This window comes from Anguilla anguilla, chromosome 13 (assembly GCF_013347855.1).
Source record: "Anguilla anguilla isolate fAngAng1 chromosome 13, fAngAng1.pri, whole genome shotgun sequence".
NCBI lineage: Eukaryota > Metazoa > Chordata > Actinopteri > Anguilliformes > Anguillidae > Anguilla > Anguilla anguilla.
In genome coordinates this window covers 10,121,308-10,698,023 of record NC_049213.1, presented here as the reverse complement: position 1 = coordinate 10,698,023, position 576,716 = coordinate 10,121,308, and the positions used below count along the sequence as shown (strand labels likewise).

At 45.0% G+C, this 576,716-nt stretch overlaps 23 protein-coding genes, 2 long non-coding RNA genes and 1 other non-coding gene across 55 annotated transcripts in view; 9 read left to right on the top strand and 17 right to left on the bottom strand.

Moving 5' to 3' along the window:
• The window catches only part of mmp24 (matrix metallopeptidase 24), a 25,295-nt gene extending 8,412 nt beyond the window's left edge, over nt 1–16,883 (top strand). The window contains exons 2-9 of one of the 2 annotated variants that reach the window (XM_035388737.1): nt 4,815–4,963; nt 6,050–6,166; nt 8,284–8,615; nt 10,032–10,193; nt 10,706–10,923; nt 11,345–11,483; nt 13,869–14,135; nt 16,446–16,883. In XM_035388737.1, the coding sequence (XP_035244628.1) occupies nt 4,815–4,963; nt 6,050–6,166; nt 8,284–8,615; nt 10,032–10,193; nt 10,706–10,923; nt 11,345–11,483; nt 13,869–14,135; nt 16,446–16,783 (1,722 nt within the window). In that variant the 3' untranslated portion in view covers nt 16,784–16,883. The remainder of the gene's footprint in view (nt 1–4,814; nt 4,964–6,049; nt 6,167–8,283; nt 8,616–10,031; nt 10,194–10,705; nt 10,924–11,344; nt 11,484–13,868; nt 14,136–16,445) is intronic. The other variant, XM_035388738.1, reaches the window with a different exon arrangement.
• Nucleotides 16,884–22,459: 5,576 nt separating this feature from the next.
• On the bottom strand, nt 22,460–27,370 carry LOC118211491. Its single transcript, XR_004762014.1, has 2 exons — nt 26,787–27,370; nt 22,460–25,129 (listed from the first exon to the last, which is right to left on the bottom strand). It is a non-coding gene; the product is annotated as an uncharacterized LOC118211491 (long non-coding RNA).
• A 49-nt stretch (nt 27,371–27,419) lies between these two features.
• Nucleotides 27,420–34,182, top strand: eif6 (eukaryotic translation initiation factor 6). Of its 2 annotated transcripts, none has more exons than XM_035388735.1 (7): nt 27,420–27,562; nt 28,047–28,162; nt 28,529–28,614; nt 30,307–30,482; nt 31,305–31,481; nt 33,117–33,298; nt 33,810–34,182. In XM_035388735.1, exons 2-7 carry the CDS (start codon nt 28,056–28,058, stop codon nt 33,817–33,819), a joined length of 738 nt encoding a protein of 245 aa, XP_035244626.1. In that variant the 5' UTR covers nt 27,420–27,562; nt 28,047–28,055; the 3' UTR covers nt 33,820–34,182. The 2 variants fall into 2 exon arrangements, with proteins under 2 accessions (XP_035244626.1, XP_035244625.1); XM_035388734.1 differs by having other exon boundaries at nt 27,458–27,562; nt 28,027–28,162.
• A 1,315-nt stretch (nt 34,183–35,497) lies between these two features.
• Nucleotides 35,498–48,667, bottom strand: map1lc3a (microtubule-associated protein 1 light chain 3 alpha). Its single transcript, XM_035388736.1, has 4 exons — nt 48,460–48,667; nt 44,833–44,888; nt 42,347–42,453; nt 35,498–37,485 (listed from the first exon to the last, which is right to left on the bottom strand). The coding sequence occupies exons 1-4, from the start codon at nt 48,497–48,499 to the stop codon at nt 37,323–37,325; spliced, it is 366 nt and encodes a 121-aa protein (XP_035244627.1). The 5' UTR covers nt 48,500–48,667; the 3' UTR covers nt 35,498–37,322.
• Nucleotides 48,668–49,108: 441 nt separating this feature from the next.
• Nucleotides 49,109–49,181, top strand: trnam-cau. Its single transcript has one exon. It is a non-coding gene; the product is annotated as a tRNA-Met (tRNA).
• Nucleotides 49,182–53,749: 4,568 nt separating this feature from the next.
• dynlrb1 (dynein, light chain, roadblock-type 1) lies at nt 53,750–55,981 on the bottom strand. Its single transcript, XM_035386964.1, has 4 exons — nt 55,834–55,981; nt 55,302–55,377; nt 54,867–55,034; nt 53,750–54,247 (listed from the first exon to the last, which is right to left on the bottom strand). Exons 1-4 carry the CDS (start codon nt 55,834–55,836, stop codon nt 54,204–54,206), a joined length of 291 nt encoding a protein of 96 aa, XP_035242855.1. The 5' UTR covers nt 55,837–55,981; the 3' UTR covers nt 53,750–54,203.
• A 16,264-nt stretch (nt 55,982–72,245) lies between these two features.
• st3gal8 (ST3 beta-galactoside alpha-2,3-sialyltransferase 8) lies at nt 72,246–92,573 on the top strand. 2 transcript variants are annotated; one of them, XM_035388658.1, is made up of 7 exons: nt 72,246–72,347; nt 83,797–84,745; nt 87,773–87,966; nt 88,270–88,449; nt 88,708–88,753; nt 89,172–89,291; nt 90,693–92,573. In XM_035388658.1, exons 2-7 carry the CDS (start codon nt 84,413–84,415, stop codon nt 90,861–90,863), a joined length of 1,044 nt encoding a protein of 347 aa, XP_035244549.1. In that variant the 5' UTR covers nt 72,246–72,347; nt 83,797–84,412; the 3' UTR covers nt 90,864–92,573. The 2 variants fall into 2 exon arrangements, with proteins under 2 accessions (XP_035244549.1, XP_035244548.1); XM_035388657.1 differs by lacking the exon at nt 72,246–72,347 and adding an exon at nt 75,795–75,977.
• A 1,773-nt stretch (nt 92,574–94,346) lies between these two features.
• On the bottom strand, nt 94,347–156,261 carry unm_sa1614 (un-named sa1614). 4 transcript variants are annotated; one of them, XM_035388653.1, is made up of 29 exons: nt 155,929–156,261; nt 130,693–130,765; nt 129,763–129,908; nt 127,586–127,660; nt 127,079–127,128; nt 125,701–125,830; nt 124,849–124,934; nt 122,744–122,819; nt 121,073–121,159; nt 119,995–120,003; nt 119,163–119,263; nt 118,615–118,684; nt 117,689–117,776; nt 116,670–116,718; nt 115,025–115,188; nt 112,712–112,845; nt 111,961–112,052; nt 107,101–107,317; nt 106,516–106,601; nt 104,828–104,943; nt 102,620–102,687; nt 102,089–102,196; nt 101,406–101,664; nt 100,890–101,066; nt 100,722–100,785; nt 100,329–100,390; nt 99,808–99,986; nt 98,753–98,875; nt 94,347–96,579 (listed from the first exon to the last, which is right to left on the bottom strand). In XM_035388653.1, exons 1-29 carry the CDS (start codon nt 156,052–156,054, stop codon nt 96,505–96,507), a joined length of 3,090 nt encoding a protein of 1,029 aa, XP_035244544.1. In that variant the 5' UTR covers nt 156,055–156,261; the 3' UTR covers nt 94,347–96,504. The 4 variants fall into 4 exon arrangements, with proteins under 4 accessions (XP_035244544.1, XP_035244546.1, XP_035244545.1 ...); XM_035388655.1 differs by having other exon boundaries at nt 107,131–107,317; nt 155,929–156,260; XM_035388654.1 differs by lacking the exon at nt 119,995–120,003 and having other exon boundaries at nt 155,929–156,260.
• Nucleotides 156,262–160,307: 4,046 nt separating this feature from the next.
• Nucleotides 160,308–209,834, bottom strand: fer1l4 (fer-1 like family member 4). Its single transcript, XM_035388659.1, has 46 exons — nt 209,559–209,834; nt 207,395–207,450; nt 204,730–204,818; nt 198,705–198,804; nt 198,344–198,438; nt 197,439–197,480; nt 196,671–196,841; nt 196,030–196,090; nt 195,686–195,817; nt 195,514–195,576; nt 194,836–194,920; nt 194,341–194,503; nt 193,511–193,694; nt 191,272–191,458; nt 190,503–190,775; nt 189,021–189,121; nt 188,737–188,845; nt 187,999–188,191; nt 187,546–187,666; nt 187,136–187,236; nt 186,304–186,391; nt 185,705–185,821; nt 184,962–185,114; nt 184,542–184,725; nt 183,274–183,398; nt 182,955–183,089; nt 182,186–182,359; nt 180,071–180,181; nt 179,556–179,717; nt 179,118–179,289; nt 176,504–176,613; nt 171,091–171,207; nt 170,764–170,803; nt 170,249–170,340; nt 170,019–170,153; nt 169,579–169,695; nt 169,303–169,430; nt 168,618–168,788; nt 167,843–167,997; nt 165,292–165,473; nt 165,101–165,186; nt 164,214–164,312; nt 163,662–163,903; nt 163,229–163,530; nt 163,003–163,103; nt 160,308–161,225 (listed from the first exon to the last, which is right to left on the bottom strand). The coding sequence occupies exons 1-46, from the start codon at nt 209,635–209,637 to the stop codon at nt 161,045–161,047; spliced, it is 6,084 nt and encodes a 2,027-aa protein (XP_035244550.1). The 5' UTR covers nt 209,638–209,834; the 3' UTR covers nt 160,308–161,044.
• Nucleotides 209,835–210,862: 1,028 nt separating this feature from the next.
• cpne1 (copine I) lies at nt 210,863–237,485 on the bottom strand. Of its 4 annotated transcripts, none has more exons than XM_035389401.1 (17): nt 237,337–237,485; nt 234,420–234,504; nt 220,790–220,921; nt 220,382–220,561; nt 219,922–219,996; nt 218,558–218,629; nt 218,224–218,307; nt 217,764–217,853; nt 217,427–217,522; nt 216,320–216,406; nt 215,587–215,646; nt 215,038–215,171; nt 214,804–214,858; nt 214,662–214,713; nt 214,221–214,354; nt 213,595–213,831; nt 210,863–213,175 (listed from the first exon to the last, which is right to left on the bottom strand). In XM_035389401.1, exons 1-17 carry the CDS (start codon nt 237,450–237,452, stop codon nt 213,059–213,061), a joined length of 1,806 nt encoding a protein of 601 aa, XP_035245292.1. In that variant the 5' UTR covers nt 237,453–237,485; the 3' UTR covers nt 210,863–213,058. The 4 variants fall into 4 exon arrangements, with proteins under 4 accessions (XP_035245292.1, XP_035245291.1, XP_035245293.1 ...); XM_035389400.1 differs by lacking the exon at nt 217,427–217,522 and adding an exon at nt 217,243–217,341; XM_035389402.1 differs by lacking the exons at nt 217,427–217,522; nt 234,420–234,504 and adding an exon at nt 217,243–217,341 and having other exon boundaries at nt 237,337–237,474.
• Nucleotides 227,563–237,438, bottom strand: rbm12 (RNA binding motif protein 12). Of its 2 annotated transcripts, XM_035389398.1 has the most exons (3): nt 237,337–237,393; nt 234,420–234,504; nt 227,563–231,398 (listed from the first exon to the last, which is right to left on the bottom strand). In XM_035389398.1, the coding sequence occupies exon 3, from the start codon at nt 231,373–231,375 to the stop codon at nt 228,700–228,702; it is 2,676 nt and encodes an 891-aa protein (XP_035245289.1). In that variant the 5' UTR covers nt 231,376–231,398; nt 234,420–234,504; nt 237,337–237,393; the 3' UTR covers nt 227,563–228,699. The 2 variants fall into 2 exon arrangements, with proteins under 2 accessions (XP_035245289.1, XP_035245290.1); XM_035389399.1 differs by lacking the exon at nt 234,420–234,504 and having other exon boundaries at nt 237,337–237,438.
• Nucleotides 237,486–238,816: 1,331 nt separating the features above from the next.
• Nucleotides 238,817–246,998, bottom strand: nfs1 (NFS1 cysteine desulfurase). The gene is made up of 13 exons (XM_035388649.1): nt 246,482–246,998; nt 245,647–245,723; nt 244,883–244,999; nt 244,672–244,755; nt 244,316–244,468; nt 243,813–243,906; nt 243,166–243,300; nt 242,662–242,819; nt 241,534–241,639; nt 241,289–241,370; nt 240,588–240,671; nt 240,306–240,395; nt 238,817–239,994 (listed from the first exon to the last, which is right to left on the bottom strand). Exons 1-13 carry the CDS (start codon nt 246,597–246,599, stop codon nt 239,931–239,933), a joined length of 1,362 nt encoding a protein of 453 aa, XP_035244540.1. The 5' UTR covers nt 246,600–246,998; the 3' UTR covers nt 238,817–239,930.
• A 39-nt stretch (nt 246,999–247,037) lies between these two features.
• Nucleotides 247,038–250,760, top strand: si:ch211-15p9.2 (uncharacterized protein LOC562650 homolog). Its single transcript, XM_035388648.1, has 2 exons — nt 247,038–247,962; nt 248,922–250,760. The coding sequence occupies exon 2, from the start codon at nt 248,964–248,966 to the stop codon at nt 250,557–250,559; it is 1,596 nt and encodes a 531-aa protein (XP_035244539.1). The 5' UTR covers nt 247,038–247,962; nt 248,922–248,963; the 3' UTR covers nt 250,560–250,760.
• Nucleotides 250,761–252,416: 1,656 nt separating this feature from the next.
• On the bottom strand, nt 252,417–265,272 carry rbm39a (RNA binding motif protein 39a). 5 transcript variants are annotated; one of them, XM_035387588.1, is made up of 18 exons: nt 264,941–265,272; nt 263,653–263,715; nt 263,401–263,464; nt 261,995–262,044; nt 261,174–261,365; nt 260,060–260,125; nt 259,898–259,951; nt 259,074–259,191; nt 257,621–257,773; nt 257,399–257,536; nt 257,216–257,281; nt 256,918–257,122; nt 255,884–255,970; nt 254,927–254,959; nt 254,391–254,520; nt 253,942–254,047; nt 253,381–253,459; nt 252,417–253,242 (listed from the first exon to the last, which is right to left on the bottom strand). In XM_035387588.1, the coding sequence occupies exons 3-18, from the start codon at nt 263,431–263,433 to the stop codon at nt 253,142–253,144; spliced, it is 1,611 nt and encodes a 536-aa protein (XP_035243479.1). In that variant the 5' UTR covers nt 263,434–263,464; nt 263,653–263,715; nt 264,941–265,272; the 3' UTR covers nt 252,417–253,141. The 5 variants fall into 5 exon arrangements, with proteins under 5 accessions (XP_035243479.1, XP_035243477.1, XP_035243478.1 ...); XM_035387586.1 differs by lacking the exon at nt 263,401–263,464; XM_035387587.1 differs by lacking the exon at nt 263,401–263,464 and having other exon boundaries at nt 254,391–254,517.
• Nucleotides 265,273–275,116: 9,844 nt separating this feature from the next.
• Nucleotides 275,117–278,993, bottom strand: LOC118211733. Its single transcript, XR_004762074.1, has 3 exons — nt 278,623–278,993; nt 277,065–277,225; nt 275,117–275,422 (listed from the first exon to the last, which is right to left on the bottom strand). It is a non-coding gene; the product is annotated as an uncharacterized LOC118211733 (long non-coding RNA).
• Nucleotides 278,994–279,848: 855 nt separating this feature from the next.
• rem1 (RAS (RAD and GEM)-like GTP-binding 1) lies at nt 279,849–292,868 on the bottom strand. Of its 4 annotated transcripts, none has more exons than XM_035389510.1 (5): nt 292,609–292,868; nt 291,456–291,585; nt 285,982–286,064; nt 284,443–284,710; nt 279,849–281,902 (listed from the first exon to the last, which is right to left on the bottom strand). In XM_035389510.1, exons 2-5 carry the CDS (start codon nt 291,583–291,585, stop codon nt 281,625–281,627), a joined length of 759 nt encoding a protein of 252 aa, XP_035245401.1. In that variant the 5' UTR covers nt 292,609–292,868; the 3' UTR covers nt 279,849–281,624. The 4 variants fall into 4 exon arrangements, with proteins under 4 accessions (XP_035245401.1, XP_035245398.1, XP_035245400.1 ...); XM_035389507.1 differs by having other exon boundaries at nt 291,255–291,585; nt 292,609–292,855; XM_035389509.1 differs by having other exon boundaries at nt 284,443–284,650; nt 291,255–291,585; nt 292,609–292,845.
• Nucleotides 292,869–293,856: 988 nt separating this feature from the next.
• Nucleotides 293,857–304,354, bottom strand: c13h20orf96 (chromosome 13 C20orf96 homolog). 2 transcript variants are annotated; one of them, XM_035386874.1, is made up of 11 exons: nt 304,177–304,354; nt 303,390–303,454; nt 303,054–303,246; nt 302,833–302,960; nt 302,512–302,670; nt 302,152–302,251; nt 300,056–300,213; nt 299,838–299,939; nt 298,196–298,282; nt 297,986–298,104; nt 293,857–294,110 (listed from the first exon to the last, which is right to left on the bottom strand). In XM_035386874.1, the coding sequence occupies exons 2-11, from the start codon at nt 303,444–303,446 to the stop codon at nt 294,050–294,052; spliced, it is 1,164 nt and encodes a 387-aa protein (XP_035242765.1). In that variant the 5' UTR covers nt 303,447–303,454; nt 304,177–304,354; the 3' UTR covers nt 293,857–294,049. The 2 variants fall into 2 exon arrangements, with proteins under 2 accessions (XP_035242765.1, XP_035242766.1); XM_035386875.1 differs by lacking the exon at nt 304,177–304,354 and having other exon boundaries at nt 303,054–303,253.
• Nucleotides 304,355–304,805: 451 nt separating this feature from the next.
• pnp4a (purine nucleoside phosphorylase 4a) lies at nt 304,806–412,606 on the bottom strand. Of its 4 annotated transcripts, XM_035388828.1 has the most exons (9): nt 316,145–316,474; nt 315,430–315,591; nt 314,808–315,241; nt 312,218–312,377; nt 311,001–311,164; nt 310,411–310,514; nt 308,806–308,981; nt 307,214–307,404; nt 306,263–306,480 (listed from the first exon to the last, which is right to left on the bottom strand). In XM_035388828.1, the coding sequence occupies exons 4-9, from the start codon at nt 312,238–312,240 to the stop codon at nt 306,263–306,265; spliced, it is 876 nt and encodes a 291-aa protein (XP_035244719.1). In that variant the 5' UTR covers nt 312,241–312,377; nt 314,808–315,241; nt 315,430–315,591; nt 316,145–316,474. The 4 variants fall into 4 exon arrangements, with proteins under 4 accessions (XP_035244717.1, XP_035244719.1, XP_035244718.1 ...); XM_035388827.1 differs by lacking the exons at nt 314,808–315,241; nt 316,145–316,474 and adding an exon at nt 314,710–314,776 and having other exon boundaries at nt 315,430–315,604; XM_035388826.1 differs by lacking the exons at nt 312,218–312,377; nt 314,808–315,241; nt 315,430–315,591; nt 316,145–316,474 and adding exons at nt 407,225–407,354; nt 412,470–412,606 and having other exon boundaries at nt 304,806–306,480.
• sox12 (SRY-box transcription factor 12) lies at nt 385,399–388,415 on the top strand. Its single transcript, XM_035388825.1, has 2 exons — nt 385,399–385,892; nt 386,224–388,415. Exon 2 carries the CDS (start codon nt 386,338–386,340, stop codon nt 387,466–387,468), a length of 1,131 nt encoding a protein of 376 aa, XP_035244716.1. The 5' UTR covers nt 385,399–385,892; nt 386,224–386,337; the 3' UTR covers nt 387,469–388,415.
• A 10,403-nt stretch (nt 412,607–423,009) lies between the features above and the next one.
• LOC118211376 (neurensin-1-like) lies at nt 423,010–427,832 on the top strand. Its single transcript, XM_035388541.1, has 3 exons — nt 423,010–423,040; nt 426,864–427,102; nt 427,461–427,832. The coding sequence occupies exons 1-3, from the start codon at nt 423,016–423,018 to the stop codon at nt 427,830–427,832; spliced, it is 636 nt and encodes a 211-aa protein (XP_035244432.1). The 5' UTR covers nt 423,010–423,015.
• Nucleotides 427,833–472,272: 44,440 nt separating this feature from the next.
• On the top strand, nt 472,273–479,464 carry trib3 (tribbles pseudokinase 3). The gene is made up of 4 exons (XM_035388166.1): nt 472,273–473,798; nt 475,109–475,402; nt 476,718–477,010; nt 477,427–479,464. Exons 2-4 carry the CDS (start codon nt 475,109–475,111, stop codon nt 477,893–477,895), a joined length of 1,056 nt encoding a protein of 351 aa, XP_035244057.1. The 5' UTR covers nt 472,273–473,798; the 3' UTR covers nt 477,896–479,464.
• A 2,032-nt stretch (nt 479,465–481,496) lies between these two features.
• Nucleotides 481,497–490,734, bottom strand: maf1a (MAF1 homolog, negative regulator of RNA polymerase III a). The gene is made up of 7 exons (XM_035388167.1): nt 489,366–490,734; nt 488,899–489,027; nt 488,407–488,578; nt 487,668–487,789; nt 486,395–486,514; nt 485,740–485,832; nt 481,497–485,332 (listed from the first exon to the last, which is right to left on the bottom strand). The coding sequence occupies exons 1-7, from the start codon at nt 489,446–489,448 to the stop codon at nt 485,311–485,313; spliced, it is 741 nt and encodes a 246-aa protein (XP_035244058.1). The 5' UTR covers nt 489,449–490,734; the 3' UTR covers nt 481,497–485,310.
• A 1,323-nt stretch (nt 490,735–492,057) lies between these two features.
• On the top strand, nt 492,058–503,665 carry rbck1 (RanBP-type and C3HC4-type zinc finger containing 1). The gene is made up of 13 exons (XM_035388164.1): nt 492,058–492,249; nt 492,985–493,030; nt 493,665–493,809; nt 493,898–493,994; nt 494,431–494,629; nt 495,596–495,729; nt 496,486–496,659; nt 496,819–496,979; nt 497,254–497,365; nt 498,548–498,727; nt 498,861–498,959; nt 499,730–499,873; nt 502,220–503,665. The coding sequence occupies exons 2-13, from the start codon at nt 492,988–492,990 to the stop codon at nt 502,295–502,297; spliced, it is 1,566 nt and encodes a 521-aa protein (XP_035244055.1). The 5' UTR covers nt 492,058–492,249; nt 492,985–492,987; the 3' UTR covers nt 502,298–503,665.
• An 887-nt stretch (nt 503,666–504,552) lies between these two features.
• Nucleotides 504,553–515,154, bottom strand: tbc1d20 (TBC1 domain family, member 20). The gene is made up of 8 exons (XM_035388165.1): nt 514,646–515,154; nt 512,964–513,149; nt 512,138–512,218; nt 510,735–510,921; nt 509,430–509,531; nt 508,685–508,826; nt 507,516–507,700; nt 504,553–507,107 (listed from the first exon to the last, which is right to left on the bottom strand). Exons 1-8 carry the CDS (start codon nt 514,707–514,709, stop codon nt 506,825–506,827), a joined length of 1,230 nt encoding a protein of 409 aa, XP_035244056.1. The 5' UTR covers nt 514,710–515,154; the 3' UTR covers nt 504,553–506,824.
• A 5,376-nt stretch (nt 515,155–520,530) lies between these two features.
• On the bottom strand, nt 520,531–557,842 carry elmo2 (engulfment and cell motility 2). 4 transcript variants are annotated; one of them, XM_035389250.1, is made up of 23 exons: nt 557,685–557,842; nt 555,027–555,104; nt 547,335–547,432; nt 541,840–541,880; nt 539,883–539,955; nt 539,202–539,252; nt 537,939–538,108; nt 536,668–536,767; nt 535,286–535,437; nt 533,053–533,131; nt 531,600–531,635; nt 529,166–529,216; nt 528,490–528,612; nt 528,263–528,382; nt 527,605–527,709; nt 527,296–527,404; nt 525,381–525,517; nt 523,384–523,547; nt 521,725–521,837; nt 521,421–521,528; nt 521,250–521,332; nt 521,018–521,095; nt 520,531–520,774 (listed from the first exon to the last, which is right to left on the bottom strand). In XM_035389250.1, the coding sequence occupies exons 3-23, from the start codon at nt 547,410–547,412 to the stop codon at nt 520,574–520,576; spliced, it is 2,172 nt and encodes a 723-aa protein (XP_035245141.1). In that variant the 5' UTR covers nt 547,413–547,432; nt 555,027–555,104; nt 557,685–557,842; the 3' UTR covers nt 520,531–520,573. The 4 variants fall into 4 exon arrangements, with proteins under 4 accessions (XP_035245141.1, XP_035245142.1, XP_035245143.1 ...); XM_035389251.1 differs by having other exon boundaries at nt 535,292–535,437; XM_035389252.1 differs by lacking the exon at nt 531,600–531,635.
• Nucleotides 557,843–559,058: 1,216 nt separating this feature from the next.
• On the bottom strand, nt 559,059–575,878 carry arfgap1 (ADP-ribosylation factor GTPase activating protein 1). 6 transcript variants are annotated; one of them, XM_035388058.1, is made up of 15 exons: nt 575,662–575,878; nt 574,744–574,809; nt 574,283–574,392; nt 573,859–574,030; nt 573,623–573,723; nt 572,910–572,999; nt 569,057–569,168; nt 568,859–568,915; nt 567,921–567,953; nt 566,982–567,011; nt 565,317–565,373; nt 564,686–564,745; nt 564,116–564,192; nt 562,828–563,134; nt 559,059–562,770 (listed from the first exon to the last, which is right to left on the bottom strand). In XM_035388058.1, the coding sequence occupies exons 2-15, from the start codon at nt 574,801–574,803 to the stop codon at nt 562,708–562,710; spliced, it is 1,329 nt and encodes a 442-aa protein (XP_035243949.1). In that variant the 5' UTR covers nt 574,804–574,809; nt 575,662–575,878; the 3' UTR covers nt 559,059–562,707. The 6 variants fall into 6 exon arrangements, with proteins under 6 accessions (XP_035243949.1, XP_035243947.1, XP_035243946.1 ...); XM_035388056.1 differs by having other exon boundaries at nt 559,059–563,134; nt 574,744–574,806; nt 575,660–575,877; XM_035388055.1 differs by having other exon boundaries at nt 559,059–563,134; nt 575,662–575,877.
• Nucleotides 575,879–576,716: the final 838 nt, after the last annotated feature.

The following is a 576,716-nucleotide window of genomic DNA, read 5'->3' as shown; positions in this document are numbered from 1 at the left end:
ACAGTTAAGACGCCCACGTGGCCCCTACATTTTTATAGTGTGCGATAGTGATGACTAAATCAAGATACAAACTGCTGGGGGGAACGGGAAGAGTTGGTTATAACTGTATGACAGTAGCCATCAGTGCAATCTGCTATAGTAAACTAGTATTCCAAAAACATGACTAACATTGCCAAAACATATACAGCTACAACATAAACACACATATTCTTTTAATGGTTCCTTATTACCATTAATGTGCATGTTTAACACAAGGACCAGCAAAACAAATCAGGAGTGTCCATACTCCTTACAAAGCAAATGGACATTTTAAGGAATCAGTTTGTTTTATTTTTATTAGGTGCCATTGTTGGATTACAATAGTCTCAGAGCGTATCTTAGATGTCAATGAAATAATATTAGGAGCACCATTACATTTTGCCAACCCAAATTGAAATGGCTTCTTGAACATTTGTAATGCATTCCCTGAAGTTGTCATAGATGTAAAGGCGGTTATTAAGAGATTTGGTTGCCCCTTAATACACAGTAAATTATGAGAAGCATTAGACTTCAGATTTAATGAGCTGCATAATGGATATCCAGGCAGGCTCACTTCCTCGCTGTGGTGCATTGTTTGCCGAGAACTAATTTAAGGACAGCTGACATAGTTGCCGTGACCAAAAGTATTATTCGTCCTGAATACGTCTCTTCCAGAGAGCTCGCTGAGAGAAGCATAAAGGAGGAAATGACACCGCTGCTCCAGATGACTGCGAAACAATGCCCTGTGTAATATCAAAGACCCCGCCGCAATTCCACTTGCGCCATTAGTTTACTTGGCCATTACTGGCTGTATTACTGTGATGGAGATCTGGGAGTGTGTTTGTTTTCCTCCTGCTTTACTTTTCTTTTTTTAATTCATGGCTTTAGATATTGGCTTTCAGATATTATTCTCCTGTGCAGGCTAGGGGTTCAATAGGGCCAAAAAAAACCAGGGTCACTTGTACTATTGTACTTGCTATTGTTGTTGATGATGATGATGAGGATGATAATAATAATAATAATAATAATAATCCCATGCTGATATCCTGGCTGGGGTTGTTGGATGCTGATATCCTGGATGGTGTCATTGGATGCTGATATCCTGGCTGGTGTTGTTGGATGCTGATTATCCTGGTTGTGTAGCCTGGTTCTAAGTCTTTGCAGTAAAGCTGTAGATCAGCCTCCTTTGTTTGCTCGAGATCTCTCTCCTACTCTTTTAGCTTCCCCTCCCCCCTCATCCCTGCTTCTCTTTCTCTCTGTCTCTGTCTCTCTATCTCTCGCTTACTGTCTGCTCTGTTTCCTCTGCTCACCATCCAGCCACCCCCCCCCCATCCCTGAAAGACTGTGTGAGGTAGTTTTGTTGGCATGGAGAGGCCATGTGCTTACATCACACTCTCTCTCATCGACCACCTCGCCATGGCCCGTCATCTCGCTGTGGAACCGGAGACGCCAGACGCGTGGTCGCGATGCGCTGCCGATCGATGTCCGCCATTTCTGTATTGGTCACCTTTTTCAAAGATGGCTCCCTGATTATCTTTGTTTGCAAGGTTAGAGGTCTTATGCAGCCTGGGTAATCTGTGAAGATGCCTTTGTACGATTATTTCTCCAAAGAAAGAAAGAGGGGAAAAACAGGATGGCAAAAAAGAAGAGACAAAAGATGACACGTCAAGTGAAGAGCATCCTGCTGCCTTTGCTTGTGATGCATCAGCAGTCGTGCATTCTGTCCCGCATGCTGCATGCGTTTGACCTGTGTGTCACTGCGCAGGAAGACTGCGCAACTGTAGCGATTTGGTGTAATTTGTTTTGTTTTTTTTACTCGATGCGATATAATACAAAAAAGATTTCACAGTAGAGATAATAATGCGGCCATTAAATGTTTGTGAAGTTTTTCATTTGCAGTTTGTTTATGGAATGTATTTTGAGCAGGTTCAGAAACATCTGAAGTGTCGTTTAGACTACCCACAGTTGCTCACGCACGAAGATGAATAAGGTGATGAAAAGATCTCTCAGACAGGAAGTATGTTTCGCTGGTGGCGAACAAGAGGGAGGTCCCACCTGCTGGGAATTTAATTAGTGACATGTGAGGGGCTCCCCTGGGGGGTCTTGCATCAGTCCACATATGTCTGCAGGCACAGGATACGAGATGCAATGTAAAGGGCAATATATGTCACCCCTGGGTAAAATCTGCCTCGCGTTAAATGAGTATAACCACATCATAATAACCTTTAACAGATCTGTGTTTATAGGATAAAATGAATAAAAAGGATTTGTGTTATATAGAATGGCCATGCTCTGTGGACGATATTTGTACTGAATTTGTATTTCATCCATGTTTTCTGTAGCCCATATGACTGACATAATGCACTGGTTTCTATTTTAGTTGAGGCCTATTGCATGTTCTGCAAAAGTGCAGCTCAGATCCAATAGGAATTGAGGAGCAGGCTTGCCTGATCCATATTCTACACTCAGCCATGTCCTCCCTCCGTACTCTTATTCTCCCTGGTGCTTGTTTAAGATGCATCGGATTTTGGCAGCATTGGGTAATATGCTGCAAAAAAAATAAATAAAAATGTTGTGCTCTGGAGTCTCCAGCTGTTGCAAACACGCAGAACTTAATCAAGAGCTGCCACGAGGAAAGCAGAAAAACAAAACAGATTGTGCTCATCGCCTAAATGATATTGCCAGTGCTAATGTTGTGTAACTTTAACTGGCTGGTTCTGTTGGCAATTGTCAGTACAAGTTGACAGTTGCCAGTATATAGCAGGGAGAGAGAGAGAGAGATAGCGCTTTTGGATGGAGTTCATTGATCACGGAAAGAGCACTCTACAATTCTTAAACTGGTATTTAAATTGCTGAGAAGTTAACGCGTCGTTTTATGTAAGAGTTCTGTAGAAAACTCTGCATTGGCAAAGACATATTTTTTGCACAAAACACATATTTTCATTTGGCTCCACCCTTCTGCTCTGTATTGACTGCAGGGTTATGAATGGTGGCAGCAACAATTTTCCTCATTCAAATGCATTCTCCACCAGTGGCCAAAGTGACAGTTTATTAGACCTAGATTCCCATTCTCTGCTTTTGCTGTGCTAATCACAGCATAACCAAAATTAACTGCTGACATACAAAGACATAAATTTTCAGTTATGAGATTAAATCAATGACAATATGCTAAGAAATGCCATTCGAGTGATTTCTTAAATGTAATGTGTAAATCATAAAAGCACTGTTTGTGTGTATGTGCACACTTGTGTACCTGTGTGCATGTATGCATGTTTGTGTGGTATTCTTGTTTTGATAATACACTTGGAAGAGTTAGAAGAGCACAGGTTTGAGTCAGAGACACACTGAAAGGACGACTGTTTTGCCCGAATGGCGGTCCCTCACGCTGACCCTGTTCCGAGTGGGTGGAGGGCTCTGCCTCAGTAAGACCAGTCACGAGGGAGGAGTCAGTAGGGTCCTACTGTTCCTCTTACCCGTGTGAGCAGGGGTTCACAGCTGCTTTCTGTCACTTGGTTCTTGCTTGATTCTGCTGGTGTCCTCCACTTTAATGATGCTGTAGTAATTGTGGCAGAAAGGCGCTGGTGAATTATTTAATGTGAGCGGTTTTCCCCGGAGCTGCTAGCAGCTGCTAGCGGAGCTGTGCGGCAGGAGCTATGGAAGCTCAAAAATAAAAGATTTTTTATTTTTTGTTTTTTTTTAAAGAAAATTGTGAGTGTGCAGTTTGCACGGAAAATATTAACATATGTAGCAATTCGGCTGTTAATCCATGTGTGTGTGTGTGTGTGTGTGTGTGAGCGTGTGTGTGGTTTTTATCCTATTCCATATTTAAATGTTGTTTTCAGATGTAGAAGCACAGCAGAAATTTATGTAACCATCCCTCAGTCTGCAGCCAGCTACAGTTCCTCTCTCCCTCTTTGAGGTGGCGGGAAGGATCTGTCGATGTGATTCTTGCTTTAAACCTTTCGGTTACCCACTGTGACTCATTTTGTTGGTCTCGGATTACAATGTACAGCACAGCCTACATATTTACTTTCTGTTACATTTTTTCTCTACAAGTACAGTGCTTTTTTATTATGTTAGTGCTGTCATCATACATAATGAATAATATCATCATGCGTCAGTTTATAAATATTTAGGTGTTCTCAGAAATGCAGCTCGTACACATTTTAGTTCCCAGGGTGTTGTCTCGTACTTCATGTGATGTGCGATGTAGGCTGTTGCGAGCTGTGTGAGTGTTCTACTGGTGCTTCAGCGGCAACTGTGGTTGAACCCTAGTCTTCAGTAAGAAAACAAACAACGGCTCTCACTTAAAATAATTAGGGAAAACGAGGGCAATGGGAATAACAATGAGAGAGTGAAGATACATGAACCCTATAAAGGGTATAGGTACAGTGAGCTGTCACTCATAGATTGGTTCCAACTACACAACTTATTGGCCGATACTGTTGAGCATAAGATTGCTCCACCATGGTTTTATGAGACCTCACGTAACTGGCTGCAGAGGGCCTTTGTCTAAGATCAACACCAAAAAAAAGTCTTCATTGTATCCTAAATTAGCATAATTTCAAGAGGTCTAAGTGGAAACCTTCCAGCTAATCAACCAATCAATCAACAAACCAACCAATGAACCATTCACCCAACCAACTAACTAATCAACCAGTCAACCAATCAATCAAGCAACTAGTCAACCAATTAATCAATCAATCAACCCACTGTGTTTCAAATGTGGTATGAAGTTGTCCAACTGGATTCCTTAGTATTACCGTGTGATTGCATTCTTTTTTCATTTCTTTCAGACCTGGCTGAAGAACTATGGCTACCTGCTCCCGCACGACATCCGGACCTCGGACCTGCGGTCGGAGAAAGCCATGCAGTCTGCGGTCGCTGCCATGCAGCGCTTCTACGGGATCCCGGTCACGGGCGTACTGGACCAGACCACCATCGAGTAAGTGTCTGTGAACCGGGCGACGCTCCGCACCCCTAAACCATAATTTAAGGCACAACAGAGGTGCGCTGCTCGGAACGTTCTAATCTGTCTTGCCCGTCGTATTGGACTGAAGTTTTTATCTCTGCTCTGCAGTTGCATGTTTGTGTAATGCTGTGTGGTGCGGCGCACGTGGTGTTGCAGATAAGGCATTAAGAATCGCTATTGAATCAGCTCAGAGAACTGAGCCGGGCACAGACTAAAGGCCACTTTCTAATGGAATATCAATCTCCAATCTGCAGAAGGTGCAAAATTCTGAACCATGTCCCTTATTATAAGCGTAAATGGAATGCATTTCAAATGGAATTTTTTGTGCACATTATTTATTGATTGAAAAGGTCTTGTCTGGGACATTGTAGTAATGTTTAAGAATAAACAAAAGTATATAATTCGATTTTCTTATAATTATTGAAAACTAGCCAGTTACCTTGCTTATGTTTCCTTGGTACATTACAATGAATAAATGGTTCTTCATTTTGAAGAAACTGGTATTAATTAGCTGGCTACAAGGTCACCTCTTTGCTTCCTGCCATCTGTACTTTGAACTTAAATTTTAGAACCACCTCTCCAAGACTGGGGAGATATGATCTGATAAAGAATCTAGGAACAATTTACCCCTTGTGCTAAAACAATAGTTCTGAACAGCCGAATAAGTGACATTGTGAGGATACAGAAGTAGCCAGTTTGTTTTATTTATGTAAAACTAGCTTCCTCCTTGCCAACTATGCCTGTCACTTGTAAGAGACAGTGGGTGGCATGCATTTGTGTTTGGTTGTTTATATGGACAATTTTTGACGTTTTCAGTTTTGGTAAATTTGTGTTAGTAACGCTCAGCATTACTGAGTGTTACTAACACACTCAGTAACGCTCTCTGCAGTGTACAACGCTCTCAGTAACGCTCTCTGCTCTGTGTACAACACTCTCAGTAATACCCTCTGCTCTGTGTACAACACACTCAGTAACGCTCTCTGCTCTGTGTACAACACTCTCAGTAACGCTCTCTGCTCTGTGTGTAACACTCTCAGTAATGCCTTCTCTGGCCTCCAGGTGGATGCGGAAACCACGCTGTGGGGTCCCTGATCACCCCCGGATCAGCCGCCGGAGGCGAAACAAACGCTATGCTCTGACAGGCCAGAAATGGAGACAGAAACACATCACATACAGGTACAGCTTTCTCACCTGTACTCCATGTGAGCGTGGGACAAAGAATCTATGCTGGTGGATTGTACTTTGAGCAGGTGTCCTTCCTTTTCTTTTTCTTTTTCCAACCAGATTAAAAATAAGAGATTTATGAAGTTGCAACAAATGTTCACGTCCAATCTAAAGACGAGGTTCAACTACCTTAAAACAAGAACCAGAACCAGAGATGAAATGCCAGACCTAGATGCAGGACTCAGATGCCCACTTCCAACTGTTACAAACTTCTTCTCAGGTTGCCCAAAACCAACTGCTAACTAAAGGAAAGCCACATATTTTATGTAGACACACACACACACACACACAAACAGACCCTCACTCACACACAGGCACACACATTCACACCTCCAATGGCCACTTCCCCCCAGTTCCTACTCTATCTTCTACTCTACTCTATCTATCTCCAGGCTATGCTGGCCGAGCGCTTTGAAGCTTCCTACGGCTGTGAATGGCCAAATGGTGAATTAGATGTCTGACACTATGAAATGATGCGTACCAAATATGCAGTGGGATTAAACAATGACTGGTGAGCTGATGTAATGTGATTATGTACTTTTTGTGGGTGGATTCATTTGTGCTGCCCTGGGTCGCTGTGCTGTTATGAATCAGTGGCTTGCACGGGGGTGGAGCTCCTAAGCAGTTGAAGTTCCTGCTGCAGCTCTTTCTCTCCTAAGCAGGTGGAGCTTGTGCTGTTGCTCCTTCTATCCTGAGCGGGTGGAGCTCATGCTGTAGTTTTTTCTCTCTAGAGCGGGTGGAGCTTGTGTTGTAGCTCTTTCTCTCCTGAGCGGGTGGAGCTCGTGCTGTAGTTTTTTCTCTCCAGAGCGGGTGGAGCTTGTGTTGTAGCTCTTTCTCTCCTGAGCGGGTGGAGCTCCTGCTGTAGCTCTTTCCATCCTGAGCGGGTAGAGCTCGTGCTGTAGCTCTTTCTCTCCAGATCTGGTGGAGCTCCTGCTGTTGCTCCTTCTATCCAGAGCGGGTGGTACTTGTGCTGTAGCTCTTTCTCTCCAGAGTGGGTGGAGCTTGTGCTGTAGCTCTTTCTCTCCAGAGCGGGTGGAGCTCGTGCTGTAGCTCTTTCTCTCCAGAGCGAGTGGAGCTCCTGCTGTAGCCCTGTCATCTCCCTGGCTCTCTGCCACCTTTTTGAGTGTTCTGCTTTTTTCCCCCCACCATGCATATTAAATTTGCGGCCTCTGAGTATATTGTGCGACGCTGTGCTTATGCAATCCAGCGCTTCTTACTGAAATGCTTCCTCCAGAGAGCAAACGGGCAGGTAGCAGAGGTACAGCACAGTGCTTATTCTGTGTTTCTCTGACAAAGTGGGATTCTGTACCTTTAAGTGCCCCCTCCCTCCCCCCCCCAGCAGAAGCTCTATTTTTAGAGTCTGTCTGGGCTACTGAATGTGATTTTGTCTTTGAGGACTGTCAGTGAGCATCAGAGCCAGGCCTGCTGAAGCAGACTGTGAATCAGTCATTTTGCATGAGCCACCTCCTGTCTGCCTCGTTCCACTGTGCTGTACAGCTGTACTGGGTTTTCACATTTTGGGAAATATTTCATGAATGTATTTACTGCGGATACTAATCGATTTAAACAAGCTTGTATCCCCTCGCTCCTCGAATTTGAATGTGAGTTTTAGCCTATGCACAAGGTGGTTTCTCAATATTTGGTTTCAGTCATACCTCCTAAAATAATCTCATACATATGTACATTTTAACATTAAAAGTAAAAAAAAAAAGTGATGTAGTGGTCTCAACTCCAGACACTTATCTCTAGGGCAAGACTCCTGCAATCTGATTGGTCTAGCAAGATTTGCCCAGCAGTACGTTACAGGTTGGTGGGTGATTTGGATGGAATCATCATCCCAAATTTGAGCCCCACCCATAAGAGGTCCTGATTCATCCCCAGAACTAACTGAGCAGCGGGTTATTAATGAAGCGCTTCCCTAGAAGAGGCTTACCTCACATCGTAATGCCAACCTAGTCAGAACTCACGGAGCAGTGGAGTTGTGAGACTGACAGGCGAGGCTGCTACCTTGGTAATGACACCATTCAGGTGAAATGTGACAGCTCTCCTGTCCTCCCTTGCCTCCACAGCATACACAACTTCACTCCCAAAGTGGGGGAGAAGGACACGCAGAGGGCCATCCGCCAGGCCTTCGATGTGTGGCAGACCGTCACGCCGCTCACCTTTGAGGAGATCCCTTACTCGGAGATCAAGAGCGAGAGGAAGGAGGCCGACATCATGATCTTCTTCGCCTCTGGTTTCCACGGCGACAGCTCTCCCTTTGACGGTGAAGGAGGCTTCCTGGCCCACGCCTATTTCCCGGGCCCCGGAATCGGAGGGGACACGCACTTCGACTCGGACGAGCCTTGGACACTCGGCAACGCCAATCACGATGGTAGGAAATCAGCCAAAATGAGACTAGGTGATCATTGCTCACGATGTTCCTGACAATTCTGGGTTATTTAATGCTGTCCTCTTGTCTACATTTTTGCTTTACTTTTTAAAGTAGACATTAATAAAACAGACAAAAGAAAAATGATTGGTAAAACTGAGGGAGATATAAGATGAACCAAAAGAGTAAGATTATTCAAAGTCACCAGTGAAGGTCAGTAACTAAAAGGTCTGAGAAGTACCACACTGAAGAAACTCACTGATTTCTAATGCCATTCATTTGTCTTCCATTATCAGTGCTTTAATGAAATGCCATAAATGTCTCTACAAATAAGATGTGAAATAATTTATCTTCCATTATACTATAGATGCTTATGTTCTACCTTTCTAAAATTTCACTAAAGTTTCTCACAATTATATCATAACTGAGCAAAGAATTGACTATTTTAAGATATTTTTCTGAATACGGAAAAAAGGAGTATAACAACTGCAATCAATGAGAAAAATATATTAAATATATTAAATTAATTCTGAGGAAGGCTTTTTTGAAAGAATTAGTGATGACTTTATTTCATTGTTATTTCTGCTTCTTGGCTGGAGATGTTAAATATAAATTGGGCATAGGGAGATCCATTATAACAGGCTTTTTTAAGGAGGAATCTTAGATAAATTGAAAACCCTTGCACTGTTTTTTTTTTTAGTCAGTATAAATGTAATCCCTATTTTAATTTAATATTATTTGTGTTCCATTGCTACTTCAGAGATGTTAGCAGACTGTACAGTAGCTTTGGGAACATGCAATTCAATGAAAAGAACACAGACAAAGGAAGGCAGAGAAGAACACCCTGCACTTTTGGCTGGATGTAGAAAAGAACACGACAACGGCTTTAACTTGTCAGTATGTTTTACTGTAACTGAAATGTCAGATGTGACTTGTGTGGAAAAAACCCTTCTGTGTATTTAGACTGCAGTACTGTACACTGTTTGCAGAATGGATTGAACGATGAAACATTGCTGTATAAATGTTTCTCCTGCATCACGACACACTGGCTACCCAGTGCATCCTGAAAGCTGGGTCAGCATGTGCATTCTCTACATGCTGCAGGACGGTGCAACATGGCTTTACCTGTGCTATGCAGTATTTGGATAGTGACATCAAAGGAGCTGGGCATATGGGGCACCCTGTAAATAGAAAATGCTTAGCGTGTGCAGTGAAAGGCAAGCGATTTGCCGACACAGCAACACATCCCATGGTGTCCCATGATGCACCTCTGTCCCATGATGCACTGATCATATTCCATGATAGATTTTAAACATTTGTCTTTCGAACATTGTCTAAAACTGGTACCAGGGCTTGAAGGACACCGCTGACGAGCTGCAATTACTGGTCACTGTTCTTCTTCTGTGCTGTGGCACAGGAAGTGACCTGTTCCTCTATGTTCCACAGGAAATGACTTGTTCCTGGTGGCGGTTCATGAGCTGGGCCACGCCCTGGGGCTAGAACACTCCAATGACCCCAGTGCCATCATGGCCCCTTTCTACCAGTACATGGAGACACACAACTTCAAGCTACCCCTTGACGATCTTCAGGGCATACAAAAAATATATGGTATGTGGACCTTGTCACATCTCATATTTCAAAATGCCCTTCAATGTGCAGATTCTATGTGTAATCATCTTCATTTGGAAATATTACATGAACATTTGAAAATGTATTTGTATGCAGTCCAGAGCACAGAAGCCTTGAGCTCTCTTCAATTTGCAGGCTGGGTTTAAGCCCCAGAAGAGCCAATGTGATAACAGTGTGCTGATTAGGCAAAGAGTGCTTGAGGAGGTAAAAGCCCTCTATGTCTCAGGCTGTGTGTCATGTGGGATATGAGAATGAAACTCCCATAAATGACAATGGTTCCCTTCCAAACACCCTTCAAAGAAAGTTCTTTCCGAACGTCTTCCAGTGAGGGTGGCTCTCCGCCATATGCCTCCCAATGACAGCGATGCTCTATCCAATGCCAATGGTTATATACCAAGCACCTCCCAGTGAGAATGGCCCTGAACCCAGTGCCTCCCAGTGAGAATGTTTCCATTTCAAAACACCTCCCAACGACTGTGGTTCTATTCCAGGCATCCCCACCGCCATGTTGGAGCCCACCAGGCCCCTACCCACACTCCCCGCCCGCCGGACCCACTCCACCTCCGAGCGGAAACACGACCGGCAGTCCCGACCACCACGTCCACCCTCCGGGGACAAGCCGTCCTCTCCCGGTACTGGAAAACCCAACATCTGTGACGGAAACTTCAACACTGTGGCCTTCTTCAGACGTGAGATGTTCGTTTTCAAGGTAAGATCCATTTCTTCAGTTTCAGGTTCACCTCTATTATTATCTGACCTCTGCGTGCTGGTTTTACTAGCAACACCTAACTGAACCATGACTCAAACTGTCTGATGGATAGATTACAAAAGACATGTAGCACTGGCTATTTTATTATATAGTCTTCTTTTCCATATTCAAACGTAAATATTGACAGAGCTGAACATTGTGAATCTTTTTTTCCCAATGTCATCACAGATGTTCTTCAGATTGTTTTATAATGGAGAACGTTCTGTTTGTAATATTATCTGGATTGCGCATAGAGATGTACCGTGTACTATGTAATTGTCTAGTTTGCAGTCAGTAGGGATTTTGTAGGAAGTGTCCTAGTTTTTCTGCATGCACCAGATAATGAGTCCTGATTGATGTACTTTGTACTGTTTTCTTTCAGGACCGTTGGTTCTGGAGACTGCGCAACAACAAGGTGCAGGAGGGTTACCCGATGCAAATCGAGCAGTTCTGGAAAGGCCTTCCCCCTCGGATTGATGCGGCTTACGAAAGATCGGATGGAAAGTTTGTCTTCTTTAAAGGTATTTTCCCTTTCTTTCCCATTGCTATCCCTGCTCCAAGACATGAAAAAGATCAGTCTGCTGAATAGCACAGTGAAATTGTGTGTGTATGTGTGTGTGTGTGTGTGTGTGTGTGGATGCCAGTGTATATGTGGTCGCAGTTTATACACTGTCCTTTCTGGGCTCTCTCTGCTCTGACTCAGAGCGCATGGTGAGATTACTTTGGAGGCTGTCGCAAAGCGTTCAGCAGTCCACAGCAGTAGCAGAGCAATCACCCACGTGTCATAGCACAGCCGTGGTGCAGACTGTTGACTGGTCGGCAAGATAACCAGCCTTTTTGAGAGGATTGGGGGATTCACAGAGGAGATAGCTTTGCAGAGACGCCTCCGTGAGGCTAAAGTGCCATCACACAGGGGACATTTTCTACATCCGGAAGCACAGTTAGCATGCCCAGGCCAGAAAATGAAAGTTTTAAAATATTATTACAGTTTTAGTCTGTTTTTGATAGGACCAGACAGATTTTGTGTGCATTGAAGGATATTTAATATTCCTACAAGCTTTTGACGACCTGCTAGCTTAACAATGTCTGCTATAGGCGCATCGACAAATTTAATATAATAAAATGAAAGACTCCATTAAGTGAACTATCCCTCTAAGCTCATTCCACACTCCTGTACCAAAGCTACTATTGCTCCTGCATGTGGAAAATTATCTATCTAATGTGCCTCTTCATCCTGGAGAAGTTCTGCCTCCTGTCACTTAAAGTATTCGCAGGACCCTGATAGGGATGTGGAGAGGCTGCACACCACTCTGTCGGGAGCTTTAATAGGAAGCCCACTACCGTGCGTTTGAGGCTGCAGTTGCCTGCATGTGACCATGGTGCCACAGCATTTGTATATAAGGGATTTGCGGTGTGACTAGCGCTTACTGCCTGTGTAGGACCCTGTGCTTGGATGTCTGGACAGCTTGCCAATGACCATGCATTTGGAGCTTTAACTGTCTGCTCCTGATGGCAGAGGCTATTCATAAAGGTTTGAGGAAGGTTTTCCACAACGAAAAAAAGGCTGACTGTCAGCACCCAGAAAACAAGCTCTGATCAGATAGGCTAGCTGTCGTTTCTAGCTGAAGGTCGGCCAGCATTTTGGCGATCGGCACTGGAGTGGTCCACTATCGTCCACTGACTGTTCGTCAGTCATTTTGTATCCTTTTAACGGCTGATCTGCATCTAATCTGCCTGCTCTTCACCGACAGCTAGAGGAGCGCTTCAGGTTGGTTTCGCAAACCACTGATAGCCCAACGGCTGTGCTCCACTGTTACCTATTCTTGAAAATACTACATTCTTTGATTCTTAAATGTTGGTTACCACAATTTTTCAAGCATAATCAATGTTTTTCTTCTGGCAATTCAACACTTTATCATTGCACAGCATTAAGAGCATACATAAACAAGAGCATGACATGCTAGTCATTTGTTTTAGGCAGGTGGAGTTTATTTTGAATTAATTGGGTAGGCTAAGCCTTTACTTCTTTGTAACTAGGTACCGTTCCATTTTTCTTGAGATGAGTGAGCTTTACTATTAATACTGAGATGTTCCACAATTATGGCAGCTTTATGTAAATATTTGTAAACTGTCTTTTTTTACTGCCATATTTGTTTGTTGTTAAATGTGTTCTATTAGGATAACTGCAACTAAATGAATTGAACACAGTAGCCCACCACTATGAGCACTGACAGACAGCTGAATAGGAACCCCCAAACACACTGGTGGCCAAATAATAAGCATATGCAAAGCAGTCTGTTTAAATTACGAATGTGTACAGGTAATAATTACATTAGCAGATGTCTTCTGTTTATACAAATCCAGTCCAAATGGTGTCAACGAGGTTGATGACAGCAAACGCGTCATTTATGTGCAGTAATTTACATGGGGGTGTTGCCATTGGGTTTTTTTTTTTATCTGCTTGCTGTTTTACTGAGAAGAACAAAAGAACAATAAGCTGACACCATCACAGTGAACATTCAACCGTTACCTTTATGACTTGGTAGGCTACACTGCGCTAGTATGGTGACCTTGACAGATGCAGAGCTATTATCATCAGTGTTTATGAATAGCCGTGTGTTTGGCAGTGTAGTAGCACGTGCACACGGCCCTGCGTTTGGTGCTGTAACAGCCTGCACGTGAATGAGCATTTGGATGCTAACAGCCCGCCCAGGACCATGTGCTCTGTGACAGAAAAGAATCGAAAAAGCCAGATTGCTACTTCCTCAAAAAAAAAAGGTGTTCTGCCCACGTTGCAATACCATTACCCCTGATTGGCTAACTTCTGCAAGGTCCTCATCAATCATTTACAAGGGATATTTTATTCACCGGTATGGATGCTTTATATATAGTTTCTGTATTATCAGGTGATAAGTACTGGGTATTCAAGGAGGTTACCGCTGAGCCAGGATACCCACACAGCCTGGTGGACTTGGGGAACTGCCTGCCGCGTGACGGCATTGACACTGCCTTGCGCTGGGAGCCAGTGGGCAAGACCTACTTCTTCAAAGGGGACCAGTACTGGCGCTACAACGAGGAGAAAAGGGCCGCTGACCCCGGGTACCCCAAACCCATCACCGTCTGGAAGGGCATTCCTGAGGCCCCGCAAGGCGCATTCGTCAGCAGGGAAGGCTGTGAGTATCTGATCACATAACCAACGTGGGTGGGTTGGATAGGGTTAGGAAATAGGCACATTCCTGTGGGTAGTTGCAAAGCATTATCATTTTCACCGTCAACATTCTATCAACGTATCAACATGATCCTGTGATTAAATGCACATGCAGTGTCCATCCATCCATTATCTAACCTTATTCCTGGTCAGGGTCACAGGGCAGCTGGAGCCTATCCCAGCATCCATGAACTCACAGGGAAGGAGCTGAATTGTGAAAGCACTAGATGGTACATTTTCTATTGTCATATCACACGGTATATAAGAGAGAGTTATGGCAGTGTTTCTCAGGCAACTGTTTGTTCTGTGATTAGTGGTGAGCATTGGGATTAGACAGCTGTTTGTGTTGTGATTAGTGGTAGAAGTTGGGTTTAAATAGCTGTTTATGTTGTGATTAGTGGTGGAAGTATAGTTTATGTTTTCACTTTTATTAGTGGTAGATGTAAACACCCTTTTGTTCTGTGATAACTGGATGGGTTTAAGCAGTTGTTTGCATTGTGATTAGTGGTGGAAGATGGTATTAGATGGTCATTTGTGCCAAGATTAGTGCTAGAGGTTTAGTTTCAACAGCTGATAATGCTGTGATTAGTGGCCGCAGTAAGGCATAGACGGCTGTTCATACTGTGATTAGTGTTAGGTTAGGTTTAGGCAGCCATTTTCTCTGTGGTAAAAGATGGGTTTTGAAGTGATGTTTGTACTGCAAGTAGTTGTTGAAGATTAGTTTAAACAAGTCTTTGTGCTGTGATTATCGGTAGACGACGGGTCTAAATAGTTGTCTGCGTTGTGTGTAACAGACAGGTTTTAAAGGCAGTGTAGTATAATGGGTAAGGATTTGGTCTTGTGACCTGAAGTTCATAGGTTCGACTCCCAGGTAGAACACTGCCATTATACCATTGTGCAAGGTACTTAACCTGCAATGCTTCCCACTGTATAATTGGATACAATGTAAATGCTATGTAAAAAGTTGTGTAAGTTGCTCTGGATAAGAGCATCTGCTAAGTGCCTGTAATGTAATGTAATGTTAAAGGCTGTTTGTGCTGTTATTAGCAGTAGATTTTTGGTTTAGATGGCAGTCAGGTCTAAGTAGCTGTATGGAGTTACGTTGCTTCAGGGGTTAATACACCCCGAGCAAGGCAGGGCTCATTTTTGCTGTTGAGGCAAAAATCAGAGATGCGCCAGAGGCCTCGAGAGGGTTCTAGTGGAGCGAACGATCATCACTTCTGCGAGTCATGTCACAACCTCCTGCACTACAGCTCGCAGAGGAGCTGAGAACATGAGAACATGAGAGGGAGAATCAAACGGCGGGTCGTACGGCCCATTTCTCTCAGCTGTTTGCCTGTAGCTCATCATTTCCATCCGTCAGGCAGTTTCTGCCGGAGTCTCCGAGGCTCAGCCTCAGCGGCGATGCCCGACCAGTCATCAGTCACAGTCTCTGAGCCTCCTGTAAGCTGCACTGTGCTCAACTGGCATAACCAGCCTTCAGTGTTTAATCATAAGCATGGAATGGCTGCCCTATATACACTTACATGCTTACTTACTTGCTCATACTTACACTATAAGACCAAAAGTATCTGGACGCCCCTTAGTCTAAGGCTGTATTTCATGGTTTGGGCTAGGCCCCTTAGTTCCAGTGAAGGCAAATCTTAACGCTACAGCATACAATCGCATTCTAGATGATTCTGTGCATCCACTACGGTTAGGGGAAGGCCGTTTCCTGTTTCAGTGTGATAATGCTCCCAGGCACACAGTGAGACCCATATAGAAAAGGTTTTGTTGAGAACTATGTAGAAAAACTTGACTGGCCTGCACAGAGCCCTGACCTAACCCCATCCAACACCTTTGGGATCACTTGGAAAGCCAACTGCGAGCCTGGCCTAGCTGCCCAATTAGTGCCCGACCTCACTAATGCTCTTCTGGCCGAATGGAAGCAAAGTCCTGCAGCAATGCTCCAACACCTAGTATACAGCCTTCCCAGCAGAGTGAAGGTTGTTACCGCAGCAAAGGGTGGATTAACTCCACATTAATGCCCATAATTTTGGATGAGATGTTGGATGTCAGGTGTCCACATACTTTTGGCCGAGTAGTTTACATGAACAACATGTTCTAGATCAGGAATGTGTAATCTTATTTGAAAAGGGCCAGTATGGGTGCAGGTTTATGTTTTAGCCCATCACTAAGACTCTACTCGATGATTTGACACCCCTGTTCTAGATAATCAACCTCAGTTCTGCCATCAAACACATTCTAATACCTTAACCTGTCTTTCCTCCCCTAGTCTATACCTATTTCTACAAAGGCAAGGATTATTGGAAGTTTGATAATCAGAAGCTGAACGTGGAGCCTGGATACCCCAAGTCCATCTTGAAGGACTGGATGGGCTGTGACCAATCGGAGATGGAGAAGAACAAAGACCGGCAGTTGCCCCACGATGACGTAGACATCATGGTGACCATCAACGACGTGCCCAGCACCGTCAACGCCATTGCCGTGGTGATCCCCTGCATCCTCTCTCTCTGCATCCTGGTCCTAGTCTACACCATCTTTCAGTTCAAGAACAAAGGCGTGCAGCAGAACGTCACCTACTACAAACACCCCGTACAGGAGTGGGTATGACAGGCTTGGTCAAGCTGCCGCCTGCAGATATTGTCCAGAGGGCTACAAAAAAAAAAAAACAGTTGGAGCACCGTGTGACCAGTGCCTGCCTTGCACAACCGTGGCGTGGCGGGGTGGAGTTATTCAGACCCCGCCCACTTCATAAGACCCTGACGATCGTCGAGAAGTTTGTATGTTATTTAGCATGAGCCGAAGCACAAACCGGCTGGGAGCCCCCGGACTTGCGGAAAGCGGGGCGCCTCCCTACCCCCCTCCCCCCACCCACCTCCCACGGCCACTCTTATCAGGCTGTTTCACCGCATTTGTTCTTACACCCCCGACCCCCCAGGACTGCCCCCGGCCCTCTCCACTTCGGGGGTCCAGGGAGCCTCACCACAGCGCTTACAGCCAGATACCAGCAAACCTGCGTCTCCTCTTCCCACAACAACTTGTACATGAAGTTCAAATTACATTGAGTAAAACAATGAGGTGAGAGGGTGGAGGGGGAGTACAAAGCGAAACTAACAACAGATGTAGGTAGAACAGCCATAGAAGAGAACACTAAGGATTTTTTCTTTTCTTCCTGTGGATCATTTCATCATTTCAGTTTATGAAATGTCCATGAATCAGTTGAAGGAAGTAGGCAGTCTTTGTGCGTAAATGGACGTTTTATACTCCCCAACTATTTCTGTGCTGAGTTCGGTCAACGCCGAGGCTGGTTTTACGACAGTCCTCCTGTGGGCCAGCCATCACGGTGGCTGCTTCCAAGCACAGACTTTCGGCCTTTTCAACTGAATGAAGAGAGGGGGGGGGGGGGGGGGGGGGGGGAGTTGTCCAACTGACATGTCTTGCATTAAAAGAGGTTGGTAGTATTAATAATAGTATGACTTGCTAAAGTCCTGTGGCTGTTCACAATTTTTTTTCCCATGACTCCGTGTGACAGACGTGCAGCGAGTACCTTGGTGGCTTACGAAGGCCTGGAATGATGTAACGAGTAAAGATGGGGCCAGATGACCTGCTGTTTTTAAGCAGCCTTAGTCTCTCCCACACTTCTCTCTCACTCTTTCTCTGCTCCTCTCTGTCTATCTATTTATCTTAATATATATATATAGATAGATGGATGTTTTCTTAAATGTTATCATTGTGTTGGTGTTACTGAACCATACCATATTAGGACTGATGCATCACTAAGCATACTGTATTAGTGATTTCAGTAACTGATCTGCCTGTGGGAAAGTCATAGAGGCAGGGGTGGGTTTGCTTGGTGTACCACAGGACTGAAGCCAATTTAATATTCCTGTCCCTACGGAAAATGGCTAAGAGGGTCTAGCGTCTGTACTTTATTGTTAAACTCCTCCAAAACATTATTACATTTTGCTTTACGTCATCGCACCAATATGCACACTGCTTATGGTTCATGCATTGCCTCAGCTGTCAGCCATTTTAATTTTCACTAAATGTATTTGAAGTCACTGTTGAGATTAAAGGTATTACTTGATGACACTGTTTCTGTCAGGTCAGACTTAACTTTGACCCCAATGGGGTCTGTTCTGTGGAGTGGTCAGTCTCATTGGCTGCTCACAGCTGTTCTGCTCAGTTCACAGACAGCATGTACTTCATTTGCTGTTCGCCTCGGCAGAATGGGGGCACCTATCCGACCACTCTTCACGTCACCTCCATTATATCAGCTGCCTCTGTTGAAAATTGACGTAGGCGTGTCCTTGATGAGTAACCGTTATATGATTCATGCAGAGTTTTGACAACAGGTGTCAGTGTGCACAGGGAGTGGCCTAACAATTAAGCTTTTTGAAATTTTTCAGCAATTGGATGGTAGTTCAACAAAAAATAATTTCTCTTTTGTTTTGTGGTGTACTGCTTACATTTGCTTTAAAGAAACACATTACAAGCTTGTTATGAAAAGTGCTGACAGACATTTGCATTCCGTTTGTCTGCAATACTGCTACAGTTAGCCACTGTGGGACTTATATCATTAATGTATGCCTCATTGACTGATATGAGTGCACACTTTCAATTTCACTATATGGACAGGTAGTAATGAGACTAATGGCCAAAATGTATGATTTGTACAAAGCTTACAGCATAGCTGAGATAATTATGATACTGCCAAAATTAGACTGTTAAACTATTGGACATACAATAGTTGGACACAAAATAGTCATCTGGGAATTATTTTATTTTTTTTATTTAACAGCTATTCAGATTTAGAATTATGCTTTAAAAGAAAGTAAATTAGTTGTTATAGTCATTAGGTTCACCTGCCAGATCTTGAAAAAACCATGTAATGGAGTCAACTTTTTGTCACTTATATTTCACTATATTGCCTATTTCATAGATAGGCTGCAACTGAACCAACTGAAGTATGTCTGGGCTGGACAGGGTCGTTAGAAGGACAGCTTTGGGTTGTTTGGAAACAGCCAAGGAACTAAAGACAATTACAGGAATAACAACTGCCCTTGTGATTCAATATTGAATTCACCAATATGTACAGTCTTCATATCTTTTCATCTCTTAAGCCTGGATCATTATTTGTGGCACCATTATGCCAGATCTAAGCTAAGAGGAAATCTTTTACTTTGTAATACTTTTTTTTGTCTACACTGGTGAAAGAGGGCGGTATATTCTTTGGCTAGTTATCTGGGTGACCTTCTCTTGCTCTGTATGGGTGTGGTCCCCACCCCTGAGAGCATAGGTTTCCTTTATTTCTGGAAGTTTACAGGTCAGTTTCTCATTTGTCTACATTTAGGCTTTCCTCGAGAATGTACTATAGGAATCACAACCTTCAGAAAGGTTTGTCCAGTACAGCCCTTCCTCAATCTCTGCTCTTTGTATTTACTTACACAATGTTATCAGATGCACACGTGCTTGTAGCACCCATCAAACTTCTGACCTGAGCAACGTTTGTTGCTTCCCAGTCCTTCTTACTTGAATCTTTCAATATCTTGGGCTGGTGTTGCTTGGCCTGATAATGACTGGTTATAGTTGCAGAACAGAGGTGTTCATTTGTGAAATTTTGCCAGTTGCCAGTAGGTAAAATGACATGCTCAAGTCAAAACCACTTCTTGGGATCCTCAGCCAATGGTACTTACCAGGAATAGGTGTTGACTTCCTCTGAAGACTTGGGTCTGCATTACTGAGTTTCTTGAAGTCCTTGTGAATCTAGTCTTACTATGTGACAGTGTGAGGGTTTTTTGGTTCAGCTATGACGATGGTTAAAATGGAAGTACCAGATGGTTGTGATCTCCATCCAGATTCATTCACTGCTTCCATTCTTCACCCCAATGATTTATTCAGTCTATTTACTCATTCATTCTCCAAAGTTGTTGATTTCTTTCGTGGTAACCAAACACTGTTGTCAAGAACACTGCAGAAGGCCTAAAGTGACGTCATCACACTGTATTGTGATAATCAAACTGACAGTATTAAGTGTGAAAGAACTTATATAGAACCTTTATTTGGATCAGCCTTTTCTTTTAGACATACATCTTTACGAGAAACATACTAAAGATTCCAAACTAATATTCTCTAACTGACGCTATTATGGGTCATTTCTCAAGGTATTTGCGGGTGTATCCAGAGTAGAATCCTTTAGTTCTACATCCCGAGAGGTTCTGGCTCTTCTTTTAGCCTGTGGGCTCTGTGAGGGACTAACCACTTTTAGTTTGTGCTGGTTGCCTGCAATCCAACACACTTTAAAATTGATGTTCCTGCTGTGTCTGGCCTGGTTTTCACAGAACCTGCTTGACCATCTCAGAATTCACAGTAGTTATTTTCTGATGTGCCATTTTGATTTTGTAACCAGTCTGGGAACAGAACAGTGCACTCGCTTAGAATATTTTTCAGCATCGCATTCTCTTGAGGAATTGCTCGTCTTCCAGAAAAGATTCAACATCCTGAAGTACCCTCTGAAGTAGACTGTACTGGCTGTGCTGGTGTCTGCCTTAAAAGCTTTTGCTGGTACTACATTAAGACTTGGTGCCTTGTCTGGAAATTTGCAGTGGCCTGCTCGATTTCTATCTCTTTCAGTTGATCGACATGAACAATGCACTTTTAGCTTGTTAATGATCAGAGGTAATACACAAGTCTCTTCCAGGGAGACCCACTGTCTATGCTTTTTTATGCGTAGTATTTTATCATTTTAAGATATCAGCTAATACTTTGTTTTTTGAGCAGCCCAGCTGCAGGCCAAGACATAGCACAGTATCAGAGCAGATTGTTGGCATTTAGTCTGAATAAGCAGTACTCGTTTATTTATTCTTTTTTTTTTTTTTTTGGGGGGGGGGGGGTGGGCTGGGGGGTAAAATGGCTTGGCAGTCTTGCACAGGCTGCAATGAACACTGAAAAGCTTTGGTCTGTTTAGGAGCCTTTATGCACTCCATCCATTGCCATTCTTCTACCTTCTCTGTTAGTCTGTGTGCCACTAAAAGTTTATTTAATACCTTTTTTAAGATCATGACCATTCACCATATTGCAGCTTTTCGGTTTTGGTCTTTTCCTACTATGAGCTTCAAAGCACTGGTCTACAAAGCTACATTGCAAAATGCCGGTTCCACATCAGCCTCGTATGTCTTGAGGGACACTTACTCCAGGCTGTACCTCGCCGTAGCTCTATGTTGGTTCAGCTACGTCAATCGCTACGTTTTTGTTCAATGTGACCTTCTTTATTGCCTGTTGAGCTGGTATGTATGGTCTACGGTCATTTTTCTGCTCCCTGTAATACACTGTATGCTTTTATTCTCATTGGAATAGCAACACAACACGGAAAGAGCAAGGCAATGCCATGCCACTGCAGTATCTAAACAAAGACCAGTTCTCAGCTTGACACTTATAGGTTTAGATAAATCTGAACTTGCTTCACATTACATAAACTTTTGAAAAAGGGTGAAACAATTGGTTTTCCTTTCTTGTGCTTTGGATTTTAGCACAGAGATAGAGATTCCAGTGTGCTCAGATGCACTTACATTCTGGTATTAGCCTTTTGCATTAGTCATACCTCAGCACTTCCTTGGAATCAGTAATAAATATCTGATTGTTAGATCCTGAGGTGGGAGCAAATTTAATCCCATTTGTTTTTCTTTCAGTTGTGAAAAGGAATGCTCATATTGAAAGCTGGAATACCTTCTTTGTGTCTGTGTACAGGACATTTACTCTATTTCTCCATTTTATGGTAATGCTGTTTAATACACTCCAAAGGAAGTGTGAAATAGAAAATGCTGATTTATATTACCTAAGTCCATGTAATTAAATATTAAATAGGTGAATCCGCGCTACTGTGTCAAATGGTGTGATGCACCGAGAAACCCAGATAATGGTGTATTAGATATGGTGATCTGAGATTTGTTTTTTGTGAGATTGATCATTGTAGCCATGATTTAAGATTAAGATTAGATCACAAAATATTTTACATATGGAGGCAAAATGTTTCAGCTTAATGCTTGGTGCACCTGTTCCTACCTTTTGTCTGATTGCCAGTCAAACCGGTTTATACTAAATGAAAAAGATGTTCCTAATCTTGCTGTATAAATAACTTAGAGCTTCCCTCAGAAATGCCTCTTTGTGAATACCTTTGTGGTTTTAGACAACAGAAAATCGCCTTTAAATTGCCTGTTGTTGCCTTTTTGTTTCTATTGCAACTTTTCTTTTGAAAAACTGGACAAACAAGAGAGAACATATCAAAGATAGTCCAGACTTTGAAAGTAATATGATGTATTTAACATTTTGAATACTGAAGATCAAGTAAGATTTTAACTGATATAGCTTTAAGAGAGATCCATCTTTTTTATGCCAGAGGATTTTTGAGAAAACCCTTTTAAAAGGAGCTATGCTAAAAATCTGATGTTGAGCTTTCTTAATGATTTTGCTATGGATTCAGTGTTGTTCATTTTACAAGTACATGTACTTAAAAGCGTATTACAATTTCTGTTTGATTTTAATTATGTATATACGCCCCCCCCCCCCCCCCCCTTTTGCCGTCTGGCGATGAATACCACTGAATGCAGCACATTTCTAAAATGCAAACTCCAACATCTGTCACTCTGCCAATTTCATTACATTTCCTCTGATCATAAAACTAAGCAAATCTAATACATCAACACACTGTAAGCAAATCTCAACATGTAAAATATCACAAAGAAAAAAAGTGAACAGAGAACAAAGAAATAAATAATTTTTAGACATATCCATTAGCCCCAAATATTGAAATGTATGGAGAATAAAATTGAGGATTTCGTACACAGTGAGAATAAAGGATTCTGGGTCTTATTTTCTAGCATTAATAAAACAGGCTTATCCACAGTTCAAGGTTAATATATCATTCGCCATGATAAATATCATGTAAATAAAAATAGAAAACACATTCAGTGATGTTTTTTTTTTCTTTTCCTTCAGGGTTTTCATTTCACTGCTATTTTTAAACCACCTTTGTTAAAAAAATATATAAAAACTCAAAAATGGTCCATGGTTTTCTGTTTTAAACTGTTATTCAAGCTTTATAAAAATGTAACTTTTTAATTATAATTATTAACCATACTTATTGGATAAAGGTATTGCTTTTTACTTTTCTCTTTTGTTTAACAGTTCTACACTGTGTATCTAACAATATCACCATGTTGTATTTAAAAAAAGAAATGTCAATAAAAAGAAGAAATAAAAATTGCATTCTTGTTTACTTATATTACGGCAACATAATGTTGGTATCGATTTTCATTATGAATGTATAGCAGTGACATTAAGTCACATGGTAACACTAGCATCAGATTATAGATAGCACATTTATACCGAGTCTCAGCCAAACCTGCGCTATTACACAAGTTTGTACAAAATGGTGTTATGGGCTAACACCGTGAATTTGACCAACACAGAAAGTGTGCAAAGATTTTAAATTTGGTTTAGATGAAAATGAATTTAGCTAGTGGATGAAGAAATTCCCTGGCCACAGAGAATTTTTACCCACCACTATAATATCAAAAAAGAAAATCTGCGCTATTTTCCCATCGAGTTGGACCCTATCATTTTTTACACAACAGTTTCCAATTAAACTCAATGACAGGCCACTAAAAAAGGACAATGGCATTATCTCAAAGGGACAATAAGGGATACTATTGAGATAGTTATGTTGGCCAGGGACTGACTGTAGTTTGTAAGTGCTTTTCCTGACACTAGCATCCAATGAACACTGCCACAAATAAAGTAACAGGGTAATTACCACCTTGTGCAGGCCATTATTTCATTCTTTCATCTTTATGGCTTGAGCCCCTCCTGCAGTAGCTCCATAGGTAAAGAGCTTGCCCTTTGATGGCTAAACTAAAAATGCCAACCTATGGCCACAGAAACAGAGAGATTGGAGTGCATAGGCCCTAAGGACCTGTCCACACGTATACAGATTTTTCTGAAAACGTAGTTTTTTCCCCCTCCGTTAAAAAAAAAAATCCTATCCACACGACCGGCGTTTTAAAAGACATCTCCGCCCACAGGAGAACACTAAACGATTGCCGCATGCGCAATACACCAATTGCCATGGTAACTGATGCGCGAGTTGACGTCATGACGTCAGCGTTTTCATAAAGCTCCGTTTTTCTTGTCCACAGGAAGACAGATAAATCTGAGTTTTGAAAAATCTCCACCCTGGAAGGCGTTTTCAAAAAGCTTCGTTTTCAGTGACCTAAAATGCCGTTTTCGTGTGGACGGGAGGCCAAAACGGAGGGAAAAAACTATGTTTTCAGAAAAATCCGTATACGTGTGGACAGGGCCTAAGTCTGAGTCATTTGATGACACTGTCAAGGGCAACATTGACTATTAACCAATAGTTTTTAACGCTGTGTCATCGAGTTTGGAATGCTAAATGGAAACTGGTGTACTCAAAAAAAGAAAAACAAAAGTCATGGATAAATTTAATTGAGCCCTGGCTAAATAAAAGTTGTCAAAATCACCTTTTAATCCTGTCTGCCTTACCTGTTTCTGGTTGCATTTCAAGCCTCGTGCTATATTTTTTGTCACACCTTTAAGAACATAGCTCATTTAAAAGAAGAGGGATATGACAAATGCGAATGCACTGAGCACTTATATGCAGGAAGAAGCATTAATCTGATATTATTACGCGCATTTCACCGAAATGAATACTTCGGTGGCGCAGGGCTGGGCGACCCCAGTGTTAGTACCAGTTTGTGCAGGAGATCATGAAGCACATGTTGTCCACGGTCCTGCCGCCCATGCGACACTGTGGGACGTCCCCCACGGGCTCCGAGGGACGTTCCGCCGCCGCGGGGAGCTCTTCGCTCGGCCGAGCGGGCGGACCCTCCTCTTTCTCCTCTTCCTTCACCGGATCGTCCAAACTCTGCCCTCCTCCCATCTCTGGAGAGAGAACAAAAATAATGTGTAAATCAATTCATTGAGAGTAACGTTGCGGGGTGCCACAGTGGTACTGTCTCACCCAGAAGAAGGGATGCGCAACACTGTGTGCCTTCAGATTTGACGAAAACCGTATAATAAACAGCACGTCCGCCCCTGTAAGGGGAAACAAAAATGCCATCTGTTTACAGGAGAGTGGTGCTACGCATGACAGAATGCTGCACGATAAGCTCTCTGCACAGGTGGACAATGAGCACACAATATTGGCAATAACTACCTGCAACTTGCAACAATGCGTTTCAGCCATTGCTGTCTTCTCTGGGCAATGGTAAGGTAAGACCTCAAGTAAGATATCCAAATTTGTCAATAAATAAAAGTAAATGTATAGGAGGTTTGAGCCAGTCATAAGGGTTAGGCTATGTAATGAGGAATGCTAGCCGACCAGTGGCATTTGACTAAAATGAACATAATCGAGGCATAGCAAAACAAACAAAGCGTCGCTGATTGTAATGCATAAGCTCAACACCTTAACCAACAACACAGTGAGAGCCGCCCAAAACACTTAAGTGCTGTTCATAAGGTCTTGGCACTCTGTATTTCAGTTTCAAATCTGCATGGCATCCTGCAAGGATTGTCTGTTCGGTAGTGCTGATTACAAGCACTTCATGACTTCATACCCCACCCCCACTCCCTAGAGTGTCAACCAACTACATAATAAGACAGACTGTGAAGTGTCCTTGCTAGATGTAATCACTCCAAACTGCTGTTTGATTATTGCAGTGCATTAATCTCTATGGACATCACTTGTACTGCTGAGGATTTGGTCCACAATATAGCACACGGTGAACTTAAATGCATCGCCCTAAGGAATCACACATGCACCGCGCAGTTTCCAGCCTGCTTTGACCATGCTTATACCCACAGGATTATTCCCAATACTATTTAACCTCCTCCATAAAGAACATCTGTACTATACCATGGGTATGCAGAACGTTTCTAATCTCCATGTCTGTTTTCATACGTGTACATATACACGTACACATTCGTTTGCACAACTTTCTGCTATTTTTATTGCAATTAAAGGGTAACAAAAAGCAGCTCGCTTCAGTATACTAAGCAAAAATGACTCTTCGCCGTTAATTGATTTGAAATGACTTCCCTCGCCACATATTTTTGAAAGCTACAGGACTCATTAGACTGCCGTCTGGTGGAGAAAGAGAGGCTTTGTCCAGAGGAACACAAAATCTTAGCTAAAAATGCTTTACACACTAATCAACTAAAAAACTATAAAAAGCACTGCAAGGTGTACAATAACGAAAGAATACTAGCGTCCAAGTTGGATATTTAAAACTAGACGAGAAAGGAGTGATTGTTACTTATGTCCAAAAACAGGCGACCCTGGTAGTTAGCTGAGAGCTAACCAGTCTGCTATAGAGGCTCAAAACAAGTGATCTGCCAGGTTAGCTTGCTCCTTAGCAAGCCAGCTAAGAACGTCTATATCCATGTTGGGGTTACGTCTGAAATCTGTTCACGATTTATTTAATGAAGCTACATGGCTATCCCATCATCATACAATAAAAGTATATTTACGAAGCTTAGGCGTAATTAGCTCATTATTTTACCCCCACTCCAACGTCAGCCCACGAAATACGTCTCTTACTTTTCAACGTGGCTGGTGGTGTATCTAGGCAGAAACCGCTGCCTCTGCCTCCGCCGTACCCCAGCGCTTCTGCAGCAGTGACGTAAATACCTACAGCTAATGAACTTGTCAACAAACTGTACGTCACTCCGAGCAGCAACTTGGTTGGTTCTCAAAACCTTTATGCTGGGGTCCATGCTCCCAGTTGCTATGCAGGTTGCTGCCAGGACAAAACTGTCAATAGAAGCATGCATCCGCATATAGGAATTGCAGGTTACTTCCCTCGATGGCGTCTGTTCACACTGCGTCGTTCATCTTTCTTTCTTTCTTTTAAAAGATACGCCCATTTCAATTAACACGTACGCGGTTAATTGACGCCGTGTCATTTTATGTAGCTCACTACTTCTTAATGGTGTTGAGTAAAAATAGCTCAGATTGCCTGTTTTGTTGGCTGTAGTTGTACTAAAACATTTCACGTGATGCTCTTATAATTAAACGTCAACTTCGATACTCATCTGCAAAAGACAGAACCTTGTTTTTCCAAACCAAACAAAATAACATTTGTATCTTAAACAATTGGCACAACTAATTCCTACTACAAACGTTGGTGTAAAAAGATTTCTGAATTATGATTATTCAAATGGCCTACTTTCGTAGAATAGCTGGGCAGAAGAAGCCGTCCCTTTCACTCGTTCAAAACGACGTTTTAACGTCATTACGTCGACGTTGGTGCGGAAGTCGACACGTGGGAAAAGAAGTCCACACATTCTGGTTGGAAGGCCAAACCATCGGCTAAGGTAAAGTCCACACTGTTACAAAATTATTGGTGAATAAGCTATACTTAACATGATACCTAATTTCACGACGCGCACATTTATTGTAGCTTTACTGTTTTTACCGAACTTCTGTCTTTATCGTCCTCATCGCTTTAACTTCTACCAGTATCTCCTTGATAGCTGGCTAGCTAAATCATGTAACAGTTCCCCACGTTGGTATTACAAAATGTAGCTGGATTACCATTTTAGTTTGTGTTTCGCGTTCACTGTTGTGGGAATATATTACTGTTGACACACTGCATAGCTTCCCAGAAAGTACTGTTAAAAAATAAAGACTGGTTATCGTAATTTACACTCGAACGTTTTCTATTTGATTTGAAAGCATTAGTATAGCACTGCATTTGGCAATTCGCTTGTACCTCAGAGTTTTGCGAGTTATACAACGTGAGTGCAATTTGTGATTTAAATATGTGTTTCTTATGCAGTTCCTGATTTACATCTACAGTAACCAGCCATGGCAGTCCGCGCATCCTTTGAAAAGAACAACGAAATCGGCTGCTTCGCCAAACTTACGAACACATACTGCCTTGTAGCCATTGGTGGTTCAGAGAACTTTTACAGGTCAGTGGTCCAGGGGAAGCCTTGGGTTGATGGCGGGTCGAATTTTCTTTTGCTGCTGGTTGGGCTTTGACGATATAATACATTTGGGTATCTTAACTATTTTTTCTAGCATTACATGTAAGACTATTAGTAGGTTCTGATCTATTTAAAATGTTTAACTAATTTACAATTATGGTCGGTAAATTATTTTGCCTAATTCCGCAATACTGGTACTGAAATTATTGCACTACACATCACGTAATTCACATCTGCACATAATGGCCTTGTTCCCCACTCCTCCATCTTCAGTTGTAACAAATCGAACACTAGGCAGTATGATTGAATGGCTGCTGATGTGGCCCTGCTATATTTTCTTATTTCTTGCAGTGTCTTTGAAGGAGAATTGTCAGAAACTATACCTGTTGTACACGCCTCCATAGCAGGATGTCGTATAATTGGAAGGATGTGTGTGGGTGAGTATCTAATCCTATAAAGGATGTTAATTGAAATAATCAGATAGCCGGGAGTCGGGACACTTATTGCACTTAACAATGACCAGGGAATTATTTGTGCTAGTATGGATAGCTGGATTAGAGGATAAATCGAGGATGGTGCTCATGGAAATGCAGGGATACAACTGTGGGACTCAGTCTGGGAATAGGGCCTGCTGCCTTGGTAAAATTGAACCACCTCTCGACTCTCTAATTCTGTTGGTCATTGGTAAACCAGCATAAGCCACAGATCTCTGGCCAGATCACTTTAGGATGAATTCTTGCACTCGGACAGAGTGAATGCAACTTAAAGGTATAGTCCAACTTTTTGGGAATTAGCTTTTTGGCAATCTTACCCGTAGTTAGACAATAAGATTGATACCAATTTCATCCCTGTACATCCAGTACAAAAAATATTAGACGATATCTATGAGCTGTATGCTAACTGTGCTATCATTGTGAGGAAACTGAAAAAAATGACACCATAACGTTGCCCTCGACCTCACCCTCGACAGAATACTTTTATTTGTCTCAAACTATGGGAGGAGATATGCAATTAGTCTAAAGCATTTATTGGGCATTATGTCATGACAGCACGAAGGACCTGGGTCCAATAGATTTGAGCTTGGTAATAAATTGAATGTCATATTGATGGAAATGAGACTGATATAACCCGATATTGCAGTGAAATAGATTTCTCGTGCTGTTGCTTAATGCATACCATAATAACCCCATACAATGCAATCTGAAGCTATTCATGGATTTACCTTTACAGTCATATTAAAGTCCATAGGTTTTGTAAACTTTTGAACTCTGAAAAGGTAGTTTAAATGCTTTGTGAAGCAATCAGTTTTGCTTTCTTATCTCCTTGTCTTCAGAGCACACTGAGAGGTGCCTTTTCAGATTGTTCCCAGGATATATTATATTTTATTTAGTAAACAATACATATAATCACAGATGTCGTGGGTCACCAGCATTGTTATAGTTTGATTAAATGAATCAAAACCAGTGACTCATTTAATATTGTACATGCAGTTGATACTTGTAGAAGTGTACAGTGCCTGGTGGCTACATTTTTTTTTTTTATTGTCAAGAATGAAAATGTTGCTTTTCTTTTAAACTGCATCCTAAAATGCTTGTTTTGCTGAAGTCCATTTGGATGTTGCCAGAGTAATCGGCATAGGCCTGGTGTTTGTCATTGCTGAGGGCACTCCGTCAGATGAGTCATTGGCGTTTCGGAATGCATTGTGCTGTTCTATTGACAAGACTATTAAACATGCCTGAACTTGTCACAGGTGAATATGAAAAGTGTGTGTATGCAGGCATATATTTATGATCTATATATATATATATACAAACACATACACACACACAAATGCATGTGTGTGTATTTATACATACGGACACATGCATATATCCAAATATTGATATTTTTTTCAGGCTTCAGATATAGCCAGTATCTTATTTTGACCAATATTTAATTTTTTTTGTATTTTTATTTCCAAGTTGTGTATTGTCCTTTTCAATTAAATATATATAAAAATAGACTACCTCGGTAATGAATGAAAGCGTAAAAGATGAAAACCGAACATCTCTGCTTTTAGAAAAACGGCTCTGCCGGTTGTGTTGCGGTCTTGTGTCTCCACCTGGCTGTAACCGTCTGTTCCTGCCTAGGAAACCGACACGGTCTGCTAGTGCCCAACAACGCCACGGACCAGGAGCTGCAGCACCTGCGGAACTGCCTGCCGGACAGCGTGAAGATCCAGCGGGTGGAGGAGAGGCTGTCGGCTCTGGGGAACGTCATCGCCTGTAACGATTACGTGGCGCTGGTGCACCCCGACCTGGACAGGGTGAGAGAGAGCGGCGGGCTGGCCAATAAGAGAAGAGCCTGTGTGCTGGAGGAACGCTCCTTTTCTGTGGCTTCTGTCTTGCCTTCTGACGGTCGGCCATGATGGACTGGCTTTGACCTGCCGGACTGAAATGTGTCTGGAAGCATAGGGACTACCTACTGTAATCAGATTATTTAAGGCCAAATACTTTTTGGGAATATTTTATTAATGTTTCTGATCTGATGTGCACAAGGCAATGTAGATGGCAAGTAAACCACAGGTGATAACAAACATCTTCATAGTACTTAGCATAAATTATATATATTGACAAATGGATTATAGGCAATTTCAGGATGTGTGTTGATGTAACTAGAATTTTCTTGGGTGGCTTTATTTTAATGACTTGCTGTATTAAGTGTGCTTATTTTTCCCACTTATCGCTAATTTCCCATGTCCTGCCCATGAGGGGATATTTAACCCTTAAGGTGTACGATCACAAATGTGTAATCAGAATGTTCTCAACGGAACATTCTAATGCTGATGTAACAGTTACTACTGGTAATGGAAAGCAATGGATTTCTAGAACACTGACTTAGAATAAATAAATAAATAAAAAAACATTTTGGGGAAAAAAGCTGCTTGTCAAAGAGTTAAGATATAGTTCCGTACACCCTGTAATGTTTAGAGCTTTTCTGCCTGGTTTTTTTTTTCGAGTCTGACACAGTGAGGTGAGGTTGGGAGAGCCAGTGTGTTATCCCAGGCTTGTAAAAATCTGTGGCAAAGCATCACCGGTGTGTTTTAATTGGTTGGTCTCGCACTGATCACACTTCCACGCCCTGGCAGGAGACAGAGGAGATCCTGGCCGACAGTCTGAAGGTGGAGGTGTTCCGGCAGACGGTAGCAGAGCAGGTGCTGGTGGGGAGCTACTGCACCTTCAGCAATCAGGGTGGGCTCGTGCACCCAAAGACCTCAATAGAAGACCAAGACGAACTGTCCTCTCTCCTCCAAGTGCCCCTAGTGGTGAGTTCTGTTATGACACCTGGCTCTTAATTGGCTTGCTGCAATGAAGGGCCTTAGTTTCATTTTTTTAGCTTGCCATAGTGTAAATAACACTTTTTGTTAGCATGTGGGGTTAGGGGTTGGGGGGCTTAACAGCATATCATTAAAATTTTTGAAAAAGTATTAAATCGGTTTGTCAAAATTAAAGGCCTTAAATGGTATTAAATATTCTGAAATATGATTTCCAGAGGTCTTAAGTGACTTCATTTTCATTTAAACAAAATTAGCCTAAATAGTTGTGTTAATTCAGAAAAACAGAATTACATTTTTCTCCGTAACATTGTGGAATTAATCTGACAACAATTTCGCCAAATGTTGCTTGACAAAAATGATGTATTTTTCATTGAAAAGTGTCGCACACCTCAAGAATTTTATATCCCGGACATAAAATGGCCGACTTTCTAAAATATTTGAAATGAGTGCCTTCATCCAGGATTTCACGCTGCTTAACTAGGGCACAGCTATTGTGCTTGGTTTTCCTTCAATGATTTCTGGGACGGACCACATTCTTTTTCCCCCATTCACGTTTTTTAAAAACAAAAATGGATCTAAAATGTATTCCTTCTCCATAATTTCCATATTTTCACATATGTAAACAAATGGTAAGGAGTCTCATTACCATAGAATAAATATAACCCTCCCAGCAGGCAGGATTAAATGGCAACAGTCGTGTGACACTTTCATTTTTGTCAAGCAAAACTTTTTGAAAATGTCGTGACTCGTGCGATGTGATTAAGTATAAATTAGCCTTATTGTTCCTGATGGGAACAGAAATCAACACAATGTTCCTGGCAGTGACACATGCAGCTACTTGTTGCTTACTGTCAGTGCACACAATACGTCGTTGACACTTTTGATATAATTATGTCCTGAAAATTGATGTGTCTTTTTGCCTCATATAGTCAATATTCATTGGATAATTTTACTGTTATTTTTGAAGGGAAATTGGTCTTAAATTTCCCTCAGTGGCATTAAAAACGTCTTGAGTCTTAATTTAATTTACTGATACCTGGAGAGATACCCTGGTCTCTGGGTTGCCAGGAGACTCATACACAGCTGAATGCTGGCATGGCAACTAAGTATGAATGAAAAGATTTACATTTGGCTCCCAAGTACTAATATTTAGTCACCTGCATGTCGGCTCATTGCTGGTAATTTTCCTCCAGGTGTTCTATTTTTGTCAAGCCGTGTTTTTTCCTGTGCATGCATGGAAACGAGTTATTCTTACAAGAGACTCGGGTGAGGCGTTCTCCCTGCTGAAATAGAGGCAGGCCTGCAAATGTTCCTTCCCTCAGCATCAAGATGCTTTATAATGATGTCCACACCATATTTTATACATGTTAAAAATGGCATTTTGCAAGGATTTTCTTTCTGATGGAAAAATTGAGGCAAAGACACATTGGTCATTCAGGTACCGTGTCAGCAATCGGGTATTTCTGCAGATTCAGGCAACGCTATCTCTGAACACTGCATTGAAAGTGCGTTCAGATGTTCTGTCCATGTTAATTTCTGAAGTTAGCCGCTGTTATGAAATAATAGCTTTTTCAGTAATAAGGAAGGCATCGTTAAGTTTGGGTGTTGTTTGTCCCTCCCCAGGCAGGAACGGTAAATCGGGGGAGCGAGGTCATCGCGGCGGGGATGGTGGTGAACGACTGGTGTGCGTTCTGCGGCCTGGACACCACCAGCACGGAGCTGTCGGTAATCGAAAGCGTGTTCCGACTGAGCGAAGCCCAGCCCAGCACCATCGCCACCACCATGAGAGACTCGCTCATCGATAGGTGACTGACTAACCCCCACCCCGTCCCTGAGCCCCATGCTCGGGAAACGCATACGTCCGTCCAGTGCAGAGCATGTCTGTACACGGCACGATACGTATGCAAGCACGCAGGTTTTGTTCTTGAGTGCGGTTAGATTGTTTTAGATTATTATCATATGAGCCGCAATTTGAATGCAAACACTGACTGACTGACCATGTTGGTCACCAGTCCACACCCTGAGCCGACCAGATTAGATTCATTGGCCAGCGACCATGCTCCAAAGATAGATGGTTAAGGAAACAGAAATGATTTCCATGAAAATTAAAATTAATGAATTGCAGAAGCTAGCCTCAATGTAGTGCTTCTTAGTTCCTAGTTCTTTCTGTACAGCTTTGTAAGACTCTTTCTTGGGTAGATCGTTGAGGAATGCATGAGTACGGGAATAACGGGAATCCAGAGGACAATCACTCACCGTTTTCAGCTTCATTTTTAACGTCAGTTTTAATCACTTGTTTCCTGTCTTGTTTTTCAGCCTCACCTAAGAGACCTGCCGGTGTTGCCGGATATGCGCTGTTGGGAGTCCCGAGCGATGTGTACATCTGACACATTTAACACACCGGACAACATCCTTTTAAAGGATGTTTAACCCCTGTCTGGTTTTTTTTTTTCAGCAACAACCATGTATAACGATTAAATGAGATGCGATTGTGTAACTGGCAGTGTAAATGAACAAGTCTGCTAAAGTTTTTGTATAAAAACTTTCCATTACCGCTGGGTGCCAGTCACTTTTAATGACATAACTTTCTCAGTTATGCATAAGAGGGTCTAACTCTTAAGGAGTGTGAAGAATGTTTATTTTATTGTTGTCGATTGCTTAAGGAGTAGAATAAAGTTAGTAGAACAAAGCCTTGCATTGTGAGAGTGCCATTTTATTTTCCTCCACCCATTGGTTAATTTTTCTTGTAATCTTCGTAATAATAAAACCAAAATTCAAGAAGGCTGTGCCTGGAAAAAGAACCTGTCCCTCTGTGCCATACATTCAAGAAAGAACCTTTTTAACCATTTGAAAAGTTTCCAAAATTTTAAGTCTGTGTTCTACAACTCCATTACTTTCAATTGCCATTAATGATTGTTACAGTAGCATTAGAATGTTCAGTGAAGAACATTCAAGTAACACATTTGTGATCTTACACCTTAAAGGGTTGTCAAGATTCCCTTCAAGGTCACAAAGCCACTCCCTGAAGGCCCCATAAAACTGTACAGTAGGCCGTATATCAGATGTTACGTAAAGGCCATAAACCAACATAAAGCGACCTTCATATGCGCAAAATAAACATTCCGGGGTCAGCTCCAATCGAAACTACAGATTCCGATACGGCATCGGTTTACAACAGCACAGTATGTACAAAATGCACAAATGACCCAAGACCCAAATTTAAGCAATTCTGATTTTTATCAAGAAATTCTACCTCCGTCAAACTTCAAAGGAGCATGGAAAACCTGCATTAGCCTATTTTACCCCTATTGTCACTGTAAACATGCAACCATTTTGAACAGACCGTATGTAGCGTAAGTGTACACGTCTTAACACAGTGCCCACTGTTGAGTATAATAGTCTGTGACCAGTATGCAATTATATATGAATTGCTACCAGTTTGTCTTCTGTCATATCATGTTTTTGGGTTAAGGGTTGCAATGTCCAATGGTCAGGTTCACCAGATACCTTCAGTAAGTCTGTAATGACCTCTACTGGCCAAATCAGGCAATGTGACATTCCGTTGTGTCCCTCGTGCACATTTAATGCCTTCTAAACATCTGCGTTGTGAATCGCTGCGAGGTCAACACTGAATTTTCGAAGGCAAGCAGGTCAGGTGCATCGAGAAGGTTATGCGGTGGCACAGATTCAGGCTACCTCAAACGACCGTAGAGACGAACCCAGATGAACCTGTTTCCAGCCATATGAAACAAAGGGACATCTGCCCCAGCAGAGCAGTTTCACGAAAACAGTGGCTGTGTCCTGACTTGGCACCGCCCTGTGACACGTTTCCCTTCGCGATCAAACACTTTAAATTAATCTGCCGTGTCAAAGGAACACAGGCGTTCTTCACGAAGTAGCGACTGCTCCAGACAAAAATAAGAGAACAGGTAAAAGCATCAACAAAACATGGTTACTGACCAATACATGTGGGTGAAATTTCCAAGTCAACCAGTCTCGTTTTCAACACGCTTACATGTATTTTATTTGTTTTTTGGTTTTAGGAAAATGGGGAAAACGAATCTAAAAAGACATATTTCACCATTTTATTTTTAAATAATTAAAACTGAATAAATCCGTAGCATAAATCAAAGCATGCACTGTATGTACTGCAGTACAAACCCATTCATTCAAAAGTTCAAACACCAAAGGCATACAAACATAGTATAGTTTTTAAGACACTGAATATAATACACAATTACAGAATTATATATATTATGTATATAATGAGAACAGTACTTAGTTCCTAAATGTTTTATCTTATTTCAAGTGCAAAAAAGCTAATTATTCCTTGATGAGAGCAGTTAAGGTTTTACACGATGAATGAAACAATGCCACAGTTAAGATTTGGCCTCTATCCTAGTTTAGTGTTCTTTTGCTCCAGAGAGCCCCGATTCCCCGTTCTACCGCAGAGCAAAGTTACAATGTGTGGGTGACCTCTGCACCCCAGTTTCTTCATTTATCTGATTGTGAAAACTACCAAAATCCTTTGATTCCCATTGCTGCAATGGAGGACACCACCCAAGGGGAACATGGGAGTATCTGGTGTTTTGATACTACTTTGACTTTCTAAAATGGAAAAGGCCAGTGAGTGACCCAGTTTGGGCTGGTGGACGCGGGATCTGCAGGGTCGAAATGAACGCGTTGTGCAAATGCTTATTGTAGACTCCCGCTGTACCTGAATGCAAGCAAGTGGAGTCCTTTGAGCCCAGAGAGGGAGAAGCACATCTTTACTGTCCTTCACAGGAGCGTTACTGCTTCACCAGGGTGTTGCGCACTGTGCTTCACAGGAGAGGTACTGCTGTACAGGGGTGTTACACACTGTGGGTTATGCACGGACATTACTGCTTCTCAGGGGTGTTACACACTGTGGGTTATGCAGGGACATTACTGCTTCTCAGGGGTGTTACACACTGCTCATGACACAGGGACGTTACTGCTTCACAGGGGTGTTACACAGGGGCATTACTGCTTCACAGGGGTGTTACACACTGTGCATTACATGGGGCATCGCTGCTGTACAGGGGTGTTACTGTGCTTGACGGGGGCGTGACGCACTGTACTTCACAGGAGGCAAAGGGCCAATCATAAAGAACCCCAAACGGCCCGTGGGGGCCGCTGAGGCCCGGAACCGTTACTCGTCATAATAATCATCCCAAATGATTTAGCAGTTTCTCTGCGGGGGCTAAAGTACCGGGCTTCCATGCGCTGTAGTGGGAGTTCACAGAGCTCGCAGCCTTTGATTTGTGCCCTTTTAACTGGGAGCAACGTCAGCAGGCGCACCCGAGGCCGTGCACTGCTCCTCGAGTACTGGCTGCTGACAGGGGACTGCTGGCATCTAAAGCACAGAAGGCTAAAAAAGAAAACATGTAAGAGAGTCTCTAACTATTCTAATATTTTTTGATTTTTTTTGCCCTATTTACAATGAAATTAAGAGTGTTGCTTCTCTCTCCCTTGACTACAAGATCCAGATATATAGTGTATGCATCTGGGTGTGTGTGTGTGTGTGTTTATGTGTATGTTTATAAAAAATATCTAAAATTAAGCAAACTTAACTAAATAAAAACATACACCACTTCTTTGTAGGGGTTTGGGGGAGTTGGGGTCATGAAGAGACACAGCTACAGTGTTTCCCGTTTGCACCCCCCCAGGGAAAATAGAGCACCCCAGAGAGAGAGAGGGGGGGGTGGGGGAGGTTAGACCCTGGTGTTTCCCCATACACATCTCTCTCAGCCCTTCTGTTTCTTTCCCACCCTCCCTCCCTCCCTCCCTCCATCCTCGGACCCCTCCCTAGCAGCCGAAGGTCTCCTGGGAGGCGTAGACCATGTAGAGGAAGCCGTCCTCGTCGCGCTCCTGCTCGTAGATCTCGGAGATGGACGTGGACACGCTGACCATGCTGTGCTGGTTCACCAGCAGGAAGAAGGCCTGAGTGGGGTTCAGCTGGAGGCGGCGCCTGGGGGGGGGGGGAGACCGGGGAGGTTACTCCCAAACTGGAGGACCACAACACTGTTATGCTGTCAACCACAGGGTACTCTGATAGAAATATATAGTAAATATACTGCAATATACTGTAAATATGTGATGAACATAGTTCACGGTATTGAATTTAAATACATGCAATAACTGAAAATGACAATAATTAGCATGTTTGCCCTTTAAATGTTAAATTGTGTGTTCTTGATCTTGATAGTACATTTTATTTTAGTACATTTCAGTGCAGTCCATTTCCGAAAAGGTACAAATAACACCCAAACATAACAGGCTATTCTCATACTTTGTATTAAACACTTTTTACGTGGGAATGGTCACCCATGGTCAGTCTGTACGATGGTCTCACTGCACTGTAAAATCCTGTCCTTACATCACCTAGGTTACAGCAAAACATGGTTCATTCCAGGAACATGAAGAGCGACAAACGGTATTTTTTCACATGCACAATTCGTAGCTTATTTAAAACAAACCAGTAAACAAGCTATAAATAAGGACACAGTAGAGCTGCAAGTCAGCGGCTGTGGCCGGCAGGGGCTGAAGAATTCAGGGCGCAGATCAAATATGCTGAGCGTCCCACTTCGGAGAAATCAGATCCGCACGAGGGAACCGGAGAGGCCCTTTAGGGCCAAGTGGGCTTTCACGGTCATCTGGAGATGTGACAAAGCCAAAACAAGGGCGGGGCCAAGGCTCGACCTATTGACCAATCGCTGGATCGGCTCATCAACGTACTTAATCAAGATGCGTCAGTGACGCTTATGTCTGTTCACACCACAAGGCCCGGAAAATTTCATACAGTGAGAAATCATACCATGAGTAGTGATGAATTGTGCCACACAAGGTGCACTGACATTTTTTTACATACTGCCATCCTTCAAATGATCCATACTTAAAAATTATCTATTTAGTTTAGACCTAAGTTTGAGAAAGTTTGCATGTTCTCACAACTCATTGTTTGTAAGACAGTATAGCAAGGGTTTTCATAATTCCTGGATATAGACACCAGCTCAGGACATTTGATCATGAATTGCTTTGAGCCGTACCTGAAATGACATGAGGCACAAGCACATAGCTCTCCAGAGTTTCTCTGCAGGCTGCTGAATTAGCAACCCCAGCCATAACCCAAACTCACAGTTCCACTCGTTTGCAGTGCAGTCAGCTTGAGCCTATTAAACGGCCTGTACTTGGCACTGAGCTGTTCCCTGCAGTTCCCTGCAAAGGTTGCAGCATCATCTAAATACAACCACAGAGTCCAGGTCCTCCTGCAATATGTATACAGTCAGACTGCAAGACCTTTCAAACACCATCACTTCCTCTGATGCGCAAATTTAAATAACACGTTTCACTTAACACGCTTTTAAAGCTCGCATGAGTTAAACGTACTCCATGCTGGAGTACCATACTACCTTGAACAACAGACATTAATTTTAAAAAAATCCATACAGTCCATGTGCTCTCATTTGGAGGGTGGAGATGAGCAGTAGTACAGGAAAACAAACTGGCTTCATACTAAACAGAGAGTAAACATCCTTCTGGGGCCTGGGCTTTCGAATGAGACCTTAAACCGAGGTGCTGACTCACTGTGGCTATTAAAGATCCCATGACATCACAAAGTGTAGTGCTTCGAGTGAAAAATGCGCTATACAAATGCAAGGCATTATTATTATTATTATTATTATTATTATTATTAGTGTAATTATTATTATTGTTAACAATTAGTATAATAATAATAACAATAACAATAATAATATACTGTGGAAATGCATTTGCCTGAGGGAAATCAAGACCAAATTTAATGATAAATCTAGTTTACCCACTAGAGCGGGAAAATGACTTCAAAAAATAGTTATTCTTTTCAATTTGGTTCATCCAGATCCTCAATTGGCCTATCTGAATACAAATGTATTCATTCAATCGACCATATTACCACTACACTCATCCAATCTGGCCACCAGGGTATCCTGCAGTTCTCATTGTCTCAAATAAGTGGTCTGATGCAAAATGGCTGCCTTGCATCGCCATGGTAGCCACTGTGCGCTTGTGATGGACTGAGCAGATATGAACCACTGCTGCCCTTCTTATTGTGCAATACAAATTTCTTCCACTCACCAGGTTCTTAAGCTATTCGTGGCTTGCTGACAACATGAACATGTGAAGGGGCTGTGTGACTCTACAAACCCGGTTATACTCTCATATTCAGACCTATTCCTGCTGCTTATAGTTGCCTGTATTTTACCATATATCGTCAAAGCCAGGAGACTTACTGTAGCAGCTATAAATACTGGAGGGTGAGGATCTATTTAAAGCAAAGCAACATGGGACAGTGCTTTCAACATTAAGTCCCTCTTTACAAGAGGGTCATTACAAGCACTGGTCAAAATCAGAATGTGCTCAAAAATGGACAAAACAGCATTTAGAAGAGGTTGAATTCTCGTTAGTCAGAAATGTATTATTGGTTAGTTCACTGCTGGACCATAACAAAATGTTTGTGAATGAGGGAAAATGTAAGTTTTAACTCCACAGTGAATCTGACAGGCTGAGCTGAAGGGAAACTGGTACAGTGAGCCTGACGTGCCTCACGGTCGCGGTCTTCTCTTTAAACGGGCCTGTGTTTTTATATGAGGGTGAAGTGCGGTCAGTCCCTAACAGCCCGTCCCGGACAGAGCCCCCTCTGACGGCCGTTAAAAACAGGGCACGACCCGAGAGGAGCTCGGCAGCTGCCCGTGATAACGAGCTTTACAACGAGGTTTATAACGAGGAGTCTGAATGCCTTTCCAGTTGTCAGATCCAGCCTGCGGAGCGGACCTAATCCCTACATCCCCACCCCCCTCACCCCCCTCCCCCAAACCCCCAGACAGAGTCAGCCGCCAGAGATGGCAGCGTGAGGCTTCGGGCTGTTGTCTCAACCTAAAATGGGAGGAGCTATCTCGTGCTCACTGCTGTGAACCAATCTTTGTGTTCTGCTGTGGAGAGACCAAGTTGTAGACTGGGTTCAACATGTCGGTGACTGACATGTTGCCATAGCTCCACCCATTATCGGGTTCTCAAAACTCCCCTCTCCCGTCAGACATTGTTGACAAATTTCCTGCCTGCTTAAATAACCTTTTTTATATTTAATTGCCGTATTGGTAAACATTTAACACACTGCAACACTACTACCCTGTAGTAAAGTAACATGTACTGAATCATAATACTGACACCAGTTGTTTGTTTTTTTTCTTAAGCTGTTGCAAAATGGTTACCTGAATATAATGATTTGCCTCAACTTCAATGGAGAACAAGTCATTGCCTGTGTGTGTTTGTAAGATTATTCTTAGCAAGTTTTCCACTACTACGTATGGTATGCTGACTTAAAATGAAATTCATTTACGCCACATGCATCCCAGTATTATACTGTAGTTTAAACGTGCAGTATGTACCTTTGGATAAATGAGCAAGAGAGAGCTACATTTTGAAAAAACATGGCAAAAATGAAAAAAATTATTGGCAAAAATTATTGAGTTTCATACAGTATTACTAGCTAGGTAGTGGTAGAAGTTAGCATTAGCTGGCTGCAGTAACAAAGCTTAAAAAGGCAAGGAAGTTCGCAATACTGCAAAACCAAACTTTAATTTGAATCAAATATTTTCGTTACGGCACACTTTACCCATAAGGTTTGTTGATGTAGCAGCTGCCAGAAGTTACCTAGCTAGACGCTACCTAGCTACTTGGCTACTTATTCCTTTGCATCAGATATATGTCAATTGTTTTCTACTAGCTAGCTAGATTAAGCACTATCAACACAGCATCTCTGCTCTGCTCTTATCTGTGTAGCCCCACCTTGCCCGCCCTGGCAATGCTGTGAACGCAAAACAGGACTGACAAGGCAGGTAGGGAAGAGTTGTGCTGATTGGTTGTTAAGATTCAGATTCCGTGAAATTTGGAGTGGCTGATTTTAGTGCCTCGGGCAGTCAGAGAGACCAAGGTTTTTTCTCAGAGCTTTTAATTTGTTGATATAACACAACATAACATAACATAGCATAACATAATGACGAGAACAGGCCATTCAGCCCAACAATGCTCGCCATTTTCTTGACTAAATTAGTATCTGTTGGGATGTGAAGGAAATTGAACCAAATTTGAACAAAAGTGTTCGAAAACCAAACTTACATACTGTACCTCTAAGATTCTGCATATTTACTTGTCTCTTCATAGAAAAGCAGAGACCAATAGTGATATTGCACCATTTGTTGCATGACAAGTAAGGAGTCATTTTAAGCTTTCACGGTATGGGTCTAAGGTGAGGAAATGGTCATATAAGCCCCTTTCACACATCTTAACTGCATCTCAACTGTGCTGTGTTGGTAAGATACACATCTCTGCCAGCAGTACAGCGGAATTCAGCAAAGTAACTAGCAGTTTCATAATGTCCTGCACTGCTTCAGGTAGACATCCTGCCTTGCCTAATCGATCCGGATGGTCGTGTCATATGTGAACAGGCTCAACACAGTATTTTTTGTGTAGGAGACCTATGTGAGAATGGGGAAAAAACCATGACCTAACCTGGATAATTGAGCCCAGCAACATTGTGGATCCCATGTGTGAAAGAGGCTATCGATGCAGCAGCTGAAACCCAGGCCAGCAGCACTCCCTTACTAACACACAGAGTCCTGTATTGTATGACCACTGAACTGGCACATGAAGTAGTGTTATTATAATCAAGGTTAAACCTAGGTTAAGCCCTAACCTGGCCTGTTACAGGGGACCACAGTAGGGCCAGATGATCTCAAGTACTGCAACCATTGCCTGCTCAGAGTTCCAGAAACACGCTCTGGTCTTAGTCTTACCTGATGATCTTCACCAGTTCACTCATGTTGACATGGTCCGGGACCAGGAACTTGGTCTTGTCCAGCACAGGAAGCTGTTTCTCTCCCTTGTACCTCTCGATGATCACCTGTGACGTGTTACCAAAGGGATATTTATGTCAACTGGATTCAACTGTAACTCACTGTGGCTGGCCTACTCATTTCTGATATTGGTTTGTGCTTTCAACTATTGAAAGGTATTTTCTTATGCGAGTCTTTCATCTCGAATAAGAATGTCTGGTCAAGTTCTTAAAGAGCAGAGCCCTCTGACCTCTCCTTTAAATTGTCACAAACCTCCATTTTAAATGACCCCCAAAAATCACCAAAACCTGATTGCAGCCAATGAGAACTAGGCACAAGCTTCTGACAACTAATATTTTTGTGTATCTGAAAATAACATTTTAACTGACATATTTCAACATTAAAATTCTGTAGTTTATATTTCTGGATCCCTGTGCTGCCTTTAGCCTGTACTTTCCACTTCTGGGATTTTGTATATGCCGTACTTCCTGTATCTGGGACTGTATATCCCGTACTTCCTGTATATGAAACTCTGTATATCCTGTACTTCTTGTATCTGGGACTTTGTATATCCTGCACTTCCTGTATCTGGGACTTTGTATATCCTGCACTTCCTTTTTCTGGGACTTTGTATATGCTGTACTTCCTGTATCTGGGACTTTGTATATCCTGCACTTCCTTTTTCTGGGACTTTGTATATGCTGTACTTCCTGTATTTGGGACTTCGTACATCCTCTACTTCCTTTTTCTGGGACTTTGTATATCCTGTACTTTAAGTATCTGGAACTCTGTATGTCCCGTACTTCCTGTATCTGGGACTTTGTATGTCCTCCGGATCTCCACAGATGAGTCAGTACAGTGAGGCTTCACAGTCTGTACTGCACATAGTGTAATTTAAACTTCCGCTTGACAGACAAATAAACAGTAAGCACGCCTGGACTTTAAAAATGAACGACTTTTCACCATTCTGCTCAGCAGGCCTTTCTGGTTCTCCACAGTACACAAATTCCAGGCATACTTTTGCCTTTCCTACAGTGGAAATTCATTTATTCACACTTACAGTAAACATTTACAATTTGAATATGCAGTAGAAATTCAGTGTATATATATATATACACACACACACACACACGCCCACACCACATATATGGACACACGGTTTTGGTAAATGATAAGTGATTAAATAAATGTGGGCTTTTATGAAATACAAGCATATTTCCACCTTGTTTAACATTTGACTAGGTAGAGGTATTTGGAAAACACAAAAAATATAGAAACTAAATTCAAATTTATAAAAACCTTCGGCCTAAATAATACAAAAACACCGCAATATATTCTGTAATACGAGTAATCTCAATAATGAGACCCAAAAAGAGTATCAGATGACAGTCCTATTATGTACAGCTTCTTTCCTTATGTACAAGCTTTTTCACATTAAGACGTCACTGCTCAAATATGTCTGTCTGCTAATGACCTCATTCAACAACAACTGCGATCGCAGACCGCAGAAACGACTTCAATCAACAAACCGACCCTAGGGGCTTAACACTGTCACAGCAGGCTTTCATACTGACATACGGACAGCAAGACAGACAGAAGGGCCGAGGGTGACGGATGAGCACGCTGAGAATTTTTGGAAATTTTCGGTAACCTGGCGGCCCTCTCTTCCTGTTATGAACGGGGAACATTCAGCCCCACCCAAAGCTCAAGGCCTTCCTTTCATGAGCACAGAGGTGCCTGACAGCAGAAGGCCTCTCAGCTCCACTGCTGTAGAGTGACACCCCCTGTAATTACAGGCCCATGTCTCTTCCAGCGAACCAAACCGAGAATACACCTCTCAGAACGAGAAAGAGCACACGAGAACAAAGCTAAGGCTCATTTATCGTCACAGTAGCACGCCTACTGAAAGCCAACATTTTGGTTTTCCGCAGAAGTTGATTATCTTTGATTAAGCTCGTTAGCTTGATTTGGCCTGTCAAAGGAGACTTCTGGAACACTTTTACGAACACAGTGCTTTTTCCGTTACTATTTAAATACATAAGCGTAGTGTTGTTTCACTTATTAAGGAGAACGGTACATTGTTTTGTGCGCGTTCACGGTCGCTGATAGCAGGCCTGCAGAAGGACTTGAGACTGCAGCCGGATCAGTGGGTCCTGACATTAGCCTTAATCACTTTACTCTGGGCTCAAATACAGCCTTCCAGGGCTTTCCAACAGCTCAGCGCTGAACAGGCTCAATGTTAACCCAGTCCCTCGCAGACGAGAGCGCGCACACAAGTTCATTCTATCACAATCACACACTCTGCCGGGGAGTGGCCCTGTCCTGCGATGAAATGCACTGACTCATAATCCCGTGACAAAGTGTTCCCGCGGATATTCCGTGATAAGATGTTTGTTGATATCCCGTGATGGTGATATTACTGATATCTTGTGACAGCGAGTTCTTACCGGGATTTTGTTGGGGTGCTGGTCGCGAATCTGCTGTACCTCTTTGCAGCGATCGGCTGGAATGGACAGATAAGTAAAAAAGCACGTTAATTTCTTGAGCCATGACACCCGCTTGTAATCTTAGAAACAAAGAATTTTCACAGTACACCAAAACTCTAATGTTTTCTAATCACATTTTGAAGAAGTGAAGCTACTTGGCAACGTGTGAGTAAATGTCTCTACACAGTGATATGCAAAATATCCCATTTTGCTTTTTTAAAAAATTGAGACTATGTTTGTACATACAGAAATATGGTGGAACTTAGTGCAGTAACACTAGAAGGATTTTCAACATCAAAAATCAAACAGGGCCAAACAGCTGCCCTGCACAGTTATTTGAATTCTGTAACAACAACAGCCCTTCGCCCATCGCCCCCGCCCCCACCCCCTTCCCCCAATTCCCCACCTCCTTCTCAATTCAAGCCAATCCCAGCCGAGTCTGTGTTCTTTAGTTACTTAAGCGGTCAGCTGACTGACAGCATGATCATGGTCACCCACCAAAACAAACAGTACGCAGCGAGAGCCAGGAGGACAGGAGTGGAGAGCGAAAGAAAGAGAGAAAGAAAGGAGAGGATATATAGGAGAGAGCGGGGGGAAAGAGTATTATTCAAGGCATGCATAACAAGAGCTGCATATATATATACAGCAAAAGTATTTATTTAAAAAAACTGCTGCTGTTTTATGTTTTTTTATAAAACATAAAACAGCAGCAATACTTTACATGGAGATCAAACTCCTTTAAATTATAGGAAATTAAAACTATTAACCTATACTATATATAATATATCATATACTGCTCTGTAGTTAATTATTTAATATATTTAACACACAAACAGCTTTATGAGCATATTCAAAAATAATGAAAGTTTATGAGAACATTGAATCTGTGATTCTGCCTGGTAGATATAGATTATTTTAATTTTGAAAGGTACATGCCAGATTGACCTGGTTCTCCAATCAATGCCTGTGACAGTGAACGGGCAGGATGTCCTATTCTGTACAGCAAGTCGCTGATAACAAAGGACATTCACTGCAGTAACAAATGCTACATCACAAAAAAAGGAGTACGGGACAATTAGCCTAATAAGTGAGCAAATTAGTTAAAGTAGATAATAACCATTTAAATAAGGTCTGGGACACTAAATGCTGAAGAAAGATAATCAGGTATTGCATGTGAACAGTCTAGCGACTGGAAGAGTGTAAACAAAGAGCGTAAGATGGCAATGTTATCAATGGGGGCAAACAAGGCCTGGTTTCGAGATGTTTTTCTTCAGTAGAGAGTTACCAAAAATGCAGACACATTTTTAGTTGGCCTTGCAGGATTTTGAAATGAACTTGATATTCATATGACAGAATATGCCTTGCCTTAAATTCAGCAAACAAACAAGCCTTCTCTCACAGAGAAAGAAGTCCTCTCTCACAAGGGACGTGTAATAACTCTGATGACTCTACAGCTGGTTCATGTGAAGCGTCAAATAAAAACCCAATTTAATGCATACGCAGTCCTTTGGAGGAAATAAATATTAAAGGTATGTTTTTCTTTGAAGAAAAGAAGAATCACCTGTGTTATTCAGAATATAAAGGGCCAGCGAGTACCAGAAAGGCTGATTCTCAAATTTGCCCAAATCCTCTAAATCGTACAAGATACGGAACTTCTTGTGCTGCTGGGAGTCCGTTCGCACTCTTTCACGTCAAGAGAACAGACTGATTGAGATACACACGCAGGACAAAGAAGAGATGACCTGAACATTAGACTCTTGTCTTAGAAAGGAGAGTCAAAAGTCATGACAGGCTGAAATTAAAGAGCAGGCTGGTTAGCTCAACGGGAAGAAAGAGTAGCGTTCAATCAACAAGAAGGGTCATTGACTCTGTGCACACTATCGCTGTTAAAACAGAAGGAAAAGATCAATACAAATCTCATGTGTCAATATGTCTGCCAGTGCCAATGCCTCCACGCTCCAACAGAATTCTGCCTCTTTCAACACGTTGCATTATTACACATTATAACTCATTATAATGCAGCACAGTAGCTCTGGTTGTCCCATCCTCACTATTACATTGTATCCCCGTTAAGCAATGTATGTGATTAGTGCCATCGCACAGTACTACTAGGACTAATCCCAAATCAGAAGAGTCATTATTTTCACATATCCCCGGGCAACATGGACCCTGGTTAAGAGCTGAGAGCTAAGAAGCAATGCAATATGCAGGTGTTCTTGCATTAGGGACAGGTGTACACTCACTAGCAGGGAGGCAGGCACTTAGACTGACCTATTTTTCCTTATTTTGGATTTTAAGAGCACATGGAATTGTGAGCTAGAATAACAGTCCCTTTTGTTCTATTTGCTTATTGGTTTATACGCTTTAAGCCGGGAAACATTTTTTCTTCACAAAGGCATTAGCTGTGCCACAGACCGGGTTAGTATTTTGAATGCTTGCGTTTTCTTCCACGCATGTATTTTGTTTGTAATACAGGTTGCTCACCCCTTTTCTACAAAGCCTATGGCTCTGTAAAACCTGCAAAGTAACCTTTGCCTCTGCCATTTTTATTGTAGGTCAGATATGTTTATCTGTTACTTTATAACTGTGCCCACACTGAGATTGCCCAACAGCCTGCACCTGTGTTATGACAACAGCCTGTGTCTGTGTTTAGGCAACAGCTTGTGCCCACACTGAGAATTCCCAACAGCCTGTGCCCACACTAAGAATGCCCAACAGCCTGTGCCTGTGTTATGACAACAGCCTGTGTCCGTGTTTAGTTAACAGCCTGTGCCCACACGGAGAATGCCCAACAGCCTGTGCCCATACTGAGAATGCCCAACAGCCTGTGGCAGCACAGACAATGCCCGGTGCTGAGGCAAAGTCTGCCATGCTATGGCGCATTTCATTAACCTTACCCTGTGTGACTCTGCAATATTTTTGTGCTTTATCACAAACAGTAACTTGAGAATTGGAGCAGCCCTACGGGGAAATAATCCTCACATTCTTAATCATATTACCGTTTTCAAAAAAATATAGGTCAATAATTAGCTACATTTCAACCTGTTAAGACTTATGCAATGGTCCATGGCTCCTCCCTATCCCCACCCATCGGTATACTGAAATACACGCTAAAAATTACAGCATAACTTAACCTACGCCTGTAACAGATAGGGTTTCCGAATGTTGAAATTATGTTCCTACATAACGCGCCATTATTATACAAGGGGACAAGCTTCATTACCTTGCAGTTTCCTTGGTATCATTTCCGTCATTTATTGTTTATATAAACTCACTAACGATAGATTATATTTGGTAATATTTGTAGCGCATACTATAAGCACTCACAAACAGAAACCTTACAACAAAAGGCCTCCCAGTCGTTATTTGTGCGAGGTAAACACACTAAATTATCGGAAACAGCACATCGAATCCGCGATCGCTGGATCGTTTCAAAGACTGTTTCGTGCTGGATCTAATTTATTTTTCCGATTGCCACTTTTGACAGCTTGTATAAGTAATAACAGAAAGTCTTAACGATTTACATACAGCCAGCATTAGCCAGATAGCTGGCTCCTAATGGAATCGACGGCAACTGTTAATACTTACCAAATGTCCTTCTTTGTTTGAAAGGTCTGTCGGAAGGCATCACTGTTGACAGTGTTCGACACTGTAGATAAAGTTAATTTAGTTCTTTTTTTACTTGTGTGTCTATTTATTTCCTTGCGAAATCAAGGCTGTCACAAATATTGCGATGCTGCTTTTGCTGTCTGGTTGGTCTCGCTGTACCAAAACAGCTTTCAGGACAATAAACCAAGACTGTGACGTCACTCTCAAGATTTAAAGGGACCGTAGAACCTGCTGCAGCGGTCGGAGCAGAGACAGTGAAAAAATGTAAATTTTTTAATTCCCAAAAATTCATTTCACAACCTCAGGAGTAAAATATAAAATCTACCAAAAATTATTTCAGAGATCATATCCTTCCGTATATTCCTTTGATTTCCCATGAAGGTAACACAATGTACGTATGTATGTATGTATTATGAGATAGATTGACAGCAGTATGCCATTTACTGAACAGATGTTTTTAAAAAATGATTCAGTAACACAGATTCCAAGACAATTTTCCCTATGGGGTCAATAAAGTATATACTTATCCCCATATCAATCCATCTATATCATACACTTAGAAACAGTCAGTGTCACACAGGCCTGCAGTCAGGTTTTTTAGTGGGCACTAGGACCCTAGAACTCATCTGCCTCGTTGGCGCAGTAGGCAGCGCGTCAGTCTCATAATCTGAAGGTCGTGAGTTCGAGCCTCACACGGGGCAGCAATACTTTTTGATCTTTAACAAAAACATCAAATAAAGGTTCTATGGCACCAATGAGTGTCTGCAATTCTTCATAGTGAGATTCAATCAGAGACTGTAAAAAATATCCAATCAATCACATCCCTGTCCGCTACCAAGAAATAAAGCACATGGTCAATCAAGGCATGTATTGCTACTGAAAACTGGCCACTACCTGAGATCAATAATGTCACCTTTATGCATAATTACTCAGTCATACAGATTGTTATGAACATCACAAACATATAGACACAGAAGGCAGTATACATAACAACTCCATGCAGCCCCCAGCTCGGCAATGTCCAAGTCCCCTCCATATTTCACTTCCCACAAAACACCGCTGGAACGGTGAAAAGAAAGAGGAGACGGGCAGTGGCAGCAGCAACAACAGCAGCCACATGAATCACCACCCCAAAGTACATCAGCACTAAATGGTCAGGCACATTTACTCTATGGGTACTATGGGTCAAAGATCTGGTTTGAACCCTGGTGGGAATAGATGGTTTGCAATAGAAGCGCTTCCATAATTGAAAATGCAGTGATCACATGATTGTATTTGTTTTCATTGTTCCTGTTCATTACATACATTTCACATTTTAGTTCCATTTAATCTTGTCTTTTATTTATTACTGTGTTCTGTTAAATTCTTATTTTTTGTTCATTTGTGAAGGAATTTGGACTGCCAGCACTGCACAAAAGACGCCATTCTATCTGTTTTATTCAATTTTTAAGAAAAACTATTTCCATAATGGCAAGGATGTGTTTCAGAATGCAAACTATTAAAAACTTCACAAGACACCAGATTTGTGGTTTACTATTAGTTCTTAATGTTCTGGAAACGTATTGTAGACCACGAAGGTATCACTATTTGATGTTTCCTAACAATGCAATAATTTTTAAAAACCCACAATAATTCATGAGCAATAGCTGGCTATAAACGGCATCAAGTGTTAGATGCTTCCATTTTCCAAGTGCGTTGCTTTTGTTTACATAATATAACTAAATAAAAAATACAGTCTGACGAGGATCTCTGATCTAATATGACGTTACGATTATAAAGTATTTAAAAAATAGCACGAGAAAACTGTTACATAATGATACTTTAAATGCAGATTAACACCTTAAAAACACAAGCTAATAGAGGATTCGCCAACAGTGAAGGGGACGCAGCATTACATCGGCATTACACGGTGAAATTTTCGTGCAAAAAGCATGTGAAAAACTGCATGGAACTGAAACTGGATCAAACTACCTTGCGCAGATAAAACTTACCACTAGAGAGAGCCACTCCAACGCTAATTTACAACGTTCAGAGGCAGTGTAAATAGAAAAACGTCTCGCTAGAGGGAGCCAACCCATTGCTATTACCGTGTTGATAAAAAAAAACTAGTTTTTAAAATAAAAGTATCTAAATAGCACTTAATGCCAACTAAGGCTTAATATGCCTGCTGATGATTTAACAATGTATTAATTAGCCTAATTTATGGATGTATTTTTACAAACAATAGGGTACACTACAGTACTGCACACTGGAACTTCTTGAGATTTTCACACAGTTTTATATTCAAGAATCACCAGCATTTATATTCCAGAAAGAATATTCTATGAATGGATGATGACCACTTTGATTAGACAATTTCTTCCCTGTTAATCTTCCTGCAGCTATTATCTCATGACAAAAAACAATTGGACCTTGCCTCTGGTAGAAATTGCCATTGTGCAGACTGTAGCGAATATCCTGAAGAAATACAAAGAAAGAAATACAAAGACCGTAACCTAAAGCTTGTTTTAAATTTAGGAACTAGTATTTTTGTCATGTGAGCTTATCTTTGACACACTGCTTGCTTCATTCCCCACTGAAGTACCTCTCTCCTTGTTTCTGGGGTGCAGAACAACTAACATGACTTTACAATGACACATTAATGAATGCAAATGTGAGGGAATTTTAAACTGTACACATATTTAGAAATGTTAATGTTGCATTCTTTGTTATAATTATTGTTGTTATTTAAAGGTATTAAGCACTCAAATGTATTTCAAATACTTCCTCAGTGTGTATTTGAAAACACTTTGCACTTCTGCATGGAGATAATGTCAAGGAAATGATAACATTTAATATATTTTGAATTTTTAAAGCTAATGTAACACTGTAATTTTCCTATAGGATCAATCAAGTTTCTATCAATCATTATGCTTTTGAGGTTTAAACTCTGTATTATCATGCAAAAAAAAAGAGAGAAGAGATGGAAGAGAGAGATCCCCTGTCTAAACTCGGCTACATGGTACAGAAGGGGCCTATTTACCGAGTTTCGCTATTCCCAAACTCAGCCAGTTTTGCCACTTGTTGTAAAGAATTTCTTGTCTTCTTCTCCTGACTCGGCATTTCCACCCTTTGGCCTAGACTCTCCAGACAGAAAAAAGTGTCGCTGCCCTAACAGACTTAAATAAACTTAACCAAGCATCGTTTTATCTTCTGAAATAATGCCTTGCTGAGGTTTTGTTCCCTGCTATATAGCATAATTACCATAGTCGTTGACTTTCGATGAAGCCTAAACTGAAATTTAACAATCCGATTTTCGGATTGTATGTGTCCTTGGCCTACACGAATATGAAATCCCCAGATGAACTAATTATATTATATTATTGTATTTTAATGTACAATTTGCAAAAGATACCCTGGTCAGTTTAGTCTTCATAAAGACAATTTGTTATTCAACGACGCCCATTGCAAATGATGTTCCGCGCGACATTCAGAATTCGGAGGGCTAGTGCTGAAAACCGAAACCCATATTCTGACTTTTCTTTAGTTACCTCTTCGACGTCGACTATTTGTTTTATCGACCGCCAAAAATCTCCAGCTGAAATAAAATTGCGATTCGGCACCGTTCTGCTTTGCTAACCAGTTATAAAAATAAAATAAAATAAAATAAAAAACAGTGGCTCGGTGCTCCAGATTTTTCTCCTTTCCTCGAAACTAAGTAGCTAGGCCGAGATAACTCAATTTTGCGTTCCTTTTGAAGAGAATAGAGCAACTCCTTGGAAAGAACGTAAACTACAGGTCTGCACCTCACTTCTCCCCTGCAGAATAACTTCCGTTTGTATGACATTATAAATGCTATTAATCAATAGAACATTTTTTTTCAAACTCTTTTCTGATACCCAAAATGCACGAAGAAATGCTTGGTAGTGCAAATCAGAGCTCGTGTCTCTACCAATAATTCGAATGAAGACCAATCTAGGCCCAAATCGCTACCAAGAATGATGTGGACAATTCAGGGCCAGTGTGGCTACCCCAGGAAATAGCCCCAAGAGGCTCATAGTTTGCAAAATAATCACACGATTGAAAGCAAGAGAATTGAATGTTTTTCACCTACTGTGCTCCCAACACAGGCAGAAGCATTCGAATGGTTCGAGAGACACATTTGGTCATTGCAAATTCTTGTCTGATCCCGGAAAGAGATTACTGCCCACGTGCAGTATACGGTTCCTAAATTTCATACTGGCTCAATTAACTTAAGTTTTTCCTGAAATACTTTCATCCGTGCATTATGATCACCATGTTTCATCAATCTCCCCCTCCACAAAAAGGAGTTCGGCAAAGAATATGGCCAACATGATCCAGGCAATCCTGCCTCTAATGAGGCACTAAAGTTCTGGCGGTGTTCTTATCACACAGACTCGTTAGGGAGTCTGGATTAGCATTGCCTCAAATGGCTGAAGTCTGTGTGCATACGCCATTTAGGCATGCCTGATGTCAGCTGGAACCGATAATGCTTGGTCAGAACATTTGTGCGTTCCCTGTGGACATCCATTAGTTTGCCTAAGAGGAGAGCTGTCATTAAAACAAATGAGCGGAACAATGGTAATGGTAATGGAGGTATGGAGAAGCAGAAGCAGGGTTTATGAATATTGCAGAGCTGCCCAGGCAGTGAAAAATCTGTTTTAGTGTACAAAGCTGTAGTACAAATATCATATCTCTGCCATTATATCTTTATACACCAAAACCTTTGTCATATTTTTTGAAATGTTGATCTATTCTTTTATTGTGGATCATTGTCATCTGTTACTGTACAACTTTTGTATGCACTTATAACCAGGTCCTTGTGAAGGAGATTCTATATATCAATGGGACTTTGTGGTTGAAGAAATAGGCTCAATGGAGTAGAGTAAAGTGTCACATCTGCATTGTCTGACACCACACACTCCTAGAGCCCAGGGTAATGGCTGGCATGAGGTGGTAAATTACCAATCAATATAATGCATATGGTTATAAGTTATGTACAATACATGGTTCAATATAACGCATATGGTCAAAACTATGTACAGTATATGGTTCAATATTGTGCATATTGTTTAAAATGATACTTGTTATCATTGGAGGAAAAAATGTAATTCCAATTAAATTCAAATTCAGTTTAATTCCATTTTAGACTCAAGCGATAGCAGAGGTGTTTGTCGTGAGAAACGCTACTCAAAACTACCCAGAAACACCAAGTAGTAGAAGAACATAAACTAGGTGAAGAGTAAAGGAAAAGAAATCCAGACGATACTTAAAGCAAATACACAAGGACAAGTGCACATTTATTTGCGTTTTTTTCTGGGACACTGTTTCTTAGCCTAACTGACTTGTTCTGGTGGCTAAACGCACATAACTATTATAATAATACTAACAATATTATAATAATAGTCACAACTATTACAGTTATTCCACAATACAGGTGAAGAGACCCACCATCTGTCCTCCTGAAAAGCCTTGGCCTTCAAATTAGAGGTGGCACTGGAATGATCAGTGTTACGCTATGTATGATAGCTTCATGCCGTTACTTGTTTTTGGACGTCAGCACCCCAACTCCTGCTGTTTGACCCACCATAAAAGGACCTTCAAGTCTTTCCTTGTTACTCTTGTTACGGTGCTTTTGTAACACTTTGTACATTTGTGTTCACCCACAATTTGGCCATTAAATAAAATACTTAAAGCAAAATAAATTTAAAAGAAACATCTTCTTAGTCTGTTGGGTTCTGAATCACAATGAGGAAATAGTCCTTATCTGTTGATAGAAAGAAAAAAAGAAACATTTTTAATTCAATATGAACTCATTTTTAACTTGGTTGCTTTACAGAATGTTTCAATTCTGTTTATTTCCAAACTGAATACCGTCTGGCGCTGAACATTTACATGGACATATTTTTCCTTAAGCCCTGGCCTTGAATAAAATGGTATAAGGTTTGTATTGAATCTGGATAACAAAAGTCATTTTATTTAAGTTGGTCTCCTACCCAGCTGGAAGCACACAAAAGTAGGTCATTTAATCAGTCAAGACTGCACATCAACATCAGCATTTGCACAACTTTCCTTGGTCAGAACCCACTGCGTGAGCTAATGCATTTCCTGTAGCTGGCACCTTATTAAAATACAGACCAACACATGTTGCAATATAGAATTAAAATATTTTTGATGAGTCATGCATTGCCGTCCATACACCCTGTGCAGCATTTCATTTCGCTGGTCTGAATGGTAATGTAAAAAGGTAGACAGTAACTGATTCTTTCCCCAAAGTGTTTCATAGTCCACTTTAACCCCAGTCCCAACCTACGTTCTGCAACCCCCCGCACTAGATAACGTGCTAAAAGCTATCTTCACATCTCATTCTGCATAGACCGTTTTACCTGGAGCGATCATGATCTCATTCTTCTTGGAACGGATCCTGAGAAAGGTGAGGTCGTTCTGAGGGTCGATGTCCCTCACGGTGCTCCGTGCCTTCATTACAAGCTGGTGAATAAGCCCGGCGTACTGTACCGTGCTGGAATTGTCCAGGGTAGTCTTAATGGGTATGCCTGATCAGAGCGGGGCACAGGCAGGACACATGCATAACCATGGAGCCCAAGTCAGTTTGCTGCATACAGTTTACCTTTCCGGCAGTCAATGAGCAACACAGATTGACCTGGAATGCTTATATTGTGGGTTCGGATTAGCTCCAGTGGTGCACGTTCAATGATAGGAGACGAGCTTCACAATTGAGAATCGCCATAGAGAGTTAACAAAAATAGATCGCGATACAGTGATAAAGGCCATTTCTCCAGTGAGTGGTAACGACAATTTACCTTCTGCGTTCACGATGATAATCCCCTGTACGCCTTTCTGAGTCTGGATTCTTTTCAGTGTTTCTTCCACCTCGGCCTAAAAAAGACACATTTCAACTATCAACAATTAGTCTTGCGCCGGCTAGCCATTATAGTTGGCAACTGCAGTCAATTTAGCAACCCAATGATGGTAGACAGCCAGCTAGCTAAACACTGTGCCATTCAATGGTAATGCAGCTGGCTTAGCTAGACAGGTAGCTAGCTAACAGCTAGCGAACGATCTGGATAAAAGAGACAGTTAACCGCACGCAACGTGGTAGCGATGGCTATTTGTGAAGTGAAAAACACAATTGTTTTTCTAACTAGCTGGCGACACAGTTTAACGCTTAGCGTCAGCTAGCAGACTAGCAACCAAAACCAACGCCCCGAAAACATCAGTATAAAAGGCACTACAGCTAGCTAGCCTTAGTCAGCGGTCATGTTACGAATAAACACGAATAAAATAACAAAACGGAGATGTGTTTTTCGTCAAAACTGTCTGAAATATACTTGCCATTTTAGAAATCAAAGGCTGAATTTGTTGTAACCACAGATCCTGGAATCGTAGTAGCGTCACAACAATGTACACCCGGTCATGCGCACATCTATACGTACGTCATCAACCAAGTGTGCGGTCCTTTCTGTTCTGTTTGTAGATTTCTTTTGTCTGCACTTAACCAGCAGAGATACTTTGATAAAACTGTCTGACTTAACTGAAATATTATTTTAATGATTTTGTAACGCTGTCGTTGCAGCTAATATGCGCACACCAACCCGCATCGTGTCTTAACAGAAGTTCATTTGAAATGTCCCATGCTTAATAAAAGTTGTCAATAACTGCAGCAGTTTAGACTGTTTAATGAGTCATGGCGTCTTACCAAGCCGTAATTTGTTACCGTTTATAGTCCTAAAACCTGGAAGTGAGTTTGCATTTTTGAGCAATGGGTTTCCTCGGCCGATTCCCAATGCTATTTTCCAATAGGGAACTCCATTTCTGTGGATAATAAGGCCTGTGGCTAACGTAATCCTAAATGAGTTCTACGAGATAAATCCATTAATATCTCAACCGTGAATTTCCAAACTGCTCTCTGCTGTAAACAAGCGTGTTGCTATATTGAAACTACAACAAAGGTCGCATACTGGCAACCCAACCGACACTCAAGTTTCCAAACTAGCCGGCCAGCACGTGACAACCGTTGTAGTTTCAATATTGCAACATATTATCAATCTGCCGAGGGAACCCACTTAACTTTATACAGTTCATTGAAGGGAACCCGTGGCGGAAGAAAATTCCGGGTTGGTTTACAAACAGAGGTCAACACTGTAACACTCTATTCGATAAATGTCCTTCACGCTCTTTGTGCATGCTGAACTTCAGTCATATTTAATAATATGAACGCTGAATAATATTTAAGAAAACATGAAAGCATGCATAAACTGTGACGCATCGGAAGTAAGGCTGTACTGTGTGTCTGTGTTGTGAGGGCTAAACCAAAAACCACAGAATTGTGGCTATAACTATACTGTTCTTATAAAGTTCTGTGGACAATACATTGCAGCCCTCCACGAAAGCAAACGGTAAATATCAGACTTTCGAAGGCATAAAAAAAACTTCCCCAATGGTATTTTGAAACTCAATTAACGATCATTATGAAAAGCAGATCATTATGCACAGCACATTATTGATTCACCTCAGTCTTTAATTTAATCAGTAAAATGATTTACATTTTTAGAGCAGGGGTTCTCAAACTCGGACCTGGAGACCTGGGAAAAAAGAAAACCAGGGATGGAGTTGGATTTGAGGGACAGATTTGAGTATACATGTGTTCATCAACCTTATTTGAACGAGAGATTGGTTGTAACAAAAACCAGCAGGCACAAGGGACCCCAAGCCCCAGTTTGAGAACCACTGCTATAAAGGACAGCATGGTACGCAATTTAAGAAATTAAATCTCTTTTCGTACACAGCCTACCCCATGCCTACAATAAACATTGGGTTTTGGTGTGATGGCTGCTCAAGCATCAGAAGCATGTTTAAAAAAAAATAAAATAAAATAAAAAAGACCTACACAGAGGCTTCACTAACAAACGGTTTCCTAAAACATTTATTTTCATTCTTGTGCATGTTGACTGTTTGAGGTCTATGGAATTCAATTGAACCTGGCACTATATCTCAGTAAAGTCTTTGCTGGCGTTAATTGAATTGAATTGAACAGCAAACAGAATAGGTTCATGCACACAGTGCCTGGAATGCTCAATTATTTCTGCATTAGCTACGTTTTGCTGCTGAATTATTCATTTGTTTACTGTAACCCATTAACATGGTTTGGCTAATCCTACCATTAGCAGTTGAAATTTTACTCTGAAAATGTATAATTTGCCAGTGTTCGTCTCCATCCTCTTCATTATTAGGCAACATAACGTTTTATACATATATGCCCATATTAATGGCAGCACTGGGAAAGAGTTATTATTTGATAGCTTAAAAATGTTGCAAGAATCACATGTTACAACATTTCACTATTCACTAACATTTTATGCTTCTTTTTTTGAATGTGTTATTAATTGTCTATTGTATAAATTGTGTGTTGTAAGTTGACATGCAAATGGATCCTTTGCAGAGGGTAAGTTCACTTGCTCTTTTAAAAGATCTCCAGCTCCAGCTCTAGATGTTATTTAAAAGAAAATCCTTGATAAGGGTGTGAATGCAGTCAATGGAGTTACTCTTAGTCTGCTATATTTGGTTCTAGTTAGCTAACTTGCTAATGTCAATTGACCATTACTTATCAGTAAACATAGTGTATATATATGTTTGGGCAGTCTATTCAAGAGTAAATGAATGGAAGATCATTTAAATCATGATTGCATAGTTTACATTGTACATGACTGGAAGATGAATGTCTCCAGAAACCGCTCAATCATTAGCCTGTCAGCTGGTTAGGCATTGCATTCTATCACTTCCACAGCAGCCAAGAATCGTCTAGTTGTCAATACACACTGGGTTGTTATGGACAGGTTGCACAATGGGTGTGACCTATTTGTATAGGCAAGTAGCTGACCACGCAGTCGTTTGTGTGGAGGAAGATAATACCAACACCACACAGCCATGAATAGGACAGCATGCTCAAACAGGTCGTGCAAGCTCTACTTGTGGTTCAGTTTCCATTATCATATCATGCCCAAGGGATTCTCGGGTTGTTACTGGAACTTATTGATGGGGGAAACTTTTCTGACAATGAGTTGGCAGTTTTTTCCCAACCTCAGGGCTATCCATTAAGGAATAACAGCACAATCAGTGTCTTTATGACTCTCTATGGAAACATTTTTATGCATAGGACAAAGTGTGTGCTTTCAGAGGTATCATGAGTGATCATTTGGAGCCCTATACATGTGGCTTTTATGTGTAGGGCTTATTGGAAAATAGGAAATATAAAAATTGGAGAAGACTGAACCCAAACTCCCAATAAACTAGTGAGTGAGGTCAAAAAATAAATAAAACTCCCCAGTAGGAAGAACAACACTCAAACAGCATAGCATTTATGGTAACTGGTGCAGTTCTACATTTGAAGGAGTGGCTACGTGGATGAGATTTCACAAAACAGCAGCGCAAATGGTCAGAAACATCAGTTGCAACAATATTTGTCTTTAAAAAAAATTATTTTTCACAATTGTCCTGACGAAGGCGGCACAGTGGTGCAGTGGGTCACCACACAGCAAGAAGGTCTGGGGTTCGAATCACGGCCTGGGCCTTTCTGTGTGGAGTTTGCATGTTCTCCCCGTGTCCGAGTGGGTTTCCTCCGGGTACTCTGATTTCCACCCAGGAAGGCTAATTGGAGACTCTAAATTGCCCGTAGGTATGAGCACGTGAGTGAATGATGCGTGTGCCCTGAGATAGATTGGCGACCTGTCTAGGGTGTATTCCTGCCTCTCGCTAAATGCGTACTGGGATAGGCTCTAGCACCCCCTGGACCCTGATCAGGAATAAGCGGGTATAGATAATGGACGGATGTCCTGACTAATGTTGCTGTCACTGCCTCCTACGGGACAGTGCTGGGTCTATTTTATCATCTCTTAACCCTCCTGTTATGTTGCGGGTCAAATTGACCCTTTTTAAAGTTTGAAAATCTAGGAAAAATACTTAAAATTATTTTTTCAGTATGAAACTTCTTCTACTGGCCTTAATTAGTGTAATCAACATTCTAAATGAAAATGGTTCATTTCATGTATTTGCAAAACCCCCCTGTATGTTTATATCACCCGGGAACATTTTTGCTGTACCTAAAAAATGAACAGAACAGGAGGGTTAAGTCTGTATTTTACTACTGGTTATACTCAAATCCAGGGATGTAGGAGTGAGTTTGACACTGGGGTACACACCTTTGCTACCCAGCCCCTACCCTGCCCACGCACACTATAAATATTATAGTTAGTGGAAAAGTAAATTGGTTCCACCAGTGCCAGCTATGGGTATTAAAGATGAAGACACATGCTAGCCTCATAAATTCTCACCTGGCTTTGTTGTTTCTCTATTCTGTATGTATTCAAGATATTTCCTAGTCAGTAACAGGCTAACAGCAGACACCCTCAGGAGGGCACAAGAATGAAAGTATCATGTCTAATCAACTTAATTATACTGTATGCAACCCTCTAATATTGAAATGTCTGAATTAAATACATCACAAATGTTCTTTTTTTAAGAATCATAACTAAATGCATACGTAACAAATGTGTAATAAATGTGTCTTACGCTCAGTGTAGAGTGTAGATGTGGCATACCAACTGAACAAGATTGAAGAAGAGCTACTCTCCACCTAGACGCCTCCTCCTGTCCACCTCTCAACCCATCCAATCCCTCTACCGATATGGAATCTGCAAACTCCCTCCCAAAATCTCGCGGTGCACAGTTTGAATGTAGAATGTGTAGTGTAGTGTAGTGTAGTGAATGTAGTGATTTTTAAAGTCTGATACTGTAGCCATTTGATCATCTGATTGCAACCTATTGAGCCTAGTGACTGCACAATTTGAATTGGGTGATTTTTGAAAGATTGGGCTCCATTAAAAGGAATAATATTTGCTGTATTGGTTGGATTCATTGACTGACATGCCTTTCAAAATAAAAGTACATGGCAATGTTTTTTTCCGGTACAATTATTGGGGAGGGGACAAGTTTAACTGTTTCCAATATTTGGGTCCCCCCCCCAATCCCCCTTGTGTCCTTGCTCAAATCTCACATACTGTGCTTTGCTTGACCATCAGTAAACCCTCACTACGTCACTTGGGCAGCGGGGAAACATGCAATCTAGGTAAAAGTTGGCAGGTTAACTTAAGCAGACTCTCATAGGTGGTTAGGTTTGATGTAGCCACCGTCTTTCGTAAAGAAATTGTGTAGCTATAGCGCATTTTCTGCTGGCATCTTTTTACTGAATGTTTGCTATATTGTGGTGTACATCTTACCCACCAGTTTATTTCATGCACTGCTACAGCCTGTGTAGCTCAAGGATGTAGGCACATAAGCTCATTTGTTTGTGCCTGCAAGTGTTTCTGCACACAGGAAACCTCTGCATCTTTTTGCTTGCACAGGAAACCTCTGCATCTTTGTTCTCACAGTGTGAAATACAAAAAAATAATGCATAGCTTTTATCGCATTAGATTACTGCCATTTGGCAGATGCTCTTAGCCAGAGCAACGTACAGCTTGAAGACAAGTGCATACATCTGGGTGGGTTAAGAGCAACACTAATCCGATAGGGGGGAGGTTAATACGCACATGTGAAAACCTACAATAGTCTGTAAACTAGTTAGGCCTGTTAGGGAAAATACAATGTCACCTCAGCCCTCATATGTTAATCAAATGAAGACACTTTCTGCTTGGTTCATGAGTATACTGTCCAAGCTGGATGAGCTAGTGTGTATTATAGAGTATCCTTATGACACTCCATGGGTGGAGCCCCATTCATATGAGATATGAATCTGGGTGGATAGCATTATGTTACAAGCCTACTAAATGGTTTCAACTGACCTTATTTCTAAATGACCCACTTTCTGAATTAGGCAATACTTTGAGGTATTCCCCCCTGAAATTCTGTAATGTTAATCCCCTTTAATTCTGCATAAAATTAAACCCCTTTACTGTGAAACTTCAATGATTATTTACTTAATATAATAATCTGTTAGTTAAGAATTTCCACTGTAAAGTACATTGTTTTGTTTTTTTTGTTGTTGTTGTTTTTTTTGACCTGCCCTAAATAACTTTTGCAATTTGATATTGCATGATATTGTTTGGTATTCTTGTCTGAACGCCTTTTCATGATATTATCTGGTGAGCATTTCTAAACTCCTCCAGCGTTTTTTCAGGGAAAATGTGTGCCATCTATTTTTGCGATTGGAACTGCAAATGTAAAGTACAGAAAGGCCTCTTAATAAAGGACCTGATGATCAATTTTGCACTGTGTTTAACTGATGGAAGTAACCCATGTTTTGTAAGCCATGCCATTTGCCCAAGTTCTGTGCAGACAGGAAGCACATGAGGGCCCAGCCTAAGCAGAAAAAGTGCCACGCAACGTAAGTTTCTCAAACAGTTTATGGAGCTTGGTTTTACCATCCTGTGTGAGGTACAAAAAAGCTCGGCAGCTGTGTTTAAGCTGCTCTTTCTCGTATTTCTGGCGCCAAGGTCAGCTTGTTACGCACCAGTTAAGACTCAAATGCTGGTCTGGAGAACACAGGCAAGTACAAAAACAAATAAAGTCTTACTGCCTCTAAGTTCTCTGAATCCTCAAGGAAAGTCCCGTCTGGATTACAGGCATCCAAGGAAATCCACCCACTTGGCTGCGTGAGTTGGCCACGTTATGATTCAGTCTGGAATTGTCCCCCCAGTTCTTCGTGCAATAAGTTAGGCAGCCCTCAGTAAAGACCCTTTAAATCCTGAGCCAATCAAAGAGGAGGGCGTAACTTCCAGATTATTTCTGTTTTCGTGCAAAGCAAACACTGTAACAGAAAGAGGATCACTTATACAGGCAGTGCTCGCAGCATTCAGCAATCATGACGAATGGAGATAATCAACTATTCTAAAAAAAAAAAAAAGAAAAGATGAAAAATTGCATAAAGCGTTTGCCTTGTTGTTGTTGGGCAACACTTGTTGTTATTGTTCACTTGGGATACTTGTTCATCTACGTCTTATATTCCTTGTTTATTTTGTTCCGCAGAGGGCTTATGGTCAGGTATTAGGCGTGGACTCACAGAAGAAAGTGTTGGTCGTGTCTGCCACCACAACTAAGATTCAGCGGCGTTGCCTCGTCAGGGGCCTCCATGTTTGCGCTGAGAAGTCTCGACGCCTCAGAAACACCTCATTGCCTGACTTTGGCGTGTTTCATTTCCGTATATTTGTTCTTTTCCGTTGCATTACATGTTCAGTGAAAAGCCAGAGGACTTTCTTGTCGTTTTGGTAGTTGTAGTGATGTCAGCCTTCTACTTTCTCCTATCCATGTTTATCCCTTCATTTTTTAACGTCAACGCTGACCGAAATGACATTGTTTGCTACATGGCTTAGTCTGCAGCATCTGTGTAATTAGGCAGAAGTCAACATTAACTCCATTTACTCCTTTCTCTGTCTGCCGCCTCAATACTTTTCCGTGCTTTCCCAGCTCCCGCCTGCATAATGTCCTTAATGTAAACGGCAACCTGCTAAATGTTGGGTCGTTAGGGCAAATACCATGTCATTTGAGTAAATGCCCTGTTGTTAGGGTGAATATCCAGTGAGATGAGATGGGGGTAACAGGGCTCAACCCTGGAGTCTGTAGTAAAGGTTTGATTAGTCCTCTGTGGTACAGACCTGCATTTTTATATTTACCAAAAGTAGGTAAATCCTACTTTTGAATGTACTATTGGCACTATCATTCTGGTTTCTTTTTTTGAATAAAGATTGTTTTGGTTATTGGTGATGCCAAATGCGACAAAGTTTTGATAGCATTATCAACACATGGTTTTCTTTACCTAGATTTAGTTGTTTCAGTAAATTTGGTAGTTTGTTGTCTTCAGCTAGCTGTATGAGCCAGCATCTTTAGATCTTCTCCTTACTGCGTTTAAATCTGAGTGAATGCATTGGTTTCTTTTAAATAAGGGAATAAATTACAGACAAGTATTCAATCTATGTTATGATTTAGCCTCCAGGATATATAAAATGTCCCGTTATTTAAAAAATAAGATTCAATTCAATTTTATTTGTATAGCACTCTTTAAAGAGATGCTGCCACAAAGACAGGAAATAAAAAAATTAGGCAAAACTGAGCCTGAAACCACAAAAATCCAGAAAATGACGCAAAAAAACACCCACATCTGGGTCCTCCCGGGAAGAAATCCCGGGAGGACCCAGATACAGAGGGGAGCCCACCTCCGCTGGCTAGTTAATAGTTAATAGCTGGGTAGCTGCCAATTGTTAATAGTTAAAGATAAGTTAAACTGTAACATACAGGAAATGGGGAAACTTTCAGAGCAAATAGACAGAGTGGTTTGGCTGAAGAACCAAAGAACCAACCCAAGAAATGTATTTCAGATTCACGTCCCCTATGGGTGTGCATTGCAAAATATTAACAGAGAAAATATTGTATTCATTCATATTCCAAGTGTATTATTTGGCACCATATGCATTCTTGAATTATCCATAGCATTAAAAAACGTTTGAAAACAATCAAATCCGTAAAGTAACCGTGAACCAAGCACATTCATACTGGAAAAGGCTTCTCTGCAGACTGCTTTGCACCCCTACTACAGCACAACCTGACCTCAGCATTGACAGTAACATGTCTTCCCCTTTACGTTACAGGCATTTAGCAGACGCTCTTATCCAGAGCGACTTACACAACTTTTTACATAACATTTCCAGTTATACAGCTGGATACATACTGTAGGTTAAGTACCTTGCTCAAGGGTACGAATAGAACCTGTGACCTTTAGATTTCAAGATCAACGCCTTACCCTTACCCCTTTACTACACTGTCGCCCCTTTACTACGCTAGATCACCACAAACTGTGTTAAGCAGCACATTCAGGGAGAAGGGGGAGTACTTATACAATGGGTTCTCTCACACGCATAGACACAAACAGGCCATCTCATCTGAAATTAATACAAATAAGTTCAACCAGTTTCTTTCTAACTTCTGTTTGCATTCCGGGTGAAAATTGGCCAGTTACATCACACGTCACAAGTCAGCCGTCATCTGGAACCTTCTATAGCGGTGGTATTGCCATTGCCATTATGAGGTACAGTTTTGGACCTGGTCCATAGCCTAACCTTACACATTATGAGCTTAAATAAAACAGATCCCAGATCAGCTCTAAAATGCATTAGGAATATTGGCCCAGATGTCAAATGATTGATGAAATTAGAGTGACAGAAACAGAGGAAGGTGGGAAACCTTTGATCTACAACACATTTTTACTGGCATCAGGACATCAATATGCAATGTGAGTGTGTGCATCATGGCAGTTTTAGTGCCAGTTTGCGATTTGCGCATTTGTGTGTTGTGGAGATGCATATGCTTCTTCCATGGTTTAATGGAAAGGTCTCATATTGGGTAGCCCATTTGAGTTTACCGATAAGGCTTGGCTTGTGTTGTTCGGATATGAATGTTGCTGTATTCTTTCTTTGTAAATTCAGTCTGAAGTAGTATGAAGTCCAGTGAAGCCTTATTCAAAACGTCACAGAAGCACTGGTACAGAATTTGGGTTTGGTGCAACCCAATGCAGCAACCTCCTTGGTTCTCCATATTCCCTATAACTATCCAGCATATGAACTGTCCCAATATCTCATCTCCTTTTTGGAAAGATGCTGACAGTGATGGGCAGGAAATTTATCAGTGTCCAAACGTGAAACTGACGCCCCCTCTCTTGGTAGATGGATGTTTCCATAGTCTTGAAGACTAAAGATGAGAATATTTTCTTGTAATCTTGCTGAAAGTCATGGGTGTGTACAGCGTTGGAGCAGCAATAAACATGACTGGAGTTTATGGCATGATTGCTACACTCCGCCAATGATAAACTTCACATGAAAGCTTAGCAATAACAAAACAAAATGTTTTTTTTTTTTTGTTAAAATCTGGCTCCTGATCTCATTGTTAAAATAATGTTTACTTGATTAGTAAAGCCCAGCATCTTTATTATTGTTTAAATATTTGATGCAAATTGTGCAGAGGTATTTCTTACACATTAGACACAATAAGAAAAAAGGGGTTAACTGGTCGCTAGTGATACTTCACCTAAATTGGCAACGTGTTAACAATGAAACCGCTTTAAGGCCACTATCAGCTCTCTGCCATGGCTATTTGTGGAACAGCAGCTGGCCGTGGGATATGACATCATTGTAGTCTGAGGAAAGACTGATGCCTCTCTGTGGTTCCAGACAAAGTGGGGCTAAAAACGCTTTTGTTATCAGTGGATGGATGAGCCATGTGCTGTATTATCTGTGCTTGAAATACATTCCACAATTACACCTATTCAGTGCTGTTGGGGCCTCCTTGCCACTTCCTTCTTTGGTGCCAGGTGACTCACATTTATATATAAATCGCACAGACATTGGCAACTACGACTGGATAAAGGTCGATAACCACTGCTTGCTCTGTGATTGGACAGTTTCAGCCATCTGTTCACTTTCTCAAAATTCATAACTTTTTACAACTAACCTCTGAATATTATTGACTACTTGCTAGTTGGCTAAATCATGTTCTCCAAAATGCTTAACAATATATTAACATATTTCTACAGTGAGCGTCATAATTTTTGGGACAAAGAAATATTTTTTCTTGATTTGGATTTGGCTCTGTATTCCACAATTTTGGGCTATAATCTAACAATCCACCGGTGGTTACAGTTTCTCAGCTTTAATTAAAGGGTCTTATATTGGTGTTTGTCAACATGAGTTGTGCCAGTGACAGTCAAAGAAGCCATTATGAGGCAGAGAAATAGGGGGAAAAAACTGGCCACAGGCACAAACCTTAGGCTCACGAAAATCATTAAGAAGAAAGAGCACTAGTGAGCTCAGTAGTCGCTAAATGCTTGGTAGGCCAAGGAAGACCTCTGCAGTTGATGATTAAAGAATGCGCACCATAACAAAGAAAAGCACTTGTCTGACACATCGGAAACACTCTTCAGGAAGCAGGTGTGGATGTGTCAGTGACTCCTGTCCACAGAAGACTTCACAAACAGAACTACAGAGGCTACACTGCAAGATATAAATCACTATTTAACTGCAAAATAGGAAGAAGTACCTAAAAGAGCCTGGAAAATGGTCTTGTGGACAGATGAGACCAAGATTAACTTGCATCAGAGCGATGGCAAGAGCAAAGTGTGGAGGCCAAAAGGAACTGCCCAAGTGGCAGTGTGGGTCACAGACTTCAAACAGTAATTGCATGCAGAAGATAGAAGTGACAAAGCACTAAACATGACCACTTGAATTTATATAACATTAATGTACCAAACATTATGGTGCCTGAAATGGGGGGGGGGGGGGGGGGGGGGGGCGCTATGTGTAAAAAGTAATTTGTAAGCTGTAATTTCTACATGGTGGAATGAACCAGAGTTTATAAAAATATTCTCAAATAAAAGCTGAGAATGTGCATTTTACTACATATAAATTGTTTGATTAAAAATCTAAAATTGTGGAGAACATAGACAAATCAAGAAAAGTTATGTCTTTGTCCCAGACATTATGGAGTTCATTGAACCTAAGGGAGTTTGTTTACCAGTAAATGCATAGATTTCAGATGCACAGCATCACAATTGAGAAGTCTGGTGTCAAAACTACATGTTATGGGGATGCTGTGGGTGGATCCCCATTCTGTTCTAGTACTGTTGTAGCGTGTGGTCAGGCACCATCATCTGTGGTTGTGTCAGTACCAGCTGTGGCCAGTAGTAGGCCCACACATGGTGGCCAGTAATTGGCATGGGAAGAGAAGCGGTTTGTCAGTGTGTCCTTATCAAATGTCTGTGTCTTATCATTATTATTATTATTTAAAAGGCACGTCCTGGACAAACAGTCTTTGACCCGATTCTGATGTCTCATGTTCTTTTATTGAACATATTGTAGAGCCACGGCACCATACCTGGGTTTGGCCTGCATTGAAGCACTGCCATTTTACATAGCTTTAGTTACTGCCCCTCAGCCCGGTCCCTGTAGATATAAAAATAACCGTACGAAGGCAAAGAAACTGGGAGGAATTCATCTGTGCGATGCCATAAAATGTCACATGTGACAGTAAAAGTTTATTGTTTGTCCTGGGGTTTGTCTTCATTAAGTAAGCTATTTCATACGTGAGGATTTCATTATCGGTTCATAAAGTTTCCAGATGATTCTATTCTGGTTTCTCAGTTCTGTGGACATGAATTATGGCATAGAATTAATGGAGTTTTGTGGAGATGATTTATCAAGCGGTTGTATCCAGACATGTGCAAGCGCAGCTGCTGGTGATTCATATTAGAACACACTGTGTCTCTTTATGCGGCTGGTTTTACCACCTGATGCCAAAACCTTGTTGACACATGTTCGCTTGCCTTGGATCATTTACAGCACTCATTTTGTACTTATTTTATGCCACAATATGGTGATAATGGCTGCAAGGCTGAAATAGAATATGATAATAATCTACTGTAATTACCTGTGCTGACCTAATCTATAGGGTGCCCTTTGCACATACTGCAATTGCATTCATGGAAAGATTCAAAACTACAGATGCTGTCCACACATTGAGAACTAATCTCAGTAAATGTGTTCATAGAAAAAGAAGGACAATGATTCAATCATCAAGGAGGATGTTTGTCATGTAACCACAGCTGTGGTTACGTGGAACCATGTTTCCTGGTTCTGCAGTTTGACATAAGATGCATTTGTATGTGTGTGTGTGTGTGTGGTATGAGATGGAAATGTTCCCAGCATCGGAGCTGAGTGGCATAGTTAAAGGGAGTCAGAGGGAGCTGGAATGTACCCTCTGTGTGTGAAACTGGTCTTTGTGTTTGAGCCAAACCCCTATGGACACTATGAAAATTGATTAAAGATTCATTGCTCCTTTTACCAATGCTGGGGACTACCAAAACACTCAGCCTCATTGTGACTGTGTGGTAGGACTCTTTCAGCTCAATGAGGAAGATGTGAAGGGTGGGAGGGGTGAAGGGTTTCATGTGACCAGCAAAAAGTATGTTAGCCAACAGGCTTTGTTCTTACACAGCAGTATTCTGGGTAAAATCAGCTTTTGATAGTCTTATTTAACTACTTTAAGCTCTCAGAGATTTGACTTCACTGTCAGAATCGATTTAACGCTAAACTGAGTTGCTGTGAGTGAGAAACAAACTGAGAGGATGTCAGGTCTTTTCTAGAGATTTCATTCCTTGTTTTGCCACCCGATGTTTGATTTCAGAGGATTTGGGTCTGTAGAAAAAAGTCAGACAATCAGTTGCTTCTCATTTTGATCCTGCTTCTCCCACCCCTGCTGTTTTTCAGCCTGAGATAAAAGCCCTGCCAGGAGCACTGACCCTGTAAACTGCTGTTATGATGACGACGAATTTGAGAACGTTTTTTGGAATTGGTTTATAGTATGAATTCTTATGTTTCTGGGGAGTATTTTAGGCTGCAAATGACTTTTATGAAAGGTGCTATATGAAAGAGATTTTATTATTATTATTATTATTATTATTATTATTGTTGTCGTTGTTGTTGTTGTTGTTGTTGTTGTTGTTGTTATTGTTGTTGTTGTTATTATTACTATTACTTGCAGTAGTACAGCTTGCATGATTGAGAATATTTATGCATTTTTCAAATGCATTTTTCTGAATGTCATAACAAGGCGTTGCTAGTGTGTAGATGACTTGCTGGCAGAGTTGCTGGCAAAGTGATAAGCCCACAGGGTTAATTATGCGCCTGTCTCATGACTGGGTCATCCCAGAAAGGCAGTTATCACAACAGACTCACATACTGTACAAATAAGCCATCCATAACTACCTATTGCTGATTGGAGGCTTTCCACAGCTTTCCCAGAATTCACCACTAACAAACTGCTTCAGCGGAATTCTTCCCAACCGAGGATTCTAAATCACAGGACCTTCATATATACAACCTCATGGTTACCTTCTGCTAATAATAGTGCAGAGGCAGTGAAAATGACTGGGATCGGGTGCTTTGTAATGATTTTAGCCGTGTTGCTACTGCGCTGTGATTGACTTGCATTCTATTCCGAGAAGCAGAACGGACTTTTATTGTGGAATATTTTTTCTGTGAATTCATCTGTCTGGTTCCGGAGGCCAGGTCTCCCGGATACACAAACGTCAACATCAGGTGGTCTGCACATGTTTGTTGCAGATTCACCTCTTCATACCTGTTTTTCTGTCCCAAAGGTCCAAATACTTTCTTTGTAACAGTAGCTTATAATTATGAAAAAAATATCAAAAAGACCGTAACGATCAGATTTACTGTAAATAGTGATTTCTTAGGGTCACAACACCGGGTTTGATGGACACAGGGTTCTTTCACAAAGTGAGCAAAATCTTCCAAGAGCTTGTGAAGGTCACAGTCTTGATCCTGAGTGTAATGCATATCGGTCAGCTGAGGTTGCTGTGAATTTGGAGATGGAGAATGAATGGCTGAGCATGTCATGTACATTAGTCCTGCAGTGGATGGCGATCTTATCCTTTGGGAGAATTTGATTAGCCCCTGGGCAGGAGCAGCGACCCAGCTGAGTCTGTTAACTGGGCTTGGCCCAGTGTGTTTGCAAAGGCAATGAATTTATCCTTTCTCAGACCACATCTGTTCCTAAGGAGAATAGTATTATGATAGAATACCTATTTTATAATTGAAATATACTGTATGCCAAATGTTTTCAGACACGGAACGGAAGAATCAGCTGTGTGTGTCATTACCAGAGATTCAGCTGAGGTATGAAGCTGTGTGAGTTATTACCAGAAATTCACCTGAGGTATGAAGCTGTGTGAGTTATTACCAGAGATTCAGCTCAGGTATGAAGCTGTGTGAGTGAAGGCCTATCTGACAGGACAGTCACGTGCCTCTGATTGCAGTCATTTCCCAGGGCAGGGTCAGACCGGACGTGCAGTGTAAGGCCCCCATTTTGTTCACTGAGTCTTATGGGGGTGGGGGGGGGGGGGGGTGGGTGCGTCCCCCTGGCTTGGCTCGAGCCTGGACCGTTTGGGCATAGACTCGCCGCAAATCCCAAGGGGCGATGCTTAGGTGGCCGGCGTCAGCCCAAAAACGAGGCTTGCGCTCAGCAGGGCCACCCCAACCGCGGTCCTTAGTAAACAGCTCTTGGAAGGCTTTTTTCATTTTTATTCCGGTACGTATTCCCTGAAATGTCACGTGACAAAACCAATAACTGAGTCCCACCCGTGAACTTTGGTAATTAAAGTATTAAATGAATGTGCAATAAGTTTGTGACGCGTGCTAACGTAAGCTGAGTTAAGTCAGCTGACCTGTTCTTGTAGCCAGAGTTACACAGACTGCAGAAATGTCCGTATTTTCCCAGGCTAAACTATTTCCAGGTTTGCAACTGTTTTACAAATCTGTACTTTGCAATGCTCTGTATTGTCTTTGACAGCATGAATGTAAAAGGGCACGAATGACCAGAAAACATGTAGTAATGTGGGCAAGTAAGATCATTGGAGCAGATCAGACAGGTGAGGCAATAACTTTATCAGAGACAATAACCGTGATCAAAGCAACCGTGCTTCTTGAGAACAGGAGCTATCTGCTCCAGTCCGATGCAGTCGTTGAGCCAAGCCATAAGCTGATTTTATCACTAAAGGCACGAGACAGAGTGGGGTTTTATTAGGTTTTTAGGGATTGGGCAAAAAAAAAATTAAGACAATGTTTAAAAGGACATTTCTGTGTATTTCAATCACTGAACTTTTTGCCATTTATGTGCTTGATGTGCAATGTTTGTGGAATTGCTATCTTTATGTGGCGTGATATGAAACCTGAACAAATTTCCCCATGAGGGATTATTATTATTATTGTTATTATTATTTTTATTTATTTCTCATTTTTTTATTTTTATATTACTGTATAATCACCATGATTAACTGGCTAATCAACAACTGAGCTAACAAGTATGATTGCTGATCCAGCTCAGATGACAGGCACACCAACACACAAACAAACACAGACCACACAGCAACTGGTGTGGGCGACACAACACAGCCCCATCAGGTGCTACAAGACAGCGGAAGATGGAAAAGTCAGGGACGGTAGCCTGCATTTATTGGTAACTAATTACCAGCAAGCAGCCTCTCAGACAGCACACAGCTCATATCCAGGACAAGACTGAGGGGGGATGGGCCAAGGGGTGGGGACCTTTCCCTTGCATAAAGGAAGTAAGTTCAGCCCTAATGATGCACAGGACTGTACACTGGCATAATTTACAATATGGACTACGTGTAGCATGGTATGTTCTCTGTTCCATCAAGTGTTAAAAGTAGATCTACTGTACTGAGCATTTTTAATGAGCAGCTCTTGGCAGTCTTTTTCATTTTATTCCAGTATGTCTTCCCTGAAATGTCATATGACAAAACCAATAACTGGGTCCCACCCATGGACTATGATAAACTATCATGTCAATATTATGCTTGTGGTATTTACTGATATATAGTAACGGATCAATTGTACTTTTGAAATGAATCATAGTCACATATAAAAAATAATGTACACAGAACTGATGGGAACTCTGTATTGACTCACTGTATCAACTGTAAGCCTATTTACATCCGTTATTTTGGAAACGACATTTCCAAATTCCTAAAGCAAGTTTCAGCAAGGCTCAAGTAGATGAAAAACTGAAGAAAAGAAAGAACAGTAATTCTGTGCTCCACCTCTTACTCCAAACCCCCCCCCTCACTTACACTGACATGCCCCCTCACGTCATAATCTAAACCATCTTGTGCAGATTACTTTGTGCAGCACAGCAGCCCAGAGAGGAGGGCATGTACATGCTGAAGGCAGAACCTGCCATCGGAGGATCCCTTCTGCTTCTCAGCCGACAACAAGGTGTGGGCAAATTCCCTTCTCTTTGTTTTTGTTTTTTGTCTGTATGTCCTTTAATTTAATTAATCTCTTTCTCTCCCTCTCTCTGTCTCTCTCTCTCACCCCTTTCTCTCTCTCCCCCCTCTCTCCCTCTCCCCCCTTTCTCTCTCTCTCCCTCTCTCTTTCTCCCCCCTCTCTCCCTCTCCCACCTTTCTCTCTCTCCCCCTCTCCCCCCTTCTCTCTCTCTCCCCCCTCTCTCTCTCTTTCTTTGGCTGAGACTTTTGCTGAGATTTCATTCTTGAGCAGGGAGGGGAGAGTAGTCTTTTGTTGTTGTTTTCTTTTTGGCCTTGACCTAAACTTATGTCAACTGATGCTGGTTCACCCAAGATCTCCACACATTGTGTATATCTGCTTGAAACATTACATGTACAATTAACTTAGTCTTACATTATTTACATGATATATTCTACTATGACAACAGGTAGTGTAGTTTAAAAAAAATACACATAGCCCTTTCACCAAAAGTTAGGAACAAAGGGTTTAAGCTTTGACATGTTGTACTGTAAGTAGTCTTCACGTCAGAGACACTAATCCTCAATCCATAAAAGTCAAACTCGTTGATACATCTGTGTATAATAGGTACCTAGTTATTCAGAGAGAAACTGTTTGATATATATAAAATACAATTTTTAATAGCTGGAGGCAAATCACCAATATAATTTTCATGATCTTTCACTTCTTCAGTACACTCTGCTTCCATTTGTAACACTTCATGTTTCCTATAAGAAAACAAATAGCTTTGTTTCTCCTGTTATTCTTCAGTTGATAAAAAAGTGCGTAAAATTCATTTTATGCTATCTAAAGTTGTCCACAGTTTGTACAACTGACTTAGCTATTTTCAATTTTTGATACGTTGAACAAGAATATGAATATTCAGGCAGGACTGCAATGAAAATTGAGAACTCGTTTGATCTCTTTGCCTAGATAAGGGTATTTCCTGCTTCTTTTGAGAGTGACGCCGAGGTGAGGAATGTGTGTGTAAAAGAGATGAGAACCTATGTTGCTTTTGGGAAAGCTTGTAGACCTTGCATCGTTGTTCCCAAAAATGATGCTTTGGTTTGGTGCCCGCTAAGAAATGGCATGGAATATTCTGGTTCCGCGTAGTACCCCATCTAATTTCAGGTCAGTGTGGGTCTACATTCCAAACATGATGTGTCAAGAAAAAGTTATGCGCTAAAACTGGAATGAAAAGCTTGAAAAGAATGTTAAAGACCAAGCCAAGCTGTTTATTATCTTCCTGGCCTGGCCTAATTTTTCTTTTTTACTTATTAAAATTGTCTTGGATTACAAAATATTATTTATTTTTGTATTATTGAATGCCCCGTGTAGTGTAGGTTTCACAGTAGACTACAAGGTTCTTGAGATTCATGCCTCACGTCCCCTACAAGGGACAAAAATGAATTACCAGGTCTTAGGAGGATTAGTGTTATTTTTGTTTGATGGTTCTGTTTACATGAATATATATTATGGACCAACCAGTTTGCTCTAAAATAGACTTAAAGTATCTTTCATCCAATGACTCTGTGTTAACCTAATTCATTTAGAGTAAATTCAGAACGTAAAACACTGGAAATGATAAGAGCTTTTTCGCTATAAGTGGATGACTGTCTGGTTTAGCATAAACAAACCAGAAGCAGGAAGGCAGCCAAACCAGATACATCAGAATCATTAGATTCTGGTGATCTTTCCTTTCCTATGCGTGCCTCGCCAGCCCCAGACCACAGAGAGCTGTCCAGAGCGTAATGTTCTTTCACTGACATACCACAGAATCCAGCAACACGATACTGCTCCAAAGAGGACTTACTATCCAATCTTTCTGAATTTAAAACAAGCTGAAAAAGGTCAACAAAAAAAAACTAACAATTTTGACAAAATGCACAGAAGATGTTAAATGATTTGAACACGTTCAAATAAATGGGTTTTCTTTGGCAGCATTGGCATTATTTCACTTGAACACAATACGTAGCCTGAGGACATGAGGGATGGGGAGGAGACAGCAGGATGGGTTTATTTGGAGTTTTCCATGCAACATTTCAGCGTCAGCTTTGGAGAGGCTCGGCCATCTAGTAGGGAATCACATTTCAAGGTACTGAGCAAGCATTCATTCAAAATAGGTAAAGATTAGCTAGAGCTTCTGTGCCTGAGGTAGAATTTTCTTTTTTTCATTTCCTGAAGGAAGTGGGTTAAGACAGAACTGAAACACAGTAAATATGGCCGACCGAAGTGACAGCTCTCTGGCTTTCTTTGTACGTGATTATCAAGAAGACAAATGCTTCATGACACAGCTCATGCATTTATTTCAGAAGAAACTTTTGTTTGCAATCAATTTAAAGCAAGATTAATGAAACAGTAAATGTTTTTCATTAGACAAATCCTACTGATGGTCTGGCTTTATTTAGAATTTATTTATCTAGATTCCACCTTCAGGAGCACAGGTTCTTGCCATCGTTTAGTGGTTGTTGACATTTTCTGTAAATCTGTAATAATGGGTAAGGAACTGGTCTTGTAACTTAAAGGTTGCAGGTTTGATACCTGGGTATTGCCATTGCACCCTTGAGCAAGGTACTTACGTGTAACCTGCATTGCTTCAGTATATATCCAGCTGTATAACTGGATACAATGTAAATGCTATGTATAAAGTAGTGAAAGTCGCTCTGGATAAGAACGTCTGCTAAATGCTTGTAATGTAATGTAATGTAAAAAGAGTTACAGTACGGCTAGTAATCAGAATAAATTTTATAACCTTCAATGAACATTTTTGCAAGACAGATTATTTGTAGTTTGTGAAATAAATAAATAAATACCAAGATGCCTAATTCTTTCTGGTGTGGAATTGTTCAAGTCATAAAAGGTCATACCGCAGGATTACCGTACAGAAAAGGACCATACTGAATTTCACTGCCGCGCCCGTTTTATTACTTCACTCCCGTTGACTTTAAACCGCCTCTCTGTGCTTAAATCTGGATCGAAATGGTGTATTAACTTTCTAGAATAAACTAGAACAAGAATAAACTTTCGCATCCACATACAGATATATAAGGATTTCGCTTCTTTAACTGCATATTTTTATAGTTTAGTTATGATAAAGGGATTAAAAACGATGGAAGCCTTAAAATTGATATTTGCAGTAATTTTGCGTTGTGTTATTTTAAAATGGCTTTATTAAGCAGGAAACAGCTGCACATCCTTGCAACGAATGGCATGCAAATAAATAAGTGAACCGTTCGTGACGAGTCTAGGTACATCTTTAAATACGTGTTTGCATTGTGTCAGAAATTAACAGACCTGAAACCAGCGAACACAAGGGAAAGGCCTTTAAAAAACAGGATACAGTAGGCTAATATTCAAATATTTAAGATGTAACGTTTACGCTTCCGGATATGTGGGCTTTCTGGCGGACACAAGGTATCTAATAAATATTTCGTTTGAATTGTACACTGGGGATTGTGCTCTTACGAGTCAGGCACACTATCAACAGACACTCAAGCCAGCATAAACGAGGAACACTCCTCCCCGACAGCATTCGCCTTACCATGCAGCACTAACTGTTCGACAACTCACGCTGCTGAAACGACGTCGTCTGATTTCCGAGATGTAAGTAGCCTACGGATACATGCTTTACAAATGTTATTAGTCAATTAGTTAGTTAAAATTGCCGAAAATGTTGGAAATCTAAATCGAAAAACGCCCAAGTTTTAACGTTGGGCTCAGTAAAATCCTTGCTCCGACCACCACGGCGTATTACGAGACTTTATTAAAGAGTTGTTTTTTATCCATAAGTAGTCTCTAACAGAGTCGCACTATGAACAAAATATGTAAATGTTTGACGGGAGAGCAGGAAAATCAATGCGTTATGCCCACTAACTTTCAGGAAACTTCCATTTCGTAAGTCATCTGGTTACTACATGACCAATTTTAGCCTGTAAGCATTTCTTTCTAAACTTACAGGCGCTGTGAATGTAGCCTATACGATTTTGTTTGAACGCAGTTTAACTTTTCTGAACTTTGTGGAATTATGTAGCCTACCGCTGTAATACGACTAACGGCCGCGCGCGTTCTATTTCTGTATGAGGCTTGTTGCTCCTATTTAAACATCTTGTAGGGTAGCGTGCATCTCGGGGTAAGCGAGATAGTCTAGAGGAACAGCTCACAGGGAGTGCCATGATTAGCTTCGCTGCTTATGAATCAACTCTGTCATTCTGGGTTTTGTTGTCGGTGTTATTGCGAAAAAATGGCCACCACAATTGCGAGATGAGATCTTTAAGGCAGTCTGTTTCTGTGGATTCACATTTTATGTGGGCTGTCAGACAAGTCCTCGTTGCAATTTCAGCTATGAGGAACTGCGACAGATGTGCATTCAACCTATACACTAGGCTAGTGTGTGCAATTAAGCCACAGTTAAGATCTTCTGTCAACTAAGACTATTTATTAGCCAATCCTATTAGCTTGACATTTAATTCTTATGTTTGTAGATGTCTTCGAGGTCTGCTTTTACCTGCCACAGAGCTGGCCAGCTTAACTGCCTTAGCTGGTACTTTGGTGTATGCTGTCAGCATGGGAAACAAGTCCCAAACCAACTTTGCTGAGAAACAAAGATCAGTTGGCTTATTTTAATAAGGCACTAGACTTCGCTTGTAGTCACTCATAGCCAAAAAATGATTTACATTTTTCATTTACATGTGTTCTAGGGCAAATGTCTATTTAAGAATATATTTGTAGGTGGTGGCGAGGTTGTGCATGTCTGTACTAGTTAGCTCAGCAAGAAACTATTTCTTTAGATTCCAAGCTCTGTGGGACTGTATAACAAGTGACCATATGTGAGTTTCGAAAGGTTTTTTGTTGTTTAAGATCCTCCCACACATATTTATGAATTCATACAAACAATTTATCAAAGCTTCCATAGGCCTACTAATTGTTCATGTTAAAAGAGTAATTTTTAAAAATCATATTGATGCCTTAATTGTGTGCAGAAGTACTGTCTCCCCCAAAGGTGGTAGGTGCAACGATCAGTGGCTGGGTTGCTATATAACGAGCAGTAACTTTCAGCAAACATTAGCTCTGGTTAATAAATTCTTCAGAACGTTGTAGCATGATGATAAGGGCTTTGGTGGCCTTCAGTGGATTTTAACATTATACACAAGTTGATTTTATATGCCCTGGGCAATCCAGCAGTTACAACCAGAATGTTCATCAATGTATTAATAGTTTAAGTAGAATATATTTTTAGAGTAGGGGTATAGGTACGTGATGTGTGATTTTTAATGAAATTAGTTATGCTTTTTCCCATTTCAGTGCTGATAAGATGTTAAAGCCTGTCTGCACTGATATGTGCTTTTTATTCTCGTTGTTCATGTATAGTTTAAATTTATATGCTTTAGTCAGAGACGGCTTATCCTTTCTTTGTAAACGAAAAATATTTTGTTATGTTTGAAAGACATTTTTAGCCACCAGGGAGAGATCAACCAGAAAATGTTCTATATTTCCACCATTGAAGGATTGTTCTCTGCCAATAAACTGTTATTTTAGATTTGACAATATTATTGGTGTTTAACACAACGAGCATCTTGGTTGTTTCCACATGCTTAATTATTTGAAATTCAGTAATTAGATGCATTTGTATCGGACAGAAATTGGTCTCTTCCTGCTCAGGCTGCATTAAACTGGCTCACTTATGGAGTTTGAACATTATGGAATTACAGTGATGGAACCTTCAGCTCAACAATAGCAGGGACAGAACCTAGCATGGCGTGGTAATAATAAATCTGACGAGAAAACTTCACCAAGCGTCTTCTGTCTTTGAACATAACAAACAGAAACTTCACTCAGCTCCCGTTAAATTTCAAAAGTCCCGTTTCCATTTATGAGTCATTCCATGAGAAATGGTCTAGGGCATCAGGCCGGTTCCTGAGAATCCCGTAATTGTTATTACACACATTCCTTACCTATCTGTAAAGACTCAAACTGCAGCTAGAGCTCTGAATTCCAAATAGTTATTGAGGAATGTGATGAGTGTGCTTTTTACTTTTTCATTTGAACATTGTTGTTGCTCTAATTGTCATTCCTATTACCTTCATATTTGGGGACAAAGTTATAGCCTACTCACCCTGGTTGAATTTTGATGGAGAGACAATTATTTTTGTGTTCCGTCTTGTCTGTTTTGTGCTCTAGCGCACAGAGTTTTCCAGTTTTAACTTAATGGAAATATTCTGCGGCATTCTTGTGTACCAGTGTTGAGCACTCGTACAGAATTAAACCTGCAAACTTGCTTAACTGACACGTACCTGATGGCCCTGAAATGCAGGCTAATTCGCGAGTCAAAAGCGCGCATTAATGACTTCAGCATCTTATTCCTCTAGAATGTCTTTGCGATAGCTGAAGACGGGAGTTTGCTGCTTTCTTACGGAGGGGGAGCAGGTTTCAGCAGCTGGTTCACATTCAGCGGACCTGTCAGGCATCTGGGGGGAGGGTGGTGGATTGGAGATCACAGTTGGGGGCGGGTGGGCGGGCGGGAGGTCAGGGGAGTTGGGTGGGTGGCTTGGGGGCTGGGCAGGAACGACATGTTTTCCTTTCGTTTGTTGGGGGTCTGTTGCGTGTGGCTGTGGCTCTGTCTCCGGGGGCCCTTGCGTCCTGCTGCTCTCGAACGCTGGGAGGGAGAGCACGCGGGCGCGGACACGCTGGAGCGGGGCTCCGCCACGCCGCCTCCCGCTCGCTGGAGCGGGCCGCGGGGGGCGCTCACGCCTTTTCTTTCCCCCCCCATGGAAAAAAGAACGAGCCGCGTATTGTTCTGTCCAGAGTTTATCCTCTTAATCCGCCACATTAGGCTTTACTCCCAAGTTCCGTCAGTCTTTGTGCTGCCGCCCTCAGTGTCTCTCCTGAAAACGTTTTGTTGTTGGGTGGATGGGATGGGGGGGGCGGGGGAGGGCCTTGGTGGTGGTTATCTTACTGGCGGACGGCATACGTTTCACTGCGATAATTCTTGAAGGACCGCTTGGTGCTGCGCACGAGTAGTCTCGTCCCAAGCAAACGGCGACGCCAGCCCTTCATGCTGCTCGGGACAAAGATGGGTGAAATTCAGAAACGACGGTAAGTCCAGGTCTTTGCGCAGCTGTGCGCACGCTCCACTTACCGGGCGCTGAAGCACCAGTTGCCGCCTCCAAGCACCGGATGTTCGGGCCGTCGAAGCCACGCTCTTTATTAGCAGCACCGCTGCTACCGCGAGCATCTCTCTATCGCTGCTGCTTTCGTCCGAGCATTGCAACAAACAAGGAAATTACTGCGGACAAGGAGGTGGATAAAATGGTTGCTGTTGTAACCGCAAGAAAGGTTTCATCTCGTTGCTTTTATGAATGTGAATGCGGTCAGTTTTAGAACGTTGCAAACCGTGGATTTTGCGATGAGCTGGCAGTCCCAGCTTGCAGCGTCGCAGGTCTTTGGTCTGAACTAGTCTTTAAATTGCGTGGAATGTGAAGCAGTCAGGGAATTAAAAACGGTACAGTTTCAGCCATCTACCTCGCTCTGGTGTGACATCAAAGCTGCGAACAGCAACAATCATCTCCTGGACGGGTTTACGATGATATAGTCTCATTTTGTGAACAAAAATGAAGCATCGCGTAGTTCTGGCAGGCCACGAGAGTCAAGCGCTCCGGCTGAATCAGCTGATGGCTCAGCTGAGTGATGTTCGCCTATCAGTACATTCACTTAACAGGGTGGTCTACTTAAACAGCCTCCCTCTACTCATTCGGCTGCTCCTCCTGCATGCAAGCTGCTGCACGTTGCTTTGTAAATCCCCCCCACCACCCCAGCTCCATCCCTATGCATCAAGAATTTGCATTTCTCCATCCCTATGCGTTAAGAACATGCTTTGCTGCTGGATCTGTTCTGTGTGTACCCCTCTAGGGGGGTTTGGCTGCTGGCCTTATCCACGCGGGCTGCGTGGTTTGGCGGGAGAGCTCCAGAACAGAGCCATACCGCCAAACATAGCGGTATTGCCTTTATTGTCAATAAAGATCTACTTTGATGACAGTGGTCCTGACAGAATGAACAATAGGAGAGCTACAGATTATTCTCTGGAAAACCGAAAATTCTATGCCGCAGTTAAGAGAACTTTTGCCACACGTAGGTGTTTTCATTTCGAGCCTCATTTGCGGGGTGAGGGGCAGAGACGGCTCGGCGATGAGTGGCCGATGCTTGCTGAAATAAACAACTGCATGCAGAGAAACTTATTGGGCGGGGGCAAATATATTTGGCTGCCTAAGTAAAGTAAATGTGTGGGAAACACGGCACCCACTGAGGAAATATTGAATTTGTGGCTAGAACACTATTAGTGAAGGTTGTCAATTGATAAAACAAACATTACTTGCTCCTACGTAATTTGATCAGGCACACTGTTTGTGGGGAATACACCTGTGACACTGCTCGCATCTGATAGGGAAGTGGAACGGAAAAATGGGCTGTGCGTGCTTAACCCACTTATAATGAAAAGGGTGTGTGTGGGTGTGAGTGTGTGCCCGTGTGCCCGTGTGTGTATGTGTGTATATGTGTGTGTCTGTGTGTATCTGTGTTTGTAGGTGTGTGTGCGTGCACGTGTGTGTGTGTGTGTGTATCTGTGTGTGTGTCTGTGTGTATCTGTGTGTGTGTGTATATGCGTGTGTGTGTGTATCTGTGCGTGTGTGGCTGTGTGCATAGCTTCTGGTGTCTGGTTTCTGTAACGTGAGACAGAGAAGTGCTGCAGGCGTTGCGTTTGCCCTCTGCTGAGCTACAGCTGCCATCTCCCAGCGCCAGGGCCAGCGCCACAGTGCCCGAACCTGCCATTCAGAGGCGTGCTGGCGCTGTGTCAGTCTGCCCAGGCGCTCTGCAGGCCCGGCCCGCTGATTTAGGATACTGTGAATTGATCTGGCTGTGTGGGGGGGGGGGGGGGGGGGGGGGGGGGGGGGTGCTGACGGAGTACAGAGCGCTGAGCACGGTCGGCGTCACAGCTGCGTTCAGATGGCGGCCCGACCAGCGACTGGCACGAGCGCCTGACCGTCAGCCAAAGCCTGGGAGCTCTCCCCGTTTGACCCTCACCCCCCCCCCCCCCCACCACACCACACCACACCAGCACCCTCGCTACCCCACCTCCTTCTGCACCCCACCCCCCACCACACCAGCACCCTCTCTACCCCACCTCCTTCTGCACCCCACCCCCCACCACACCAGCATCCTCTCTGCCCCCCACCTCCACCACCCCCTTCCCTCCTCTCTGCCTCCTCTTACCTCCTCTCCAGCCCCCCTCCCTCCTCCAGCTGCAGGCTGTGTGCTCTGTTTGCTGCTGCAGTCTGCCCCTCATCTCAGGGAAGAGAGGCCAGGGGCTGCGGCTACTCTGGCTGCCTCTCGGTTTCACTCTCTCTCTTTTTCTCTCCCCCTCCCTCTGTCCATCTCTCTCTCTCTCACTCTTTCCCTCTTATTCTCTCTCCCTCCCTCCCTCCCTCCCTCCCTCTCTGTTGCTCTCTCGCTCGCTCCCCCGTTCCCCACACTCTTCCGTTTGCCAGTGAGCACGCGGTCCCTAACCCGGTCTCCCTCCAGAAGCAGCAGCTGGCCGCTAGCGCTGTTAGCGCCGTTAGCACTGTTAGCGGCGTTAGCGCCGCACACAGCCAGCGAGCCCGCGGCTCTCCTGCCTGCTGCCCGAGAGCGCCCGGGGTTATTGATTTAAGCCCGGGCCGGGAGCAGAGGGAACGGGGCACGCTCACATCCGTCAGTCTGGGACCGCTATAGAGCAGCTTCCCGGCCGCCAGGCTCGGGGGACGCTCCCACGCGGTCTGCGTGAATGCAGGCTCCGCCCCCCCCTCACCGCCTCCTACCGCGCATGACGCAAACCCCCCCCAAACCGGGGATTCCAGGGAGCCCGCGAGCCAACAGTTGCTCCAGTTTTTCTCCTCCGCCACGGATTACCGCCGGTGAAGACGGACACCCCCCCCCCCTCCCTCCGCACGCTGGGTAACAGCGACATCATTTCCTCTCTTTCCTGTTGCAGCGGCTCTGTGAGTTATTGGACAGGCAAGTTCTTAAATGAGGGAAACTAGCTTTGAAGCAAGTCAAAGGGTGTAATGATGTTGCCTGCATTATTAATAAACGTGATATTTATACCCGTTTGTCAGAAACGCCGTTTCGGTATGCAGTACACTTCAACCAGGAAGCGTTTGCACTTCAACTGTAACAACTTCGATACCCAGTGATTGACGTTTCATCAGCACTGTGAGCAGGTGATAAGTTTCTTGCAAGATGGAAGAATCTAGTGGGCGAAGCTCTTACTTAAGGTAGGCGGATGCAGTAAAACGGACAGGAGGCTGGGGTGTGCGATTTTTGGGGAACTGGGGTCCCCAGCAGCTGTTGTGGACGTCGCTCTGTCTCTCTCTCCGGCTGGGTGTTTGAACGGCCCAAGAGCAGCGACACACAACGTCTCTGCCTTGCAGAATGACTCAGGCGCCGGAGAGCCACACGACTTCCTCTGTCTGGAGCCTGGATGCGTATTTATTTACCGTCTGTGCAGAGTAATGATTATGCCTGCGTGTTTTTCCCTGAATCCCATAAAAGGCAGGCAGTGTGCCAGCACGAGATGGTAATAAGTCATCCTGTTTTCTTTTTTTTTGCCGTTACTCCTACTCCTCTTTCCTGAGGAGTGAGGGTGGAGTAAGGCTGGTGTAAGTGAGGGTGAAGGACAGCTGGAGTAAGTGAGAGTGGATTAAGGCTGGAGTAAGTGAGAGTGGAGTAAGGTGGAGTAAGTTTGGAGTGCGTAAGGGTGGAGTAAGTTTGAAGTGAGTGAGGGTGGAGTAAGGTTGTGGAGTAAGTGAAGGTGAATTAAGATAGGAGTAAGTGAGGGTGGAGTAAGGCTGGAGTAAGTGAGAGTGGGGTAAGGTTGTGGAGTAAGTTTGGAGTGCGTAAGGGTGGAGTAAGTTTGAAGTGAGTGAGGGTGGAGTAGGGTTGTGGAGTAAGTGAAGGTGAATTAAGATAGGAGTAAGTGAGGGTGGAGTAAGGTTGTGGAGTAAGTGAAGGTGAATTAAGATAGGAGTAAGTGAGGGTGTAGTAGGGTTGGAGTAAGTGAGGGTGGAGTAAGGCTGGAGTAAGTGAGAGTGGAGTAAGGTTGTGGAGTAAGTTTGGAGTGCGTAAGGGTGGAGTAAGTTTGAAGTGAGTGAGGGTGGAGTAAGGTTGTGGAGTAAGTGAAGGTGAATTAAGATAGGAGTAAGTGAGGGTGTAGTAGGGTTGGAGTAAGTGAGGGTGGAGTAAGGCTGGAGTAAGTGAAGGTGAATTAAGATAGGAGTGAGAGGGTGTAGTAGGGCTGGAGTAAGTGAGAAGTGAATTCACTGAGCAGTTGAGCTGTCTGATCGGCTCACAGCAGGACACCGCAGTGATGTGCTTTTTTGTGTGCGTTCCTCTTCAGGAGGGAGGGAGCTGTACGGAGCGGCGTCATGCAGAGTCGGAGAGGCGAGGAGGTCTAGCGCGTGAACCCGGCAGCCACCAGGAAGCCGAGAGCCAGGGAGACCGGTTTAGCGCCTTTTCGTTTCCCGGACAACTGTCGCGAGCGCGCCGATGCGACGCGCAGGCGGGGTCTGTGACCGCGACCCTTTCGCCCCCCCTCGGTCCCGCGACCGCACCGTCCCCGCGGGCCTCCGTGCCCGAATAGGACACCGCCACGCCAGGACCACGTTCGCAACCACGGCCTCTTACGCTCAGACCACCGTCCTTCACGCTCAAACCACGGTCTTTTACACTCAAACCAAACTCAGGTAGCTGTCGTCTTTTTACCACATATTTATTTATTTTTTAAACTTTGAGGTAACTTTGAGCTTGCGGACGTCGGTAAATCCGGGACTGTTTTAAAAAAATAAACAAGCTCCCCGGGTGCTTTCCTCTCATAATCCCATCTAACGGCGACAGGAGGGGACCTGCCGTCGAAGAAGCGTCCAGGAGCCCGGCCGCGTTCTCCCCGGTAGCACCCGCTATTTCCCCGTTAGCGACCGCGTTCTCCCCGTCAGCGGCCCACGTTCCACCCAGGCATGCAGTGCAAGCGGAAGGTGTGCCTGTGCGCGCTGCTCTGCGGGATCCTGTTCGTCACCATCGCCACGCACACGCTCCAGCGGGGCAACCTCCTCCCCCTGGCCGTGGCCGCGCTGCGCCCCTTCGCCGCCACGGCGCCCGCCGGGACTCTGGGGCGCCCGCCCCCGACCGAGGCCGCCCGGCCCGAGGAGGGCGTGGCCTGCGGCTGCCCGTCGTGCGTGGCCGACGCCGGCCGGTCCGAGTGGTTCGACCGGCGCTACGACCCCCAGCAGCAGCCCGTCCTCACTGCCCAAAACGCCAGCCTCCCCCCGCTCACCCTCAAGTGGTGGCTGGTGAGTGTCCTACCACTGCCTCTGTACGGCCTCTGCTTACACACTGACTGCTTCCACACTGACACTGACTCCACACACACTCCACACAGACACTGACTCTACACTGACTCCATACTGATACTGATTCCACACTGACTCCACACTGACACTGACTCTACTCAGACTCCACACTGAAACTGACTCCACACCGACACTGACTGCTTCCACACTGACACTGACTCCACACAGACTCCACACAGACACTGACTCTACACTGATTCCAAACTGACTCCATACTGATACTGATTCCACAATGACTCCACTCAGACTCCACACAGACACTCACTCTACACTGATTCCAAACTGACTCCACACTGACGCTGATTCCACACAGACTCCACACTGGCACTGACTCCACAATGAATTCACACTGACTCTGACTCCACAGTTGGGATGGGCATTGGAATGATTTATCGTGCTTCAGTTCCTGAGGGAATTTTGACTGAGCACTCAAGCACTCATTTGTGTTTGGAATGTTGCCAGTAAGGGTGTGGAGAGACAACACTATCAGTGTCTGGGGGGGGGGGGGGCGGGGGAGGGGCTGATGGCATCCGTTGACTGGGGGATGTGTCTGCTCGTCTTGCACTGGAGTTATTTAAAGCTGCAGTACATAACTTCCTTAAGAAAGATATTATTGGACGGTCATGCTTAATCAGTATCAATCATAGAAAGAGCTGCTATGAGAGATATCCAGCACCATGCATTGTGTTTACACACTCAAATTCAGCTTTCTGGAACCAGAGTTTGTGTCAAAACAAAGTGCTTTACAACGTGAACCAGTGTGTCTTTCTCTGGGCTGGGCCATTGGGTGTAATGACTTTCAAAATGTTTCCACAACACGACCGTCGAGAAATCTCGCCTACTTCAGCTTTAATTGCACACTTTATTTTGTGTAATATAGTACAGTTGTTTCATTTCCAGTTATTCCTCTCTTCTCTGCTGATGTTTACAAATATTGCTGGTCGACTTTGGGAGGAAAAGGGAGAAATGAGCAGAGGGCCTGTGCATTAGCCTAGGCTACCATGGTCCTGGAGTCCATGGTCTCTGGTTTTCAGAAGAATAACCAGAGCCTGAAACAGCGGATTTTTTTCCAGAACATGGTCACTTGTGCTCATTAAGCCTAATAATTAATCCAGCTATGCAGTCACAGGTTTGGATGGAACAGAAACCAGGAACATCTCTGGCATCCAGGTCCTGACATAAGACACCATTGTCAGGAAACAAACGTCGGGTAGAACCTTCAAGCCCAGCAGTTCCCAAGCCTTTTCACCGAAGACCCCTTAAAATCAACCCCCCACCTGGGTGAAGCCCTCCTCCCAGCTAACTCAATAAAGTGGTTAATGTTTGACGCCGTTATCCACCACGCTTGGGCTGCATGCACACTAATGGGTGAAGGTTTGCCTAAATTAGCATTTTACGTTTGTGTCCAGATCAGACGTGGACACAAATCTTAGGCGAGTACTTGTGTCAGGTACTCCATTTGTTACAAAACGCATATGCAATAAATTGCATTGAATTCTGACAAACGGCCTACAATTGAATGGGACGTAACTTGAGTGCCATTACCTGTATCGTTGACAACAACAACCAAAAATCTACTTCTTTGGTGTTGCAGCTGATGCTGGTATGCAAACTGTGAATCAAGGATTTTAGAAGATGAAGATGCAATGTACAAATAAATGATGGAACTAAAGCCATTCGTTCACTTTTTTAGAGTACTGTATGGTGCTTGAACAGTTCTGTTCTGTTGAGTACTCCAGCGCTCGCACCCATCCCTGGCCCTCGCCGCCCCCACCTTCTACGGCGACTCTGGGCAGGCTTTGAGCTGCAGAGCCGACGAGCCCTCGCCTCGATGACATCAGCAGGTCGCATGGGGAGCGCGCAGCTGCTAGCCGTGCTGACGTCTCTGACACGCCGTCTTCGTTTTTCTTCTCGTCGCTTCTTGGAAGGTGGAAAGTTATTGAATTTTTCGTCAATCATTTTTCGTGAATGCGTCAACAGATCCAGCTGATTGTGTGAAGAGTGAAATTCTCAAATTTGGCTGCTCTGAAGCAGAACAGGAAGTGAAAAACAGGTCGCAGTAGCGGGGGAAAAGCTGCACGTACTTCCCCACATCCTATTTGTCAGCTTTAGCAAATGAGCAAAAACTTACCCGTGTCCTATTTAGGGGCTTTAGCGAATCCTACAAAATTGAAAAAATTACCTATAAAAATGACCTTTGTATATGAAACTGAGGAAACAAAGTGTTTTATAAACAGTTCTCATTTGCTGTTGTTTTTCAGTAAAATCCCTTTCCCCCTACCCTTAATGCCTGGAGGGGAGAGAGGTGCTCTGCAGACACCATCGAAGCCCCGTATCTCTGAGGACAAACATCTGGAAAAATTGCCGTTGCGTTTGGGGGGAAAAAAAGGGCCTCCCTTATCACACTCGTAAGCCAAAGGCTGTAAAACCGCATGAGTTAAAGCTGTTGTACCGAGTCACCGATTCCATGACTGCTGACTGTCAATGCAATTACATTCAAAAAAACAGAAGGGAAAAACCTCCCTAGGGTGTGGATGTGGAAATTTAGGTACAGTAAGCTTCTCTCCAGCAGAGAAGTTTTAATTTAACCGAATTAGAGTCTTTGGGCTTTGGACGGTAATGAAGTTTTGGAAGGCAACCATGGTATAAGCTTGACTTGACTTGTAACAGACACCCAGCTTGTCACTAAATACAAAGGTACACATACTTTATAGCAGAGCCTTTGTTGGGGAGTCCGAGAGTTCGTAAAAAGATAAAAACGAATGCCAGCCGGGTCGTAAAGAGGGCGGATGTCTGTCCCAAGGCCGGCTTGGCCCCGGAGACCCTGGAATGAGGTTTTGTTTTGGCTGCGGCTCTACCGGGAAGCGCGAGAGGCCCTTGCGTGCCGGGCCAGTGGCCCCCTCTGGAGAGAGAGGAGCTCCACGCCTGGGTCTCTGGCCTGAGCGGCGGGTCCACTCTGTGTTCCAGGGTCTCCAGCGGTCTGCGGGGGAGCCGAAGACGGAGGAGGTGATCCAGAAAATGTTCCAGGTCATCTCCAGCCCCTTGCCAGACTGGAAGCCCCAGAAGACTCGGTGCAGGAAGTGTGCCGTGGTGGGAAACTCAGGGAACCTGCTGGGCTCGAAGCATGGCCCGCTGATCGACTCCCACACCAGTGTGATTAGGTATGTGTGACCATGACCAATCAGGGCACAGGTCAGTGTTATTAACCAATCAGGGCATTGGTCAGTATTATTAACCAATCAGGGCACAGGTCAGTGTTATTAACCAATCAGGGCACTGGTCAGTATTATTAACCCATCAGGGCACAGGTCAGTATTATTAACCAATCAGGGCATAGGTCAGTGTTATTAACCAATCAGGGCACTGGTCAGTATTATTAACCAATCAGGGCACTTGTCAGTGTTATTAACCAAGCACGGCATAGATCAGTGTGGTTAACCCACAAGCTGCGCCCTCTCTTGAAGGATGAACAAAGCCACTACCTCGGGGTTCGAGGAGGACGTGGGGAACAGGACCACGCACCACCTGATTTACCCAGAGAGCGCGGTGGACCTGCGGCCTGGCGTGCACCTCGTCCTCCTGCCCTTCAAACTGCGGGACCTGCAGTGGGTGGCCAGCGCCCTGACCACCGGGGAGATAAAGACGTGAGTCTGAAACCCCCCCCCCATCCCCCCCGCCGTACTGAGATCTGCATGCTTCTCTGTGCTTCTGCACACTTACTCGAGCTGACATACTTTCACATTCTCGCATACTTTCACACTCGTTCACGCTTTCACGTTGATGCACTTTCTCAGAAGCGCCCACCTTCTCATTCTCCTGCGTTCCCATGCGTTCACTTGCCTTACTCTGGACTGTGACCCTGTGACCCGTAACGTACAGTAATCTCCTTCTCTTCTCACCAGAACGTACATGAGAGTGAAAGAGCGCATCCAGGCCGATAAAGACAAGGTAACATCAATGCGTAATTCATTCATTTAGAATAGTAACCAATCCTATGCCTGGAATACTGTCGAGGCGTAGGATTGGTTAACAACCGAATGAAAAGTTTCAGTTTCAGTTTCATATCTTTTGATGGTAAATGGTAAACGGACTGCATTTATATAGCGCTTTTATCCAAAGCGCTTTACAGTTGATGTCTCTCATTCACCCATTCGCACACACACTCACACACCAACGGTGAAAGGCTGCCATGCAAGGTACCAGTCAGCTCGTTGGGACCTATTAATGGTTAGGTGTCTCAGGCTCAGGGACACTTCAACACTCCCAGGGCGGGGGATCGAACCGGCAACCCTCCGGACAACCGCTCTTACCTCCTGAGCTATGTTTCCCTGGCCGCACACTGACGCTCTGATACCGACTCCCGCAGGTGATCGTGGTGAACCCGACCTTCTTCAAATACACCCACGACAGGTGGACGGAGCGCCACGGCAGGTACCCGTCCACCGGAATGCTGGCCATCGTCTTCTCCCTGCACGTCTGCGACGAGGTGGGTGGTCACGTTACGTTACGTTACGTTACATTTATTTGGCAGACGCTTTTATCCAAAGCGACGTACAAAAAGTGCATTTCATGGTCATGGACAACTACTAAAACACAGGTTCAGTAAGGTACAATACTTATTTTGTACAGATATTTCTAGCCAAAAGCACAGTTTAGTTCACACAGTGAACACTATTCAGACCTAACCTCTGCAAAGCCAACTAGGCAGAAGAATAAGCTACAGTATTAGGACAAATACAAATTACCAAAAAGTGCTGGGATGGGGCAACATGTAACAAGTGTCATGAAAAAGGGGAGGGGGGGGGTATTTAGAGTGAGATATACAGCGTGGTGGTGGTTAGTCTAGGTATAGTCTGAAGAGATGAGTCTTCAGGCCACGGCGGAAGATGGGTAGTGAGGAGGAGGTTCGGAGAGGGACGGGGAGTTCGTTCCACCGCTGGGTCACGTGACCGCGCGAGCACGCGTCCGCCGTGTCTGTGAGAACACGGTGCGGACGGCTCGTGTTCACCACGGGCGGCGCTGGCAGCGTCTTATCCCAGAGTGCACTTCCAGCAGCTTCAGGGCGTGCCATGCACTGTGGTGGCTGATGGCAGATGACCTCACTTTGTGGGGACTTACCCAGTCCTCCTCCTCCTCTGAGGGCGTGACCTCACGCCTCACAGGATATTGTATCAGCTGCCCACAGAAATGCTAGGCATGAATCATATTTATTATTATATAGTTTAAAAGAAAATATTGGTCATGTTAAATTCCAATCAATACTTTGTCATTCTTTGTTTAAAAAAATGCATTGTTAGCTGTGAATGTCTGCACTTTCCTGATTCTGTGCTACAAACATCACATTTGAGCCAAGAACAGTTTTATTTTTCCTCTGGACTGAATTCTTTTAAAAAAATTAAGTGAGTGCCCAGCTTGGCAGCAGCTGAAGTTGGAAAAATATGATACTCGCTAAAATGTGTTCCTTTAAAATTGACGTTAAAGTGTGTGTGTGTGTGTGTGTGTGTGTGGACACGTATTACTATCTTTGTGAGAACCAAATGTTCCCACAAGGATAGAAAGATGAGGAAAATTACGCAAGGTGGGGACCTTTGGTTCTCACAAAGATAGTAACACGTGTCCACACACGCACACACGCACCTTTAGCTGGTCCCCACAAGTTCAAAAGGCGGCTTTAGGGTTAGGACTTAGGGTTAGGGTTCCAATTAGGTTAAGGTTAGGCATGTAGTGGTTGGGGTTAGGGTTAGGGTTAGGGTTAGAGGTTATGGAATGAGTGTAGTCAATGGGAAGTGAATTGTGTTACAGTGAATCTGGGCCTATATTAATGGGGGGGTGGGGTGCGGAGGGAAACGTATTTGCGGTAACGGCGGTGCTGTTGTTCCCTCCCCAGGTGTCTGTGTTTGGCTACGGGGCAGACCACCTGGGGAACTGGCACCACTACTGGGAGAACAACAAGCTGGCCGGGGCGTTCCGCAAGACCGGCGTGCACAACGGCGATTTCGAGATGCAGGTCATCGAGAAGCTGGCCGCCGCCGGCAAAATCAAGCTGCACAAAAGATGAGAGGAGGCGGAGCCTTAGCCGGACCGCACCTAACCGCACGCAGCCGGAAGCCATACCGCCGCCGGGCGCTAAAAACAAACAGACCAAAGAGCCCTGTACGGCCAGGAGCACCGCAGAGTCTCGCAGAACCAAACAAACAAACAAACAAACAAACCGCAAAACGCTGTCCTAAGACCAAACCAATCGCTCGTGTCTCCGTTTATACTTGAGTTTTTTGTTTATTAAAAAGCCTGTGTTTTAACGGCGTGTCTCACAGACGGTTCGGGGTGCTGTCGCCACCCTGCGCCGGGGCGTACGGGCCGCTCACGCGCGGGCGTACGGGGACCGGAGCGCGAGCGGGAAGTTTTATTTCTGCCCCAGTGCTTTATCCTGAACCACCGCGCCTTATCCACAGCCATCCTGCAGGAATTCAGGAGCCTCGGGGGGGGGGTGACCGAAAACGAGGCCGCGAGAGCAGCTCCGCCCACTCCTGAGGGGTTGGAGGCGGGGTTTGGAAGCTCGCGACCACACGCATGTCCTGCAGCAGCTCGCACACGCATGTGCTGTGAAGCTGCGGTCACTTTAAGAGGGTCGCGGAAAACCGAGCACTTTTTAAAAATGTTTTTTTTTTCTCCAGAAAGTGGAGAATTTAATCGCTATGGACTGATCTTTTTTCTTTGCTAAAACTCTGCCTTCTACTGCTTTGGTCAGAGGTGCGCATGACAAATCACTAAATCGCCACGACGACTGGGGCGGTCCGCCTGTGGCCACGTTACCTGGTGCCTTGTGCTGGATGCTTCTCTCGACAGACTGAATGTTGTACTCAATGCATGATTGGACGGGTGGGCGGCACTGAGCAGCCAATCAGGAGGTACCATCATGCAGTGCAGGGGGCCGGTTGTGAAGCCCCTCAATGAGATCTGTTTCAACAAAGATATTACATGTACTGACCAGGGAATATTTGTTTTAAATCCCGAGATGGTTTACCCACTATATGTGAATCATCTAATAGCTTTTACCTCCTATTTTTCCTGCAAGTCAAAGTTTTTTTTAATATTCCTTTAGTTAAGGGTGATTTAAGTGACCTAAATAGAGTATCTTTGTTGACACTGATCCAGAGTTGACTGCATGGTATAATTATGTTCGGAAATTCAGTTTCCATTCGAACTTTTAAGAGGATCTGCTTTCGGAGCACGAAAACCAGATGAGAGAGGAACTGAATTCTGAAACGCTTCTTCAGAGAAATGTGTGATTTGAGCAAACCCCATATCTTTGGGGTTAGTGATGACTTGAATTCAAATCTGTCCTGTATGTGTGGGAATGAGGGATTTTTAAAAAATGTAACCAGTGTATAAAGCATGTGCGTGCATGTGTGTGTGTGTGTGTGTGTGTGTGAGAGAGAGAGAATTGCAACTGTTTCCATTAGCCTTAAACTGGAGACCTATGGGGAACATGCTCTCCCTGCCTGTGCCCTGTCCTGTCCACTCCAGGAACAATTTTCCATAAAACAAATACAGCCATTCATTATATGCAGTGAATAAAAGGAAATTTTAATTGGGTGACTGGGCTTCCATATGAACTGCATACGCTGCATTAGGTCATAGGCCCGTATTGCAGAACCATCTCTTATGCAAGTCTGTAGGAGGTAACACAACGCCTGTTTCCATCTGGCTTTAACGGGGACATCTGTTCATCTCTTTTGTTTTGGAAATAAACGCATGTAACAAGTTCCTCTTGGTTTTTGCATTCTGACGTGATTGCGGGGAGAAATAATTGGAGTGTTAATTAATGGATAAGGTACATTAATTGATAAATTAGCAGGTATTTTAATTACCCCTTGCAGGCTAAACCCCTGGAGCACTGCAGTCCTCCCCCCCCTTCCCCCCCCCCACACACACGCACATTTAGGTTATTTTGACCACTATTTTGCCACGCTGGCTCTTTTCTAAAGCCACAGTGCCATTAGGCAAGACTAAAATGGTGATTTGTTCTAACCTGGGGATTTCACGCTCAGCTCCTGGAAGACTGCTGCGTCCGTTGGTTTTTGAATTAATTAAGCACTTACATGCATAAACGCAAGTCACTGATTGACAAGCGAGGATTAAGTAAATATGTTCATTTTCTTCCAGCAGGCAATGCCCTTGTTGAAATGTTCGGCACTCTGAACTCTGAACGCAAGTGGCACTGCGTGCTAGGAGGCAAGGAAAGGAAGCAAGGAGTTAAAAAAATAAGTGACTGGAACACACCCCAGGACTTTGCAACCCCTGGTCTGAACAGTCACATGCAACTCCAGGTGTAAGAGGGGACATTGTCATGGAGTGTGTTTAACATGCTGGGTTATCAGTAGGTCAGAAATGCAAGTTACCAATTAAAGGTGTGAGCACGAAGCCAAATCCAGTCCTGGTAATTAACCGAGTAAGTAGTGCTACTGATTGGCTAGACTGATTCTGTCTTGTCACCTGATTCGCACATAAAGGCAGGTTTGAAGTGATGGTATGTAATGAACTGTTATGAATTTTCAGAGCTCATATCTTGGGACAGAACAGAAAACTGGTAGTGTGACACTTCACTGTATAATAATTAGATAAAGGGAACCTCCTTTGGAAAAAAAAACTAACTAAAAATACGGAAATGGTAACACAGCATTTGGATCCTGTTTTTTTGGATCCTACTACTTTTTTTTTTTTTTTTTACAAAAAGCTGGCAGCTGGTTCTCTTATTTTGGCCCAAGTTTTTAACGGTCACCGATTTTATTTGAAACCAAGACATTCAGTCAAATGCAGATAAGTGACTGCAAATCAGGGCCCAGGAAGGGCCACACCCAAGACCAGCCAGTGGCCCTTGGGAAGGGCAGCATTCGGAGTCTGAGCCAACAGACCCACAGTGCATTGCTCTGTAAGTACTTGGAAGCCAGAAATTATCGCACCCTATTACGTGCTTTTGGAGGAGAGCATATTCTTGTCTGGACTGAATTCAAGTTTAACTGAGCGTTATATTTTTTTATAACACCGATAGTGGAAGTTGCAGCAGTATCTGCTGATATAGGCTATGCGTGACTGGATAAATCTGGAATAAGACTGAAAAAAAACAGTGAATAGCAAAAAAGTAAGCAATTTTGACAGGGGAACCAAATGAGATTCTTCCTATTAATTTTGAATGAGTTTTCTTTTTTTAACCCAGCGAAGGTTCCCTTTATGTAGCTACAGTAGAGCAGACAGGCATCTGAATGGCACGCCTATGGGGCTGCTTCATGAAATGGGGAATATCTCATGACGGACAATAAATTAAGATACCACCGTTTCCTCAGTGTAGTATAATCTAATCTGATGTAACATTAAAACAACCCTTTCAGTATCAAATTCTTTGGAGCACTGGAATTGTTCCAGTCAACTCCCTCGTTGTAGTAATAACACTACTAAACAGCATTATGGTACGCATCGTCATATCACAGGTTTTGAGAAGGGGGTCGAAGACACGAATGTAACAAAACCGAGATGCCTTCATGTTGCGTTCATATCACTTTAATATGTATAACAACATTCATAATAATAATAATAATAATATAAACAAACATACATTGGGAAGTTCCATGTTTTACAGCCAGCCCATATAAAACAAAATAAAATATTAATCATTTAAGAAAATAAAAGAATTCAATCTAAAAAGGAAAATTGGATGACAGACACAATACAGTACTTTTAATCAAATACCAGATACCATAAATAAAAAGTAAAAAAAATACTTGAGGCTATTCAAAACTGTTTACTGAAATGCATTATACATTAAATATTGAAATAAAAGATTACACTCTCCCTATCAGTCAATTTAAAAAAATACCAATGATATAACAATTATTAATTTTTTATATAGGCCTACTCTTTAGTTATTACAGCTGTAGATCCTGAACAGGAAACAGGCCAGAAAAAAACTGTTGTTTTGTGCAATTCTGTAGAAAAATAAAGTAATTGCTTGTAATTAATTGTGGCTTATGAATAGGAATAGTGTGACATGATCCATCCTCGAATGACTGATTAAATACAGGACAGTGTGTCTCAATTAGATTTCAAGTATTCTTTCATCCTTGACCATTATGTGTGTTGAAACCTAGACCCCAGGGATGCACACTAATAACACTGAAGCACAGGTACACGCGGTCTCTCCCGGGGACACACAGTGAACACAGCCCATATTAGCTTACCATGCCAAAGCTGGTCCTTTGTTCAGACACAGTTTCCATGTATGAAATCGCGCAGTCTCAAATGTCCTTTTCTTCACATGCCAGTGGTCACGTGTCCAGAAACGTTAATCTGACATTCTCCATGCACCTTGGGCAGGGGAGCACATGTAGAACACAGAACCCGCCCTCCCTTGTGTGTGTGTGTGTGTGTGTGTGTGCATGTGTGTGTACGCACGTGTGCGTGTATGCATGTGTGCATACAAACACGGTTACGTTGTAGTTCTCTGTGCAAATCGCTGTAAACAGGCCTCCTTCCCTGTCGTTGTGAAACAGACTTCCCGTGATAAAGGGCCTGAGGGTATTGTCAACAGTTTTTTGACCTTGTGTTTCGAAACGAAGCCGGGTGCAGTTCTGCTATTGGTCGTGGTTTCCTCGCATGTGAGCATGACAGCTGTGGCAAGCGAGAGACTGAACCCTCTCTGCTTTCATTAGACAAACAATACGAAACACCAACCACCAACCAAAACACCGTATGAGTGTCAGACTGACAGTGCATTGACATTTTTTCAACACACACACACACACACACACACACAAACAAGAACACGCACACACTTGCACCCTGTACCCTGTCTTTTGGATCATTTGTTACTTTACCAACCTAACCCTCTTAGACGGAGGGGCTTTACACATCCTATTTTCAGAAGTCTGTGCTGGTTACAGAAGCACTGTCATCAGCATTGCACTTCCTCCAAGAAGAGCTACACTCAAATAAATATGTCACTCATTGTTCTTTCAGTCTACCAAAAGTACCAGAACATACGTTTTATATAGGACCATAACATACAATACATTTGTTTTATTTTTTTCATTAAAATTATCCATTAACTCATTTCGGAAAATCCATCCCACCATAAGACCAATAAAACAAATGATGTTTCCAGGAAATTATTCCCATTCACCGTGTGACAAGGAATGTGGCACTGAACAGCATAGTTGATTCTGGCAGGTCCTCATTTTCAGGTGTTGTTTAAAAATTTCTTTTTTAAATACCTCTGTTTGACTGTAGAAGGTAAGTGATAAAGAAATGCCCGAAGCCTTCCTAAGATTGGTTTGGGCTGATTTCAGTAAACTGAAACCAGATTTCGAAGGATGTGAAAAATCTATAAGAGAACCTACGGATCTGAGACGCCGCCCGAAGTCGAGGGTTCGAGGGGCAGCGCCGGCCCTGAGGACGTGGCGGAGCCCCGGGGGTACGAGCGGCTTTTACGTGAGGCACCGCGTGCCTTTTGATCTCTACTGTCAGGATCTGATGAATTATTCACAGCGCACAAATGGAACGAGCGAGGTTACGCAACCTCTCTCTCTCTCTCTCTCTCTCTCTCAGGCAGAGAGTTAAACACTAACTTAATGGTGGGGGAGAGGGGAAATGCTCTTCCCCGCCTGCCCGCCCGCCCGCCCGCCCGTCCGCTCCTCCGCTGGGCCTTATTCGGACAGGATGTGAACGAAGGAGGCGGGGAAGAGGCCCTTCTTGTGCGGCTGCCCCTCGACGTACCCGTGCTGCAACGACAAGAGAGAGAGAGAGAGAGGGCAGAGGGACTTACTCAATTTGGAGTAAGAAGAGAATAGAAAGGGCTACGGAACGTACTCCCAGGAGTTACGAATCCCTACTCCATCCGAGGGCTTCCCTCCCCCCCCCCCAGAATGAAAACAGATGGTGCGGTTAAAACAGACGGGCGTACGGAGAAGGGCTGAGAAATTTGTGGCACAGAATGAGGTCATCAAAAAAGGAATGCAAAAGAGCGCTCGCTACCTTGATAGAATTTGCACATGTACAGCAGAACTTTGTCGGAACTGAAATTATATTTGCAAGAGCGTTGGCAAAGTCACCAGTTTCCTCCTCATCTCACTCCTTCACTCACACGCACATGCATGCATGCACGCACACACACACAGGCGCGCGCACACACACACACTCACACGGCACGCACAGAGACTTACACAAACGCTTATAAGCGAGTCTGAATTCACTCATGTCAGCAACATACAGCCAGCTGTTTTTGAAGCACATCTGAGATCATTTTTTTTGGACAGGAACAGTGCAGGAAATTGCAGAGGGCAAGCCTCACCTGGAGGCCATAACTTGTCGAGCAGCTGGAGCTCTGCAGATCACTGATTCACATACGACCTGCGCGCAGACCCACCAGCACCACACTTGCATTTCCAGAATAATTTAACATTTGTTGAAGATGTTGAATAACGTACTGTACAGTAGTTACCAGTAGTTGCTAAGCAGATGTTTAACAACGTGCTGTACAGTGGTTATCAAGCAGATGTTTAATAACGTGCTGTACAGTAGTTATCAAGCAGATGTTTAATAATGTGCTGTACTGTAGTTATCAAGCAGATGTTTAATAATGTGCTGTACAGTAGTTATCAAGCAGATGTTTAATAATGTGCTGTACTGTAGTTATCAAGCAGATGTTTAATAATGTGCTGTACAGTAGTTATCAAGCAGATGTTTAATAATGTGCTGTACTGTAGTTATCAAGCAGATGTTTAATAATGTGCTGTACAGTAGTTATCAAGCAGATGTTTAATAATGTGGTGTACTGTAGTTATCCAGCAGATGTTTAATAATGTGCTGTACAGTAGTTATCTAGCAGATGTTTAATAATGTGCTGTACAGTAGTTATCAAGCAGATGTTTAATAATGTGCTGTACAGTAGTTATCAAGCAGATGTTTAATAACGTGCTGTACAGTAGATATCAAGCAGATGTTTAATAACATGCTGTACAGTAGTTATCAAGCAGATGTTTAATAATGTGCTGTACAGTAGATATCAAGCAGATGTTTAATAACATGCTGTACAGTAGTCATCAGGGAAAGGATGGGTGTGCATAGCAGGAAAAAGGCTAAAATGATAATTCGGCCTGGATGAGAGGGTGACCGGCACAAAGAACATGACTCGCCTGCCATTTCACCAGATCTCACCCTTCAGAAAACACAAAAACCACCGCCCACAATATTCACTACTGGTCATGTGACCAATTTATTCAGTCCGTGGAATTACAGACTTACTGTACAGTTCACTTCATCTACGTGAAGCACTTTGAGTTGAAACTCTTGAAAAGCGCCGTCTAAACAGATGGATAATCTCACGTTACAAACTGCCATGCGATGTTAGCAGTTGAGCTAACTGGCATCTCCACTGACTCAGCCACGCTGAGGATACTGAGACACGCCCGTAAGCCGGAGGAAATGAATAAAACATGGAGGCCGCAGCAGAACAGTCCGACGCGGGGACGAGGAAAACAAGGAAGTCGCGTGTACGCGCGCCGCCAGCGGCCCGGACGCCCTGACCCCGAGCGACGCACGCAACGTATCCTTCAGAACCTCGCGTGCCAAGCGCAACCAGATAGCGCCAGCCGCGCGGCCTTCATAAACAACTGCCCAGCGAGTACTGTCCCCGGGGGCCTCAGTCTAACAAACCGGGAAATTACATACTTCCTGTCTGCTAAAGTCTGTGGCCCAAACAAAGCTCCTAAAAAAAAAAGTGTAGGGTGGGCGTTCCTCTTCCGGCGAGTCGAACGCGGAGGCGGAGCTGCGGGCGATTTTTGGAGGAGGAGGGCGTGACTGGCCCCTATTGTCTTCAGCCTCCGGATGTTTGGTGGGACCACGGCGGCCCAGTTAGCGCACGCTATTTACGTGGCGAAACGCCAGGATACCTACCCACCAATCGGCGTCGTCCTCTCCCAGCACCACCAGCACCTCCCCCTCGTTGAAGGTCAGCTCGTCGTGGTGGTCGGCCACGCAGTCGTAAACCGCCCTGACGCGACGCACCATCGGCCTCGACTGAAAGACACACATGCAGAGACACAGGCCCCACCGCCGTGTAAATACACGCAGAGACACACGCCCCACCGCCACGTAAATACACGCAGAGACACACGCCCCACCGCCACGTAAATACACGCAGAGACACACGCCCCACCACCACGTAAACACACGCAGAGACACAGGCCCCACCACCACGTAAACACACGCAGAGACACAGGCCCCACCACCACGTAAATACACGCAGAGACACACGCCCCACCACCACGTAAATACATGCAGCAATAGAGAGCAGGACAGAAATAGAAGCCTGTCACAGCCAGTGGTGGTTTTGGCTGTGCCACTGTAGGACTCAGTGTTTAGAGTAAGCCCCCCCCCCCCCCCCCCCCCCCCCCCCCCCGTCAAAGGAAAGGTAGCTGGACAGACCGTCCAACACATCCAGCCCATAGATGGCACTAAAATGCCAAACGCGTTACTCAGTCATGGAGTAATAGCAGGTCACGATGGGACAGTGAGACAAACGCTAACATAGTCATGAATAAACCTGAACTCCATCCTCTCTGCAGTGCGGAGCATCTGCAGACAGGAAAATCCAGGCCTGAGGCAAGCTCCAAGTAGCCAAACTATGTGGCAAGACCTGGGGTAATATCAGTCATAATCAGTCAGGTGTATTATTACACCATATGTACATAAATATCCCTTATTGTATTACTGCATTAATATGATGAGAATATATTGTAAGAATATTACAAGTGAGCCTCTCATATGTTACTGTACTGTTATTTTATATAAGTCTCTAGTGAGTATCCTGATGGAATTTGAACTAATAAGCTCAGTGTATATTATATAATATTATATTTATTATATTAGTAAAGGTGTCTATTTGTCCCTGTAGCAGTTTTGTGTGGTTTTGGATAAACCCCTCCCCCTTGCCTTTGCCCTCCCCTTACCACTCCTTTCCTGGGCAGGGGGTGTGGGGTCCCGCCCTGGGTACTGGTGGAGCTCCCGTTGGACTCCAGACTGAGGGAGCGGGAGAAGGTGGGGGAGCTGAGCGAGGGGTGTCGGCCGCTGGGCTGGGGGATCTGGTACACAAACTGGGAGGAGTTGCTCTCTCCATCTGCCCTGAACCCTGGAGCACACATGGGGGAAGATGACCTTTTTCTGGCTCAGGCTAAACCTGAACCTGTAAGAAATTCACTGAAAATGAACTCTTCCCAATACGTAACATGCAACTGTAATATACCGTACCCTATGTTTCACTACAATATAGTGTACTACACCATATACTATATCACAGTATAATATACTATACTATGTATTACACAACTATAATATACTGTGGTATATATAGCACAATATTACCCTTTATTACTGTATTACACAATATATTACACCAAGCAGTATATCACACTACACTGTAATATTTCATGCTATTCAGTTGGGCTGAGAAGTATTGAGCTGGGGCGGCTACCTCGCTCTGGCAGCTCAGAAAGGGAGTTGAGAGCAGTCACAGTGTATTTCGGTGACCCTGAGCTGTAAAAAAACAGGAAGTGGTTTGATATCCATTAGTCTGGCTGGCAGAAAAATAACCCGCAATTAGAAACTTTTACGTTCCCAGATTGCACGGACTACAAATCATGCATTACATTACTGCTTTCTCATAAGGACAAAGAGATCATTAGTGCAGGTTGAAATGAGATCTTAACTTCTTACAGGCTTTCATAAAAAAAAGAGCTTTCTTTTTCCTGATCGCTTAAAGATTAAACCGACAGTCGGCATTCACAGCCGTCCCACCAGGGGGCAGTAAGCGCATTCGCGTTTCCCTGCAGACCGCGGGGTTGTGCGTGTGCGCGTGCGCACTCACACAGGCTTCTGAAAGGGTGAATCCGGACCGCCGTAAATCCTCGCGTTGCCAGGTACCGCGTAATCTAAACACACAGGTGAGAGGGGTCGTCAGCGCACGGCCCGGAGGACCCTCTGACACACACACACGCACACACCCCCCCCCCCCCACGCGGCAGGGCGCCCTTACCCATGCCAGCGTGGCGCGGAACGTGGGGGCTCTGGGGCACGTGGGGCATGGGCTCCGAGTAGGTGCGTTTGTGGCGTATGTTGAGGGGCGGAGGGGGGGTCCGTTTCTTGCTCGTCGCGCTGTCCCCCCACCCCTCTGGAGGGCTGACCGGGGGAGGAGGCGGGGGGACATTGGGCACTGAAACACACAGAGGCAAAGACATGAAATGGAGATGAGTGTGCTGAGTAAGGGTATAGTACAGCATGCAGGTTAAGGGAATAGTACAGAATGCTGGGTAAGGGTATAGTACGAATTCTGGGTAATGGTATAGTACAGCCTGCTGGTTAAGGGTATAGTACAGTCAGCTGGGTAATGGTATAGTACAGCCTGCTGGTTAAGGGTATAGTACAGTCAGCTGGTTAAGGGTATAGTATGCTGGGTAAGGGTATGGTACAGTATGCTGTGTAAGGGTATAGGTATAGTATAGTGAGTAGGCATGCAGTAGAGCATGCTGGGTAATGACAGGGCGGGGCTCACCTTTGACCCTGGGAGGCAGAGGGGGTGCAGGGGAGGAGGGGGGCGGTGGCGGTGGACTGTCCAGGCTGCGCGTCTGCGTGTGGGGGATGGCGTACACGTCGCGCTTGTGATCCCGAGCCAGAGCCAACCGGCGGCCCACACTGAATAGAGCTCCGCCCCCTCCTCCTCCTCCCCCTCCTCGATCAGGCCCAGCGGCGCGGGTCGAGGCATGATACAGACTGAAAGGCCGGGAGGTGCGCTCTTTCTTTACTGGACCCATCTGCACAAACACAACCCACAGCCTTTACAGTACAAACACAGCCTCAAGATTACAGTACAAACACAACCCACAGCCTTTACAGTACAAACACAGCCCACAGCCTTTACAGTACAAACACAGCCCACGGCCTTTACAGTACAAACACAGCCTCAAGATTACAGTACAAACACAGCCTCAAGATTACAGTACAAACACAGCCTTAACATTCCACTATAAGCACAGCCTTAACATTACAAACACAACACAGTTTACACTGTTACAAACACAGCATTGACAGAAAAAAAACAGAAATGAAAGCGCTTCCATTGAAACCATCTCCCAGCACACAAGCACAGACTTTACATTCAATTGCATCCACTGAGCTCACAGAGCCGCTAGGGCAGTGCAGTCTGCCCTGCGCCGCCAGCTCCACCTGCTCTCTCACCTTGTCATCCAGGTCATCATCGCTCTCATACAGGTCGTCCTGCCGGAGCTGCCACTCGTACTCCACGTGCACGTGCATGTTGAACTGGTTATTCTGGGCCTGCTTAATCTGAGGGACCAGAGGGAGACCATCAGTGCATCCAAAGCCACACACTGAAACCCTAAAACCACCATAGAATATCACACTGAAACCCCTAAACCACCACGAAACAACACCCTAAACCACAGGACGAACAATAATAAATACAATACCATTTTAAATATGAATCGGTACACACTGGCATTATAAACTGAAAGAAAAATCATGCAACTATTTTACGGGAACTCCAGCTGAGGCTCAGACAGGCCTTTTCATGACATTCAAGGCTTGTGCTTACACTCAGCATTGATGCTCATACTGTCACTCAGTCAGAAGCAATTACGGCAGCCAGTTAGCGACCTGTCTGCAGCGCACACTGCTCTGACGCACGTCCCCACGGCGCCCGGTGACAACACAAAATGGCCACGATGGAAAAGTCGAGGAGTTACTCACCAGCTCCTCACAGTGCGTGTGCTTTAGCCTCCGAGCGATTTCCAGCGCGGCCTCCCCCGTCTCGTTCTCTGCGAAACAAACGGCCTGTCTTCAGCGCGCTCGCATTTTTACGAGCGCCGTCGTTTTAAAAAGCCGGAGTACAACGGCGCCGAATCGCTCGTGGTGTGATTCACACAGCGGTGCTTCCGTGGGCAGCGCTAACAGAGCCACCGAACCCGTTTGAAACACGGAACCCATCGCTCCAAAATTTTAACTGAAATTCACTGAGTGGCTCTGCAGGGAAGGGAACCATGCATCAGATTAAACACCACAGAGCAAAGTGATTCGGTGGAACTGGGATTTCATGCTGCCATGATCCGTGTGTGTTTTTATGTTTATGTGTTTCTGTCTGTGCATTGTATGTATATGTATGTGCTTGAGCATGCATGTTCACACATACAGCATACAGGCATTTGCATGGGAGAGTATAAGTTTGAGTGAGTGAGAGAGTTGCTAGGTGTGTGTGTGTGTGTGTGTGTGCGCGCGTGCATGCATGTATGCATATATGTGAGTTTCTGTATGTGCATGGGATTGTATGCATGTGCATATGTATGAGCATGCACGTTTATACAAATACTTACCTTTGTATGAGACTGTGCACATCTGAGTGAGTGTGTGTGTGTGTATGCGTTTCTGTAGCTGCATGAGATTATAAGTATGTGTATGTGCGTAAGCATTCATCTTTATACATATACTTGCATTTGCAAGTACATGTTTAAGCGAGTGAGAGCTGGTGTGAGCCCTAGCTGTGTGTGTGTGTGTGTGTGTGTGTGTGTGTGAGTCTGTGCTTGCATGTGTGTGTGTGTGTGCGCGCGAGAGAGTCTGTGTTTGCATGTGTGTGTTTGCATGTGTGTGCATGTACATATGTGTGTATGTGTGAGAGAGAGCCTGTGTTTGCATGTGTGTGTGAGTGTGTGTACATCTGAGAGAGAGAGCCTGTGTTTGCATGTGTGTGTGTGTGTGTGTGTGTTTGCATGCGTATGTTTGCATGCGTGTGTGCATGTACATATGTGTGTGTGTGTGAGAGAGAGCCTGTGTTTGCATGTGTGTGTGAGTGTGTGTGTGTGTGTGTGAGAGAGAGCCTGTGTTTGCATGTGTGTGTGTGTGTGTGTGTGTTTGTGTGTGTGTGCGCGCGAGAGAGCCTGTGTTTGCATGTGTGTGTGTGTGTGTGTGTGCACGCATGGTGTGGAGGGGGATTGTGAAACATATATGCTCTCAGAAGATGCAGAGGGAGGAGAGGAATGTATGGCATTTGTCAGATAAGTTTCCCAAACTAAAATGAACGCTAACGGAAACACTGCGGCTGCTTTAACAATCTTTATCGCTCCTCGCACTCTCTGTTTACTCGAGAGGAAGAACTCATGCAGCAGAACCAGCAATCGTCGTTTGCTTCGCGCTGGAGATTAGACCGAACATCAGGGACGAGCGAGCGAGCTGCCAATCATTGCTGGACACGGCTGGTGCGTGCAGTCAAAGGAAAATTAATCGACTGCTCCTCAGACATAATCCTGTAATTACACTCTCCGCACAGAACAGAGAGAAACTACAGCACCGCAACACCACGCACAATTGAGCTATTATTGATCCACAATAGCAGGACTGAGAAAAGCACAGAAAATATTTTACTAATCTGACCATAACTATTTATTTATATTTAAATAAACACTTTTTCTCCTGTGTTACATTTCAGCTGAAACCCTGCATAGCTCCAGGGTAGCTTTCAGGCCAGGTTTATTTCATGCTGCAGACGGCAGCAGCTATGCACTGTGGCTAAAAGACAAGGGAATCGGGTCTGCATCCGTCACGGTTAACTGGAATTGCTTCAGTAACAACCCCCCAGAGTAAATGCACACTGTATATGACCTAATAGTATAAATGCACACTGTAGAGTAATGATCTAATGGTATAAATTCCCACTGCACTGTTATAATCCAGTAGTATACGTTTAAACAGTAATGATTCAATGGTATTATTGAACACTGTAAGCCCGTGAAAGCAGTGACCCTGAACAAGGGCATCAGTAAATAAGTGAAGTCATTTATGCAGGGTGCCGTGGGAACACTGAGTGTGTGTGTGCGTGTGTGTGTGTGCGTGTGCGTGCGCGTGTGCGCGTGTGTGTGTACGTGTGCGCGTGTGCGCGTGCGTGTGCGTGTGCGCGCGCATGCTCACTGATGTGCGTGTTGGCCTTGGCCCGCAGCAGCAGTTTAAGGCACTCTGTTTTGTTGTGGAGGCAGCAGTAGTGCAGAGCAGTGTTCCCCCGGACCGTCTGTGCATCCAGGTGGTTACTGGGACAACAGAGAAAAGGAAACATGAATTAACATTTGATGGGATTTTTTTTTTTTTTTAAACTGTCTCAATATAGGCAAACATTCCACACAGACGTCCTCTGCATTCATTATGTCCTGTGAACGTCTGGTGGGTTAAGGAGACAGAGAAACTCCCTCTAACTTAATCCCTGGGACGATCTGAGACAAAAGAAGTCCCCTACAGGCCCTAAACTGCTTCAGAGAGGACATGAGTTGCTCAATACAAGGTGGACCATGTATATACATGTATAGCATAGCTTGGATAAATGCTTGATTCTGATTGGCTAGTAAGTGTGCATATACACCATGCATACCACATCCTTCTCACTTTGAAAACAACTTATGCCCAGACACACCGGCTGTGTACACAAGGATCAGTGTCTTACTTCTCAGCCTACAGTATATAGACACATACGCACGTGTATGTGTGAGTATTATTCATTCTTATTCATACATCCTCTTTTGTGTGGCTCATGCGTGAGACAACGTATTTGTTATAGCATTAGCTTACAACTTTTTTTTTTTTGTATGAACATTGGCAGTGTTCTGGGATGACATCAGTGACAAAGAGGTACAGAATGTTAAATGTACAGTTCGCTCAAAGGATTTTGAAAAAAAGTATTATTTCAGTTTTAGAGCATGTTTTCAATTGGCCCAGACAGTTTCTGTGTGGAATGAAGGATATTTCAGAAACAGAAATGTCTGATGACCTGCTGACTTTATACTGGCTGCCATAGAGGGTTCCGTGAATTTGTTAAGCCTTGTGAAGTTTGAAGCAAAATACACTTCATTACATTACATTACATTACACTTCAAGTCACTCAAAAGCAGAATGAACAGTGATGTCACGCTTCCGGTTAAAAGAAACATACATTAAGGCTGAAATGACATCAAAGAGCTGCAGGAGGTGAGCTGGCCCTTTAATGGCTGCTCTCAGGGCCGTTCCTCTCCTCTCCCACAGCCTCTCATCACACCAGGCCCCCAGCAGCTCACGCTGTGGGGCGGAAGCCATTTGGCTGCTTCTGGTAAACGTGTCTCCCCTACAGCTCCTCCAGCTGTCTTTGCACTGCAGACGGGAGTGGCCATGCATTTCCTGTCTCACACCCTCACTTCCTGTCTCACATCCCCCCCCCCCCCCCACACATTCTTTCCTGCCAGTTCATTTGTGTCTAACACAGCACTCAGCAGCGCTCATACTGGCTCACATTAGCAACAGTGATGTATGAATCACTGGAAAACATCAGGTATTGATAACATGCCCTTCTATGAAATAATGCACCAACAGGATACAGTGAACCATTGACACTGGGATAAAATACTTTGGCTAAATAAATCAATGCCTAAAAAACAGAAATTGTATAATGAACTCACCACATAAGTGTAAATAAAAGTTATGAACAAACAGTACTGTGAAAGTTTTATTCATGTTTTCGGTGGGAACAGCAGAAGTTTACACTCATGGATAACAGATTCCCAGTAAACTGATTCAATATTGCATTATTACATACACTGTGATCAGTAAAACAATTACTGCTCCATTCAGTTCCTCACCAGTTGTGCACCAGGAAGTCCACCATGTGCAGCGAGGTCCGATCGGCCAATAGGACAGCCAGATGGAGTGCAGTCTCGCCTTTCTCCTACAGAAACGGTCCATCAGAGCAAACAGGGTCACTCTCAGAAAACAAGAACAACTCAGCACGCTGCATTTATAGTGTTGACAGGTGATGGAAAGCGACTGTTTAACTGCACAAGTGGGTGTAGAAAGTGTATGGCACTATACCCGCATAGGCGAGTGTTGGATGGGGACGGCTGTGTACCTGTACTGGGTTGGGCACTGGCTATTTACCTGGACAGACAAGTAATGGGAGGATGTGGCTCTGTAGTGGTCTGTCTTGGAAGGGTGTAAGAGTGAACCTGCACAGGTAGGTGTCAGAAGGGTGTGGCTCTGTACCTGCACAGGTAGGTGTCAGAAGGGTGTGGCTCTGTACCTGCACAGGTAGGTGTCAGAAGGGCGTGGCAGTGAACCTGCACAGGTAGGTGTCAGAAGGGTGTGGCTCTGTGCCTGCACAGGTAGGTGTTAGAAGGGTGTGGCAATGTACCTGCACAGTTATGTGTTAAAAGGGCGTGGCAGTGTACCTGCACAGGTAGATGGGCGTGGCTCTCTACCTGCACAGGGTTGGGCAGTGGCTGGCCCAGGTCCGTCCTCTCGGCGTAGAGCTGCAGCAGGGCGAAGATGTCCCGGCTGCGCACAGCCTGCTGCAGACTGCGCCGCAGGCTGCCCGGGGAGCCGCCACTGCGCTGCACAAACTGGTACTCCATGTACTTACACAGGATGAAGTCCTTCCGCTCTGACCTGCAGGGGGCGATGGAGGCAGGACCGACCGGGGCGCCGCGGTCAATATTCAACATTATAGCCACAAACCAGACAGCTGAACAGTAAAACATTACATTACAGGCATTTAGCAGACGCTCTTATCCAGAGGGACTTACACAACTCTTACACAGCATTTACATTGCATCCATTTATACAGCTGGATATATACTGAAGCAATGCAGGTTAAGTACCTTGCTCAAGAGTACAACGGCAGTGTCCCAACCCAGGAATCGAACCTGTGACCTTTAGGTCCTTTACAAGACCAGTTCCTTACCCATTATACTGAACTGCTGCCCCAGCAGTGTAAAACCTCACTGTGAATATGCAACATTACGACCTAATTGTGCATATAATACATTACAACCTCACTGTGAATATGCAACATTACGACCTAATTGTGCATATAATACATTACAACCTCACTGTGAATATGCAACATTACGACCTAATTGTGCATATAATACATTACAACCTCACTGGGAATATTCAATATTATAACCTCACGGCAATTCAACAGCATCACTACCTCGCTGTGAATATTCTCCATTACAGCTGCACTGTGAATTGGGATGGCGGGTACGCCATCCCGCCAAGTTACGCCTTGGCCGGGCGGCACACCCCATATACACTCACAACCTGGTGGTGAACATACACATTACACACTCACTGTGCGTATAAAACGCCACACAGCAAACTAACTGCAGTGCGTCTGGTGCACAAAGTCACTCAGGTGCTGTGAAGTGCAGACAGAGGCCGTTCAGTGTAACCTCTACATATAAACACCTCCACACTGTCAGGTCAGTTCAGCCTCTTCCAGGCTGACAGAGGGGGAGCTGGCTCTCTGTCCACATCGTTAAGAGAAGCAGCAGCCGCCTTCCCCTCCCTACAGTCCCCAGGGAGTCAGGCACAAGCTCATTAAGGGTCAGACTGTGGCTCCAGAAGTGAAAAGGGTGTAATGATGACATTTGGCCTATTCCCTGTACTAAAGAACAGGCAGACTGGGGAACGCGGGAGGCTAACTCAACCCCAAGGTGAGAATGTGATATATGTTCACCCCTAGTGTCATGTGATTGGAGTCACGTCTACGCCCCAGAGAGAGAGAATGTCATTCGCTGACAGCTATGACTCCTGGCCCAATGGCTAGTCGGAAGGATGGTAAATACTCTTTATATATACAGGGATATTTGTCACTGTCATCATTATATGTTGTGTCACAATGTGCATTCATGCAATGTGTGCATATGAGACAGTACATCATGTACTACACACACACACAGGCACACACAGTTCTGTGCAAAAGTCATAGGTCACTCAAGAAAGTTATGCCAGAAGCCATTTATGTGGGCAAGCAAAACACTATATAAAATTACAATAAATATAAACTTATGAAATAAAAAAAGGTTTGGTTTTGGCTTGGTTTTGTTACATTCCACCACTAGCACACCTGGTTAAGCTCATCAATACCTCATTAAGTAAACCAGTTGAGCTGGTGTGCTGGCAGTGAAATTTAACAAATACATAGAATAGCTGGGGTCCCTGGAGAAGAAGTTTGAGAAAACAATTTGATGGACATGAAATTATAGTTTTACATCAACAAGGCAATTCTCAGTGAACAATAGCCCACCCAACCAGATTTTAGGCATTGCAGGCATTTAGAAGGTGCTCTTATCCAGAGCGACTTAAAAAAAAAAAAAAAGTTGTGTTTTTTTTTTACATAGCATTTACATTGCATTACAAATGCATTCCATTTATACAGCTGAAGCAAATTAAGCAGGTTAAGTACCTTGCTCAAGGGGAATCAAACCTGTGACCTTTAGGTTCCAAGACTGGCTCCTTACCCATTATACTACACTGCCACCTAGGTGTGCTGTTCAAACAGGGTGAGTTGAAGACAAAAAACGCACTGGAAGACGGAATTTGGTCAGAATCGATGGAATTATGAATGGCGAGTAATATAAACAGATCTTGATTTGCTGTGCTGCACCTTCAGCAAAACAGCTGACTGGCAAAAACGTCATCTTTCAGCGCAATAAGGACCCCAAACACTCTGCAAACACGATTAAGGCGAACTTGGAGCGGAAGTCTGCAAGAGGACCACACACAGCCTCCTCAGAGCCACGGTCTCAACATAATTAAACGGTTTGGGATCTTTTAGACAGAAAAAAAAGAACAAAAAGCAGGCAAAGCCAAAAGAACAGTTATAGAAAATTCTGCAAGAAGCTCGGACAAATTTACTGCGGGAGTCCTCAAACAAATTATGCAACAGCTGCTCCTTTACATTGCATTAAAGTATATGTGTTTACTTCAATGTTATAAACTGTTTTTCTAACAAATAAGCACTTATTGCTCAAATAAATGGCTGTAACTAGAGTTTTTCCGAGCGGCCTACAACTTTTGCACATTACTGTATATACACACACATACACATTTAGAGCACATAGGCACACATACACATTTAGAGCACATACCCGCGGACACACACATACACATTTACAGCACATAGACACACACACACACATTTACAGCACATACCCACAGACACACACATTTACAGCACATACCCACAGACACACACATTTACAGCACATACCCACAGACACACACATTTACAGCACATACCCACAGACACACACATTTACAGCACACACACATTTACAGCACATAGACATGAAATTTTTGGTTCTAAAAGGTGTGTCAGAAGAGGACTTGTCGAGAAGTACGCCGATGCCTGTTTGATGCTGAAAGGCAAAGTGAGACAACTGCAACAGAAACAGCTTTGCTGCCATGGATACGGACAGGACTGGCCTTTTGTGTGGGGTGTGTGTCTTTCCGGGAGCAGGACTGACAGGAGGAGCCCCACACTCACCGCTACGCTCGCGCTGTCATTATACCCCCCCCGCGACCCCGCAACCTGAACCCACTCTCAGAGGGAGGGTCCTGTCAGTCTGCAGGCCGCTGCAACAATGGCTCTCATTTCACAACAAGTGCTTGGAGAGCGGAGATAAAATAAATCAATACGGCACCATTTCAGATGCCCTTTGGAGAAAGGCGGTCAGAATATGGTAATGAAGGCAGAGCATGTAAGGTGTGTGTGTGTGTGTGTGTTGTGTGTGTGTGTGTGTGTGTGAGTGTGTGCGTGTGCTTGTGCGTGTCTGTGTGTTTGTCTTGAGTGTTTTTGAGCCTGTATACGAGAGTGCACACAAGCCAGCCAGAGTGGTGGAGTCTCTCCTAATGGAGAGAGGGGGGATTATGGGATTGTGGAGGAGAGAAAGGAATTGTGGAGGAGAGAAGAATTCTGGATGAGAGAGAGAGAAAGTCGAATTAGAAAATAACTTGGCAGTGTGACAGGATTCTGTGATATTTTTGGATGAGACTGTCTGTAATATATCATATATTGCATATTATATTACAGACAGTCTTATGCAAAAATATCAAGGAATCCTGGCACACTGCCACACACTGCAAAGTTATTTTCTAATTCCAATATCTCTCTTCCTATGGTTTAATTTCAATATTCTTTTCTTTAAAGGGAATGTAAATGAAATATTTTGTTCCTGAACTTGATCCAAATAAGGCTATCAAGTTTCTCTAAATATTTAATTGCATTCATTGGGCACACACACATACCCAAATGAACGCAATTAAATATTTTAAGAAACTTGATGGCCTTATTTGGATCGAGTTCAGGAACAAAGTATTTCATTTACATTCTCTTTAGAGAAAAGAATATTGAAATTATACCAATGCCTGTATTTATTTTAGCGCTGTGGTCTTCAGAGAGGTTTTATATTTTATTACTTCATTTCAGTTGGGTCAGATAGTATTTGTGAAAATGAAAACTTATAGACCTGATATTGTTAGAATTTCGATATTATAAGCCGCCCCAGTACTGCTTGAATTAAACTATGCACTAGTTTCACCACACCAGATGCATTATAAAAGCTGTTCTGAAGTTTCCTAAAATAATCTCTAAAAGATCTGGTTGAGTCAATAATGATGGATCTTTCCATTTCCTAGGAAAACCAGCGGCAGAAGGTGAATTTAAATATTACTTATTCAAAATTCAAAATTCAAATAAAAGGACTGGCTGAGTGGACTGTTTAAACAGGTGTCTTCATAGTACTGCTGAACAAACCTGAACTCAAAGTTGCAACGATTTAAGCAAACCCATGAATATTAATGATGCTCAATTTAACGGCCAATCCATGCACCAGGCCTGACCAGGCATTCAAATTTAGCTCATCCTTGATTCATGAGATTTGAAATTATAATATAAATATGCCTTTGTATAAACAGACAGCTAGAAAAAGAAATGGCATTACACCCAAATTCAAGGGTAACAGCAATTCATGTTTGTCCAGAACGGCACATCACAATGTATTTATAATATTTCAATATGTGAAAGAAAGTAGATCATATCTAGTCTCTTATCAACATTGGTATTTAAAATTGTGAATTAACACATATATTTAATGAGGAATCTTTAGTTATTTGCCAATATCAGTCTGCAGGCTGCAGGGACTGCACTCAGAAGAGCTGGCAAAGCTGTCCATTACCCACTTTTAAACAGGAGACCCCAGGTGTGCACATTCGTACAGGTGAAACGATCCCCGCTCACTTACATGTCACTTTCTGCCGAAGGCTTCAGGGACGGGCTGAGGAGGTTCGCTTCCATTATTTCATTAAAACCCGAGTTCCCCACATTCTTAGCCAGCTGGAGAGAGAGCGAAAGAGAGAGAGAGAGAGAGATGAGGTGTAGTGGATCGATCCATCCTCAGACCTTTCCACTTACCACACTACATTAACATAAATCACAAAGGAGACAATCAGAAGGCCCGAAAGAGCAGAATTTCTTTATAAAACATGATGAAAAACATCTACATTCTGTTTTCAACAAGACTGACATCATTGCCTCAACAAGATCAACATCAACAAAATGGTAAAGTTTCAAATTTGTCCGCAAGGTATTCCATGTACTGTATAAGGAGCAGCCTAACTAAAAGGAAACGTTCGAAGAACTGTTCTCATCTTTGGAACCTTGAATAGAATTATATTCTGTGATGTGAAACTATGTCCATTAGTGAGTGGTATGTAACATACTCAAGTAGAAAGGCTCTGACCTATGATAACCTTGAATAAAAATATGAACCAGTGCATTTGCTGCCTCATTGTCAAAGAGGGTCATTCTAATAACTGATATAAAGAGCAGTGATGGATACAGGAACCAGAACTGGTGACAGATCTTAAAGCGGCACAGTATAATGTGTCCAGAGTATGGAGAGGTGATGCTGGACTATTTAAATAATATCATGATAATCTAAAAAAGGCAGAAACACAGCATCCACCAGTTTCCCGGAATTAAGAGAGACTCACCAGCAGCTCGGAGGTGCCCAGCTTGTCCAGGGACAGGGACTGGATGCGCGAGTGGTGCACCCCCATCTCCCGGTGGATCCCCGAGCACTCGATGCACGTCAGGATGCCCAGGTTAGTGGAGATCCAGGTGGGGTCTGAGGAAGTCACATAAACCCAGGAGATAAAGCAAAGAAACTGATCCTGCCTCTGCTGACACTGACCCTGATCCTAGTAACACTGATCCTGGGCTGACTAACATCAATCCCTGGGCTGGCTTACATTAATCCCAGGGCCTGCTAACATTAACCCCTGGGCCTGCTAACATTAACCCCTGGGCCTGCTAACATTAACCCCTGGGCCTGCTAACATTAACCCCTGGGCCTGCTAACATTAACCCCTGGGCCTGCTAACATTAACCCCTGGGCCTGCTAACATTAATCTCAGGGCCTGCCAACATTAATCCCTGAGTTTGCTAACATCAATCCTGTCCTGGCTAAAATTGATTCTGGTATAGTTTACACTAATCCTGGAACTGCTATATGTAATCATGGACCTGTTAACACAGATCGTGGGCCTGATATGAGAGCTATCTACTGTAACTCCATTAATCCATTTCACCCAGGAAATAATTAAAATGATTACACTCATGTTATTCAGAGGAATAAAATATGCTGAAGAAAGCCTCTAATTGAGGTTGAAAGAGCACTCCTGTGCCATTCAAAATTATACGTTGCACTGAAGGAAATTCTCCTGGACATATAACGACCCAGTAATATACAAGTGCAGCAATGCCGACTGTTCATAATCCTCCGCAGAGCATATGAGCTGTTTTCAAACTCCACAGCCTTTTCAAAAACGAAGGCCTCGACCGTTTTGCGCCTGACTTGTTCCGCTCTCAACTGCCGAAAGCCGCGGCCGCTCGGGACCCGGAGCGCGATCGGACACGAAAGCCCGATTGCGTATTAATGGAGGAGGAAGCCAGCCGTGTCCCGCTGTGAAGCAGGCCGCTAGCCCCTCAGACGCAGAGGGATAATCCCTCAACGCGGGCCGTTAACGTGGACCGTGGAACGGAGTTTCACTTTTTTTTAAAGGGATTTAAGATGATGCTACACATGACGATACCATACATGGTATTTAGCACGCGTTACACTGGCTGTGAATGTTTTGTGTGGCTGAGCCTGAAAGCCAGGGCTGCCGGGTGGCTCACGGGGTTAATGCGGCGCTGCGCTGCCAGGCCGGGATGCGTACGGAATGCAGACCGTCGCCGCGGGCGACGCACGATCGGCTCTAGCGTCGCCCAGGGACGGGGGAGATTTTCGGCTGGCTGCGATTACATCATCGCGTCAGGCACCGGCAACCCTGGCTGGCAGACAGGGCTCCCTGAGGTTTGGCTTTTGGAACTCATAACGCACGCTCGTCTGTGTGGCGGCGGCGGCTAACATCGCGCACTCCTGAGGAGAACGCGTGCTTGTCTGCTGCTTCCCGAATGGACAATGCAGCCTGCAAGGAGTATTGCAGCATGAGCACGACTGGGCATTCAGAGTTGGGGAGTAAAGAAATATGGAATAAAGGGTCACTATATATATTTTTACATTTCAATTCCCATCAGAGGACCAACACTGGAAATTAGCTTTAGCTGTGCACAATTAACTGGACGCTGCCCCAATCAACTGTTTGTTCCTTGTACTTATCCCCTTTAAATAAATAAATGAATGATAAATAAATAATAAAAATATTAGTTTCAGGAAAACACTCCTGCGTATTAACACACGGACAGAGCATCGGTGCCCCCTACATGGCTACAGTACATTATCATGTTACCTGAGAAAGAGTCATTTTAACAGCAGTACTCTTTCATCCTCGTGTTTTTATTATTTAACACGACACAGAGAGGTGTGGTGATATCAGGGTCACACAGAGAGGTGTGGTGATATCAGGGTCACACAGAAAGGTGTGGTGATATCAGGGTCACACAGAGGGTTATGTTGATATTGGGGTCACACAGAGAGGTGTGGTGATATCGGGGTCACACAGAGAGGTGGGGTGATATCGGGGTCACACAGAGGGTTATGTTGATATCGGGGTCACACAGAGAGGTGTGGTGATATCAGGGTCACACAGGGAGGTGTGGTGATATCAGGGTCAGACTGAGAGGTGTGGTGATATCAGGGTCACACAGAGAGGTGTGGTGATATCAGGGTCACACAGAGGGTTATGTTGATATTGGGGTCACACAGAGGGTTATGTTGATATCGGGGTCACACAGAGGGTTATGTTGATATCGGGGTCACACAGAGGGTTATGTTGATATCGGGGTCACACACACTGTCTCACCTGGTGCACCGCAGTCACAGCACACCTGGTTGCCGGGCATGCGGCGGATGTCGTCGGTGACGGCCTTGGTGAGGTCCTCCACACTGCTCTCCCCGCTCGGCCTGCGCTCGTCCAGAGCCACGTTCAGCGCTTCCTGTTTACTGTTCGTCAGCACTGAGATCCACCTGGAACAGCACACACACACACACACACACACACACTGTTAGTTAGCACTGAGATCCACCCGAAACAGCACACACACACACACACACACACTGTTAGTTAGCACTGAGATCCACCTGAAACAGCGCACACACACACACACACACTGTTAGTCAGCACTGAGATCCACCTGGAACAGCACACACACACACACACACACACTGTTAGTCAGCACTGAGATCCACCTGAAACAGCACACACACACACACACACACACTGTTAGTCAGCACTGAGATCCACCTGAAACAGCACACACACACACACACACACACACACACACACACACACACACAGTTAGTTAGCACTGAGATCCACCCGAAACAGCACACACACACACTGTTAGTCAGCACTGAGATCCACCTGAAACAGCACACACACACACACACACACACACACACACACACACACACACACACCCTAAGCTCCATCTCAGACAGCACACCCAAAGTCTTGACCCATTTTGCCTCCCTGTTCTGTCACCCGGTAATAACAGTTCAGGGTTACATAAATACCTGTAATGTTTACAGTAGGTAAATATGCCCTTTTTTGTCCAGCTTCTTTCTGTCTAGATTTGAGTGTATTCTCTGCAGCTATCAATCCACCTTTCCCTTCTTCACCTCTGACATTTATGCACAGAAAAATGAGAAGCTTTGAAATTTTGTTGACCCAGTGCTCAGCTCTGATGTGTGTGTGTGTGTGTTTGTGTGTGTGTGTACGTGTATGGCGATGGAGGAAAGTGACTCTAAGGCTCTTTAAATTAACCATATAAGGATGCCTTACTATGCAGGGCTGAGATCTGCCAGCAAGAAGAATGTGAACTTCCTGTAATTTACTGTAAGTGTATGGGATCTGTGTCCGCGCTGCCAGATGTTTCAGAGCCTGGATCACAACCCCGATCCTGAAGGGGCTTTTTGGGCTGGGAGGTTTGAATGGTTTAATAACCCAGTGAATACCAGAGCAATCTGCTCCTCTTATCTCCAGCTGACTATCACATGACACCAGCTGGGACATCAGAGCCCTGGGCTGGCCGGGCTACGCAGCTCAGTGTTTCCACAGCAACGGGGCCACACACGCCTACAAATGTGCTGCCCGACGGCGGTAAAAGACACGTGATCATGTGACCAGCACAACATGGAAAATGATGCGAGCTGAGAACAGGATGTTCAGCGTTACAATGAAGTTACTGTACTGCTGAAGTTACTCAACTAACTACTGTGAGGGGAAATCATGAACTAAGAACATAATCGTCCTCATAAGATGGCTAGGCCTCAGACCAAAATATTTTTTAGTCACAGAATTAGCCTAATATAACGCTGCTGCATGACTTCTATAAATTATTTAGCATACATGTTCAATGTTTCACCCTGCTAGTGAAACAGGCAGGCAGTTTGAGCAGTTTGAGCAGCACCAACACACATGAGGAAATGCACAAACGTGTACTCACGCAACACATTCAGGCTCATCGTCAGCAAGAAAGTGGTAAGTGCGATTATCTGTGCGAGACAAAGAAAGAGAGTCAAGAATTACATTATGAAAGCCATTAACACATCTGCACCGCCTACCTCCCTCCCCCTCCAGGGGGCGCCCTTAAGTAAGAGTACACTAAACGTCTCCAAAGGGACTGATCGCTCTTTGGTGCAACAGCAGTGGTTTCCAGACGTGTTCTAGGAGATCAGGGTTAAAATGAAAGCCTGCAGGACGGTAAATCTCCAGGGACAAAGTTGGGAACCACTGCACTACAGTAAGAGGCAGACCTGGGTCAAATACCTATTTGTTTTGGATTCAGATACTTTTCTACGCTTTACTCATCTTGTCTGGTGCATTGGAACCAATGAAATACTCTCAAAAAGTGCAAACCTGACCTTCTGGTCATACTGGCAGGCTCAATTACGCCAGGCAAGATCAGTAGAGCACAGAAAAGCATCTGAATCCAAAACCAATACGTATTTGACCCAGGTCTGGTAAGAGGTTACAGTAAGAGGTTAACAGGGCAGCGTCAGCCCCGTAATTCAAGGCTCGGCGAAATCTCCGCGGGACGAACACGAACAGCGGCGTTCCGCCCCAGTGACCGCGATGGCGGCGTCGGGGAGAACGAGGCTGTGGACGGGAGCCAGAGTCAGCAGCGGGTTCAGCCGCGCGGGGGGGGGCGTTCAGCTCGCTGCTGCAGGCCTCAGCGCTCTGCTGAGCAATGAGAGTCTAAAACCCAAGGAGGCGAGCATGGGACGGCAGAACTAATGAGAAGAGCACTTTCTTAATTAAAAACAAACAGCTTAAAAGCTCTCCCCCAAGATTCAAATTGACGGAGCTTTAAAAACATATTTACAGTTAAGCTCGTCAGAGTGACTCAGTTTCCTCAGGGGTATTAATGGAGTGGATATCCCTTTCAAAACATAATCGCTTATCATCCAAAACAGTTAGTTTTTTTCTGTGTGAGTGAGGAGGGGGGGGGGGGTGATGACCCACGAGAGATGAGGTCGAAGCACTTCCTGTCCTCCAGGCTGGGCTTGACTTGGCACGTGAGGAGGTTGAGTTTGGCCGGGGGTTTGTTGGGCTGAAACGCACGAAGAAACGCCAAATCAGTCACAAAGCGTTCCACCCGAAAGGCTACCCCTGACATGCTAGCGCAGTTCTTTTCATTTTTTTTTACATGCGCTTAACCAGCAAATATAAACAACACTTGTTCATATCACTGTGTGATGTAACCATTTATTCATCTTTACTCCTGCATTCTGCATTTCATGCCATCTGGGCTTCTTGTCATAATGTACTGCTCTGTGCCAGTGTGCGGTTTGCACGATTATGATTACATTATGTTGTATGCATTCCATATCTGCACCAATCATCTTGCTTCCGCACAACCTGACTGCCCTATGGGGGATGAGCAATATTCTATTAAATATTAACTGTAGAGCTCCACCAGAGCTACATTTACAACGCCATAATCTCACGGCACCTCAATTAATACCTGTAATACCAGAATAATTAAAATGATAAGAGCACAGTTTGGCATCTGGAACATGCTCTACGGAGAGATAGTGTGCTGGTCGATAGCTCGTCTGTAGCAATGGAGAGATTTAGCCCTTTTTTTATACAGTAGCACTGCAGATTCATCACCGAATATATGTGTGTGTGCATGTGGCCATGTCTGTGGTGTATGTGTTTGTGTGTGTGTTTGTGGTGCGTGTGTGTGTGTGTGTGTGCTTGTGTGAGTGAGAGAGTGAGAGACAGGAAGCGTGTGTGTGCGTGCGTGTGTGTGTGTTTGTGTGTGTGTGGAGACAGAGTGTGTGTGTGTGTGTTTGTGTGTGTGGAGACAGAGTGTGTGTGTGTGTTTGTGTGCGTGCATCTCATCTTGTTAACACAAGCAGTGGGTCTCTGTTGGGTGTGCTCACAGTTCCGTGTGCGATAGTTAAGTAGCAGTTCTGCACGGCGCATTTCCTCTTCTGCCACATCTTCCTCAGCCTGCAGATGAACAGAGACACAGAAGAGTTCCTGTTAGAATCATGGCCTAACACCAGGGATTACAGCATCACTTTACTATCACCTCAGATAAGAGCATCTCTACTAAACATTTACTAACACCAGGGATAAGAGTATCTCTATCCATGCCCTTTCGTACCACCAGGCATAACAGCGTCTCTACAGACCCTTTATCACAGCCACGTGGGATAACAGCATCGCTGCAAACCAGGTTTAGCATTCATAAGAGGCCAGCACACAGGGGTGACTTCCACAGCACCGAGGCATAAATTCAGCTTAGCTTGTGTTTGGAGTTTGCAGTGTTTTTTTCACAATATTCAGTATTTCCTGAATGAGTGAAATCTCTCCTGGCCACTGCAGCTTTGATACATGGAACTGCCCGACACCTCCAGGCAGCCCGACAGGGGTTGAACATAACAACCTCGATAAAGACAGGCCGGGGAATAAAAGACTCCATTACCCATCACTCCTCTTGTAGAGGAAGCCGGATTTCTCCGTGCCGTACTGTTTGTTTCCTTGAAGCTGGTGCATGCTGTAGACCGTCTGCCTGCTCAGGGAGTCCTGCAGTGAACATGAGGAAGTAGGAATGATGGGATTGCACAGCGATATCAATTATAACAGACACACACTCAACAGCTTGCTGAACACTGAACACAGGACAGCAATAACACACTGACTACCACACTTAATTACTTTAATAATACACAACATAACAATATCACCGATAATAATAGCACAGATACACAAATAACACACTGGTAATGACGCACACATTCTCTTCACAGCAACGATACACTGTCAGCCTGTGGTGCAAAAAAAAACAGTTTCCTGGACCATGAAGACAAACCATGCAGAGCCAGAAGCCAACGGAAAGCAGAATTACAGCCTCACGAGCGTGCGGCAGACCGGAGAGTGAACAAGGCCAGACACGGTGATATAAATGATTCACAGACGCACTGGAACACGAGTGATTCACAATGGAATGGAAGCACCGGCAGAGGAGGGCACTCTGTCAGCTTAATTTGCGCCTCCCGGCCCCCAGGGGGAGCAATTGCGCTGCTTCCCCTCCAGAGAAGCATTAGAGAGAAACATTGACAACACAGCTCCTAACAAGGGGGACGCATGCTCGAGACAAGGAACTGTACGAGAAATATATGACCGCGTGCCGTCAGTCTGGATGGGTGCACAGTAAATTACAACAGGCAATTGGCAATGTTCTGTCATGAAGTATGAGGCATGCATTCAGCACATGACGTTACAGTCAGAGCTAGCAGAAACAGAGTTCAACTCACTCTCCTGGACTGCACCATTTGCAGCAATGAGATACAAAATTCACATCATGTCAATTCTTCAAAAATAACCTCTCAATTACAGAAATTATGCATCCATTGCAATACCAAAAGAGCACATTAAATCTAAAAGCGGTTTAGATAAACAGCACTTTTATCTTGTTCCCAAATCACGAATCAAAAGGGCTCGTTCACAAATCAGACGCAAGCACACAATGCTTCTCTCCTGTGCAAGGTGCAATTTCAAAAGGCTTTACAATCCTCCCTGTCCAACTCTTTCATTATAAATTACATTAGCACCATTTCCCACAAGCGAGATTCCTGCATTGTTTGACAAACATGAACACGGCTGGAAACAGTACACGGCATACACCAACACCTGCCTGAACACCTGCGGGAGACCCAGTCTGTGTAAAAGGCAGTTATCTTATTCAGCCTGGATACACTTGCTGATGGATGCATCTGCCTGGGGAATGCTAGAGATCAGGATCTTATACACACTCATATTACTGCCATGCCGGCCGACTGAAAACCCTCCCTGGGTTCGATACCAGACCACCATGCAGTTCTTCTGTATTCATTCTAGCATCATTATATCCCACTATCAATACATACCACATACAGTATTTACATATTCACCACTGGCCTCGAATACTGTTTGAGAGTGTGGTCTTACGTCTCTACCTGGAGAATGTGGTCTTACCTCTTTACCTGGAGAGTGTGGTCTTACCTCTCTGCCTGGAGAGTGTGGCCTTACCTCTTTACCTGGAGAGTGTGGTCTTACCTGTTTACCTGGAGAGTGTGGTCTTACCTTTGCACCTGGTGTGCGTGGTCTTACCTCTTTGCCAGGAGAGTGTGGTCTTACCTCTTTACCTGGAGAGTGTGGTCTTACCTGTTCACCTGGAGAGTGTGGTCTTACCTTTGCACCTGGGGTGCGTGGTCTTACCTCTCTACCTGGAGAGTGTGGTCTTACCTCTTTACCTGGAGAGTGTGGTCTTACCTGTTCACCTGGAGAGTGTGGTCTTACCTTTGCACCTGGGGTGCGTGGTCTTACCTCTCTACCTGGAGTCTGCGGTCTTACCTCTTTGAGCTCGGGCTGCAGTGATGGTCTGAGCTGGTCCCGCAGGGCACAGAGCTGTTTCTTCTCCTCGTCCTGTGTGTGTTTGATCTGCGCAGAGACGGAGCGCGCTCACTAACAGGCGCTCCAGACCGCTGTTCTCCCCATCCCACGCAAGCCTCCCTCCCCGCTTCCGCACTGCTTTACTAGCCTGACTGTTATTCTCAGGGATGCCTGTCCACAACCAGGGTACGGGCAGGCATACATCTCTCATGGGGAACCTGGGCTAATAATACAGGCTCGTGAATCTGGCCATTTCCTATGTATTTTACTCAATTATAGAATGTTCTAGAAATCCCCATTAGGCTCTATGAACAGCTGATGTCTGCAGAGATCGTGCATGAGAAATAAAAGCATTTTCATAGCCTTTTCAGCATGTAGGACATTACATTACATTACAGGCATTTAGCAGACGCTCTTATCCAGAGCGACTTACACAACTTTTACATAGCATTTTACATTGTATCCATTTATACAGCTGGATATATACTGAAGCAATTTCGGTTAAGTACCTTGCTCAAGGGTACAACGGCAGTGTCCTACCGGGGAATCGAACCTGCGACCTTTCGGTTACAAGCCCAGTTCCTTACCCACTGTGCTACACTCCGACATCCTGCTAGGTTATTAATAAATGTATGTATGAATTTCCTTAGAACACTCTTTTGCAGATATGTATCACATCATGTTTTTTCAAACAGGAAAACAGAACATGCTCAAGAAAGAGGAATAAAAACAAAAAACAAACTAGTTTCTAAGGAGCAGAAAAAATAAAAGCCAAAACAAGACTTCTTTTAGTTCCAAGGAATTTTTACAGAAAGACCTCCTAATTTATTTTAAAACCATGTGGTTGAAAATGGGGGGGGGGGGGGGGGGGGGTGTATGTCATGGTTCAATAAAATCAGTTACAGGAAGTATGAGTGCACAGGAAAAACTTAAAGTTCTGTTCCTGAGTGTCCACTGGGAGCTTGTGGAAGCCATTTTGAAGTCTTGTTGGCTCCTGAGCGGACAGTCTACGCAACGTGTGTGTGTGTGTGTGTGTGTGTGTGTGGTGTCTGTTGTGAGAGTCCAGAATTCAGAGTTATATAGATGTGATTGTGAGGCTAATGCTGGATAGCGGAGTGAGCTGTTAGTGAGGTTAGTGTTGTTTGTATACAGTAATGCTACGTTACTGAGGTTAGTGTTGTTTGTATACAGTAATGCTATGTTAGTGAGGTTAGTGTTGTTTGTATACAGTAATGCTACGTTAGTGAGGTGAGGGTTGTTTGTATACAGTAATGCTACGTTAGTGAGGTGAGTGTTGTTTGTATACAGTAATGCTACGTTACTGAGGTGAGGGTTGTTTGTATACAGTAATGCTACGTTAGTGAGGTGAGTGTTGTTTGTATACAGTAATGCTACGTTACTGAGGTGAGGGTTGTTTGTATACAGTAATGCTACATTAGTGAGGTGAGGGTTGTTTGTATACAGTAATGCTACGTTAGTGAGGTGAGGGTTGTTTGTATACAGTAGGCTAATGCTACGTTAGTGAGGTGAGTGTTGTTTGTATACAGTAATGCTACGTTACTGAGGTGAGGGTTGTTTGTATACAGTAATGCTACGTTAGTGAGGTGAGGGTTGGTAATTACGCACACTCACTTTGTTTAGCTCTCCCGTGAGCGCGTCGATGTACTGCTTCAGCTTCTCAGTGGTGGCCAGACACTCCTGGAAGAAACTGCCAACAAGGACAGATTTAATTGCCCAGCTGCAGCAGAGCACTGCCCTTTTACTGATTCTCATCACACACACACGCACACATGCGCACGCGCACGCACGCACACACGCGCGCACACACACACACACACACACACACACAAACGCGCATGCATGCACACACACATGCAAACACACACACACAAGCACACACACGCACAAATAGCCTGCCAGTAACCCCAGAGGGCCTGCCCTTTCTGTAGCAGTGAGAATTAGTCACTGTGACACCGTGCTACTCTCTTCTCTCACAAATCCCTGCCCACACAGACTGCAGACCCTAATTTCGAGAGGTTGTCTGTTCCATTTTATTGAACGTCCACAGTTTTCAGGCACAACGCGTATTTGCCCCAGAGTGCAGTTTAAATACTGCATCACACTGTCTTTCAGACATGGGGGGGCAGGAGGGGGCGCATATGGAACAGTGACAGCACCAGCACACATCTGTGAACACGGCTGTGCTCCACCATGGCTCATCCCCAACCCCACCCCGCCCCCAAAAATAATGGCTCTCTACACCCCTCACAGCAGAGGCTGGGCAGCACGTGACCACTGGGTCCCCCCCCCACCCCCATCCCAAACAATCACACTCTCCCTAAACAGTGTGAGTGTGTGGGCACAAAACCCCTACAGCAAAATAACACCATGCTGTACTAACCATTTCCCCTCTCGAAGATCTGACAACACAAAACTGCACCTGTTAACACAGGACTGAAATTGGCTGAAGGTCTTTAATTGCTGAATAATTGGTAGTGAATCATCACCCTCACACTTCCCAATGCACTAAACAATAGTTCTAGTTCTACCTGAGGGGGTTTTAAAGGCAATTTTGGCAGGCATTAAGACGAAATTAATTTTAAATGTCCACCCAATAGGGTTTGTCATGCAGGTGTTGTACAGCACATTAGCACACCGGTGACTGGCAAGCTGCTTAACTTCCATTCTGGATGAGTTCATATTTTGCCAGATTTGCTACATTAGTGCTGAAAATTATGACAGAATTTTGGGAAGATAGCAGCTCTTATTTTGCCCCCCGTCCAGTCTGCAGCAATCATTTTTTCATTCTCACCATCCTGGCGAGACTTATTTACGCCTCAGGTATGACTTTTATGGGGGGTCTGCAGGTAGACTGACGCAACTAAAATGGCGACATTAACGAGTGGTAAAAATCACACAATACTTGCTGCTCATTGCACGCACAGAGAACACACTGAGGTGGAGTTCATCTGCACCGTCTTAATCATTTATAATAGCCTCGCTGTTTTAGAATGGTCTTGATATATTAGTTGCAGTATATTAAAGAATATTACAGGACATTTTTGGCATGAATATTCATTGACGTGATAACAACGCAGCAATATAAACTGAACTTAACCTAAGCAAATTAGGTCTCAAACCAAGATATCAATTCCAGATAGCATTTCCATTTATACACCAAGCGTATATTTTAACGATTCCCCCTGGTGCTGTCGAATGTGGAGCGCTTCAAGAAAATCCATTAATCTTCAATTGTGCTCCGCAAAAGTCTATCCCTGAATTTGCACAATGTGCGCACATATCGCACAATATCCAGCACTGACATTTGCATTTTCAGCGTTGTGCGATGAAGAGTCGATTAATCACGGTGGAAGAGAAAGGCACAGGGTGATACCCTTCAGGAAATGGAATATATTTGATAACATTCCACAATATATTAGCGCTTCTAAAAATGATTGCTGCTTTAACATATTGAAAAATATGACATAGCAGTGAAATATAGCAGTGGTTATCATATTTCCCAAAAATTCCACAGATTCACAGAATGCAGTATATTCTGTGGTTTGCGTAAGTGTAACGAATGCTCAAACGTATGGGATTGTGGGATCTGAAGATTCCCTATTTTGTTTTACGTGTGGGGCGCCCTCTAGAGGAGAGACTGGATTCTCTGCTTCAGTGAACGCTCACCTTGGGGGTTGTGCTACGTGTAACAAGGGGAAGGAGGCGAGAAGCCTTACTTGCACTGGGAGTAATAGTGCTTGATGAGATTCTGCAGAAGGTCGACCCCTTTCTTGGTCTTGATCTCGTTCACTTTGATGAGGTACTGCGAAGGGAAGGGAGAGGAGAATTAGGGGTTCGGTGCGAACGTCGCTCCAGCAGATCATACAGGCGCAGGACCCCCAGAACTCTCCCCCCGAACGCCATCCACTGGGGATATAATAACGATCGTTCCCTGCCTTAAATCGAAAACAAAATAATGAATTTATCACGCGTGCTAAAGAATTAACTAGGCCCCTCTGTGAGTTCAGATGTGCTGACTACGTCTGTTCTCAAAATCAATCATTCCTATGTTATTCTGAATCTAAACACACACATACACATACACATACACACACACACACACACACACACAAATGCAAGCATTAACACTTCATCTATAGACTCACTCCAATCCAAACCTGTCTGTCAATAGCCGAGAGATCACATGATCCAGATGAGATACAGTAGGGCTTATTAATGTGCAATGGATCAATCACATTCTAAAGGTTCCAATCAAACTGTGAGAATACACCAAAGTTGAAATGCTTAACTTTATCCAACGAAATTGTTATTGTGTGTGTGTGTGTGTGTTTATGTGTACGTATGTGTGCATGCATGTGTGTACATGCGTGTATGTATGTGTGTGCTTGCCTGTGTGTATGTGCATACGTCTGTATATGAGTGCATGTGCATGTGTATGTGCATGTGTGCATATGCATGCGTGTGTACATTTGTGCGTGCATGAGTGTGCATGCTTGCCTGTGCGTATGTGATGCATCTGTATGTGTGTGTGTGTGTGTGTGTACATTTGTGCGTGTGCGATCTCTCACCTCGCACATCTGCAGCTGGAACATTCTGCGCTCCTTCTCCAGCTCCTCGGCGATCTCCCCCCCGCTCACCTCGGTCCGCACCATGCCGTACTGCCGAGCCAGCTCCCTCTTCTCCTTCTCGATCTTAGTGCTGCGCCCGCCACACACAGACTCAACACTCTGCCGTACACAGCGCACCCGAGACAACACTGCCATGTACTCAACCTCGCAATGACCTCCAGCGTGAAAACGGCAACCCTCTCAAGCAACACGTGCCCGTGACACGCGACCGTAACCTTCCGACGGATATCCAATCACTGATGGTAGGATACGGTTATGGAAGGAGATTTGGAATAGTGGCTAAGGATCAGCATCTGCGGTAAGCGGAGGTAAGTGGAGCTATTCTTCTGTTCCCTTAGCCTGAGCTTCTAAAGTCAATATTCTGCAGTTCACACACACTGTAATTTGTGCCTACAGAGGAAATGAACATGAACCTGCGTGGATGTCACACGGAACAATGAAGAACTTTCTACGGTATCACTTCTACAGCGCGCATTGTTTTATGTCACTTCGCAGTTCCTTTTCAGTAACGGCTCGGGACTGATTCTGGGTCACGAGCTTTTTGTTATTTAGTTCAGGCAGAGGGTGAGGGGAAGCTCCGAAAATGTCATCAGTCAGCGTGCGTCACAGCCAAAGGGTGATAACGAAACTGTGCTAATTCCCAGTGACCTGCAGTTCAGACCAATCGTCTGGGGTTCTGGATATTAACTTTGGGAATTACATAAGCTTTTTCATTAGTTGCCGCTGATATCAGACACAGACAGATCCACTCCAGGCTCAAACTGAAGGCGTTTCAGAGTCAGTCAACGGGCAAGCCGCAATACCAGGCCTGGCCTGGTGGGGGCAGGCACGCGTAAAAACCCCAGTGCAATGTGGAAAAGCCATTTAGCTGGAAAAGGCTGCACTGGGCTCTGGTGTCTACACACAACAACTTCCTGTTAACCAACACCTGGTAATTTATCCGTCCTGGAGGGGCAGCTGAAGAATGCGTTTCCTTTCCTTACAACTTGCCTCCAGTCTCATACAACTCTCTCTCTCTCCCCCCTTGCCCAATTAAACTATCCCTGCTGGCAATGTCCTGTGTGTTCGTTAGGATTACCTCTGCTTTTCTCTCCATTTAAACTTTTGAAGGAAAAACAATGTTTCCTTGTTATTATACAAAGCTGCAGCTAAGAGAAATTCAAGAGTTTAATCACAGCACTGCCTCAAATATTTCAGTTAAATTCTGTTGACTGAACAGACAAAGCTGTTGGTATTAAGTGCAGTTGGTGTTAAAGTGCCATGTAGCTTGAGTTCAGTGATGTTGTGCTGATTTTCAGTTATGCTCAGTGGCACTCACAATTTATTTTCATAGTCCCTCCAAGCTCTGTCAAACGGCTTTTTCAAGTCCTAGAAAAGAAAGATGAACACAATCGTTCTGAGGAGTTGCATTTAAAGTGCACTGGCTGTGACACCATTGTCTCCTTGTATCTCTGAAAGCAGTTATATTTATAGTAGAGCGTATCTTCGGAGTTCACTCTATTTGTTTTATGTATGACCATCTGAGAGTATGAAACTTTTTCGTATTTATATTCATATAGGTACTGCATGATTTAAATACATTATAACCAGTCTTATAGTCAGAGCATGTCCTAATACACATAGTAGTGCAGGTAACAAAGATTTTTGTGGAAATTGGCTATAAAAGAATACAAAGATTCATGTTCTGGAAAGTGACATTTAAAAAGGAACTGTAATTATGAAGAGAAGCTCTTTAGTCAATAGAAAAAGACAAACTTAATCTAATTTGTTATAGAAAGTTTTTTTTTTTTTTTAACTCTTCTTCAACTTTGACCTTTGAACTCACCCCCTTGACTTCCTTCAGGTCCCCTTTCACCAGTGAATCCAGGAAGAAGTTGATGTTGTGCAGCATGCTCTTTAACTTCAGGAAAGAAGCGTAAACACAATTGCAAAATGTCAATTTCACTAACACCATTTACGCAACACCCATTTCACTTGTACTTGTATTCAAGCATTTTCTGTGCGGAAGTGTCCATATTTTTTTATTTTGTCCCCATTTGAAATGCCCAATTTTACAGATGCGCATACTGCAGATACGGATAGCTACCAATGTGTGTAGCTACAGATGCACATAGCCAGTGGCGTAGGTTTCGTTTGAACATTGGGAGGGGGGCGCATTAAGCGGGGGGGTCTGGCGGTCCTCCCCTAAAAAATTTTGAGCGTCAAACACTTCCATTCTGGTGAATTTTTATGCACCAATTTGTGCCTTTTCTGCATCAATTTAATAGTAAAAGCCCTCTGCTTCTTTCATGTTTTTATTGGGGGGGGGGGGGGCATGCACGTGTTCTAAATATTGAGGGGGACGTATCCCCTGCGTCCCCCCTGAAATCTACGCCTATTCACATAGCTACCGATGTGCGTAGCTACAGGCGTTCGGCAAAAAGACAATATGCGCTCCTGCAGCACCCCATCGAGGCCCCGAAAACACACACATTTATGCGCTCTCACAATTATTACAATGAAACATAAAGTGAAATATGAAAATGCGTACATACAGAAACACCCTCCTAAAACATTAGTTAAACATAGGGTAGATTACATTCAATACACACATTCTACGCTGTGTGACGTTGTCGTGTACATTCTGTCGCTGCCAAAAAGACACGTATTGATCACTTCTCCCATGAAATGTCAAAATGTCAGCATTCAGAAGCACGTATTTCTTATTCATTGCATGTCAAACCGCAGGCAACATGATTTATTCAAACCACAATCAACCACAGCAGTCATACTGTTACACCATTGGGCCCAGCTGTTCACAAGCAGCTCCAGAGTCAGGGGGATGGGGTGGAACTGAAGTATAACACTCATAACACAAGAGAAAATGTCCCATATCTAACCAAGAATCTAAAGGAAATACCCTCCATTGTCAAACACACCATGAGGAAATAACTACTAATACGCTATATGACCAATAGTTTCCGAACACCCCTTAGTCTGGGGCTGTTTTTCATTGGGCTAGGCCCCTTAGTTCCAGTGGAAGCTATTCTTAATGCTACAGCATATAATCACATTCTAGATGATTCTGTGCTTCTCCAAAATTTTGGGGAAGGCCCTTTCCTGTTTCAACATGACAATGCCCCAGGGCACACAGTGAGGTCGATATAGAAATGGTTTTGTCGAAAATGGTGTGAAAGAACTCGACTGGCCTGCACAAAGCCCTGACCTCAACCCCATCCAGCACCTTCGGGTTCAGTTGGAAAACCAACTGTGAGCCAGGCCTTATAATAATGTCTATGAAACACCATCTAGAGGAAATGTCTACTAATGTCTTCAACAGCCAGTCCATTGGGAATAACCACTCATGTGTAACACTCAATCTAGAGGGAATCTACTGACATTTTTAACAAGCAATCGAGAAGGAATATCTACTAACACCCTGAATAGTTGACTTAAGCTTTTGTTCCTGACACACAAAAATACTGACACAAAGAGACACAAACAGAGACACTGGCACTGTCCCAGAAAGATAGAGACATAGAACCAGAGAAATAAAGACACAGACAGAGAAAAACAGCCACAGACATAGAGACACAGAGACAGACACAGAAAAACAGATGAGATGCAGACACAGAAACAGAGTCACAGACACAAATGGAGATGCAGACAGCCAGGCACAGAGACTGAGACACAGACAGATAGACAGACACAGAGACAGAGTCACAGACAGACAGAGAGACAGAGACACAGACAGAGAGACAAAGACACAGACAGACAGAGTCAGAGACACAGACAGATAGACAGAGACAGAGACACAGACAGAGAGACAGAGACAGAGACACAGACAGAGAGACAAAGACACAGACAGACAGAGTCAGAGACACAGACAGATAGACAGAGACAGAGACACAGACAGATAGACAGAGACAGAAACACAGACAGATAGACAGAGACACAGACACAGACAGATAGACAGACAGAGACAGAGTCACATCACCCAGCAGCCCGCTCCTCCTCCCTCACCAGGTTTTTCATGGGCGTCAGCAGCTCCTTGGAGAATTCCGCAAACTTATTGAAGGCAGAGGCCACTTCCTGTTCGCCGTTGCTGTGGAAGTTGAGGGCCAGCTTCTCCATGGAGCTGATGTAGAACTCCAGATGGGAGATATGGTCTGCGAGACGGAGAGAATCTGCGCGTCAGCCGTGGAGACCAAAAGCACAAACACAGCAGACCCAGCAGAACACCACACCACTCATTCAGCCCCCGCTCATTCACACTGAATAATTAGTAATACTCTTACTGCTATGAACAAGCACATTTCAATTCATCATTGTTCATAGTATTCATAATAATCTGTGCTAGTTTAAGTGAAAACATAGGGGCATACTGAAAGCTAATGCTAATGTGTTGCCTAAAATATCCAGGTTTTACAATGCTCTCCAAAAGTAAGAGAACACACTGACGATGCGGGGACTCAACACAAGGACAGCCATTTCTGTACAATGGTAAAACATGCATGTATGTAAACGGCAAGAAATAAAAGCTGACTGTCATTGCTTTTAATTGCTTTGAACTTTAGTCTCATACTCATCTTTGATCTCAACTCCGAATGCCTTAAGTATACAGCAAAAAAAAAAAATTTCACGGCACCATTCCCATACTTTGGGAGGTAACACATCTTTATATTGTCATGTGGTCTGACGGCAACTATATGAATCTGCAGCATCATTTAATTACTTTGAAAAAAAATATCACTTGAAAGAAAGATAAAAATCTCATTCAGACTCAACCACAGAAATAGCCTGTCCAATGACTGCAGCTACAACCTCTTCCTGCTAGCTACTGGAAAATCCCCGGTGGGCCTCAGTAGTGGTGCGGTGGGTAATGGGTGTGATTAATGGTGTCTGGGTGGGGTGGCCCTTTTCAAAGCGCTGTCACGGAAACGGCGGTTTCACCTTGGCCCGAGGCGTGCTTGGCTTTGGCGGCTTTCTTCATTTTCTGCAGCACCATCCTGTCGCAGTCCAGGGCCTTCAACCACACACACACGCGCACACACATGCGCACACACACGCGCACACACACGAAAAAACCCCACAAAAAGCAATACATTAGCATAATCATAAAAGCATATGATAGGATAATTGCAAGATAACAGCACGTGAAAACAACATAATAGCACAGGATAGCACACTAAGAACAGCAATAGCATAATTACGTCAATTTACGCAAGACATTTGGGTTATTTCCTGAATACAAAGCAAAGAAAAATTCACCAGCTCAAAAAAACTGCAGGTGTGCCACAGATGTGCTGGTGTTACAAGAGCAAGCTTAGCGAAGACACCGTCTCATACCTTTCCAATTCCATTTCATTTACAGGCCTTACACAATTTCCATTCATTTACAGGCCTTACACAATTTCCATTCATTTACAGGCCTTATAGAATTTCCATAACCATGTCTCAGCCAATGCTCGGCCGACGCCACTCAGATCCTCATCTTAAATTGCTTTTTCACACTCCGGAGTTCTGTCACAGATGGACATCCTTCCTTATTAAACAGTGTGAACAGGACTTGTCTTCCTAAGAGCAGGCGTGCTTCTTACATACGCGTGCAGCGTTTTCCTTCACAAAGCATTAATAATGTTGACCGTGGGCTACACGACATGGACGACCGACGGCTTCCCCACTGCGTCTGCACCGCTGAGTTTCACACGATTTGGGGGCAGACCGCGCGTTCGCCTGCACTCTCCCCTCAGCCGTGGAGACCGCGGCACCAGAAGAAAACTGAAAAATACGGCCGTTCTTAAAAAAGGGGAAGGATCTCTGCACTCACGCACAACAAAACCTACCAGTGGTGAGCTGCGTGAGGGTGCAGACCAAGAACAAATAAAATGTGAAAAATAAACAAAAAAAAAGGGAGAGCCTTTCTGACAAATTGATCTATTTCTGTGACCAGGAGAAGTTTGTTAATTTCTATAGTGACGACCAGGGGGAATTAAAATTTTCCTTTTTCTGTTTTTAAGGTAAAGATCAGGCACCATCTTCATAAAATCTCTCAGAGTAGAAGAGGTGGTATAGGATCAATTGTCCCGGCAGGAGGGACAAGGAAGCTGGTTGTCATTGAGATCAAGATTGATGGAGCCAATCGCAGGCAAATCCTTGAGGAGAACCTATTTCAGCCCACAGCCGGACCGTATCCATTATGAGCTGAAAGGTCAGATGCATCCCAGGCCAGCTCACCTCCTCTAAAATCCTTTCTTAATATGGACCCAGGAGAAATGAGCTCATTTCTGTGGTGAAGACTGCTAAATTAGCTCATTTCTGCAGCGGAAACTGCGAGAAATGTGTTTATTTTTGGGTTAAAGACCCATAAAAAATGTATTCGTTTTTTTGACGCCTCAGTAGAGAGACGGGCCTTCACACGCAGAGCGCAGACGCAGCAGCTGTGACCCCACGACCCCGGGAGCCCCTCTGAGCTGGGGTGTGCGAGGACCCACGGCGCATCGAAACCCAGCGATGGAATGAGCTTCCCCACCGCCCCCCCCACCCCCCGCTGGGGGATCCACAAGCTCAGTCAGGGCCATGAAATAAACAAGAAATGCAGTAAAATTACAGGAAGTTCTTTTTCAAGTTCAAGTATTTTTCTTACTGGCAGTGAGCCAACCAGATCTCAGCCCTGCGCAGTAAGGCATCCTTATATGGTTAATTTAAAGAGCCTAACAGTCACTTTCCTCCATCGCCATGCACACATACATGCTCACACACACGCACACATACACAGATACACACACACATGCACACACATACATGTACACACACACACATACACATACATGCTCTCACACACACACACACACGCGCACACACACATACATGCACATGCATACACATACAGTACACACACACACACACGCATACACATACAGTACACACACACGCATACACATATAGTACTCACACACACACGCATACACATATAGTACACACACATACACACACAAGCACACATACATGCTCACACACATGCTCACACACACGCTCACACACACATACACGCACATGCATACACATACAGTACACACACACACAATCACACATACACAGATACATGCACACACACACAGTACACACACACACACACACATACTGTATACACACACAGGACAAAAGCAGCAACCGTCAGATGACAAAACTGAAATATCCTCTTTCCTAAGAAGCTGGCAATGATTGCAAATGCAGTCTTGTATATAGTAACAATGGCATGTGGTTTCTGGATGTCTGTTATGTGCAAATACCCAGCCTGGTGCCAGCATTGCACAAAACTCCACTATGATGCCAAAAAGCAAAGAAAAACAGATACTGTACATCTCTCTCACATATCAATTGAAAGCACCACACTGTGCCCTACAGCTCTCATAGTGCCACACTGTGCCCTACAGCCCTCAGTGTCACACTGTGCCCTACAGCCCTCATAGTGCCACCCTGTGCCCTACAGCCCTCAGTGTCACACTGTGCCCTACTGCCCTCATAGTGCCACAATGTGCCCTACATACCTCAGTGCCACCCTGTGCCCTACAGCCCTCATAGTGCCACACTGTGCCCTACAGCCCTCATAGTGCCACACTGTGCCCTACAGCCCTCACAGTGCCACACTGTGCCCTACAGCCCTCAGAGTGCCACCCTGTGCCCTACAGACCTCATAGTGCCACACTATGCCCTACAGCCCTCATAGTGCCACACTGTGCCCTACAGTCCTAATAGTGCCACACTGTGCCCTACAGCCCTCATAGGGCCACACTGTGCCCTACAGACCTCATAGTGCCACACTGTGCCCTACAGCCCTCATAGTGCCACACTGTGCCCTACAGCCCTCATAGTGCCACACTGTGCCCTACAGCCCTCATAGTGCCACACTGTGCCCTACAGCCCTCATAGTGCCACAATGTGCCCTACAGACCTCAGTGCCACCCTGTGCCCTACAGCCCTCATAGTGCCACACTGTGCCCTACAGCCCTCATAGTGCCACACTGTGCCCTACAGCCCTCATAGTGCCACACTGTGCCCTACAGCCCTCATAGTGCCACAATGTGCCCTACAGACCTCAGTGCCACCCTGTGCCCTACAGCCCTCATAGTGCCACACTGTGCCCTACAGCCCTCATAGTGCCACACTGTGCCCTACAGCCCAGTACAGCTCTCACAATGTATACCAACAATATTAATTGTGTAAGACATGTAAATCCCACACACTGGCCTGGAGTTGCAAGGGCAGAATAAATGTAAAGGTTGTGAGTGGCTATGTGATCTAAGACATTTGAGCCAGACAAAATGCTGCATTTTCATAATTTTTAATCAAATGAACAAATAAGACAAACTGTTATTCAGCAGTTCAATGGCAGAACCCATGGAATAGCTCTGTTACACCAGCTGAAGTTCCCCTCAGCAAGATAAAGTGAACATCTGTCTCCTGCTGCTCTACTTCCTGACCTCTGATCCAGCTGGGAAAACACACACACACACACACACACACACACACACACACACACACATAAACCCCCAAGCAATGCACTCATGCACACGTATACACAGGGAAAATTCCACAATAAATAGAACGCTATTGCATTGACACTGGTGTGGAGACTGAGAATACACATATGCATTATGTCATCTTGATATATGTTTTGATTGAAAAAGCCAGTCAGCACAGTGCTGTAGATGCAGTAAATGTGCTCCTGTACAGATAAGCGCAGTAGAGCGCAGGGTGTGTGCAGTAATGCCTCTGTTATTCTTGTTGCTCATGGGCCGCAGCAGGTCAGCTTACAGACAGAGCAGGTTTGAGCGCTGCCTGCCGCTAATGGCCTGAGCAAGCCAGCTCAGCGTGAGGAGCGTGAGGCGGGCACACGAGGGCAGCAGCCCCAGGGCTGCAAAACCGCGGGGGTCCCCCAGGGAGGACGTCCTCGCCAGCCCAACTTTACCCAGACTGCTCCTGACCCCAATTCAACCCTGTTACCCCACAGAGCAAAGGCCGCCGTCTCCTGATGACTGACAGCCACAGGACGCAATGACGGAAGTGTGTGTGTGTGTGTGTGTGTGTGTGTGGGCATGTATTACTATCTTTGTGAGAACCATATGTCCCTGCAAGGATAGAAAGATGAGGAAAATTACACAAGGTGGGGACCTTTTGCAGGTCCCCACAAGTTCAAGAGTCTGTTTTAGGGTTAGGACTTAGGGTAAGGGTTACAATTAGGTTAAGGTTAGGGTTAAGGTTAGGGTTGAAGTGGTTGGGGTTAGGGTTAGGATTAAAGGTTACGGAATGAATGTAAGTCAATGGGAAGCCCTCACAAGTATAGCAATACAAACATGTATGTGTGTGTGTGTGTGTGTGTGTGTGTGTGCGTGGGATGGGGGGGGGGGTATGAAATGGCATCTTACAATGTAACGGTCTGATGTCACAAAACAGTGAATTACAGATTAAGCAAAGATTAGGGTGCACTATGATGAGAGGTCACAGACACACTTTACCATCAAAACCTTGATGCGATGCACATTTACAGCACGGACACTGAAAAATGAAGCCTGTGTCCTATTGGTTGAGGCTTGACACGTCAGCCAATTAGATCTGTTCGATGCTGAAGTGAGCACGCATTGAGCTCGGAGTAAAGAGACTATCAGACCAGGAGAGCCTTTACCTTTGTGACAGTTCTACCTAAATATTTGAAGTGAACGTTGCATGGAAGTGACAGACATCGATGCTAATGCAGCATACGCAAGCCACAACAAGCTAGCCAATTGGGCAGCGAGAACTAAAGACTGCCCTCTTAAGAAGCCCTTTGGCTCTCATTGGTTCTTATCAACCAGCCACCAGCTTTTGAGGAACTGCACAGAACCGTGACCTTTTAGGAGTATATGTGTTTGAATTTGATATGAGAAGGGGATTTGGCTGCAGTGGTGGTGTTCGCTGGTGTCTGAAGCACTGAATCGTTTCTCTACGCTGAAGATGGCTCGATGATGGATAAAAGACACACTCGGCCCAGCTGCCATCTGATACAACACAGGAAAAAAAAACCAGGAAGTAATCGTGCCATGAGGCAGAAATAACATTATAAGACTTACTTCCATTAAAAAAACATCAGTCACTGTATGTCGTCCTACATCATAATGACATTAAGTGCATTTTTTTCCCCAAACGTCTAATTGCCTGCTTCCTGTCTGCAAAGTAGCTGAAAAATCCTAGTGCTAAAATAATGGATATATTTACATTCCTGTTCGCACTGTAGAAACAACATGGTTTAGAACAGGGAAATTTCATTTTGACCTGTGACGACTACACATAGGTTTTTGCAGTTTTATACAATATATATAGCGGATGGACAAATAAACAAAACCACTTAACTGTGAGTATCAAGTAACTAATAGGGCCAACTTTTGTCTTCAAAACCGCTTCAATCCTAATGTTCCTAAAACTACCCTTAAATTTGTTTAGCAGCACTGTTCTATATATATATATATATATATATATATATATATATATATACATACACATTGTTTTCTTAAGTTTTTTTATGCACACATTAAAGTGCAAAGGCACACACACCATAGTAGTTCTGAAACCGGGAAAGTTGTCAACAGCGTTTTCTTCAGCGAGGAGCGATTTCACAGTTATTTCACGGTCCGTGTGCCAAGCGGAGGAAGCGGTCCTCACAATTACAGTTCCCAGATCTGACCTCTCTCTGGCGTTCATTTAAGCGAGAGGTGCAATTCAACACTGGTTACAGCGGAGATGGGGCCCTGATAAAGGCGTCATGAATCTGCCCGAGCCAGGCCTCCCCAGGCAGGCCCGCGTTTATAACTCAGGGCTCCGGCTGACGGGCGCTGATAAGACGCCCGTGCCCGTTTCGTCTGCAGAAGAGGGGGCTTTACCGTACGGACTGCGGGACGGCTGCTCCGCTCGGTTAAGGATGTGAAATAGGCTACGGGCCGAGGCAAACTTAAAGAGATCCTTTTTTTCCCTCCATCGGCTATTTCTGCACTCCCTGATGCCGGCTTTCCTCTATTTTTAAAGTTTTATCTTCTGACTGAGCGAGAAATTAAATCGCATCACTTTTTACAAAGTTACCCTGTTCTGCTGTCCTGTTTCCTTTTTTTCTCTGCTCCACTGTGACGGTTTTGCAGCAAGGTCATTCAGCAGGCTGTGAGCTGTGTCTGTGAGCCATATACTACAGACTGTGAGCTGTGTCTGTGGGCCTTATACTACAGGCTGTAAGTTGTGTCTGTGAGCCTTATAGTACAGACTGTGAGCTGTGTCTGTGAGTCTTATACAACAAGCTGAGAGTTGTGTCTGTGAGCATTGTCATGTACGCTGTGAGTTTTTCCTGTGACCACAGCGCACTCCAAGTACAGTAACAGTGCTCTGTAAACTCCCAACCACAACAATTCCATCGACCACAACAGCAGCCTATACAGACACATATTCAAACAGCAGTAATTAACAGCGATTGTGATTTTCCGTTGGCTAGCCTCCCAAGGCCTCTCATTAAGGAGATATTAACATTCGCTGCAGAGTGCGTCTCTCAGACGGTCCTGATGAAGCACGCTAATGGAGTGCATTAATTTCAATGCGCCCTGGAGCGGTTCGACCCCACGCGTGTAAACACCACACGATCTTACACTGCACTGCAGTCATTCTCAAGAGGCTAGGAGCAGCCAGCCATACACGGACCATGTTATTGACCATTTCATTTCAGTCCAGCAGCATCCACAGTGAATAGACTTGTAGGCGTTCAGCTAATTGCCAAGAGAATATTTGGCCGCCAACAAATCGTTGGCCCTTTTTTCTTAAAACAGAATTAACACTCTTGCACTGATGCATAAATTCATTTGATGAAGGGCGCATACACATCAGCACTAAGTAGCGATGTCACTGTGCTCCTGTACAAATGCTTTCCATTCAATGCTTTCCACTTTGTTTTCGGCACGAACGCATTGGTACCTGCCACCTGTGGGAATTAGTGTTTTAAACCCACTCAAAGCCCTCCTGTGCCACTGCGTGTTTCAGAAAGTCAACTGTGGGTGTGTGCTCTTTTCTGATCGGTTCCTGATCCACTGACACAAAGTGCGCAGACTTGTGCTACATTTTTTACATGCGCTGGCATTGCATAAGGCTTTCTTCTGTGATCTGTACACCTACGACTACGTGGGTTTTCTTCACTGTGGCTACAGAGTATAGATCTGAGCCATTCCCTTTGTCAGCCTGAGCCCTAAATAGTTTTCAAGACCCACCAGCGCCCGCCAGCCCCGCCCAAGCTGCTTTCCAGTATATCTTCTTACTTCGACTACAAACCCCAGAACACTATTATAAAGCCAGGTACATCAGAAACTTCTGGAAGTATCAAAATGATCCTTCATCAAAACTCAAATCGGAAACATAAACTAAAACTCAAATCATATTTTTAATACTCCAAATGATCTGCCCCTTTAACAACATAGTTGAATGTGTTGTTCTCCCTTGGGCTCCAAACCTCTGGGAGAAATGTAGGCCAGTAGGCTGGGTTAAAATAAAACTTAACTCCCGCACTCTGTCTTGCTATCATTAATTGATTCAGGATGTAAATGTTGAAAGAAAGTGTTGTCTCACTGCAAAAGAAGGCTTGCAAATCAAATGCAGAATGGCACACAGGCCTAGATTATTTTTACCCTTTCCCCATTTTAATTCACATGTCCGATCACTATAAACCTGTTCAATTACTGCATCTGGTCCCCCAACCCCCAACCCAATCATTTATTTGAACCACCGACCACCACAATTGTGGCAATTCACCAAATGAAAACCAGAGTTAGCATTTTAAGCTTTTTTGGAACATCAAACATGCGGGAAGCACCCTCCTCATATAATCAGGCTACACCACAAGAGGTAAAAGAAAATCCTTCACAAAAGGTCAAGTCCACAGTCAAAGTCAAATCTGTAAATCTTCTGTGAAGTGCGGGCACAGTCAATTATGTCAAATCTTATTTGCACTGTAAATTACATATTTGATCTTTGAAATCTTCATATGGCTTTTTGGATCAATAGAAAAGCAAATCAACAATTATCACCACTTTGATCTGTTGTTTTTTTTTTCCAGTTGTCCAAGCTGCGCTTGGCGTTGTGTGATAAGGACCTCTGACCACAAACTTGGTAAAGCTGCCAACTTTATGTTTTCTGTGAGTCCTGCAGGAAACTATGAATGTGCTGTGTATCTGTGTATGGATATGGTGCTTATGGTGCAGTAAAAAGGGGCTCATATACACACACCTGTGACTAATGGCCATGGAACAGCAGGAACAGATAACACTCCTAATGCACAGCTGTTTAAGCCAGTCCTGGTTTTGCTCAAAGCAGGTTAGTGCACCGTGGAGTGAAATCACACTCTGCTGGTGCGCTAACCTGCTCATCATAAGACCCAGACCAGAGGACTGTGCTAACCTGCTTATTGTATACCTGTACTTTAGGACTACAACTGTTTACAGTTTGATTAATCTGGCCTTAGCCTGTCCCTGTAATATTCGACAGTTTGATTAAGCTAGCCTTAGTCCCTCAGTGTCTGTCTAGTCTAGAGTTTTATTGAGCTAGCCTGAGTCTGTCAGTGCTTCTGCAATAATCTATAGTTCGTCTAGGGTGTGATTAAGCAGGGCTGTGCCCAAGAACACCGCACTGATACCGATATCACAGGTCTGTGGATCTGCCTCCCATCAGCAGCGCAGTACCCAGAAGCCCAAAGCCGGAGAGAAGGGGCTTCCTGCGCTCATCACAGAGGCCTGCCCTCGGAAAGCAGCCGCCAAGACGTTTCCTTGACGATCCCCCCCCCCCCCCCCCACCCCAAACCCTCCCTCCAAGCGTAATCCCTCCCCACCTGGGGCGGACGGCCTAATGAGAGGCTTTGTGCGCAGGTGGGGACCTGAACGCGCTTCACGCGCGGCTCACAGGCGCGCACTTCAAAGGGCCTCACAGAGAGGCGGGATCGCCGCACCCGGGCCCCTCCCCGCCACCCCCCCTCGCACGCGGAAGGAGGGCGCGTGGCGACCGTCCGGCACTCCGCCCCAAAATACCGCCTTTCCTTCCTCTTCAGGGCCCGGCTGTCACGCAGCCACTTCCTTAGGCAATCTGCGTTTCTATGGAAACTTCTTCATGTTTCTCCTGCCAACGTCTCAATTTACTCGTCTCTCCGACACAGACTATTTAGCGACTTCCGACGACTGGCAGAACAAAGGCACATCAGGGGGTGGCAATCGAGACGTGTTAACCGCGTCATGGCAACGGCGCGAGGGCAGCAGAAACTAATGTTGCAACTATTAAACAATCAAGTGGAACTTCTGTAATACAGTCATGAGATGCATAAAATTTCACAATATGCTAAAACACTAAAAAAAAGGGTCAGTTTTGTACAAGACTGAGGTACTGCACTAATCCATTGTTATGCATTTCAATTCAGCAATATCTAGGGGACTGTTGGCAAGAGGCACGTCTACATGACCCGCAAGAAGAAAAAACTCCCCGCAAGCCCCATCAAAGCTCTCTGCGACGCAAATAGCTTTTTGGGAATTCCAGTTACGTACGCTACACGGGGACCCCTAATAGTTCGCGTCCTCCTCTGGAGCTCGTTTTCCATCGCCGGGGCGGCGCGGGATTGGGCGGTGGGCGGCAGAATCGCGAATCCGTTCGCGGCGGGTCTCTGATAAACGCCCTGGGCTGAGCCCGTGACACGGCCGCACGGTGGGAGCGGGACAGAACGGAAAAAACCACGTCTCTTCCTGCTCTGGGTTTGCATTGCCTGGCAGGGAAACCTCTCATCCAACAGCAACCTTTAAGTTCCCGAATGCACAAACGGTGCTGGACGTTATCATCATGAATGGTGGACACCTGACCTCAAGGAAACAGAGGTGCTCAGAGCTTGTTCTGTGCACTCAATGGCCAAACTTCTTTTTCAAAAAAGCCTACAACAGTCAGACTGTGCCATTTTACACCACATTAACAAATCTCACGGGTAGGCAAGTAATACAGTATAGCTGCTTAAATGTCAGCACAATTCCCAACTTTATGCATAGTACAGGCAGCAAATAAGGATGGTCTCTCCTAAAAATAAGACCGGCACTAAAAAGGATAATCTCTCTCCTATTTGCCAGACAGTAAATAATGGTGTCTGTTTATTATAAGACAGGCACTAAGAAGGATGGTGTCTCTCCCTCTCTCTAATTTGCCAGGCAATAAATAAGAATGGGCTCTCTTATAAATGGGACAAACGCTAAAAATGCTAGACAGCTGCATGTTTCTGAAGCAGCGGCCAGAAGTGCTCCTTGGTACAGAAACAGGACATTTTCCATTAAAGCTCCCATGACGACCTAGCACACACTGGAATACACAAATAAGCCATCACAGCATCAGTACTGAGGCTGCTCGACCGAGAAATCTATTCATTGTTGAATCAACATGAATGAATTAATGAAGGAATGAATTCCAATGTAATATATGTCGGGTAGGGCTGCCCAACTCTGTTCCTGGAGATCAACTGTCCCGTAGGTGTTGCATTCCAACCCTAATTTGGCGCACCTAATTCTACTAATTAGCAGCTCAACGAGATCTTTATCTGTTGGAATGAGGAGTGCTTTGTTAGGGTTGAAATGAGGCGCCTACAGAAGGGAAGACCTTCAGGAGGAGGGCTGGGCAGCCCTGGTGCAGAGGGATAAAAGAAACTGCGTGGGAAAAAGCAGTGTCATTTCCGGCATAAGCTGGATCTTTCTGTGCACACGCAGGAATTGGCAGCTTTCACCACCAAAACCAATAAGGAGTAAGAGGGGGAGGGGAGTGGACTCTCTCTCTCTCTCGCTCGCTCTCTGCTCCACTGCAGCCACATAGAGAAATGTGATCATGTTAAATCCATTCTGCCTTAACTGGTGGAACCATTCAGCGTCAACCATTGTAACTGTGCCTGCCGCATCCACACTGAATACAAAGCACCACAATGCATCTACAGAGAGAGAGAGCACTATAACACATCTACACTGAGCACTATAAAACATCAGCACAGAGAGAGCACTATAACACATCAGCACAGAGTACAACACATCTACACAGAGATCACTATAACACATCTACGCTGAGAGCACTATAACACATCTACACAGAGAGCACTATAACACATCAGCACAGAGTACAACACATCTACACAGAGAGCACTATAACACATCAGCACAGAGTACAACACATCTACACTGAGAGCACTATAACACATCTACACTGAGAGCACTACAACACATCTACAGAGAGAGCACTATAACACATCTACACTGAGCACTACAACACATCTACACAGAGAGAGCACTATAACACATCTACACTGAGCACTACATGACATCTACACAGAGAGAGCACTATAACACATCTACACTGAGCACTACATGACATCTACACAGAGCACTGAAACACATTAGCACAGAGCACTACAACACATTATACACTGAGCACTACAACACATCTACACCGAACACAACACATTAGCACAGAGCACGACAACACATTAGCACAGAGCACTACAACACATCAGCACAGAGCAATACAACACATCAGCACAGAGCACTACAACACATAAGCGCAGAGCACTACCACAACACATCTGCGCTGAGTGCTACAGAATATCTACACAGAGCACTACAACACATCTAGACTGATCACTACAACACATCTACACCGAACACTACAACACATCTGCACAGGGCAGTCAGATTTATATTTGAAATTCAATTATCCCTTGAGTAGGACATAAAAACTATTCTTCAAATAGTTAAAATTAACATTCATATATATAATTCTTTATCATATGCGCCTGCTAACCTGTTCAGCATTTCAAAATGTTATCTCTTGCATCAGAATAACCCTTTTTTCCACTGATGCATAGCCAATCCAGTCTTGCACTTATGAATATTACCATAGCTGATTAATGCTCTGCAGCAGAGAATGATTATGATGTACAGAAAGCAAGAAACTAGAATGTTCCCTTGTGGAAAACCACTGCTCAGCTAGCACAGAAATACCAGAGTATTCCAAGCACTTTTTAAATCTGAAAAGGGTCGTTCTAATACAACCTAAAATAGGTATTTTTAACTTTACAATCACAATATGGCCCATTTCTTCCCAGTCTGTTCATACAAAATAAGAATGTTGGTATCATTTTAAAATAAGTGGATTGGACTGTGGATACATGATCTAGACTGTCATTATGCTGTGACGAGTAGTTTAGCCTTATGTTTACTTTAGGTAGGCTAGTTGTTACCAACAATATTATTGTCGGTTTAGCTTGAAAATTCAAGCAGTCCCGAGATTACAACAGGCCTCGTGGTCTTCTGGACATCGTCTGTGAAAGTGCCGCTCAGTGTTTGTTACGGCCTACAGCTGAGCGAGCAGGCCCCTTATCTGGCCTGCCCGACGGAGGGACTTCCGCTCCGCACACAGGCCTCTGGGTAAAGCCTGCAGGCGGACCCGCATCACGCTCCCACAGCAGCAGCTGAGTTCATTTCCATTTGTTTGGCGGTTTGTTCCGCGGGGCCGCGTTCCTGCCTGACAGGCGAATTCCACCGAGCGCGCAGGCCGCGTGTTCGGGGGGCGGGGGGAGCACGCACTCAGCTGAAAGCGCTGAGCCTCTTTTTGTTGGTTAACTGCTGCCTCAGAGCCCCCCCCGCTAAACGCTGCTGTTACTGAAACTCAGCACTCAGGCCCCAACCCACATTACAGCCTCCCCCCCGGGCAGGGACGCTCAGATATGGCCCTCGAGTCCTGTAGAGCCACCGCTTTCCGTTTCTACCGGATATTTAAATGATTGATCGATGTCACTGATTGGCCAGGGATTCCGCTCACCTGGCGTCTTAGGTTTAAATCAGTATCTGATTGGGGGGAAGAATGAAAGCCAGCAGGCTAACAGGCCCCAGGGGCCAGATTTTCTCTGCTGGTAGGACTCTGGAGAAGGAAGCACAACACATGACGGAAACTACAGCTCTGCTCTGGTTTGAGTCTCAGGGGGAGCCCAATCACTGGAGCCCCTGTGTAGCGCCATCAGTCAGGCTGCGTCCGCAAACCGTGGGCCTGAGGCCGCTCTGTCCGTCCGTGTGTTCGTCTGGTTTCAGTTGTAGCGTGATAATTTCAACGCGTTTGTCACTTCAGTGCCCCTCTGTAGTGGTTTCAGTGTGTTTATGTATTTGAAATATGCATTTCAAATACTATCAGTATTTTGTCATTTGCATTCTATGAGCTTAGAATTTTTAAAAAAAGAAAAATTGTATCATAGGACTTCAGAAAGAGATTCAAAATACATCCTGTTCTCGATCCTGCCCTATTTATTCATTTAAATGAAGCATTTGTGGTCTGCTCCTCCTCTGTTCACTTCATCTGTGTACTTGTTGTAATCTGGATATTTGATTTGTTTATCCACTTGTGATTTAGCCTATTATTCACCATCCAGAAGGCAGCCTTGCATTCGTACTAGTTGGATATGATAACGAGTATTCATCTAGGATCAATCCTGATAGCGAGCGAGGGTGGAATTAACTCATAGCTCATAGATAAATCATAGCTACGCTGACTAACAAGTCAACAGTTGCCGGGCTTTTTCTTGCCAAACTCCACAGGCAAAAGCAATGGAAGATACTTCACAATTTATTAACTAACCCAATCTTATTAAACCAAAGATAAAAATTTCATATATTATCATTTATATAAATTTCATATATCTACAATGTTTAACATTACATTTTCACTGGTTACTGCTAGCTATGGAAGCCACACGATAACTAGGCCTAAAACATGAGGATAACCAAGTTTCTAGTTCAGCTTTAATTAAATATTCAAACAGAAATTCAGGAAAATTGTTGGGTAGCCAAATTGGTGCCCCTCAGTACAACAGGGGGTCAGAGGTAGTGGGGAGGCCCATTGTTCCCCGGTCTCCATTTCTGGCACCTTTTGGTATGTTGAGATTATGACCAAAGCTCTTGTGTGGCTATTTCAGTGTGCTACAATCAAAGCTCTTGGGTAGTAATTTCAGTAGACGGCCATTTCAGCACTGTGGTGTTGTGATTTCAGCACTCGCGTTATGATGTCAGTGACTTAAGAGCTCCGATGCTGGACTCACAGGAGCACTGACGCCTGTGTTCATATTCGCTCTGGTACGGTACAGTGACCTAAATTTAGGGCACATTTTTAGTCTTCAAATCCCTGTTTTATAACTGCTGCAGTGCAGGGGGTGGACAAAGCGAGCCTCGGGCGGAGCGCTACTGTACCCACTGAGGTTTGACGGTCGCCCCGGCCTCATTCCTAAATTCATATCCTTCACTTAGGCTTCAAGCTAATACCGCTAACACCGTATGCATTAGATGCACCTGGTGGCAAACGGCTATTATGCACTGCTGCTTTGTCAAACTACATGCAGCATCAGATTACTTTTGTCAGTTTGCTTACATCATAAATATTTACAGTACATTTGAAATGGGGGCACATGTATTTCATAATGTGCAGTTATGTGCTGCATTGTGCAGTTATTTGCAGCAGTACAGCCCATCTTGAACATTGGCTAGGATACTTAACAGAAATGTTTATTTATTTTTAAGGTAGATTCCAAGTATGAAAGTGGAGGAAGAACACACGGTTTGAGGAAGAACATAAGCAAAAACTTACTACGGATGCTATGAAACAAACAAAAGAGGAAGGAGAGTATTGTGCAAGTATTTTATTCTTTTTAGAACAAAGGAGCATGTCTATTGTTCCTATTTTAACAGGTCCATTTCTAGTTTATCAAACCATTTCAGAGGAACATGCCTGACGTATCCAAAATGTTTCCTGTGTATAGGCAACCATGCAAAATAATTTCCCCCCATATTTCCATGGCAATCATCTCAGGGGCCCGAAGCATTAAGGAGTGGGGGGGGGGGGGGGGGGGGGGGGTTTGAGAGGTGGATGGAGGTTTGAAACTCTCTTTTGGCCTCTATACAGTGACAGGGCCCCTGAAAGCTCCCCCCCCACCCTATGGATGGATCTGTAAGCAACTCCACCTTCTTTCACTGTGGTGCACCTTGACACAAAATGTGCTGAGTGATATTCTTAATGGTTCAAAATGATCTTGTCGTGCAGAGAGAGGTGCGCAAATATGTACAAACCCAGCCTAGCCTCAGCCCAGGGGGACGCTGCCAGTGGCTGAAACCGGAAGAACGGGAGTGGGCGGTTCTCCCATGATCCGAGCAAACTTTCCCATGGAAGGAGCGGAGCGGAGCAGAGGGGGGAAGAACAGCCACCCCCGATCCGCAGCTGACTGGGGATGCGCGTTCCCATCCCCACATATGTCTTTGGGCTGTACGGAAAACGGCTTTTTGAAAAAAAGTACATCATGCGTATTTTCTGTCACGACAGGCAGGTGTATATGCGAGTCACGGCAACTTAATGAGAGGGGAGGGAGTCCCAGTGCTGGTGTCAGTGATCTAACAAGGCTGAAAAATACCAAATAAACCTCCAGTTATAATGCGTCCAAATGCGATTCATCAGACTCCCAGTGAAAAATGCCCACACAGCCATGCAGCTGACAAACTGCACTTGAATCGTTATTACCGAACATCCCCTTTTTCAACATTTACCTCTTTCCCAACACCAGTGCGGTCTCATTGCATACACTGCCTTGACACATATAACAGTGTCGCACACTAAACAAATACATATACATCTTAAAATGTATTTGGATCACGATTTCGCAATCACTGTGAAATGGAGCCGCAGAGAACCTATTGGTTAAAATCGTGTTTTTGTGATTTGATCCTGCCTCAGCAGTCCGTCAATGGAGCAAACAAGGTACAAAAGGGATTAGAGCTGATTTAAGCAGCTATGGACTGGATTACAGGGCCAAAAAAACAACGTGCGTGCAGGGAATGTTCTGGTCGGCCCCGGCAACAAAAGGGAACGAATGTGCGGACGGACAGAGAACGTGTGCGGTAAAGTGCACAGTCAGCTTTCTATCACCTGAGAGCACCTGAGTAGTGAAGTGCTTTGCAGAGCCCTGCCTGAGTGCTTGTGTGGGGTAAGATTTGCAGGTCTATATCACCGGAGTACACCTGTGCTGTAAAGCACCCTGAAGGTCAATATCACAAGAATACATCTCTGTATGTACAAGTACAATCTCTACAAGTGCGCTGTAGATGTACATCACCTGAGCACACCTGTGTAGTAAAGCACCCTGCAGGTCTTTATCTCACAAGTACACCTGCCCCTGCCCAATGAAACCCTCTGCAGGCCTCTACCTGGGCGGGGCCCTGCCCCTGCCCAATGAAACCCTCTGCAGGCCTCTACCTGGGCGGGGCCCTGCCCCTGCCCAATGAAACCCTCTGCAGGCCTCTACCTGGGCGGGGCCCTGTTCCTGCCCAATGAAACCCTCTGCAGGCCTCTACCTGGGCGGGGCCCTGCCCCTGCCCAATGAAACCCTCTGCAGGCCTCTACCTGGGCGGGGCCCTGCCCCTGCCCAATGAAACCCTCTGCAGGCCTCTACCTGGGCGGGGCCCTGCCCCTGCCCAATGAAACCCTCTGCAGGCCTCTACCTGGGCGGGGCCCTGTTCCTGCCCAATGAAACCCTCTGCAGGCCTCTACCTGGGCGGGGCCCTGTTCCTGCCCAATGAAACCCTCTGCAGGCCTCTACCTGGGCGGGGCCCTGCCCCTGCCCAATGAAACCCTCTGCAGGCCTCTACCTGGGCGGGGCCCTGCCCCTGCCCAATGAAACCCTCTGCAGGCCTCTACCTGGGCGGGGCCCTGCCCCTGCCCAATGAAACCCTCTGCAGGCCTCTACCTGGGCGGGGCCCTGCCCCTGCCCAATGAAACCCTCTGCAGGCCTCTACCTGGGCGAGGCCCTGTCCCTGCCCAATGAAACCCTCTGCAGGCCTCTACCTGGGCGGGGCCCTGCCCCTGCCCAATGAAACCCTCTGCAGGCCTCTACCTGGGCGGGGCCCTGCCCCTGCCCAATGAAACCCTCTGCAGGCCTCTACCTGGGCGGGGCCCTGCCCCTGCCCAATGAAACCCTCTGCAGGCCTCCACCTGGGCGGGGCCCTGCCCCTGCCCAATGAAACCCTCTGCAGGCCTCTACCTGGGCGGGGCCCTGCCCCTGCCCAATGAAACCCTCTGCAGGCCTCTACCTGGGCGGGGCCCTGCCCCTGCCCAATGAAACCCTCTGCAGGCCTCTAGCTGGGCGGGGCCCTGTCCCTGCCCAATGAAACCCTCTGCAGGCCTCTACCTGGGCGGGGCCCTGTCCGTGCGTCAGCCTCAGCGCTGTTCGCTCGGGCGGTGGCGCTCTCCGGTCGAAGCCGTGCGCACAGGCACGCCGCGCGCGAACGAGCGCAGATAACGAGCACCCGGAGGAGCCAGAGGAGGCGAGCCGAACGCAAACTCCCCCGAGCCTGAGAGCACGGGGGGGGGCGGGGCACAAACACACATCCTTCCCTCCTGATTATCACATGCAGGATAAGCACAGCAAAACAACCACATAACCGTGGAGCGGCTCACCTGTAGGGTCAGGGCAGTACTGGAATGAATAAAGAGAGGAACAGACCAAAGCACTGTATAACAAAGCTCAGTTCTCAGCATATATTTTTTCCATGATGTCTTGCAGGTAGTGCATATTAACTTTCTTTACTTCCTTTATTTTATGAGCTTAATGATCAATAATTACCATCAGCCATTGGGAAGGGAAATTCTCCCGCAAGGAAAGCTTTTGAAAAGCAATTTATGCAGCATACACATCGTCTGCCCCTGACCGGACTGTTTAAAGTGATGCCACACACACACACACACACACACAGAAAGAGCGAAAAGCTGATTAAAGTGAGCTTCTTTAAAATGGTCGAGACATTATAGGGGCCCCTGGTCGGCGCAAAGATTACGATGCTCTGCTTTGAACAATAAAGCAGAGAACTGAATGGAGAACAAAGGGATCCTGAATGCCCTGGGCTCGGGGCTACAGCACGATGATGAGCTCCAACAGGGGAACGTTTAATATTCAGACAAACACAGCTATTACTTATACCTCATAATCGACAAACTATTATCCGTTATTATTCATTTTTAAAACAGGCGAGCGTTAATGGCAGTCGGGGGAGGGGAATGATCAACACAGAAAGGTTAAGAGCTGCTGAGCACGGTCCATGCTAATGCAATCGCGGAACGCTGCCAACGACCGGCTTCTGTTTGCAGATTCCCACAGGCAGGAAATGACACGTTCCTGGAGAATACTGCACTTCTTGCCAGTTCAGATGCTCCAATTTATCCTAAAACAATAACCATACTCGACAACATGCGCGTATAACGAAACTGGGTAGATTTTTCATTTAAACTGACATTCATGGTACTTAATAACATCAAACATTAGCCGTACAAACCAATTGTTGCATTTGAACATTTATGCACATACACAAATACTACTCAACAGCAATCCAGCAATGTGTATGGAAGACAGTGAAAGACTCCAGGCCTGTGGACATTTCATCTCTTCAGTTCTATTGCGGACCTACACCCCAACACAGTATATACAACTGGTGGTGTGCTGAGGCCAGGTATTCCACAGTAGTTTCGGCCACTGGCACTAGTCATGCTTATGAATACAGATCGATTTGTATGGCTACTCTGTAAAGGAAGGATGCTCATATACTGTCCTGGACTTTTGTACTCAAACCTGCAAATTTGCTACTCTGCAAAGTGTCTTTGTGACAGTTCTCTGTAAAAAGCACCATACAAATAGAATTGAATTGAAATTGAATTGCACTCACTTGCAGTACAGTGACGGATTTCCGTGCTTTTGGGACAGGTACCCTATATTACGTACTAGCTCTTGAGTTCAATGGCAAGTAAAGAGCTTTAAACCACTTTGGTTATTCACATTTCACAGTGTAAGCCGCAGGAAACCAGCCTTTCTCATTCAACACAATCCTTCTGTCTGGCTACTCTTCCAGAACTGGCTTTTCTTTCCTTTTGTGAGCTTGCCCAATTTTTGTATTGCTGGCAGACTGACAGCAGTACTCTCAGTGAAATCAAACAGTAGCTGACATATTATAATTAGAACTATTTGTACAGCATCTTTTTTTTTTATACATATGATGCATCCAAGGTGTTTCACAGAACAACTGTGGGTAAAACAACTAGAGCAATCTAACTAACCATGAAATAAAAGTAAATACTTTTTTTGTATAATTTGAAAAAATATATATTTTTCAAAACATGGCCGTGGGCAGCAGCTGCTAACTCAAATATGATCACTGCTTTCTCAGCAGACAGACTGTCTGGTCTGGAGAGGCTCCTGTTGCCAAACACACTGCACACACTTCTGTTTTCTCTTCTGAGAAACAGTTAAGACTGGACATTTGCATTGAAAACCACATGTATATTACACTCCATAGTACCCACTACCACACCCACAGGCACTCAAGCCATGCGCTGTTATCGGAGTGCTTAAGCAAGTGGGGCTGTCAGGTTCTACTTTGTTGCTACTGTGCTTGAATGACAGGAGACATATAATGTCAATATTTAAGTTATAAGTTATTGCTAGTGTACTGGCTAAAGTCAAAGTGGTTAAGGCACATTATTTTTTTTTTACATGAGGAAAGGGACACACAAATAAAGACAAAAAATATTGTAGATATTAATAACAGTTTTATTTGAAATCTATCTACATGGGTCATGTCATGCTTTTTGAATAAAAATAGTATAGGTAACACACCATTTTTTGACCCATTGCTGATTTGGTCATTACTGAGTTAGTCCGCATATAGCTTAGGCCATCTTATTTAAGAGATTGCAGTCCTTCAGACAATAAAGGACATGATGATGACATTTTACACTACATGCATTTGTCATCTATATGGAGCAGGTATCATATTGCCCAATATACTGGCTGGGAAACTAAACGTCTGTATGTCTACTTCCTTGTTGACAATCCACCACTTAGCGGCACGATATTGGCTAACATTTCCAAGATGTAATACACATGATTGCTGATTGGATCCAATGTGAATGTGTCTGACTGTGCTGATACAGAATTAAAATGTTCATACGGTAATGTGCGAGCATCGACAATGTCAACCAATTCTAGTGAACTTACTGAAATATTTCAATGAAATACACAATATCCCTTCATTTTTTTAATGGACCAATTGCTGCCTCTCACCCAATGCACACTGGGATAGGCTCCAGCACCACCCGCGCCTCTTCTGCCCAGGATAAGCAGGTCGAGATGATGGATGGATGGATGGACTGTTATAATGTCTACTTTAATGTAATATAGTGTTTGGCCACCAGAGTGTTCTGTTCTGGTTCAGAAAAAAAAACGCACTGTTGCAAACTACTGCCCTGTTAAAAAAAAAAACACAAAGCTTTATATAATTGTTTTGGGAGTGGAACAGAACCTCAGTGTGCAAGATTATATTTCCTATGGCTTATAGTTGTGAAGTGTCACCCCAGCCCCCAGCCCCAGCCCCAGCCCCCCATATAGTGATACACACCAGCTCAATGTATGACACCTAAACCACTTTTTCTTCCGATATCACACATCAGCTATATCATGCATCAACACTCACAACGCCTAAATATGCTAGTCTGCTCTACTTGTACCCACTGCCCGTCCAAATTAATTCACCATGAAACAAAAAGCATGAGTTCATGTGTAGCAACGTGGTGCTATAAATAGTGGAAATGAACAATGTTAGCATGACGGAGTCTGGCTCACACTAACCTTATTACATAACACAGGGCTCAGAGGCAGCAGTGCGTTTGGGCGAACACGATGACCAAAACATCAGCGCGCGCCGCACCGGTCTAATTAACGTTTGAGCATCTTTCTCTCGGCTCGCTAACGTTTCCCCGAGATCATCAGTTTAACAGTTTGTCCTTTGCGTTCTGAACGGCCCCCCCGCTAACGCAAGCCTGCAGGAGCACTCATCCCAACGCACATATCAGCAGTTCTTCCGCACCAGCGGCTTTCCCCTCCACAGGTTTTATATTTATCCCTGCAGGTAGGAGACCCGCGTGCGCGGCGTTAGCTCGAGCTTTAGCTACACATTGGAGATCACCGTTTCACAAACCAGATGGAAACCGTCACTACAGCCAGTCCGTCACTCTGTTAGAGCAGACAAGGACAAAAACATTCAGGCGAAAAATCTTATCTTAATAATGAAAAACTGCTGATGAGGTTGTAACACTGATGCTGATCTTGTAGAGTATGATGCAAATTCGGGCCCAGAATAGGCCGTTACAACATAAAAGCAGGTAGATTAACAAATAAACATCGCTTTTCTATTTCTTGATCGGTTCAACCACCAGTTCATATTTTCTTCCTCTCTCTGAAAACAGTACAGCTGTAAATACGAAGCAGAAGGGCTATTTGGACATGAATAGCTCTGTGGTATCGCACATTCATCGAGACTGTAGGCTACAGCATATTTCAGCACAGTAGCAATTAAAAATAGGGCACCTTGTCTTGTACATGAAATACAAGCCAATGCTCAGAAATGAAAGTAGCAACTGGATGGCTATATGTCTAAGAGGACACTAAATAGGCCCATTTCTTCATATATTTTATTGTTTACATTAATTATTCAGAATAGTATCCCGTGGCATAAAGCTGGAATGTATTCATTATGTTGGAATTGTCCATATGAAATCCCTCAGATGAATGGTCTCAGCACTTCTAATTAAATATTACATTATTCCCCAGTTCAAGAGAGAGTAGCACAAGAGTAAATATTTACTCCCGTGAAATACATTATGTCAATGCAAACTGTAAACAATGCAAAGGGCTGCTGTCGACTGAGCTTCCTCTTGATAAGACCTGCAGAAAGCTTGCCTCGCAGCTAGGCTATATGCTTGATTAACATTTGCACTGTAATTTAATTCAAAACATCCACGTTGGGGCTGGCAGCATGTGAATGCTTAGGTTTATACCCATATAATCGCACAATGCTGATGTTTGCTTACAGAAAAAGAGATTACTGCACTTAATTAAGCCTTGAATATTTGGGAAATATTGTTTCCCAAATATTTTAAACTTAACATCCTGACAGCCTTTTGACTGTGAAAAGCTGATGAACTAAAATATTCTCTGGGAGCACACACTTCAACCAACACAGCAACAGCAAGCACCGAGGCACTACACGTATATTTTGGAACTCTCATGGTCACAAGTAGTCAACACGTCTCAGCTTAACCCTCGCGGTCACATGACTCACACCTGTGAAAGGGTGACTCAAGCTGTCACCCTGTGATCACAGAGGGCCGTGACAGTCGGCAGGGCCGGTCCGTGTGGCTGAGAGACGAGACCTGCTGGTTTTCCACCCTCCCTCTGCCTGGGAGTCAGGTGTGAAGACAGTCTGGCCAATCAGTAGCACTAATTACCCGGGAGAAAAGAAAACCAGGGCTGGATTTGGATTTGAGGGCCAGCGTTGATGATCCCTGCCTTAGAGTGACCTGTGCCCCAGGTTTGGGAATGTGTGATTTAGCACAGCCTGATACGCAAGTCAGAGTTTGCCTCTCTCTGGCTCATTGCACTCAGCATTGTGTTGGTCACATGACCTCCCCCCAAAACCTGACTGGCCAACTGCCCTGTTGTTTTCCCATTTGTGACACATGGCTTCCAAGCCTCCTGCTGTATCAGCTCTATTACATGACACAGTTAGCATGTGATTACGCAGCACGGATTATCATCCTTGCGGATTAACATTGTCATCTGTAGATTTTTGTTATGTTTAATATGAAAATGTGACAGGGCTAACAAAGCAAAGACTGCATGGCAATTGCATTACTATATAAAAAAGACAACATGTAAACATGAAAACGTGTACAGATGGCCTGTGCAGAGGCTGGTCAGTTTTATAGCCAGCTAATCAACCTTTAACTATCTCACTGTAATAGTGGCCCTGGTGCTCTATCGCAGCATCACACACAAATTCACCTTCACTCATTTAACTCCTAACTACACCTTTTCTCCACCTATCCTACACTCTCACCCAAATAAGAGATATTTCTCACTACACCTCTGTCCTACACACTCATCCCCCTCATTAGACAAGGGTCCCATCTCAGTACACCCCCCCCTCCCCCCCCCCCCTCCCCCTCCCCCCCAAACACACACACATAGTTTTAATCATATCTGGTTCATTAAGCAGTGGACTCATGTCTAATTGTCCAGAGGAGACCAGCAGACAGTGGGGTACAGGCATGACTGCCTATCTTTTCATGAGTCACATGCCAGTGCTGTTCTTGGACATGCTGAAATTCATAGGACAACTTTACCAACCGTCTTTCCATCTCCATTTGAACAAATAAGAAAACAAATTTAAAGATTTTTAAAAGAAAGTGACAAAAACGTGCTTCTCGTTGCCTGTCTCGTCTTAGCGGGCCTTCGACACACCGCACTAATCTGATCTAATCTCCCAATGTGACAGGCACTCTCGTTGGGCAGATGGGAGATCACCACTGCTACCCCCGTGCCGCATCCCGCCCCCCCTACTCCCACCCCCCCCCCCCCCCCCCGGGGGCAGAGGGGCTCCCCAGACTCACTGGGTTGCATCTTGTCAAGGGGGTGTTCACACAGCCAGGCACGCAGCACACAACACTATCCCAATTTTTTCAGTTTTCAGCTGCATGGGGTCATCGCCATGGTTACCAGTCCCTCTGAGCACATCCTGCTGCACAGAAGCAGCACTCTGAGCTGCCATTGTTCCTGCTCTGACCTCTGGTGCATCCCATAGACTGCCAAAACAATAGCCAAACACACACTTCAGAGCAAGGTGATCCCTTCCCTGTATCATGGAGCAGCAGACCAGAACTGAAGGGTTCATACATACAGTTTTATTCTCTTCTTAGATTTTAAATGTTTTTTTAAAAGAACATAATTAACCCGTTTTGTTGGTCTTAACTGAACAGTTAATCTGCGTTACAGAAAATGGTTGTATTTTAGTTACTACACAATGTGAATCAGCCGCTTTTATTACAGATTTTGTGTTCAAAAAGATTCACAATCATCACGAAATTACGCAAGGCAACCAGCTGCTGTTTTTCCCAAAACGCCACAATATAGCTTAGGCCGACGGCTGTCACGCGCTCTGGGTAATGCCGTCACAGCCATCACAGTATACTATAAGACTGCAAGCACATCGGACACAGAAACCCACTTTTGATTATTTGTGATTGAGAATAAACCACTGTATGATAGTCAGAATACAGTGATTATTTTGTAGAAAACAAACTTAACAGCTTTAACAACAAAATTAACTGCTTTTATCTGAAATGCCAAAAGACCTTGTGCTATGGAACTAAGGCTGTGATAACGAAAGATAGCCTACCACGACCTGACATCAGTGTACAACAGTAGCCAATGTCATTCTTTAAAATAAAAAGAAACTATTTCAGTTTTCCATAACCTGAATATTCCTTCTAATATGTCAGGAGCGCAATAAAAACTACAGGACCAACCAGCCAACACGAGTTCAGCAAAAATGATACTCCGTTCAATTAGTCTGGTCCCTCCACAAAATAGTGGGAATGGCTTTAATTACACTGTGAATCCAACAATTGACTTTTTAAGGAGAATAAAATGCTACTTTAATTCATGGTTAACATTAATAATTCCTTGTAGGTTATTTTTTTCTGAAATATCGCTTAAACCTCTAAAAATGTAATGCGCGCCCGGTGCATAAACTAGCCCCGTAAAATGATCAAGACACGCGCGGTAAACAAGACTGTTAACTCTTAATTAAGAAGCTTGTCTGGACATGCATAAAAATAAACGCCACGGGATGAGAGACTGTGTTGTTGCGAAGACAACGCGTGGTCGATTATATGTGGGGATGGGCATGTAAAAGATCAAACCATGTTTCTAAGCCGTACGAGATCACAACAACGAGACGCGGACACAAAGAGACCCTCTTGTAGTCTACATCGCAAGCTCTCTTCATTCCCTTTCAAGAACATCATCATATCGCAACACGTACCTACCTGATCTGGAAGGGAGCGTCTTGATAAATCAGACCTAAACGAGCGCTATTATGGCAAGGTGCTTCTCCAGCTCCAAAACACAATAGCGTGCTTTTGGCACATAGGGAGTTTATTCGGTCCGTTGCACTCGTGGAAACAGGCTACGGCTCTGTAGCAGCTGAAACATACCTCTTCGATGTTATTCACAGCATTTCTGCAACTTGACATTTTCGTTGTGAAAGAAGAGGTTGTTGGAGAGCTGTAATCCTCCAAGGTTTCGGCGATGAACTCGTCGACCGAAATGAACTCCGGCATTTTGTAAATCAATTAGAATTTAATATTCCAGTTTAAAAGTTACAGTGATATGAAAATAAGTAAAATTGCCAAATGACAAAATATACTGGCATTTAAAATAACTACCAGAACGTGTGCTCACTCCAATCACCTACCCATCTCTCTGAATTAAATGGGAAGCGGAAAACGAGGAACTGTCTCAACAAGAGCGTGTATCTGACACGCGCGGGGTGGTAACGCGCACGTACGAGTGCGCGCATTGATAGTTCGTGTGTGATAAGAGCTTGGCATGAACTGTGAACCAGTTAGGCGAGCTGTCAGTTAATTAACATAACCACCGATTCCGTACAATTCGTGTTTTGTGGGTCCCGAAAAATATCATGTTTTGTTTTCACAAAGAAAATTAATGTAATCATGGGGCGTGATTGCAATTCAAATGAATAAATACGTACTATCAACGAACCTCTATGTCGTAATAGTTTCACGATATTGCTGGCAGCCAAGTTGAGTTCTTAATGGAATTTGAGACGTTATGTTGGGAGTAAGCAAAAACCTTCTTTAAACAGACTTGGAAATATTAAATATATTATTTAATACTTATTTGTTATTAATTTAAAAAGATTTAGCCCCTAATTATATTGATATCATTTAGTAATATTTTTAAACGTACAAATAAACCCAATCAATAGTGCCAGGTTTATCTTCAATTTCACGTTTTTTAAAGCTCAGTATTAAATGCAACCTGTCAATGTTAAAGCCTGTTCAGAATTCAAAAACCTACTTGAAAAATAGTCCTCAGACAGCACACTAACTTCCTGTCCTTGCTGATGTATGCTTTTGTCCGGAATGTTTCTCGCAAACTGATCATACATATTAATATTTAATGCGAAAGCATTCATTTTATAAGTTTAGTTCAGTTAAAATGATATATAAATGTTAAGTATATCGTAACACCATAAAAATAAGTGTATTCCATCCCTAAAATGAAGTACATTAGGCGTCCTACGCGCATACATGTAAAATTGCATGGAGTTGATTTTCAAATAGATGTAAATGTGCAATTACTCTTTTAGACACTAGGGGCAGCTAAGCAGGTTTCAAAGGGAAATACAAAATTAAGACATTGGACTAAAAAGAGCTTGACTTGTTGGTTGTTCTTTTAATTTGCCACCCGTTTGTATATATAGGATGAGTAAATAGTGAAAAGACATGCAAGGTGTGTCATGCTTAGTATGGGTGTTATTTTCTATTTGTACATAACAGTGTCACTTTTTTCCTTTTGAAAGAAAACCTGTGGAAAACTTACGTGTTCTGAAGCTTTTGATAATGATTTGGTTACATTTTATAACCAATAATGACATATCTGTCAAATAAATGAAAGATATTGTAGATTGGCATTGGTACCTCGCCAAAAACACAGTGAAGTGAACCGAACTGTGAGTTTGGTGAACTGTTGCACCCTGTTGTCCTGTTGTTTTCAGAAGCCTGATTTGAGGGTGGGGGGGGGGGGGGGGGGGGGGGGGATTGACCTTTAAAAAATATAATGGAAATTATGCAAGAAAATCACACATCTTGGAATAAATAATAAAACAATGACCTTTAAAGAAAAATGAGATTGTGAAATCGATAGGCCAACCTGACCTGTCAATGCCTGGAGGCAGTAGGCTTATCTGCTAATAAGCTGTTTTGCATATTACCAAGAGAGGCAGATCAAATGAATAAGTGATGTCAGGTCCCTGAGCACAGAGCCACACTGAACACAGGCCGACATTGCTTAGGCTACATCAGTTCGGCTATACTCTGCATCCAGCTGACACTACACTGTGTGGATCGGGGTGTGCGTCCTTAAACAAAATTAACTCGGCACAGAAAATCAAGTTAATTTGACACAGGCCTACGTTGCGGCAGACCAGGGATAACACTTTCCGAGTCCCCGTGAAACTTCACAGCCGAAAACAGAACAGGAAAGATGAAATGAAATGGCATCATTAATAAAGATTGGAAGTCGCCCATCACAGCTGTCAGGTCTCGTTAAAGTTGCACTCAATCACACAGAGGGCTCCAGCCTGCGTTCCTGCCGCTTCCCAGGTTCTGTCATGCGACGGTGCAGCTGAAAGTTCCCATGGTTTACGATTGAGTTAGGTGAGCGCTGAACCTTTTTCACGTCGTCTCCGATCTGCGCTGAGCTTTTTAATTGAAACGGACACAGGCTACTGCTAGAGAAAACACTCCAATAGATCAATAGCTGAGCCTAATGTTTCAAATATGATTGATGTCCGGTAAAAAGAAGGAAAAAAAAGAGAAAGAAATGCAGAGTTGACTTCTTGGAAATTCGTTGATGGTTTAGATTGTTTTAAAAAAATGTTTGTCATTCTATTCGGGAAGTGAATAGGCTGCTGCGTATTCAGTTCTTTTTCAAACTGGTAACCAACAGAGTTAAAAGCGTCCACAACTACTGTAACTGTCGCGTGTCCTCCACCCGCCACGGTGAACTTGAAATTGAAATTGAACTTGCATGTTAGTGTACTTTTCGAATAGGCCTACACTTCACGCAATTTATTTATTTGTCATTTTGTGTAAATGTAGGCCTAACCGTCACGACAGTAATTTGGCGGATTGCCAGTGGAAAAAAACCCGGTGAGGAAACTCCCAAAGATCTTGTGAAAATGATTGTTCTCTTACGATGACCACTCGTTTTTTTTTCCTGTTACAAACACTCCGCTCCGCACAGTGCTAGTTTTCAGTGTTTCAGCGTCACTAATTCATTCAATTTATTGATTGGCTAAACAATCCACACACCTTGTTCGCAAGGCAAGGAAACCACAAAACCTGCAGACACTGCAGCTCTGTAGGATTTGAGTTTAAAATCCCTGCTCTAGACATCAGCAGAAACCCTAAAATCACAGAGAGTGAAAAGAATGGACTGTGCATGAGTTAAATGAGAATTTAATGTTAATTACAGTTAATTCCTATTTTTATCATACGAATGCCATTCTGCTATTCCATGCTCCTACTGAAGAGGGGATTACAGATTATTCATCCCTGTCAATCATAACCTAGGCAAACAAACCCACATTTAACCATTTTCTTGTTCTCTTTCCATCCAGCGAGCATATTCATAATAATAGCCATAAATCCCCAATATTGTTCACGTTTCCATTTTCAGGCTGTATATTGACACCCCCCCACCCCCACCCCCGGATCCTTCAGTATACAGTATCAGTCTTACCACGGGCAAACACATACATTTTACAGTGAAATGTCCCCATTTGGTAAAACCATTACCATACAGTAAATTTGCACACAACACCACCCTGTTTAAACTGCAACACAGGGCTCTTGTCATATAGTTTTTAATGCACAACGTGGCTTTTTATTAATTACACTATTTGACACAAGGCATTCACTAAATTTATCTTCTTTAAATTCCCTCTGGAGCTTGAACCACAATCACAGGCTAAACAGATCACCCATGGTGCAGATCCATATTGTGTAGAGCTATTTAATGACACCAACTCAATGAATCCTATAATTATAGAAACAAGGACTGAGCCAGCAATTTCCAGTTGTTAAAACGTGTCATGAATATGTATATCCATGACCAGTTAGCTTTTAAAAAAAAATGGATTTCTTTTTCTTGACCTGTGAGGTGACAGAACTGGCAATAATGGCTTTCTGTAATTGGTTGCTAGCTGTGCATGCAGCAAGACTTCAGCAACATAGACCTGGGATTGGACGATGTGTTCTTGATACTGGGTCAATAAGTGTAAAACAAGAGAAATACTGGACCAAAACTTGGAGAAGGGACACTGAGTAAAATCAGACTTTCACATGTACAGACTGACGTGAGGGAAAGAGACAAATTGTGATTAATCGCCATCTGTAGATTAATGTTCTGGATAGGACCTTTGTAGCGGCAGCGCAGTTATCCAGACCAGGGCCAAATATGTATTTGTTTTGGTTGCAAATACTTTTCTGTGCTCTGTTGATCTTGCCTGGTGTAACTGAGCCTGTCAATATGACCGGAAGGCAGGGTTTGCACTTTTTGAGAGTATTTCATTGGTTCCAATACACCAGACAAGATCAGTAAAGCGTAGAAAAGTATTTGAATCCAGAACAAATAGGTATTTGACCCAGGTCTCACACTTTCATTCAAAAGTGCAGGTGCACAATGTGTGGTGCATTTAATCATAAAATAAGTTTATAGTATTTTTTGTTATTGGACTGATTAATCATCCAAAAATAAAACAAAATTAAACAGTGATCACCATGTATAGTCTTTTCACTGAGTTGCCTTTAATGTCTTTGTAAATATTTCATATTTCGTATAAAACTACTCTGAACAGAAAAGAACATGTATGAGTTTTGTGTATACATATATTTTAGGCATGTAGGATATACCTCTCCTGAAGAAACGTTTCCTTAAAATTTAACACCTGCACCTCAGATGATTACATTAATATGGCAACAAATCCAATCACACAGGCTAAGAAGCTTTGATAACAACCATGACAGTGCACATAGCTGTATGCACTTGTTCTGCTGTTATCACACAGCACTTGTCAAACGATGCCTTGAAATACATTTACACGTTACTCGACAACACGTTACTCAACAACGCAAGATTGTGTCATTTCTCAAGGAAGACCGCTATGGGTCTGTAATAACAATGCAAGTGACTTTCAGCGCAGATTTCCAATATTCCTAGTTAGTTTTTAATACATTAGCAATTATAATAAACCAAATAAAAAAGCGATAACTATACAGTGAATCTCAAGCATGATTCCAGTACATACATTTTTTATAACCTGCACTTTTGTTCATAACGACTACACAGTAAGAACACATGGAAAAGGAACGCAAAAAAGTTTGATTGTTGCTTTTTGTGCTCCGGGGATTTTGGCAGGCTCTCTGATCGAGGAACCGCAGCTGACCTACTGTCCAGAGGCAGATTTAAGAAGTGAGTGAAAATGAAAAAGAAAGATAATGAAAGAGCAGCTGCCCTCGAGGATCATCCGTTGACGATCAGCTGGCTGATCTGGCCAGGAAGTGTGTACAGGATGAGGACGAGGAACATGGTCAAGAGCGCCAGCACCAACAGGGCGATGATGTACTTCTTGTATTTCTTCCAGATGAAGAAGATGAAGGTTTTCATCGGGTTCACGAACCAGTTGAAAGAGGTCTTGGGACGACTGGAAAGAGGTGGAGAGAAGGTGAGAAGCTAATGCAGTGACAGCATTATTCCGGCAGACCACACAGCGGAGACCCCGGGGGAAGGGGGTCCGCTGATGCTGCTCATCCTGCTAAATTGAAAACAATAAATTTAACCATAATATCCATCTACCCGCCTAACCCGATTATTCCAGGTCAGGGTCGCGGGGAAGCAAGAGGCAGGAATACACCCTGGACAGGTTATCAATCCGTCACAGGGCCCACACATTATTCCATCACACACCCATACCTACGGGCAATTTAAACTCTCCGCTTAGGAGCCTGACCTGCATGTCTTTGGACTGTGGGAGGAAACCGGAGTAACCGGACACGGGGAGAACATGCAAAGTCCACACAGAAAGGCTTCAGCCAGAATTTGAACCTGGACACCTCACTGCTGTGAGGCAACAGTGCTATCAACCATAATAAGTGAGTCGAAATTATAACGGGCAATGCTCGTCAGCTGACCAAATAAAATCATTTGTATTATTTGGGAGCCCGCCATGAGGAATGCGCATTGAGTTGATGAAAAAATAGGCTCCATCAGTTAAGCAGCAGAAAAGTTGCCCACACTACAAGAAAAAAAGGACTTCTCACTAAATACTTAAGGACAAGAACTGCTTTGTTGACTATCACTTCAACTGAAATACCGTTGGAACAGAAATTAAACAAAGACAACGGTCCAAGTTATGCTTTGTTGCGAAACGCTCAAGGCCGTGCTTGTTCATAACCCAGCTTCTGGCCCAGTTTGAGCAACCTGGGACAGATTTGTGAGAGTAAATGAAGATGGTGAGGACGTGTTCTACAGCATGTCACAATAGCAAAACTGTAAGTGAGTTTCAAACATCCTGAAAGATTGCTAAATGTGCTTTCGACTTGAGTAGGACAGGAAAAGGCATTCAGTGTCACCAGCTACCGGCCTGTTGCCTAAGGTTGCCCTTTGTGGAAGCAGTGAAAAATATGACACCGATATAATGCGAGTTGATAGGCCTGCATATCTGTGACAAACAGCCTGGAAAGCATGCATACACTAAGAGTGGCTTCATCACATGTTTTAAGGAAACCTGAGTCTTCACAGCCCTGAGGGAAAACAGTTTGGACTAACCCTGCATTCATACAGCAGGAAACTCGGTTGATGGGTTGCTTGCTGTGTGAACACACCATAAGACATTACTGGACTAAGACAGATGAGGTACATGAAGCCATGTGAAAGCCTTGGGACTCAAATATTCATGTTTCTGGTGTAAGAGTTAAATGCATTAGAGCTGCAGTAGAGAGGCAGAAATATAGCAAGGACACAAAGATGTAGCAGGGGTGTAGCACAGGTATCAGAGATGTAGCGCAGGTATATCATAAGTGTATCAGAGGTGTAGCACAGGTATCAGAGATGTAGCGCAGGTATATCATAAGTGTATCAGAGGTGTAGCACAGATATCAGAGATGTAGCACAGGTGTATCAGAGGTGTAGCACTGGTATATCATGAGTGTATCAGAGGTGTAGCACAGGTATTAGAAATGTAGTGCAGGTATATCAGAGGTGTAGCACAGGTATCAGAGGTGTAGCATAGATATCAGAGGTGTAGCACAGATATCAGAGGTGTAGCACAGGTATCAGAGGTGTAGCATAGATATCAGAGGTGTAGCACAGATATCAGAGGTGTAGCGCAGGTATATCAGAAGTGTATCAGAGATGTAGCGCAGGTGTATCAGAGGTGTAGCAGATGTGTATGGTATGAGCAGAAGGGGTGAGCGTCTCACTTGGGTTTGTCTAGTGGTTCGGGCTCTTTGCGCGCCAGGCCCACGGGGTTGTTGTCCGCCTCCTCAGCCATCACCAGCTGGAACTCGGCCTCCACCTTCCCCTTCGGAGAGACAACAAAGCCCGCTATTCCACCGGCCCCGCCTTCCCGCGGAGCAACGATCAGGCGCGGATCTCCCTCCGCGCGCGAGAGACGCGCAAGCCACAGTAATTATGGGTAATTATTACCATCAGGAGATAAGTGTTCCCGCTGGCGTCCACGAACTGCAGGTCCTCCGGCTTCATCTGGCTGCGCTTGCTCTTCTTCTTCTTCTTCTTGTTCTTGTTCTTCTTGGCCTCCTCGGCCTCGCGCTCCTCCCGCTCGATGTCCTCCTGGCTCTTGAGCTTGATCAGGGGCCACCAGCCCTTCATGCGCTTGCTGCGGAAGATGGAGAAGCGGGGCGTGGCGCGGTCCTTCGCCATCCGCACGTTGCACTGGCCCGAGGTCTTGGCCGCCCGGACCATGTCGTTCAGACGCAGCTCTATGGACCCTGGGGAAGAGGAAGGGGAGGGGGACGAGAAGCAGGTTGAACGTTTTTAATGCGAAGACCAGGGGGTCGTGTTGGGAGGCGCAGAATAGACGCCAGCCCCCCCGCTCCGCCCCGTACCCTCCGGGCCTCACCCAGGAAGTCGTTGGCTCCGATGCGGTCGTAGTCCCAGACCTGCAGCACCAGGACGGCGGGCTGGCGGAATTCGGACGCCTCCAGGGAGAACAGGGACTCCTTCTTCTTGTAGGTGATCTCCTTCTCCGTGGGCAGGTAGTCAAAGCGGAAAACGAAGCGCCAGTTGAAGTTGCCCTCCCCGGTCAGGGAGTTGAAGTGGACGTCCGTCTCCTGACGCTGCCCATCCAAACCTTTGATCCAGCTGGGGAAAACACACATACACACACACATACACAAAGGAGACAGGACTGGTTCAGCTTTTACCCATAATAAAACCCAGTTTGTAAGCAGACAGTAAAAATACATTTTTGCATCCAAAAACAATGATTATTGCAAGATTTCTCATAGGCACGATTTCAGGATAAAGGTCTATTTTCCAATTTTGATATTTTTGACAGTAAGTAAATCTGGTGTTATACTAAAAAAAAAAGGCACATTTCTTAAAATAATGAAAGTCAAAAGCAGAACGGCAGCAGCATTAGCATCCCTGAGCCTGGTGTTTGTTGACTCACCCTTTTACGTAAATGTCACTAGACAGCTCTCCGGTGAAGGGGTTGACATCGTCCAGCACCACGTCATCCGTGTTCCATATGATCACACGCAGTTCGTAGCTTCATTTCAAACGCAAAGACATTCGGCCATTTTACTTTCCTCTCTCACAAATACAAGCCTAGAAAAGTCTTTACATTCCCCATCCTTTACATCAGGTGGATTTTGACTGTGCGTCTCTTTGAGGTGAATTATTTGTTCTCTTTGAAACAACTCCTGGAGCCTAAATCATATGACATTGTGCAAGAATCCAGCCCTTCAACTGTAATGATCATAATGAAAACAAATTAAAATCAAAAAAGCGAGAGAGATGTTTTTTTCATACAGTTATTAGATGATTTTTCAGTGGCGAATGAATGTAGAAAAAAAACTAAATAAGATGTTTTCTGATTTGACATAATCACGCCTGCTAGTTAAAGGAACGCCTTTACAGTTCCAAGGACTCGACTGGTGCAAAATAATAAGAGAGAAACAGTGCCCACCCACGTGTGCTCTCGAATCAAATGTGAGGAGGTTAATGTATAATCAGGATTAAATTAAACCTCACTGGTCTTTGCCTGACAAAGATAAATGTTCAACACATTGTGTGCAAGTGCTGATTCTCCCTATCAAAGTGCTCAACAGATTTTTATGCAAATGTGATTAACTGTGAAAAATTAGCTTTTCAAAGTGTGAAGTTCATGAGAGGGCTCAGTTCATATAGTGCCAGGAGACTGAGTACATTGTATATCCTCATGTATACGGTTATACAGGTTTCGGAAATACAGTTATGTTTTTGTATATTGAATGTTGTTTTAAGTACATTTATATGTGTTGTTATCTGTAAAGTGCGAAGTCAGGGGTGTGTAACCTTATGGGGAGGCGGGGCTTGATGTTGACGGGCGGACGAGCGGGCACGTCCACAGGGAACATGTCGATCCACATGTGAGCGTAGCCCTGCGGGGGGGAGGGGGGGAGATCAGACGGTTTCGGTGAGACCCAGCGTGGGCGTGTGGGGGGGGGGGGGGGGGGGGGCGTGGGAAGGGTGGGGGGTGGGCTCACCTGGGGCAGTCCGGGCTTCTCGGGGTTCAGAAGGGAGCGGACCTCCAGGTGCTCGGGGACCAGGGGATACGCCCCCTCGCAGAACTCCCCCATGTCCCCCCAGCGCCGCAGCACGCTCAGGGCCTTGTGCTCCTCCAGCTCCGCCTCGTCCTCCTCCGTCTTCTTATTCTTCTTCAGCAGCTCTGCAGGAACACTGCACACTGTACCACTGCATACTGCATACCATCTATACCACTGCACATTGTACCACTGCATATAAACACTGTGTACCGCTGGACACTCTACCACTGCATATAAACACTGTGTACCATCTATACCACTGCACACTGTACCACTGCATATAAACACTGTATAGCACTGCACACTGTATCACTGCATATAAACACTGTGTACCATCTATACTACTGCACACTGTATATCCTCTGTACCACTGCACACTGTATCACTGCATATAAACACTGTGTACCGCTGCACACTGTACCACTGCATATAAACACTGTATAGCACTGCACACTGGATCACTGCATAAAAACACCGTATAGCACTGCACACTGTGCAGATTTACCTTCACTGGAACGAAGGGGCCTAGCCCAAACCATAAAAAATGGTCCCAGACCATTATTCCTCCGCCACCGAACTTTAAAGTTGGCGCCATTTGGGCCAGTACAGTTGGCACTATGCATTCCGCCAAACCCAGATTCGTACGCACCACACGCTCCAGCACTCGGCCGGCCCATTCTGTGAGCCTGTGTGGCCCGCCGCTGTGCAGCTGAGCTGTTATTGCTCCTATACATTTCCACTTCACAATAACAGCGCTTACGGTCGACTGGGGCAGCTGATGAACTGAAGTTTGATGAACGGACTCGTTGGAAAGGTGCCATCCTATGACAGCGCCACGTTGAAAGTCACTGCGCTCTTCAGCATGACCCGATCTACTGCCAATGTTTGTCAACGGAAATTGCATGGCTGTACGCTTGATTTTATGCAACTGTTAGCAATGGGTGTGGCTGAAATAGCTGAAACCACTCATTAGAAGGGGTGTCCACATACTTTTGGAAATGTAGTGTACCATTATATAACTGATCTTCTTTTCCCTTACATCTCAGATCATGTTTGTTTTATGTTGCGTGGCTGAAAAACATTCATTGAACTGCTCTGTGATGATTTATTTGTTACAAGCATAGATGTAATTTCCACTGGGGACATGTCCCTGGCTCTTCGTCATAATGGCAATTTTGTCCCCAGCAATTTTTTCAAGGTCATAAAAATGTAACTGAAAATAACATGTTCATTAAGTGAAGAGGTGGCACTAGGCTTCTACCCGAAGTGTGCTAATTGCCACTTGCACAGCCTGGGAGGTAAGAGCAGACAATTTAGTTATTTTTAAGAACTGGTGACAGACAGGGACAAATACCAGCTTACTGTGAGGTGTGGCATGGTTTATTTGTATATATATAAAAAAAAGGATTAGATTTAAATGTTTGAATTTAAGCATTTTTTATTTGTCTGATCTGACCTCCCGTGGTGTAATGAGCTTCCCACTGCAGTCAGGACTTCAGAAACCCTGCCCATCTTCTGATGCAGACTCAAGACCCACCTCTTCAGACTTCACCACTGCTTCCCTGACCACCTTATGAAATCCTTTCTTTCTTTCTTTCTTTCTCTTTCTTTCTTTCAAAAATGTTACAGGTATAGCTGTGCAGGACTGGTTATCTCTACTGGTGCATTCTTTTGTTAAAATACAGCCTTTTTTAGGTTAATATTGCACTTATTGATAAAGGGTCTCTGTGCCTTCTTGGTGATACCATACTTTTGTATTCGAGAGAGTAACACTGGATGCTGCTAAGGGATTGTAAAGCAATGTAATATTATTTGTCTTTGTGCCACAGCACAAAGACAAATTAGTTAATGTTAGCCAGTCAGCATTAGTGAGCTAGCTAGCAGAAATGTTTGTAACTGCAACTTTGCTTCCTAAGAATATGTACAGTTGCCAGTGTTGAATGATTGCAGTAAGTCAGCTAGGTCGCTTTGCTAACTTTTGCTAGGAAAGTGTAAGACTTAATTCAGGTAGTTGAATCAAGTTTATGCCTTAAATGATAGAAATGAATATACTTGCCACATTTTAAAATTCACAGAAATACTTGAAATGAGATCTCATACACTACAGGTGGGAGCACACCAGGAAGGGTGCCTGATCAAAGGTTCTTATAAATCCTTGCCCTACAAACATACGCTAACAAAGTTATGTCACTGGTTACAAGTGTATTAGTACAGGTAGACAGGCTGATTGATGTAATAATATAGCACAAAGAAGAAATGTTCATATGATGTAATCTGGGCAGGTAGCAGCGCAGCACTGCATAAAACAAGTACTGCAGCTCCAAAGTATATTGCACCCATTAAGCTATAAAACTAAGGCAGAATCCCCTGGAGATTCACATATTCACAGCATGTCCATGCTCCCATTCAGCAAGTGTGGGCTCACATATAAATTAAGGACCGGAGACAAACACGGCCATAAAAACGAACGGAGGCAGAACAGGAAACCAACCCTCTGGAAAGGCCTCGTTGGGAATTTTGAAGATTTTGTTGAGGACCTTGACTTCGGACTGACGGTACTCCGGGGAGGGCATGCCGTTCTTGCGGCAGAGGTCGGCCAGGATGGCGGACGGTTTTTTGGCATCTCTCCACTGATTGTACCCGTCTCTGAAATCACAGCGCAGTGGTGAACGTTCGCAAAATACATTACTCGAGCAAGCCTGATGGAGCAAGAGGCATCGTCAAGCCCCTGCCGCTAGATGCCACTCTGAATTAGTGATGAGATTTAATCCCAGATCTAGGCAACCAGAAGGCCAGCTGCTGCAATCATTTGATCCTACACTTTATTAATGTAATACAGTCTTCTCCTTAGACACTCTTTTGGTTACTGTTGTTACTCAGCGCATAATTGATACATTAAAGAAGTTAACTCACCGCACCTGGTTCCTTTGGTCTGACTGGCTACAGGTTTTATGGTGAAAACAGAAACCAGCACAACTTGTCGCTCTGAGTGGATGCCACTGCTCCGGGCAGTTCTAATTAATAACAGGAGTTTCTTGTACTATATGACAGTATATGTAAATTTATGAAGAAGAGTGGACAAGGGATAGAACATCCAAGTTTCTAATGTTTTACCCTTAGTCATGGCAGGTATCGATTGGGAACTTTAATTTCGAATCTAGAGAGACGGAACCTACAACGTTCAGAATACAGAGCTGACCATCTGGTTAGTCTATAGAATCTGTGACCTAGCAGCACAAGATGGCGAGACGGCAGCCGCCACTCACTTGTCGTAGTGCAGGGCGATGCCACACCCGGCCCGGTGTCGGCTGTAGAAGCGGTTCTCCAGGTCGATGCGGGTTTCTCCGATCATGTCGTCGGACCCCACCAGATCGTGGTCGAACACGGACAGCGTGAGCTCGGTCTCCAGCGGGAAGGAAACGGTCAGCTCGAAGACTCTGAGAGGAGAGGGACGCGCAGAAGCACCAGTAATTTACTCCTCAGTGCAGCCTCAGAACACAACATAAGACAGGAGATGAACAACTCCACAGCCTCCCTGAGCACAGCCATTTCCTCTGGGTTGTGATGTTGGTCATAATGATTGTTTAGGTCAGGGCTGCCCAACCCTGTTCACGGAGATCTACAGTCCTGTAGATTTTAATTTCAACCATAATCTGGCATACCCGATGCTACTAATTAGCAGCTCAATGAGATCTCTGGATGTTAAATGAGGAGTGCCGTGCTGGGGTTAGAGTCAAAACCAACAGAGCAGCAGATCTCCAGGGACAGGGTTTGGCAGCCCTGGTTTAGGTGAAGTACTGAAGACAGGCAGGTCTGTGCATCAGTTAGGAAATTCATCTGTGCATCCGAGCAGGAAGCGTTCTAGCCGTCGCCTTCACAGCGATTGGATGCAGCCTCTTCCTACTTCATGGAAGAGAGAGGGTGTAAGCAGTGAGCGGGAAGCAGACTCACTCTCCGAACACCGGGTTGAGCTGTTTGGGGATGTAGCGGTCCTTACTGTCCATGTGCTGCTCCCCCACCCTCACCACCACATACGGGTCCGCTTTGCCGTTGGGGTCTGTGGGCGCCAGGTTGGTGGCCTGGGAGACGGACGGCACTTTTCATCACGCTGCTTCCCTAGGACATTTCCCCCGCCCCTCAGCAGAAGACTAATGGGGCAATTATGTAAAAGTGGGGAAATATTCCCTGCTGACATCATTACACTAATGGGTGGCGCAGCCTGCTTACCTTCACCATATACACCCTCACCAGGACTTTCATGGGAAGGTTTTTGGGGATTCCGTTGGTGATCTGGCACTCCGCATCCTCATCTTCTTTTGAGATGGGGTATATTAAAAATGAACCCTGCCACACACACACAAACACACACACATGCACGCACGCACACACACACACACACAAACACGCACACACACAGTTAACACAGGTAGGTCAGCTGTGCAAAGGCCATCTTGGTCAATCCAACCAAAAGCTTTCTGTGTGATGGGACTCATACTTCTTCGCCCCAGGGATTATTACAAAGGTCCCAACAATATGTGTGTAAAATACAATTTCTGAGGTAAACTAGCGACATTTTACAAAGGAATTCAGTTTCCCCATTAATAAGTGAAATGGATGAACAAAATGGAGGTTCCTCTCCAATCTTCAAAAATCGTTTCATTTTTTACCTTGTATTTGCCCATAGTCCGTTCATCGTCATCATCATCTTCGTCATCGTAGTTAGACTTGCCTTTGTAGATAGGGAAGGTGTGCAACCAGTCCATGAAGTCGTTAAACTCGTTCTCCAGCTCAGAGGGGTAGAGCTGCAGACGCGTGGAGACATTTCCCATTGGTCAGTGAGAACTCGGCGGGATTGGCGGGTGACGTAAATCGACCGGATGCAAAAACGAAGCCCTACCTGCAGAGTGGCGACCTTTTTCCTCTTGGGTTTTGGGGGGGGCTCAATTTCAACCACCACCGCGTCATCCTCCTCGGCCTCCAATCCTCCATCTGAGAGACAGACGCAGGCACAGTGGCAAAATCAGATACTTTCACTCAATCGGACTCAGTGAGGCATTGACGGGGTTAAATGTTCTGCCATGTTGGTTTGAATGGGGGAAAATGGGACTTTTTTTTTCTTTTTACACCACATCTACATGAATCCTATTTAAATGTGGCTTGAACACGCAAATCCCCATATGCGGCTCTGTGGTGTTATTGTAATGATCGATGGAGAAATAGAGTTCAGTTCTTCATTTTTTAGGTAGAGCCCATAAAACTAGGAACTCAGACAGTCATATGATCGCTGTGGGAGGCTCACAGGACCACAGACACGGATTTTCCGTTTGACCAGTTCCTGATTTGCATGAATATGCACTGATGCATCTGGTGGAAGATGTTAGAACCACAGCCCCCAGAACCCTGCTGATTCACCTCCATCCTGCTGCTCATCAGCATCCTCTTCTTCCTCATTCTGAAAACACATCAACGGCCAACAGTCACGTGACCCACTCAATCCATCACAACCAAAACAACATGAGGCTCATACCGGAGCTCCTCAACCAAAAATGGTTTATCTTTGGTTGCACTTTTATATTAAATGTCCGAATTGATCGATTATCTATTTTAATCTGTTTGAGTACGTGCTTGTAAAATGCACATATTTCATATGTATTTGATATATATGAGTTCCATTAGTATGTGCACTTGTGCTAACACAATGTTTCCTGGCTGGGACGGATGGTGACACACAATCCCCACCTGTTTCTCCAGTTCTGCCAGTGAGGCGTAGTATTTAGACCACCAATCAAGCTCCTCCTTCTCTGGCTCCTCCTCCTCTAGCTCCTCTGGCTTCTGCAGCCCCTTCTTCATCGTACCCTGGAGTTTAACAGGGGAATGAAAGCCATCACACACCATAAAGGACAACACAGGCCAACGAAACCATACAGGACAACCCTGGCCATCACACACCATAAAGGACAACACAGGCCAACGAAACCATACAGGGCAACCCTGGCCATCACACACTATAAAGGACAACAAAGGCCAACGAAACCATACAGGACAACCCTGGCCATCACACACCATAAAGGACAACACCAGCCATTATAATCCACACAGGACAACCCTGGCCATTAAAAATCACACAGGACAACATTAGCCATTGTAAATCACACAGGACAAAACCAGACACTGTAAACCACACAGGACAACCCTGACCATTACAAACCAAACAGGACAACATTAGCCATTGTAAACCACACAGGACAACACCAGCCATTATAACCCACACAGGACAACCCTGGCCATTACAAACCACACAGGACAACACCAGCCATTACAAACTACCCAGGACACCCCTGGCCATTACAAACCACACAGGCAACATCAGCCATTACAAACTACCCAGGACACCCCTGGCCATTACAAACCACACAGGCAACATCAGCCATTACAAACTACCCAGGACACCCCTGACCACTACAAACCACACAGTACAACACCAGCCATTACAAACCACACAGGACAACCCTGGCCATTGTAAACCACACAGGACAACATCAGCCATTGTGAACCATGGAGGAAGGATAATACTTTCAATCTTTTTTTCATCAGTAATCACGAAACCTTTCACAGAAGGAGGTGGAGAGCACAGCTCACGCGCACCCGACAGATTAAGCGCTTGATTTGAAACCCTGCCGGGTGATTACAGACTGGTTTTCCGACAGCCCGCAGCTGCAGGGCCGTGAGGTGGAGCCGCCGCTCCCCCCGGCGAAGCCAAATTTACCGCACCGCAATTACGGCAGTGGTGCCAGCGTGCGGCCGCGCCGTGGGACGCCGCCGCCGACGCCAGCAGCCTCAGCCCAAGCTCCGCCCGCGGAGGTCCGAGGGACGGTCGGCAGAGGGTGGGCCCGAGCGCTTAACGGCTAATTAGGGGCTATTTAGAGCCCTCTCACAGGAACTGACTCACATAAGCCTACAGCTTCACCCCCCCACTCTGACAAGAGCTACAATGACCGCAACTGTTCAGTTTAAACTCTCTCATAAGTTCCCGAGACTGGGACTGTCACTGAGACCGGGAGGGCTCTCACTCGTATGCACTGAGACTGAGACTGTTACTCACATGCATATGGAGACTGAGACTGAGAAAATTGCTCCTTCTTGATTTCCTCTATTGCTATATACACTGAATTATTTCAGATCATTTATTCAATAAAAAAAGTTATCAAACACCCATATCACCCATGTGAAAAATTAACTACCCCCTTAGTAACTCAATCAACCAATTAACCATATTTAATTGATTATTAGATTCAGCTGATTGAACACAGCCAGGCTTGATTGCAGCCAGCCCTGTTGAATCTAAACCTCACTCATGAAGTACAGAGTAGTCACCACAAAGTTTCTAAAAGCACACTATGCCTTGATCAAAGGAAATTCTAGAAAAGATGAGAAAAAAACTTGAAATATATAAGTATGGAAAGGGTTACAAAGCCATGTTTAAGACTCTGGGACTCCATGGACCACAGTGAGAGCCATTATTTCCAAATGGAGAACACTTGAAACAGAGGTGAATCTTTCCAGGAGTGGCTAAGCCTGACAAAATTTATCCAAGGGTGCATCAACAACTCATTCAGGAAGTCACAAAAGATCACAGAAGAACATCCAAAGAACTGCAGGCCTCTCTAGCCTCAGCTATGGTGAGTGTTCATGACTCCACAATAAGAGAAACATTTTTCATCTCACATTTACAAAAAAAAAAAGCACCTGGATGATGCCAAGTCCTTTTGGGATAATGTTATATGGACAGAAGAGTCAAAAGTGGAAGTTTTTGGATGACATTGGTCCCATTGTGTCTGGCATAAAGCAAGTACTACAGTACTTCACAGTAAGCACATCATACAAACAGTAAAACATGGTGGTGGTAGTTTGATGCTGTGGGGATGTTTTGTTGCTTTTGGACCTGCATGGCTAGCCATTATTGAAGGAACCATAAATTCTGCTCTGTTCCAGAAAATTCTTAAACAGAATGTCCAGTCATCTGTTCATGAGCTGGAGCTGAAGCTGAATCGTAATTGGGTTATGCAGCAAAACGATGTTCCAAAAATGGCCTAGTCGATGGCCTAGTCACCTAGTCAAGTCTTAACTTGAGCCCGAAAGAGATGTTGTGGTAGGACCAGAGACGAGCAGTTCATGCTCAAAAACCTAACAATTCGTCTGAATTAATGCAGCTCTGCAAAGAATAGTGGGTTACAATTCATACACATTGATATGAGACAGACTAATATCAAATTATATGAAGCATTTGGTCGCAGTTAAAGGTGGTGCAACCAGTTATTAGGTTTAAAGGGGCATTACTTTTTCACTTTGGTGATATGGGTGTTTGATAACTTTTTTCATCAAATAAATGAAATAATTTCAAAAATGTATCTTGTGTTTACTCAGGTTCCCTCTGTCTAATATTACATTTTGTCTCAAGATCTGAAACCATGCATTGTGGCAGATGTGCAATAACAGAGGAAATCAGGAAGAGGGCAAATACTTTTTCACAAAACTGTACATGTACTGAGAACAAGGCCGTAACTTAATTATGCAGTTAGCATCCCAGCATTCTCAGGCTCATGCGCATAATGAATAGGCATGCCTGGCTGCTTATAATTACGGTGAGCATGGCAGGAAGACGAGACCTCAGTGACTTTGAAAGAGGGGTGACTGTAGGGGCACAGGAGCTTCAGTGATGAAACACAACCTGCTGATGTTTCACAGTGCCTAAGGTGACGTCAGTATGTAATTCTGGGGGAAAGACCTCATTAACAAAGGGTAACTGTGCCCAGAAAGACATATTCCTGGATCAAGATGCACATGCATTAATTATGCGTCCAAGACCAAACAGGCGAGCAATTCAAAATCAATTGGCTGCAAATTTCCATCTAGGGTGTTAGCAGATGGTTTCATTAAGAATGATCCATTGGTGACCCTACAAAACAGGATACCATAGTTGGGTTGCAGTGCACCAACCAGTTACTCCACCTGGAAATGCATGATTTGAAAGCACAGTGGTGTAAAGACCACGGGCAGTGGACTAATGGGCATTGGAGAAATGCAATATGGTAAGAATCGCCCCTGAACAAACAGACGGGTGGCTCAAACCTAACAGCGAAGGTCTTGGGCAATTCTTTAATGGGGGGGGGGGGTGTATAAGTCCTGCCCTGGTTTAGGTATACTCATCCACCCAGAGGGAAAGGTCAGTGATAATCTCCTCTTCATGATTTTGAGTGTCACAACATCTCTTTCTCGCCAGGAAGGGGTGTCTTCCACGATAACAATGTCCATATCTACAGGTACCGTAAGGTCATCCAACAGATCGATTGGAGTGGCAGACACCAACTGAGCATTCACGGGAGATTTTGGAACAATGTCCAAGACGGTGTTTCCCACTTTCATCAAAAAGGCTTGGGGTTGATCAGCTTTCTCACGGAAGAATGGCGCCACATCCCTCCAGGAGATGGTAGGCTCTACGCCGCGGCAGATACCAGCTTGTTCTGGCAGGACGCGGTGGTCCGACGCCTGCTAAGTGGCTTTATATTGGTGTTTCCACCTTTTGGGCTACCAGCTGTATAATGAAATCGGGCCCTATCTCCCACACACATTCCCCTACGGTATAAGCTTCACCATTTAAGGATTCATCTGCTGAAGAAATGAAATCAAACGGGAGGCAGAGCCAACGCAAATGGGGCTGTAATATGCACAGCTGTCTCCGCAAATGGCTCATTAAAAGTCCGAGAAACATTCAAAGCGACGGGGCCGGGGAATGCAGATTAAATGGGCAACAAGGCAGAGGGAAGCGGCAGCCACGTTTTCAGCCGAAAACGGAAGCAGAGGTCTCCAGTCCTGGCGTTTGATTCCTTCAGGGAGGAGGCTGGAGGTGTGTGTAATCGGAAAACAATGAATAATTCATGATGCGTGATTATCTCTCTTGGGTAGGATTCACACAAACACGCGCACACACACAAACGCGTGCGGACACGCACACACATGAACACATTCGGACACAAACACACACACACACACACGCACGCACACACACAACAATGCATAACTGCACGATTCTGAAGGGCCTAGGAAAAATAATATAATGGAGGTCAAGATGGCGAAAGCTTGACTCAAACAAACAGAATGAAAACGCTTTCACACCTTGTAGAGAGATTCAGACAGCGATGCAAGTCCTTTTTTCATGGAACCCACACGCACAGTTTGTGCCGAAGCAGTGTATTTTTTAAAACAATGTTCAGCCTCAAATATTTTTCTCCTAAACTGCGATGTCAGTATGCTAGTCTCCATCAGTACAGGGGAGTGCAGACACACTTTGAGTTGAGCTGCGGTTGCTGTACAGCACCGGATCCTGCCCAGCTGAGGCAGGTGCACACAGAGACGTCAATCTGGAGATCTATAGACCGGTAATGCCGGCAACACAGCTCACAGAGCTCACAGTGACCAGTTTAAAACAGCACATAGACTGCATATGTGGAAATGATAGAAACCAGGTTGATGTAGTGTGTAGGTTATGGTCGCAGTACTCAGTGACCAGGCTGATGTAGTGTGTAGGTTATGGTCACAGTACGGACAGTGACCAGGCTGATGTAGTGTGTAGGTTATGGTCACAGTACGCACAGTGACCAGGCTGATGTAGTGTGTAGGTTATGGTCACAGTACGGACAGTGACCAGGCTGATGTAGTGTGTAGGTTATGGTCACAGTACGGACAGTGACCAGGTTGATGTAGTGTGTAGGTTATGGTCACAGTACGGACAGTGACCAGGCTGATGTAGTGTGTAGGTTATGGTCACAGTACGGACAGTGACCAGGCTGATGTAGTGTGTAGGTTATGGTCACAGTACGCACAGTGACCAGGCTGATGTAGTGTGTAGGTTATGGTCACAGTACGGACAGTGACCAGGTTGATGTAGTGTGTAGGTTATGGTCGCAGTATGGACAGTGACCAGGTTGATGTAGTGTGTAGGTTATGGTCGCAGTACTCAGTGACCAGGCTGATGTAGTGTGTAGGTTATGGTCGCAGTACGGACAGTGACCAGGTTGATGTAGTGTGTAGGTTATGGTTGCAGTACTCAGTGACCAGGTTGATGTAGTGTGTAGGTTATGGTCGCAGTACTCACAGTGACCAGGTTGAGGGGGTTGATGGGGATCTTGGTGTCTTTGAGGGGCAGGCCTCTCAGGTCCATGCTCACCACAGTGTTCAGAGCCGTAGTTTTCTTAGGTTTTTCATCTGAAACCAGAAAATCAAACCAAGTCAAATCGAATTTATTTGTATAGCGCTTCTTACAGAAAACTGTCACAAAGACGCTTTACTGAGTGGCAGCAAAGAGCAAAAACAGAGCAAGAACCCCCAGATAGCAAGCACATGAGGTAAAAAAAAAAAAGTCCCCAGTGGGGAGAAAACCCTCAAACCGAGGTGAGAAAAAATTCCACAATGGGAAGAAATATCAGGAGGAACCTGGTTATAGAAGGGAAGCCTATCCTCCACTGGCCAGCCTGGAGTAAAGTAGCGGTAGAATGGACATAACAGAAATACAATATTGGATCAATCACAGCAAATCCAAAGCACACACTCTTCTTCACTGTGTAACCTAAAGGAGACGGATCTTTACTACAAATCTCCCGCTGATGTAATGGAATCTATCATTGCATGATTGGGGTAGCACACCAGTCTTTAGAGCCATTGTTCTGCCCTTGTTTTCTCTCTCGTCTGGGCCGGCCAATCGTATTCAGCCGTGCTCGTGCTGCAGTCTCCACAGCTGATGCAGAAGAGCATAGGCAAGCACTCACTACAGTAAGTGTGCAGCTTTACCAAACAGACTACAGGTGCCTGACCGACCAGCAGGGGGTGCCAGAGAGCAATGAGACGCAGATCCTGGTCAGCTAGACCCTCTCTTACCCTGGGTGGTGCTGATGTACCGCCAATTGTGCATCGCGCTATAGGGCTACTGGCTATAGTCAGCACGGTTAGGATTCGATTCCAACTAAAAACCATTTAGTTTTTATGTTGCAGGATTGTTTTTGTCTGATTCTGATTAGGCAAATGTGATTTCAGTGCTAGTTTGTACTAGGCAGGATTGTTTGTTTGTTTGCTGAACAGGTTACCCTACAGGGTTGGAGTCCTGATCTATGTGGTCACTTCTGGCACGACGATCTTTACTTCGCTCTAGTGTGTTTCTTTTGCACCTCTGCACCTTGAACTGTTGCGCTTGTTGTACGTCGCTCTGGATAAAAGCGTCTGCTAAATGCCTGTAATGTAATGTAATGTAATGTAATGGGGCCCATCCATGCACTGGAGTGCCTTTAACTGGACGATCCACATGTTAGCTGCGCATTACACAAAAGCACCCCTCGTACCAGACAGTCTTATTTTCCCAGCATTCTTTGAGGCTCTGATAACGTGTCAGTCGGCACTGAGCACTACTGTACATGTGACACTGGCATTCTTTAAATAGCAATACTTTTTTTTCTTTAAACAGAACTTCCTCAAAAGTGTGACAACGGGAGGTGAAATATCTTGAGTAACGTGGCTAAGAACAGAGAAGTTCAGAGATAAAGATATAACAGCACATAATGGCGGCATTAGGGCCTCGTGAGTGGATGGAGCTGCATCTTTATTGAGCGCCGACGGGGCACTGAAGCTCGCGCCGAGCCCAAAACAAGCGGCACAACACGGCGACACAGACGAGGCAATCAGGGGCTTCTGGGCTCATTGACTGCGGCGGATAATGAGGCGTGGACGGCACCATCAAAGTGCCAAGAGTCTGACTGGCTCCAGGCACCTCGCTGACCTGCACACTATATCTATACGGTGTCCGGTGCATTTCAAAGGGACACGTTTCGTTCTCCGATAAACACTCAGCCGGGAGCAAAGCCACGTCATTCGATCAATTCAAATCGCAAAAGCCAGCGGAGAAGTGTATCTGCTGTTATTGACTTCTTCTCTCCGGTTGTGAAATGCATTCTGCACATTTTTTATTTTCATAACTAAACGGAATACATCATAAAATGTTTCCGTAACATAATCCATGATTTATTTGGATTGCTTTGTTTTTTATTTATGTAGTACTACAGGTAATTGGTCAGCATTTGTGAATTATAACAGCACATGTGCTTGGTAAACTGCAATTTGTATTAAGACTGTATATTTTTTAATTTTCTTTGCACTAGTGTTTGCTTTAATGCCCTCTGTATAAAGGCATCTGTGTTTGTTTATTTGACCATTTAAGACGACACAATAAACAGATAACTGGTGCATGTACTAAAAATGATCAAGTAATAACAATAAAGTAAAAGGCTTATTTCCACATGGTTTTCTTATTGGCGAGATGGCTTGTTATGCAATTTGATGGAATAAATGTATTAAGAATAAATACATTAGGAATAAATATTAAATTTCAGAATGTCCAATTATTCTCTACAAGGGGAATTGTAAATAAATATAATATAAATGGGTGAGAAGAGCAAGTCCACTGAAATCCTAATGGCTCCCAGGAGGATGTGCTGAGAAACATGGATTTTGTATCTGCACTGTATGAAATCAGCCATGAGTTTGCATTCATACTGGGCAGCACAGCCCCCTGTCTCCCTCTGCTGGTGAAGCCCAGCAGCTGCACCAGCTAGAATGGAGACGCTCTACCACAGAGAAAAAAATGCTGAGAATCTCATGTCTTCTTAGCGCTCGCAGAGGGAGTGTGGATGGACAGAGGCAGAGAGGCGTATGGCGTTCCTCACCCTGGGGCTCTGGCTCCTCTCCTTCCTCTTTCCACTCGTCCAGGCTTTTGGGGGCAAAGTGCATGAGGCTCTGCACCACGTGGGTTCCCACGAGCACCAGGCGGCCGAAGGCTCGCTGCTCCATCACGAAGATGGTTAGCGGAGGGTGGAGGTACACGAGCTCCGGCAGCTCCTGATTCAGGGGAGGGCGTGGGCAGGGGGAGGCAGGTTAGCAATGTACACTGGTCATATCACTTTCCTCTATTGAAGAGGGATTCACAAAATCATCATAGAAACAAACTGGCAACCCTTCTGCCTCCAAACATTTTGTGCGTGTTTCTTGTCCCTTAGTGCCAACATAGAATGAGAAGAAAAAGGACTTAACACAGATCAATCACTGTACATAAAATGGCTGCCCGTGACACACTGGCCCCTTTCAACCCCACCACGCAGACTCACCACGTCAAAGTGCTTGACCATCTCCTTGAAATTAGGGTTGAGCCGGTAGCTTTCGATTTCCTCCGACTCGATCATCTGTCCAGCACATTCCATCCTCACCTGTGGCTTCTCCACCTCAAACAGGTTCACCCGCTTCAGGTCCCGCACACCCCAGTACAGAACCTACACATCACAGGGCCTTAGAGTACAGTACAGGATACTGCAGTATTCACACACTCAGTCACTGAGCTTCCAACTGACCCTCTGTGGGAGATTAGGGCACAAGATTCTGTCTAGAGAAGTACACTACGCAGGGCATAGGGAGTGATTTAGAACATTTACACAGCCACACCCACAGCACATACTGACTGAGGTTCAAATCTACACTGCATATTTAATCACTGCTAGCATGTTTTTGTCCTGTATGTAACAAAGCATGTGGTCAAATCCCACATATCCCATATAGTAGAACATATAACTCATATCCCTGGTAAACCCTCTGATTTTTCCAAAAAGTTCTCGCAATTTCCATTCACCTCAATTCGGAATTTCCTCAGCACAGGCCGCACCCCCGGGGGGATAACATAGTACCTCTCCTCCGGCAGGAACAGGGGCTCTCGTGGGTCCACATCTGCCGGGAGAGAAGGCTGTAGGGGCCACAGGGGTCACATGTCAATTTCCTAGCGTGCAGTTCGGCACCCACCCCCATTAAAGATCCAATCCCAGCTCTCACATCACTGCCACTGTATTGTACATATCACCCGTCTTTGTGACTGGTACTGTGAGTTGTCTTGGAGCTAATTATAGTGCAGTGTGTGGTATGGGGCAGCAGTGTAGTATAGTGGAGGAGCTGGCTTCAATACATATCCAGACCAGCTGTATAAATGGATGCAATGAAAATGCTAAGTAAAAGTTGTCTAAGTTGCTCTGGATAAGAGCGTCTGCAAAATGCCTGTAATATAAAGAGGTATGAAGCCGTATGTGCACTTCTGTTTGTTTTGACAGGGTGTAGTTTTGGGAGGCGTGTGTGAGGATTTGTGTGGGGTCCTGTATTTGTGATGTTGTGGAGAGGTGTGTGCAGTATGAGGGTCTGTGTGGGGTCGTGTGTGTTTGGCGTTATGTGTATGATATGAGGGTCTGTGTGCGGTCCTGTGTGTTTGGAGAGGTGTGTGTGACATGAGGGTCTGTGTGGGGTCGTGTGTGTTTGGCGTTATGTGTATGATATGAGGGTCTGTGTGGGGTCCTGTGTGTTTGGCATTATGTGTGTGATATGAGGGTGTCTGCGGGGTCCTGTGTGTCTGGAGAGGTGTGTGTGATATGAGGGTGTCTGTGGGGTCCTGTTTCTCTGGAGAGGTGTGTGTGATATGAGGGTGTCTGTGGGGTCCTGTGTGTGTGATATGAGGGTGTCTGTGGGGTCCTGTGTGTTTGGAGGGGTGTGTGTGATATGAGGGTGTCTGTGGGGTCCTGTGTGTTTGGAGAGGTGTGTGTGATATGAGGGTGTCTGTGGGGTCCTGTGTGTGTGATATGAGGGTGTCTGTGGGGTCCTGTGTGTTTGGGGGGGTGTGTGTGATATGAGGGTGTCTGTGGGGTCCTGTGTGTTTGGAGGGGTGTGTGTGATATGAGGGTGTCTGTGGGGTCCTGTGTGTTTGGCGTTATGTGTATGATATGAGGGTCTGTGTGGGGTCCTGTGTGTTTGGTGTTATGTGTGTGATATGAGGGTCTGTGGGGGTCTGTGTCTCTGGAGAGATGTGTGTGATATGAGGGTGTCTGTGGGGTCCTGTGTGTTTGGAGAGATGTGTGTGATATGAGGGTGTCTGTGGGGTCCTGTGTGTTTGGAGAGGTGCGTGTGATATGAGGGTGTCTGTGGGGTCCTGTGTGTTTGGAGAGGTGTGTGTGATATGAGGGTGTCTGTGGGGTCCTGTGTCTCTGGAGAGGTGTGTGTGATATGAGGGTGTCTGTGGGGTCCTGTGTGTGTGATATGAGGGTGTCTGTGGGGTCCTGTGTGTTTGGAGGGGTGTGTGTGATATGAGGGTGTCTGTGGGGTCCTGTGTCTCTGGAGAGATGTGTGTGATATGAGGGTGTCTGTGGGGTCCTGTGTGTTTGGAGAGGTGTGTGTGATATGAGGGTGTCTGTGGGGTCCTGTGTCTCTGGAGAGGTGTGTGTGATATGAGGGTGTCTGTGGGGTCCTGTGTCTCTGGAGAGATGTGTGTGATATGAGGGTGTCTGTGGGGTCCTGTGTGTTTGGAGAGGTGTGTGTGATATGAGGGTGTCTGTGGGGTCCTGTGTGTTTGGAGAGGTGAATGTGATATGAGGGTGTCTGTGTCTCTGGAGAGGTGTGTGTGATATGAGGGTGTCTGTGGGGGTCTGTGTCTCTGGAGAGGTGTGTGTGATATGAGGATGTCTGTGGGGTCCTGTGTCTCTGGAGAGGTGTGTGTGATATGAGGGTGTCTGTGGGGTCCTGTGTCTCTGGAGAGGTGTGTGTGATATGAGGGTGTCTGTGGGGTCCTGTGTGTTTGGAGAGGTGCGTGTGATATGAGGGTGTCTGTGGGGTCCTGTGTCTCTGGAGAGGTGTGTGTGATATGAGGATGTCTGTGGGGTCCTGTGTCTCTGGAGAGGTGTGTGTGATATGAGGGTGTCTGTGGGGTCTGTACCTCTCCGTAGCCTCTGTAGTCGAGCTCTAACAGCTCAAACGCACCCAGCAGCTCCCCTGCGGGAGTCTTCCCTCTGCGGATGTCAAAGAACTGCAGCGCCGGCTTCTTGTACGCCTCCTCCACGAACTTCAGCTCCGGCTCAGCGAACGCACGACCCAACGCCATCGGACTGCCCTGAACACAGCACAGGGTTTACACAGAGACAAACACAGCTTATACAGCACAGGGTTACACAGAGACAGAGATTATAGAGCACAGGGTTACACAGAGAGAAACACAGGTTATACAGCACAGGGTTACACAGAAACAGAGATTATAGAGCACAGGGTTTACACAGAGAGAAACACAGCTTATACTGCACAGGGTTACACAGAGACAGAGATTATAGAGCACAGGGTTACACAGAGAGAAACACAGCTTATACCACACAGGGTTTACACAGTGAGAAACACAGCTTATACTGCACAGGGTTACACAGAGACAAACACAGATTATACAGCACAGGGTTACACAGTGAGAAACACAGCTGATACTGCACAGGGTTACACAGAGACAGAGATTATAGAGCACAGGGCTTACACAGAGACAAACACAGGGTCACGCAGAGACGAACACAGATTACACAGCACAGGGTCACACAGAGAGAAACACGGTTTATACAGCACATGGTCACACAGAGAGAAATACAGGGTCACACAGACACAAACACAGAAACTGAAACAGATTAAACAGTGAATTGAGGCAGAATGTGGGGAGATGTGAGTCTTACGATTTTGTCGTAGTCATACATGTCGATGATGATGATGGGTGGGTCGTTCCGCAGGTCCTCCTTACTGCCCTCTATGAGGATCTGATGGAACAGCAGCAGCTGAGTCCATGTTGGAGAGAGAGTCTCCTCTATGATCTGCACCCACAGAGAACAGTGGACAAATCAATGAATCTGCAAGTAGCAAGAGACTCAATGAAACCGAATGTAGCAGAGACCTCAGTAACATTCAGCAGGAGTGCAGTGTGTCAGTGTATGTCAGTGTGTCGGTAGTGCAGGTCTATCACAGTGGACTGTGGCACCCTGTATGCGCCAGACTCACCCGGGTTGTTTGACACTGCGTGGAGAACACCACCCTGGTGAAAGGGTCAGAGAGGCCGTTGTCGTCGGCAGCCATGATGCCCCGGGCCTGGTAGATGTGAGCCCGCAGCTGGAAGTACCGGCTGTCTACAAAGGCAGAAACATGACTGCTACGGAAAGGTACATCGAAAACCACAAGCAACAGTTCTTTGCAAGGTTTCTACAGTGCTGTAAGCCAATGAAGGTCCTAGAGCATTGGCTGACATTAAATGTGTGGATGAGGTGTATGAGTTGGTAAGGGGTATGAGTGAGTGAGGGGTATGTATGGGTGACAGGTATGAGTGAGTGAGGGGTATGAGTGAATGAGGGGTATGAGTGACTGAGGGGTATGAGTGGGTGAGGGGTATGAGTGACTGAGGGGTATGAGTGGATGAGGGGTATGAGTGGGAGAGGGGTATGAGTGACTGAGGGGTATGAGTGACTGAGGGGTATGAGTGGGTGAGGGGTATGAGTGACTGAGGGGTATGAGTGACTGAGGGGTCTGAGTGACTGAGGGGTCTGAGTGGATGAGGGGTATGAGTGACTGAGGGGTATGAGTGGATGAGGGGTATGAGTGGATGAGGGTATGAGTGGATGAGGGGTATGAGTGACTGAGGGGTATGAGTGGATGAGGGGTATGAGTGGGAGAGGGGTATGAGTGACTGAGGGGTATGAGTGACTGAGGGGTATGAGTGACTGAGGGGTATGAGTGACTGAGGGGTATGAGTGGATGAGGGTATGAGTGACTGAGGGGTCTGAGTGGATGAGGGGTATGAGTGACTGAGGGGTATGAGTGGATGAGGGGTATGAGTGGATGAGGGTATGAGTGGATGAGGGGTATGAGTGACTGAGGGGTATGAGTGGATGAGGGGTATGAGTGACTGAGGGGTATGAGTGACTGAGGGGTATGAGTGGATGAGGGTATGAGTGACTGAGGGGTCTGAGTGGATGAGGGGTATGAGTGACTGAGGGGTATGAGTGGATGAGGGGTATGAGTGGATGAGGGTATGAGTGGATGAGGGGTATGAGTGGATGAGGGGTATGAGTGGATGAGGGGTATGAGTGGATGAGGGGTATGAGTGGGTGAGAGGTATGAGTGGATGAGGGTATGAGTTGGTGCAGGGTATGAGATGGTGAGGGGTATGAGTGACTGAGGGGTATGAGTGGATGAGGGGTATGAGTTGGTGAGGGGTCTGACTGTAGCAGGGTGTATCTGTGTCAGGCCCATGGGGCAGTACTGGCTGCTCTTACCCTCACAGGACAGCTTGGAGGGGGGCATGTTTATGGGTATGGGGGTGTTGGCTGTGGCCTCTTCATACAGTGGCTTGAACTCCTCCGGCAGGCTGTTTACACTGTTCTTGGCGTACTTGGTGATGCCGAGCCACAGGTATACCTCCAGCTTGGCAAAGATCTCTCCCAGGGGTCCACCCGGGGTCTGGAGAGAAGCAGGATATCCTGTATTTCTGTACTGCCCAATACAACTATGCAATGAAGAACTACATTTTAGGTTCTTAGCAAAATCTTTTAGCGCACTAACAATATGACCAATGATTGGTGCAAAACAAATGCCATGACCAATGATTGGTGCAAAACAAATGCCAAGACCAATCATTTGTTGTGTAATTGGTTTCGCGTTTGCTACCAGGTTTGGCACCTGTGGCGGACTGGTACCTTCATGTAGATGGTGGTGAGCTTCCCGCAGTCTCTGCCCTTCTCCTCCTCCACTAGGGAGAAGATGATGGAGTGCGCGGGAATCCTGGCGTAAGCTATGCGCTTGGCCCCGCTCATCATCCACAGGAAGACGTCCGGCAGGGTGCTCTGGGGCTGCACAAGAGCACGCAGCACGGTCAGAGAGAGCGCCCACAGAGAGAGCTGGACTGCATGTGTAGTGCAAGACCACCCGTCACTTCCTACACTTCCCTCAGTGGTACCAGTCTGAAAAGCTTAATCATCTTGTTCTAACAGGTGAGAATGTGGGGATGAGGAGCAGGTGTGTGAAAGAGGAGCAGCTGAGACTGTGAGAGTGGTGAGCACATGAATGAGCAGTAGGTGAGACTGTGAGAGTGATGAACACATGAATGAGCAGTAGGTGAGACTGTGAGAGTGATGAACACATGAATGAGCAGTAGGTTGAGACTGTGAGTGTGAGGAGCAGATGATTGAGGAGCAGTGAGACTGAGAGAATGGGGAGCAGAGGAAGGAGGAACAGTGAGACTGAGAGAATGGGGAGCAGAGGAAGGAGGAGCAGTGAGACTGAGAGAATGAGGAGCAGATGAAGGAGGAGCAGTGAGACTGAGAGAATGAGGAGCAGATGAAGGAGGAGCAGTGAGACTGAGAGAATGAGGAGCAGATGAAGGAGGAGCAGTGAGACTGAGAGAATGAGGAGCAGATGAGTGAGCAGCAGGTCAGAGCACCTCCTTGGCCAGGAATCTGACTCTCTTCAGGATTTTCTTTGTGTCTGCGAGCTTCTCCTTGGTGCAGCGCCTTGTGATCCTTCGCCTGGCGCGAAGGGCTTGTTTGGCCAAAATGATCTAAAGGCAGAGCGGGCCAGTGTTCACATAGTTTACCATCTTTCATCTTTCAAAGTGTATACATGACTGGAGCTGAAAATTAATTAGGTTTGATTTTTACAAAGGTTTTATGGTAAAGTTCAATTAACATGTGGCAATAAATCTTTGACAAGAGGTCTGTATTACAGGCCGTATAGGGCTATTTTACCAAAGCTTGGCATCCAACTGAACATTGTACCTAAAATTTATTGACTCATAGCACAATACCACCTTAAGAGTGTCCATAACACTGGGGAAAGCCAAGATCGTGACAGTAGGTATGCATATATATATGGTATATATATATTTAATAGATATTAGATGATGAAGAGGGAAGCTACCTGTAATATGTATATTCATGAACATTTCATATGGCATTTGTAGCTTGGCTAAAGAATTATACATGAAGCTATGAACCATGAAAATGTAACATGCAGAAAACAAAATGAACCAGACCCACTCACAATGTTCTTCTTAGAAAATACCATCCGGGATTTGTCTAGGTTGTTGAGTCGCGTCACCGTCTTCTTATCTATATTAGAGCTATACTGCCTTCAGGACGGACAGAAACAGACAAAAAATTCAGCTTAACTGAAAACCAAGAAATAACTGCTACGTGTTCATTTACTTACAATTATTTTTACAAGGAGTACATTCCATATGGTATCGATTTATCGTTTTTGTTTTCAGTCTAAAATGATTATTTTCAATGACTCATTCTCATTAAAATCTATATGGAGATAAACCAGAACTACTGCATTGTTTTTCATACATTTTTCCCATGACAGTGTTGTTTCAAAATTGACATATTTCAGTTTAACATTCTTTTTTCCCCACACACCAATCACTGCTCTGTAAACAATGTAGCATTCCTATAACTTGTTTCTGTATTCGCATAGTTTTTTTCACTCTTTGGAGTTAGACGGTCAGAATGTATTTATCTTCAAATCCCCAACGAGTACTACGCTAATAAGAATGATTCCATTTTATCTGAGAGCGGGAGAATGATTTACGTATGCATTCTACAACAGGCAGCTACACCAAAAATGCATTTAAAAGCCCTTAAAATGTAGGTGAAAAGACCACATATAATATTGAAAAGGCATTAAGTCATATGTATGCAGAGCTAATATACAAAAATTGAGTTTTTTTTTTGAAAACACAAGAGCCCAATGAGCGAGATGTAGGTGGAATCAGCTGGAAACAGAAATGCATTAAGATAATCTTTAGCTTGGCTGTTTGTCTGTTTGTGGCCGTTTCCAGCCATTTCTGAAGTGAAATGCTGCCGTTACTCACTTGCAGCTGGCTACAAACTCCAAGAGCACCTCCACCAGCCTCTCCTTAGCCAGGCTCCTGGGCCTCTTCAGTAACTTCTCCACCTCATCAATCCCATATTCCTGAGATATGAAATCAACACACATCAATCCTACAATTCCATACTCCTGAGAGAAGCAGCAGCACATCAATCCCACAATTCCATACTCCTGAGAGAAGCAGCAGCACATCAATCCCACAATTCCATACTCCTGACAGAACATCAGAATGCGCACACTACAGCTGAAAAGTACTTCACAAAGCTAGAAGCTGCTTGGTCAGCTTTGTCCTCTAACCTTTCCTTTGCGGAGAAGGAGGTTTATAATGGAGACTGAGGATAGAGGACAGAACAGTGACAAAGTTGGAGAGCTGTGAACTCAAATTCCACCTACCAGTCGGTCAGCCATCTTGGAGAGCCAATTGGTGTTATAGAGGCGGAAGTTGTGGTCCTCAAAGTAGTTCCACACATAGAGACAAGGCTTGTCCCGCAACATGGATATGCAGCTAAAGGCTCTGTCAGGCAATATATGAGATAGTATGATTAATTGTTAATTGCCATGCTGGAATTCCCACACAAGGCCCAAAGCCTACAAGCATTCAAATATACTAAACGCATCTAAATTTGAAATGATATTCTCTTGTGACTACCACTGTTATAGACTTGATGGTCCGTGGCTCACACATGGGCAGTAAGATAGGTATTGGTTCCTCAGATGTTTTTACTTACATATCATACACTGGTGTTAGGAAGTTCAAGATAGCTCTGTACAACATCTCTTAAAAGACCTGAATGCTTCCATCACGTGCACGGACGCAGGTATGCAGGTGTGGATCAGCTGTGTTACCTGTCGTACTCTGTGGCTTGTGGCCTTCTGGGCGTGGTCACGGACTTGTTCCGCGATCCCACCACAGGAAGCTCTTCTCTCTCCAGCTCGTCATCTGATGCTTCCAACAGCGACTGCCTCTCTTCTGCCCTCTCCTCCTTGGCCCCGCCCTTCTTTGGTTTCACTACGACATCTGCTGCCTTCCCATAGTTCCCTGTCCACACACACATGTAGATACACATGTACACATACATACGCACATAAATACACATACACATATGCGCACATAAACATGTACAGACACATGCACATATACACACATGTACAGACACATGCACATATACATACACATGCACACATACAAACATGTACATACATATGCACATACATACAAAATGCAGACATACACACGTATATACATAAACATGCACACATACACATGCATGTGCATATACATACACATACACAAATACCCACATGTAGATACACATGCACATATACTGTACACATGTACATACATATGCATACACATAGATACATGCATGAACTCACATACAGGCACACATACATACAAGCTTGCATGCAAAGGAATGCATGTCAAAGAATGCATAAATTAAAATTACAATTCATCAGTTTGGTACTTGCAGCATTCACTGTTGATTTAGTAAATATGCTACTGCCAGAGACTATGCATAAAAAATAACAAAATTTCCACAATTTTACATTTTACACAGATTTCCATGCAGACATCAGTCATACCAATAGACAACTCAAAGGTGACCAGCTTTGAGCCAATGGATGGATCGATCATGGTCACTTCAAACAGAGATGCGAACAGCAAGTACTCCTCTTTCTGACCCAAGAAATTCTGCAACAGAGAATGGAATTACAACCAGCTTTGAGATCCATTCCAATTACACTGTCTGTCAAGGAGCCAAAAATGACAGCGTAAATTAATGATAAAACTATATTGAATTGAATAAGAAAGTTTGGTTGAAAGGCTCAGTGGAGGAGGAGGGGGGAAGAACTGTGGTAGCGCTGACCTCTGGGAGAGGGTGAACCTCCTCCACCTCTACAGTCACAGCACCCGGAACCTCCGAACCCGCGTCTTCCGTCTCCTCCTTGGGCCCACTTTGACCCGGCTCTGCTGTACACACATACACACACATGCACACATAGACACACACACACACATGCATACATAGACACACACACACGCACACATGCACATGCACACACACACACACACACACACACACACACACACACATACACACATACACACATACACACACACACACACACACACACACACACATATGCACATACACACATACACACACACACACATACATGCACACACAGACATACACACACATGCACACATGCACATACACATACACACACACACATGCACATACACACACATACACACATACACACACACATACACATACACACACACATGCACATACACACACACACACACACACATAGACACACACACACGCACACATACACACACACACACACACACACACACACACACACACACACACACACACACACACACACGCACATACACACACAGAACATGGACACAGAACGCAAAACAGAACTTGAGACTGAAGGTCCTGCTTTAAAATGCCTTAGACGACATAATGATGACCCAGTTTGAAAAGAATACAGAAATAACGAAACAATGTCATGCCATTTCACTGGAGCGTTTTTCGTTTTGATGTGGGGAGTAGGGATGTATTCGAATCTGAATACTGTATTCGGGAAAGCACGAATAATGCGATGGAAACATATTTCTTCTACCGGAAGTTGCTAGTTATTATTCAGATTCGGGGGGAAAAAAGACAGATCCATGTCGTGTTCTCATTTTTACCTTGCAACAAGTTATTTCTCAGTAAAGGAACACCTCAGCCTTTTAACAGTTCTAAAATCAATGCGCTACAAAATCCAGCATTCTAAAGCAGTTTAGGGGAGGCACCACCGTCAAAAACAATGATTTTGGTTCCATATGCCAATTTTGAAACTTTTTGATATTTTGCTTCTATAACTTCTATAGTTTCATAAAATGAATAAACTGAAGGTAAATAATCATTATAAATAATTAATTTAGATGATAATATAACACCATTGTCAAGTACACAAAGCATAAAATGAGATAAATGATAGCATCATTTATGATTAAATGCCTCTGCGGGTTTTAAAACTGACCTGGTTGAATCATATATCGTTAAAAAGCTTGTTTCCTGGAGCATACTGCTAGAATGACCATATGTGGCTAGACAGATAATTTTGTTGGTTGAACAGATACAGATACAGATACAGATAATGACGTCTCTGCACACCCCTAGTGGGGAGACAGTGAAATGTAGCACCATCAACATTTTAAAGTTCAGACTGAAGACACCACACTGAGACTCAGACAGGTGGAGTGTTCAGTCTGAGTGGCTTGGATGACACTGCACCTCCCTCCAACCCCACTGTTCATTTCATCCCTGCGTCAAGCTCACCGTTTTTTTCGTTCTTCTTCTCCTTGGACTTCCTGCTCCTCTTCTTGACGGACAGCTTGCTGAAGGCGTTCTTGACGGCGGCCGTGGCTTTGTTCTCCACCACGGCGGTGGGGGAGGTGTACACCTCTACTGCCACCGAGAGCAGGATCCGGCCCCTGTAGAAGATGCCCTCGCCCAGGCCCTCGTTCAGGTCGCGGTGCACGTCCCGGAGAGTCGAGTTCTGCGGCGAGCCGTACAGGTTAATCCAGGATGGGCCGAATGTGGGGTTGAACCCTAGAGAAGCGCAGAGAGTAGCAGTATCAATAGTAGAAATCCTGAACTGAAATCCTGTTAGTGATTAGTAATTAGTGGTAGTATTGAAACCCCATCAGTGGTTAGTAATTAGTAATCAAAACTGAAAATTATTTAATGGTAGTACTGTAACCCCATCAGTGATATCAGTTATTAGTATTGAGTTGCAGTATTGAAACAAAACCTCTGATTATTATTTAGTAATAGGACTAAATCCCATTTGCATTGAGTGTTAGTATTAAAATCCCACCAATGACTAGCGGTTAGTGCTAGTATTAAAACCCCACTAGTGATTAGTAATTAGCGGTAGTATTGAAACCCCATCAGTGGTTAGTGATTAGTGTTAGTACTGAAACCACGTCAGTGATCAGTAACTAGTAGTACTATTGAAACCACATCAGTAATTAGTGGTAGCACGGAACCCCCTCAGTCGTTGCAGTTAGTTGCAGTAAAGGTGTAGCAAAGGCATTAGCTCTACCATTCCTGTTGGGGTCAGAGATCTGCTGCAGGTCAAGGAAATGCGTTGCCAAGGCGATGTCTCCAAAGTTGGCATCATCAAGGATCTGAACCTTGATCCGACGGGCGAGAGGGGGGAACTGCTCAATGAAGGAGACCTGCTCATTCCATTGAGGGGTGTTGGTGCTGCTTGCTACCGATGTTTCTCCCTGGGAAAGGCAGCATCCCCCACTTAACACACATACAGATGGGCCGCTAGAGAGATCTAAACACCAGCAGGAGTGGCTTACTGGGACATAAGTTGCATGGACAAAAAGACAAACTTGGAAAGACCACTGAAAGAAAGACAAAAGCTACTCAGCTAATATATGTAACAAAGAACAAAAAACACTGCTTCAATACACACATGAAAGATTCACATAAAGAACTGGATATGCAGGCTGTGAGGAGGGCGTAACCGTGATGGTGTCCTTGTGACTAGGGTGTAACATTGACTGTGCTGTTTTGAGGAGGGTGTAGCTGTGATGGTGCTATTGTGAGGAGGCTGTAGCTGTGATGGTGTTATTGTGAGGAGGGTGAAGCAGTGATGGTTCTGTTGTGAGGAGGGTGAAGCAGTGATGGTTCTGTTGTGAGGAGGGTGTAGCTGTGATGGTGCTATTGTGAGGAGGGTGTAGCAGTGATGGTTCTGTTGTGAGGAGGGTGTAGCAGTGATGGTGCTATTGTGAGGAGGGTGAAGCAGTGATGGTTCTGTTGTGAGGAGGGTGTAGCTGTGATGGTTCTGTTGTGAGGAGGGTGTAGCAGTGATGGTTCTGTTGTGAGGAGGGTGTAGCTGTGATGGTGCTATTGTGAGGAGGGTGTAGCAGTGATGGTTCTGTTGTGAGGAGGGTGTAGCAGTGATGGTGCTATTGTGAGGAGGGTGAAGCAGTGATGGTTCTGTTGTGAGGAGGGTGTAGCTGTGATGGTGCTATTGTGAGGAGGGTGTAGCAGTGATGGTTCTGTTGTGAGGAGGGTGTAGCAGTGATGGTTCTGTTGTGAGGAGGGTGTAGCAGTGATGGTGCTATTGTGAAGAGGGTGTAGTAGAGGTGTTGTCCTTGTGACGAGGGTGTAGCAGTGGTAGTGACTTTGTGAGGATGGTGTTGTTGTGACGGAGATGTAGCGGTAATGGTGACTATGTTTGCATGAGAACTGAGGAAATTAAGGAAAACTGGGCTATATCCTGAACACTGGGATTCCTTTCAGATAAGAGCTGCACAGAAACATTCTGAAACTGAAAAGTCAGTGTGTGTGTGTGTGTGCGTGCGTGCGTGTTTGTTTAGGCCATAAATCATACTTCATCTCACACACACCATTATCTCACATACACCATCATAGACAATAGAAGTATGCGTGAGAGAATTATATTCTGTGGGAGAGAATAATTGTATGTGTGAGAGAATAGTAGTATGCGTGAGAGTTTTATTGAAAAGGAAGGTAGTTGGAAATGGAAAGCACACATACAACCAATCTCTCTTACACAAACAATCATTCTCTCAAACACATACTACTATCCTCTCTCACACAGACAATCATTCTCTCTCACAGAAACTATTATTCTCTCTCACACATTCAATTATTCTTTCACAGACATACCACTATTTTCTATGATGGCGAGAGAGTATAATGGTGTATGTAAGAGAGTATGGTGGTGTGTGTAAGAGAGTATAATGGTGTATGTAAGAGAGTATGGTGGTGTGTGTAAGAGAGTATGATGGTGTGTGAGAGAGTATAATGGTGTGTGTGAGAGGAAGGATGATGTATGGCCTAAAGGGCCTCTCATATGTTTGCACTGGGTTCACAAGAAAAGGCTCAAACAGAGGGGACCAAACCCTGTAAACAAATACAACTGTACAAAGGTGTATGTTTACTCTGTTTGTGTGCGTGTGCGTGTGTGCGTGTGTGCGTGTGTGTGTGTGCGTGTGTGCGTGTGTGCGTGCGTGTGTGCGTGCGTGTGCGCGTCTGATCAATCATGAGTTCATGCAAAACAAAGGAAAGCCCCTGAAGAGTCAAGGAAGTACAGCCCGTTTACAGGAATCTCATTAAGCACACTTCAATAGCAGGCTTAGAGTCAAGGGGACTGCCTTCTCTCCAGGACAAAAATTGTAAACTGAAGGAAAAATATTTCCTATGGAGCCAAATAATACAAACTAACTCCCACTGAAATATGAAATACATCATAACAATGGCTCTGCATTGGTCACGAATCAACCCCCCCCCCCCCATACCTGCTGACCAGCGAAGGTGATCTGCACGTAGGGATCAATGAACACCTTCTTCTCCCCCATCATCTTGGAAAAGCCGCCCATGAATCCCGCATTCATACTGGGAAGGTCCTCAGCCCTGAACACCTTCAGGAGGAACTTGGCCCAAGGCCGTTCCACTGGCATCCTCTTGGGCAGGAGGAGATTCCTGTGGGAAAGTGGAGAGGATTTTAAAAGCAAGGCTGCACAGTTCAGTCTAGGGTGCCCAGATGTACTGATTATCTGAGTTTGGGAGTGTTTCTCCCCACATCAGGATGCAGTTTGCGTACATTCACTCAACCAAATAATTTGAGTGAATGTACGCAAAGTTTTGACTTGAAAGTTGCCCTTTACGTGGCTGTCATAATTTTATTCCCTTCTCATCTGGTCATGCTAGTTCAGTCGCTAAGGGATGATAACAGTCGAGGTCAATGCTCATGGATCTCTCAAAGTGTGTGTGTGCAGTAGCCTAAAAATTTGGTGGTGCAGTGGTTAGGAAGAAGGAGGTCGTGGGTTTGAGTCCTGGCTGGCCCGGATCCTCTCTGCATGGAGTTTGCATATTGCATATTCTCCCCATGTTTGCTGGATTCCTCTGGACTAGGTTGTCATTGTAAATGAGAATTTGTTCTCAGTTGACCCTCCTGGTTAAATAGAGATCGCTAATTATATGAAGCATAATCAGATAAGACAGTGGCCTGGTTGCACTGACTGTAGCAGGAAGTTCATTCCAACTCTAGGGGGGCAGAGAATAGAACAGACATGACCAGGATGGGTCTTTCAGAGGACGCGGAGCAGGACTCGAACGCCGGACTCACTTTTCGATGTCGTCGTTCTGGCTGCCCACGCTGGGGATGCTGGGCATGGCCATGGAGTCGCCCTTCATCACCACGCTGACTGTGCACTTCACAAAACCCTTCACCCCTGTCCGCGTGTCTTTGGGATCTGTCAGGGGCGCCCATTTCTGGTAGAACCGGTGATCTGCAGGAAGAGGCATGTACAGCCTTCATAATTTACACACTTACATAAAAACAAACATGCTGCAGCTAGATCATTCTACCTGCATCCAACTAAACCCAACTAAACAACAAAGCACACACTCTTGTAAGTATACAAAAATTGATTAAAATGATAAAACAATTGCTTCCATTCATTATTTTAATAGTTTTTTCCCCAGACTGTTGTGACTTTCATGTCTTGTGTTTACTGGCTCCCTGGCACCAGGTGGTAATGGAGATTAAGAGCCATGAAGCGCAGGCTTAGCAGGGAGCTTCTCCAGCGCCTGGCTGCACCCCCTCAGCCGGCCTCGGTACCTGGCTGGCTGTACACCGTGCTGATGTCAATCTTGAAGGTGCCGATCCGGGTCATCATAAACGCCAGCATCTTCTTATGAACAACCTGACAGGCAGAACGAAGCACCAGCATCTAAGCGCAAGTCTTTTGTGACTTAAAAGGCTCATTTAGGGGTTACAGGAATATTCTGTGTGGGATTTGACAAGTATTGACTATCGATAAACATTTTGTACAATGGTTGTAAAAGAAAGCCCTATGCAAGACTTATGCACCTTACATATCTTATGTATGAAAAATGCTGTGGAAGAAATAAGATTCCAGTTCTCTAGAGGAGGGAAAGTCTGGTTTGAAGAAGAAGGAACTGAGGTCTTGATTTGACCATCATAGTCGCGTCCCTTGTGTTCCATGAATTTCCTTTTAGAGAAAATTATAGCTGGTCCATGAACAAAACCCTGTGAAACTGGATGAGTCCAGTTTGTAAACAGCACATCAAATGTACAGACATGGAGGCAATCTGGAATGTTACACAGTATGTCAAGGAGGTAGGAGGCACTTATTCAACAAAATGGGTGAGTCAGTGAATCAGTAACAGTATCTTCATTTCCACAATCATCTTTCAGGGCAGATCATGTTCTTGAAATAAACATTAACTGTTAACTGACAAGCAGTTGAAATGAACTGGATTTGGGACAACCTACCGTTATTTCGATAACTTTGTCAAACAGAACTGCCTGTGTCTCCTGGAACTCAAACATGAAGTTCTGAAATTAAAAAAAAAGTAAAAATATTAAAGCAGAAGTCAAAGCCCAGGAGACGACACAAACGTATTTGCACCCTGGCGGGTTCCTGGGCTGAGGACCGGGGTCTTACCTCATTGTAGAAGGGGCAGTTGGTGGATTTTTGAGTGGCTGTGTGCCTCTTCTCGTCCCCTATGGTGATGTACACAGCGGGGTTTATGTTCACCCCCACCAGCTTCTGAGCCTCCACCACATTAACATTCACCTGAGGGATGGAGAGAGAGAGGGAGTGAGGGAGAGAGAGGGAGTGTGAGGGGGGAGGGAGAGAGAGGGAGTGAGGGAGAGAGAGAGGGAGAGAGAGTGAGTGAGAGTGAGAGAGTGAGTGAGGCCCCAGCAGATGGCAGCCCACCCACCAGCTACTCTGAGAAAAGCACCACAGATCATCCACTCCCCCCCCCCCCCCAGGGCAAGCCTCACCTGGAAGGACTGCACCTTGGGCACGGTGGCCAGCTCGTAGTGAGACAGAGGCCTGCAGCGACTGTGGAGAACAGCACAGAGAAGACTCAGCTCAGCAGCGTTTTCACCCAGTGGGCTGACCCTGCTCTTCCCTGAGGGGTTCTCCCTGTTCTCCACATTTTCACTTACAAAATTCCATCCGGTGCTGCATTCCCTACTAACAGGGTGTCAGGGAGGGGTCTATGCTGGTACAGAGCAAACTGAGGGAGATGTTCTTCCTTAGCAAACAATAAAGCAGGGAAGAAAATTTTATGTGTGGAATTGACACATGACAAAGAGGCCAAGACTGGATTGTATGCACTGCAGAGGGAGTTGAGTTGGGAGTTGGTTTTTCTGGCATGTGAATAAGGCATAAAGGCAGAGTACAGTATTGCAGCATTACTGGAGGGATGTCAAATCACTCTGGATAAGACTAAGAGGGTCTGTTAAATGTCTAATGTGTGAAAGAAAAGGTCTCACAGGTAATCATCATTAAGGCTAAGTGATTGTCACGGAAGTCACAGGTGTTACGGGTTCTGTGATTTTGGCCTTTTTTTTTTGGTAGTTCCGGGACTTTCCCCATTTCTTTGCCATTTCCAACATTTGCTCAGGGGACAGCTCACCTGAGAATTGGAGTGAACGTGATGTTGGCGGACTCCATGTCATCCACGTCGTAATCATCATCGTCGTCATCTTCGTCCTCATCATCATCCTCCGTTCCAGTTCTTATGAGGCTGCGTCCGATCTTCCTGGTCTCCCGGTCCAGGCGTTCTGGTCGCATGTTCTGTTTGGAGCTGGAGGCCGCAGTTCAGAATCATGCGTTGCTTAACCCCAACTGGGATACATTCATTATCTATACCTCCCACACTAATCCCATCGGGGCCATCTTTATTATCTATATCTCCTGCACTAATCCCATCTGGGTCCCCTTTATCATCTTTCTCTCCCACACTAACCCTATCTGGATCACATTCATTTTCTTATTCTCCCACGCTAACCTTATCTAGGTCACATTCATTATCTTTCTCTCCCATGCTAACCCCATCTGGGTCACATTCATTATCTGTATCTGCTCACTAACCCCATCTGGGTCACATTCATTATGTTACATTTGCTTAGGGCACTCATGGGTCTCTCACGGAAAAATAAACATAGGAAATTGATCAATCAAATCATCAAACCCTTTTCCTGCCAATGTCTACTCAGCGAGTTCTAAGGTAACACTATATTTCAAACACAAACTTTAAAATACTGGACTTCCTCCTTCATGAATGTGACACTGAACATTTAAATGTATTAAACATAAAATGATTGCAATGCAAAAGCCTGGGTGAAAACAACCCGTACTGTCCTTTCATTATAATGAAAAACCAAAACAATAAACGGCTCACCTGGGTTCACCAAAACTAGTATTTCTAATGACAAGTCCAGAGCTGGAAATAAGAGACGGAGGAAGAGGATGACTCAAAGAGACAAGAGTACTAGCAAGGTGCTATATAAATGCAAAGCTATTATTAAATGGTAAATGGACTGCATTTATATAGCGCTTTTATCCAAAGCGCTTTACAATTGATGCCTCTCATTCACCAGAGCAGTTAGGAGTTAGGTGTCTCGCTCAGGGATACTTTGACACGCCCAGGGCGGGGATCGAACCAGCAACCCTCCGACTGCCAGACAACCGCTCTTACCTCCTGAGCTATGTCGCCCCCCCATTAAGATTATATCACAGTAACCAATGGAAATCCAACAGTAAAGCCTGACAGGAGTACATATCACTATTCTTAGATCTGAAATATAATCACATATAAATATGTAAAGGCTGCTGTTTGAGTTTAAGAGTGATAAACAGTGTAAAATCACCCGATTGTACAAAAATCCACGGTTGAAATGGTAAAAAGGTGTTACAAAATTAATCATTCATATGCAACAATGGGTACCCACTACACCCCACAGTGGGTCTGGATCTCCATAAAATTGTGACTTATAACCACACAATGAACTATAGGAACTGTAGGATTCAAAAGGACAATCACTACATTACCCATCGTTCTTTCCATAAACGAGGATAAGCGCATTCGTGTTCAAAAATTGGTGTGGCCACCAGTTCAGTTCAGTGTGTGGATATAAATCACGATTTTATGGAGATCCTCCTGGCCCACGGTGGGATGTAGTGGGTGCCACTATGAATGGTGGATTTCGTAACACCTTTTCACAATTTTAAGTGTGGAGTGTTTGACAATCAGGTGGTAAAACAGATCTGGCCAATCTCAGAAAACCTCCCAGTACAGCTACTTACTCATCATCGTCCTCTATATCCAGGAACTCATCACCCTCCCAACCACCAGCCGCACCTTGGACCGGGTGGTACCGTACATCCAGCTCAATGTATATCTGAACACGAGAAGAACACAACCACAAATGCGCTCAGGAACACCTCAATCACAGGGTACCAGTCAATTTGCATTATGTGTCAATACCCATATTTAAGAAGGTTTGAGTTTCTGCTGAACAGGAGATACTGCACGCCTTGAGGACTGGCATGCACCTGTGTCACATCCAGGAATATTCACATCCCTTCAGTGTTACCCGGCAGAGGCTGAGACTGCAGGGTTCTCATATGAGACCAGGCGCACAGCCCAGTGCAGCTGGGAGCTTACGTCTGTCAGGCTGTAGTTACTGTCAGTCAACGGTTCTCGTAGTAACAGTCTCCCCGACGTCACCACGTGCTGTAGACTAAGGACCAGCTTCCCCAGCAGTCTAACAGAAAAAATGAAGAGAAAAACAGCATCCAAATCACAATCAGAATTTGGCAAAGATTATTTGACTCCGTAATTGAGCTAACTACCCTATATGGCAATGGTAATAGTGTGGGGGGCCGCTTTCAAAGCAAGATTTTTCTCACTGGGACAAAGACCCAATCGAAAGCCAGCATGTAAATTTTTGTAAGAAAGTCTCAGAAGTCAGTGTTTCCCACAGGTTGAGAATTTATTTGTAGCGTCGACTCCATGTACGTGTTTTGGGCGTTGTTTGTACTGTTTATTAAATTGTATTGTAGCTATTACGATGTTATTAAATTTTGCTGCGCAGACAAAGTTCACATTTTGTGTTCGGGCACTTTATTTATTTGTACATATTTTGTACTTTTATTTATGTATTTTTTACTGTGGCCGAGACTCCACACGAGAATCTGTAAGGCACTTTTCACGTCAAGTTGTACGGCCGACACAGAGAATGAACAGAATGCAAAGAGAACCCAAAACAAAACAATTTTTGCAGCAATGGTCTCAGGTACAGACAAACATTTATGCTATCAGAATGATTTGAAGGATATAACCACATACAAATTCTAAACATAAGTTAAGGGCTTTAAAGTCATTGGTGTCTGATATCCAAAATGCCCTCACTTCTAAACACAATGGGCCTCATTCACAAAACGTGTACGATCATATTTGATGTGTAAGAACGTTTCCAAGAACATTTTTGCATATTTGTTCATGGCTGTTTCCTTATGCAAATCACATGAACAAGATTGTGCATAACATTTACTAACAGCTAGCATTCATTTGATCTGCAAAAAACAAAGGTCTGCATAAATGTGTCATGAATCTCATATTATTTTTTGTAGGAACATTTTTAAGAACAAAAGTAAGAATAATTTAAGAAAAGTTTTGTGAATGAGGCCCAGTGATTTTCATTCATTTCAATGAAAGTAAGTAGGCCTAACTGTTAACTGTAACTGTTAGGTACTATAACAGTAATGTTATGATAAACTATCTGAGGTGCAGTTTCTCCCTCTGCCTCCTCTAGTCTTTTCTGAAAGAATAATTTTTCTATAGGCCACTCATCTCTGATAGGTGTGAAAAGTTAACATGTTAACAAAGCAGTTCAAAAAGTAATATTAATACCTAAAGGCTGGCATTCTGAAATTGCAAAATTTGTGCACTTGTGGGGCGCCCTCGAAAAAACAAAACCCTAGATACAATAGAAATGCTAAATGTAAATTACAGGGATGATTAAGGGAAGTGAAAATAGTTCGAATTAGATGAGCAACATAAACCAATTTCTTACAGTAGGCCGAACAGCCATACCCAAATAAAAATAAGCCGCCATCCTGTTTCCCTTTATTCAAATCAAGAAAATACGTCAGCGTTAGACTCGGCTTATGTTAATGAACTGCTGTCAAATATTAACCAGCAGCTTAATATATTTGCATTACATGGGAAACAAAACCTTTTGTACAGGGTGTGAAGAGCGTGGGTGTCTTAGAGACAGGCATTGTGTACGTGTAAGTGTTGTGAACTATGTGTGGGTGCATCTGACGCTAGTGTGTTTGTAACAACCTGTTATAGCCTGGCTGAACCTACCTCTAATTATACAACTAAGACTACCTGTGTACCTGTAAAACGAGTGTAGGGAGGCTGTGCAGAGGTCAATCAATCTACAGATAGTTTTACGTTGTGTCTAAATGAATGCAGTTTCAGCATTGTATAGCATGTTTTTTATGTGGTAATGTGAAACGACTATACAAATTACATCTCACTTTGGAGGAGTATGTCATAAGTCATAAGTGGAGGAAATTTGTGTTCAGGTGGGACATGCTCAGGTGGTTGAAAAATGGCCTGGGATGGATAGGCACCATTAACATGCAAGGACTCTAGTCGATCTGTTTCATACTGATGCTAATAAGTTGTGCTTTCAATAGCAGCTATCAGACGAGAGGCCAACATTATGCAGGAATGGCCAGAAGCATCACAAGGGTTCACAGTTGATGACAATATTGTGATGTGAACCACTGATTGCAGAAGGCGGTTGACAACTGCGCGTGTGCTGTGACTCATTCCAGTGACGGGTAAGGTTTGCGCAAAGAGACAACCTAAGGCACTATGGGGTGTGTCCGTATGTGCGTGTTTTCTTTCTCTCCGTCTCTTGCATTTCAAGAAGTCCAAACAGGTGAGCTTGGCAAGTTCCTGCTAAGGACGAACCGGCTATGACGCCATGCGGCTCAGGACTCTGAAACCAACTGATCATTAAAAACCAAACAATAATTTCTGATTTAAAGCTTGTTTATGTAACGCTGAAGAATAAGAGGTCACTGTGTGCTTATTCAGTATTTGTGCTCTAAGACTAGACACAGCCAATCATTTACTTTGTTGGATCTTACTATATGCTTATTAACCGTGTGCCAAGCCAGACCTAAAATTATGCATGTTATTGATAAAATAATTTTTGCTTATAAAAGCAGGGACTGCCCCTGTTTTCTACAGTTTGGGCTTGTCCATCTTGTTGTGTGTAAACTGCCAATCTCTTTCTGCAGAAATAAATCCTATTTCTTATATGGATATACCCCATTGTGCCTGGTTATTCTATGGGGAGAATTTTCTCTGTTCAACATAACCTAACATTAGCTGGGTGAACACCGATGCTTGCTGAATGCTAGCCAGCTAATATCCAAATAATGTTGATAACTTTTCTGTCTTGGTTAGGGCAGAGGACATGTTATTTTGAAGAAATGATGAATAACAAAAGCTCAATTTTACAGATTTTGAAGATTTTTACCAGTTTTTACCTGGCACAGATATGGTCGCACGACTGCAACGAACGAAGTATGTCTGCTTTCAGGCACTAATCTACCCGCCCTGTTCTACATAAACCAGCTACGAGAGGGACAGAGGAGGACCAGCTCACGCAGCGAAAGAGAGTCGGCTGTATGTCACCTGGTTGGCTTCAGCAACCATGTTCTCATACTCAACCAATCACATGTACACATCACTAATGGAGCAACGTCAGACCTTGCCTGTGCTGCTCTTTGCATGCTTCGCTTGTTGCTGCTCAGAGAATTGTGCTCACAGATGGGCCCAAAGCAGCACAGAAGAGTTCCAAAAAGAAATACAAAAGCTGCTAGACAGCTTTCTGGGCACTACACCTACTCACCATACAGAAGGAATCAATCTGGTGGTAAAAAATGCCAATAATGTCTTTGAAAATGGCAGACAAATGGCTCACAAAAGAGAGCAATTGCTTTGATCAAGACTGTCAAGACATTCTAAAAGAACTCAGGAGATTGTCAAATCAAAATCACAGGTACCCAAACAATAGCCTTCTATACTGTGAAGCAATACAGAATAATAAAAAAGATTAAGTAAATTCATGAGCAGCCGGCAGAAAGGGAGAAAGTGATAAATGCAAAACAATTTTTTTTCCCACAGATTGCGTTGTTGCCGTTCTCGTTGTTAGTGTTAAATCAGTTTAACCATCAGGGTCCAAGTTGAACTATGCAGTTGTTCCCTGCACTTGGATCGGTACTTCTCTCTAGGGGTTTCGTCATACTTGTTCCTGGTTATGGTTATACACTTTGTTGTACGTCGCTCTGGATAAGAGCGTCTGCCAAATGCCTGTAATGTAATGTAAATGTAATGTAATGTAACAATATTGGGAGCCATAGAAAAAAAACTGAAGCGTATATGAAGAGCTGGCAATATAAAAAATGTAAATATTTTCACTAACCATTTCCAATAACTTTTTAAGAAAATGGAATTAGGTGCAAGTTCTGATCAAAGCCATTTACAAACACTACAGGAACTTGAATGGGCTAATAAAGACAATCAAAATCCATTAGACATATTGGACCAATTACTGTAAGAGATCTTAAGACAAAATAAAAACATTGAAACCGAAGAAGTAATAAAGCATCTAGACCTGATGGTGTCTTAAATAAGATGCTAAAATGTTTAAATATAAAGCTTTGAATGGCCTTTCTAGAATTATTTAATTTGCTTCGGAGTGTAGGTTATGTCCCTGACATCTGGAATCATTAACCTATAACTCGAGACACCAGTTTATCTAACACAGTTTACTCACTTGCGATTCATACCTTGGAAGGGGTTGATAAAACTGTCTTGTCAGTCAATTATCACATTTCCCCTCCCCAGGAATCTAAATCAATTGCCACTAATTAAGCACAGAGAATGACTGACAGTTATGAGCCCACATTGCCAAGTGCTGCAGCTGGTTTCAGTACATAGAACCGCACATTTTATAATGTTTGGCTGCAAGGGGCTTTTTGTTTTAAGCAATAGGAAATTGACATAAAACTGCAACTACATTATCTGCACAAAAATCAATAAATAAGACAAATCATAACAATTAAATAGTTTGCAGTGGTATAGGCTTATAAATATGAAAGGGGTTACAGCAAAGCCTGCATTCGGTAGAACAGTACTGCCAGACCTGGGCCCTGGTAGTAAACCAGAGTAAAATTAAAATTTTAACATTTAAAAAAAAGATCCCAATCTCAGAATAGAGAGGAGACTAAAGGCAAATTAATGTTAGGGCCAAAATATATTGAACATTTCTCAAATTATTATTTATAAATACTTAAAATTCAAAATGAGTTTTACAGGAAACTATACTGCAGTGAATGAACCAAGAGAGAGGGTACATCTACAGCATGAAGTGTCAAGTTTTTATAGAGATTCCAATTAGAATTTGGCTGAAAATCTTTGAAGTTGCTATTGAGCTAACAGCCCTTTAGGTCAGGTTTTGGGTCCACTCATTTATCAAAAACACAGCAAATGCGACAGACACCCAAGAGCTTGCATGTAAAATTGTGTAAACAACTCATAAAGGTACCTAGAAGCACCACAAGGAATGCATGCAGAGCAGAATTAGGCCAATACACATTATCTACCAAAATACAAAAACAGGCTATCTAATTTTCCAAGCACTGAAAATGTAGTGTGCCCCACTCGCATCAGAAGAAAGCTTTGCTATACTATAAGAAAATCTCAGGATCCAAAGACAACTACAAACCTAATTAGAAACCAAACTGCAGCACAACGAACACCAATGACATGACTTATTAGAAATCTCAAACAAAATCAGAAAATAAAATGACACTTTGGCGAATTCCCAGCAGGACGAAGTACGGACTCAGTGAGCAGTGCCTAGCTATAGAGGCTGGCAGGCACCAAAAACATGGCCACCCAAAGAGAAAAAGACTGAAAACTAAGAGGAAACAGGGATGCCTAATGGGGAGAAGTTAGGATGATTCCAAGGGCCTTGACTGACAACAACCGCAAAAAATATTAGAACATAGGATTTCTGGGGTGGTGGGGCCCAATGTGAGAGTGTTTTATGGGGCCCAAAATCTCTGGTAGGGCCTCTGACTGTAAACACAATAAAACTGAAACGGAGAAACACTTAATGATTGAATGTGTCAAATTCAACCAAATTTGCAATAAAAATTTGCCACAAATGTTCCCAATTTGACAACACACCTGACACTGACAAGTTACCCTCCTTCTTAGGGTAAAACCAATGTGTTCATGCACACGCATACATATACACACACATGCAAGCATACACGAGCACACAGCATACACATGTATGACTATATAAGTACATATATTTGGCATGCCAGTAAAGCACTTTTAATTGAATTTTAATTTAATTGAATTTTTTAGAGAGAGAGATATAAAGAGAGTGATGTGTCATTCACATACCTCACACAGCATAGACTAGTGTCACAGAGGAGCACTCTACATAAATTATTATTATAAGCAAAAAAAAAAATACAGGCAATGAACATGACATGCTTTTATGGTTAACTTCCTTTAAAAAAATAAACCCATGTATATTTCCTGTTCATCAGATGCAAGCGAAGTGAACGTTTCCAGCACTGACCTGTTGCTGAAGACTTTGCTGCAGTTGTAAACGCTGATGGACAGCATTTCATCCTTAACAACCTTCCCATAGTGTGGCCACCTGAAGTGCTGTGGACACACAACAGCCGTTACATTACATTCATGCAGCAGATGCTCTTATGCAGACAGACGTACAGTGAAAGGGATCAAAAGGGGGTCCACCTTATGCGAGTTATGTGAGCAACAGTGCCATTCCTGGTTTAAATCATCCCAGACCAGGAAATCTAAGTCCAAGCATTAAATGTGAGCTTACATTTCCTGTAGCTGTTGATAAGTTTCAAATAGCCTCTCAAGTTACCTCACACTGTGTCTGTCTATGAGTTCTCCACATATTCCATACTGTGCCAGAGAATTCTGAAGCAGAATATGTTGCACAGCTGGATGTCTGTTGAGATTAACTGAAGGGCCTAATATGAGCTCTGCATGCAAGACAGGCAGAGTTGAAATAATTCTGTAAGATGGAGTGGTCCTGAATTTCTCCTATGTGAGAAATGTGAGACAGTGATCGACACATACAGGAGACATTAAAGTTACAGTTAAAGTTATTGCTGCTACAGGAGTAAATGTCTGATTCATTTTTGTTGACTTGATTAAGGGAAAGTTGTAACCTTTTCTGTTATTTGTTATATTACAGCACCTTTGATCTATGCTAAATCAAGTGATGATCAAACATCCTTTTTTACACAAAATTTGTTCCCCCAAAAAAACAAGGATTAGCATTTACTTGTTTATATATAGCAAGAAAATGCACATCTGTTCTTTACTAACATGATTAGTAAGTGCGACTTTCAGCATGGGTGGGTCTAACATCATAAATTCCAGAGAGATGGTAATATGTACAGAAGTGGGGAAGTAGGCAGGTGAGGTGATGTATGCATTTTGATAACACAGTTTGTCATACCTGTAAAGCCACACAAATATTAAAGCTTGTACACGTTAAACTGAACATACTCGGTATCGATCCAAACGTAACTCTTCCTAAAATCAAAGTGAGAAAGAAGACACTCCCTGGTTGCATAGCGCTTTTATAAAAATATATTTAAAAAAAGGGAATGTTTAACTTTTTCTAATGTTCCTTTTCCAGAAAAAGTCATCACACTTCATGCAGAATAAAATGACATTTTGGGGGTTTTCACTGCTGTCAAACTCAGCATACGGTCACTTTTGACCCTGAGGACAACACCAGGCTTAAGACGGTGTTAGACTAAGGAGCCGCATGTTCAAGGCTCATGTTGTTAAAAGGCCAGAGGGAAGGGATGGAGTGGGCAGTGAAAACGAGTGTTTACTCTGAGGGAAGAGTGCCCCTGTGTCAAGGGGAGTGCCAGGAAAGCCAGTGACTCACGCAGATGGCTGGGGTGCGTGTGAGAAACACACCTCAACCTCGGCCTCAAAACCAACCCACGTACATGAATGGGAGGGCTTTTTGAGTTCCAGGTACTGCTTTTCAGAGATCATTATCAGTACAGGAACACAGGAAACATTTATTTCACCGCGGCGTATTGCCTCTGGTTTTGTTTGTCTTCGGAGAAGGGAGTGTTTTTATAGGTATCCTTCAGGGTAGTAGGATATTGTCACAAACTTTAAGACATTCTCATCTATTTCAAAACTGCCCAAAACTACATAATAAAACCATTACGTTTAAAAATCAAGGTAGTATCAGACCTGCTCCTCAGATATCTTACTTTAAAACAACTGAATTATGTAGTTCTACTGAAAAATATGACTTGCTAACTGGTGACAAAATGAGTACATCACAACACAACACAATATCCAGTCAGTAAATACTCATTTAAAAAGATGTAAAGGAGATTTAAAAGACTACTTTAAAAGCAGGTACAGTATATGAAGTTTGTCTGATGACTAGGAGAAATTTTGTTCATGTGATAAGTGTAGCTTCGCATTAAAGGAACAACATTAAGTTCAACTAAGGCAAAAGGTGGGAAGTCCCTGGCTCAAAAAGTAAAAGTTCTGTCATGTGTTCCTTCCACCCATGAACTCAGTCAGCTGATTTCATTAATTAATTTCACTGCCTGCTGGCCAAAAAACTGCGATGTGATTATAAATCCAAGTGACTGGAACAAAATATTGGGGAGGACTTTCTGGTCCTGGATTTTCCACCTCTAACAATGGCAGTTTGTTTGATTAAGTGGGAGTGTTCAGTTAAGCGAACAAGTGAAAAATAGAAGCACATAAATTTCCAATTCCTCAACACCACTGAAAGAATCTGCCCTGGCGTGTCCTTTGCCACTGAGATTAAACCTGTCCACACCCCTGGGTGACCTCAGGCTTCTCTGGAGACAATGGCGTCACATAGATCACAACAGCCTGTTGTGCGATTGACAGTGGACATGTCTTCCTCATGCACCCCACACAACAAGGAACCTTGTTTTTTCTGCCCCCAGAAAAGAGATGAGATGTGCAGAGAAAAATGCATTGAATAAACTGCTGTGTAGATCACTAAAAATGCCAATAGACAACCAGGCAAAGCAGAGGCAGGGTGAGTCTAAAAGAGTGGTCTAAAATGATAACAACTGGCATATTCCTTTAATGATTATTAAATGGTTGAAGAATCATTTTTGCCATATTTCCAATAGAGTTTGAACTCAACTCCATGTTAGCTCTAACCCCATTCCCAGACTGCTTACCTCATTAAAGATGGCCACATTTGAACACTGCAGGATTCTGGTTTTATGTGTAAAACCTGGAATATGAGTGAGAGGGAACGAAAATATGCAATGAATTACTCTCTCAGGACAATTTACAATTACACAATTTAATACACACATATATATATATATATATATATATATATATACATGAAATATTGAGCCTCATTCACAAAATATGTGTACGATCACATTTGATCATAAACTGCATGTAAGAACGTTCCCAAGAACATTTCGCCATTCATCATTTTTTTCTTATCCGTATTTGCTCATGGCTGTTTCCTTATGCAAATCACATGAACAAGATTGCGGACAAAATTTACAAACAGCCAGCATTCCTCATCTCATACACTTGGGATATGTACAAAAACAAAGGTCTGCACGTGTCACGTGTCACAAATCTCATACTGTTCCTTCATAGGAACGCTTACAAAAGCAAGAATAATTTGAGAACGGTTTTGTGAATGAGGCCCATTGTGAAACATGGTTGCCATATATCCATACATTTGAAAACACACTGGGGGAATTGCAATCAACTTGAACCTGGGGTTGAAACCCCTGTACCACAGACCTGCATTATAGCAGCTCATTTTCTCACATATTAGGAATATATTTTCCTGTTGTTATGTAGTTCTGTGGTCTAGAGATTTAAACCAGAGGATTTTCTGCTAAGATGGTTGTAATGGCCACACAGTGAGCTGTGTCAGGGTCTATGATTACAAGTTTACAGTTGGCTTATATCCTAAGCAGATTTTCACTGAAAATAATGAAACAAAGAATACTCTTCTTCAGAACTTCGTTAAAACAAGAAATTGAAAACATTTCAGTCTAGAGGCTTTGGAACTGTGTGTGACACATTGCAAACATAAATTCCAATTTGTGGTTGTGGATTTTTTAGAACTATTTTCCCCCCTGAAGAATAGAAGGCAAAAAATAAAATGCACCACTCGACACAATGGATTTAATGTTTTTACAACTGCGAATAAACTTTGTCTATTTTTAGTCTGTTGTTATCTGCAAATAGTACTCTTGGACAGTTGTATTCCTTTAGGTCAGGCTTCTATTTTTATGTAGTTTTCAGTGAAGAAGGGTAAAAAAGGTTGTAAGAAGCAATAAAAGCAATAACTTTTAAAGGGAAAATTTCCTTCATGTTTTTTCCATTATAAGTTCAATTTTAATGCATATTTTAGGGGTTTTGAGATATAAAGCAAGAAAATACATTTTGTGTAACTCCAAACCAGCATGTATATTGATGCTATGCTTCCAGAGGTTGTACATACAAACACATAAATGTTATTGTGTTTATTCACAAGTATAAGCATAAATATCAGTTTTTATATACTTCTTTCCTTAAGTGAAGCAGGCTGAAGTTGCATACATCATGGCAAATTGTTCCAAAATTAAATAAGATTTATAAATGAATTTTTAAAAGCACAATCTGGTAAACATACACATATACAACATCTGGAGGCATGACATAACAGCCCAAGCTGCTTCTTTACCTTTAAGTGTATTTTCTTGCTTTAGGCTGTGGGCCTGGGAACACATAAAAACTAAAAACGTACACCAAAACTGGAATAATATCTAAAACCCAGAAGCCAAATTATCCCATTAAGGGAAGTTTATCAATTTGGAAAAGCAACCTTCTTGACAAAAGTTATCTTTGTAAAAATTCCTCAATGTGCAGAATTGCTGGCTCTCCATATTCAGGTAAGCTCATGAATTTCAGAATCAAAGAATGTGTCTAACCCAGTCTCCAGTTACCTGGAGTTCAAAATGGAAGATTCCTTCTAAGGTTAACAAAAAAAAAAACATCCCACATGTGTGAATCTGTCAGCATTGTGATCTTTCACCACCTCACTTCATAAACTAAAGAACAGATGAAGCTCAGACTTCCAACTCAAGGTTTGAAAATACTGTTTTGATGCAAACAAAAATATCTAATATCACAAACTCCACTTAAGTGTGCCAGACATGGGACATTCACTTTAAAATATTGATAAAGGAGAAACATGGTAGACTTGCACAAATAATTTCAATTTGCTGAAATATTAAAATAGTTGACAAAAATGCTGAAGTGCACATCCATGTTAAAAAATGACAGTTGAAGCCATGTTTAATTAGCCACTCTGATGGCCCTTACCTCTGAAAGACAACTCCACTTTACGATCATATTTCCCAGGCAAGTTGGTAATCTTCTTTAGATTGACAGTGATGGACATGTTGAATCTTTTTCCCCCAGTTCACAGTTCAGCTCTGGTCAGCCGTCTCCATTGTGTTGGGTATGTCGGTGTGTCTGAGGTTGAGAAGGGAGAGCTCCTTGTCACGGACTGTGTGTGCTGTTCCCTGTGCAAACAGGTGGCAGGAGGAGGAGCGCTTTCTCCCTGAAGGAAAGCAAATTTTACTGGACAAACGCAGTCTCCAGAGAGTGCGCTCACCTGAGTCACCTAGCCTGTTCAGCCTCCGTCAGATCAAGCACCTGTGTCCCATACACATGAACACATGCACGTATATACACACACAAACACATGCATACGTCTGCTTCACCAGTCTCAGTCATGCACACATACCCATCCATCACTGCAGTCACAAAACACAAATAGTACAGACTGATGCTAGGACCAGTTAGCACCCTCTAATTGGCTATAACAATGAATGAATGACCAAACAAACAAACCAATAAGACTGCAAGCAGTAATGCAGGGATCAAAGGAAAAAATCTTGAAGAGCAATAAAGAAGCGTCTTCAATATTTTACTATTTTTAATTTTGTGCTATAATCACTTGGAAGAATCATTTAAAAATATTTCTGGGCCATTTGTGAATGCAAAAAAGTATTAAAACACATCAGCAAAGAATTCAAATTTCTGTTTTCTGGACCTTTAATAGGTTAACTGGATTGTATAAAAGGTATAGTTTACTCTCCAAGGTTTTGTGTATTTTTGACTGCCTTTGACAGCAATTGCACAATTAAGTTATTTCACAATGAAGGACATTTGACATTTAAATAATTTTCTGATGACCTGCTGGCTTCACAATGGCTCATATTAAGGGGCTTTCACAGCTTTGTAGTCTAAAGCAAGAAAATTCACTTCAAGTAAGTTCAAAGCAGCTTGTACAGCAAAGTTTCCATAGGTTGTATAATATACAGCTGGCAGGCTGGAGAACTTTGATCAATCAGAGCAGTCATAGGTGCATGAAAAAATGCACCTACAGCCAACATATGCCAAGACATTCCATTACATCATAACCAACACACAGAACCTCATCACACCATTGCATCATAACCAACATAGAACCTTATCACACATTTGAAAGACGAACAGAACCTCACCACCTCATACAAAAACAGGTACATTCTACCAATATAAAAAAAAAGCACTTCAGCATCACACATGGAGAATACCTGGCTTATTTAGCCAGGTAAATAACACAAAACTCTGCCAAGTTCTTGTTACAGAATAATTTTATTTTCCCATCAGCATATAAAAAATAAGCAATAGCAGCTACAATGTTTGTGAAACTATGCATAAATGACTCCCTTTTATGAAGGCTTTGGAAGGGTATAGAAACGAAAATAAGGAGACAGCGTTTCCAGCATTACTGTGATTAACTGTGGAATGCAGATTAAACATGCAGAAGTTCAGGTATAAAACAACTCTGCCCAGTTCTGGTCCCAATATAAAAATAAAATTACAATGCAACTCAAAAGTCGATATTCATATGAAAGGAAACATCAAACAGAGGTTCAAAAAGAGATACATGGCTAATTCCTCATACACTGTTAGGCGCATAAATGTCTAATAAAATATAAGCTTTATACTATACTTTCTAATGTCAAGAAGAGAAAGTGCTAAGTAGCCAGGTGAAGTAGCTGATACGTGCTTATAGTACATGTGGTCATGACAGCAAAAATTCCAGCAAACCACTTCCAGAAAACCACTTCCCCTGGCCCATTTTGATTTGGCGTTCACTATTTATTTCGTAATACCCTCACCTTTTTTTAGCGAGCATATAATGTACTGGTTATAAAGTTCTCAAATTGCACGAGGGGGGGACATTTCCCAGGCAACATGGCAACATAACGGAGAGCAGAAAGGTACGTATACCCAAAAAAAAAAAATCATATCAGCATCATATTTAGATTTGCAAAAGGCACAGAAGTGTTCAAGTATTTGAGCCAATTTTAAAAGGCAACTTAAGTTTTGAACACATGGCATGGACACCATTCATCCATGGTCCCCACTACTCAGTCAATACATATATACTGTTTGCATCCATTTAAATTTATGACACATCACCTGTGCTTTCAATCTGGGCGTGAAGTTGAAGAGAACACTCATTTGGATGGGTCTGTATGGCACACAGTATTAAATGAAATATGGTCTTAGAACGACAGGAAAAGTCGAAACCAAAATCATCCCAATACCAAGGGCCCAATCCTAAAGAGACTTATGAAAAATGAAGGTAAAAAGCACACTTGGCACAGTGACAGGTTTAGCTGCGAATTCTGACCTTTACGTAGGTGAACATTAATTCCGCAGTAGGTTTGAAATTCCAGGATATAAAAGCCACTGGTGTCGCTTAGATGTCCTGAACCCTCATACCCATAATTAGAGGTACATCTGCGCACAGCACGAAATCACTTGTGTAAAAGAGGAAAACAAAGACCTTGAAAGCACTTTTGATAGACTACAAATCATTTAAAGCAGCTTTGATTGCATGAAAAAAAACCTTCTAAAGCCATTTTGATTGGATAAAGCCCCCTATAAAGCAGCTTTGATTGGCTAAAAACTTTTTATTTTTTTTAATTTTGATTGCCTGACAAAGCCCACACATTTTTTTTTTTTTTAGCATATCTCTGACCATCTGTGACTTCTGCCACCATTATACTGCCAGCAACTGGCAAATGCATTGAGAAATAAATTGGACCCTAAAATCTTCTAAAAAAGCTCTTTGAGAAATAACGAATCAACTGAAAAATTGCAACTTAAATTCTGGGGCAATTATGCTGGCCAATACGGTAATAATGACGTCAGTATTTCACTATGTAAGGAAAGCCATTTCACCTTCTTTCAACCCACATTTCAAAGACCACCGAGTTTCACTGCAACAGTGCAGACTGCCGGAGACTAAACACTTCAAGGCATATCGTAACATAGGCATGGTATCCAAGATATACTGTATATATGCGTCTACAATCTTGTATAACTATGAAAGGCCGTGCATTGATAATGTTATTAAAAGGCAGCTCACTTCAGTAGCGCACCAGGCTCAAACAGGATAGGAGAACTATGAAGACTAAAGAGGATACCTATCCTGTACTGCAGTCATCTGTGAGTATAAGTGGCACATCGCTGAGAACGGGTCTTATTCCTTCTCATTTCCCACAGGAACACGAACCTGGCTTCTCTCGGTCTGGTGTTAGATCCTAATGGTCTAAAACACAGTTACACAAGAAAAGATTATACTGAATGAAAAGGTGAGTAGAAAATAAAACTAATTTAATTATATCATGAGTGGTATTAAAAGGCACCGCTGGGCTTAATCATAGCAGTTGAAGGTATGGGGTTTGCTACTGGTCATCCCGAACGCTGTGTGGTGGCGCCGCCGTGTGGCTGGGAGGACTTCCTACAGGCGCCCCTCAGTGAGAGACTGGGTTTGGCGGGTTTACAGGGCCCAGATTGCGCATCTTGAAGTAAGAGACCAGCTGACTGGGGACCTCGGCCAGAACAGTCTGAGCAAGAGCCTCTTTGGGAGCCTGTGGATGGAGAGAGGGAGAAAGAGAGGGGAGAGAGAGGGGGGGAGGGGAGAGAGAGAGGGAGAAAGAGAGACGAGAGAGAGAGGGAGAAAGAGAGAGGGGGGGGAGAGAGAGAGAGGAGAGAGAGGGAGAGAAAGAGGGGAAGAGAGTGAGGAGCAGATAGCGGGGAGAGGAAGAGGAATAATGAATGCATCATGTGACTGATCAATGCCATTAAGGCAGATTCATGCCAGATTTCCCATTCTAAGCTATTTGAATGACAAAGAAGTGCCACTGCATACCATTATAACATCCCATGTCTAACCTGACATTCATCACAGAGACAGAGAAGGTATCAGCACTGACGGAGTATTTTACTCTCGTGCGCACGGGCGAGAGTTCAGGTACGGGCGTTGTGGGGCAAGGGGGCGGAGCCGTACCTTGAGGAAGTCCCTGAAAGGCACAAACTGCACGATGTCGCGGGCCACCGGCTCCCCGGTCAGGGACTTGAGCACGCCGTTGTCCCCGTCCAGGACCTCCATGGCCTTGAAGTCGGCCTGGCCGACGCCCACGATGATGATGGACATGGGCAGCCGCGAGCTCTCCACGATGGCCTGCCGCGTCTGGTCCAGGTCTGTGATCTCGCCGTCGGTGATGATCAGCAGCACAAAGTATTGCTGAAGGAGGAGAGGGCGAGGGAGAGAGGAGGAGCGGGAAAGAGCCAAAAAGCGATCACGAGACCAGTGAGTACACATATCACCTATCGGCTTAAGCTGTGTATCAGACTGTTGTGTGAGAGATTTCCTGAGCGAATGGTATGGTTTTAGAGAATGAGTGTATTTTATTTGAGGAAGGTTTTCGGGCTGTGTGAGGAACAGATGTTTGTGTGTGTGTGTGTGTGAGTAGGTGTGCATGTGTGTGTGTGAGAAAGAGAGAGAGAAAGAGGAACAGGTGTGTGCGTTCAACAGGTGTATGTGTGTGGAACAGGAGTGCGTGTGAGGAACAGGTGTGCATCAGTGTAACAGAAGAGTGTGTGGGACAGGAGCATGTGTGGAACAGAACTCACCGAAGCGTTGCTCTGCTGTGCTCCACCCGAGGCGATTCGGGCCACGTGGTTTATGATGGGGGAGAAGTTTGTGGGGCCGTACAGCCGGACCTGGGGCAGGGCCATGCGATAGGCTTCCACAATCCCCTGCACCCCTGGAGAAAAGAACACACTGTTCCATTACCCCATACTACCTATTCTCACATACACTGCTGCAGTATGGGCTACAAAACCCATTCCTATCTTAATGCAGTCTTTAATCAGTGGATTTTATTGGGAAGTAGGCAAATAAACCGGAAAGGCTGCCATACAAGGCGATATGGGATGGAAAACAAGGCAACGGCAGTGGCTTTGTATTGTTAAGAGTCGGTAGAGACATTGTAGCATGGCAGATGATCTCCTAGAGCATTCAATACCAGAGAATGAATTCCAAAACATAGACAGAACACGCAGGCTGTTTACCTTGGCAGTAGGGGCTGTTTGGGTTGAAGTTCAACGCAAATTCGTGGGACACCTACAGGGTCAGAGGGGGAAACGTGAACATTCAAAACACTGGACCTTCATCTTGCTCTCAAAAACACACGGATCGCTTTCAATCTCTCACCTTAAAGTCCGGAGGTATCTGAGCGCCGAATCCAAAGGCTGGGAAAAGTTTATCACTGCAGAAAGAACAAAGAAAAAAAACAACAACTCTGATTGGTCGGTTTGAAGGTGAGGAAACGGCAAGCTCAGTGCTAATAATGCAGCAGTGTACAGCTCCCACATTAAAGGGCTAGCGCACACAAAAGCGCTAATAATCGCCACAGCGACGATATGAACGGCGGTAGTCCTGACTCACGTGTCGTAGTCCTGCACCACCTGGCCCACGGACCAGATGGCGGCCAGGTACTGGTTCAGCCCGTCCGGACTCAGGAAGTGCAGCGACTCGGGGGAGCGGGGGTCCCCGTTGGAGCCCGTAAAGTCAATCCCCACCTGAGGAACAGCACCCACTTTCATTAAGACATGGGTAAACAAAATCAATACATAAGATACTGAGTTTTTATGCTTAAATGGCTTTCTGCAGCCAGAAGCTGTCGAGCTGGAGGGGGTGCCCCAGTAGGGAGAAGTATCAAAGGAATTCTCCAAAAGCTCACTTCAATTGTTTAACCCTAAAAAACATCTGACCAGCATTCTTGGCTCAAAGTAAAAAAAAAGGCTTCACAATGCGTCATTACCCTTGAGGGGATATCAAAAATGCTACGCCGTGTCTTTAAATATCTCCCGCTTCTCAGTTTTTAGCTTTGTGAAATAAGGAGTGTATACTGGTTATATTTTTCCATATTAAACAGTGGAGTAACGGCAGGGCTGTTGAACTTGCTCTCCTCTTGCTCCATACGCGCAGACTTACTGTGAAATTGATCTGGCAGCCGCCCATCACATAATCCAGGAAGGTGAACTGCTGTTCGATCTGGAAGTAAAAACAGGACACGAGGTAAGCAGGTTAGTGGCAAGTCTGCAGGGAACTTCCTCACAATCCTCACCCACCCCCACCCCTTCCTTCTGAATTTCCAGCCGCTCTGTGGAACTGCAATGCTGCTTTCCACGGGAAGTGGAAGCACTACAGCTCAAGTGAACCCTTATGTGAAACCCTCCTATGAAACACGTGCGCTCCTCTGAATCATATTTCTGATGCAATACGCTGCTAACACGCCAGAGAGTATTGCCACATCCAGCCACACAGGATGTTGCAGGAGAGCCTGCATCAGTTGGAGAAGAGGGACATCTGCCCTTGAGGACAAAAGGGAACCAGTACGTGCTCTGGTAGTAGTGGTTCATGCAGCTGTACTTTGAGGAACCCAGCAAACAGCCAATCAAAATCAGACTATCACTTCTGTGTTCAATATTTTACAGTGAACCATTACAAAACACAAAAAGTGCAGAGAAATTGTTTCTCTGTGATGAAGGTAACCTCGACTATGGCGTCTCTGTCAGACACTCTTAGCGGCACAAGCAATTACTGTTCATATTACAATGGCTAACGATGGAAACGCCATTTACTCTCTACATCACTTTTTACTTTATAGCGTTCAATGATGGGACTCTTTCTTTGCTTTGTGAAAGACTGGAGTTAAGATTCCTACCTTACAGGACTTTATCCTGACCACTCCAGAGTTTTTGTAACTCTTCTTCTTCTGCTTCTTTTGAGGGTGAATACAGTCAAATTGCACCTGGGAACACAAGCCAGGGACATCTCACCTCCGCAAGTAGACCCCTCAAACAGACATGATACCAGCACTACAACAAGCTCTCAGGAAATGCAATTCATTTCAGAGCACATTGTTTTTTCAGTGTTATTAGCCTGTAACCCATTTGCTGTTGTGAAGGGTCAGCCATCCATTAACTCTGTCTTCGATGCCTTGCATGTGACCGATGGTGTAACTGCACACGACTGTACAAATCAATTAATTTATTTTCCATATTAAATAGGGCCAAAAGACAAGTTTATTTTCTGAAAAAAAAGCTCCAGGACTTGGATAAGTGCAACTGGATGCATTTTACATGGTCAATCCCAACCAAAGCAAGCATTGGTATTTTAAGTACAACTAAGCTACTTAACAAATGATTTGCTTTGAAGTACATTTTTCCAAAATCACAAAAAATCAGCAACTACACAGACCCTTTTTTTTACATCCATGTAAATGCTGGTGTGCTAGAGAGCTATTGGCTCCGGTTTCATAACTTTTGGGTCTTATGCAAAAAATGTAACATCCATTTCAGTTACAGCTAATATAGTGTTTAATCTTGGTTAGGCCGTGAAAACACAAACTTGACTTACCATCAAAAAAACATCATGCACAGGATTTTCCTAGACTAAAAGTACAGGTAGAACAGTACGGAACAGTATGGAGCAGTATGGATCAGCATAGATCAGTATGGAACAGTATAAAACATTATGGAACAGTATGGATCAGTGTGGAACAGTACACACAGTGGGACAGCATTCTCTTACTGTACCTCAGGCACTGACACAGACGGAGAGAGAGAGAGAAGAAGAGGGTCTCACCGGCGAGCCTTGGCCGGCTTTCTGCAGCTCAGACACGTTAGTTTCAAAAATACCGATAAGGTCATGAGAACCATCGCTATCATAGTCAGAGCAATGGACCTGGAGAGAAGAGAAGAGGCCAGAAGAGAGAGAGAGAGGGGGTTTAAAGAGGGAGGATGGAGGAGGGCTGGTCGGTTCCGCTCACCGCTCCTTGTCCCGCCTCCAACAGCTGTGCAGTGGTGCAAGTAAACTCCCCTATCATATCAGAACTGGTGTCTTCGTCCTTATCGTAACATGTGACCTGCCCGTGAGACACAGACAGCGATCAGACCCCCCGGAGGGTGTGGTGCAACAGGGAACTCACCCCCCCCCCCCACCCCCTTTCTGGTGAAGTTAAACGGGATGTGGCGATAAACTTGTTCTGTGTGGTCTGGCCAGGGTGCGAGGGGCCTACAGTATTAACTCTATGCATGCAGCTGTAGCCGAGCGCATGCGAGAGGCAGCGGTTACGGCATGCGACAGGCTGAGGAGTCGGCTCTTACCTTGATGGGCTTGCTCATGTCGCTGTTGCAAAACGTTTGAAGAGCGACCGTGAACTTTTTCCAGGTAGGATTTAGATTATTTTTAATTACCTACAAAAAAGAAAAAGAAAAAAAAGACACGTATGTGACAATGTTAAGTAACCCGATTTAAAACAAAGAACCAAGTACAGCTAAAATGGGTCAGTTGTTTCTAATAAGGCCATATTTGTGCACGTGCAAAAGCCTTCAATAACCAATAGTTCTATGGATTTCACTGGTCAAAACAGTGGTTTGTATGCACAAATTATATTTAGCTCGTGCTAAGAACTTAAGTAAATATGGCCTGCGGTCTGCTAGGGATGGAGACTTGTTTTCCAGCATTGCATAGTCATGCAATTACTGTTAAGCACAGAACTACAAGAACAAATATGGACTGATGTTGAAGCAGGACATGAATAAATTATGAATGTGAATACTGTACTTCAGTTCTGTGGACCAGCTGCCATTTGCCATCGTCCCCTTGCTTAAAAAACTCCAGGAATGGATCCGATTTCCCAAAGGTGTCCTGCAGACACAAAACAAGGCGCTGAGCAGCTTGTACAAAACAGTAGGGAGAACTTGGCATCAGACAGATCATTAAAAGTCTACACTGCTAATAACAACACTCAACCATGATTATGAATTTAAACGGAATATTTACACTTCCTTATCTTACAGGAAATTAAATACATTCATTATTGCGCCACTCAAATGTGCTCAAACTCTAAGGTGAGATAACTGGTGATGTGCAACGGTCACACAATGCAGCTCCTCACCTTCTTATCAAGGTTTTGCGCTTCAACCTCCAACACTACGGCTCTGTTGTCCTTTATCTCCTCAGCCGCTATCTGCAAAACACACAGGGCCGACGCTTCAATGTCCAACGGACAAGCGAGAGAACACGCTGGCATTCAAAGGCACACACAACATCAACACATTATTCAGGTTATGTCACAGTACGTTCAGGCATTTAGCACGCGCTCTTATCGGGTGCAGCTTACATACGCGCTTGCAAAAGGCTTAGGTCACAAAGAGCTGATGCTCAGGGCTAAGCTGAGGAAGGCAAAGGACAGGAAGCAGCGGTCAGAGACAGGAAGTGGCGTCACATCAAGCCAACTCCCACCAACATTTTTAACCGCGAATACTAGGTCAAGTTGGTTGCCAGAGTGTGTGTTTGGATTTGACCAGAGTGAAGAAAAGGGAGAAAAATGCAAGCAATTGAGGGATCTAGAATCGGATATTGAAGTCACCAAATAATACAGACAGGATGGCATCTTCAGGGAGAGAGCTGAGGATAAAGTCATTAGGGAAGCTTCTCTGTGGGCAATAGGCTGCTACAAAGTGTGCTTTGGAGGGATTGGCGATTGCTACTAAATGGCGCTCAAAGGATGATGCATTGGCCCGGGTGAGAGGAAGCGGAAATCTAACCGCTTTTTTCCTATACACTCAGGAAGCCATATACCTGTGTTCTCTAGAACAGAAGGCAAGCGCCATGGTGACCACATTGCCCAACACCGACTCTCCCACTGTGAATTCTCAAGGGGCTATTTGTCAGGAGTTAAACATATTAAACATAAGTCAATAGGAAAGGTTAGAGAACTCCACACCTGGGTCAAATGCGTATTTGTTTTGCGTAATACTTTTCTGTGCTCTATTGATCTTGCTTGGTGTAATTAAGCCTGCCAATATGACCAGAAGGCAGGGTTTGTACTTTTTTGAGAGTATTTAATTGGTTCCAATAGACCAGACAAGATCAGTAAAGCATAGAAAAGTATTTGAATCCAAAACAAATGCGAATTTGACCCAGGTTTGAAGTCCTCTAGGTATTGATTTTGTAGCCATAGAACATCACCAGTTCAGATGAACAAGTCATCAGCAGAAAAATGCAATATGTCTTGAAGTCTAAAAAGAACAGATGAGGTGATCTGTAAAGCACGATGCATGGGCTTAGAAACTGACAGGTCAAAATCTTGTGAGGTCGGCAAAAGCTGGAAGAATTTCTAGCACGAAGATTCTCACTTGTATATTGCTCAAAACGTTTGTTTCCAGCTCTCCTAATCATTCACAAAGGAGAATTCTGACTTCAGAATTCTGACTGACAGTAAGCGTGACAGTGAGTTGGGTAGCACGTTTTACTGACTGTGATTGTGCCTTTGCCAGCAGGTTTTCCTTTCTTCAGCTCCAGTGGCCTGGTAAGCTTCTTACTGGAAACTACCTGGCAAGCCAAAACAAGGTAGTTCAGCACACACTATTAAACACTGGAGCCAACCAACAATGGGTACATCAACCACTTTGGCTTTAACAAGATTAACATAAACATTTATACAAAAAAACAAACAGAATAAATAAATAATTTAAGAATTAATTAATGTAGTCACCATAGAGGGAGCAAAGGCGCATTCAATTTTGGATTATTATTTTTTTAATTTTTTTAAACAGAAGACATTTTGCAATGAGAACAAAGAGCTTCATCCAGGAGTCACGACAGTACAAGATATGCCACTGAGGGTGACAGAAACGTCATCTCACTGGACTTAGCATGACAGAAATGTCATCTCACGGGACTTAGCGTGACAGAAATGCGGCTCTGCCAGTCTCACCTGACCCAGAGAGCACTCAAAGCCCCCAAGGTAGTCGTCATCGCTCAGGTCGACGGACTTGTTGTCGATATCATAGACGCCAAACTTCAGCTTCTGCACCTTCTCAAAGTAGTAATCCACAGACAGCTTTGTTGAAAACTCGGGGTCCTGGCAGTTATTGATTCTCTCAGTGCGACCCAGCTAGAAGAACACAGAGAAAATAAGGACTAGGCCATCAGCACAGTGTCAAGGGGACAAGTTTTAAAGCATTCACATCAAGGACCAGCTCCATTCTCACAAATTCTGATAAAGACCTGTCCAGATTCCACCTGAATTATCAATACTTAACTTCTTGAACTGGGCTAGTGTCAACACAGCCTTATTCTCCATGAGAACCTTTTCAGGGGTCCAGAACTGGTCTGAGCTTACCTCGGACCATTTGTCGTCTCCGGAGCTTTGGAGTAGAACGCACAACGGGTCTGACTTTGAACCCACATCTTTATCAATGAGATTGTTGCAAGAGACGGAGAGCTCGATTTTGGTCACACATTGAGCAGCCATCTGAGGAAAAAAAAAGAAGAAAAAAAACAAAACAGAAAATTAGTAATATTCGATATCAGCCATAATATTTTATGGGTTTTTTTATTTTACGGAAGAAACGCAGCGTGACTTAACACAATTAAATGCTTGGTACCCTTCAGGATCACTGTAAAAAATAGAATGTAAAACAAATAAATAAATACAAATCAGCCGAGAAGACGTTTATACGTAGCCTAACTTCTTTTATCACCGAATAAGACACAAGCGCCTTGGTTTCCTAACAAGGTAGCTAACTATGGCTGAACATGCAGCTAGTTAGTAGCGCACAATATGATAAAACGGCAAATATCCATTAAAGATGTTACTGACAAGTGAAGTAAGTATACGCTGTATAACTTCCTAAACTATTTTCTAACCTGCAGATGCGGATGTTAATGTCAACAGCCGTTTCCGCTTCACTGCTGTGCATGAGGTCAAGCATTGCAGAATGACAACCACACCTAACGTCAATTTCTTGACGATTAAAATTTGAATTCGTCGTTTTCGGAGTTAGCAGGCGACCAATCTCAATGTGCCGAATCAATTTTACCATCTTGCAGTTTTCCACTTTGACAATCTAAGCGCAGTGCTAATCATGTTAAACTAAGAATATTAACTAATAAACACCGATGACAGTTATACTTTTATACAAAAGTACTGACAAGAAAACGATTTGAATCTTCAGAATCATTGCCAGGATTCTGGCCACACAGCTGTAGGCTATCTGTTAGCAGGATGCAACCCTCCATTTTAATGAAGCCAGTAAACACGCCAAAGAAAATTGCGCGGCTCTCAAATTGTAAAACTTCATAGCCATTATATAGTTCGTTACGTAGTCTAGCTAACTACTTCACTAATCCAAGGCCTGCGAGAAAAGATTTAGCCTAAGAGAAACGTCTCATGTTAAAATCCGTAAATCAGTGTAGCTCGGGTGAATCATCCGGTAAGATTCAGAGTTAAATACATAACGCTATATGATTCGTAACACGCACGTAGAATTATTATACCTTTCAAATATCAGAAACACTTCTCCAGAAACCAGAAAGCAGTCCGTTTTGCAGAAATGCACTGTCGCTGGTGACTATGGTCATTCGAAAGGTGTGGCAACTGGCCCACCCATCGCAGTAGGCGCATCACTATTGGTTACATTTCTAGCCCGAGAGCATTTCTATTGGACAGAGCATAATGTCAATCATAGCATAATCCCGCAGTGTAGGAAGAAAGGACCGTAGAATGAATAACATTTTGCCTACTTGCAACTGTATTGCGAACGATGAATGAATGAAGAAATCCCCTATGTCCCTGGTACCATATGGAATGTAATCGCAGCCATTCTATTTTAAAACAAAGCATAATTACAAACCAACCATTTCGAAAGAGTGCCGTAGCACTGTAAAAATCACCACACATCTCGGGAATAAAGAACGACATCTGGAAGCGGAAGAAGGGTGGCTCACCTTGTGGCTAATAGGCTATCAATACCACGCATAGGCTACAAACGAAACCACGTTAAAAAGCTCATCCTATATGGGCGATATTTCAGGTATGTCATGTAGCTAGCAGTAGCAACTTTCAGCCAAAAGGAAAACGAACATTACCATTAACTGAAGGGAAAGGGCACTGAACAAGTCTTAATGTCAACATGAATTACAATGCAATCAGTTATTTCGCCATATATAATCTATATTATCAATCATGTAAGGGCATACGTGATTGAGAACGCATTTGCAGTTTCGCCGTAATAAACGATTCAAAATTCCACCAATTGCAATTGTTTTAGTAATAGACTAACGTATGGGCTAAGTGTGATGCCAACTTGAGCACTCATCATTGCAACTTTTGAACACAGTTGCAAGCATTTAACTTCTGATAAGTGGATAGTGCCCGATTTCGCCTTTGCAGCTATTCTGCACCGGTCTGTTCCCGAGGCAGCCTGACAATGAATAGAAGGAATTTGTTTACTACCGCAATCAACACAATGGTAGTTATCCTCACTCGCAATTGTCTGGTTGTTGCTTTTTGCAATATTTGCCAGGAGCGAGTTTAAAAATTTTGATGTGAGGATTAAAAGGATAACATGTTTCCCACATCTCTTTTGCGTACTGCTACATCTGCTAAGAAGCCCGAATAAGCAAGTAAATATTACCTCGTGTTGGTTGCCATATCACACTATATTAGAAAAACGGTACAGTAGTAGGACCAAATGCAACAGACAACCGTAGAATAACTATCATGTAAAAAAAAACAACAACAAAAAAAAAAAACATCTAAGCACAAGTATCAAAAGCTACAGTTTCAGGACTGGGAAGGTGTTCTCTCTCACAAGCCTAGAAAACAGCTGCTGTGCACATCAGTTTCAAAGCGGTTCCTGGGACACTTCATATTCAACCGAACTGCTCCTTCACACAACATGTCAAAAACTACAATTCCCCCGCCACTGGTCCAAGGTATGCATTTTTCATTTATTTCCCCCATTACATGTGTTTACTGCCCTCAATCTGCCACTGATCCAAGATCTGTATTTTCTGTTTTTCTCACGCCTTGCCAGTGGTCACATCTGGCTTTGAGTGACCCCCCCCCCCCCCCCAAACTGTCATAATTCACGTAAGCACTTCACGCTGGTCTCAAGACTCACCTTACCAGGTTGTATAAAGGTTCCTGCAAGCTGTCCTGAAACTGCTTAAGGGCCAAACTGATACACTAATACAGCAGTTAAATGAAAGGGCCACTGATGGACTTGCACCATTGCATAAGCTATATATATAAAAAAAAATAATAATAAGTATAAACTGAAATATTTTAATGGGCCAGGAGTAAAGGTCAACAGCACAGTAGTAATATGTTGGAACCCAACACCAAAATGGTAGGAGACTTCATTTCAGTGGTAGTCTAGTGTTTTCTATTGACCCAGACAGTTTGTGTGTGATGAAGGATATTTTAGATGTGTACAGATATTTCTGAGACCCAGCCAGATTTACAATAGAAAATATCAGGGTATTCGTGGGAATATAGGCCTAGTATAAGCAAGAAAATACACCTCCAAAGTAGCTTGTATATTGACATTATGCCTGTTGTACATGTGTGTATTACCTGATTATTCTTTAACGATTACCTCAAATGTACAAATGATCTTATTTGTGGCTGGGACCATTTCCTATGGCCATGCAACCAAAACTCATGGAAATTGTGGCGTAGTTTCCTGTATCAGCATTACTACATTACTTGGGAAGGAAGAGCAAAATGCTCGAGAACTGAGTAGTGGTAAAATATAAAATGGATTCTTATGTTTATAATTGTGAATGAATTCTATAAAACTAATTTGCTTATATGCTCATAGCCTCTGGAAACATAACGTCACAGTAAAAAGATGCTTTGGAATTACCTGTGGTGTCGTTGCTAGTTTTACACCACAAATCCAACTACACTTCCAGTTGCAAAGGCAACAGGTTGTCAGAAACTTCTCTAAGCATCTAATATATCCTACATTGTACACAAAACATGTCTGAGCCAATCAAATACATAAAAATGTAAACTATATTGTTTTTTAATAGAAAGTGATCAATTTTTTTTTAAATGCATGTCTTAAGAAATTATGAGTCATCATTTCCTCAGGAATCGTGCAGTTTTAAAAACACCCACCAAAACCAACACTGCGGATGAGGCCAAATGTAAATAACTGACATTCGGATCTTTAGCTGTTTCCAATGAAAGGACATGTAAACTTACACATTTCTAATGCTTCAACTACTGTACAACACACTTCACTGAATGCTTAGGCCTTGATGCGCTGCAGGGCATCAAAAACAGGAGAGTGGCACAACGGGCCTTCATGCAAGAAATGGACCAGCATGAACAGACAAATCGGAAGAAAACAAAGCATTGGCATTTTGAATAAAAAACTTCCAAATACACAGTCCACTGCGACATAAGACCGGCATTTCACTGCATGTGAATCGTACTGTACTGCATGTACTGTACATTGTAGGCTAAAGCAAAAAAAAACAAAACAAAACAAAACAAAAAACCACTTACCTTCACACATCAATCACTTTAACAGGAAAGCAAGCAGTTGTGTGCAGGCTCCCATGTCAACAGGCAATGCAATGACGCAGATTAGGCTATTAACAGCAGATACCTCAATCAACAACATTGCTCATTGCAATCAACCAGTCATGAAGGAAGCAAAAAAAAACACAACCAAGGTAAAACCACAGGCACAGTATCTGCAGATGAATACACAGCAAATGAGTGCTTCACCATTTCACTGGTGCATGTCAGGACGTAGGCCTACTCAAACATTTAGGCTAATATTGCCAATATTCTCATCAGTAGTACACATTGCAAGGACCGTTGCCAACAATCCCAGTGATCCTTGCTTGGACAGTCAATCCAATTTTTTCAAACCAATTTCACTGTTCTCTAGGAACCTGCAGATCAAAATGGCATTTTTATTCAAGAGTTTTGAGTGTTCTTATGCTCAAGGTAATGTCTTTAGTACAGACCACTCTGGTAATAGGTTACGGTTAGCAGTACATAAAACAATATTATAATATTTATGCTGCAAACAACCCTGGTAGTGCAGAAAGCACAAAAGATACTAAAGCCATAGTCTAGAAATCTAACTGCACTGTGACTTAGAAATTCCAAATTCCATAGCAGTGTCATGCAATACAAATTTTGTGTTAGAATCCCCCCCAAAGGTAAAAAGATTATGGCACCATCTTTGTTGTGAACACAACCAGCTTCCTTTGGTTAATCACCAGCTACATATTTCCATAGATTTCCCCCCCTGAGGTATGAGCTATTCAAAAAACTTTTTTGGTGTCATCTACACCTCGGTTAGCATCAGGGATAAGAACACGCCGTGACTCAAAGCCACTGGCTACATGCACAATATGCCTCCTTGGCAAATAGACAACCCGCATTGCGATTTAATCTCAAGTCATTTCTCCAGCAATCTCACTGCCTGCTTAATATGTGAGCAAAGTTAATAATGTGTTTTGCTTCACATTTCACAAAGTAAATCATGTTTAGAGCAGCTTGGGATCCAATTGCTTATTGTAAAATGCAGGACCATCCACAGGTAATCCTTCAGTCAGCTTTCTGTTCTGCTAGGTTCTGTTAACAGCACATAAACGTACAAATGACATCTTTAAACAATGCAAGCTAAAGTCCAAGGGGAATACGCTTGTCTTCCGACTCCAGCAATTCTACTCCCTCCCCTCTTCTGTTCTCTAGGACTATCAACAAGTTGTCGTGAGCGAACGCAGCTTCCACAGCCCATAAGCAGGTGTTGACATTCTCAAAGTTCAGTTTCATGTACCTCATCAGTCAACCGGCAAATAATTGTTCTCCTTATTTGCTTTTGTAAATAGGAAAGGCAGTAGGTGAGCTCTGGCTTCTATAGTGTTTAATGGATTGGCGAGTCATAGCATTCCATGCATTGACTTAAAATTTATGTTCTTTCTGGAGAACCTGGGTGATGTATCACTGACTTGCATGCATAATCTCAGAGAACATCATCTGTGTTGCGCATAGACCTCGCATCCGACAAAGAAACGGAGTTATCAGGAACAGAACAAAAAAGTCATTTCAATTTCCAAAGAGCATTATATTTCAATCATTTGTGATTTTGAACCAGCTGTTCTAAGTCAGATGAAAATTTTCTATGTAGTTCAGCTGGGGTTTACTGACTGTATCTCAGTTTCAGAGTACGCTTTTTACAGGCCCAGACATTTATGTGCAATGAAGGATATTTTCGAGATTTACAGATGATGATCTGCTGGCTATACAAAAGCAAGTATTAAGCATTCAATGATTCGTTGTCTCAAGCAAGAAAATACACCATGCAACTGAAAAGTAGCTTGTACAGCAGCATTATGCTTCTAGAGGTTTGAACATATGAATATAACCAGACTGTTTAAAAAAAAAAAAAAAGATTTTTAGTTCAGTTGGAAATGTTTCCTATGGCACATAAGTACAGTCAGAGGAAACAAACCATTGCTATACAAGCTGCTTTGGAGGTACCTGGAGTCTGCTTTCTTTCTTTAAACCGCAACACCAGAATGCTCCAATACATGTCATTGTAATGTCTACAGGTCGTCAGAAACTCGTAAATATATAAACGCTGCTTCATCGCAGATAAACTGTCTGGGTCAATGGAAAACATACACCATAACAGTATCGAAACCCTAAAGTGAACTATCCCTTTAAAAAACAAAAATGACACTCACAAAAAAAAGAAGATAAGAGGTACACCAATGCTACGTATATGGGTTCATACATATATGGTATACCTCCTATGCACATATCAATGTGAAATTTCTTTGTAGCTTTTTATGGGTAAACCCTTCTTGTCGATAAACTGCAGAATGTAAAGCGGAGTAAATTTGGGGGGGGGGGGTTTCACCAAGTATAGTATCTGCAACTCAACAACCATGATTTATTGTTGCCTTCAGCGGTCTGGCCAATCAGCTCGCCCATTTAACTGCAAATGTACTCACCAACTGCTCAATGACCACAACAGCAAAAATGTACACTCGAATGGAATAAAGCATGTTCTTGGTACTCAGTAGCATCATATTTTCACATCTGGTGCATGTATGGGAGACCACATGGAAACCTTGATGCCGACACATTTTATTGTTCCTTCCAAAACTATACTGTATAAAAAACACATATAATGAAAAGCACAAGAGAAACATACAATGCCTTGTAGGTTCATTATTTTAGGAATGCCGTTTTATTGACAAAATATGTAAGCTGAACAGTATATACAACTGCAAAATAAAAAAAGAGCTGGAACGTCACAAAGTCCAAATAAATGAAACATTACAATTGATCTGGGTCAACACTACAAAACAGAAGCCAAATAGCAACTATATCTTAGCAAAACACGACACATACTCTGAAGGGACCGTAGCTGGAAAGAGCTTGCAAATACATAATGTCAGGCTGCTGCTGCAACTTCAAGAAACCCAGCAGTCTTCTGCTTGATATTGAGAGGAAAAACAGAGAGCATAGAGGTACAGTTGACATCTGGCCTTGTGGATCGCATTGCATTTCAACACATTTCTCGTACAAGGCAGCATCCGCATTGACATGGCATTTTATTAAGGGAAAGAAAAACAGCATGGACCAAAAACAAAGCACGCTGATGCATTGACCGCAACATTGTGAATGTTCTCTGCACGCACCGAGAACAGCAGCACTCGGTGTATCTGCTAAATGTCCTCTAAAGCACAGGTGAAGGCATTATAAACGGTGAAATCTACAGCAGAAATACAAATTACACAGAAACGTCAGAGCATTTGAAAACAGTATCACATGCTTCCCGATAAAAAGAAAAAACGTCAGCACAGCCGTTACACTGGCAGAATGCGCGCCTCTGCCCCAAACACGCATTCCATTTCCAGGTCTTCACACGCACGAAACCGCTTCAGCTCTTTACATGATTGGAATCAAGCAAGCTGCCACTCTTTGCTACAAAAGGAAACCCACACATACCACTGTACTAATCATACCATGCTCTTAAATTAATGCAGTGCCTCACTCCTTTCTCCCCTAATCTACAAACAACTCAATTACTTTGGTAGGGGGACTAAATTCATACTACCAATTGGTGCTAGAAAAATGAACATTCTTCCTTCAATGTTAATTTCTCACCTTGGTGTTACTTAAAAAAACATTCAGTACAATGCAGCACCTTTGATGTTTCACAGGTTTAGAATTTCACTAAGAAGAGAAACTGCATGTCGGACCTAACCTAAAGTTATTTTGACTTTCCGGGATCCGATTGGCCTGTCGTTTAAATCCAGGACTGCAGACATCGCCTCGTCATGCGATTCAAAAGCCACCATCGCCTCCCCAGTGGGCATACCTTTCTCACTGTACTGCAGGCACACGGAACCAGGCAGGACTTGATAGCCATAAAAGAAGTCAAGTATTTCGTCTACTGTGACTGTGAAGGGCATGTTCTGTATCTTCACTATCGTCGGCCGCGGGTTGCCAGGACCTCCGCTAATACCAGACGGCCCTCTCAGGGTGTCGGACGCGGGACCGAACCCAGGCTGCGGGGCGCCCGATCGACCCTGTCCCCCTCCTCGGCTCGGGAGGCCGCTGCTCTTTCGTGGCCCGTTGTCAAAAGGCGGCAGTCCCCTCAGGCTCTCCGGCCCCCCAACGAACCCCGGCGGACCGTTGTTACTGCCGGGTCCGGGACGGAACCCCGGGGGCTCCAGCACCGGAGCCGGCAAGTGACTGCCCACCATGGGCGGGGGGACGCTCATCGAAACGTCTCCCAGCGCCCCGCCTATTGGGGGCAGAGGAGGAGGGGGACCGCCCAGCCCATTACCCGGGGGGCTGAACGGGGTAACGAAAGGGGGGCCGTTGTTTAAGTTGCCTACACTGTTTCTGAGGAAGCTGTACTCGTCCCCTGCCATGGCGGGATAACTGTGCGGCTGAGAGTGCCCTTGGCCATGAGCGCTCCCTTGGCCCTTCTGCCCTCTCTTAGCCTGTGGCGGTGGGTTTCTCTCTACATCTTTCATCTGATCAAACGTGATCAGGTGCACAAAGGCGTCTCTCCCGTTCAGTTTTTGCCTGTGCAACCTCTCGGCTTTCATTGCCTCCTCTTCTGATCTGAACTGCACCACAGCCTGCCCTAGACCATTACCATTGCCATCAACGAGGACCTTGAGGCTCTCCTCAAACAGCTGGATCCCCTCCAAAAACAGACGGACATCCTTCTTGGACACGTTGTATGGAATATTTGAAATATGCGCGCAGGTCCTGGCATTCTTTCCTCCGCCTTCTAAGGAGCTACCTTTCTGGTCACCCGGCTGTGAACCCTGCATCCTTTTCCGAATAACATCAATCTTCTCAAACATGCCTTTTTTGGTGATGGGGTGAACCTGTATGAACCGACTACCCATGTACTGCATGTGGCAGCCCAGGGCAACTTTGTAGTCTATTTCATTCCTGAACTCAACAAAGCCTTCTCCTGTTGCTCTACCGTTTGGTCCATATGCTATATATATGCTGTCTTCAACAATATCCAGGTTCTTAAAAAATTCAAAAATCTGTTTGTTTTCCGCTTCATAAGGCAGTCCTTTCAAATAAACACAGTACTCCTGTTTGTGAGGTGAGCGGGACCTGGCTCTTTCACGCCCGGAGGGGGACGCTGAACTTGAGCCACGCCGGTGGTGGTCCTGATCAGGGTCGCTGCAGTGTTTTGACGATCCTTGACCTCCGCCTATGCCGCTCCCTGCACTGGTCGTTATCCACTGCCTCTCAGTAGCCGGGGTGATCTCTACGTACCTCTGGCCCATCATTCCAGCGTTTCTTTTTAGAGCTTCATAACAGTCCTGGGGTGCATAAAACTTAGCCAGTGCCCTGCCACTGGTTCTACCCATGTGATCCCGAATAAAGCGGACGGACTCCACGCCCAACCCCTGGAAAAATTCCCTAACGTCCATCTCAGTAGCTGAAAAGGGCAGGCCGTGGAGGTGAACAAACAGCTCGTCTGGATTAACCACAGCTGGCTTCATGTGGGCCTGGAGGTTCATTGGACCAAGCGGGTTCATTGGACCGAGGAACATATGGTTTGGGTTCCCCATCGATAAGGGCGGCCCTGAGCCGGCAAGTCCACCGCCCACAGGACCTACCGGGGGAGGGACACCCGGATTAAACGGGGGCATAGTGGACATGTGGGGCATGTGTGTCATAGGGGGTCCAGGGGGCACGGGCGTTAAGGGCGCGACAGTGGGCACTGGAGGCAGAGCTGATACAGGCGGGGGAACTGGCATGGGTGGGATAGAGGGCATGGGGGGCAGAGACGGCATGGTGGGCAGAGGGGGGATGGGGGGAGGGACAGAGTTCAGTGTGGACATTGCTGTGGTCATGGTGGACCCCATGGTAAGGTTAGGGCTGCTGAAGTTGTTGGTAAAGCTTGGGGGCATGTTCCCAATGCTGGTTGTGACAAACGTGGGCATACTTTTACTGCTGGGGGGCTCGTGCGTAGAGGCAGTTGTGGCGACTGTGGTCGGCGTCGGGCTGCTGAAGCCTTGCATTGTGGTTGGTAAGTTCCCCCTCCCACCCCCACCCCCACCCGAACTAGTTGGGGGCCCCGGTCTACCTCCGTTCCCCGCGGGTCCCTCCAAGTTGCCGGTTTCGAAACGCCTGCGGCTAAGCTCAATCATATTCTGCATCTCGGTCTTGCTACTCAGCAAAAGAGACACTTTAGACCCCTTGATGGTCCCCCCAGTACGCATCATGCCAAGCCTTGCATCTTCATCGGTGGCGAAAACAATAAAAGCCTCACCATGTTCACCCCCTACAATATGCACACCACCATCCGGGATGGTCAATCCAGAGAAGAAATGGCGTATGTCCATGGTCCCCGCGACAATGGGGAGACCCTGCAAGCGGATGACCACAGCCATGCTGAGGCGTACCCAACACACACCTGCAGGTAAAAGAAGGCAACGTCTGGGTCAGACGACAGTTTGCAGCAAAAAACACAAAACACAGACAAACATGAAACCACCCCAGACACAACATCTGGCAGGCAGCATAATAACACCCAGAAAACTAAATATATTTGTGAAAACAACTGTTTTGGTGCAAAGTGCAACAGGGTCCAACAAAGTATACCTGTCTTCAGTTCAAGAGAAATCTCAGCAGCCCTTGATCATGTCCACAAACTGAAAAAACTGCCTTTTCTATAACCACAACACACATATACAAAATATTTTGCCTTATAGGCTATATTATACTATAAAATTTACTTGTTGCCGACTCTTTCAGGAAAGATGGGGCTTATACAAAGTCCAATTTAAACAGATTATTGCCATAAAAACAGCCTCCTACTCAGATGGCATATTCGGTCAAACACTTCCACATGATAATCTTACTGTAGGTTGAGAAGGTTCAAAACACCGTGGCAAAAGATATTTATGCATTGTGACAATTCACATTCATTTAATTAATCTCACATTGTGAAATCACTGTCAAAAATGATATACCAAATCTGGGCACATCAAACACTTAATTCACAATAATAAGCATAGCCAGACACTGTATAGTTGGTTGTTTATACACTAAAAAACCCATGCTTTATCCAGAACTGGAACTAGGGTTGAAATCTAGGGCTAGATTTCCAAATCATACAGGTATTTTACTGTTGAAACATCCACCCATCCAATATCTAACCCACTTCCTTGGTCAGGGTTGTGGGGACTGTTAAAAGAATACATGCTACAAAATCAACAAAATCCCCAGAACATAGGCTATTTCTTAGCATTTTGTTTCCTTTTAAAATAACCCTAAGCCCTAACCCCTAACCCCCCCCCCCACCACATGAGTTTAGCGCTGGAATGTGCTATATTATGGTATTTAGACAAGACTGCGAGGATTGAGAGATAAGGAAAAACCAAGGTGTTCAGAAATATATCTAATATATTTTTTCAATTTCTGTTAAAGGTTCACATAGTGTTTGCCTCATATGTGCAAATTAATGTCTCCTAAAGCAAATTTTACACAATTACACTACAATAGCGTGAAGGACAAGGCCCTTCATTTTGATTTAAAAAGTATCAGTGTTCCAAAAATGCTGACCGTTGCCTTGTGGCATGCTAGTGCTAATATGCTACCCTTTCTCATTCTCGTACACTGGCAATTTGCAAAAGTCACCTGTGTTTTATTATTGTTTGGCAACGTATAAAACTGAAGAAAGCTTCGCCCCACTTGTAGGGGTTTGCAGAGAGTTAAGGCTTTTAAGCCTGTTCCAGACTGAAAGCACCTTACCTAGGCTACAGCCTGCACGCAGTGAAATGGCAATTACATTGTGTGCGTAATCCCAGGGATGCAACAGCAGGACACACCCAAGCTAGTGTGGAATGCATTTCTGCTGTACAACAGGCAGCTGAGGAGACATTCTGTGAAGTGACTTTCGGCTGCTGGCTGTATAAGCCTTTATGTGGATGTTGTACCTATGCCCTTGTATTCAGGCAAAACCTTTTTCTGACAGGATCTTTGACAATCACAATGATTTGGGATGCATGCCGAACATCTCATCTGACTGCACTACCACCTAGCAGGTAGTACTGCACTAGGTCAGTAATATTTGGCTCCAGTTCCTTCAAGGCTGGTTCCACCCTCTAGTGGATATGGAGGTTATTATTCCTATAGGCTACTGCTATATTTCACACTACACACTATTCTGTGTGGTAGAACTGGACCACAACACTACGTATCTGTATGCACCTGTACATTTCTCCTCCCAAAACAGTTCTGGAATAATTAGGGCTGTGCACACACTCCCATACAGCCTGACGTACATGTTCAAAGGTGAAAATCACCTGCACCCCTCAGTTTGGAACAGGACTTAAAATGGCCCCAGCTTTCATCTTCCTGAGCGTGACAAGGTTGGCATATCGTCCAAGAAGAAAACGGTCACACGAAAGAACAAAACAAACCCTGCGCCATTCACTATCCAAACCAAGTATACAGAATGACAAACTATCTAATGTGGGTTCTTTTTCTACAGGGGTGTGTAAATATAAAGATGAGGTACCAACATCTACTCAGATTTGCCATTCCATGTTGATAAACGTAAACCCCCCTCCCGCACAACAGCACACAAAATGTCTGGATGCATTCCAAACTTACAAATGGCGCAAGAAAATGATTTTTTTAAAACCAAATAGCTCTCTGAAATTATCCCACACAATATTAGCTTTGTTCGGAGTAAAGAGCCAAACTACCTCTCACAATGTGCAAAATCTATGCGAGCAGGTGTTTGCAAGAGAGCCATTTCATTAGGCTATCACAGAAATATCAATATTTTGTCAAAGTGGCTTAAGCAGAAGACTAGACAGACCAGGGATTTCTAACTTCAATCAGGGAGGGCTGCAGAATCTGCTGATTTTTAACATAAGTTGCTGCCTGTCCGAACAAACAAATTGGCTGCCAACTGAAAGAAAACAGAGCAGGCTTCGGGGACTGAAGATTGAGGTGGACCTATTCTCTAAACATACTGCACTTTTACAATGTTTACACCAACACCTGACATCGCAAAAGCATTCATCACAAAAGCACTGTCCCCTACTGAGAATGCGCCACAGTGATAGGAATGGCAGGAAGTACAGGACTACAAATGCAGCCTTTAGCTCCAGCACTTCAGGTAGCCTACTTATGACAACCTATGGGCATGAACTCCGAACAGCCACAACATCTATTCTACTCAGCTATTCTAGAAAATTCTTAAGAAGAAAATATAAGTGGCATGCAAGGAAAATGAATGACTATGTTACTAGTAATGGGCAGGGGGATGCATTTTTTATAATTTTTTTTTACATTTAACTAGGAAGACTTTAAAAGACATAGCTGATACTATGACAAGGGGATTGACAAAACAGCTCTAAAAGGGATCTAAATCCTTGAGGTAGTGGCTTCAGTAACTGTAGACCATTTCATAAATGCTTACCTGTAATAATAAGTGGTGCTTCGTTATAAGTTGCTCAGGGTACCCAAGCCAATCCTGACGGCAAGCAATTAAAACCAACTCTAGACTGTAACAAAAGAATAAATGAAGCAAACATATGAATGCAAGCAGCAGGCAGACGAAAATAGGTCCAGTGTGCACCTTGTAAACGGCAAACCATTCTTTGAAAATCAGCCCCAGCACTTAAGCATTGTTGCAGCAGCAGATACAAGGCACAGAAATGCAATACATTAGCATCGCCAATGGGATCAGTTGAACTTCAGAATGGCTTCATCGGCAAAGGCCATAAACGGGCACAGTGATTCAAATTCAAAACAATGAGCATGCACCATGGACACATTAAATTCATCATTTTCCACACTGGAGGCATCGAGTCTTGGAGAAGCATTTGATAAATCAGAAAAACCCAAAACAGCAAAAGAGAGAGAACATGCTCTTCAAGACCTTGTGCAGTAAGTCATTTCACAATTTCATAGCAGGGTACATACAACACACTGCCACGCAAACAAACACACACACACACACGTAACACACTTAGTTGCATCTTTGCATTAAAAATGGTGCATGACGTTTGCATGAAATCAAAGTCAAGCTTTGCATAAAATTTAGAATGATGTCATCCCCACGTTGATGTGAACTAATCTTCACGTGATCAAAACTCATTACTTATGCCAGAGCACAAATCAATAGGCTGGACAGGTCAACACCTCCCACTGCTCTATACAATACAGCCTAAATTTAATGAGGAACAACAGTGCAGATGACATCACACACTTGTATTTCACAGTAAAAAGTCAAACTTCACAGTGGAATTCCCTTCCTTTATGTTGCTGTATTGAATGACACAAATCTTAAAAACAACATTCCATAACATGAAAATGACAGCACAGGAACTTCAACCTGTTGGAACTAAAATTGCACCAAAGCATCTAATGAAGTAGCAGTCCGCTTTTAAAAGGATCAGATGTTTCATGCATATTGCTTTTTGAACATGTTGTCTTTTTAAACACAACAATCACTCAACATATCTGAATTTGTTTCACACACAGGCAGTGTGTCTGATGTTGTCTGCTGAATAAAACTGCAAGTCAGTTTTTATTTTATTTTAACCCATTTAGACCCAACAACCTGCAAAAATGGCAACCCCACAGAGGCCTTTCATGCATTTGCAGTGTGTATTAGACAACTAGATATTTGATACTACAGACAATGCTGTGTGAAACGGCACTGATGAAATTATTTTGGTTAATAAAGTGGCTAAGAAAACATGTTGGGAATCTTGGAAGTAGATGTCCAGTCCTAGGCTCCATAATGAAGCATTCTTTCACCACAACTTCTGAAAACCCAATTTCAACCAAGGAAAGCCAGGGCCCAAGTTGCCTCAAAATGAACACTGAATATGATGACAGCAAGATTCTGATATAAATTTGACAACATGACAGGAACTCATTCCTGGACCTCAAAAGTAAAATAGTTCAGAATTTTCCAAGCGCAAGAGACAAGCAGTCATTTATAGTGTAACAGACAAATAAACAAGACCTTGAAAGTCAAACCCACGCTCCAGCAATGCCATTTTTTCTCCAATTTTTTCAACAAACGAACCGCTTCTCAGAAGCCAGTAAAATTATCCAGACTGAGCACAGCGCGTGCTAACATCATTGGAGAACGTTCAAAAGACCATTCAACGTTCCGTTTCCACAAACTCATTGCACCGAACACAATGCACAAACCAGAATCTGCAGCACATCCTAGAAAATCCGACGCAGGAAAACCCATCAGATCTTCAAACAAAAGCTTTCACCAGTGCTTAAACGCATCATTTTCAAACGAAAAACCAAGTTTTTGGGCACAAAATCTTAAACAAGTCATCCACATCAACCAGTCGCCTATACATCAGAAGGAACATTCACTACAACAGAACAAGCAACGTTACCACTCAAAGACCCACAGGTTCCATCAACACGAGGGACTCGTACTGCTTGCTGGGTATGCAGACTAAACTTAAGCTTCTGAATAGGATTTAAAAGATTGCAGCACAAAATTATTAACCCAACTGTAATAGATAGAGTAGAATAGAGTAAACAGTAAAATGTATGATTATTTACAAAAAACAAGATAATTCAGTGCGCATTCTTAGCTAACATGTTAGCCAACTGTTAACACAAGTCAAAGCATCAACGTAGATATACACAGTTTGAAAAGTTGAGCATAATACCATTGAGCTAACCAAATAAAATACGGAGAAGAACCTTGCGTGTAATTCTGCGTCACACCAGCAGATGAGCCAAGACAATAACAAAGTGGGGGTTCAAGCCATTCGATTCAATCATGACAAAGCAACGGCGGTTCATTTTGCATTCCGCTGCCACCCTCAGCCCGTGCATGCATTTAAAAACATTTCACCGCAAACAATACAACTGAGCGTTAAGATACGTATTAAATTACTACACGCTATTTAAACGAACGTCAATCTAGCTAAGGAGAAGCATCACCTACACCAAAAATGGCGCTGATTTAGTCTATTCTGCTTTTCGGGGAAGAAAAAACAGTAACAAATCACAAAACTACAATCATTTCAGATCAGAATGACTAGTCAAATTACATGCAAGCTCACGTAATCTAGGCACTTTCTCCTCGAGAACGCACATTAATACCTATCAAGCTAAACACAAGACAAATAACCATAAAAGCTAGCTAGCATTCAATCGATGCAGGCCAAAAGTCGATATCTGGCCTGCGTCTTGATTCAAGCAGTCGCTGACTAGTAATTCGGGATCTACTACAGCCAGACATTTTACCTATTTGCAAGCCAATGTACTGTAACTAAACGTGTTGATGTGCCGCATGAGTCTTGCTGTTACAAATATTTGTGAATTTTGTGCTTTTCTTTTGGTCTTACCGAAAATATCTGTACACAAACAGATTTGACTTAAATTTTAAGAGGCGGTCACTGGCGATTCCTCCGCTCTTCTTTCTATGAGCAGCACACAAAATGTCCGCTACGTACATCAGCATACGTATGCGTCACGTAACGCCCCCAAACCAAATGACGCAACACAGTTGCGGAGGCCAATCGAAGGAGAAGGTGCGCCAGGAAGGAAGATGAAAACTTAAATAATTTATTTTATGAATGCGATGTTGTTGCAAGCTTTTGGAGAGACATGTGTTCATATATCTTCAATTTAAGGAACCGTGACAATAACTTAACTATGAAAGATATTATCTGCTATTATATGAATGAAAACAAACTACTGGAAAACATTGTTAACATTTACACCCTTAATGGAAAGTATTTTATTCATAAACAAAAGTTTGCCAAGTCTGCACCTAAATTCCATTTATTTGTAATTGAAATAAAATGTCTCTTAATATCATTGAAATTGGTTAAGAATAAGAAAAATTAATTGTTCTTAAAGAATCATAACATCTTTGGAGAATACCCCTAAAAACGTATATTATTATTTATATGTCTTTTTGTATTATTTTGTTTATTTTATCTGGATTTACTTTAATTACTTTTCTTTGTTATATTGTAGTAATCTTACTATATGTACTTAAATGTAATTACTTGTTCTTCAACACTCATGATGTAGTGATGTGCATTACATTTCTCTCTGTGATATATGGCATCATCCTTAATTCTCCGATTCCTTTACAAATTTCGATATTGCCTAACATTTAGCCTATTTAGGTCTAAAATTATATTTAAAAATGTATTTTCCCATATTGATATCTGTTCGCATGCTGTATGACTCCGGCATGCGTCTTTGCTATGGTAACCGGATCCTGTCTTCCAGCGACTGCTCAGGTTGACCCCAGTCAGGAAGCCATGAAAAAGTTAGGCATAAATATGCCAACACTTGTCAGTCAGTTTATAAAACAAAATAATGTATTATGTGCATACATTCCTCTGTAGTTCACACCAAAAGAACTGTGCAGCTCACCATGAAAAATCTGGTTAAAAGACAAGGCCAAAAATGCAAAATAAAAATATTTAGACCAATGGTATAAAGTTTGTGGCAGATCAAAGACAAGATACAGTGCCATGGAAAAGTATTCGCCCCCTTCCTGATTTGACTGTCTGACATTAAAAACAAAAGTGAGAGCCTCAAATATGGGAGGTCCTAACTCCACCTCAGCACTTCTGGCTCTCTCACTTGGTCAAAGCTGAACGCATTGATATCTCTGCTGGAGACTGAATATGGTTTTGTCATAAACCGTCATTCACTTTAAGGTTTACACTCCAGTTCCAACAAATAAACTTAAAGTTTTTTGGGGTTTAGGTTGTTCTGACATGCCTGGAATCTTCTGAGACTTAATATACAAGTAATGTGTGGTTATGAATATACGTTTTTTTTTTGTTGAAAAAAATGCAGAAATACATTTTCACAATAGTTTATTAATACAGTGAAGTATGGGATGGATTTAATGGTGGTGCCGCTAAGAGAGCTATGCATCCAAGTGGACGGCTAAGCTTACGGATGATAGATATGTTACAGGCATATTGCTGAATGGCATGTTCAAGTAAATCCATAAAATCACCTAGCAGGCTATGTTGTATAGAATCATTTTATGAACGTTTTAGTGACAATGTGGCTCCCAATAGAAGATGATAGTACGGGTTTTTGAACTTTTTCAACCAAGTTTTCAGTTTGCCTCACAGATTAAGTGCTATGGCATACACACTGGCATTCTTTGAATTTCTGTGCCCACTAACAATCTTTTTTATTCTTTTCACATAAAATATAAATTTACATACAACTGCAAAGGAACTGTTACATGGAGTGTGGATGACCTAGAGGTGTATAGATTAAATATGTATACGTGATTATTCTCTATGCCTGACTTGAAACACTCAAGACTGTAACACTGCTCATGAAGGTTAATTTGCACAACTTCATACCACATAGCCTGACCATTTACTGCTGAAAGTTTACAGCTTATTTCCTAAATGCTAGGGGGAGGGCTTAACCCAATGAATTCAGATATGCCATTTTAAAAATAGGGACAAAATTGGTCAAATGATGTACAACCAGAGCTACTTGGTGTCTGAAATACCCATAAAAATATCAATGATCTTTCATTCTGACATTGTGAACCCATATTCAAATTATTGCCATTTGTGTACAAATTCTGTCCAGAATCCCACTGGAATGTAGTTGTTTTGGCAATGAGAAATGACTAATATTTCCCCCTACAATCACCTCATAGAGTTAAGTGAATTGCAGTAATTTTGTTATGGAAACAAAAGTTACCCATCTGCCACTGCATCATTTATTCACCAATCATTTCCTGTCAGATAAAAAATAAGCAAAACATAACCAGCTCATACAAATGTATTTCAAAAATGAAGTAAAAGGTTGTGCGTGATTGTTGTTTGATTACAGGAAAAACATCTGGGAAAATGTCCTAAGCCATCCTAGGAAAGGCATTCCATGCTGGATAGGTACACTCAATGCTCTGTGTTTCTCAGATGGCTATCCTGTCAGGTCTTCAGTGCTGGGTCCATTTTATGCTCTTCAGATCGATTCCCTCCTGCACCATCTCCCACAGTGGACTGGAGGAAAGAAAAGCTTCTGTAAATAACATCACTTAGGGCAGCAAGAGGTTTCCGAATACATTCGCAGTCACAGAGCACAGAAACAAAACTCAATAAACACCATAAACAGTGTACATTTGTAAAATGTAAGACAATGACTGGAAACAGGATTGCGACAAGCGCAAACAAAGAAAACGGGTTTCTGTCCAAAGCCAGTTGACTGTTATTATCGTTAAAGACATGGTCATCCTGCCAATGCACTAGGCAGGTTGTTGTAGTGACCTGCCAATGCACTAGGCAGGTTGCTGTGGTGATATGGCCTAAATTACCTCATTTCTCTCAGACGCTTGACATGCTGGATGCATTTATTGGCTGTGTAGTCCACTTCTGCCTCTGTGGTGAATCGGCCAATGCCAAATCTGAACCCAAAAAAACAAGGAAGGACAAAATAAACCATTTTAGGTCTGGTGACGGCGCTATAAAGTGTTCTACTGCTGAGCTTCCGGAAAGACGTTACTCGCACGTGTATGGCACTATCCCTGGATTCCTATGAACGGCAGAAGGCCGACAGAGCTGGATTGTGGAAGGCAGCCTCTGAGGTAGTTGCTAACCTGATGGAAGAGTGAGCCAAGTCCTCATCTGCTCCAATGGCCCGCAGCACGTAGGAGGGCTCCAGAGAGGCTGAGGTACAGGCACTGCAGGGAGAAAAAGGAAGCGTCAGCGCATAGGTCTTTGGTGCATAAGTTGGTACAGCTGCTGAGGATTATGGCTGCCCACTTGCGCTGAATCCAGATGCTTTGTAAACCCTACTTCTCAGATGTTCTACTCCTCACTGGCAGTGAGTTCACAGTTCTTGGCTATGATGCTTGCAGCTTAAATTTGGCTCATTTGTAAAGAAAAAGATGAAAATTACACTGCAATAAGATTATGTAAGAAGGTGCGGAACGTGTTTGAAACTACGCAAAGTTAAAAATGCCACTGTTTGTATATACACTATATGACCAAAACTATCTGGAGACCCCTTGGTCTGGGGCTGTTTTTCGTGGTTTGGGCTAGGCCCCTTAGTTCCACTTAAGGAAAGTACAGCATGAAATGACATTCTAGACAATTCTGTGCTACGCCAGCAGTTTGGGGAAGGCCCTTTCCTCTTTCACCATGACAGTGCACCCGGGCACGCTGCGAGGTCCACACAATCTAATCTAATCTAAACATGCACAAGCCAACACACACACACACACAGACACACAGACACACAGACATACAGAGATAGGAGCTCCAACAAGGTAACACAGGAAGTGAAGGTGACACAGACCTGCCAGATGAGAGGGCAACATCCTTGAGAGCCATCAGCAGACTCTCTCCTTCCACGTAGGCGAAGGACAGATTGATACATCCTGTAGAGCACATTAAGAGCGCGTTAGCTTCCTTCATTACCACCGATGAGACTGCCTGCCTGCGGTGGAGCTAAAATCTCTAACGTCCCTAACGCTAAAAGACAACAGAGCAGGGCAGTGGCGGCATAGCGGCACATTAGCGCACGGCGAGCCGGCTGCTCACCTGGGTATCTCTGCTCCAGGTCTCCGTTCATCACCACATTGGGAATCTCCGCCATGACCTTCTCAATGAACCGGTTCGCCAGCATAGATATCCAGTGGTGATCATACTGGAGACAGAACAAAATGCAAAACTGTTTGCTCAATAGTTCCTATAAGGTATGCTACAACTCGATTTAAAATATGTAGTATTTGTCTTGTTTCATGGGACTTAAGGAATTCTATTACAAATGAAGCACATTGACTGCCAGTTGAACCAGTTATGTGCGTTATACCAGAGCCAGACAGACGATCTACTTTGAGCTCTCTTTTTAAAAACTCATCTTTTGGGGCCACCAGCTGGCTGATGCTGTTATAAAGCCCTGTTCAAAGGCATGGGTGGGCCCCGCAGTCTGGTTTCAAATCTACACCATGATGACCGGGCCATAGCTCCACAAGGAGATGCAAAAAAAGGGCACTAACGTCATTTCGTTTGGCCGGGACGGCAGTGATCGCTTTTACATGCACATCTTATTCCAGATAATGGCTCGGATAACATTCAATTTACGCCGTTTACATTACTTGCAACCAGGGAAGAAATAACTCAATCTTATTCCTGTATACATGGTTAGCTAAATATTGTTTACATCCTTCAGTTAGTGCTAAAGGACAACGTCTTAGTGATTCTTCACGTGCATAAAGTGTTAACATTTGCTGGGTGTATCCTAAACTAGCTGGCTGACTACAACTCCCATGACACCATGCCAATGTTCACATTCTTAATCATGTTAATAAGGGCTTAACCAGGTTTTACCTTTCGGAATGAGGCACTTACACAAGCTTTACTGCAACTGGAATGCTCAAGTTTTCCCTAATACGTTCAGAATGATGATGTGCAGGTAAATGTAGTCGGTGCCTCATGATGCGCTAAACAGCAATTTTTGGTTTAATTATATGACCCTCTTACCCTGAATTATTTCCTGTGCTTGCTACACTTGCTTGCGTTAGAAGTGCTGTAAAATCTATCTGCATTATTATAGTCAGGTCTCCCATTATGTGATGTGTAAAACAGGACTGTGCCTCACACAGCAGGATGTGCGTCAGTGATGCGTGGGTCAGGTGTGGGTCAGGTGTTCGGTTAGGTGTGCGGTACCTGCATCTCCTGCTGGGCGATCTCGCAGGCGGCCCCCAGCCCCACGGCCAGCGGAGTGGGCACCGTGCCCGAGCGCAGCCCCCTCTCCTGCCCGCCCCCGCTCTGCAGGGGCTCCAGCCGAACCCTGGGCCGCCGGCGCACGTACAGAGCTCCCACACCTGGGATCACACACACACACACACAGGCACAGGCACACACACACACACACACACACACACACACGCACAGAGAGTAAACTTCCATACGCATACACTAACCACACATCCCTACGCAGGGCACTTACTCACTTGTAGCAGTGGGCTGATGTCTAAAAATAGGGCTTATACGTTCAGCAGGTGAAATATTCCAACTTAAATATTCCATCTCCCATACCTGGGACCCACCCACTCACACCAGTCTAATTTTAGGTTAAAGGTAAACACAACAGGATTCACGAGTCATAGCTACAGTATGGGTATCGGCCCTTCCATGCTTTATGAGACCCAGTTCTCTCCTCAGACTCACCTTTCGGGCCGTAAATCTTGTGGCCGCTGATGGACATCAGGTCCACCTTCCAGTCCATGACGTTGATGGGAACCTTCCCGACGGCCTGAGCGGCGTCCGTGTGGAAGAACACGTTCCGCGATCGGCATATCTGCCCTGGAAGGGAACGCGGAGACGGAGAGGATTCGATCATCGGAACGCCGAGAATGGTTTACACCGGGCTCGGCCAGACCGGCAGCATCGCACGCTTAAACTCGCCGTCTATACACAGCTGCCAGCGGACTGCTGCTGGCCCAAACAAAGCGATATCTCACCCAAAGGGGGCGCCAGAGCTCAACTTTCACAATGCTGGTGCCTGCCACGAGGGCCAGTCAATCAGATGAAGTAACACCGTTTTCTTATTTTCTTTTTTTCAATGGCAGGAAGTGCAAGAAAGTCATAATAGGAAGTGTTTGATAAGAAACACCTGTGGCCATGTTGAGAAGAGTATTGCGAATTCTATATGTGCTATATCACGATTATCTCACCCAAAGATGTGTGCACGCAGCCTGCTGATATCTATCGTCAGTTAAAAACACAGCCACTGTTTGAGCAGATTTATCAGTGGGATAAGCACTTCTGCCTATCTTAATGAGTTTGCATGTGTGTACTGGTTCCCTGGAACATACCTATTTGTTGCACTGGCTGCGTAACTCCAATCTCATTGTTCACCGTCATCACCGACACTAAACTTGTATCTGGCCGGATTGTTGCTTCCAGTTGCTTTAAAAAATGAATAAATAAATAACAGATGGTGTAAAAAAATCCCATGGAAGAAACATGCTCATCAAAAACCCATCCTTAAAGCAAAAAATAAAAGCCACTTAAGATCATTTAAATGCTATGCCTACCATAAACCTACCTACTACATATTCAGTCATAACGTTTTCAAGCCATTTTACCAAAGGCTAGTTAGGATTTTCCTCTGAGGCTTTACCATTAAGACACTTACAAGCTTTGGCCACTAAGTGGGGCAGATGAGCCTTTACCGTACCATATAATTAAATTAAATACCACTAGATGGCAGGTAGTGGCAACATCCAATAATTTTTCCCCAGTGTGATTAATTAAACTTCCACCTTATTTGGCAACACGTTTTAAATTCAGCGAACAGGGAAAATGAGAATCGTACCTTCAGATCAATCAGGCCGTTGGTCTGCACGGGGAGGTACGTCACATCGAACCCTTCCGACTCCAGGACACGGCAGGAGTCCAGCACGCACTTGTGCTCCGTCTGGCTGGTGATGATGTGCCTCTTCTTCGCTTTATAAAACCGAGCGACGCCCTGGACACAACGCATTGCCAACAACACAACCTTAATTCTCACTGCACAAACAGGCTGAACAAAAATACACAGAAAGTTCAAAAACGCCTAAAATATGAAAATGTTCTCGGCCTACAGTGATCACACTCTGTATGAAAGAGCACCAGAGTACTGTCTCCAACTTAATCCTAATTCCAGTTTAAGACAGAGGAGAGGACATGCACCTTGATTGCAGTGTTGTTGGACTCTGTAGCGCCGCTGGTGAACACAATCTCCCTGGAGTCGGCACCAATCAGGTCTGCCACTTGCTGCAAGGAGAAGTTAAACATTTCCCCTTTTAACATTTGTATTTAAATTCATATTTAATCTGTGCTGTATAAATGTGTTATATAAATACAAGTGTTTATGCGACACAGACTCATTTGACTAGCATACCTTTCTGGCTTTCTCCATTGCACTTTCACTCTCCCAGCCATAAGCATGTGTTCTGGAATGGGGGTTTCCATAATAGTTCACTTGATATGGAAGCATGGCATCCAAAACTCTTGGGTCCTGTGGTATAAGAGGAAAACAATCACTGCCTGTTCAGTGCCCGGAAAAATATGGCTTATTCACTGGCAGCAACTATTCGGGAGAGCAAACAATACGGACACAGATTATTGATAAACACTAAATAGGCAGGTGTTAGACAGCGCAACTATGTAACTGAATGGCTGAAACAAGATAACACTTACCTAAAGTTCCAGCATAAGTAAACAATTACAAGTTAATTGCCTGAGTGACAAACAAATGCTTACGAGCATTTGAAAACTGTCCAAGTAGTAGTAGATTAAAGAGTAAAAGGAAGCAGAAACACTAAAAAATATAGCCTGAAATATAAAAAATGCAGCAGTACTATCAGGAAATGTATTTTGTACCCTCAAATACTGCCATAACTTGACAGAAATACTGCAACTACATTATTCCTTTATAAATATATAGATAGATTTATTATTTTATACCTAGATTTATTCATTATACTAGATTTATTCCTTTTGTGCCATCTCGTGATATAACTTACAAAACATTGGCTCTTCAATTTGTTCTAGTAAATGAACTTCACCTAGAAACAAACATTTACTTTGAATTAGCCTACACTTCACGCAAACATTTTTTTAATAGTCATTCACGTTTCTCACGGTAGAGGTTAGGAAACCTACCATCGGTGTGGTCGCCTGGAAGTCCATGTACAACGGCCGTAGTTCATCTTTCTCCAACTCTCTGCTTTTAATCAGTTCTGTAAACACAAAAAAATACAATTAGACCTCAGCTGTACAAACGTACAACATTCACCAGTTTCATAAGCTTGCATACAGAGACGTTCGCTTGATAAGATTGTCCAGACCTCCACTCAACTTAATGTTTTGGTGGGGTGCAAATGGACCAAGCAAATTAAAGATTCGGTCCATCAACAAGTGTGTCCATCAGTGCTCCAACTTTAGGACCATTTTTTCCCTGAAAATTTATGTCTGCTAACTGGAAAAATAATTAATGAGCACATTGCACTAAATGGAATGCAACTGTGTGCTCCTAAATTTTTAAAATTGGGAGCACATGTACTCCTTGGAGAAAATGTTAGCGCAGAGCCTTGTCCATCTACGAGCTATAGTCTATAGCTATATGCTCAAATCAGCTGAATGCAAACATTCTAATTAGCTATCAAGCTACGAAAACGTCTTTGGTTTACAGTCCATGACGTAGTAGCCATAAAGGACCATGTGCCTCCCATAGGTTTCACGGCACCAAAATAAACAGGAATCCCTCTGATATACACACAAAGATAGCCAATTCACGAGTTCTGACTCCATCTAGCAATTTAAGGCTATCTAACATAAGGCATACATTCTACTTCGTAGTAACTTCATATTACTTTTACGCTAAAATGAATAACTTTGCTACTTTAATTTCAGATCAAGGACAAACTACATGTCCGTTTGGCTAAATTACAGCTGCGTCACATTACAAAATGAAAATAAGTCTCAAACCTTAACTTACCCCTCTCACGATGAACGGCGTTGACGGCACTTTCTGCATATTTCAATCTAAGACTAGGAAATCCACCGATGGATCCCAAAATGTTCTTTATAACACCGACGTTAGTCTTGCTGAGCATTGCTACTTGCTAGGTGACTGACACGGTGGTCAAGACTGTAAAAATGAAATCCCCTATGAAGACAATTAAGACAAGAAGTTAAAATGTAAATATAGAATTGACAGAATGACTTTCCAATGGCAGCTGGCAATAAATACTAATTACAAATGTGGTGCTAATTCCACCAAAGCTAACTAGCTAGTTAGTCAGCTAGCTAACTAGCCACCGGCAACTTTTCCAAAAACCAGCTTGATATTCTGAAACAGTCAAATTCAGCGTCTTGATGTAGATCTCCTTCTTTTCCAAATTGTCTGAAGAGATCGAGTGGGTGAATACAAAACACTCCAACCACGCAGTACTCCAACTTCGCTTTGTAATGCTTATACAAGACAGGTTTAGTAAACGATCACAGAGCATAACAGGAAGTTTCCATCCAACTCACATCTCCTACCCGGATGTTCTTGCCGCGATAACGAAATTTTGCGGAACTGTGTAATGCTAGCAAGGTGTTATTGAACTGGATGATAACTGTCATTCTTATGGAAGCGGTTATACGAGAAATGATGTCCATGTGTATTTTCTAGATTATGTGTTTTATCTTCTGAACTGTTGGACTCTTGGAAACGGTGTATTCACAATTATATTGATAAAATGACTACGAGCATAACAAATAGCCTATCTGAAATGAGGGCGGGGGGCTGGCGTAGTATTCATCGTAGTAGCAGAACACTCTTCTCGGCTGTGCTGTTTGACATGCCATAGAAATTCATTTTTAGCTACCCAGCAGACAGTCGAATAGAGATTCCCTTATCTGCAGCAGCGGCATTTGCAAATAAGTGCATAAAAAATGTTTTTTAAGAAAAGTTTTTAAAAAACCGCGACCATTTTCTGCGTTTTAAGATTAAGTCTCTGTCTGAGCGACGTGCTAGCTGAAGACTCATCAGAAGCTGTAGGTCCTGTGGGAGTTGGATGCTCTGTCAAATCTCTACCAACCTCCCAGGGGTTTCATCCTCAGTGCCCACCGCTAACAATCGGGCAGAAAAACTATGTTCCTTCTGGATGTGATGGAGGTTATTTGATTAAAATGGAACAGAAATACACTACTGACTGTGGAGTTAATCCCTGTCCTTTACATTTTTTGTTGCAATAATAGAGACATACCAGTGTATACGTTGGAAAAGATGTATTTGTGTGGGCGTGTGTGTATGTGTGTGTAGCAATATTGCTGAGCGATACAGGAGGTGATCTGGTTAAAATGTAACTACCGACAGTTTTCTCAAGCAGTGCTTCCTTATAATTTGTGTCTGGTCAGCACTCGCCGAATGAGAAATAATGGAGAGGAATATGTAGCTGCTTGAGATTTTTGCGGATATTAATAAGGAACGTAAGTATGAATTATTGTTCAATAGGTCTGAGAAGACTATAATTGTGATTTCGTTGAACTTCGGACTTACTCTAAACGAATGTGCTGTATGGCTTTGAAAAGTTGTGAGCCTACGTATAGGCAATGTGTAGGCTACTTGTATGTCCGCGCAATTACTTTTTGGCAATATTCGTGTTCGTCCAAAATTTCTGAAGGTATCAAATATTACATCTCAATTTTACCATATTAATAGCTTTATTTAAGTGTGACATACACCATTATTAATTCGACCGCTTACTTAGGCAAGGCTCTACCGTTCGGAAACGGCTGGGCTGTAAATATTTAACACCATCATAAAATCTGTAAATATGCAACTTCTCTCGAAGAGCTATTCCGAATGAAGAGGAAACCTTGTCTTCAGACCCTCCTAAGCATAAAGCATCGTTCATGGGGAATTTTTATAACAACCTACAAAATCAGAATCCAAGTTACTTTGCTATGCAATTGAATTTTACTGCAGATGTAAGTTGCACTTCAGTTCAGGTCAAGTACATTCATTTCGAGGCTAACATTCAGGGTAATTTTAGAGGCCAACCAGAATCAAAGACGTGCAGTTACCTTTGTACATTGCGTAATGTTGCGCCTATAGAAGGGCACCCTGGTCAGTTATGATAGCGACTTGCTATGTGATCTTTGTGAGGGGTATAGCGTACCACAGTGAAACTGAGCCCACTGTAAATGATTGCTTAATGATGGCAACAAAGCGCACATAGCTACAATACTCTACCTGTCAAATTAAAGAAGCTGCACAGGTTGTAATTTAAATGTAAAAAAATAAGAGTGTCTCTACTATTGCATCAAGGCTGGTTACTTTTTCTGTACTTGACTTATATTCATATATTGTGTTCACCCAGGTAACCTTAGTACCTGTGTTCTGATGCATCATATTATCTATTAACATATGATTTGTGGCTTCACAGGCCAGGAGTTGTATTGCTCCATTTTTCAGCACACCTAGGAAGATGCAGATTTTGCGTAATATCCAGTATTGTGGACTGCAACGGGCCATACGCCAATGGAGATCCGCACGCGATATTCGCTTAGCAAAGCTTGTTACCAGCAATGGCAGACTGTGCCACAGTACTGTTCCAACAGTGAGCATGGCAGCGGTCAGTCCAACGATGGCTGGACTGCTCAGCTCAAGTCGGATGTACAGAGCAAACACCCAGACTGACCAGATGTCTCCTTCGCAAATCAACCACATACTAAACGCCAACGAATATAGCTTAAGCTTTAATGGGTACGATGGAAGAAACGTTAGCTCGGTTCTAAGGTTCGACAGCAACCTCTTAGCATCCAACTCCCCCAGCGAGGACCGCCGAAGCGTGGCCACGTGCCTCCAGAGCCGAGGCATGTTATTCGGCGTGTTTGACGGGCACGCGGGTCACGCCTGCGCACAGGCGGTCAGCGAGCGGCTGTTCTACTACATCGCCGTGTCCCTGCTCCCGTTAAAGGTACTGGTGGACATCGAGGAGGCAGTGGAGAACGACCGTCCTGTTTTCCCCATGCTACAATGGCACAAGCACCCGAATGACTACGTCAGCACCGATGCCGGAAAGCTGTACTTCAACAGCCTTCGCACTTACTGGCAGGAGCTCATTGACCTCGAGGAGGACGAGCACATGGACATCGAGTTTGCCCTGGTGAACGCCTTCAAGAGGCTTGACAATGACATTTCTCTGGAGGCGCAGGTGGACTTCGGGGACCCCTACTCCCACTTCACTCCACTCAGGGTCGCCCTGTCGGGCTGCACCGCCTGCGTGGTCCACGTGGACGGATCCGACCTGCACGTCGCCAACCTGGGGGACAGCAGGGCTGTCCTGGGGGTGCAGGGGAAGGACGGCAGCTGGTCGGCGCTCACCATCACCAACGACCACAACGCGCAGAATGCGGACGAGCTGCAGCGCGTGTGGTCCGAGCACCCGGCGTCGGAGAGGAAGAACGTGGTGAAGCACGACCGCCTGCTGGGCCTGCTCCTACCCTTCAGGGCCTTCGGCGACATCCGCTTCAAATGGAGCAGCGAGCTCCTGAGCCATGTGTGCGAGGCCCGGTCCGAGATGCTGCCGGCCAACGAACACGCCAAAATGCTCCCGCCCAACTACCGCACGCCCCCGTACCTCATCGCCGAGCCCGAGGTCACCCACCACAAGCTCCGGCCGCAGGACAAGTTCCTGGTCCTGGCCACGGACGGCCTGTGGGAGCAGATGCACAGGCAGACCGTCGTGGAGGTCATAGGCGATCACCTGACGGGCATGCACTGGCAGAAGCCCCTGACCGGGCTCTCTTTCACCCTGGGCCAGATGCAGCGGCTGCTTCTGGAGAGGAAGGCGCGGGCCCTCAGGGCCCTCGAGGACGAGAACTCGGCCACGCACCTGATCCGGCACGCCCTGGGAAGCGACGGCTTCGGCAGCGTGGAGCACCGCCGCCTCTCCAAGACGCTCAGCTTCCCGCCGGAGCTGGCGAGAATGTACAGGGACGACATCACAATTATAGTCATTCATCTCAACAGCAGTGTCATCGAGGCAAATCACAAGGCCAGCGTTACGGAGGGTGCTTGAATGATTTCAGAACGATTTAAGACTAACATGCTCTCAATGTGCTGAGAACTCTAGATTTTTTTTTTTTTTGGGAGAAAATCTTTTAATGATGCATGATTGTAATTTAGGTTTGATTATGTATTTATGTGCTGCAATTGTCCGTCTTCACATTCATTTTTAAACAGAAAGATTAAAACATACGTGCTCCAGATTCAAACATAATCCAGATATCAGAATGCTTCCTTCCACACCAGTTCAGCTAGATGGATCAGACTCAAAGTTGCTTGAAACCTACTTCATATAACCACTCTGAGTTCAGGTTGGCAACGAAGTGAATGCACTCTTGATTACTCTGAAAATTCACCTGGTTCTAAGTATTTACCTATCACTGAACAGGCACTAGAAAGGTGTCCTGGGACTGGGGCATGAAACTGACCACAGAAAGTACACAGCAGGGGAGGCCATAAAATAGACAGCACTACTGAAGTAAATAGTAGTGAGGTCATTGTGAAGTTTCACTCTACCAGAAATGGACAAGGCTAAAATATGCCCCCAGCAACTCGTTTGTGCCAACTGTTGCACATGCTCAGAACAACCAGGTCTTTTGATCTGTTCAAATGTCAACGATTGACAGCAAATTGTAGCTCCACTCATCAAAAGTGAGTTGTGTTTCTTCATTCATTACATTACATTACAGGCATTTGGCAGACGCTCTTATCCAGAGCGACGTACAACAAAGTGTATAACCATAACCAGGAACAAGTATGTCGAAAACCCTAGAGAGAAGTACCGGTCCAAGTGCAGGGAACAATCGCATAGTTCAACTTGGTCCCTGAATGTTAAACTGTTTAACACTAACACAAACGAGAACAGCAACAACGCAGTCTATGCAAAAATACAAGCAGTAGTTAAGACAGGTGCATTAACTAAGTCACCTACAAAACAGCTACCTAGTTACAACCCTAAGCTTACAGTCATTTACAGGGAGGTAGGGTGGGATGGGGAAAGGTGCAGCCTGAAAAGGTGAGTCTTCAGTCATTGCTTGAAGTGGGTCAGTGTCTCAGCTGTTCTGACCTCCACGGGGAGGTCATTCCACCATCGTGGGGCCAGAACAGACAGGAGACGTGTTCGGGAAGCGCAGGTGCGAAGAGGGGGAGGTGCCAGGCATCCTGAGGTAGTGGAACGGTGGGGTCTGGCTGGCATGTAGGGTTTGAAGATCTTGTGGAGGTATGCTGGGGCTGATCCCTTGACTGCCTGGTATGCTAGGACCAATGTTTTAAATTTGATGCGAGCTATCACAGGCAGCCAGTGGAGGGTAGTGAGCAGGGGAGTGACGCGGGAGTGTCTGTGGAGGTTGAAGACCATTCAAAGACAAGGAGTTGGTCAGTACATTCTTGCCCTCCTGCCCACACTCATTATGGACCTTATCTCAAAGTACAACCCATCTCACTGAATCAAGGATAAAACTTCATCCTTTTTTTGAGCAGGTTTGTAGAACAGTAATGGTTGTGTGTATTCTTAGAAACATTGGGTTGAACACATTTATGCATTCTTATCAGACAGGTGGGCTGGCTGCTCATTCAATAAATGAGAAGAAACCTGGATTTTTCACATTTTAATAAGAAGCTTTTTAGGTGTTATGACCAGTCTTATTATGGCGATCAGTCCAATTATCTCTTGATCCCATGATCAACATGCAAAATCATACTGTGCATACTGCAGCTCAGATTAGCTGGAGAAAAAAAATCTGCACTGGGTGATGAACACTTCCCATTCTAATAGCTCTCTCTCAGGGTTACAGGTAGCTGAATCCCACATAGAAGATATTTAGAATCTTCCACTTTAAACGAGGTACAAAGAGACAAATTAACAACCACACTGACCACAACAATAACTTTATTGGAAATTAATTTTAATCAAGAGTCTTTTTCTTTTTTACAAAATCAAATCTTGATTACAAAACAGATACTTAAGAAATACCAAGTGGTCTCCTAATGAACACAAATGAGTAAATCGGTCAATTAGATTTCAGAGCTCATAGAGCTGAAAACACCAACTATGCAGATGGACAAGTAAAGTTACAATGTTTGCTCTCCTCACAAGGTTCAAAATAGGTTTTTTTTTTTTTTGGTGTTTGAAGGCAAGTTCATTCTACACTGCGTCTCAGTGAAAAACATTCCGACTGTATGTACAAAAAAGGATCAGAGATGTTAAAACGGCCAATGGGAGAGCTTGACCGGCTAGCTGTACATGACACGCCCCTTTATGATGCATGTTCAGACTTAACCAACAGTGTAACTTATGTACAGATGCAGTAACACTAATGAAGCCTGGCTTCTGACATCAAACTTTTTTTTCCTGAAAGAAAAGCCTCAAGAATTACGGGTGTTGGGAAAGGGAATTTATTCTTCAAACGGCTTGGAGGATTTAAAAAAAAAATAAAATTAAAAAAATTAAAAAAAAAGATTGTGCCGAAATTTGCTACTCAGGACTGGAGAGCTGACAATCCATATGCTTCCAACTGTCAAGAAAAAAAAAAAGCCTTTCAATTATGTACAATCCAAAGCAGTAGGCGTTAGACCGCGGCGGTTCTGGCGGCCGAATCATCGCCGGTTGGGCATCAGCAGCTGAGTGGCGGTCACGGAGTCGGGGAACAGGTTGTGGTACGTGGGGAGGGGGACGTACGCGGCCGTGATCATCTTCCCTGCGAACGCAAGAAAGAAACAGTTTTCCTCGGGTTAAAAAAAAAACAGCACGGAAAATGAAACCACGTTAGAATAAAATTTGAATATTATAAAAACAAGCCGTGCGGAGGGCTCGGGGATTTAAGGGGCCGTCGTACCTGCGAACCACCGTCCGTGCAGCGCGTTCACGGCGGCCATGGCGGCGGGGATGGTCGGACATTTCACGTACACGTTTCCCTGAAAGGAAAAGCTCCACTGTAACTACACGGCACCGACTCAACATTCATTACACTGAACAGCAGGGATTACCAATAGCAGGTCATTTGTTAACTACATGCTCACTAAAATAGTATTCAGATGATCTTTTTTCACCGAACAGAAACAACAGTAGGCTAAACTTCAGATGTTCGTAAAATGTTTATTAAATTTGGACTGATATCTTCAGTGATCATACTGCAAGCTATCTCTAATAACCTCACAATGCTAGTGATTGTACATATATTTTGTAAAGCAAACAAGGTAAGAGATGACAACTTATTCGCTTCTGTACTGATGTGCCAGTTGTTTTCTACACAAATGCCACAATTTGCACTTCATGTTCCAACTCTGAATTTATGGAAATTAGATACATATTCCTTCACATTATTTGCATTAGAAAGTCAAACAAGTATCCAAATACTCAGTTCGTTTGCATCCGCACTCAGGAGCAAAGTTCTTACTTGTGCAGAATTCTTGTCGACGTATATGTGCACAACCCCGCCGTGTTTGTTGCATTCTTCCATGACATCATCTTGAATTTCAATGTCCCAGCCAGGACCATCTTCCCTGAGGGGGGAAAAGGGGAAAAAGTGACCCTTTTATTGAGAACAAATTTTGTCCTAGAGGTTAGAGGCTCAAGGTTCTCCATACACCAACTTTCATAGCTTCTTTCAACAATAATCTTATCAGGAAAAAAGAAAATTAATAATAAAAACATCATTATAACAGCTACTTCTGGCTGGTTATTCACTCTTTCACTTCTTTCTAGTGTTAAAAATGACACTATAATGGTTTTGGCCTTGAGTTTCAGAAGACTAACCTCAAGGACACTAGCAAGGACATAACACAGAATCGGAAGTGGCAACACCGCATTGAAGACGGGCGCTTCAGTAACGGTTTCAGTACTTACGACTGAGGGTTGAACATATTTGAGAGCTGAAAGCAGTGTGTGGCGATGGGCTGGGTGGGCAGATTCAAGGGAGTGTTCACATTCATGTTCATGTTCAGGTTTAAGTTCAACGCTGGGTTCATAGCAGCAGCTGAGGAAAGGAGAGACGGTCAGAATTTTACAAAAGGGCCTGTAGCTCAGTCACACACTTAACTGGCAGGACACACCCCTCAGTCAGACCAGGCTTGCAAACACACCGCACTCAGCACAACGCTTGCATTTCTCATTTCCTCTTGATGTTTCGACACAGTCTGGCAACTATAAAAAAAAAAATCAGCATTTGCAAAACAACCACAATTCAAACCAAGACAACCACCCGGAATTGTTTCCAAATAAAAAACGGGGTAAATCTCATGCCAAAGCCAGCGAGCAATCTGGGTCATTAGAGAAAGGTACCAGTAAAGGAAAGTTCTTGTTTAAAACCAAAAAAAAAAAAAAAAAAACCCCAAAAAAGTTAATGATTGGTACTACATGCGTGAAGTACGAACTACATTCACCTTCAGGGGGCTGAGTCAACCTGGCTTGTAAATCTACGGATTAGAAGAAAGAAATTGTTAAAACGTGCACCTCATCTGTATGAAGGCTAGAGCAGCTGTGTTGGATAGGATGGAATGAAAGTGCACGATGGATGGATGATTACATTTTCTCCATTTCCCTCTCAAAACCAAAAGGTCAGAAATGCAGGTTATGACCAGTACTTTTACATCAGCTTTGGTTACTAGGTGGGGTTTCTCCAGATGGGCTTACTAAGCAGTAACCTGGGTATTACAAAAAGAACAAAAAAAAAGAAAACTGTCAAAAATAAATGAAAATGTAACTTGGACAGCATTGTGAAATAAATTTGTGGAAAGCCTGGTGATGCTACCAACTGCCATGTGAGCAGAAAGGACTCCATTATTCATCACCGCGTAGGTGATTTCAACCAGAACCGCCAGAAGACTGGCGAAGCTCAGAAACTTGAAGTTGGACATAAGTTGCGCTAGGCACTCGCTGAATGGTGGCTAGTGGCCACAGCCCTCCATCCATCTAAACCAGCACTTGCAGCAGAATGCACAGTGCTGCTGCTGCTAACGCCATCTCTGGCAGTCTACAGTACAGCTTTGGAGTCGACCAGAACTCTGGAAACCAACAGTATATTGCATCGATGTTGTGGAAATCTGGTTGTTTAGTCTTCGTTTGGACTTTTGGCCGCGAGTCGCTTTCTTCAGTATGCAGAAGTTACACCACGAGGATTTCCAACAACTGCACGGCAGTCGGAATTAAATGGCAGAATGCTGGTACGTGCCCCTGGCATAGAAAGCAAAAGTCAACAGAAATGAATGAACGAGCCCTACAGCTTCAGGTGTACAAGCATGGACTGCAATGGGAGAAAAGCAGCTAACTAATGAATGACATCACAGACGATCCACGGCAACAGTTGTCACGTAGCGGACGACAGGCTCGTGTGGACTGACCCGTCACAGCTGCCATGGCTCCGAAAGGTATGGACCCGCTCATCTGCAGAGCCTGCTGTGCTGCAGGGGGGATCTGCAAGCCCGTGCCTGTGAACAAACAAAACCGCACGTGAGGCGACGCAGCACAATACGCATCATCACAGAACTCCGCATGACACTGCGGAGTGCCTTTCAGCGGTCCGTCTTCTTTAGCCTACAACATTACATAAGCGTGCGTGCAGAGAAATACAACATGGGCAGCCAGTCAAGTCACAGGAATAGGCCTATGCAACAGCTGGCACCATGGGGAGAAGGGCCCAACAACAACGCCTGACACACAAAACCAGGTGTTGGTTCAATTGCTAGGCAACTTAGGCAGCGGTCTGCCCACAGGCCGCTGCTCCCCTTTTAATGTTCCCTCACAGAACTTGTGTTGAACCAGCAGTGTCCTTCAATCCGCAAGTCAATGACCCTGGACCATCGGATACCACACTGCTGATCAAATCAGTTCGTATCGATACAATTCTGAAGCAACAAAGTTTTATTCTGCAAAATGAACTCTGAAACATTTTAAATTAACAAATCGACAGCCGTACTTTGATTTAACTTGTAAAGTTACAGCCATTTTGGAATTTCAAAAGAGCCCCATTCCCACACGGTTCATAACCCTGGGTCTGCTGCATTCGTAGAGCTATTTAAATAATTGTATCACTGAACGTCAACACGTTGGCCATTTCAGATGACGTTGAACGTACAACTCTTGGTTGAGTTTCAGATAACATTATTTGCTCTGGTTCTGTAAAGATAATTTTATACTTAACCCAACAACAAATCAGATTTCTGCGATATCACGGATCGAGTGCTGAAGCTGAAAGCTTCTTCAGACCGTACACAACAAGCGCTTTCCCTGCACATGCTCACCTGTGGCGCACCGCTACAACATCAGCACGACCACAGGTAAACAAAATAATGGCCAGCAGCATTTACTCAGTAAAGGCGCGCTCGTGCAGTGTCAGTTAGGAGAGGTACAGCGCACGGGCGTGTCTCAGGCTCACCTTCGGCCAGCCGGGCCATGAGCTGCAGCCGGCCGGTGGTGCCCAGGTCGATGCCGGTCCTCTCCAGCTCGTCGCTGTCCAGGAAGGAGCTGGCGGTGGACGCGTCCGTGCGCTCCGTCACGTGGCCCACCTTCATGGGCCGCCCGGCCAGCTCGAACCCGTTCAGCTGCTCCAGGGCCTTCTTGGCGCACTCGGCGTCTGCGAACTGAGGCGAGGAAGGAGGAGCGAGCTTTCAGTCCCGGCACATCGCACCGTTACGCAAACCGGGATGGCCGGGTCACGCTCGACCGCCACTTACCGTGATGAAACCGTATCCTTTGGACCGCCCCGTTTCGCTGTCCATCATCAGCTGAATGCTTTCGATCTGAACGGACAACGGAAGAGACAAAATTCATCAGAAAACATCGGGCCATCAGAAACAGAGAAACTTTATTGACGACACAGACGAACGTTACGGGGGGTGGGGGGGGGGGACCCTTACCCTCCCGAACGGCTCGAAGATCCCGCGCAGCATGTCCTCGGTGATGTTGAAGTGCAGGGAGCCCACGTACAGCCTCATGGGCCCGGCGCTGCCCTTCTGCAGGTTGTTGGCCATGGCGGCGGCCCTGTTCTTCTCCGCCTGTCCCGCACAGAAGGACCCGCGTCAGTGAGAACACACACTCTTTACGGGGACGCGTGCGATACCGAGCGGAGGAGGGCTCACCTGCGAGGCCTGGACGATGATGGGCACGCCCAGGAGTCTCTGGCCCGTGAGGCCGATGGCCAGGGGAACGGAGGTCGCCTCCACAAACTCGATGTAGGCGATGCCCTTTGACCTCCGGGAGTTTCTGTCCGAAATCATCCTCACGTCTCTCACCTGGGAAGAAAAAGCAGCCAAAGCCGGTTAAAAACCAGTAACACCAGATATACAACCTGCACAACAACTACTTTTCAAAGGATTAAACGTCATCAAGAATACACTGACCGTAGGGCGCGTTCTGTTCTATCCCTGGTCTTAAGATGGGTCTACTCTATACTTGCAGCAGAAACAACCTTTGGCTAGTTCATACACTAAATTAAATGAATCAAAATGACACGCTTGCAGAGAAAAGGAATCCTTGCCACTACAGTGTGCACACCCCAACTGGCCACACTAACTGAGATGTTCAGACACCGACGTCAATGCAGAGATTGCCCGCAATTGGTCTAAAATATCACGAATGGCCACACTGCCATGTTTGATTTGAGAAAGCAACACACTGTCCGCCAACTGCACGGACGAACATACCATCTTCACTTTATTTTCTATCCTTTTTATCCACAGTGCTAAAGTGACTCCTATATCATCCTGTAATCACGGCTGACTGAAACCCTGCGGATTGGATACCAGTGCTTTAACAGAATGAGCCACCCAGAAGCCCCAAAATCTCCCTCTGCAAAGGGACTGTCGACTGTTCTTGGTATCCAGGGATGTGTCCGAAACCAAGTCCGACCATTCAGTCGAATGCAAACACGTTAGTGCTAATCGATTACCATGAAAACCACACCCCTGGATACTAAGAGGAGTCCACAGCCCTACAAAGAAAGCCATACAGCCAGCAATAGCATGGTGCAGAGCTCTGGTGTTTATAAAGGCCAGACTTTTATTTAAAAACGAGTAACTAAGTAAGTGACTAAGCTCAATGAATTATATTTTTCATTCTGCACATCTGCGTTTTTTCTGTTTGGTTTGGCTCTATTCAATCTTGCTTGTGACTTTCCATCCGAACAGAGCTGGTTGAGCAGCTGTGTGGGCCGGACACGCCGGCATCACAGGAGAAACTTACAATTCCCCGAACAGAGTGAGATGTACCCACGGCAACCGAAGACGGCAACAATAAGATAAGATTCCGCGGAACGCACAGTTCTCAGGCTAACTCTCATAGGTTTGCAAGTGGTTCTCATCTGGCTGCATGAGTGTGTTCATGATAATGGCTTTGTGTGGTGCCTACACTGTCGGCAGGCGCACGTTCTGCAGAAACAGAAGGAGCCACACGCAGCAAACTGCTGTTTTGTGACAGGCTCCGCCTGAGGCAGGCTGAACCCAATAATTAGCCAATGTACCCCCCTACAACAAGTAGCATTTAACATGGCGCGGTGAGAGGGGACATTTTAAGAGAAGGCAGGGAGGGACCCACCTTTCCCACGGCTGAGAAGAACTCCTCCAGGTCGCGGGGGCGGATGCGGGCGGCCAGCTGCATGCAGAAGACGGTGCGGGCGTCCCGCTCCTCCGGGGTCAGGTTATCGATGGGCTCCCTACGGGCAGAGTCACATGTCAACAGCACGCTCGGAAAAACAACGGCGCGCGCACACTGAGCGCGCTTTTGGACAAATTAACCGCTGTTTTTGACGCAGTCAAACCCATGCGGTTGGTGTCCTGAGTGATTCTGAGAGATGTTTCTGTATGTCCTATGTGGAGATACAACATGAGGAAAACACTTAATGGGCGCTTCCACTGGGTGGAAAACATGAACTGCAGAGAACTGGAAATGAATAGCATTTTGTTTTCTTTCAGGTTTCAAAATCAAAGTTTTTTTTCTTTTTTGTTATTTGTTTTAAATATGCCGAGGCCTTGCTTCAAAAAAAAACAATGGAGGCGGGAACGCTGGTATCGATGGCCCAATGGTTCTAAAACCTCCCATTTTGAAAGTGTGAACATTTCTTGGTATGTAGGGATGGGCTTTTGTTCATGGGAGCTAACTTGTATTCACACCTTTTCATGCAGCCGAATGCCTTGGTTTCAGACCAGCGACTGTTAAAACCACACCCCTGTATACGGATAAGTCAAATGTCTCTTCAAAAAGGGAGAAATTAATGCCAGACAGCCAGCAATCCCAGGCCTCAGCCTTTTAAAATGCAAATAACAAAAGCAAGAAATGATGAAAGAGGAACCAAACCAAATGTGCTGGTAATTCCTGAATTTTAACTTATGCTTCATGTATATAAATATATTCCTTTTTACCTGACTGGGCTCTTGTCTTTCTTGAACGGGCTGCGGCTTCTAGACCTCCTCCGGCTGAAAGGAAAATTCAGCATTTACGTTTGAAAAACACGTACAGAGTGAAGCATCAAACACCGAACAGCAACTACCCACACAAAAGACAAGAAATTGTAGAATAAAAACCTTAGTTTGATGGCTGGTGGTGGGCCAATCTTCCCCCTGGGACCACCGTTAAATTTCGGCCCAGAACTGCGATTGAAAACAAGGTTGATATCTCAGTACCTACGACTACTATGGACTTAGTCAATGGTGGATTGACTGCAAGCTGCTCTCCGGTGCTCTGTAGCAGTTTGCGCACAGTTCAGATTACACATTTCTGAGCGGCTGTGGCTCAGAAAAGCCCGTTTCCCAATTTACACAGCGCTAACCTCCACGCGCTCTCATCTTGGCCAATCAGTTTGTTGGAATAACTTTCAACCTTGAAAATCTTTCCAAAGACAAATGGACAAATTCATCACACCAATCTAGATTAGATGTGAATGTGATTCATACCCACAGGTTAATGTCCCCTAGAACATCTTAGCAGTACACAAAGACAAGCGCTCTAGAGGTGTTGAACCACACACAGGACAATAAATTTAGAGGAAGGATTTAGCGGAGCACTGACAGCAGATCTAGAGGAAGTGAGGGGGGAACAGACAGCAGATCTAGAGGAAAAGAGGGAGAGCAGACAGCTCTAGAGAAAGTGGGGGAGCAGACAGCAGCTCTACAGGAAGCGAGAGAGCACAGACAGCAGATCTAGAGAAAGTGAGGGAGAGCAGACAGCAGATCTAGAGGAAGTGAGGGAGAGCAGACAGCAGATCTAGAGGAAGTGGGGAGCAGACAGCAGCTCAACAGGAAGTGAGGGAGAGCAGACAGCAGCTCTACAGGAAGTGAGGAAGAACAGACAGCAGCTCTACAGGAAGTAAGGGAGAGCAGACAGCTCTACATGACTACAGGAAGTGAGAGAGCAGACAGTAGCACTGCAGGAAGTGAGGGAGCAGACAGTAGCACTGCAGGAAGTGAGGGAGCAGACAGTAGCACTGCAGGACGTGAGGGAGCAGACAGTAGCACTGCAGGACGTGAGGGAGCAGACAGGAGCACTGCAGGACGTGAGGGTGCACAGACAGCAGCTGTAGAGGCAGTGAGGGAGCAGACAGTAGCACTGCAGGACGTGAGGGTGCACAGACAGCAGCTGTAGAGGCAGTGAGGGAGCGGACAGCAGATCTGAGAGTGACGGGGCGGGAGCGATACATACAAGGGGCTCTTGCGGACTCGGTAGCGGCCGCCGCGCTCCCGGCTGCGCGAGCGGCTGCGGCGCCGCTCTTTGCTGCGGCTGCGCTTCTTCTCGCGGCTCTTGCTCCTCTTCGTGTCCCGACCCTTTTTGCGGTCCCGACTTTTGCTCCTGCGCCTGTCGCGGCTCTTGCTACGACTTTTACTCCTCTTTTTCCTTACGGGGCGAGGCACCACAGAGAGGTTAATCAACACACAACACGACAACACTTACGAAAAACCGCCTAGTGCAATACCTAGGAAACCACATGGACCTTCGTTTTTAAATCGCCTGCGTTCAGTCAGTGCTGCCCAAACTTGGTCCTCGGGAGCCCCAACCGTGTGCTGGGGTCTTCATTCAAACCAAAAATGCAATTACTCAAGCATAATGCACTTTCAATCAATCTCTATACAAATTATCGATTCACAATCAATTACCATCTCACACCATACTGTGTATGTATGTGTTTATATAGGTGGGTTTGATTGAGAGTTGCCCAACGGCTGAATCAGCTTTGCCCTAATGCAATACGCCGAGGTGGGCCACGGAGTCTGATTCTCAAAAATGACTGGTGGAAAGCAGGAAGGACACTACAGTAATACATGTCTAAGTGTTCACCTTTGGATCACAAAACAAATGGATGATTAACAGTCTATATCCTACTAAATTCAGGCAAAAAAACAAAATCACTGAAGCAGCTTAAAACGTGTTTCAAATGATTGGTCAAATCAAAAACTAGCTGGAAGGCATAGCTTCACACACACACAGGGTCCTCTTGGGCGACCCTGCGGAGGGACGGTACTTACTTCTTACTACGCTCCTCGTGTCCGTTGGCACTACTGGACCTGAGCTCATCCTAAGCGGGGTCGATAGAAGAACATCATGAGGACGAAGAGGTAACATTTCAAGTCGTCAGGGTAACGGGGGGATGGGAAGAGAGAATACAAATGCAATCATTTAAAATGTATTCATATAAAAGTTTTACATTCTAGACAAACTTCTAAAATGGGGTCCTTTTAAACCACTGTGGTCTTACTTCACCTTTGTCTCTGTCCTCTTCTAACACATTCGTAATCAGTTAACTCATCCAATACTCAAGGTCTAGAAGTGGTTTTTAAATGTAAAAAGATTTAGCACGCTACAAAAAGCCATGTTTCAGTGAACATTTGGTCAGCAACCCCATCCTCATCAGTACCAAGGCTATCTTTGGCTAAGATCAATGTGGCCATGCTAGCAGCCAGCTGCTAATCGAGTTCCTGTGGTGGATGCCATTCCAGTGATCTTCACCCATTTTCGTTCGTGGACTGTAAGAGTTCGATGCCACCTCTGTCACACATCTCGCCCTGAAGCAAACAGGGATTCACACTGCTTAGTAATGTCGGCTCCCAAGAAAGTCATGTTAAAAAAAAGTCAATTAAAAAAAAAAAAAGAAATAAAATCCACCAGTTAAACCTCATCAGAGTCCCTAGTTCGCAGCCAGCTGCATGGAGATGACCTTTGCTTTTAACAGGGGGAAAGTACTCCCATGGCTGAGAGGACTGATATTAAAATGCATAGGAAACCATGAATGGAATGATATCTCTATGAAAAATTATCTGCTACATTTGAATTGTGTGGAAGTGTAAAAAAAAAAAAAAAACTGGTGTCAAAGCATGCAAAGTTACTGGATCATCTTGGATCCAAAACTACTTAAAACCATCACAATGTCAAAGGGTTAAGAGACAGTATTTACGGTTTTAACGTTAGACCTGGCCCTTGGTGACTGGCATAAACAGCAACAGGACCAAATCACCACTTACAGGCCTCATTGCTCTGAGAAGTATACACAGAATCATGAAACAAAATCTACAGAAGACAATTTAGCACATTTACGGGTTACAAAATGAAAGCAGAAAGGCATGCAGGCATTTAGCCGTAACTGTACTAAGTGTAGCTATCTCCATACCTGAAGGATCTCTGCCACACTACTTCTGCTGTAGATTTCAACAAAGAGCTAGCCACTACATAGGAAGTAGAAACCACAATGGTATCACTAGCACCTCCTATGGAACATCTGAATACTGTCTCCATGGTGTCTCTTTCCGGTTAAGAGTGGTTGTCATCCACTGAGGTTACCCTGTTGCTACCAAACAGGTGCCAGGATGCTCAAAGAGGAGGCTCTTTTTTTTAACCTAGGGGACCACAGTACATCAATACATTGCGCAATTACTACCTTTCTGTTTTGACAGTTCACACTGGAATTCATGGGAGTAGAGGTGAGATATCGTTAGGCAAGTCTACAAAAAGAGATAGATGGGCGTTTATTCATAATTCTGAATTGAAACTACTGCAACACATCACAAAAAAAAACATTGAATTCAGTTTGCCATAAGTACAGGGGTCTGGGAACGAGGTGGCAAAAGACCAGCAGATTAATGTGGAGTGCACTGAAACAAACCCTCCATTTCTCCTAAAGGACACTCACCTTTTTGAAAGGAGCCTCAAGCATAGCTTCTATATCAAAGTCGTCCGCCATATTGCCGTTGGGCTGAAGGACAGAAAAGAAAAACAGCATTGCATTTATTTAATGCAACAACTTGCACTGCAATGTACTTCCATTTCATTATTACAAACAAGAGAAATGGCAGAGTACCGCAAAGGCATACAACTGATCCTACGTACAATGACTTAAACGCCATGATTCAAAAACATTCCTGTGTTACAGTTTACAGCACAAAATCACTTCAACTTCTGGTGTTCCCAGGCCCATCACAAACGTGCCCATACTACTGTGGTCTGGTCAAATCCAACGTCGCTGAAATGTCGGGCCATGGACTGTAGTTAATTTTAGAGCCTTTATTTAGAGAAATACATAGCTGGGGCGACTACCCAACGCAAGGTAATCCCCCCCCTCCTCCTATGGACGTCCTAGGCCGCATTGTGTGCATTTGACTAGCTAAGTTAGCCAAATACGTTAGTCTAGTTACTGCGTTTCATGTTAAGCCGGTTTCAAATCAACTGTAAAAGTTGACCTGCAAATAACTACAGCTAACGTTGGACCCAAATTAACTAACTAGTTTATGATATTTTGCGTATGAACTCATGTTTCTAGCTAGTTACAACAAAACCCGGTTTTGATAATGTTAGCTACCTAGCTAAGTAACTTACGTTACCTAAGTGGCGTGTCAAGCTTAAAGTTTCAATGTGATAATTATTTTTATATCAGAGGCATCATATAAATTAGTTACGAGCCAACTGTTAACCAAATTAGCAAACTGACGACATCATGTCGACTAGTCTAAGCAGCAGCCAACATTAAACGTTTGCGCCACATTAGCTACCGTGTAAAGGTAACTAACAGTAGCCCAACAATATCAGATAATCAATGGTCTCTTATCACAGGGTTAGCGTTTTCCAAGAACAGTCGACCTTTCGAAATAGCTAATGTTAACACACGTAGCGTCATCTAAGTTGGCCACTATTTAGCCATCTACCCAGCAATTGGTATCAGACAACTCCGACTGTGCGTTAGATAACTATACTTGGTGAAATGTTGAAAGCAGGCCCGGTAGCTAGCTAACATTCGCTAAACTCTACTCTAGCGCTACTCTATCTTTAGCTAGCTAACTAGCATTAGCAACCAAATGAGTTAGGAGAGTAGTCTGAAAGGCGGACCTTGATAGCAAAATATCAGCTAGTATACGTTTCAATTAAAGCACAGAAAATTTGTTATCATTGGCTCTGAATAATTTAAATTACTGTAAACATATTACCTCAGTATCCAAATGTAGTTTGCTGTTTTTATATCAATGTCTTCCCAACAATTTTGTCTCGAAGTACGCCGTTCACTAGGCCTTTCTTAACGTCCTCCTGTTTTCTTCTTCCGCTTTACAAACTGAAATGACGTAGCTAGCCAGCAAGCTATGTCTAAAATTGTTTAAAATAAAACAATGCTAAAGAAAGTACCGCGTTTAATAAAACAATCTAACAGCACGTTTAGTGATTTAAAGCAATAGTTGGTTGCCGCGAAGTTCAGTTCCACAGACAAAATGCTTGTCACCACTTTAGCCCCTGCGTTCAACCAAAATGGCGCTTGTATACAAGCGAGGGGTCTCCTGGCCGTTTGTGTAGGGGCATCATCTCGATAGGCGTGAGGCGACAAAAAACCGCGAGATTGCTTGAGAGCACAAAGGCACGGGCTGCGTTGTTACAATGTCAAGACTTAATTGCATTTCTAGCATGATGCCCAATATATTCTAGAAGAACCCTGGACGTTTTTGTGCGTTTAACTAAGGACTTAGGAAGTGTTGAAAACAACTACATATTTTGTATACAAAATATGTTATCTCCAAAATAGTAATATTTCGACCTTTATTTCCCAAATGTGTGTATCATTATCAATTCCTCTATAATGTATTTATGTTTGCAAGCTACTGTTTACCACTTAGGCTAATCAATTCATTTATGCGTGCATTTCTTTTTATGCCTCTTGAAATGTAGCCTAATCGTTTTTGGAATGGTGCCACCATTCAAGGTGCATGCAAACATATTATGTAGGCTACTAGATATCTGATGTTCTTACAAATACAAAGCTCCAGCATTTATTTATTTATTTGAGGTATGGTAGTAATGTCAAGAAGTGACCTTCAATTGGAGATGCAAGACCTCATATAAACGTCAAGACACTAGCATAAAGATCTGTAAGCTATAGGTTAGCAGAAAATTTTTTCAGATAGAAACATTGAGTTAAATAGAAACAGAATGGTAATTTCAAAGTGGTGGGTTTTGAGGTATTTGCAGAAATCAGCCAGTGAATCTGCCTTCCTGCCTGATTGTGGAAGGTCGTTCCACCATCAGGAGGCAAGGGCTCTGAAGAGCCAGGGGTGCGAGGAGTGGTATATTACCCTTGAAGGGACGAGACAGCCAACTGGCTGGAGAATGCTGAATGGACAAGCCCGCTTGGAGCGTATTGTTTGATTAATGTTTAATAAGAGCGAAGGATGCCAGTGTGAGAGATTTTAATTGAATGTAGGCAGCCACCAGGAGCCAGTGAAGGCCTGGTGCTCAAAAGTGCAGGTGTGTACTTGAGCAGTCGCAGCACGGCATTACAGTAGCCAAGCTGAGAGATTACAAGGAGGTGTGAACGGAGCTGTGTACCCTCTTGGGCTAGGAAGGAGACCCGGGAGACAGTGTTTGTCACAGCATGGTCAGAGAAGCCCCGCTGATCTAGTACACCACGGTTTTTAGCTGAGCAGGAGGAAGACATCATTAATAGCGTTTGAAGCATCTTTCTGTGGTGACCCCCTTCCTGGAAGGAGCAGGAGTTCTGTCTTCCTGAGCTTCAGGTGGCGGGTGGATCTCCAGAGTGCAAAGTACTCGTTCTAACTGTGGACGACACTGCCGCCAGTCACGTGTCTACCTGCAGTGCTACCGATCGCAGCGCTTGTACAGTTGGGAATCAGTCTCAGACTGCGGTGCCCATCCATGCACTAGACCAGCGCCGTATTAGGGTGAGCCACCCAGCAGGCCAGGATTATTATTTTTAACAGGCGGTTTATCTTCATGAGGGGCATCAGCTTTGAAATAGTACTGCGATGCAAAAAAATGATGGTGAGCAGCATCTGGTCTTGTAGGCAATTTAATTGGTTGAGCCATGAAACTCCGCCATAGATAAACATTGACTCCATTAACTACATTAGAGTCTCACAGCAAAGCCAGCTTTTCAGCATGGCTGATCTAGCTGCTCCAGTTTTATGGCAACAATTGATCAAACAGCTAATGACAAAGATCCACTGAACTATGCCTGACAACTGAGCCATGGTGATGTGGATATGGCAATGAGTTCTGGTAATTATAACTTAGTAAAGAAGGGAACCTGGTTTATTGAGTAAACCGAATAGAACTCTTTGAACTGATTTCAGTCGATGTTAATCCACTAACATATTTGTCATATTTTATTCTTATTGAAGTCAGGCGGTGATATAAAAACTTGTCTTGATTGACAAGATGTCTGTTGATAAAGATTTAAAAGCATAATGCAAATTACAATCGTCTACAGCAGGCAGTATTTCAGTGCTTGGAATGTGATGTACTTTTATGTTACTTTTCTCTGTAATTTTCCAAAGAAACTGCAACAGAGCACACTGATGAAGTATTCCTGCTGTACGTGTTTGTAGTTGAGTCACCCATAGGAAAAAAAAATCCTAGGATAAATGAACATCATCCCCGGCAATTTGACTTTAAAACTTGCTGTGGAAACTGGAATTTGACTTAACAGCTACTGCCCTATATTTACAAATTTGTCTGTAGAAAATTCACATAATTCACATAATCTATTAAGTTAATATATCACCAAAATAACATAAGCACTGCAGTTTTGTTTTGTATGGTAAGCTTAGTCATCATGACAATCCCAACTATTCAACAATGTGTCATGTGTCCACTAGGGGGCCCTGTATTTGTGCACATTCACACACTGTCCAGCATAGTGCATCTCAAATAATTGTAATTCAATTATACAAATCACATAAACAAGTAAATACGCACACACAAACACATGCGAATTACATAAATACATAAATATGCATACATAAAATCACATGAACAAGTAAATGCACACACACACACACACACAAATCACATAGACAAGTAAATACACAAAAACCCACCCTGTCAGAAAGGATATTGTAGGTCATTAAAGCTGCTGTTTCCCTTGTGAGGTCCTAAACTAGTTTTGCTGTTTTATTCCATTTGTTCCATAATACACAGCTCATTTCAATTCCAGTTGTTCTCCTGCAGCCTATGTTCAGAGAGAGGTGAGTAATATTATACATGACAAGTTTCTAGTCTGTGTGAAAAGAGGGTCTTCGGTCTCAAGTGCCACTTCTACCTACTGCTTGATGGGCTTTCCACAATGTGAGAGGGAGACAAGAGAGGGAAATAAAAAAACTTTAAGTATACTGAAAAAAGGACACTGAATTGATTTTCTTTTGGGTGTTTCAGACATCAAACGGTACATGCGTTTGACAAACAAGAAGACATGAACGACAGTCTCTGCAGCTGTACAGATGGAGACAGTGTGTAAGTCCTTAATAGTGAGTTTAACAGATACTGCTCTTCACACACACACACACACACACAGTGTTCTCACTAGTTATGTAATGTGTTTCCACAGCTACCCCTATCTGGCAGAAACAAATACCCCGCTATGGCATAAACAAAACTGGGAATAATAGCGGCCTCTTCGCTTGTAGACTTTGAGTTGTATTGTACCCCTGTAAAAAGCAAGACTGTTAGTTCTTCTTGGAAAGTCTGCAGTGATAATCGGGGTGTCTCAAATGTAGCAATAACAGCTACCAGTCTTCTGTAATTAGAAACAGTGATAAGGTATGGAGGGGCAGTGGTGCAGTGTGTAGCACTGTTGCCTCACAGCGAGTCCTGGGTTGAAATCTGGCCTGGGCCTATCTGTGTGGAGTTTGCATGTTCTCCCCTTGTCCGCATGGGTTTCCTCCGGGTACTCCGGTTTACTTCCACGGTCATGCAGGTAGGCTAATTGGAAACTATAAATTGCCCATAGGTATGAGTGTGTGACTGAATGGTGAGTGAATGGTGTGTGTGCCCTGCGATAGAATGGAGGCCTGTGCAGAGTGTATTCCTGCCTCTCGCCCAATGCATGCTGGGATAGGCTCCGGCACCCCTGTGACCCTGCCCAGGATAAGGAGGTATGGAGAAGACAGATGCATGTAATTAAACTTAGCTCACATCTGTTTTTGGATGATCTCCATTAACAGCACCATTGGCATCAGTAGCCTGTCAATAAACAGTTGAAACAGAAACATTAAAAACAATTCAAACATTATTATTTTTTCAGTTTTGCTGAACTGCAGATGTAAACACTTTGTGAGACCTCTGAAAACAATTATTATTTTACTATTTTCAAAAGACAGAAAGCCCTGTCAATGTCAATGCATTGCAATTGCAGTTCCAAGGAACAGATATATCATTAAAATTGGAGCAGGCAATATCACATACTATAATCTGCAATGAGCAATGATTTGACAGTGATTATTTTAATCATATGCCAAAAGATTCAAATGTGAGTAAGACGTTCTGGCTAATTTTATTTGTATAAAAGCTTTCTTGTCCAACAGAAGGACCTACATGTTTATGAAATATCATAGTAAAAATAATTTTTTATAAGTATCTTGGCTGAAGAACCGTTAAGGTACTGCTCAGAAGGTTTCAGATTGAGCCTGAGAAATTTTATATGCGGTTCTTTAGCCAAGTTTGTGTAATCCACTCTTCCTGTGCATAATTTCATCGGAGACTTCGGCAGTACTGAGTAAACAACATGTGAGCATAATGTGTCACTGCACAACAGGGGGAAAAAAAATGTGGAGGGAGCACATTTGATGGGCCCTCCCAGATGCAGCGTTCTGGAGCGGAGCCACAGCCCGGAGCCCTGTGTTTGTTCAGCAATGGAAATTTTGTTTTCAATTAAAGGAAATTCTTTGTTGTGCATAATGCGCAGTGGAAGGCCCTTGTGCCTCAATCTTTCAGATTTTGAACGGGATCCAGTTAAATGGAAGGTCATGGGGAGTAGAAAAGCAACAGACCACATGCAGAAGATCGCTGGGGACACCCCATTCTCTGGTCAAAACGTCAAAAGGGGTTAATCTGTTGCAGAGCTGTGATCGGAGCAGTTGGATTTTATGGGAAAAATGTTCTTTGCTTTGTGTTTTCTTAAAGGATGTGCGGCCTAATGTGCCATTTTAAAGACCCTGTGCATTCATCATTTTTAAATATATATTTTTATATATGTTAAATCTACATTGAAATATTAAATGAATCTTTTCATATCCTGAGAGCAACAAAGATATTATGTTATCCACTACAGGAGGAGTTGGTAATGGTCCTTATGAATCATGCTTCTGATGTAAGCAGCATAGCATTCGCATTTCAATCAATCAGCGGCACGACCATCTGTCTGACCTCCAGCTCTCCTGTTTGGTAATGACATAATTACATTAGAAAAGGAAATTTCATTCTGTTCCTGCTTTGAGAAAAAAAGTTTAGTATTCTTGTTTATCTGCAGCTTAATGAACATTTTGAATGCAAGAAAAAAACATTATTGCATAAGGTCTTTAATAGTACTTACCCCACATGGGTTTTGATATTCTTCCTCACTAACACCACTGATGCAATAATGCAGCATACAGGTCCTAATCCACAACTGATGGGATCCACTAGAATACTCCATTGAAGACATGTAAGAAAAACCTTAATGGAAATGTATTCTACTGAGAATATATTGAAATAAAATATTTTATTAAGATATCACAACAGTTCACAATATATGGCCAAGTACATAAATTGCTGAAATTGCTCATTTCAGACATGGCAATATAGTGCACACCTGCACAACATACTCATCATATTTTCAAAAAAAGGCAACATATTTACACTATGTTATGGCAGATTCCATTTCCATATGGAAATACTCCATGTTTGATGTAATTAGGTCATGTAAAAGTGAGAATATTCAGCATGACTTGTTAAAATGTGTAAGGGAAATAATACGCTGCGTAAGCAGATTCAGAGTGGCTGCACTGAATTCTTCAGCATGGATGAAAGACACATTTCACCTGGATTAACTAATTATCACCACTCTGCAGAGCACTCCCAATTGGGGATCATTTCTATCACTTAAATCCCCCTCATTCATGTTACACGTACCTCCATCCAGCAATTACTGTACTTCGTATCATTATTTTGACGTTGTAGCTTGTCATGTCTCCTAGATTTGACTAAGCATAAGTTAGGTCAGAGAGTAATGTTTATAGTGTGAACTGGACTTAATGTGTTCATGGCTATGAATAACTGTTGCAAAATAAGTATTGTACCTTATCGGACCTGTGTTTTGCAGTTGTTCCAATGACCTTCGGTATGCACTTATTGTACGTCGCTTTGGATAAAAGCGTCTGCCAAATAAATGTAATGTAATGTAACACTATCAGACGTTCAATCGCTGAACTGCAGCAACGTCAGGTGATTTGTGGTCAGCTGGAGTCGGTGAGAAAGTCACACTTCGCAGGGGGATGAGCACAGTGACGTGATGCGGAAAAGCACTGCACCTTACGCTCTGTCCTCATAAGGCATGGTCGCCGTGTTCGTGTCCTACAGCACACCACAAGGACAAATTCCAGCTCATTTTCCCATACAGCACCGTACACAAAGTCCATTATTCAAACTGTACGACAAGAAATACTTTCCCCCACCGTAAAGAAAACAGCTCCTGCCTCCACTTCGGTACTTGCTACTACTGCAAACATTTCCCATATTGTTATGGTGATAAATAGGGCCCCATGAAATCGGGAACCACATTCAACACAAGGCCATAATTGTACGGGAGAGGCGAAGACACACCATTCAGGCTACAGTCAGATTGATTTACTGAGAGCGAGCCGTACGCTGTGTCCAAGGCTGTTTGGTGAAGTCAGTCAGTGTTCGGCATCTGAGGAAGGGAGAGGGCGAGATGTGGGCGTCTGTTTTCAGAACAGACATGTGACCTCATGTGGCACTGTGCAGGGGAAAATTGAGTTCTCCAAAGGCTTGTTTGGTAGTAGAAATTTGCCAGTCAACTGCCGTTTAGGCCAGTGTAATTCTCAATTCTCAGTTTAGTTACTCTGCTATAGTTTCTCTGAAGGCAAGATGATGGCGACAGTTCACAGGTTACCTGGGCATCCTCTTTTTCCCAAACATTTCATCTTTTGTGACCGAGAATATACATCCAGACAGGATTTCTAAATTCCTAAAAATGTCCAGTTAGGTTTCGCTCGTTCCGCAGACCATATGTAAACTAACTAATAGCCTAGTATTGCTATATGTTCATATTGCCCGCCCACCCCTGTCCTTGTTTTTTGTAATGTGATATATGGGCGCCCTAATCGTTAAGACAACAGGATACAGGGTGGAGCTCCACACAAACATAGATATTGAGGGTTGTGCACTCTGGTATAAATGTGCCCTTGGATGTGATGTAAACAGCCAGAATTACAGCATAGAGAAGGACATATGATGTTGGCCTTTTCAAAACAATTCCTATGCTGAGTCAAACATCTTGATGAGAACATCACACTTCAGTTCCACTGAGGTTCATCTGAGAACCAGGATATGGAGTGCTGAACCTTTGGATCGGGTTCTGGAGGTGACCAAAAAACAAAAAAACAGCCTGCATCTACCCTGGGGCATTCTATGGGATGTTCACAAAGTCTAGTCTGTCTGTTAGGGTTCTATTGTAGCTCTGTCTGTAACGGTTCTATTACAGTACTGTACTTTAGGGTTCTATTGTTTGGCTGTCTGTTGGGGTTCTATTGCAGATCATCTTCAGGCAGTCTGTGAGTGAATATGAATTACAGGGACAGATTCACTGGCCAACAGTTATTACTTGAAGGTAGCACTTTATGAATTACATGCACTGAATTAAGAAAGAGTTTAGCCGAGGTGTGTGATGAGATCTGTAGGGCAGCTGACTCTTGAGCCGTATATGCATCCCATCCTGTGGGCGGGGTTGTATCCCTGTCATGGCACTTTCTCAGCTGCAGTCCCTTCTCTAGCTCACTGGTAACCAGCCCTGTTCCTGGAGATCTACCGTCCTGTAGGTTTTCATTTCAACTCTAATTTGGCACACCTGATTCTACTACTTAGCAGCCCAATGAGATCTCTATATGTTTAATGAGGTGTGCTTTGTTAGGGTTAGAGTGAAAGCCTACAGGATGATAAATCTCCAGGAACAGAGTTGGTGACCACTGCTCTGGCTGTTACTCTCTCTCATATGAATGGAGGGCCGTCTGACCTGCTCTCCTTTGAAAGACAGACGTTTTACTTCAGGGGGTGTAGTTCAAAGATACATTAACAATAGGGCTGGAAAAACTGTCATATTCACAATGAACTGAGAAGAATATGCTTTTGCAATATTAAAGCTGTTAGTCAGTGCTTGAAGTAGGGTTGCAAAGAAAATGTATTTCTGTTCATTTCTGTGCAAGTCACTAAATGTATATTCATTGAGAAAGATATTTTAAAGAAATATAATTTTCTGTACAGACCTCTGTGCTACCTAAGCACATATTTACCTTTTAGTTACCTTTTTGCTTAAACAGGGAACAGGGAGTACAGTTTCAGCAATCTTTCTGGAATATTCATCACGGTGTATTTTCGCATGTACACACGCATTATCTCTCGACCTTCATGGCATGTGGTCCCAATCAGACTGGTGCTTTACAACTGTCTGACAAGCACAAGCTCCTGCTATGTTGAGTCCTGAATGAATATGTCGGCCTTGTGTGTTTGAATGAATATTAAATGTTTGAACTGAAGTACCCTCCTTCCTGGGCCTCTCATCCATGTGATGTGAATGCTTTTCTGACAGGGCTTTGGTGCAGCACAACACTAGTTTTTGAATTTTGAATATGTATGCAAGAACAATTGCACCCAGAAGTAGCCTTCCACAAGAAAGCATCTTTCATGATGACCTGCTTTACCCACACTGATACTTCTTTAGTCCTCATGTTGAGAGACAACAAGAAGACTCCAAAAACAAATGCTACACTTAGAATCAACTCTAGATCTTTTGTCAGCTTTCTTCTGCATAAACTAATGATGCAATGACACACAGCTCGCCAAGAAGCAGTTGAGCCAATTGTATAATTATTGGTCCCCTAAAATGGAGGATCTATGAGGGCTGTAAATGCAATGCAGTTCACCCGTGATAGCTGACAGTCCGCACCTCATATTCATTTCATTTAAAATCCAGTGTATTGTGGGTACAAAGCCGTGAAACAAAAATTGTGTCACCATCCAAATACTTTTGGATTGGACTGTACAAACATATACAAATTCTTTTAACACCTTGGAGAAACATGAAAGAACAGCAGCTGTAGTCTTTAATGTACCCTTCAAAAAGTTTTTTCCCCTTACTTCCTGAATGTATCATGTTTTTACTAGGTAATAAAAAAAATCTTGTGTGGTTTTATTGTCTCGTTATCTAGCAGTTCAGCTGCATGCTGAAAACTGCAGCCATTTTGTTCTGTCCAGCCTTGCTTCATGGAAAACACATGTAGTCATGAGAAATTACCATCACAAAAAGATTTATCATTGAATGCAAGGTTGCTCTTTTTAAAAATATACTTCCTGCAACCTATGTTCCTCGCTATTTTTCGCTACTGAAATGTTATGAATGCCTGGAGATGTAAAAGCGCTTAAATGTCATTCCAAAGGAAAAAGTTTGGCGCAAAAAAATGAAAGAAAAGAGAAGGCTTGGGGAGCAAGTTCATTACTCATCTTTTTGTCTCATAAACTTTATTGCTGCGTTTCTTTGGCTTTAATCTCATTCTTTCCGTTGCTCCCCACCTCAGCGCTCTCTCTCTCTCCCCGCTCCCCCGCCTGCCAACTTTCCATAATTAGGGCTCCGTCTCCCCCAGCTCTGCGAGCGCGGGACGCGCGGCCAAATGCAGGCCTCTCTGGGGGGATTTGGACAGCGTAAACACAACACACATCTGGAGGACTCCAGGTCCCTGACACTTTACAAGAAGCAGGCCGGGCGAGCAAGCGAGCTAGCGAGCGAGCAAGCCCCCGAGGAAGACTCATCTGCCTTCCCCGCCGCAGCCTCCCCCGCCTTATTCACATTTTCCATCCCGCGCCGGAGCGCCGTCGGTCACAGGGACGTGATGCAGCGCACAGAGCCCTCGTAGCCCCCGCCCCCCCCCCCCCCGAACACTCCCCCGTCTCCCCAACCTTCTTAAAAGAAAACACGAGTGAACGCTTTTGCAAAACATGGAAAGACACGAAGGCGTGAAAATTTTGCATTGACTTCAATGTCAGTTTAAAGAGTTCAAAGACTCAGCTGTAAAAAAAGCCTTAAGACAGTTGCGGCATTAAAAAAATTATTTTCTATTAAAATGTCGCCGCGGTTTACGTTTTCCACATGCTCAGTTTTGCCAAATAACATCCTATTCCAAATACTGAGGATTGATTTATAGATAAAAAAGGTCCATTGGACATAACAACAAAGGTTGAAGAAAAGATGTCCCATAAAATTAGCAGAAGCAAACTGTTTGGTCCAGCAGGTTGGCACTGTCCGTTGGAGGGGGCCGTGAATTATGGGAAATCCCCATGAGCATTTCAAACAGGAAGTCCCACAGAACCCCAGAACCACAGACCTGGGAACAGCCTGGAGAGCAGAGCAGTGTTTCCTGTCCCTGCAAGTAATAAACCAGATGAGAACAATGAACGAACCGCCACAACCCCAGGCCCTCTAACCACGCACGCCTCTTTACCTTCGCCAAGTGAAATCCTGGATTATTTAGAAGCATTGCAAGCAGGTGGCTTTGTATAAAACACCAGGCTCTCAGAATAAAAGTACGTGCAATGAAAGAGCTGGAATTATGGGAGAATCAGAGTTTCCACACGCACAGCTACAGTACAAAAGTTACTGCACATCTTATTCTGATAACTGTGGCTACACGAATCAAATTTCTCTTCTTTCCATGTACTTCAAGGTTTCTTTATTTGTACCCAAGGGCAAATTTATTATTTACCCCAACTTCATTGATTTAGATGAGCTTTTCTCAAATCAGTATTGTGCCTGTGTATGTGTGTGTATGTAAGCACACATGTACATGTATGCATGTGTATCTCTGTGTGTGTGTGAGTGTGTTTATGCAAATATTCACACACACTGTATAAACACACACACAATCACACATAAACATGTACACACACATGAACCCATAAACATATATACACACTCACACATTTAAACCCATAAGTGGGCTTATACACTTGTACATCGTTATGTGTGAATATGTGTGTATGTTTATGTGTGTGAATATGTGTGCATACAGCTATATGTGTGAATGTGTAATGTGTGTTTGTACTTTTATAAGTGTGAATGTGTGTGTTTATATATGTGGCTGAGTGCATGTAAGCACACTTGTGTGTGCATGTGTGTGAGAGTGTGTGTGCACGTGTAGGCTGTATTGGTTTGGGGGAAAGGTTATGCATTCTTTCCATTACCCAAACCAAATCAATGTGCTGAACCTCCAGCCAACAGTCCCTCCCCCCTCCCTGGCTGTCACAGGCAGAGTGGAAAGAGTTGACCCTGTCAGTGCAGCAGGCGTGCACACACACACACACACACACACACACACACACGCACTCATACACTCACCCTCACAGACACACACACACACACACGCACGCATGCACACACATACACACACTCACTCATACGCACACACACATTCAAACAAGCACGCACACACACGCACACACAAACACACACACACCGACGATGAAAAGAGGGAGAGAGAAGGAGAAAGAGAGAGAGAGCAAGACAGAGAGAGAGAAGGAGAAAGAGGTTATATATGAAAGAAACACAACACAGATCTCAGCCCAGCACCAACACACCCATAGCACTCAGAAGATTATTATAAGCTCCCCAGTGGGTCCCACTAATGAAATCATAACACACTTATATTCAACATCAGTGAACTGTGGATCACACTGAGATGGCAGAGTAACTGCAATGTTACAGGCTTATCACAAGGATTACAAGTGAATACTCTAGTCAGGTTGAAGATCCTTTGGGAATGCAACCAAAGATTTTCTATAGTAATGCAATTATCAGCTCCTCCAATCTCTGCTTCCTTATTGTCAGAGGTTCCCGTTGATAACAATGGGTTTCCTGCTCTCCATTAAACATTACGTGCTACATTATCAATATCTATGCCTGACAAGGTGAGGCAGACCTAATGACAGAACATCCATTGCCATAGGTGTTGCCCATGGCCCCACCCCTTCATGAATATTCATAACATCTATCCAATTAGAAAATTTCACCTTCAGCAGTAGAGACATAGCAGTCTGAATGCAGAGGAAACTGAGGATCTGATTGGTCTCCAGTCTGATTTGCTTCTCAGTTCATTGGTCTCCCAGGCCCAGCTCCACCCTCTCTGGCCTCTGGCAGCTGTGTGCAGCTGCTCTGGGTGAAGTGGAACATACTGGTGAAGATACATAAAACGGTTGTCATGAATTTGCTATCAGATTATTTGGTTTCGAAAAGGTGTTTTTGAGCAGTGTCACAGCACTATATCTTTTTGTATGGTTAATTGAGAATAGGGCTAAACAGATGAGCAGTTTATCTGAAATGATGTGGTCGATACACCCTTAGAGCTTTAAAAATAGAGCTTCAACGAGGCAATGCGCTCTGTTGTGTATGACAGGGCCCGGCACAATCTGCAAAAGACACAATGAAAGGCCAGCAACACCCTCTTCAGTGTGGAGACTCGAGAGCATTATCATGGAGATTCAAGTGGTGAATGAGTTCTAATCCCAAGAGGCGTGTCAGTTAACCATTTCAAATGATGTGATGTAATAAGTTTCATTTATGTAAAAGGTTAGGCTTGTGTCTTTTTTCTCTTCTGCACTGAATGTTATACAATCAAATAAATGGCTGGCCAAAAAACTGTGGTAACATTTAATTGATAAGCACTCAGATTAGAACTAAGTTCTTCTTCATTAAGACCACTGAATGCACTGTTTTTAATTCTAGCAGAAGCTTGTTTTGTAATATGGATTTACTATCCATTTTATTTGCCAGAGAACATAAATTGAAAGTTATAACTACAGTTTAAAACTCTGTATAATGCATCAGTTCAGATGAACATAAAGGCAATTTTGTCTGTGTTTCTTTCTCTGCAATGTTCCAGTTTTCACACAAACACCAAAGAAAATAATTAAACTTTCAGCACGGCCTGGACTTACCAGACAGCAAAATGGGATCATTCTTGTATGTGCTATATAAAAGTACATGCAGAAGACACAATTTAATATGACAGGTAAACCCAGTGAAGACATCCAGCTTGACAAATTAGAGGCACGTCTTAAAGATATAAAGGCCTGGATGCCCCAAAAATTCATCTATTTGTGCGTTCAGCAAAGACTGAAGTATTGGTAGTAGGCCCCAAATCTTTGACAGGTAGAAGTTATTTCTATGTGCCATGAACAACATCGTAACCCAATTCCATTTCTGTACTCTTCCCGGGGGCTTCTTCCCCATCACCCCACCCTGGGTTCACAGACCTCTCTGGCCCCGACTCTCTCCAGGTTCTAACACACACCATGGCACAACCTGAATGCTTATGTTCTTCTGACTCACCGACTAAGCTGTTCTAACCTCTGCTGGCTATTTAAATTAGACACGATAACTAGTAAACATCAGTTTAAACTGATTGAGGGGGGAAAAGGACCTTAATATACATGTCTTTGCTTGGCTATTACCACCACTGATTATTTTGACAGACTCCCCGTTACTTCCCTATGAATATATAATCTAACTTTAACTACTGACAACAGGCCAGCCAGTGAAGAATGGGCTTCCTCCAGAGATTTCTCTCACCAGGGATGTTTTCCTTGCTTCTGTTTTTGTGTATTTTTACTTTCCACTGATGAGTGTTTTTACCTCACGTCCTGGTTTTTCTGGGGATCAGGCCCAGTATTTCCCAATTTTCACCATTCTAAACCTCACTACCCAGGCAAAGCAAAATGAGTGAGTCTTCCAGCAAACTTCTTCCTGCTCTGGACTAACCATCTAAAAACGCGTTAAAACAAGGAAACTGCTTGACCACCTGCAACCTACAACAGAAAAGTACCAAAAACAAAACATAAACAGACAACAACATGTGGTAGCAGACAATTGGCACACAAAAGCAAAGGTAGTCTTAAAAAGGAATCTGAATCAAAAAGGAATCTCTCAAAAAGCCCCCCACAACTGAGGTGTCTTCAGGCTTTATCCAGCTGCCTTTTGGTTTGGACACAGGTGCGCATCGTCAAGTAATCAAGCCCCAATCAGCTCCACCAGGATTAAGACATGCACGCAGACTCACAGAACAAGGGAACGTAACAGTGAACCATGACCACTTAAATAGTATCCTGGCCCATTCAATTACCATGGCTGAACCACCTAAATAGTTATGGTGCACCTTGTTCTCTGCAGGTCCAGCTATGCGACCATTTCTGGCTACATTGCTGCAGTAATAGCATGGGCAGAACACATCAACCTACCCTCAAACTTTTAGCAGTTGAGGTTTCTGTGTTCTCTATTACACCAGCCAGGAGATCTTAAGACTAAAACCATCCAATCAGCTTTTAGCTTACTAGTGTAAAAATGTTTTTAAACGGCTCGTGTCACCTAAAGTAAGGGTGACATTAGTAAACTAAACCATAGTCAGTGTGGTTCATACACATCACATTCACAACTCCATCAGAATTTCACCATCAAGGAAAATATAGACATAAGAAAAATTTGGTAAGTACTTACAGTATATCAATATATCATCCCTTAGATGAAGGAGCTGGTGGTTTCCAAGTCTAAGCATATGATGACGTGTCTGTCCAAGCATCCTGTGGATTTTTTGGGTGCTGGATACAGGCCAGTGATGTAATGGCTCTCCTGGCCAAAGCCCTTTGTGCCTCAAAATGCAGAGTATTCAGCAATGCAATAGTGTAGACAAAAACACTCCGTCTGGTGTATACAGTAAATTGAACATCTTTTATTTAATAAAAAAAGTCATAGACACGTGTGTGGATATACATATATACATACATATATACCCCACACATACATATATTTGGTCATATACACGTCTTTTTATTTTATTTACAATACCAAAGTACAGAGCAACACAATAGTTTTACAAAAAACGTTATTGCTCACACTGAAACCCAAGAGTCAAATATTTCAGTTACAGTCCTAAAGGGTACACTTCTTCTCTTTCTTTTCTTCGACTTTTCAAAGAAACAGAATATTTTTTTTTTTGTCTGACGTGACAATCCTGAAAAATGTACATGACACTGCAAACTAGGTCCTGAAAGGTCAATGCAAACAAAACAGCCACAGCTGGCAGAGAACAGACTGTCTATGCGCTGAAGTAAAATGACATTGGACCCACTGTCCATTCCAGGGATTTTATCACAGGTTTTGGAGCTACTGATTAGTTGCATTTTCTGAGACAGAGAAGTTGTTTCCATTCTTGACCAGGGACACGTAATAGTGTTGTCACCCTTTGCATGAAAACCAGAGAGGAACTCAACCAATCAAAGAGTATGTTGGTGATAAGAAATGCAACAATGCTCATGATTATTTGTGAATACTTTCTGGTTATACTTCTGGTGTCCCTTATGATATATAGGAAGTAAACTTTGTTGTACGTTGCTCTGGATAAGGGCGTCTGCCAAATGCCTGTAGTGTAATGTAATAGCGTTGTTCTGCTTGTAGTTACCAATATACCCTGTGATTGGTGAAGCTCCTCTCTGGTCTGCTCCTCCTTCCATTATCCATGGGCAGGACCATATCAGTCATTGTGGAAGCCTCCAGTCCGAACTCTCAGCTCCATCGCAAAAATACCCACAGAGCTAAGCCTTGCACTCAACCTGTCAGTTGCTACTGCTGATGCTATGTCGCTAATGGTATCTGTGTGAAGCAAGGTCTTTTGTAGGGAAAATATAAGTAGAACCTGTTGAACACAGGGTACAGGTTCCAATTAACTAAAACAACTGACCTGGAAAATAAATCTATCCACTGTAAAGCAAAGTTCAGGATTTTCCTTTGGCTTGTTTTGGGGAGAAAGCATTAAGTTAATAATTGACTTTGGGCAACAGACCTTTTCCTATTGCTATGATCAAACTGCTGTTCTGCGTCTCACAGATAGAATGTATTTTTCAAATACTGAAATTACAGGTCGTCAGATCAGAAGGCTGCAGCTACAGGTAGTAAATGACAGAATAATAACTACAGAGACCCACTCTCATTGGTCACTATAATTTGATACCATGTATCAAAAAAGATGTTCACCATGTAAAAAAAGATGTTCTCCAGTGTCACAAGTTCAAAAACGCATTCATACAAAGTCAGTTAAAAATCTGGGATTTGACCATTCTCATACCTTCAAACAAACAGAAAAGGTAAGAAAACGTAAAAAGAGTTGAGATGCGTCACACCTACTCTCAAACAGATAAGTCAAACTGCTGATAAGGCGCCGGTTTAGCAACAATAAGTTTAATTCTGTTGAAGTTGCGATGTAATACATCTTGGTCCCTCTTGTAAAAACTGAGTCTGAGTTTCTAGCATGTATTTAACCCAATACAGTCATCTTGATTGACCAGCGAAAAATCTAGTTTGGTAATGTTAAAATAAATATTTTCTCTTTCTCGTGTATATGTGTGTGTGAATGTTTGTCTGTGCATGAGTGTATGTGTGTGTGTGTACAACACATGTGTGTGTGTGTGGCCAAGCAGACCATCAAAAATACCGGTAGTCTCCTTTTTGCAATTGTTCTTTTTGGTAGAGAATATAAACCTGTGCTGTGGCTTGCCGGGCAAGGTCAAAGTTCACGCTGGCCATCAGAGCACGGAGAGGTCGTGGCAGGACTTGGAGCGCACCTTCAGGGCCATCTTCTTGTTGTTCTTGGCGACGAGGCGGTCGAGGAAGCGGCGGGCCTTCTTGGCGACGCTCTCCTGGCGCTTGTAGACGGACCGCCGGCGCTCGTTGGTCTCCTTGCTGTCGCGGCGCAGGCGGATCTGCCGCACGATGCCCTCGAACAGCTCGTCCACGTTGTGGTGGAGGGAGGCCGACGTCTCGATGAACTTGCAGTCGAACACCACGGCGCACGCCCGGCCCTCTGTCGCCGGAGGGGAGAACAGGAGAGAGAGAAAAAGAGAGAGAGAGAGAGAGAGAGCTCACGCTTTCCGGCTAACACCCGCCATCGCTCAATCCAGCCTCAACGTACTTCATCCTCGTCTTTTAATCATGAAATGGACGGTATGCGTTGAATCAACAAACAAAAGAAATTCTGGAAGTGCGGCTACACAACTAAAAAGATGTGGAAAGTGTGTAGAATGGCCAGTGCATGGCCACACCTTTGCCTTCAACTCACTCTGGGGTAAACCCCACCTAGGTGCCTAGCCCTGCAGAGAACATCTGCATCCTCAAGGCTGAATGTAAATGTTGGATGTTGAAAGGTTTAATCTTATATATATATTATATATATTATTCCAGGTTTAGTGTATGTTTCCAGTTGGCCCAGACAGTTTTTGTGTGCTATGGAGGATATTTTGATGACCTGCAGGCTGGTGTAGGGAAAATCATGGGTTTGAGGTTCAAAGAAAAATAATACACTTCAAGTAACTCCAGAGCAACTTGTGCAGTGAGGTTATTCCTACAGAGGTCGTATGTATATAACCTGATTATATTTCTAAATAGTATTCTTCATCTTATTTTTGGTTGGAACTATATCCTGTGATGCATGACTTACTTCAACAATACTGTACAGACAAACAAATTACTGCCTGAGGGAGAGGACCTCAAAACAAAAACAGATCGACAGGACAGAAAAATGACATTGTGTCACTTTCTCAAACTACCTTTAGGCAACACAGATGTATTGAAAATGTAGCTAGCTGCCCTCAAAAGGGATGTCAGCATGCCAAGTTTCCTTCCCGCTTTGACCTCTCAGCCTGGTGCAACTCCTCATCCGTAAATGACATTACATTACAGGCATTTAGCAGATGCTCTTATCCAGACCGACTCACACAGCTTTTTACATAGCATTTACATTGCATCCATTTATACAGCTGGATATATGCTGAAGCAATGCAGGTTAAGTATCTTGCTCAAGGGTACAACAGCAGTCTCTACCTGGGAATCGAACCTGTGACCCTTCAGGACCAGCTCCTTACCCATTATGCTACGCTGCCGCCATAAATTGTGGCTCAAATAAATAAGGTTCGGCAACGTAGCTGAAACTGACGTGCAGCTTCAGTTTCACTTTGTACCTAGCTTGGCAAAGTTAGCCATGCTGGAACAGCCAGCATCTAAACCCCGCCTCCCTGGCCCTGGGAGAAAAGAGCCCGAACAGCCTCTTCCACTGAGGAGGGAAGAAGTTCCGGCACAATTTTTAAAACTGATTTTCATTTTTACACTAGTGAACAAAACACCATGAAAGTAATACTCCCACATGTATCGCCTCTTGGAACATAACGTAGCTGCACAATCTGCTTTCGAGTCACAATAAATGTTTTTTTAATATTTTTTTAAAATTGTGAATCCATGATGGCCCCTATACCAGTTACTGCAGAGCTGGCTGGTGGTCAGAAAATACAATACCCTTCATCGCTCACAAAACTGTCTGGGCAAATGGAATACTGTATATTAAAACTGAAATGACATTGAGAACCTCCATAATGTGAACTATCCCTTTAAAATATAGTCCACTGTGTTAGGAGATCATTCAAAAACAACAACAAAAAAATAAATAAATACAAAAACAAACAATGCTGAACAACATAAAAAAAGACTTGCTCAGCATCGCTTAAAGCAGTGGTTCCCAAACTCGGTCCTGGGGGACCCCGGGGTTTGCTGGTTTTTGTTCCAACCACAATTGCGATCCCAGAATTTTAACAAGCTGTTCCTTTTTCTTAATTAGGTGCTTTTCATGTTTAGAGGGGCTATATACCCTCTGAAGCCACATTATGTCAGAAAGACCTGGCATGCCATGAAGAATAAAAGTCTCATGTTCACATTGTGCTTATCGTGCTATATTGCTAACAATTACATACAACAAAAGTTTTTAACTGATCACAGTAAAGACTGAGGTGACAATGGGCTCCTAGTTAGGTTGTTGAGTACATGTGTTTAGGTTCTTTCATAATTTATTTCTTAAACTTAACACAATGCAGGTTTGGCTCATTACTGTTTACTTTGTGTGAATTCTTCAATAACTACCTAATAGCTTTAGTGGCAATGTGTCCATACTTTCACCAAGTAGGAGCCCAGTGATTGACCTCAATCTTTAATTTGATCAGCTAAAACTTTTCTGCCTCTCTTTGGGTAACTGTTTTCAATATAGCACAATAAGCACAATGTGAAAATGGAACTTTTATTCTTCATGGCATGCACAGCTATTTCTGAAATAATGTGGCTTAAGAGGGTAAACAGTCCCTCTAAACACGACAAGTATAATTAAGAAAAATTAACAGCTTGTTAAAAGTCTGGGGTTGCAATTGTGGCTGGAACAAAAACCAGCTTACGCAGGGGTCCCCCAGGACCGAGTTTGAGTTTGCACTGGCTTGAAGCCCGATTAATCTACATAAGAAAAGGGCACACTGTGGTTAGATTGAACCGAGCCTCCGCGTGGCACCGTGAGTTCTGGCCCTGCCTCACCTTCCACAGCCACCTCCCGGCAGCGCACAAGGTCGCTCTTGTTGCCCACGAGGATGATGGGGATGTTCTCGGCCTGGCGGATCCTGCGCAGCTGTATGCGCAGTTCGGACGCGCTCTCGAAGCTGGAGCGGTCGGTGATGGAGTAGACGATGACGTAGGCGTTCCCCACCTGCATGCAGTAGTCCTGCACCCACTTCTCATCTTCCTCCTGACTCGGGGAGATGAACAGGAGCTCTTCCATATGACATGGCACTGTGCGCTGAAAGCTCTACACACAAACACACTGGATCTGCTTTTTTCCCCCTAGCGTAGTGTGACATTTTAATATCTTACAATTTTTAAACTTTCAAATTGCACAGAGAAATAAATGCTGAATTCCTATGTAATAGATTAGTTTTGGTCAACCAACAGTCAGCCAGTGCAACTTCATTTTTGCATCATTTTTCCAATTACCCCCCGGTGACCTCACAGTCACAAAGACATCACCATCATCGATATCCTTGTAAAGCAGCATGGGACAAACCCACACGTGACCGATATCGCTCGATCCCCCCCCCCTGTGCACGCAAAGATTGATTCCTGGTGTAATTACACCCCCAGGACACCAGTGTACCCTGCAGTGGCACAGTGTGGGGGCGACTCTGTCGCTCGGCCCAAAAACAGAGTGACAAACATCAGATCTGCTGAGCACAGAACACCCAGTGCCCAGGCCGTGGCCATGGATTTTTGCTGCAGGCTGGTGCCGCTGCAGATTTTTCCACAACAAAGTTCACGCTGGGAAGGGCAGCTTGGCCCTTGGATACGTTAGCTGCTCTACAGCATGTTACCATGGCACACTCTGAAAGGCTGCTGCTCATCACTCTGGTGCACTGCTAAAGGCTGCTCCTTGTTACCATGACGCACTGCTAAAGGCTGCTGCTTGTTACCGTGACACACTGCTAAAAGCTGCTTCTCATTACACTGGTACATTGCAAATGGCTGCTTTGCCAGTGGTCACGTTACTGGTGTTAAACACAACTGGCTGCTTCTCCTTTCACACCAGGTTGACACTGTATATGTTCTGGTGCTGTAACCCAATGTTCAGTTCTCTTCGTCATTCAGGTATAATGCACCAGACTGAAGTGTTAGAGGATCCATTGAAAAGAGAAGGCATTGCATGCACTTGGTCTTAAAATGCAAATTGCTTTCTGCAGCTCCATAAACACCATGAAAAAGTGCAGGCCATTTTCCAGAGGGTTTCTACTCAATGCTAAAATTTCCATTAAAAGCCCAAATCCTGCCTGTGCTATGCCTGTTTGAGTGATTAAATGCTTTCACATTTTGTTTTCCTTCTAGGATAAGAAAAGCAACAAAACAGAATCATTATGACACCTCTACAGTTGGAAAAAACTACGAGTTGCATTCCCAAGAAACCTGCAAATAATTGAAGACCTTCCAAAAAACACACAGAGGAATTTATGTATTCATATATTTTTAACCACTAATCAAAAAATAGTCACATGAGTGAGAGACAAGGGTGATGAGATTTCATGGTTTTACCTGCTTTTCTGTTTCCCATGTGTCCATTACGATAAGGGTGGTCTCCTCGCCGTCTACTGTTAGTGTCCTCTCGTGGGTGTCCTCTAAATCGGAAAACAAGAGTGGCCCGTTTGGTCAAAAGAAAAAACAACAGGGAACAGTGACCAGTAATAGGAAACGGCAAACACTGACCAGCAACAGGAATAGTGACCAGCAGCAGGAAACAGTAACCAGCAACAGGGAACAATGAGCAGCAACAGGAAATGGTGAGCAGCAACAGGAAGTAGAGACAAGCAACAGGAAATAGTGACCAGAAGCAGGAAATAGTGACCAGTAGATAGAAACAGTGACCAGCAACAGGAAACAATGAGCAGCAACAGGAAACAATGACCAGCAACAGGGAGTAGTGACCAGCAGCAGGAAACAGTGACCAGTTCATTCTTTCTTTAGCGCGTTATTTGTCTTCTCAGGTTAAGACATAAACGTCTGTGTTTGCTACCACATGCACATCACATTCCCTTTCTTTTACATCATCAAACGAGGCAATAAGGAATGCTGGGTATCCTTGTATAAGACATGGGATTTTAAAGGTAAATAAATAAATAAATAAATAAATGTGCAATATTAAGAAATTCCACAGTGGATCCAGGAGTAGGTCCTTAAGATTGCCCATCGTAGTGATTTAATGTACTGGATAACATTTATTATCTTTCCATAGCCTGCATTAGTTGCTATGGCTGTTCGTCACACGTACAGCACGTGGTCAGTGAAGAGGCCATGGTGACAGCTGCGTGTTTCTGTTTACTCTCTGCGGCAGAACAGAGGGAAGGAGTTCAACTAAACAGTTTACTTTTTCTCGCAGGGAACCAGCAGTGTGATATAATGTCATTTTTCACTGTGTTTACAGCCAAACATACTGTATGTAGGGTATGAGGCTGCATGCTGTACACCTCTCCAGTCTGGTTCCCTGTGTCCGTCCACTGTCCCAAACGACACACATTATACTGCCAGGGATTCCAGAAAATCAAAGCCTTCAGAGCCTAGAAACACAAAATTGTATCTAGCCAGACGTACATGGTGTTTTAGGTAGATACATAAAGCATGTCTGGTTTAGTCTGTGACCTTCTGTTTTTTTTTCTGTTACCATTTAAAAGTGACTTTGCCTGCCAAAGAAGAACCTTCAGCACAACAGCACAGAGCTGAGCCATTCGGATGTGTTCAAAGGTGCAAAGTATCCATTTAAAGTCTTCTTTGTGTCAACAAATGGCAAACCCATACCCAAATAGATATTCGCTGTTTATTTGCATAATCAAGGAAGGCCTTCATCGGCAAGCCTGTTGCCAAGGACATCTTTCATATTTAATATTTATATGTACAAATGGTTTCTAGCTCTCTTTAAAGCTGTTTGTGGAAAAAAAATCTTTAAATCTTTTAATCAGACTGTATCTTTAAACATAAATGCTATTTCATTAACTGACATTAGATTTTAGCTTGACAATGACTATAATTATTTTTTCATTTTATTTTATTTTTACAGTAGTACAGTAACTTACAAAAACCCGCAAACCAGATAAATGCACAGAAACGTCCCATGAACTATGCCTCTGACAGGAAAATATTCAGATTTCTTTATTAAGGCCAAGGAATTAAATTCTTAACTGATGAATATTGCTTTTAATTACATAAAATAAATCAGCATAACTTTTTAAACAAAGGATGTGTGCAGGTGACGTTTGCAGACTTCCAGAGGCACAAGTTTGCTTGAGTCTAAACCTGTGATTAAACCTAAATATGCGATCAAGTAAACCTGCTATTAATCCTAAATATAAACTTAAGTTTAACACCGCAAATAAATAAAAAACTGGTATTAATTCTAAACTTGTAATTAAACATACCTGCAATTGAGTGAAACAGTACACCTGTGATACAGTAAACCTGTGAGTGCACCTATACCTACAATTAAATCTAAATCTGTGATCAAGTTGACATGTTTATTTAAACCTGCAATTAAGTCTTTAACGTGCGATCAAGGGAAGCAGTGATTAAGTCAAACCTGTGATTAAGTGTTAACCTGTAGGGGCTGCTGGGTGGCTCATCTGGATAAAGCATCATGCTTCGGTGCATGGATGAGGCCCCCAGACTGAATTAAGACCAGTGTTGACCATGGCCGTTAGATCTACTGGGATCTACTGGGTCAATCGGTTGCCTGTTGACTGCATGGCAAAAGCTGCATATGAAATGTCTTCCTCTGACTCAACTCTATGCAAGCTCGGCTGTCGGCTGCGGTGTGAAATGAAGTAGGCTGGAGACACCGCGTGTATCGGTGGACAATCGCGGATGTCTTCACTCCCCCAAATCAGCTTCTCTGAGGGGCCAATATGACGGATGGGAGGGGGGCGGGCTGTCTGGCGGTCTGTGTAAGGAGGCAAGGGTGTATAATAAAATATCAGAGGATGGAGAGCACCTTCCTCAGGGCCTGACAGAGCCGTCAGTGTGACAGGACACAACACTACTCTCCTGGGACTGAGGAACACAATGCCAGGTCAGCAAAGCTCCCCCATTGGTCGAGCCACGCAATGGCAGGCCAGCAATTGGATGATGGCTAGTGCTGGCTAAACCAAGAGTAACCAATATGCTGCCCACTACTTCTGCAGGACTCAAAACATAAAAAGCAACAACGTTTCAGATTGAATGTGTTTGCTGCTGATCAAATTCTCTCACAGTGTTTCATTATGATCAGCCAAGTAAAGATGTTAAATCTTGTAGAACGTTATATCTATATTCTACGTTTCTCCAGCAAGCTTATTTAAATTCAAAGATTTATTATGCAAGTGGTATCTCAGATGAGACAGGTAGAGTACACATGTGGTATGTTTAATATGTATTTGTTTTTTTCAAATTCTGGACCATTATAAAAAATAAAGAGTTGCAAAATATGGTTTGTGATAGCTAGAATTACCAGTGAACTGTTAACTTATACCAAGCTAGGCAATTAATGACAATGTACACCTGTTTGCATTAGCCATCAATGTGCTAATACACAGTATAAGTGATTAGCCAATTATTTAGTCATTTAGAAATTATTTAGGCTGGCGATTGTCTTTTTTTAAGATTTGTGCCTGACAATGTACAGAACCTTTTTATATTAGCCATTAAAACACAGGATGCAATCATAATTCAGCTTTACTATATAATCAGCTAGGTCTATCATATACAGCCAGGTTGAGAATTGTTGGCTGTATAAAATAAATGACCTTTATTTTATGACCAAACATATGGGAAGACTATATACTTTTATTATAAAATAAATTATTTTTTTAAGGACACTTGTATTATTGAATAATATTATTTTTCTCAAAAGCATAGGTGTCAAGTTTATTAGCTTCCATGGGACTCTTTTAAATAAAATGAAAGTTAAACCTGCAATAAAATCCTACTTATTTGAGTTAACCTCAGTCTTAAACTGTATAATGGCCTCCTATCACTTCCTGTTTTACTAGGGTATAAACATGATGTAATACGCATGTAAAATTGTCATCCATCACCATGGAGACAGCAAAAAACTGCCAAATCAAAAGAGACAGATGGCTGTTGACAAGACAAATCAGATAATAGGTACAAAAAATAAAAAAAGAAACACGAATGGTTTAATGTAGCACTAAGCACTGTTGAGGGAATAATCAAAAAGTTTCAAACATTTGCAAACTTGCAAGGAGAGGCCACAAGCACATTGTTGCTTCCACACACAGTGAGAAAGATTGTGAAGGAGAAAAAGAAGAACCCAGCAATGGCAGTTCAAGAAGTGCAGAGTTTATAGCACCTTGGGCTCACGAAAGTCTCAACCTCAAACAGAGAATGCCACCTCCCTGACAACAAACTCCGCAGCATGGTTTCACGAAGAAAGCCCTGATGTACTGAGATCAAAAGATCATTTTTAGATGATTTCAACAGTGCGGCTAACCACACACTTTCCATGTATTCTCCAGCTATGCAGTTACTCTGCTTAATCTGAAACACCTGAATCAATATCTCATTATCACACATTGCACAGTGTAACATGTCATAACAGCACCAGGGACACGTTGTGACAAACATAACCCCTACCCATGTGGGAGTTACTCATATGGAGTCAGGAAACCTGTACGCAGAGCCAAACACAGAAATCAGTCACACTGCACAGCCAAACACAGGAATCAGCCACACTGCACAAAAAAACACAGGCATCAGACACACTGCACAGCCAAATACAGAAATCAGTCACACTGCACAGCCAAACACAGGAATCACTCACATTGCACAGCCAATCACAGGAATCACCCACAGTGCACAGCCAATCACAGGAATCACCCACACTGCACAGCCAATCACAGGAATCACCCACACTGCACAGAAAAACACAAGAATAAAGCCACACTGCACAGCCAAACACAGGCATCAGACACACTGCACAGCCAAACACAGGCATCAGACACACTGCACAGTCAAACACAGGAATCAGCCACACTGTACAGCAATTATGCACAGCCAAACACAGGAATCAGCCACACTGCACAGCATGCATGCACAGCCAAACACAGGAATCAGCCACACTGCACAGCATGCATGCACAGCCAAACAGGAATCAATCACTCTGCGCCATTTCACACAACAGGGACTCAGGGGACTGCAGCATGCTGACATGTTTTAAAAGAACCAGAACGGACTTTCCCTCCCTCTGCCATAAACGCACTCCAAACACAACTGCCCCATCTGCTATGGAGATGTAACTTTCTGCTGCAAACAAATATACACTTCTGCTAAAGGATTCAACTTTTGTGATTGCTCAAAAATAAAATAAGCACAAAATGCTAAATAAGAGACATTTCCCCTTTGCAGGAACTTCAGTATCACTTGGAAAGTGCCAAACAACAAACACGCAGGCCTAAAACACAGCAATGTCTTTGTGTACGATGTGCAGATCAATACTGGCTGGCCATCAATGCTCTGGCGTCAGGCATCAGAATCCGATGGCTGTGAGATCAATTGTTTAATTGTCTGCAGGTCTGAGAGGTTAGCCACAGCTATCTGGGGCAAATTCTATCTGAACAGCATGACTGTACAATAAAAACAGAAAATTGCAAACTGAAATGTATAAAAAGGATCATGGTCCTTGCTTCTTAATGTATTTTCTCAAAGATGCAATTAGTAAGGAATGATTTAATTCAATGACCCTTTATGAAGTTCTATGCACATAGGATTTCAGAATATTAATAATAATAATAATAATAATAATAATAATAATAAGTTAATCATACCTCCAAGGTGCTCATTTGCATCCTTCTCCTGTATCCCAGCAAAGATATTAGCAAGACTGGACTTTCCTACTCCGTGGTCTCCTAACAGGACTACTCGGTAAAGACAGTCTGCCCCAGAGCTGTCGGAATCTTCCGACTCAGAGGACCAGTTGATGCGTGAGAGAATAGTCTTGTCCCCGGGATGGTAGGACGCAGACTGACCGAGCGGCGGGTGACGCGGGTCTGCTGGTCCATCTCTGTCTCTGGGGACTGACCGGTGGGACGGGTTGATGGGAGTGCTCGCCCGTCTCCGTAGCGTCTCCTTGCTGTCTCTCTGCGTGTTTAGCGTCATCTTCGAAGTAGAAACAAAAATCACAGCTTTAAAATCGAAGGAAAAATGTATTGACTTAAGTTTATTAAAGAAAGAAAAAATGTCGAAAAGTAGCTAAAGCAAAACATACTTTTTACACCCCCATTGGAAGTAAACAAACACGCAAAGAATACAAATAAATGAATCCGTTCTTTTTCAGAATCAATGCTTTAGAAATATGACGACAGGAAATAGGCTTATGTATCTCGACATTTTACAAGACCTTTTAAACTTATAACTATGCATTGGATTAAATGACAAACCAGATGTTAGGTACCTGTAGCCATATCCAAAGACAAAATAGCTCAAAGTGTACATGGATGACAAAGCAATTACCTCAATAGCTGTACGTTACTTATAGTTTATTCACAATCAGTGCCATGAACCTCCAGTTCCCCATGTAACTCAGCAAAGAACACTCAAACAAAAAAGTTCTGGCGTGCCGACGAGCCAGGGGCTCAGCGAAGCGCTAGTTATTTAGATGCAACAGCACAAGTCTCCAATTTTCCACTTTGTTTTTGTTGAGGTTGGTTGTGGAACGTTGTAACGTTATACCCCAGGAGTCATGGCAACAGCCAGCAAAGTTCCACAACGCTGTTAAAAATTTAAGAGTGGAATCAGGACAGGGAGAATAGGGTATCTAGGATCACACACACACTCACACACACACACGCGCGCGCGGAGGATGTAGCCACAGCACATAAGCTAATGAAATACAACTGATATATAAATTGCCAACAGGAAATAAATGGCAATGCACTGTTCGCTATCAGTGATATCGCATTGCGCAATTAATGCATTAATACAAGTATACAGAATTATTAGATAATTACGCATTGTCAGACTAGTTTTCTCACGAACAATCGTCTTATGGAACACTTATGCGAGAATATTCAGCATTACTGCTGGTAGGCACTGCAACTTTTCCCAGTGCCACATTTTCCATTTAGCGTCATAGGAAAGATACCTCCGGGTCAGTTTCTCACAAAGTTCAGCGAAACTCACCAGTGCGATGTAGAATTTCGTTGCGCAATCCCCACACCCCGAGCGGTGTCAGACCTGCGGGTCTTTTGTGACTGTGAGCGCTCTGCCTCTCCCATCCGTCATTCTCCGTCCGTGCTTCAAGTTGGGTTAGCATTCTGCGAGTTCACTTTATTCTTATTTATGAACCCACCCCGACTCTATGACGTTGACCGTAAGTCACTTCCTCTTAATAAACAAGCCTGACCGTTTGTTTCTTATTCGTGTGATAGAAGCATTTCACCCATCACCTCACCGCTGTTTGTCTGGAGGCTACTCACTTTTCCAGTTTAATGTTTAGCGGAGTATTTACATTGTGTGGAATATGCACAACGCATTCACTTAAGCCCATACAAGCTTAACGTTGTGTTTTATAGATTAAAACAAATAAGGAAAAAATAGCTCTATTCTTGAACAAGCATGGTATTGCATGTCGCCTCTTATTCTATTACTATATCTAAAATTCATAGGGCACAGCTACTAAGCCCATTTTAGACTAAATGTCAGAATAGCTATATAAAGATGGGTGTTCTATACCGACCTCAGGATACAGAGGGGAGAGCAGTGTTAATGTTAGGATTCAAAATGAACATGACCTACGTTCGCTCAACGGAGCACATATGCTTTCCCTTTAAAAAGGCAGTGTTGCAACATCCTTGTTATCATGAAAGGGCAAAGGTCAAGCACCCCTGTCCAACGTCTCACGTCTTTACCAGGAAATCTGACTCGCTGAAGCTGAGCTGAATCTCCTCCAACAGAAACAGCACAAGTAATCAAAGCAGTCACCCGTAGGAAGGGGTGACCGTGTCCCCCACTGTTTACAAAGCAAAACTTCTTTCCCACACTTAAGCAAATTGCAAGTGCTTCCTAAAGCCACAACAGCGTGGCTCGGAAAGATTTACTAAGAGATCAGAAATACTCTGCTCAGTCAGCAGTTATCTTTAAAAACACTGACACTCGTGCAGTCAACCAACGAAACAGAATAAATAACAGTAGCCTTGCAAACAATGCTAATTGTCAGATATAATTATTCATGGGCAACCACACATTTAACAACAGATTGTAGATGAGCGATGTGCTTTATAGTTTTCCATTCCAATATTTGATCATTCCAGTCCCAAGCTTGAAAAACAACCTCAACTTTAAAACGATTATTTAACATTTTCACTGCAACGGTTGCAAATTTCACAGTGGATGCAAAATAACTGAAACATACGCAAAGTCGGAAAATGGGCATTTATTGCATATTTTCACAAATATTCTGAACGGTTGTCGAGAGGTGATTGGTAGCATGACGACGGACTTATTAACTGCGGTATAAACCACAGTAACGTGTTTAAACTGCTTCTCTGAGTTTGTGTACAGAAACCGTAGATTGCAGGTGCAGGACACAGTGATTTAAACATGGACTTCTGTAACAGCACAGCTAAATAGGGAGCCACTCTTCTTGGGGAATGTTGAGCACCACATCCATATCTGGAGTACATCTAAAACAGAAAGATCAAAGAGTTAGGCCTTTTCCCCGCATCATATATGCTCCAGAGCTAAACTGCTGAAAACTACGGACTGGTAAACGACTGAACAACAAACATATGGATTTGCGTGAGTGCATTGGACATATTTCTAGATGAGCTTCAACTGGTCATACCCATTGGTGGTTAAACATTATGACGAATGTTATTGTAATAAATGTAAATAAATTAACTTTAGTGGTCATGATTATCGTTTGTCAATGAACCATAATAAATGGGTAGTGGTACCGGTTATGAATTTTATTTGATTCCATGTCAAAAACAGTTTTTTGTTATTTTTGATTGCTTACTGAAGGTTATCACCCAACTAAAAGGATATCGCTGACCATCTGAAGCTTGACAGCTGAATGTACACAACAGTCTCTTGTGAACTGGCAAAAATACTTCTGAGAAGACATATTGCTCCCGTAACTGATAGAAAAACTCGGGCCTCAATTTGCTCCGCGCAAAAATCGAGCAGATTGCAACGAGTTCCACAAACAAACATCATGAGGAAACGAAACCCTCCAGAGAAGAGGATCCATTTTATACATTTTTTAAAAAATCATAAAAATACGGTGGAAAGAAGAGGGCAGAAAGGGGCTCTGAAATGTTGGTCTGGGATAGCATAAACTATTTGACATTTTTCTTCCTCTGGGAGACTGCGTAACGTCAACCGAAGAGGAAAAATTCATCGCAAAAAAAAAAAAAAAATTTCTCTTAAAATGTGTGACTTCTGACAGTTTAAGAGCCAAGATACAGATAATACCCTAAATCAGTCCTCTCTCAGCTCGTTAATGGGACATCTGCCATTTTTCCCCCAAAAACAATTTTAAGTTTTCACATTTTTACTAAGGAACGGGATCTCTCTCCAAATGGACATTCAACGTCTGTTGGTATGTCTGAGTTCAATGTCCTCTGCTGGCTGTAAGTCAGAATGTATTCATTTGAAATGTTCATTTGCTTAACATGTTTTTTTTTATAGCGCCTATACCCTTGGATTAAGTGACATACTAATGAGACTTGGGCTGCCATTTTTGTGACAAGCACGAACATCAAGTACACGGATGGCAAAGCGCGAGTTATGATACGCCATTTTGTTTTGGAATAATCCGGCGGAAACGTGAACCTCTCATTAACCTTTCATGGCAGATGTGCCTTGTGTAATGGCGGGGAATCCTGTGCTTCATATTTTTCTTTAAGACTTTTCCAAACCTCCATAATGTTACACTGAGACACTTCAGCGCTTTTTTCCCACCACAGTTCTGTCGTGGTCTCGAGGGAGGGTTCCTTACCGATGGCTTTCTGACTCTGCGTATACTTTTTGTCACTTCAAAACCTCAGCCATTATGCTATATATATTTTTAAAAAACCCAAAAAAACAAGCCAAACGGTCGATCTTAAATTTCCTGTGCTTTATTCAGATGGGATGAAAGCAGACAAGGTGCCGGACAGAGAAGGGATCGCGGCCCGGAAGACGTCACGGCAGGGTGAGGATCGAACCCCAGCCTGCATGGGGGGGGGGGCTCATATACGCCTTGAGAGGCGGCCTACCTGCGGACCGAATGCCTTTCAGTGCCGCACGTTTTCCCTCCGATGTGGAACATCCCACTGTGACTGCAGGTATGTCCCATCCCCATGGATTCGGGGGGGGGGGGTTACGCTATTGTGCTCAACCATATCCGCTAAGCCGCTACTTCTTTTCACTCCGCAGTCCTTGCTTACAGTTACCGCCACAGGAGGACTGTGCAGCTGGCGCAGGCGGATCGCTGGATATCCACTGACCACAGGGAGGCGCTACCGAGCAGCACCGCAGGGAGCGGCCCGCGGATTACGGCCCACGCTCCTCAGGCGGCGGTCATGTGACCGCCCTGCGTACTCACAGCCGCAGCGGGCGTCAACGGTGTCCGGGTTCCGTTCTGAACCGTGCCGCGCGGCCCATCAGGGCTCTAGCCCGTCCCGCCCAAGCTTGAGACCCCACCAGCCAGACCCGCCATTTTCCTCCAAAATCCAACATCCCGACCTAAAAAAAACAGCCCGGAAGAGAACCGAGACCATCCGAATGAAAACAGACGGAAAATGCGCCCGACGGACGACGCGGCGCGTGAACGACAGCCAGCGCTGCCCGACGTGCCCGGCGCACGGTTCACGGCGCTGGCACCGCGACTCGGGGGCGCTGGCGGATGCCTTCCGTCCTCTCGTCGCGCTTTGATTTTTATTTCCGCGCGGGGTGACCTCTGCCAAGGGGGCGGGGTCGAGTTACTCCGGCATAAATAATAGAAGCCGGCGGCTGTGTGTGGCTTCGCTCGAGCGTGTGACATGGGACCCGCCGCTGCCTCCGCCGTCGCGCGCCCCCCCCCCCCCCCCGGCAGGCCTGGCTCCGGGCCAGAGCTGAGCCGGGGGCTGCCCGTTGGGTTACACAGGGGACGCGGAACGAGAAGACGCGGTCGGCGACCGGCAGGAACACAGGAACTCGAATGCGGAGGCTGTTTTTCCACTGAAAGAGGAGCTGAAAACTGAGGTGCTAGTTACTCCTCCACACTGGGATACAGACCCAGGAACTCTAATCAGGAACCCAGGCACACGGCCAGGAAGCTCTTTCCAAAAGCAGAACTGGTGGTATCATAGATGCCACTTTATATACATGTGATCTTTTTCAAACCACTGAAAAAGTTACATTATTAAAACTCAGAAAATAAAACATGAAAAAGTACCATCAAACTATGATGTTATCTTTGATAAGAAAAAATTATGAAACGTAACATAACCAAACCATTGAAAGTGACGGTATTAAGCCACTAAAACCTGAGACTGCCTGAAAGCATAAACTTTATCAAAGTGCTGAAAACATACTGACATCAAACTTGAGGGAAAAGTAACGAGTAAGTTAGCAAACGTTAGCATCGCTAAAAAACGAAAGCAGGAAGACAGATTCAGGTGGGATTCAGTATAGATATGGGTGGGATGCATTCGGTAAAGATGCAGGCCCACCCCAGACTTGCTGCTGTCTGATTACACAAAACCAAGACAGCTTTTCTCTTGAGACTAGGCTCGGTAGCTAGTAAAGGTAGGGCAGCATTAGTGCTCCTCTGCTTTCCCATAATGGAAAGAGGCTGCCGTCGTTCTGTGTAGAGGCCATCTCAGCTGAGCGGGTCCTTACTGTGCCACAGCGTGTTCACACCGCGTATGACGGAGCGCAAGCTAAAACAGCACTCCCCAGCTAAAACCCGGGAAGGTTATTCTGCTTCAGTCCCGTTCAGATGAAAGAAAGGCATTCTCTGGGGTGCAGATGGCAAAGCAGCGATAAGAGGGTTTCGTCGCGGGTTTGGAGTGTGGGAAAGTTACGGCAGTGAAAACGTGTCTGCTTCTGTTAGACTGCAAGATGTGCAGTGTCCCTCACACATTCCACAAGGCTGAACAATTAAACAGAGGAGGAAATCCCCCTGACACACACACACACACACGCACACAGACACCCGCATACACACACCCACACCCACACACACCCGCAGGCACACATACCCACACACACGCCCACACACCCACATACATACACACACACACGCACGCACGCGCATGCACTTACTCATACCCGCACACACAAACACTCGCCTGGTATGTATCATTTACAAAAAAAAAGCACCCCAAATGTAACTAAAAACTGAAAAAAAAAGGAAAAAAAAAGAAAATTTAAGAGTCCTAAATGTAAGCGGTACGCGATGTGCCTTTCAAACAGAAACGCTAACGGTTTAGACGCGGGTCCTTCCCTTCTGCGCGGACAGGCTCTGACGCGCCGAGCGTGAGCCAGTCCAGATGTGCTTGTCACCGCCTCACCTGCTGCCCTCGCTTACTTATCTGCTTCGGGGAAACCGCGGCGGGACGTCTCCTTCCTGAGGCTCCCGCGGGAGCGCCGGAGAGCCCCGACCTCGGCGGCCAGCTCCTCGTTGGCCTCCTCCAGCTCTCTGATCCTCTGCGAGGGTGGGGGGGAGAGAAAAGCACCGCTAAGCACGGCAGGCCGCACCGTCGACGCGAGGGCCCGCCGCCGTTTCGAGGAACGTTACCTTTTTGAACGTTTCGATTTCCTTCCTCATCAGGCAATTCCGGGAAGCCATCTGCTGGACCACGGGCGACACGTAGGACAAATGTTGCTGAAAAGAAGAACGCAAAGAAACGTAATCACAGCCTGTGTGAGGGAACGGTGTCAAAATGTGCGTCGGTGTGTCTGATTGGACCGTGGGACGCGGCGAATCAAAGCCATGAGGAACAGAGGCTGACCCTGTACCAGACCCTGTAGAACAGGGGTCCTCAATCTTATCCAGAAAGGGCCGGTGTGGGTGCAGGCTTTCATTCCAACCAAGCAGTTACACACCTGATTCCACTAATCAAGGTCCTTAGCAAAGACTCTAGTGGTTGATTAGTAGGATCAGGTGTGTCACTGCTTGGCTGGAATGAAAGCCTGCACCCACACTGGCCCTTTCTGGATAAGATTGAGGACCCCTGCTGTAGAACTTATCCTGTACAACCAGCTGCCAGAGAAGCATGACATCATTTAGAATTACCCTTAAAGAACAAATCCCAATGCTCGAAAATAGCAAGTACATACAATGACAATAAATAAACAATAGCACAAGGAAGTCCTGTCCACATAATATTGTGTACATTACCAAAATCTACATTACCCCCAGTGCCATGCACACGCACACACACACACACACACACACACTTCTCTTAACTATTCCTTTTGGTGAGTTCGGGGGTTATCCCAAATGCTATAACTGCTTGAGCCAACATATGCAATTGAAAATTATTATTTAATCAAAACACTGATCCTTCCACGGGCTGATGAGCTCTGTTGGATAAAGCAAGGTGATGGAACCTGTAGTCATCTAACTACTGAGCATTTGGGCCATGTCCACGAATCCTGAACTGCCGTTTGTGTGTTTGAGCTCTGTATAACACTTTAGGCTAACGCTGAAGAAGCAGAAGCAGAACCACGAATGATGCCCTCTAGTGTCTGGAGCTGGGACTGCATCTATTTTTCTTAGCCAAACGCAGGATTATGGTCTCTCGCTACATTTCTGACATGTATTATAGAGCATCGTATTTACTGATTTATATCAATGGTGGAAAAGTGAGTATGAAAAAAGTGAAGCATTTTCTAGATAAGAGGAGTCCATTTGTTTTAAAAAGGCCTCAATTTTCATCCCCTCTGACCAGAAGGAATGCAGCAACAGAGGGGCACATGGGACTGTTCGGAACAGAGTAAACATCGCACAAGAATGTGTGAGAACGGTCATCTAAGTTATTTCAGGGCCTTATCTAACATTTTCCAAATTTGTGAGTGCCGATTTATTTTCTCTTCTTGTGTTTCAAGTTTCACATTAGATATCGCCAAAGATGCATCCCCACCCCCCCCCCCCACTAAAAGTTCAACAGCCATGTGACTTTGAAAAGGAGAAATATTTAAGACAGAATGTAAGACAATCATCTGAATTTCCGGGACACTGACAAAATTCTAAATAACGTTCTGACTCCCAGAAAAAAAGGCATAATATCAGTATTCCTGCTTACATTCTCCTGTTGTGGCCATGGACTCTTTTGGACAGACTCACCCTGTTATGGCGCCATTTTGCACCCGATTCACTGAGCTGTTAAAAGCTGTGAGGTCAGCATGGTACCCTCTCCACCCGAGGCTGTGCTTACTTTAGCGATCGCAGACAACATGTCCTCCTCCTTCTCTCTGGATTTTTCCGCCAGTGTCTCCATCTGGTTTTTGCAGATCGACGCCACGCCCTCGTGCTCATCCTGAAGAACAAAGACCGTCAACTTTCTCAACAGCCGTCCGCTAACGAAACTAGGTCGACGAGGTTAAAGGAGCCTTAAAGATGGCCGGACGGCCAGCCGCGGACGACGCCTTTCACCTGCAGCTTCTCTTTCAGGCTGTGGATCTCGGCCTTCATCTTGGCGATCTTCAGCGCCTTCACCGGGTACTGCATGTCCCTGTAGGTTCTGAGCGTGTGCAGCTCCTCCCGGGCCTTCAGCACGTCCGCGCTCACGCCTCCGAGCTGCTCCCGCAAACCTGGCCACGCACACACGCACACAGAGCGCTCCTCAGGGACGGCTAGCCTAGCGCCAGAGCGGCCTCCGCGCCTTGGCTCGCACTGGTGAGGGGAGGCTCTCCTTTCACGCTCCGCTAAACCGCTTTTGACAATATGGCTGACCCTCAGACCGTGCCCACGGGCGTTCTACCAGTCAACCTGGCCAACCTGAAGGGGGCATGCCAATCAAACAGCGGCATGCTTCACCCCCCTCCCCCCCAAATGCAGGCTGAAAACAATGCATCAAAAACAGCTAGCTATCAACCAATACTGGAGTACAGTGCAGTGCAGTACAGTTCTCTTTCAGGTCTGCTGCCATTCACAAATGCACCTTTGACACAGAACATCACTGGTCAGTCGAATGTGAGGGGTCTGACATCCAATCGAATGCTCAAGAACAACAACCGGTACCCTGTCCATGCCTTAGATTATACCACTGAGAGATGCTTTTTTTGCACTGGGAAAGAATGCGCATTCTCAGGGTTTGACGCAGCATGACCCTGAAATGCCAAAAGGAAACGGTTTCCGATTTACCATTCATCAAAATTCGAAGGGTAGACAAATCCTATCTCCGATTTTGTAGCGAGAACGACCGACTCCATCCACACAGGCCTTATATCACTGGTAGTTTTGGCCTGGCAGCATGACACAGCACAAAGTTTTCTCGTTGCATAATTCCGCTGGCGTGCGTTCAAGACGGAAGGGCGCTCGTCTGATTTTCGGACACTTGCAGCGTTTCGCTTGCGAAGCCCTCGAGGCACTTTTAGGATAAGACATGCTTGGGCTGGATTCGCCCGTTTTTTTTTTTTTAAATGAACAGAAGGTACATCCTTTTTTTTTTTACATCCTTAACCTCTCGCTGCAACAAATTAAGACCGTTCCTGGAAATCACCGCAGCAGTGAAGGCGAAGACGGCCCATGGTTTTCAGTTTCAGTCGCAATGAGAACATGGAAAATTCCACACACTCCACGCCCAGCTGCCGGGTCTCAAAGCCGATGACCCAAACTTGCAATAACTGCTAACTGAGCTGTACGAGAAACATGGCAGCTGTTTCAGCTAGTGCTTATCAGGACTTTATTCAGCTTTCATTCCTAAAACACATTCTGAAGCTCTGAAGGTCCATTTGGACATGGGAGCTGCTTTGTTCTAAACATGGTTTTTCAGAAATGGTGCCTAAAATCAATGACCAGGAACAGTCACTCTTGGTCCCAAAGTGCAAAATCATGTGTCTAGCACTCTTCTGATGTGATGAGTGGGGAGCCATCGCTGTGCATTTCTGCTGCCCAGCTGGGGATACCAGAGGAAGAACAGGTGTTATGTCATGTGACTTAGTTGCTCGCCTTCTCTTTATTTTTTTGTATTTGGAAATTGACATTTCTGACACACTACGTTGATCCAAATAGGCAAATCCAATTTTGGAATTTCATGGCATCAACCGCATCTGGTCCATTCATCCATTATCTAACTCGCTTATTCCTGGTCAGGGTAACGGCAGAGCATCCCAGCATGCGTTCAAATGCACCCTGGACAAGTCGCCAATCCATCGCAGGGCACATACACCACTCATACCTTAGGCTTTTCCATGTCCAAAATACCATGCATACATGGGGAGAACATGCAAACTCCAGCTGGGATTCAAACCCAAAACCTTCTTGTTGTGACAGTGCTACCACCGTGCTGCCCTCAAATCTGATTTATACGGCATCCAAACAGAGGTCTGCTTTAAGTTACCTACCCTCATCTGTGCACATAATCCACTGTGTTTATCCTGGTGCTAGGCTTGACTGTCAATGAGTGCGTTCAATAAATCACACCCGGGGGCGAATGACATTGAGAAGCAGTGATCTGGGTGACTAGCTGTCTCTGCGGCATTAGCGCTTCCCTGTGGCTCCAGGCTGAGTGGGCCTGCTCAGCTCACCGCACAGCTGTTTCTCCGTGGAGTCCTGCACGTCCCTCAGCTCGGCTTGGGCCTGGCCGATTCGCCTCCGGCTAAACCCATTTAAAGCGGCAAATGTATCCTTGAAGGCAAACGACAGAAGCACAATTAAAATATTACTGTTTCACAAGAGTTGGAGGTTTCAATTCACCGCAAACGCAGTGTTTAAGGCGCAGACATATTCATTGAGTAAGCACAATGTCTGCATGAGCATTCTACAGCAAAACGGTCCGCTGACCACCGATTTGCTGGACTGGTCTGTGCTCTTGGAAAGCAGCCAGTCTGGCAAAATGGCGAAAAGGGAGGAGCGCTAAGGTTCTAACCATCGGCACAAACGCTCACCCCGAGTTTCCCATGCAGCATGATGGATTCCCTCACGCTGGAGAAAGAGTTCTGGTTCGCATCCTCGATCTCTCGGGTCAACCGCTGGTTCCTCTCCTGCAAGGACACGCAGTGCTCCCCCAGCTGTTCTATGGCATCCCTCCTCAACTTTATCAGCATCTGAGAGACATCGTGTACAAATAAATCACTGGTCGGAGAACAGCGTGAAAACAGATTCAATGGAACAAACCGGGTATTGAAAAACGGTAACAGCAGTCCTGGTACAACTGCATCATAAACGACGAGTCTACTCATTGGGTCACGTGCGTTCAGGCAGCTGACCTTCAGTATTTTGGTAGTGTCTTTCTTCTGAGGGAGGGGCTCGAGTGCAACGGCGTTCTTCTTCATCGCGTACATAGTCTTCAAGGACACAGTCGATCCTACATGGACAGTGCCGGGGCGGGATAGTCCTGGCAACGACATGCGATACACTAATACACAACTACAATTCACTCGCACGTTGGCCTTAACGTTGTTTTTCGAAGCTAACGCGAGGCGCTCACCCGGCAAGTCCAGCTGCACCTGTTTGGATGCAGCGGAGGACGCTGCGCTACCGTTTTCTCTCCTCGCCGTTTTCCCACTGACAGAGGGGCTGGAAACTTTGGGCAAAGTGGGCGGATGAGCCCAAGGGACGGTTTTTGTCTTCTGCCCAGACGCATCCTTTCTTCTGTTGCTCCGCTGCCAGTTGCTGTAATCCTAAACGCTCAATAAACAAATTTGACGGTTCGATTTTGGGGATAAATTGGAGTGTAAACATTAATTTCCATTCAGCAAGATTTATGAACAGCGACAACATGCGGGATTTTGATGGCTAACAGCCAACCCATATTGTTACTCACCACTTCCTTGAAATACTGCTTTAGATTAAGATCTGGTAGATCTGGCAATGTGTCCATTGTGTTTCCTCATCATCAGAAAGTGTTGCAGAGCAAAGAAACAATTGTTATGGCGTTACATTCGTAGAAATGTCAATGCAAACATGATTTATTCATGCGAAATAAATTTTGTTATTCACGTTCTTTGGTAAACCAAAGAACCTGAATACAAAGGTATACATTTTATGACCTCCGCAGCTAACTTTTCATTTTGACTATTAAGACGGTTTTTCAGAGCATTCCATTAACTTTACTTAGCTATATTACAGTTAGTTTTGTATTGCAGTGTCACTTATAAAACATAAGCATGATATATTTTAAACGAAGTCTTTTTAAAGTCTTTGTGTTAAATCATCGATGCTGTTAGCCAATTTATTGCCAGTTTCATCTGGGTTAATTAACTCGTAAGGTGGGAAGTTAACATTAGCTACATGATATTATCATTAGCTAACGTTACGTCAGAACTTTATTGTTAGCTATAATGGTTCAAAATGATTTCTATTTCGTTAGCTTACTTATAGCGCTCTACTTCAGTTTTGATCAGCTTTGAAATTTGTGTTTATATGAAAATCAATCACAGCTTGCTAATCATCGATACTTAGCTGTCTTGCCAACTACCAAAATTAATTTATAGCTCTTTGCCATAGCTCTAGCTAAATCAGCACCAACAGCAACTGGGCAGCTAGCAAGTTATCTGGATAGCCCTTCAGACAAAGTTACAATCGACAATGAAATAAATAACATTACTCACTTTCATTATTCCCTGCTTAATCCATTATGTTTAGTAATTTAACTACTTGCAAAGGAGCCATGTCCCGTTGACAAGCTAGCAAAATGTGTGCTAGTTAGTTAACTGTTAGCAAGCCAATTAGTTAGCTACTGGTTATCACCTTGTGATATGTAGTTCTTCCTTGCCATAGCAACCAGACGCGCATATTTTCAGGCCCATTGAAGTAAATTGCTGCCATCTACTGGCCCGAAGGCATATCACACTCTCAACATTACAGTAGTGGTGAAGCAGATGTACCGGTATGATTTGCCTGGTTTTAAGGGCAGGCTATACTACTATAACTTACCAGACTGGTCCTACATTTTAGTCGCTGTTAATAACACTTTAACAGCATATAACTTTAGTGTTAGGGCATCATGTCTTAGGCCAGGAGTGGGTGGTTCCTGCTGCAGTGGCGTGGATGTACAACTCAATCCTGGAGAGCTGGTGTGCATGACAGATAAAATAGCATTTGAAATAATTAAACAAATAATTTATTATTATGATTTGCTACAAATGAATAACAGGAGTTAAACATAGAATAGGTCCTTTTTGTGCGCCCTTTATTGTTAGTGCTTTAATGAACTTTGTAACAATGAAAAACACCAGAATCCGAGGCAAGGTTCAGGTTTGGTCAACCCTACCTTAGGAAACATTTATTTTAACATGGTGCAGTGGTTCTGAACATAAATGAACAGGTTTTTAACAATTCAGAAAACATACAGTTCCCATATTTGAAAGCATTTTTTTCTAGCAGTTTTGGGAGGTTTATCTATGTGTCATTTTTGGTAGTATTGTCTGTATTCTGTATTTTGAAAGATGCACAAGTGTTAATTTGTCATGTACAGTTTTTCAATACTGCAGGAAAAATGCATTTCAATACAAACTAAGGCATCAGCTAAATCAGCTAAAAAGTATAAAACAAAAATGTTTCCAGGAATTGTTCCAGACATACATAAACGTTGTTTGTTTAATCATGAATATTTAGGTAAAATGTTAGTAACTACAATTTAGTTACTAGCTCTTCAGTAAACATTGAGAGCGCCATTCAAAGACAGAGAAGTACATATAAACCAAAAACACAAAACTGAAAATGGTATTTCATGTTTTACAATGGGTGTTGAGCTACAGAAGCGGAGCAAAGAGCAATGCTGTTTAATTTCATCAGAAGGATCAGTTCTGTGTACACTCCCTTATTTCATACTGCACCATTCATCCTTCATATCCAGTCTGTGAAATGAACACAACTCTTTACTGTCGTAAATAATTTATTAATCAAAAGATGCTATCAGGGCCTTCACACAGGATGATTAAACTTTCAAAGAGATCAGCTCTAATAATGTACACAAATAAGAACATCGTATCATAAATACAGCATTAAAGTGCCATACAAGCCATAAATATATATGTTCTATTATTTATACGTGGGAAATTGTCATGTTGTTCTCACAATTTCCCAACCACGTGACCACTTTTACAAAACAAAAAACCAAACAAATTTTCTCATATTTTACAGCAAACAGAACGTACCATACAGGGTTAGCTTGGCTGATATTACCGTTGCAGATGTGCCACAATGAGAAATGCACTGATCTTTATTCTTGATCTTGAACACACGAATGTGCGCAAATAGGAGGTGTTAGAACTGGATACCAATATGTGGAATTGCACAGAAAAGCATGTTTTGACATTGCACCCATTTTGAAGACATGTTCATACTGTCCATAATATTTTACATTGAGAAATACTTCACACTTGGGAAGAAATATATATTATTTCCACAATATTACACAGGACAAAAAATAAACATAAATATAATAGTTTTCTTACAGCGGAAAAGGAATGATTTCAAGGTGATATATAAAAAATCATGACCTACAGCTTTGGGCAACAAATAGGGGCCACTTGACTTGAAATGCGTTTAAGAGCCTGTAGACTTTCTGGGTTGAGAGGGAGGGGTCAGCTGTCCAGTTGTGGGAGGAGTCAGTCATCCAGGTGGGGCGGGTGGGGGCGGGGTCAGTCGTCTAGGAGACGGAGCTGTCGGTCGCCCGAGCGCGGCGGCTGTGGCTCACGCGGTGTTGTTGTTGATGTCCAGCCGGCTCACCAGCTCGGTGACCAGGGTCTGCAGGGTTTCCGAGCGCATCTTGCTGACGCCCAGGACGCCCTCGTGGTTCACCTTCTCCGTGTCCTCGTAGTCCTTCACCACCTTGTTGGTGATGAGGGAGAGGCCGAACACCTTCATGCCGCAGTGGCTGGCCACCACGACCTCAGGCGCCGTGCTCATACCTGTGTGGGGATAAAATGGCTGCTTCAGATTGCGCATTTTCTCCCCCGTCCACACGCAACAGGACTGGTGGCATGGTGTCACACAGCAGAACATTTCCACCATGAGTGTGTCAAACCAGCAGACTACTGACCTCACATAGCTAGGGAAAAAACACACAGGAACCATAGTGAATCGATTTGTTCGATCAAGCCCGATATGTTAAAAATCCACTCCTTCTGACAAAAACAATTGGATTTTGATTTTGCATTTCTGTGTAACTCCACCGATAGTGTTCAGGTGCAGCACCGTTGTAAGCCTGCGCTGAGTAGCTAGAGGGCGCTCTCGCAGTGGTATGAAGCCAGTTGTGACCTCTACAGATGTTGGGTCAAAGGTGGTTGGGTCACAGCTATTTGGGCCCAGTTTGGAGAGCGAGAGCCAATACTGAGCAAGCCATTTGGGAGCCCCTTGTGCAATTAATTTTCTTTACTTAAGTTTTTCTTTCTCAAGTAAAATAAAGAAATAAACTCTTCTGATATAGTATTCCTGTTCTTACGGAAACAGAAGCTGACCTGTCCATCCCTAAATCACTTTAGTGTGTGCGTGGCATTGTGATTGAAATGCATACCGATGTAAAATGAACACGTTCAATCATTGGCGATTCTTGAGAAGCAGACACGTGGGCCTGAATGGATAGATGTAATTTGTACGTATATAAGGTGAGCTTATCAGCTGTTCACAGGGGGAGTGTCTTACCCACAGCGTCAGCCCCGAGTTTGTGCAGGAAACGCGCCTCTGCGATACTCTCGAAGTTAGGCCCGCCCACCATGCAGTACACACCCTCCTGCAGAAACTGTGAGAAGCCCAGGCTCTTGCAGATGTCTTTGGCCAGACGGCGCAGGTCTTGGTCGTAGACGCCAGACATGGGGGGGAAACGAGGGCCGAACCTGAAGAGAGACCAAGGTCAGAACATACCTAATACACTTTCATATTACACACTCCACATACATCATACACATTCATATTACACACTCCACATACATCATACACATTCATATTACACACTCCACATACCTAATACACTTTCATATTACACACTTCACATACCTAATACACTTTCATATTACACACTCCACATACATCATACACATTCATATTACACACTTCACATACCTAATACACTTTCATATTACACACTCCACATACATCATACACATTCATATTACACACTTCACATACCTAATACACTTTCATATTACACACTCCACATACATCATACACATTCATATTACACACTTCACATACCTAATACACTTTCATATTACACACTCCACATACATCATACACATTCATATTACACACTCAACATACCTAATACACTTTCATATTACACACTCCACATACATCATACACATTCATATTACACACTCAACATACATCATACACATTCATATTACACACTCAACATACATCATACACATTCATATTACACACTCAACATACATCATACACATTCATATTACACACTCAACATACATCATACACATTCATATTACACACTCCACATACCAAATACACTTTCATATTACACACTCCACATACATCATACACATTCATATTACACACTCCACATACATCATACACATTCATATTACACACTCCACATACCAAATACACTTTCATATTACACACTCCACATACATCATACACATTCATATTACACACTCCACATACCTAATACACATTCATATTACACACTGCACATACATCATACACATTCAACACATTCATATTACACACTCCGCATACCTAATACACATTCATATTACACACCCAACATACATCATACACGTTCATATTACACACTGCACATACATCATACACATTCATATTACACACTCCACATACATCATGCACATTCAACACTTTCATATTACACACTCCACATACATCATGCACATTCAACACTTTCATATTACACACTCCACATACCTAATACACATTCAACACATTCATATTACACACTCCACACACCTAATACACATTCATATTAGACACTGCACATACATAATACACATTCATATTACACACTCCACATGCCTAATACACATTCATATTACACACTCCACATACATTACACCCATTCAACCCATACACCGGGCACACAAGCGAGCGATGTGTGATATCCGTGTGTATGTGCACGTGCGTAAGTGTGCGCGTGCATGTGTATAAGTGTGTGCGTGCATGTGTATAAGTGTGCACGTGCATGTGTGTAAGTGTGAGCGTGCATGTGTGTAAGTGTGCGCGTGCATGTGCATAAGTGTGCGCGTGCGGTCCACAGGACTCACTTGTCGTCGTTGGGCCCGTTGAGCGGGTTGAGCCCGGCGAGGCCCGGCAGGTTGATGTGGTCGCGGATGATCATGATGTCGCCGTTGCAGTAGCCGTCCGCCAGGGCGCCGGCGGCGTTGGTGACGATCAGCGTCTCCACCCCCAGCAGCTTGAAGACCCGCACCGGGAAGGTCACCTGCAGGACGGGGCGGGATGGAGCTGAATCCTCCCCCCATGTGAACCAGCTCGACCCCCTCCCCCTGCCTAAACCCCCCTTATATAACAGAAACACAAGGGCGGCATTCAGGCCTGGGTTTCTCCGGGCTCTTGGAATGCGACTGTGGCCAGCGTGATTCCTAAAGAGCAGATGCTCTGGCTGCTGGCTGGATGTGGCATTTGCAGACGCTGGAACCCAGCCTGGGCGAACGCTTCTGCGGCAAAGCGAGGTCACGTGACGCTGCGGTCTGAACCGCTGGGAGCAGAACCTGTGGCATCCCAGCAGGATTAGGCTGAAGCTAAACTCTCCTTGAACCCTGGCCACGCCCCAAAAACTCACCCTGTTCCTATGTTGTGCTGTTAGATGGAATGTAATATTACATTCTATTCCATTACATTGCATTTATGTGGACTCTCTTACACTGAGCTACTTCCAACATGGGAACATTTACCTGATTAATGTTAGCAGTATCACCAGACCTGGCTAACAAGATTCCCAGACCAGTAATAAAGATGCAACATCATTAAAGCAAACTGCGGTAACCAAGACCCAAAGTACAAATTCTAACTACGATACAGACGAAATCAATAACAAGCCCTAGAAAGACAAACAAAGAGCCATAAAAACCCGCCCTAAAACCATAAAAGCACAGTGACCTAGATTTACTGAAAAGGTGGGAGAGCCGTGGGGGTGGGGCTAGGACGGGAACCAAGATGCAATCTGAAGAGGTGGGTCTTCAGTCTGTGTTGGAAGATTGCTTACAATTCTGCTGTCCTGACGACTTTGGGGAGTCTGCTTCACCACTTGGGGGCCATAATAGACAGACATCATGACTGGGAGAAGTCAGCACGCGGGGGGGGGGGGGCTTTCCGAAATTGAGGGATCTGGTCGGGGTGTGGATTTTTAACTGAAGCTTTAACCCCATGTAGTCAGTGAAGTAGGATGAGGAGGGGCGCGATGTGAGCACGCCAGGGAAGACTGAAAGACATTCAGCTGAGTTCTGTATTAGCTACAGGGATTCAGTGACCAGGGGCACCAGGGTCTGGACTAGGAGTTGCTCAGAATAGGTGGTGAGGAAGGGGTGGATACCATGGATGTGGCACAGGAGGAACCTGCACATAAGACCTCTGACCTCTGAGTGAACTTTCTTGCAATGTCTTGTTATGAGAAGATGTGGTGGCAGCACAGCATGATGGTTAGGGAATTGAGTATGCATCTCAGAGGGTTTCGGGTTCAATTCCCAGGTGGGGCACTGGCATGTAAATGGGTTTCATGTTTTAAGAAACTGCAAGCTGTGTAATTTGCTCTGGATAAGAGCGTCTGCTCCTTTAAATGCTTCAATGTGAAGGTGAATTGGGAGGGCTAGAGAGTGAAAGAGAGACTGAACAGGCAGGAGTTGCAGCCTCACCTTGCTGAGCGAGTGCCCCTCGTACATGTGGAACCGCCCCTGCATGCACACGCACGTCTTCCCTTTGAGCTCTCCGAACACCAGCCTCCCTGCGTGTCCCTGCACTGCGAAACACGCACAGAGCACCATGTGAATATGAGAGCCCCACAAGACACTATAATAATAATAATAATCATAATAATAATTATAAACGCATGTAAATTTGAGAGCCCCACAAGACACTTCATAATAATAATAATAATAATAAACGTGTGTGAATTTGAGAGCCCCACAAGACACTTAATAATAATAATAATAAACGCGTGTACATATGAGAGCCCCACAAGACACTTAATAATAATAATAATAATGATAATAATAATAATAATACATGTATGGAAATTTGAGAACCCCACAAGACACATAATAATAATAATAATAATAATAATAATAATAATAATAATAATAATAATACTAATAATAATAATAATAATAATAATAATAATAATAATGTCTTCAGTTAAATGTCAGAATGTCTGAGCTTCTGTAGTAGTAAAGTGGGCGTGTGTGAATCCGTCCCTCCCCGAGCCCTGATTGGCTGCCCGCCTCACCGGTGCTCTGTGGGAACCCGGGGATGTCTGCGTAGTGGAAGGAGTCCTGCAGCTTGAGGGCGTCGGCCAGCATGCCCAGCCCCGAGCCGCATATGATGGCCACTTTGGGCCGGTGCTGGGTCTGCGACAGGAGCCAGTCGGCGGTCTTCTGGTAGTCGTCGTGGCTGTGGGAGAGCGCAACGGGTGAGCGGGGAGATCTGGTACTCCTCAGAGACCTCATTGTGCTCGACCCCACCGCCTTCCAGCTCAGCGCAGATGCATTCATCGGCCGTACAGTGAACCAATCACAAGTCAAGCAGTGTCCAAATCGCTTAGCTTTGTTTTCGCTCGGTACGCACTGCATGCTTGCAGGGCAAATTTTTCTGCCATAATAAAGGTCTTCTGTTGGAGGGCAGGTCAAATACAAGGTCACTTATTCTGCCCTAAATGGCTTGTGGGAAATAAATGCCGTGCCTTGCTGCTGTGCTCGCACTGGAATTTACTGGCTCAGTTAAGGATGAGCTGAGAAGTTTTACCCGAAATGCCGAGAATGGCATAATATTACTGCACAATGATGTTGTCACAGCCATAAATATCTCTCCTCGCACTCTCTGAGCACTCTTGGAAACCAATCAGCCTTCTCAGATAATGGATAAGTAATCTACATGGAAACAGTAGCTGTGCTTGACCACACGTGAACGCTGTTCTTTGTAGACAATGACAAGGGAGGCACGTAACTTGGTCTAGATTTTTTTGTTAAAAGATCAGATCTCCACAAATGGAATCTTTAAGACCAGTTGCCTGAATATTTAGTTGAAAAGTTCGAGGAACCAAACTTTTTTTCTCAGTCCAAATAAAATCCCCAAACTCAGAAATTATATTATATTATAAAAATTATATTTTCACAATGTTGGCTAATACAGAGTGTCTGTTGCCCGTATAGTTCCTTTCATTTCCCACAGTAACAGTAAAATAAAACAAGCGTGCTTCTGACGCCCAACATGCTGAAAGTCTGAGTTTGAAATGAGAGCGGTTTCTAAAGAATATCATTTGCTGTGCAACTTTGGTCAGTCTCTCCCCAGAACTCCATGGCCCAGCATTCAGCAGGTGCACTTCCTGGTCTCTAAAGAGGTTACTTTTCTATGCTGAGCGAGGTGAAGCCCCTCAGGTGCGAGAACGCAACTGTCGTCACTACAGAAATGAAACATCTCTCCCTGCAGTAAGAAAGCTGCACTTACCAGATCTGATCTTTGCTGTGCATTTTGAAGTCTGCGCTCTTTGATTCCCGATGTGGAAAAATTCAGCCGGATGGTGATGTCAGGCTAGTCTGAGACTCTATCAGTCCTTCTCCACACTGTCGGTGAGGTGATCTGCAGACAGGCTAGCATTCACGCTGCGCTGGTTTGTGAATGAAAGAGCAGTAGGTCCTGAGTCTGAATAAATACACAACAAGCTGGCCCTGTGTAATTCAGCAGGCAATCTCATTGGCTGCAGCCCCCTGATGTACCCCACAGCAATAAATAAGAAGCCTGTTTGTTCAGAGGTGTGCCAGGGGCTTAGATATCTGATGGACTAATTAGATTTTAACTGTGCTATTGCAAAAAAAGTGAGAGTTTCTTTGTAGGAACGTGACTTCCTTTTTTATCTTGAATAAACAAAATTCCACAAGACTGACTGTGAAACTGTCACAATCATGTGCTGTGCACATATTGTTCTCCATGTCACGTTACTGGAATAATTTGGGCTACATGTGAGAAGCTTGACCTGCAAAATAAAAGCTAAATTGCTTCCAGAAGCTGTTATTCACACCTATACTGCTAAATATGCTAAATGGCCCACAAATTGAGCTTTGCTTTGGCTCAATGCAGCATCATTTATGTTTATATGTTTCTACTTATGTGTCCTAATATATACATATGCTAAAGTATTTGGACAGTGAGATAACTTCTTTTTTTTTTGGCTCTGTACTCCAGCACACTAGGTTTGAAATAAAACAATGAATACGAGGTTGAAGTTCAGACTGTCAGCTTTAATACAAGGGTTTTTGCAAATCCTTATCTGGTAATCAATGTAGGAATTACTGTCCTTTTTATACACTGTCTCCACATTTTAGAAAAACAAGAGTAATGTGACAAATGAACATAATCTGAAATAAAGTAGACATATTTATACCTTGGTTGAAAATCCTTTGCATTTGATAACTGCTAACCATAGATATCACCAGACACTGAGTATCTTCCCTGGTGATGCTCTGCCAGGCCTGTACTACAGCCTTTCTCAGTTCTGATGTGTTTCTCGGGCGTTCTGCCGTCAGTCTTGTCTTTCACAAGTGAATTGCATGTTCAGTTGGATTCACGATGGGTGACTGACTTAGCCAGCCAGGACTTGGCCCCTAAAAACTCACTGATTGCTTTAACAGTATGTTTGGGGTCATTGTCCTGCTGCAAGATGAATCGCCATCCAATGAGTTTTGAAGCATTTGGTTGAGTCCGAGCAGATAAGATGTTTATGTACACTTCAAAATTCATTCTGCTGCTGTCGTCAGCTGTTACATCATTCATGTAGATGAGTCAACCGGTTCCAGCACCAGTCATACATGCCAAAGCCATAACACTACCTCCACCATGTTTCATATGGATGTTAATACCCTCAAATTAAAGCTGACAATCAGGGCATTAACCTCACGTGCATTGTTTTATTTCAAATCCACTGTGCTGGAGTACAGAGCAAAAATAAGAAAAAACTGTGTCACTGTCCAAATACACACACAGCACTGTGTATATATAGCTTATGTTCTGTCACAGCTGGGTCAGGGTCAAACAAAGTTGGATAAATAAGGACTTGCGTGCCTTCTCACCCTCACCACAAAGCAAAACAAACTGATTTGCTCATACAGTACAAGACGGATTATGAATTTTATCTGTTTTTTGACAACATTACTCAAGCCTTATTCCATCATTATCTAGAGTGCCGTCCACGGTGGGAGACGCAGGCACGTTTAATGACTCTTCTGGAATGTTCTTTCAGTGAGTAAGACATTGTGCTTATTCACGGCACACTGTGCGCAGATGCGAACGCACAGGGCAACTGTACTGTGCTCTTAAAGTGCCACTGTCATTCATATCCTAGCAGGGGCAGCGTTGGTGAACCTTAGCGTGGTGTTCACCGGGGCAGTTCACCACGGACGTTGGCGTAGCGGTGGCACCGCGCCCGACCCTCAGGTCTCCAATTGGAGCCGGGCCCAGGCCCGCCATTTCAGGTCCTCCGGGTTCCGCACGGCTGCATGTGAGGCGCATTACCGGAGCCGGGCCCCGCCCCCAAATCCAAAGCACGAGACCGGAGAAATTGAATTTGTGTACCTCACAAGGTCCCTGAATGCCAGCCATTTTCCCCTTTTAGACGCACAGCCTTCGCCTTGTTGGACAGATTGAATTAATGGCCGATGCCAGGGGCGAACCAGCACTGTTGCCTTCCCCTAGCCATCGATTCTCTCGCTGGTAGAAACGTTACTGTTTCCAGAGCCTCTGCTCTCGAATCCCCGATGAGCCATATTGCCTTTTTCTCCACTTTAAACAACTCCGGTTCCAATGTCCGGAAAACGAGAGGATCATGGGATAAAAGTGACTTCTATCAATGATTTCCACCAAAATAGTTTTTTTGTTAAAGTCAGGATGACCACTGTAGTTACATTACAAACTGCAGCTGACATTCTTAGTGAAAATGTCCGCACCTGAATGACAAAGCCCTGGCCCATTGTAGCTGTCCTGCATACAACAGGAAATGTTCCACATTTACATCTGAAACCACAAAGACAGGAGGCATCTTTACCCATTCAGTCTTATGGGGCGGTGCACTTGTTGTGGTCCTTCATGAAGATGATGGCCTCCTCCTTCTCCTTGTACTAACCGGTGTTAATGGCGTAATTAAGCTGATAATGCCCTCCGTAATTATTTACTCCCTTACTTATGCACAAATATCTTCTGACGCAAGCAATTAACGGTCTTCCCTCAAAAGCATAACCATTCCCTTGGTTCACGCGTAATTACATATTAAGGATAATTAATACAGTGTAATCCACTGATTGCAATTAAGCCGATGCACACAAACACTTGTAATGAATTTCAGCGGCAATTATTCATTATGACAATTACAGAACAAACAGTTTGTCGGCACAGACACTAGTAATATAAACACCGCACACAGCACAGCCGGTCCAGTACAGGAAGCTTTACAGGTTGAACGCATCAAAGAATATTGTCCACCTTTAAAAAAAAAATGCAAATAATTCTAAAACTCAATAAAACTGATACAGGATACAGGACAAATGATCAAAAAGTACTTTTCAGAAGGCAATGTCATTAAAACAGGGTGATTAAATTGAAAATAATTGTGATCTATTGATTGCAATACTTTGGCAAAGAAAGATATAATTTGCATTGCTTGTCCTTACTCTTTTCCAGGGGAAGCTCGTGAAGCCCACCTTTACTGAAGCCACTCCAGCTGAGCGTCTCACACAAGCTCACGGGCACAATGGCAGCCTAGCACCCGGGTGTGGCACGCAACAACCGGGCCACCCACAATGACAAACAGACAAAGAGATACCTCCTCGTATCTGAAACAAAGAAGATAATGCGATAATGACGTTTAAAAATTTTCACGAACTTTGGGCCCTGCAGGAAACAGCTTCAGAAAACAACAACAACCGCAAGACCAAGACCAAAGTCTCAAAAAAAAAAAAACAAGAGGATGTAAAAAACAAACACCACTCCCATCAGTGACAAATTCAGGAAATATAAAAGCCACACTGTACTCTTACATTAGTCTTTAAAGGAGTTGAGAAGCTATCCTGATACAGCTGATTCTTAAAAATCACTATTAAGAGCTTGCCTGAATGTCAAACACCCTGCAGGCCATCAGCACTCCAGGCACACTAGCCACACTCAATGAATGGTCTATCATTTTACTCAGAGCCAATCAAACAGAGTTTGTGGTTATATTCCACAAACACACAAACAGTACATACAGTAATGTGCACTGCTACAACCATTTAAAACGCTGGCGCTCAAAATATTATGATTCCCACATCCTCAGAAGAAACTGTGCAAACACAGTGGTTCTTCGCAAACACATATAACTCATTAACGTGTTAACACGCATCTATTTACCGGATGCGTTACTCCATACATATTTTCCGTAACATGTCATGACAGGTGGGCTGAAGTCCGCGGATATGGTCCGAAGGTCGTTTTGGCTGTTTTTCCCAAGGGAATTTGCTGTAAGTCAGTGAACTTTGTTTTGGATCAAAATATGTGTGGGTGGACCAAGGCTCTGAACCTGGCTTTCGCCTATCAGTCTGGCGCTGCATAGACAAAACACTGAAGCTTTCCCGCTCTCATTGGTGTTAAGAGGTGGGAGCGGTTCTCAATGCTGGAGGCCCATAACCCTGGGTAAGGACACTAGAAAATGGCGAGTTGAGCTGATGCCACAGGGACACATGTGAAGGATGCTGGCCGTGCATTGTAATGACGGAGGCACGCCTCGCTCCTGACAATGCGGAATCTTGTGATAAAAGAGCAACCGGTAGTGCTGAACCCCCCCCCCCCCCAACCGTCCGTGTTTTTAATCTGAAGCATATGAGACCCGTGTGACTGCGTTCGATGCTAACCCTGCGCTTCGTGCACTTCCAGCGATCACTTGCACTGTCATGTGACACTCCGATCGCCAAAAAGGTCAGACGTCTATTTTTTTCAAGAAATATTTATGGTTGTATATATTTATTTATTTATTACCCCAAGTTGGTTCTTTTACAGATTATCTAGGGATATTTTTGCCATTTGCCAAAATGAATTATTTGCATGGAAATGGAACACTTCTTTGAGAAGCAGATGATAAATTAGGTGTTTATGGCAGGGATACTTACTGTACCCAGAAAATTTACCTTGTCCAGCTGGGACCTTACTGCCTGACCGTCTCTGAATGGAACTGTGTTTTCTTTCGTTTGCGGTGACCTTTTTTCTGTCTGCAAGACATTTCACGTGCCCGACAATACTCACTTTATGAGCGAGTAAACACAGATCATGTGGAGACGAGCCCTAAATTGGGGAGAGTGGGTGCACTGTGTGACTTGTGACTCCTCTTATATCACACCCACTACCTCTTCCCTCGTTTCAAAGACTCCACTGCCTTCTTTTCAGGAGACGATCATGAGAACATCATCGACGCTCTACCGGCTGTGATGCTTTCAGACGATGTCCGCTCTAATGATTGATGGCAGTACTTTACTATGTCCTGTGTGAGAACAGCTACTCTTTACATTTAGGAATATCCAGCTACAGAATGACGGTGAGCAAGAAGGACTGGTGTTCTTTGACTGCCCTCTGGCGTTGACATGGGGAACAGTCAGTCTACCAATAAGAAGCAGAGAAATAAACCAATCACGAACATTTATCAAAAAACAATTGTGTAACAGAAATGATTCACTCACATATGGCAGCTAAAGTTCGAGGAACATGCTGCTCGATGTTTATTTTGCTGAGGTACAGAGCTGACTTACTGCTGTTTAGCAGATTTCTTAGTCCAAAATGACTTTACGTAGAAGAGTTTCTTATGTCAGTTTCTTATGCACAACTCAACAGTTCTGTTTCAGACTTCTCCCTGACATGTCTCTTCCTCCACCCTTTCCCCTTTGTAGTTACTGGTTAAAGCTATAGTTCACTTTCTTGGATTAAAAAAAATTACTCTTTGCTTTCAACTGGACAGGCATTTTTTGTGTATGATTGAAAATAATTTAGGAAATAAATGCAAATGTGGTTTCTGATGACAAATCAGCTTTACAATGGGTGGTCCAAAGCATTAGGAGGTTTTTGGTCTAAAGCAAGAAAATAACACGTTGTGTAACTCCAGAGATAATTATACAATGATGTTAAAACTCTGCAGGTTGTATGACTATGTATTATTACCTGAATATTATTATTATAAAAATAAATATCTTATTTCTAAACCTTCAGAACCTTCTGTAAATTTCTCAACTATCCTTCGTTGCACACAAAAAACTGGGCCAATCACAAATGTGCACTGAAACTGACACAATATCCACAAATCCCATAAAATGAACTCCCACTTTAAACTGTGACATCACAATGCAACCGTGTAGACTGGGTGTTGAGATCATGGTATGGCACCAAGATTATCGCCCCCAGCAACTGAATCAGAGAAGCATAATTCCTGAGACCAAAATAAATCAATCTGAAGACCGTAGCCTGTGACAGACCACACTGTACCTCCTGCATCCAGATCAGAAACGTGGGTGTTCTCTGTCGGCTGTAAAAATCCCCAGAAAAGCTTCTCGACATTTTCCTTACCGATTAATGGTAATAAATTCATCCAAACACATTTAATACAGCGCTTGCAACAAATGTGTATTGCTAAATGTTGTCATTAAGTGCAATGAATTTACAAGAAATGCAAGATTGCAACATAATGACAATATTATAATTCTGTCATTATATGACAATCATTTAGTGAACAGAATGAAAAGTTCCCCAGAGTGTCGAACAGTGAGATATAAATCAACTTTAATGATTTTGAGCAAATAGATTTCATACTGCAGCAAATTATATTGCCAAGTTGTGGCTTGGTGGGGCGGCATAAATAACTGACCAAATGAATGACAAAGTAACTTAGCAGCCAGCTAACTGAAAGTCACAGATGTGCCCAAAGAATGATGAGAGGTACTGCTATGGTACTGCAGACACTGACTCCTGATCCTAGACGAGATTTTGTCTAAGAAGTAGGGAGCTGAGGACGGGGTCAGGGGCTGGGGCAGCTGGGCTCTGAGGTTGTCGGCGGGGGTGGAAGGGCAGGACTCTTCAAACCTCAGCATCGCCGGTTCTTCTGCCCTGTGTCCTCGCTGAGAGAGAGATGCTTCCCCCCCACAGCCGGATGCCCACACTCAGTGCCAGAGCCAATCGGAAGTCCCCCTTTGGGAGTCCCATCATGAACTGCTCCAGCACCACCTGCTCCATGATGTCATCCGGAGCGCAGAGTTCTGGTTGCAGCCGACGCAGGAAGTAGCCGAGGAGGGCTTAAGCCCTCTTCACCAGTGTGCCTGGACCCCTCTCCCAGCCAAAGGCCTGCCACAGTGAGGTTGCTGTAGCAACTCATTTTGAGCAAGCACTAAATTGATCCCCATTAAGCCCTCACTTTCAGCCTGCAAATCTAAACAAACAGACCACTGTCTGCTGTAAGACCAACAGTAGGAAGCCAGAACCCTCCAGTTTCCACCCAAACCAAACACAGGCTACGCATTCACGTAATCCAAAAGGCTGAAGGTTGTCCCGTACACTGCGTTCCATCGAGCAGAACCTGGACAGATGAAGTGGTGCATGACAATCCGTAAGACTGAAGAAGAACGTAAATTAAAGGGAAAGGCCTCAGCGCCAGTGAAAGTCAGTCTCAAGCAGCGCCCTCACTTTGCCCCGCGTTCGTTACTGAGCGTCAGCTTGCCCTCGTTTACCCCTGGCTCTTAAAAAGTTTAAAGCCCGACCTCGCTCACCGTGGCCCTGGGTAATTTATAGCTCTAGTGGGCTTAATGAGTCTCTCCAGTCACACATAAAAGGGTTTCATAACAGACTTTGCGATGATGAAAAACTGCTAAAAAGCGCTGCCAGCGTAAACGTGGTGTTAGGAAAGTGAACCCGCATTGATAAGAGAGTGATAGATAGTGTGAAAATGCGTCTGAAACGTAATGAAGTGTTCTCGCGGAATCCATCAATTCGTCAAACGCCGTCGGATGCTTTCGCGGTAGACGTGTAAATTGACGGCGGCATCGGGGAGACGCCGCCTTCGTCGACAGCGGGATCCTAAAAATTGTTTTGTGGGCTCTGTGGGCGTAAACTTGCGCACAAATGATGAGTAACGCGCATGACAGCTTCAGGACTGACTCATTACAGCACATGAAGCGCTGCTGCTTTGATCTCATAACCGTCAACGGCGGATTGAGCTAATGCTCTTCCAATAAGGCTCATGAGCTGAAGGACGACGGACAGGGCCTGGAGCTCTCTGATTTATCCACAGCTTTTACTGTGTACTTGCTAACTTATTGTTAATGTGCGTGAATGGTTGAGAAGGTGAACTCTGGATGGACTGCAGAGTTGCCGCCAATCCGACCGCATGTGGTGAAGTCGACCCTTTCCATTTCCAAAGCGCTGGAAACGTTAGAACTTGGCTGAACAAAATGATCATTGCTAATCTAGCTGGCTAGCTATTTGGTACATGGCAGCACTAGATAGTAGCTAGTTACTGAACACAAAATAAAACCAATTTAAGTAAAACTTTCCTTGGCTTTACCATGTGTACACAGTGTTATTGAAACAAGTAGCCAGCTCATTGCAGAATGTGTCTCTCCAACATCTCACTTAATACCAATAGTGATGCTACTACTTAAATCTAAAAAGTCTAAACTTAAAATCTAGACAGATACAAAATGGACAGCGATGAATGTGTGTGCGATTTTCGCACGCTTTGTTCTCTGTGCGGCCTTTCCCTGTCACATCGTTTGTAGGACGCGCGAAGGTCACGCCCATACATCTTGCTCACCTGACCCTAATCTCTTCTAGCGCACGTGGGAGGGCAGCTGGAAGCAAGGACAGCCAAGACATCAGGACGGCGGGATGGCGGGACAGCCAAGGGCAGGGCCGGCTGCACGGAGGCACATCTTCGCTGTCAGGAGGGGGGCTGGGGGAGGGGAGCGGAGGGAAGGGGAGGGGAGGGGAGGGGCGTCCTGCACGGGACCTCGCCCAGGGCACGGGCCTGTCCCACAGAAGGCAGGGGGAGAGAGGGAGCCAGGAATAAAGGCCCGGTCCACTGAGTCCTGAGAGGGTCCACTGAGGGTGACCTAAAACTGCCATATTAATGAAACACACACACACACACACTCTCACACACACAGACATACACGTACATATACACACACACACACACACACACATATGCACATGCATGCACACACAGACACACACTCTCACACACACACACACACACACATATGCACATGCATGCACACACAGACACACACTCTCACACATACACACACACATACACGCACATATACACACACACACACACACACACATATGCACATGCATGCACACACAGACACACACTCTCACACACACACACATGCACACACACACACAAACACACGCACGCAAACACACGCACTCACGTGCACACACAGGATCAGATAGGTGTGAATGACAGAGATTATTTCAGGGGCAGGACACAGCTTGTTAAGCAGCAGATAGAAGCTAATTCATAACTCACAGCTTCTGAACCTTAAGCCCACCAGCATGCACCTTGGGCTTGAAGTAACTCGCAAAACAAAATGAAATTGAATGCATTAATATCCATGGGTATTTTTCTCCTGTTAACCATGAATCTCCTGTTCATAATGCTAAATGTAATTGGTTTACATTGTAGGAGTTCTATATTCTGTGGGTTCAAGTAAGTATTTTTTTGTATTGTGCTGCTGTGTGTTTGCACAAACAGTTTATTTTGTTGTCTTGGTCTCCTTTGAAAAATATTTTCTGAAGGGACTTCCTGACTAAATTAGGGGTAAATAAAAAATTAACCTGCTCTGTCCAAAATGTCTGCAATAGAACTCTTAGTCTTTGGCAGTTGGGTGAGTTTGAAATGTAAAAAGGGGGAATGATGTCTGTGTGTGAACTGCAGTGAAGTGTGGGCATGTCGCCGCCTGCTGGGGAGGAGGGGATATTGAACTTTCCTGAGGAGCTTGGAGGGGGGCCCGCAGGAGGCGTGTCACTTCCTGTCACAGTCCAGTTGCTGCTGGAAAGGCAGCTGTATCTTATCCTGCACTAAAATTGGCACTAATTGGTATCTGACCTGCCAGATTCTCTGCTGGGGGTCCTGAAGACATGGAAAGAGAATGACATATACCCCCCCACACACACACACACACACAAAGTACATAAATATTCACGCACACACACATACGCACACACACAGAGCACATAAATATTCAAGCACACACACATGCGCACACACACACACACACGCTCACAGACACACCGCACATAAATAATCACACACATACACACACACAGCACATAAATGTTCACATACACACACTCACACGCACACACACACACACAGAGCACACACACACGCACAAGCACACACACACACAGCACATAAATATCCACACGCACACACACACACAGCACATAAATATCCGCGCGCGCGCGCACACACACACACACAGAGCACACACACATGCACACACACACACTCATGCACACGCACACACAGACACACAGAGCAAACACACACACACACACACACACAGCACATACACACACACACAGCGCAGCTCCAATCTGGCTCCCACAGACGTGTGTGCTCCCCCCTGTCACAGTGGCCCCCGTGACCATCACCACTCGCCATATGTGACCCCCTTTTCTGCCGCGTTCTAACGATCCCAATCTGGTCCCCACAGTCTGAACCCTGCAGCTGGAACCCTCCACTGATTATATCAACTCATTTAGAGTCACAAAAGAAGAGGCTTTAGTTCCTCGAGTTTCATTGGATATATGAAATTCTTTAATAGACTGTATTGTTACTGTTGTTATTAGCAGTACTGTTATTTTGCTGAAATTTAAGACCCGCTCCATTATGAGTTCTTCAGTGAGTGACTTTCCTGATGTTCTGCTCTGGATGCCGTCCAGCCTGGCTAATGCTAAACCTCTGTGCTGTTGAATGTAGGCTGTGTGCTTTGCGGCGATGCCTGGCCCCGTGGATTAGCGCAGATTAGCGGCGCTGTGGACACCCCCGGTGGTAATCCCCCCACGCACTGACGTGCCAACAAAAGGCCCCGAACGCGGCTGGCATGATCCCCCGCCCCCTCCCCCGCCCGGGCGCTGCCGCGCTGACCTCCTTCCTCCTTAAACTCCCCGTGCCCTCCGCTGGCAGACGGCCCTCGGGGTCTGGCTCTGATCCACCGCACTCATCCCTGGTGCAGATCTCTCTCTCTCTCTCTCTCTACCTCTCTCTACCTCTCTCCTTCCCTCCTGTACCAATGGGAAATACCGTTCCTGCTCCACTGTACAGTATTACTGTGCTGGTCCTACTTCACTGTTCTGTATTACTGTTCTGTTCCTGCTTCACTGTACAGTGTTACTGTGCTGTTTCTGCTTCACTGTGCTGTTCCTGCTTCACTGTTCTGTATTACTGTGCTGTTCCTGCTTCACTGTTCTTTATTGCTGTGCTCTTCCTGCTTCACTGTTCTGTATTACTGTTCTGTTCCTGCTTCACTGTACAGTGTTACTGTGCTGTTTCTGCTTCACTGTGCTGTTCCTGCTTCACTGTTCTGTATTACTGTGCTGTTCCTGCTTCACTGTTCTTTATTGCTGTGCTGTTCCTGCTTCACTGTACAGTATTACTGGGCTGTTCCTGCTTCACATGCCATGTCTATATGAGACCCTGTAAATGTACAATACTGTACTGCAGGTACTGTGCATTTTGCCACTGTGCACAAAAATCTTATTTTGAAGCATCCAAGACTCAATTGAAGTCTTACATGGCAGAGAGAGAGAGGGAGAGAGAGAGAGAGAGAGAGAGAGAGAGAAATCCTGCTACCCCTTCTGCATAGCTGCAATGCAGCAGATATATCACATAACAGTCATCCTGAGGTACAAGTGGAGGTTCAATACTTGAGGAGTTGCTTTTGTGCTTGCGTAGCAGAATGGCAGAGTCGTACCGAAGCAGAGGAGGCCGGCAGTCAGGCCGGGCCGTCTTCTGGTGCGAGACAGGCAGCCTCGCCGGGCAGATCGCACGGCAGATTAGAAAGTCGATATTCCAGCCGCGTACCTCCAGAAGCGCTCCTGCCAGCCGCCGAGCAGTGGGCTCTGCGGGGTCTGGCGGCCGTATCGCCGATCGAGGGGGGAGGGGGGGGGATACCCGCCGCGGTTTGACCCCCGCGCGGCACGGCGCCCGCCCCCCTTCCCGGCGAACCGAACCGTCCGCGCCGCCCCGGCAAAGCGTGAACGTAAACCGTCCTGATAGAATGAGGCTCATATGAGGAGCGTCTCTTTAAAGATTCATTTGGGATAGTTTTTTTCTTTTTTTCCCTCTTTTTTCTTTAGCCGCCGCGTTGTGTAACGCACTGTCTGCGGAGATGCCAGCGAGGATTAGGGAGGCTGCGGAGAGGGTCCGCCGGCGGGGTGCGATAATGGGGGCCCCCCGCTGGGGTACGGGGCCGAGGCTGGGGGTCACGCACCGCTAGGCGCTCGGCGGGGGGGCACGCGGCTGTCAGTCTGAGATATGGAGACATTTCGCTGTTTATTCATGTGGAGCTGTGACCAGGGGGTGAGGATGCTCGCGCGGGGGGGGGTGTGCGGGGGGCTATGGCGTGATCATACGTAAAGCAGAAAGCTTCACCCTTTATGGAGGTGCTAACGTAGGTGGAAGGTAGTGGAGGGGTGGCGTGAGGACCATAGCCGGTCTCCCTCTCTCCCTCCTGGAGCAGGTAGGGTGTGGTTATCATATCTCCAGGACAGCAGGTTAGAAAAGACAGCTGTACCAGCCATGGTTACGTATAAACTCTGCATTCAGCCCAAATTCAGCTTACATTCAGCTCACATTCAAGCAGCATACAGTATGCTGCATTTTCTAAACCTGTACATTTGCTGGGATAAAATGTAAATATTGTTATAACTTTGGTCCGGGGTGCAGTAGTAGAATCAGACTGGTTGAGGATGAGAGCAGTGGGGCACGGACCACAGGGGGTGGGGTGGTAAAATCATTTTATATACACATTGGCACTCCTGAATATTGGTTTTGGTTGGCTTTTAAGGGGGAAATGGGCAAGACCTATTTATACAGTACATATGGAGCTGGATCACAGAGATCAGAGGAATGTGGGGAGGGAGGCGGTGTGGCTCTCCAGGGTTTCTTAATCCTGCTGCCATGGTGCCTCCGGGGGGGAGGGGGGAAGAACTTGGGAGGGGGGAGTGCTGGGAGGATGGGGGGTGGGACAGGGACAGAGTGGAGGGGGGAGGGCTAGTTCAAAACCCTCTACTCTCACTGCTGCCGATTCTCCCAGGCTTCATCTGCACATACAGTCACAACTGACCAATCAGAAGAGACCTGCCATACCTTCCCATTCTCTTGCCTGCTCTCCTGATTTCTATGTATATACTACTGTCTACTGCACACAATACATCACACAGCACACTCATGCACACATTAAAAATCGATTTAATAAAATGTAATTGCCATCAGTGTCTGGTATTTTACAATATTAAGTTCGTCAGGACAATGTACCAAAGCATTAGTTTGTTTTGTTTGTGTATTTGGTTTCCAGGTATCTGGTCTGTATCTTTTTGTAGCGAGCCCGCTGCTGTACAAGCCGGAGTCCGACATCGCGTCTGACTGACACTGCGGGCTCGTTTCGGCTTGATAAACTGCCGGGACGTCAAGCGGACTCCGGCACCGTAAAAACGGAAGGTTTAACGCACAAATATCCTCCGCGCCGCGCATGACGCGGTGCGTTTAGCGGGGCCGCCGCCTGCGATATATAAACGGCGGCCGCAGGAGAAACCGCTGGCATGTTTAGTGCCGGTTTCATCCGAGGTTCAAAGGTTTATTACGGCCATAATGTTCACCTTTTCACCAATAAAACCGAAGGGGCCACCGGGAAAAAACGCCGGAACGCGGAACGCAGGCACCGAATTCTACGGCGGACGAGCAGGATCTCACGTTCGTTTCACATCGAAACGAGCCTCAGATAATTACGGAGCTTCACGTTGTGTTTTCGAATGTTATTAAGGTCAGCTAGTGGAAGGATACGCTCTGCATGGGTGAATGTGAGACCTGCGAACGAATGAACGCTCACAGGGCCGTTGCGTAAAATTACAGGGCCCAGGACAAAATTATATTATTGTACTGTTCCTGGGCCTGGGACAATAATATTTATGGAAATTTCACAGACCAGCCCCCCCCCTCCCCCCACTCCAGGGCCCGGGACAAGGTAAGCGGCTGTCCCTCGATCCCAATCACGGCCCTGCGTGCCCCGATGAACACGCCCGTCTGGACCGAAACGTCTCCGACGTGTTAAACATGCAGAATCGCCTCCTTCAATATGTTAACACCGCAGTAATAACACACTGACCCGAGTCTCTCCAGCTCTAGGATTATATTGCCAACCTCTCGTCAAACAGCCCTTAACCCCGAACGTTGCTTCTGTCGCCCCGTCCGGCAGCCTCCGGGCTCGCGCGCGGCTTTTGACAGGCGGTTCTGGGTAATTCCGGGCAGCGGGCGGTAGATGTCACTAGACGTTTAGCTGGAGGCGCTTAACCCTTCGCGGCGACCGGAGCCTGCGGCTCTCCACAAGCGCTTAGAGGTGATGTCTGGGCCCCATGCGCGCCCGCGACAAAGGGGCATTGCGGCGCGGCATGGGAGGAGCGCGCATCACAATTTAGATTAAAAACCCAAAGGCAAACAAGCCCTTAGATCTGAAATTTACATTTCATCACGGCTTCGCCGCAGCCTGCTTTCCACCTCGCGCAGATCACCGACGTTTAAAGAAGTCTTCACTCCAGGACTACGGAAGGGCTTTCATTTTAAAAAGGGGGGAGGGGGGGGGGACCTCTTATTCCGTAACTGTTCGGGAGAGTGCTGACAGAAGAGCCCGTCGATGCTTTTGCGAAATGACATACCGGAGGAAAAAAATAAAAGCTTGCCAAAAAAAGGGAAAAGGGAAACCAGGCAGGCACCACCACGCCGCACCGCTCTGCGGCGACGTCCCTTTTAATTGGCGCGCGTTCTTCCCGGAGACGGCCCGCGTCTCTCCCGTGACAGATGCGCTGCTACATAATGCAGCTTCCTGAGACCGATCAAGCGTACTTCATTAGGAGGGAAAGCGCGCGCGGTTTTAAAACTCCAGCGCAATCGCCCACAGAGGGCTCAGCATCGCGGCACATAAAGCAGCAAGCCTCCCCCCCCGCATTTCTCCGTATTTACTCTCCTCTCCTCTGTCCCCGCATAAAGCATTTTTGGCTGACAATATGAAATAACAATTGATCAAACGCGGCGTACAGCACGCCGCGCGCACGCATGAATAATTTACGGCAAACGGGCGCATTATTCCGCGTTTTTAATAATTCATTATTCTCAAGAAGCTCGGCGTCAAACTAACCAATGATTAAAAGAAAACAACAAAAAAAGAAATAAAAATTCATCAAAATGATCAGTCCAGGGAAAACGACTCACGGGAGGGTAGAGGGCTAGCAGAGTGTGATTTTGGTGTTATTTCAGCTCACACCCCCCCCCCCCCATTCTGTTGTGTTAGTCTCTGTACCCCTGCCACCCCCAGTTAAATTTCCTGAACCAGAAGTTTACAAATTGGCAATAATTTCACAGTACTTCCAAAAACAAACAAACGAAAAAAAGAGTCTGTGACAGAACATTTTTTCCAGAGGGTCAATTTTGAGTCAGATGACCTCATCATTACCAGTTAGTGCTTACTGCAGCATGTGTCACTGGTGTACAAAAGTGCACACTCATCTGAAAGAAAGTGTCACGCTGCCCGGTTCCTCTCACTGCCGAAGCCGATGCCAGCACAGGCCAGGGGCCTGCTCCTTTTGTTTGCACTTCAGTTGGCTAACTTCAGTTTCAGAAATCAGGCTCTCCAGTGTGAGAACAGCTGTTACACCACATCTAGGTCTAAAGTGGACAGAGAAGGGAAATTCAGTTCTTTGTGTTACAAGCCTCATCGCTAAGATGGAAGCATCCCTTTTTAGTTTCTACATGAAACCAATACAGGGTCAAAAGAGGCTAGTCAGAAAAAAACTGAGCTAGCAAATAGCGTAGCTCTAATTAGGGCCCTAATTAGAGTTTTAAAAACCAGTTTCATAATGTAATGCACGATTGCAGTTTTGGACTGGATGTTGGTTAACTTTTTAGGCCTAGTTTTATCTAAATGACACTGAACTTGGAACAACAGTGTAAAATTGTCTCTGTTCTACTGGAAAACAGACAAACAGAGACCAGTTTTAACATGCGGAGGGGAGGCAATTCAACAGCACGTAACTTTAATTATTTCACAATATAAAACTGCTCTCCTTCAGCTCATTACTTTAATAACTGTACGGGCAAAATGCATTCGGCAAACACTATGAGTCATGTGCACTGATTTAAATGAGCTGTTTAAAACGCGGTCAGGACATGTATCATTAACGTTACTTCTCTCATACGCACTGGCTAATGTCAGCCATCAGTTAATGAAATGGAAAGTAGTAAGAGGCTAGGTAAATGTGCCCTTTTAATGTAGATATAGCGGCTGTATCTCCACTGCAGCTCTACGAAGCTACATGAGCGGACCTTTTCAGATAGGGTTTACTGGAGTTTCCAAATGGGCTCACCACATCCATTAAGAGCTGTAACACTACACAAGTGGCACACATAAATACTGGCATAAATACATGTATTATTTAGGTTAAATGTACACAGTAATGTGTCACATCAACTCTTACAGACTTTGTATGAGTCCAGAAGGGACCACGCGTCCTCTGTTCCAGTTAAAAGTGATTTTACACTGGCCAATTTACAGTGTACAGTGCAATCAATTTGAAATTTTACAACTATGATTACAATCAATAGTGTATTACAGCGATAACGATGATATTAATGTGCCTTTTTCATCTTCTTATTATAATAATTACAGTATTATGATTATGCTATGCTGTTGTGAGGGCAAATGTGCTCAGTCGGATGTTTTTGTTCACAGAATTTTGCCATCAAAACATCTATACAAAATCATCACGTATTTTGTCATATTTGTGTATGTTATGGTTATTTTCTCTCTCTGGGAACAGTGTTTATTTAATTTGCTGGGGATTAGTTTCTGCTTTGGAGCAAAATAACATTTTTTTTCCGGTGATGCACAACTGACCTTTTCTTCACGTTTTAACTTGGTATGAGCATGAGTTCATTTTTTTAGGACCAACGCTATTTTACTAGGAGTGTGCTCAAGATTCATCAGGGAATGTGAGTGATGTGAAAGTTCTGGCATCAAAGGGAACTAACAAACCCACAGCAGTTTGACTTCATGCTCATGCTGAAACGCAGATCACAGACTTCACATTACATTTCATTAATTTGCCTTCACTCTTTTTCAGTGTGACTTACAATGAGACGACAAGTGCATAAATCAGAGGTGGAAACTCAGAAACCACAAATGTGAAAACCTAGGACGGACTGGATACTAGCTAAGCCTGTTTACGGAAAATACAAGAGGAGTACGCAATAAAAATGTTTTAAAAAAAAAAAAAACATTAGTGCAATTTAGCAAAATAACTCCAACTGGGCCTCACGGGTTCACAAGAATAACTCTCAGAAAGCACCGACGAAAGCGTTCGGACGGTGAATGAATGCCCTTTACATTCAAGGTCATGTCATGGACATGGGTATGGAAAGCGACTTGGCTTAAACAGGTGGAGGAGCTTTGTTTGAAATTTAGCTTGACGCCTTCTGTAACTATAGTAACCCAGACTTCACAGTGGCAAGGGCATGGAGTAGCAAGGTTAATGAAGTCCCCTTTCAGAACCCCGCGATCTGGGGAGGTTTTTTTTGGGGGCACATCTGGCTGGGGTCGGTAGCCTGGTGAGGCCATGTCGGCCTCCGTCTCCCCCCCCCCCCCCCCAACGCGCGATTCGGCTGAGCCGAGCAGCTTTCCTCATGGCTGAGCATTGGGGGCTGGGAGGGCACTGGAGATTAAACACCCACCCCCCCCCACACACACACACACACACACTGCCCCACATCTTTCCAATCGCCAGACCCCCAGCCCTAGATTTGGGTTGTCTCGGAGGGGTCACAACAAACCAGCTCTGTAACTACTTTAAGCACAGAAACCGCGAATAAAACAGAAATTAGTCCGCGCTCGCAGGAAATAACTGAATTTCGCCATCTCCTTTCCTCCACTTGTCCTGCCCCCCCCCCCCCCCCCCCCTCGTCACCCCTCACCTGCAGCCTCTTTCATAAAAAAACCTCTATTTTTCCGGAATGATCTATCGGCTTGATATGCATAATTTCCGCGTCTGCAGTTACAGTTCGTAGCAGTGCCTTTAGGGTTAAGGACGGTAGGGTGGGGGGGGGGCGATCCAAACCCCAGAGTCTGAGTCAGAGCACAGCAAGGGTGGGGGAAGGGGGAGGGGGGCAGGGGTGCATGAGGGAGGAGGGGTGTTAAGCCTGCAAATTCATTCTGTCCTATTTCATGCAGCAGAAGGAAACCCAGTCTTGCAGAAGTAATAGATCAGAGAGGATATTCTGCCATTATTGAAATAACACGACGGCCTGACATTTGACATTGATGGAGCAGATTCCCATTCGCACGGACACAAACAGGGCCTTCGCTGTTGTACCTCACCCCCCCCCCCCCCCCCCCCCACACCCTCAGGTGACGTAACCCCTGAGAAAATTAATTTAGAGGCAACCCTGGGACAAAACAATTAAACTCCTGCCAAGCTTGTACCTTTGCGTACACCTCTCAAAGAAAACCAAAGACTGATAATAAAAAGATAATATATATATTTAAAAGTTTACATTGGGCGCTCCATGCACTGGTTCAAGTGCATTCATTTGAAAGGTCATATATGCACCATATTGTGGATATGTAATTTTTACCCCGTGGAAAAAATTGTAATGTCACCCAATTCAAAATACTTACAGCCACTGGCATAAATATTGCTTCGGTGTGTTGTGTCATAAAAACTGTGCAGGACCTTGCACAGTCACTCTTCTGTCGTTCTGTCTCTGCCCAAGTGTTAGTCTGACGGTCACTGTGTGGAATCAGGGGTACGCGCAACATTAATACGGAGAGGAGAAAGAAAGACGGGCCGTATGCGAACAAAGATAACACAGGCAGCCACCCGGGGTCTGCTCCAGCTGTCGTAGTTTTCGCAATCTCTCTGCCCCAATTCCTCTCCAAATCCCCCTGTCCCCTCGCATTTGGCTCGGGGGCGAGGAGGGGCGGGACGGGACAAGGCAGAAGAAGGGGGGGCAGGGCAAAAGGGAAGGGTTTTTTTTCTTTCTTTTTTTTGTTGAGATTTTGAGAAGGCCGTTGGGCGCCGGAGCCCGGCCATCTTGTCTCCGTCTCCACTCCTGCTTTCCGGGCTGACCGAGAGCCTCGTCTTTGGACGAGCCTCGCTCTTCAGTTTTGGCACTGAAAAAAAAAAACCCCACCATGACGCCATGGCAACGGCGATAGTGGGAGGACTCACCAGCCACACATCTGTTTCATAACCGTGACTCATACGGTTTACACCTTCACACACTTGTGCGCATGCCTGCGCAACCTAAATTAAAACCACAGAAGAAGAAAAAAAACGCAGAAAGCTCCAGGACAGAAAGCTCCAGAGCGAGCTGTTGCATTTACTGTATTTTTAATTTTTTGAGCGGGTAATAATACCTAAGCCTGCCTGAACTGTAGCTATTTTTTTTTGACTCATTTTCATTACAGAGATAAAGCACTGCTTGATTATCATTAAAAAAAAGAGAAATTATACAAAGGTCACAGGTAACCAATGTGTAAATCAAAGTTATATGGCCTGTATTCCTAACCACAACACATTCTAAATATTATTTTTATTCCTATGTGACAGAAACAAAGCTTACCAAAGCCAGTACCTTCAGCTGTGCATGAGTGTGTGTGCATGTCTGTCTGTGTGCAAGTGTGTGCCTGTATGTTAATGTTAGAGTGTATATTTTTGTCTGTGCGCAGTTGTGTTTGGGTGTCTTTTCTGTGTGCGAGTGTATGTATGAGTGTGCGTATGTGCATGTCTGTTTTTATGTGTGTGTGCGTATGTATGTGTGTGCACGCATATGTATATGCTTTGTGTATATGGAAATTTGTGTGTGCATGTGTGTGTGTGTTTTTGTATGTGTGTATGTGTTCATTTTTTTTGTGTGGGTGCAAGTGTATTTCAGTGCCTATGTCTATGTTTGTGCGTGTGTATTTGTGTGTGTATTTGTGTGTGCATGTCGGTGTGTGCGTTCGTGCACGTGAGTGTACGTGCGTGTGTGTCTGTTTGTATGTGTGCTTTTGTATGTGTTTATTTTTTGTGTGTGGGTGTAGGTGTGTGTCAATGTCTATGTATGTGTCTATGTTTGTGTGTGTGTGTGTGTGTGTGTGTCTGTGTGTGTAAAAGGGTCTGTAGGTTTTTTTCCATTCCCCCCACTAAGCCAATGCATCAAGACCCCAGAAAAAGACCCAGATAAAAGCACAGCATGTCTCTCCCAGGAACCCTAAATCCCTCCCGCAGCAGCCACACCAAGGACAATATTTCTCTTAAAGCGGCGGAGGAGGAAATAAAGGTGGGGGGGGGGGGGGGAGACCCGGCCGGAGACGCCGAATCTGGAGGGGCACGGGGGGGGGGGGGAACGCTCCCCACGTGTCAATCATACGCTGTCAGGGCGATTCCACTCAGACGAACGAGTCGCTGCACTCGGGGCTGTGTCTGCCGTGGTAATTGCTGCAGCTCTGTGTGTGGAAGCGATGTGGGGTCGGGGGGGTGGTATTTGGGGGGGGGGGGTGCAGGCTGCTCCTGAGGACTGAGCTGCTCTTACCGATTTTTTGCAAAACCGCACAGGAGAATCTTCCGGCAGGCGCCCGCCTCAGCCGCCGGCAAAAAAAAAAAAAAAAAACCCCAGACGTATCGGCCAGAGTCCTGGCACGGCCTCAAATCCTAACCCTGCCGCCCGTCGGACATCCCTGGGAGTGCGACAGATACGGAGCTCCTAGAGTGGATGCAATGCAAATGCAGCTCAGTTACAGTTCCTCTCCCTTACTTTCCTCACTGAGCGGGGATTTCAATAAGCAGGGACAACTCACACAGTGCGGGGATTCAGTACAGGGGGGATTCAGGACAATGGGGCGATTCAGGACAGTGAGGATTTGGTACAAAGAGGGGGGTTTGGGTACAGTGGGGGGGATTCGGGACAGTGGGGCGATTCAAGACTGTGGGGGGATTCGGGACCGTGAGGATTCAGTACAGTGAGGATTCAGGACAGTGGGGGGATTCGGGACTGTGGGGGGGGGATTCAGTATTCAGGACAGTGGGGGGATAGGTTTTTACTTTCTTACCATAAAAATTAAATTTTTCAACAATATGTCTTAATGATTTTGCGATTGTTTTGTGCATAAAGAATCGCAAACAATCAGCAGAACATTCTCGGCGAGAGGGCGATGAGCCCCCCCCCCCCCCCCCACCCCCCAAAACGAGCGGGAGGTCAGCGAGCGCCGCCGTCCCCAGGACGCGGTGGAAAGCCGCTGACAGGCGGCCCTTTGTCTGAGCCCCCCCCCCCCCCCGCCACGGGATGGGTTTTAATTCGCCGGCGCACGGTGACACGGAGACGGCGGTTTCGCCGCGCCCTTTTTTTAACGGGGAGCACAGCGCCAGCACCTCTGAGGTCCTCCCCTCCTTCACACACCATGAATTATTCAGGCCCCCGGGCAGCAAGTGCGCAGCCTCAAAATGGAGAGCTCTGGGGCGCAGAATTTAGTCAGATTTGAAAGGATGAGGGGGCTTTTTGGAAACACAATCAGTTTCACCTTCCTCACTCATTAGAGGGATGATTGCGAGTTTTTTTTTTTTTTTAAGGGATGAATTATTGAGCGCTGCTCTTTCTGTGGTGCCCCAAAACCACAAGGGTTTCTGATTAGTCTCAGTTTCAGTGTCAAAAATGTAAACACTTCAAGTGAGAGTGGAGCAGATACAAGACCTCATTACAATGCGCACCTTCTGAAGGAACCAGAAGCATTCTGGTGCGTGTGTGAGTGTGTTTGTGTGTGTGTGTGTTTGTATTCATTTGTGTATGTGGGTGTGTATACGTGTGTTGGTGTGTGTGTGTGTGTGTGCTTGCATGAGTGTGCTTATGAGTATGTGTGTGTCTGTGTGTGCTTGCGTGTGCACGTGTGTGTGTGTATGAGTGTGTGTGTGCACTTGCGTGTGCACGTGTGTGTATGAGTGTGTGTGAGTGAGTGAGTGTGTGAGTGTGTGCGTGTGTGTGTTAGTGAGTGAGTGTGTGTGTACGAGTGTGTGCTTGTATTTGTTTGTGTATGTGTATGCATGTGTTTGTGTGTGTGTGCTTGCGTGTGTGTGTGTGAGTGAATGAATGCTTGTGTGTGTGTGTGTGTGCTTGCGTGAGTGTGAGTGGTTTATGAGAGTGTGTGTGTGTGTGTGTGTGCTTGCGTGTGTGTGCGTGTGTGTGCGTGTGTGTGTGTGTGTGTGTGCTTGCGTGTGTGTGTGTGTGTGTGTGTGCGTGTGTGAGTGTGTATGTATGAGTGTGTGCTTGCGTTTGCGTTCTCATGCCCTTCAGGAGACAGCAGATCTGTCAGTAGCCTAGAAAAACCCCACACATATTATAGAGTGAGACTGAAAATATCATGAAATACCCCACAAATACATGTAATGCTATTTCCATGCTCTCCCAGAAGGTGAAATGTGGAGATTATGGCTTCCCAGAACACGTGCTCAACCCTACAGAGCTGTTTGCAATGAAAATAAGAGCGTATGACTGCTATCAGTCTCATCAGTTCTTTGGTTGTTTTGACAGAACATCAACTGTGCTGGTGATGTATTTTGCAGCCAAACTCAAATCAGAGCTCACCAAAAGGTTTTCGTCATTTTGTGAAAATCTCATTTCTAAAATATTCTGTGAATTCCTGTGCAGTAATGAAATAATGCACAGCATTCAGAGCTGAATTCATAACATAAAATGATCTAAGTAATGCAACTACAACTGTAACATGAGTCATGTGATGGAAAAAAAGTTTACCCAATTTTTCTTTGACTTTGACACGTTGCTCGTATGGATTGCATAAGCTGCTTGCTCAATTGGATTAGCCTATGTAGAATTTTTTTTTTTTAAACATTTTTACACATAAATGAGCTGGAAGCATAATCTTTGGAACAGATTTGGGTCCTCCTGCATTAAGCATGTTAAGGCATGTACAGTAATTAATCCTTTAATTAAGGTTGTGTTGCAGTTCAGTCCCTGGAGTGATGTGCTCGTCACAGCTGCAGAGTTCTCTCTCTCTCTCACAAGGCCAGCAGCGGGCGAGGAACAGGCTGCGCTTTGGAAGGTTAAAATTCCGCAAAATTCCATTCATGAAACAGGCCTGAAACTACCGCCTTCGGAAAAACTCACAGTCAAATGTTTGAGAATAACGTTTTTTTTTTTGGCACCCGCAACCGAGAGAAATTAATGTGAGGATTAACGAGCTGATATGTAAATTCTGTGTTAGAATGCAATGAAACAATGAGTGCAAATATGTACTATGTTACATAACCGTAATTGTTTTGCTTTGTTGAACTGCACTGCCTTTTTAAGGCAAACATTTGGTAGAGGACACAGAGGTCATGACCTCTATATATACAGTGCCCTCCAAAAATATGAGAATGGTAATGAAATTTGTTATTTTTGCCATATACACAAGGCATTAGGATTTGAGATCGAATGATGTATATGATACAAAAGTAGAGAATCGACATATGTTTAAGGATATGTTTAACCATTTTACAAAAACAGTTCTTTTTGTGTTGAGTCTAAATTCCTAAAAATGTCAGGTTAAGTTTTGATCATACCTTGGACCATATATGAACAAATAGCCTAGTATTACATTCATAATGCCTGTCTGCCCCTGTCCTTTTTTGAAATCCAATAGATAGTCACTCCGGTTGGCTTGCCAAGTTTTCTGAAATAAGATAAATGAACTCTCTTTCATTTACTGTATTATCACATCACAGCATGTTCCCCTTGGACCGGCTACATGTTTAACTTACATCTGGTCTGAGATATCTTGTGCCTATTTTGAGTGCGCTCAACACTCAAGATAACATAAAAATATTGCTAAGACTCGCTATGAATGCTCATTCATAAACGCTATGTAATTACATACCATATACACAGTGAAACATCCAGTGTTAATTCAAATCTAACAGCATTATTTCAGTCCTAACTGAACTAAGCAGAAAACATGTGACTAACAAGCTTCCTAACCAACTAGCTACTTCAGTAAGCTAAAAGCACAGCCTTTATATCATATAATCCTAGAAGACCAATTATCTAAGTTCTATGTAAGTTGAAATGGTAGCAAAAAGTTTTTCAGAACCAAAGTGATTAAGATAATTCATGCTGACTAGCATGCTATCTACTTATTTGCTGAATTGGCACGGATTTTGTCTTAAATAGCATGAACATGACTGATCTTGAACTGGTAGAACTTACTGCCACCGCTGAGAAAGCACAGATATTTGATCATTTGTACATGAACTTAAAGACCTAAAAGAAGCTTTGCAAACACATCGAAAAATCACGGAAGGAAATGTGTAGCAGCTAAAAACTGACTGGTCTAAAATTTTGTCTTTTTTAAAAGATTTAATGCATAACTAAAAATGATTCAGAAAACTACATTATTTTGGTTAGTTTCTAGGGGCATCCAATAATCAGAGAAGGGGAGGATGAACAGCCTTTTCTGAATATGATGGTGTTACTTATGTCATTATCACATGACTGTAGGTAGCAGGGCAGAACAGATCATTTACCTATAAAGACTTTAACAGCTGAGTCAAGGTTACCGGTTTCTCTTTCCATTACATTATTTATTTGCTGAGCAGACATTTTCTTATGCAGACCGATTTATACAGCACGCATTTCTACACACCATCCATTTATACTGCAGGATCATTTATTGATGCAATTCAGGTTAAGTGCAGTGCCACACTGGCTTTGAACCTGCAACCTCTAAGTGACAGGTCCTGTCATGCTTAAGAAACTATGCAACTTCGGCAACGTTAGTATAATGTCAGTAGAATTACACCCAATATACTTTTAGTATTACTCTGCTAACTGCTGCACATACATCATATAAAAAGTGTGCTCTAAAATACAGTACTAAAAATATTAAAATAATTCCAAATATAGCGATATAATTCTCTTAAAGTTACTATATGCATGCACCCAGATGCAGCACATTGAATGTTCATGTTTTTGAAAAGTTTGCAATCTGCTGGAGGTTAAATTAGTTCCCTGAATTTTGGGGGTAACCGATGTCATCCTGGCAAGGAGAAGACAGCTGAAAACAGTCCCTTTGTTCTGCTGCTAGCTTCGCACCTGCAGAAGCCGACGCGTTACACCTTCAATCCAATTAAGTAAGATCCTTCCGGATTGTGGGCCCAGCCTGTGGGTTCGTGAAATGTTGTGTTCTTTAGAGTGAACGGTACCGGGGAGAGAAGAAGCAAAAGATGGAAAGGAGAAAGATGTTGGCTGACTCCAATTAAATGCACTGATGAAAATGCTGAAGTGTAGAAAAAGGGTGGAATTCAAAGTGATGCCTGCGCCTCTGCCAAGCAGCCATAAGAGAGACCGAGAGAGAGAGAGAGAGAGAGGGAGAGGGAAACCGAGAGAGAGAGAGAGACGGTGGGGGGGGTGCGAGGCTGTTTTGAAAGAGAGTACAAAAATGCTTAGAGTTCCTCCGTCTGTCTTCAGACAACAAAGGCGACTCGGGGAGCTTTGAGAGGCACGCGCAGACAGCGGAAGACGTCCTGGCAGCGAGCGGTCTCTCTATCTCCCTCTCTCTCTCTGTCTCTCTCTCTCTCTCTGTCTCTCTCTCCCCCTCTCTCTCTCTCTCTCTCACTCTCTCTCTCTCTCTCGCTCTCTCTCGGCGCGCCGTTTGAAAGGGGCTGCGGCTGCGGCGCGGCGCGTGGCAGCGAGACGTCGGCGCGGCGCGCACTCTGTTGTATTATACATCAGCGCGGTCTGAAGGCGCTCGGTTCGTTACGGCTGCAGGGCGATCACCCGCGGAATTTTGCAGTCTTGGACAGAGACCCCCTCAAACTTCCCTTCCAGGGACTGAAATTATCTGGCGTGTACTCAGTCCGGTATGGAATCCGGGGCCTTGCCAGTGCCGACTGCGGCCGGCGTACCCATGGGGCCAAGCGCAAGTGGTGCGAGTGGGAGGGCTTCAGTAAGGAAGGATGACATCGTTTCATAAGCACCTCGCCGCTGGCCAATCAGGCGGCCACTGTGACCAGTTGAACTGGACGTAAAAGGGCCTTCCTCTGACTCACGTCTGTGCGAGCCTGGCTTGTAAACTGAGATGGGATCAGACACTGCGGTTGGCTCCAAAGAACAGCACATGCTGGTCTGCACTCTGGAGAATCGATATGTGAGGCTGCAGCTATGAGAGCTGACGATGAATCTGATTGGACGTTCCGAAATTGGAGAAAAAGAGGGGAAAACATTTTGAAAAAAAGGTTCCCAAACTAGGAAAAAAAGCACAATAGTTCTCTGTAGACCTCACTTTACTTTATCAGAAAGTAAACTGCCTGTAACAAGAACAGGGACTAGAAATATTAATGTCATTTTGTACCAAGAGAGTTCTGACATGCACATTTTATATGCTAAAATATCCCTGGGATGTAATAATGTAAAAGAATATTTCTGTCTCTTGAATATTATTATTTCGGGGAGCATGTATATATATTTAATAGAAACTGCAGGAAACACTTGCTACTGTTTTTGCAAGAAGACATGGAAAAATAAAGCCAAGCAGTTATCAGTAACACTTTTCATGGATGGGCCTTAATATAGGCATAAGATGTGTTTTGTAACTACTGATGCACCAGATTACATTACCACGACATATCAAGTGACACACAATTTGCCATTTTTCATTTATTGACATAAGCATTTATTAGCGCGTAAATAGTGCTTATGACAGTGCTATGTAATGCTTATGAAGGACCATTCATTGAGTGTTACTCAGTTATGTGATCGTGGCCTGTTAATCCCCATAGATAAGCACATTGATACAAACAGGAAAGGTTATAGGTAATAAATTTAAAGGTATCATTTTTCCAGGTGAATCGCTCTGAGATGAAAATGAAGAGGTTACAGCGTGCAGTCATTTACAGACTGCCTAGGCTGCTCACTGCTCTGTTCGACTCTTGCTCACTGGCAAACCGCTGGTTCATTCCTAGATTACAGCATGAAGGAAGACACACGGAGACACGCCGGATTATACCTTCCAAAAAGAGTCAACTGTTTGCCGAGCTCTACGAGCCTATTCTGCGTTAGCTCGCAGGACACCTGGTGCTGTCATTCTCCTTCCAAAAATAAATAAATAAATAAATAAATAGCTGAAAATATCAAACGCGAGCCAGCCTCCCGCGTCACAGACGTCCACGTCTGAACCCGGTCGCCCCGGCGCCTGCGCCCGCTCTCTCCGGGTCGCCCGCGCGCTCGCTTTGCATAGATATTACCTTCCCTCGCTCCTTTTTAAGGTTTAGGGGGGGGGCCCCGGCGGCTCTGACGCTGCGGCCGGGCCCCTCTTTGATCTCCCCTGCAGACAGAAGGGGAATCAAACGGAAAGCTATGTAAATCCGCCCTCGCCGGAGCGCGCGAACGCGCCCACCCCGATGCATTATTGAGAAGGGATCGGCCGCGCCGCCATACAGGACCCCCGTCTCATATCCATTATTTAATACGGTAAAGCAAACACAACCCTCGCCCCCCCGACGCCCCCGGAGTCTTTGACCCTCCATTACGGCGAGCCGAGCTCTCATGCATCCCCCCCCCCCCCCCCCCGCCCCCCCCCCCCCCCCCTTTACATTAAACTGTGCTTTAAAATGAGTTAATTTATTCATATCGTTTCTCCATCCACGCTGCGATTTGAAATGAGTTTATTTATTCATTTTCTTAATCCAGAGCTTAATGATTCCGCAATTCTTCTCCATGAATTCAAACTGTGATTGAAAATAAGTTCAAATTCAAACCAGTGCGTCTTACAGTGGGCGATCCTACCAGCGGCTATCGATAGGGGAATTGTTCTGGGAGAAACTGAGTAACATAAAAAAATCTTTTTTAAGAAGTGAAAGAGGCACTGCTCTGAGATAAGGACGGAAAGCAATGTGTGTCAATTTATTTCTTCACCAGCCGAGAGTCTCTTAACAAGTCCGCCGTGCCTTACTTTGTTATGCAAATCACATCCAGATTTTTTCTTGCAGTTCATCTCAACAACAAAGGGACCATCCTCTCCTCTCCCATCAATACCGCCACCTCCCATCAACCCGCTCACCCCCCCCCCACTCCAACACGTAAACCCCCCGCCCCTCAGCCCCCCTGGCCACCTCCCTTCAACCCGTTTCCCCCCTAAGCACCACCCCCCAGCCATCCTGGCCACCTCCCTTCAACCCCAACACCCCACCCCCCCGCCCTCTGATTCAGCCACACAGCTGTAAGGGTTCCTTCAGTTCACCTCTATCTGTTCTAAACATACCGGATGTCCTCGCTCACACTGCATCACACCGCTGTCCTTTACATAGCTCTAAATCAAATCCAGGCACAGACTGATGGATATTTCTTTGCTCTGAAGGAGAAAGCGAAAATACAGTCTCTGCTGACACAATCACTTTTTTTTCTTTTTTTAACTTTCCTCACCATAAAAAAGGGAAGGAGGGATTTTTCCATCCCGTAGCGATGTTCCTTCAGCTCCGAGAGATAAAAATGAGCTTGCCACTGTGGATTTTTTCACTTTTAATTAACTTGCACAAAGGTCAAAGGTCAAGTTTTCAGTCTTCTCGCAATGATTTTGACAGACATTTTGCTCTGCTATCATCGTGTCATTTTTGCCCCTTTCCTTTCTGTCACAAACAAATCGTAACCGCTCGACCGAAACAGACGTGCAAAATGGCGGTGGACTCCCATGGTTCTGAATGGCTTTGCCTCAGCCGGTCCAGGTAGGCCGGGAGCGCGGTGTTTTGGTGTTGTTGTTTTTTTTTTTTTTGCGGGATGAGTCATAAGCCGGCGTCTTATCTCCCTCTCCCCACAGCTCGGCAGCTGACTCTCCCTGGCCCCGTCCAATCAGCACGGACGACGACGGAGCGCCGGCCAATTATCCGGCCCCCCGTTCAGACAGACGCTGCATAATCGGACGCCCGAAATAGATTGATGGAGCGCTTCGTCCACGCGGCGCGGGCCGGCTCCGTACCCCTCTTCCCCGCGCCGCGGTCGCTTCGGGTCCTCTCGAAAGCGTACGTGGGACGGGCGGCTTCTGTGTGCCCCGGCGATCGAATGTGAGGGGAAAGGCCCGCGAACATAAATCTTTCCGTTTGGTGCTCCTCTTCATCAGATCCCAGGATAGACTGTGACGCTTTCAGCGGCAGTGGCCTCCACCGCTGTGGATCACATTCCTGTATGTGACTGAACAGTTGGTGATGTCACACACTCAAACTCAAACTCAAAAAGTATTTAGTTATTTTTATACAACTTGATTTTGCATTTATCCAGGTAGGTCAACTGAGGACTCCATTTTCTTTTGCAGGGACAACCAGGGGAAATGCGTGCGGTCAGGTCATGCAGGTTATCCAGGTCCTGCTGGCCATAGAGTTTTCATGTATTTGCTCCAACCATGCACTACGCCTCCAGATTTCACTAGTTATTTCACCTCCTTGGTTTGGGAAGTAAGCACATTAGCAAAATCTGGGGGTGTAGTGCAGGGTTGGAGCAAATGCCTGGCAATGCACTGTGGCCTCCAGGACCTGGACTTCAGTAGCCCTGGTGTGTCATAGGGGAATTTGGCCTCAATGTTAATACCCCTGCTCTTTTCATGACCACAGTGGAGTCAGGACCTCGGTTTAACATATCATCCAACGAACAGCACAGTACCCCCATCTGTGTGCTGGGGTTTGGGTTCTGTTTCATCTACAGCAGTGGTAACCCTGTTCCTGCAGATCTACCATCCGGTAGATTTTCATTTTAAACCTAATTTGGCACACTTGACTCTATGAATTGGCAGCACAACAAGATCTCTGGCTGTTCAATGCGGTGTGCTTTTTTTGAGTTAGAGTCCAAGAACATGGTTGCTTACCACTGGTCAAGAAGAAGAATGCTCCCTACAGCCCCACCAACACCTCTTCCAGCAGAACTTTTATTTTTTTGTCATCCATCCAAGAAATGCCCTTGTCTACTTAGCTTCCATTAGATGAGAACAAGGTGGTATAAGTGCTGTGAAGTAGGGATGTGCATAAATTGATCTGAATTTCCTATAACTATTTTTGAATTGAATGAAGGTTCATTTCTTGAACCGACTGAAATTGGAATCGAAAAGACTCCAAATGTGGCCAGCACACAGATCAGCATTAGCAGTCATCAGACTGTATTGTGCTGTTCATTAGTTTCATTTGCAGTCACTGTCATGCTCAGTAGTATCACTAGCATTTAGCATACTGCAGCACATTAACTTTAGCAGACTGTACTACTCAGAAATAGCATTAGCATTCAGCATGCCATAGCATTCTGTATTAACTTTAGAAGACTGTACTATTCAGAAATAGCATTAGCATTCAGAATACTACAGTTCTCAGGATTAACAGTCCTGATCACGTCCTGATCTTGGCACAGTGCTACAGCTCCTGCAGCCACACAGATTGAATTTGGCTGTTGTGTCCTGCGTTGTTAGAAATGGGTACCTTTGAATGGCCCAGCTGACAAGTGACAGGGCCTTCAGTTCAGCATCCTACTGTAGGTACTGATGCTACGAGGGCCCTTTGGTCTTTATAAGGTGGGCGTATTGGGTCCTCTCTTGTCATTAGTTCATTATTTTCACCAGTCTTGACCTTTAAAAAATGAATCACCTCATCACCGGTACTACCCAATTACTTAACTGGACCAATCAAGCGATGCAATGCTTAAGCAACAGCCAAAGTCACTCTAGCACTGGGTGTCCTAGAATCCCTAGAAGCTCATTTAAAGTCCTCATTATGCGCCCTGTGTCCTTGAAGGACTTACGGAACTTTAGTGCAAAGGTATGAACCAATCACTGCCTGCGTAATTCGGTTTCTTCCTGGTAACATGCTCTCTGATTGGCGGAGCTTCCCTCTGGTTAATACATGACACCAATGCCCAGCTCCTATTTTATTAGCCCAAGTGATATCCCACAAGGATCTCAGAAGCACAGCTTCTGTGAAAGTGCCACAGAGTCAGTCTGTCACAATACCGAGTTAGCATAAGCTGTTCACCCATCTGTCAATAATATTATCCTTCTGTGAAACACTAGACGTTAAACAGTAGTGTAGAGCTATCCAAGTATGCTTAATGTGGTGCACTGAACATGGCTACCCACTGTATGTGACTTATTACACCATCTACTGCACGGACATTGTCAAATCATAAATTGTTTATGATTTATGATGATCATAAATATGTTGTCTTCATTGTTACAGTAGTTCTGTTTGGTAACCTAACCTGTCTGGAGTTGAGTCACAGACACTTTGCTCCATATGAATCATGTTCAAAGCATGCTGTCTGCAGTATATAGCTGTCTGGCTAAGTCAATCATCTGCTTTTGACATTTCCAAGATCCTCATGACTTAAGAAAAGATCCTTAAAACAAATATCATTGGACTCCCCTTCGTGCTTTTCTTTGGTGCACCTGATATCATTTGTGATAAATGTGATAACACATTACAATACTGTCATTAATATTTGCTGTAAAATACCAGTTGGTAGTTAGCAAGCTTGCTACTACTTCAGCAGAAAAAAGAAAATTGAAATCCTATGTGACTTCCTGTTGAATATTACTTCATTATTTAGTAAAATTCCCCCAAAGTGACCACTGGGACACCCCATACCAATAAAAGGAAATAAAACAGTGTATTCTCAAAGCTGTTCATAGACAACCTTACAGGATTTATATCACTATATCAGTGAAAATAAATAATTTTATATGCCACAGTTTTATGGTAACTTGCTAGTAAAACGCTGGCCAAAATTTAAGCCATTTTCTTTTTTTTTCTTGAGCCCAAATGAACGCTTGTGCTTGGTTTCACCAAACTGTTCGCGTCTCAATAGGCACTGGCTGCAGAGTTCAGGGTCCCTCTCCCTCTGGGGGAGGGGTTGTCAGGGTTTTGGGGGGGGGGGCACTGGGGGGTTGCTGTGGGGGGTGCTAGAGGTCTGTTCAGGGATGGGGGAGGGGTGGGGCGGGGGGGGGTGCAGCCTGAGGGCCCCATCTGGCTTCGCTGCTGCAGCAGCAGAGGGGTTAAACGCACACCGAGCGAACAGGACCGCAAACCCCGAACACGCGTTCAAAAGGACCGGGCTGCCAGCCGTCCCAAAACCGCCTTGACCTTCGCCCGAGAAAAGCAGACCGTTTCACACAAACAAAACATACTGCGTTTTCCACTTTATCTGAGTTCAGTGCACAACACCGCATATTAACGGTGATGATGTTAATAAACGTTATAGCTCTGTCCTGATTCTGTACAGCATTTCAATGCAATTCGCAAAGACGAGCCATTTCTAGCATTAGCGGACAGAATAAATTTAAATAAAAATAAAGCCGATCCTGTGTGTTTTGTCATCGGGGGGGAAACAGAAACGCGTTGCTGTCGGCTGCCAGTCTCTCTCTCGCTGTAAATATGCGAATGTTGAGGGCAGCCATTGTTGGCGGGTGAGGTTGGCGTTCCTGGGAGAATCGGAAACCTTTCCGGTCGTAAAGGTTAAAAAAACGGATTGATCGCGGAGGCCCACCGCTCCGGAGTCTTCAGGAGCCAGGAGCCGCTCTTCTGGTCGGCCCGGGCTGCCGCGGGATTGGCTGCGGGGACCCGTCCGCCTCTGACGTCGGCCAACGTGACATTTGTCTTTGCGATTAGGCCGCCCTATCGGAGGCCTGCGGACGCCCGCCGCCGCGCCCCGGCGCGAGCGGGACGGGGGCACTTTAAGGCGGAAACGCATCGTAATTAGCGTAGCGCGCGCCGCTGATATTTGCTAAGGGATCAGCAAATGGCACGGGATTCTGAAGCGCGGAGCGCGGAGGGGAAGAAAGGGAGAAACGGAGGAGTGTTGGAGCGGAGGGGAAGAAGGGAGGGGGGGAGGAGGAGGAGGAGGAGGTGAGAGGAGGAGAGGAGGAAAGAGGAGGTGCTCGGAGGAATAGGTCCACAGAGGCCTAGCTGAGTTTCCTGCCACGGGGGTTTTGCTTTTCCTTTCCATCTGCAAGCCTTTATTAAAATGCCACCCTGCAAAAAGATCATCGCTGAAGAAAAATGTTTTCATAACGGGGTTTATCCTCACAAATGTTTATGACAGATGCTTTAAGTTTTTATAAATCATCAGGAAGAAATTCTTAGGTTTTAGTTATGACTACCAGTTGCATCAAATTAAAAAAAATCACGTTTCTACATTTTTCTTGGAGACATTTGCATTAACATGATGCAGGTATGAACCCTGAAATTCATACAAGGGACATTCACAGATTTACGCAGAATTTCATGTGCCTAGAAGGTGGAAAATCCTACAAGAAAATTCCATAGCCAACATAAATACAACCAAACATGCAGAATTTATGTGCTGAATTATATATTTACTCAATCTTGGCTATGTAGCACTTTAAGGTACAGGTACAACTTCAGATAGCCCCACTGTTAAACCGCAGTCATATATCTCAAATTTTCGCTGTACCTTACCAACTGATACAACCCCGTGGTGTGTATTTTTTGTGTTGATATGAAGCATGTATGCTAATGATGTTAGAAAAAACTTGAAATTGGTAATGGAGAATTTTCTAGTACTGGCCCATATGCAAAAAAAACCATTAGGTGAGGACAGCATTGTTTATGATGTAATTTGTGTTCTCTGAGATTTAATCACAATCAACACCATTCGACCCTACAACTGAATCCTGTGATCATTAATCTGGAATGTTCAGGTGCACCCCCCCCCCCAACTATTGATTTCCCCCAAATAATCCATTTCATTAGTCTCTGCACTTCTGCCATTGGCCACCCCACTCTCTGCTGCCATGACTACAAAGAAGCTTTGATGAATCAGAAGGGCAGGGGTCAGCTTGGACGGTGACAAGAAGTTCAATGTCAATATCACACGTACGGGTCCTGTGTGGCATGTGGGAGCACTGACACCACACACTTACGCACACATATCTTTTTTTAAGCAGGCCACAGTGCACATGCTTCCACGTACGCGCACACAAACTCACGCACATGCATGCACACGCACATGCATGCAAACATACACACGTCTGCAACAGAACTACTTCCTGTGCTCTGTTTTGAACTTTTCTCTGAAAGAGAAACCTTCAGCGGTACTTTCTAACGCGTTTTTCCAAGAAGAATAAAAATCCAGATCTCTTTTATGTTCTTCCTAAAAATCTATACTACACTACCTTTTAAATTTTAATGTGTGTAGTCGTGCGATGAGAAGACATTCTGTGTGACTGGCTATGATCCAACCCAGTAAACCTGCAGTTAACATATATGGGAGGGTACGGAACAGGGGAGAGGGAAAGCTCTGGAAAACTGGCACACGACCGACCACAGAAGCTTTTAGGTCCAGCGTCTGATTTGATGGGGGGGGGGGGAAAGTCAATGATCGATGGCTATAAATCTGTCTGGGGGTATCTGGGTCAAAAGGCTCTCAGGCTGAGCCGTGGCTCTAAACTGTATATTATTGAGCTCAATAAATAGTGTTTTGCCAACAGCTATTAAGTGTGCCTAACCATTATGACGTCCAAGAATTAGGACCTCTTTTTCAGCTCCTCCATTATCCCTAATGGGGGGAGTTACAGTTAATATCTTATCGTAAATCTCGGAGGTTATTTCAGCCCGTCCGCTGGAGAAACGCATTATGAAAGTAAGAAATTGCAAAATGTAATCAATAAATATCAGAGGAGCGTCCCCTCGCTGGGAGCCGGGGCCAGCCGCGGTCCCTCCGAAGCCCTGGCAGGTGGCTGCGAGCGCGGGCTGTGATGTAAGGCGCTGTTTTCCGTCGAAACAGACACTCGCCGCGGAGACCCGAACCCTGAGATATGACACGGGGGAGCCATACGCTGGACATTTAGCATTGGGTTCCTCTGAATACTGCATGAATTTCACACAGAATATGAAACGTATATTTCAAGCACACACGCCAGAAAAAAAACGATGCGTCAAACGATGCAGCACAGAATAGAACATCATTTCGAGCTCTCAGTCTCCAGGCACAACAGCGCGCACCCCCGTTGGCCAATGGGAGGCAGCGCCGTGGAACACCTTGCGCCTGACAGGGCAGGAGCGCGGCTCGGGCGCTAACGATTCCGGAATGTTCTGAGCTCGGGGCTTCATGACCACGGCAGAGAGAATCCGTGTATTGACAGTCAGGGTCGCCTCATTATTTTTGCTGCAATGCAAATATTGGTGTGCCCCCCCCCACTCCCTCCCTCACCCCCAAAAGAAAAAAGATCCAAAGCTTTGAGTGCCAGCCTGTCTCGTAGCCTCACAGAGAAACAGAACAAGGGCTACGCTTGAGCCACACCGGAGTTGCAGGATTGGCACGCCAGCTCATTTCAGAGCTCCCAAAAAACCATAATCATTATCACCCCCGGCGACGGGCGCGGCCTCATTTATAAACTGTAACAGGGCTGTTTATTGTTCGCCTGAGCAATAAGGGCCCGTAAAATGATCAGTCGGGGGAAGACTTGAGGGGGGGGGGGGGGGGGGGGTGACAGATGTATGCCGTTGCGAGCCGGGATTCATATGTGTGTGCGAGCACGTCTGGCAGCAATGCACCTGGGACCGCCCCCCAAAGAAGGTTGTAGCTCGGGAGATAAAAATTTATCTCTGGAAGGTTAATGAGCTCCGTGTGATTTTTCCCTAATTAACGCATTAATCATTTGAATAAATGCAACACAGACTTCCACAGCCGGCAGCGCGTGGATAGGCCCGGGATCCCAGTCATCAATCACCCGAACCGGGCCCGCCACCCATGCACGGCATTCTGGGAGACCGGCTGACATGTCATATTTAACCCCAGAAAATGGCTGCCACATGTCTCCCCCCCCCCCCCCACGTCCTCAAACCTGCCTGTTTTATGAAGTGATCTCCCGTCTCCATCAGGGAGCTAAACTGGAGCTAGTGTCATTGTTTTAGTTTTTTTTTTTTTTTCTTTCTTTTTTTTTTTTCGTTTTTCCTATTTGGGAATATTTCAGTCTCAATTTTACGACACCGCTGGATGATGGAAAAGGCTCACGCACCTGGTTCTGGTGGAAAGTACAGCTGTCCGCTCTCAAACTACAGGGGGGGAAAGACCGGGGTGTTTTATTACTTTGCCTGTACACCTCGGCTAAAATATTTCCGACGAGCCAGACGGCATTTTATGCTTGACAGCCCGCCTCACATTTATTCAAATTACCTCAGTTGAACTGCTTTTGGTCCGCAAGCAGAATAAAAATATGTCAGTTAAATAGCTAATTAATTCTGGCCCGTTTATTTCAAGTCTGACTGAAATATTGCCCTGCCTTCGACGGTCAAAAGGATGACTGGCATCTTTATTTTTTTATTAGTCAAATAAATTAGAGAGGCTATCGGGGGGGGGGGGGGAGTTGAAAGGGACAGTGAGCACTCAGGAGTATTAAAACATGCCGTTGATTTGTAAACCTTTCAGCCGTGACTTTAGCGATCTTCTGTTTGAGCAACGCGCCGTACAGAGCGCAGGAGAACGAGAGAGATTCCAAACGAGAGGAGACAGACCCCGTCTTTTCCGGCTGGGATTCCGTGAGCGACGTTCCTTTTCTCACAAAGGCGTTCCAAACGGGGGCCGATCTGTTCGCTTGCCGACGTGAATGAGACACAGACTCCGCTCTGATCCGGCGATATCACCCCGATCTCACTTTCAATTAGTCACGTGAATGTATCGTCGCTTTCCAGGTGCGCCCCCAATCAGATATCCTTAGCCATGCCGTCGAGCCGCAGCGTAGTACGATCACAGAGTGCGCGACAAATCGCAGCCATACTGTTAAGTTTAATGTCTACAGGTGTGGTTATCGACCGATCGAAAAAGAAGTAAAAAATAATGACGCCTTCGCGCCTTAAAATGACAAGTCGCCGGCAAGCGCACAAAACTTTGTCTCCGTCGCGGCTCGCTTCCGTCGCCGGTGGTGAAAAAAGACTCTTTCCGCGGGCGCGTCATTCCGGGATGAACGATAAGAATCTCTTTTCAATTACGGCCACGTCGGAAGAGGACGCCGGCTCTTTCATTCGCCAAACGATGTGGACGTCAAAGCGAAACGTTAAACCGCGACCATTACAGCGCAGCGCCGGCGGAATTAAAAAACCGCACCCCTACATTGCCGCGAATCCCACGTAACGGATGGTTTTATATTTTAATATATAATGAGAATTCGATATTCATAAGACCTATTTCTCCCCCCCCCCCGCTCCACAACCCCTCCCCTGCGCCCCCCATCTCTTGCACCTCCGATGCAGGCCATATGTTCCAAATATTATACGGCACATGGGCCAACTGTGTTCCATTAAATCAAAGGCATGTTGAGAAGATGGAATATCTGTTCAGTGCTGAAGACACTTCCACATTCACACAGTGTCACCTCCTCTATATTTGATGCACAGTAAATTCTGGCTCCTTGTACCCCCCCACACACTCATGCGCACACACACACACACACACACTTAAGCCTCAGAGGAAGCTGTTAGCATTTTTACGGCCCGTTCTGCATTTCAAAAGCCATAGAAGTGTGTATTCCAAGGTGTCAGGTCACAGGGAGGTAGGCGTACTTCATTTCACAACAGAATATTGTCTGTTAGGGTTCCAGTTCCTTGGAACCGGAAGCCTGTTTCATAAGGAAAGCAGGTGTGCAATTCATGTTTTTAAGCAAAATGGGAAATTAGCAAATCCTAGCACAATCATTGACATATAATCACCATTTGGGACAGCAGCCAGCCACATGAGTTCGGGATCTAACTGGTAGCCAGAGGGTTGTAGGTTTTAATCCCAGCCTGAGGAGAAAGGTGCTTAACCTCTGTAAATACCCAGCTTAGTAAATGGCCGATATGTAAAATGTGAGATATCTGACGCGTGTGGGATACGAGGCGTGTGCCGCGTGTGTTAATAATGTAAGATAACGCGGAGAAACCCAGGTGAGCCTGCGAGAGAATCCCATTAATAGTCGACCTTTGGCCCCCACCGGGGCCACCAGGCTCAGATATCTGAGGCGAGCCCATCAATCAAGCCCACCGGACCAATCTGGCGGGTCCAGCCGGGAGACACCGTGCGCGGCTTTCGCCTTAGCATGACTGATTATTCAATCTGAATATGACTACATATTGCTCTAATCCTCAAGATGGATGAGGTTTAGCCTCGTAATGCTCCTAAGAATGTGGCCCATTTGGGGTTAGAAGGGATTCCGTGGCGGGATTTGATAGAGAGGGGAATGGGGGGGGGGGGGGGGGGAAGAGAAAAGATAAAAAAAAGCCCCACGAAATCGCCCATATGCCACCGTCTGAAACGCAATTTCACACAACACACACGATCTGGAGGGGGAGATTACGGGCTCGGGGATTAGCATATTGTTTCCCGCGGAGCGATTCGCGGCGCCGCGGCCGCGCTAACGAAGCCGGCGAGGGGGGGTAACGCGCCGGGGGACGGACCGACGGTCGGCCCGCCCGGCCCGCCGCAGGAAAAGCCGTCGTCTGAGGGAGGCCGGAGTGATTGGGTTTGACCCGCCCCTGCACGCAAACAGGGCGGGCGTCTGCACCGAACCCCTCGCAACCCACCATCGTACGATCTCAAACTGAAGGTCCTTTTTTCCGTTTTCCGACGAAGTTGCCTTAGACAACACGGACACTTCGGTGAGAACAGCGACTTTCACTGCAGATTGCGTGTACGCTTGTTTGAAATCCGTTACGTTTATAATGGTTATATTTAAGTTAATTAATGAGAATAGCCAAATGATTGTCGACTTATTTGTTCTCGCCACATCTTGCCCTGCAGAAACATTTTTGATTTGTTGTTGTTTTGAACACTACGCTTTCTGGCTATTAGCTAACATCAGCAAATGTTACAGGTGAACATAAATACTGTATGTTTGAAAGTTCTCATGTTGGCATTCTGATAACATTTGCCTAGCCAAATGTGCATCTGGTCTGCCAGTGCTGTAGGCACTAGTCCTGTTCTTTACTCTATGATTGTGAAAAACTATCCCCAAAAACCATAAAAAATGTACAAACATTTACCACATGATGTGTGATGGGCAAGTTTACAAATTTATTCCCTCCTTTTATAGTCCCTCCACAACTCAAGCAGTGTAGCCTGGCGGAAAAACCTCCATTTGGGCTCAAAACTAGCCGGCGCCCTGTCGTGGATGCCCCCCATCGATCTGTATTTTTCGGGAAACATGCGTGGCCTTCCTCTTTTCTCCCTGCAGGGGTCGGCTGGTGTTATTACAGAGTCGAGGCGACAGGGAAGAGTTCCCATGCCTGTTTGTCATGGCAGACTTTACATGCCTGTTTAAATGACCCCCCCCCCCCCACGCACCAACGCGGCCCGGAACAGAACACAGCATTACCGCGATCGATGTGGCTGATTGCTTTCCCCTCTCTCTCACCGTGAGATGCTTCAGTGGCACAATGTACATTATTCAACCCTGAACACCTATCATCTCCGCACCCCCTCAAAACCCGCAACCACCCCCACCTCCCCCAAAAAACCCCAACCACCCCCCACCGCCCCCAAAACCACCAACCATCTCCCCACCCCCCAAAAACCCACAACCATCTCCGCCTCCCTCAAAAAACCCCAACCACCCCCCACCGCCCCCAAAACCACCAACCACCCCCCATCTCCCCCAAAACTGCGAACCACCCCCCACCGCCTCCAAAATCACCAACCACCCCCCACCGCTACCAAAACGACCAACCACCCCTGCCTCCCCCACAAACCGCCAACCACCCCTGCCTCCCCCACAAACCCCAAACTGCCCCTGCCTCCCCCACAAACCCCAAACTACCCCTGCCTCCCCCACAAACCCCAAACTACCCCTGCCTCCCCCATAAACCCCAAACTACCCCTGCCTCCCCAAAATTGCCAACCACCCCGGAATCCCTCAAAAAACCCCAGCCATCCCACCTCCCTAAAACACCAACCACCCTGCTTTCACAAGAACCACCGAACTAGCCCACCTCCCTCAAAAACTTCCAATCACCCCCTGCATTTCACAAAATCGCCAACCACCCTCTCCCACAAAACACCAACCACCCTGCCTCCCCCAAAAACCGCAAACCACCCCTACCCCCCCCAAAAAAAACCCTTAGCTCCCCCAAAACCGTCAACCATCCCCCCCTCCCCCAGAACAGCATCCACCCACCCCACCCCCTAAAATCCGCCAACCCTCTCTTACCGGCCGACCGGAGATGAAGCCGAATTCAGGAGCTGAATTGGGGTTATTTCTGGGGGGGTGGGGAGGGGGGCTATTTACAGCCTCATTAACTCCGGAGCCGGGCTTCTGCTCCGGCTGATCCTCGCTCTCCTCCAGCCGGCCCTGTAAAAAAAATCAATTCTATTAATGTTAACAAAATATTTATACGACAGACACACGGCGGACGGGCCCCGCAGTGGTATGAACCGCGCGGGCTTGGCGTATCGATTCCCCCCTTTTCACATGCAGCGGCGGGTTAAACTGGAGACAGGGCTCTCTCGCCCGCCGAGCTTCTCTCCGTTGACATTAGTCAAGAGTGTGCTGTCAAATTACTGTCTCGACGGTTCCCTTCAAACGGGAAAAAGTGACGGCGACTGCGACACGTCTGTGCGGGGGTGGGGGGCTTCGTATCGCGGGCTCGCGGCGAAGACCGCAGAAATGGATGGGAAAACGGTGGAAGGGGGAGAGGGAGAAGGATGTGCTCGCTGTATATTTCCACCGCAGTGCACAAGCTTTATGTGTTTTCGGTGACGAATTGCATTTTCTTCTTGACAGGACAGGGCAGCAGCGCAGCGTAGCGCATTTCACATGTTATTTCCTGCAGGATTTCACCACGACCACCTTACAGCCGCAACGCCCAACCCGGAGCTCAAAGTGGTTACGAGCCCGGATCCTTACACACACAGTGCACTCTTACTCACTGCACCCTTACTCACTCAGCTCTTACACGCTGTACCCTTACTACACCCTTACTCATTGCACTCTTACTCACTGCACTCTTACTCACTCAGCTCTTACACGCTGTACCCTTACTGCACCCTTACTCACTCAGCTCTTACACGCTGTACCCTTACTGCACCCTTACTCACTCAGCTCTTACACGCTGTACCCTTACTGCACCCTTACTCACTGCATCCTTACTCACTCAGCTCTTACACGCTGTACCCTTAATGCACCCTTACTCACTCAGCTCTTACACGCTGTACCCTTACTGCACCATTACTCACTGCAGCCTTACTCACTGTACCCTTACTCATTGTACCCTTACTCACTGTACCCTTACTCCCTGCACCCTTACTCACTGTACCCTTCCTCACTGTACCCTTACTCACTGCAGCCTTACTCACTGTACCCTTCCTCACTGTACCCTTACTCCCTGCACCCTTACTCACTGTACTCTTACTCACTCAGCTCTTACACGCTGTACCCTTACTGCACCATTACTCACTGCAGCCTTACTCACTGTACCCTTACTCATTGTACCCTTACTCACTGTACCCTTACTCCCTGCACCCTTACTCACTGTACCCTTCCTCACTGTACCCTTACTCACTGCAGCCTTACTCACTGTACCCTTCCTCACTGTACCCTTACTCCCTGCACCCTTACTCACTGTACTCTTACTCACTCAGCTCTTACACGCTGTACCCTTACTGCACCCTTACTCACTGCAGCCTTACTCACTGTACCCTTACTCATATCTCCCCTAAGCTCCCTGAACACTAAGTCAGCAATTGCAACATAATGATAATAAGATGTTTCACTAATTAATCAAAGCGTAAGCATCAGTCACACATGCAATCACTATAGAAATGAGATTTTTTATGCATTGCAAATGCTGTTTATGTAATTATTAAATGAATGATACAAAATCCCTCGTACTGACTGTGCTGGAGTGCTGCAGACAGAGTCTTTTGTTCCTTTTGTTTAGTTTGTTCATCTACTGAAAGACGTGGTACTGCAACTCGAAAGAAACAAATCTTACGAGACGTTCTGAAAGACTCAATTGTTATGAAAAGTTGAAAGAAATGACTTGTACAAGATGTTCTAAAAGTCTCAATTGGTATGGAAACTTGAAAAGTACTGAAAGAGGAATGACTCACACGTACTGAATCTATCTATGCAATAATGCAGCGACCAACGGCAAGACAGACAGAAACAGGAAATGGTGTGTTCAACAAAACAAGTGTCTCTGTTTTCGATAAATACTGTTACATGGATGTTTATAATGATGTTGGTGATAATTTATAGAACTTTATTTATAGAAATAGAACTTTTTAAACAGTGCCAGGAAAGCATAATCTCCTCATTTTGTAAGTATAAATAAATTAACAAATGGGCATTTCTCTATAAAACTGTGGCAGCCTGTAGCAGGCAATTATTTTGCTTTGAGCAAACAGTGTTTTCCTTAAGTATAGAATATGAACATCCATCCATTATCTATACCTGCTTATTCTTGGTCAGGGGGGTGCTGGAGCCTATCCCAGCGTGCATAGGGTGAGAGGCAGGAATACACCCTGGACAGGCCGCCAATCAAAATGCAGAGCACGCACACTCACCTCCTATGGGCAATTTACAGTCTCCAATTAGCCTACCCGCATGTCTTTTGGTCTTTACCCAGAAACCCACACAGACATGGGGAGAACATGCAAACACACAGAAAGGCCCATGCCAGGATTCAAACCCAGGACTTTTCTTGCTGTGAGGCAACAGTGCTACCCATTGCACCACTGTGCAATGATATGTAGGACTTCATTTTAAAAGCCTTTATTTATGTCAACAAAAGCACAAGAGAAATAGAGTTATATTAATGTAAAATATGCATACAATTCAAGTTGAAAATATAAGATAAAGGTAGCCCATGGCAAGATCAATAAACAAGAAATTACAGAGAAGAAAAAAAGAATAAGAAAAATCATTTGAATAATATTAATAAAGAACAGGAATTTCAATAAAGAATAAGAATAATTCAAATAATATACAAATAGGAAAACAAATGAAATAAAAATACAAGACCCCACCAATAAACAGTGTCCTTAATCACTGCACCACTCTAAATTGTCAAGCAGCTTTAATTTCACTGGCAGAAACTCACACTCAGATCTGCCAACATTCAAAATGAATTCAGCATAAAGCTGGACCAAAGCCACAGTAGTAGCATACAGTGCTATGACTGATGGAACACTGGTAAAGTCTTATTATCAGTGCAGTGTCAAGTAACGGTGACTGCAGCAAAATGCTAAATCCGAACGCATCCGCATCCTGGTCTGCAGAAGGCGGAGTTGTGACATCACAACCACAGGCGTGCCGCACGTCAGAGACAAGTTGGAGGAACACAGACACCGCCCCCCACCCCCCCCCCCCCCCCCCCACCACGTGGCGGAGGGTCGTGCGGGAGCCGCAGGCACAGCTGGCTGTCAGTCAGGGCTGAACTTCACATCAGAGTGGCCCCCGGCGCGGCCCCATCAATACTTTATCTGGCGTGTGAAGCGGCGCGCTCTGACTCCGCTGCTTCACAGGCCAGCCGAGCACCGCCGGCCGCCTCTGCCATTAAAGAGCTGCTGGCTCAGTCTGCCCGCCCGGGGAGGGCTGGAGCTGTACAGCAGCATCCATCTCATCATCCTCATCATCCTCCTCCGCCTCCACCTCCATCTCATCATCCTCCTCCACCTCCACCTCCATCTCATCATCCTCACCATCCTCCTCCGCCTCCACCTCCATCTCATCATCCTCCACCTCTGCTTCATCATCCTCCACCTCCACCTCATCATTCTCCCACTCCTTATCCTCCTCCTCCACCTCACCATCCTCCTCCTCCAGCTCCACATCCTCCACCTCCACCTTATCATCCTCCTCCACCTCCTCTGCCTCCACCTCATCCTTCTCCTTCACCTCCATCTCACCCTCCTCCTCCTCCTCTTACTCTACCTCATCATCCTCCCACTCCTTATCCTCCACCTCCACCTTCACCTCATCATACTCCTCCTCCTCCACCTCCATCTCATCCTCCTCCTCCACTTCCACTGTAAATTTAAATCTAAACAGAGTGCATTCATGCTGTATCAACCATTAGAGAAAATCAATATGCTGTAAATTGTAAATATACTGCAAATATATTGTAAGTGGGTCAGCCGTTTGAAACGTATTGAAAACTATATTTCACAGCAATATATTTTAAAATATATAGACTATATGACCAAAAGTATCTGGACACCCCTTGGTCTGGGGCTGCTGTCCATGGTTTGGGCTAGGCCCCTTAGTTCCAATGAAGACAAATGTTAATGCTACAGCATACAATCACATTCTACACAACTCTGTGTTTCCCCAATAGTTGAGGGAAGGATCTTAACTTTTACAACATGACAATGCCCCAGGCACACAGTGAGGTCCATATAGAAATGGGTTTGTCCAGAACGGTATGGAACAACTTGACTGGCTGGCACAGAGCCCTGACCCCTACCCCATCCAACACCTTTGGACTCATTTGGAAAGCCAAACTACAAGCCAGGCCTAATAGCCCAATCAGTGCCCAACCTGACTAACACTCTTCTGGCTGAATGGAAGCAAATCCCCACACCAATGCTCCAACATCTAGTATAAGCCTTCCCACAAGAGTGGAGGTTATAGCAGAAAATGGTGGACCAACTCTATGTTAATGCCCATAATAAGCTAAAAGCATAATGGATGTCAGGCGTCCACATACTTTCGGCCACGTAACGTATACTGGAACAGCTGAAAGCAGAAGCAATTTGTATATTTGCCTCTACATAGTAAGGTGCTGAAGTTTTCTAATTTTAATACCACGTTTTATTTAAATGTACTGCAGTACTTTATATTCTGTTTCCATAAGGGCAGGAGAACAGCTGAGCTTAACAGGAAGTGGCACTGGGTAGGATCTTTAAAGGCGGATAATGGCTACACTTACGGTTTATTAAAACTGCCCTCTCAAAAAAGATTTTGAGTAAAACTGGGCCAGAGATGCAACATATTGTCAGGGGAAGACTGTCAGGTCCACTTTTTTTTCACCATGCTCCTTTTGAACTCGCTGCATTGCCGAGAACAGCTATCGCCTTTCCCGCTAAACCGGCGGGCCGTCTGAGGGATCGATCGGCCCGCACCTGCCCTGCCCTCCAGACAGCCGCGGAGGAAAGGGGGGCGGCTCAGCTGAAGGCTGTCTGGAAATCAAAAGCCAGCCGAATTCTCCTCGGGGAGCGGGTACGCGGTGCCACCTTTGCCTTGTCAGCGGCGATCGAGGGCGGGGAACTACACGGCGGGACGACGAAGCGACGTATCGCGAGCGCGGGGCGGAGGGATGTTCCCTTCCTGTGCGAAGCCGGTGCCAGGCGTGTGTTCGCGCTCTGATTAGGAGGAAATAACTCTAAACAGCTGGAGCTCAGCTCTGGGGGGGGGGGGGGGGGGGGGGAGAAGGGGGGGCTGGCAGAATTTCAAATGAGGAAATAAATAATCCGTTAAAGGATTCTGATGACTGAAGTAAAAAATGGGCGGGGGGGGGGACATCTTGGATGGTTTTTCTGTGCTTTCTTTCTGATGAAGCTGAAGTTCATTGCAGGAACATTGCCTTGAACCCTAGATCAGAGCATTGTGAAAAGTCAGTGGCGCTCAAAATCGACCAGCGGTTACCCTGGATAAGAAACAGAAAAAAATCCGAAAAACCTCTGAGTTGCGCTTTTTCAGACGAGAATTTAAAAACGAGTCTCTCGGAGCCGTGGGATCCTCAGGCAAAACGAGGAACAGAGAAGGCTTGTGAGGTGAAAAGGCCTTCGAAGGTCCACGGCTCCCCACGAAACTTACTCCTGCCGTCCGCGGATCAGAAGCTTTCCTCCCTCTTCCAGCGGCAGTTCGCCTGAAGGAGCCGTTCAGGACCCGCGAAGACGACGCCGTCCCTATCGGAGCGCGTCTCTGGCCGAGCCCAGGTGCGTCGCTGCGTCCGAGAGCGCGCGACACTTCCGCTGGACGGAAGACGGGAACCAGAGGGAACTCGCGCAGAGCGCTCGCTTGGTATTGGGCAGCTGCGAGTGTCTCCGATACAGCCTCGGAGGGAAGGACCCATAGCGTCCTACGCTCGTACTATCTTCATCCCGGTCTTCCTTTCCGCGCGTCTCGGCCCTCAGCTTCGACCGGATATCCACCGGCCGCAAAGCTCCTTCCATCTCCTTTGCACTTTTTCCCTAAATGGTGTTTGCACTTCTCCATTATTTAAACACCGAAATGCAATAAATACCTTTCTATTAGAACGGCGATGCATAATTAATGGCCTTTTTTTCCAGGAAAAATGAAAGGCGCGTGAGAGGATGATTTAACTGGAAGGCAGAACAATGGAGACGGGCTCCCTGGAGGACAAACAGATGTTTACAATCGAAGGCCATCAAGGAGACATCCCGACGCACAGCACCGAGCCCCCAGGAAGGCGTGGCTGCAGGTTGTCAGAAACGTCTTCTCGGGTTTGTTGCTCGACGGTGCCGAATTCGTTAATGAGACAGAGCGAGCCGATCTCGGAGGGCGGGAAAACGCGCGGACTTCGCGGAAAGTCACGCTACGCTGGCTGTTCGCCCGGTTCCTCCGCTGCTTGTTCGAGGGGGTCGTGAAATGGCACCCGTGGCTTTTATGAAGCGAGAAATAAGAAGAGCAAAGGGACACTGCAGTCGGTGGCTTTAATAAGAATGGCTCATCAGCATAGCCATGGGTGATCTTGATATGCACTGTAAGTATCAATTAGAATGTTCCAGTCACAGGACATATCCACACAGTAGCATTCTCAATGACCTGTGTGCATTTGCCCTTGTTTAATTAACCCATTAACCCTAATTTTAATCGTTAAAATACAATTCTCTAACTGGACAGTCCTTTGTACTGTTAATCAGCCTAAACAAGAGAATTATGAGCAAAAGTGAATTTTTACCCATTATAATTATAAATATGATGATTCATAGTATGTTCAGTACAAACTATCTGCAGTTACACGAATTTAGAAGATGGAAGACATATTACTGACAATCTTCAATATAATTTATATTTCAAAATTTCAATCCTTTTTGTAACACCCCCATTTGGATAAATTTAGCTTTGTCAATATGCATTTTTTTATAAGATCTGATTCTAGCCATTGGTAATCACATCTACATATCACCATTTAAGTTTAGGTCCGGTGTAATTCTTCGTCCAGGCTCAACAAACTTAAAATGTAAAAATGGGATGTGTCTCAGAGTTAAGAATAATTAATTATCTTGTCATAATCTTGATGAGGTTTTGTTCGGTGGAAACTTCATTATTTCCTACAGATTCTCAGACTTTTGACGTCTCTTGAGAAGTGATTATTATAGCTGCCAGGCCTAACACGCTGGTGTGGTGAGACTTTTTTTCACACGTGTCTCCACTGATCTCATGCCTGTGCAATCACGGTAAATATAAATTACCTTGTGATTAATGTTTTATTTTAAACTTCACTGTCAGTAATAACGGGACCATGGCAGTTAGACAGGACAGTACTGCAGGTATAACTGAACAAAATTACATTTTTCTAGAGGAGGCACATGCCGTAAAATCTGCCATGAAATCCAAAACTTTAAAGTCTTATGAAATATTTCCTTTGGTAGTAGTAGATGCGCATCAAAAGAAAAGTGGGCACTATCATGCACAGGGAGTGATTAAGATTATACACAGGGAGTGCACACTGTCTTATACAGGGAGTGCACACTATCCCACAGATAGTGCATACTATCACACACAGGGAGTGCATACTATCACACACAAGGAGTGATCAGTATCCCACACAGGGAGTGCATGCTATCACACACATGGAGTGCACACTATCACACAGATAGTGCACACTATCACACAGATAGTGCACACTATCACACACAGGGAGTGCACACTATCACACACAAGGAGTGCACACTATCACACAGATAGTGCACACTATCACACACAGGGAGTGCACACTATCACACACAAGGAGTGATCAGTATCCCACACAGGGAGTGCACGCTATCACACACATGGAGTGATAAGGATCACACACAGGTAATGGGCACTATCTTACATTGGGTTCCCATTATCCCACACAGGGAGTGATCACTATCTTACACAGGGAGTGGGCACTCTCACACAGGGAGTGATCACTATCTTACACAGGGAGTGGGCACTCTCACACAGGGAGTGCAGGCTATCTCACACAGGGAGTGAGCACTATCACACACAGCGAGTGGGCACTCTCACACACAGGGAGTGAGCACTATCACACACAGGGAGTGGGCACTCTCACACACAGGGAGTGGGCACTATCATGCACAGGGAGAGCACACTCTCACACAGGGAGTGGGCACTCTCACACAGGGAGTGGGCACTATCACACACAGGGAGTTCACACGCTCACACACAGGGAGTGAGCACTGTTTCACACAGGGAGTGGGCACTATCACACACAGGGAGTGGGCACTCTCACACAGGGAGTGGGCACTGTAAGTCTGAGGCTCTGCTCGCTCAGGCTGTTCCACGGCAGTAAAGGGCTCCTGAATCTGCTCCCCCGGCTGTGGGAGACACGCCTGGGTGGTCAGGCACACTTGCGCACTGACAACATGCCGCCTATTAATTCTGAGCAGTACATATTTCAAAATGGGGGTCTACTCTCTCTTCGCCGCTGCGTTCGCTTCAGGCTTTTAGTTTTCAGTGACAGTCTGTCAGCAGAACTATTAGGCCCTTCACTTCTACTTAGTTTTTCAATATACACTCTTTCTCAGTCATCTTCCATCTTTAATATTTGTCTGTTAAAAACAGCCTATAAAACAATATGCCAGGGGTGAGCATATTATTCTTCATGGAAATTGATATAACGTTTCCACGGAAAGAAGGAGTTAAAATTAAAATATGGATTTTTTTTTTTTTAACCCATCTCCTCGTCATCCACACCTGCCCCCGAGTTCATTTCCCCCAATGCAAATTAGCATTATAACCATGAAATTAAATTGCAATTCCCGGGAGATTTACATAGAGATTATTGTATACTGCAGGTATTTAGAGATCTACATGTCACGGCGAGCAGAATTAATTCCATGATAGACTGAGACTTAGAGAGATTTCATACCTCTGTGTCTGGCAAGGGCCCATGTGTTCATTAATTAGGATTCCAGCCGCGGAAGCGCAATAAATCATAATTCAATGGAGGCTTCCTCCCGGCACGGCTACTTCCAATATGAACGCGGCATTAAAGATTACAAACGCTTCGCCGGGGGCGCCTGCGAACAGACTGACTTTATGAGAGGGAGAGGGAAAACAGAACCTTCCCACTCCACGTCCCCCCGGCTGTCTGATCCCGGCTGGGCGGCGCGGAAGAGCCGCCCGGCTCAGACCGGGGGGGACAGATGAATAACGCCTTCCACGGGCCGAGGAGGACACCGGCGACGACGCACACTTTGCCGTCCGTCCTCCATTTTTTAGCGAGACCCGCCGCCGTCGGATTTCGATCGGGAAACGCGCGAGTCGTATTCGCCGCTTCCCCTTTTTTCATGTCACAAAAATAATAATGAAAGACGAAATTTAATAAGACCGGCAGAGCCGCCTTGCCCTTTGTGTGCTGTGTGTTTTGAACGTGCCAGGCGCGACTTCATATGCATCTCCAAACACTGCGGGGGAACACCAAACAAACGAAACGTTCAGACTTAATGAGAGGATGCCATTTCACATCTCGGCACTGCGAGCACGGTAACGGGGGTTACTCCCAGCCTCGGCTGGATCCATTTCGGCTCTTTTCCAGTCTATTGCATAATCCCGTAATGAGTAATGCCCAAGTTTAGTTTTTTTGTCAGACGGCTTAGTGTACAGCCTGATAAACAATCACATATCAGGCATCGGGCCGGAGAAACGATGGGACGTGCTGCACGAGCGCGGTGCTATTTTTGGTTCGTGAGCAGCGTTAGAACTTTCGCTGTCGGAGAGGCGGAATCGGCAGCCCTGCCGTCTCGGTTTCCCCCGATCGCCCCGACCTCCTTTCAGCTGAGATGGCAGAACGGTCCTGGGAAAAAGTACTGAGGCAGATCCCGACCATGTTCGGACAATTTCAGACACATCAGGGTAATTACAATTAGGTTCTCCAGTTCCTCCCTTCTCTTTTTGAAGGGCGGCCAGATTTAGCAGTCGTGTTTAAGTTCACTCCTCCAACCCATGGCCTCGAAACGTGCAACCGCCCCCCCCGCCAGGGATCGAGCCGTTATTAAAGCTGAGCAGAGACACCTACGCTCGCCCCCCCACGGGTCCAAAAAACATATTTAAAAATACATATTTCTTAAAGTATTAAGCATGCCCCCGCACTGCGGACGGAAGGAACTTATTTCCCCGATGTGCGGCGCTGCGGCAGCGCTCAGAAACCTCCTCCGTGGCAGTGTTCCTGGCGAGCCCATCACGCGGTGCCCGCGATGCGCGCCGCCCGCCCCAAGCCGGCCGCGCCCGTCAGCGGGAACGGCCCGCCTGGCATTGGCAGCGCTGCTCGTTTCGGCTTCTCAGCTCGCTCCGTCCCGTTGGTCAGCAGCCCCTGGGGGGGGAGTGCCCCCTGGGGGAGGGGCCGCCGGGACCTTGGCCTCACCACTGAAGCGCACACAGTCTCGCCTCGTTCGTGAGGACAGACCGGGAGAGAGAGAGAGAGGTCTCCCTGGGTAACCAGCACATGTCTCTGTCTCACATCTATTTAATAATCAGCACGCGCTCTCTCTCTCTCTCTCTCTCTCTCTGGAAGAGTTTAATAATCGTCTCTCTCTCACTCTCGTTCTCTTTCTGGAACAGTTTATTATTCATCTCTCTTTTTCTGGCTCTCCGTCTGAATCAAACAATTCACAAGTGGTTAAAGTGCAGATTCCCGGTTTCTATGCAGATTCCTCCCATTTCAGAGCACCATAATGTTTGGGATAAAAGGCTTCACAGGTGTTTCTGATTAGTCAGGTGTGTTCAATTGCTTCCTGAGTGCAGGTATAAGCAAGCTTTCAGTATCTAGTCTCGATTCTAGGCTTGTGATTGCCTTTGGTGTGTTATTGGCGTTTTGTCAACATAAGTATCAGAGCTGTGTCAATGAAAGTCAAGGAGGCCATTATGTGGCTGAGGAATAAGATACTTGGGAGACTTGGGCCAAAACTTAGACTGAATCAACTGTCTGGAACATCACTAAGAAGAAAGAGAGCACTGGTGAGCTCAGTATTTGCAAATGGCCTGGTAAGCTAAGGAAGACCTCTACAGTTGATGACTGAAGAATTCTAACCACAATGAAGAAAAACTCCCACGCACATATCCAACAGATCAGAAAAACTTTTCAGGAGTCAGTGAGTACTGTCTGTAGAAGATTTCACAAACAAAACTACAGCGGCTACACGGCAAGATGCAAACCACCAGTCAACAACAAAAACAGGATGGCCAGGTTACAGTTTGCTAAGATGTATCTAAAAGATCTTTCAGAGTTCTGAAAAAAAGTCTTATGGACAGATTTGACCAAGACTCATTTGCATCAGAGTGATGGTAAGAGCAAAGTGTGGAGGCCAAAAGGAACTGCCCACGATCTGAAGCACACCCCCTCATCTGCGAAACATGGAGGTGGGGGTTTAGGCATGTATGGCTGCTGCAGGTACTGGCTCAATTGCCTTCACTGATGATGTAGCTGCTGATAGAAGCAGAATTAATTCTGATGAGTACAGATGCTCATCTGCTCAAGTCCAAGCAAATGCCTCCAAGTTCATTAGACAGCTTTTCATCCTACAGCAAGACAATGATCCCATGCCTGAGTCCTGTGCGTGATATGTGCAGTCTCACATCTTAGTCTAGTTCATGATATCTACAGTCTCACGCCTGAGTCCTGTGCATGATATCTGCAGTCTCACCCCTGAGTTCTGTGCATGATCTCTGCAGTCTCCCGTCTGAGTCCTGTGCATGATCTCTGCAGTCTCACCCGAGTTCTGTGCAGAATATCTGCAGTCTCCTGCCTGAGTCCTGTGCATGATATGTGCAGTCTCACATCTTAGTCTAGTGCATGATATCTAAAGTCTCACCCCTGAGTTCTGTGCATGATATCTACAGTCTCACCTCTGAGTCCTGTGCATATGTGCAGTCTCACATCTTAGTCTAGTGCATGATATCTACAGTCTCACCCTTGAGTTCTGTGCATGATCTCTGCAGTCTCACCCGAGTTCTGTGCATGATATGTGCAGTCTCCCGCTTGAGTCCTGTGCATGATCTCTGCAGTCTCCCGTCTGAGTTCTGTGCATGATCTGTGCAGTCTCACCCGTGAGTTCTGTGCATGATCTCTGCAGTCTCCCGCCTGAGTTCCGTGCATGATCTCTGCAGTCTCACCACTGAGTTCTGTGCATGATCTCTGCAGTCTTACCCCTGAGTTCTGTGCATGATATCTGCAGTCTCCTCCCTGAGTTCTGTGCATGATCTCTGCAGTCTCCTCCCTGAGTTCTGTGCATGATCTCTGCAGTCTTACCCCTGAGTTCTGTGCATGATATCTGCAGTCTCCTCCCTGAGTTCTGTGCATGATCTCTGCAGTCTCCTCCCTGAGTTCTGTGCATGATCTCTACAGTCTCACCCCTGAGTCCTGTGCAGAATATCTGCAGTCTCCTCCCTGAGTTCTGTGCAGAATATCTGCAGTCTCCTCCCTGAGTTCTGTGCATGATCTCTGCAGTCTCACCACTGAGTTCTGTGCATGATCTCTGCAGTCTCACCCCTGAGTTCTGTGCATGATCTCTGCAGTCTCACCACTGAGTCCTGTGCATGATATCTGCAGTCTCACCCCTGAGTCCTGTGCACGATCACTGCAGTCTCCCGCCCTGTGTACGATATGTGCATTTTTGCCGCAGCGTTCGCTCCCCCCGCTCAGCGCTGGAAGTTCAGACGAGGTTAGCGTCGCGCCGCCCGTGCAGCGGAGAGAGGCGGGGAGGCTGCCTGCAGACAGCCGCGCGAGAGCCCGGCGGCTCTCCTGCGACCGAGCTGAAGGAGAGCAGCGCCGAGGCGGAGCCGCGCCTTAAAGCGGCAGACGGTCGCGGGCTGTTTCCCGCGTCCCGTCACCTCCCCGCTGTGACGGCGCCCGACGGGGCGCGGGCGGCGCACGTCCTTCCGCCGCTCGGCTGTCAGGGCCGGTCACTCGCTCTGACTGCCGATGTCTCGTAGCGTCGCAAATACCCTTTTCAGCCTGGGCGAGGCGGACGCCTCCGCACCGCCCTCTGCGTGCTGGCACTGTGTGTGTGTGTGTGTGTGTGAGCGTGTGTGTGTGTGTGTGTGTGTGTGCGTGTGCGCGCATGCGCGTGTGTGTGTAAAATGGTAAATGGACTGCATTTATATAGCGCTTTTATCCAAAGCGCTTTACAATTGATGCCGCTCATTCACCAGAGCAGTTAGGGGTTAAGGTGTCTTGCTCTAGGACACTTCGACACGCCCAGGGCGGGGATCGAACCGGCAACCCTCCGACTGCCAGACAACCGCTCTCACCTCCTGAGCTATGTCTTGTGCGTGTGCATGTGTGTGTGTGTATGTGTGCATATGTGTGTGTGTATGTGTGTGTGTGTGCTTGTGTGGACCTGTACTACTATCTTTGTGAGAAACAAATGTCTTCACAAGGACAGAAAGATGAGGAAAATTACAGAAAGTGAGAACATTTTGCTCATCCTCACTTTTCAAGAGGCTGTTTTAGGGTTAGGACCTAGGGTTAGGGTTAGGCATGTAATTAGGGTTAGGGGTTTAGTTTTAAAGGTTACGGAATGAATGGAAATCAGTCGGAAGTCCTCACAAGTATAGCAGTACAATGCTGTGTGTGCGCGTGTGTGTGTGTGTGTGTGCGTGCATGTGTGTGTGTGTGTGTGTGTGTGTTTGTGTGTGCGGTGTGCGTGTGTGTGTGTGTGTGTGTGAGCATGTGTGTGTGTGTGTGCATGCTCTAATAGTTTATATCATTAACGCACTTATAAGCATTAAGCTCCATGCGTTCACAAAGCATTTAATATTATGATATCTGGAACACATTCTGTTGTTCCCATCGTCACAAGAACACACACAGAAAATTGCTAGATTTAAGCAGGAAACCCAGGAGAATGGCAGGGGAATCTACGATCTGCAGGATATGAATCTACCTGAGGAGGAGGAGGAGGAGGAGGAGGAACTGAATCTCTGTGTTTGGATTACGCCGTGCAGTAATCACCTCTGCCAGCACAGTCCAGCACAGGCCCTGTAACAGACGCTCGGGCCTTTAAACGGTGTCCCGCCTCTCTGTCCTCCACCGCCCTCTGTGCACAGCGGCACACATACCGTACATATTCTGCACTTAATCTCACGCGTGGGGAGTTACGTTGAGACTATGGACAGGGCTGGAGAGGCTAAAAAACAAAGGAACACACAACTACATTTCCCAAGTGTCCTAAGAACACAAGAACGAACAACTAAACGTCCTTGACAGTCTGTCCACAAACTGAGGAGCACATGACTAAAGTTCTTGGACGTTTCAGTCAGCAGTGCTTAGGCCCTATGTGACCGCAGGTGTGTCAGGCTGGATTTTGTTTGACGCCCCAGCAGCCCTCTGCCTGCTTGGAGGATGGGGCTCTGTCTGAATCTGGATGTGGGGGGGGGGGTGATCATTTCATTTTAAGAGGCCATATCTGCTCTGTGAGGGAAGCAGATCTGTATGCTGGAGAGAGAGAGCTCCAATCTTTCCCTGCTCAACCTCTCTCTGGCCAGGACAGATGGTGCAGCAGGATGGCTAAACTGGCCCACCTTCCAACCCCAACCCAAATGAACACCGCGATCACCAACAAACACCACTAGGAACATACACCAACAAACACCTCAATCACCAACAAACACCAACATGAACAAACACCTCAACTACAAACATGAACAAACACCAAAAAACACCTCAAACACCAACAAACACCAATGAGAACAAACACCTCACACACCAACATGAACAAACACCAAGAAACACCTCAACTACGAACATGAACAAACACCAACAAACACCTCAAACACTAACATGTACAAAAACCAACAAACACCAACATGAACAAACACCAACAAATATCAATGACCAAACACCAACACTTCAAACACGTATATGAAAAATGCCAACAAACCTCTTAAAAACTAACATGAACAAACACCAGAAAACACCTCAAAAAACCAACATGTACAAACATCGCAAACACCCACATGAACATACACCAACAAACACCTCAATCACCAAGAAACACCAACATGAACAAACACCTCAACTACAAACATGAACAAACACCAAAAAACACCTCAAACACCAACAAACACCAATGAGAACAAACACATCACACCAACATGAACAAACACCAAGAAACACCTCAACTACGAACATGAACAAACACCAATGAGAACAAACACCTCAAACACCAACATGAACAAACACCAACAAACACCTCAAACACTAACATGTACAAAAACCAACAAACACCAACAAATATCAATATGACCAAACACCAACACTTCAAACACGTATATGAAAAATTCCAACAAACCTCTTAAAAACTAACATGAACAAACACCAGAAAACACCTCAAAAAACCAACATGTACAAACATCGCAAACACCCACATGAACAAACACCAACAAACACCAACATGAACAACTATCTCAAACACCAACACCCACAAGAACCTCAGCAAACACCTCAAACAACGTGAAAAATCACCTGACTAATCACTAAAAAACAAGAACAATTATCTCAAGCATCAACAAATATGTACAAACACTGCAAACACCAACACAAACACCAACAGATGCCAGCACCTCAAATCCCAGCAACAAGCACCCCAAACACCACAAACACTGGCAACGCTGGCAAACCCCTCGACCCCCAACAGCACCTTGCACTTTGTGGCTCCAAGAGTCCCACAAGCTATATGTCAGCAGAGTAAATACTGTCCCCAGCCAGGAGCTCCCGACCGCAGAGGGCAGCCAAACTGTAGACCAGACAGCTTGAGCGCTACCCTTATGAAAAGCACACATGTCCAAACACCATGTGTCCTAAAACCACATGTGAACACCCAAGATGTTAAAAGTACACACGTGAACTATAAAAAAGGTAACCTACGCTATTTCGGGTCACGTTTTGTTTTCACACGTGAAAATTGTAGTCCACACTTGGAAAAAGCCAGTCACATGTGAATTTCACGTGTTTCATGTCAAGTAGACATAGTTTCCACAAGTAGACATATTCATGTGAAAAACGCCAATCACGTGTGAAAATGTCCAGCTCAAATGTGACATTTTTCTTTTCACATGTGAACCATTTAATTCACATGTGAATTGTGAATGCACCTTTTCCCCTGCGATTTTTTTTTATAAGGGTAGAACTGGGCATGGGGAGATTCCCCCTCTGATTCCCCTTAGCTGCAGGAGAGTCTAATGCATTCTCCTAAATGGATCATTATAGCGCATAGGAGACAGGATTTATTTCCCCAAATTAACTGTAAGCCTGGGGCACTTTCTGAAATTTAAATGCAATTATTTTATTATTATTTTATTATTTTCCCTTTAATTTGCAACTGAAATGTATAAGTGCTGTTATTGACACGCGTATATATATATATATATATGTGTGTATTTTTTTTTCTTTCTGCAAACTACTTGTTTGCTTGTTAAGAGACACATTCCTGTCACGTCCGCAGTGTCCTGTTGGTTTCTCCACTAATTACCGTGCGGAGGAGCGAAAGAGAAGCAGCAGAGTTTCTCTCCTCATTACAAGCACGACCAGCCCGTGTCACCGTGTCCGCAGTCCTGCAGACGGCACGCGGTCCCTTCATTTCATTTGGGCGCTTTATTTTATTTTATTTTATTCTCCCGGCGAAGGCGCGCCGTTATCTCTGGCGTCTGGACCCGCCGCCGCCTCACGAGGCCGCTTCGCCGAGACCAGCTGCGCCGCGGCGGTAAAGACGCGCGTCGCCGCGGCAGCCGAACCGGGAGAGCTGTCAGTCACCGGGAGACGGCGCGTGATTGGCACCGTGACACCCTCCCGCCCCCCCCCCCCCCCCGCCGCCTCGGCCGCCCAGGGGTCCCGCCTGCTTTCAGGTGACTGGGCCAGACTAGACAATCAGCCAGCCAGCCAATTTCAGGCCATTCCTCTACATGACAACTACAAATCTGTGCTATAGGTCTGGCAGATAATTACTTCCATGTAAGTGAGGGCGGTGATTGGGGGAGGAGGGGGGCAGGGAGGGGGGTGGGGGGTGGGTGCTGGTGCATACTGATTGCTGAATTTATCTTAACAGCTCACAGTGGGAAACTATGAAGTGCCGATAATGATATAGCTGAGAGAGGGAGAGTAAAAAAAAAAAATCTGAGTGTGCTTCATAGGAGATCCCCCTGTCTTTCCATAAACACACACACACACACGCAGACAGACACACACACACACACAGACTCACACAGGTACACGCACGCACACAAACACACACACACACACACACAGGCACACACACACACATGCACATACACACACACACAGGCATGTACATATATACTGTACACACACACGTGTGCAAATACATACATAGGCACACATACAATCACACAATCGTACATACATACACACACACACACACACACACACACACAGACATTACCGTTAGTCCCATACCAGTGTATACTCTTTTTCCATGAAAATAAGCTTTTTGCATACAGTATGTCCATCACCAATGAGCAAGAACCGTTTAGAGAGCGCATTATTTTAACATTATCTCTTCTTACAGCTGCTGGAAACTGGATTAAGGACTAATTGAAAGACGGCGCCGTTTTCTATACGGAATGCTTGGCTTCATGCAAATTCCAATCGATTAATATTCAGCAGCGATCTGCATTGTGTGTGCTGAGGGGAAGCATCTTCTCGCAAGATTTCTCAAAATGTTTTTTTTCTTTCTTTTCTCCCCTTTTCTCCCCCTCATTTGCAGGAGTTCCGTCCAAGTCAGCTGACTGCTGCTGAGAGATAAGAGGGGGCCCCAGTGGGCCAGCGATCCGGGGCCCGGGCTCCAGCACACTAATCCGGCTCCTCTCCGTCTCAGTCACACACGTATCAGGAGCCTTCAGCAGGCAGGCAGGCGACCGACAGACAGACACACGGCGCGGATGAAGCCTCCTCATTGGCTGCTCTCTTCACAAAGCAACCCCCATGCTATTTTCAGACCACGGGCACACACATGCAACTTGTTTTGAAATGTCCTCCGATCCGTTTATTTTTGTGTCATTGAGAAAGCGGTATTTTCTTTTAAATTCTTGATAACTTTTTATGTATTTATTTTAATTTACAGCCAAACTCAGAGGAGCACATATCCAGTTCCCAGCCCAAAATGGAATGTCCAACCACAGCCGTGTTCCATGCGCAAACTGATCAGGAGAGCTGGGACATCCAAGGCTCTCCTCTGAAACACCTGCCACGGTCGGCACTGGTGTGGTCCAGATTCGATCTGAGGCCGTGAGGATCATCCATGCACCACAGCGTGGTGCCTTAACAGAATGAGCCGCCCAGCAGCCCCTTATTAGTTAATTAATTAGTGGGTTAATTAATTAATTAATAATGAATTACCCAACCTGGGGCTGAGCATAACCTATTCCCACCCTAATTTGTAATAGCCAATCATCAGCAAATGCAAGCCACATTCATGATGCTAATCCCCCTGCTAACTGGGGAGAGTGTAGACTTCCACGGTTCCAGTGACGTTGCCAGATGCTTCTTTTCAAACAACACGAACAATCACCAAAAAGCATAAACGATCACCTCAAGCGTCAACAAATACGAACAAACGCCGCAAACGCCAACGGACACCTCAAGAGCCAGCTCCTCAAATCCCACAAACTACAGATAAGCTCGCGTAGAACGGACCTTTCATATGTGTCTTTGACTGCGATCTACGGGGCACCTCATCGAAGAAGAAGTCATCAGATAGCGATGAAGGCGGAATGCTATCAGACTGAACCCTCCCATTCCCTGGGCGATGCAATCGGCAATTAGGCATCGCCCTGTGGAGCTACAGGCCACAGCCGGCCCTGGCGGGGTCCAGATCTGATCCGAGGCCAGGAGGCTCGTCCGCTGCACCGTGGCCTGGTGCCTTAACCGAACGTTACACCCCTCGTAATGCCGTTCCAATGAACGTAATGGAAATCGCCTCCGTAAAGCGCTGTCTGACGCGCAGAGATCGAACAGCAACGCGCCATTAACAGCACATTAATGGCGCAACACATTGGAACAGCCACACTCCTCCAACAGCGCAATGCAACCCCAGTGCTGTCCTTAGGGTCTCTATGACTGGCCAGGGCTTCCAAACTGGGTCTTCATCCCCTCATCCTCCAGGAGCCCGGAGCTCGTTCCATATAAGGTCCCGTTTATTCGGTGCTCCGGTGACGATACGCCCGTCCGGCTGTGCCGCGGCTTTGGGGAGACGGCACGGGTAGGACAGGCCGGTCGCCGGGGCGACGGTCGGAGCCGATTTTTTTAAAACGGCCGAAGCGCCGGGAGCAGGGGGCCGCGTCGGCGGGAACGGGAGGCGGGCCGCGCGGCCCGACCCACAGGCCACAGGCCAGGGGAACCGTGGGAAGGATCAGGACTCCACGGGGGGGGGGGGGGGTGATGGGGGGAGCGTCTGCCACAGGGCTCAGGGAATACTGCGCCCGTCTCCTGTCGCCGAGATCAGAATCCAGGGGAGGGAACATTAAACCAGCAGGGCAGAGGCGGGAGATGGCTGGTGGGCAGGCAGTAATTGGTGCAGGACCGCGACCTCCGGCGGCCTCCTGCCTCCGTCTAGGTCATCCGCCGCCACGGCGACGCACCCACGGCGACTGTCGCCGGGCTCCCTCGCTCCGCGGAGCCCGACAGGGCGGCCGTCGAACCACCGCGCGCCAAATACGTAAACATCGTGACCGCCTTGAGTCACGGTGTGGTGACAGCGAATCGCATGGTCCCAAATGTCTCTATACACGCAGACAGACCCTTTCATTTAAAAAAGCGCCAAGAAGATCCTGAAGCGACTCGCCATTCCTTCCATAATCACGCAAGCATACAGCAACACTTAATGGTTCGAATGACACAAGATAATGTGGTAATTCGTTTGTTCTTTATGATTCCTCTTTGTTCGTTCTCTTTTACATTTGTGTAAAAGACCAACAGTTCATTCATATGCTGCAGACACAACATCAAACTGTAGCACAGGTGTGGTATTTGAGCAGCATGTACATACAGGTACACACACAGACACACACACACACACAAACACACACATGTGTACATACAGCATCATTGAGGCTCTGAGGTAATTGGGTACTTTATTGTCCCTTACAGATAGAAATACATAATTTAGAGGTGGGGAGGTAGATTTATAAATAAAACTGGGAGAAGTGGCCTTAATTCCTTCTCTCCCGTCCTCTGGGACTGCAGCAGAGATGGGAATGATGATGAAAGGACCATTAGGGAAGTAAAAAGTGAACTGGGATCCCCGTTACCGGGATTTCACCGGCTTAAGAAGGTTCTAGAAGTTCTCCATCTGAATGAGTGCTTTCTGCAGGATTAAGGACAGTGTGGTTCGGATTTTGCATCTTTGCTCACATACTGTATGCTGGCATGTTTCCAGTCACCATGGGAACATGGAGCTTTCCAAACGTTAGGAATTTTACTAAAAATAAGACCATGGAAATAGGCTATGTACATGACGGCAAACATTAGCCATTGATGCTTACTTGCACACATAATACCAGTGAATTGTGCTAATTAATAACCATGATGTACACTGAAAGCATGTTACATTGCTACATATTACCAGAGTAATTAAGTGACTATGTATCGCTCACGTCATACACTTATTTGTCCCAGGACTCGCCAAAAATCGCCTGGGTTAAAGAGACAGGGATTTGTGTGGCTAATTAAACTGGCTTTACGGGACGGGACAGGGAGGGAATTTGGCCAGGGCCCTGGGGAACGTCCCAGCCTTCATGATAGGATCAGTGTCGCGGGATCTTTAACAGCTGCGGTGAGTCGAAAGCTCGAGACTTCAAGAGCCCTGGACAATTTTGCGAAAGGGGTGTATTTCTGGTTTCGTAGCTCAATATCGTGCACATTTAATTAATCGCAGTTGTCGTCGCCTTTGTTTCCCGCTCAACACCTGTAAGTATTTTCGTTATTTTAAGACGGCGTTTTGCTTTCATTATTGAAAAGAAATCCTGAGCCGCCATTTTGAGAAATGTCCTCTCTCTTTGCTCTCAGACGCAGAGCATTCTCTCACCGCTCGTCACGGAGATCCGCTTTTAGCCCTCGAACACTCAAAAAGAGGCCGCACTTTTGATTAAATTTTTTTGTTTTGTTGTAAATTAGCGTTTAAGACAGCTGCGCGGCAAAAACGTCCTAATGAGTTCAGAGTGATCGTTTCCTTGGCTCTCCCGCTCGCGCGGCGGGGGGGATATTGGGTACGCGTGTAACCGCTAATCCCGCGACTGCGCCGAGAACGCGCGAAGCGCTTCTTACGGTGCTCCAGCTCCGGGCCCCGCGGCGTGGCGGGAGGCACAGCAACGCTGCCCCGCCCCCTCGCTCCCGGCTCCCGGACCGCCAGCCAATTAAACAAGCCGCCCTTGGCTGCCGGTGTCAAAGCCACGGGAGTGATTAGTTTGGAGATTGGAGACAGAAAACACATATTTATATTCATATTACCTCTTCAGTGACCCCCATTTCGCACATTCTTTATTTGAGCAAAATGTCAACAAATACCCAAGGTGAAACACACAGGCATGTCTGCGTACGCGTGTGTGTGCGTGTGTATGTGTGTGTGCGAGTGCGTGTGTGTATCTTAGAGGTGGGGGAGGGGGCGGGAGGAAGGAAGGGGGGGGGGGGTAATAGTATGTAAATGTATGAGTAAAAGAAAACACGAGAATGCCTTCAAAAACAGAAGCGTAGCGCCATTATTCAGTGAATGGTAAGTCATGAGCATCTAGTGCTGTCAGACACATTTGGAGGCTGCTGCTCAGAGCCATGAAAGTGCAGGTGTTTGGCGCGGGCCTAATTGCTGTAGGTGCCTCATTAATAAACTAGGAGCCCAGGGAGGAGGGTCTTATTGGCCGTCTGCCACCGGGGGCGGAGCCAGCCGCCCAAAGTGACCCAGACGCAGCCTTCCGAAAGCTCTGCTGCCTCCACCTCCACACATGCTCAGAGCTCCGTGTATTTGTTCCACTTTATCGCTTCGCTTAGTCTCTGACCCCTGAAAGAGACGGTCCTATCAGCCAAGGACAGAGAGCACTTGTAATGCCTGACCCAAAATCCCCCCCCCCCCCCCCCACCGCCCCACGCCCCCCCCGCCCTCCCCCCACGGCCCAAAGTCCCCCCGCAATTATGTGAGTGAGTCGAGAGCGCTCTGCGGCTCGGACCAGATGCAGCGCAGGGTGAGAGAGTCACAGCAAATGTTTAGATGACCTCTCTCTCTCTCTCTCTCTCTCTCTCTCTCTCCGCACGGCTGAAACGGCTCGAGTGACATCACACCGGCCTACGTGTAGGGCAGGGGCGCGGCCCAAGCGGTCTCCGTGACATTGCACCGCAGCACGACGCCCCCCCCCCCCCCACCCCCCCCCCCACCACCTTAAATCTTACCTAACAATGGCTGGGACACCGGGCATTCAGTCAGAGAATAAGCAAACGGCGACGGCCCAATCCAGAGTCCCTTCAAGCGGAGGATCAGCGCTAAAGTGCTGCATCGGTGCGGGTCACTGAATCTCAGACACAAGCTGACGCTCACGCGGAGCCCTCTGCCAGCGCTGCCTTAAAACAGCCTTAGAGTGCATCGTCAAATGTAACCGTTCGAAAAAAAAAAACGGTTCCGTCAAAGTCAGAGAAACCAACGCTTCACATGTCACACGCACTCCCGACGGCCCTGGTAACCTGATGGTTCTCGTTTAGTCCTGAAAAAACGTTGTGCAGGGCTCACATTTTCAGAAAGTTCCAGATGAACTACCATGTGCAAACACCATTATTTTAACCGAAACAACAGAACGCAGTTCTAAGACTGTCCCTACAAATATAATATCAAGCGACTTCACAATAATGTTTAACGGACATCCAGGAAATTTTCTTACCCTAACATTCTGGGAATGTATCTGAGACCCAAAAATGGTTTCCTGAGTGATGTTTCAGTCCTCCTCATGTTTACATGTTTGCCTAACATTTAAAAATGCAAAAAAAAAAATGCAAAAAAAAAAAAAGGATTTTGCCAAGAGCATATTTTAAATAGACAATGTAATTGTAAATGTAATGTCAAGTATTTTTATGTATACTGTATGTTCTACATTATGTTCTTTACAAAAAGACTTCAAGCACACTTTTGAAAAACAAAGACAGACTTAACAGGAGACCCTTCAGCAGTAAGCTAAAAACATAAATATATATATATGGGTTATATATATATGGGTTAGGGTAAATGTGTGTAAAAGCTCTCCCCTCCTCTCCCCACTGGCCCGGATGGTTTATCAATTCAGAGGGGTGGGGGAGTGGGGCGTTGGGCATTTGGGGGTTGGGAGTAGCCTGAGAGGGGTCACAGGTCAGAGTCTAGGAGGCGGGGAGTTCACGTTCATTTCTCCTGCTCCTGTCTGCTGTGTAGGGCAGAGGGCAAAGGTCAGGCACTCCGAGGGGACAGAATCTGGGGGCGCTCAGCTGTCTGCCGCAGTGCATGCTGGGGGGATAATCCCCCCGAAGCCCGTAAAACTGCCGTTGACCTTTCAACACCGGCCTGCCAGCAGGGCCTAAGTCCTGCGCCCCCGAAAATGCAGCCCACAACCTAACAGGACCCCGAATTCACTGCTTTCACACTGGCGTTCATGTAACTGGATTTAAATGAGGGGTTAGGAGGCTGTCAGGGGCTCAGCGCAATTACTGAAATTACTCTGCCTACATACGAGCCTTTTAGTCTATTACATGTGAGATTCCACTATATCACTAATACATACAATATTATGACATATTAGGGTAGGGGACACGCGCACATTATATATGTGCGCGCGCACGCACACACACATGCACACACACATACACACACACATGCACACGCGCGCACGCATATGCACACACGCATGCGCATGCACACACACGCACACGCACACACACACACACACACGCAAACAGTATGTGTGTGCAATTAGCCAGTTTTGCGGTTGGAAGGAGAGAAGCTACTAGAACACCGGCACATTATAACAGCTTAGCGCCTGAGTGTTCATTAGGCCACTTCTGGGGTAAATTTAGCAGAAAGTCCTATAGCAGGGCGAACAACAACAACAGCAATTAAAAGCACGGCTGAGTAATTATCAGCGTCTAAAAGAGCCCTCTTCACAAGGGGAGTTAAAAGAGCCAGAGGAGACCCCCCACCCCCCCCCCAACACAGACAGACACACACACACAGCCATATGGTAATGCGCAGTGCCACAGTAGCTGAGGAGCATTCAAGGATACCAGAGTCGTGAGGAATATTGTATAACTAATCTGATAAGGAATAACTGGAGCTAAGTCAAGTTGAAAATGCTGACTTTTCAAAAGCAAACTTTACAGTATGGCAGAAACTGCTTCAATTCCCAAGCATATGGTCTCAGAAATAATATTACAGATGATGGGCAAAGGTTTGGTATAATGGTGATAAGGAGGTCTAACACTGATAGGTGTTCAGAGAAATCTTGTGTCTGTGTGTGTGCACATGTATGCTTTATCGATGTGTGTGTGTATTGTATGTGTGTGCATATGTGTATATGAGTATGTGTGCATGGTAGCTGTACGTGTGTGTAGTATACATGTGTGTCTGTGTGCATGTATGCATGTCAGTTTGTGTGTGCGCATGTATGCATATATGTGTGTCGGTGTATGCATGTGGGTGTGTGTGTCTGCATGTATGCATATATATGTGTGTGTGTGTGTGTGTGTGTGTGCACGTGTGTGTGTGTGTGTGTGTGTGTGCGCATATGTGTGTGTGTGTATGTGAGTACGCAGAAGGAGACCTTATCCATTATGGCATTACAAAAGGAAGAGGAAGGCTGCCCTGCGCTGCCCCAGTGGCCCGATAATCCTGGAAAGATGACCCACTGTACGTCTGAGCGCAGTGGCGAGCAGAAGCCCAGACAGACACAGCGGGCCGCGACACGAGGAGAGGGCCCCCCCGACCCCCCCCCCGGACCGGGGCGATAATCAGGGACGTGTCTGCGGCGGGATTTGGGCTGGGCTCAACCAGGTCGCCCCGCGGCCGTGCCGCTCTGGCGTCGACCGCGCGCCAGGCTAACGGCGGCGCGTTTGTCAAAGCGAATATTGCTGACGCACGCTCAGTGACCCGGTTTCTCTTTCTTTTTCCCCGCGATGCGCAGGAACGGCCGAGCTGCCCGGCAGGAGCCTGTACCGGAAGGCCGGGCCTGGGCGTGCCGATATGCCGTAAATTGCCTCTTTTTCGTCGATAGCCTTCGAGTCACTTTTTTTCGCCCCCTGTTTGCGGGTGTTAGTTTGTTTTGGTTTAATTAAAAGAGCCGGGGTTGTATTACTCAGCATTGATTTCACTTAAGGTGGAGCAGGAGACCCAGACACCCTTTTTTTCCGTGGCTGATTTATGCATTAATTTGCCTTATTTAGCAATGGAGGCTTTATTAATGCATGGATGGCCGTTTATAAATGGAAGTGAACGTATAAACAACATCTGTTTACCTCATTACAGACATGTTGCCTTGATGATTTATACGTTGTATTATGATGATATATTTGGCAACTGTTCATGTACTGCAATGGTATATTACCATAAGCAAAGAGTAGCACTATTTTCTTACATGAAATAATTTAGAATCTTTCAAACACCTTTCAAAATCATTTATCCTTTTAATTACAGAAAATATGGCTTAAGGACATCATATATAGGGACATAGAACGTATATAGTATACTAAGACAAAAATACAACAGACAACAGTATTTCCACACAAACCCCACTAACAAAAAACATTTTTTTATCAAAGGTACAGTCATTTCAAAGGAATAACTTAAAATTATTCACATTGATCCCATCCTATGTTTCATGTGTTGGTACAGGTGTAGTAATCGGTCGACAAATAATGGCACTTTCCAGTGCAAATTTGACCTCCTCTGTTCCAGTATTTTTCTTTAGAATGATGCGGTTGAGTTCCATACAGGGCTGTGTGGCCTCAGCCGGCTCTGGTCTTTACATTGGATTGCACACAGTAAACATGGTGATATCAGAAGCTCCCAAGCTGGCAGCACTTTTGCAGCTGGCTCCTTTAAAGGTTGATAAGCAGGTGAGTCCACTACAGACAGACAGCAGGAACTCATCCAGGAACTCATTCAGCAGGCAGTGTGCTCCGTTTCATTTTTAACTATCTTTCTGTTGCACAGAAAGTTCACTCTGAAAGGTTTGCCACTGCAGTGCCTTCCCTTGCATAATTAGCCACAGTTTAGAGGCCGTTGCTGGTTAATTCTGTCCAATCGATTCTGTCCTGTTTCCATTTTTAAAATGTTCACATTAAGCTTGGTCTTGAATGCACCTCAGGTTCTTCCAGACAGGGAGGGTGAGTGCGTGCAGGATGTGAGGTCATGACATGGGAGGAACTGCGGGACGATGGGCGGAGGGAGGAGCTGTTACAAGCCAGCCACTGTCTAGAGGTGAAATGTAAGGACGCGTGATGTACTGTCTGTTCCACACCAGAGCCTGAAAATGAACTCAGGATGGGGTAGGAGAGGAGAATCTGTGACGGCACTCTGTGGGAGCCTGATGCAGCGCAGGGAGGATGGCGTGGTTACCTGAAGAAACCCGTTCACCTTCAAATCCTCCCCCCCTCCCTCCCCGTCTCCTGTTGGACTGAGTCCAACTGTATTGAACTGCAGCCCAGAGCTGGAAAATGTCATATAGCCCAGTGTGGATCCGACAAAAAATGTACAGGTTTAATCTATAACACTATCATGTTTTTTTTTTGGAACGCTAAGAATGCTTTTCTCCACGTCTCAGTTCCACACCTGCAGTACCATTTTGATTTGCATTTATATGTAAATATGTTTGAAAATGTGTTGTAAATGCTTTGGGAAGGCATTACCATTTTAAAAACTAGGTATTTACACTCCTATGTGTTTTGTTAAATTCTACTCAGTGTGGAATGTGAACTGAAAGCTACTCACATTATTTTAATACATGCCCCAAATTCAACTGCAGCAGATGCTTACAGCACATGCAAACATGTGAAATTACTGTGCATTGGAACATAAAAATAAACAGGAGCAAACTTTAAATTCTGTAAATGTAATGACACAAAACCAGCTTTTAATTCTTCTAAAGTAGAACAGTTGTTTTTCCAAACTATACTAATCAACAGGAAGATGCACACCCAACTATTAATAATGAGAAAATCAACAGACAGTAAACGCTCAAAATGAAGAAGACTATTTTCCTTCATCGGGACGTGGAGGCAGTGATTGAGGATACGTACACATTACTTACTAGGTCACAGGTGGAAGAAATTAGTGCACGACATGACAAATTAACGCATGTGGATACCAAATAGTTTAACAGTTAAGAAATTCATCAACAACAATTATCCATTACGATCAATCTGAGCAGTTTCAGAACATGACCAAATAACAGCCTACAGGTGCATAAAGATGCTTTAATTATTTGTTGAGGATTCAAAGCGGTATTTCGGTATTTACTAGTTACTGGTGTGTTTGGCTATCGTGACAGCTCCTGTTGTTGGTCCACGGTATACAAACTGAGAGAGCCATGTTGGGCAATACGAGAGCAGAAGAACAGAGGTCTCAGAGCCTGGTAATGGGACCTCAGATCCCACAAAGATGACATTGGAAATGAATTCAAATATGATTGTACTTTTTGTGGCATTAATAGCTAAAGTAAATAAGGTTATTTTTCAAAGTGAGCTCTATAAGAGAAACAGCCCTTACTGCCACGCTACCCAAGCTGAAGTGAGTTGTTGGTGTTTCTGAAATTTTCAGATTTTGGGCAAAATTAGCTGGTTAATTAGATGTATTTTAGCATTGATGCTAGTACCACTCTTGCAATTATTCGCAAACCACTTGGCTTAAAATGTCCCGTTGCTTTTGCAAAACTCCTGTAAAGACTGACAATAGTGATAAAAGGTAGGGGCAAATTACACAGACAAACTAATTACCGCCTAAATCCCAGTGAGAAAAAAAATGATAAAAGCAACTAAGCTTTTTCTAAGTGTTACTTATACTTTTGCTACTTTCCCCTTAATCAGCATCTGTAGGCTTGTTACTACTGCCAAATCCATCCTGTGCTGAGTGCTCATTCCCAACAATTTAGCTAGCCAGCACTTCTGTCAGGTAGGCTAGGCTTTTGATGCAGGCAGTGAATGCTATTGTTGTCTTTTAGTTTAAAAATGTTTAAAAATGAGTCTAGTGGAATGCCTGAATGGAAGTTTGTGTGCTTGCTGGAAACATTTAATTGTCCACCAGTATCCATCAAATTATGCCTATATATTGTTTTAAGTAGACACTCAAGTCTTTTGAAAAATACGTACATAGCCAACGTCATGGTTTAATTGTTTTAGTTCTAATAGTAGACCTTCACCATTTTCTTTGATTTGATGCGTAGGCTCTTTGCTAAACATGGAACTAATTCAGTTCAGGGAACATAAAACATTGTGTTATTGTGTTAATGAAATTTAATTTTAACAAATATAGCAAAAAGGGACTTTGGAATATTGCCTGCATCAATTTTAACGTTATTACATTTTTGGATTTGGGTCAGGTTCAGTTGTTTTATCTGCATGATAACACGTGGGATTGGTTGGCTCCTAAAAAACCTGACCCGCGCATCACTAATATCTAATAAACTGCTTGTCAATTTTACCATGGTGTACAGAACAATATGTACAGCACACACACACACACACACTGCACCCACACACACAGTACAACACGTATTAAACACATATACAAACTTGTCTCCAGGCATGGTTACATGTGTGTACTTGCTGCTATCTGTGGCTTGCTGTTTGGAGAGCAGGAATACCACAGCGCCAGCTTTAAAGGACACCATCACGGAGGCCTCAGTGTCTCTCACCACTCAGCCTGAAGATCATTAGTAATGATCGTCCATGTTCTGGAGGGCCTAATGGAGGAGCTAATGTCATGCCGGGACATCCGGCTCCGTTCTCCATGCCTCCTCACATTTGACATTCAAATGCTAACGGTGAGTCGGCACAATTTTTTATTCATGCGCCTCCGAGATTACCGCTTAATTGAAATTCTTCATTCGAAAACTTTAATCAAATTAATGGGAACAGCTGTCGGCGAGGAATATTTTACCTGCCCCAGTCTGCGCCGGATCAGAAACCCCCTCACACTAGACGGCTGCTGCCCCTTCAGTCTTTCTTTATTTACTGATTCATTTATGCGTGCTTTATCTTTCAGCTTACACACATTATACTGCACAGTAAAATGTCTGTGGGGTGTGTGTGTATGGTGCCAGAAAGGCATAGGGAAGGGATCCTCAACTCTGGCCCTCAAATCCAAATCCAGCCCTGGTTTTCTTTCCCCCCCGGTAATTATTGCTACTGATTAGCCAGACTGTCTTCACACCTGACTCCCAGGCAAAGGGAGGGTGGAAAACCAGCAGGTCTCGGCCCTCGAGGACCGTGAGTTGCTGATCCCTGGCATAGGGGTTGGACAAAATAATGGAAACACCAAACAATATATGAATATCAAGTCACTAAAAAGGACGAGGGCCACCCTTCATCTTAAGAACAACTTCGGTCCCTCTTGGAATGCTGTCACACAGGTCCAGAAGTCCATGTAGTGGGATACTGGACCACTTTTCAAGAAGGATAGCCTCCCATTCTTTGAGGGACGAAGGAGGTGTAAATCAACTTTGTGTGCACTATGGTCAATAATATCCCATGAAGGTTCAATAATGTTAAGATCTGGTAAGAGTGGAGGCCATAGAAGGCTTTTTACATAGAAGGTGTTCATGAAACCACTTTTGAATTTGTTTTGTAGAGTGTATTGGGGAACATCATCAAGTTGGGTATCTTTGGACATTAGCCTTTCAAAAAGTTTCACTGTTCCCCTAATAATGTTAAAGAGCATCTTTTCGGTTGGCATAACCAGTTAATTCGTATGTGGGAAAATGATGCAGCAATGGGATCTTGAAATCAAAAAATAAAAATAAAAACTACTTAGAATTGCATTTTAATAATGCAATTGGCCATGTGCACCTCAAATCTGAATAATATACAAAATTTGAACACGTAATTTAGGGAAGAGGAAACACAGCTAGACCTCCAGTGAATGGCAAAGTAAGCAACATTAGTAGCAAGATTAATCCCAATATCGACATGGAATCCTCTTTTCAATGCACAGAATGGGCTGCAGCCGTTCAATTTCAAGTCTGCTATGCATCTAAGGGGCACAACAAGGGATTGAGTTCTGGACTGAGAAGAAACTGTGGTGAACTGGAAATATGTCTTGGTGAGAGACTAGTTTACCATGACACAGCTTTTTTCTACTTCACATTGTTCGCTAAGTTAATATACATCAGGCAGTAGCTAAAACAAAGAGCTATCACAAATATTAGCGTTACTATCCGACTATTCTAAAGAAACTTCAAGTAGGCTATCAGTAAAGTTTGTTGCACTATTTATGAGATGAGGTGTTGTGGTTTTTATGTAGACTGCCTATTGTTGGTTAATGCTACCACATCTGTGGTTACATGCTGAAATTGTGGTAAAATTGGAACCAAAGCACTGGTGGATGTCAAATGATTATTTCCAGTACATTTAAAGCTATCAGTTAGCATCAACATTGAATTCCACATTTGTTCAATATATATTATTAAATATAACCAAGAGCAACATGTCTACCATCGCGCTTGGTTGCTATGTAAATGTGCGCAGTTAACTAGCTAACATAGTAACAGACATAACCATCTAAATCAAAACTGCTAAGTACAAAGCTAACTAGTTAGTTAGCTCTACCTACCTAGATAATTCTGAGTCTAATATCCTAACTGACATTCTAGCAATTAGCTAATTATATGTATCCTGTGTATGTAAATGTTTACGGAATTATTACCATTTACCATATTTATTCAGTATTAAGATTATTTAATATGTCTTGATCACTTCACTAGGTTTGTATCGTAAGTGTATCCACCTAGCTAGCTGACATTAGCTATCTAGTGTAATTCACAACTGCTAAGTTACTAGCTAGCTAGTTAGGTAGCCTTGTTAGCCACCTTTATGGTTCACAGCCTGCACAAACATAATAGATCACCGTCCTAAATAGCAGTGAAAGTGAAACTAAAACTGAAAGTAACTGGCTAAATGACTCATGACTGGCTGACTAACAACTGACCAGACTAACTACCAACCTACTACTTCACTGTGGCAGGGTCAGGCAAGGAGTATTTACCTTCTGTTACATTTTTAGTGGGTGTGGCTTTGAATGCCTACTTCTTTGTATTTCCACCCTTTTTTAAACGTTTTCTTTTTAAAACCATCCTCTCCATGAGCCCAACATTTTTAATCTATTAAGAAATTTAACCTGCATGTTACTCTTTAAATAATTTTTAAATATTGGTGACTCCATGCACCAGCAGATCAGGCACCGACTATTTAGTCTCTGGAACTGTGTTGCCTGGTGTTGCTTTGGAAACTCACGTATCAAGCTGGTTGTCAGGCCTCTTTTATAGTTGACGCATACTGCTAATTACCATTTAACTTAGCATGACTCATCTGTGCAAGTGCCCTTGTAATTGTGATTTATTTACTTCAAGGTTAAAGTTCCTTATATTGTGGTGTTTCTGTTATTTTGTCCAACCGCTGTTTATGTACATAAAAAAGAAGAGTCAACTGCACATACTGGAGAGACAGACACACACACACACACACAGACACACACACAGAATCATAAAGTGGAGATTAGTATTCACCGTGTCTTCTAACGGGATAATTGCCCCCAAACCACGGCAGGAAAATGCACGCCACACCACACCACTACACCCTTCGCTGTTGGAAGCAAGCTCTCAGGCCTATGGGCTTTTTTTGCACCGCATGCGCACACATCCATTTGTCGAGAACATGGTGAAGAGTGATTTATCTGACCATATCACGATTCTCCACTGCTCAGTAGTCCAGTGTCTCTGCTCTTTACATCACTGTACTTGCAAACAAACAGTGGGGCAGGTTAAATGAGTGTTTTACATACTGCAACTGTGCAATCCTGCTCCGTCTCAACTGACAATTCTGTATGAAACCATCTCCTCCCCAGCCATAAATAGACATTTGCAGTCACCTGATTCAAAGTTGTTTACCTGTTTAGCCTTGCACTTCAAAGTAATGCACGGAAATTATGATGAAAGAGGAAGAGGAAGCTTCCTTCTGTTGATTATTCCACGCTGACATCACCCGACACGGTTCCCCAGGAAACACCAGCAAGTTCAGCTGTCTTCACATTACTGAAGCTTCTGCCAAATGTGCCTCAAGCACCCCTCTTGCAAAGTCACTGAAGTCACCGAGGTCTTCTAACCATGCCGGCCTATGATTATAGGCAACCAGGCCTGCTCAAAATGTTTGTATACAACGCTGAGCGTGCTGGGATTGCTGAATTAATTCTGGAACCGCACTGGTGTGCAAACAACTGCTCTCAATATGAGTATGTCCCTCATTTACCAAAGTGTTTTTGACCTTTTTGGTCACTACCTGTATATACAGGTCTGATGGGAGACTGTACTTTGAATATGGAGAAGTATCCGAAAACAGCCACGGTTAACTAAGGCTTTTTAAGGACAATTTCAAGGACTGCTTTTGAAATGCATAATCAGCACTTTAATGACTAATGGAAGGCCACTGTACATGAGAAATGTACAAAATGTCTCGGATGTGTAGGAAAATGATGCTAATCTCTTGGTATGTGATAAATATTATATTTATGTACAGAACATGGTGCATAGACAGCATGTAAAAATACTACATATAAAGAGGGAATATATATATATATATACATATATATAGTATAATGAAATATACTGTATGTCTATTATCAATTAATTTACATTGGCATTGCAATCATAAATAATGTCTTTGACACATAATAGCTGCAGAAATACAAACACAAACTAGTCTGCATTTGTCTGCAAGTCTAGCAGGTGCTGCTGCGTTTGAGACTAGTTTTTACCAGCAGTCTGTCCCTCTGTCTCTCTCTACCCCACCCTCCCTCCCTTCCTCTCTCTCTCTCTCTGCCTCTCCCCCCTTCTGAGTGCACTGTTCCGTTGCTGCGTTTCTGTGGCAGAAACTTCCCCCCCACGCACAGCCGAAACGGCGGGGGGAGGGGGGAGGAGCCTGTGTCTGGCAGAGAAGGTTGAGCTGTATACGGAGAAGGTTTATAGAGCAGCAGACAGAGGGGCCGGCCCAACAAAGAGGGAATCGGCTGGAGGGACGGCAGACAGAGAGAGAGAGAGAGTGATAGGGAGAGCGAGAGAGAGAGAGAAGAGAGAGAGAGCGAGAGCAGGGGAGAGAGAGAGAGAAGAGAGAGAGAGAGAGCAGGGGAGAGAGAGAGAGAGAGCGAGAGAGAGAGAGGGGGGGGAGAGTGCCTGCACGCACGCAGACAGCTCAGTACAGCGGGTCAGATCCTCAGACAGACGCCGGGGCCGCAGACGACGTCTCCCTCTCGCCAGCTCCGCGCCGCCGTTTCCCCGGCAGCAGCCCCCGCCGGTCGCCCTGCAGCGCAGGAGCCCCATGCCGCACAGCCGGAGACGCAGCCGGCTCCCAGCGCTGCGCACGCCGCCGCCGTCGGGTCAAGGACAGCCCCAGCCCCGCTGAACCGCCGGTAAGCTCCCCCCCCCCCCACCCCCCCGGCCGCCGGCCGTCCGCACCGCCGCTCGCTCCCAGTGTCCGAGTCGCCGGCTAAAAGCCGCGGCAGCGGGGTACCGCCGCGCTTCGGACCGCGTCTGTCGCGCTTTCGGATTTCGTGTCTGCAGACGTTCTTTTTTTAGAATCGCGCTGCAGTCTTATTAGGACAAGGCAGCAGCTGTTTGCGCGAGCAAATTGCTGCTTTAGGCTGAAATGCAATGTAATTATATGGTAAATCTCATGCTAAAATGTAATTATGCTCAAGGTTGTTTTCTGTTTTGTTTTTTTTTCTTTCTTTCTTATGTTAGAACTTTGATGAGAAGAGCTAGAGGAAAAAGAGATAGACAAAAAGAAGAGAGAGACTGTCTGGATATGGATGACTCCAGGAGAGGTTTGAACTGAACAGAGTTCATTCTTACGTCATGGTTCAGCACAGAGGCCACAAACACTCAACGGTCATGGACAACGATTCAACCCAAGAGGCTTTCGAGGGGCTGGGAGCCGAGGAAGGGGACGAGGTTTTCGGGCACGTACCCCCAAACAAGGACCCCAACTGGTGCAGGACCCCCACCGGACACATCAAAAGACCGATGAACGCGTTCATGGTCTGGTCCCAGATCGAGAGACGGAAGATCATGGAGCAGTGGCCGGACATGCACAACGCCGAGATCTCCAAGCGGCTGGGGAAGCGCTGGAAGATGCTTCCGGACTACGAGAAGATCCCCTTCATCAAGGAGGCGGAGAGGCTTCGTCTGAAGCACATGGCCGACTACCCCGACTACAAGTACCGGCCGCGGAAGAAGAGCAAGTCATCGGCGCCCGCCAAGGCGGGAGAGAAGGCCGCGGCGAGGCCCGGCAAGGCCGGCTCGGGCCGCTCGACCGCCTCCTCCTCCTCCTCCTCCTCCTCCTCCTCCACCAGCAGGGCCCTCAAAGCCAGACCCTCCGCTTCCAAACACAAAGTGAGCCTTATCGCCAACAAGTACAAGACCTACGACCGGGACGTGGGCGAGGACGACGACGCAGTGGATGTAAAACTGGCCCGGGCCGCGCCGGACGAGAGGAAGGTCCCCGGGGCCCGAGGCCAACAAGGCCCCCCGTCCCCCAGGGGCCCGCCGCCGGCGCCGCCCGTGGCCCAGCTCCGGCTCAAAGTGCCCGTCCCCCAGCCGGCCTGCGTCTCGGCCCGCCCGCCGGACGCCGCCGGCGCCCCCGGGGGCGTGTGCCCGGCCCCCGCCGAGCCCCGGGGACCCGACGCCGCGGCACCCCTCTCCGGCAGGCCGTCCACGCCCACCTCCACCAGCTCCTCCTCCGTGGTGTCGACCGCCTCCTCCTCCTCGGACGAGGAGCTGGACGAGGAGATCTTGCACATCATATCCAACGCCAGCTTCGACAGCGTGCCCATGGACTGCTCCGGTCTGGACAAGGACTTCGAAGCGTTTCACACAAACTCAGGATCCCACTTCGATTTCCCCGACTACTGCACACCGGAAGTCAACGAGATGATATCGGGGGACCTGCTCGTGCCCAGCATCTCTGACCTGGTGTTCACCTACTGAACGTCTCTGACCCCGGTGTTCACCTGCTGAACGCCACTGACCCGGTGTTCACCTTCTGAGGTCAGCCCCAACCTTACCGTCATCTCGTCAACAGACCTACCTATAAACGCCACCCTCGTAACCGCAAGTTTATTTGTTGAAATCTTTTTTTTTTTTTTTTTGCCATGAATTCCCGTAAGTGCTATTGCTTTCACTTTACCGAACGACAGACAGGCGTACGGCTTAGTTTCAGAAGTCCTGCAGCTGGCGGAATGAGAACAATGCAGTCGGAGAGAGACGGAGAGTTTTATGCAGCATCCTGTTAGCGAGAGTAAGTACCGAAATTAGCGCGGAAAGGATTCTGTGGTGTATAGTTAGCCGCGCTGCGTTCCGCGTTTATGTTAAAAAAGAATTCATGTGCATTTCCATATCATCTGCGAAACGGGGGATGGCGCGCTCGTCTAATTGCAGATCGCAGAGACGCGCTGTCATTATCGCCGTAGCCGTCTTAATAATTACGATCGTTTAATTACGGCGGATACGGCGACGCGATCCTAGAACAGCTGCAGCGTTCAGCCGGAGGAAGAGGCTCCGGATCGTAGGAGAAAAGGCACAAAAACAAGGAGTCGTTTAGAGGGTACAGGGGGGGAGAGGAAGCTGCGTTTCGAGGGGGACGCGGCGCGCGCTCGCAGCCGATCCCCGTCCCGCAGTACCGCGCAGACGACCCGGCAGCGCTGCCCCCTAGACCGGCGGGACACATCCTGCCAGGCTGCAATTCACATCCCACGCCCTCCGCAGCCGGGTAATGTCATTTACATCACATCCTCTCCGTGATGGCACTTTCATCATCCCCCGCCAACGCTGAGGACATTTGAGACGCGCGCGCCGCTACGCGCGTCCCAGCGCAGACCTCGCGCGCGCCCGATTTCGGTCAGCTGAGGCTCCGGTGAGTGTGGACTGGGAGGGGGGATGGGGAGGAAAGGGGGGCGGTTGGGGTTTTAGAGTGGGGGTGGGGATTGGGGATGGGGGTGGGGGTTTTACGGGAGCGGGTGGGGGGGGGTTTAGGGTTTTCATTTCGGGGGAGCTGTGCATCTGTGCGTGCGGGCCTCCAGCCTTTGTGGGGGGGGGGGGGGGGGGGGCAGGGGGGCGGGACTGCGGCGCTTATGGGGCGTCTGTTTCGGGGGGGCGACTGGCCGACCGGTTCAGTAAAATGCATGTCATGTCTGCAGTCTGGCTCCAGCTGCCTGATCAGGGCCATCTATGAATGGAGGGAAATCTGTGTCTGCCAGCTGTCCCCATTGACTCTCTCAGGGATCATTCGTCTAGGTCCTAGTGCCTCCCATAGGTAATTCGTCACCGCTCGCTCTCCCTCTCTCTCTCTCTCTCGCTCTCTCTCTCTCTCGGAACACGGCTACGGCGAAAGAACGGGGAGACAAAGCCGGACGAGTCCTGGCCGTCCGTGAGACCGAGCGAGTCCTCTTCGCGCTCTTCATTAAGCCCCCAGTCTTCTTCAGCGCTGGGAAGCGCCGGCGTCACTTTTTTTTTTTTCTCTCTCCCCAGAAGCTGTCAGCAAGCGAGAAAAAAAAAAACTGCACTGAGTAACTTGTATGAACTGCGAACGCCACTCAGCTCCGGTTACAGCGCTGCCCCGCGCCGCCCCGCACTGCGTTTTCGTGCCGGGGGGGTGAGAACGGACGCGGGGAGGGGGGGGGGGGGGAGGAAATTGCCGTGCGTTACGTTTTCAGATCAATGATTCCGATTGCATTAACGACTGTTACCGGCCACCGGAACACCAGATTCACTCAGCAGGAACAGGCCGACAAGCCTAAAAGCAAACCCACAAACTGACTGTTTATCTAACGACCAAAACCGTCTTATTCAACTTTCTGTGCCAGGGTTCTTGGCAAATTTCTGACGATAATGTTGTCTGTGGAGCATGGACTATTTATTCGTATTTTTTAACCTTGTCCACAAGCTATTCTTGACATTGTCACCATGCCACACCAGCTCTTTCAGGTAACTTCCGTTTGAGGATCAGGAAAAGGGCAAATATGGGCAGGAGAGGTCATATTTACACCCAGATCTGAGAACACAAATCCGAGGCCTTCATCCACTTCTAAAACAATACAGAAACTCAACTCACGTGTTTGTTGGAATGGCTTTATGCCTACTATGTAACAAAAAAAAAGAAGAAGAAAAAAGCAATATGCCTTTTTACGTAGGGACTGTGCTTTAAATGGTCGAATGAACAGTATTTTGAAGAAATGACAAATTAATATTTTAACTGTCAGCTTTAGGTCCACTCCTGAAACGTCCGCGGAACTTCAGGCAACCTCTACTTCCTGTTTTATGCCACGAGCTGCGAGACAGAGGGCATGTCCCGATTAGCATGTACATTCAAACAGCCTCCATCAGGTTTTACCGACCTCCTCTTACACGTCTTCGTTAAGAAATGTCCGTTGGCCATACCAACAACTGTGACATATCTTTTTTTCCAAAAAAGAAAAAGAACCATAAAAATGGATTTTGTGGTGAAATGCCAATTTCACTGTCCACGATGCTGTCAGGGATGGAAAGTAATGTCGCAAAAACAGAATTGTGTGGCGCAGTAACTCAAGGTGTGCCACCACAAATTCATGCACAGGATGCAACCGGTTTTTTGTGCTGTTTTATTGACGTTTAGCCGTCAATTCGACCAATACTCAGCGGTACTCAGAACCAAACACCAGCAGTCTACATCTCAAACTGGACTCAGGACGAAACCAATCAGCTCACTGTGCAACTGCTTTCATTAGATTTAGTTGTTTGTAAAGATGTGTTGTGTATGGCTATATATTAGATGTATATTTAAAAAACCCATGTAGCAACAGAAGACGTAATGCTAGGTTACACTTTTTAAAAGATGAAATATTTGAAACAACAGTATTTTACAGTCCTTTTTGGGTGCATTTTCAATTGTAAATAAAATAATTTATTTAATTATATAAAATGTCGAAAAAAAATAGGTTTATGACATCTTGGCAGGTGTACAAACATTACCAGCATTTTAAAGTATTTATTTTATAAGTGTCTTTTTTTAGTTTTGCTTTGGAAGTATTTTTGGGTAGTCTTTATTTGTTTGATATTATTACAGGGAGCATCCAGTGAACAGAGCAGACACTCACAGATGGGTTTGGGCAAATTACTGTCAGTGTGATAAATGCAAAAAGCTTCGTATAAATTAAATTGTGTTAAAAAAAAAAAAAAAAAAAGCCACCCATCTGGCTCGTACCTCCTACTCCAAACTCCGTGCTGATGAATAGGGGAGGAGTCACGGGATTGGAACCACAGGGACAAAGCAGATTCCACCAATTTCACACGGCCCCCGTCTCAAGTGGTGCGTGAGAGCAGCTCAGCCGTGCCCACCACGTCTGTCTGCGCCCACGGCCCTCGCTCTGGGCCACTGAAAGGGGCCCCGTCTGCAGTCCCCGGCCTCCGAATTGGGCCAAATGGAGGCGCAGCCTGCAGACTGGACCAAAACGGAGCCCGCCCATAGTCACGGCCTTCGCGTTGGGCCAAATGGGCCCCCCCCCCTCCGAAACCTCAGGGCGCTACCACTACCTGGACTATGTCACCAATCGAACACCGCGGCGCGTACAAAGAAGTAGCCAAAATCCGACCATGATGCCTCACATATATACACTGTTTACAGGTTATCACAGTGGACTGAGTCCATCACAGAGAATGTTTTTCTTTCTTTTTTTGGGTTGTCTTCACAATGAGAACTGTCTAATTTTCTATGCTTTTGATGCTCATTTCTATATACATGTACTATGCCACAAGCAAGTGTTCTGCTCTAGGACTGCACTTTAAGGAAAACCAACCAACCAACCAACCCCAGAGCTAAATGGAGACCCAACTGCTTTCACCTACTTTTTTTTTGCAAAGGACTTTGTCTTTTGGTTTGTCTTGCAACAGAGAGAAGCCTACGAACAGTCAAAATCCAACTGCTCTGAATTTATTATATTTGTTTTTTCAATACAGATCAAAAATGAAAACATTGTACAACCTCCACGAGTTGTTTATACTTGTACACTTCTTTGTGTGTCAGGAATGTTCCGGACAACTGGACGCTGTAGGCATGTGCCGACGAATGTCCAGTCAGCTCATTACACCATACAGGAGAACCACGCGGTTTCCCCACTGTACTTTCCTACTACTGCAATACAAGGCTATTCACATTTCAGTTTACAGCAAATGCGCCTGAGCGACTAGTATTCTCAAAAAATGTGTACCGAATCAAACCTTTTGATTCTGAAGTCATAATTATAACTTGGTGTATGGTCATAGATGGACGTTAAACGATAAATTACTTTGATCAAACTGATAGTTCAGCGTAGATATGCATGTTTGTTAAATATACGATTCTCTGACAAGGGGAGTACCTTTAAACCCTTTGCTTGTCATCTGATTACTGCATATTATCTTATTTGGAGTACGACTATTACTTCAGGCGTGTGTAGTCTTTTACGGTCTCACACAGAAGGGCAGAAACGAAAATATTAAGATCTGTCAGCAGCAAAACAGTTTCACGCAGCTGTTAAAGGAATTATTATTATTATTGTTATTATTATTATTGGCAATGTTATCATCTGAATGCCTCTTCTGTGTAGACTTTAAAGCTTCTGCACAATGCTCTGCAGTTTCTGTATATTGTACATGATGTATTTTTATATCAGTCTTTACTGTACACTTAGACAAGCTTATCTCCTTCTTTGTGCGAAAACAGTTGAAATGTGACCATCTTATTTTGATTCATGCTGTACAGCCTACGGTTATCATTATTTTACTATTATTAATGCTGTATGTTTTTGTAGCACAGTACGCTCTGCTGTTTGGACCACAGCAGGGCATGTAGATAGACATGAAAGCACTTTGTTGTAAATACTGTACGTAGATCCGAGAGACGCCATGTTCTCCTTTTGGGTATAGATATCGGTGTAGTGACACTTCATCACGGAATAAAAACTGTTGCAGTCGACGTCTTATCTCGGTTTTTCTTTCACGGCTCGAAAGCGGCAGAACGTATACAGAAGCGCTCCTGCTGAAACGTTTGCGAGGAGTTTCGCAGAGGATGCAGGTGCTCTTGTGGTCAGACTGGATATGAAAGTGTGCTGAGAACGTGCCATTTAAAGAACACACCCCCACCCTCACCACCACACCCCCCCGCCCAAAACACACATGGGAACATAGCTGAAACAAACTTTACTGCTGAAACAAACTTTACTGCATGGAAAAAAAACTATAAAATGAGCACTGCTTACCATCTTTAACCCCACTGCTCTTTCACATACACAGCAGCTTTCTTCAGCTCTTATTTAAATGGAATATACTGAAATATACTGCAAATATGTGCTTTTTTATAAATATATTTCACGGCAGTGTATCTTCAAAAAATGTGCTGCAATATCTGAAGGAGGCAATCATTTGTACATTTGTCCATATATTCTGAGGGGTTGCAATATATTTAAAACACATTTCGTTTCAATATAATTTAGTATGTTCCATTTTCGTGAGGGCAGGCTTTTAGGTTGCCAGGGGCGACGCAAACTTGGTGGCACTGACGCAGAATGAAGCGAAGGACGCGCGCGTGTCCTCTCTGCTGCGATTGGTCGGCCTCGCCAGAGGCTCGCGCTTAACGTCCGCCAGCTGCGAGAGGCCTCCTTTTCGCACGGGGATCTAGGGGATCGGCGCGGCGACACCCCGTCAGCCCTCAGACATCGAGCCTTCGACTCGACTCCTCTTATTCTCGAGAGGAGGCCCGCAGCATCCGCGGGCCCCCGGAGGCACGTCCTTCTCCGTGAATGTGCAAAAAAAATTAATAAAAAACTAATTACACCAGAGGTTATTAACATGAGTCGTTAAACTCGGCAGTCCAGGCTGCCGAAGAGCCCGCGGAGCCGCTAGCGGATAGCCTCGGAAGGAGCGGAGCGGTTTTCCGAGGTGCAAATCAGGGGCGTGAAAGCCACCCCTCGACCTCCCGTCCCGGGATTCCCTAGCGGCTGCGCTTCCCTGCTTCGGCTGTTTACACGGACATGGATGGACTGACCTGGAAAATAAAAAACACACACACACACTCGCGAGCCGCTGGCGCTAGAATCCAAAGAAACTGGAAAACGGCTAGCGCTCCGGGGTGTGTCCACAAAACTCCCACTGTATCTAGCCGCTAAAGTTGTTACTGTGCATATTTTCCCCCTTGAAAAATACAAACAATTCACCAAAGACCATTAGGCAGAATGGAAATAACACGCGTCCATCCATTTCATCCTATTAAACCGAGCGTACATAAATCTTTAAATGGCGTGAGTGATAATGTCCTGTTTGTGTTCAGAGTGCTCTGTGCAGGAGCTTCCGTCAGTGAGCGACGCCTCTCTAACCACTACCCTCAGAGTGCATGGCGTCATCACTGCCGTTTGCTTCTTTTAGAAGAGTTTCCGTGCAGCCCAACTTCAAATGCTTGGCTCGAGCAAACTGCAGTCCTTAGCACACAAGTCATGCTCGTTTGTAGCAGGTAATCGATTATTCTCCACTCTATCAGCTAAGGCCAGGTGTTAGATATTCACTGTAACACCGCAGTGATGTCATTTTCTCTGTCACTTTCGTGACACTGAAGTCACGAACGTCGGTAAGCCCTGTCACTTTTGACGCCAGAAAAATCTGAGCGTACACTTTTATGCGTTGCGAAGCGACTGCAGCTACGTCCCTGTCAGGCTTAGCACGACGCTAAACTTTAGCGCGTGACCCCGTGCCGCTTGCGGGCGGCGGCGCATCCGCGTGGGCTACGCTAGCTGGTCGGGGTGGTGCGCTGGAACGGACGGAGAGCTCAGGGGAATCGTCAGCTGCTGGCAGAGCGGTTTCTCGTGCACTTTCACATCTCCCGTGACCTTTCAGACGCTGTCTCGGCTGGTATCGCCGCAGTCTCTGCGTGGGCGAGAGCGCTGCCTCGAGGCTCTAAACCAGATTCAGCCGCGCCCACGGGGAGCCTAAACTGGCGTCGGCTACCCCGAGGCAGTCCCTGATACTTCTTTACACACTGCGTATGTGCCACCGATTTCAGATTCCACCCAACTGCACATCGCAGGACTTATTATGCTTCACACGCCAGTGACTCAGGAGTCTATCTTATGTAATGGAGGGTAAGGTCTCTCCTGCGGGCTCCTGCCGGTCGCTCAGTACAACCGACACGATTGGCCCTACGGGCTGAAGACCAAGGTCCCACGCCGAGCAAAATAAATCACGTTCTTTTCGCTTCGCCGTCGCGCAGACGATGTTTCACAGGCTGGCTTGCTTCTCTGAACTCGGCCGCACTCACGCATATCATTTTGGGCACCCGTCGCCCCATAAAAACATCTTCCAAAAATAAATAAATAAATAAAGAACAGCCTTAAAGTAAGACCCACAGAAATGATGGCCGGGTGGACAAAAACAGTGGCCTTTAACAGACGCTCTATACGTCTAAGCAATGCCTCCCGTGTGTATTACTCTCAGCCCTGAGGTGCCGTGCAGCCCATAAAACATGAAGGGATTGCGCCCGCTTTTCCGACGCAATAGCGGTCGCTACAAGGTCGCGGTATCTACGTGGGATTTACTAAACGGTCACCGTGGGTCAAAATCACTATTAGGGTGTCATTTGTGAGGATTACGTCACTCTGGGACTTTCCTTTTGATGTAAAGTTAAACGTGTTCTCGCACACGTACACCTGGAGAGAATGCGATAAAACAAGGTGGAGATTATGTAAATTAGGCCAATTAAGGGCCCAGTTGCCCCATACCCATTGCTTAACGCCTTGTAATCTGGATGTGTTAGGCACACCACATTGTTTCTCATCCTTTTCATGGGTGTCTCTTACCGTAAAAATAGCGAATGAGGTGGGTTTCATCATTTGACTGCGTAAACAGAAACAGTCTTTGTAAAATGGTGTCGGTATCTGTGACCGCAACAGAGCCAGAATACAGAAAACGTTTCCTTAGTAAATCTGGCCCAAAGTGAACTAAACACAAACACCAACAAACATCAAAAAAACAGTACAACAGAAGATGTAAGATTATTTTTTCCCACATTGTGGAAAAGGTGCATAATTTGGTGATATTTTTAGCGGGGTTTTAAAGTGCTAGCTGCGCGCGTGTTAGCGGAGGGGCAGGCGACGCCCGGCTGTGGCTGCTGCTCGGCTCGCAGAGACACCTGAGGAGAGGCAGGCAGGCAGGCAGGCCTGTGATTGGCAGGCCAGGTGGCTCATTAGTGGCAAAGCTTCCTGTTCCTGCCACAGCGGTCCTTTCCTGCGCAGCCAACGCCGTCAGAGGAGAAGTCCCTGTCTCGAACATGGCTGCATCTCAAATCACAACGGGCCCTCGCTCGGCGCCAAGGAGGGGGGTGGGAGTAGGAGTGGGTGGGTGGGGTGGGGGGGGGGGGGGGGGGGGGGGGTTGGGTTGGGTTCCGGGTCTTTCCGTCCGCTGGAGGAGGAGGGAGAATACGGTGTGGGCTGTTTCATTAGACCATGCGCAGTACAATATCCAGCGCTGATGCTGCTCTGACAGAGCACATACGAGTCCAACTGGGCACACGCGTACTCTGTAAGAGTTTGTTTAACGCTGAACAATTTACTGTGTCGTAAAATGGGGCCCACGGACACCCTCCTTACGAACCAGCTGGGCCTCGAACGTGCACTACCCAGCGCCCGGAGCCCCGGGCCCCTTCCGCGCAGCTCTCGGTGGGGTTTCCCGTCCCGCGTCACAGGGGCAGTTTGGGAAGCCGGGTACAGCTCTGCGCAGTTCACTGAGCAGAAGCGCACGTTTGGCGGGAGCCGGTTCCTACAGCGCAGCTGCGACGGGCTCCACGGCGTGAGGGTGTCTCTGTCTCGTGATTTATCCGCGGTTCTCCCTCCCCTTCTCTCTCTCTCTCTCTCTCTCTCCCTCTCCCCTTTTTTTTAAAGACTGCAGCTGAGGAGGGGATTAGGCTGCAGTAAAGTGCTGCGTCAGTTCGGCCCCGCTCATAAGAGAATCAATTAAAGCGGACTAATTGCTTCCAATTACACTGCGACGAGCAGCCGATCTGATTACGGCGAGGGAGGCCGGTCAATCCGCTCCCCGCCCGGGCTCTCTCCGCGCTCGCTCCGATTAGACGTCATTTCGGCTAGCGCTCGCGCCCGCGCTCTGGTTCTGCATCTCTGCCGGTCCTCTCGCCCCCCCACCCCTTCCCCTCTCCCCCCCCCCCGACACCCCCCACCCCACCTCGCTCTGTCAACCCAACGGTTACCGAGCAACGTACAGCCGCTCTTTTAATGAGTCAGCGTTTTACGGGCGCTAAACCCGCTGCGCCGCAGGACCGCGGGACGCGGTAGCGCTAGCCGCTCCGGCGGGTTCGCTCGGCGCCCCGCTCTTTCTCCTACCGCCCCCCCACCCCCCCCCCTTTCTCTCGTTCCTCCGCGGGTCATCCCGCGCGTAGACCTCCGTCTTCCCATATTCCCAGAACTAATAGAGCAGGTAATAAGAGAGCGCGTCCGGCCTGGAAAGGTCAGCCGCGGATATGTGCTGACGTCCGCATGCTCCTTTATCCGAAGCACGCGAAGACTCAAGGGGGCAGGGGGGGGGGGGGAGAACAGTGGAGGTAGTGTGAGGATGCCTGCCGAAGGGTGGAGATTTGGAGACGGGCATATCTGGACTGGCTGTCCCTGCTGGGGGTTGGGGGGGGGGGGGGGCAGGGTGGGTTCTGGGGAGCAGATGTCACTCGCTGCCAGAAGGTGACAATAATGAGATTTTAAGGAGGCTACAGAGGTCCCGGGCTGTCTGCAGAATGACCTCCCTCTGCTATAAACACACAATGCCAACCTCAACCTCATCTATCTCCTAAGAACGCACAGTGCCAACCTCAACCTGCTCCCTCTGCTATGAACACACAGTGCCAACCTCAACTTCCTCTCGCTCCTAAGAACACACGACGCCAACCTCAACCTGTTGCATACGGCGGTTCCTCGTCCTCCAAGGCCGCCCGCTGGACGCCTCTCTTGGCGAGTCTCGGGACGCGTGTCCTTACCCGTACCGCAGCTTTGATTTTCGATTCAGCGGCAAAGTCAAACCGGTTACCTGCCCCCAATCTAGCTTCAATTTACCAGCGGCGGAGGAGCCGACCGCCCCCCGGTCCGCATCCCGGCGACGCGGCGCGTCCCGAATTTTTCCCCATCCGGCTTCCTGCTCCTCGCTCCCGCGGCGATCGCCGCCCGTTTCCACGGTGATCCGCGCCCCCCATTTTCATTTCCTGGAAAAAAAGCAATTTCGCCATTGACACTTTCATATTACCGGGGCCCGGCTCGCGGGTTTCGCCGCGTCTGCGCGTGCCGTAAACGCCGCCGTTACGCCGGTCCTGTAAATCCTAATAAATAAAAGCATCATATTTATTCATAAAGGAGCGACAGAGCCCAAATGAACGGCAATAAATCAGGAGCCGCGCAATTTTACACACAATTCTGCCTCTTATCTGGACCGAGGTGCCCCTGTGCGTCGAACGCCTTTTTATGATCCGCACATTTACATCTCTCATGCATTTTCATCATCTCCGCATGCAGATAATGGCCGTGGTATTATGTATAGATAAGAAAACGCGCGCCTCATTTGTAATGCAAAGCAAAACATTTTTATGACACTGCTTTTATCAACGGCGAAAAAAAGAGCGAAGAAATTTAAATGCAACGCATAATATTTTGTACAGATTCCTCTGACTATAATACCTTTGAAATACCCTCTCTTTGTCACGGAATTTGTAGCTGTTAGTTTATAGTGAAATGCATACATCATTTGGTAAGTGGCAAAGAGCATATTCCCACAGATACACAGCACACGCACTGAAAATGAGAAAAATTAGGTGGCTGTTGTGTTTTTACATCTGTATTCCTGTGGTACGTGTCTGCAGGAGTGTGATGTCAGCTGGATAAAAAGAACTAATCTGGCAGCTTGCTCCTGGCATTGACCCAGATTTTCCCATGGTGACCTTGCTTCATCTTCATGTGCAGGGCATCCTTCAAAACACACGCACACACACACACGCACACACAAATACACACATGCACACATGCAGCTGCACACACACACACACACACACTCATACGAGTGCATACACACACGCATGTGCATCCACACACCAAACACACACAAAAATGCTCACACACGTACAAACTCTTTTTTTGCCATTGATAAAAGCAGTGCATGCACACACACATAAGTTGTCAAAACCCAACAGCTCTGGAACAGGTATTGAGTGTACACTATAGGGCCCATTTACCTACAGACATGCTGGTACTGAGTGTGGACTATAGGGCCCATTTACCTACAGACAGGCTGGTTGTGAGTGTGCACTATAGGGCCCATTCACCTACAGACAGGCTGGTACTGAGTGTGCACTATAGGGCACATTCACCTACAGACATGCTAGTACTGAGTGTGCACTATAAGGTCCCATTCACCTACAGACATGCTGGTACTGAGTGTGCACTATAGGGCCCATTCACCTACAGACAGGCTGGTACTCAGTGTGCACTATAAGGCCCATTCACCTACAGACAGGCTGGTATTGAGTGTGCACTATAGGGCCCATTCACCTACAGACAGGCTGGTACTGAGTGTGCACTATAGGGCCCATTCACCTACAGACAGGCTAGTATGGAGTGTACACTATAGGGCACATTCACCTACAGACAGGCTGGTACTGAGTGTTCACTATAAGGTCCCATTCACCTACAGACATGCTGGTACTGAGTGTGCACTATAGGGCCCATTCACCTACAGACAGGCTGGTACTGAGTGTGCACTATAAGGTCCCATTCACCTACAGACATGCTGGTGCTGAGTGTGCACTATAGGGCCCATTCACCTACAGACAGGCTGGTACTGAGTGTACACTATAGGGCCCATTCACCTACAGACAGGCTGGTACTGAGTGTGCACTATAGGGCCCATTCACCTACAGACAGGCTGGTACTGAGTGTGCACTATAGGGCCCATTCACCTACAGACAGGCTGGTACTGAGTGTACACTATAGGGCCCATTCACCTACAGACATGCTGGTACTGAGTGTACACTATAGGGCCCATTCACCTACAGACAGGCTGGTACGGAGTGTGCACTATAGGGCCCATTCACCTACAGACAGGCTGGTACTGAGTGTGCACTATAGGGCCCATTCACCTACAGACAGGCTGGTACTGAGTGTGCACTATAGGAAACAGGCTGGTTTCATTTAAATAATTTGGTGCCTGAGACTGCTCTTCATGTGTCAGACATGCTAACAAAGTCTGTTATTCATGTGTCTGCGTGATTGATGGGCCTGTTTAACTCTCACTCCAATATTCTCTCCAAACATACACATGTCATTGCTCTTCTTTTTCAATTCCATTAAAATGTCCACGGCTTCACCATAATGCAGTCTGTAACAACTCCTTTACTAAGCAGTGCACAGTCAGTTTTGATTGATTGACTGATTGATTCAAAGTGGTTTTAGAAAAAGTAAAAATGTAAAAGTAAAAAATAAAGGATGCTTGCCACCAAACATTTTTTTTGCATGTGAGAGCAATCTTCACCATAGCATGGAAATAGAAACAGAGTTGGCCCAAATTTCACTAGTGCGCACTCAATGCAAACCGCAAAACTGGTTGTTAAAAATGGATAATGTTAAAATTTCTGAGCGCATTATACTGTTGTTCAAATTTAACACACAAATCTACAATAAAATAAAAATTGTTATTTTTGAAATACAAGTTCAAATTAAAGTGTACAGTTTCACTATGACATACAGTGTTGTGAAAAAGTATCCTGATTTCCTTCATTATTGCGTACTTGTTACACTGAATGGTTTCGGATCTTTAGACAAAATGTGATATTAGACACAGGGAAGCTGAGTAAACACAAAACACATTTAAAAAAATATTATTTCATTTATTTAATGATAAAAGGTATCAAACTTAATGAAACGGGTACTTTACTGATAATCGCTCAACCATTTCTTCGGCCTGAAATAACTGTGCATGATCTATGATGGTATTCCATCAACCATTTGACTATAATATTGCAGTTGACAGTACAGTGATTTGATAGAATAAATGAATTGATCTGTTTTGATAAAACACAAAATTGTCTTGCAGCAAACTACACTGTAATCAATCTCTAAAAATGAGCAGTTTTTCCTTTTAATTCTTTTTAAAAATAATTCCTTTGTAAAAGAGAATAGTGATCCTTTCTTTTTCATATATTGTACAGTAACTAGACAAAATTATGAAGTGAGGTGTACTGAAAACTGGAAACACAGCAGAAAATGTTTAGAGTGCAGATTCAAACCTGCAACACCTGCTTCAATGCACAATCATAACAAAGCATCTTAGATTACGGATCCAGAGTTTCTTTGCTCAAATGTCCTTCTATATATAGCCCAGTAATAATTATCAATACACACTACTGATAATTAATTTATGTACCCTTAATTGGAGACAACATAAACAGGTATAGCAGTGAACTCTTGTGTAAAGTACCCATGTGCAACCAGGGAGAGGCCGAGGTCAAGAAGCTGGAGGAAGACAGGGCCCCTCAGAGAGTTGGCCATGAACATGGTCACAGAAGTAGACAATATGGTGCTCAAAGGGGAGGACAAGGGCCTTCAAAGAGATGCACAAGGACAGGAGCCCTTCAAAAAGGTGCACAAGTACAAGGGCCCTTCAAAGAGGTGCATAAGGACAAGGGCCCTTCAAATAGGTGTGCAAGGACAAGGGCCCTTCAAAGAGGTGCATAAGGACAGGAGCCCTTCAAAAAGGTGCACAAGTACAAGGGCCCTTCAAAGAGGTGCATAAGGACAAGGGCCCTTCAAATAGGTGTGCAAGGACAAGGGCCCTTCAAAGAGCTGCACAAGGACAGGGGCCCTTCAAAGAGCTGCACAAGTGGCCACAATGAGAACTTCTGGCAAAATGCAGAAAATGGGCCCAATGCAAAGGAGTAATCTCTGTCTGCGAAAGTGCCAACATTCAAATGATGTTCAGATCTGCTATTTTTATTTTGGACCCTTTGATTTATTATTTATTTTTCCGATTTACAGTAATTGCATACTATTATAGTTAAACTAGTTCCGCAATTAGGGAAATTACAGAGCACAGTATATACATTAAATGATTTGGATTAATGGTTTGTCACTGCCTCAATAATTCTGATGTGAAAGATGTCTTCAATTATCACTTGCTTACATACAAAAGATGAAAGTGTAATTTAAGTGATGCAATCTATTGCCCTAGGCTGTTTTCTATTCATCACTACAGAAACAGCCATTTTGAAAGATGGCTTAAGCTTTTTCTGCTCTTAGGTAAACTGACTGACATAATTACTTAACTGTGAAATTATCCTTGATGTGTGCGTTTGTGATTAAACCCAGGTTCATGTGGCATTTCACAATAAATGTTCATTTCGCATGAGTGATGGTTAGGTGAAAGACGTCTTAAAAGGAAATGTGCTACATATACAGTATAATCAGTTTTGAGATTTGTGAGTTTTGAATGGTGAAATTTATGCCAAAGTGATTGAGAAAATGAATTTCCTGACATTCAGGTGCTTGGTTTACTTTCAGTCAAAGTCGTAGCTGTGAATTTCATTTGGAGATATAATGGTCATATACAAAAAAGCATCAAAATAAGTGTAATGTGTGTCATTTAATTAGGCTAAATAATACAGCACATGAAAAAGATAATGGAGATACATAGACTAGCATATGCAGACAACATAACCCGGCAGGTTAGCCAACTGCATTCAAAAACACATTTTACTGGATCAAGGATACTGCTTTGTGAGAAATAAAGTTTATGAAGTACTTTGCGAATGAGTCAATTAGTCAGTGAGCCAGTGGAGTCGGCACACAACCTTACCCACCTGCTAAAGTAATAACTACCTCTTTCCTGCTCAGCCTCACTTCATATTAATCTGAACGCATCGTGTATGCGCTTTCCTGAAGTGTATTCAGGCCAGCAATTCAGACATAAGCGCTGGGCGTAACGACTGAGCGAACGTTTCGGCAGCTTGTGCCCGTCCCCCCGGAGACGGTGGCAGACAGGAAGCCGAGCGACGGCCCCTCGCTGACGCACGCTCTGGGGGGGGGGGAGAGCCAGCCCTCGCCCACACATCCTTCCCACCTGGCTGCTGCACGCGCTGCTTTAGTAGGTCGCGGCTCGCCGCTCAGGCGTAGCGCGTAACGTGTTCCAGCTCCCCGAGATGCCAGATAACGCGGGGAGCTCTTCTGCCCCCCCGACACCGGCCCCCCACGGCTCCGCCTGCCCCCGACCTCCATCCTTTACCGCCAGCCAGACGGCGCACTTCTGCACCGCGTCCACGTCTTCACAGGCTGGATGCAGCGCAACATTATGGAAATGTGTTATACCGCAATATATTATAAATAGGTTGACTTTTTTAATTATATGACAAATACATTTCACTGCAAAGTAACATCTGAAAGAAGAAATAATTTGCATACTTTGCCATATATTTTGTATTACACTATACAACTTATATATAGTATTTCAATACATTTTCAGTATCATCCATTTCTATAACTGCAGACTTATTGTGTAACTCGATATGATCATTTTTGAAAATGGAATAGAGATGGATATATTGCAACATATTTAATGACTGTGAAATATATTTAACAATACATTATTTTAAACTAGACTATGCAATTGCTTAGCCAGGCCCTGGGTACTACCAGGGGGACAATCTCTCCCAGAAACTGAAGGGTTCATCTTTCTGGCCATTAATGATGCAGTGCTCTTGTTTTCCCACAGGTTTCCATACATACAAAAAAATATCTTAGCTCACACAAATTAAACAAGCTCTATTCCAATGCAATGCTACCCAATGTTCACGAAATAATTTCATGTAACTTGGCCGTATGTTTTCTCATCTTACAGTCTGAAGTTGATTAATTCAATTATTAGCATGATATCACTGATACAGTTATACTGTATATTTTCAAGTTGCCGATAGCTTTATTGGAGGTATTTGGCTTTTTGCAATCCAACTTTTCCTTGCGGATTTTCTGTGCCTTTGAACACTTTGAAATACTCTTGCACACAATAGCAGTAGGCTTCTGCCATTTGATGGTGGTTCACATAGAAGCATGGGGCATTACTAGCTGCCCATGAGTGTTTCAACAATGGTGAGTAAGTCAGTCACTCACTCAATCAGTTACAGACGAGGACTGCTCCAGGCTGTTCACATATGCACTATATATACAGTATGTACAATTATCATAAGAGATGGAAGCTGTGTGATGCTCATTTCAACTTCTTGCAAATTAATTTCAGAATTTGGTTAATTTTCTTTTTGGTTGGGTTTCCTTCTACCCACTCGCACCCACCCACTCCAAATCCACCAGTTGTTTCTGCTGAGCCTCTGTTGATTCCAGCTTAATCGCGTGTTTTCCAGTGGATTTGCCCCCCTACCCCCAATCCCCTTTCAATGGGTTTAAAGTGTGTTAAAGTGTGGGGTCTAGAGAGGACTAAGCCGAGTTTAAACCCTTTAAAAATGGAACCTGAATCTCCTCCCTTCGCATTTCCAGCTGCTGCTGGTTTCATTTCACCAAAGAGTTGCGTTCCAAAGAGCGCAGGAAACAGGATTTGCTGTACCGTATGTAGAGCAGGAAGCCAGAGCGCCCGTTTGGTTACGTAAGCCAAGCTCTCGAATATGTTTCATTGCCTACCCTCATTTCATCTTCCATGGGCATTTTATCTCTCCCAGCAGGTTACACCGCTTTTACAGGAAGGACAGATTAACCTCAATACATCTTCAATATATTCATTTCTTAAAACACAACTGCTGATCTATATATATATATCCAGCTCACTGATCTATGTGCACACACATGCATACATAAGCACGCATACACACATGCAGGCAGGCAGGCATACGGTGCAGTCCATAAGTATTTGGACAGTGACACAGTTTTTGTTGTTTTTCAGTCTCATGATAGCCTGCTTTACTGGCATTGACACGTCTTTGATCCTTATGTTGAGAGACAGCAACAACACACTCCAAATGCAAATGCCACACCAAGAATAAACTATAGGCCATTTGTTACCATTCTTGTGCATAAACTAAGGATGCAATGACACATAGCTAGCCAAGAAACAGCTGAGCAGCCACTTGTCCGATTACTCTTGGTCCCCTAAAATGGGGGGACTATGTATAAAAAGGACCGCAATTCCTGCACAGTTCACCCAATAAACTAAAGCTGACAGTCTGCAGTTTAGCCTCATATTCATAGTTTCATTTCAAACCCAAAGTGCTGGAGTACAGAGCAAAAACAACTACATTTGTGTAACTGTTCAAATACTTATGGACTGTGCTGTACATGCATGCACATATACACACATTTACACATATACATACATACATACATACATACACTATATGACCAAAAGTATCTGGCCAGCCCTTGGTCTGGGGCTGATTTTCATGGTTTCAAGTTCCCGTGAAAGCAAATTTTAATGCTACAGCATACAATCACTTTCTAGATGATTCTGTGCTTCCCCAACAGTTTGGGGAAAGGCCCTTTCCTGTTTCAGCATGACAATGCTACTGGGCACACAGTGAGGTCCATATAGAAATGGTTTTGTCAAGAATGGTGTGGAAGAACTTGACTGGCCTGCACAGAGCCCTGACATCAACCCCATCCAACACTTTTGGGATCAGTTGGAAAGCCAACTGCGAGCCAGGCCTAATCGCCCAATCAGTGCCCGACCTCACTAATACTTTTCTGGCTGAATGGAAGCAAATCCCTACAGCAATTCTCCAACATCTAGTATAAAGCCTTCCCAGGAGAGTGGAGGTTGTTATAGCAGTAAAGGGTGGACCAACTCCATATTAATGCCCATACTTTTGTTTTGAGATGTTGGATGTCAGGTGGCCACATACCATGTCCTGTACATACATGCATGCACACATATACACATACACATACACATGCATACACACATGCACACATATACATATATACACACACACATGCATACATACATGCACGCACACATACATACATACTGTACATACATGCATGCACATACACACACATACATACATGCACGTATGCACGTATACTGTCAGGCAAAAAACACTTTATTCGTATTCTCTGACCTCATCCTCTCAGGTGCTCTGTGAAGTGATGCACTTTCAATCAAAGGATAACAAAGAACGTGTTAACGCAGTAGTGTTGCAGCCAAAATTATTTCTACACGAGAACGCTGACCTGATGGTCACCCCGACGACACGCATTACTCTCAACCGCAACATAACGGGATTTTGCTCTGATTTAAACCAATCGAAACACAGAATATTCATATCTCAGCATGTGAAAGAATAACTATAAGAACATAAGCGCTTTGCATCTGAAACCGGGTCAAAGCTTGTGATATGCACTTAGTATGAGGGATTAGAGTAAAAAAAAATCTTTTTATTTGATTTCTTTTTGTCATCTGGCATCTGTTTGTGGTGTAAACCTTATGTTCGTGGCCTTATGTCCACCTCAGACTCACCAAGATAAATGGAGTAAGGGCAGGGTGTCATGTGACCCGCAACGGCCAATGAACCGCTGGAGAGGAACACTGCTACTGCTCTGCTCCTTACTCTCTCCCTGTTTCATGTCTGCCAGTGCCAGAGCTGACAGTAGAGTCGGGCTTTACAAATGCATCCATACTAGAGGCCTTGTGCCAACTGTGATGGATGCTGAGGTAAAAATAAACAGAGACCAGACCCTGCTGGGAAACAGGAGCACTGTGAATTCCACACATTAAAAAAAGGATTTTATATCAATACAGGAGTTTAGTATTCAGGAAGTGGCCAGTGGTGTTCTAGCTTAGTACGAAAATTCCAGGAGTATTTATGCCAGTCAATAATTCAGTGCTCTAAAGAAGAAGAGAGGGTAAGAGAATAACTGGGTCCCTTTGGCTCATGGGAAGAGTGGATTTTAAAATAATGATCCAAGATAGACGAGTACTGCAACATAATTCTTAAGTCTAGATCAGTGGTTCTTAACCTTGTTGGAGGCACCGAACCCCACCAGTTTCATATGCTCATTCACCGAACCCTTCTTTAGTAAAAAATAGTGTAATAATGCAGACTAGACTGAGGGGTGGACCTCTGCGGCGGAGGCTCCACCGAACCCCTGAGACCGACTCACCGAACCCCTAGGGTTCGACCGAACCCAGGTTAAGAACCACTGGTCTAGATATAGGAAATAGTGGGTCCAGGAACCTTAAAAGGCAGGAGATTCAAGGCCTGCTGGGAAGGGGCTCTGACAGTTTGTTCATAGCTCATTATATTGATCAACTTATGATACATACTTAAATGCTTCATGTAGTTGCGATATATTGTTGTTTTGGTATACTTTACAAAAGCTTTGGTATACACTAGGTTGTAGCACTTGTACAAAACAACCAGATTTAGACGCCAAAAGGACGTTTTTGTGTTTGCTCGAATTTAGTTTCTTAATTTTATAAAGGCAATTCTGTCCTGGTTCTACTGCAAAGTTACGCAACTGAAAAAATAGTTTTGCGAGTTTTACCTCGTGCAGACGTAGGCTATTTTAGGAATAGCATTACATTTTAAAACGTAGTACGCCAACTGAAAGCAAGGCTCGTTTATTGTCGGTTTCATGACAAATGTATAGAAATTAAAAACAGATGCCTTAATGAAAGAAAGGCCACTGACTGGCTGCTGAGATGTCACCTGCAGTGGTGCTGGATCCAGCTGCTGAACGTGGTGTGTGCGCTCCGGTCGGCTCCGTCAACCGACTCTCTCTCTCTGCGTCTTCCTCCTCTCCTCTGAAGGTACAGCACAACAGGGTGCAGGCAGGGCACTGGATAAAATTCAAACGGAAAACACATCGGATAAAACATTGTAATGTACAGTATCGTGTTAAAGCCAAGTCAATTCAATTATTAGCTAAAGTGTATTTATTGGTTAATTAAAAGCACATCTCAAACTCAATCAGTGTTAAAAGAGTTGTAGAGTTATTGGAGTAATTGGAGAACATTACACTACATTCAGATAGCAGACACTAATCCACAGTGAATTATCTATGTAAGCAATACACCAGCGAATGTACGCTCAACATTATTAAGGTACTACATGTAATATAAATAACAAAGCAAAATACTAAACAAATCATGGATTTCTATAGCTAGCTAGCAACAATATATCTAGTTAAAACCATAAATTGTGCAATAACAATCCTGGAGTAGTTAACTACATAAAAAGGGAATAGGAAGAGTGGGAATAGGAAGATGCCAGCTGAATTTCAAAATTAATTCTTGAATCCAAGAGGTGGGTCTTTTGTCTGCAACAGAAGAGGGAGAGTATTTCTCTTCCTTTTTTAGTGTAGGTAGTTGCGTCCCCCATGAACATTTCTGCCCCTAACAGCCATGCAGAAATCATTTTAAAATATTTTTTCCCCAAACACCTTCTTCCTGGGTTCAGCAGTGTAAATCTCTTTAAAAATACAACTTCGCCCTTTTTAACTGCAAAGTGTGGAAGACGTGCTGGTTTGTTAAATGGAGGCAGAAACTGTAGTTCCTCAGCACTGAGAGGAGGGGCTGATGGAGTGCTTTGTTGCTTCCTAGTAAACTATTACTGTACACTTAGAACGCCTGCCAGCCAAAGGTCTCTGTTGCTGTATGTTGCTAGTTTATAATTCTGAAGTTCCATCGATATTTAGTCAATATACCGTAGACTGTTTTTAAAGCACAGTAGTTAAAAAGGTACAAATAGTATAGCTTAGCAAAATGCAAACAATTGAAGGCATAAGGGTGTTTATAGTAGAAGTTTTTTATGTGACACATACATACACCGATCAGCCACAACACTAAAACCACCTACCAAATATTCTGTAGGTCCCCCTCGTGCCGCAAAAACAGCTCTGACCCGTCGAGGCATGGACTCCACCTCTGACGGTGTCCTCTGGTATATTTGGAATTCTGTATTTTTTTTTTTCTGTACTGTATTTTTGTATCTACTGTATATTTGTATCTGATATTTTGTATCTACTGTAAATTTGTATCTGATTGTGTTACTTTGTTGTCTTTGAATCTGCAACAGTGCAAATTGCCCCCGGGGATCAATAAAGTACACTACTACTACAACTACTTATTACATTATTGGTTTTTATTACATAAAAACTTTGAAATGGATTACATTGTTGGGAGTTATTACACTATTGGTAGTTTATTACATTATTAGTTGCTACAGGGCTATAAAAAGGTAAGATATTGTTAGAAGGTGAATTGTTTCCAAATGATTATTAAAACTCTCGACGGGTCAGAGCTGTTTTGGCAGCATGAGGGGGACCTACACAATATTAGGCAGGTGGTTTTAATGTTGTGGCTGATCGGTGTGTGTGTATGTGCATCTTAAAACTGTAGGAACTGTCTGGAAGTACTGTCTGGGATGAAAAGAAAGGTTCTGTCGTAGGCCTAATTTGCACTTAGGCAAACAAATACTTGTTATTGGCAAATCTTTCTAAGTTAATTATGATTTATGATCTCTGTCCCAGACTCGGTGATCCAAAGCTCAGTGTTTAAAGCCATACCATACCTGGCAACTTTCAAAGACTAGATAGGCTGGTTAATTGTTTTTGGTTAGGTAGTTAGGAAGCAGAGTTGCTTGCCTATTTGCAATATCCATTTCCATTACTCATTTCCTTTTTATTATCCTTATCTTTATTCATTGTTACAGTCTGACCTAGACCAGGCTGGAACAAACATAATGATTTTTTTAAAATATAGCTAGCATACATTAGTGAGCTAAAATAGGCTATTCCACATACATGGTACTCCTCTTGCCACAGCTAAGTGAACAGCAGCAAAAGCCATATATAGTCAGCTAACTGTGCCTCCATCCATACTGAATAACACATCTACAATAAGCCTAGCTATAAGCCTCATCTCAGTTGTACTAATCGTGCAGAGAAATTGCTAATCTAGCAAAAAAAAAATAAATGGAGACAATATTACTATCTTAATTGATTAATGTTATTTAGGCTACTTATGAGCCATATATACACTCCAGGGCATCACAGTCCCCCCGAAAAACCATTATTTTTCTAAATAAAACTCTAATTAGATGTGGGAGAGTATGCCTATGGCCAGCAATAGCCAGCAGTTAATTAGTAGTTTTCGTTCATTGTGGACAAGAATGGGGGGAAAAAATGGTGGAGCAAAATGTAGCAGCCTGTAACGTTCAAACTCGAGTCGTGCGTGAAATTATTTGTTGCCGCTTGGCATATTGTGTCTGGGATTGGACCATGTATAGACCTGGCCGAATCTGTAAATGAATGGATCTGGCTATTTGTGAGGTTGATCCAGTCATCAGTTTGGATTTGGATCTGGTTGTCAGAGGGTCTGGTCAGGTTTGGGTGTCTGTCATTTGAAAATTAATCTGTGAGTGTGTTCAAGTTCGTGTGGGAAGTCTGCGAGTTGAATTTGGGTTACATGCAACTTTTTGGACCCATTAAGACCTGTAATGTGTACATTGTGAACAAAAGCATGCATCTGCAAACCCTGCCTCAATGCAGCAGTGACAAGAGACCACTATCACTAATTCCTGATGGCAATAATTTTATTTTGAACAAAGAGGTGACCTCAGATTTAAAAGTAATTTTAAAAGTCTAGCTCAGAGGAGCACTTGGTCATCATAGGGTTAAGAGGCTAAGGGCTCCAGCCCCCCAAGTCCCCCCCAAAAGGGACTGCCTCTTCTGCACATGCACAGAGGAGATCCTAATCACTTGGTCCTATGAGCCAATCAAAAGGCTTTGTTCTCCCCTCTGTGAGTGGGGCAGTGAGCACAATGCACAGTGGCTCCGCCCATACTGGGGTTCAGCAGGCCGCCATCACAACTCCACTGCCAGTGACATCACAATTTTTTATATTCTTATTGTATATATATATTGAAAAAAACTACAAGTGCTTTGCAGACCCCAAGAACATAACTTTCATGAAAGAATTTGTCATTCCCTCAAAAAAGTAATTTAAATAGAGGACATGAGCAAATGCAGGCTGATGTTGCATCAACAGTATATTTATATGAGATTAAACTACAGGCAGATTTTTGCAGACCAAGCAAAATGGAGCTGAAATGGGTGTGTTCCAGCCTACGTTTCGTAACCAATTTCATGCACAATTTCTTCTGTGCTGGATGTGGGTTGAGTGTAAGGTTGTCACAGCTGTCCCTGCCCCAGTAATACTGAAGGTTTAGCACACACCCACAACCTTAAGACATGCCCAGAGCCAGTATATATGAATGTGTGTGCAGCACGTGTCTGTACTATGTTAAAATTGAAATGTATTTCAATTTAGCAATGCTATACATGTATTCTGGCACATTTATATACATACCCAATAACAGTATGTTAAAAGGAATTTATTTTCAATGCAATTGCTAAACGCATCTGACTTTCATTTAACTGCGTATTCTTGCTTCAGTTTTATACACATGAATAAACTGGCATACAATGCAAGCTGAGACAAGATAAAAGGTTCCACTGTATCCCCTGCTACCATTTTCCCCAAACGGACTGAAATTGGAGACTTGCTCATCAAGAGAAAAACTGGGGGAAAGTTTCAACCCCTGGTTCACTGCAAATTTTTATTAGCTAAAAAAAACTATACCTCATTCTCCAAGGTAGGTCTGGAATGAACTTTGACAGCCGCTTAAACTCAGCTGATCTTCTGATCCTGTTTTAGCCTGGGCCTGATTTAGCTTGAGTATGGGCCGGTATAGCCTGGGGTTGGAGACCAGCTCCGCCAGGCAGACTCCGTAGGCTACATCTAGAATGGCTCTTCTCTGGGATCACTGCGATCACACAGTTTGCTGCTTCCCGGGGAATCAGAACTAAATACAATGTGCCAGTCTATCTGTTGCGCAGATCTTTTGAGGTCCGGACGCTGCATATCATTTTAGCAGCTCAGCAGGAGGGCGCAGCTGACACTTGGGTGCCTTCTAGTTTGGCCTGCGCATTATCTCTCATGTTGTCTGGTGTTTGGCAATATGTATATATGCAAACAAACTGATTTCAGTCTGTATTTCTGCTGCAGTGTGACAGCTGCAATGGGAACCGCACTGAATAGCGTACATGACGGCAAAGAGCGGGTCGGGGGGAGGGGGTTCAGAAAAAAAAGACCCCCCATGTCTTTTGCCTTTTTTTGTCACTGGCAGTCAGCTGTCCGTCATGCTGTTTTGCTGCAGAAGAGGAGAAAGAGAGACAGCCCTCCCCGGTCCACTGATGAAGGGTAAGCCGAGCCAAACGCGCCGTCCGCGGCAGCTGCACCCACACAGCGGGGAGCCCAGAGGCAATCTGTTACAAACACAACCTCAAATCCCTGTGCCGAGCGCGCGGGCCCGCCAGCCAGCAGCTCCCAGCACAAAGCTCCGCACTTATTTATTTATTATCCGATGTAACCTGGGCGCAAACATTCGCATAATCCTTCACGCTGGCGTGCATGTTCACATTAGAGCACCCCTTTCTCTCTGTTGTGTCATCGAGCTTAGAGGTGCACACTGGAGAAGCTGTAGGCTACCGGCTGTCTAGAAGCACGCATTTCTACAAAACTAGACTAAAACTAAAACAAAAATTTCTGCTGCGCCTTCAGGAGGTAAAAGTCAAAGTAATTTACCGATTACGCAGAGAGATTTCCACTGTTTGATATTGAACTGTACGAGTGTTTTCTCTCTGTAAAATAAATGTTTTTTTAAACACCGAAGTTTGTTGGAGCTCTTCTTTTAAAGCCATCCATCCATCTCATTTTTATCTTCACACAACAGTGAAATCCCATGCCACCAGAAAGACGCGGGTCAGCTCCAATATGCCAAATCAAAGGAGGGTAAGATGTAAACAATACAATACCCCAAAATATGGGTCATGGGTTCAGACTCCATTAATGACCCAAACATTCGATTTAAAAACCATATTCTCACTTACTTTGATTAGGTGAACCAAGCGCACGGACACGCAGTCTGTGCTGTCTTTCCCATTAATTTCGCATTTTTATCCGGCTCACAGGATTCGCAGGCTAAACAGACACCTTTTGACTGGTTTAATAGTAAAGGCGATTTGGATTCTTGTGGCCTTGTGGTTTCATTTAGGGATAGTCAGATCGAGGGTTGAATAATTTCTGATCATTAGTAATGCATGGCAACATTTTGCCCATTATTTCCAAGGCCATATTAATAAAATAATGATAATATTGATCATATGATGCAGAGTGAAATCAGGTTTATCTAAATATTTAAACCGTTTCATTCATTTAAGAAACAACATTAAACTTATTTACCTTTGACCGGAGCGCGTTTGGTTGAGCTCACAAAAACTACGCTCACCCTGGCCTAAGGCACGTGGCTTTGATTTGGAATGGCTCATTGTGACGTGTCACCTTAATTATGCATCTCCGTAATTTACGCATGACTGCCTAGTCTCATCAGGTTTCCCACTCTGGTGAGTAACTGCCTTTATGAACACAAAAGGACCATTGACATCACTGAGCTGCAACAAAGCTAAATGTCACGTGATCTGGAAAATGGGGGTTTTACCATGCTACTTACCATTTTTACTGAGTGACACATCAAACCAACACCGTGGTAAAGCGTAAGTGCGGTAAATGATGCTGTGCATGCCAGTTCATTTTCAGGCGGAGTATCAGTATTTGGAAATCCCACATTTTTGTATTTCTGAAACTAATATGGATGTGCTCCATGTAATTTAAAAGTAGAAGGGTGATCAACACAGTAATTTGGCCATAACGCCTGCAGCTGCCAGGCCTAACTGCAATATCTTGCAACTTAACTTGATAGCTAATTATGTTGAATAATATGTTGATTTGATATTTTCAGTATCAGGCTACAGTATTTATGTACTGTGATACATATAGTAAATTAACAGCAACTATCACTTGTTAGCAAACAAATCATCATGATTTGCAACATCACTGGTGAGCTGTTCTACAGCTGTTTACTGGGAACTGTTGTAAATACACACACAACATTTATTTCATTTTAAATGTAATAAAGGTACATATAACAAAAATGAACTGGCCCCTGAGAACCGAACAAAGCTAAACATTCACAACAGAGGTAATCATTATTTTATTTACCATTCTGAATTCTGCAGTAACCAATAGAACATTTTAAAAGGACACACTGAATAAACACTGAAATGCATTACATGACAGCATGTGATCATACAGGGCACTGCCATTTACTATGTTACAGCGCATGTTTGTGTGGTATCTCTCTCTCATAAAGGGTTTAAATGGTGTCTTTATTTGTGTGACTCACAAGGCTTCAATGGTGTTTCCCTGAGGAAAAAAAGCAATTATAAACCTGGAGAAAGTGTTTGGTTGGGCACAGTGCACAGCATCAAGCCTAGCTATTGCACTGTATGTGTGCTTGTTATATGATCGTAAACATTTTTAGTACGTATGATTTTATCATTTGAAAGGAAGAGTAGAGGTGTTTCCAAATAAGAGTGAAAAGAATTGTGTTTGCTCAGCTTGAAACTGCAATTAAGCCAAATATTTCCATTGCAGGAAAAAAGCAATACTACATGAAAAAGGCTCATAGGGACTTAATTACTCTTAGATATATTTCTTGTTTATTTTTGTTGGAGGATTAAATTGGAGGCCATCATTTTTATGTTGTAGTACAGATAGACCTTCAAAAACAGAATCTCAATTCAATGTAATTACATTGCAATGCAACATAGCGTAATTGCATTACGATGTAACGTAACATATAATTATGTTAAAGTGTAGTGTAAATTTAAATGTAAATTTTATTAATGAGCCTATAGTTGTATCACGCTTGCTCATGTTCAAAAGTTAGGCAAATGTCTTCATGTTAAAATGAAAGTTGTAAGTGAAACTCTGGTCCTTCTTTAGAGAGCAGTCAGTCTGAGGTTCACAGGAAAGAGACTGCATGTCACTGCCAGACACAGGTGCATTAGGTTTGTTCTTCTGCACCTCAGAAGATGGGTGAAAAGGGGAGATGGCTGTCTCACTAGTACAGCTGGGGGGGTGGTAGTGGTGGTGGTGGGGGGGGGGGGGGGGGGGGGGCATGTATCCCTCACCAATCCTAGCAGACGGGTTCGCATTTAAGACGGACGGGAACCGGTGCCAAAATAATTCCCCTTGAAATCCCCCTGTAATCCATCAGCCCGGGCCCGCGTCGCGTCGGAGGCAGGTAACGAATCGAGCGACCCTGCGACTGTCCGCAGGAAACCCCGACCTTGCTGCGCGCCGGCGGCTGGCGGCCACGCCAGCCCTGCCACGAGCGCCCGTACGCCGGCCCTGGTCAAGCTCGCGGCGGTAAAAAAAAAAAAAACGCCCGTTTCCACGCCGACACTGTGAGCCAATATTGACACGTTTGGCACCAGCGCTGCGGTCAGCCGGTCATTCAAGCCCGCGTCCAAACAGTGCCCTTGGAAATGAGACCGTTCCAGACCCCCCCTCTCCCCTTTTTCCGAGAAACTGTTACCGAATCTGACTAACGGTCCATCCATCCATTCTCTAACCGCTTAGTCCAGGTCAGGGCCGCGGTGGCAAGATGACTAAGACGACGGCCTGAAATACTAAAGTGCCACAAAATGCAAACAAATAAGGGAATGATAGTTGGCAGCGGCAAAGATAATGTAGTAAAATGACCGCAGAATAATAACAAACCGCTACAGCAATTTCATTTCCTTTCCTATGAACTATCAGGACGCTAAATTAGTTGAATTTACACGGACTCAAATAGCCCACAGGGTTTAAGTAGTGTAATTATATGCATTTTTCTGTAGGGGGGGGGGTTATATACTGCAGTAAATTCCATTAGGGTTAATTGGCCTGGATAGATCCGATCTGAAGCGGCGCGGTGCAGGTAGGCAGCGCTCTCCAAGGACAAACCCCAGAACGTCCCCGGGGGAGACCGCCGGGGGCATCGGTTTCTCCTCAGCCCTCCGCGCAGCAGCGACCGCAACGAGAGCAGCGACAGCGACGGGGAAACGCCATCAACGCAGGTGTCACTGATGAATTTGGGACTCCTCCGCCAAGCCGTTTAATGTCGGCCTCGCCGCGGAGCGAGGACCGGAGCTGGGTTCGGTCCTGGAACCCGCGCGGTAATCCACTTTCACAGTCACGCCTCGCCGTCTCCGCGAGCCGGCTCACCGCGGCTGTATAAACACGCGCTCTCTCACTTTCCCCCCCCCGAAACTACGATTACTGCGGCCTGTCAGTGTGATTCCAGCTGCACTGGGAAGAGGAGGCCGCTACACACTGCCGGCGTCCTCCGTCTTCCTTGGGACAACAGCGCCCTCTAAAGGACGGACTTAGTATTGTCATATTGCACGGCGGAGGCTACATCAGGGCGGCTCAGCTTCCTGTTCCTGGAGATCGCCCACCCTGCAGGTTTTCATTTAGACGCTAATTTGGCACACCTGATTCTATTAATTAGCAGCTCAAGCTGTTTAATGAGGTGCGCTTTGTTAGGGTTGAAATGAAAACCTAGAGAACGGTAGATCTCCAGGAACAGGGCTGGGCAGCCCCTGGGCTGGATAGAGTGGTAGAGAGTTGTGTAGCTTAGTTTGCACTGGTCCTGTATAGTCAAATCAATAATTTCTTATGCATATCAGCCAATTTATATTTATTTTAGTACACGTCAAGTACGGTTGGTAATTTCATGAGAATGAAATAAACTTACCTGAGTATCTCACTGCTGTATGTTCCCAGATCAGTCGTATGCTTGAGTCTCTGCAGGCATATTCTGCAGAAGCAGGGTCTGCATGTGCAAAGCACGCAAAACCACGTCTCTCATCGTTGCAGTACGACCAAATCCATTTACAGGGTCACCCGGTCAGGATACAGCCCGTGGAAAGCCAATATTATATTAAATTACTATCGGGCAATATATCTCAGTCCAGGTACTGGGAGCACTCTGTTGTCTTGTGTCTTACTTCCAGCTGAGTTCTTAATTAGTCAGCTGTGATTAATTAGTCAATTAAGAACCTGACCTGTGTTTGGGAACCTCACTTGACTGGTAGCTGCTGGTAGTTCTTTGCAAAAGAAATGTATGATCACAAGGGTGTATGCACTCTCAAGAAAGCTAAAGTTAAGTTAAGGTTCTGTTATTTCTGCACTTGCTTTTGTTTATTTATTAAGCGAATTAGCCAGACAAATTCACCTTAAAGGTAATTAAATAAGAATAATTAGTCGTTCAATTGGATGTTAAAAAATCATTGGGCAAGTAATGCAGTAGTTTGTTCAATTTAATTGAAACAGCTACCACAGAATTCCTTCAGGCATTGATATAACGCAAATGTATTGACATAACCCTTTCACTCTCGCCACATAGAGAGGAGCATGTGTTAAATACATATCAGTGTGCACTGCTCAAGTCAAGTATATTATTTTAAAGCAGCAAACACAGCGGGTCACCAGGACCAGGGAAGTCCCGTTCGTTGACTGTGCGCAAAAATCATTCAAACCCGTGTGTGCCGACATTTTCGCTCAAAGGTCTCGTTGTGATTCATCGCCCCCCCTCCCCGATCCCTCCGCTCACAGTGAGCAGTGCGGAATGTGATGAGGACTTATACAAACACTTCGCGAAAGAGAGGAATGAGTGATCTGGGGCGAGGAGCGGATTAAACTGGGACGCCTTCTCCCCTCACCTCCACCCTTAATGTCTAAAGCGGGGGTGGCCAACCCAGGTCCTGGAGAGCCGCAGGGTCTGCTGGCTTTTGTTTTTACTCGGCACTTAATTGATCAATTAAAGCAGTTGATTACACAGTTAACTCACCTCACCTGGTTTATTTTGTGTAAGTGGTTGTTGTATTTAAGGTCAAAACAAAAACCCGCAGACCCTGCGGCTCCCCAGGACCGGAGTTGGCCACCCCTGGTCTAAAGGGTAATGAAGTCGATACAGTATAAACGGAAAATAAACATTTCAGACTTTCAGACTCTAGCGCAGTTTAGGCGATCCATAGAGACTAAATTTGTTCAAGAAATTATTTTAACTGCCATTTTTTTAGTTTAACACATTTTCAATCTGGTTTAGCTGGTGCAATGTTCATCAGGCCAGACGGCGAGCTAAATAATACATTTTGTCAAACAAAGATTGAAAATACGAATGCAATGCAGCTATAGATCAGCACTTGGATACATTTGGAAGTCTGCTTCTTCAACATTTTTAGATTGAAAATTTAGATTACAGATTACCTTAGCAAAAAACTATCAAAATGGTCGTGCACAATCACAACACGTCAGATTAGATTGTCCTTAAAATTATGTTTTTTTTACTTTCCAAAAAATAATAATTAGGCAAGCAGCTTTGTGGGGTTTTGGAAATTAGCATATTTAGGAAATTGAAACAATGAACATGGAAATGTTTGTTTGCTTCTTCTGATAATTATATTTTGCAGGGTAGTGAAAAAAGAAAATCGTCCAAAATTTGAATGGCAATACTATGTGTATATGACCATATACTTTGAAGGTTTGCTATATTTTGATAATATATTTAACTCAAGGTATTTCTCAGAATATTGCGTTTCCATGAGGATCTAACTGCTTGACGACTGGAACAGCCTAAAAGACGGTGGCGGTCTTTGATCCGGTTCGCTGTGGGGTTTCGCCCGAAGGGAACGGCGCTAGAGTGAATTTACTCTCTTGGCATGGGGCCAAAGTTTATGATTTATTCAAACTGAAAGCTGAGAGGAAAGGTTTGCGACTGTGCACTCCAGACCGTAACATTAACGATGGCACTGCGGGGCAAAAGGCAGCAGCACAATTCTGTTTGCTCCTGACTGGTCCCGTATGCTTATCATATATGACTGGCCCATTTTGGAATTGGTTTAACATTTTACGCCAAATGTGTTTTTGCGGGTTCCTGAGTGGCACCGTTGGTGAAGGGGCCCAGTAGTCCCAGGATTGGGGCCTGTGTCATTAGCTGATTGCTACATACCACTGTAGCCTAACTGCAGGACATAGCTTCCTTGGCTTAGTGCTGCATTAGCTCCAGCCAATAAGACACCATTTTCCATCAGGTGACCTGGGAGACATACCTTCACTCAGATTAGCGCTAGTTCTCCTGTAGTATTGTGTGGCCTGTAGGGTGTAAAATAGCCACAATAGTGGCAGGCAAACAAATGCTTGTGACTGAACCTGAATGCCCTATTTGTAAATACACCAATAATACAATGTATGCAGATTTGTGTTCCCCCTGAAGCTGACTAATGATATTCAGTTTTTTTCTTTATTTATTTGTTTGTAGATCATTGAGATCCCAGTTTAATCAGGAAACAACCAATGATTTGCACATAAAAGTGAGCATTAAAAAATGAGGCACACTTTCCAGTGATGAAAAAAAAACTGGAAATACACTCTCACTTTATGGCTGCGTGTGGGTCCATCGAAGATCGGCTTGGTTCCAAAGCAGCAGTAATGAAATGTAATGAAAAGTAAATGACGGTAAATTCTTGCACACAACAAAAACAAATTTCTCTGCGCATCGACAGACGCATTTGGTAACAGTGCCAGAAGCAGTTTAAAGTGAGCTGGGTCATCAGAAGCAGCTGCCATGTGCACAGACTGCTGCTCTCCTTCCAGTGTCCCCTCACTGATGGCATGTCTTTATGGCATGATAGGAACCATCCTAATGCAGCTAGCTTCATAACACAGTTCACCCCAACAATCCGTCTGGTGCGTTCCTTGGTCTAGTTTCTCTGTATGAAGAAATTCTCCTACGCGCCAGTCTTTGTCCTCATGCTATATCTTCTCTCTAGAACCCATTGCACAAATGTTAGGTGTGCAAACACTACCCTTTTGCAACATTAGTTTCTCTGTAGTCAGTACACATGGCACTAACGTAGCCTATGGTATGTAATGCCTTTGAAAAACCAAGAAGGGTTGTATTTTTTCCAGCAGTTTTCTGCTGCAAACGGGTAATTATTATGATGCATCTTATTTCTTAACATAGAAAAAATTATGATTTTATGAGATTCAGGTTTATAGCTTGTTTGATTGCTAGTTATTAAGTTATAAAAACTTACTGCTGAAACGTGAGTTTGTTAATAAAATGATACTGATGGTGATTTAAATTGGCTAAATTAGAGTAATTTCACTGACTTCAGTCTTAAAACCACACCCATTTCCGACTATTTGTAGGTAAAATGAGTGAAACAGGTAATTTTGCAGGTTGTGTATATTGCAGTGGTATTGCCTATTAAAATATTTCTCATCCAATTTGAGCTACTGAATTCCAGATGCAGAATAAAACTAACACCCTAACCATCACCAATTTCTTATGAAACAGGGTTTATAATAATTGTATAGTTGTTTAAATCTGGTATCATTTGATCTGTTGCATATTACGCATCAAATACTTAATGTACAACCCAAGATTACTGCTAATGATGATACTAAGATATTGTTCTGGAGGTTGCTGTTGATATATTTTTTTTAATGGATCATATTCATCTGGCATAATCCCAGATGCTGAATTGGCTTTGACCTATTTCATAAATATTTTAAACTCAGTAGTGGATAACCGTGCACCTTTTAAGACAGTGAGGATAAGGGACAGAGTCCGTGGTTCATCGTTGAACTGTGCACACTATTTCAATAATGAAATAAATCCTGGGCTCTAGCCTAACACACCGGTGATCAGCCTCACTGGCCTACCTTCAGTCTGGGAAGGGTTAAATGCACTGCTCCTGTGAATAACGCAAAATCTGAGTTTTATCTGCTCTCATTAAGGAATACATTAAATAATACAGGTAAGTTTTGGAAGGTAGTGTACTCTACTGAAAATAACAATGACACCTCATTGCCTTTCCATATCAGTTCAGAGCACCGCTCATTATCTGATTGCAGGGACATATTGTGTGTGCTGTGTTTGCGTACTGCATCTAGTCATCTGTTTGAAAAATTCATGACGTAATATTACAGACCCCACAGCAAATGTGGACCCTCCTGCCATGACAGATTGGAGCTCTGCACCTTATTTTAGCCTGCATTGCTTCAGCTCTAATGCATACACTCCTCGCTGTTGACTCCAGAAAAATCTACTGGCAAAGATAATCTAGATCCATATTTTCTTAAGCTCTCAGCCAAGTTGATTTCAGGTTGTATAGCTCACATCTTTAACTTATCTGTCTTATCATGTACAATTCCAAAAGTATGTAAAATGGATGGTAAGTAATTTACTATTTGCAAAATAAATTCCTTCCTTATTCTTCAAGAACGCCTCATTAATCTTAAACTTGTTCTGAACACCGAGAAAACAAATTGTATGCTGTTCTAGAGAGAAAACTGACCACAACAGTTTCCAAGTTTGCTCTTTAGCTTGTATTTACTGAGAGAGTGCCCCATTAGAAATACTGTTGGCATCTGAATACACAACAAACTTGCCTTTACAATTCACGTTAACGGTATTGTCAGGAAGTTGAGGTCTAAAATGTAGCTATCTGTACTGAAACAAAACATCCTTTCCCGTCTTTTGCAGAAAGAGGCTAACTGAGGTGGTTTTTCTGTTTTAGATTATGGAGGCATCATTCATAGGCGTGCAGCCACTACCACTCTTAAACCCGTGGAAGCTGCATACCACTCAGTCAAAGATTAATTGCAGGTGATAAATATGGCAGACATTACTGTCGTCTTTTTGAAAAGGTTGGCTGGCCCTCTCTGTCTGTGAGACGTGATCCGCACTGCTATGTTTTAATCTCTAAAGCCGTGCTGGGGAAGGATACCACTTTATCTTCCCTGCTGAATTGGAACATTGGCAATTATCGCACACGCTCACAAGACTGGCTTGTACTCCAGGTCCCCAGGACAAACTGACCTAGGATGGGCTGGTTCTTGTACTGTTATCCCCCTCAAATCTGGAATGATCTGCAGAAAACTTTTAAATTGGACTCCTTACTGCCTTTGAGGCTATTTTCAAAACCTAATGTTAAATCTTACTACTTTTGACTATGATAATGAAAATGGTGCCCTTTGTAACACGTGTGGCATGCAAAATTGTTGGTGGGTGGCACGTCCCGCCAACCTGCAGCTTGGACCAGCGAGCCTGCCATCCCAACACCTTTTTATAGCCGTTTGAGCTTCCATCGTGGCGCGGTGCCACCCTAAGCACGAGTTACCGATCGAGCGAGTGCAGGCGTATAGAGCACTCGCACGCCGAATATGTCGATTCGGTTTTTTAAAAATTGATATGAATAAACCCCCTGCCTTCTGTTATTTATTTATTTATTTATTCATGAATGTGTTTATGAGTATAGGGCGAAGACCCCGGGCAGCCGGATGGGTGCTGGGTAGCCTCTCACTGAGCGCGTGCGGATGAAGCGCGGCGGGGGGGCAGGGGGGGGGGGGTCCTTTGGGAGAGCCGTTGGGGCCCTGCCTAGCCGGGTTATCCGCCGCTCACATCCCGGGTTCGATGCCATTAAATATTGAACGGCAAATAAGATGGCGGAGAAGCCGAGCGGTGACATATAGGGACTGTCTGCGGCGGCTGCCTCATATCCCTGCTCTGAGAACAATTGATCTGGTGGAGAGCGACAGGCCTGTGCGGTGCCCTCTGCATGCCAAACAGCCTTAATGTATGTAATCCTATATACGGCATCCGCCTAATGGAGGGGACACCTACACTATCTGCCATTTGATATAAACTCTGCGCTGTTTAGTTTCTTAATGGTCTGACCTCTGCTGCAACACTGTCCATGAAACGTGTGGTTTGATTCAGTAACTCATCTCTCATGTTCATACGGCGTACGTTCAGTATGTTGATCTAACCGCGAAGGCAAACGCTGGTGGGTGAACGTGTTCCCTCTCAGGTATGATTCCACGGTGTCGTCTGTCATTAATAAAATGCTGAACACAAACAGAACACGCATCTGCTCGCTTGTTATTTCTCAAATTATTTTGAACGCGTTCCGCTGCAGTTTTGCTGAAGATGATTATCTGGCAATGTGAAAAGGATGTTTTCCTGCTACATTGTGTCAAACCTGACATGCAAAATCAAACAAAAAGCTTCTACTCTTGTTGAACGTGTTCATTTTCCAATACCTTAGTTTTACCAGTGCTTTTGTTTTTCCACAGAGCAGCCATACACACATACTTAGAGTACAGGTGTGATGTGGTGTGTAAACTACATACACAGGGAGATGTGGGGCCACTGGCTGTGCCCACACACCGCCCCACTTCCTGTTCCTGTTGCTAGGAGAAATGAGAAAGGGCAGACTGGCTGCCGTATGACTCATACCCTATTAGAAACCTCCGCTTGTTTATCAGAGCGTGCAGCGGAGGCGAGGGCTGTGGAGGTAGTGAGTTGTGCAGTGATTAGCCGATATTAGAGGAAAATGTATCTAAATAATTAACCATAATCCACTAAACCCACTAGTAACATGATATAGGAAGTCTGCTGGGAAAATATGAGATATCTATGGCCACCCTAAATCAGAATTAGTATTATTTTCTGGGTTGGGGGGCAGGGGGGTGAGGAAGATGCAATCCAGTCATAATGAATCAGGTAGGGAGAATACGACAGAGACCTGCCAATAAATGAAGTAGGTCTAAATTAAAAGATAGCCCCGACACTGGAAGAAATGTGGTTGCACCAATAATAATAATAATGAATGCTCTCCGTCTGTGTTATATTATATGCGCAATAATAATGTTTGCCGATTCCCCGCTCTGGCGGGTTAAAGAACCCTCATCAGCATTTACATAAGAAATGCCAAAGGTTAATGAGAAATCGCTCGACTAATTAACTTGCTGTTTGACTTCACGACCGTGCTCTTTTGTTCGGTTTAACCAATCTCATTCTTTTCCGGTGTCGGTGGCATTTCCCGTACAGCTGGTGCCATTGAACATTTTAAATGGGTTCCTCTTATGTGGAACAGATTGTTCCATTAACGCCGCCATCGCCCCGATAATGTATACGGTCTTGAATAATTCTTATTTATATTTTTTATTCATGACGCCCTATGATAATTGCTGAAGGATACGAGGAGATACGTGACACCTTCACGGACGCCCGGTGGCAGCGCGCAAGGTTGTCCTGATGAATGCGCGTGTCAGCAGCAGCTGGCGTTTCCATCGTTTTTGCTTCCTGCGTGTGTATAAATGGCGCGTCTCCCCGCAATTTGTCCCGTGCGCCGCACTCGCATTCATTCACGTGCCAACGTATCGTGCGTCAGGTGTCCAATTACATATATTCGCGTCTTAATTAGAAATGATAAATGTGGTTTCCTCTTCAAAAAAACAATAAACGATTGGCCTCCATTAACTGGATCAACCCTAATTTTGGCTGCAATCATAGCAAAGTACATGCACTCCAAATGGTGAAGTGCTTTCTGGTTTTGTGAAATGCCTGTGCTAATGCGTTTTGACTTGACGAACAAAGAGGCTGAGTCAAGAGACACACTTCTGGAATTTACAACAGCAGGCAGAAGAGCCAAATAAAGAAAGAAATGCATGTAGGGTACTTACCGCTTGCTTCTGACAGTGATGGACTAACCACACAATGTGCGGGGGTGATTGTAAGGGTAATCATGCATGTGTATGTAGGTGATCAGAGGACAGAAATAATTTTGCCTTTGTGGTGCCATGGAAACACATCACAGGATCAGACGGCAGCTTTGAACCAAGGACCGGGGGCGAAACATTCTGCTGGGATGTACACCACGCTCCAAACTTTCTCCTCCTGGAGAGGGAACAACACTTGACTGCAACACAAAGAGCTTGAAACAATGAAAACATCTTTTTTTTATTTGCGAGTCAGAAGGATTTATTAAAGGAATGTTCCTGTTACTGTGCCCACAAGCTTACCCGCTTAACCTAGGCTATCGTTTCCAAACAGCTTTCTTGCTAAGTCTGAACAGACAACTCCGTCAGGACTGTGGTCATTTTGCAGGTGTGTGTGTGTGCACATGTGTGCCCATGCGTGTGCATGCTTGCGTGTGTGTGCATGTGAGTGTGCACGTGTGTGTGGGTGTCCATGTCCACAGTGAACCCCTTGGGGGGGGGGGGGGGTGTGGACAAGCGGTGACCCCTCCTGGAGAAGTAGGAGAAATAGGAGAAATTAGCACATGCACTTTTGTGTCTTTCTGTTGTATTATTTCCGACACTTATATCTGTGGCTGTGGAGATTTCCCTCCCCTTCTCTCTCTCTCTCTCTCTCTCCCTCAGTCTCTCTCTCTCTCCCTCTTTCTCCTTTCCCTCTCCCTCACTCTCTGCCAGTCTCTCTTGTTCTCTCTCTCAGCCTCTCTCCCCCTCTCTCTTCCTCTCTCTCCCCCTCTCCCCCTCTCAGCCTCTCTCTCTCTCTCCCCCTCTTTCTCCCTCTCTCTCTCTCGCTCCTCCTCTCCTCCTCCCGTGTGCATGGCGTGCGACGGCATCGCCGCGCGGCTCTAAGCTCTGCCGGCCCGCCGTCACGGTACTGCGCGTCCTCTCGCTCTCCGTCTTTCTCTCTCTCTTTCTCTCCGCCGCTCTCGCTCCCTCTCTCCGCGGACGGACAGCTGGACTCCAGCATCCACCAGGTAAGATCACCTTTTGTTCTTCCCTCCAGAGCGCTTTCTTCTCTCGTCCCTCTTTCCTCCCTCGTTCGCCCTCCCGCCGCACGCTGTCGTCTGGCTGGCGGACGTGAGCGGCCGCTCGACAGTTTCCGTGTGTTTTGAAGAGTGCTGTCATCACTGAGGAACGCCGTGGAGTCTCATTCAGGAACGCCACGGTTCTGTCTGCTGCAGGCACACATTCAAATCAACATTCATTTTCCTCATACTTAAAATGGGTGACAGTATGCCGGATAAACAAACTGTTTGAATCTCTTTTGACAAGTATGCTTGTCATGGTTAACTTGCTGAAGCTATTGACATTTAACCACTATAACCATAATAATGACAATAACCACAGCTTTGCCGAATAATAGCTTCTTACTGTTTAGCACTAAGTAGAACAGAAAAATGCTGTTCATCCATGTTATCACATGACCATAATACAAGCCAGTAAAGGATTAGGATATTGACACTGTCACCCGGTCACCCCTTCTTATCAAATGGATATCAAAAGGAGTTGATATCACACTCTGGCCCACCAAGTCCTGCATCTCAATCACACGGACCAAGGTAGGAGCTCTGCTTTTTATTTAAAGCCCGTGGGATATCAAACCAAACTACATCTGTACCTGCACTACAAATCCCAAAGCAGACAACTGCAGCTGAAGAGACCAGGACTTTGATTGGCCGCGTCTGACACCAGGATGACCTTCTAACGGACTGACTGACTAAAGACAGGGACTGAGCACGTCTGACACCAGGATGACCTTCTGAACGACTGACTAAAGACAGGGACTGAGCACGTCTGACACCAGGATGACCTTCTGAACGACTGACTAAAGACAGGGACTGAGCACGTCTGACACCAGGATTACCTTCTGAACGACTGACTAAAGACTGAGACTGAGCACGTCTGACACTAGGATGACCTTCTGAGCGACTGACTAAAGACTGGGACTGAGCACGTCTGGCACCAGGATGACCTTCTGAGCGACTGACTAAAGACTAGGACTGAGCACGTCTGGCACCAGGATGACCTTCTGAAAGACTGAATGACTAAAGGCTCGGTTGGGCTCCTACACAAGAGTTCCTGAGACCAGGATGCACTGATTTCAAATGTTAACGCGCACAGCACAGGAAAGAACAGCACATGCAGACTGGTGTACAAGAGCTCGAGTCAGAAATGGAAGCGGTCACATGACCAGCATCTTAATGCGCTGTCACAGACCCAACCCTCCTGTGTGAGCGTACAGGCTGCCTACGGCTGGAGGGGGGGGGGGGGCGGGGAGTGATTCAGTCTATGTGACTCACCGGTTTGTCACGCTGCCCCCCAGTTCACTTCCTGTGTGCAGCCTCCCTCATCCGGGCCCTGGTCTGCCGTCTCCAGTGATTGGTTGGCCCTCCCCGGCACCAGGGCCTGATACCATCTGACTGCGTTTCCCTCCCCGTCTCCATAAAAAAAAACCTGCTGGCTGAGAGAAGCTATTCGGCGAAGATCATGGGGAGTTACCGCGGCAACCACACATGACATGCCTTGGGGTCTCTTTCTTTCATGTCTCTCTGTGCTTCCGTACGCGTGGGTTTGCGTGTGTCTGTGTGTGTGTGAATGTGTGTGTGCGTGTGTGTGAATGTATGTGTGTGTGCTTTTGCAAGTGTATGTTTGCATATATGCGCTATACATCTGAAAATGCTTCTTTGGTACATGTGTGTTTCTGATAGTGTTCCTGAGTGGTTTATTCCTGTGTGGTCCAGTCTCACCCCTCGCTCTGTAAATTCGGGTTCCTCTCCTGCCCCCCGCAGACCTCTGGCTGAGAGGGGCGCGCCACAGCGGGACCTCCATGGCCGGCTCGACGGACCTGCGCTGCTGTCCACGCTGCTCGGGCAGGAGAGAGAGCGGGGCCCACGGTTTCGGCGTGCGCTCCTACCTGCACCTCTTCTACGAGGACTGCGCCTTCGCGACCCCCCGGGACGTGGAGGAGGACCCGCGGAATAAAGGGGACCCCGTCTCCCCCTGGTCCTGGTACCCCCTTCTCTGGAAGGTAACCACGTGCACAACATCCTGGTCCTTCCACACCACTGACTTCCTCCCCTGTGGGGGTATCAATATCAATTCAGCATTCTTGAAGTATGATTGCATAAACTTGAATTATAATGCAAGTATACTAAAGTATAATTCAGCATCCTATTTTTTAAGCATACTAGACTTCACACCTCCTGTCAGTCAATGGCATATGGAACAGTGTGTGTTTCACCTCCTCTGAACTGTCTAATTTATTTAAGCCCCAGATTGTGTAACTTCTGGGAAGCTAGCAGGCAGCTCTGGGGTCTAGGCTGGCCTAGTTTGATCTCATTAGTTATTTCCTGTTTCCTGCTTCCTGTTTCCTGTCCGTTGTGCAGGCCAGCCTCACGGCGGGACTCCTCCTGGTGGTGACGGGGGGCGTGGCGCTGAGCGCGGGGCTCCTGCTGCCCCCCCGGATCGAGGGTTTCGGGGAGGGGGAGCTGCTGATGGTGGACGTGCGCGCGGCGAGCCACAACGGGATGCTGCGGGCGTGCCGCCTGGCGGGGGCGCTGCTGCTGGCCGCGGGCGGCGCCGCCCTGCTGGCGTGCGCGCTGGCCTCGCCCGTCTGCCGGACCGGCGAGCGGAGCTGGCGGGACGAGGCCGAGCGCTCGCCGGGGGCCTGGACGCCCGCCGCCGTGTCGCCCATCCGGCTGCCGCTGCCCGTCAGCCTGGCGCACGCGGTCGGCGTGCAGCCCAGACCGGCGCTCTGAGCACGGGCAGCACCGCGCGAGCCCCCTCTCCGTCCGGTCGAACCCGCGGTCCCGAGCTCCTCAGCGCGCAGCTGCCGTTTCACAAGTAATCATTTTCCCTTCGCGTCTCCTCCGGTCTGCAGGACAGTTGTGCGCCCCAAACGCCCGATGTCACGCATCGCCAGCGCCAGCGTCGTGGGCAAGCAGGATGTGCAAAGCCAGCTCCCAGCAGGGTGCATTGGCACTCCCTCGCCTGCGATCTCGGAGTTGCTTTATTTTTTAATAAAAACCGGTTACCGATTGCAAAGACTTCCGCTTTTGTCTCCTTCTGTTTTTTACGAGACGGCGCGGACGCGTAAAATTTCACGAGGTGAGATTCATAACCTTCCAAACATTTAAGGCCGCCGCAAATCGAAATACATTTTGTGGCGTGCTCGTGTTCCCCCCATAAATAATATTCCTTTTGATATATATTTAATGTGGCCACTAGGCATCCCCTGCATGCAAATGATGAATGAGCCATAATGCAATGTCACACACAAGAGTGAGTGGCTAATTTATCTGACTGGAAACCTATTAAGTCTGTAGCTGGCAGCCAGAAGGCACTGGGCTTTTGGGGTTAAGGAGTCTAACGCCGTTTAAATTTAACCCCTTCCGCACCAGAAGGCCGGTTATTACGTGTCAGGAAACAGCGTCTGATTGAATTTAATTTTCCCCCAAAGTCGCTTTCAGGAACATGGGGTTCCGTATCTTTTAACTGCACTGTGTGGTTTTAATGAAATTAAACAGGGCAGCTTTTTCCCTGCATTGACATTAGAACTGAGCTGTACATTCACGCGCAGCTACTACATGAAAAATGTCTACAGAATTATTCTACAGAGGCCTAAACTCCAAGTAAGAAAAGGTAAGAAAAGTGCTTAAAAATATACGAACACTACTCGCTTCTTAATTTGTACCTTTTTTGCTTGTACTGTAAAAGGTACTTATCACTACCCAAATAGAACATTATTGTACGCTTCAGGCAGGGCTGTTGGGTGAAATTTCCAGGCCTGAGACAAAATTATATGATATTATTTCTGAGCCCCAGGACAAGAATATTTACCGCAAGTTGACAGGCCATCGGGCCTCCCCTACTCCAAGGCCCAGGACAACTTATCCTGTTTGTCCCCCGCCCCTAACAGCAGTTCTGTTTTCAGGGTACATTCGGGAAATTTGCTCCTTAAAGAACAAAAATGTTCCAACACTGCACCTTTATTTCTGAGAGTGTGGAATGTGAATCACACAAAAGTATTATCTGTCCGGGATTTTTATTTCTGTATTCCTTTCTGTGTATCTCCTTTGTGATCCGGACACCATTTGTTCCTGCAGTTTTGAAACGTTTTTTTTGTGAAGTCACTGCATGCCGTATAGCAGTGATGGATCTTTTTTTCCTGTTAAAAGGCTTTCTTTTCAATGGTTTGATTGACAGTGATGTGACTCAATGTTTGCAGACAGTGTTTGGCGCTGCTGTTTTAATTCTGCAGAATGGAGATTTACTGTATAGAGCAGACACACGCCAGGCTTTACAAGGGCATGTCCCTTACAACTCAGGAATCATTTTAATTCCACAGACATGACAGTCTCTAAGACTATCACTTTGCTGTAAGTGACAGAAAAGAGACGGAAATTCACATGGCAAATTGAATATTGAAATCCCATTCATCTCCCCTCACACATCCACCCCCCATCCCACCCACACTACCTACCCTCCCCCCACCCACATAATCAACCACCTACCCCCCTCCCCTGGATGCATAAAAATTTCAATAAATGAATGAAAATATAATGATAAGAGAAAGATAGGCCATAGAGTATTCATGATCCAGATGATACTGAAAAATAATAAACAGATAACCCAACATTGTGTCTCTTATTGAAACAGTGATAATTCACAATAATCTCATGGGTGATAATCAAATAGAAGTATTATTATATGTCAGATATATCCCCTTCTATTGGCATTTTTTGTAATATCAGAATGTTTAAGGAAGAAAATAAAGGGATTGCAAATTTCCTCAAACAACATCTGTTTTTCTCATCAATTATAAGTGACTTTCCTTTATGCCATACATGATGCCATGTTTTTGATCCACTGTCTATATACAGTATGGTCTATAGGGCCTTTTCCAGTTTAAAGCAACACACCTTCCAGCTTAGCAATAAGCCTTGCAAGATACACATGGCAATGAATACTAATAGTTTCCTCCATATTTGTGAAATGGGAGGTTACACGTTCAGAAAAAATGTCTTTGGTTTCAAGAGGGAGAAAACTGAAATAATCTGGCCCATCATGTGTTCCTATGAATTCATTACACTTAAAGCATATATCTGGAATATTGTTGATGTAATTTGACTGGTGTTAGATATGTGCGCAATAATAATAAAAAATGGAGATCAAGCCTTTACCATAGAAATCTTGTCATTTTCTCCTCTAATGAGGAAATGACTGGGCTATTATATTGCATATACTGTATAATACTTCGTTGTAAATTGTTTTTTATAAGTGTTTGCTTGGAAAGTTGAATTTGGCTGATAATCCTTGAAAATTAAATCCCTTTTCCTTCGGAGTCTCCTTTCAGCCCACTGAGCTCACAAATGAAAGCAGTCATAGGTGCATTCATGTTCTCATACGGTTACGGCAAGCAGACTGCACCTGACCATACGTGTCACTACAGATTTAAAATCACACAAAGGTGCTTGCATTAATTACATTACAGGAATCAAATTAGTTATCCAGAGTGACAACCTTTTTTGCATAGCATTTATACAGCTGGATATACAGCTGAAGCAATGCAGGTTAAGTACCTTGGCCCAAGAGTACAACAGCAGAGTCCTACCAGGAATTCGAGCCTGCGACCTTTAGGTTACATGACCAGCTCCACACCAATAATACTACACTGCCACATTAATGTGCCCCACAGGCTGCTGTACAGAACAGACTAAATTTGCTGTCAAATTCTGTCACCCTAACTCCTGATTCAATTAAAGTAAATTACGCACAAGGGTGCGATTTAAAAAGCAGTAGTTATGAAATGGCAAGTTGTATTTGTATTGTGAAAAGAATGTCTAACTAAAACAAGGCAGCTTTACTGTTCTCCAATGACATCAGTCAGAAACCTGCCAGACAGCGTGTGGTGGTTTCTGTTCCACCATTTTGCACTGCAGAGGGTAATTTCAAAAAAGCCTTCTCTACAGGGGAGCCACCGGGGACTGCGTAGCTGGCAGACCTCATTTGATTCCTCCCACACGTGTCTGACGCACAAATGGATTTCACTTTGCTTTTAAGCTTTAATGAGCTGGGAAATCAGGATCTGTGTCTCCAGTCGCCTCGCGAAGAACATTCTGCATTATTCAAACTGTTACTTCACGTCTGCGGCACTTTAGCAAAATTAGCACCGGACAGAAATAAAGACAACAATAACGGCCAAAACTATTTGAAATGTGCTCTGCTGTTTGTGCACCGACAGCACTACCTGCTGTTCCTGTGAATTAAGCAGAAATGTAACCACGCTGTTTACAGGACGGTTCAAAATTAATCAAAATCATGAAATTGCACAAATGTGTCAGTGCAAATGTTGATTTATATTTTCCATTCAATGAGCTAGTATTGCAGTAGCTGTTTTCTGAAAAGAATTGTACAGAAGTAAGGATATTTGGAATTGACTGTCATTCAAACCTTTCATTGCAAAACATTTTGTAGACTTCATGTTGAGTTCAAAGACAGTTGATTCATCCATGCTCTCATTGGTGACAGCTATATTTTTGTGAGAAAAAAATACATAACAAAATGACATTATTGAGAATAGGTGCTGTACTCTGTAGAATTGTAATCTGGAGGCTGGCGTACACTGGAAGTGATACCTGAAACGCAAGCACATACACGTACATACACACACGGGCACACACGCACTCACACACATACACAAGCGTACATACATGCACATGTAACGCACACACACACATAGCACATCCATACTCATTTAGAGGCATTGTCACCCGTCTCGTCCCCAAGTACAGTGAATCGCACTGGTTTCATTGCTGCAGTTGCGCGATTTCACCACAGGCAGGCAGCAAAAGCCAATTTACCTGGACCTGAGAGTCTATTGTCTGTTATCCTGCTCTGACTTGAGTCAGTCTAACCGCTGTTGAAACCAATCAAAACCTATTTCAGTTACAAATAATAATGAGAATGCCCAGTGATTTTTCTAGGCATCCAACAAAGTTTCCATATGAATATGATTCACCCAAGGCAGCATAGTTCCGCTTGTCTTATTTGGGGAAACTGAGATAAGGTCAATGCACCCATAAAAACAAAGCTACCTTCGACTGGCAAGGTTAAACACTTGCATATGATATCACATCATGTAATGCTGGCGTTTACAGTAGCAGTTGCATGAGCTGCCTTATCTTTACCTTCACAAAGTCTAGTTCGTTTTCAGTTTGATGGTAAATTGTCGGCTTATCAGTAAGTGTTTCGTGATGTAGTTCCTTATTGTGGCGTGTTTGTTTTGATACAAAGGAAAGTTGCAGACACATTACATCCCTGTTTTCGCTTAATTGCTGTTGTTGAGGGGAGAGGCTCAAGGCCGAGGCTAAATCGACGATAAACGGCCATCGCACCGCCCTGAGAATGCTCGTGTTGATCCAGAGCAAGACTGCAGGTCAGCATAGCCTGTCCCAGTGGCCAGTGTGGGAGAAGTGCGTGCGAGGCTAGAGTTCTTTTTCGTTTTTGTTTTTTTTTCCCAGCACTGTCGAAGTATCAAAGATACAGTTATTAACAGTCCTCTTTGTTATGGGAGCAGTCTCAACTAATTGGTGACAATCAACAAAAGGACCTAGAATAGGTCCCAGAGGAACTCCCAGTTTATCTCTATTAAATTTAGAGTGTATTTGATATTGCTGAATTGAGCACTGTTGTTTGTCATGCAAAAACAATTAATACTATTTCAGCGTTTCGAACAATAAAGCTGGAGGGAGGTCCCCAACCCTGGTCCTTGAGTACCACCTGTATCCTGGTTTACTTTCCAACCTTAATTGCAGTATTTGACATTAAAATTTGTTGTTTATTAGACACTTTTAATGTATAATGCGGGATGATTTAAACCCTTAATGCTGTATTATGTCAGAAACAGTTCATGTTACAAATAATTAATATTCCATATTCATTTAAAAGTCTGCATGTCAGTTCTAAGAATTCAAATGCATCCATTTTATCTTACGTGCTCTGGTAAATGATTCAAACTAAAATAGATGAATCTTGAAATGATTCATTGATGGGCATATAGCTGAAGTTCTTAATGCTGAAAGTGTGCATACCTCCTCACTGATACTAAACCATTACAAATCACGATGAGTCAAATGTGCATCTTGTTACAGTCCGTTTCAGCAAAAAAACGACAGAGCTTATGGTTTCACCAACGTTTCTTAATCAGGAGATTGGAATGGAATTTGTTGGAACGAAAACCGTCACACACACAAGGGTGCTCCATGACTATGGCTTGGAAAGCCTGAACTGTGATATTTTGGAAGTAAGGATGTGTGGATTGACTGCCAGGCCATCTGCTCTCGGAGTGACAGACCTTCTGGAAATCCAGAGCACTGACCGGCTGGGTGGACGGAGACATGCAGTGATTCACGGAGAGGTCAGTATTGACCTGAACCCTGATAACCGACTCTTCCTCCCCGGTGTGTGTTAGGACATCCATGTCCCATCCTCCGTCCATGTGCCAAGTCATGCATCCTCAAGCACTCTCGGCAGGAAAAACAACATTTGCGACTTTTGGAAAGGATTTTGCAAACTGGCCCATGAGTGTGTGTGTGTGTGTGTGTGCTGTAAATGTGTGCTGTAACAGGATACGCAATGTGATCATAACAATGTGTGTATTGTCAGAGAATTTAATAGTGTGTGTGCGCTCTACGGTTGTAACAACGTGTGCAGTGTAACAGTGGCTGTGCTGTTACTGCGCGTACAATGTAAATGTATGTAGTGTGATTGTGGCTGTGGTGCAAGAGTGTGCATTGTAAGTTACTGCAGTGTAACAGTGTATGCTGTGATATTGTGTGTGCTGTGACAGAGTGGGCTGTACCAGTGTGTGTGCTGTAATAGTGTGTGTAGATGCGTGGGCTGTTCCAGTGTGTGTGCTGTAATAGTGTGTGTAGGTGCGTGGGCTGTTCCAGTGTGGGCTGGAAGAGTGTGTGGTCTGTAGCAGTGTGGGCTGTAACAGAGTGGGCTGTATCAGTTTGTGTGCAGTAATAGTGTGTGTAGGTGCTTGTGCTGTAATAGTGTGTGTAGCTGCGTGTGCTGTTCCAGTGTGTGTGCTGTACCAGTTTGTGTGCTGTAATAGTGTGTGGGCTGTACCAGTGTGTGCTCTGTACCAGTGTGTGTTCTGTAGCAGTTTGTGTGCTGTAATAGTGTGTGTAGGTGCGTGTGCTGTACCAGTGTGTGCTCTGTACCAGTGTGTGTTCTGTACCAGTGTGTGTGCTGTAATAGTGTGTGCTCTGTACCAGTGTATGTGCTCTGTACCAGTGTATGTGCTGTAATAGTGTGTGTAACTGTGCGTGCTGTAGCAGAGTCTGCTCTGTACCAGTGTGTGCTCTGTCCCAGTGTGTGTGCTGTACCAGTTTGTGTGCTGTAATAGTGTGTGTAGGTGCGTGTGCTGTAACAGTGTGCTCTGTACCAGTGTGTGCTCTGTCCCAGTGGGTGTGCTGTAGCAGTGTGTGTGCTGTAATAGTGTATGTGCTGTACCAGTGTGTGTGCTGTAATAGTGTGTGCTCTGTACCAGTGTGTGTAACTGTGCGTGCTGTAGCAGAGTGTGCTGCAACAGCGGGCGTTTTAAAGGCATGCGAGGGAGCTCGTGCTTTGAAACGCTGGACCGGCCCGTGCCCTTCCACTGTGAGCTCACAGGACGGCCTGTCATCACGCCGTGATTAAAAAGAACACTCCGAGCGCTCGCTTCCTCTTCTGTTCCGCAGGACAAGGACACCTCTGAACAGGCACGCGAACGCATTGCAGCATCTGCCTTCAATCCCAGGGCCAGCGAGGGGCTGTGACCGCCATCTCTGCCTCAACGCCAACTCTGAAACCCCTTTATTCCGGATCAGTGGCCTTAGAAGAAGTGCTGCCTCTGCAGCTTGGGTACCTGGAGCCCTTGGTCCTTACAGGAGCGTGAATCGTGTGACCCACCGCGTGTTCATGCAGGACTGTCCAGGAACACGGAGACCGGCGCGGTCGCGGTGTTTGCCGACGGACGCGGGGTGTAGAGGGTGAGGAGTGACGGCGAGCCTGCGTCGCGCGGCGGTAAGAGGACGGGCGTCGCCGATCCCATCCGTCACGCGTAGCGCAGCAAGCGTATACACATGTACACGCGTGTGTGTGTGCGTGTCACCGCTGTGTCAGGAGCCTCTGAGCATAGAGGGCACATACTGTCATGGTGGATCAGGGAGGGGGGTTTTTTGTGGGGGGGGGGGGTGGATAAGGGGGGCGGCAGGACGTGTGCACGAGCCCTGCCCGTCGTCTCAGACGCTACTTCCTGTGCGGCTGCCGCTCCTGTTTCACAGGACAGGAAGTTGAGCAACCAGCCAGGTGGGGGGGATGGTGGAGGGGCCATGACTGCGGGCTTGGCTTTGAGTGCGGTCCCCCGCCCCATGCCGGGGTTGTCATGACTCCAGATGCTCTACATGCCCCACCCCAAACAGCAATGAGCCGCCCCTGCCTCTACAACCGCAGTCCTGGCTCCATCTTTGGGCTTCACCCAGTTTGAAACAAGGAGAATGCCAGGTTGTTACCGTGGTCCCCTCTGAGCAGCAAACAGAGAAAAATGCTGCTTTACTCTTTATTAATTGAGGACCACGGGAACCTTTACCATACTTTTACAATTTTCCCTCATTGCAGCTTCATAAATATTATTGGATAAGATAATCAGCAGCAAGGTACTCTGTGGTTTTGTTGCTTCGAGTGTTGTTGTGTGCACAAAACTTGCAATATTTATGGCTTGATACTGGAGGCAATTAAAATGATTATGAAATATAAGTCAAACTGATAAATAACTGGAGATTCAAAACACATTTGATCGTAATTGGATCGCTTGGAAAATGATTGATTGCACGTCCTTCAACTGTCTCCTGTCAGTAACTGCAAACAGATGCAGCAAGTGACATTTCCATGACATATGAAGCGTCACACACCACACGCCAATTTGTACTTGTTGACTTAAGCATTCCTGAATGTTTATGTACTTAAAAAGGGCACTGTGTAGTGCTCACAGTACTAAGGAGTGATTTTGTATGCGCATACTTGTGTGGAGATGCAACGCATGTTTGCATGTATCATACACCGCTGCTCTTTACCAAATGTGGCGGAGGAGAGGCTGGCGCTGCAATCAGCGATCGAGCTGAGTGGGCGCTTCCGGCTGCAGCCGGGGTTCGCCACGGAAAAGCGGGTCCGCGGGTCGACCACGCGCTGGTAAAATCAGCCCGGCGCGGAGCGACCGCATCCTGGGCAGGGCCGCCCGCCTGTCTGTCTGCCTGTCTGCCCGCTTGTCTGTCTATCTGTCCGTCCGCCGCGGCCAGCGACCCCAGATATAGCCCGGGACACGGGGGCGAGCTGCAGAGAGAGAGAGAGAGAGAGAGAGAGCCGTGAGCAAGCACCGAAACCGCGCTCCCGCGGCGTCTCGCAGCCGCGTGGGGAGACGCCGCCAGAGATGAGTCACGATTTTAAAAAAAGAGCGCCCCGAAGCGAACGCGTCGAGTCATCCTGAAACCCCTGACGTCCACGCGCTCACTCTCTCCCTCACACGCAGGGCGCGGAGCGGGGCCTGTCGCGGCTCCTCGCACACAAGCGCTGAGAAAGAGTCTGCACGTAAAGTCACAAAGACGTCAGGAGGCAACGATGTCAAAAGCACAGTAAACATTCCCATTATAAAACATTATTCAACCGTGGGACCAGTTGGGCAGTGGGTCACGAGCTATTGTCGCATCAAATCACATGAAAGAATACAGGTCTTAAAATGTCCGTTTGTGTTTCAGAGAAGAATACAGTCCTCAGCAGGATGTTAAAATGAGATAAAATCACAACAGATACAGATATTGTATTGATAGTGTACGTAACGAACGAGCGACCATCTGAGCCATATCTCAATGAAATTCTGTGACAGGATACAATATTTTTTAAATGGCCAAAATAGAACTTGCTTTGGTTTGAAATAAATAATACGTAGACCTGTAGAGCAGTGGTAACCAACTCTGTTCCTGGAGATCTACCAACCTGTAAGTTTTCACTCCAACCCTAATTTGGCACACTTGACTCTACTAATTAGCAGCTCATGAAGATCTATAGCTGTTGAATGCGGTGTGCTTTATTAGTGTTGGAATGAAAACCTACGCCGCAACAAGGTTGGTTAGCACTGCTGTAGAGGACATGCTCTAAAGTTGCAAAAGCAAAACATTCCCACATAGCCTACTTACTTCATCAAACTCAGAGATGTGTCACTTATTTCTGGAATTGTATTCTTGTGGAAGAAGAGCCATGCTCCGGTCCCTGCTCAACACCCGGGCTAATTCTGCTAAATATAGTACTTGGAAGAGCAGTAACCTTTGAAGGGTTTGCAACATTCCTGTTGTGAAATGCGTGCACTGCGTACCCACTGATTGGGTGCTCATCCTTCGCTCTGTTGACGAAAGTCTTTCTTCACATTATCTCTTGGAAAGGGAAAGATGTAAACAGTAGTGAGAACGAGCGCTTTGGCCGAGCGGGCTGGGGCGGGCTCGTGGGCGGACGGAGCGGCGGCCGGGCAAAGCCTCCGCGAACGCGCGGGGGTCACGGGAAAAACGCAGGAAACCCACAGCGGAGGGACGGACGGGCTAAAGAGCTCCGCACCTGCGCGGAAAGATTACTTACTGCACCGGAGTCCGGCGCGAGAAACCGTCTATGGTCAGCTGGGAGGGTTAAGAATACAGGAAGGTCAATCTGAGTGGCTAATGAGATCTATGGTGATGCATCAGGGGTAGCAATGACAGTTACAATTATCGTTCCCATCTGCAATACTCAGCCTGAATGTATGCAGTGATTAGTAAGAACGCACAGGGAAACTGATGAGTACATCATTTTGTTTAGTTATAAAGCCGTTCTTACTCACAATCACAGTTCTCCATCTGAAACTACAGACTGCCCCCGTCCAACTTATTCACCGGTGAGTGTTCCCCGAACAATCTAGTGTACTGTCATCATTACACCCCCATCCCCCCCCCCCCCCCCCCCCCCCGCCCCCGAACCCAAACAGTACAGCCAACACAATGAGCCGGAGGTGAGGTCGAATTACACCACAGTCTATAAACATTACCTCAGTGTCGTAAAATGGGAAAAAAAAGGAAGAATGTAACACGTTTCGACATAGCGAGCCTTGCACGATTATTTGCGGCCTTTACTCTCAGGATTACACGCGTGCGGGAGGGGGGGGGGGGGGGGGGGGGGAATCTTGAGCAATCCGCCGACTGGGGCGACATGTGACAGGGGAATGTTTGTTCCCCTGGAGACAGAGCGGAGCGTCCCGCGGTAACTCGGCGAGGGGGCGGTGAGATTACTTCAGGGGGTGGGGGAAATGAAATGGAGAGGCACGGTAACAGTGTCATTACCCATACCCCTTCCCCTCTCTGCCTGGTCATTAGCAGATGTCGTCGGGTGTTCCCCACAGGAAGAGAGGAAGTCTTTCGGCTCTGCCCCCAAGGCACAGAGCCCCCCCCCCCCCTCCCCAAAGTGCTCCGGTACGTGTGACAGCACTAATGTGCCCAGATCCCTGACCTCAGGCTTGCGGCCTCTTGGTTATGTCATTGACTCACCCGGGCAAATTTTCACAATTTGCCCTCTCCAAAATGGTGTTTGCTTTTTTTTTGGTCTATATGATACTGAGATGACCCTCTGTTCTCATTTTAGGTCTTATTGATCAGGCTGGTGTCTCAGCTTCCGAAACAAACAGTCTGTTCAGAAATGTCCACAGTGAACGGATTCTCTGCATAAATCACGTTTTTTTTAAGGGGGGTGGTGGGGGGCCGGGGGGGGGGGGGGGTTGGTGTCACACACTCTTGAGGTTATAATATACATACATATTTAAAAAATTATACTAGTGGTTATAGCTTGACAAATATATTTTTTTTAAAGTTGCAGTACTGTGAGCTTGGTGATGCAATACTAGCACCCAGCTGGTCATTTGCATTAGCAAATTTGCACGGTTGGAAAGAAAATATAGAATTTGAATTTCGTTCATGAGGACACAGTTCAGTATTGACATAATATATTCTGGATGTGCAGGCACAGAGACTCACAGGTTATGTTCATCCGTTCTCTCTGTTCATCATCCTGGTTTCAACTTTTTGAACCACAATTTGGTCCCAGGTCCACCAAAATAAAACAGTTATAATATCTGCAAAGGGTGCTGATCAGGACCAGTGGCATAGCCAGCCAAAGCCATGGATCTTTTTTTTTTGCTCTGCCTCGAATCTTATTCAGCAGCAATTTATTCCGTGTACAAAACATGGGGGAGCCACGGAGAGCTCCCCTGAAGGAGACCTGTGCTCCCATATGCCCCAGGTCTGTAGTCACGCCCACTGCCCCCCTGCCCTTGATTGCAATGTCGTCATCCCCCCCCCCACCTCCCCATTCTCAAATCCCCCCCCCCCCCACAAAGCAGTTCACAATCTCAATTTCCCCCACCTCCCATGTGGTTCGCAATTGCAATCTCCTGGTGGAAGTTGCCCGCCCCCAGACCCCCCCTATGGGGGCTGAGCCTCTGATCTCTGATTAAGCACTGCTAGAAACGCCCCCGCCCACGACCAGTCAATCACTGGTCTATCACGAAAATCAGACCCTGCCACCCACTGGTCTCTTGTGCATATCAGAAGGCATCTCTGGTCTCTGTTAAAAATCTGACAATACGACTGGCATCTGGAGAAGATCTGACACCATCACTGGTCTCTAGTGAAAATCTGGCAGTATCACTGATATCTGGAGAAGATCTGACAGTGTCACTGGTCTCTAGTGAAAATCTGGCAGTATCACTGATATCTGGAGAAGATCTGACAGTGTCACTGGTCTCTAGTGAAAATTTGGCAGTGTCACTGATATCTGGAGAAGATCTGACAGTGTCACTGGTCTCTAGTGAAAATCTGGCAGTGTCACTGATATCTGAAGAAGATCTGACAGTGTCACTGGTCTCTAGTAAAAATCTGGCAGTATCACTGATATCTGGAGAAGTTCTGACTGTCGCTGGTCTGCAGTTCAAATCTGACAGTGTGACTGTCGTCTAGTGAAAATCTGACAATATTAGTAGTCTCTGATGAAAATATGAAATATGATAGAATCATTGGTCCATTAAAATTTTTCAGTGTCGCTGGTTCATGGTAAAACTGTGAGATCTGGCAGTGTCACTGGTCTCTGGGACAGACAGTGCTGCCTGACGCATCTTCAGGCCTTGTTTATCCTTTGTCCTCGTCAGCCTGTTAAACTTTTATTTCCACAGCAATTGAACATTTCCTTGGAATTGCTACTGAAAAATGGTGATTGTTCTTGGCCCCAAATTCAAGAATGCAATTCGTCTTAACAATGTGGTGTTGTCCATGTGCTTCCTCTTTCTTAAGAGGGACACAATTAAAACCTTGCATCTTCCCAATTCCTTTTTTCTTTGAATGGTCTGATGTATGGAGATCTTTAATAAGAAAAAAAAGAGGAATCACACCATCTTAGTCATTGATACAATTTATAATAAGAAAAAAAATTGGAAATGTTAAAAAAAACCTGTAAAAGCTATTATGATTTTAAATCAATGATATATTTGTTTCTGCCCTTTTCACATGGAGTATAAGAAACATGCTGCTGTCTTAATTCCACTTCTGTCAGATTGTGTAGCACCACATTTCATGCTGAGAAAAAAAATTACCATGTAAATGTACCATTTTCCTGTGGGAGAGTGATCAAGCATGATAATTCTCATCTATGATACAAAGCTGAAAAAAGGCAGCAGTCTTTCATTAGAAGGTGAGATGCTCCTTTGGATAAGCTGTGGCAAAGTCCCAGCATGCAAAGGGTAATGGGCAGGTTTTAAGCCCAGTGAGGGGTAGGGATTTGTAGTCATAAGTACACGCTAAAAGTCCAGTGTCTGGGTATCGTGGGGAATATTTAGCCACGGTGATTATGGATCATTTCACTCTTATTTTGTAAACAGTTCAGACGTAGGCAATGGCTCATACATTCCTATTTCACACACCCTCAGATAAACCCAACGAACTGCAGCTAGGAACCACAATATTTACCATGCGGAAAAAAACGTCATAATGTGCAACTTTCACAAGGGAAACAATTGCTTAAGACGCTTGCGAAATGCCTGTCAAAAATTCTTTATTATTGAAAGTGAAATCATTCATTCCAGGTTGTGTTGGTAACAGAACACAACATTATTGTGTGTCTATACTTTCATTTGGTTTCAAATATACAAACCTGTTCACCATGCTAAAAAAACTCATACAACACTGTTTGTGGTGAGTGTATGGTAAGATGTTAATTCTCAATAATAACCTAGAACTGAGGAGCCACCAAAGCACACAGCCATCAAAATGCTAGGTGGGGGGGGGGGGGGCAGGACAGTTATTGTAAGAGCTGGTCTTAATCAGGCACTGTGTGTAGCGTGTCACCACTGTTGCCCACTTCTACAAATGGAAAGTAGTTAACACTTGATCAAAAAGTCACTAGAAGTCGCTAAATTATGTCATTCATTGAAGTTGCTATTCGTGATGCCATGACATTCTCATTTGCATATGAAAATGTGTGTTTGGTGAAGGAGGGAGATTTTCTTTAAAGAAATGCCTCAAATAGAATAGAATATTTGATTTGATTTCATATATTATAGGTGGTATTATTTTATTTTATATGTTACATGGTGTATTATTTAATTTTATTTAATATATTACGGGTGTATTACTTTATTATTACAGATTCTACCTCACTGACAGACAGAACATCATCACCATAGGCTATCATAAATCCTAGCCCCCTTCTGTTCACCATCTACATCATGTTTCTCCTTGGACAAATCATTCATTGCCATGGTCTCAATTTTCACAGTTATGCTGATGATACACAGATTTGTCAGTACCAAGAACTTCATAGCCCTACCACCCGCTTACCCATAGCCTGTATTCATGACATAAAATACAAAGTGGCTACAAATTTTCTGACACTAAATTGACAAAACTGTAATAATCCTGATTGGACCCAAAACCATGACTCAGTATGATGTTGAAACAGTGGTCCATGCATTCATTACCTCCCGGCTTGATTACAGAAATGATCTTTTCAGTACGGTATCCCATCTGAAACATTCCGCAAACTCCAATATTCCCAAAACCCAGCTGCCAGAGTACTCACATACCAAGACATAAGCACGCATCACCCCATCCTCTGCCAGCTGCATTGGCAGCCCATTTCCTCACACATACACTACAAAGGGCCCCTCACCACTTACCAAGCACACAAAGGGCTGGCCCCTTCCTGCCCCTCCAAACTTCTCCTCCCCTGCACCCCTCCACACACTCCCAGGTTCTCTGGCACTGGTGTTACCCAAAACCAGACAGGTTGCTCAGTGGCATGGCCCCCAAACTGTAGAGCACACTACCACAACATCTCTGTGACACCCAACACTCTGTGTCACCCTCACTCTGTACCATGGACTTACTCATCTCCCTAGACTCCCACCCTAGTTTCTCTTACTTGTTTCTCTTATTTGATCACTTGGTAGTTAGTTAGTTAGTTTCTCCTTATTAGTGTGCTGTGGTACATTGAATGTCAAGTCTCTTGTTTTTTTAATCCTTGCCTGTAAAGCATCTTTGGGTTTGAGGAAGTTGCTATACAAAATAAATGTATTATTATTATTAGTATTAATATTATTATTATTATTATTATTATTATTATTGGTGTTGTTGTTGCATTTAAATTATTATATGTACTTATGTACTAAATGTTTCAAACTCACAAGTTGTTTTGCCAGTGAATGCCATGTGCAATGTAGTGTCGTGTTTACATGACAAATCCAATATTGCCAACACAGCGATGAGTCAGGTGACCTGTGTGCCTGCAGAAATAAGGAAGGACCCGGCTGGCTGGCAGTGCCAGGTACAGGTGTGCTAGCGGGGCGCTAGGTGTTTTCCTGATTCCACAGCGCCGTTTGCTGCTTCCTCTTCGCCCGGCCGACGGCTGCAGCTGTTATAAAGGTCACTTTGCTCAGCGGTTGCCTCCACACCCATCTCCTACTGCTCAGCTCTCGCAAGCGCACGGGACATCGCTGAGTGTTTAACCGCTAACGCGCACAAGCGCTAACGCACGTGTCACGTAACAGGCACGCGAGAAAGTTCTACTGCAGCGACGCTGTGAAACCAGCTCTTTAAAATAGGCTCACCGGCGGTTCCGTTAGAGAAAGCACACATGAGCACACGCACAAATACATAAACACTGAAAAACAGGTTCTAACGGTACATGAGACCTCAAACAAAATGTGCTTGTGTGTTCATGAGTCTGAATTGCAGGCATATGGGCTGTGTCCAAATGAACCATAGAACATACAGACCAACACACACACACACACGCACACGCACGCACAGGAAGGGCTGACTGGTGACGGGTTCGTTGTTATCGGAGCAGCGGGGGCCCGCGGTGTCCGGCATTCGCTCATTATCTCGAGTTCAGTTCCTCCAGCTTGCACAGCATCCTGGGAACTCTCTCTCCCTCCCAGGGACGTCAAACCCTCTGACACTGTGGAAGTGCACCCCCCACCCCCCCACCCCAGAGGGGCTTCAGCTCCTCTCCATGGGAACAAAGGAGGCCTTGTATTTATAGCGCGGCCAAGAATGCGTAAACATTGGCTTCCTCGGAACGGAGGCCAGAGCAAACGCGCGTCACTCAAACCGTTACCAAACATCCTGTGAGAGGCCGGAGGGGCCGCGACGCAGCCGTCCGTCCGGCCCACAGCCTCTCCCGCCCAATCACAGGCCGCGACGCAACCGTCCGTCTGGCCCGCAGCCTCTCCTGCCCAATCACAGGCCGCGACACAACCGTCAGTCCGGCCCACAGCCTCTCCCGCCCAATCGCAGGCCACGGACGCTGACCCGTCCCCCCGGCCCGCAGCCTCTCCCGCCCAATCACAGGCCACGGACGCTGACCCGTCCGCCCGGCCCGCAGCCTCTCCCGCCCAATCACAGGCCACGGACGCTGACCCGTCCGTCCGGCCCACAGCCTCTCCCGCCCAATCGCAGGCCACGGACGCCGACCCGTCCCCCCCGGTCGGTGTCTGAATGGGCAGGGAGTTGGACCAGAACCAAGGTAGCATAGCCACGTTGCTTCAGGAACCGACCTCCCTCGGGTGCACTTTCTGCAATATCCTCGTGCTTAGCGTCTCCTACCTCGACCGGCAGGGACTTCTCACGAAAGAGCTTCCTCTTTTCTTCAGATGTCTGGCTGCAGTTTCCTCGGTGGCAGTATTCTACAGGTGAATTGTGTAAGATTCAGAGATTACTCAAACAGTGACATCACCAGTGCCTTGACTACGACAGAGTAGTTCTGTTTAGTTAAAGCTGTACATGATGCAGGTCTCTTCAGCTGCATTTTAATCATCAAAAACGTCATCAGGAGATTCTTCTAGCAGAATTACATCACTAGGAGTAAACACCAGCTTGCACAAAACCACAAACAATGGAAACAGTCTTTAGTGTCCATCTAGACAAAACAAATATGCTACAACGTGGTTAATGGATGATTTATTATCTCTATTTCGTACATGTAACAGTGTTTTGTTAAAGTCGCACAATGAGGTCGTTGCAGTCTCCTGAATCTCAGTATTGGGCTGGTTAGGTTCTAGCCCATAATAGCCCACAAACAATCAGGATTGCGTAGTGCGGTTCAAATTTGTAATCATATCCAAAAGGTCAAATTAAAGAAAAGGTTAACGAGGCACTAAAATAGCAGTTGGCCTTCGTAAGAGGCGTCAGGACACGCCTGTCTGGCAAACATTTCACATCAACAAAGGCCAAAATAACCAACTGCAATGCCTTTAAAGGCTAAAGAGCACAGCTTAGCAAACTGTGCTCTTAAAAACAGCTGTTCAATAATGAAAGAGAATTTAATTTTAATATTTTAGGAGGACACAGCTGTCGGTCAGCATTATAATGTTTTTCCAGGCTTCCAGTGGCAAGCCATGTTTTCAGGATTTTAATGAACCCAGTGGATATTAAAAAAACATTTTTCAATTAAGGGAGGGTATATCCAAACAAATCTAGTAACGGTTTCTGTGCAGGAGTAATGACCTCATCTTGAGACGGCTCTGTTAGACCACAGATACACACACACACACACACCTGTGTAAAATTCAACACCCCAGTGACACTCCAAAGCCCAGGGCTTGTGTTTGCGGCCTCTGACTGACTGTAACCATGGCTGCGGGCCCTGTCACACTTTTTCACAGTGAGTCATGTTCTCTTTCTCTCTCCTGCTCCGTGCCACATTAACACACGCCACAGACGCACGCGCCTGGGAGGGAACGTTAAGGAAACAGCACCGCTTCCTTTCTCTGTCACGGTATCCCTGCAACCAGGAATTCGCATCACCGATTTTACTCCCGTACAGGAGAAACCATAGAAATGAGGAATGTTCGGTGAAGTTTGAAGTGACTAATAGTGCATACATGAGCATACATGAGCTGTCAGCTTAATTCATAACCAATATCCCTTTTCCAACCAGCCCTGAGCTATAGACAGCTGTGTAATTTCCCCAAAAATATCTTGATTTAAATCCTGAATTGTTCTGGATAATTTTAACCCTAAAGCTTTAATTCTAAGAACCGAAAATGCTGATAATGCTGTTCTTATTCGCTGGTTCTCCAACCTTTCATTAACATCCAGTTAACAGAAACGCGACATGGAATTACGCATATATTATTTACACTTTTCAAGTGATAAAATTTACACCATGTTTTTTGGAAAGACAAAAAAATTAAACATTTCCTGTTTGGATCATATGAATATGAATGCATTCATATACTTGGACGCCACTGTATTTCTGCCCGGTGACTGGCTGGCTGGCTGTGTAATGACTTTCCCACGACTCTGGAAGCAGTTGCAGGTATAATTTTATTGCAGTACGAAAGCAGGCCTAAATTCTAAATAGGTTCAGAAGCAAAAAATAATAGACCGGGGACAATAGAGAGTTCGGTACACAAGAGTCAAAGAGAAGATAACCGGCAAAACCAGTGACTGCTAGGAAGCAAACAGACAAGCAGGAAGTAGAGTAATACTACCAGCAAACTGAGGGAATATAAAGGGGATGGAAAACAGGTGCAGGTGATAATGAGGATCAGGTGTTCACAGTCGGCGGCAGAGGAGGGAAGTGGCAAGGCTGCAACAGGCTGAGTAATATTACACCTTCCTTGTATCAAGGAGATGTTGTGCTCTCACTGACGATTATAGTGACGTGACAGAGTCACAAAGGCGAGCAGCTTTTCCATTTTCCTCTCAGAGTCGAGAGGTGAGCGGCTGCCGTAGCTGCAGGCAGCAGCCGTAGCGCAGAGAGAGAAAGGCAGAGAGAAAGAAAGAGGGGAAAGAAAGAGGGCACTCCTCTTCTCTTCGGAAGAGGGAGACTGACTCATTTCATTCTCCTCCTCTGTGACAGTTGATTTGTCTAAGCTACATTCTAACGGCATATTTTCTGTGCCTTTCTCTCTCAGGCCTGAGAAAGCCTCCCGGAGCAGTGGTGCTATTCCCTTCCCCATGCACGCCTCCAGGTTCCCCCCGCACCAGTCATTTCACCATTGCCCTCGCCCCCACATTTCTAACCTTTATTTCATCAGAAAGCCCCGCCAAAGATTGCAATCTCTTCATGAAAACAAATGAGTCGCGACACCAATCGTGTATGCAATATCTAGCATCATCAGCACAAAAAAAAAAAGACTCTGGAAAATTTTTGCCGAAATGTATGATGTAATGAGAAGACACTCTCATGATGTTGAAATTGGGTTCATTGTGTTACTGTGCAGACGGGTGATATTAAAAAATATGTATATATATGGTAAGGATGAACTGATATTTCCCATCATTAAATGTATTCATGTGACTTCCAGGAAAAGGGATTTGAGATGAATGAATGAAATGTTCTGACTATTTATGTTCCACCAGCTCACAACTTTCCAGGGGCCAATCAGCACGTTTCCTGCCTCTCTCTCTCTCTCTCTCCCCCCCCCCTCTCTCTCTCTCTCTCTCTCTCTCTCTGCTTCCTCCTCTCGGTTTTGTCACTTTCTGAAGGGGAATGCCAGTGACAAAACATTGCCCTCTGTCCTTCTGATTTTAAGAATCCCCTGACTTTCCTGTTAGTTCACTTTGTTCCCGGGAACCATGGTGTCGCAGATCGTCAGTTCCCCCTGCTCGTGGCAAAGCTCGCCCTCGGGTGTCCCCCTCCCCCGTCCCCCCCCCCCTCCCCCTCGACTGAGCTACAAAGTCGCTGCTCTTCCCCACACAAACTGCACATGCTCGCAGTTCTGCATAAATTACATGTTGTGCTTCGGTGTATACACAATACACGATATATGTAAAGTGTAATGAACTAATAAGAGTGATAATGGCATACGGCATTAGATAAATTAAATTAGCCATGGGCTATCGTGAGCTATGAAGGGTTATGAAGGGTTATGAAGGGCTTGAAAAGCTGTGATAACCCCACACATTATTATTGATTATTTGCTTTCATCCATGGTGAATCACACAGCTTTAAGATGGAGTGTTTATTGTTTCCTACAGGCGTGTAATTTCAAACCAGATATTTCAAACCAGTTCTCTGACAACTCCACACTCCTAAATCTCATCTGAGGGTTAAAAAAAAAAAAAGTTTAACAAACTTTGCAAAGTGTCATCTCTTTCTCTCTCTCTAAATTCCAGTTTTCTCTCCTGCCGGCGCTCTTTGTGTTCCGGCTCTTTCCGGCGGGCCCTCCCTGCCGGACCGGCGGCCCTGCGGAGCGGCGGGCCTGCCGAGCGGCGCTCGCCCGGGGCCCGGCGCGGCTCTTGCGCGGAGGTTGCCGCGCGTTACGGCATCCATCCTGAGCGCCGCGCGATTGCAGCGCCAGACGGCATCATTGCCAGGAGTTGCATGCGATGATGATGATGTTGGCAGGAATGTTTTTTTGTTTTTTTTTTTGGTTTGTTTTTTTTTTTCCCCGGGAGCTTGACGGGCACTGTGAAGAGCCCTTTACCGAAACGGGCCCCATCCTGAGAGGATTCCTGTGTCGTGTGACTCATGTGCCTTTTTCGCCTCCTCGAGGGGGGGGGGGGGGGGGGGGGAAGAGAGAGAGAGAATGGGGAGGCATAAAGAGAGAAAGAGAAACAGAAAGTGTTGCAGAAGGAAGAAAGAGAGACGGAAAAAGGAGGAGGAAAGAGCGAGAGAAATGTAGAAAGAGGGGGAGAGAAGAGGGAGGGAGGGAAGGAGCGGGCGAGAGCAAGAAAGAGAAAGAGAGTAAGAGCAAGAAAGCGAGTGAGAGAGAGAGAGAGAGAGAGAGAGGGGGACAGAGCGATTTTCCCCTGGTGGCAGCCCGGCGGCGTTCTCTAGCGAGGTGCTCCCAGTCACATGGGGCGTTGCGCAACGCGCCTGCGCCGCCGCTGGCTCGTCGGCCGCGTTATTTGCGCGGTGTTACCTCACTCAGCACTCTGACACGTACCGCATTCCTAGAAACGGCTGACTTACAGCCACCACAGACTTGCACCTGAAAACGAGGGGGTTACACAACCATCGGAGGGTTGCTCAACCTCCCTCTCTCTCTCCCTCTCTCTCTCTCTCTCTCTCTCTCCCTGTCGCTCTGCATTCTCTGGAACTATGTGGAAATATCAGGAAGAGGAGGGGGGCGGGGGGGGGGGGGGGGGGGGATGAAAATACAAAAAAACTATTGTAGCTATCGCGTCCGTTTTGTTTAAACAACCGTCTAAGACATTTACTGCCTTCCAAAATAAATACGCAGAAAGCCACAACAGTTGTTGAGCTCACTCTTTCCATACTGTAGCTACGGCTGGTCTGTGTTTGCACAGAGGTCAGAAGATCGCCAGATGTAGATATTTGAGTCTGAGCAGGATTGGCTCTGGATCGTTTCAGTTGGTTTTAATACTAGTTTTGCTCTGAAATAAAGCGCAGGTGCACTATAAGTGCTTTAATTTTGCACCCTCTCAGCATGATTAAGCACTCTCTTCATGTTTTTATGACTTGCTGATTGCTGGTAATTTGCCTGTGACACATGCATACATATATTTTTTTGTCAGTCTAAACAGTTGATTGCCTCATAGTCAAACTATAATTAATTCCTACACCAAAAAAATGATTGTACTATACCGCTACACCCATATCGATAGGTTTGTGTCTATTTTTGCATACCATTCCCCACCCCCACCCCCCACCTCCCATTTTACTGAACCACATATTTCCACAACACTAAATTATATGATTCGACAAATTTTTATACACAAACACATTTTATGGTGATGAGTAAATGAGAGCAAAATAACTTATGAAGATAAGAAAAAAAATAGTGTAAAAAGAAAACCAGTTTAGAGGAGATACCGAGTGTTGGGCGACACTGTGTTGAGGACTTTCTTGTCATTTCCCAGTACCCCTTGGTCCTGCTCCCAACTCAAACAAATCTCTACCCCCAAAACCCATCCCTCATTCCTCTGTGTCTTCAGGCCTTTTCGTTGAACCCTGTGTTTCTTCAAATAGCTACAACCAGAGGGTGAAATATAACATATTTGCTGTCTGTTTTCTCCCCACTCATTAGCGCTCTGCAAGACACAGTGACGTCTTTATTTCTGCTCTGTTCCTGCACTCTCTCTCTCTCTCTCTCTCTAACAGTTCTGCCCTCGCTTCTGTCTCCGTGGTGAAGCATTTGCGGTTCCCCAGTGCGACTCCACGCTCGGACGGACCCCCGGGAGACGATCTGCGCCCCGCCGATTCTTACGGGCCGCACAGAGCGCCTCTTTGTTTCCTACAGCCAACTTTCCGGCTCTCACTGGGCAAGAATCCTCACCGGGCGACTCGCTGTCCTAACTGCAACCGAATCCATCTGTTTACATTCAAAGCTTATCTGAACGGAGCTTCATCTCATTTACACAGAATCTATTACTATTTATGTCTTAGGCTGCCATACAATTATCATAATCAAACATAGGCCTTTGTGCATATATTATATTCTGGTGATAAATATCTCTGTACATTTTGCATATATGCATAGATTTTGCATATATTTTTCTTGAGTGTGATTCTGATTCTCATTTCTTTGAGCAGTGGTTGTTAGGTCGTCATAATCTTAGCTTTCAGACAAAATGTACAACACTGCAAACATATGCCATGGGCTACCTCGGCCAATGGACACGTGTCCCCGCTTCAATGGCCAGCCTATCAGACTGATTACGTTCAGCGTCATTACCATAAAATGGTACAAATAGACATTGTTATGACACACAATGTTAAAGGGGAAAAAATGGACAGCGCATAAACATTGTGCAAAACAGGTGAAAGTTTCAGTTTGTAATGAATGGATAAGTGATTTAAAGTCATTAAAAGGAACAAAATACAAAATAATTTTGTGATTTCTTTGAGCTCCATTACATCTGTAATAACTAAAAGGCATTTTACCTAAGACTGAACTGGGGTCAAGGTACAGAGAAAAGTAATTGATCATTGGACTGAGGGTTATTCTTTGATGCGGACCTGTTAAAAAGTCTGCAGAGGCAGAGCGGAAGATCGCCAAAACAAGCTCTGTGAATGAAAAAGCGCCAGTGTAACCATCTGCGATGGATCCTGGACTGAAGACCAATTAACTCAGAAAGGTTACAGCGATGGGTAAGATGTTTCGCATTACGGATAAAACAGAGTGCACCATGAAAAGCAATATCCGGTCTACGTAAAATATTACATGACGCATGCACATTTGATGCATCGCCATAATCAATCACTGACAAAAAAGTGGCTACAACCAGTTTCCTTCTTCCTGCCTTAGAAAAACAGGCCGTGTTTACAAATATAAAATCCAATTAAAAATCCCTTGCCCTTAAGTTTTTTTTCACCAGGGAATAAACATCTTAAAACACTGTTTGTCATCTGACCAGATCCCTAGATATTTGTAAGAAGTGACTAGTTCAATTTGATTGCCATTATCAGTTAAAATGGGTTCAGATGAGAAGCAGGGATTGGCTCTCTCTTTGATCCTATACTTAGACAAGAGAGCATGTTTATGGCATGCTGCCACTGCCCAGTCACCTGGTACACAGTTGATGCAACAGTGGTTACTGAGGTCTTTGGAGAACACACTTACACCAGAACATTAATGTGGACAGCTGTGGACAGTGATAATCAAATCCGGGAGGGTCTATTGCATCAGAGTCTAAACCTCTAGATCAGAGAACTACATCATAACTGGAACAGCAAAACCTTATTTCACAGATTTTGATAGCTGTTCCAATTTCAATGCAATTCTGTGGTTTAAACTCCAGCTAAGAAATTGACCCAGTGTCAATAGTGTTGAACATTTCGTGCATTTAAGATAACCTTACATAATCATAACATTGGCTAGCTTTGTCTAAATAATAATGTATGAATCCTAAAATTGGCCAGTGGCCTACTATGTACTGTACCACAAATAAATAGATCGATGTGGTTGCAACACTTAGCACATTGCCTCACTTTGTAAATGAAAAGAAGTGTTGCTTTAGTGTATTGCTAAAATCTCAAGGCTGCATTAAATAGCAAGACATATACAGCTATATACCATCAAAATTTGTTACAATGCTCAGTATCAGTATAACCATTTCTAATTAAGGGTATGAATAAATGTAATGATAAGATCTGCAACCTCAGCCAGCGGCCAAATCTGCCACCTCATTTAAATGGCAAGATAAATACGTTGTCCAGCGGGCAGGTACAGACCTCGGCAAACTGCAGCTCACCGTGCTTTTACTCTTGCCTGGCAGTCTTTGGGAGGTCAACAGCCTCGTCCAAAGGCCAGGTGCAGTCCCATCCTGAACTCCCAGCCCAGGAAATAAAAGCCTGAAATGCACTTGCGCAACTCAGCTTGTTTAAATAAAACCCCAGTCAGATGCATTTCTGCTGTACGGAAGTTCATTCTACTGAATTGGAGTTATTAAACAAGGATTCAGGAGAATAATCTTGCAGCTTCTGTGAACTGTTTTAGGTATCCCTCCGCTTCCTTCCCAATATTATTATTATTATTATTATTATTATTATTATTTTAATTATTATTATTCTAGAACTGCTCTTCCAGACTGAGAGTGGATCCCTCAGTGACAGGTGCAGATTTGAGGCCGTGGGTCTGTGAGACCCGCTCGCAGACATCTAAGGGGAGCCGGAGTGGGCGGGGCCATCGTCTCCCGGCTCTCGGAAGCAGGCTGGCAGCTTTACGCTTCCCTCCGGACGCTCCGGCGCTATTGCATCAGACGGAGGCGGGACCGGGGGGGCGGGACCAGGGGGAAGGAGGCGTCGGTAGCTCTCTGTTGCTCTCTCGCTGCCAGACAGCTCTTAGCCCTGGAGGGGTCTCCTGTCTAGCGCAGACACACAGGTAAATAGTTCAAGCAAGCACCCTACCCCCCCCCCCCCCCCCCCCCCCCCCCCCCCCCATCTGCAGTGCACACGTGGGGCCCACCTGAGGCATACTGAAAACACGCCTATCGCCTGGCTGTGAGCTCAATTTAAAACACGCCCATCGCCTGGCTGTGAGCTCAATTTAAAGCACGCCCATCGCCTGGCTGTGTGCTCAATTTAAAACACGCCCATCGCCTGGCTGTGAGCTCAATTTAAAGCACGCCCATCGCCTGGCTGTGAGCTATATGTGAGACCCTCCCCATCACCTAGCCGTGAGGTTTAGGTAACGTCCTTAGGAATCCCTCAGGCCCAACCAGATACAGGTCTTTAGCGTGCGCTCACCTCCTGACCTTCAGTGCTGGTGTGCATGTCATATCAAACTGACTCCAAAACAGAGGTGTCTGCACAGTACCAGCCATGCCTGCTACCTTGCATCGCTTAATATTAGCAACGCATGCATTTCTGCGGTATACGTGTCGCCGTGTGGCTGTGGAGAAGAAAAAAAAAAGCTATTCGTTTGTTCGGAGTTTATTACGGTATCCAGCAACTCCGTCTGCATACCACCTCCTTATAAGGTGCTTTCATCCACACCCCATAACTCACTCCGAGGGCAGCGAACAGGAGAGAGAGCACTGTATCATCTTACAACACGTCCCGCTGAGCCGCACTCGAACACATTCATCTGCCTTACATAAACTCACAACAAGGTGCCCAAGAAATGACCAGACAAAGCTGCGGTTGTAATTCATATGGAGTTTCCTCTATGGGTATGAACACATACCTGCTTCATTTCTGCACTTATTACACAGCCACCGCAGAAGCAGTGCAGTAGATACACCGAGGCCCAGACTATGAATTTGTGCTGCACGTTCTTGAAAGGGTACAGTACTGCAGTAAAAAAAAAAAAAAAAAACTCCTTATGTAAACAAGGCGAGTTAGCTTCATCCCGCAGACCTGAAGGCTCACAAAACTACAACCGACGTAAAGGCTGTGTTACCGAGGGTTACATCAGCGCGACTCTACCCCATACAGTATGTATGTGGCTGGCCTCCCCTCCACATGCCTGAGCTGAAGCATCAAACTCTCAGACTAAAGGCTTACGGTGGGTTGGGAATTTAGGGGGGGGGGGGGGGGGGGGCTGTATCGGCCTCATCAAAAATAACTTGAGGGTTCCTCTGGAGGATTTTTTGTTGTTGCATTGAGTCTATGTGGCTCCATGCTTTGAGTCTATGTGGCTCCATGCTTTGAGCCTATGTGGCTCCATGCTTTATTTCTCTTCAATCTAATTGTTAACTGTGTAAACCACACTGCTGTTGCTGAAGCACTCTTAGGCTTTCTGTTTGAACTAACCACCGTGCTTCACTGGGAGTGTAAAAATGACAGTTGTTGTTTCTTTCGTGATGAGAAATTGCTGAAAAAGCAAAAACAGGACACCTATCAAACAAAACAAAAGATGCCACGTGCTATACAATATGTTAATCATCAGGTACAACGCATATTGCTGTTATATTGCACAGAAAGCTCAGCTTCCATATGCCCTGCGCACCCCGCCTCCCCTTCAAGGGGGGGAGAGAGAAGGTCTCCAGGACAATGTCCCTCTGTTCCCTGACACGGCTCATATTTAGCGCTCTCCCCTAAATAGACAATGCACGTCTTTCCCTCCGCGCCTCCAAGCACATCCTGATTGGGTTACGGACCTTTGACAGGCCAGGAAATGGATCCTTCCGGAAATGAATAGATAAACAAATGGGCAAGAAACCTAAGGCTGATCACAGCCATTTGTACACGCATCCCACCCATCTCAAAATCTTCTGGCTGAGCATTTTTGTTGTTTAATACTTACAAATGAAGTTCTATAATTTTTACTGTATGTGTTTATTCACTATGCTTGCTGTGTCTCTGTGCTTACTGAATCACTATGCTTGCTGCGTCTCTGTGCTTGCTGTATTTCTGTGTTTAATGTGTCTCTGTGCTTACTGTACATCTGTGCTTACTGAATCACTGTGCTTACTGTATTTCTGTGCTTACTGTCTCAGTGCTTGCTGTGTATCTGTGTTTACTGTGTGTCAGTATTTACTGACTCTGTGCGTACCGTCTCAGTCATTGCTGTGTCTCTGTGTTTACTCTGTCTCTGTGCTTCCTGTGTCTGTTTTGTACCATGTTGTGTTTATGGCTCATTCTCAGGCAGGGCTCTAACCGCAGTCCCTATGAGCATACAGAGAAAACAGAGCAGCACACCCAGCATGCACCAGGGCCCCATCATCAGGCGGTATTCACCAGGGTGGAAGGAAATCCTCGCCGAGCAGGAAGTGGGATGTGGACGCAGCCCAGATAATCACATCCTGGATGCCGCCCGGCCCGTCCCAGGGGGCTCCGCTGTGAACAGCACATCCTGAAACCCGGAGACAGCGAGAGCCGGGAGGACCGTAAAAAAAGCAGCGAAGTGCAGGGTCTGCAGGGTCCACTACAGAGAGTTTACCTGGCCTCTGTCTGACTGTCTTCCTCCATAAGACAACCATGCTGGCTCTGCAATGCACAGAGAATGTCACTTGAGGATAGTTCTCAGTTACGTGCTGTGAGTAAAACTGAAAGGGATTTTTACCTCAGTTACTTTGCCGAACGGAGAAGTGCCGATGCTATCAGTGTGTTTATCACCGGAGCTAGGCTTGCCCACACATTCTCATGCATACATCAGCAACACACACACACACACACACACTTACAGGGTTGCTGGGTGGCTCTTCCTGTTTAGGCACTGTTCTAGTGCAGGATCCAGCCCCACAGTGGGGTTTTGATTTTGGGACATGCCAGAGCTAACTTGCATGCACAACCGCCACTAGCATCACCCAGGGAAGGGAGGATTTGTAGTGAGCTGGGATGGCAGTATGTAGAAACGCGTGCTAGCGAACCCCACCGCCGGTCTACCTAGCACCCGCATTCTGCCCATTCAGCTGCGCATGAAGTCGCTTCCTGTGCAGAGTGCGGTTTGGAGGACCGCGCATAATGACTACCGAAAGCTCTCCAGAAGTTCCGGCAATCAGCCCTGATACCGAATAGGACCGGGCACTCCAGAAACAGCAGGAAATGGAAAAAAACACATCGACACACGCAAACACACAACCCAGTTGTCACACATCGACACACGCAAACACACAACCCAGTTGTCACACATCAACACACGCAAACACACAACCCAGTTCTCACACATCAACACACGCAAACACACAACCCACTCTCTCACATCAACACACGCAAGCACACAACCCAGTTCTCACACATCGACACACGCAAACACACAACCCACTCTCTCACATCAACACACGCAAGCACACAACCCAGTTCTCATACATCACCACACGCAAACACACAACCCAGTTCTCACACATCAACACACGCAAGCACGCAACCCAGTTCTCACACATCCACACACGCAAACACACAACCCAGTTCTCACACATCAACACACGCAAACACACAATCCAGTTCTCACACATCAACACACGCAAGCACACAACCCACTCTCTCTCACATCAACACACGCAAACACACAACCCAGTTCTCACACATCAACACACGCAAACACACAACCCAGTTCTCACACATCAACACACGCAAGCACACAACCCAGTTCTCACACATCAACACACGCAAGCACACAACCCAGTTCTCCAGAAGACACGTTGTTTAAGAACGAGGACTCGCTTGCGCGACAGAGAAATGGAACATTTTCCGCAGGCGTGTGGCTGCAAACGTTGCGCATTTACGCTACTGTTTGGCTTGATTGCTACACACAGCGCAATGCCACAAGTGAACGGCCTACAACACGGTAGCCTGTACGTACACGCTGTTTGCCCACTGCAGCTGAGCCGTTTTGCTCAGTGCAGCACATACAGTGCGTTGCCTCTGAAGCAGTAATATTTGGCCACACACCAGGATTAGAAGTGCTGCTTCTGGGGGATTGGCTGGAAATCTGAGCGCTTTGCTAGTTTATTGATATGTGGAGACCGGTCGGGATCCAGATGTTCTGATGCTCAAGTGAATATGAGTGTTATTTTCTTTTCAGTCACAAAATGCACACAGTTCACGAAATGAATTCGATTTTAGCTTTATGTTGGTTTATGTAAAAAAAAAAAATTATTCCGCTACATATCTTGGCTGAAATAAAACTTCAAATTTATGAGGTATGAATTTGATCATAGATCCAAGCAGACCTAAATTCAACGTAATTGCAATTGCAATTGCTTTGCCTTTAACCTTAAAACAGCCAGCTCCAGCCCTCTGTATATAATCTATGGACAAGCTTCTGCCAGGGAAGAACAAACGCAACACACCTCCAACAAACTCAACCCACTTCCAACAAACTGAATCTATCTCCAACAAACTCAGCCCACTTCCAACAAACTGAATCTATCTCCAACAAACTCAACCCACTTCCAACAAACTGAATCTACCTCCAACAAACTCAGCCCACTTCCAACAAACTGAATCTACCTCCAACAAACTCAGCCCACTTCCAACAAACTGAATCTACCTCCAACAAACTCAGCCCACTTCCAGAAAATTGAATCTACCTCCAATAAATTCAACTAAACTCAAACAAACTGAATCTACCTCCAACAAACTCAGCCCACCTCCAACAAGCTCAACCCACCTCCAACAATCTCAACCAACCTCCAACAAACTTAACCTCTTAGCATGATTTAGAAATAAACATGGCCAAATATCTTCTTCAATACATGCACAACAGTATGGAATAGTACCCCACTTTCTCCCCTTTGTTCTATTCTTGTAACTCCTAGCCACATCATTTCAAAAAATGATAATGAAAAATAAATATTTATTAATTAGGGCAATTATGTTTCTATTGTAGATTATAATAGCATTTTATTCTGTGTTAAGGACAGAGTGCGCTGCAGTTTTGGGCTGTTCTCTTTTCCAGCTCAGCATGCTCACCTCTGTACAGCTCAGGGCCTTTGTCTCGGTTGGGTGTTACTTCCTGGTTTCCTCCCCCACTGGAAGATGTCGGCTGTGAGGAACCCTGTGATAACCTGACTGTAAACGGGGTCATATTGGGGCTGAGGCCCAGCTGCAAGGCTGTAAGAACATAGACCCGAAAGACTGATGGATCAGATCAGAAATCTGATTCTAGGTTTTAGGTCAGAGGCTTTGTGTTCTGAGACGCATTCTCTGTAACTACATCACACCAGCGACCCAAAACCTCTGCACTGGAACATCTCTCAGCTTCTGTGTGCAGCCTGTGTGCTGAGCCTGAATTCATTTCTCACCATTCAGAGGCTACTGGCACTTCCCCTGCACTGCAGTGGTTAGCTACCCGATCAAACCACCAACAGCATGGATATATGCTTTCAGTACCACCTCACCACCAAACAAGCCAAGGTGCTAATATCTCAGTCATTAAAAAGAGAATCTGAGAAAGAGCAAATAGGCTTGAAGCATCACTGCTGGTATATCATGAGAATGGCAGATAATAGTGTGTGGACTTCTGGGTGATTGAATTACACCAGGTTCTGAACCTAGTGTAGTTTTCTGAATGTGCACATCACCACCTTTGCTATGCTAAAATCTTTTAAACTAATTAACAAAGAAATTTGAAAGCAAGGGTTCCATAATTATGAGAAATATTGCAGATAGCCAAATTTTTCATGACATCTGGCTGTGTTCAGCCTGTTCTGAGCTTAACGCCACAGTGATTACACACTGGCTGTGTTCAGCCTGTTCTGAGCTTAACACTACAGTGATTACACACTGGCTGTGTTCAGCCTGTTCTGAGCTTAACACTACAGTGATTACACACTGGCTGTGTTCAGCCTGTTCTGAGCTTAACACTACAGTGATTACACACTGGCTGTGTTCAGCCTGTTCTGAGCTTAACACTACAGTGATTACACGCTGGCTGTGTTCAGCCTGTTCTGAGCTTAACGCTACAGCGATTACACGCGGGCTGTGCTCAGCCTGTTCTGATCTTAACGCCACAGTGATTACACACTGGCTGGGTTCAGCCTGTTGTGAGCTTAACGCCACAGTGATTACACGCTGGCTGTGTTCAGCCTGTTCTGATCTTAACGCTACAGCGATTACACACTGGCTGGGTTCAGCCTGTTGTGAGCTTAACGCTACAGTGATTACACGCTGCCTTTGTTCAGCCTGTTCTGAGCTTAACACTGGCTGTAGATGTCTGAAGGGTAATTCATACTTTGTGAGGTCACACTTTAACTATGCACTGACTTGACAGCCTTTTTTTATTCTAGCTAGATTGAGTGTGTGGAACTAACAAGCCATTATTGTATAAATAACAATGTTGGATGCAACGTCAAATGAAACTAACAGCATGTCTTTCGATCGCTAACGTGCTAGATTTCAATTCTGTGTTCCGTGTTTTGTTCATCTACATAAAATTTGCCATGACAGAAACAGGAGGGCTGGTGTCTGGAAAGGCAGACTTTTTTTCTCCGACTGGGAGCTCTTTCAGAATGAGTCAGAGCTGCTAGCACAGCGAGGATCCTGAGTTTGTCACTATGGAAATAGACCAGGTTGACCTCACTTTACCAGCACTTTCAGCCCTTGTGATCCCATGATGAAACAGTATACAGGCCGGTGCAATGGCAGCAGCGAGGGAACGGGCTCTTTGAAAACCTCTAAACCAAAACGTTCTCACACGTTCTATTTACAGAATGTCAGAGCGCACTGTTTTCTCACCCTCATTAAAACGCGAGCAGCTTTCACGATATTTCATAAGCTGCCAAGACTGCTTTTATGGGATTCTTCTCAGGGGAAATCATTTGACAGGCTCTTCAAGGAACAATGAATTCCTTTACCTGGTGGTGCTTTCTATCAGTTCTCAGCTTTAGTAATAAAAATATGATGTGGGAGAGAGGTATGACCCCAGATATGGTGCTATTAAAATTCATGGTGTAGTAGATGCACCTTCTCTGTCCATGTGCCTGTGATGTACCTTTCAGCATATTGTTTTTGCCTGTGTGCTCTTGATGCATGTGTGTGGGCCACCTTATCTCCAGTGAGAAACACTGATACCATCAGTTATGCTCCATTTAGTAAGTGACCTTTCTGAGTAGGCTGAAAGGTGACTGAAGTAAAATCCCTTTCGGTTTTATTCACAACACAGAACTGTTGATTAGACACACGACATCACCTCTCAAACAGAGAAACTCCAGCCCCCGGTAATCAGCCAGTGTGGTCGCGTTACGTGGGAAGAGGTTACAACAGTAGGCGTGTTCAGACGTGTGAAATCTTTGTTGTACCCCCACCGTATAGACCTGCATATGAACTCGGGATATTCCTGAGGTTTTTGTTACACATGTTTGTCCAAACAAGCTGCTATTTAGATAATCCTAAATTATCCTGTGAGGTCAAGAACTCCCTCTCCATCGCTGCAGCAGGCGTCAGGAGCTCCAGAGCGAACCTGACAGAGCCAAATTGGACCTAAGTCAGCTTCCCCTTGTTTGGTTTCCCAGGGTACTGTTTCCCCTACTGGGCTGGAATAATGTAAACTGTGTTACACTGATGCCACGCAATAATCGATTACAGCACACACAAACTGTCCAAAGGGAACCGTGTGTGCCACTCACAGGTACTGTAACAGCAAGTGAGAGAGAGACAGAGAGAGAGATAAAGAGAGGGATAAAGAAAGAGAGAGCGACAGAAATAGAGAGAGAGAGAGAGAGAGAGAGAGAGAGAGGTTTAAGAATATTCATTAACAAATGTTTTGGGAAGCACAGCAGACTGAGGTCATGAGACCGGCAGGCTGGGGTATTGTGTAATCAGGCCAGGCCTCTGATTGCTCGGTTGGTCGGAGCCGCGCGGGGAAGGAATCCGCCGCGGCAGGAGGCAGGCCGGGGGCCCTCGCCCGCGCTGAAGCAACGGAGCGTTTTTTTCTGCCATTTTGAGCGAGGCGAGGGTTCTCCTCACCGCACGGCTGACTCACAGCCGCCGCTTTCATCACATCTGCTATGAAAGGCATGTGACTCAGGGAGGTAGAGCGCTGACTCAAACCAGCCACGCAAACCTCTCTCTCTCTCTCTCCCTTTTCAAATTCAAACACATTCATGCTTTATTGTCATGACAACGCTCAGAGACATTTACAGACGCAGCAGAATCGTGAGAACCGTGGTGAACTGATGAGACAATAAACTTTGAATCAGTCCTCTTTCTCTCTCTCTCTCTTCCTGTCTCTGCAAATACAGAAATACCTATGCTTGACAGACTGCTGATTTGCCGTGCGAGGTTGCCCTGTTTTTGAAATGCGCGAGGCCAGTAATGCTCCCGTGAAATGTTACCCCACGGGGTTTTAGCCTAAGCCCTGTTTGCGTGGCGTGGTCGCAGAGCAAACGCAAACGCAGCTGTAAGCCGCCGCGCTAATCCTGTTCACCTCTTTGTGTTTGTTTGCCCGCGATGCACAACAGGGTGCAAACAAAGAGGAGGACAAACACGCGTTCGCCGGCTAATCTGCATTATCGCACCCCGCCCACGATCAGCGTGCTTAGATAATCGGCCGAAAAAACAGACACCCTTGCTCGCTGCACCCCGCAACGAGCTAAATAAAGACACCCCACCTCACGATTAATACGCTTTGAATGCTCAGGCCGCGTACCCATCCTCAGGATTGCACAGACCTGGGCATCCTGGAGCGTGATTCGCTATCTGCCTTTCGCCAAGTCTCAGTGGTTGTTTTCTTTGGTCACGCTCGGCTCAATTAAGAGTCATGTGCTTTTTTAGTCAGGCCTGGGTGCCTGTCTGAAAGCCCCCCCCCCCCTCCCCCCCCCAGCCAGGGGCCGGTTCCCCTGCCCGTCCCCCTGCCTGTCCCTGACTGTGGGTCACATGCAGCCGGGAGCCCCCGGGCGTCCTCAAGCGCAGCCTCCTCACAGGACCACGCCGCTCGGGTCGAATTTTACAACCTGGGTCACGAGGCTCAAATTCACCCCTTCTGATCTCGGCGATGCGAAAACGGCAAACTTCTGCTCGTACGAAGCCTTCGCCGGCGTCGTCTAGGCCAAGGGCCCGGCGTGAGTCACCAGACGCTTCAGAAAATATCTGCACTTCACATATCGAGAGTTCCTGCCCGCCTTGATGTTCCATACTGCAGAATAGCACCGTGAGGGACTTAACACCTAATTGTGAAATATTTCACAGAAACTTCTCTACTCAGCATTTCAGGTCCTTGGGCCTGCTGCTCATTGGTTAGGTAATCCCCTGCGTCTTCTTAACAAGTCAAAACTGCGAAGAAATGGGGAAGTTAATCTATCTAATTTGGTGTCATGCTTTTGTACGCAACATAAAACTGCAATCTTTCAGTTGCCCAACTCTACAGTGTTTCCGTGGTTGAATGTTCCTTCTTTCCACCGTCTTAAGACCCCGTGTTTTAGTGCATGTGTTCATTCCAATGGTGTAGAACTATGCCGCTTAGTGTAGTGCAATGGTCATTCCACCAGAAAAAAAGTAGATGATGGTTATTGAAGACATTTTTTGAGGTATAATCTTTATAAGAACATGCACGCCCCTGGTATTTATAATTCATCCACATCTGACACTGCTGAAACTGATAAAGAGCCTACTATCCCTTGTTTGATAGGACAGTGACAGTTGGACATATGCCATAAACAAACAAAGAGAAAGCAATAACTAAGAGAAATGGCAGGATGACACACTCCACCCTCCTACGGAGTTTCCGCTGGCTAAGCAGTCCAGCCTGCGGTGTTCAGCATGCGGCTAGCGTGCCAGGCTAGCCGGCGGACCTCGCGACCGCCTCCAGCGAGGGAGTGACCACCGCCGCCAGCGAAACTGAGGCGACCCTGACTGCAGCGAGGCGCTCGCGTTTCCTCAGGGCTGAGTCACATCACTTCCTCCCCTGATTCGCCGCCAGGTCAAAAGACAGGAAGCAGGCCGCCCACCTGAGGACATAGACGTGGACTCAGGCAGCTCCGCCCACCGCCTGCCCACCGCCTGCCCGGCCCCCGACGCCGAGCTCACTGTCACAGCCCAGCATGCTCCAGCATCGCTGAGTTTATAATTATAGCTGATGAATTAGAGCATATTTTATTTACAGCATATTTACCCCATCCTTCCCTTCTGCGTGTGCTACCGCTACGCTAGCAACAGCAAGGCACAACAAACCAGCTGCAGGAGGGAGACAGGCTGTATGAGGGCCTCATCTAAATCTCTGCTATACCGGGCTGAGCCTCCACAAAGGGTTGTCCACAGGCCGGTATTACCTAGGATGTCCTCCATTTAAAGGGACAGTTCACTTAACGGGGTTTTTGATATTAGTTTATTTTCATTGTGTGGTTTTGAATGGCCAAGACAGCTTTTGTGTGAGGATATTATATGGATATTTTAGATGTTTAAAGAAGTTTCTGGTTATCTGTTGGCATTACAGCGGCTGCTATCGGGTATTTTGGGGTTTTTGAAAAATAATGAAAATAATGTACTTTTTTTTGAAAAATATTTCGGTAATATACAGACATACTGTACAGCCTGTGAAGGCACAGCATTGCGGTTTTGGAGTTTCTTGAAGTGTATTTTCTTCCTCCAGAGCACAAACCACAAAATGTCCTACAGCAACCATTAAGAAGCTGGCAGGGCATTAGAAACTTCTCTAAATATCTCACATGTCTTTCATCGCGTGAAAAACCGTCTGGTCAAAAAAAAACTAAAAAAACCCCAAAAAGTAAACTATCACTTCACTAATCCTAATCTATCACGGACCTGGGATAATTATAGTTTTAAATACATCTTTCATAAAGCAACTATTATTTGACTTTTTTTTTAAATACATCAAGGGAAAAAGGTATTTGGGAAAAAAAACGGAATATGATCTTTAAAAAACTAAGAATATTTGAATACACTTTCTAAAAGGTGACTACTTTTCCACACTATTTGAATGCAGGTCTATCATTCATTTTTATTTTTTCAAAATTTTAAATCAGGTCACAGAGAAGAACTACTCTTTCAGAATGTTTGATTACAGATTTTCATGGAGGACTATAGTCTCAACTATTTGACAACAGATGTCAGACAGAACTTACTTTGTCAAACATTTTGAACTGTTCGCTGATGGAACCACTTTCTAGAACTATGTAATATTGGCCTAAAGCAGATCATTTGAGGGTGGAGTCACAAATAGGGGTAGGAGCTCCTCCTTCCTTCCTTCTTATGAAATATGGCTGATCTTACATACCTGGATAGGTGACAGATGTTTAAAGGAGCACATGCTTTCACCAGTCCAATCATGTTAGATTACCTAAAACAGGGAGGAAGGAAGAGTGCATTTCTAAAAGAACTGGGCCCATAAACTACCCAGGTATAGACAATCTAATCCAGCCAAATTAGCCAATGAGATTCTTCCAAATAATAATAATAATAATAATAATAATAATAATAATAATAATAATTTGACTACTCTGAAAGTATCACAACTTTCTTCTTTCAGATAAAACATTCAGAGGCCCGGATGATAAGCCCCAGCCATCCACCTCCTCCAATAAGAAATCCATCCGACTCAGATTAAAGCCACCAATGCCTTGGCTGACATCAGCATGAAAACAGAGTACTCGCCATTTGGCTCATCTAGTTTCAATTTCACCAAAACAGAAGAGTGGGACAACCCAGAAATCAGGAATGAAACAGCTTCCAGTAGATATGGTGGCCCCAGCCCGAAGTCCTGCAAGACAGTGGAACACAGGATTAAACCCCTACAGAACATCCCTTGAGATTATGTGCTACTGCAAGTGATGGGAGAAGACTAAGCTCTGTTCAGACTGAGGTATTTCAAGCATTCTATTTGTGCAACAGCTGCAGTCAAAAATGCAAGGTTGCATTTTTTTTTTTTTTTTTTTACAGTTTTGAGTGCTGAAGCAAACCTGGTCTAGCCACAGGCTTGATGAGAGATGGGGGCGTATGAAGTAATCCTGTAGCTAAATGAGTGAGTTTATCATTCTACTTGAAAACCTCTAAGACCTTCAAGTCTTTATTCTTTATAATTTATTTGATTGCTATTCGTAGTTTTCTTAATAAAATGTTAAAAGCCATGCAGAAAAACACTTTTTTCATTACAAAAGATAAAATGAATGGCATAGGGTTATCACTAAAACATACTAAGGGTATATTCAAAATATAATAGCATAAGAACAGTTAATGATGATTACAGGCCATTCAGCCCACCTAGCTCACCATTTACCGACAAACTCACCAACAAAGTTTCCAGCACTGCATCAGACCTGGAGTTGAACACTCCTAGGGTCTCTGTGTTCACAACATGGCCTGACAAGCTGTTCCACACATTGGCAACTCCGTGTTAAGAAATACTTCCTGATATTAAGGTGAAATTTACCTTTTGCAAATTTACACCTCTGTCCCCTTGCTCTGCCGAAAGAACTGAAAATATTCTTGTAGTTCACTTTGTTAATTCCTGTAATGAAATTTAAATTTAGCTGCCTTTCTTAGAACTTATTGCAGGTCTACCTACCTACCTATCCACCCACCCAAACCTGATGGGAAGCAGAAACAGACCTATGATATTTGCTATGCAAAACAACTTCAAATCCACAACTCCTACTGAATTCACAGAAACACAGCACACAAAGTACAATAACACACTTGAGCTTCTTCCTGTGGGAAGGCAATACAACACAAGTACGGTGGGGCTTCAAGAGAATGACAGCATCACATCCAGCTTCAGAATGATGACATCACATGCTCACAGCTTCACATGCTCACAGGGGTGGAATGGGCTTCCTCAGCACTGACTCACACCTGGGTGGGGCAGCATTCTGCAGAGATAAACTAACTGCCAAACCAGCCCCGCTGATCTTTCTCTCTCTCAGCCAAAGGGAACACAGGCATGAGAATACGCAAATTCTGAGACTGAAAAGACTTTCGATGACTCAGTTATTAAAAATGCTAGCATGCATGGAACTGCGTCTGGCATCGACCTTAGTTGTTATTTATTGTGTTTTAGTGTATTTGTAAACGATGTATATGAATCAATATATTTCTCTTCATGATAGTATTGCATTAGCGTTTTTTAGTAGTTTATGTTCACCTGAAATTTGTGGATTAGGATAGGGAGTCCATGGATAAAGGCATTAACCATATTAGTCATAGGCTTTTTTAACATGTTACCACAAATCCTGGGTGCTTCCAAGAGATGAAAACCACATTGACTTCTACTGCAACCACTGAAATAATTTATGTGGTCACTCCCAAAAAAAACAAACACAAAATCCATTGCCAAGACCAAATGATCCATGCGGTAGCCTGAGAAAGGCCATTGGAAACACCTTTCTGGGTTGTTGGTTTGTGGCTGATGTAATTCAGACAAAATTTAAAATACACTAAAGAGGTCAAAAGCTACAGAAGATGTGTTTACAGTGGCTTGAGGACTTCATGGTCAAAAGTCTGAACTGCTAAATCAATGGTCTATATTGTCAACAAAGCAACCTCAAATAACTGTTTTGCAGAGAATAATGCTCAGTGACATCGTATTGGCTTAAGGACTTCCAGATAGGTCTATATGCAGGTTACTGACTACAACTCTCAATAGACAACATATTCACAAAACAATTAGTTAAAAAAAAAAAAAAACATATACTGAGACAACATAACATTCCATTTTACTGCTATGCAGGTGACACACAGGCCTACAAAAAACCCAGTTCTCCCTCTCTAGAACACCTGATCAGAGCATAGACGGATGAGTAAACGTGTAATAGCGGTAAAACTGAAGCTCTACCCCATTAGAATTAGAACAGTAACATCATCAGCCCCAGAGCCATAGCTATGAACTCTCAGGCCTGGGACAAATATATTGGGAGGGGGGAGGGGGGAGGGGGAAGGGGAGCGAGCCCCAATATATTTTGTAACAAATTAAAAATAGTTGCACCTCATATTCTGGGCCCCCCTCGAGCCTGGGCCAGGGACAAAGTGTCCCAAAGAGTCCCAGTTTAAATGGTTTAAGTGGCCCTATCTATCGGCCTAATTCAATCTCCATCCACCATCCACCACGAACACTCCGACTGGGCGATTCCACGCTTTTTAATGATCACGCACAATGGGGGATTATGTCTCCAGTCCCTTAGGCCCACGCCTCTGAAATGCTCACCCAGGTCTCCTAGGTTTCAGGCAAGAAGTGTGTTCCTTTGAAGAGTTCTTTAAGTGGCAAACAAGTTGTGAGAGGCTAATACACAAACCCCCAGCCTTTGTTTAGTTGCAACTCTGCAGATAGTCTCATGAAAAGCCTTGCAAAGGGTGTGCCTAACACTTTGACATTGACCCAAGCTTTCGCAAGATTAAAGCTCTGTCTTTGATGCGCTGGAGATGTGCCACTTTACAGATGGAAATTATGCAAGATGGATGGGTTTAATTAGATGGGGGATGAAAGACCAATGGCTGGAGAGCCTGGTGTGACAGACCCTGCTGACACGCCAGGTTTAAAGCATGGAAACTTGCATCATAGGGGTTCCTTTCAGACACAGGCATCAATTAACACAGCAGCGTTAATTATGTCATTACAGTACTCCCACAGGTTACAGATAGTCATTTTGTTTATTCTCATTTGATGACATTGCTCAGACTTCCTGCTAAACTTGATTAAGTTTATCAGGTTAAGGTGATGGGCAACAAGCAATACGCAACACAAATTAAATTAGAATGGTTCGCTTCCAGTTTTTCTAAATGTAGCAAACGTAACATACTTTTTGAGAGAAACGCATCTGCTTACACGTTTTTCTTGTTCACTTGCGTGCACCAGTGTTTGCAGCCTGACAGGGGCACAGGAGAGTTCGAAACGGGAAATGTTTTTTTTTAATAAACATCAGCTCTGAATGGTGGGTTTGGGGCAGCATGTGTTACCATATAAGCCTGGGAAACAGACCAGCTCCTGGAGCACTGTTAAAATGAGCTCAAAGCTGTCAGTCACGACCAGACTAAAATACCACTGCGTAACTTGTTTACGCTAAGGGACCTGAAGCGGTAGTGGAATTTCTGCTTTCACAATCGGTGCCGCTGGGGTGCTCCCAATCCTGCAGACCGCGGGGCAGTCCACAGCACAGTGAGATCGACTGACACTTGAGCCACCGTAGCTCTGCCCACTCTCGTTCTCTTGATATAACTAAAAAAAGTCCCGATGTTTCGATTAGCTAAACTATTTCTCAACGTTGGATGACGCAATCCACGAGCGGAGACTTTTCTCCGTTGATTCAGCTACGACCGCGATGGGAAGCTGCCCAGCTGAGCTCCTCCTGTGAGCAGCAACAGGAAATGAGTCTCGGCGCGTTGTCCAAAGCTTTACCCAGAAGTTAAACACCAGCCCCGCAGGCCTTCACAGTGTGCTGTGGTCACACGAAATGAGAAAAGTGTACTGAAAAAGAACAGAAGCAAACTGGTATGGCCGTCTATTCTGGAAACTTCCCTTTCCTACCCCATCATCATCCATCGCGGCAAAACATACAGCATTCCTCTCGCCTGTAATTCTGGCACACCAGGCGGTAGTGCAACACTGTGCAACGTTCTTTGGGAAATCTGCTCATTATAAGATTTAAAGCTTGCGATTCCTCAGGAGTGAACACTTCAAAATAATAAACTACTTTGGTACTGACATAAATTCTCCAGTGCTTAGAGCTTAGAAATATATGATACATAATTATTCATGCAGATATCATGACCAATTTTTATGCATTTTAAATAAAATGTATATAATTAAAATTATATAACGCTTGATTTATCGGGCTTTATAAAACAACATATTTGTTGAAACGACAACCCAGAAGTCGAAATGTGAGCTGCCCTGCCTGTCACCCATAGAAGCCCACAGGCAGCCTTTGTGGAATCAGACACCATTCAGACTGAGCAGCACTGCTAATCCCATTAGTGTCAGACACCTAAGACAGTCCCTCTTTGTAAAGCTGGCTAATTGTGGCATTTCCTCACATGTGACCTCTTGCCTATCGGATCTAAATACGCAGAGCGGACAACCGGCCGCATCCAGCCAGTCAGAAAAAGGAAGCGTTCGAGGAAACAAAGGGGGCGATGCGCAAGCGGGCACGTTTGGAGACTGGCAGCGTCTTGGTTTCGCGTTCCCCCGTGGGCGACCGCGGATCTCTGTGTATCCGTTTCCACGGCGCCAAAACGCAGGTTCCCTTCATGCGCCGAGCGTCTGTCAGCTTAACCTTTGTTCCCATGGTGATATTTCCCAACCTCCGGATGTGTGCTGTTTACAGCTGGGATAAAAACCTGACCCTAAATGCAGCTTCTTTATAAGGGTCATATTCCTCTCTGGAATATGCTTCTAAATTAATCACAGCTAATTGGTCAGGTATAAGTTCATGGTGGGAAACATTATGACTGAGTGCAATAGCTCAGCAGAGTGAGAGATAGTGACTCATCAGTTCCAAATCATGCACGGCAGTGAAGAAACAGCCAAACAAATGAAAACAGACAGGAAACCATTAGAAACATATTTAGGTGTCATTTATACATATTTGGTGCAGGGAAGCAGAAGCTGAGCGCGAGTTCTTTTTAAAGCAGGAGGAAACGCTGAATGTGGAGGAGCGGATTGGGGCCTGCGATGTGACACACAGTAAATGTTTCCTTTCGCCAGCCTCGGCCCACAGCACCGGTGCATGTGAGCGCGCTCTTTAAGGAGAAGCCTCCCACTCAGAGGCTGGCAATGAGCAGGCACAGGAAATCTCCCTCGCCCACACAGAGAGCCCGCTGACACACTTCAGGACCGCAGAGGGGACAGGAGCGCCAAACCTTCGAGGTGCACAGGCGAGGCTGCCCTTTGAAGTGCACCGTCCCCGGACCTCCTCAGCTACAAGCGGGCATAAAACGCCAGGCGACAGCCAGTGTATGCTCGGGCCGCGTCTCAGAACCTTAACGGTGGAGCGAATTCGACTGTATTCGCCAAACGTTACAGAAGCCAAATGTTTGCCAGATCGCCATGCAGGCTGGCTTTACTTTAGTAAAAAAAGTTGTGTAAGTCGCTCTGGATAAGAGCGTCTGCTAAATACCTGTAAAAATGCTCCTGACCTTGGCGTGTCCATCATCCATCATCAAATGTTTACAGTTTGAATGAAAGCTCAAATGTAGGTGTCCAACTTGCCCAGAAGAACACAGCCTAACGCGGTGAGTTCAGCACTAAAGAGTGACGTTTCATTCTGCTGCTTTAATTTCACTTCACTCTGGCTCGGGGCATAGGCCTACTTCACCGTAGAAACAGCCTCTGGATTCACGAGTCACTGCACAGCACTTCTTTAAACGTGCTTGTGATTTCATTAAGCACCCAGTCAGAGGAAGTCCTGCCTGTAGCTTCATTAAACCTCACAAACCTTACTGAAATAGATAAGAGCATACGGGGGGGGGGGGGGGGGGGGGCAGGGAGAGGGGCGAGAATTACAGTATCTGCCCCCCAGATGTGTTACATTTAATACTCGGACCGGGACATTTCGAAACGGCTTTGCGAAACATGTTGCCTGCAAACGTAACGTACAGAAATAGAAAATTATTAATTAGAATAAACATTGCCCAATATGAAAACCTGCAAAAATAATTAAATAAAAATCAAGCCAGCTTCATAAGGTCAAGATATCATGGACCTAAAAACACGGGGAGATGTGTTCATCACATCGCGTTCATTTAGCAGATGCTGTTATCCAGAATAACTCACAATGCAGTAAAACATAAGTGCATCCATATCAGTTACGTGAGCAACAGGGCCATTGGACTTGGCTAAGGACACTACCAGACCAGAGTATAGGTGCAGTTGCAAAAGCGTGAATTGACGTGACAGTGGCAACCTAGGTCCTTGACCAGTTCAATACAAAACGACAGCATAAGAGATACGACCAAAATCATAACAATAATCAGATTAAGTAAACAGCGAGTGTTATGGGGTGAATAGAGCAGGGGAGCCCAGATGTGGTGCAAAGCAGTGGGGCTGTGCATCCTCAAACTGAGAGCAACAGGCAAGATTGTTCCGGCTTGACCTACGACCTCCTGACTTTGTATATCCCAGTTGTAGCATACTGCAACAAAATCTCATCCAACATGGCTTTCATTGCTTCACTTCCACTCTATAGTGGAGGAGCAGGCTGACCCGCGATGACTCTCAGTCTTATTTGCACTGTCTGTGGTGCAGGGACAGTCATAATCTCACACAGGAAAGGGTCCCTGGTAAAATATTCAACTTCAGAAATGTATGTACACTAGCCTGTTTTTGTAGATGTGCAAAAGAACTGGGCAGAGTGTACATTTCGTTACCCGGTCTGGCCTATATTTACCCACACGCTGCACGCTGGCTGCCAGCGAATCGCTATCTGAGAACCTTCCGGATGCTGGTGACAGCTGCGACATCCGCTAGCCTCAGCGTGTCCATCAAAAACAAAAGCTCATCTGCCAAAGAGACTGAAGCAGACTGTGAGCAGGGAGAGAATGCTACTGTGGTCTTATCTGCAGCATGAAAGCATTCTGCCTTTCTGTCTTTACAGCTGTAATTTAAACAGTGCTGCTCACATGCTCAAAAGTGTCTTTTTTTCTACAGCAAGGTAAGATTACAAACACAAACAAAAGAACACGCTTTTCATACAAAACCTTGCACAGTTCAGACCACTGTTGCAACTACAAGGCTCAGCTGTTAAGAGTTTAGTAAAAATAACTTTTTATGATCGGAAACTCACTTTAGGATCACAATGACAAGTAGAAATGGAGCAAATGAAATCAGAGGATTTCTAAGCTAAACAGTCTCATGATGTTGATGACACATCAAAAACTAAAAACAGATAATAAAAGGGAGAATCTCCGCTGCGGGCAATGCTATTTGCTATAAAAATCTAATTTAGGGTAAAATGCTTGCAAAATACAGTTCAGAGCACAACCTGAATACTGCAACTGGCTGGCATGTAGGTCCACATGCCTGTAGGGTTCACTCTGTGCACTAACAGTCAAAAAGGCACAGTTGCATAATGTGCAAAAATTGATGTTTCGCAACCATTATTTAATGATAGAGGCACAGTTTAATGCCTATGGTTTTCCCAAGTCTGCTTTCCCATTTTACAGTTCACATAGCTACCAATTTTATGCACCATTATTTTCCAAGATAAGCATCAGCCATTAAATATCTCAGAAGTCAACAAAGGGGCCAGGCACAGACAAATAAAGAATATTTATATTTTAAAGATAATAGGCTCTAAGATATGATGCAGGGAAGCTCTTGAATCCAAGCAATTTAAGGTGATTCTCTCTATAAAACTTGAGCCTCATTTGAGACAAATGAAAACAATTATGTCTAAGTGTTTCAGATAGTTTGGGAGATACTTAACTATCTCTTCTCTGGATTATGTTAAATAAATCGTGTTGTATGATTGTTTACATATTTTGGTTTATACAAATTAACTGAAGAGTCCTCAGATCTTAAAAGGACTCCTCACCTGTGTTCTATGCAGTCTTATAACATAAAACGCGAAATCATAATGTGGAAAAATACAGGCTATAATTAAAATGAAATCTATTGGAGGTGAGCTCCCCATGGCAACCACTGTTTTCTTTCAATAAACTAAAACCCCACTCCCTTTCTCTCCCTTCAATCTTCCACACAGTCTCCCTTTTCCGGCTTTCTGCGTGCCTTTCTAGTAAGCGTTCTAATTACCAGTGGTGCAATACCATCATTGCTATTGAGTCATTCAAGGGGTGGGGCGAATCGTTCTCGTGTAAACCGATGGCTTGCTGAAAGATAGTTTTCTACACATGCTTATCTTAATAACTTTTGTGCGATAAGCACATTGCCAAATGAATATAACATTTCAGGCCTACGTGTCTGTTTTTGTCAGTTTTATCAACTTCGTAAGCATCGAAAGACTATCGTATAGCCGTACAATTCACAGGACGTGCAAAAAAAATCATGTTTCCATTATGTTCTACGAATAAAACAGGTACGTGCTGCAACCGCTTTACTTGGAAGTGTAACTCCCTCGGGTATCGTGTAGTTCGATGAGTATAATATAAAACACGTCAGTTATTGCTACGCCCTTTGCAACATATGTTTTCATCACACAGCCATTGTTTGTGTAGTCGGCACTGCCTGTCTTTGTGACTAGTATTGCGGGGTTAACCTACCGGTGTCGTCAGACGAGAGGGGAGGGACTATGATGTTGCAATCATGGCCAGTTCAACATCATCGGCTTGAAACTACTGTAACAGAGGGAGGGTGTTGGGTATTTGAAGACTCTACTTTACATCAGACTCGGTGCAGTTAGACGGGCAGGTGAAGGGAGCACGTCTGATCTGAGAGCCACGTCGAATTGCTAGACTGGATTAAATGCCTGTTAAGATCGCTATTTTAGATCAGATCAGGTGGTGTAAATACATTATTAAAACAGTTTAATCTTTACAGTAGCCAGTTGAAAGTCTCCCAGAGCTACTACAGACAAAGCTGACTTCTCGGTTGCCAGTAAGCTTCCAATGTGCAACTTCTATATATCTAACTAGGTAGCCTGGGTAGCAGTAAAGGTAAGCTAGCAAGGTAGCTAACTTTTTTTCTGACGGTAGATTGATCCAAAGTTTTGATCTCAAAATTGGCAGCAAGACAGAGGTGGAATATCACACACTTTTCTCTCTGACGCAAGATACAGACAAGAAGACGCTGAAGTCAAGGAATACCTAAAAGTGACCTATTCGCCAATTCAGCGGGAATACCGAACAAAGACGTCCCACGGAACAAAAACGAAAATACCGGTAGCTAACGCTAGCTGGTTGAAGCTCATTATCTGCTGCCTGAGTGCACGTCAAAGTGGACTGGTCAGTGGCTTCTTTCCTTTGACAAAAGAACGGCGAACAAGGATTGTCAAAGAAATTGTTGAATGAGCCTGATTTCTGAATTATGGGTCAATGAATGATACACGCTGGCGGTCGGCGAGCGCACGGTGACCATTTAACCCGTTAGCGAACGGATCGCATTTTTTGTTCTCATTGAGGCGAAAAGGAATCCTAACTGTGGTCGAAAGGATCTAGCGTGCGAGTTATCCTACTTAGCGCTGCGGGCTACAACATCGCTCCATCATATTGCTTTTTGGACTATTTATTTCCAAGACTCCAGTCCTATCTTTTGATTAACGTCTATTTTTGCAACGTGTCTTAGAGGATGGTTTTCCACAACTGATCGCTTTGTTTGAAACTGGAATTGCCCTTGCTAGTCAGCAAGCTAACGTTAGCAACCATTGTTCTGCTTTGGTGAAGTGAAGAGTGGGTCCCCTTTGTCTTCCACAAACGAGGTAAGACAGCACAACGTGTCATAGCTGGTTAACTATCTATGAGATGAAAAAAAAGTATTTATTTAGCGAATTCAGAAGTGTGGAATGATTATCGCACCGGGCTTTTGTCTGAATAGTGATGGTTAGCAACGTTAGCTACAATGTTGTGAAATAGCACGGTTAAACTTTAGGAAAGGTGATGGTGCAACTCCGTTCCGCCGCTGCGCTCCTCCTAATGCCGGTGAATTTTCCATTCATAACTAGCTAGCGTGCTATCCATTTATTCACGTTTAGTCGTATTATCACTCAGCTTTTTCTCGGGCCAGATGATACATGGAATACTATTATTTCTAAACGGGGTTGGGATCACAGTGATGGCTAGCCACATAGACTTATTGTTATGATTAGTATTATTTATTTTATTTTACGGGCTGTAAGGACAGTCTTGTAATAAAGATAAGATATCCTGACGTTGAATTAGCTAATATGCGCAGCTGAATTGCAATTTTAAGTCTGACACTATTTAACCGATTAACATTTCGAAACGGGCAGACAGTCATCATGAGTAAGTTCACGTCAGTTCTAGATTTAGCAAGCGAGTTAAATACAGTGTGATGTATGATGGTGCTGGAAGTTGCATTATTTCTTACTCAATATGGTATGAATAATGATGCACTGTTCCGCTCTCTTGGTGTGTCGTTGTTACACATACGCCGTATGCGGTGGGGTGATAGTTTAGTAAACTATTAACTTACCCACAGTATGGACATTTTAATGAAGTTAACATTAGAGTGATTTAGATAATTGCTTGAACACTTTACTGTCCACCGTATGCTATTGTTTGGCCGGAATCGATTCTCTCATGTTTCAGATTTCATGTTTACGAAAGTTTGTGTAACTACGTCGGACAGAACGGAAACGAATGTAAATATTTCTTAACGCATAACCATTGCCAGTACATGCAATTTGTAGTTAATGATATAGATTAAATAGTAGTTAATATTATGTTATTAGCCATTGTTTCCAAAAGCATTCAGATTCTTGCTAACGGGCTACATCGTTCGGAACATTGACGTCATCTCTTACAGTCTGTTTGTGCTCCATTCAAAGTACCGGGTTTTTTTATTATAGAGAGGGCTTTTCGTTTCATGTAGACGATGTGTATTAGGCTTCCTGCACATTTTGCATGTTGGAAACCCACTTGTCTTATGGGCATCCCAACCTCGCACATCTGTCCGTGTTCCCTAGTCTTGTTGGAGCCTTTGCAATGAGTAGGTGTATCATAACTACATGTTCAGTGTTGCGTAAATAACACGATCACTTTTTCGTAGATGAGCGTGAACCTGCAAAATGCCCGGCGCACGCTGCCCCTGCGACTGAAGCGGCTGGAATTCGAGGACCCGCTTGATACGGACACGCTGAAATGCAAGCGCCCCCGGCTCAGTCTGCCCCCCTCCCCGGGGCTGGCGCCCTGTCTCCGCCCACTGACCCAGAGCCCGAACCCCGGAAGCGCGGAGCAGCACTGTGTCTCTCGCATTGGACCGTACATCCTGCTGGAGGCCACGGAGGGAACCCAGACGTACAGGGCTGTCCACAGTGTCACGGAGGCTGAGTTCACTTGCAAGGTGAGTGCCTCCGGTTTTCTGGCTGCTTCTGTTTATTTTTCCTCCTGTGTAGGATGTTTGCATTTGTTATGGCAAATTTGACGCACATGCACCAAACACCACACATCCAGATTGTAGGTGTGGTACTTCCTTTTGCTAATTACATTAATTCAATGTTGTATAGCACAAAATTGAACTACTGCTAGCTCAATACTTTGCATGAAGTTGACTTTTTTCACATAATTGCCAGAGTGGCTTGTGGATTTAAAAATATCAATAGCCATTTTCAACATTTTACCAGCCCCAATATATTATACAACATAACCCACCCTGGTTGGTTGCCTTCCAGAGTGGCTGCTAGAGTGGAAAATCTTGGTGCCAGGTGTTAGTTTCACACCCTGTTCTCCATTTACTGTAGTAGGGTACATATGACAGAGGGGTAGCTAACATAGTGGTGGTTGCTTTTGGAACAGGCAGCTGATGCTATACCTGTGCCTGTGCTCAGGAGTACTGAGGTGATTTGAGAGCTTGGGTGCCTGGTGTAGACCTTTTGTGCTCTGTCTCTCTGAACATTGTCTGTTCTCAGCCTGTGTAGAACAGGCAGCCCCTTGCGCGTTCAGTCTTTGGTCTTTTCCCTGCAAAGATGAAATTGCACACAGGACGTGTTCACTGACCTCGGGTCCTCAGGTTTATTGCCGTGACAACAGTAGACCGTTACCACAGAGAGTACCGCAAGGCCTGCATTCACACAAACCACTAGTTCCTAGTTCATCAGGCTCTGGTCTGCTTCTCCTTTTCAAACTGCACCTGAGTGTTGCCCATCAGTGCTACCCTAAGGGTGATGTTTTCAACGTGTTCCAACGTAATAGTACAAACTTACTACTAAACATTAATATTTACTGAATGGAGGGCCTGGTTATATCTGGAAGTGTGCCATGTTCATGCAGCACACTGTTTGTGTGGTGAAGTGAGTCATTCATGTGTGCAGCATCTTACTGTGCATCTCTGTGGGCTGTGCTGCTTCAGCCTTTCTTCTGTGCATGCGCATTTTTAGATGTTCTGACTGCGCGCATCTCTGTCGCACGCTCGCGTTTTAGGCTTTCTGACCGTGTGCATCTCCTTCGGGCTTTCTGACCGTGTGCATCTCCTTCAGGCTTTCTGACCGTGTGCATCTCCTTCGGGCTTTCTGACCGTGTGCATCTCCTTCAGGCTTTCTGACCGTGTGCATCTCCTTCAGGCTTTCTGACCGTGTGCATCTCCTTCAGGCTTTCTGACCGTGTGCATCTCCTTCGGACTTTCTGACCGTGTGCATCTCCTGTGCGTTTTTGCGTTTCAGGTTTTTTCGGCAAAGCGGTACCAGGAGCTGATCGCCACCTACACCCGCCTCCCGCCGCACGAGAACATCAGCCGCATCGCGGAGGTGGTGACGGGCGAGCGCAACGTGTACGTGTTCTTCGAGCGCTGCCACGGCGACATGCACTCGTACGTGCGCGCCTGCAAGCGGCTCCAGGAGGAGGAGGCGGCGCGGCTCTTCGGCCAGATGACGGCGGCGGTGGCGCACTGCCACGAGCACGGCGTCGTCCTCCGCGACCTCAAGCTGCGCAAGTTCGTCTTCACCGACCGCCAGAGGTTAGTAGCGCGTCCTGTGTGATTTCTGACCGCTAACCCTGGAGACTTAGCGACTTAGCAAAAAATAGCGCCCATTTATTTGACCGTGTTATTTGGCGCAGTGGAGTGCTGTGAACGCACCGGCGTGTGTTCGTCTCAGTTTTGGGGGCTGGTAGCCACACATTTAAATCGATGGCTGAACCCAAATGTCAAACCACACTCAAGGAGAGAAGGGCAGCACTACAGAACTCTTCAGACAGCCGTGTGTGGGCGATGGTGTGTTTCCATGCACCAAATCGCCAGCAATGAGTGTCCCGCCATAGTTTATTCCCTTCTGGTTTCATGGTAAACGTATGGTTGTTCAGTTGCATATTTTTTTTGATGTGTTTGAAATGGGCATGAGCCCTAAGTATTTTCCTTTTATTTCCCCCCTACAGGACAAAGCTGGTACTGCAGAACCTCGAGGACTCCTGCCTCCTGAAAGGGGAAGACGACTCGCTGACCGACAAACACGGCTGCCCGGCCTACGTGGGCCCGGAGATCCTCAACTCCCGGCACTCGTACTCAGGGAAGGCGGCGGACGTGTGGAGCCTGGGTGTGGTCCTGTACACCATGCTGGTGGGGCGCTACCCCTTCCAGGACGTGGAGCCCGCCGCGCTCTTCGGCAAGATCCGCCGGGGGGTGTTCACCGTCCCGGACTCCCTCTCGCCGCGGGCCAAGTGCCTGGTGCGCTGCCTGCTGAGGAAGGCCCCCGCGGACAGGCTGGAGGCGGGCGAGGTCCCGCTGCACCCCTGGCTCGCCCGCCCCGCCCCGCCATCCCCGGGCAACCACCTCAGCCCCAGGAACCACTCCGACCAGGTGGTGCCGGACTTCGGGAAGAGCGAAGACGACGGCGACCGTGCATAGGTGCGCAAAAGAACACTCAGGACTTTGCTCCAGTCTCCCCTCGTGTATCTCCTGGAGTGTGGAGGATCATTTGAGGGGGTGCGGTTCATAACACGGGGACAGAGAAGGGGAGATTAAAAAAAAAACAAAACAAAAAAAAAAACCCCTCCCTCAAATCGTAAGCCAGGCTTAAGTGGTTCTTCACAAAGACTGGAAGGTTCCGTGGAGTGGATCTACCAAGTTCCGGCACCCCGCGGTCGCGAGGTAGCGGGTGAATCATGAAGCTTTATGACCGCTGGTTTTGCCGACGTCTTTCGAGGCGAAATCCGAGCCGAGCGCGTTTGGCGAGAGCCTAACCGCAGCTGGATACGGCCCTTATTTTTATTTTTTTGTCATTTTTTTTTTCCAAACGAGAAGGATCTGAAGGAAGACACAGATGACCAATCGGTGACAAGGTCAGAAGGGCGTGCTCGTGGAGGTCGTTTTCCGTACAACTCGTTCCATTCCATTGGAAGCGGCCTTCACGCTAAACGACGGGCCCTTGTGCCACCTTTATGACCCATGATCTTTCTGTCTAGCAGTATTCTCCCTTTGCAAAAAGCTACAAAGTGACAGGTGTACACGAGGGGAGGGTGGAATGTGATTGGGAAGAGGTTTTTTTTTTTCTTTAAAAAAAAACAGGTAAAATTACTTGGTGTCAGGATACCTCTTAACTTGATTTAATCCTGGAATACTTGATGCACAACAGTTTGTGCCTTTTTTTGTACCGTTGTTTACATCGTTTGCTGTTGTAAACCTGGATCCAGCCATTCAAAGTGCCTTCCCCCCCCCCCTTCACTGAGAAAAGTAACCTTCCATAGTTATCATTTCTTTTATTTATCCTCAAGGAAATCTGAACCAAATAGAATGTGTGCTTTACCAAAGAGCGTCTGTAGCTGCCCTCGAGTCTCCACTCAGTGTATGGATCCAGGTTAACTTAACTGAATTTTCTGTTTGTTTCATGAAATTTGAAAAAAGGAAAACAAGAAAAAAAAAAAAAAAACATTGAAAGGAACTATGAATCTCAGACACAGGGTCTAGCTCTGGGTTTTTTTTTTATTTTTTATGAAGAACTTGTGATGTGTCATTGTACGCACGCTGTCATAGGTCCCATAAAAAGTTGCGCAATGACTACAGACAACTTCTGCTCGACTTGCTTTCTGTCTGTATGAACATGTACAGCGGGGGGTGGGTTTGAACCAGAAGGATACCAGAGTTTTACTGTCTCCCCCCCTGTCCCGTCTATGGGCAAAGAGGTATTACGGTCTTGGACCTGAAGAAACAGAACGAGGCATTAAAAGTCAGGAGTGCAAGCTGAGCTCTTAGGGTGGCGCTAAGTCTCGGTTCTTTCTCTGGTAAAAAGAAAAAAAAAAAACTTTTGTGAATTTTGTAAATACTGGTTTTTTTTGTTCTTTTTTTTTTTTGTAAATTAGACAGAGAAAAATGCACACTACAGTTTCTTTGTTCATGAGGGGAGGGTGGATGTTCTTTGTTTTGAAAACTGTATTTTTTTTGTTGTTGCCAATAATAAAAGCTGAAAAACAAAGCGAAGCAGTCGCAGTCTTGCCGGATTCTTGCTGCGATAAGCGCGGGACTTCCGCTGAATCCCGCCGCGTTTTTCGGCCGCTGCGAAACTCCCGCTGCGGGACGCGCGGCTCGGTGCCGCAGCCGCCAAGGCCCCCGCCGTTAAAGCAGGAAGTCTGCACGCATTTCATCACACCGCATTCCTTTCCCTCCAGTCATTTAATGCCTTATTCCAGAGGGGGGGAGAATAACCCCTCTAATTACAGTTCCATCCTTCACGTCTCACGACCCGAATGCGCTCGTTTTAGCATGTTAGCCTCAAGTTGTTTTTCTCTCTTCAGTTGACCCTGCGTTACATTCGCCACCACTTACTCACTTTCCTTTGATAGGGAATGAGAGGCCATTTATTCCCGGCCATAAAAAATCAATTACCCAGCATGCAGAGCTGATTCACTGTACAAGCGTGACCAGGAAATGCGTTTATTAGGAACAATGAGCAGACTGATTTACTAAGGCCTTTGGCACGCGCGAAACCTTTTCGCACACACAAAACTAACAATGCACCCAATGATAGGTGCAAAACAAATACCGTGACCAATCATTGGTCATGTTATTGGTTTTGCGTGTACTAAAGGTCTTAGTAAATCAAGCCCATGGAGCCTTAGAGGTCACACACAGGCATGCAGGCTGTATGCTTATTACTGTCCGCACAGATAATCCAGTTACATGGCTAACCCAGTTATGGCATGGTGAGTGAAAAATTCTTGCATGCGCTGAATTCCACCTGGTGTCCATGTAAAAATTCACTCAAGATAAGCCTGTATGGAGAAACCGCAGACCAGCTCCCCGCCTAATTATTTTTCCTGTAAGTATGCCTTGTCAAGTCATAGACATAATAGGCATGACAGAATGTGTCCTGAAAGAAAGGCATTATGAAACACAGTGAGAAACTGCAGATAACTGCAGATTATTTTTAGGCCAAGACATTTAAAGGTTGCTGGAATGTTCCATATTAGCCCTGTGGGCAAACGGATTGAAATGAGTGGAAACCAAACATCGGCTAATGATAGAGTTCGTTAAAGCTTGCATTTAGATCCAATCAGCACCGTTGAATCTACAATGGTACTAGGACCATGGAACATCAGATTTATGCTACAGGACTTTCCAGTTTCTCCACTGAGCAGCGCTATTTCCACATACATACCGACTGTTCCCCTCTCTGGACCTATTAGTTCCTTCAAAACGTAATTCAATACATAATTCAGTTCCATTAAGAGGTAGTCTTGAATGAAGCTCACCAGGCATTGTCAATAACGCAAGTATTGTAAGAATTCCGCTTGTGATGCATCAATGAAAACCCACAATATTAGTAATAAAGCGGTTTCACATGAGTTAGTGGGTGGGGGGGTTGGTATTATTAAGCTCCCCCCACCCCCCTAAAACTTAATGACAATAAGCTTTCAGTTGACACTCTCCCACGCAGAATGCCTTCATAGTGAAACAGAGAGACAGGAAACATTCAGAGAGTGAGCAAACAGAACTCATGATGCTTGCTCAATGCGAGGGCGACCTTAAGGTCAAAGAGCCTGTTTAGAGTTACAAGAACCGCACATGCTAAAGAGGCAAAACACCACATGCTGCTCTTTCGAAACGGCTTTCCAAAAAAAAAAAAAAAGAAAGAAAAAAAAAAGAATAAAATAAGAGGGCAGTTTGTGCAATGCGTTACACTCCAGTGCATGCATGCGGAGGTCTTTCATGGACAAAGAGGGACCGTGCCAGCCCCCGGCTGCCTTGGTGCAGTGTGGTTTGAATGCGTTCTCACGCAGGCAACAACGACCGTTACCACATTCCAAAGGCAGAGGGCCTTACATTTAATAGTTGGCCTGTTTACATTGCTTTTTTTTCTTTTCTTTCTGGCAAACTGTTTTCCGTTTTAGTAGCCACCTTTGTTTCCACAAATCACCATTTGGAATTTACAATGCCTTTAAACCAACACCATAAATTGTTTATCAGTTACCTAACTAAGGGCCTCTAAGTGAATGTAAAGGCTAAAACGTTCTTGATTATTGAAATTTTATTAAATATACTCATTTTCTTTTTTTTCAATCACAATACAGACAATTCGGTTAACACATTTATTCAACATGGCGTGATCTCTTACAATAGCAAACCTAAGTAATGAAACCACAAAATGCAGCGCCTGCAAGCTTCATGAGTATTAATAAAAAATTTTATAAGCAATTAAATGTTTCAGTGGTGTAGCTTTACTGCAAATAAAAAGAAACTTTCTGCATTGTGTTTGGTGTTTCTTCTCTAACCAATTTGTGAAGAAAAAAAAAAAAATTATACACCAAGCCATTTTACAATCCCTGAGAATACAAGACTCTGCTTTGACTGAATATGTAAAACACCTGGCTGGGATAAATATTGTATGAATATAACAATGCTGGTTAAATATACTGTAGCCCACACTATACTATAATGATGAAATGCTGAATAGAGGGTTCAAATTCTTCCCTCCAATGAATAACAGAATGTCCCTCGCGGTGACCTTCTCGGAGGAGGCATTCCAGCCTACACAGCGTGCTACTGCCTCCCTTCTGTTCTCTGCACATTCCTCAGGAAGGAGCAATGCGTATGTGGGATCTGGCCGTCCTTACACAGCGCTCATTTAGGCTACTGCTCGTGCACATTATTCTGACTCGCCCAACGTTACAGGTCACGGGCCGATTTTAACAAGGTACGGGTCCGCCGGATGAAACGGATTTAAACCCCGAGGAAACACGAAGGACAGGGGCGTCGAACCAAGATGGACCTTTCTCCGGTTTGACGAGGCGAAGCGTGGAAGATCGGGCTGAGCGTACGCTGAACTGGCCCGACGTTCACGTTTGCGTCTTTATTTGAAAAAAGTAGAGAGAGCGAATTTCACGTGAATTCAAAAGTTGGCGAAAAAAAAGCGGGCGGAAATGTATCGTCTTTGAAATTTTTTAAACTTAAACATCACGTTCATTAGTCACCCGACCTTTTAACATTTACACGCTACTGGAATCTGCGTCAGTACATAAACCTAATCTGATAATAAAGATTGTAGTAAATCGACATTCCCTACAAGACAAAAGCCTAACAGCAAACACAATGGGCAATAACGGGCTGATACTGGCACTAGAGACATTACCACACCTACGCTAGTCTATACTGATGCAAAAAAGCTGAGCCTTATAACACAACTATTTCAGTTGAACAACAAATGAGTCACCCACAATTCACAACTATTAGCACACATTTCCCATAATCTCTCACAATTTTGTGCAAACGTGAAATCCAGTGAGAAACAGGTACATGCCGTATTGTGCCTGTCTGCTTGTTTGAGTCAGCAAATACATAGCATAACTTAAAAGGGCCTGTCTGCTTGTTTGAGTCAGCAAATACATAGCATAACTTAAAAGACCCCGATTAACAAAAGCTTTTAACACCCGTGATCCACTACTTAAACAAACATAACAATGCAAAAATAAAATTATGTAAAAGGGCGGAGCTTATAAATGATTTTTTTTTTTTTTTTGGGCAGCGGTTCACAAGCTTCTCTAAGAGGCAGACTGAATCTTGCCTATATAACTACAGCATAGTCTTCCTGCTGCAGGCAGTTCCACACTGTGAATCGTGTCCAAGTGGTTTCACGACTAGCAGGATTTCATTCAAATGCTTTCAGCCATAAGGAAAGACGTGTGGGAAAGGGTGCGAAAAAAAATGGCTAACAAAACGTTTTGGCCAGACAGCAGAATTCAAATCGACTATATGAATGCCGCCGCTTGAAATCGGCTTCTCAAAAGCATCACCACACAAATACCAGAACATACTGTAGGTGGACTTAACTTGACATGCACGTGTTAGTCCAGCGCATAAACACTTTTTAGTCAATAGGCTATTATGACAGCGAGCTTTGGTGCTGAAGTAACAAAGAGATAACTAGTGTATAAAAATTAAAGAGATATTAGGAATGTTTTTGTCACCAGAGTGTGACGTATGGCATAAGGACTGTAGCGATATGGAATCCGCTGAGCTAATGGACGAGAAGCTTGCGCAGGCCTACCAATTGTGCAAATCTATGGAAAACTTCTTAGCCAGCTAACCAGCAAGTTCAAGAGGTTTGCCAGCTAAACTGAAAAATAATGAGGAACCAAATGCCCAAAGACAAGGCTGAGGGTAATGTGTTGTCAGCCAGCTAGCCTGTAGTATACCTACATGCTACGAGGCTGGTGCCGTCTTCACCAATCACAGCATCGCTTACTGACTGACATTCCTCCTTCACATGAAATGCAATTCTAAGGGTCAGGTGGCTCTCAAAGGTACACAGTTATAATTTACTCAACTCGCTGTTGAGCATGTGCACCCAATCCATTTGCTTCCACACACTGCAACTACGTGAAACTCAGCTCCCGGTCTAAGAATGACACTTGGCTGTGTGAAATGAAACGAGGACTCTGGTGACGTAACAAACAAAAAAAAAAAAACCCTAGGACATACAACACGGCTATGACAGCCAGGGACAAGAGCACATGCTGATCTGGATATGCATCAGAACATGGACGGCCTAGAAAATTTAGACAAAAAAGCATCCATTTCCTCTGATGTTTTCTTCTATTGTCGCATGCCAATTTTGAGTCTCTAAACTCAAATGGGGGAATGGCCAACTGCCTTGAAAACCATGCCTTGTCAAGAACACAGCAAATAAAACAAGTGAAGATGGCCAAAAAAATTATGAAATTGTTCTGCTGGCATATTAAAAGGTAAAGACTGAATGAACTACCAGCGACTCTAAAAAAAAAAAAAAATGCTTGCTCTTGGTGTAAAAGCTGAGTATATCGCACCTTGAAATACTTTTACATATTAGGTTAATAATCCTGTATTCAATTGCACTGTGCATCCATCATCTGATTAAAAAATCAGAAAGTAGGAACCTTTTAACCCCAGTTCAGCCAGTTGTCAAACTGGCATTTTAAAATGAAGGCACACACCACCAGGTGTGCATGGTGAGCACAATTAAAGCACGCACCAAGGCAAGCTGATACACACGGAACAGGCGTGTCACGACACCTAGTGTCCAACACATGTAACAGCAAGCAAACAAAATGGTCCGTATGCATGCTCTACCATACAAGAGCTCCCACTGTCTGTCTTACATAAAGTAACATATAAATACACTTGATAAGAATACACTTTCTGGTGACCTTGCAAAAGACAAAGACAAAGCTACATGGAATGATAAAGCTTTTTTGTGTAGGAAAAAAAAACAAAATACTTGCAGGAGGTTGAATACTCTTCGGAAATAAATTGTGAAAAATTGGTTGCAATGACCACGGCAGTCAAAACAACAAACAGTGCATACCAGAATAAAATACATATATTTGTGCACAGAAAGGTACACAGAATGGGGTACATAGGGTATCTGGCAGTGGAAATTCTGCCTCACACTGCATTACAAAATCTTTCCTCCTCAGTGAAATGAAGGAGAACAAAAAAATCCGCAGGACATAATCAAAACGAAACCAAAGTACGAGGTGGAATAATTTAAGATAAAAAAAGAATGAGGAAGTTCCCAATTCGAACAGCTTTTAGCTTCAGAAAAGTGACGTCAACATGCAACCGCTGCACGCAGTAACGGGCTTCCAATAGAAAAGGAGTCGGAAAACTAATCGAACAAATTGAACGAATCGGGAAACGAATCGAACAAACTGAACGAATCGGGAAACGAATCGAACGCCGGCCTTGCTGTAGGGGAAGCTGAAACAAAGAGAAGTCGCTGACGCTGAAGCTGCAGCTTCACACAGAGCTCTGAGAGCCCATCTTTTCACAGCGCTCCCTCCCCTGGTTCCTCAGGTGCACAGTGCGCCGTACCTGTGGAGAGAAAGTCAACCGTCGCAACCAACGGAAAAGCACACTCTTAATATTTTCCATAGCGCACAGATCGAATTATAATTATGAGTCACCAGTGGTCAATAATCTGTGTCAGCAGGAAAATGAAAAATTTTGCTTATGCTAGTTATTTAATGAGTTCTTGCGCCATCTAGTTGACGGTTAAGGAAACAGTATTAAATCTAATCTATGCTCCAGCTCCTAGAGCGCTGCCATTTGGCAGTGACTCTGTCAATGAGTTGTAGCTGAAGTGCATATCTCAACAGTGTTTTTGTGTGCCAAATACAAACACATATTTGTTTTTATTCGTTTTCGAAGGGATAGTGAGAGACTGCAGCAGAGGTGCAGTTAGCGCCGGGCGCTAAGCTCCCTGTGCAATGGCCACTCACCGCTCCTCATCCATGTTCTCCTCCTCATAGCTGCCCTCCTCCAGCTCCAGGTCCAGATCATCGATGCCCGAGTCTCGCGGGGCCACGAAAACACTGACATACGGAGGCAGAGCTTCAGTAAACGACCAACAAACATGCCCACTTCATAATGACCTACAGACAGTCACATGACTCTGCGTATGCATTCCAACCAATCAGGAAAATTGTTAGATTACAGTTGAATACAGAGCATTTAGCAGATGCTCTTATCCTGACGGCCTTACCCAGAGTGACTTACACAACCTTTTACATATCATCTACATGGCATCCATTTATACAGCTGGATATATACTGAAGCATTGCAGGTTAAGTGCCTTGCTCCCTTGAGCAATGGCAGTGTCCTACACGGGAATCAAACCTGTAGCCTACAGGTTACAAGGTCAGTCCCTTACCCATTATACTACACTGCCACCCAGTGTAGGATGGGAAATGGTAAAACATCGATGGATCCTTCCCAGTCCCCAGCTCAAATAAAGATGGGTCATTTCTGCCCCTTTGCTCAGACAGAGACGAGTCACCTCTAGCCCTCTGCAGAGACAGTTGGCTCATTCCTGCTCTTGTTCCGACAGTGGAGGCACTCCTGCCCTTATTTTACACCCAACAGCCTGAGGCTCACCTGACTGACCGACAGGTGAAGAACACGATCCGTTTCAACCTCTTATTGTAGAAGAAGTAGTTGAAAGACCAAAGGTTCCCCTCTTCTCCATACGGGTCTGAATCCAGATCCGGATTATAGCTGCCAGGGAAACAAAACATCATTTATGAAGCCACTTAAACCTCCATACCCATTTATCTCATCAGCCTGCCCAGACAAGGCCCCTGTGACACTGATCAACAGTGAGGAACCGGGCGGGAAATGAACGGGAAAGAGACAAGCTGCTCCTGTACATGAGAGATATGAACAGGAGCATTAACAGGTACACCGCTCAGCTTCACCTGTACATGAGAGATATGAACAGGAGCATTAACAGGTACACCGCTCAGCTACACCTGTACATGAAAGATATGAACAGGAGCATTAACAGGTACACTGCTCAGCTACATCTTACCTGTAGATGTCACATTCAGAGAGGCAGCTCTTGTTCTTACCTGTAGATGTCACATTCAGAAAGGCAGCTCTTGTTCTTACCTGTAGATGTCACATTCAGAAAGGCAGCTCTTGTTCTTACCTGTAGATGTCACATTCAGAAAGGCAGCTCTTGTTCTTACCTGTAGATGTCACATTCAGAAAGGCAGCGCTTGTTCTTACCTGTAGATGTCACATTCAGAGAGGCAGCTCTTGTTCTTACCTGTAGATGTCACATTCAGAGAGGCAGCTCTTGTTCTTACCTGTAGATGTCACATTCAGAAAGGCAGCTCTTGTTCTTACCTGTAGATGTCACATTCAGAGAGGCAGCTCTTGTTCTTACCTGTAGATGTCACATTCAGAGAGGCAGCTCTTGTTCTTACCTGTAGATGTCACATTCAGAGAGGCAGCTCTTGTTCTTACCTGTAGATGTCACATTCAGAGAGGCAGCTCTTGTTCTTACCTGTAGATGTCACATTCAAAAAAGCAGCTCTTGTTCTTACCTGTAGATGTCACATTCAGAAAGGCAGCTCTTGTTCTTACCTGTAGATGTCACATTCAGAAAGGCAGCTCTTGTTCTTACCTGTAGATGTCACATTCAGAGAGGCAGCTCTTGTTCTTACCTGTAGATGTCACATTCAGAGAGGCAGCTCTTGTTCTTACCTGTAGATGTCACATTCAGAGAGGCAGCTCTTGTTCTTACCTGTAGATGTCACATTCAGAGAGGCAGCTCTTGTTCTTACCTGTAGATGTCACATTCAAAAAAGCAGCTCTTGTTCTTACCTGTAGATGTCACATTCAGAAAGGCAGCTCTTGTTCTTACCTGTAGATGTCACATTCAGAGAGGCAGATCTCGTCGTCGATGGCTTGCCACAGCTGGGGTTCCATTCGGCTGAACTCAGCTCCCGCGGCAGAGGACAGGCTGCTGTTCACCGCGTTGAACACCTGACATCACAGCCAGACCACAGTCAACACACAGTCCCCCGTAGCAAAAAGCAACACGTATGCTATGCTGCATGCAATCACAAACCAGGCACTACTATAAGGGAGGACTACCCCGGGGCGTGCAACCTCATCAAACCGTGATCAATCAGAAAAAAGAAAACTAAGTCTGCCATGCCTTTTGTGCGTATGAAATTATTTCACATCTGTATCACTCAATTTTGTTAATGCTGCACAAAAAGTATGTGCGCAGTGAAAATTTTGTAAGAACATAGGAATACACGATGAGAACAGGCCATTCAGGCTATCTAGACTAGGCTATCTACCCATTTAACTAAAAACACAGCAAACACTTAATAAAACGTATCTTAAAAAGGAATATATATCCACACACGCATGCATGCACACAACCAAGGCCCTCTTCCTGAATGAGGACAATACTTCCAGTTGTCTATGGGACCGTAATGGATATCAAAAATTGCACTACACTGTGGTAGATTGCGCATTACTTGCAGTCTGTTTGGATATTTTGAGCAAGTATGCATTTTGTGTTATTGGCAGGGTTCCCAGTTTGTGGTCTGCATGTAACCAGCGGCAGCTCAGAGGAATAAAGAACTCACCCAATTAACACTGGGCTCCCGGCTGAAGTCGTGGCTCTTGGCGCGACTGAAGTCGTAGTCGGGACGGAAGGAGGCGTTGAGAGTGGCAATCAGATAGAAGAGCGTTTTCCGGCTGCACTTGTCCGATAGGGGCCCTTCGCCCTCATCCCCGCTCTGCCCACTCTGACTCAGCCTGTCAGGACATAAGAGTCCGGGTCAACACAAAACAAGTACTTCTTCCACTCAGGCTTTCACTGAACTCGATACTCAGAGCTTTTCAAATGGTGTACATTAAGATGCGAGGGGGAGCTATCAAATCAAATAAAATAAAAACTAGGCGTATTAAAACGTATTAAAATGTCACCACTCCACTTAAATGTGTGATTTACACGGTTCACAAACGCAAAACAGAACACTGAACTACGCTTACTCCAATATTTGAGGAGAAACTATATTTTTGGTGAAGACTGTAGATTGCTAAACCCAGGTCAGTATAGTCAAAATATTTCTTACTTGTTGGGGCTGGCTCCTGCGGTCTGTGGTGGGGACAGCGCCTCCAGGACGTGCGGCAAACCCTCCTGACAAAACTGCTTGAACATCTGTTTGTCATCGCCTGCCATTTTACACGAGTAGCTCTCAATCCTACGAACAGGGGGATACGACAAGGTGTCAAACTTACTTTTCTGAATTGAATTCAATTTTTCAAACACAACTTACATAGCTGCAAACTCAACTCGACCACTATATCTTATAAACGAAATTAATAAAACATGTGTGCACAATATGTGATGCGTGTGTAGCCAGAAAGTGTTTATCACGATATGACCGCTGAAGTTCATGAACGTAATGCGCGGCGATTGTTTTCCTCTTCTGCTGATAGTTAACAGTACTACCACGAATGCGTATAGCTGTTGCAGCTATCTAGTTTATCATAGCTGTGCTGTCAGTGAAGCTTGATAAGTGCTTTGTTTATAACTTACCGTCCGATTATCTGACAGTTTCCCGTTTCAATCGTGAGTTGAGAATTTATGGCTTCAAAACTTGAATTTTCCAGAAGTTTCATTTCAAAACATATATGTTGGATCCTCAGTTGTGCGAAGTAAATCTCCGAAATACAAAAGTCAACTTAACCAACGTCAGTCAGCTAGCTGTCAACACTACACACGCGAATTGATTCAAAATGTTTCCAAATCGTGAACTTAACATATATCCCTTTTGTTTTTTTAATATCTGGGCACTGAATTATTTTTCAAAAACCAGTTGCCTTTCTCGGTTCGAACTTCTATCGAACGATAAGCTACAACTTCTGGGCCTAAGCTTCCATAACAAGCCGCGCACTAAATTTAAAACCCGCGGACTTCATCGACTCCTGTAGCCGTAAAGGAAGGATGTAGCAGCCGCTATTACTCAACAACAGCTCAGTGTTAATTCTGCCTGCACCAAAATGACAACACATACAGATTTATGGACGCGGTAACGATCTCTGTCGAAGCTTTAAGACACTTATATGTCTAATAAAAATGTCTTCCTTTTTACTGTGAAATTTCCAATACCTGCCATTAAATAAAGCAAAATGAAATACCAAATTCTTCATCCCAGCAATTTAATCAGGATTTAAATGTAAGTCCCAGGCTTCCTAAAGCCTTCGCCTTGGCAGCAGCCGCGACTTATGGTATAAAATACAACAGCAACTTGATTTGCGTAGTATTTTGTTCTATCTTCGTTCTGAATTCACTTCCTTTCTCATACCCCGCGGCTTAGAATAATTTCCTTGTTTTGGAAGTCTATTATTCGATGGATCACGAGGTGGCGCTGTCAACACGTTTTCGTTTTTGTGATTGTTTCTCGTCTCTAAAGGATAATTAATTGTCAGAATTTTGAGGTTCCCTTCAATTTTTATCAAATCTATAAAAGTATAAAAAGCACACGTCTCAAAATAACCGACAGAATGAGTCTTGTGTCTGGATTAGTTGGAGTGAAATTAATTTATGATTTTGCAAAAAAATGTCGTAATTTTTATAGCTTGAAACTAAGTGAAGCTAGGCTCCACAAAGAAGTTTTCATTTCCCACTTGTTTTCTGTGCTACTGGTGGAGCAACAAGCCAAAAGCCTGCAGTAAATGACCCTCTTTATTTCCCCACATTTGTGGTGTTTTATTGAAGAAAGCAGGGCAACCTGTGCCTCAAACCCTGGCCCTACCTCAAGGTGTTATCATCTTTGAATATGGAGACATCGTGAGGAAACTGTTTGTACCGTACCTTTAGATACTTCGCGCCGTGCGTTCTTATCGTGTTGTTTTATGCAGGTTATATAAACGTGGACAACCCAGTGAAAAATATTACTTAATTACCAAGTTTGGAATTGAAATAAAAAAGGAATATAGGCTACCAGTCTCAAAAGTGAAACGAAATGGTTGTCACATTGAGAATGGTTGCTCACGCTCACCCTCCTGTCCACTCATATTTATCGACATGAATCCAAATTAGTATGATTGTATTAAATTAATTCATTAAATTTAATGCAAGATAGGCATACCATGCTAGGCCTAGAAATTTACTACTGTACATATCATCATTCATAAGTTTCAAACATGTTGAATTAAAAACATAATCTGGCAAAAAACGTCTCATATCCCTTTTTCTTGAAAGACAGGCTTCTGTGCTATGGTTAATATGCTGATTATGATCTGATTATAAGCCTATGCATATAATACCACACAACTCAGTCATGTTGATCGTTTGTTTTCGTGAACGGCCGAATGGTGCTTCGCTTTAAATGTTGCTGCCGTAAGGAATTTTGGGACGGCATTATCTCCTTTCCTTACGCAAAGGACGGTCTAGTGTGCCCTATGGTAAATGAGATAAGATAGGAAGCATCTTTCCTTAGCATTTAGAGAATTCAAACAGCTCTAATCATGGAGCTTCCCGGTCCCGGTCATTTCACTCAGTTAGGAACCTTCCTAAGCAAAAAAGACTATTCGGACGCAGCCAAAGACTCCAAGATTGAGCAACATATCGAATCTAATGTTAGGCAACCATGTAAGACTGTACTGCAAGTATGATTTAAATAGATACTCTCATGTTCACTATTTTTATGAAAGCTTTGATTGGTGGATCCGTGATATTCCAGCACTGCATTCAGCTTGAGATGTGTGCTTTGTGACAATGTTGAATTATCCTGCTGGAAGTATCCATAATAAAAATGGTAGATTGTGACTATAAAGGGATGCACATGGTCAGCAAAAATGCTTAGGTATGCTGCCCCAGAAAATCCTATGTTCTAATATTTTTTTGCAGGCCCTGTCACCCTGTCAGTCCGGGTCCTTGGAATCATCCTTTCAACCAATCATTGGGGGTGTACTTGGGTTCATACCTCGCTGAGGTATGATACTTCGCTTGATTTTCGTGTTTCTAATATTAGTCTGAACAGATCATTATATACCACTATCACCTCTTCTGGCATAAGCTCCTCTCCACCTATTTTTATACAGTCTATGCACTCCACCTGTTTTCCTGTTTTCACTTGTCTCTTTCACTTGTCTCTAGTAATCTGGGCATGCCAAACGTTAGCCTATCATTCGCCAGTTCATTAGGCTACTTTAAAATTCAATATGATTAAAAAAAAAAAAAAACTACAGAGCGGGGAAAAGACAAATTAGCAGGAGTATCCTATCGATTTACGGGAAAATAACTCCTTACCAGCTCTCCTTTAAATGTTGACTTCCTGGAGTTAGGTTTCGTTTCACTTTTCTTTTAACCAAGCTATAGCCTACCTTTGATCTCGTCCAGAAGTTTAACTTCATTTATGAGGTAGAACAAGAGAGTGGAGAAAATTGGTTGACTTGTTCAGCAGATATTTTCAAAGGTAAGCCTATAGAGCGATATATAGACGCATGATTTATTTAGAAATGCTATAACTTTTCGAAATATATTTCTGTGCAATAGGCGTCAGCGCTTAGTTTTGTTTTCCTTCTCGGAATAGAACATTCCTCATCTAGAATACATTCAAAACATTAGTCGATGAAGCATACTTTTTTCTAATTCATAGTTGCCTATTTTTTTAAGATTATCAAATTTCTGTTTCAGTCTAGCTTACGCAACTGTTTGGTGATTTTTGTTGTTTTTTTGTTGTTGTTTTTTTTACAAAATCTTTGTATCCTAAATATGTTCATACGGCGCTGTGAGGAGTCAAAGTCCGCCTTTCACGTTAGCGATTGAATTAAATGAACGTCATCAAAAGTTCATAGACAGTATTAAGTTGTTAATTTGAAAATCTCGGTCTTGAGCGAGCTGTCTCTTAGCAAACGCGTAAAACACGAAATGAGACGCGATCGACTCGTCTCCCCAACTCACTTCCCGTTCGTGCTGTTGCTGTAGCGTCTATCAGCGTAATCGGCTTCGTTTTTCTAAATGTTAATGGTCTCTCAGAGGAAATGGCAAATTTGTTGCTGCCAGAAGTGTTTGTTAATATTTGAACTTCCCAGACATGTAAATGAATTCATTCCTGTTGCCACGAAACAAGCAATTGGAAAAATGTATGTCACATTAATATTGACTGATACATTTCCCTTTAACATGCCATATTTATTGTTTGCTTTAGAAAATGGCAGCGCCCAAAGGGCCCAATGTAAACACATTAAAAGAGGGTAAGTAGACAATTTTTATTTATTCTACTGCATATTTATTTATTTATGTATTTATAATATTTATTTTTCTACTGCTGAGCAAGCCATATAGCATAATGTTGGCTACACAAAATGTATGAGAATGTCATGCTAATTTCAGACCTCAGTTTTTATTATTTATTGATGAGCAGGTTAAAAGGAAGTAGACACCTTCAGGAACGCTCAAATCAGGCCCCCGGGACCTGTAGCACTGCTGGGTTTCATTCCTGCCCTCTAATCTGATTTACACCTGAAGCACCCGGTGAATGTAGTGAATGAGTGCAATCTCTTGCATTATTGGGTTATGGACCAGGCAGAAGAGAATACCAGCAGAACAACTGACATTGAGGGCCAGATTTGAGGTTCCCTGGACATGTTCTTAAGTGGAGAACCTTGTCCCATGCTTGTCTACAATGTCCTAACAGCTCAATGGTTAATGCTTAATGGTGGAATTTGAATGTGTAATACATGGACCAATGGCAGTAAATGATGTAGTAATTTAACAGTTAGAGATTGATCCTGTCGCTGCTGGGTGCCGGTATTCAAGCTGCATTTTACCGGCACCTGGTCTGTAGTGGAACATCACCCCGGTTTAAAATCCTTTCCTCCCCGCCAGCGGAAGGCTTGGCGCAGGTCCTGAGCGAGGTCCTCAGCAGCGGGGACAAGCAGGAGGCGGCGCTGCTCGCCGAGAAGCTTGCCTCCCTCCACGTCCCCGTTTCGGTGCGAATCTGCCCGGAGGCCTATGCCAAGGACACGATACAGTACGTGGCTCACTCGAAGGCGGCTGCCTTACCGAAAGCTTACCTGTGAGGTACTGGTGATTTGTGGCTAATCTATCCCACCTTGCAGGCTGAAGGTGGGGTTAGAGGATGCCCAGACTGTCAACTCTGCTCCCATCACCATGTCCGTAACACCGGGCATGACCATCTCAGCTCTGAAGAATGAGGTAAAGATGATTTTTCATTGGAACAGGCATATTTTTGCTTAAGCGTCACCATTATTCAACTATGGAACTATGGAGTGGCTAGGTTACATTTGTTAATCAACTTAAGAGAAGAAAGTAGAGTAAATTACATTACAGTACAGGCATTTAGCAGATGCTCTTATCCAGAGAGACTTACACAACCTTTGACATAGCATTTCCATTGTATCCATTTCTACAGAAGCAATGCAGGTTATGTACCTTGCTCAAGGGTACAACGGCAGTGTCCTACCCAGGAGTCGAACCTGTGACCTTTAGGTTACACGACCAGCTCCTTACCCATTATACTACACTGCATACTAAATTATCCTCTTTTGCCTACCCTATTGTTTGTAAATCTTAATCTGAGGCGGTGCTCCTCCTCCCGCTCTGATTCGCTGATCCCTACCCGCGCCCGCAGGTGAACACCAGGTTCGGATTCCACCCGCGTCTGCAGACCTGGGTGATCGGGAAGCGCATGGCCCAGGACAAGGACACGCTGTGCTGCCACGGCGTGAAGCAGGACGGGGACCAGGCCTTCCTCTACATCCGCTCAGCGCAAGCGGCCCAGCTGACTCGCGAGCAGCACAAGCTGGACGCGGAGAACCTCCGCTTGGAAGGTGAGCGGCTCCTCCGTCCGCTTTGAAAAAAGAAAGGGCCTTCCCCAAACTTTTGGGGAAGCACCGACTCATCTAGAATGTAATTGAATGCATGTAGCATTAAGATTTGCCTTCACTGGAACTAAGGGCCTAGTTGTTCAGTACCCTACTATAGGGCAACCGCCAATGTCTAAACTGCACATGCCTGGAACTTCAGGCATCCATTTCCTGATTATCTCACTATCAGGCTAATGCAGTGACAAAATGGCTTCCTGTACTGCTGTTGTCCTGCAGAGATGTAAATGAATACAGTGAGATGCCACTTCCCTCGTCTGCAAGCCCATTCAACATACAAAAACATTTATGCAGACTCAACCAATCACAGGGCCAATATTCCTCATAGTAGTTGTTTTTTTTTTTCATGGTGCGTTGTATCTATAGCTCTATAAATATCCCTTACTAGCAGTTTCCAATGAATGAATATTGAGTAATGACTCTGAATGCTCCAGTCCTGTCCTTCGCTCCATGGTCATGGACTTGCTTCAGCCAGGTTCCTGCACTGCCCATGCCGACGCAGCCTGGAGCTCCAGATCCATCACCCGGCTCCTCTAAACTGCACTATTCTAACTATACCATTTGGTCTTCTACTATTCCTGTTAACTTTCACCTCGGCTGTTACCTGTTCAACCCATTTTATTTGCCGTCTGCTACTTTACACCAAGCTGGCCAGTGAAGGATGGGCTCCCCCTCTATAGTTCCTCCTGAGATTTCTTCCCATTGGGGCGTTTGTTCTCACCACCGTTTGAGGGTTTTCTCCCCACTGGGAGATTTTTTTTCCCTATGTACCTGCTATTTGGGGGTTCAGGCCTGGAGTTTGCTCTGTTTGCTCTGTGTCTTGCCTTGCTACTCTGTAAAGTGTCTTTGTGACAGTTCTCTGTAAAAAAGTGCTATAATAAAATTGAACTGAATTGAATGCTGCTCTGCCAGGTATTATTGAGACCATGGACAAGCACCTGGAGCCGAGAGGTGCAGGGCCGGGCAGGGCTAGAGAGCCAGTGAACCCCCCACTGACAGCGTTCCCCAAACCTAAAGGTCCACCCGCCCCACCGCCAAAGCCACAGGTAGAGTCAGCGGCACTACTGCACCCCCCACCGGAGGGAAAGAGCTCGATTCAACCACACGCACACATGTTTAAGGGCGTATGCAATTCGGTTAAATCTTCCAGAATAATACAGAACCTTATCTCAACAAAGTCGGCCTTTGCTCACCGTATTGAGACACGGGCGATCCGAGGGAAGAGGTGCTGCAAGGTGTGAAGAAGCGTTTGTGTCGTCAGAGTCGGAATCAGATCAGTACGCTGGTCAGAATGAAGCAGCTTGTCTGGTATGGATGTCATCGTTAGGTTTTTTGGCCTCTGTACTCCAGCAAATTGGATTTAAAACGAAACGGTGGAAATGAGGTTAAAGTGCAGACTGTCAGCTCTAATTTTTGAGTATTTACATCAATATTGGGTGAACCATGTGGGAATTGCATTTCTTTTTATACAGAGTCTTGTAGTTTCAAAAAAGCTCCTGCCTTCAGCCCAGACTGCACTATTTTCTGTCCACGCCTCTTCCTGTTACTTATATTTTTTTTCAGACCTAAAGAGCTGTGAGCTTTCTTTGATTGAAAATGAAAGTGCTTATTTCTGGTTCGATTTAATTGCATATGGACTTAAACACGTTGTAGTTTTACAAATGAATGTTTTGACAAGAGCTCAGAGTACTACTACAAGACCACCAATGCACTACATCACTCACACATTACTCAGATTCAAGCAGCAGATGTTTACGGCCTAAGTAAGATGTGTGTGTGTGTTTGTGCGTCTGCGTGTGCAGTTGGGCTGGTCGTGTCCCGTGTGCACGTTCGTGAACAAGCCGACGAGGCCAGGGTGTGAGATGTGTGGCTCGGAGAGACCAGCGAACTACCAGATTCCAGACCTGTACCAGCCGGACGAGGAGGAGGTCCTCCGCATCAAGCAGGAGGAGTTTGCCCTCATGCAGTACCAGCAGGTAGCTCGCTGTCCACAGCTCTGACCTAAGGAGCCACTTCAGAACCCGAACCATGACGATTACAGTGTTAGTGAAATGTGGTGTGTAATGAACAGAGGAACGGACGCTGATGTGTTCCCTGCCGATGTCTTACCTGTGTGTTGCTGTGGAACGATGAAGGCCCTGGAGGATCAGAGGCAGAAGAATTTTCAGAACCTGCTGCAGACGGACGAGCACAGTCTGGTGCCCAACGACACAGAGCTGGAGTGCCCCGTCTGCTTCATCCCGATCTTACCAGGAGAGGGCGCCATACTCCGTGAGTGCCTGCACACCTTCTGCAGGTACGTCCATTCTTAAACCTTTAGTTTTATGTCAGATATTCTTAAAGACCAACTCCATATTAAATTATGAGTTGGAGTTCAGTTAACCAACTCCAACTCATAATTTTGGATGATATGTTGTATGTCAGGTGTCCACATTTTGGCCATTCAGTGTATAACATTTTTTTTAAAATAAGAAGGTATTTCAGGAGTAAAGCAGCACTCAGTGTTCAGGAGACCGAACAGTGATCACTGTAAAAACAATTATATGAATATGAATTTGATTTTGAAACAGGGATTGTCTGAAAGGAACCATAACCAACAGCATGGATGCAGAGGTGACCTGCCCTTTTGGGGACGATACCTACTCCTGTGACTGCAAGCTGCAGGACCGAGAAATCCGCTCTGTGAGTGCAACACTAAACATACATCACATTACTGTGAGCACAGCAGCCCTTCCCTCTACAGGGCCACTCTACTAAACATACATCACATTACTGTGAGCACAGCAGCCCTTCCCTCTACAGGGCCACTATACTAAACATACATCACATTACTGTGAGCACAGCAGCCCTTCCCTCTACAGGGCCACTATACTAAACATACATCACATTACTGTGAGCACAGCAGCCCTTCCCTCTACAGGGCCACTATACTAAACACACATCACATTACAGCCCTTCCCCCTCTACAGGGCCACTATACTAAACACACATCACATTACTGTGAGCACAGCAGCCCTTCCCCTCTACAGGGCTACTATACTAAACACACATCATATTACTGTAAGCACAGCAGCCCTTCACCTCTACAGGGCCACTATACTAAACATACATCACATTACTGTGAGCACAGCAGCCCTTCCCTCTACAGGGCCACTCTACTAAACATACATCACATTACTGTGAGCATAGCAGCCCTTCCCCTCTACAGGGCCACTCTACTAAACATACATTACATTACTGTGAGAATAGTAGCCATTCCCCTCTACAGGGCCACTCTACTAAACATACATCACATTACTGTGAGCATAGTAGCCATTCCCCTCTACAGCGCCACTATACTAAACACACATCACATTACTGTGAGCACAGCAGCCCTTCCCTCTACAGGGCCACTATGCTAGACACACATCACATTACTGTGAGCACAGCAGCCCTTCCCCTCTACAGGGCCACTATACTAAACACACATCACATTACTGTGAGCACAGCAGCCCTTCCCTCTACATTTAGATAAAGCTTTCCAGAATTTCAGCACAGTATCTTTCTTAGCCTCACCTGTCAGGCCCTGTCACCATTACGGTACTACGAGCCAAAATTAGGTCGACACATCTGCCAAACTCCCATGGATGCGCTTTGCTAAGCAAATGGTCAGTTACGTCTTCTGACAATTCATTATCTCATGCAGGTGGGCATCTAATTTGCCACCGTAAACTCCACCATTATCCTGTAGCGTACTGCTTGCTATACTGTAATAAAACATAAAATTGTAGGATTTCAAAATCTTTGAGAGCTGGTGTTCGGGGCTGAGACTGTGTATTTTCCAGGGAGATGTAACTCCTTTGTCTTTCCGGTGGGTTCCGGCAGGTGCTCTCCCCGGAGGAGTACCAGAAGTTTCTGGAACTGAGGCTGAGCATCGCCGAGACGCGGAGCGAGAACAGCTTCCACTGCAAGACGCCCAACTGCCAGGGCTGGTGCATCTACGAGGACGAGGTCAACGAGTTCGTGTGCCAGCTCTGCAACAAGACCAACTGCATCCTCTGCAAGGTGCTTTCCGGACCCCACCCCCCATTCCGTCTCCAGCCCACATTCAGCGTGCGGGGGGTGTGGGAGTGGGGGTGGGGGGGGGGTTTCCCAAATCCGCTGGTCACAGGAATAATGGAAGTCCGTTCTGTTTCAGGCCATTCACGACGGCATGAACTGCAAGGAGTACCAGGACGACCTGCGCATCAGAGCGGAGAACGACATCGCCGCTAAGCAGACTGCAGACATGCTCAATGTAAGCAAAATCTGTTTTTTTTGTCATCAGAGTTAAAGGTCATTTTTACAGCGTTGCTGTCTGAACCCTTAACGGTTGAGGTTTGCGTGACAAAAAGAAGTCTCCTGTATGTGTACAAAGCTGTAGTCAGTTACATTACATTACTGGCATTTATCAGACACTCTTACATAAACTATTTACATTGCATCCATTTATATAGCTGGATATATACTGAAGCAATGCAGGTTAAGTACCTTGCTCAAGGGCAGTTTCCTACCCAGGAATCGAACCTGTGACCTTTAGGTTACAAGACCAGCTTCTTACCAACATTATACTACACTGCTGCACTAATTCATTTCCTTCTCAGTCATTTCAGACAATTTAAATTCAGTCAAATAACTGAAAAATAACCAGTTATATAGATTGATTGCATGTTAAAAAAATGTCTGATTGTGATGTAATGGCTGCTCTGGTTAAGTGTCTGATTGTGATGTAATGGCTGCTCTGGTTAAGTGTCTGATTGTGATGTAATGGCTGCTCTGGTTAAGTGTCTGATTGTGATGTAATGGCTGCTCTGGTTAAGTGTCTGATTGTGATGTAATGGCTGCTCTGGTTAAGTGTCTGATTGTGATGTAATGGCTGCTCTGGTTAAGTGTCTGATTGTGATGTAATGGCTGCTCTGGTTAAGTGTCTGATTGTGATGTGACGGCTGCTCTGGTTAAATGTCTGATTGTGATGTAATGGCTGCTCTGGTTAAGTGTCTGATTGTGGTGTGACGGCTGCTCTGGCAGGCCATGCTGACCTCAGGAGAGGCCATGCACTGCCCCAAGTGCAAGATCATAGTGCAGAAGAAGGACGGATGTGACTGGATCTGCTGCGTGATGTGCAAGACGGAGATGTGCTGGGTCACCCGCCAAGCTCGCTGGGGTCCCCAGGCAAGAGACCTTTATTTACCGTGCCACAGACATGTTAAAAGGCTTTCTCTAACATACCACTGCAGAGATGTGACTTTATGTTCATCCAATGAATTGCTGCAAACAGACCTCACTGCGCAAATTCAAATATACTGTTAGAGATTTTAACTTATATTGCCAACGTTACTTAATACAAATGACTAAATATGCTTACATTACATTCCTCATTACAATGGACTTTAGCACATTTTGCTCATGGTCCTTAATGTACATTCCACAGGTGTTCCTTAAGACACTATTTTAAGCTTCTCAATCAATTGTGATACATGACGATTAAAGCGGTTGAGGAAATACCAAGGTGTATTTTCCAAGACAGGAGCAACCCTCTGGACAGTATGTGCGACACCCAACTTGAATTTGATTGATTTTGCCTAACGGTCACATTAGGCAAAAGTTGCGTTGATTTTCTCGGTTATTTCTTGCCACATCTCCTGTTTCTGTATGCAGATGACGGCCGAGCTGAATGTACTTTGGAGAATATTTATTTCGTTATTCCTTTTCCTTTTGGTATTATGATTTTTCTATATTTTTCTCCCAAACTTGACACTTGGCAAAAGCTAGGCTAGATGAAGGATTAGAGACCGTCGATATGTAACCATGGTAACCCGAATGCATAACTGTAGTGCTATGACAGAAACTACGGTGTGAAAGCCTCTGCCTGCGCCCTTGTGGAAATATGAGCCGTCTAAGAGGCTTTACGCAACGCTCCTAAAAGGTCTCCCGCACCTTAAGGAAATATTTGCCATAAGCAACATATTTAAGTTTGAAACTTAAGTTGTTTTATGCAACCAGACACAAGGCTCTACATGCACTAAATATTTTACAACATCACGTCTTTTCATTGTTTCTTGGCTTGGCAGATTGCTCCGGAACAATGGATGAGTCAAAAGTACACTGTTTTTTTCCCGATTGTGAGCATACGTGTCTAGTATATGCTTATTTACTGACCTAGCTCACTGAGTAGACATTTGCTCTTGGTTACAGCAACAGATATTCAGTGGTCTAACCCCTGCTCTACACAGTTTATTACCAGAATAGCACACCTCTTATTACTGTGAGTCATAGATCAAATGAGAAAATGGCAGCCAACTGTAGGCATCGGTACTAGCAGTCCTGGGGCCTCATTTATAAAACGGACTTACGATCAATTTTGATCTTAAGTATGACTTATGCAGAAAACCACGTATAAGTAGTTATTTATAAAACCTTACTTTGACGTGAAAATTATCTTATCTCTACGCAAAGCCTAGACTTGACGTAAGTGATTTTCCTGCTGGTTATGCAGGGGGATTGCAGTTTGGGACGCATATGCATCCAAGCCTGTGGCGAACTTTGCATTAGCTTTATGAACAATCTGTTCACTGCACAACGGCAACACACTACCAAGCTACCTGTTTGGCTTGGTTTGTCAACCCACTATTTAGTCCACCGAATAATACGTGTCGCCTGTCTTCAATCTCCTCTACCATCAGCGTGATCTCGTCTTCCAAAAAGTTTGCTTTTCTCTTTTGGTCCATGGTTATTCCTGACTAAACCCTCATTTGTGCTAGCAATATTGTAACAACGCGTCGCCGTTACTAAATCTCTAGTTAATAGTAAATAGTATTATCAGACGAAAATGGTTAATTGATGCACGGATTTGCATATATTAGTACATGGGTTAAATAAACAAACATGATATTTTAACAAATGTATTTATTGATTGTTTGTGCGTTGCGGTTCGCTTCGCTTGGGTCTGGTGTTTCACAATAATATAAGGGGAAATCACTGTGAGGTACGTTCAGGTGCCGTCAATTAAGTTAATTTGAGATTTATAGATCACAGGTGCGTACGTTACAAATGGGATTCTTAGAACCTGCGTAAGCAATGTATTTTATGCTCAGTATCTTTTATGAATCGAGCATAAGCACACCGGTGGAAATGATCTTAAGACTAAGTTCAAGTATAAATCTAAGAACAAATTTTATATATGAGACCCCAGTGTGAAACCTTCTAGTAGCAGTGGTAGCATGCACGTGGAGAGTAACACAGCTAACTGTATTTGCCTACGGACACGCCACAGGCTATAATAAAGAATAGGAGAGAGAGACAGAGACGCGGAGTTCAGCTCGTGATGGAGAAGACTTCAGGCTTGCGTAATATTTACTGTCAGTTCTTAGTTCAAGCGGGGATTTATGTTTAAGAGGCCTGTATTCATATGTATGGGAGTAATGTGTGTGGGGCTTTGAGGCAGGATGTTAATGAGATGCTAAGAGTAAAGCTGATCTGATCGCTCGCCCCCACCCCCCCCCCCCTCTCTCTCTCCAGGGCCGTGGAGACACATCAGGGGGCTGCAGGTGCAGAGTGAACGGACCCTGTCACCCTAACTGCCAAAACTGCCACTGAGGGCATTCCTCCCCTCCACCCATCCTCCTCATCTCTACCTCCTCCCCTCCACCCATCCTCCTCATCTCCACCTCATCACCTCCACCCATCCTCCTCGTCTCCACCCATCCTCATCTCTACCCCCTCCTCACCTCTATCCCTTCATTTGCACTCTCCTAATCTCCACCTCCTCATCTCCACCCATCCTCATCTCTACCCCCTCCTCACCCCTACCCCTTCATTTTTACTCTCCTAATCTCCACCTCCTCACCTCTACCCCCTCGTCACCTACACCCATCCTCCTCATCTCTACCCCCTTCTCACCTCTACCCCTTCATTTTTGCACTCCTGATCTCCACCTTTTTGCCTGTACCCCCTTTACCTCCTCCTCATTTTCGCTCTCTTCATCTCCACCCATCCTCCTCCTCCTGGGGTGGTCCGATTGCTGCTTTACTCTTCGTAGCATGGAAGAATGGCGTTCCACGTCTGGGAAAAAGAAGAGTTTGTACTGTTTAACTTGCTTTGGTGAAGGTAGATTGCATTGACACTCCAGTTATATAGAAAATGAAGGAAGTCTCAGTGTGCTTATAAAGCATTGTACAGTTTCTGACGAGGTTGGTATGTACTTTATTTGATTCGATGTAGCACTTTCCAGTTTTTAAAAGAAAAATTACAGGCAATGTTGTGAATATGGGGTGAACTTATACCATGGCGTTCCAAAAAGCAGCTCTTTGCTAAATGAACATTACACATAAGCAAAATAGTGGCAGCGTAGGGTGCTTGTCAGGTGGAGGAATGGATATAAATTGTACTGCATAGACAAGAGACAAGCCAACTAGCAGATACTTAGGCACTGTTAAACAATGCAAAGTGGAACAATTAATAGCAACAGAAACAGATGGGAAAATGGAGGATTGCAGCCATGCACTTTGACCGATCTGGTCAAAATGTACTAGTGCTGTTCTCTTACCCTTCTCCAAAGCATTCGCTGTTATCATTTAAAATCACAGCCATAAGATTCATGCTTCGGTATTAAACCATCCAATACACGTTTACAAGGCATGTTCTCACACACCATTACCTGAGTTCAATGGCAACCTGGAATACAGTAAATACTCTTTTGTACTAGCCTGGAGTACAAACTGCCAGGAATTACTAGAAGATCTTTATTTCCATTTATTTTTGCTTTGTGAATATTAATACTGGATGATATTAAGTTTGGTTTATCAACGTGTGTTTAATACAGCGTGATAACTATGAAGAAAGAAATCAGTTGACAAATTGCATTCAATTCTAGTTTAGTTGTATACTTGGATATATAGACCTACTCAAGGGGGAGATTTAATCGAACAAATTAAGTGTGAAGTGTTTCCTGAACAACTTCAGTTTGAAATAAATGAAAATTTTGTAATAAATTATAAAAACAGCCTACAGTACAAAGGCAACGGTACAAGCACAGGGCCATTGGCCATTTTTAAACCAGATACATCCTGAATAGATGTTGCAGGATGCAACTTCTTGCAGATTTTGTAGATCTATCAATTCATTTCATTTTTAAATGATATAAAATAATTATTTAAATAGTTTCCCTTTTTTTGTATTTTTAATAGACCAGAAAACAGACTCATCTGCTGTACACTATGACTCATCTGTTGGCTAGCAACAAGTTGCTGCATCACAAAGACAGAGCACACATCACTAATTCACTGAGGCTGTTGAGCTCAACAGCTAACATGCAGCGTGCTAACAAGCAAGGACGCCAAAGAATCAGCCTGTCCATAAGTTGAGTCACCCGTTGTTCACCGTTTCGGGGTTCTTACATTTGTTGGGTTATTTATTGGGTTGGTTTCGGGGGGGTTAACCATTGATTGATTTGAAAATTCAGTCTAGCCTGTGTAATCATTCTGTAAATCTTCATCTGAAATCAAAATTTTGGTTTATTCCTTTTCAAAAAATCAGTGCATTTAGCCATGTTTTTATGGAATGTATACTGTGATGACTTGCAGATGATTCTATGATGTTGACTGACTCTTCATTTGAATGTCTGAACACGGGCATAATTCCTAAAATCTTTTGAAGCAATCTGATCAATTTCACATTTGTGTTTATCCACACTGATCTTTACATTAACATGTTGACAGATGTTTAGAATGTTACCCATTCTCAATTGTGGACTTCAGAAACTTTTCTTTTTTGATATTTGCTGACATTTTAGATAGAATAGGTGTAGACAGAATATTTCCCGGACAGAGATGCGATGTTTTTCTGCATGTCCATAAAAGTGCCACGCAACAGAAGACGACGGCAGTTCATGATGTAGACCGGAGGACATCCCATAATGAACGCCTCCGTGTGCTGTGCTGAGCTTCCTCGGTCCTGTTAAGCTGGATAAAAACACATCACAACTTTTTTTGTATAGGACTAGAATGAACATGCAAATGTAAGGTAGAATGCCCGAAGTCTGGTGGAAAAATAAAGTGTTTATTTCCAAACAGTTTTCCGAGAATACATTTCCCATGGCTCCGAGGAACGAGTCATGTGATCACCGACTCCTTCCTCCAATGCGATTTTCACGCGTTTACAAAATAAAAGATGACTTTCCAATAAGCGCAACAAAGACTGACTTCATCTGGTCTTCCCATAATACACTTCAGCAAGAACCCAAAACTTTCCACACGGAAGACACACTCCGTCCGGCGGCTGCAGAAATCTGCTGACCGGAGGTGGTGAAGCCGGCCTCATACGTACACAATAAACAAACCCCTTTCATTGCTTAGCAGTTTATTTTAGTTGGTTTCAATGTTTTTTTTTCGTGACAGAAACATAACTGAAATCCACATAACCAGATCAATTATTAGATTTACAGTGATCGTCCTTCCACTATCCACCTAGTGCAAAAATAAAACGAGCGAACGTGTCCGTCAGGGAGGGGGGCGGGCGACATTCGTCCTTCAGGTTCGTTCCAGGCTTCCATTTGGCATAAAATAAACGATTGTTTCCAAGGACGTGCACAGCTTAGCAACCTTGGGTAAACGAGTGCTGTCCATGGGAAGGGTGGGGTTACACAGACTGAAATGACCCAGCAGCTATGAGTACGGCCAAGTGCTGCTTCCTGAAAGATGGGCTCCAGGGAGATGTGACAGCTTTTAACCCTTTATGGTGTAACACAGACCCAGGTCAAATACGTATTTGTTTTGGATTCAAATACTTTTCTGTGCTGTATTGATCTTGTCAGGCAAGATCCGTAAAGCATAGAAAAGCATTTGAATCCAAAACAAATACGTATTTGGCCCAGGTCTGGTGTAGCATCATGATTAGAATGTCCTTAACTGAACATTCTAATGCTGATGTCACAATCACTGCCGGTAACAGAAAGCAATGGAGTTCTAGAACACTCTTCTTGGAATTTTGAAAAAACCATTCCAAAAAAACCTACTCCTCGAAGGGTTAAATGGGTCGATTCTCGCCGGAGGATTTAGCCACGCCGCTTCCCCTTCCTGTGAGTTCCCCCCCCGTGTGCTCTGGCTTGAACGGAACGTTCCTTACGGAAGACGCGCGGGCGCCCTCTCGGAGGTAAGCACAGCGGCCTGGATCCAGGCTTTCTTAAAGAGGGAGCGCACCAGCGGCGCCTCACGCGGCTAACAAAGCCGAAACGAACCGGCAGGACTCGCGCGGCTCGCCAGGGCGTCACCGCCGACGGGGGACGCGGAGAACTGAGAGGCAGGAAGTGGCTCGCTTACTCAGAGGGGCGCGCCAAGAAAGGAGCCTGACAAACTCTCCAGGAGTCCCTGGTCAGCCGAATCACAGACGCCAATAACTGTGCGAGCGCGTGATAGCTGAATGGAAATGCACAACAGTCCTATCATAATTATGATAAAAATCAAACCTGATCAGAAAAATAAATGACCGGCATTGATTAAAATATACATTGCGTGATAAATACACAAAGCTAGGGGATCACATCGAGCCTTTTTGTTCTCGGTACAGTACTCAGAATCTGGAGTAAGGACGTCGTGGCCGTTATAAAAGAGAAAAGTGACGTCGTGGCCGTTTTGAAGGCCGGGTGGTCACGGATGAAGTGCAGGCCGAGGCCTAATTTAATTTGGGGTTGCGTGGGGTGGCTAACGTCCCAAACGGAGGGGCCGCAGTTCTGTCCCGTTGAGTCCCTTTTACGATAAGACTGAGGAGGGAAACTACGGTTTTCAGTGCATGCCGGCATTAATGCACGCTCACACACACGCACGCACGCTAGGCTTCTATTCAGCAACTCCGACAGGCACACATACCATTAGTCAGAAAGCAACGTTGGCAGCTGCACTGGCTAGCGATGACAGCACTGGGGGGGGGGTGAGAGAGCTTCCTGGCCTTCGTTTGAACTCATTCAGCTGGACTGTTCAGCACTGTGAGCGTGTCACACACGTCCTTTCATACTCCGCTCACGTGTACACATAAATAATGAGCGTGTGCGCACATGCCCCGCCCCCTCTCCCTCTTCTCTTCCCCCGGCTAACTGAGCGCCCGGGGCAGTGTCCGGGAGTGGTGGGGGGTTCACGGGAAGAGATGCAGGTCCAGTTTGGGGGCCCACTCCAGGGCGGTGTTGACCACGGCGAGGGCGGCGGCCCCCAGGGCCACGGTCAGCCCCATGACGGCCAGCCGGACCAGGCGCCTGGCCCGCGGCCTCGCCACCGCCATGTCCTGGGCCTGCGTCTGGGCCTGCGCCTGAGCCTGCGCCGCCGCCGCCGCCCGCTCCCTCCGCCTGCGCCGCAGCACAGAGTCCGGCTTCTGCTGCGCCGACGCCAGCTCGAAGTCCTTGAAGGTGGAGGCCGCCGTCCTGGGGGAGCAGAGCACACAGCGCGTCAGAGCCGCAGATACGCTAACGCTACACTCATTTAGCACAGCGACTGATAGCGTAAGAGCTCAGGTGCATTCACCTGAGCCATAACAACAGAGCTGGCTAACAACTGCCCCAAACTAGTGAGAACAGGTGCACCATCAATGGAGCACTAATGCGACCAAGTTAATAATGTATAATACAACGCACGCACGCACGCACGCACGCACGCACGCACGCACGCACGCACGCACGCACGCACGCACGGTACCTCCCACTTCAGAACAACGCTACATAGCGCTGTTGAGTCAGGGAGGGGGTTTGTAATGTAACTGTCATAGTCGATGAGAGTCAGGGCACGACTGGGTAGGTGGGGGGGTGGGGTGTGGGTACGGGGGGGGCTCTTACTGTTGGCTGTTCTGCTGGGCGGCCTCTCGGGCCATCTCAGAGGGGGGGAACTGGACGAAGAGGTCGCCGGCGCGGCTGATGAGCGTCTCGTACGGCAGGTCCTGGGGGATCTGGGACAGGAGGTGGTGCACGGAGGCCATGTCGCACTCGCACTCCAGCACCTCCTCCTCCCTGTGGAGCACGATCTGCGTAACACGCACAGAGAGAGAGATCAGCGCCGTCGCCTCCTAATCAACACGGTCAGGGGAGTGCGTCCCCAGACCACGGAGACAAAATGTGTGCAAAAATGATTGTTGAAAATGCAATGGAGTGTTCTGAGCTTCAAAAATGAATAGGAAAGGCCAGGCTGAACTACAGAGGGGAACACCAGAATGAAAACCAGCATTTTAGCAGGGACTCTACTTCACAACACATTTTCTATTCACCCAGTGCAGGGCCCAGACAGCCTGCTAGCCACTGTTATACAGGGTGAGCAGATTGCCTGGAGGACTGTGTGTGTAATGCAGTGGGAACCTTCAATAATGGCAATCACAGTAGGAAAACCCATAAAAACACAGTACGGCTGAAATGCAGAGCACATCCAGATTTTATCAGAATGAGCCGGAATGCGCGCAAAGGGACCTGAAATATGGGGCTTTGCCCCAAAAAAAACAGGACATCTGGTCGCCCTACTGTTGCATTATTCACGTTGTCTTCTCTGTGTTCTAAGAAGTGTTGGCTGCTGCAAGCCCAGAATAGCACTAATGCTCCACTTCACATCATGAAGCTTCGATTTAGTTTGGAGCCCAAGATGTTAGCGATGTTATCGATAAACATATCTGCATAAACCTTTTCATTTTCACAGCAGTGGTAGGCTTGACAAGCATTCAAATTTCATTGTCATTTTCTAATTTCATTGAAAACTAGTGCTTCCTGTCCGAGGACACAAGAATACAATACGTCCTGCACAAATGCATTTGCAAATCTGCATTTCCGGACAATTCAACTGCTCTTTCACATCCGTTCTAGGAATTGTGCAAAAGGACGGCCATTTGGATATTGGCAGCACGTGTGGTGAAAGTGCTCAAAACCAAATTTGGAACACATTTACGACGGTTTACACGTCACCGGCACACCGAACTCGAACCATAAACCGCGTACGCGTACAGACACGCCCCCGGGACACTCACCACCGCAGCGAAGTAGATGGGCATCAGGGGGTGGCACGCCAGGAAGAAGTCATACAACCGCACCACGTGCCGGAAATCTGACAGCACGTGGCCGAACCAGGTGATGAGCCAGCTGAGGGCGAAGATGGTGCCCACCTCCGCCCTACACAGACAGGAGGAGGAGGAGGAGGGAGAAGGGGCGGCAGGCTGACAGTTAGACACAAACACCAGCTCGAGATTAATCGGCGGGTTGGCGGTTTATAACCGAACTAAAGCTACTCATTAACTTCGTACACGTCCGTAAATAGGAGAAACTTACAATTACTGCGCACTGTCTATGTAGAGATGCACTTTGCCAGGAATAGTTTTGGTAACACGCACATGAAGGGTATAATGGTAGCTATTATGAATTTGGTTGCTGGGAAACCCTTTCACTCTCTAACTTACAGTGCTTACTATTAACGCTTTGTTCAGTCAGCTCAGGACACCAAGCATCACCTGACATGCTGTGCCAAACAGGACAAAGTCCGTGGTTATAATCGCTGTTCCACCCTAAAGCCATTGCCACACAAAAAAAAGACTGTACAGACGGTGAAGTTTTACTTTGCGCTTTCAAAACAGAAAAGACTCATAAAGAACGACTAAGCAACACAACAAATAAAATAATAAGGAGAAATACGACAAATGTTTTATTTCAGATACTTCGATAAGCGACACTCATGTGAGTTCACGTCCTTGTAATAAGGATGAGTGAATGAATTCTTACTGCTGCATGAAGTCGTGCACCTCAGGGTTGACCCGCTCGATGATGGGCATCAGATAGTTTAAAATGTGCTTAGTGTTGTCCATGGTGGGGTCCATAAAATCCCTGCAAGAGAAGAAGTTCACACTCACGCAACAAAGCAACGGACACGGCCACCCCGAAGGAAGCGGCAGCAAAGCGGGGAGCGTCGTCGCCAGCGTTTTCGTGGAGGCGCCACACATTCACGGGAAGGGGGAGCGGTTTGACAACAGCGACCCCTGCTGGTCGTGTAGTGAGGCCTGCTGGGATGGCACTGGAGGGGCTGTTGGGGTGGGGTCGGGTGCGGGGGGGGGGTAACCCGTCTGAACCAGACGTCAGCCTAGAGCTGGATCACATCCGGACCGTGGTCACGCCAACCGAGCCAATTAGTGCCCCCAGGCGCGAACGCGGTCCGGATGTGACCCAGCCCTAGGCTGAACCACCACACACCGTGTGGTTCAGATGGGTTCCCCCCTAACCCTAACCCTAACCCCCCCACCCGACCCAGACCCAACAGCCCTGCGTTTTGACCAGTCGCCCATATATTCCCCTGCAAAACTGTGAATGGTCCTGCTTTAAAAAAAAAAAAAAAAACTCTCAACTAAAACACTGGAAAAACTGCTTCCACTGTAGCTCCACTTATTGACAGACACCCTGCCATACCAGTTACAAAAAAAAAAAAAAGGAACGTAATATTTAAAAAGGGAGGCAAATATACACATGTTCCTGGGCTGCTTTTGTTCTGGGCGTCCTGTGTACTAAACTGTCTTATTTTCCATGCAAATAATAGCCCAGCGGCTCTCTTACAAAGCTTGTTCCTGCTTCAGTGTCCTGAGGACGCACCATCATACAGGATGTACTACATGTTAAACAAACAAAATGGAAGCAATACAATGAAGACAGCCAACCGTGCACTGTAAACTTGCCAAACTTGTCATTTAACGGTTCCATAAGGTCTAAGAGTGGATCGGCTTCTGCAGGATTAGGATTACAGCTCTGTTCTATGTTACCGACAGCTCCGCTACCTGTCCACAGTCAGGGAAGTGAAGCACAGCTGAACTGAGCACACCCATATCTGAGCTGGTGGGTCAATAAAAGCGAAGCGTATCAGTGCCTGAGCACAGCAGGTCATGAGATCAGGGGCACCTGAGATGGTGAGTCAGAAAAGTGCAGCACAGTCACACCTGAGGGTGGGGCTGAGAGTGCAGCACAGTTACACCTATGAAGACGGGTGAGTAATGGTGGATGGAGAGGTTCTGTACTGCGATGGTGGGTGGAGAGGTTCTGTACCTGAGATGGTGGGTGGAGAGCTTCTCCACCAGGACGGTGGCCAGGCGCTCCCCCAGGACGAGGAGGAAGGTGACCACGATGTCATGGTAACCCTGGTAATAGTGCAGCTGGGGGTTGCGGTCGAGCACGTGCAGGATGATGTCAATCAGCTCCTCCTGGAGACCCTCCCTCTGGTCATCAGGCATCCCTGCACAGGGCGCCACAAAAAACACACGCGGTCAGGTCTCTATACATGACCGCAAAACAAACACCCAACCGGGTTTCCTTCTCTCAAAATAGATGTGTTGTATGTTTAATGTTCTATGCATACACATTACATATATTCTCTCACACGCACAAGAGTTGTAAAAACTATCGAAAGCACCACATGAAGCTAAATCTCAATTACAAAGGTAACTACACAGGTGAGTCATATGACAATTAGAACTTTCATTTGTGAGTTTCCAAAGAAACATGAGGCAACTAACATAGTCCCAAAGAGGCTAAATAGTTTGTGCCTGACTTACAGGTAGATCGGACACAACAACTGCCACAAAGTTATTTAACGTGACATGGTGAACAATGTTAAAAACCAAAGAACCTCAGCTAGCCTGCAGTCCCTATGGAAGCTCAGCTAGCCTGCAGTCCCTATGGAAGCTCAGCTAGCCTGCAGTCCCTATGGAAGCTCAGCTAGCCTGCTGTCCCTATGGAAGCTCAGCTGGCCTGCTGTCCCTATGGAAGCTCAGCTAGCCTGCTGTCCCTATGGAAGCTCAGCTAGCCTGCTGTCCCTATGGAAGCTCAGCTGGCCTGCTGTCCCTATGGACGCTCAGCTAGCCTGCTGTCCCTATGGAAGCTCAGCTAGCCTGCTGTCCCTGTGGAAGCTCAGCTAGCCTGCTGTCCCTATGGGATATCCTGCTCTTGGAAAACAACCCAAGATGAAAAATATCGAAAGACTGAAAAAGATAAAACACTGAGGATTGTCTGATCCTGAATGCACCAAAAATATGCTCTCAGTACTGCACTGCAATGTTCCTATGAAGAGTTATGAAAGTGAATTCCACACATTTTCATTCTAAAAATAACACGTTCACAACTTTTATTTTTCCAACCAGTTTCGACTAGGATGCCAAACAAACCCTCAGAGCAGAGCAACTCAGCTGCCTGGGAATAACACTGTGAATGCGACATCTAGAGCAGAACACCCCAGACACTTTACTGAAGAACCACCAGTCTTTCGGTACCGATGGCAGCCCGGAACAAAATGTACCCAGCAGGACTGAGCACACACCAGAGCAGGAGGATTATCAGCAGAAACCCGACAAAAAAAAACAAGGGGTAAACGTGCGGTTAAGAAACATCCCGAACCGACTCGGCCATTTCAATCGACTGAAATGTGCGGGTCATGTAGAGGGTCACGCGCTTACCTGGCGGAAACCTCCGGAGAGAGCGACGCACATCCAGCAGCACCTGGTGGTAATCCTTATGGTTCTCCCTCAAGTCCGCCGCTATTTACACACAAAGGCAAACCTCCCTCCAGCACGCTTATGGGCAACCATGGAAAATATGACGGCTTCAAGTCTCAATATGCGTGCTATTATCTCTGAGAATTCACTATTTGTATCACAAATGTAGCTTAGCATAGTGAACTTAAATTTAGGACTTTAGCCATACATGCATATACACTTGCTAGTCTAGGAATGCGGTTAGCCAGATCTGTAACTGTTGCTCCTGTTACTCCGGTCAATGTAGTGTAGGTCGCTCTGGATAGGAGAGTCTGCTAAATGAATATACTGCTATGGAATGTAATGAACATCAACGTTATGACGGCATCGTCTGAAGGAAACGGTGATTAAAGATTATCACTGCATGTTGCTATCGTCTAGGGCCTAGGCTACAAACTCAGCACTCGTGTGTGGTTTAAGAACTTCATTAATATCCATCGTTTGACCCAGAGCTGCTCAGCCCTGTTCCTGGAGATCTACCGTCCAGTAGATTTTCATTTCAACCCTAATTTGGTGCACCTGATTCTACCAATTAGCAGCTCAATGAGATCTCTAGCGGTTGAATGAGGTGCCCTTTGTTAGGGTTGGAGTGAGAACCAACAGCAGGGTACGTAGACCTCCAGGAACAGTGTTGGGCAGCTCTGTTTTAGCACATCAGTTACATAGCTTTCAGCGGCTGGCTCGTAATGGTGGTCAGCGATAAAGCAGCCCGCTGTATGTGTGGCTTTCGCCCCAGTGGCTCTCCTACCTGGCTTCTCGGGCAGGTTGTCCGTGTTCATGTTGAGCAGCTTGGGCCACACCTGGCAGCGGATCTCGTCGGTCAGCAGGCCGCCCTCGCTGATGGCCATCCTGCGCAGGGCCGCCACGTCCACGGGGGTCACGCTGAGCGCCTGCGCGATCTCGCCCATCTTCCTCTTCCGCCGGGAATCCCAGTCTAACCACATCACAGCCACATCAGTCCACGGCTCAGCTCTGTCCGTCTGAAGCCCACATGACAACCCCAGCAGCCCCGAGCGTGTCTCTGATGCAAACACCAGCATCACAAATATGTGATTAGAATGTTCTTAACTGAACATTCTAATGCTGATGTCACAATCGCTACTGGTAGCAAAGAGCAACGGAGTTCCAGAACACTGGCTTAGAATTTTGAGAAAACGTTCCAAAACAACTACTCTTCAAAGGGTTACCCAGCAACCAGCCCAGTAGGAGGACTGTGGCAATGCTACAACAGTCAGCAAGGAGACTGGAGGATTGCTAAGACCGCCCTTCTGGAAGAGTGCAGAGGGAGCCACTCCAATACCCTTTCACCGAGTTACCCTGACTAATGAGGTCATTTCCCAACACTGCCCCTGCAGGAACCGGAAAGTCCAGTCCTATCTGCCAATGCCAACATGCAGCAATGGGAAAAGCCGCAAATGGTTATGACTGCAGGTGAAGATTTTAGGAGCGGAGTGCAATGATGGCACTGATGAGGGGTCTGTTCTTTGTTCTTCAGAAACAATATTACATTACATTACAGGCATTTGGCAGACACTCTTATCCAGAGCGACGTACAACAAAGTGTATAACCATAACCAGGAACAATATAAAGAAGTAACCAATGTGCTTACAGAAATTCACCTTAGACATAAAATAAAGTGGTGTATAATAAAGTGTGTAGAGGGTCTTGTGGAAAGGCAGGTAATGTATACCACGTCTTTGCTGCAAGTTATAAGTGCGAGTGTTAAGTGTATAATTTACTATGTAGTCCGCTGGTGCCATAAATACTGTTAATCAAGCAGCAAGCTGTAGTTAAAGAGTTAGGCAGATCTCCTGTCGCTTGTGGTTGCTACATTGCTACATTGCTACATTTTCAGTAACACCGTAACGACGCTTGGATAACTCACCTGTCTACAGATTTAATGCACTTGACATGCAAGCAGCTAAACACAAACCAGCTATATTTCCACAGAGCTACGTTGCTATGAATCATTATTAATTATTAAATGCCATCATTAAGTATTTGTAGTTACAAATTATTCGAAGGTGAACCATTATCAATATTTATTGGCATAACTGATTGACAGTCATATGGCAATCACTTAAGTGTCAACTACCAAGCAAACTCGCTAGAAAGCCTTACTGTGGACACATTCATTGCTAGCTACGCCTTTAACATAAAATAAAGCTAACGATAACAGTGTTTATCTAGCCAAGTTAGGCTAGATTAAGTACCAACCGATCTTGTTGGGTACCTTTCGCTGTCAATAATGCACAGCTAGCTAAGCTAGCAACAAGCGAACTAACATAGCAAGCCATTTGTGCAAATATAGCTATCAAGCTAGCAGTTGTAATGCTCCAAAACGCATCGTTTGAGAGAAACCTTCATTGCCGGTGAACGAAATAGGGTGTAAATAAAAAAGGCCGTGATGGAGAAACCGACCACCATACCCTGTTTGCCGATTCCATTCAAAGGAGAAGAGGCACCGACGCTTTTAGATTTTTTCAGGTACATCTTGCCAGTCCGCTCATTGTTGTTGATCGTTTGATGCGTCTTCTCTTCCACTTTCAATTTAGACAGACATTAGAAAAACTGAAAATATTCCTCGCCAGCAACAAAAATGAGACCAGCGGTCGTCTTGATGAATTAGCTGGACTTGTTCATCCTCCCTCTCCCGCCGTGAAACGGAACAGGCCACATCACTGCAGCCAAGCACGGGCTAGTTGGCTACTACCCGCTACACTGACAAATACTAGCACTACGTCATTCAAAACGTGAATGATTCGCTCTTAGGTAGATGAAACAGTGTTGTTTGTGATGCTATGACTCAGTTACAAACTCGTTAAAAACAACGGTTCGCTTGACGCTTAATTTTTTTCATATCTTGGGAAGACGCGCCTCCTGGGTATGTTTCAGCTGATCTAGTTGTTAAGACGTATCGAAATCGAAATGGCGACTGGGACTTGTAGTTCCTCGTGAAATTTTCACGTCAGCTTTTCTATTACGTTACTGAATCAATTTTAAAAATATGTTCACGCTGTAATCAGAGGTTCCCAAATACGGGAACGAGACCCACTATTGGGTTGTGGGAGGGACTGAGGTATGGCCCAAAATACAGATGGAAAAATAACGTATTTGATATCAGTACTTTCCACTGACATTTTTCACCATAAGTGGTCTGACTGTACTATCGTGATAAACAAACCTTTAAGGAATAGGCCTTATCATGATGTGACATATTCTTTTGGTTTATAGTTTGTTTTGAGTAAACACGTTCATTAAGAATAATGTAAAACTTTAATGCCCATAATATAGGCCTAATACTAGAGGTTATGCATTTTGTATTTTTATTTTTGCGCATTTATTGTAGCATTTACAGAGAGCTCCATAACATTTAGGACTAATATATATATTTTCTTGATTTCTTGATACACATTCTCAGCTTTTATTTAAGGGTATTTTTATTCACTGGTTTCACCATGTAGAAATTACAGCACTTTTTACTAAATAGCCCCCCATTTCAGGGCACCTTAACGTTTGGGACATATTGTTATGTAAATGAAAGTTGTCATGTTTAGTACTTTGTCGCATATCCTTTGCATGCAATGACTGCTGTAAGTCTGTGACCGACAGACGTCACCAGGTGCTGAGTATCTACTCTGGCGATGCTCTGCAGCCATCTTCAGCTGCTGCTTGTTTTGGGGGCTAGGTGCCTTCAGTTTTCACTGCATTAGTGCGATATATAAGGAAAAACAGAAGAGAAACTTTTCCTCAGGTGACTGAGAATGTCAATGTTTGACCCCTACAGTGAGGGGGTCCGGTGACGCGGTTATGCTGTGGAGGGCATTTTCCTGACAGGGTTTGAGACCACTTGTCCCCTTAGAGGTAAATGTCACAGCAAATCAATACAAAGCTATTCTCAGTGATCACCTTTATCCTATAATGGAACACTGCCATCCTGATGAAAGTGGTCTCTTCCAGGGTGGCAATGCCCCCATCCACAGGGTACGAGGAGTCACCGAGTGGTTTGAGGAGTATGAAAATGATCTGAATCATATGCTATCGCCTTCTCAGTCACCAGATCTCAACCCAATTGAACACCTATGGGAGATTTTGGACCGATGTGATACAAAGGGCTCAAAACATCAAAACACCAAATGAGGGAATATCTTTTGAAGAATGGAGTTCCATCCGTCCAGTAGAGTTCCAGAGACTTGTAGAATCTATGCCAAAGTTCTGGCAGCTCGTGGTGGCCCAACACCTCTTTAAAACACTTTATGTTGGTTTTTCCCTTTAATTTATTACCTGTCTGTATTTCTCCAATATAATTCTAATTTTCACCTCTTTCCAAAAAGTACAAAGAAAAAACTTGGCACACTGGGATGATTTGTAGTCTATTTAATTCTAAGATATCAGCCAGCTAGCCAATGTTCTTCAGAGCATTCTCACTTTCCTGCCAAAAAGTATAGACTATAAAATTACAAGTGAACGCAACACGTTGTAGAAGTTGTGCTGTTTTAAATTATTATTTTAGAAAAATGGAGAGAACGATATGGTACAGTACTCATGTCAGGTCTATTAAACAACAGTGCTGCCTTAGCACAAAGGGCACCTGCACATTTCCGCAAATCTAACCAGTTATACTTATATTGGTTGCACTTGATTATAGGATAATCCATACCAAGCAATCACCAATGGTACATCAGTTTCAACTTAAGCCCACATTATCAGTAATTATGACCACTCTGTGGTACTGCTCTCATGTTATGCTCTGGCAGTGATTGTGTCCCCTCTGTCACCATGGCAACACTGTAGCTCCGGACCGCTGCGGACAGGCGATTGTCACACCGCGCTTCGGTCATCTTCGTTCTGAGTATGCGAGAGATATGCTCCCTCTCTGCCAGACTGCCAGTGGGCTGCTTTGGAATACCGCACGGGTAGCCTTACCGGACACAGTAGCTACCAACTCTGGTACCACCGCCTATAGCTGACAGTGCAATAGGACAATTACAGTTTGTAGCCTTTTCATCGACAGTCTAAAAATTTCTTTGAATTTTTTTATAATTTGAGGGTAGTCATTTGATAGCTGTGAGCAGAGACAGCAATAAAAGGTTACCTAAATAACTACAGCACATCAATTTATCGCTACTTCAGCATTTAATCTGTATTAACCTATTTAGTCCATAAAAATGGCTGTTTTATCTGATATTGTAGATATCAGCATTGACAATCAAAAACATGAAACGACACCGGAAAAATACAATCTTAAAAAAAAAAGCAGTCAAGCACTACTTGTGCCCCACAACAGAATGCCAGTTAAACTTTGCATTTTATTCACAAACTCATTACAATGGTCTCATTAAGGCAACACAAAATATACAGATAGGATTTATATATATATATATGCATATTTATATATATATTTAAAATGTTTTATTCATTTATTTAACAGGCCATTCACTATCATCACTAGCATTAACAAGATTATGTTTACTCAAGTCTGAAAAAGTCATGTGACATGGTACGGAGACTTTTTACAGATGGGTCCTTCGGCTGGGGCTGCATATCAAATCAGTCGAGGCAGAAGTTTCCAGAAAGCACTGGCAAAGAACCAGCGGAATCTACTCAAGCCCTGACCTCACGCTTAGAGAGGAAAACGCGAAACTGACCTCAGACCAGTGCTTCCGGGCGACTCCCACCTACATCCTGTCAAACACTTCTTAGAGAATCCATTTCAGTAACACAACAGAAACTGGTGGGGCCTTCAGCTGTCCCAAGCAAGGCCTCGCGCAAGATCGGCTAGACCAGGGCTGTCCAATGTTATCTGAAAAGGGCTGACGTGGGTGCGGGTGATTTGCTTTAGCTGAGCACTGAGACACGTGATTCAGCTGATCAAGGTCTTGATTGAAGACCACGACTAGTTATCGAGTTGAATCAGGAGTCACGACGCCGGGCTAAAATTAAAGTCTGCACCCGCGTCGGACAGGACACCCCAGCTTTAGACCAACTGAGGCATATCCTCCAACACCAAGCCAAAAACATGGTTAAAATAATCTGCCACATTCATGGAGCAGACCAGTAACTAACAAAAACAAACAAACAGAAAATAAAAAATAGAGAGCAAATGGTAACCTCTAAAACGAGCGAAGAGGCCGTCCACACCCAGGACAGTGTGCCTAGCCCTCAGATGCACGGTATTGTGCATCCACGCTTGAAAGCAATTCATTTAAAACCTTGATTTACTGGGGCCAGGTGAGACGTGAAGGCAATTACCTAGTACAATGGTATTATCCTACACCGACTTCCAACCAGCAAACGTCCTGCCGCTGACACAATTTCCTACCTACTTCAGCTCCACAGAGTACTGGGCCAAGAAGCTCACTCGGTGCTCTCCAGGGCGAAAACTAGGTGAGCTTAACACTGCTGAGCCACCAGGAGGACAGGTTTCCACTTCTCTCTATATTTTACTTCATTTTTTACTCTCTGTAAACTGTTGTAGTATTTCAGTATTGACATTGTCCGTTTCAATGTCCTGTGTGCAGCTGCAGTTATCCCACTGCTAATTTCCCTCTACAGGGGGGGAAAAAAACAGTATTTTTTTTCTGGCCTAGGCTGAGTGGAAGGGACTTTGCTTTAGTGTTAGACGTAGTGTCATAATCCCATGTTACCCCAATCCCAACCCAGGCCCCTCTCCTCCAACCTGCAGTTAATCAGCACTTTACAGTCTCATTATATCCCAATGGGAGGTGGGGGCTCACCAATATTTCATCAACTGTAAAACAACAATACGGAAATCGGGCGGAGGTCAAAGTGTGCACTTTGTAATGGTTTTCCTCATCTGGCACAGCAGAAGCAATGCCACAATGCATGTTGGGAAATCGAGTTTTTTTTATTTAAATGTATTATTTTGCATACAGCAGAAGCAACTTTCACAGCACAGCTGAAAAAAGCGGTCAAGAGAGACCCTTTGCAAGGACACGTAGAGCTGGCTGGTGACTCAATTACATTTTGGCACTTAAAGGAAAGGTCTTTTTTTTTTTTAAACAACGGTAAACACCCAGACGCACGCACGCACATCTAAAACACTGTTCCCGCCATTCTTAAAGCAAGCAAACTGACGCGCTCGCAAATTTTATTTTTTGGTGGGTAACCCCCAACCCCACTGTTAGGTCGTAAGGGATTAATGAAAACAATCTGAACTAAAAGAGGTCCTTTGAATATGCAACCTACATAACGGAGGCTTATAGTCTCCCCACACGTACAAAATATATCCTGTAGGAGATGACTCAGAATTCCACACACTCGGACTTTAAAATGACAAAATTGAGAGCCATTTACCTCACTTCTCATTTAGTATAACGTATAGTGTAGTATAATATACTGGGGGGTGTATTTATCACTTGTTTGCCATGTCAACCCTCTAGATGAGGGAAAGCCATTAGCGCAGAGAGCTGTGAAGTGGCTGCATCGGGCCTGTGTGGAGAGGCTAGCTGGCCTTGTACCTGTGGGCAGTTGAAAGCTGCGCTACGGAAGCCTGTGTGGGCCACTCTGCACCCTGGGTGGACTGGCTCAGATTGACAGAATGCTGTGGAGGAGCGACATGCTGATGTAGTGTGAGCTCCTTTAGTTTAGTGTTTAGTGTCTAGTTTAGTGTCCGGGGCGCGTCGTCACCACGACAGGCCACGCGGCCGGTGCGTAACACACGTGGTGCGCCGCGACTTTAAAGCGTTTACACAAGACGAGTACGTGCATGACTAGGCAGGTTACCGGCTCACCGTTCGAAGCGTCCGAAAACGGCAAGAAAGGACAGTTCTGTTTTTTTTGTTCTTCATTAACTCGGACGAGGCTGAAAGATGTTTCGCTGCTGGAAAACTGCCTTCCTCCCGGAGCTGGGATATCGACATCATCAATTACAAAAATAGACTCTATTCTCGATAGCAAACATCAATAAGTATTAGTAGTGGATTAGAGAGAGCGTTAGACCCAGCCCTTACCGTACTGCTCCACACACAGAGTACACCGATGGAGCCAAACTCACTTAGACTAGTACAAGACATGTTTTCCCTTTGTCATGTAATAAAGCTTCATAGTGATGCACATGAAGCTTATAACCCTATAAAAATGACATAGGTGGGTAGTTTAGTAGCGCTGTAGAATGGTTGTGTACATGGCCTTCAGTGCACTGCTCCCCAGCTGTGGGCAGGAGGAGAATGGTGTAAGGGCCAAGTCTTACTCCCTTTCCCCAGCCACTTTCCCTTCATGACTCTAATCTCGTCAAACCCAGGCTCCCCCCCCCCCCCCACCCCCCCCACCCCAGGCCCCGCCCCCTCCCAGGCCCTGCCCCCTCCCTGCCCCTCCCCTCCTCTCTCCGCCCCTCCTCAGCCGTAGTTGTAGGTGAAGTTGTACGTGCTGGGCTCCTTGGGGACCGGGGGCGGGGCTTCGGGGATGGTGATGTTCTCCAGGTCCAGGAGGCGGAGCTTCATCTCCATGCTGATGAGCGTGTCGAGGTCACTGCGCGTCAGGTCGCTGCCCATCTCCCTGCCCAGCAGCGCGCACAGACCGTCCGTCCAGATGCAGTACTGCGGGGGGACGAGAGCGCACACGCACACGCACGCAGGCACACACACACACGCGCGCAGGCACGCAGCCGCAATCAGTAAACACACTTTTACAAGTCCCCCTTCCGCCACTTAAACTCCCAGGACAAACGGCCAGTGTAAGTGTGTTTACATTAATATCAGCAGGAAGTCCCGGCTAATTGTGATGACTTGAACCGTACGGACAGTAAATGTTGCAGAGGGGACCCCGAAGCTGCTGCTCACCTCATACTTGTTTGGAGCCACAAAGTTGAGAGCTTCGTCAGGATCATAGAGAATGGAAAAGGCCAACTCCATGGTCTCCTGCAAACCAGGAACAGACTATTACACACTCAATACTCAAACCAGGAACAGATGATTTTAAGTTAACTTGCTATAGCGTGCGTCTCTGCAGGTGTAGCACGTGCAAGGACACACAATGGCCTTTCTCAGGTAGAGGGCACAGGACGGTCTTTACCTTGTTCTGTTTGAGGGCACTTTTCTCCTTCATGTGAGGGCAGTCCTTCCCAGTCACCACCGACTTGATATCGGACACTGGGACTGCAAAAGCAAAGGAAAGTCTTGTTACAACACCGAAGCCTCGCTCTCATTGGCTGCCGACAGTGGCACTCAGGGTCAGGTGACTCACTCTTGTCGGTGAGCAGCTCGAAGGGCACCTCCCCCTGGGGGGGCTCCTCCAGGTCTCCGTAGTGCAGGACCTTGTGGTTCAGAGACAGGCGGCAGAACCAGAACTTATCTGCGGGGGCGGAGAGGGGGGAAGGAGAAGGTAAGGGAGTTTAGACAGGCCCTGACACACACGGCAGCCCCACAGAGTAACACACACAACATGCGTGTGTATGTGTGTGAGTGTGCATGTGAGTGTGTGTGTGTGTGTGTATGTGTGTGTGTGTGTGTGCGTGCGTGCGTGCGTGCGTGCGTGTGTGTATAGTCACCTTGTCTCCTGCGGTTGCCGCCCTTGCGGAAGCAGCTGCCGTCACACAGGCGGTTCAGACGCTGCTGCTTTATCAGCTCCAGGATCTCAGGCTGAATCCTCTCACGCAGCTCACTGTCAGATAACAGCCATTATACACACATATACACACACAGACACGTATACACACAGAGCTCGCTGTCAGATACAGTCATTATACACACATATACACACACAGACACGTATACACACAGAGCTCGCTGTCAGATACAGTCATTATACACACATATACACACACAGACACGTATACACACAGAGCTCGCTGTCAGATACAGTCATTATACACACATATACACACACAGACACGTATACACACAGAGCTCACTGTCAGATAACAGCCATTATACACACATATACACACACAGACACGTATACACACAGAGCTCACTGTCAGATACAGTCATTATACACACATATACACACACAGACACGTATACACACAGAGCTCACGGTCAGATACAGTCATTATACACACACATACACACACACACACGTATACACACAGAGCTCACTGTCAGATACAGTCATTATACACACATATACACACACAGACACGTATACACACAGAGCTCGCTGTCAGATACAGTCATTATACACACATATACACACACAGACACGTATACACACAGAGCTCACTGTCAGATACAGTCATTATACACACATATACACACACAGACACGTATACACACAGAGCTCGCTGTCAGATACAGTCATTATACACACATATACACACACAGACACGTATACACACAGAGCTCGCTGTCAGATACAGTCATTATACACACACAGACACGTATACACACAGAGCTCGCTGTCAGATACAGTCATTATACACACATATACACACACAGACACGTATACACACAGAGCTCACGGTCAGATACAGTCATTATACACACACATACACACAGAGCTCACTGTCAGATACAGTCATTATACACACATATACACACACAGACACGTATACACACAGAGCTCGCTGTCAGATACAGTCATTATACACACATATACACACACAGACACGTATACACACAGAGCTCGCTGTCAGATACAGTCATTATACACACATATACACACACAGACACGTATACACACAGAGCTCGCTGTCAGATACAGTCATTATACACACATATACACACACAGACACGTATACACACAGAGCTCGCTGTCAGATACAGTCATTATACACACATATACACACACAGACACGTATACACACAGAGCTCACTGTCAGATACAGTCATTATACACACATATACACACACAGACACGTATACACACACAGAGCTCGCTGTCAGATACAGTCATTATACACACATATACACACACAGACACGTATACACACAGAGCTCACTGTCAGATACAGTCATTATACACACATATACACACACAGACACATATACACAGAGCTCGCTGTCAGATAACAGCCATTATACACACATATACACACACAGACACGTATACACACAGAGCTCACTGTCAGATACAGTCATTATACACACATATACACACACAGACACGTATACACACAGAGCTCGCTGTCAGATACAGTCATTACACACACATACTGACACGCACACGCACACGCACACGCACACGCACACACACACTCGGGTCTCACATGATGGGTGGGGACTGGAAGTCGTCCTGGCTCATCCTCTCGGACTGCCGCAGTCTGAGGATCTCAGAGTAGCTGAGTCCCCGCAGTTTGCTCTTCAGCTGGTCCAGAGAGGACGGCTTCATGGCCAGAGCCCGAGTGATCTGCTCCCTCACCACCTGCATCACCTGCGCACACACACAGGCGCACACACACACACACACACACATTTCAATACATTACACACACACAGACACACACACACCAATACATCACACATACACATCCCACTGCATCACCTGCGCACACACATCCCAATACATTACACACACACACACACACACACACCCTGGGTGTGCGCACACACACTTGTATTTGCCAGTAACCACTGAACTTGCTCCTGGACTGACTTTGTTAAAGCAATGACTACAATTTACTGTCCTTGTTAAATCCTGCATGCTGGGCTCTGACCTTGCTGAACCCTCCCTGCGTTGGGCTCTGACCTTGCTGAACCCTCCCTGCGTTGGGCTCTGACCTTGCTGAACCCTCCCTGCGTTGGGCTCTGACCTTGCTGAACCCTCCCTGCGTTGGGCTCTGACCTTGCTGAACTCTCCCTGCATGCTGGGCTCTGACTTTGCTGAACCCTCCCTGCGTTGGGCTCTGACCTTGCTGAACTCTCCCTGCATGCTGGGCTCTGACCTTGCTGAACCCTCCCTGCATTGGGCTCTGACCTTGCTGAACTCTCCCTGCATGCTGGGCTCTGACCTTGCTGAACCCTCCCTGCATTGCGCTCTGACCTTGCTGAACCCTCCCTGCATTGGGCTCTGACCTTGCTGAACCCTCCCTGCATTGGGCTCTGACCTTGCTGAACTCTCCCTGCATGCTGGGCTCTGACCTTGCTGAACCCGGCCTGCATTGGGCTCTGACCTTGCTGAACCCTCCCTGCATTGGGCTCTGACCTTGCTGAACCCTCCCTGCATTGCGCTCTGACCTTGCTGAACCCTCCCTGCATTGGGCTCTGACCTTGCTGAACCCTCCCTGCATTGGACTCTGACCTTGCTGAACCCTCCTTGCATGCTGGGCTCTGACCTTGCTAACCCTCCCTGCTTTGGGCTCTGACCTTGCTGAACCCTCCCTGCGTTGGGCTCTGACCTTGCTGAACCCTCCCTGCGTTGGGCTCTGACCTTGCTGAACCCTCCCTGCGTTGGGCTCTGACCTTGCTGAACCCTCCCTGCGTTGGGCTCTGACCTTGCTGAACCCTCCCTGCGTTGGGCTCTGACCTTGCTGAACCCTCCCTGCGTTGGGCTCTGACCTTGCTGAACCCTCCCTGCGTTGGGCTCTGACCTTGCTGAACCCTCCCTGCGTTGGGCTCTGACCTTGCTGAACCCTCCCTGCATTGGGCTCTGACCTTGCTGAACTCTCCCTGCATGCTGGGCTCTGACCTTGCTGAACCCTCCCTGCATTGCGCTCTGACCTTGCTGAACCCTCCCTGCATTGGGCTCTGACCTTGCTGAACCCTCCCTGCATTGGGCTCTGACCTTGCTGAACTCTCCCTGCATGCTGGGCTCTGACCTTGCTGAACCCGGCCTGCATTGGGCTCTGACCTTGCTGAACCCTCCCTGCATTGGGCTCTGACCTTGCTGAACCCTCCCTGCATTGCGCTCTGACCTTGCTGAACCCTCCCTGCATTGGGCTCTGACCTTGCTGAACCCTCCCTGCATTGGACTCTGACCTTGCTGAACCCTCCTTGCATGCTGGGCTCTGACCTTGCTAACCCTCCCTGCTTTGGGCTCTGACCTTGCTGAACCCTCCCTGCGTTGGGCTCTGACCTTGCTGAACCCTCCCTGCGTTGGGCTCTGACCTTGCTGAACCCTCCCTGCGTTGGGCTCTGACCTTGCTGAACCCTCCCTGCGTTGGGCTCTGACCTTGCTGAACCCTCCCTGCGTTGGGCTCTGACCTTGCTGAACCCTCCCTGCGTTGGGCTCTGACCTTGCTGAACCCGGCCTGCATTGGGCTCTGACCTTGTTGAAGTCCTCAGCCGTGGCTCTCATCTCTTTCCAGGTCTTGTTGAGCAGCTGGATGCAGACGCAGAAGAACTCCTCCCAGGCACGGTCGTGCGTGAAGAACATGGGGTGGTAATCGTTGCAGCCCTCGTTTGCTGGAGGGGAAGAGAGCGGTGTCACCGACACACATCTCATAGGAAACAGCACCGTCACTACCTGAAGGGTGAGCCTGGACCTGCCTTCAGAGCTTCCAATGGATCCACTGATTAGAAAATGGTGGGCTCATGGAAAATCCTACTTTAACTGCAATGAAAGAAGTGCTTCATGAATGCGTCTAGAGGACCTCAATTACATTTCATTCACAGACCCGTCAATAGCTGATCACAGAAACCCGTTTGTAAGTGATGCGATGGATTCAGAATTTCCCCTCTCACGCATGCAATCAAACTGCATAACGAGATCATGAGCCAATTAAGGCAATTTAAGTGCACGGTGCAAGTCAGGAAGATGCGTGCTCGCTGTGTCAGGTGTATTCTAAAAATAAATTCTATTTTTGTAGAAAGGTTTCCATCTCTGTTTTAACTGAAGGTGTTGCACCGTCTGCACCGTCAAAATAACACATATCTCATAGGGCATACTATTATTAACACTTGTTTTAACACTTGTAAGAGAAAATGGGACAGATTCAAACAGCACTTAGCACAAATTTAACTTGGCAGGGAAAAAAAAACTGCATCTTAGGGGGTCTCTGGTTTTTGCAATGTTAAGAAACCGACATTAACTGATTTACAACTTTGTTTTAATGTTATACAGAAATGAAAATGAAATTAAGCGAACAACCTCCATGTAGCGAAAAAAATAAACCTTATTACTTACTATCCTGTGAAATAAATGAAATAAATAAAGCCTGTGACACAGATGCCAGAATGAAGTACCTCATTATCACCTGTGCCTGTCATTCGCAGCAAGCAGAGCTACTGCAGTTAACTGTTTTAACCAGACGCAGGCTACAGTACATGTACAGTGTACGATGTGTACGATGCCTGCTACAAAGTAGAGCTCTTTAGTCCTCATTCAACGCACCAGAATACCACCAAAGACCTGCTGAGTTATTTACTGTATGGGATACTGTAACCCAGCAACACCTCAATGGTTAATTCTGCTGCAAGCACTGAAAATGGCTTCTCTCTGAAAAAATTATTATGGCTTACCAATGTTTGTCTCTGTCCTCTTCACGAAAATTACATAAAATTTTTTATACGTATTATGTAAACAAAATAGGAAAGTGTTATATTATTTCATTGCTTTACTCAAATGTTGCGTGAATTGAGCATTACGATATTCCTCTATTCACCAACTTATTTTGAATTTACTTCTAAATGTATTTCTTTGATTATATGTTAGCAGTTATATTTAAATAGTGAAGACTGAGAAGTTGGAGACGGGCAAAAAGATTCTCTGCAAAAGGTAAGCCCACAACAAGTTTTCACAGCAACTTTGAGGCCACGCAGTTTCCTGTTTCTTGGATTTTTCAGTCTTCAGAGGTTTAAGGTTGAATTTAAATATATCACAGACTAAGTCTGGTTTAATTGAACCGCACATCCTTAAACTGGATAAATGTGTCTGACTGTATCAAGGGAAACGTCTGACTCAGAAGACATAATCCCGTAATTTACACATCTCCCAACAAGAAAAGATTTTCTTACACGTACGTATCTCACAAGGGATAAGACTGTTATTAAGGCACGCATCCCATAAGAGATAAGGTTATTAGCACTTAAACAGTACTGTTATGAATGCATCTCATAAGAGATGATGATCTCATTAAAATGAGAGCCCTGGCTGGTTATGACCATTACAGACACACAGTAATGCAGTGTGTTTACCCAGCATGCACTGCATGTCTGGGCTGTGGGGGGTGAATTGCACTCACGCAGCTCTCCCACTTGCAGGATCTCACACAGCATGCGGGTGAGCTCGATAGCGCAGCGGCCGAACGGACACTCGTGTTTGTCCTCGCGGCTGCTGTTCTCCAGAACAATCTAGAAAGACAAAAATAAAATAAAATAATACATTTCTTAAATCACTGCCAGAATCCCCACTTTCAAAATACTCATGAACACACACGACCGGTTTAAATTCAGCGAGCTTGCACGTCTACCTTCCAGTTTCATTACTGTACTCAGAGTAATTAGTTCAGTATTTGGGAAGCCCGCTGTTGGGGCGGTGTGCACTCTCTCACCCGGGTGTAGGTGTCCTGGTGCAGCTTGGCCAGGTACAGCATGTTGTCGAGGGCCAGCATGCCGGGCGGGGTCTGTGTAAAGTCCATGGCCGGGTTCACGTGGTTCTGTGCAAACAGCAGAGAGCACTCATACATGCGGTCTCGCTAACGACGCTAGCTGCTCCAGCTGCTAATGGCTAGGAAATCCGAGATTTAACGCTGTGAGGCTCCTACTGTGAAATGCTGAGTATATAGTGGTGTAATGATGTAACACTGCAAGAATGTAATGGTGTGATGATGTAATTCTGTACTGGTGTTATGATGTAATGCCATAATAACATGCTGAGATAATGTATTGGTGTAATGCTGAAATAATGGAATAGTGTGATAAAATAATTGTGTAATACTATTACTGGTGTAAATATTTAATGAGGTAATGCTTTAATAATGAAATGTTGCCATAATGTAATGATATAATGCAGTACTAGTGTGATGAACACGTAGTGCCATATTAATGTAATGGTGTAATGCCATATTAATGGAATGGTGTAATGCCATATTAGTGTAATGGTGTAATGCCATATTAATGTAATGGTGTAATGCCATATTAGTGTAATGGTGTAATGCCATATTAATGTAATGCCGTAACGTTGTAATGCTGCAATGGCGGCCGACTGACTGTGAAGCCCAGCATCTTGTAGTCCTTGGTGTACATGGCCTTTCGCTTCTCCGTGCCGCCGGGGTCGTTCTCGCCGTCGAAGGCGATTCTGCGCAGCTCGAATATGATGTCCCTCTGAGCCTGCGGGGGAGACGGACAGGGACATCAGCCAATGAGGCGCCCCCTGCTGCCCAAACCGGGACACTACTCCCCTCCAGCTCGCCCGAGCTCTCTTGTGTGAACCTCACCTGATCACTGGGATCCATCTTGGTCATCATGCGCTCCTCCAGGAGGTTAAAGGTCAGCACCTGGAGCACGTACAACTGGTGGGCCATCTCGGCTTTGATTGGCCGGTTGCCGCGGATGATGTGCTGCGAGGTGAGAAGGGATGACACGCCATTATGACCCCAAGGCTGCTCGACTGTGGAACAGCACACAGGCAACACACAAGCTGGCTACTTGCAAAAGTTTTTCTGCTAATTTCAGCAGTTAACTTGAGCAATTTAAGCTCGTTTTAAACTGCACACTCACCATATAATCACACTTTTCAGAGAGTAAAAATAGTGCCGGTTGAGTGTAACATGAGGAAAATAATGATTATGTTCTTTCAGCAAATAGGTTTATGTGCTATCACTAATAACCAGCTACACAGGGCCAAGTTTGCTATTCAAGGAAAATAACACAAAAAAAAGCACAACAGTCAGTACCCAGCACAGTCAGTGTCCAGCACACAGTCAGTACCCAGCACAGTCAGTGTACAGCACACAGTCAGTGTCCAACACACAGCCAGCGTCCAACACAGACAGTGTCCAACACAGTCAGTGTACAGCACACAGTCAGTGTCCAACACAGTCAGTGTACAGCACACAGTCAGTGTCCAACGCACAGTCATTTCCCAGGACACAGTCTGTACCCAGCACTCACATTAAGGATGATGGACCTCAGGTGTTTCTGTGCCAGGGTGCTCGCCATCTCCTGCAGAGACAAACACACTCAGTTTCTGTTCCTCTCTCTGTATCCGCACGCATAGCTGGGATGAACACAGGGTAAACACAGGGCGGAGATTATGCAAATTAAGTCATTACTACGTACTCAGAGCAATTTATTAAAGCACGCAGCCCTGTGAGGAACCCAAGGACTCCTGACAGCAGGCAGTAATTTGCTGAGCGTGGATAGGGCTTCGCTCACATTCAATAAAGCGTACGTTAACAAGGAATTCTCTCTGAAACACGGTGGCAGTCGCTGGAGCCAGAGGACACAGAGGACGGGGGAAAACCCCCAATAAGACGGGAGAGAGGGTCTTTCACCCAACGCTGACCCTCCTTCAGTTAACTGAACGGACAAGCGATACAGGGGACGCAGCCACGCAATTAACACACACCACTGGAGGGTATGAGAGAGGAAACTGAGTCACACAGATCAAATTCCCCGTCTACTCTGCTCAATTTGCTCTTAACTTTACATTTCCGGTGTGCGTGCTGGACGTTTTGTTTACACATATATTATTTCTGCTAATTGCTTCATTTATTTGCAGATATAAAATCTAAAAACGATATTTGTTTTGTTGTGAAATGTTAACGTTTGCATCCATATTATCATCTTTACATTTGGTTTTTGCAGGTCATACGGTCGGTCTGGTACGGCATTGCTCGTTATCTTATCTACATGATAAGGGCTGGCTGAGTAACCGTGCGAGTCAGACACCAGTGCATCACCGGCAGGAATGTTCCAGAAACACCTACGGGCCTTGAGCAAAAAGCACAAAGGGAGTGTGCAGCTGGACGGTGGGAAACTAAATTCTACTTTTTTTTACAGAATGAGGTGGGTGTCCTCTGGTACCGACACACACACACACACAGTTGCACAGCCTCTCTATGAAAGCATAAAGGATTGCTGTAAGTAATGCTTTTTTTAACACGGCGTTGTGAGCAGACGTGCTACAGAAAGACACTGATAATTGGATCTGGAGTGTTTTCCTGACTGGGTTGCATCTTTGTTACGAGGGTGGCTTCTTTCTTCTCAACACAACGGCTGAAAGAATGCAGGACTATTGATCAATCCATCATCACACAGCAGTATTAAAATGTCTGAGTTGAAGCACTTGTCTTGTGTGCATTCGTTCAGTGGAGAATAGATGGGATCGCGAAATCCTGTTTTTACCTTCAGACTGCGGCCTTCTACACCCCCCCCCCCCCAGTCCCCCCCCACCATCACTGCATGACTCATTTAGCAGGGACCGCTCCACCTGCTGTTTCATCGTATTAATACTCTTTCCTCGGTCGGACCGCCTCTATCGTTGGTCCACGTTACGTTGCAGTGAAGTATCTTCTACACAGAACGTCTTTTCTTTGCGTCTCCCGCTGTTCACTTTGCTACGGCCGATGAATTCATTTCACTCTCCGTTGGCGTTGTGTTCCTACGCTGTAATCCTCCGACCCCGCGTCTCCATTTTCTGACCTGCAAAACTTTTATGTTCCTCAAATATAGCTTGGTTACTTGCTCCTCATTTCTCCTCATTTCTACCCCTTTCTTGGCGTCCTGTAATCTGGACGAGGAAGCACGCCATTTTGTTTCAGGCCATTCTGTCTCCCACTGTAAGTGGTGCCATTTCATTTTGTTGTTGCCCAATTAGGACCTCTCAGTGGACCATCTCAGTAGTCAGCGAGCGGTGTGTTGGCGTGCGTAACCGCGGCGACGGAGCGGCGATTTAGCGAACGTTATGGCGTGACCGCTGCCTTAGAGAATCTTGCCCGCAGTGAAGGTGGAAAAGGCTGGAGGAGTCAGAGGATAACTGGGATGCAAAAGCGATGGGGCGGGGCGGGGCGGGGCAGGCCGCGTCACGGTGAAGGGGCTCGTGGGGACTCTGTCCCGGCTTAAAGGCTGCATGAGGATCAAGCACAGCATACGTGGACCCAGATTCAGCATGGCTGCAATGCACTTCTCATACTCTCTCACGCTATTGAGTACAAGTGATGGACAAAAGTGCATTCTGGCTAAACAGAATCTGGGGCTTACTCACCTCGTGCAGTATACCAGTGGTTCTTCAACTACGGGTCGGGACCCAGAATGGATCACGGGAGCGTATGAGGTCGGTCCCGGAATGAGTCTGTAGTACACTAGGCTAGGCTAGGCTAGGCTAGGCTATATGTCAATTTGACAGGTCCAAGAAAGGTACTAAATTTATCATCTGAGTCGCAAAACTAGATAGTATTTATAATTTAGGCTCCGATGTTAAAGTTTAAGAACCAGTGCAGTATACTGTTAAAAAACCCAACAGCTCAAACAGGCCTGCAGTGCACACCTCCTGCCACTAGGGGTCAGTGAGAGCAGACGCGGGGGGGGTGTGATGTGTACTCACAGAGAGCCGCAGGTCCAGCGGGTTAGTATGCTCCTCCTGCGGGCGGGTTTGGAGCGGGGATGCAGGCGTGACAGCAATGGAAACAGAGAGCGCACGCTTACACACAGGCACGAGAACAGGCAAGAGGCATCGCGCGCAGCCACCACATGCAGCAGCCAGGGGGCGACAGAGCGCTGGAGCCAGGGAGCAGAGACGTGCGGAACAAGCCGAGCAATCGAAAACCAAACCGTAGGTGAGAGATGACAGAAGCTCGTGAAACAGAAATGCGCTTTGCCGCTGTCAGAGAGCGACGTGAACCGTTCCTGAAATTTGACTTCTGTGTTTGTCACAAATAGGTGGAGTACTGTGGCCATTTTGAAGGTGGCGAACTGAACCCAGACTTATAAACAGATAATAGTTCCCTACCTGATGTTGAGAACGTTTTATTTATCTATTCATCATTAGGTATATGCAGTTCAGAAAACTGTCGCCAAATTTAGTCAAATAAAATACAATAAAAATCCCAGGGGTCCTGTATTGAACAGTGAATAAACTATCAAGTTTGTTTTGTTTTCTCTCAAAGATCACTTATCAGATCCTGGCCAAGTAACTGAACCCCCTCTTTTTTTTCCTTATTCAAAGTGGCACAAAAAAAAAATCTCTATTTGAATAACTGGCCATAATTTGGTAGTATGATAAAAGTCTGTTTGCCGTTCCTGTTAGAGATACAGAACCGCGCCTCCTGAGGTTTGACCAATAGAAGCGGGCTCTGCTCATGTTTATTTAATGAGACTCGCCAGGCACTTTAGCACACTGTGACCCGCAGGGACCGCTGCACTGAGTCTGTGTGGCTCAGCCGGGCTTAATGGGCAGCAGCGCTGGGTGAGTAATGAACACAGCGTCAGTGCCCTGAACATGAGCAGTAAGCGTGGGCTGGGACAGGGGGGGGGGGGGGGGGGGGGTGAGCTGGCACCCCTGGTGCCCAGGCTGACTGGTCTGGCCATCCTGTCCTGCACTGAGCCTCCATCTATAAAGTGCTGGGACACATGCTCTAACTAACTATGTGGAGACCACAGCAGAGATAGAGAAGCCAGGAAGACTGACAAAACACTGCAGTGAACCAGGGTCTGAGAGAGAGAGACACATCCCTGCCATCCACACCCTCCAGTGTCAGAAAATAGTGTAGCAGTGTAGTGAAGGAGGGACCTCAGAGAGAGAAACAGTGGAGAGAGTGAGAGAGATCTCAGTGTGTGAAACAGTGGAGAGAGAGAAAGAGAGAGAGAGAGAGATCTGTGTGTGTGAAACAGTAGAGAGATTTAAAATTAAGACAGCCAGGAAGTACAGTGCCCACATTAGGAAGAACCGCAGGGGTTGAAGTGCAAAGCGTGCGTGTGTGTGTGCGTGTGTGTCCGAGTGTACGCATGCGCGGGTTGGACGCAGGTGCGCGGTGCAGGGGGACGCGACGCACACCCACCTGGCGCCGGTCCTCGGGCGCTTTGAGGAACAGGGCGTTGATGAGGGCGATGGCGTACGTCTGGATCTCCTGATTGGACCTGTGAGAGCGCATGCCGGCACAAACAGTTAGCAGTACCTAGCTCTCACTCTGCTCATTCTCTCCCTGTTACCTTACTGCCGAGCCTGAGACTGACAGCCCTCTTACAGCAGTACAGCTACACCATCCCACTCTCCTCCACTCAGGATCAAGCTTAAAATCAGTTTGACAGAAACAGGTTAAAAACCACCCAAATTCCTGCCAGAAAAAACTGGAACCAGCAATATTCCTGACCTTCTGAGTTCTGCTTTTGGACCGTTCAAACTGGACTAGTTCATCTGCAATCTCCTCAGCACTTTGCCACATCTCTCCACTTCCGTAACCTGTACATGGATGAGCGTCTTACCCATTAAGGTGTTCCTGGGCAAAGGGGTGTGGCCGTATATGTACTACTGGCTTCACCGTCTTACTTATATACATGTTATTAAGCAAACAACGCAAAAAACGAATTCAACAGCAGGAACTACTTTATTTTACAGAGTCTGTGAAAATGTTTTGAGATTGGACAGCTGGATTTTAAAACGAACAATAGGCTATCGTGCTTTTTAGCAAAACACTTAAATGTTCTTATTTTTTTAAAACAATGCTGCTGGGAACATTTGCCTTTGTTCTGGTGTGCCACTGCGCCGCTCGCAAACTCAAACTGTAGTGCCGAGATATAGTTGCCAGGGAACGTGAATTTAAAAATAGAGAGGCTGAGCCGAATACGTTTCTGGAATAATCTGGACGAGCTTCCGACCGCCTCCTCTCCTGGAGGAAGTTTCGCTGTCGAGAATCTCAGCTTTACTCGAAGCCCCTGTGAGATTCCAGTGCGACGATTCGCCGTCACGGCAAAGTTTGTGGCGGCCATGTTTGTCACATTCCCCCAAAATCGCCTTAGAAACCATCTGCACTGTTACATCATCCCGCCTGCCCGTGCTGCTGAAAGGCGATGACCTCATTTACATACTGCATTTCACTGGCTGTTGCTTCCTGTGCATTTACATCCCATAATGAATAAGGCTTAGACTCGCGCCGTGGCAACATTTATTTAGATGCCGTCTACCCAACATCCATCTAACCCTTAACACAGGCACAATCGACACCATTAAGCAGGTCCCGTGGGAGGTAAGCAACATCAAGGTCTATCAAAAGTCAACAGTGGACCATATCGCTCTCCAGAACCTCCTCCAGGACAGCACTGTGCTGGACTGAAAACAATAAAATGGAGAGAGAGAAATGGGAGATGGCACTACTGCAAAGAACAGATTATCTAGTTCAGCCCCACAGAGAAGAACATCACCACTGCATCTGCAAACGAAGCAAGAAACCCCGCACAGGAACCATCTACGTTTTTAATGACCGTTTTTTCTCATGTTGTGTTTTTAAGTTTTTTTTAACACTTATTTTCATGCTGTGAGTTTGACTTTTTCATGTTGTGTATTTAAGGCTGTCGTTTATTTAATGTTCTTTTTTAACTGTTGTTTTCATGCTTTATATTTAAGATAGTTGTTTTTATGTTGTGTATTTAAGACTTGTTTTTCTCATGTTGTATATTTAAAACTGTTGTTTTTTCATATTGTGTGTTTAAGACTGCTGTTTTCCCCATGTTGTATATTAAAAACTGTTATTTATTTAGTAAAACAACCAACTGCAGTTTTTTTTCGGGACTGTTGTTTCACAAGTTGTGTTTTTTCTGTTTTGAATAAGAAAATAAACACTTTTATATGGATGATTTGTAAGAACCAATAAAAAAAAACTATTGGCCAGCATGCAGCTACGCTACCAGCTGCTTATTATGCCAAGCTGCAAATCATCACAAGTCATGAAATACTGAGCCTTAAACTCCCCGATTTGTCTCTGTTTCACCGAAACACAGCAGGCAAAACGGGCAGAAAGTCTCCAGTTTATCGTCCGGTGAACTGAAATGGAACCCGAGCCCAACGACTCAGCCATTTCCTAATGCCGGTAATAGCATGAGAGCGTCAGGTGGAGTAGTCCAGCATGAACAGAACACCGGTCCGATTCCCAGTAAGCACACTATACAGCCGTACAAACAGTCTCTCCAGTGCTAGGCCTACAGACAGCATCGTCTATCTGCACGTTCGCCTCCCGCCGGGCGGGGGGGGCCAGTCGGAGAAGCGCGACTGCTTGCTGTGCGTGGGTGTGTGCTCACACTTGCAGGTGTGCGATGAGTTGTCCCACGGTGATCTCTTGCGCCACCCGGTGGTAGAGGCTGTGGCTGTTGAGCACCATGCTCTCCAGGATGGCCAGGGAGCGCTGCAGGATGGACACGTCCACCATGGGCTGGTTCACGTAGCCCGCGATCTGACAGACAGAATGACAGACAGACACGTCTACATTGGGCTGGTTCACGTAGCCTGCAATCTGACAGACAGACAGACAGAAACACCTAGCATGGGCTGCTTCATGTTGAGTTCTTAGACAGACAGACAAATGGGCACATGTGTGGGGCTGTGTGGTTTTACTGCAGACAGACCAGGCAGCTGTGCTTTTCATTCAGGGAGTCTGTTGCTCAGCAGGAGTCTTTTGTGGGTTTCCTGTAGTCTGTTCAGCAGTGTGGTTTTCCTGTAGTCTGTACAGCTGTGTGGTGTTCCTGTAATGCTGTGTTTTTCAGTAGGGAATCTGCGGTTCTGTTAAATGGAGTCCATTTGGTCTGGTTTTACCGGGTGATTCTGGCTGTGGTGATGAAACGGTGAGAGTGGTGAGCAGTGGCAGCTGAAGAAGGAGAATGGACAGACATAAAGCACAGGGGGTTGCCATGTCGCCACAGCCGGCTCTTAATAACCATTCTGGTGAGGCGGTGGGTGGTCAGAGGTCATTATTTAAAGGGGGGGGGGAGGCTCCAGATTGGCTTTTTAATCCCCCCGCATTGGCGAGAGAGCAGCGCTTTCCCACCGAAACGGGGGGGTGGGGAGTACGACGACAGCAGCGGCCTCCTACGCCGCTCGCGCCAGGACACGTAGGACGCGCGGCGTCCCCAGGCCCACCCGTTTTCACACCAATTAAAGGCAAGGTGCGCTTCCACACGCAAAGCCACTCCCAGTATCCCAGAATGCCCTCCCCACCCCCACGAGAAACACAAAGCGTGAGCGATCTTCCACGCAGGCGGACTCGTTCTGACGCACTCTCGTCTCCTCAAGTTGTTTTTTTCCCTCCGGTAAAACGTATTCTTGCTTCTCTGCGCGCGATGCGAACGCGCTCCTCTTTAGCTTCTACGCAGCCGTGAGCGACGCGGCTCCGGGGCGACGCTAACGAGGTGTTTTTCTCCTCGCGCGCAGCCCGACGCGTCGGGACCGACAGCGGAGGCTTCGAACGCCGCCGACGGGTTCTGTCGCCAATTTATTCTTCGCAGGCTTTTCGAAGACAGAAGAGGAGAACAATGGCGACCCGGCCTCGAACAATCGCTCGGAATCGTTTTAATCGCGGGCAGGAAGTGCGCGGCAGAGCCAGGGAAAGCTCAGGGGTACTGCGCGTGAGGAGGAGGAGGAGGAGGAGGAGGAAGGGGGGGGGGTTTGGCGTTTGGGAGGGACGCACCTGTTTGATGAAGGACAGGGAGATGAGGTCCCAGGAGACGATCCCGTGGTCCATCAGCTCCAGGAACGCGGTCAGGGTGAACGCCAGCATCTCCCCAAAGCTGCAGCAAATGGGGGGGGGGGGGAATACAGCCCTGAACAGACTACATGACTCAGAGAAAGAGCCCCGTGCTGAACACACTCTCTCTGACTCACAGTAAAACCTCTCTCGCTTTTTCTATGATCAATTATCTTATAAATGTTACGCATATAAAGGACAAAATGCCAAACTGGTACACATTCACATCCCATGCAAACACACTGTAAAAAAAAAAAAAAAATTAAAATATGTATTTATGCGGTGAACACAGTCTCACTCTCAGTAAGAACCTGTGCTGAACACAGTAAGAACCTGCGCCGAACACACAGTAAATACCCTGTGCTCAGCACAGTCAAAGTAAAAACCGAGCGCTGAACAGTCTCCCTGACTCACAGCAGAACCCCTGCACTGAACACTTTCTGTCGTGTACAGTAGAAGCCCTGCTGTGAACCACCCTCAGTGCGTTACAGTCTCTTATCTGCAGCTCTTATCCAGCGTGCAATCTGCAGCTGAAAAGGTGCCCGGAGGCAGCAGAACAGAGAGGACCGGCGGGACCGCAGGGTCTGATGATCTCCTGAACATACAGAGACGTCCCCTTGGCTGGCACCAGGCTCTCGATCTGATAGGAGCTGATATAGATAGCCACTGGAGGGAGATGACTCAGCCTCTCTCCTGATTCACTGGACACGATCTGATACACAGTCTCTGATGCAAAGTAAAACGCCTGCACTGAATACAATCTCTCTGACACACAGTAAAACCCCTGCGCTACACACAGCATCTCTGACTCTCAGTAAAATCTCTGCTCTGAACACAGTCTCTCTAACACAGTAAAACCCCTGTGCTAAACACAGCATCTCTGACTCTCAGTAAAACCCCTGCTCCGAACACAGTCTCTCTAACACAGTAAAACCCCTGTGCTAAACACAGCATCTCTGACTCTCAGTAAAACCCCTGCACCGAACACAGTCTCTCTGACTCACAATAAAACCCCTGCGCTAAACGCAGTATCTCTGACTCCCTCTAACACAGTAAAACCCAGCCCCAAATACAGTCTCCGTGACTCACAGTAAAACCCTCGTGCTGAATGGCGTCTGTGACTCAGTGTTCCGCAGGTGTGTGCCTGTACAGGTGTGTGGGAGAGGGAGTGTGTGTGCGTGTGTGTGTGCGTGAGAGTGCGTTACGATACTGACTGTGTGCCGCTCTCCACCAGCCTGGCCAGGGTGGCGATGCCCTCCATGTTGATGAACTCAGTGGCGAAGGTGGGGTCCGCGGACAGCTTGGCCAGCTCCTTCAGGGCCTCCAGCCGCGCGTCGATCCCGTGAGACTGAATCCTCTCCAGCAGCTGCCGCGCGGCGCGGGTCTACGGAGCACGGGGTCACTATTTACACGGCGCTAAACAGCACACTACAGAGTCACGCTAAACAGCACACTACAGAGTCGCACTAAACAGCACACTACAGAGTCACGCTAAACAGTACACTACAGAGTCACGCTAAACAGCACACTACAGAGTCACGCTAAACAGCACACTACAGAGTCACGCTAAACAGCACACTACAGAGTCACGCTAAACAGTACACTACAGAGTCACGCTAAACAGCACACTACAGAGTCACGCTAAACAGTACACTACAGAGTCACGCTAAACAGTACACTACAGAGTCACGCTAAACAGTACACTACAGAGTCATGCTAAACAGCACACTACAGAGCCACGCTAAACAGCACACTACAGAGTCACGCTAAACAGTACACTACAGAGTCACGCTAAACAGTACACTACAGAGTCACGCTAAACAGCACACTACAGAGTCGCTCTAAACAGTACACTACAGAGTCGCGCTCAATTTTCACTATTTACACCGCGCTAAACAGCACACTACAGAGTCACGCTAAACAGTACACTACAGAGTCACGCTAAACAGTACACTACAGAGTCGCGCTCAATTTTCACAGCTTACAACTGAGCTAACCAGTACACTAGACTCACAGAGTCACGACTCAACACTGAGCAAACAGTACACTAGTCACAGGGTCACAGTGCTACACTGCACTAATCAGTACACAGAACGGCAGGTAGACTTCTGAAACGTCCCCATACCCACGTATCTTCTAAACAGTCTGAAAATGACTGCTTATTATCACAAGTGCAGTCACTGCTTATCCACCAGAGACCCGGCAATAAAAAAAGTTTAAGTTTTTTTTCATTTTTTTGACATAATACCAGTGTCTTGAATAACAAAAACATGTTGCAGTGTAAATATTTTCAAAGCAGTATTTTATTTTTTTAATCAAATGTCCCTTCTAGTGTAAGTGTCAGCATAGCACAATTTATCCTTTTTGAGATGACGACCAGAGACTTCTGCCCCCTGCAAATTTCCAGGTCTTAGGAGGACGTGAGATGTGTGTAAATACGGACAGGGGTCCCCCTGAACGCAGGGGGAGGGGCTTACTGGAGAAATGGCCAGGCGCAGAATGGTCCCATTCTTGATTTCGCCACGACTCTGAGAAGCAAACACCGAAGCGGTAAAACCGGGGAAGAAAACTACAGCCAACAGCCAAACGGCAGTGGAGGAGTTATCCCCTATTCACACGATCCAAGGAACACACTGTATAAGGTCAATACATTACATCATCATCATCATCATTATTATTCTTGCCTAAAACCTGTCAAGACTACCGTAATCCGTGAGGGCGCGGGACACAAAACTTATTTTTATCAGAAGGATAAATTCGAGTCACAGTTACTGCAGCGTTGTGCTCCAGTGCGGTGAATTTAAGGCCACTGGTGCCAATGGCGGGTCGCTACAGGAGTAGCACTGCACCTCACGGCGAAAACAACATTTAACACACTTGAGGTTCCACGAGACTAAACCAAGCACCTCAAGCCATATCAGCCTTGTGTGTCCGCACGAGGAAAAGAACATGCTGGAACACAACAGGGGTAATGATTCAGAACTGTTCAGGGATACATTTACATTACCACCATCACACCAATGTTGTGTCACTGAAGGGAAATAAAATACACTTGTATGACAAAATTTGACATTTTCGAAGGCTTGAAGTCATCGCTAACTAGCAAAGCGGGGCCAGGTGTGCTTGACGTGACACCCGGGCGCGTTGTGGGGGCTCACCTGCTCGGTGATGTAGAGCTGGGGCCCGTCGGCGTAGCGCAGGGCGAACTGCTCCGACCCCGACAGCGACCAGCTGCGGAAACGAGAAATAGGCCGGCGCTCAGAAAGGCCCCGCCCGGCGACTCTGTGGCCCCGCCCCCGGCGACTCTGTGGCCCCGCCCCCGAAGCACAGCCCACGTGACGGCACGGCCTGCCGCACGCGCTCAGTTTCAGCTCACTCCCATTCTCTGTGTAATGACTTACGGAGACATCGCAACAAGCTCTACGGGACAATACGAAAACGGGGAAGAAAGCCGAACTGTGAGAGGCGAGAGCTCCAAATAATCAGCAATAAAGGCTAAAAAAGAAGCCGCAGTGGGAAATAAGGGTTCCTTCCAAAAACCTGGTTATAGAGGGGAAGCCTGTGCCCCCCAGGCCTCCTCAGTGACACTAAACCCATCAGTGCTATTTTATGCAGGCTAGAGAGAGAAAGAGTCCAAACTATACAGAGGCTAGAGAGAGGTACAGGAACATCCCAAACTCTACAGAGGCTGCAGAGAGAGGTACAGCCCAAACTCTACAGAGGCTGCAGAGAGAGGTACAGCCCAAACTCTACAGAGGCTGCAGAGAGAGGTACAGCCCAAACTCTACAGAGGCTGCAGAGAGAGGTACAGCCCAAACTCTACAGAGGCTGCAGAGAGAGGTACAGCCCAAACTCTACAGAGGCTGCAGAGAGAGGTACAGGCACAGCGTCCTGCCCTGTAAAAGGAGTCCTCTGAATGCTTCTCAGGTTTTATTTCATTTTCCTTCACACGCCGCGGCACTCTCCACCCCAGGGCCATTACCGGCACGCAAAGCGTCCATACCGCCATTTTCCCCCGCGCAGATGGAGGGATCCAGATGGAGGAAGGGGGGGGGGGGGGACACAGAGAGGCGGAGGAACAAAGTGGGCGAGCGCGTGAGCGCGCTTTCGGATGCGAGGGAAAAGGAGTGGGAGGAAGCGGAGCCGCAGAGGAGGAGGGAGAGAGGGAAGAGCAGCGGGAGAGAGGCACAGAGACGAGAGGAGAGGCAGAAGCAGAGATAACGACGCAGGGAGAGCCGGCCCGCCGCAGTCGCAGGGACGGGACAAATGAGGTGTGCCGACAGAACGCGGAGAGAGGGAGAGAGGGAACGGAGGGAGGGAGGGGAGGAGATGTAATTGGGATGATTGCATAACCAGCGAGCCGTTCCAGAGCCGGGCCTGTGTCCCATCTGCCAGCCATTACGCGCCTTCATTAGTCCCTCAGTTTAGCAGAAAGGCAGTCTGGGGAGGGGGGGGGGCTGGGGGGGGGGGAGAGAGAGGGAGGCTTGGACTGCAGCCTTTCTGGCAGCACACGAGGACCCAGAAAGAAACGGACCTCGACTGAACTGTAACTGAAAAAGACCCAGGAGACCCGGCGCGGCGTTCTAAACTCCCAAACCCTGCCCGGGAGAGCCTGCCCAGCGAACGCGAACACGGATAGCGCACGCCGCGCGCCGCGACCGAGACGTGCGTCTGAGGCCTGGTTCTGCCCAAGCTGTCGGCTGCGCTCTCCTCCGCTCCGTCTGGGTCCGCGTCGGCCTCGGTCTCCGACGCAACCTCGCGTAGTGCCAAACCCGCACACGTGTCGCGTACGGTGTGGGCACGGGCTTCTGACAACACCAGCCGACCCTGAACTGGACAGGACCCGGGGCCAGGACAGGAAACAGCAGAGAGAGAGTGTGTGTGTGTGTGTGTGTGTGTGTGTGTGTGTCAGTGTGTGAGTGTGTGTGTGTGCGCCTGTGTGTGTGTGTCAGTGTGTGTGTGTGTGTGTCAGTGTGTGTGTGTGTGTGTGTGTATGTGTGTGTGTCAGTGTGTGTGTGTGTGTGTATGTGTGTGTGTCAGTGTGTGTGTGTGTGCGCCTGTGTGTGTGTGTCAGTGTGTATGTGTGTGTGTACACGAAGGACAGGAAATGCTCACCCGTCACACACTTCCCTGATGATGGAGGACAGGGGCTTTTTCTGTGAACAGAGAACAGCGGCGATGAGAGATTGTTTAACCTTTTACACAGTAATGAGAATGAACTTTCATCCTGCGTGAGAATATAACTGGTTTAAAGCACAGTAGAGTAGCTGTGTGCACACCCAACCAGTATTTGGCCAGGTGCAGGATAAAAGTACATGTGAAGATTGAAAGCAAATGGATACCCGCACACTGGATTACAGCTCCCAATACTCTATTGACTAAAAAAAGCAAAGCAACGTTTCAACCCAACAGGGTCTTCATCGGGCAATGACCATCATTTGTGAAATGGGCGGAGTCAGGCATTAAGCTGGTGTTGCTGTACACTTTAATAATGACTCATGTACCGTTTGATTTAAACAAACATAAGCCATGGTTGCAGTGTCAGATAATATCTAGCCTCACCCCTCCTTAATGCTGAAGACATTCATTAACGTTTCATCGGTTGAGAAAATCAGCTCTAACAGGCAGAGTATCAAAAGCAACGTCACTGCTTCTGAGCTCAAATTGACGTAGTGGCTGTTCGGCCATTTCCGTGGATGTCCTGCACGTTGACGTAAATGCCCTATCAAAAATAGCAACCCGCCTGGCCTGTCTTAAAGTCTGTACGGTTGTGGGGCCCCTCTGGAAGAGGAGGGGGGAAAAAAAGAGGCCCGTCCCCGCTTGTGGAAAATGCACGTCCCTTTCTGCGCTGCCTGTCAAAGTGGTGCTGTTCGGCAGCGTTTTCCCACGGTGCTCCTGTCAGCCAGCCCTGCACTGCTGGCAGCCAGGCTCGGCTCCCTGCACTTTAAACACTTCCTCTGCCGCCGCGTGTGTAGTGACACCATCCTTAACGGGAGAGAGCTCCGGTGAAAGAAATCCCCGAGGTGAGCCCTTCCAAATCCTCTTACGGAATGTAACGTTTTTCTCAAACGTTTTAATTGGCTAGCTACATAGCCAAAATTAGTACTGTTGACAAACAACCGTTTACTCAGAGGAGGATTAGCACTTTTGTCAGTGATCTATTTAGCTGCGGCTAAGCATTAGCCAGCTAGCCGGCTGCAGAGCTAACATTACTACCACCAATTAGCAACAACTACTTCTGATTGGATGGATGGGATACGTGCTTTTACAACGTGCTATTTCGGCCATAAAGGCCTCAGGTCAAATTTCATTTTGGCCTACTCACTTTTGGTTTGGCTTCGGCGCCCTATGAAATTTAGACATTGCCAAGTCCAGTGGCCTCACCCAACAGCAGCGGTGCACAAACTGCGGGTCTCTATTGGGCTGTGAAATCACGAGTTACCCTGGATTTACACCATACGCGGCATTCCCGCGGCGCTCTCGCTGGAAGTCTTTCATTTTCAGTGGTGAGAGAGGCGACCCGCGTAATTCCAACTGCGCTCTGCCAAACTGCCTATAATAATTGTCCTTGAAGCTCTTGCTTGGCTAGCAAGTTCTTGTTCAGGCCAGCGATGCACAAACTGCGGGTCGGCCAGCCAAACTTAGGTCACGGGGGACATCTACTTGGTCGTGGTATCGTGTAGCCAATGGCAGCACTGCAATGCAATTAGGCCTGAACACACAAGGTGGTGTCTGTATTCGCCAATGTTATTCTGTGTTTGTACAAATAAATGCTAAATAGAAATACATGTGACAGTGTATGTCATATGATCACGCAAATGCTTGCTTTAGTGTTGACTGGTGCGTGATTCCTTCTATACCCCACGAGATAGCGAATCTACCTTATTAACTTGTGTACTGCTCATACAACACAAGACATTTAAGAACTTTAGCTAATCATCGTAATTCAGTCTTTTTGTGCTTTTGACACTGTATCTTTATTGAAATATTGGCTGTTTTGCAGTATTAGCAATATATACATATATAAGCATTAAAAATTTGTTCAAAGTTTTCCACTGGGAAATTGATAAGTGGCGGACACCTCCCATTAAAAAAAAAGACTCAGGCAGCTTTGAGCGCTTTACCCAGACTATGCTTCATTGATAAAGCCTTAAATTCTTTTGGTAGGACTATGCTTTCAGTGATTAACTGCCTGCTAATTTCAGTAACTTGTGCTCCTTTCATTTAACTTTTAGGTATTAAAACCTGCCTATCGTCAGCAATTTAACAATTAATTATCATGCGAAAAGCACGGACAGATAACTATTTGTCATCGGCAACAAAGTCTGTGCACCCCTGCCCTAGGGCAAATTCGAGGCCTGCGGGACATACAGTACATGCAGTGACACTGACAGTGGCAGTGTCTCCGACTGACAGTGCCAGAGTCACCAACTGACAGTGACAGTGTCTCTGAATCTGACTGACTGGCTCCATATCTCTTCATTGGCCAGAGATACACCTGGGAAACGGTAATAAGACTGATGGAGGTCAAGAGTTTCTCCTACTTTCCAATTAACACCTATGTACATCAATTTCAGCTATTGGCTTAGTTCCTTTACAACTTAAACGCCTGTAAATATATATATTTTTCTTCTCTTTTCAGCAAACCAGCATCCCCTGAAAGAAGTGCGCTTGCGGGGAGGGGTTAGGCGATGCCAGAACTCTCCAAGGTCTCTGGCAAGGCCTGGAGCATCAAGAGTTCAATTCACAGAAAGAAGAGCAGGTTGTGTGCGAGTTGCCTAGGAAACGGGGAACTCGGGGATAAACGAGGACCTCAGAAGTCCGCCCCTAATGATATCCAGCCCCAGAGAGAGAGAGAGCGGTTGATGCTGAACTCCACATGCATGCGTCTTAATAAACTGATCATCGATTGGATCACTGTGTGGGACCGGTCTCCTGACTCTCCTCAGTAACTGAAGCTCCTGAGGTGGAAATTTTCCTGTCAAAATGGCCTAATCTGATGATTGTCAGAGCGTGACGAAGGTTAAAAAGAGAAAATCTCAGAAAGGAACCAACCCAGCCTGTGAGGAGCCTCAATACTGTCCAACAATTTCAAGTGCAATTTTAGTAAAAGTGAACACACACAGCCTACACAAAGTGAAAGTCACTCAAGATATAATTTGAACTGGCCAATGAACTTCAAAAGGGACACGTGCAAGTTTCTAAACTGATCTGTGATTCCAGGAATGCACATCAGTACCCTATATTGCATTTTTAGAGGATAGATTCAAACAGACTTTTTTGGTAGATTGTATATTAATCACTGCTTTTTAAAAATAATAAGAACCAAGATATTGTAGAGAAAAAGGTGCCCCGGTGGACAGATATTCATTTTGAATGAAATAAACTCAATCAAAAGTTTCATAAAATGTTGACAGATGGCATCCATGTGCAACATGCTTGATCAACAGTTTCTAGAATCTGAGTTTGTATTCCTATAGAACAGTGGTAACCAACCCTGTTCCTGGGGATCTACCATCCTTTAGGTTTCCATTTCATCCCTAATTTGGCACACCTGACTCCACTAATTGACAGCTCAACAAGATCTCTAGCCGTTGAAAGAGGTGTGTTTTGTTAGGGTTGGAATGAAAACCTACAGGACACTAGATCTCCAGAAATAGGGTTGGTTACCACTGCTATAGAGAAAAAAAAAACCACACCCACAGTGGCACCTTGTTTACTTGTATGAAAAGCAGCATTTAAAAACAATCTTTCACAAGGAGGGAGAGGAGAAACTGCCCAACACTATGGTCCTGGGGGAGACTGCTGGCCTTTTATGCCAATTGCAGCTGTAACGTTGCAATGCATACCAGACACAAGCTTTATTTTCGTTTGGTCCTTTTTGGTTGTTCTTTGGAATAAATTACAGTTGAGAAAATGAGTAGTTCCATGCACTGTTCCAACATTTTATTCAAGAGAAAACACAGTGGCTATACACAGCGTACTTGAACAAACCTGCCAAAACTGACCTACTCAATCTCTAGAACTAACCTGCTAAATCTCTACAAGCCGAGGCTAGCACTGACCTGCTCACTCTCTACAAGCTGGTGCTAGCATTAACCAGCTCAACTAGGATTTTTCTATAGGAGTGCTGTCTATAAGTACCAAATCGCACCAAAAAAGAAAACACCTGTAAACTGTACAAATAACACGCTTCTGCATTTAAAGTTTTTTAAAGTTTTGACTGCTTTCATGCCTAAGTGCAACCTTAGACATACTAAATTAGCTACAGTAGAATCCGCTTAATTGCATAAAAGAATGAGGCGCCGATGACAGTACGTGTCGCCATCGATGCGATTTTCAACAAAAGCCGGCTGCCTCTGTAAATGATGCATCTTTATAGGGCAATTGTCAGTTTGTTTAGGGCCCATCTGCCAACATTTTACTTATATAATGTGTGTATACAAATATACAATTTCTTTACAATGGAATGAATGGGAAATTGTTCCGGATTTGGCATTTCTGAGAAAATACCCAAATTATCTGACACTGCATTATCATTAACCTTTTTTTTGTTTTGCCCATCGGCCAGATTGAACAGAGAAATAGACTTCTGAAAAGCCTTTAATATTGTTTAAGGAACAAGTAACACCAAAAAGGGTGATGCAAGCACTCTGAGTGAATGCATGAATGTAATTTAAATACAGTGAAGCTGGCATTTGTGTGGATTCATTAATTTAAAAGTTAATTAATACTGTACCCTAAGGTTTGAATGCAAAAATGCAATTTCAAGACATATTGCAGTTCCAAATACCATTATTCCTGTAGAATGCCCCCCCCCCAATTCTGGCAATATATAACCTTTCAATAAATGCTTAAATAAATTGTACAAATTGTTCTTTTTTATTTTTGTTACCCGTTACATTTTTTATAGCCTCTCAGTGCACTGCGGTGGCTTCTTGAAAACCAGAACTTCACATTCTAAATTTAGCTAAATATAGGGAGACAACGCGTCAAGTTGACAATGGAAATAAAGACAGACCAACTGCAGTTTCTGTCACACAAAGTCACCACCGACACCCTATTGTGAGCCAGGAAAGAACCTTTTAATCTCTACGAGCTGGGTGCTAGCAGTAGCCTACAGTACCCACAGTCTAGTAGCTGGGTGTTAGCACGGCCCTACTCACTCTCTATGAGCTGGTTGTTAGCACTAATCTGCTTGATCTCTACAAGCTGCATTCTAGGTGTGACCTACTCAAAGTCTATGAGCTGATCACTAGCTCTAATCCGCTCAGTCTCTTTCATCTAGGCATTAACCTGCTTGATATCGATGAGCTGGGTGAACCTGCTCAATTACAGTGAGCGGGGTGCTAACACTAACCTACTCAATGCTATACGATGGAAATTAGTCCTATCCTCTTCAATCCCTATAAGCTGTGAGCCAGCACTTACCTGCTTGATTTCTAGAAGGACAGTACTACACTTGCTAGGTTGACCTACATGAGCTTGGGGAGAGCACTAGCCTGCTCAATCTCTAAAAGTTGGTGGTCAGCATTAACCTGGTCGATCTCTATGAGCTGGGCGTTGGCACTAACCTGGTCGATCTCTATGAGCTGGGCGTTGGCACTAACCTGGTCGATCTCTATGAGCTGGGCGTTGGCACCGGGCCACTCGATGGCCACTTTGACGATGTCAGAGGGAGGCGGCATGGCTGATCTCTCACGCCGCGCTGTAGGAGAGAGAGAGAGAGAGAGGCGTGAATAAACAGAGCCCTCTCCACACAACAGCAATCACATTAATAATGCAAACAGACTCCAGCAGGAATGAGGGAAGGTGAGCAGGCCTGTGTGCGTAATGAGTGCGGGAGACTCATCGTCCCTGGCCCTCCGCTCAGACAGGAGAACGAGTCGATCCCCAGGCCTACACCACGGCCCGAGCCGCGCTCCTGCCAGTGTAGCTGCGGAGTGACTCAGCCTGAGGACACTCTGAATGCCAGTCGGTGTGCCAGGCGCGCAGTGGGGGCAACCTCTCCCCCAGACTCACATGCAGCTGTCAACAGCTGTGAGATTCCTACAGCACTGCAATGAACTCGCTGATGTGACTGGACGAGAGGCTGTGGTTTGCGAAAACGTGACGGAGCGAAGCGTGAAACACCAGAGAGAGGGCAGGGAAGGCTCTCCTGTCAGAACTACATCTCACGCTTTCACAACCGCAGGAGCTGACACAGAGGGTGAGGATTTACTAAGTATAACAACCAGGACAACAGCCTGGCATCCCAGCACCACCTCCACCAGGACAGAGTGGGTGGTGCTGTGCAGGTGGTGCAAGAGCTCTATTAGTACAGAGAGTGGGTGGTGTTGTGCTGGTGGTGTAAGAGCCCTATTAGTACAGAGAGTGGGTGGTGTTGTGCTGGTGGTGTAAGAGCCCTATTAGTACAGAGAGTGGGTGGTGTTGTGCTGGTGGTGTAAGAGTCCTATTAGTACAGGGAGTGGGTGGTGTAAGAGCTCTATTAGTACAGAGAGTGGGTGGTGCTGTGTAGGTGGTGTAAGAGCTGTATTAGCACAGAGAGTGGGTGGTGCTGTGTAGGTGGTGTAAGAGCTCCATTAGTACAGAGAGTGGGTGGTGCTGTGTAGGTGGTGTAAGAGCTGTATTAGCACAGAGAGTGGGTGGTGCTGTGTAGGTGGTGTAAGAGCTGTATTAGCACAGAGAGTGGGTGGTGCTGTGCGGGTGGTATAAGAGCTCTATTAGTACAGAGAGTGGGTGGTGTAAGTACACACACACACACACGCACACACACAGTGGCAGATAGAACAGTGACGTCTCCCACAGGCACAGAACAGAACTCCCACACAGGGGCCTGTGCACCTGTACTTAGAATTAATCTGCTGCTGCTACGGCTCTCAAATCCCCTGCAGTCAGACTCTCTCTCACTCCCGCCTGCGTCACTCTGACAGAGCAGCACAGTCTCTCACTCCCCCCTGTGTCACTCTAACAGAGCAGCACAGTCTCTCACTCACTCCCCTCTGTGTCACTCTAACAGAGCAGCACAGTCTCTCTCTCACTCCCCTCTGTGTCACTCTAACAGAGCAGCACAGTCTCTCACTCCCCCCTGTGTCACTAACAGAGCAGCACAGTCTCTCTCTCACTCCCCTCTGCATCACTCTAACAGGGCAGCACAGTCTCTCACTCCCCTCTGTGTCACTCTAACAGAGCAGCACAGTCTCTCTCTCACTCCCCTCGTGTCACTCTAACAGAGCAGCACAGTCTCTCACTCCCCTCTGCGTCACTCTAACAGAGCAGCACAGTCTCTCACTCCCCTCTGCGTCACTCTAACAGAGCAACACAGTCTCTCACTCCCCTCTGTGTCACTCTAACAGAGCAGCACAGTCTCTCTCTCACTCCCCTCTGCGTCACTCTAACAGAGCAGCACAGTCTCTCTCTCACTCCCCTCTGCGTCACTCTAACAGAGCAGCACAGTCTCTCACTCACTCCCCTCTGCGTCACTCTAACACAGCAGCACAGTCTCTCACTCACTCCCCTCTGCGTCACTCTAACAGAGCAGCACAGTCTCTCACTCCCCTCTGCGTCACTCTAACAGAGCAGCACAGACTCTCTCTCACTCCCCTCTGTATCACTCTAACAGAGCACCACAGTCTCTCTCTCACTCCCCTCTGCGTCACTCTAACACAGCAGCACAGTCTCTCACTCCCCTCTGCGCCACTCTAACAGAGCAGCACAGTCTCTCACTCCCCTCTGCGCCACTCTAACACAGCAGCACAGTCTCTCACTCCCCTCTGCGTCACTCTAACAGAGCAGCACAGACTCTCTCTCACTCCCCTCTGTATCACTCTAACAGAGCACCACAGTCTCTCTCTCACTCCCCTCTGCGTCACTCTAACACAGCAGCACAGTCTCTCACTCCCCTCTGCGCCACTCTAACACAGCAGCACAGTCTCTCACTCCCCTCTGCGTCACTCTAACACAGCAGCACAGTCTCTCACTCCCGTCTGCGTCACTCTAACAGGGCAGCACAGTCTCTCACTCCCGTCTGCGTCACTCTAACAGGGCAGCACAGTCTCTCTCTCACTCCCCTCTGCGTCACTCTAACAGAGCAGCACAGTCTCTCACTCACTCCCCTCTGCATCACTCTAACAGGGCAGCACAGGCCTCTTCCACGTCCTTCAGCTGTGCTCCGCATTCACAGAGCGCACAGGGACCTTCAGCAGCGAGCTCAACACAGAGAACACGACTCAACACACACGTGGGCTTTGTACAGCCGACCCAAAGCCTTTTTTTTGGGGGGAAACATCCATACCCTCGACCAAATTAACAATGGCTGGAAAGGGCCCAACAGGCACCAAAACAGCCCGACTCTGGCTGGGCTGCGTCCGTGGCCCGATGCCGACAGGGTCAGGAAACGCTCTCGGGTCCCACCGGCTCTGTCCGTTTACGACTCTGTTGTCGTTTCTCTTTCGGGAACGCAGTGGCTGGGTTGGATGTGCTTGAGGGCAATCCAAGCCCGCAACGACCCTACAATTTTAGAGCCTCAAGTTTGACGTGAGCGGATTCTTTAAAAACAATCTCAATTATGTAACTTCAAACTGAAAGGCTTCTCTAAATACTATTCAAGGAATTCAGAAAGGCAAATAGCCCTCACAGTAGCCGTAAGGGCTTCACGGTAGGTGAAGAGCCTGCACAGCAGCCCCATAGCACCATTTCCAGCCCCCCTGGATACTCGAGCCTGGCTTTTCTGGGATGAAGCTAGTTCCAGCATGCAATCAGATACCGTATACAGCAAAGGGACTGTGTGCTTTCAGGAATGTAGAAAAACACAACAGAGCAGCTGTCAATAAAGATAACTGAAGACAACTACACCAGTGTTGAACCCATAACTGAACACACAGGCACACCAGTGTTCAGCTGATCTCTATATGAACACAGCTACACCGCTGCTCAGTTGATCTCTGCATGAACACAGCTACACCAGTGTTCAGCCGACCTCTGCATGAGCACAGCTACACTAGTGTTCAGCTGATCCCAGTATGAACACAGCTACACTAGTGTTCAGCTGATCCCAGTATGAACACAGCTACACTAGTGTTCAGGCGATCTCTGTATGAACACAGCTACACTAGTGTTCAGCTGATCCCAGTATGAACACAGCTACACTAGTGTTCAGGCGATCTCTGTATGAACACAGCTACACCAGTGTTCAGCCCATCTCTGTATGAACACAGCTACACAGTGTTCAGCCCATCTCCGTATGAACACAGCCACAAGAGTTTTCAGCTGATCCCTGTATAAACACAGCCACACCAGTGTTCAGCCAATCTCAGTATAAACAGCTACACCACTGTTCAGCTGCTCTCTGTACGAACACCACCGTGGGAAAGCCAGACACATGCAGCACAGCTGTGCTCCAGATTGACAGCAGTAGCATGGGAAACTTCCGGACCCATCCCAGGACCCCAGAGCACAACCGTGACACGGCATCCTCCAGACAAAAAAAAAAAGAAGAAAAATCAACCAATCAGCCGCAACCATCCCAGCCCCCCCAACGGCACTGCCTCAAAAATTCCATAAACAACTCGAAAACACATCAAACGCGTCAGGGAATTCTGCACAAGATTTGATACAAGCTCTTCTCTTGTTTTTTTCCCCCCCTCCCAGAAGGCACTCGGCTGCACAAGAACGTGCTACGGGAGGAACAATGGCCGCATGTTCTGGGGTGCAGCGGGCCAATGGGGGAGAGGCAGGCCGGTAATTAAGAGAAGGAAGTTCCCGCCAAGGCGGAACGGGCCGTGTGACAGAGGAGCCTGTTGTTCGGGCGGAACTGAGAATCCCGCTCTGCGCGCGCGGTGGGGACGCTCGCGCCCTCACAGGGGGACCTCCGGATGAAAGTTCGGAGAGGCTCGAACCCCTCGCGTTCAGGCGTCCAATTAAACTTCGCCCGCGGCGAGAACGGCGGCCCGATTCGCGACGACTCTCGTACCCCCCTTTCGGTCCCGAAGTCGTCGTGCTGACGATAATTCGAGCGATCGAAAGCGAGAGAGCGCGGGGCCTGCAGGGGGAACGGATTTCACAGGACTTCCAATAAAATCCACCAGCTTAACTGTGTGCAACTCCTAGCTTCACTCCAAGGACAAAAAATAGTTTCTGCGCTTACTGTTCGTTTCTTTCTCAAATTGACAGTTTGCCCACGACTTCATGGACTTCCCTGGCCTAGCGCTTTCTTGTAGCCTTCCCAGAAGCCCTCGCTTGCTATTGTCTCTGTGGAACGCGGGCTAAAATGTGTGCGTCACCAGGACCAGGGACTTGCTTGTTCCGGCGATCGAGAGCAGCCTGTTCGACAGGACAGGACCCACCCCGAGGCGAGCACCTGTCGAGGGCCCCTCCCGGGGCCGGCGACACAGCGGGCGCGGCTAAGCTGAATTAAACAAACCGCGGCGTGAAGCGCATCAGCCCCGCGCCCCGCTCTCGTTTGGGAGAGAGAGAGAGGGACGAGCGCCACCCGCCGGGCTCGAGCGTCCCGTGCCGCGCTGTGTCGGGAAGGGCGAGCCGTTGTAGCGTTCGTCGTTGCTTACCGGTTTTTTTTTTTTTTTTTTTTTTTTTTTTTAAACGTCCGCGCAGATGGAGCTGATCAACACTGCGAGACGCTTCCTCCCTCTTCGGTCCCGGAGGACTCTCCCGGGTCCAGTAACTCGCCCACGGCCCGCCCGGCGCTGGCGGACGCGTCCCAAACCGCGGCGGGAGCGGGTGGCGGTATCGGACGGGGGCCGAGGAGGGCGAAGACGCGTCCGCGTCGCGGCTAAACGCCCCGAATAAACGGCGCGGGTTTTTTTGGCGGGGGTCGGGGTGGTGTGCGGCGCCTTGTCCGCGACCGCGCCTGTGGGGGAAGGTCGCGGGGGGGCGGGGCCCGGGGAGCCGGAGCCTGCAGGGGGGGGGGGCCGGAAACGCTGCCTGACAGAAAGCCCGAGGCAATGAGCAATAAAATTGGAATTGGAAACAGATGCCCTTCAAGGCAAAGAAGGGCTGGGCCTACTACACTCAGAGTGCTCAGCCAACGCAGGCTGAACATGCATCTCTGTCGGCCAGAGCAAGCACAAACACAATGTCCTCTACCCCATAACACAGCCAGCACAGGCTGAATATGCATCTCTATCAGCTAAAGTAAGCACAAACACAACGTCCTCTACCCCATAACACAGCCAGCACAGGCTGAATATGCATCTCTATCGGCTAAAGTAAGCACAAACACAACGTCCTCTACCCCATAACACAGCCAGCACAGGCTGAATATGCATCTCTCTAGGCTAGAGTTTTCAACACACTTGTTCCTGGTTATGTTATACACTTTGTTGCACATCACTCTGGATAAGAGCCTCTGCCAAATGCCTGTAATGTAGAGTAAGCACAAACACAACGTCCTCTACCACATAACACAGTCTGAATATGCATCTCAATCGGGCAGATCAAGCACAAACAACGTCCTCTACCCCATAACACAGCCAACACAGGCTGAATATGCATCTCAAGCGGCCAGAGCAAGCACAAACACAACGTCCTCTGCCCCATAACACAGCCAACACAGGCTGAATATGCATCTCAAGTGGCCAGAGCAAGCACAAACACAACATCCTCTACCCCATAACACAGCCAGAACAGGCTGAATATGCATCTCTATCGGCTAAAGTAAGCACAAACACAACGTCCTCTACCCCATAACACAGCCAGCACAGGCTGAATATGCATCTCTATCGGCTAAAGTAAGCACAAACACAATGTCCTCTACCCCATAACACAGCCAGCACAGGCTGAATATGCATCTCAAGCGGCCAGATCAAGCACAAACAACGTCCTCTACCCCATAACACAGCCAACACAGGCTAAACATGCATCTCTATCGACTAAAGAAAGCACAAACACAATGTCCTCTACCGCATAACACAGCCAACACAGGCTAAACATGCATCTCCATCAGCTAGAGGAAGCACAAACACAAAATTATCTACCCCATAACACAGCCAACGCAGGCTAAACATGCATCTCAAGCGGCCAGAGCAAGCACAAACAACGTCCTCTACCCCATAAAACAGCCAACACAGGCTGAATATGCATCTCTATCGGCTAAAGTAAGCACAAACACAATGTCCTCTACTCCATAACACAGCCAACACAGGCTGAATATGAATCTCTATCGGCTAAAGTAAGCACAAACACAATGTCCTCTACCCCATAACACAACCAACACAGGCTGAATATGCGTCTCCATCAGCTAGAGCAAGCACAAACACAACATTCTCTACCCCATAACACAGCCAACGCAGGCTAAACATGCATCTCCATCGGCTAGAGCAAGCACAAACACAACGTCCTCTACCGCATAACAGAGCAAGCACCATCCGAATATTAATTCTATTCAGTCCAGACGGCACAGCACAAACACAGCGTCCTATACCCCATAACACAGCGCGCACAGTCTGAACTCTCACCCTGATCGGCACAGAGACCCAGAACAGACCCAACAAGCCTTCCAGCCCTGCTCTTTCTCCAGACCATCTTGGTGGCAACACTGTACAACACAGGTATTTTACTGGCGCACTGCAGGGGGTCAGTGCACAGGGACTGACAGAGAATCAGTAGGGGCTTGAGCCAGCATCACCGCAGGCATGACATAATCTGCTGTTTTATGGTCACATGCAGGTCCTGCTACCTTCACGTTCATGTGCAAGTCCTTGCTTTTGTTTTAAAGGGAACATCTACTGGGAAACAAACAGAAACTAAACCTGCAGAGAGTGTTAAATTATGCATATCCTATCACTCCTTTAGTTCCTGTTTAAAAATTGCTTGCTTTTTTTGTTATTTGCATTTAAAAGGACCAAAGCCTTTTGTTTATAAACACAATGGAGCGATGCACTGTGGGACTGCTGGCTCTCTGACTCCAAAGTCTCTCTTTCTGAAGGGGCGGTTGAGTGCGGCGGTATCTAGGGCTATGTTTTTAAGAGTCGCTAACTCCATTTGGAACCATGGCATCCGGCTGAATGCAAATACATTACTGCAAATCCACAACCACGAAAACCACGGCCCTGGACCCCGAGAACAGTCGACGCCCCTTCAAAAAGGGACACTCTGTGAAGTGCCGGAGTGCCAGCAATCCCACAGCGCAACGCTCCATTGTGTTTATGAAAAGCCGCAGCTCTTATAAAAGTGAAAACAAAGTAAGCCGTTTTGAAACGGAAGCCAAATCGCAGACATTCTTAGTGTCCAGTTCTCTGCATTCTGAGCTGAGGAGTTCTATTTCGGCGGTCGTTCAAACACCTCACCTGATTGCAAACGGTAGAACGGGCTCTTCACCCTTGGTCTATCTCAGGCGTGACTCTCAAACCATCGCATCAGCACATCTGGAAACAGGAAACATGGCTCACGTAAATTGCAATGCTCGGTCTGCTAAACTGTGATAAAGTATAATGTCTGCATTCCTTTAAAAAACCCTGTAAACCAATCATGGAAACAGCACACCGGGTAGATGAAGATACTACCGCGTCCATTTCTGAAACGTTGCCCCAAATCAGGGCTGCCCAACCCTGTTTCTGGAGAGCTACCATCCTGTAGGTTTTCATTTCAACCCTAATTTGGCACACCTGACTCTAGTAATTAGCAGCTCAATGAGCTCTCTAGCTGTAGATTGAATGTGATGTGCTTTGTTAGGGTTGGAGTGAAAACCTGCAGGATAATAGATCTCCAGGAACAGGGTTTGGCAGTCCTGCCTTAAACACTATAGCCAAAACACTGCACCAATGTTATAAAATAGAAATGGTCAAAACAAGCTAGATTAACTTGTTGCACTTTGAAGATTTCACTGATCCTTAGGTTTTACAGAACCCAATTTATTTTGTATACAAATCAGTCCCAGCATTCCTAAAAGGCTGGGGACACACCAGCGACAGCATCTTCATCATATTCTTCATCACCACCCTCACAAAGCATAGTGTGTGGGCTGCCAGATCAAAGATGTTGCTGTGGAGCCTGGTTACTCTGGCAACGAATGACCTACCTAGACAGTAAACAGATTTCTGCATGGCGTTCCACTGCTTCAAAAATGAGCTAGCCCACCAACTTTGCTTGACGCACCAGGTGAGAAGAGCATGTACATCATGATCTCTCAGTCTCTTTTATTGGGACTGGACTGATTCAGTACCTCACTGTGTCCTCTTTGCAAAGGAGCTGGACAAAATGAGCTTTTCCACAACAATAGTAACAGCATCAACAGGTTCCCTCAGAAAGCTGTCAGTTTACTGCTCCCTGCCCTGTTTCATAGTACATATGATGAAAACCTTGCTTCAGTGTACATTGGCGTCAATGTATAACGTCAGCGACTATAGGCTTACACAATTTGATAAAGACAATACCATATAAAAAATTATGACTAGCCTATATGAGGATATTATTTCATAAGTAATTTGACAAAAATGTGGCACAGTATCCGAAATGCCAGAAAGCCAATTTACAAGCCGTACGTTAAACTGATGAAGAATCCTTTTTATTGAGAATAACTGGACGTCTTGCTCACAAGCAAGCGAAACCACAATAGGTAGCTAGCGGGCTCGCTGATATATGATTGATGAATTTAATTACACCAAGTCACTTATCCTGATAGCAACGACATTTTGATCAATAGAGTGACCGGTATCCAATCACATGGATCCAGTGTTGTAACAAAATGTCTACACCACACTATGACTGCATCGCACGACAAAAAAAGGGGGGGGGAGCCTGTTCATTTGTTTGATGTTCACCAACTGGTGGGTGTTAATGTAAAATGTTTGCTAGACGGAAAACTAGATTTCCACTTTATCCGTCAAAACGATCCAGAAGAATTTGTTAAAAATGATCTTGCTAACGTGAATGCATTCACGCTATCTTCAATTGAAAAAGAAAAACCTTAAGTTACAAGTGCATAAAAATGAAACAACTTAGTGTTTGGATACTATATTGCTAATTTATTTGCTTTATTCAATTAGGTCAATGCTGCAAAAATACCATTATAGATAAGCACGTTCAGTAAAGGCATGACAGACAGCAAACTGGATTTTCTAGCTACAATATCTCCGCACTGACTGCAGAGAGCGATCATTACATTTCAAATCTAACGCTAGCTAGCTAGGTATGCACTAAAACAAAATATAAAAAAATATAATTACACAGACATCCCTAATGTGTTTGATAAGCAGAGCAACCGCTGGTCAGCTTATTGGATAGACTACCGTTAGCTAGGTAGCAAGTTAGTGTGGGAGGGTAACTAGTCTAGGCTGCAAGCCAGCGAGCTTGTATTCGTATTATTAGCAAGCCAGCCAGCGAAAAATATCACGGGGCAAGTAGCTTGATATCAATCTGGCTAGCAACTATTAATTCTAAACATGCTATCTGGCGAGCGAGCTAGCAGGGGCAAATCTAAAGCAGAAAACATTCAACAGATTGCACATGTGACAATACAGTGGGAATAGGGCACAGGGAATTATTTTCGAGGGGGAAAAAATGCGTACACATATGAATCTCGAATATTAGCAAACGTCGTTACCTAGCTAATCAACTAGATTCGTTAATCGACAGCTAGCTAGTGGTACCTGTGAGCATTCCGATTGCGCTAACTTAGCGCGAACTAACGTTAGGCTAATTAGGTGGCTCGCTTGCTGGAGTGCATCTAGCAATATTTTACAGCACTCTCAAGCATGAGACTCAACAAGCCGGGCTAGCAATCTAGCTAGCTAGCAATATAGACAAAACTCCACTCACTCACTGGCTTCAACAATACCAGATTTATTTGAGATGACTAATAATAGCAAGCTGGTAAGCTGCGACATTGTGTCCCGTATTGTATTGTTATGAGCAAGGTACCAAGAAAACGTTCGGTTTCATGTGATTATGTTTCGCAGTAGCTCCTTTGAAAATTTAACTGAATGCTGAGAATATAACGCACTTACCCCATTTAGTGCGACCATTCGCAATTTCGTATTATGTTCTGTGGAGAGAATAACTTCAAGCAAGATACGAGGACACGCCTCAAAGGCGTGACCCCACCAAATGTTGAACTGGCTATTGGTTCCCAACGGCATCCACTCCAATTGTCGTGCAGTGATTGGATTATCTGCGTCACGATTGATCATAATAAGCAGAGACATAAGACATTTTTTGAGTCAACGCCGGATGCGTTTACTGAGGATGGAACTGTCCTTCACTGGCACAGCATCATGGACTCCTACCTTTACTGTAGAACGCCGCAGTGGGCCATCTATTGAACCGAAGTGAACAGAGCCCAATGGCAATGCAATTAGCCTACTCCCCCAAAACGCAACATTCAAAATGGTCTAACAAACCTACGTTCAAACAGGATTTTTTTGGTCATATTCATAAAAATAAAAAAATCAAGACTGGTGCGCGAGTTATCAATATATGATACATCAACCTACGGACAATAACTCCATAAAGTGAAGTATCTTTTTTGCCCCAAACTGAATTCAATTGCTATTCAATATAAATCAAAGTATACTTTAATATCTCAAGGCTCACATAACTCCATTTCCATTCTGCATTCTAAATCAATAGATGAGTGCATGCCTTAAAGATATTACATTCTAGTATTAAAATACCACACTGGAAAGACAGTATTCTGAAATTTCCAATGACAGTTTGACTGCACATTTCATTTTCTTGGTAGTGTTCAACATTTTTAAATAGAAAATATCAAACACACGCATGCACACCCAAACAGCTTCAGCAGAGGCATAATTCAGACTTGATCATTTAATTTTTACATAATTATATTTTTTTGTAGTGCTCCATAAAACTGCAAGTTGTATTCAATGATAAACAGGGGGATGTACAAGAACAATTGCAGTCTGGGTTTGGGGATTTTTAAAACATTTTATTTTATTTTTTAACTCAACAAGGGGGAACTTTTGAACTCAGGCTAAATTTAAGAGGATATTTTTATTTATGAACACCATAATACTCAAAATGGCAATCAGCTCTTTTACAAAAGTTTCATTTTTCTATTCTTAAAAGTCAAATAAGAAGGCAAATAATATGCCATTGTAGAGGGCTCCTAGGCTTTAACTATTGATTATAATATTTGTTTTTATTACTCATTGCCATTAAGAGTATTGTTGGCATCAGTGTTAATAACAATACAATCTCTGAGACTTACAACTTAATGTACAGAATGAGATCGATGCATGTGCTTTGGCAATATGTGTAATCGTGCCAATAAAGCATTACGGATTGAATTTCTGCAGCAATCTTTGGATTCTAGAAAAGCCTGTGTGTTACTGAAGCACAGATAAAACAAACACGAGCCAAAATGTTTATTTCTTTATTTAGGATATTTTCCCAGACAGCAGACGATGTACAGCAGGATAACAGCAGCCCGTGTCTTGTACAGGGCCTGCACACTGTCCGGGTTTGTCTCGCTTTGAGTGTTGGGGGAGGTTCACCCGAGGGGGGGAATGCAGTAATATTGCACACTGACCCAGCACAATGAACTGAACTTCTCTCCACCCATGGAATGCTTCTCATACACATAGGAAGGGGAAGGAAACGCACTTAATAAAGGAAAAACAGTTCAATACAAATCATGAAACAAACACGAATCTGAATCTTAACAGAAACCAGTTAAACGAGAAGAAAAGAGACAAGAGAAAAAAGAGTTTCGAAGTGGCAAGTTCACTCGGTGATGCGGAGCAGTGAGATATCGAGGTGAAATATATACAACACTGACCTGTTCTACACTGTTCAGATGCCACAAATCTACAACCGACAACAGGAAGATAATTTTTAAAAAATGTGTGAACCAGCCATTTCATGAGATTCTTTTTAAGATTTAATCTTTTTCCCCTTGAAAGCGATCAATGCAATCCAAAACCAGAGTGCACTATAGTGCTGTTGAAATATCAAACCTTTTGTTTGGAAAGAGTCAGCCAATTTCAATTTCCACTACATAAGTACAGTTTGCACAACGCTGAAAGGTCTATTGTACCCATGTCAGCTCCAGATAGAAGTCAAACCCTCCTTGTTATTTTGCGCGCATGTTTTAAAATTGGCAGGAAAATGCTGCAACAAAAGAAATGTGCTACATTACTAAACATTGTTTAATAGTAATTACAACATGAAAAAAAATCAATGTATTGGCTAGTAAAAATAATCCACTTAAATATAGTTACATGCTGAGGCAATTTTATCCTGCTTGTACAAAGTCCTCATGAAGTTTGGAAAGGTTTTACTGTGACGGTATGTATTAACTGAATGAATTTTTTCTTCAAAATATTCACCAGGGATAACAGCGATCTGTGTTGAACTTCATGTATGGAAAAATCTCTCTTGGAATTCAGCCAGCAGAGATTCTCCCAGATAATCTGGATACAGTTCACATCCCAATTGCACTTTGTATGAATGGGTTCAGGTTCAATGGACTGGTTCAGATTCTCAGTCTACTGTATAGAATACATCTTGGATCCTAAATTCATACAACACATACATTTAAAATCATACACAAATTTTAGGGACCGTTTCAGTAAATACACGACAAGAATTAGAGGGAAAATCCAGACATTGTCCATTTGATCTTTTGTGTAGGTTGATTTGTTTTCTTCCTTGATTTAACATGCATTTCAGAGGAGATAGAAATTAACGTACACTCACGCACAAAGCACCAAACTGTTAACAACAAAAATGTCAAAGATCTGTTCATAAAGAGGCATGGTTTTTTTTTTCTGTAAGGCTTATAACAAGTACATTTATTACCAGCTAATTTAAATAAAAAACGAGCGTAATCCGTGAGTTAGATGCGTCACACGAGCTCTGCACAGATGCCACATTAATTAAACGAGTGGTAAATCTGCTTCGCTTCAAAACGAATTACGGAATTCAGGTTTTGTATAAAACACATGCACCTTCCCTCCTAACCCTTTCCCTGTGCTGCTGCGTACCGGCCCGTCATTATTAGACAGTGCATGCCACGCCAGGTAAAATTCTGCTAAAGATTTTCAGATGAAAATGAAAACAGCGAACAAGAAAGCACTGTAAAATAACCTTGCCGATACCTACGCGGAAAAAAGTGACTAATTTACGTCAACGATAGTCACGCGCGTGCACGCACGTTTACAAACTCGCACAACTCACAAGCGAGATGACAGTACGTACCCGGACCACTCGCGAGGCTGTTTAAGAGCAGTGATGACACGGATGAGAAACCACAGGCGCGTGGGGGGTCAGCCATTCTGAACAGATGCTGACAGGAGTGAAGTAAACGGTGTTCGTCACTGTCGGTGGAGGACACATGAATACGCTATTCCACTGTAAACAGCCATTGGCTTTGTCAACAACTTAATACCAGCTTTCCAGATAGTTAGCAAAACCAGTTTCCTTACTCTTCTATATTACTCTACTTTGGGGGGGGGGGGGACATTTTCAATAAAGAATAAAACTTGAATTATAAGATGTGCGTAGGAGAAATGCAGCTTTGTTAGTTGTTCTTAGTGGAAAGGCAGAGATGCGATCTCAACCTGACCCACAGTAGCCATGATATTTCCCTCGGGGTATTCCACTGTAATCGTACAGTGCCTTTAACACCAGCTTGCTACCACTGATACCATTCCACACTTAACCCTTAAGAAACCTAAAGTTGCAAATATGCTGAAGATTCTAAGAAAAATAAAAGCAAAATGAATAAAACTGGAATTATAGTTAAATTCAAATACGGAAAAGGGGGTTCCATGGTTTGAATATGTCATTTGCTGTGAGTTTGTGTGGGATCACAGTTCAAGCAATGCAATGAATGGTCTTCCGTGGTTAATGTCCATCAGCTAAATCTCTCATGAGGTAAATGTGTTCCAAGCATGAGGATGCCATCTCTCTCATACCTGCAAAATGTACATGCACACATTTAAAAGCTTGATCAGCCCCTGCCCTCTGACATTTGGGAAGGGTATGACAGGTGAGGACATCCTAGTGTGAAAGTGCGTTCAGAGAGAGAGACAGACAGACAGACACACACACACACACAAAATAACAGACACACACAAATAACTGACTCAGCAGGAGTGCAGTTTGAGAGATGATTAACACACTAAGAACGCAACGTATGACACCCACTACAGCTGCGGGGAGGTGGTAGTGGAGACGACACAAAGCAAGCTGCTGGCTTCCAGACCACTGAGTCTGAGTCACAGAAGGCTCTCAGACTGGCTGATTCACCTCTTTATACACTCCTAATCACTTTTAAACCTGGGAACCCACCCAAAATCCAAATCTCTAAAGAGATGCAGCTTTTTCATTTTTAAGAGGATCGAAACAAAATACAAACTGCTTACCAATAGTCTGGCAGCACACGATTCATATTTCAATGTTTCTGTGAAGTCGGAGCTGTACGCAGTGACGTTACAGAAACTTCACTCGTTCAACTTAACTGATGAATATACTTAGCCACGCTACTGTGGACGAAGAGCCTCGATACAAAATTTAGGTGCAGTCAAAAAAAGATACATTTGTTTACACCTCAAAGACTTTTTTTTATCACCGACGACAGCATGTGTGTGTTTCCACACTCGTACTTAATGGAGTGTGTGAATATAAAAATAAACCGTCAATTCTGCCCTTTCCAACAATGGCTACTAGGCTCCACTAGTTTTTGTATTCCTGTAAAAATTTGTACTATCCAATTGTGACAGATCTCACGGGAAATGTAACACATTTAGTTGCTTTTTTAAAGTACACACACACACACATACTATACTGTTTGTACGTACATGTGTGTGTGTGTATATATATATACACATACAAGGTCATAAAGGCAAAACCCTAGATTCATGGATACATGTATACACGTAAAGGTGTCCAAATACAGCTATCTGACTGCACCACCTTCAGACAGAGGGCTCTTTAGGACCCTACGCGTTTTAGGCCAGATAAGGTGGAGCGGACGGGTGGGTGCCAGGTGCCGGTGGTCGTGGTCTACCAGTCGGCGTTGCCCCAGGCCTCCTCGGCCTGCTTTGGGGGGGTCTTCTTGGCCTTGGCCTCGGCGCTGCCCCAGGCCTCCTCGGCCTGTTTCGGGGGGGTCTTCTTGGCCTTGGCCTCGGCGCTGTCCCAGTTGTTGTCCCAGGCCTCCCAGCTGTCCCCGGTGCTGTGCTTGTTGTTGGCGCCCGCCTCCGAGCCCCACTGGTCCCAGCTGTCCGAGCTCTTCTTCTCCGCCGAGTTGTTGTCGGCGATGGTCCAGCTGTCCGTGCTGGGCGACGCCTTGGGCTTGGACCCGCTCCCGAAGGTTTCCCAGAAGCCCTGGCCCACCTCGCCCTCGCCCTCGCCCTCGCCGCCGCCGCCGCCGCCGCTGTTCTGGTACCCCTCCGACTCGCCCATGTTCTGGTAGCTCTCTCCCGTCGGGGTCCTGAGGCAGAAGACCGCACGGAGTTCAGTTTACAGACTCAGAGGTGACAGCTTAGAAATTCAGGTGAGGCCACTGGCCAGTTGTGCCTGTCAGTGAGGTACTCTACCCAAACTGCTTCAGTGAACACCCGTCTGTGTAAATGAACTTCATGTAAAATATACGCTGGGAGCATCTGCCAAACGGGTAAATGCTTCCGGCTGTGTGAATATCATTTGATGCAGACAAACCCAGAAGCACGTTTTCAGTTTGGATTCTATGCTCAAACTGAACTAGGTTATTTATATCCCGTTAAAGCAGTAATATGAAAAGGCAAACAGAAAACCAGAGCATATCCACTGACAGATACGCAAGGGAAAAGCAAGTAAGTGAAAGTAAGTCTGCCATACTTAAATTTTTTTTCTTTCTTTTTTTTACAGTTGTCATTTCAGTCACGTCTATAACAGCAGAGAAAAGAGAGAGGTATTTGGGCTTCTCCAAAATATTGGTTAGGTCTCTCATCCGTGCAGGGACCCCGGAACTGCTGACCCAAACCGGGCCCCTGTCATGTGATGTGAGCACGACAGAAACCTGACAGACTATCTCTGAAGCCCGAAACTCACACCTCTCAGTCTGGAGAACATCTCTTATTAAACATTCCCCCATTTCAGTCTGCGATCATTCAACCTCTGACAGCGGAGAAAGTTTTAAAACAAAGACCTCAAAACCCTGATGTACCTACTGTAAAAAAAAAAATTTTTTTTTTAAATCATACGTTTTTCATAAACCTCTGAATTATTTTGCCTCGGGCAGCTTCCTTAAAAATGAATGGAACAGCAAGGAGAAGGAGAAGCATCGAAAAAAAAGTTATGCCTCAAACAGTGAGGCACATTAATCTTTAAATTACACATGCAGACAAAAAATATGACTTTTTTTTCCTTTGCGGGGGAAAAAAGTAGAGATTTGTGCATGTACAGAATCAACAGCGAATGACACTGGTGTTACCCGTCAGCTGAATCTTCAGATTTCCCCGAGAAGAAGGTGGTCATGTCTTTCCAACCCTTTGCACCAGCTCCCTGGACCTTAAAACCAGACAGAACATATATTTTATGACATATAGAATATATATATTTTGAATATTAAAATAACATTATACATTTGACGATACTTATATTATCTGTTAGAGACAGAAGGTCACTCGGACAAAAAACACATTTGTGCCATGATAAATTCCCACATTCCCAGCATAAAAATCCCAACATACAAACATTTTACAGTCCTCCATTTATTATCAACACATTAAAACAATTATTAAAACCTGACTTCATTAAGTAATAAAAAGAAATGTTCGTAAAATATCATCGTACTCACGGTCAAAATGACAACGGTAGCAGAAAAAGAGGAGAGATTAAAGAGACATTAACATCGACAAACACACAGCTGTACGCCCCAGCCAGTCTCCGTCCTGCTTTACGCTGCCCGTAACGGAGCTGCGCTTCGACCTACGACCCCTGACCTCCGACCGGGAGCCTGGCTGAGGGCGTGCGCGCCGCGGACGGCGGCCCCGTCCCGTACCTTGGTCGCCAGCCCCGTGAAGCCGGTCGTCATCTCGTCTAGCAACTTCCCGTCTTTCACCTGGACAAGCCAAACCACGGTTAATCGCCAGGAAGGGGCAGGCGGCGGAGACGCACTGCGACTGGTAAGAGTCTGAGTCTGACTGCGTACGCAGCCTTTTAGCGATGACAGGCTCATGGGTTTTTAAAACAAAGACGCGATGGCTTGATCATCTCCGCTGATTCATCATGTCTACAGAAGTCATCGCTGTAGTGTCAGATCAAATATTCGAACATTCCACAGGGTGTAATGCGGAGTAAACACAGCAGGAATACTGTCAGGACTGTAGTTCATCACACCCGACAAAGCCCGTTTCAGCTCCGCTCAAGACTTCATTTCCCATGTCAATGAGGCCTTGGCCTTTCTCAAGAGGAAATTACATAATGCAGTCTAGACAGCCCCTGCATTAATCTTAGCCACGGCACAGCGTTATCAAATTACACCGATGGTAATCTCTGGTGCCCCCCCCCCCCCCGTTTGAATCAGAAGAGCCCACCGTACCGGCCACTGAGCCATAACGTTTCTATCCCAGTGTGATTGGAACCCACCACCAGGCTAGCAGCAGTTTCAAAAAGTTCAACGTTAAAGTTACCTTTTCTGTAGTAGGTTTGATTACATTCTCATTTAATTGCTGGCCTAACTCTGTGGCCTAGTTGGGAGTGAAAAGGGGGAAAAGAAGGGAGGGTAGAAAAAAAAGTGTGAGAAACAGTTGAACATTCACAGAGAAACAAGGCACAGTGTTTCTCTGAGACCCCCCACCCCCCCGCAGTGAGAGCAGCCAGCCAGCACACAGCCCAAGCATTTCTCAAACGCTCAGCACAGTCACCCTCTGATGGAGGACCCCAGAGGAGCCCCAATCCTTCCCTCACTGCAGAACTCTCCTCAATAATCCTGTCATCGTCTTACCAAAAGGCCTCGCGAAAAAAAACCTTGTAGCTCCATTTATTTTTTCCATTTTGGGTACCTCGATGTACTGTCACGGTTTCTTAACTCAATGACTAATAAAGTTGGTGCAAAACCCCGAATGACTAAACCATGTCTGGAATTACAAGGTTTTTGCACGGCGAGGGTTTCCCGGAGAAATGACCGTAGTTATGGCGTGGTGTGGGTGAAGCCTGGGACCACTTTTCCCAGCTGCCCTGTTGCTGAGGGGCCAGATTCCATCTTAAGGTGGACCGGTACTGGAGGCTCAGAGTCCCATGTTACCATTCCGCCTGAGCTCAGCCGTTACTCTGTTGTAACGCCCGATCCACCTTAAAGGGCACCAGACGGCTCTGTGCTAAAGCAGCGGTTGATTGGAGCTGACAGGAGTACAGAGAGAGAGAGAGGCAGTGAGAGAACCACAGACTTACGGAGCACCGCGTACATCACAGGTGAAATGTAATGCACCGCTCTGTGGACTCATTCTGGGAAGGACCATCCATCAGCCTCGCACGCAGCCAGAACCCATACGGACTCGCTGCCAAGCAGGAGCATCACAAGCACACGGCTACCACAGGCACATGACCAGGTAAACTCAACAGGCTTCTGATCCTCAACATCCAGATCATTAAACACCATCTATTCCACAGGCGTCAGATCCAAAACATCAGGCACGTTAAACACAATCTACTGCACAGGCTTCACATCCAAAACATCAGGCACATTAAACACCATTTATTCCACAGGCTTTGGATCCAAAACATCAGGCACATTAAACACAATCTACTGCACAGGCTTCACATCCAAAACATCAGGTACATTAAACACTGTCTACTGCACAGGCTTTGGATGCAAGACATTCGGTTACATAAGCGATGGGAAAGGTGCAAGGTGAGTTGGTTGCACAGGTGCATTGACACTGGTGGTTAAAAGAGTTTAACATGAAAATATAACATAAGGTCATCTGGCTCTGGACTGAAGAGTGTCCATGCAGTGATTTAACCCTTTGCGGAGTAGGTTTTTTGGAATGATTTTTCAACATTGTACATCAGTGTTCTAGAACATTCAGTTACCAGTAGTGATTGTGACATCAGCATTAGAATGTTCAGCTAAGAACATTCTAGTCACATATTTGTGATGCTACACCTTAAAGGGTTAATTAGGCAGACTGCAAAGAGCCTGACTGCGCAGGTTGCTAGCAGCTATGCTGATTTCACTGTGCCCACAGCTTAAGCTAACTGACTTCGCCTTGTAACCCTGAGCTGGGTATCCATGGAGGAAGATGGAATGGAGACAGACAGAGCGGCACGTGCACGGACAGGTGGGACAGCTTTACCGGTTCTGGTGGCGGCCTATAGCCCCTTAGCTACATCCGGTGATGGGAGCAGCGAGAAGCAAAGGAAGCAACAGACCGTTCAAACTACAGCCTACATGCTATTGACATCCCAGGGTTTACCATGGTCTACACACTATTCACATCCCAGGGTTTACCATGGCCTACACACTATTCACATCCCAGGGTTTACCATGGCCTACACACTATTCACATCCCAGGGTTTACCATGGCCTACACATTATTCACATCCCAGGATTTACCATGGCCTATACGCTATTCACATCCCAGGATTTACCATGGCCTACACACTATTCACATCCCAGGGTTTACCATGGCCTACATGCTATTCACATCCCAGGGTTTACCATGGCCTACACACTATTCACATCCCAGGGTTTACCATGGCCTACATGCTATTCACATCCCAGGGTTTACCATGGCCTACACACTATTCACATCCCAGGGTTTACCATGGCCTACAAGCTATTCACATCCCAGGGTTTACCATGGAATACACATTATTCACATCCCAGGGTCTACCATGGCCTACACACTATTCACATCCCAGGGTCTACCATGGCATACACATTATTCACATCCCAGGGTCTACCATGGCCTACACACTATTCACATCCCAGGGTTTACCATGGCCTACACACTATTCACATCCCAGGGTCTACCATGGCCTACACACTATTCACATCCCAGGGTTTACCATGGCCTACACACTATTCACATCCCAGGGTCTACCATGGCCTACACGTTATACTTGTGCTGCTTTTCTGTTACCATTTTAAAAGCTTGTGCTGCTTTTCTGTTAACATTTTAAAAGCTTGTGCTGCGTTATCCAGTGCTGATGCAAAGCTTTGTTAACAGGAGTAAATTAGGCAGTGGCTACAGGACTTGCACATGTCCAAGGGTTTAATAATGAAGTCATACCTTTTGGGTGGCCTGGGTCGCAAGTTTTGTTGTCTGTATGAGGGGGGAAAAAACAAATGCGAATATCATGAGGAAAATATACAGTGCATAATTATAAATTGTGGAAGTGCTTAGTTTTTCTTGAGTGTAACCGGATAGATCTTCCCCAAACCCAAGCCGGTTACTCTCAAGAAAAACTAAGCACTCAAGAAAAAAGAAGCAGACATCCGAGAAAATACAAAACATTTCAGGAGTCGATGCAAATAGCTCCCATTTCATGGCGGCAGTGCCCGGGCAGCGACCCTCGAAACAGACTCCAAACGCTGGCGGTAACGCCCGCGGCCGGGATTAGCGGCAGCATCACAGGCTCCGCCCGCTAAGTCTGCCAAGCGCGTTCTCGAAATCATTCAAACCCCGCGACGGACTATCATCTCCCCGCCACAGCCTCCCGCTATACTTCTGCAAGGTGAATCAGAGTTAGCGGCAGCGCTGCGGCGTTGGACTTGATAAAAAGCGGTTACGATGGGGGGGGGAGCCTCGTGATAAATGCATCGGCCGGTGGTAATCTCTTTTAAACAGGCAGTAGAACGGGCCTCGGGAGATCTCTTGTGCATAAAAACAGTAAAAATGCTTCAGTAAAGAACCACAGCTATCCCTGTATCCAGGGAGATTACATTTATAATTTCTCCCGTTCGACAGCCAGGCTACGTACTGACCAGATATGAACCAGAGGACAACACAAATGCAGTTGCCTCAAAATATTTCACTAAAAGGACACGGAAAGGAAAGTAGTATTTTACAGTAAAAGGACATTGCTTTCGACAACCCTAGTTAATCAAATTGTAATCTGCCCATAGGTTAAAAAACTATTTAAATGGTAGTCACTATAGGAAAATTTGGTGAACCAACACCTCGTATCCACATCTGCAAAACGAGGCTCAAAAAGGGGGGGTGCTCACGTTGTCTTTGGCGACCGAGGCGAACTTGCTGGCTCCGACGGTGAAGCTGCTCCAGCCCTGCAAGCGGAGGACAGTGAGTAGGACAGTGAGGGGACCGCACGCAGCCTCGCCGCTCGCGGCGCCCAACGATCATTCGCCGAAAATAATAAACGACGGCGGCTAAAAGCGCCGACGGACAAACGGGAGCGCTTCGTTTACCGAGTAGATGGAGGACATGGCGTTGTTCAGGAAGTCGTCCTCCTTCTTCTGGGGGGCGACCGTGTTCCCGAAGCCGACGTAGCGGTTCTCCTGACCGCTGTAACCGCCGCCGCTGCAAGTCACGGGCAGGCAGGTATCACAACCAGCGTTCACCATCGAAACGAACACAAGGATCAGCCCGACGTTCAAATCAAAACATGCACCGTTAACTGTCCATAAGCAAGAACCAAAGTTAATCAATCAACCTTCCATTCACAACAGGAAAGTCAAAGGGAAAATGTAGTGCAATAAAAATACCAGTTCTATGGACAAAATTTAATGCATTCTTTTTTTTCCAAATAACGGCACTCAATGTTCCAAAAAAGGAAAATTCACATCTACCATTATAGTTGTTTGTTGGAGCAAATGGAGAGCTTTCTGCTCCATCCATTTCCACCTGCTCACTTCGACACTTTAAAAACTTCCTCACACGAGTCATTAAAGCCATAAAGCCACAGCTGACGGGAGTCGTCTTTCAATTACAGCAGGAAATCCCCCAGCTGAAAGGTACACAACCTGAGAAATGACACAGGTGAAGGAAACGGCGCTTTCCGAGCGCGTCTCCTCAACTTGGAATGCACGACCATATACGGCTGTGCTCAAGCGACGATCTACGCAGCCAATGAGGGACAAGCGTGGACAAGCGCTCTACTCCAAAGCACAGGATGCTGCCGGCTCCACTCCTCAGCCCACAAGCCTAAGGCCTTTACTTTACAATTTCAAAGAAACGTATGAACAAAGTTTATATGACCACGTCGATAGCGAGAGTAGCAGCTAACCCAGGGTCGCTGCTTAGGGTCAGATACTGCAGTCCACTCTATTCTCTGCTTTACGCTTGCTTCTTCTTTACGTCTACTACAGAGTAGTGATGCTTCTTACTCACTCAACCAATTAGATTATCAGGAACCAGTAATGACTTGTTCGGTCAAATAAGATGGGCAGTTACAGGGTGAATGCATTTACAGACAATTATTTTTGGGCATACTTTAGGCAGTAATTTTGAGGCAAGTATGAGCGGGTATCAAACTAGGGGCGAGCGGATTTAGTTTTGAGTGCGGGCAGAATAAATCTGTGTGCAAGTAATGTGAATGCATGGGCATTCAGAATGTGTGTGTGTGTGGGGGGGTGGGGGATTTACGCACTCAACTTAAATTTTGGCATTAACTTTTGGCAATAAGTAACCCCTACAAGCCAAGCACATATACAGTATACAGAAGTCGGAGAAAGATTCCTCGTATGAAGCTTTAGCAAACGGATTGTGGGCACATGATCAACCAGTGGGGGTCGCTAGAGAGCAATGAGATGCTAATGTTCATGTTAGAGAATTGTAAGCATTTCATTCTCTTTCGCTGTCCTTGATACCAACTAGAACTTTATTACGAGAATGATATATGATATAAAATGAGGTATCCAATGTCAGGAAGACTAACAAGACTGCTAAAAATTCTTTTTTTTAAAATGCTGGATAATATATGTATAAAAAAAGTCTAATAAAAATAATTGTACAAAAAAATCATTTCCATTGGATGGTCTGTGTCAGAAGACTAGGAGAATGGGAAATCTGTTTATTAAAGTACACTACCAGCCTACGGGTAGCACATTCATCTAAACATATTTGTAGTATTGTTGTGAAGCACTGAACTTGTGCACCTTGTCCTTTCGGGGCTGTGGAATATATATATATAAAAAATTTGTCTAATTCCCCCTTCCATTCAAGCGGTTACTTGGCATCTCTTCCAACGGGCCTCGCTGCTGCTCAGTATTATTTTCTGAACGAGACAAATTTAATATCAAATCTTCTCTTGTGGCAAAACAGTAACATGTGGAGGACACTGATAAACTGCTTCCCTGTTATCCTCAGGGTGATGTATTTTCTCTACCTGGTTACTGCTGGGGACCGGAGTTTATTAGCGTTTTTATTTGTTTGTTCACGGCTATTAAAAGAGAGCTACGCTCCTTAGAGACCGTGTCTAATGGAGGTTTTACGGTAAGCTGAAAGTCGAAACATTTTATTATACAAATAAAATTTGCCGTGTTTTTCCTTTATGAGCTGATTGTCTGCGCTCGTGAACTACCTCTGTGAACTTAGAAACCAGGTTGCATCTCTCATTGGCCGTAATATGAAAAAACTAGAAATACCGCCTCGCGCTTGTACGCCTCCGCCAACCAGCAGCCAGTGCTCTGTATTTCGCGGTGATGTACATAAAATGTCATCACTTCGTCATTTTATCCTATTAGACATTTGTGTGAAACTTTGTCATAATTAGCATATGAATTCTTGAGTTATGGTCAAAAACGTGTTTTGTGAGGTCACAGTGACCTTGGCCTTTGACCACCAAAATTTAACCAGTTCATCCTTGAGTCCAAGTGGACGCGTGTGCCAAATATGAAGAAATTCCCTCAAGGTGTTCCTGAGATATCGCGTTCACGAGAATCGGAACGGACGGACGGACGGACAACCCGAAAACATGATGCCTCCGGCCACAGCTGTGCCGTCATAGAGGCATAAAAAGTTAGTATAGGCTGCGGCCAAAATGATCAATCAAATTTTGGTTATCGATTTGGCCCCAGAATTGCTATGCTGCGCATCACTTATTCAATGCATTCATTACCCCCATTTCAACTAAAGAGAAGCCAGCCCACTTACTGTACACCGTTTTCCAATAAAGTGCAATCTGCTTTAACAAAAAGGGCATCCATCCTAGCTTTCACCAATACATGTAATACACTATTAGATGTACGAGTGTGTTCAAATGTGTGAATCTGTAAAATTTAATTGTATTTATGAACATACGGTTTACAAGCATAATATAAACAAAGTAACCAAAGCAATTCTTGTTTTTAACTAGTTACCGGAGTCATGGCAATACGCAGTGAAAAAATTTTGAGACTTTTTTTTTTTTTTAGCAATGAGAATTTGGGCTGAGCCCAACTTTAAAATAAGAAATTAGACCTGAAATGACATATAATGTATGCAGACCCCAGTTGTTCTTAAAAAATTAATTTATGCTGCCAACTGAACATTTGAAACATAAATGAAGCGTTCTGCTTATACTTGGCTGCAATGACATCGCAAAGCTCCCCAAGTAAAATGCCTTTCATTAACTCTGCAATAGATTAATATGAATATTTAATGTTCTGACTGAGCCAAAGATTCATAGAGAGGACTTCATAATTACATGCGTAGCACTTAAATAGCATTTGGATAGCAGCAGTCCTACCCTATGGGCTATTCTTACATGTAGTATGCTTACAAGTGGGCTGCAATGCATGGACAAGTTAAAGATGACCACTGACACCTGGAAAGCCAACTGCGCATGTGCTTGGCACATGTTTTCAAGTCTCCTTGGAAACACATTTCATGAACTCTCTCACGGGTTTCGAAATTTGCCAACCTGATATAGCAACTGATAAACACACAATTAAATAACGTGTCAGGCTCCGCAGCCTGTTGTGAAATTATGCAAGCAAAGAACCTATGAACACAAGGTGAATTTCATATTTCATAGTGATTTGTCTTCCAGCAGCCAAGAGAATTTAAGGACATCCCTTTCAAAATTACTAAAACTCACAAACAAACTGGCACTCACAGAGAAAAGTGTTTCTTGTTTGTGGGCGGCGATAAAAAGAAATCTGTATTCATGCGGACGGTACGCATCTACTCCACTGAAGTCTAGACTCAAAAGATGTGCTGAATTTGTTTCAACAAAAGAAAAAAGTGGCTTGCATTTTGTAGCCCATGACTCCGCCTATATACAGTTAAAGCATGAAGAGCAGGGTACTACCACAGAGGCCGATCAAGAATATAGCTCACCTTTGGTAGGAGTTGACATCATCACTCAACCAGTCTTCAAAGGCCTTGTCTGAAGAGTGTCCTGAACTCTGCCCAGGTCCAGCAGAGCTGCTACAATGTGGAAGAAGGATTTATGTGCTACTTACTGTAAGTGCCCATGCCAGTACCATAGAAACATTAAACACACAACGGTTCGCCTGGCATAATGGTGCTATCGAAGATTGAACCAGTAGTGACGAGCTAAACAGGGAAAAATATGCACAGCTAAAAGCATTTGTTACATGTTTTGCATGCTGCTTCTAAGAAGACAGTACCAAGACAATAATAACAAATGAATCATTACAAAGAGGAAAATAACAAACTTGCCTTCTTAAATAAAATAATTCCTTTCTACACACAAGACCAAGGGGTCTGAAGGCATGTCACTACACAATAAGTCACCTTTATTGGCAGCCCACTAAACGGTCACACCTATGATTAATTAAAAAGCAGAATCCCATGTTAATTACGCGATAAACAGGGGCTCCGAGCAACCAACATCAAATCCTCCTGACCTGTAGCAGGCAGTACAAGAACTTCGGTGCTTTCATTATACAGACACAAATTTAAAATCGTGCCTGAATAAAATGAGCTTGATGTCACAGCATTTGTTCCCTTTGGTTCTTTATGAATAACGCAAAGAACGTTTTGAATGTTTGAGAGTGGAACTGAAGGAAACAGTCGCGAGGTCATACCGGTGAGCAGAAGAGAGACCCATCTTGGGCTGAGGGGCCGTCCAGTCTTTGGCGGGAGACGTCTCGATTGACCACTCCTTGCCCTCGGCTACGGTCGCAACCTGCGGCGTTAGCATTCATCAGCGTTAGCATACATCGGCGTTATCATTAAAGCGCTTTGGCGGAAAGGAGTGAGCTAAACTAACGCGCACTCCGAAACAGCGAGCGCCCAAAGGCGGTGCCGGCGGCGCGCCCACCTTGTCTCGGAAAAGAGCAGCCGCCCGGCTGTTGTACTTCTCCTGCATGGTCCAGCCGGCGTCGTAGTCGTCCTGCAGCTCGAGGAACAGCCGGAACTTTCCGTTCCCCCCCGCCTTCATCTTCTCCAGCTCTATGTCCTTCCACTTGTCCATGGTGACGGAGCGCACAAAGCTAGCCAATCGACATCAGCGCATCAGTCACAGGCTTATTCTACGGCATTGCAAAGACTGAAAAACTATCAGGGGTTTGACGCATAGATGTCAATGGAGGGGCATGGCAAATGTGAAAATGACTGAAATACACTATTCGTCTTGTGGGAAAAGGCAGTGTGTTTTTTGAATGGCAAATCAGGTGCCTCTGAAGTATAGTATGGGATACGTTCTTCTTCTATGGTGGAAGTGGAGTGGAGATAGAGATGCTCACCTAAGGTGCACCCCCAAACCTCTGTGCTTTCCAGAACATTCCAGGCAAATCCAGATTCCATACGTAACACTCACCCACTGGGGGTTGAATGCTCCACATTCAAAGCAAGTCTGCGAAACACAAGAGAAATTCAATACACAGGCAAAAAACAACCTTCTATAAAGGATATAGGTTTTTAAAAAAACTATTACTATAAACTGCTTAACTTGGTATTGCCTTAATATGTTACGTGAAACACATGCTCCATAGACATTCAGTTAATTGATGTCTATGGAGCATGTGTTTCATAGACATTCAGTTAATTGATGTTTCACATTGAAAGAAAGCAAAAGTTTAAAACATTTTAATGGCATTACCAAATTCAGAAGTGAAGTTTAACAAGCCAGCAGGTCCGTGAGAAGCTGCAGACAAGGTTATAGCTTCAAAACTTTTTTACCATTTCATGTGGGGAAGACACTCACATTGTTTTCGTCCTGTGTTCTCACCTCCTTCAAAACTCTTCTGGTGCGTGGACTGGCCATTTTTACCTGGAATTAATTTTAAAAAGGTGTCTATACAAAGTAGGGAAACGCTGATAGCTACACTAGCCAGCTATATATTCAATAATGTGAACAACCTTGTGCAGCCAGCTAGTAGGCTTAAAAGTCTATCTATTCTATAAAGATATGTGCTGCCAGTAATGACCAGAGCACTATAGCGAAGTTACATGTTACTTGCCTAAACATGTCAGCTAGAGAACTACCATAAAGGTTGCTGAGTAAAGGCTTAACGCCAACTATGTACAATTCGTGAACTGTAGAATGGATTGCAGTTAATTTATGAATGAGCTACTGAGCTGATAATTGACAGAGGCAGCGAGCTGGCTATGTAGGCTCAGACGAACCGATAACTGGCCTGGCACACATTAGGAATATGAAAAGTAGTCACCTAGTGAGCTGGTTTGCTGATGTAACGTTACAACAGTTTGTTAGACTAATGTTAATTTGGCTGCTTCTACTTGACGTTTCGTGTAAATAGCTAACATAGCTAGCTAACTGCGTAACTAAACTGATATTCGTTTCTATATCTAATGTTGCGCTTCTACCTAGCAAGACATGTCATTAGGCTACCTACATGGTAGTCTAACTTAGCTGTCCTTGTTATTTGACTAGCTAAGGATACCAAACTAGATTGTCATCGCTGTCACAACGTAGCTATTTAGCTTACCAGCTAGTTAGCTAATAGGAAATGATTGTCATCTGAAACGTAATCTATCCAGGTATCCATTAACTAGCTAGTTGACTGGATCTCTAGGAAATTATACTGCTAGCTAATAGCATACGGTAGCTAACTCTTAGCCGGCAGGTTAGATCATAACAATTGCTCGACTTATCTCTTACCTGGTTATTTAAGGATGCGAGCTGCTTTAAAAGTGGTGAACGAAAAAACAGAATGTATTTACAGATAGCAGGACACCAAGGTAAGTTTATTCAATAGTATATTTTAAAAGCTTCCATAGACATACAATCCTAATGGTGTCTCCTATCAAACAGTAGCCATGTTGAGGGATTGCAGATTGGAGACTGCCTACGTTGCACAGCGGAAGCGAAATGCATCATGGGTCAACGTAACCAAATTGATCGTCATATTCCCATGTGACCGTAGCAGTCTCTGGACCGTACTTCATAATTCCGTCGTGCAGGGTTTCTCTTTTAAATCACTCTTTTTTTTGCACGTTTGTGCTGCACAGTTTTGTAGATACCGTGGAAATTGTTCAATACTGCTGCGATCAAAACGCGTTTATGTACATCTTTGAATTGAAACGTAGTAAGACAAACGGCATTTGTGGTAATTGTAGAGGAGATGGTAAAATAAGACAGTTTTCACTTAAATGACCTCTCGACAAGGAAAAATGATACAGAAAAGCAAATACATCTACCCATCTTTCAGAATGTTTACTTCCAACTGAAATGATAAGAATGTGTCTCCAAAAAGAGGTGCGATAATACAACTGGTTCTGTGGCTCATATTGCCCCAAATAAGGAGTAAGTTCATCCTTACTTACCAATTGACTTTAAAAAGTCAAAATCTTGACATAATTAACAATAATATCTTAGAAAATTACTTGAACAGCACATTCCACTTTTAAAAAACAGTTATATTCATTTTCAATATTTATTATTTCTCATGTGAAAAAATAGCATACTTAGTATACTTGATATAAACTTAACTATACTTCACGTATTCTTAAGTATAAAATTGTATATACAGGTATGCTTCAGTGTACTATTCTTTCACATGGGCATATTCATTAACAACATGAATTCAGTCAGATAAAGTAACACAATTGTAATGTTTTTAACCGGTGAACATGTTTCTGGTTATGTAAAAACAGCGAGAGTGCATAATCATCATCATCAAATTAAAGGGCATTCAGCATACTTTACAGTCCAAC

Bases quoted from the DNA above. Each gene is read 5' to 3' on its own strand.
- eif6 (XM_035388735.1), top strand. From the start codon at position 28,056: ATGGCAGTCCGCGCATCCTTTGAAAAGAACAACGAAATCGGCTGCTTC. The intron at 28,163-28,528 runs GTCAGTGGTCCA...TATTTCTTGCAG, and splicing joins GGTTCAGAGAACTTTTACAG to TGTCTTTGAAGGAGAATTGT. The intron at 28,615-30,306 runs GTGAGTATCTAA...GTTCCTGCCTAG, and splicing joins AATTGGAAGGATGTGTGTGG to GAAACCGACACGGTCTGCTA.
- map1lc3a (XM_035388736.1), bottom strand. From the start codon at position 48,499: ATGCCTTCCGACAGACCTTTCAAACAAAGAAGGACATTTG. The intron at 44,889-48,459 runs GTAAGTATTAAC...TGTCCATTCCAG, and splicing joins CAAACAAAGAAGGACATTTG to CCGATCGCTGCAAAGAGGTA. The intron at 37,486-42,346 runs GTAAGACTAAGA...CCCCCCCCCCAG, and splicing joins GAACTGGTGAAGATCATCAG to GCGCCGCCTCCAGCTGAACC.
- dynlrb1 (XM_035386964.1), bottom strand. The intron at 55,035-55,301 runs GTAAATTGTCGT...CGCTCTGATCAG, and splicing joins TATCATCGTGAACGCAGAAG to GCATACCCATTAAGACTACC. The intron at 54,248-54,866 runs GTAAAACGGTCT...TTCTATCAACAG, and splicing joins TGAGATCATGATCGCTCCAG to ATAAGGACTATTTCCTCATT.
- st3gal8 (XM_035388658.1), top strand. From the start codon at position 84,413: ATGCAGTGCAAGCGGAAGGTGTGCCTGTGCGCGCTGCTCTGCGGGATC. The intron at 88,754-89,171 runs GTAACATCAATG...CGACTCCCGCAG, and splicing joins TCCAGGCCGATAAAGACAAG to GTGATCGTGGTGAACCCGAC. The intron at 89,292-90,692 runs GTGGGTGGTCAC...TTCCCTCCCCAG, and splicing joins CCCTGCACGTCTGCGACGAG to GTGTCTGTGTTTGGCTACGG.
- unm_sa1614 (XM_035388653.1), bottom strand. From the start codon at position 156,054: ATGCCGGAGTTCATTTCGGTCGACGAGTTCATCGCCGAAACCTTGGAG. The intron at 127,129-127,585 runs GTGAGTTCAAAG...TTTCTTTTCTAG, and splicing joins ACCTGAAGGAAGTCAAGGGG to GACTTGAAAAAGCCGTTTGA. The intron at 124,935-125,700 runs GTGAGAGATCGC...TTCCCTTCGCAG, and splicing joins TCCAGCTGCAGATGTGCGAG to TACCTCATCAAAGTGAACGA.
- fer1l4 (XM_035388659.1), bottom strand. From the start codon at position 209,637: ATGTCCATCACTGTCAATCTAAAGAAGATTACCAACTTGCCTGGGAAA. The intron at 195,818-196,029 runs GTGAGGCTTGCC...TCCATCCCTCAG, and splicing joins CCAAGGTGCAGTCCTTCCAG to GTGAATGTTAATGTGGTGGA. The intron at 185,115-185,704 runs GTGCTCTGACCT...GCTCTTGTGCAG, and splicing joins TCAGATTCCTGGCCAAGGAG to CCCCAGAGCACCCTGCCGGA.
- rbm12 (XM_035389399.1), bottom strand. From the start codon at position 231,375: ATGGCTGTGGTCATCCGCTTGCAGGGTCTCCCCATTGTCGCGGGGACC.
- cpne1 (XM_035389400.1), bottom strand. From the start codon at position 237,452: ATGCTGATGTACGTAGCGGACATTTTGTGTGCTGCTCATAGAAAGAAG. The intron at 218,630-219,921 runs GTCAGTAAAACG...TGTGTTTTGCAG, and splicing joins CTGGCAAAGGCACAATCACA to ATAGCGGCTGAGGAGATAAA. The intron at 215,172-215,586 runs GTAAGTCTGCGC...GCTGTTCCTCAG, and splicing joins GCTGCCAGATCAATTTCACA to GTGGGGATTGACTTTACGGG.
- nfs1 (XM_035388649.1), bottom strand. From the start codon at position 246,599: ATGCTCAGCAAGACTAACGTCGGTGTTATAAAGAACATTTTGGGATCC. The intron at 243,907-244,315 runs GTACGATTCTCA...CATTTTTTAAAG, and splicing joins ACGGCCTGATTGATCTGAAG to CAACTGGAAGCAACAATCCG. The intron at 240,396-240,587 runs GTTAGCAACTAC...TTTTGGGTTCAG, and splicing joins TTGGCTCACTCTTCCATCAG to ATTTGGCATTGGCCGATTCA.
- si:ch211-15p9.2 (XM_035388648.1), top strand. From the start codon at position 248,964: ATGCAGATTTTGCGTAATATCCAGTATTGTGGACTGCAACGGGCCATA.
- rbm39a (XM_035387586.1), bottom strand. From the start codon at position 263,703: ATGGCGGACGACTTTGATATAGAAGCTATGCTTGAGGCTCCTTTCAAA. The intron at 259,192-259,897 runs GTAAAAAGGAAT...CTCTGCCCGTAG, and splicing joins AAAGACAAGAGCCCAGTCAG to GGAGCCCATCGATAACCTGA. The intron at 253,243-253,380 runs GTACGACGGCCC...TTGCGTTCGCAG, and splicing joins GCACGGACGGTGGTTCGCAG to GGAAGATGATCACGGCCGCG.
- rem1 (XM_035389507.1), bottom strand. From the start codon at position 291,585: ATGACGCTAAACACGCAGAGAGACAGCAAGGAGACGCTACGGAGACGG. The intron at 286,065-291,254 runs GTATGATTAACT...TTTCCGATTTAG, and splicing joins TGCAAATGAGCACCTTGGAG to AGGACACCCACGAGAGGACA. The intron at 281,903-284,442 runs GTGAGGCAGGGC...CTCCGGCGACAG, and splicing joins CCGGGAGGTGGCTGTGGAAG to AGGGCCGGGCGTGCGCCGTG.
- c13h20orf96 (XM_035386874.1), bottom strand. From the start codon at position 303,446: ATGGACACATTGCCAGATCTACCAGATCTTAATCTAAAGCAGTATTTC. The intron at 302,671-302,832 runs GTCAGCTGCCTG...GATGTCTCTCAG, and splicing joins ACACTACCAAAATACTGAAG to ATGCTGATAAAGTTGAGGAG. The intron at 298,105-298,195 runs GTAACGTTCCTC...CCACCCTCGCAG, and splicing joins AAATCGAAACGTTCAAAAAG to AGGATCAGAGAGCTGGAGGA.
- sox12 (XM_035388825.1), top strand. From the start codon at position 386,338: ATGGTTCAGCACAGAGGCCACAAACACTCAACGGTCATGGACAACGAT.
- pnp4a (XM_035388826.1), bottom strand. The intron at 310,515-311,000 runs GTGAGGCGGGCA...CGTGTTTCGCAG, and splicing joins CGGGTTCCCACAGAGCACCG to TGCAGGGACACGCAGGGAGG. The intron at 308,982-310,410 runs GTGAGGCTGCAA...CCCGTCCTGCAG, and splicing joins AGGGGCACTCGCTCAGCAAG to GTGACCTTCCCGGTGCGGGT.
- LOC118211376 (XM_035388541.1), top strand. From the start codon at position 423,016: ATGCAATCCAGTCATAATGAATCAG. The intron at 423,041-426,863 runs GTAGGGAGAATA...TGCCCCCCGCAG, and splicing joins ATCCAGTCATAATGAATCAG to ACCTCTGGCTGAGAGGGGCG. The intron at 427,103-427,460 runs GTAACCACGTGC...TCCGTTGTGCAG, and splicing joins GGTACCCCCTTCTCTGGAAG to GCCAGCCTCACGGCGGGACT.
- trib3 (XM_035388166.1), top strand. From the start codon at position 475,109: ATGAGCGTGAACCTGCAAAATGCCCGGCGCACGCTGCCCCTGCGACTG. The intron at 475,403-476,717 runs GTGAGTGCCTCC...TTTGCGTTTCAG, and splicing joins AGGCTGAGTTCACTTGCAAG to GTTTTTTCGGCAAAGCGGTA. The intron at 477,011-477,426 runs GTTAGTAGCGCG...TCCCCCCTACAG, and splicing joins GTCTTCACCGACCGCCAGAG to GACAAAGCTGGTACTGCAGA.
- maf1a (XM_035388167.1), bottom strand. From the start codon at position 489,448: ATGAAACTTCTGGAAAATTCAAGTTTTGAAGCCATAAATTCTCAACTC. The intron at 488,579-488,898 runs GTAAGAAATATT...ATGTCCTGACAG, and splicing joins GCAGGAGCCAGCCCCAACAA to GCTGAGTCAGAGTGGGCAGA. The intron at 486,515-487,667 runs GTAAGAACAAGA...TTTCCCTGGCAG, and splicing joins TCTGAATGTGACATCTACAG to CTATAATCCGGATCTGGATT.
- rbck1 (XM_035388164.1), top strand. From the start codon at position 492,988: ATGGCAGCGCCCAAAGGGCCCAATGTAAACACATTAAAAGAGG. The intron at 494,630-495,595 runs GTGAGCGGCTCC...CTGCTCTGCCAG, and splicing joins GGAGAACCTCCGCTTGGAAG to GTATTATTGAGACCATGGAC. The intron at 496,660-496,818 runs GTAGCTCGCTGT...GGAACGATGAAG, and splicing joins CCCTCATGCAGTACCAGCAG to GCCCTGGAGGATCAGAGGCA.
- tbc1d20 (XM_035388165.1), bottom strand. From the start codon at position 514,709: ATGTACCTGAAAAAATCTAAAAGCGTCGGTGCCTCTTCTCCTTTGAAT. The intron at 509,532-510,734 runs GTACAGAACCTC...CTTCTCTTGCAG, and splicing joins CTCTCCACCCACCATCTCAG to GGATTTTATGGACCCCACCA. The intron at 508,827-509,429 runs GTAAGAATTCAT...CTGTCTGTGTAG, and splicing joins GTGCACGACTTCATGCAGCA to GGCGGAGGTGGGCACCATCT.
- elmo2 (XM_035389250.1), bottom strand. From the start codon at position 547,412: ATGCCGCCTCCCTCTGACATCGTCAAAGTGGCCATCGAGTGGCCCGGT. The intron at 527,710-528,262 runs GTCAGTCGGCCG...CTGTTTGCACAG, and splicing joins ACAAGATGCTGGGCTTCACA to AACCACGTGAACCCGGCCAT. The intron at 527,405-527,604 runs GTGAGAGAGTGC...TTGTCTTTCTAG, and splicing joins ACCAGGACACCTACACCCGG to ATTGTTCTGGAGAACAGCAG.
- arfgap1 (XM_035388056.1), bottom strand. From the start codon at position 574,803: ATGGCCAGTCCACGCACCAGAAGAGTTTTGAAGGAGGTGAGAACACAG. The intron at 574,393-574,743 runs GTGAGTGTCTTC...TGTGTTTCGCAG, and splicing joins GAACACAGGACGAAAACAAT to ACTTGCTTTGAATGTGGAGC. The intron at 568,916-569,056 runs GTAAACGAAGCG...CTCCGCTTGCAG, and splicing joins CCATGTCCTCCATCTACTCG to GGCTGGAGCAGCTTCACCGT.